Raw genomic sequence first — 576716 nt, 5'->3', positions numbered from 1 at the left:
GACTTGCAACAAAATTTATCGAAGAGATTTCTAGTAACGAAATAACGTTGAAATCTTCATTTGCTTCAAGTGGCACATAATTTCTTCATTTTGAATCGATGCTCTTCGATGATAGAAGTGAGTCATGTCTTATAACAAAGGGTTTGGAATTTTCTTCCTTTCGGCTGACTTGCAACAAAATTTATCGAAGAGATTTCTAGTAACGAAATAACGTTAAAATCTTCATTTGCTTCAACTGGCACATAATTTCTTCATTTTGAATCGATGCGCTTCGAAGATAGAAGTGAGTCATGTGTCACTAAAAAGCGAGTGTGATCGTCGTCCCGTGTGGTGACTCTCCACAAAATTTATCGAGATTTCTAGTAATTAAATAACGTTGAGTTCTTCATGTCCTTTAAGTGGCCCACAATTTCTTCATTTTGGAATTGATGCGCTTCGAAGATAGAAATAGTCATGTTTCATTAGAAAGCGTTTGTGATGGTTTTCCTGTGTGGTGACTCTCAACAAAATCTATCGAGATTTCTAGTAACGATATAACGTTGAGTTCTTCATTTCCTTTAAGTGGCCCATAATTTCTTCATTTTGGAATCGATGCGCTCCGAAGATAGAAGTGAGTCTTGTCTCATTAGAAAGCGTTTGTGATGGTCTTCCCGTGTGGTGAGTCTCGACAAAATTTATTGAGATTTCTAGTAATGATATAACGTTGAGTTCTTCATTTCCTTTAAGTGGCTCATAATTTCTTCATTTTGCAATCGATGCGCTTCGAAGATAGAAGTGAGACATATCTCATAACAAAGGGATTGAGCTTTCTTCCTTTGGGCTGCCTCGCAACAAAATGTATCCAAGAGATTTCTAGTAACGAAATAACGTTGAATTCTTCATTTGCTTCAAGTGGCACATAACTTCTTCATTTTGGAATCGATGCGCTTCGAAGATAGAAGTGAGTCATGCGTCATTAAGAAGCCGTTGTGATGGTGTTCCCGTGTGGTGACTCTCAACAAAATTTATCGAGATTTCTAGTAATGAAATAACGTTGAGTTCTTCATTTCCTTTAAGTGGCACATAATTTCTTCATTTTGGAATCGATGCGCTTCGAAGATAGAAGTGAGTCATATCTCATTAAAAAGCTTTTGTGATGGTCTTCCCGTGTGGTGACTCTCAACAAAATTTATCGAGATTTCTAGTAATGAAATAACGTTGAGTTCTTCATTTCCTTTAAGTGGTACATAATTTCTTCATTTTGGAATCGATGCGCTTCGAAGATAGAAATGAGTTATGTCATCATTAAAATGCGTTTGTGATGGTGTTCCCGTGTGGTGACTCTCAACCAAATTTATCGAGATTTCTAGTAATGTAATAACGTTGAGTTCTTCATTTAGTTTAAGTGGCCCATAATTTCTTCATTTTCGAATCGATGCGCTTCTAAGAAAGAAGTGAGTCATGTCTCATAACAAAGGGTTTGAGATTTTCTTCTTTTGGGCTGACTCTCAAAATAATTTATCGAAGAGGTTTCTAGTAACGAAATAACGTAGAATTCTTCATTTGCTTCAAGTGGCACATAATTTCTTCATTTTGGAATCGATGCGTTCGAAGATAGAAGTGAGTCATGACTCATAACAAAGGGTTTGGGATTTTCTTCCTTTGGGCTGACTAGCAACAAAATTTATCGAACAGGTTTCTAGTAACGAAATAACGTTGAATTCTTCATTTGCTTCAAGTGGCACATAACTTCTTCATTTTGGAATCGATGCGCTTCGAAGATAGAAGTGAGTCATGCGTCATTAAGAAGCGATTGTGATGGTGTTCCCGTGTGGTGACTCTCATCAAAATTTATCGAGATTTCTAGTAATGAAGTAACGTTGTTCTTCATTTCCTTTAAGTTGCCCATAATTTTTTTGTTTTGGAATCGATGCGCTTCGAAGATAGAAGTGAGTCATGTCTCATTAAAAAGTGTTTGTGATGGTGTTCCCGTGTGGTGACTCTCAACAAAATTTATCGAGATTTCTAGTAATGTAATAACGTTGAGTTCTTCATTTAGTTTAAGTGGCCCATAATTTCTTCACTTTTGAGTGGATGCGCTTCGAAGATAGAAGTGACTCATGTCTTATTAAAATGCGTTTGTTATGGTGTTCCCGTGTGGTGACTCTCAACAAAATCTATCGAGGTTTCTAATAATGATATAACGTTGAGTTCTTCATTTCCGTTAAGTGGCACGTAATTTCTTCATTTTGGAATCGATGCGCTTCGAAGATAGAAGTGAGTCATGTCTCATAACAAAGGGTTTGGGATTTTCTTCCTTTGGGCTGACTCGCAACAAAATTTATCGAAGAGATTTCTAGTAACGAAATAACGTTGAAATCTTCATTTGCTTCAAGTGGCACATAATTTCTTCATTTTGAATCGATGCTCTTCGAAGATAGAAGTGAGTCATGTGTCATTAAAAAGCGAGTGTGTTCGTCTTCCCTTGTGGTGACTCTCCACAAAATTTATCGAGATTTCTAGTAATGAAATAACGTTGAGTTCTTCATTTCCTTTAAGTGGCCCATATTTTCTTCATTTTGGAATCGATGCGCTCCGAAGATAAAAGTTACTCATGTCTCATTATAAAGCGTTTGTGATGGTCTTCCCGTGTGGTGACTGAACAAAATTTACCGTGATTTCTAGTTATGAAATAACGTTGACTTCTTCATTTTCTTTAAGTGGCCCATAATTTCTTCATTTTGGAATCGATGCGCTCTGAAGATAGAAGTGAGTCTTGTCTCATTAAAAAGCGTTTGTGATGGTCTTCCCGTGTGGTGAGTCTCAACAAAATTTATTGAGATTTCTAGTAATGAAATAACGTTGAGTTCTTCATTTCCTTTAAGTGGCACATAATTTCTTGATTTTGGAATCGATGCGCCTGGAAGATAGAAATGAGTCATGCCTCATTACAAAGGGTTTGAGATGGTATTCCTATGGGCTGACTCAAAAAAATTTTTTTCAAAGGGATTTCTAGTAACGAAATAATTTCCATTCTCCATTTCATTTAAAATCCAGATATTTGTCTAATGTTAGTGTCGATGCATTTGGAAGGTATAGGTGACTCATGTCTCACTAAAAAGCGTTAGTTATGTACTTTCTGTGTAGTGACTGGCAACAAAATTTATCGATAGTTCTAGTAATGAGGTATCGTTGATTCTTCATTTGCTTTAATTGCACATAATTTCTTCATTTTGGAATCGATGCGCTCAGATGATAGAAGTGAGTCATGCATCATTACAAAGAGTTTGAGATGGTCTTCTTTTGAGCTCACTCACAACAAAATTTATCGAAGAGATTTTTAGTACTAAAAAATGTTTTCACTCTGAATTTGCTTTAAATTGCAAATAATTGTCAAATTGTAGAATCGATGCCCTTGAAAGCTAGTGGTGAGTAACATCTCATTAAAAAGCGTTAGTGATGGTTGTTCTGTGTGGTGACTTTCAACAAAATTTATCGAGATTTCTAGTAATGAAATAACGTTGAGTTCTTCATTTCCTTTAAGTGCCCCATAATTTCTTCATTTTGGAATCGATGCGCTTCGAAGATAGAAGTGAGTCATGTCTCATTAAAAAGCGTTTGTGATGATCTTCCCGTGTGGTGACTCTCAACAAAATTTATCGAGATTTCTAGTACTGAATAATGTCGGGTTCTACATTACCTTTAAGTGGCCCATAATTTCTTCATTTTGGAATCGATGCGCTTCTATGATAGAAATGAGTCGTATCTCATTAAAAAGCGAGTGTGATCGTCTTCCCGTTTGGTGACTCTCAATAAAATTTATCGAGAATTCTGGTAATGAAATAACGTTGAATTCTTCATTTCCTTTAAGTGGCCCATAATTTCTTCATTTTGGAATCGATGCGCTTCGAAGATAGAAGTGAGTCGTGTCTCATTAAAAAGCGTTAGTGATGGTTGTTCTGTGTGGTGACTTTCAACAAAATTTATCGAAATTTCTAGTAATGAAATAACGTTGAGTTCTTCATTTCCTTTAAGTGCCCCATAATTTCTTCATTTTGGAATCGATGCGCTTCGAAGATAGAAGTGAGTCATGTCTCATTAAAAAGCGTTTGTGATGATCTTCCCGTGTGGTGACTCTCAACAAAATTTATCGAGATTTCTTGTACTGAATAATGTCGGGTTCTACATTACCTTTAAGTGGCCCATAATTTCTTCTTTTTGGAATCGATGCGCTTCTATGATAGAAATGAGTCGTGTCTCATTAAAAAGCGAGTGTGATCGTCTTCCCGTGTGGTGACTCTCAATAAAATTTATCGAGAATTCTAGTAATGAAATAACGTTGAATTCTTCATTTCCTTTAAGTGGCCCATAATTTCTTCATTTTGGAATCGATGCGCTTCGAAGATAAAAGTGAGTCGTGTCTCATTAAAAAGCGTTTGTGATGGTCTTCCTGTGTGGTGACTCTCAACAAAATTTATCGAGATTTCTAGTAATGAAATAACGTTGAGTTCTTCATTTTCGAATCGATGCGCTGCGAAGACAGAAGTGAGTCATGTTTCATTAAAAAGCGTTTGTGATGGTGTTCCCGTGTGATGACTCTCAACAAAATTTATCGAGATTTCTAGTAACGAAATAACGTTGAATTCTTCATTTGTTTCAAATGTCACATATTTTCTTCATTTTGGAATCGATGCGCTTCGAAGATGAAGATGAGTCACGACTCGCCATGAAGATTTTGCTATGCACTTCTTGTAACTTGTGTCACAACGAAATCTACTGAAGTTATTTGTAGTAATAAAAAGCTTGTTTAGTATCCATAATTTAGAATTGACAACAGCATATTATTTAATTTTGGCATTTGTTTGCTTCGATGTTGGTGTGAGTCATGACTTACTAAAAGGTGCTTGGGATGACCTTGCCGTTACCTAAGCTCTTTTGGTCTTTATTTTCTCTCTTGTTGCATTTTACATTTTTGGTTATGGGTTAAATAATTATAACCAAAAAAAAAAGGTTTTGGTTCTAACTTTTAAGACGTAATCATTATGATGAATGTGTATGGGAAGGAATTACATGGCGAAGAACTGACGAAGAATTAGTATTTTTACTAAGACTTTTACCAGGATTTTGTTCTGATTATAAAGATATTATGTGGAAAAAAGGATTGAAATATACATTTAAAAGAAGTGGTTCTGATGATAATGCATTTGCTATTTGGAAAACTAAAACGCAGGATGGAACGTATGAGAATGAAGAACCATATCCAGGTAAAGTTAAGATTACAAATATGGAGTTGAGAATGCCTATTGTTAATTATGAACCTAACTATGCTACCTTGCTAAGAACTAACATGTTAAAAGAGGGTAAGATTTATGTTTCCTTCAACACATATCAATGTTTACAAAAATCAGTTTCAGGCAAATATTTAGAATTCGATTTAACCACACAATTTAACTCAAGTTAATTTGATATGCCTTATTTTGTGATTGCATTTTTCCAAACTGATAGGAATGATAACCAAGAAAGAGATTCAAGCTATTTTGATCATTGTAAAGTACAGAATATCCATTTTCGTAATTCTAGAGATGAGTCTTTTCCTTTAGAATCTTTGGACTTTTATTTTAAAAAGCATAAATATCTCAAAGCTTACCAAATGTATACGATATACAAGAGAGTTACAATTGGAAACACTGAGATGTTTTATTATCCTAAAGAGATTTTAGAAAATAGACCCATGCTTTTAATTAACACAAGCAAGCATAAATCAGTAACTGCAAATGATACAACCAATTTGAAATTAACTGTTAATTTTGAAAGCGATGTACCAGATAAAACGATTTGTTATGTTGTAATGATTGGCAAGAAAAACCTTGAATATGATGTTCAAAAAGAAAAGATGATTCAGAAAAGTTAAATTCGATTAGATGTTTATTTAGTTTGTAAAGTGTTTTTATGGTAATTATCGTAAAATATTATATATATACTAAAAATATAAACAGATTGTGATCCAAAACCGTACAAAAGGGTACGAATAGTTCCATATTAAGCTAATATGAATGATGATTGTGTTTAATAGCAACGAATCGTTGCACTTGTGTTTAAGCTAAGATGAATGATGATTGTGTTTAACCCTGCATCGGTCGGTTATATTGTGTAACGCGGTCGGTCGGTTGTGAGCATCGTGCTCGCTCGTACAATATATGCATTAACGTTATTATTGTGATTGTAAAATAGTAATTTCTGTTGATGGTTTGCACAATGCAAGGTTTTCACGTTGTAATATTCAATTATTAAATGTTGTTGAAAAATTGAAAACCTAAACTAACATAACATATAAAAAGTGAATTATCTATATTCATACTATCAACTTGTACTTGTGTTCGCTATTTAACATTTTACAGGAAGGTATACAGGAATAACATATGTGAAAATTATTAGAAAAAGTTAAAGTAAATATAAAACACAACATTGTGTAAATTTTTAAAACTTCGACGCGTAAATAAAACCTAAGGAAAGAGTCCTGAAATAGAAAGTCACAAGTTGCTTGCAGTAAACCACTGAGTAACATTTGAGCACTTAAAACCACTGAATATTTGAAACAAAATCATGAATCTTGTAAACTTTCGCTGAAACAGTAGACTTGAAGAAAATTTATAAGATTTATTCCAGAAAACCTCCTTATTCACTGCTGTAACATTACCATCTCACTCAAAAATCTTTTAGTCTTCCTCTGTGTCATCATCACCATCGGTCTTCTGGCTTCTACACTTGTGACAAATTGTGATGACATGCTCTCCACAGATGGGCAGTTGACAACTGGCACATCTTGTCATGGTTTTCCGGTTTTTTCCCTTGGGACGAAACGCATACCTCACTCGTTCCCTGCTCTGGGGTGGCTCTGGGATAGTTTCTTCATTTGGAAGCTGGAAATGTTTCCTAATACGAATCTTCTCATCATTTCGAACACCTGACATGAAAATTCTCCTGGTAATGTGATTTCTTGTTAGATCCATTGCGAAATCCTTCAGGAAATTTCTGCGCGTAATTTTCTGGTTGGAGTTGCAAAAGTGTAATTTGGGCATTAATGACTCCAATGTCCAGTAGTGTGAAAATATTCTAAGATGCCAACGGCAACAGACTCTGGGAACACTGTAGGTGGACTTCATTTGATCTACAACATCTACTCCTCCTTCCTTGAGGTTGTAAAATATTATGAAAGACGGTTTAAACAAGTCACCAGTTGATCCATCAATCCCATCTGAGTCGTGCATGCTTGAAATAAGTATTACATTTCTATTCCTGTGTGGAACATAAGAAACGACCATACAGTCTTCTGAAAAGGCAAAGAGACTACTGTTAACAGGTCGTTGTTTTGTGTTGACAATTCCTGGTGGCAGCTCTTTCTTGTTTTTCCTCAGTGTTGCTACAACTGTCAAGATTTCCTCACGAACCAATTGATTCACTAAAGGCACAGAAGAAAACCAATTGTCCATTGTAACGTTTCCCCCTGACCCACGGATCGGTTCCACAAGTCTCCTGACAACAGCTGCAATTGTGGTATCCAACACGAACGGCCCATCTGGTTGGTTACCCACGTACATTTCCATATTTGATGTGTAGAACATTCTGGCATCTACCATGGCAAACAATTTTATCCCATACTTGGCTGGTTTTCTAGCCATGTATTGTCTGAATGGACATCTTCCGCGAAATGAATCTAACATTTCGTCAATAGTTACATATTCACTGACACTGTAACAGTCTTTACATCTTTGTACAAACTCATCAAATACTTTTCGAATAGGGGAGAGTTTAACCAAAGCTCTTCGTTCCTGTCTTGTTTTTGCATCATCGAACCACATAGCCCTCAACAACAGCAAGAATCGTTTGTAGCTCATTACGAGACTAAAGTATTCTGGCGCTGTGCTATCTGTATTCCACAGATCTTTTACTATTTGGTGAGAAGATCTTAGAACACCGGCAAAATACAGCAGTCCTATGAGCGCGCAAATCTCATCCGTGTTTGTGTCAGCAACGTAGTTGTGCCTGGTGTAGCTGCTTCTCAGTTTGTGAAGACGGTCGTTTGTAAATTTTGTTATTTCTTCTAGTGTTTCATCCGTAAAAAATAACTCTCACGCTTCACGAACACTGTGAGCATTTTTTGCACCTTCATTCTTTACACCAGGAGGGTGAAGAACAATATTTCTTCGTTTTCTACGTGTTTCTTGTCGTGGTGGGTGAGCATTCCACACATACAATTTGTCTTTGCCCAGATAATGAACACCAGAACTAGGCGAAATGTCACCACACTCATCGGCAGATTCTTCGCTATGGCTGTCATGGTCTGTATTTATGTCTTCACCTGCGTCAGAATCAGCAGAATCCTCAAATTCTGACAGCATATTATTATCAATATCTGTGTCATTCTCTTCTTCCATTAACCATTGACTTATCTGGGCAGCCTCAGAATCCATTTCACCTTGAAATCACATCAACGCACTTACAAGAATTAAAAAAATTAAAAGAAAAAAAAACACTAACGCAATCGGTCGATTGTTAGCGGCCCGCTCACATACAGAACACGTCTGTCACTATGCCGAATCTGCTTCAAACTGGGCACGTGAGAAATTAATGAAAATTTTCGTAGCCACGCACAACATTCCAATCTGCAGTTAGGTGGCAGCACAGGTCAATAGACAAATTTACGTACATACAGAAACGATATAAAAACAAAATTGAGCACATTGCTAACAACCGACCGATGCTGGGTTAATAGGAACGAATCGTTCCACTTTGTTTATTTAATGAAACGATAATTTGAAAAATGATCATAAAAACTTCTTTAATAAAATGAATATTCCGGATAACATTCCACGAGATAATCTAATTGCATTAATTGAGGATACAATATTAACACTTCAAAACTTACTAGCGAAAAATAAGAGGAAATTCAAGAGTTTAAAATGTATTTATGTTACTCTTATTGCATTTTCGATACTGCTTTCTGCTTTTATAGGATTTATAAATATGTTTATTCCTGTTACAGTCTTGTCAATTATTACAACAGCATTTGCATCTGCTTCGGGCGTTATCACTGGTTTATCAACACGATTTAATATAGCTTCGAAAAAAGAGTATTATAAAAATATGGTTACTCAAATTGTTACGTTTAAGGATGAGCTTAATGTTATTAAAGTAATGAATGGAGAATTAACAGACGAACATTTAAAAGACATTGTTGATAGAATTAACTATATATATATAGAGATAAGATCACTACAAAAATGAACAAATTTTTAAAAGTTTTATACAATAAATGAGAAATGGCCTCACAATTAAACAAGAAAAACAATATTAACATTTTAAAGCTTGTTAAATTGCAAGATCTAGAAGAAGAAAAAACATGCGAAATAACCTCATGGAAATTTATACAAAGAAAATACACTGGAGAAAGAGTATTAGTACATCTAAATGAGAAATACAAAACCTTATTACCACAGAGATATAATGAAGATACTGATCAAGTTTTAAAAGAGATGAAAACTAAAACTGCTTATGAGGTATGATAAAATTAAAAATATTTCTTAAGGTTACAAAATTCATCAACTGTTCTTTAAAGATGATTCTAAGAAGTAACAAAAATGATTTAAAAATTTTCTAAAGTAAAAAAATGGAGTGGTCAGTATGGATCCCCAAAAGTTCATTCTTACTAATAATTTCAATGTAATTGTGAAAAATGTGCAAACGGAAACGGAAGTAGTATTTCATATTAATGGTTGTCTATTCAGCTTGAATTATGATGAATGGACAGAGTTTAAGAAATCATTGTTTGTCATAGAGAACGATGTTAACAGAAGATTCCGTTATCAGTATCCAAACTTGTAATTTTAAGTATGTTCTAAGTGTATAAGTGTTTTCATGGTTTCAAGACTATAAAACTGAGATCTTTAGACATACACAACGCTATGTAATGTGATTTTTAAAGTTCAATACATAAATAAGAGATTTATTTAGGTTTTGTAATAGCATCCTTAGAGTTATACTACCCATAATAAATAAAAAAAATCATACTTATTTCTCTATTGATTGCCGTTTGAATTTTGAAAATCGGTTGATAAACAACGGAGGTATAGTGATTTGAAAATTTCGGGATTTTTTTACGGGTTTATCTTTGAGTTTTCTTTAAAATGTTATTCTTTAAAAAAGTCTTAGAATTTTATGTAGATTCTGCTAGTATTTTTTATATTTCAAATGTGGCAAAATTTAGTAAAGTTATTAAAAATTAAAATCATATCCATAAAGGTAGGCAACCAGTTAGACATCCGAAAAATAGTACCTTTAATTCTCTACTGATTGCTGTTTCAATTTTGGAAATAGGTTAATAAGTAACTATGGTTTAGCGATTAAAAACTATTACCCCTCAAAAACGCTACTGAATGACAGGGTTGGTTATCGTGTTCAAAAAATTATCATCTTTACCTTATTTGGTAGTAATTTATTAGTAATAGTTTCAAGGCTTAATTCGTAATTTTAACAATTCTGGAAAAAAACATGTTAAAAATAATTAGTGTCCAACCCTGTTTCTATAAAATTCTTTCAGCTCTAGAGATGTGAGCGTTCCATGTGGTATGTTTCAGAGTTATAAAAGCTAGAGATTTGCGGAGAGATTTTTTATCAAGGATTTCTTCCAGGTGATGACCTTGAATCGAAAAAAAGTGGACAGACAATGCGCCGTGACAGGTAGGACAGGATAGTTTTGGGTTGTTATTATTACATACTCAGAAAAAAGAGAGATCTCATGTTAGGGTGTTCCGGCTCTGGTACTGGAATCGCTCAAATGAATCAGTGACAGATCACCTACTCCAGTGAATGCTATATTTATTATACATTTCTTCTCATTGACTTTTTAAACTTAATTTTTAACCGATTTTACTGATTCAAATGTGAAATGAAAGCTTAGAAACTGGAGATTAACATGCAGTAAATATATATTGTGTAGGATCCCATTGTAAGTCTTTAGATGTAAGCATTTATGATTTTCAATGTCATAAAAGCCTATGCGAAGAGACACTACTCAATCTACAATGGAGTTGCAATTTTGTAAATATTTTGTGCTATTTTTCTGTTCTAGTCATAATATGGAGGTAGGGGTTGCGATAGGACTGGTATCAATTACACTACTCACTTTATTATTATTATTATTATTATTATTATTATTATTATTATTATTATTATTATTATTATTATTATTATTATTATTATTATATTGGAGGAGTGAAAGTGAAGCAGACAACTAACCTTGAATGTAGCTTCGCTAACTTACGATATAAAGACTGACAAAAAAATCCACTTTGGTAGGGTGCTGAGATCGAGTTTGGTACTTGAATGATTTTAGAGTTCAACTAGTCCTTGCATGAAAAAAAAAAGAATCTCACGTACATAGGACTTCGTTTTCACGACAGAAAGGATCGAATTAACATAATGCCTTAAAGTATTTAATGCTTTCGCACCAAGGGGTCGCGATTCTTCGTAAGTGCATGGGACATGTATAAACATTTTCGACTGACTTGCACATCATCGGAACCGATTTCCCTCGGTCTTCACTTTGATCAAAACCTCAGCTGGCAATCTAAAAAGATCATGAAGATATAATCACTATTATAAAATAAAATATGACCAAAAATATGAAACACATTCCCTTAACTTTCTTACTGTACTTTGACAGAAATAGCAATGGTAGCAATTGAAGCTAAGAACGCAAGCTTCTCATTGCATTGGGTTATCTATTTTTAATCCACTGCCCACAGCAACCTCCTGTTGCTAAGTGTTAGGCAACGTCTGTAGGAAACTTTGTTTGTAGTGGGAACGTTCCCTGGATGGCTAAGATGAATATCATGGTTCATGATTGTTTGAAAATCGTATTGGATTTCATTGATTGAACATGGTCTAATAACGGAAGTGTCTCATAGCATTTCATAATGTTTTGACAACGTAAGCTGAAAATTTGTATACTCAAGTCGACAGGAGCACTTGTGTTATATATGAAGGATCACATGTTTGCTCATGACAATGACCACTTGGGTATATCCTTTCAATTTCAATTCATAATGTTTTGAAGTCATAGGCTGGGAATCTTAAAGATTCCATCGGTTTTTCTGATTAGTGCTGAGGAAAATATAGTGTTTCATTGAAGCTATTGGCTTTATCTAATACGGTGTTGGTATTCTCAAGAATTCACTTGTATGTGTTCGTGGGAATAGGATTTGTTTGCAGACTGTTCTTTGATCGAATAGACCTTAGTTGGTAAGGTGAATATTGCATTGCATGATTTTTTTTTCAAACGTATACAGCATTTGAGCTTACATGTATGTTTGTTGTCGTCTTCACATACGAACACACTCACGTGCGACTGAAGATAGTGTAATCTGAATGCGAAAACGCTTAGTTATGTGTAATGTAAAATAAGTATTTTAAGATAAGTTTTACTAAAGATGCTATTTTGATACACCTATCGAATAATGTGTGTAAATAAGGAAATGAAACTTTGTTTCAGATGTGGACTGAATAAGGATATTATATGTAGCAGGGGAGAGGTGGAGGGTTGTATTCACGTGGAAAAGCTCATATGTTTCTTGAGAACCGTTATCATAATAAGCTTGCCTTATTTTTGACTCCAGATATAAGTGATCGTATTGCTTCGTGATTGCGTTTATCTTTAATGTATATATGGGATTTATGATTTTTTTGTTCGTGTGTTTGTGAGATATCGTATTTTCGCTGAGTACATTTTAATCATGTTGGTATCAGTTTATTCTTGTTGATGTAATTGAATATATTTGTTCTTCGATTAGGACATTTTCTGAAGAATGTAGAAACGAAATACATGAAATTCTGATTAGGACTTGTTAAATTTCGTAAGTCCCCTTTCTCAGATAGGTGATTGCTTCGTTATTCGCTGCGGGGTAAGTATACATTAAATCATTATTTTAAAAAGAAAGAAGAAATGGTTATATTGAAATGTAATATTTGAAATGTTTAAATTTCTTGTGACGTTTTTATTTGACGTCATACGAATGTAGAATAAAATCATTGAACAGAGTGAAGTAGACTTTTACGAATTGTGTTGTGCTCATCTGTGTATTAGTAGAGATTGTCAGCATACTGAAGCTCTACGTTCTAGTAAGATAAAGCATAGTTGCTGTTCTCTCTTTCCTTCTCTTTTAATCATTTCTGAAAGAGAGGAATGCGAAAGAAAATGCACTTCTGAAAATTATTTGTTTGAAATTTATATACTAAAAGACATGGAGCAATTCAAGTAATGAAGAGGTAAACCCAGTTGAGAATGTTAGACAAAATGTAAATATGGATGCGTGTGTGCTTGGACCCTCCAAGAGATGTAAAAGGGAAAAACTAATTTTACTACTCAAAGACTGGTATTGGTCTTCATCGATAAAAGGTCACTGATACAGGAGCAATACATATTCTGACAGAGAGGGCAGAAGCTTTAGGCCATAATGTAGAGGAACTAGTAATGGGATTTCCATTCACCGAAGCTGAGAGCAAATGCATAGCGGAGTTGTACAAAACCACAAAAAGCAATTTTAGAGTGCATCAAGTGAGTTAGTTGTGCATTGGAATGGGAAACTACTGCCTTATTTGACTGGCAGAGAGGCTGCCAACAAGTTGTCAATAATTATTATAGGAGATGGTCATGAGAGGCTAATTGGTCTTCCCATTATGTCATCATAAAGAGGAACATATTACTTCTATTATAGTACATTCGCTTGAAGAATGGAACTTGGTAAAGTTCGTGCAGTCAGTTTATTTTCACACTACTCGCTGTAATATGGGTCATGTCAACAGTGCTTGCATTCTGCTAGAGCAGTAGCTCCAAAATAACCTTCTTTAAGTTCCTTGTTGACACCACAATTACGGATTAGTTATAAAATGTTTATTTGATAAGTAAGGCGTTGGATGGCAAAGTGGCGTTAGTCATTTTTTAAGAAAATTGAGATGTAGTCATTTCCAGGTTCTTCAAACCATAATCAATTGGATTGCAACCTTGCGTATCTCAGAGTTAAAATACTAGGCCATAGGCCAAAAGATGGCAGAACAATGAACAGATTTTATCCGGTTTTACTATATTGATTCTAATAAAAGTTTCAACATCTCACAATGTCTCAAAACTAACTTACGCCACTTTGCCATCAAACGCCTCAAGTGTTGTGTTTTGTTTGCATCTGGACGATGTTCTCCTATTGAAGTGTTTTCAGAATGAGTGGTCTAAAATAGACTGCACTAACTTTATTCCACGCATTGATGATGACGATGTAAGGAACAATATTTCCGATGTAAGAAATGAAGTGCTTAATTTTGCTATCAAACTTCTAGAAGTAGGACACCGCTGAGAAGTTTACTGGGTATTTTTAGAACTGACCATTATATTCTTGGGTGGCATACCCCCTTGAGGGTCTTCTCTTTCGTTTGCCTGCAGAAATTCACCACATAAGGTGGATGGGAAAAGCAATATAATATTTAAAAATATTTCCCTTTCGCCAACAATTTCGTTTAACGAAGCAAATAGAAATAGGTCTTCGGAGAGTACGCATTTTCTGATACGACTATATGTTCAAGCTCGGCTTAAATGTGATCAAGCAACTCATTCATCATTAGAAGATCTGCAAGTTTCGAAAGGTTTATTCAGTTATATACAAATATTTGCTGAATTATCTGAAATTGCTCTTTTTAAATTTTCACGCCTACTCTGGTACTTGACGGAAGAAAACGTAGCATTGGGATTTTTTGATGATGGAGTTATCATAATGGAAGAAATGGTTGAAAGAATTAAAACTATAAGAGGAAAGCGAGAAGCAGCAAAGAGACTCGACGCAAGAGACGATACCATAAATTTTTCGGTAAAAAAAGAGCGATTTTGTTACTACAAACACACAAATTTTCCTGGAGAGATTTTAAGTACCCAAAGGGTTTCTCGCTTGTGATTCGATTTCATTGCCAAATAACAATGACTATCTTCAAGGAAAAACACTGGTTAATTTCATCCACGTAACAAACGATTTAGCAGAAAAAGGAGTCTACCTAATAGAAGATTACAACAACGTTCTTACGAAAAATGAGGAGCAGAAACAATTCCTTTTGCACATAGTAAAGGCCCACAGACAATCGTTTCCTAGATGCGACAAAATTGAACCATGTAGCAAATAAGATTCATAACTTACCAAAAAGCTACTACATAAATAAGGGGTATTCAATTTCTTCCAAGTGATAATTTTTCTTTTTGCTCATAATGGTCTATAAATCATGTTGATGGAAAAACTTGTTTGTAGTTCATAGCGAAACAAGCAATTCGTTTCAGTTTACAAAATCGTTCAATTCGTTCAAAATTCTTACAAAATCTGTGTTACATAAATACAATAAAATAACATTACATCGAAATCTTTGTTTTTCACACGTAAGAATTCACACATGAATACAGATAACTTGAAAATAACACCAGATTTGTGTTTCTGGTTAAATGCTACCTCAGAAAGATATGGCACATGACCCTCTTCTTATTTAAAAATGTTGACCTGAATTCAAGATGGCGGACTTCAAGATGGCCGCCATGGCAATGCTATACAAGATTAAATTCGTCTCTTTTTCTAGTTAAATTATGCAAGATATCTTTACATTCCCTTAAGCCGTTTCAAAATTAAGAGTTTCTTCTAGCTTTTCCCCATATACTATGTATTGCGAACACATTCCAAAGTTTAGGTCGTTTGGGGCACCATTTAAAATTATTCAACGGATGTAATTTTTCTTCTGGCTTAATTTGGTCCAATATGGAAATATTTTAGAAGGTGAGTCCAAGGAAATTCCTAAATTTATTTTCCCCATATAAATAGGAACCATCCTAATATATATATATATATATATATATATATATATATATATATATATATATATATATATATATATATATATAAATAGATAGATAGATAAATAGATAGACAGACAGACAGACAGACAGACAGACAGATAGATAGATAGATAGATAGATAGATAGATAGATAGATAGATAGATAGATAGATAGATAGATGAAGACGAAGAAGAAATGAAAACAGGATTATTTTGCGTTTAAACCTGTTAGAATATGAACTGCTCAAAGGAATGTGACGCATCTATCTTTTAGCAATAGGTAAGTTTTATATATTTGTTTTCAATAAAAGATAAATAATTAATTTTTATTTAAAATATATAATAAAATAAATAATTACATGTTTTCTTTCAGGAAACAAATTCATGTTCACCACGTAAATTAACGATTCATTCTTTTTTCTTTACAGTACACTTTAAAAGAGGATACGTCTTCAAGAGACACTGAAGCAAGATTTTCTACGTTCAAACAGGTCCGAAAACGAAACACTGATCATAGATCATCTCTCTCTCTCTCTCTTTTACCAATAGGTGAGTGTTATAGCCTTTTTTCGGATAAAAAAGATCCATAACTGCTTTTCGCCTTTTAGAATATGTATGATAATATTAATAATTACTTATTCTTTTAGGTAAAACATTTGCTTCTTTTTATTTTTAAGTTAGGTTAAGATAAATGAAGAAAAACCTACAGATACGGTGTTTGTCCACTAGAATACATTAGTCGTAAAACTTTTTTGTTGCAAGATACAGATATTAGAGATTCAAACTGTACGATTAAGTTACTGTGGTGCGTTAAATATATTAATAATATTCATCGCCAAGGTTGTATGAGACGTAAACCTATATTTACAAAATTCAAACGAAGTATAGGAAACCGTTGGTAAAAAATGATATAGTATTAACTGTACGAATTTCTTTTCTAAAAATAAGAAAGAAGGAAGAAAAGAAAACTTAACTTTGATTTTTCGTGATAAGTAAATATAGTTTAACGCTTTGTTCAACACCGAAGCTAAACGAGGCAAAAATTAGTGTAGTATTTCAAGAACTAAACTGGAGTTATCAAATGAATAATTAAATTGCATATTTATTGGAATTGAGATATTTACTGGTATCATATGGTATTCGCTTAAGAGAAAAGAAAATTAATGATAGGTATTGTTTTATTTAGGATTTTTATATCATCTTAAAAATATGAAGATTGTTAGTGTTGCAATTATAATTAGTTGTTTTCTTCCAGGAAACAAGTTCATGTTCACTACGTAAAGTAACGGATTATACTTGTTTCTTTACAGTACACTTTAAAAGAGGATACGTCTTCGAGAGACGCTGAAAACTACCTGAAGCAAGATTTTCTACGTTTAAACCTGATCGAAGACGGAACACTGATCAAAGAGCACTGACGCAACTCTCTCTTTTGCGAATAGGTAAGTTTTATCTTTCTTTCAGATAAAACAAAAGATCCATAACTGCTTTTCGCCTTTTAGAATATGTATGATAATATTAATAATTACTTATTTCTTTTAGGTAAAACATTAGCTTCTTTTTTATTTTTAAGTTAGGTTAAGATAAACGAAGGAAAACCCATAGATGCGGTGTTTGTTCATTAGAATACATTAATCGTAAAACCTGTTTTTCTTGCAAGATACAAACATTAGAAATCAAACTCTACGAATAAGTTACTACGGTTCGTTAAAGATATTAATAACATTCAATACCAAGGATGTATGAGATGTAAACCTATATTTACAAGATTCAAACGAGGAATTGAAATGATATAAGCTACCATCGGGAATTGAACTTAGATGTTACAAGTATAAGTCAAATGTATAAAGTTGCAATATTCAGCGGTACGGTTATTTGCTTTAAAAAAGAAAAATCTATTAGTTAGTATAGAAATATCGTTAGTAAAAAAATGAAAGTGTCAAATGTACGAATCTTTTTTTTTTTAAATAAGAAAGAAAGAAGGTAGGAGGAAAAAGTTAATTTTGATTTTTCGTGAAAAGTAAATATTTTTAACGTTTTGTACAATATCAAAGCTATGTGAGGCATAATTATTGTTGTATTTCAAGAACTAAACTGTAGTTTTCGAATAAATAATTAAATTGTATGAAGTTGTGATATTTACTGATATCGTGAGGTATTTGCTTAAGAGAAAAGAAAACTAATGAATATGTTTTGTTTTATTTATGATTTTTATATCTTTCTGTAAATATGAAGATTGTTATTATACTAAGAAAATGTACACAAAATGAAAGAGTGTCAAGAATACTCAGGATAAAATAATTGAACGAACACAAACTCAGATATTTTCGTAGGTAAGTAAGTGGGTTTGATCAATATGATTATTATTTTCATAAAAAGTAAATAATCGCATTCATAAATATGCGTTGATGTTATACACTAAGAAAAAAGACTAAGGGAAAACAATTGTATAACTATAAGATAGGTGATTTTTTTCATGTTTAAAGCATTGTATTATATATTTCATAGCTAGCTATTTAGTTTACTATTTTTGCTAGTATATGTAGGGGGGTTATTTCCTGTTCTTTGTCATTACGAAAAGAAATCATTTTATAAGTATAGTATATTGCTATAAGATAAGTGTATTTTTTAAAGTTTAATTTACATTTTCTGATAACAAAAATTTGTATTTCTTTATTTCCAGAAAAGATTATGCCAACCCCTCGTAGTGTTGCAATGACCAGTGTAGAATATTGTGAAGATAAAATAATAAGAAGAAAAAAGCAAAAAAAAAACAAAAAGTGGTACTATATTTCTAGAGAGTGTCCAAACAATAAATTGATAAAAAGAAGATGGTACACATGTGATGATTGGGTCAATGTGACGCCATTAGAACCTTATCAAAAGGAAAAACAAAGAGAAAGTGTAGATAAAATAATTTTGGGGGTACAATGGGACTCAGATGGTAAGTGTATGCGAAACAAAAGTGAAATCATAATAGAGGAAAAGGAAAAAGAAAACGAAGAAAAAAAGAAATGGTGAAGGGTGAAGTGATTTTTGGACTACCATAAAAAGCCGAAATGAAGAAAAATGAAAGAAAAATTGTAAGTAGTTGTGTATATATACATATATTAAAAAAGAAAAAGAATTTAAATTCACTGTATATAAAATTTGATGTTTTATTTTAATAAATGTCTAAAATAACAGCCGAAAGAAACATTTAAATAAGAAATAAATTACTTATTGATCTTTGAATAAAAAGAAGTTAAAAGAAAACTCTATGAAATAGAAACATACAGGTTACCTACCCACACACGATGTTTGTACATCAGAAAACTCACTTGCCGGGAGATGGGATTGAACCCGAGTCCGTACAGATCAGTTGAGGTACAATCCGCGGCAAAAAACCTGCAACATGAGGATTTTTTTTGTTACATTCGCTCAGTCGCGTTACTCTTAGTCGGTTACCTAGAGCATTCGAAAACCGACGAGTTATCATCATTGCGAATGATTTCTATAGTAGTTTGGTTTTTTCTTTATTTCCATAAATGAAAAAAGAAAAAAATAGGAAAATTTGGGAGGGAAAGGATAGGGAAGGAAAAGAGACCAAAAAAGGGAAAATTTACAAAAACGAAAAACAAACAAAAAAACAAACAAAAAACTAAGAATTTTACAAATAAGTTTGAATCCAGATTGCTTGTTTTTTGTGTATTTCTGTGTGTGTGTTTGGTATCTGTGTTCTCTGCGTATTTATGTTTTTACCTATTGGCTGCTTCTTCTTTTTACCTTAGGATTCTTCTTGTTTCTTGCAGGTTTTCCCTGTATGATTAGGTTTTTTCACCCATATGTTTTATATATATGTAAGTTTATTGTGAAACTACGCCTAATAGCACAGGACATGAACATAACGTCTAAGTGGAACGAATCACGCCAGCATTAACCTCGGCATCCTTCGGTGCACTTTTATTTTGGGGTAAAATACTCTGTCATTTCACAATATACTTATATGCTCATGTTGCAGTTTTTTTGCCGCGGATTGTACAATTCATGTTCATTCCTGTTGTTCGTTTGCTGTGATGAAAAGACCTACAGCTTATTGTGAAATCCATGCTTTCACCCCATCGTGATCAAATAAGAATCTTTTAATTCTATATGCTGATACCTCCTACCGAGAAAGGTCATATTTGTGGATCGTATCTTTATTTCTCCAGGTTCTTTACATAATATTCAAACCTATGACATTTTAGGTTTGAGGAATGTTGTGACTCAGTGGCAGAGGATTTACAACCAGTACTTCATTTTTCAAATGCTAAAACTTCTTAGTATGCATCCTGTACAAAGCAAGTACCTTGTAAATTCCTGAAGATTTTTAACTGACTTCAAGAAGCAATAAAGATTCGCAGCTCTTTCTCCTGAAAGAAAAAGGAAAACGAAAACAAACAAGGAAAACTCTGATTTTTAATAAACCTATTTGCTCATTTCGTCTGAAAATGTTGGAACTTAATGGCGTTCCGTGCCTCAGACTTATCAATCATCACTCCTTCTGTTAATTACTCTAAAAAAGAAAGATAATGAGTTCAGAATTTGCTAGATTTATGTTTCTCCAGGGCTGATGATGATGATGATGATAGGTGCTCAGTATAATAATAATAAGGGCGTAAACGCATCTATTTTTGTTTCAGATAATTCTCATAGTTCGTGAAGAAAAAAATATTACTTTTAGATTCATTTGCCAACGAATCGAGAAACTTTTCGGTACGAAAAGAGATAAGTCGCAAATCGACTAGTACATTTTTTCAAATTCGAAATGAAACAGAAACATCCGAGACTCGTAGTATTGCCAACTAGTGGGCCTGCAAACATGCTATGCTAAAAGGAAATGGCAACGTTATTAGTAAATGGCGACGTTGATCTGCACTGAAGAGTTAAAATACGAAGAAATTCTGTTAGGTGGGATTTTAAACTGAAATATTTCATATCTCTCTCTCTCTCTCTCTCTCTCTCTTACGAAGGGCATGATGTCTCAATTGCGAAAACTATCACTTAACACAGTATGATGTTCTTATTCCGTAGCAAATACGAAAACTCAATTTAGAGCAACGTTTAAAGAAAGATTATGATACCTTGATCCAAGATCCAATATATTTTGAATCAAAAATTTCCTTGTACGTTTTATATCTGGACAAGTACATAAAGTGTAGCCAGATCCAGGTTATCACTTAACTCATTATGATGATCTTATTCCCTTAAAAAATACGAAAAGTCAATTTAGGATGGGTGCCATTCGAAAAAATTTGTGATTCCTGATTCAAGATTCAGTAATTATATTTCATTCAAAAATTATCTTGTACGCCTTATGTCTGGAGATCTGCATGTAGTTTACGATGTTGTTCATTAAAGCTTACTTCTTCAGAGGTCAAACTAGGAACCGCATGCACTGGGTTGCGGAACATTGCGGTACATCTGAAAGAATAAGTCGTTGGTTTACCACTGACTCTACACACACAAACACACACACACACGTTTATATGTATCGTACGTTCCAAGCGTAAGAAAATATTTCAGTTTAACGTACCATGTTTATGCCCATTATGCTGAGAGAGACGCGTGATTAAGACAAATGAATCAATGAATACTTAATAGAATAAGAATGTGTGAGTAGACTATGAAAACTCACAAACACGATGTTGTTCATTATAAGTTTACTTGTTCGGAGGTCGAACTAGGGACTGCATGCACTCTACCACAGTGCACGACTATTAGTAATAAATAAGTTTTCTTTTAGTCTTTCCCTGCTGGCGTAACATCGTCGTCCTCTGTAAACGAATACAGATTATTGTAATCACACTTCTCAGAAACTAGGTATCGCAGCCACAAATATTATGACATTGCATTCCTCTTCTTCTTTCACACACACACACACACACACACACACATATATATATATATATATATATATATATATATATATATATATATATATATATATATATACTTTCTCTCTTTCTTCATGCAATGTGATAAAACAAGGAATTACCCTTCAAACCTCTTCGTAATCTTCCATTGTATGCTTGTCTTTTTTTACACAACAACGCGATGTGAAGATTGACCTTCAAACTACGTAATGCAACGGGAAGGCACATGAAAGGCTTATGTCTGTCCGTCTGATTCACTCATTGAAATTTTGATCCTTTAAGGATGCTGATAACTTCTAGATAAAGTCGTGGCATATATTTTGTACTTATATTTTCAAAACGAGACAAGACGACAAAAGATTTTTGAGAATACTTCGAGAATCAACATTCAAAATGTTAAGATTGGAAACAGGATTCTTTGAAAACAATTCACCGTTCCAAAATAAATTATGTCATCTCATTAATTCTTTTCAAATTAAAATGATTATCATAAATCCGATCTTTATTTGTCCATGGGTTCTTTACATGATGTGCAATTCTATTACATTTTAGGTTTGACGAGTGTGGTGGCTCAGTGGTAGAGGTTTACATCCAGTATTTTGGGTCCCTGATTCGACCACGGCTCACACCGTGTGGACTTTCTGATAAATTCAAAAAAACCTACAAACACAATGTTGTTAACCGTAAACGTACGTTTAACTGTGATCGAACTGAAGGCTGTCGCAATAGAGATAAATGTACAGCGTTTCCTTAGTAAAAAAAGACGTCCGTACGGTTTCTTTTCAGATCAACCATTCTACTTGAAGTTTCTTAATTCCTAAAAGAGGAGTATCGGAATAATATCAGCATTAGTATAATAATTCAAAATGTATTGATCGATCACAAAATACAAATTTTATGTGAAAATAATAAAAAATTTCAATTTCACTATATTATTATTATTATTATTATTATTATTATTATTATTATTATTATTAAATGCACTAGATTTAGTACTACACTGTTCAGTATAAATGAAAAATATTTTCTTCTTCTTTATGAACAGAAGTCCACTTCATTGACGCCCATCAACGGCAGAATTCGTTTTCCGTCAAACTTGACTGTGTTTGTACACTACCAAATAAATCAGTCGTAATTAAATCTATTAGTTTTTTTGTTTGCAGTCTGAAAACAATTGGAATCAAATGTAAATGTTTTTCCCGTTCTGTTAAAAGTTCACTTAAATCCAAATACAAGGCCTTTACCAACACAATTCATTTGTTCAAATGTGTCACTATTCAGTACAATACAAATTAATTTGGCTTTCATTGAATTAAGACCATATTCAACATTTAATATGACAAGGAGAAGGAACAGCCATATTTCGTCTTGTTTATATATGTCCTATACACTTACGATTATGATATCAATTCAGTAAATTCAAAATCGTGCATGTTACGTCCAGATAAATTAATCTTCATTTCTTTATATATTAAACATATATTTCCATTTTTCAAATAAGATGCTAATGCATCATTATCAATAAAATCCCTGGAGGCTATAAATAATAGCACATACGTAAATTATTTGTATAAATACGTATTGTTTTGATAATTTTAGAATATGTACATGTACTTTCTTTACAGTTATATACAAAGAAAAAGTATGTAATGGAACTTTATTCATAGTGAAAGGTAAATTCCTTATTGCAACTTTTTACAGGCATTTTTATGTATATCATCATTCGGAGCACTCCGAAATACTTGCATGTCAGAGCACTTTTCCTGTATTCGTTTAATAAAGGCATATCCCTTCTTAAAGTAAAGAAATGGACAATTAGGAAACCATTTCGCATGTTCTATCTATGGAATATCGTTATCAGTCCAATCTTTTAATCCACCAGCACAGCAGAAACATATAGTTTGATATCTTTTGTTCGTGTAAAATAAATCCAGCATCACTTAATTGTTTTGATGAAACAGGCAAATGTTCGAATGTTCTTAAATGTAATTCCTTTGTACAATACTGATTATATTGAGGGGCAAAACATTTATATGCACTACTATATGGTAATTCTGGCATTTGTTAGAATTATATCCTTTTAGATACAGAATTTGGTCGCAGTTCCATTCTTAATCTTCCACAATTCGTATTTTTCTAATCGTCTGCTTAAATGAAATCTTGCCTACGTTTCAATGTTCAATTATGTTCGAAATCTATGAAAGTCAATATTATAAAGTACCTTATGATTTACACAGCCATGTTATTTCAGTTGCTCATCAACAGAGACTAATGACACTATGGACACAGATATCTGTGCACGCATGCATGATGGAGGAAGGGATGACGAAGAAGAAATCATGTTTCATCTTGTATAAAGATGTCCCATGCACTTGCGAAGAACCGCGACCACTTGGAGGGTCCGGGTTCGATTCTATATACGTGAAATTCTTTTTTTCATGCAAGGATTAATTCAACTCTAAATCGTGAAGTACTGGTCTTGCGTTCGATTCCGGCGAGAGAGCTTTCAAATGAAAGCATATTTAGGGGTTCAGGTTCGATTCTCGGTGAGAAAGCATTGAATATTTTAAGACATTAAGTTAATTCGTTTCTTTCTTTCGTGAAACGAAGTGCTATATACGTGATTTTTTTCGTGCAAGGACTAGTTCAACTCTAAAATCATTAGAGTACCAAACTCGATCCCAGCTCACTACCAAAGGGGATTTTTGTGTACAGAGTCTTTATATCGTAAGTTAGCGAAGCTACATTCAAGGTTAGTCGTCTGCTTCACTTTCACTCTTCCAATATAATAATAATAATAATAATAATAATAATAGTAATAATAATAATAATAATAGTAATAATAATAATAATAATAATAATGTGATGCTGTATTTTTTCACGCCTACAGTTCATAACCTACAGGCATTTTGTGGGAATAGGACCAAGGGGCTAAATCGCTTATTCTCTTCGTCTTCCCAGGAACGAAAAGACGAAAATCAATCAATCAATTGGGAAGCTTGAGGTGCAAGGGTATGAGCATAGGAACAACGTGTTTCCACAACCAAAACTTTCCCACGTGCTCTTCGCGGAAAGGCGGGGGCGTGGGGGATCCAAATTAGGTATCCAATACAAGACTACTAGAAGAAAAGAAGACGAAAAGGCATGTTTTTCATGAACCTATTGCTGATGGTAGCCCTAAAAGGCTATGAGCATAACAACTAAAAGCCTGTTGAAACTTGCCTTCGAATTCTGGGAAAAAGTAACAGCCGGTAGGCGTCCAAGAGTATACTTCCTTATTCTAGCATAGCAACATACTGGTTCAGGCTGGTTTAGGGCCTGTGATAACGGTTTTAGGGGCAATATTTTCCCACGCTTCCCAAGTGAATTATTCACTACTCTGGGTTGCAGATCATGATTGACTGGCAGTGGTTGTACGTTCATAAGCAGACCTCCAAATTTTCCAATAACTTTCTCAGCTTACTTCCCCAATCTCCTGATGTTCTACCTGTTCCAATCACTTGTTCTTTGCTTCAGTGGACTCGTGCACAGCTACTAGTCGCACATAATTTACCAGCTACAGACGTTATTAGCACACAAGAGAGAATGTAAATAATAAAGAAACATCTTCTTCACTTGTAAGTGAGTAACACTTTGAAGTGTGCAACATGTACTTGTTTCAAGGGGATTTATATCACATTTGAAAGATTCTTACATCATATTCACCCATTTAATGGCATTTTCATTGAAGTCTGCTAGGATCATTACTTGGTAACTCCTGTTCCCGTAGCCATCCAGACATGAAATTTACGCCATGACACTACACATTATTTTTTTGTTTTTTCAAAAATCATAAATGCATTTTTTTCAGATATTTGAGGTCAAAAATCAGTGTGTGACCCTGACCCTAAAAATTAAGATGCTCTACACCTACTTTTTTATTGAAAGAACAGCCTTCAGCCTTACAGCAAGCCTAGCATGACGTTTCTAAGATAGGAGGAGCTAAGAAATATCGCTATTGTATTTAAATGAGAGCAGATGAATACAAAATCTTGAGCCCTACGTACAGGTTAGTACGGTGTCGGAGAATATATACACACAGTGTTCAATATAATTGAATATATATTGTTTTACGAAGTTGGTAGTTAAGTAATTAGGGGTATTTGGTCCACACGATTTCATATATATATATCCAATGTCACAACGTATTCGTATAATGCAAAATGTGGGCAGAGATACGTCTAACGCTGTGACATGCAACCCTGAAATTGGTTGGCAACCTTGACACTTGGGTTGGGGTACTGGTAATGCTCATAGGCGTGTTTCTTGGATACCGAAGATTACTTGTACCAATTTTGGTGGAGGGATTTTTAAATCGTATGGAAGTTATTGGAAAAGTTTTTCGCAGTCAGTTGCTAACACTGACTGGGATAATTTAACAGCTCCTCTGTGCTTGGATGGCCTATCAGAATTTTTGTATATGTGAGAATAGATGTAATAAGCTTTCAGAAAAATGAAATCTATGATGGGATTTTCAGAAATAAAGGTTTAAATTTATAAGCTGGCGGTCTAGTTTTCTAAAAATGTTAGCTTTCAAATGACATAAATTTTCTGACAGCTTTTCTTCTCCTTTTTTATGGTACATAACTTTAAGACAATCTGAGTAAAAAAAATCATTTCTGACCTTAACAGAAATCAAAATACGATTTTTTTACTGTTCTTCCAAAACTGGAAAATATGTCGCGCTGCTAAAAATCGATCGTCTTTCCATTTTTGAAGTGCAGTAACTTCTGAACCGTTGATGTTATTGCAATAAAATTTACATACTTTCAATCAGCATAAAAAAAGTTATATAACGCTACGAAATTTCATCCAAATCTGAGATAATAGGTTAAAAGTCTTGGTTGAAATAACCTGGAATGACCCCTACCTAAACCGGAACTGGTTCAGTGAGCCATTTCCGGTTTCATCATAAATTGGTATACAACGAAAATGGTAATATATAGCAACGAGCTGTTTTCGGCAAATGATTTAGTTTCTCAAGGAAATATAATAGGTTTACCCATTCTTCTCTGCTAAAACCAGTCGTGGTAAAAATTTACTGCCGGTTTAAAGTCGATTTTAATGGAATCGATACTATAAATGTCCATAAAAACTGTAATAGTTAGCGGCATTTTCCAGAAAATGGTTTATGGTCTCACGAAAAGATACTATGTCACTCTTTTATTTACCAAAAACCGAAAGTGGTAGGAATTTACTACTACTGCTTGTTTAAATTGCGTTTTTGTCAAGCCAAAACGGTCAGAGATAACGAGAAGCGGTTTCCGGGAATCTATTTAGCGTCTCAAGAGTAGGTCATCTACTCGGATATTTCTCTACTTAAACTAAACTGGTTGCAAACAGCAACTAGTTGAATCTTGGTATAACTCTAAAACGAGTGGGGGGAAACTTTTGTGTCTACTTCTATTTCCCGGACACGTGAGCATTCATGCAGATAAGGTTAGGTCTAATCTGTAGAGCCTTCAAAATTATCTTGCTGGCAGCATTTATATAGTTTGCGACTGTTGGTGCTAAGTTCAGATGTAAGCTGCGAGAACAACGATACTTCTACGCCAATTCTGTATGTTCAATTATCTCTTAATAATGGTGTTGACCCGCTCACTATGATTACCAAATTTAACAGCATTGGCTCTTTGTATTGCTGGAGTCGGACTAGTGGCAAAGATCTTAACTCTGAATCATGTTCCAGGTACGGCTTGGAACTGGCCATTGACTTTTCTTCGTTCATTTTTTTTGAATCGCTGTATACGGCAGTGAAGGAATCTTAATTTTTGTTTGGACACATTATAAGTGTACTAGCAAGTTAAACGTAGTTTCTACGTAATGCTTAACTCATCCCTATAAACGAACTTACAGTCTCTGTATTTCAGATAGTATGAGATGAGAAATTTAACGGACAATACAATTGTAGAGATGATAGGGCACTGGTTTGACAGCAAAATTTCGGATAGAGAAAAGGTAAATATAAATAATTTCAGAACTAACTGGAAAACACTTATTGTACAGTTAAGTTTTATGTCCTTCATATTATTTTTTGTTATTTAAATATGTAGCTAAACATAAATTTTAATTCAATGTTGAAATTGACACAACTTCTGATTTTCTGTACACTAATGTGTAATTTTCTTTCTAAACAGATATTTATAAGTTTTGTTTATGGAAAAATCAGAAGTTATCTCAATTTAGACATTAAACAATTTCTTTAGAAGTGATCTGTTCATTGTCGGATACGGAGGTAGTCTAAGCAGAATTGGAAATTATGTGGTTAGGAAATGGATTGACTGAATAGTGCAGTTGGCAGAGCATTGATACAATAATCCAAAGGTCCCAGAGTTGTTTCCCTCTACAGCTACATTAATTTTCACTCTTTAGAATAGAAAGATTATCTTAACTTCATGTATATAAGCTCATTATTATACTTTGTGTTAATGTCAGTGGAACAAAATTGTATCTTTGTGTACTACGGTTATCTGTTCATCAATTGGAACGTTTAGTGCGAATCATGTACCATTAAGTGTTGTGATGATGATAAAGTATTTACTGTAAACTTATTAAATAGGTAAATTCTGACACTTTTCGAAAACGCCAGAATGATATAAGGTAATTTTTAACGTAATATTCTCACATTGGTCATGACAGATTTGTATGCTTCTAATGACACTATTCATATATAGAAACTTGACTCCCTTGTGCAATGAATGTCACATTTAAGAACTCCAACAAGTGGAGACCGAGTTTTGAAGGGAAGAGTTTCTGCTTTTTCATCATTTAAATGTGGAAAGGTAAACAATATTGATAATTGTCCTTTATTCACCAAGTTATTTGATTTTCAATTCCAAGTTTTTGGCAGTATGTAAGTTTAATTACCTATCTAACGAGATTTTTAGCGACGTTAATCCACATACACACAGTATTAAACGAAGTTTGCAGTATCTTTGAGTTTTTTAAACATCGTCTTATTTTATCTTTCTGTACTTATTTGTGTACTTGTATTTTCTTTTTAATATATTTTAACTCCTAAACAACTTTAGTGAAGAAGTCCTTAGTGCAAAGACGAGTGGAAGATGGTAATATAAAACTAATCGAAATTAAACTATATCATTGTCGTATCCTTTATTTTTCGGTGTTGCTGAAATTTATAGAGACTTTTAAGACCAAATTCAAGGTCAATATAAGTGTCGAATAAATAGCTTTCTGGGTCGTTAAGTTATAGGGACTCTCTCGATAAATTTTAAGTTCATGTTCAGTCTTTATTTATTTATTTATTTATTTATTTCTTATTTAAAATGGCGGAGTTAAGACATAACCTTTTCTTCCACTCAACGATTTACACTAGTCTTTATTTGTATAAGAGTTGAGACGGGGTGAAAAATGTATACATTAATCGAGATTAGTGTCGAATTCGTTACTTCTGGGTCGCTAAGCTGATTAGCCACATTTCCGATGACATTTAAACCAAAGTTAAGCATCCATTTTTATATATGGATGTATTTTAGATTTAATTATACATCTCGAGTCGAAAGAAGATTCAAGGTCTTTCATTTCATATTTCATAGGTGACGAAACTTCGTCACGTGAATCAGGTTACTGAATAAACTTCAGAGTAAACGGTTTATTGCTTTGTGCAGGAACTTTAATTGCACAAGTCTTGTAACTTCATAGTAAAATACGTTGTTTTTATTACTCATTATTCTAGTTGATCACGGAAGGATATATGTATCATTGTTTTCTTTCTTTTTTTGTTTTTCCACGAATATGGGAAAGACTTTGTATTTAATTAGATTACATATTCTGGAAAACTGGGAAAAGTCAAAGAATTCTTCCCGTAATTCTTGTTGCCAGCTTCTGAACGTTTGCCTTGGAGACACGAATTCTTTAAGGGCAGGGAAGCCTCTACTGGAATAAAATGAAAATGAGCAAGAGTTTCATTCGTGACTTGGTCATTCTAGCTTTTATAAACAATATAGATCTAGGAGACAGCCACTCTACTCATTTGGTTTCGTGATCGTACCGGTACAGAAACTTTGGTAAGTTTCGTCACTTGTAATGATATTCTTTTAAAACTCTGGATCTTTATTACGCTTTTTTTAATGGCGTGATATTTTTTTCGGTATAACAGCTCAGATTTCTCGCATCTCCAGTTCGTTGGTAAAAAGTATAATACCGTCATTCTGTGATTGAAGTTAAGTAAGTCTGCTATTACGCAAAAACATTTTAAAGACTTCCACATTTACATCATGCCTGTACGTTGCATGCATTTTAGACAGGACCTTAGTTCCCACGATTCCCCACCATCAAAAAAGTGCCTGGAACCTCACAACATCTGTGTTTGCGACAAAGCGGAATCGTCGTATCTTTGTTTCACCTTTTTTGTACAGTTTCGGTTACGTTGTACCAAAGTTCGACATAAAACTTGATAAAATATTGTTGCTCGTAACTTCTTTCTCACATTTTTATGACGGGGTACAACGTAGGTCACAATGTGAACCTTCATTTCACCTCTACACCCAAATATTAACACTGATACATGACACGTACGTACTGTGGTAAGTCATACACTCAGTGTTACAAATTTGTGATTTTAGAATCACCTCACAACTTTATTTACACACCTGGTAGAAAATATAGTGAACACCCAATTATTCGCGGGAGGATTATCTACGGTATTAATTGAAAATTATCCTGGTAGAGTAAGATACGCAATAATGCATATAACTGAACATTACACCGAAACTTGAAACACCATAAATAAAGAAAATGTAGAGAAGTAAAAGCACGCATATGGAAAGAAAGTACATTAAGTCATAACTGCATGTCAAAGACCACTGCTGTAAGTGAATATCACTGTACAGATTATTTGTGTCTGTCCATTTAGTCTGTTTTGTTCATTATTTGCGGTTACTATGCCGGCCAATTCTGTGGATAATCAGGAGTTTACTCTGTTAAGAATAACTTCAAATAAGTATTTGAGATGTAAGTGTACGCTAGCCTAAATACCAGACGGCGCGCCAGTCCGTACCTTGTTATCCTTCTGTGTTTGAATAAATGTTTTATTTTTTTCAGTAATAAGCCTAATCACATAATCTCCTTTTTTCTTAGGACAAAAACAAGTAGTCCATCCGGCGATGTTGGCATTGTCCCGCAACATGATATCTCTCAAACAAACGTGTCTGAAGAAAGCGCAACATTACGGTCGGCGAAATAGTAAATCTTGTTCTAGTTTGTTGCGGGCCGTTTCCCCCAACATTGCTGATACCTTGTAACATTGTAACACTTCTTGTACACTCATGTCCAAAATGGTTGTCGCATATCTATAGCTGTCTTCTTGTAAGAATATAATTTGATCGGGAAATGTATATGCGTATGCGTATAATCGGGAAATGTATGTTTGTGGTAAATTTCATAAGAAAGGTATTATAAATACGAAAATAAGAGTGAGTAAAGCAAAATGTTACTAAAATGGATAAGGAAGTTTTATTTTCGTTTTATTGCTATTTACTGCCCTCTTGAGATGAAATTTGCTACATACAGGTCTTTACCGATTAAACACATACTAACATTATAAGAAGTATCGGGAGAATTCGTTATCAAATTCTATTCCTACAGCATATTTATAAACATGCGGTAATAATTTTGGACATGAGTGTAGCTTGTACTGAAGACTAAATCCCTCTTTGTTCCGAAGTCTCCTCTTTGTTTTCTGCTTTAAATATTGTATTTGCAGATTATTTCGGTGTATGTTGTATGTTGTGTTAGGTTGATATGTCGTGATGTCTTAAATGTTACCAAACTGTTAATAATGTAACTATTGTATTAGTTAAAAGAGATGGAAAGTAAATTGTGTAAACATACATACAGGGTGGCTCTAAAGTATTTATACATTACCGTACTGATCTGCTCTTTGAATTTTATATCATTTCTTAATATTATTGCTTACTTTATTATTTGTTCTTGAACCTTTTACTTATGCCTTAATCTCGGAACAATCGAAACAATTAAACCCACACGCTAGAATGTTAACCTTGATCAATGCGGAGCTGTACACCTACTTTGGGGCCACCCTGTATATCAGGTGTCAAAAAATTCAACCGACGAACCTCGAGATATGATTCCTCACGTCAAAAGAAGGGAAAATAATTATATGAATTCGTGGTCAAAAGCCTACAGTTTGGGTGCTATAGGATGCAGAAACGTGTAAAACTTAAGTTTAAGGGTTCATAGCCCGACTACTATAGGACCAACCTTAGTTGAGTCAAAATATCACTTAGAAACTAGTATGCACTCTATTCTAAAATCCATGTTTCAGAATCATGCGGTAAATGTGCAACGAATTGTACAGATGAACTTGATGCATTTCATGACTTCTCTTTTAAGTTATAATATGTTGTGTGGTTGGATAACATCTAAAAATATTTTTTTAGCATCATAACTCTTCACTATATTATATAAATATATAGTGTTTATGAACTATACCGACAAACTGTAGGAGGGGATTCCTTACATCAAAATAAGAGAAAAAGTTCATATGGATCTGTGGGGAAAAATGCACATTTTCAGAGCTAGGGCTGTCCATAATCGTAAAAAATCCATATTTCAAGAGGCGTTATTTCGAATTCAAAAAAACTGTGGATGGTGACCCTTATTAGCGTAAAGGAGTCACGCATACGGAATCCAAAAATACATCTTTTGTTAATGTCCAATGGGTGTACAGAGTATTCCATACACGGTGAAATTCACAGCAAGCCATCAGGCGAATTTTGAGATATGCTCTGACTTTGGTTGGTCCAAAGTAGGAAAACGATAAGTCATGATAGGATTGAACATGAAATCCTTTGGCGCGATATCGGAAGTGTTAAGTATAGTCAGCAACACGGTCTCTCGTACTCGGAAAAACGAATGCTGCAATATTTTCTTTCACGTTTATAAATGAAAAAAACGTGAAATATACCGTGAAGAAATATATCACATCACACGTTAATCCAAACACAAGAAAACATTGAGTTGCCTGTTCCTAACACTTCCGACTTCCCTGTGGAGCATTGGATGTCCATTGTTGTTAAGGCTTACCTCTTGCCTATTTTGTACTCTCCTCGAAATCAGGGTATATCTGGAAACTCTATTGAGAGCATATCTGAGAATAAAACCCTGTAGGAAATACCCTGTACACCTATTGAAAATTGACGAAATATGCACATTTGGATTATGCATGTGTGGTTTTCTTAACGCTAATAAGGACCACTATCCACAGTTTCTGGAATTCGAAATAGGGTCTGTTGAGATTTGGCTTTTTTTGTGATTTTCGATAGCCCTAGCTCTAAAACTACACGCTTTTCACCATACGTCCATATGAACATTTCCTATTTTGATGTGAGGAATCAGCTCTTACAGTTTGTCGGCATAGTTCATTAACACTATATATATATATATATATATATATATATATATATCCTCACGGCATTGTCAAGGATCTATATTTGCATCTTACATTTAAAATTGCAACCGGGTGTTTCTCCTGGCCGTATACGGTTGCCCGACCATCACCCTTATTCTTCGCTCGCAGAGTCATTCGAAAAACTTAAAACATACTTGCTACACAAACATTTTATGGTTGTGAACTCGAAAAGCATGGTACTTCTGCTTGTCAAGGTCAAAAAGAGGAGAAAAAGGATGTGTAGAATGTAAACAGGTTGCAACAGTGACTGATACTTGTAAGAAAGATATTCATTTTTAGTTCGTGCATATTCAGCCTGTAGGGCTACTATGGCAAAACATATATTGTAACCGTATAACTCTTGTACACCGCTCGTTGGCCTATTGAAGTAAGTGACGACCGAAACTATGTTGTCAGCTCTGACTGCGATAAGGCACTGCTGTGCTGCTTTTGCTTTTCTCTTTTATCCTCTGTCATTTGTGAGATGACAAACATGTTGTTTTTGCTTGTTGCACGCGCTGAACGGGTTCCTGTGGAGCGATATATTTAAGAATTTGACTACATAATCTTGTTTATGATAGAAATATGATAAGTGATTTGAATTATAAATTAAATTCGTTAACTGTTTTAAATTTGTTAACTGTTGAAAAAATGCGAAAATAAAGCTGTACTTGTAAATGTATATTAGTCGAAGAGGTAGGTACTGATAGTGTTGATTACAGATTTTCTCGTGGAAGAATTTCATTACAAAAGAGATGAAAAGCAGACGTTCATTTAGACAGCCCCCTTCCCCCACCTTTCAGACTCAATCGGAAATGGTCTCAATCGTTTGTACAGAAATGTGCAGGCGAAATGTTTGCTTGTACAGAATTAGGGACTCCCCCAGAACGAAAACAAAGTTGGGGCTGTCTGAACGGTAGCCCCTCCACCATCTCCAACTAAATCACAAATTGACGGAATCGTTTTACATCGTTTGTACAGAAATGTACAGGCAAAATTTTCGTTTGTACGCAATTAGTGGCGCCTCCAGAGCAAAAACAAACTGGGGCTGTCTTAGTGGTAGCCCTCCACCATGTCCAATTCAATCACAAAATGACGTAATCGTTTTTACATCGTTTTGTACAGAAGTGTGCAGGCGAACTTTTTGTTTGTACACAATTAAGGTCGCCGCCAGAACGGAAAAAAGTGGGAAGCTGTCTAAAGGGTAGCCCCCACCATGTCCAATTCAATCACATATTCTCGTAATCGTTTGCACATCGTTTTGTACAGAAATGTGCAGGCGAAATTTTCGTTTGTACACAATTATGGGCGCTGCCAGAACGAAAAAAGAGTAGGGGCTGTCTAAATGGTAGCCCCCACCATGTCCAATTCAACCACAAATAGTGGTATTCGTTTGTACATCGTTTGTACAGAAATGTGCAGGCGAAATTTTCGTTTGTACACAATTAGGGGCGCCGCCAGATCGGAATCAAAGTGGAGGGCTGTCTAAATGGTAGTCCTCCTGCCATGTTCAATTCAACCACAAACTTTCGCACTTGTTTGTGCGTCTTTGTACATAAATGTGCAGCTGAAATTTTCGTTTGCACATAAATGGGGCTCCGCCAAAACGATAACAAACTATGGGCTGTCTAATTGATAGCCCTCCCACCATGTCGAATTCAACCACAAGCTGTCGCACTTGTTTGTACGTCTTTGTACAGTAATTTACAGGCGAAGTCTTCGTTTGTACACAATTAGGGGCTCTACAAAACGATAACAAAGTATAGGCTGCCTAATTGGTAGCACTTCCCCACGTCCGATACAAAAGAAAATCATCTCAATTGTTTGTACATCGTTTGTACAGTAATGTGCAGGCGAAAGTTTTGTTTCTACGCCATCAGGTCCGTTGACAGAAGGAAAATTGGAGCTGTCTAAGTGCTGGCCCCACCATGTTCGATTGAGCCACAAATTTTCGCGAGCGTTTATACATCGTTTGTGCGGAAATGTGCAGGTAAAATTTTCGTTTGTACTAAATAATATACGGATGTGAGTATTTTTAATATTTGACCTAGAGTTGAAGAAAAGGGATGTGGATTGTAATTATTGTAATTAAATAATTATTTATATATCTCGGGAATGCTGAAAGTTAGAGGTATGAAAGTTGTTATTTCGACTTCTCATTTCAAATGTTAAACCAGTGTATCGTCTTTTAACGTTTTTTGACACTTGACCTAGAAAGTAAGAAAGGGGTTGGAGCTACAGCTATGTATTACATTTTTGGCTGTTTAGCGATCAACGTTAACCGGTTTGAATAACGGTTGCTGAGATTGAAAATGCTACCTATTACACTAGCCGACAAACAAAATTGTTTTTCTCTGGCACACGGAAGAAGATACCTGACTCTAATAGACCTTTTCACGTAGAATTCGAATCTGCAATCAGTTTTGCTCCATCATTCTCGGTTTTCCCGTGACAGAGGTATTTTCGGGAAGTTTCCGCACAAATTTTCTTTTTTTCTTTTTTTTTTTTTTTTTTTTTTTACAATTTTCATGCCTGTAGCTTGGGTATCTTAGTATATAAATGCACAAATTATATTGTATGTTGGCTTGATTTATACTTACTATGTCCTCTACGTTTCATAAGAAGACCATTATACTTTCTAGAGAAATAAACATATTCATATAAAAAATATGTTATGTGTACTGTTCGTTTTACCATATTCATTAGTGCAGATAAAATCACATATAACTTCCAAGAAAATTACAATATAAGCACGGTTTATATCTCATTGGATTTGAAATAAAGTATATTTTCAATGATATATACACCGTGTCACCATTTTATATCTACTTAATAAATAATACAAAAGAAGTGAGTGGTATCTTCTTAGTAAATGAACACTTACTTACCTCAACTAATATGTTTTAGTTGTCGACTTTCTTCTGTGCTTGGCTTCTGGAACATCTCTTTGGGTGTCCAACAGTAATCAGCTAGCATTTTTGAACTCCCCTCTCACTGGTATCTCTTCTCCATGGTGGAAATGTCCTGATGAAAACGTATCTCATACTCATCATTAACAGTACCAAGGTTTTCAGGAAAGAAATGCAGATGGGGGTCTAGAAAGTGAATTTTAAGGGACATGTTGCAGCCCATTTCTTTGAATGATTGCAGGAAATCACTCACAGTTTCACGGTAATTTGGAGCTTTCTTGTTTCCTAAAAAATCTCTGTTAAACATTGAAATGAACACCAAGCTGCTTTCTCTACCAGAGTTAAGAGATCGTCAAATTTTTGGTCACGAATCAAACATCTTATTTGAGGTCTACAAAAATCCCTAGCGTCACTAACCCGAAGAAATTTTTCCTTGAGGTAACCAAATCCTGTATTACGTTTGTCCATTGCCTTAAGAAAGTTTTTTAAGAGCCCCAACTTTATGTGAAGAGGAGGAATTATCTAATCAGGGCTCGCCAGTGAGGAATAAACAGCATTCTCCTGTCCAGGAGTTAAAACATGCGTTGGCAATTCCTTCTTGATGTAATGTTCCGCTTTGTTCCTGCTGCCCCATTCGCAGAGGAAACACCAATATTTCGTATAACCAAGCTGCAAACCAATTAACAAAGAAATGACTTTTAAATACAGCAAACTGTCCACTTGCATTTCTCATAATGGATTCTTTCTAACACTATTCCGATGTTTTCATAGGGTTCCTTCATATTAGTTGCATAAACCAAAGGCACTGAAGGAAATTTGTTGCTATTGTGTAAAAGGACAGGCTTAAAACTAGTTTTGGAAGAGCCAATAAACAATTTCCACTTTGTACTTATATGTGCATGCCCAAGTGTATCCATCACAGCACAGACATTATTACGATACACTAAATAATTTTCTTGAGAATAATAGTTTTGAAACTCTGTATGAAGGTTTCGAAAAATACACACTGTAGTGTAACGATGGAGCAGATTCCAGCCTGTAAGTCTAGAAGTAAGAATTTCTGTCTGTATCTCGGAGAGTTTTAAATCCTGTATGAGGGCATTTAATTTACCCTCAGTTATCAGATGGGGATCCAATGTAGATGTGCTTTCTACATACGTAGGATCATCTTCGTCATTTGGAACTTCAGCAGTTGCCTCAAGTACGTAATCCTCATTTACCGTAAGATGAGGAGGAGGTACTGGTACAGGTAATTCTGCACTGTGTGGAACTGGCCTAATTGCTGATGGGTACTGTACTGTGTGGTTAGATTTACTGGTTATTTCTTTTATCTGTGTCATACAAAAGTAGCAGTCTGAAGAATGATCTTTTGTTTCCCTCCAGATAATCGGTACTGCGAAGTTCATGTTTCGTTCACAATTTGCCCACCCAATCAGATGTTTCACGCAAGTACAACAAATGTAGTGAGGATCGAAATTCTTATCTTGGTCTCCTACACAGCAACAAAAATATAACTGATAACACTTCCTTACAAGTGGAGTAAAACTTCGACGTTGCGATTTAAATGTCAGCTCCCCACATACATAACAGAAATTGCCCGGTTGATTTACAAACCTCCTCGGCATCTTGTATCCTGTAAGGTATCACACACATATACACACAGGAATTTACACTCTATCAAATTCCCACAAAATCCCTCTAGAAATTCCCTAGTACAAAAATGGCGATATGGTGTACAAATCATTGAAATTATGTTTTACTGGAAGTCTAATGAGGTATAAACAGTGATATATTGTAATTTTAGTGGAAAATATATATGTGTTGAAGGCCGACCCGACCCGACCCGACCCGACCCGTAACCCGAATTGCATGACCCGACCTGTGATCTGACACGATAGACCCGACCCGACAACCCGACCCGACAATCCGACCACATTGACTCAACCCGAAAACCCTACCCGACAACTCGAACCGAGCTGACCCGAGTTGACCCGAGTAACCCGACCCGAAGTGACCCGAGTGACACGACCCGAGGTGATCTGACCCGACCCGAGGTTACATAACCCGAAAATAGGCACGAGTGACCTGACTATACAATCTAACCATCTTGAGAGAACTAGGACCTTACAAAGCTGCCACCAGAAAAAAATGCTGTCATTTCGTATGCATAAACCATTGTTTCGGCTTTATTATTTGTTGCATAATTATCCTCCTCCTCCTCAGCGTTCTGCATTAATATCTAGGTAAGAAGCTTCCATTTTTGCCATTTCCCGCTAATATCTTCCTCGCAACCCAACATAATGTACCACCCTCCTTATTACAATATATCAATTGCAACCTTCTTACACACTCTCGCTCTCCTGATATCAGATTGCTCTCCTGATATCAGATTACTACATCTATCAGATTGCAATCCCTCAGGAAGATCGAAACTTGTGATCCGTCCATTTTTTCGCTTCCTTATATCGTCCAATATTGCTCTCGTCTCTTGCATTTTTTCAGCATTTCCTAATTCCTTTTCCTCTGTACCCTCCTAACCTTCTCTATTTTCCTCCAAAACCAAATTTCCAAGGTAAAAATTTAGACAATCAACTTTGAAAGTCAAAATAAAATTTGAAGTTCTGAAGACAACATGATTTTCTAGTAAGGAATGTATATACAACTTCTTTTAATATTTTTTTCTCTGTAATAAACAAAAATTTCATCACATTATCATTCCGATTTTTCCATTTAAAAACAGCGTTGCTGTCTGATAGAATCATAAGAAACTAATTGCACTGAAATATCATTGTGTAGGGAATTACCTTATAATTTTTTCTTGATTAATTTATCTAGAAGATATTTGCAACGTTATATAAAATCAGCGAATAATTTAGTGTCGAGAAAGTCAAATCACTACCGCAATAATAATAATAATAATAATAATAATAATAATAATAATAATAATAATAATAATAATAATAATAATAATAATAATAATAATAATAATAATAATCTGAAGGTGACCATGAAAGTTCTGTTTCTTTTTGTGGAGGTCTCTGTTCAATTGGCCCTCACCGTGAGTTGAATGCGAATGGAGATAAGGCGAATGTCAGTTGTTGGACGAGTCGAGACGAGACAGAATTTTCATGAAGGAGTACTAGATGAGACAGAGCTCTTTCAATAGAAACATACGTACTTTTTGCGACGAGACTACCTTCACGACACACTTTCGAGACGAAAATGCCCCAAACCTGGTCTCGAGAGCAACACTAGTACGTATATACAACATACTACCTGGTGGTGGCTGTTCAGATACACGGTGAACGTGCGTAAGGACAGAGTAAACATGGGGCCTTCACAGAGCGTCATAAGGGCTTGTTTGCTGTACGAGTTCAAATTGCTGCTCCGCTGGGCGGACGATATGACAGGCCTTTGGTGAGGGTGTCGTGACTACACGAAGAATGCAACGGCAGGACAGTTTAAGGACGGTGACGAAACACTCGAAGACGCACCACGTGCCAGAAGACAAACAGATGTTCAAAATAAAGATCTTCAGGCTGCAATTGAGACGTAGACAGATATGTGAAGAACTAGTACTACAACTCAGTATGAGTGGAGAAACCATTTGGCACCACCACCATCAACTTAGGAAGCACTGGAAGTTGGGTTGATGGGTCCAACATGATTTGACTTGGGGCAGAAAGCAACGTGAGCAGACACCTGTGTTTCTTTGGTGTCTCGTCGTTCAAAAACAGTCCAAGTCAGCACTGCACCAGAATAAGGTTCTCCTGTGCATTTTGTGGACTGCTCGCTGCATCGTCCATCGGGAACTGCTACCAGCTGCTCAGAGCATCAATGCAACTGTGTACAATCACTCTCTGGATCAAGCACTTCTAAATCGCAAAGTTGTCCTCCTGTGACAAGGCAACGCTAAGCCCCACGTGGCTAAGATTACCCAGGACACCATTCTACGCCTTGCATGAGAAACACTATTGGTTCCGCCATACTCCACGGACATTGTACCGTCTGATTACCACCATTCCATTCCTTGAACAATCACCTTAGAGAACGCCAATTCAAATCGCTAGTAGGTCAATATGCACATGATACCTTCTTCACTTCACGTCCCACCAAGTTCGACTACGATGGAATCCATAACCTTCCAGAATGTTGCCAGAAGGTCGTCAATGCTGATGGAGACTATTTTTGACATTCCAAGTACGTCTTGGGTTACATATCAATGTTCGAAAGTGTTAGTGAAAAGGCGGTGGAACTTTCTTGGTCACTCTTAAAGTAATAATAATAATAATAATAATAATAATAATAATAATAATAATAATAATAATAATAATAATAATAATAATAATAATAATAAAAATAATAATAATAATGTGCCCTGCCCAAAGGCAAATGTTTGACCAGAAGGTCCATGGGTAGTGTTTCCAGCTCGTACCAAGTAAGTTTTCTGGTGGATAAACACCGTTTGCATAGGTTTTCTCGGTGTTCTCCAATTTCCTACCACTTTCTTAATTCAACTATTTCAATTATTTCTCATCATCACTGTCTGTCTTAGCGTTGCTGCATAACGTGGGACGTAAACTAGATATTTGTTTTCAATTTCACTAAATGTGACATTTAACTTGACATAGAAACGCAGAAAGGAAAAATGTCAGTCGTAATATTAATTACAATTACCATGCCAATTAGTTAATATAGGGTTAAATTAAAATTTTATTACTATTTCAGCTACAATTAGTCACAATTATAATTCATTCACCAACTTCGAATTGAATTCTACAACAAAGCTCCTTATAGTATTTCAAAATAAGCGAAGAATGTGAGGACTCGACCGGAGTGAGCCGACCCGAGCTAACCCGACTGACCCGACTGACCCGACCCGACAACCCGACTGCCCCAACCCGAGCTGACCCGACCTGACCCGTTTCAGAGCACTATCAGAGGGATACGATTTACAGTAAAATTTATTTTGTATGGTTTAGCATACTTTAAGGCTACCATATATTTAGAAAAGAAAAAAAGGGACATCTTACAAATTAGTAGTAAATATTACATTTTGTATTAATATCATCTTTCGAATTTTACTACAGCATCGCACTAATTACACAACTTAAAATAATGTATTAATATAGTCCATACTCGATTAACAGTGCTAAAAATTATTATAGAATCTAGAAGCTGTTATACAATATAAACAGAATCAGTGAATATACAATATTAAGGCAAAAATTATATTTTCAATATTATTACACATACCACCTCACATGCTCTACATGTCTATAAAGAAAACAAATCCATATTTATGAAGTTGTTCCCAAAGTTTAATGGACTGATTTATTTTTGTTAACCTAAAAAGGGAACTAAAAGAAAGCAACATATTTTTTTTTGAAGCAGAAAAAAATGTTTTCGGGCTGGTCTGCAACGTCACAAGTATTTGTTGCCACCTCGGGTTATACATTCTTACTTTTGGTGATGAGTGCCAGTTAGGAGGATTTAAACACTTCATGTTCTACCCGGGGAAGCAGCGATTGGAATAATAATAAAGATTAGAATGAAATTGTTCCTATAGTATTGTCGGAATCGAAAGCAAAAGGCATAAGTCGATTTTATTATCTTTTCAGAACTTTTGATATGCAATTAATAAAAACAAAAGCAGGACAAAAAAGGAAAATTTCTGCACACCGAGCCAATTTTAAGAAGCCGGGATGTATGGTAGCCTTACATACTTATTTGCATGCGGAGTGTCAGTACGAAGCCACTACGTAGCAGAGTTGAAACAATTCCTCGTAAATAGGTTGCCAACTCAGGAAAACAAAATTAACGGCAAACCCTCAAAATTCTCTGTACAACTGAGAAACTGAATACTGTATTGATTGTTATTGTATTTACGAGCAATTGCCATTTCTTTAAAATTATCGAAACAGATGAATAATACTGGATATTAATCTTTACTCAACAAATGTTGATTCCTAAAATGAAATTTACTCTATCAACCTACACTTCAAACAAAGGAAATTGCTTTTAAAAGTCATTTTCCACTCTCACTAAATGTACAAAATTCTTTTACAATAAAATCTAAGTGTTATTAAATTTCTTATGTTAAATAAATAATAAAACTGCCATAGATTAAAAAAATATCGATAATGTATAATACAACGGAAATTTGTGATTGTAAAGGCACTGTTGAAAAATTTCGATGTTGAATGTTATATTCTGGATTGCAGATTCCAAAATACCGGTCAGAAGGGAGCTAATAAGAAGTTTGTACCGGTCACCGCCCTTAATCAAACTCACAGCAATATTTCCGGCCAGTCCGGTGAAATACAGGCCAGTTAGCAACCCTACTCGTAAATCAGAATGCTGAATGCACCAAAATACTACACAATGCATTCTATAGTTTCTGCAAAATGAGTTTAATGAAGATAGTGTTTTATAATTTTCCCTTTAACAGTCTACTTTGTGAATTTGTTATATCTTCCACTTATCAATTTCCTGTACGAGATGAGAATAACGGTTTCTGCGCAAGTTAGAAAGAAAAAAATTCGTTTTTCTCATAAGGTTTCAGGTCACGTAAGTATTAATGAATAAGGTTAATAATAAGAGCCTAGGAGTGGTAAACTAACTCAGCAATAACGATTGTAAGTATAAATATAAATATAAGAAAACATTTAATTCCATCATCTTAGAATAAAATCAATGTAGTGAATCACACGATAGTGTGAACATACCAATTGACACAATAGTGTGTACAAAGTCTTGCTAAAGAGATACTCCATAGCATGTAACACATTTGTTTTTAATATTTCAACCATGTAGACAGTCCTCCACATTTTTTCGTTCTGGCAGCACCCATAATTGTGTACAAACGAAACTTTCGCATGCACATTTCTGTGCAAATGATGTTTAAACGATTGCCACGATTTGTGGTTGAATTTCACGTGGTGGGGGGGGGGGGCTACCACTTGGACAGCAGCCGACTTTGTTTTCGTTTTGGCGGTGCCCCTAATTCTGTACAAACAAAAATTTGGCCTGCTCATTTCTGTACAAAGGATATAGAAACGACTGCGACGATTGCTGAATGAATTAGAAATGGTGGGGGAGCTAGAATTTGGACAGCCACCTCACTTTTTTTTCGATCTGGCGGCGCCCCTAAATGTGTACAAAAGAAATTTTCGCCTGAACATTTCTGTATAAACGATGTACAAACAATTGAGACCATTTCCGATTGAGTCTTGAAAGGTGGGGGGGGGGGCTGTTTAAATTGACGTGAAAAGCAGTACTGCAAAAATACTGTACATGTAATTTATATTAAGCAATTTAAAGGAGGCAATGTTCATTTCAGATTTTCAAGGGCGGTGGAATTGAATAAACGATGGCTGAATATATTACTGTGAAAATTCTAGTAGCTCAGATTGTGCACGCTCCCGAAATGGCATAGAGGGAATTTGGAAGCTCTAGGCCCAAGAGCCGCCTCTATAATCAACACTGACTGCCATTTCAATAATGTGTTTTATGGTCTTATGTCCGTGTTCTCATACTTTCCCTCCCCCTCCAACTGGATACTTGATACTTTTTTCTATTTCAAATTTTTGTGCTAGTTTTCAGCCGATACCTTGAGCTTTGTACTCTCTTATCGGTTACGAGTTAGTTAATTATTTAAGTTTAGGATTCCCTTTCTGCGTTGAGGTTATATGGGACATAGACTCAAAGAGTATGATGAAATTCAAGCACAGTAATCATCAAATTTTGTAAGCTCTATAGTGATCAACGTTAAAATCGGAAATTATCTATTTCTACCACTTCCAGTTGGCGAATAACTTCCATTAAAGAACTCCCTGAATTAAAGAATTCGCATTCGTCCAGAGTTATCGTGTGAAGTAACGGCCTCTTGTATGTACGTATTAATATCGAGAAGTTCCACTAGGAGATCCCAATGAATACTTCATATACCCCCGCCACACACACACACACTAGTATATATACTACACACGAAAGTATACCTGGTAGTATCCACACGCTTACGCCGGAAACTAGAAACACACACAACAGACAGAGAGAGAGAGGAGAGAGAGAGGGAGAGAGAGAAAATCTTGTTGTACCTTTATACTGAATGCACCATTACTCACAAAATCAATTAAAAAAGAAAAAGGAAAAAAGTTGTAAATGCAACTTTCAAAGATTGGTACCACTGCTGCGTGTTAAATGTGAAATATTTCCATAATGATTCGTAATATTATGTATATGGGTTCCTTAATGGTAGTATAACAAAATGCCTTCAAATTGACCACTAAATAAAAAGTGAAATTTATTTCTGAAATTTTGTAAAATCGAAGTCGATGGGCATTATGGGAACAGTCTACAATATCAATATATGCAAATAAATATTAATATACTTCAGGTTTTTCAGTGGGTGCAAGAAAGCTTCGAATACTGTTTGGTGTCATAATCATTAGCAGATGTAAATATATAACTATATATATATATATATATATATATATATATATATATATATATATATAATATTCGTGAAGAGTTATGATGCTGAAAAAATAGTGGAAGTATATGTGTTTTCTCCATTTGAAATGATAAAAAGGAAACAAGCCTTAGAAATACGTTAAGCGTATTGCAAAATGTAGCGCGATTGTATGTATATTGTTTGAAACAAAATATTGAATAGCAGGGCTTTTAAGAATTATCCTGGCTAATGCTGTCATGTCCTAATCATGTAATATTATTGTCGAAAACTTTAAAAGGAAAATAATTGTAAAGGTACACAATAGGTCTTCAATAGATTTTTTTTTATTTTTTCCTCAATGTTACAACTATTACCTATAGATATGAAAGAATAATTCATAGTCATATCAATGACTATATCAGAATCTTTACTACGCAACAAAATATTTTTTTGTTTGTCAAACTGATAGTTTTTTTGTTCATAGATTAAATATGAGATGATGGTTATAACTTTTTCGTTTTTTATTCTTCAAGTCATCTGAATAAAGGTTATTTTCAGATTGAAATATTCGTTATCTGCTTATTTAAATGAATATTAGACCATAACACACTAATGTAAAATTAATTAAACATTTTCTCACGTAATTTAGCGAGATGGCTTTATAACAGAAATGCCCTTGCTGGCACTGAGGGCTTCTGATCAAAAATTGCAATTGTCATATCGCAGATTTTTTTAGAAATATACGAATTCAGATTTAAATTTCGTGGCGAATACTAACCGAAATGGTGCTGCTGTATATTATAACTTTTTTTATTGTCGAATATCCCAAAATTAGGAATTCGTATAACACGACGATAATCATTGCAGTTCATATGGATGTAGGGAAACAAGATAAATTTTCTCATTAAATTCTACTGTTTTCTAGCTTAATTGTAATTATTGTTTCGGAACATATTTAAACTTTTGTTTTTGTTATTATGGCTTGAGTTCGTTATACGTTTATTAACTCGTCCGTATTTTCTGACTGGGTGGAATTGGTTACGTGATTACAAACTGATCAAAATTATCACAGGAGTGTATTATGGAGTTAAAATGGTGGCTTCCATCCAAGATCTTGTTACTATAATAACCGATGTCTTTCTAATTATTAGAAATTACCTAAAAAGGCAACGTAAATTTTTTTCTAATGAACACCGATTTATCCTGTTCAGAAGAAAGAAAAACAATACATTCTACTTCGTCAATAATTATTTGATTAGTACTTGATAAAAAAGTGGACACATATTTTGAATTCATTTCTGAATTATTTCCTCAGTTCTCTATTTTGTTCTTATGTTGTGTCAATTTGTAATATCAAGCATTTTACTATTTTACTGAACTCAGCAACATTAGTAACAATAAAAGTGTATGTTCAATGTTAATATCGAAAGCAATACTGTAATATATAATTTAACTTTTTATTTGGTGAATTTCGGAAATTAGCTAATACCAATTTAAAAAAGTAATATTAAAATTAATTAAAGTCATGTTTTGTATATTTGTAACGGAAATATGAACCTAAATTCACTAAAATAATAAAAAAATATAAACTCTTTATATTATAAATCTAATGTATAGAAAGTTGATATTTATTTTTTAAATACTTTTAAATTTCTAGAAGGTACTTTTTTCACTAATATATAAGAATTGCCCAGAAGAAAAGGCTCCAACTAGAGCCTTATTTAGAGTATCTGTGTGTGTGTAATATGCGAAGTACAGTTTACGTTGAACATGATACCTATACATAATTTCCATTAATATTGATCCTAGTGCAAATGAAATGAATGACTTGTTTCAGTGTACAAACGCTGGTGGTTACGAATCTAATTTCTCTCAGGTGCACCGTTCACCTTTGGGTGACTGTTTTAAGGGGTCGAAGAAGTGGAAATCGCATTGGCAGATGCACTTTTTCTGCACTAAGAAGTTGGATTACAGCTCCTCGCTCTGATCATGAGGAACTTGATGCACTCCTCAACGCGGCGAAACAACTTTCTTATACTGAATAAACAAGGTCTAAGCTGCTAGGTACACGTGCAAACTGGCACACCGCACCATCTACTGTCACGGGCTATATTTCGTGACCATTCTATATACTCCTAGGTCCTTAGTTCGATTCTCCTTAACTTTATTGGAAACAAAATTTTAAAATTTCTTTCTTTGTTCTACATATGCATTGCTTATAGGAACAACAATCTTAATGTTTTATTGCTATTTCCTTTAAATTGTCCAATTTACCTCCAAGGAGTGAGTGATTCAAGGAGAGAGGAAATAGAGAGATAACGATTGGTTGACTAATGCATTCTAGTTTCATCCAAACCTGGAAATTATGTAAACACTTCGTTTTCTTTTTGACGTAAAACATCGGATGATTAGTCAAGAAAACGCAAACAACAAACCACTCAAGGTTATGTTGCACGACCAGTGCATACGTGACCTAGTTTGCAAGAAACAGGACATTGGCTCGATATGAATCAAATAATCCCACAATTCAGGAAATATCAGTATGATAATGTCATAAAGTTTGGGTTAGGAGTGATGTGATGCTTCCGATCAAGTGAGATACCATCTCCCTAATATCCGACTTCTCCCTCTTCCTCCTTAGTCAATCACTTATTTTGATTGTTGAAGTAAACATATTCCGGATAAGCAATTGCGTATGTTTCTTGTCCTATCTTTCTTCCCTCCTCACATTGACACGAGAAGAGGAGACTCATCCTTGTTCTCGAAAAATCCAGAATATCACACCACCACATGCGTCACCAATGACGGAGTCGGGCATAATAAAATGACCGAACCCGTGAAACATAGTGTGAGTTGAGTGCGATTGAAAGTATAGTGTTCGTCAAGTGTCAACACCTTGTACGAAGCCTACCATCAGTTTTTCAGGTAAATATGTTTCTGTTTTAAGTTTTTTTCTTTCGGCAGGCAGCCTCGGAACAAATTCAATATGGCAAAGTTTTAGTGGAGAACTCTCAACTAAATTCATTATCTTTCAAATGTTAGAATAACTTAACTCTTTAATTGATTGGAAATTATTGCAATCAATATCTGTCATTGTAATTGGTAATTTTGATTTTTATTTTATTCTGTTATAACTTAAACCTGAAGACAGACAAGATGTCATAATTTGTCAAGGATGTCACAGTATTGTCTCAGTACTCCTTTGATATATTCTGAGTTTTGCAAACTATGTTTTCTTCTTTCTCTTTTCTTGTTATCTTTATTTTATTTTAATAAATTGTATTTTGTTAAATGAAGAAGGAGAGTTCTTCCTTTATACTAGATCTAAACCCATCCTTTCTAGGATAGCAGTGAAGGGTACAACTAGATGGGTGTATCTTGATCCCTATATCCCTAGACACAATTTAACCTGTAGTATCTCATTTTTCTCTGCCTTCTGGCCGGGAAAACAGAGCCGTGAGACTACCTGCGACCATATGTAACCTCTGTGATTCAGTACAATGCTGATACAGTAGAAAGGTCCTCTTTACTTGAGCATGCTTTATACGTTTTAATCAGATGTAAATTAGTAAACTTTTGGTACCAGATTACTTGATTTTTGAAGTGTTTTATAATGTAAAAATGGGATTATATTAAAATCATTTGAATTGTGAATTTATGCAAAGAAAATATTTCATTTATTTTTCAAACGGTATTTGTTATGCTTTTGATTGGTTATTGTAAGTAACCTGAGATCCGCTAAATTTTTTTTAACTTAGAAATATTTTAAATACTGTATATTTTAACTCCCTTGGTACTATTTGATCGTCATCATAATAATAAACCCACATGTTTGAAATATATGTTTCCTCAAACGGAAGTAGATGCCCACTGATGACATTTTCCTACCTACAAGTTAAAATACTAGAATTACTTTTACAAATTTATGTGATGCTAGAAGTTTCCGTGTGTTCTAAACCAGTTCCAAAATACACAAACTTCTGCCACCCCATCAATTTTTAAAAATGAAATCCAGGTATTTTAACTCACAAAAGTTGGAAAACTGTTCAGTATGCATTTCCTTCAGTTTTGAAGAAATGTATTTCAAACTGTAGGTGTTATCGTGATAATGACGAAACAATATTCTGAAAAAAATATATATTTCTCTGCGAAAACCAGAAAATATTGGGAAATATTTTAAGTAAGTTCTAAAACTACATACAATAACAAATCAAACACATATCATATCATATTTGAAAAATGAATCGTAAATATTTACTTTCTTAGGTTAAATTCATACCTGAAACTAGTTTAATATTTTCTAAATATTTTCTACGGTTAAAAAGCACCAAGAAAACTGATTTGAAAATGTTTTTTGTATGTCAACCTTATATTCTTTGAATATTTTGTCATGTAGAGAAAATATTTTCTACATATTTCCTTCATGTAGAGAAAATATTCTCTACGTAGTTTCTGTCATATAGAGAAAATATTCTCTAAATATATTCTGTCCTGTAGAGAAAATAGTCTGTACATATTTTCGGTCATGTAGAGAAAATATTCTCTATTTATTTTCTGTCATGTAGAAAATAATTTCTAAATACTTTTTAATGTACAAAAAATATTTTTCGTCATATAGCCTATATATATATATATATTAAAATTATTATTTTACAATATAATAATCTTTGTTAAAAATGCATTAAAAATCTTTATAAAATATTTCAACTAATGTAACCAATATTTTTAAAAATTCATCATCCTTGACAAATTCTTTTCTGTGATATTGGTAAATAATTTTCAAATATTCCATTCGAAATATTTTAAGAAAACATTCTGTTAACATTGTATAAAACTTCTGAAATACGTTTTCAGTAATGTTTGGAAATCGTACCGAAAACAATTTTTGCGAAAACTTTTTTAACAGCGTATAACATATTTCTGCCACGTTTTTTAGTTTTTTTAGGGAATATTTTCAGTATTATTTGGAAAATGTTGTCAACAATATATGGAATATATTTCCTTAAGGGAAGTAGGATGCTGAAGAAACATGATGGTTCTTTTTGAAAACATTTTGAAAATATTTCATTGCTGTGTGGGTTCCTTTTCTCTGCTTGCTACTAAACTGAATAGGTTACACAAATTTATTTCTTTGTTTATTTGAATATTACAAAATGATATAAAATCTGAGTTAGTCGCTTTTTATGGTTAATACAAATTTTTTCTTTGTTTGGTTAAATAGTGCAAAATGTATAAAGATTCTCAACTAGTTAAAATGACATTTTTCAACGGTACAAAATTGAATATTTCGCTCAATTTATCCATTTGTCTATTTTAGTAGTACAAGATGATTTAAAATTCTCAGCTAGTTAAAACGGTATTTCTCGTTAGTACCAAATTTTATAGATCCTTCAAATGTATCCCTTCGTTTGTTTAAATAGTACAACATGGTCTAGAAATTTACAGCTAGTTAAAAACGGCATTTCTCCAAACGAGATACCAAATAGAATACACCACTCGTTTATTGCTTCGTTTTGATGAGTAACACAAAAATATATAACATGCTGAGTTAGTTGAAATGATTCTTCTTCGCCTTTTCTTGTCAGTACAAATTTATTCCTTTGTTTACTTGATTAGTACAACATGTTAATTCTTCCCTTTTCTGCTTGGTACAAATCTAATTACTCTATCAAAATTTATTTCTTTGTTTATTTGAGTATTAGAAAATGATATAAAATTGTGAGTTGTTAAAATGGTCTTTCTTAGCATTTTCTTTTTGCTACAAAATTGAAAAGCTCACTCAAAAGTTATTCGCTCGTTTGTTCAAATAGTGCAAAATTGTACAGAAATATTGAACTAGTTAAAATATAATTTCTCATGGTACAAAATTGAATAGGTTATTGAAATTTATCTTTTCGTTTGTTTAAATAGTACAAAATGGTACAGAAATATTGAGCTACTTAAAATTGCATATCTTTGCATTCTCGTTAGTACAAAAATAAATACTCCATCCAAATTCATTTTTTGTTTATTTGAATAGCTCAAAATGTTAATTCTTTCCTTTTTCTGCTACCTACCAAACTGAATAGGTCACACAAATTTATTCCTTCCTTTATTTGAGTAGCACAAAACGGTATAAAATACTCTGCTAATTAAAATGAAACTTCTTCGCTTTTTCTGGTTTGTACAAATTTATTGTATTGTTTTGTTTAAATAGCGCAAAAAGGTATAGATATTCCGAGCTAGTTACAATGGCATTTCTCATTGGTACAAAATTGAATACCTCACTCAATTTATCTTTTTGTGTGTTTAAGTAATACAAGATGATTTATATAATCAGCAAACTAAAAAGGTTCTTCGTTTTTTTCTCCTTGGTACAAAAAGTAGAGCACGCATATTTATTCTTTCGTTTATTTGAGTAGTACAAAATGTACATAAATACTGAGTTCTTTTTCGCTTTATCTACTTAGAACTAATTTATTCCTTTTTTCTTTAAATATTACAAAATGTCATGTAGTACTGGATAACCTTTTACTAAATGTGGAAAAACGAACGCAATATGACTCACCGTCTAAAAGTTATTCGAGTTTAAATATTTGACATGCAGCAGTTTATGATATATTACTAAATGTATTATCGCCAACTCAATATGCGGCTCCGTTTGCGAGTTATTTGGGTTTAAATATTTCATCTTGGGCCTCGATGGTCAGTTCTTTTGGTACATGTAGCAGTTGATGACCTGTTACTACATGTGGAAACAGCACCTAATACTGTGCTCCGTTTACAATTTATTCGGGGTTACATTTTTATGTACCTCGATGGTCAGTACTTTTGGGACATGCAGCACTAGATGACTGCTTGTGTAATTTCAGCTATGTTACATAAGGGTTGGAAAAAGGGAAAGAGTACAATCCTGCTGTTGGTTCGTATTCTCTGCTGTGTTAAATAGAGGTTAAAAGTAGGCCATTCTCTTTTATTAGCTCTATTACGTGCTTGTAGTCTTATGTAATTTCTGCTATGTTAAAATAGGGGTTGAAAAATATGTTCATTGTCTTAACTGACTTCTGCTATCTTAAAATAGGGGGTTGAAAAATGTGCTCGTGAAACGGAACGAGTACACCTCCATTATTCTCTGTTACGTTAGTAGTCTTTGCTATGTTACATAGGAATGAGTTCGTAGTCCATGTGCTCATAGTCTTACGTAATTTTTGCTATGTTAAAATAGGGCTGGAAAAATAAGTCCAATTCTTTTATTATGTCTGCTACGTGTGCGCCGTCTTATGTAATTTCTGCTATGTTACATAGGAGTTGGAAAAAGTGTTCATAGTCTTTCGTTAGCTCTGATATCTTCGTAGACTTTGTGTAATATCTGTTTGAATTGTGTGTTCATTGTATTAACTAATTTCTGCTATGTTAAAGTAGGGGTTGAAAAAAGAAAACTAATACACCCCTACTAATGGTTCATAGTCTTATGGATTAAATAGGGATGTAATCTGTGATATCTTAAATAGTGGTTAGAAAATAGCCAATATACTTTTATCAGCTCTGCTATATGTTCATAGGCTTATGTATTCTATGGGTTCAAAACATTGGGCATAAAGGAGAACGAATACACCCTCATAAAATGAAAGGAGTTCTACGGAGGATGTTCTATGGTTCATAGCTGGGCGATACGTGAGACATCTTACATAGAGGTTGAAAAAAGGGGTCGTAAAAGAGAACGAATACTCCCTTGTAAAAAAAAGAACAAGTTTTCGGAGTGTTCGATTTTCCATGGTTGGATTGTACGTGGGTCATAGCGTATCCTTCTACCCTGGAAAGTCGAGTCCTTCGGTTCAGGCGGGACCGGGAAAAAGTGGAGAATTCATCACAAAGCCCGGTCAAATGGGGCCCATACTACAATAGCTCTGGCAGGAGTTTACACAACATACTTAACTCCACACAGCACAGAAAGAAATAGTAAATTAACATTTTGTAGCAACTTATCTATATTTTCAGAACAACTCATAGTTCAACCTGGCCAATGTAATTTAAAAGAATTAGAACAATATATTAAATCCACCGATACACCGTACACCGATGCTTTTATACTTGGTATTACCGAGGACAGAAAGAAAAACAGAGTTAAAATATTTAACGAGTTTTGTGACAGAACCTTAGATACCATTAATACTGTATTAGGTTTTAGTGAGAAGAACTTAGCTATAAACACAGAACATGTTGGACATAAGACACCAAAGTTTCATCCGTTTGATACTATAAATATTCACTGTGGTTTAGCAGAAGGTATGTTTTTAAAACATAATGAGACAATACAAAACGAAGCAGATTTAATTGCAACATTAAGATCAATACATAATTTTGAGAGGCAATCATATACAAACCTGAAGAAAAGATATTTTTCCAATACACCATTTACAAATTTAGCAATATAAAAATTTCAATTCTAGTTGACAGAGGTGATTTGATTGGTTTTGGTGGAGATCGTATAACTGTTCTTCTCGGTGTTAAATAGTTATGAATTTTTTTTATAATAAATATGAATATTTTTGGTAATGTTAAAAAAAGGACAAGTGGTATTAATATTACTAAAGATAAATTAAAACTACTAGAGAATTTAAATAATTTTTAACGTAAGGCAACTTATATCATTAGTAGCCAGTATTAATCTGTCAATTAGATAACGATAGAAAACGATTTGAAGATGTATTAGTAACGTTACAAGACTCATACATCACGAAAGATGCGATTGATGCTAAGATGTTGCCACAAAAAAGACTTTCAAATGTTGAAGAAAGACACCGAAAAATTAATTATGAAGAAAGAAATTATACGAGTATTAGTCGATTGAAAGTGAAAAATGTTAAGGAGTCAATCTTTAGAATATGTAATCTCTGTTATAGTTATGAATTTCTCTATAATGGTAAAAGAATGCACATCAATACTTTCTAAATACATTGTTTGTATATACTTTGTTTGAAGAGCTACATTATAGCTTTAACAAGAACGATATAATTACAATTAATCCAAATAAGGACGATTATTATTTGTTGTAATGTATATGGAAATGCCTTCGTAAAAAATGATATAGAATAAATATGGTATTTTTGGTAATATTAAACGTAGGTAAACCAGTAAGGTGGTATTACAAACGTTTGTTAGGAAAGAAGAGATTAGAGAATATAAAATAAAAAGTCAGGCAGCTTTGTTGCTCTTTAAATTTAAAATAAGTAGAAGTTTTAACGTATCCTGGGTTGATTTTAAAAATAATAAGAGATTCGTTAATGTATCTAATGCTGTTGATAAACAAGATTCTGTAACGATAGAACAGCTTGAATCAGCAAAAGAAGGGTTGAGTTTCGTTACACGAAAAGAAACTGCAGAATTGCCATATCGATTGGTAAAAGAAAATGTCGAGAAACCAGTTTTTTGTATATAATGTAGCTGCCGTCTACAAATTTCTTTATAGGGTAGGTTAATGAATATAGAATCAAGTCTTAATTTATATTTTGTAGACTTCTTTTCAAATGGTACTCTAGTTGAAAGTTTTCCATTTCACTTCAATATAAATGATCAGTTAGCAATTAGGTCATCCAAAGATTCTGATATGAAGCATGGCAAATTATTACTATTTATTATGTTTATAGAAAGAGAAGATGAAGATGAAAAGAGATCAAGTTATGAAAAAATGTTAGGAGTGTAGTATTAGGCAATGATGAATTGTAAATTTCTAGACAATAAATAGTAATGTTCATGTGTTAAGTGTAAGAAATCATTGGATTCAAAGAAAATACAATTAGCATAGAGCGAACAAGGAATGGAATATATATCAAGAAAGGTTCTGTATGCGGTGTTACTAAATCTCAATTCATTAAAAAGAAAGATTGAATTGCAGAAGGTAAATATCTTAGAGAAGACACCAGAAGAAATTCACAAACCACCAAAAAGAATTCCAAGTTTAAGTATTGACTTGAGAGGTATAGATAATTTATTGTAGAAATGAATAGTGGAATATTAAATGCTGTTTCCAAATTAAACAAAGAGTGCAGGTGTTTATAGATGTGTTCTCGAAATGTGCGTTTACTGTTCCCGTTAAAGATAAGAGTGGAAAGAATGTTACATAAGCATTTCAACTAATATTCAAGATGAGAAAACCTAATAATTTACAAACAGATCAAGGCAAAGAGTTTTGGAAAAAAAGAATTTAAGAGGTTGATGGAGATATATGATATCAATCATTACTCAACGTATAGTGGTAAGAAGGTTTCTATGGTAGAACATTTCAACTGAACTCTTAAACAAAACATGTAGAAAAAGTTTACTCCGCAACGAAATTACAAATGGATAGAGATATTACCATCATTAGTCAAAGAGTATAATAACAAATTACATGAAAACTGTAGACGTTAATAAAAAGAATGAACGAATAATATTGCCAAGAGTGTGCAAGAAACACTATAAGCATGTTAAGCCAAAGTATAAAATTGGTGATTACGTTCGTGTAAGTGAAACTGAAGTATGTTTAGGAAACTATATACGCCAAATTGGTCAGCAGAAGTATTTGTTATTAAAGAGGTTATTCCATCGAATCCACCAACATACAAGATAAAAGGTTTAAACAACGAGGATGTACAGGGTAAGTTCTATGAGTAAGAACTATTAGAAACTCAATATGAGTAACTTGTAGAAAAAGTATTAAGAAAACAAGGCGATAATGTATATGTTCAATGGTTAGGGTTCGGTGACAATCACAATAGTTGTGTAGATAAAGGATATATAGTTGACTAAATGAATTTTGTGGTTAAATACCATAAAAGAAAACTGAAATTAAATAAAATCTTTTCTATATAATAAATATGAGCACTATGGATAGCCCTCATGATATTTCTAACGAGGAAATCAAGATAACTATCGGTACGGTTTATTTGGTAATTTCAAATTGATCATAGAAAAGGAGACAGGGTATTTTAACGGGTACTAAGTTTTTTCAGAGTGGTGGTAAAGTGTTTGATAACTGGTTGAAAAATAAAGAATCAAAATAGAACACTATAATGAAAAATTAGCTAACTCTAAAAGTAGGAAGCTAAATTCAACATATTATATAGAAGCAAAAGGTACAAACGAGAAGGACCTATTAGTTTCCGGCACATATGTGTATAAGAAAATATTCCTCGCTATTGCTTTATGGATATCTCGAGACTCATGATAAGTGTTATGATATTGAATACTATTTCACTCAATTTTCTAAGCAATATAGAAAAACAGCGAAGTAATCCAAACACAAGTGAAGAAGATACAAAAACAGAAAAATAATGTATTAAAACGAAGAGCTAGAAACCGAGAATCAATATCTTAAAAGAATAGAAGCACCATATACAGACCGGAGAACAAACTTAATGATCCTTTCCCTTATTATGCTATTAGACAAAAAAAGTATATAAGCCTCTTAATGAAGCAAAAGAAAAATATCCAGATCATGAGACAATATACAAAACGTTTAGAGATCCTAATAGTATAAAGTTATTGAACTTAATGCAGCAGGAACTAGATATTCGTAAAGGTAAGGGTATTGAGTTTTGGACATTGTAACGTACCGTTACACTTTTCAAAAAAAAAAAAAGTAATATTCTTTGTTGCTGTTTGTATTATGTATTTAAAACACTAAGGTAATTAACTACTGTTAATTTACATTATCAAGACTTACAAGAAAAAAAATATAAAATGTAAAAAGATTTCCTTTCTCCCGTGCGACATTACGGTCGAGGTTTTTTCTCCCGTGCGACCTTACGGTCGAGTTAGGATTACTAGTGGTGACCTTTGTTTCTTTGCGCATGACCGCAGCTGACTTCTCCAAGCTCCCACCTTTGTGTGGTAGCTTCGAAGAAAGCTGCCCTGTGGATCGGATCATGGCTAGGGATTGCTGTGCTTGTTACGAATTTGTACTTGTTGGATTGCTTGTGACCTCGCTTTGTGTGCTTGCATGTTTGTATGTGGTCTCGCTTTCCATGCTTGTCAAAATGGAGTTGCAGTGAAATAGGAATCCAGTCAGTTGATAAAGATTATTGGATTTTTCGACGAAATATTATTATTATTTGAAGAACAGTGCAAAACAAGAATAATTTGTGCTATGAGGAGTGAAGTGTTGTTCGAGTTAATATATTACGTATTGGAATTGTGAGAAGTAAGCAATTTTTCGTGTGCTTATGTTAATTGCTGTTTGTTTGTTATAGCAGCTGTTGCCCTAGAGTGGTTTGACGAAATATATTTTTTTTGAGTGATGTGTAAAAATATTATTTTTTTTAATTAGTAATGGAACTGTATGCATGAGAGGTAACTAATTCTTTTCCCTCTTGGGATATGAAGTGGATCTGATTTCGGACTCCGGTGGTCCCCAGGCCCGGTGATTTCTCTTTATGCTATTTTCTTCTCACAAATGAAAATTGTTCTTGTTTGCATGGAGTAGTCCAAAGCCAGTTGAAGCCAGGAATTATTCCAGAGAGGTAATATATTACTAAGGAAAAAATGAGGTGAGTGTTAAAACTTTGTACTAAGTTAGTTCCTGTTTAAGTCCAATGTTTGTGACGTCTTGTGTGGGTTGTGTTATTGCCTCCAAAATTGAGAGTAATTGGCTTGTTTAATTCTCAAAGAATAAGGATTCATTACGGTTTTCCCTGTTCCAACTGAAAATCCAGGGGAAGCGAGGTGGAGGGTTTGGACACAAAAACCTCAGTTATATGAATGTTGTCTTTTTCAGGTTTGGTCACCAGAATCTGCGATTTCAAAAATTATTTTATTGGAATTATTACGCGTGAAGTTAAAGAAAAACATTAATTTTTTTTATTAAAAATAGTTAGAGAGGAAATAACTTGCTTGGAAATTAATATCCGAATCACAGGCATCGGAATATAAGTAATATAATTATTGAAAACGATATTTTTTTCTGGATTTAAGGAAGTTATTAATTTATTTGTTGGAATATTAGCTGCTTTGATAGTTTCTTGACTTGATCAGAGAGTACAAATACAGGAAGGAAATCTTTACTAATAAAAAAAAGGTAGAAATAAATTAAACTTGATAGTTCGGAAGCTTTAATAGGTAAAATTTAGGTCTGAAGAAGGTGAGGTCCTGGACTGGCCTCAAACGTTAGTGGATAATCTGGATTTGTTGCATTTAATGGAAGAGGTCCTACACTGGGCTCCGACGTCTGTAAACTGAATCTGGAATTTTGTTACCTTTAATGAGAGAGGTCCTGGATTGGCCTTTGTGTGCATTGTATCCAATGATAATTGAAATTTCATCCAAGAAGAAATTGACATAATTATTTCAATACAATTAATTTTTTTACAAAAATATTTTTTTTACTAAAGTTTACCAGGAAGAAGAAGAATTTTTTTGAATCTGTATTATTAATTGTAAATAAAATTATAAATCTAATTTATTGTGTTTCTTATTGAATTTATACTGCTTTATTGTGATTTTGCCATATTGCCAAACCTCTGGATTTTCATTCCACCAGTAATTCTTAAGCATGTATCTGGTCCGCGCAAAGCCCTTTCTGTTGGCTAGATCGTTCGACGTATTTCCCGCGTTGCAGTGATTGGGCCTGGATAGGGGCGTTACATCTGTGGCTTCCTTCCAAGTTCCAAAACAACTTTTGTGTTGTTCCAAGTTCAAAAACAACTTTTGTGTTGTTCCAAGTTCCAAAACAACTTTGTGTTGTTCCAAGTTTAAAAAAAATAACTTTGTGTTGTTTAAGTCTGGTAATATGAATATAGAGTTTAATTATATTACGCGTCTAATTTGTGGTTAATATAGTTATTAGCGTTGTCATAATAAATTTTGATTTTAATATTAACTTTTTTCGATATATGAAAATTTTTTAATGTGTTATTGAGTATGTTTCGTCATCAGTTTAAGTAATACAGACTTTGTGATTTGAAAAAAAAAGCTTGTAATAAATTTTCATTATTAGCAAAGGTAAGCAAGGAAGGTGGTTGTTAGGTTGATTCCATTTGATCTTATGTTTGGTTCGACTGTAGTGTCAGTAGTTAGTGGGTACATTTGTGATGATAATTGGTTGTTAAATGTTTGAAGTAATATTTATTTATCTATTATTGAATATCATGTGTAGTCCAAGGGATTATGTATCTATTGACATTCCTGAACAGAATTCAGAATTTGTAACCCTCGACCGTACCGGTTTTATGGACCTTGAGACTAGGTCTGACTGTGGTCAGGTGAATATGTCTTTGACTCCACCCATTTATGATAGCTTTGCTAGAAGACGCTCATCAACCTTGAATGTTGATTTAGAAGCTGGATTGAGCCCTCGGAATTGTGCTAATAATTTTAGTAGATTAGCTAATGTTGGCAGTATAATTGAAACTGCTCGTGATCACAGACATGTGAATTTTAATGAGCCCTTTGATAATTCAGGACAATTAGGTCGATGTGTTCCATCTGAATTTAGATCGTCAGAGCCTAATAGATTATCATCGCCATCTGGTTATCTAAATTTGAGAGATTATTATAGGCGAGTTTCTTCGATGAGAAATTTAACACCTTGTTAAGTCATAATAATAGGCATTTATATTACACTAGAGAACCTCCCTTACGGGGTGATGTAATTGCAGGGTTGCCAACTCTTGGTAATATTAATGAAGACTCGCATTTCGAACATAATCTTTTGTTGAAATATACCTTTAAGAGAACGAACGACTTTCTTGAATGTAAATTTAAGGATGTCAAGTTAACCGATGGTAGCGATAGCGATTTGAGATTTTGTCCAAAATTGAAGAGACTTTACTAGACACTAGTTACTGCCTTAATATGATTCTGTCATTGTTAATTGGAAAGTGTCAAGGAGCTTTTTTGAAAGAAATATTATTTGCCTTAAATAATCAAATGAGTTGGAGCGAATTAAGAGGCAGGCTTGTGGGTCTGTTTATTACCCCAGTTTGTTTACATCAATTTATTTCTGAGAAAATATATAGGCGTCAGCGATTGTCAGAATCGGTTTATCAGTATGTCAAATCAGTATTTATTGCTATGAATATTTTGCAATTCGGGGTAAATGAGTCCGACATGGTTAATGTAATGATTAGTGGGATGAACCCAAATCATAAATTTAAAATGTTAAATAATTATGTTCCAGTGTCTAGGTTAGAGTTATTGGAAATTGCTGAAAGGCATGATTTAGAATTTAGAAATCAGACGGAATATAATAAGGAGATGGGCATTTCTAGAAGGAAATCGAATTTAGTAATGTTTAACCAAAATCCTGATGTTAGTTATTCCAAAAATTTTGAAAAATCTGGAAAACATAAGACTAATGTACATTTTGATCAACCTAATTCATTTGATGTTCAGAGTCAGATGAAAGTTAAGTCTCACACTCGAGGATTATACAATTATCGTTTTGAAAAGTCTGATTATTCAAAGAAAATTAAAAATTCAGCAGTAACCATTCCATGTTAGATGTCTGACACTGTGGCTTCTTTTGTAGTTGGGAGGATTCATGGACGTTTGTCCGATATTTGTATTGATGGTGGTTCAAGCTTTAATATAATACGTTTAGACTTGGTTCAAGCTTGTGGGTTGGATAGATTTATTAAATCTACTCCAGAGAAGTTGGTTAATGAACCATCAGGACTTAATTTTTATACGAACATGGAAATTCTAGTGAACGTAAATCTCTCAGGTCATTTTGAGAGGGTATGGTTTAAGGTGGTTAAAGAGTTACCTTGTTCGTGTTTATTGGGTACGCCGTTTTTGAGATCGACGAACTCGGTTATTGACTACTTTAGGAATTGCTTGAATTTGCGTGGTGGACTAAAAAGATTGAAGTTAAACTACAAGAGATTGGTTCAACCAAGAGTAAGTTAAAAGATATAAAGAACGTTGAGGACCAAAAATCTTTTGGGAATTCACCTGCTGTAAAGGCGGATTTAGGAGTTTTATCTGGATTCATGGCGTCATTATTTATATGCGAGGATGGGTTTGTTTCTAGGTATAGTCATGCAGCGGTTCAATGTGAATTGGACTATCGGGACATTGAATTAAAGATGCTTAAAATAAGTGCACCGAGTGTAATGCAGTTAAAGGAACTTAGATCTTTGATTGATTCTGAAGTCAAGGCTGATCTACCTGAGAATTCAATAGAGCTGAGATGTGAAGGAGCTCTTCGAAGTAGTGGTGATCAAAGGCTACCTATTAAGACAGATGACTTAGGAGTTCAAGAACCAAGATGTTTGGAGCCTGATGGACTAAACCGAAGAATAGATTGTGGATCAGTAATTGATAATTCAGGAAATTATGGAGGTGGTGCAAGTGAAATGTCCTTGGAAAGGATCAACAAGAAACAAACCAAATTAAAGGCTATGACACCGTCCAAGGTTAAGGAGTCCAGTGCGACAGACAGTGTGAATCTACCATGTGTGGTTGGACTGAGATAATCTAATAGTTTAGCTGTTAACAACAAGGAAGAATCTTTGGGTTGCGACAACAACTTACATTCTAAGGAGATGATTGAAGATGGAAAGACTGTTGAAGATGCAAATAAACCTAAATCAAGAAAGAAACGTCGGAAACCACGTGATTCCCGGAAGAAGGTCATTAATGTATCGGAAATCAAATTGGTGAATTGTGCAGAAGATCTTAAGAGGAGTGATGGATTAGCCGCTAGTACAAAACAAAGTTGTGCATCCAAAAGTGAAAGTGATTCAGTGGCGTCGGATATCGACCTGGATCAAGCTGAGAACTTCCATAAACTTATTAAACGAAACAAGAAGTACATTGATGAGGATATTAGACAATCTAGTGATGGAAAGGAACAGACTCCGGTACAGGTGAAAGACCATAAACATATAAGGGTGAAAAACCAAATTATTGAAAATGATTCTTGGAAATTCACCGAGCCGGAGATCATGGCTTTCATTGATTCTTTGAAGGAGAGGTATAAGGATGTAATAACTGACAAAGTTGGGTGTATTAAGAATTTTGTTGCTAGATTATATTTGAAAGAACACAAGCCATTTAAAGATACACCTTTTCCGATACCAAAGGGAAAAGAACGAATTTTCTATGAACAAATTCAGGAGTTACTAGACGAGGGAATAATTGAGGAGGTTGATCATTCAAATTTCGCAAGTAGTTGTTTTTTGGTGCGAAACAAGAACAATACGCATAGAATTGTAGGAAATTACATTAGGGCGAATTCACTTATTGCTAATGATGTTTTTCCTTTACCTAATTTAGAGGAATGTCTCACGGGGCTTGCAGATAAGACAGTATGCACAAAAATTGACTTGCGTCGAGCATATTTCCAGTGCTTATTGGATAAAGAGTCAAGGGATATAACTACCATAGTTACTCCTAAAGGCTGTTATCGTTATACGCGGTTACCAGTCGGGATAAAGACAGGTAGTAATATTTTGTCTCGGGCTATGGAGAAGGTACTTGGTGACATGATAGATGATGGTGTAAAACTATTTTTGATGATGTTTTAATAGCGTCACGTAGTTTATCAGAACACATGATTCTAGTAGAAAGGGTATTACAAAGATTTAAAGAATTCAACATTACAGTGTCACCTGATAAATGTCATTTCTTTTGTAAAATGATAAACTATTTGGGTTATCTAATTGAGGGAGATCAAATGGAAATCGACCCCAGTAGAGTTTCTGCGATTCGTAACATCCCTCCTCCAAGAAATAGAAGAGGGTTGATGAAAATTTTAGGTTTTTTCAACTACTATTCAAAATTTGCGTCCGAATTCCAGGAGTTGATGGGGCCATTAAGTGCATTGAAATCACCAAAGGTAAAATTTGAATGGAAACAAGAGCATCAGCGAATTCTTGATAAATTGAAGAACATCTTGATAGAAAATGTTGTTTTAAAAATTCCGGACTTAAACAAGCGCTTTGTTGTTAATGTCGACGGATCGGGGAAAAGCGTAGCTGGATGCGTGTCACAAGAAAACGATAAAGGGAACTTGGTACCTGTCGCCTATTTCAGTAAACGCCTGTCAGAGGCTGACATGCATAGAAGCATTTACGAAATCGAGTTCATCAGTCTTGTGAAAACGATATCCAGGTACAAGCATTATCTTGTAAATTAATTTGAAGTCCTGACCGATAATAAAGCTTTGACATGGATCCTGGGAAATTGTAAGAGACTGTTGAAATACGGACCTTTGGTTGAAACCTTATGCCAATTTTCATTTAAAGTCAAACATGTTAGATCAGCCGACAATACCGTAGCAGATTTGTTAACGAGGATGTATGATCCATTCGAATTCAATATTATTGATGGACCTGTTGGCCTGGCTGTGTTCAAAGGAAATATGAGAGCTGCGAACTATTGGAAATTACCAATAGTGGAGAATTCGTTGGACAAACTACAAAGGGAGGATGAAGAACTGAAGATGATTATTGAGAAGATCGAAAAAGGAGAACAAGTAGTAGGGTATCATTTGAATAATAAGATTCTTATGAAAAGGACAAAATCTGCTCTTAATCCATTTAAAATAGTAATTCCGAAAAGATTACGAAGAGTTCTCATAGAATATCACCACAATGATAATCTGGTGGGTGGACATTCTGGAACATATAGAACGTTAAGAAAACTGATGAGAAAATTCACGTGGGAGAAGATGAAGGAAGAAGTTAAAGAGTTTGTTTCAACATCTGACGTTTACCAGAAGATGAAGGAATCAAACAGGCGTAAGATGGGTTATTTAGCTTCTGAATATAGTAATCGTGTAAATGCACACTGGATGTATGATATAGTAGGAGCTCTTCCCAATACAAATGGTTTCAAGTACATATTAATTGGTGTAGACAATGCTAGTAGATATGTTGTAATTGAAAAATTACGAAATATCTCTTCAAATTTGGTAATCAATAAATTGATGGACATATTTAGCCTAATTGGGGTTCCGGATGCCATTTCGACTAATAACGCACCCATTTTTGTGTCTGAGACCTTCAAGAGATTTTTATTTGGGCTAGGAATCAAACATATTCGTTTGAGCCCGTATCACCCTGGGGGAAATGTAGCGGAGCGCTTAATCAAAACCATGAAGGCTGCGTTACGCTCTTATATATCTGGAAACCAAAAAATCTGGTAAAATTTCATTCCACGATTGCAATTCACCCTAAACATCAGTGAGCATGAAGGATTGAAGATGTCGCCATTCGAAATATTTTATGGACGTCCGTACACAACACCGTTAGAAAATCGATGCGACATTGTAGATTCTGATTTTGGTGGTAAAAGTTCAGCAGATATGTGGAAACAGGCAATGGAAAATTTAGAGAAGAGTTGGCAAAAACGTCGAATGCTAATGATGCGTCGGAGAAATCCGGTAACGTTGAATGTTGGAGACAAGGTTCTGGTGAAGTCCCATGTGAAATCATCCCTAAAGGATAAATTTACAAAATCTCTGGCTGAAAAATGGGTAGGTCCCTTTGATATTAGAAGATTTTTGACTCCCAATACCATTTTGCTATCGGATGAAGCAGATGCAGCAGAAACCTATCGTAGATCTCACGTTTCGAAAATTAAGATCTATAGATCTCGAAGATCTTAAAAATAGTTTTTCGAATTAAATTGTCTAGGTTGACTCCTTGCTTATCCTATGAAGAAAATAGATATTGATAGTCTTAATTAGATATTTATGTTACTTGTAAATTTTCCATTTTTGCTTATTTGTTATTTTGTCATATTCTATTGTTACTAAGTGTCAATTGTAAATATATTTGATTAAATTATTATTTTAATTATTATGGCCATAGTAATCAAAATTTTATTTATTTAGTGGAGTGAAAGTCATTCATATTAATCAAATTATATATGTTAGATATAGTTAGTTATTCATAGTGAAAGTCAGATTTAATATGAATTTAATATTGAAAAAATTAATTGAATCATAAATTGTGTATAATTAAAACTTGAATGAGTTATATATTTTAAGATATGTATGTCAATATGTAAATATGTATAACTATAATGTCTCTTTTATGTTTCGTAGCTTGCCAGAGGAGGAGTGATTTGACGAAAAATTCCGGAGTCAGAATTTTTCTTTTTCCTGGCCGCCGAGTTTGTAACGTACCGTTACACTTTTCAAAAAAAGTAATATTCTTTGTTGCTGTTTGTATTATGTATTTAAAACACTAAGGTAATTAACTACTGTTAATTTACATTATCAAGACTTACAAGAAAGAAAATATAAAATATAAAAGATTTCCTTTCTCCCGTGCGACCTTACGGTCGTGGTTTTTTTCTCCTGTGCGACCTTACGGTCGAGTTAGGATTACTAGTGGTGACCTTTGTTTCTTTGCGAATGACCGCAGCTGACTTTTCCAAGCTCCCACCTTTGTGTGGTAGCTTCGAAGAAAGCTGCCCTGTGGATCGGATCATGGCTAGGGATTGCTGTGCTTGTTACGAATTTGTACTTGTTGGATTGCTTGTGACCTCGCTTTGTGTGCTTGCATGTTTGTATGTGGTCTCGCTTTCCATGCTTGTCAAAATGGAGTTGCAGTGAAATAGGAATCCAGTCAGTTGATAAAGATTATTGGATTTTTCGACGAAATATTATTATTATTTGAAGAACAGTGCAAAACAAGAATAATTTGTGCTATGAGGAGTGAAGTGTTGTTCGAGTTAATATATTACGTATTGGAATTGTGAGAAGTAAGCAATTTTTCGTGTGCTTATGTTAATTGCTGTTTGTTTGTTATAGCAGCTGTTGCCCTAGAGTGGTTTGACGAAATATATTTTTTTTGAGTGATGTGGAAAAATATTAATTTTTTTATTTAGTAATGGAACTGTATGCATGAGAGGTAACTAATTCTTTTCCCTCTTGGGATATGAAGTGGATCTGATTTCGGACTCCGGTGGTCCCCAGGCCCGGTGATTTCTCTTTATGCTATTTTCTCCTCACAAATGAAAATTATTCTTGTTTGCATGGAGTAGTCCAAAGCCAGTTGAAGCCGGGAATTATTCCAGAGATTTAATATATTACTAAGGAAAAAATGAGGTGAGTGTTAAAACTTTGTACTAAGTTAGTTCCTGTTTAAGTCCAGTGTTTGTGACGTCTTGTGTGGGTTGTGTTATTGCCTCCAAAATTGAGAGTAATTGGCTTGTTTAATTCTCAAAGAATAAGGATTCATTACGGTTTTCCCTGTTCCAACTGAAAATCCAGGGGAAGCGAGGTGGAGGGTTTGGACCCAAAACCTCAGTTATATGAATGTTGTCTTTTTCAGGTTTGGTCACCAGAAACTGCGATTGCAAAAATTATTTTATTGGAATTATTACGCGTGAAGTTAAAGAAAAACATTAATATTTTTTTATTAAAAATAATTAGAGAGGAAATAACTTGCTTGGAAATTAATATCCGAATCACAGGCATCGGAATATAAGTAATATAATTATTGAAAACGATATTTTTTCTGGATTTAAGGAAGTTATTAATTTATTTGTTGGAATATTAGCTGCTTTGATAGTTTCTTGACTTGATCAGAGAGTACAAATACAGGAAGGAAATCTTTACTAATAAAAAAAGGTAGAAATAAATTAAACTTGATAGTTAGGAAGCTTTAATAGGTAAAATTTAGGTCTGAAGAAGGTGAGGTCCTGGACTGGCCTCAAACGTTAGTGGATAATCTGGATTTGTTGCATTTAATGGAAGAGGTCCTAGACTGGCCTCCGACGTCTGTAAACTGAATCTGGAATTTTGTTACCTTTAATGAGAGAGGTCCTGGATTGGCCTTTGTGTGCATTGTATCCAATGATAATTGAAATTTCATCCAAGAAGAAATTGACATAATTATTTCAAACAATTAATTTGTTTACAAAAATAATTTTTTTGACTAAAGTTTACCAGGAGGAAGAAGAATTTTTTTGAATCTGTATTATTAATTGTAAATAAAATTATAAATCTGATTTATTGTGTTTCTTATTGAATTTATACTGCTTTATTGTGATTTTGCCATATTGCCAAACCTCTGGATTTTCATTCCACCAGTAATTCTTGAGCATGTATCTGGTCCGCACAAAGCCCTTTCTGTTGGCTAGATCGTTCGACGTATTTCCCGCGTTGCAGTGATTGGGCCTGGATAGGGGCGTTACAACATCCGTATCAGAAGAAGATTTAGTTAAAGAAATTGACTGTTCATACGATCGGTTAATAACTAATCGCATGTAAAAAATTTTATATAACTTTTATAATTATTATTTCATAAATGCATTCCTATCTATTGCATAGTGTTTAAGTAGAACATTTGGTGACCAAGGAAATCTATCTTCAAATTCTAAAACTTTATTGAGGATGACGATGTTAGGAAATGGTTTAAGGATAAAGATGTATCTAAGATACTTGAATATGGAAACACAGAAGTAATTTTCTTCGCTCAACACGTGCCAATCAAGATCTTCTTTAAACTCAATAAGAAAATCTTCAGCCATGTGTTGAGCGTATTCACACGTGTAGTCTCTCCAATGAATTAGTTGTCTTCTATGTTCTTTATGCTTTAGTAAGAATTCTTGTTTCAAATGACGATAACACCATAACTCATACTTTCGTTCACACAATTTATCCTAGAAAATTTTATCACCACACTTATTAGTAATGTTTTCGTAGTTAAGTGTCTTCTCTGTCTGATAATCTGACCAAACGATGTGTTCTTCATAACGTTCAATAAAACAAAGTGATAGTTGATGGTTTGATGTAACTGAATACCGATGTATATTGTTTTTGAAGGTAATTTGAAAGTCATCGATTAGTTCTTTATTTCTGAAATTTATTTCCATTCTTTGAATTTTCGACCGTTAAGAGTCTGTATAATTAATTTTCTACAAAGCAGATTTTGAAAGTAGTTTACAATATGTTCAGGATGTAATTTTTGAATGTTTTTTATATGTTCATCTTTATTCATTATTGTTTTATCATCTTTAATTGGTTGTTTTGAATTTGTGGCAGTTGTTGTTAAAGACTTGTTTTTGTGCTTGTTGATTAATGTTGTTATTTCTGCTTTCCTAAGGTTTGAATAACCATGTATTCCATTCTTTCTACACTATTGTTTAAGCTCAGGAATAGTTTTCTTTCATTAACCTCGTTTATTGTAATATTAAAAAATCATGTTCATTTTTGTTTCATTTTCTATATAATAAATATTAAGAAGCATTGTGATTAAATTAATAATAAACTTAACCTTATTAAACTCATAGCAGCACTACTAGAAAGACAAATATTATTGAAAGATAAACAAATGTTATTAAAAGAAAAAGAGAATGCAGCACTAGAAAGGTATACACCAGAAGCAAAGTGGAATAGTGACAAAGATCTTGAACCTACAAATGATAGTGTTGTTATGATGAGGTAGATTTGTAAAAAAATAGTAAAAATGAATTAGTTGTTACTATATTTTTAGTGACTTTAATGAGGTGTTCCCATTAAAGCTTTTTACTGACACAGCACGCTAACATATATGAGCAATGGTAATAGCGTACAAATGTTAGCAGTTGTCTTAAGAAAATGAAATCAAAAAGTTTTTTTAACAATAAATAAGATGAATAAATATACTGTTAATCTGTTGAAACAACTCTGCAGAGAAAGGAGTATTAAAGATTACTCTCGACTGAGGAAAGCTGATCTTATTTATTTATAAAAAATCAAAATATACAGAACATATTCTCATTTCTAGAAAAAATCTTCGGAAAACCGAAACCTAAAAGATTAAATAGGAAGGGAGCTTTAAAACTGTTTCCATTTAAAGAAGAAGTAATTGAAAAACCAAGAGTAAAACCTGAGTCATTATCAACTGATGTAAACCTACAAGGTTCAGCGTTTAAATCAAGATGGGAAACATGGAGGCTCAAAACAGATTAAAAATAACATGATCTTCTAGATCAATATATCACTTGAACATCTAAAGTTTTAATAAATAGATCGAAAATCAGCTTCCTGATGCCTGGCTACAGAAACCTGGTTCGTGAAAGGCTAATCTCTTGATAACCTCTCAATATAAGAAAGGTAAAGAAATTCAAAACTTTTACTTCAACACTAATAACAGAGATTCTCCAATCAAGCAATCAAAGAGAGTACATAAGTAATGCTAAAGAAATATTGAGAACAAGAATGGGTGAATTCCAAGGTAGAGGTTCTGAATGGGCTCTCACGAATATAAACTACATAGAGTTAACTCTTAATAAGTATGTAAGTAGAGGATCATCGTACATAAAACTACCAAATGAAATAAAAAGAGGCTGTTATTTATAAAAAGAACAAATATGAAAAATGTTTCTTATATTTAATTGCATCTGCATCACAACCTGTTGAAAAGAATCCACAACGGTCACCAAAATCCAAGAATGTTTAAAGTCTTCGAAGAAAAATTAAAAGGTATTGATTGTCCTATGAAACTAAGTGACATCCCAAAAATTGAAAGACGACTCGATATGTTGTTTAACGTTTATATAAATAACGAAAAACATGTGGTGTAAGTTTTATATGATACTAAAAAAGTAGACACACACGTGAACGTACTATATGAAAGGAAGAAACTAAAATACACCATTGTTCTATTAAAGACCAAAGTAGAGTAGTTAGTACACAAATAACTAAATTTAGAGCTCGTACACATTTATGCGATAGATGTTTGTTATACTTTTATTCACAAAATTCATTAGATAGACATGAGAAAGTTTGTTCTACTCACGAAGCTCTTAAGATAGAAATGCCACCAGAAGATTCGTTGAATTTCAGAACTAGCAATATATGATGAAGATGCTATTTGTGATTTACGCTAATTTCGAATGCCTATTGCATAAGATTACGGAATGTGAAGAATGTTATCCAGAAGATGAATCATATATCAAAGACCTCAACTGCATATGCCATCTGTGTTCTGTTACTATATTGTCAAAGTGATGGAAGTAAAATAGAGTAAGTCCTGCTGTGTATATAGGTAAAGATGCAGCTAAGAAGTTTATAAGAATGTTAAAGAAAGAAGCCAAAGAAATATCAAATATATATATAGAAAAATAACGAGTTACCTTCAACTGTAAAACAAATAAAAGAGTGCAACAAATCTGAATCCTGCTCTTGCTGTAAAGTAAAATATACTCCAGAAAACCATAAAGCTAAACATCGCAACCATATAACTGGAGATTTTGTAGCTGCATTATGTAACAATTGTAATCTAGAATTTAGATTACCTATATTTGTACCATTGATCAAACATAACTTACCAGGATATGACTCCACTTGTTTATAAAAGTGCTAGAATGTACTAAAGAGCAAATAGAAGTAACACCTAATAACGAACAACGATACACATCATTCAGTAAAAAGGTTGGAATTATTAAATTAAAATTCATAGATTCGTTTAGAAGCATAGCATGTAGTTTAGACAAATTATCATCAAACCTAACGAGTGAGCAAATGACTCACACACAACACTTTTATCCTAGCGAAAAAGGAATTCAAACGTATAGTAAACAAAGGCGTTTACCCGTATGATTATGTTAGTGACTGGAATAAGTTTAGACAGAGAAATTACCACCAAAGGAAGCATTCTTCAACAAGTCTACCAACAGACATATAAGTGATAAGTGATAAGGATTATGAGCATGCAAAGAAATTATGAGAAACATTTAACGTTAATAATCTCGGGCAATACCATGTGCAATACCATGACCAATAGATATAAAACTAAAGTTACTAACGTTTTAAATATGGTCTTAATGGTAGAGGTATAAGAGGTGGAATCTTACAATGTTCGAGAAGATATGTAAAAGCAAACAATAAGTTAATGGAAGATAACGATGATAAAATCCTTGCATTAGGTACCCAAATGTCAATAACCTCTACGTCTGGACTATGAATCAATATCTACCCTATAAGGGATTTAGATGATTAAGTGTAGACGAGATAAACAGATTTCGCAAAAATAGCTGATGATTCTGATACAAGTTATAGATTAGAAGTAGATCCTGAGTATCTAAAAGAAACACATGACTATCACAAACACGTGTCCACCTGGTTAAAAACATTGAAAGCTACTAACAACCCTATATCATAAAGAAAAATATATGATTCACTATCAGAACTTAAAACAATGTCTATAACTTCCGTTTAAACTTACGAAAATACGTAGGGTAATAGAGTTTGAACAGTCAGACTGGTTAAATAAGTACATAGATTTAAACGCACAAATTAGGACTAAAGCAACAAGTGATTTTGAGAAAGATTTCTACAACCTCATGAACTACTCAGTATTTGGGAAGACAATGGATAATATTAGGAAGAGATGTAAACTTACAAAAGTAAAATGGGATCCGGGAACAGCAGAAAAACTTATTTCCAACCGAATTTTAAGATAGAATTATTCATACTGAGAATCTATGTACAATCATAATAAATAAAACAAAATTAACTTTCAATAAAACGATATTTCGGAATGAGTATATTAGATCTATCAAAATATTTAATGTTCGACTTCCATTATAATGTAATGAAGCCAAAATACCAAGATAAAATAGAAGCATTTTATACAGATACCGATAGAAATATATACCATATTCAAGCAGAAGGTGTGTACGAGTACATGAAAAATTATATTGGTTACTTCGACACAAATGATTGCCCTAATTATAACAGATACAAATACAACAGATCAATATGGATATAATTGGTAAGAAGAAAGACAACGTTAAAAGCACCATTATACAGGACCTTGTAGGCTTAAGATCTAAGATGTACTCAATAAAAGCACTTCAGATTGATCTAACAGACTAAGACTTTAAAGGTATGTGCGATAAGGAAAAGTGTTTTAATAAAGACATAGGTATAAAAAAGTGTCGTATACAAAGTACTTACATTTAACAAGTATAAAGACTGCTTGTTCAACCAAAGGGACTATCACAAGAAAATGAATTTGATATATTATAACCATGACGTATATAGTATAAAAGTAAATAAGTTAGTTTTAAGTTGTGTAGATGATAAGAGATGTGTTTTAATTGATGGAATACATAACCTACCAAGCGGATATTATAAAAGAATATGGCTCTATATATATGTTAAGTTAATTGCACGTTTAGATATAAGTGAATTTTATGGAATTCAATTATTCAGTACTATGGTCAGTGGTAGACTATCTGTTAATTCATCAGGAAAGTCTTAACTCAATTCTACATTCAATTGCGTTTGATATTTTGGTTTTAGCTTAATAATTAACGTTCATAACGTGTCAAATAATTCGGAAGTTTTTTGCGTGTAATTCTTTGAGAAATCGAAAAATGTTATTCTTTAAAAATTTCTTAAAATGTGTGTAATTTATAAAAATATTTTTCGTTTTTCGAATGGGGTAAAATAATTAAGATTTTAGAGATTTGAATTTATTCTTTAGGTTATATCATCTGACATTCATAAAAAAGATCAGTCGAATAATTTGGATCCACGTCAGTTTTTGTTTTGGAACTTTGTCAAATAAAACCTATTTTATTAAGGATTTGATATTTTAAAATGTGTATATACAGTATATCCAGCTCATAATTTTTATCAGAAAGTTGACATAATCTTTATTTATGGAGATATCACATTGAAACTTAGGGGGTCAAAGTAACCGTGTTGAAAGTATTTGGCGCATATATGACAGTTTTGGTCAAGTGAGTCACTGCAATTGTCTGCAATTGCACTGCAATTTTGGAAAAGAAGGCGATACATGTTTTCATAATGGATATGTTAATAGTAGCTACTTCATAGGAATGAGGCTCATCCTTAAGTAAGCATAGGCATCATGATTACTTGATACATGTTTACTCGCATGGCTTCCATATACAAGAGAGGCAGAGAGATTGCGAAAGCTAATGACGTCGTCTATTCTCGCTAGATTGCGTCACTGAGAGATCAATTAATCTATTACATTGTCTAAATAGGATAGACTACGTCATTATAAGCGCCATCTGGAGAATGAAAAGAAAGGAATACGCTGGTCTCACGAGAGAATATGTCTGTCAAGTTTTGCTTGTTTGAGAAAGAGAGAGTGAAAAGGATTGCGAAGCTACAAATGTAAAATATATATGTATGTTGTTCCTCAATCTGGATCGTGTGCAACTGTCTTAGTGTGTGTTTGTTAACACTGTTATATAGGATTTTAAACTTTTCTTATTCGGACAAATATTAACGAATTTTAATCAAATAAAAGCTATTTAAAAACGAACTTATACGGCCTTTATGATTTTACATATTACGAAGTCCTAACTAATTGCCTCCCTAAGATGCTACAAACTTCTGCATAGTGATGTATTCTATAGAAGCACCCTAGTAATGCAGTGGTGTATTTAATAGATATTTAGCATAACCATATAAGTGGCGTATTGGGCAATACTGGTGTAGTATGGCGGTTCCAGAAGTATAGGTAGTGAGGCCTTAGAAAAAGTGTGCTCATAGTTATGTTTGCATACTACTACTGAGCAATTACAAAGAAACTTTAGGGATTAATAGCCCATCAGGCAGCTTCGATGGTCAACAAAAGGGTGAAATAATTAAATTTTCCATTAGTAAACACAAAGGCAAACGGGCGGGGAAATCTTAAAATATTTTGCAAATGGAGTATTACCCACAAATATATATTAGAGTAACGTACTGAAAACAGGAACAATTTCCTAAATTTTTTTCACTGTTATTTGGGGGAACCAGAGGGGGCATATTAATCCATAAAATCTTATAGTTCGGCTCTTGGGTCTATCCTAGAAGGATTTCAGCGATTGCAACTATACTTGCAGGATTTATAGCCCATCAGACAGGAATAAAACCACAAAAAAACTAAGTGCTTTATTTTCACACACAAAAGGAGGACGGGGGCAAAACCCCAAAAAAATTTCGAATGACTGAAAACTCACAAACATTAATCAGAGGAACCTATAGATATTCCTTCTATTTGGAATGAGCAGAAAGGGATTTTTCTCAACAAAAAGTTTTAGCTCGACTCTTGGGTCTAGCATGGGAGGAGTTGAACGATTGAAAGGAAACTTGCAGGATTAATGGCATATTAGACAGCAACAAAACCGTGAATAAAATAAATTGGCCTTTTGCAAATACAAAAGAAAGACCAAGGGGTAAAACCATTAAAATTTGTCGAAAATGAGACTTAACTTATAAACATTAACCAGAGTAATGTACTGAAGACAGAAATAATATTCTAAATTTTTCTACTGATATTTGGAGGGAGCAGAGGAGGCATATTCCGCCATAAAATTTCATAGTTCTTGTGTCTAGCCTCGATGGATTTGAGCGATTGCAACTAATCTTGATGTATTCAAGCCCATCAGGTAACAATAAAACCGCGAAATAATTATATTTCCCATTTGCAAACACAAAGGGGGACGGGCGGGCAAACCTCAAGAAATTGTGCAAGTGGAGTAAATCTCACAAATATTATTCACAATAACGTACTGAAAACAAGAATACTTTCTTAAATTTATTCTATTTTTATTTGGAGGTACCAGAGAGGGCATATTAATACATAAAATCTTATGGTTCGCCTCTTTGGTCTATTCTAGAAAGATTCAGCAATTGCAAATAAATTTGCAGGATTCAAAGCCCATCAGACAGGAATAAAACCGCGAAAAAATAAAATTATCCATTTTCAAAAATACAAACGGTGACTTGGTCAAAACCTCAGAAAATGTCGAAACGAAAAAGAAAATTCACAAATGTTAATCAGAGTAACCTACTGAAAAAGGAAATAATATTTATTTTTTTCTACTGCTATTTGGAGAAAGGAACGGCATCTTAATCCATAAAATCCAATGGTTCGGCTCTTGTGTCTAGCCAAGAAGAATTTCAGCAATAGCAAAGAAACTTGCAGGAGGACAACAATAAAATATCGAAATAATTTAATTTACCATTTCGAAATACAAATGGAGAACGAAGGACAAAACTCGTAAATAATAATCAAAGTGGGATACTTAAAACAAAAATATTTTTCCAAATTAGTCTACTGCTATTTGGAGGGATGAGACGCATGTTCCCCAATAAAATCGTATCGTCTAGCCTAAAGGAGTTGAGCGATAGCAACGAAACTTGCTGCATTCATAGAATATGAAATAAAAATAAAAAGGCGAAAAGACTACATCGGAATCCATTGGAATATACCAAATAGGGACGTAGTGTAGTGAAATCAGAGTAATGTAGTGAAAACAGCAATAATTTCTTAAAAATTTTCTACTGCTGTTTGGGAGGGACAAAGAGATAGTGTTTATCCACAAAATCCTATGGTTGTGCTCTTGGGTCTATCCAAGAATAATTTAAGCTATAAAAACTAAACCTGAAGTATTCATAGATCAGCCATAAAAACGCGAAAAAACTACATTTATCATTTTCAAACACGATGTTGTTCACCACAAGCTTATATATATATATATATATATATATATATATATATATATATATATATATATATATATATATATATATATATATATATATATATATATATATATATATATATATATATATATATATATAAGACTCATAGATAGATTGAGCTCCCTCGTGGCTAAGCGGTTAGCGTACGCGCCTTTGGCGTGGGAGACCCGGGTTCGATTCCCGGCGGGAGCTCATGTGGTTCGGATTCCACGTTAATCAGTAGGTCCACGTCTCATATAGCCTCGCTGCTGAAAGGGGCGCTAAACTAAAATCAACTCAACTCAGAGATAGATTCTTTCCTTTATACTTATTATTCCTCTATTACATCCCGTAGATGTGAAGGTAACCAATCACTTCGAAGTGTGATATTGTATTCAAATGCTTTGTAAGTTTTTCGGTAGTTTCAAAATTACTTCTGTTAATTTGATGTATAAGTTATCAGAGTCCTTAAGGGTAACGAGTTGTTTACGAAGAGAATAATGTAAAATTTAATTATAATTATCATTGGTGTGTAATTGGTGATGTAATGATTGGTGTGGGGTCAACACCAGTCTAATACTATATACCCTAATAGTAATTTACGCCTAATTAGGCGTAAATTAGTAAATTATGCCTAATTATTAGGAAATTACGCCTAATTAATACATTAGTAAATTAAGTCTATTAGTAAATTACGCCCAATTGTTTTAGTATTGCCAACACCAGCTCCAGAAAACTTATCAGTTTTAACTTCAAGTGTTCTATTGAGGGATTTGTTCCACAATTTGAAACACTCCAGATTATTTAATGAACAACTCGCGCAGGAGTCTATAACACCAATAATATCTTGTCGTAAAATATACCCTTTAAAAAAACTGCAACTAAAGATTTAAGTTCTTTAGCTAATGAAGATATAGTCTATTCACATTTTGAATGTACCTGACTAAGGTCCTTTTGCTTAAGCGGAGTTTGAACCTGGGAGTCCTTTAAACTGGGACCCGATCCTCGTTCCCCAACAACAAAATTACTATTTGGCATGTATTTTAAGTTTCTATTTTCCCTACTTAAACGGCTTTGACTCGTCTGTGACTTATTGGAGGAATAATTTGTAACAGGGTTTGATACAGACACACAACCGGAATCGAACCGTGGCCTTCCACCTGAGAAGTTACGAGAAACACTTGACACTAGTCGAGTCTTTTGACTAGCATTTTTGACTGCACCAGTGCACATATCAACATTTCTGCGTTGTAACGCATGTAATTTGAGTTCACTCACTAGCGTAGACAAATTCTCCGGCACTGAGTTAAAAAACATTCAAAACGTATTTGTGGGTTCAATAATCTCAGGATAATGTCCTTCAATCTATGATCCTCTAATCCCCCATGTGTTAAACAATAACTGTCCATCACTTTATGTAGGAAGTCTATCAAAGACTCATTAGGTTCTTGAATAGAATATAAGTACTGATCAAATATTATTTTTTTCAAATAGAGCTGATGACATTTTCAAACATCCTGTGCGATATCAGTACCCAATCATGTGTATATTATAAACAAGTTAAAATCCGATCATGTAATGCTTGGAAACTCTTAACGATTGAAGCCATTAAAATTGCCTTACGGGGATAAACATTAGATTTAACTATCTTCTACACGTTTAACAAAAATGTGAACATCACAAGATCGTCACTTCCATCCGCAAATGGAATATTTCTATTTAAGCCAGTCAAGTTATTCGCAGCAATCCCTTTTGTAAGTTTGCTTAAGTCTGTATTAAAGGGCATAGCTACGTTTAATAACCTGTTTTCTCGTGAAATGTGTTTTAAATACGGGTTATTCAGTGAAAAATCTTGCTGTTTGACAAAAGTCTCTACATCTAAACAGGGCATACAGGCTTTCTCAACCTTTATTAAATTATCACTTAGGTCTGCTTGAATACCCATATGATGACAAAATGGATTTTTCTCACGCATTACATGGTTGTGCCCATTCACAGGTTTGTGTAACATTATCTATTACTTCCACCTGTACACCTATGTCATTAAGAAGAGGACTTGTATTATTTCTAACAGTAGGTATAGACTGGACATGTTCAAGGTGCATATCTTGCTTATTATTCAACTTATCCTCATTACAGCCGATAGGTGGGCCTGAACCCAGTACCTCGGCCACTGCATCATTAGAAACCTTAGCTTGTTCAGCCCCGGGGATGAAAACCCCGGACCTGATCTCGATTTGAACTCCCCAATTGGCTACCGATACCCAGGTCCGGCAAGGACAATACAAACAATGAAAGCCTCGATAAATCACTAATCAGTGCTTCACTAGGAGCCCTTTAAATATAGCATAGTCTCCGTTTGTAAAGCCCCCCAAGCAAAGCTGACCAGGATACGCAAAAAATGTAAGACAGTTGCTGTTCATGGTAATTTCTACTAAACTAGCAAGAATATATAGTAAAAACAAAACAAATGTCATTAGTTTTTGTGTGTCATTTTAATCCTTATAAATAAAACAGAAAACTGCTCTTCATTATGTTCATTCTACCACTTGCTCAATAATAAGGGAATATAAAAAATGACATAATAAACAGTAACTATAGAAAACGTATTGTTCATAATATCTTTCGTTCCATCCCCCATGCAAAATAATTCTAATAATTCTAATAATGAACTATACCGACAAACTGTAACAGGTGATTCCTCATATCAAAGTAAGAGAAAAAGTTCATATGGACCTGTGGGGAAAAGTGCATAATTTCAGAGCTAGGACTGTCCAAAGTCGTGAAAAAGTCAAATTTCAAGAAACACTATTTCGATCCAAGCAAAGGCAACCGTCTAGTGCAATATGGTCCATTATCACCCGACCAACATATACCATGCTAACCCTGTATTTTAGTATTATGAAAACCACTAAAATTACCGGTGAAACCGGACTTACAGTCTTTTTTAAATCTACGTATTGTTATTAGACTATCATACGAGAAATGGATTGTTGTTCGTTCCAATTTCTTACATCAAAGTCAAATCGAAGGTCAAATGTTTAAAAACTCTATATTCAAATTTCGATCTTGCGCTCCTACTCCTCGCTAATGCTGCACTCTCCGCGATTGTATTTTTCAAATATCGATTCCGTGACAGACATAAGGAAGTGAAACTTACAATTACTTTATTGTTAATTTACAGCTGTGTTGATTCACTATGTGAATGAAACGACGTATAAACATTACATTGAAGTTCTCCAGACAGCATTATTGGCGTGGACAGCAAACTGTACAGCGAAAAGAAAGATGGAAAACTGAAAGGTTAACTTTAAAAAGCCAGCTCCACTTGACGTGTTTATACAGACACGGACAGTGATACGGAGAACAAGTCGTATTAGTAAATGCTGAAAAGAATCTTCAATTATGCCCTTACCTCCACAAACGTATCTGCTCACTACAGACGCATTTCCAGCATATACGTTAACCTTAGCCAAAAGAGAATATCTAACTCAGATTTTGAGTAAAGTTTCCAAAGTTCACTTCTGTAAACTTTAAAAGGCTTGTATTAAGTCTGCTTGTTATATTTATTGAATATTATGAATATTATGCAACTTGCAAACTAAAATGAAATAAAACAAAAAATAAAAGAGGATCACAATCGATACAAATGTACAGGATGAATATGACACGCCCGACCTTACCAAAGTATGGTGGAAGATGCTATTTGTTGAGTTCTTCCTGGCTAACCGCTAAGAACATTTATGATCCATATGTGATTTCATTATGCTCAATTAGTACAATCACATTGACGAACAACGACGAACTGAACGATACGATGATACGGTTGCAAGTAACAACTGCAGTCATAATAATGTAATTCAACTAAGCAACGACGAAAATAATGGGGCAATTAGAAATGCCCGAAACTGAATGGTTTACGGCGCTCATTTCCAAATACGCCTAGCAGATTAAACTTAAAAGAAACGACAAAAATCTGTGAAATTTGGCGTTGTACTATGCATGGTTTGGGGGTGAAAGCGAGCAACCCCGGTGGAGATACTTCAGTTGATTACTTTGGGAGGAAACACAATGTGATTGAGGGGGAAATCCCATCATCTCCCCGGTAATTCGCACCCTGGGAATGAAAGTGTAAGGGTTGGATTAAAATCCGCACGAAAATGTGTAACATTCTATTAGGGATTGATTAACACCAATATCATCTCTCTATGACTTACCGTTCCCGTGATATTGGTCAAAAGGTAGTTCCGATTACTTGAACCATAAGTCACACAGAGATCATATTGGTGTTGACCGATACCTAAGAGTATGGTAAACATTTCGGTGTCGTTAATAATTGGTGGCCAGTAGCCAGTTGGATCGTGGCGTAAACATTAACAATGAAAGAGATGGAAAAGCGAGTGGCCCGTGTCAGACCACACTTGTCTAATCCACGTTGAACAAGCATTCAATTTGTATGATACTACCTATTTATGTTGTGAGTAAGATCAATGGAACCATCTCTGTTTAGATTCTGACGGGGCTGCGCGTTATCTGGAATGTCTACGAAAAATAAAGTTATTATTCTACTATTGTGTATGCAAGTACAGATGGAAAAAGAAGTCAGCGATGACAGACTATTATAACTGCACTAAACCATGTGTTGACAAGATCGAACAAATTTGCAGCACTTACAATGTTACAAGAAACAAAAGGTGGCCCATGGTAATATTTTATTCCATCCTAAAAGTAGGTTGAGTATATTAGCGAATCGTATATCAAAGAAATTCAGACATAAAATTGGAAAGCCCTCACTTTCTGAAGGCTTGAAATACAACTGTCATGAAATCATCTTAGGAGGCGAGGCAACAATCGAATTTGCATCGAAATTTGAAAAGGAAACTTAAACAGCGACGAGAAGACTGAACATTAATTATACGAAACACTTCTGTGGAGAAAAGGCGACCCTTGGAAAAAAGGTACACCCGATTTCAGTGCAAAAAATGAAACAAACCCTTACGTCTTCGTCATTCGTCATAAGTATATGTTTAATAGCAATGCCTTGTACAACTGCAATCACCTATAGATTTGTAACACTTGAGAAATATTATCAATCACCTGTATAACATACTTAAGATGAAAAATTTCCATCTAGACCTATTTTCTTAACAAATGTGTTTTCAAACTTACTTTCGTAAAATTTAATAAGTAGTTTTGAGTAAAATCTTTTTTAATATGTTTTGGATAGTTTATTTCAAACCACTTTTTATATGACAGTAACCTGAAAATATAAGTCATATAGCGGTCGGGTTTAACAGACGCCACATTAGATTCTATGTAATAAATTTAGGTGAGCATTGTCAAGGATTAAATTTGAGAGTTCTACTCGACGTCGTGTTTCCGAAGCAGACCTTGAAAGTGTCATACCAGCAGTTTCAGTGAAGTCCTCAAAAATTACTTAGTAAAGTAAGCAAGGAATTGAAACTAACAAAGGATACCAGCTTGAAGGTGTTGCTTAAGCGACAAAATTTTAAACAATAAAAAGAGCGAATAATGCAGGGCGTTAAACCAGCACACAAATAGAATATTGCTGCTGAGAAAAGGTCCCAAAAATTATATTTAAATTAAAGATTGTATATTTAAGTTCAAATATAAATTAAGTCTTATTGGTTTTTTGCTTTACACAAGCAATAACGTGGAGCTTTCTTTGAATACATATGCTGTCATTGGTATTCGGAACCTCGCCGTGGAATAAGGATTGCGGAAATTTAATGATATCCAGCAAACACTACAACTGAATATTGCTAATCAAGTTTAAGCTAATAATATAATTCAATAAAATATAAAATATGAAAATTATCTTAAATCCAAAAAGCCTTTTATGCTATATTATTACGTCAAATAATTGCATGATTATTTTGAACTTACAGAGAATGTTGATAAAACTAGATATTAAAATATAAAGGAAAAGAAAATTATATATATATATATATAAACAACCTCCTTACGTCGTGCCTATTAAGCTTGGGGATAATTTCGTAGTGACGTAACGAAGCTGCTACTATTCATTATCTGAAATGAGTAGGTACCGAGCAATTAAATGTTCTAGCTAGAGGATAATCACAGAAACACTCTAAGTCGTTTCACCTTATGTATTTGATTACTGAATGTCATAGTGTAAATGTATGGAATAAATGAATATTGCCTAAATGTTCAGATCACAGACTGTCAAATACCTGGAGTTTAGATCACGAGTTAACACATAGCTGAGGCACACATACCATGGTAATATAGCTTCAGGCTGGAAAGACGAATCCTCACTGCTTCGCTGTGGATCTCCATCAGGACGAGGTTGGTGTCTGCGACTTGGTTTCCACAGTTAGCCAACTAATGACCAAGCATTACTTGATGGTAGTTAGTCGTACTTGGAACGTAATGTAAATCAACCCTTGATCTACTTGTGATCTCCAACTGATCCTCTAGACTTCTGATCTTCTCCGACTGATCTCAGACTGACCACGGACTGATCACAGACTCATCTCAGACTGATCCTGATTCCTTCTGAATCGGGGTTTTTGTTTCTTCTTGCAGACGGTGGAATTCGTCATGTTGTGTTTCAACATTGTTTACCTCAACTATTGGTCAAACATTTGTTTCAAACCGTATTACATCGTGACCGAATTCCCAGACTATCAATCTCTGCGAATCTGAATATTATGTCCATATCCGAATTCTGTTAATGTTAACAAAAGATGGTATTACACATTTCTGACATTACAAAGGTGACATTACTGTTCTTAGTTTTATATTTACATAATCCTGCGAGTTACTGTCTCGCCAGCATTTCACGAATAACATAACATAAACACTTACATAAACAAATAAACAATAACAATCACACGTGCCAATATGACACAATCTAACATCATTGTAATATTCTGATCTTTTAAATTTGATTCTAACATATCATTATCCCAATCACCAAAACAAAATATTATAAACATCTAATATATATCTCTACATGCCCCCTTAAAACTGTGGAAACTCCGTTCTCGATTAGATTTCTTCTTGGAAATTGATTCAACAAGTAATACATTTTTAAACAAAAATTAAAACCTTAGGATCATACATCACTGCCATCACCTATCATGTTTATCTTTTCAGTATATCTTTATTCCTTCCTTTACCATAATTTTATTCATATATTATATTTTATATAAAACAAACATGTCACGTTTACTTTCAAAAATATGTACATTTTCCATATCTGTTTTTTTTTTCAAATGTTCATGGCATGTATTTTAATGCTAAGAATGTACTCTGATGCCATCTATCGATATTCACATCGCACTGCTTACTGTTCAGAACTCTCAGTAAAATTACATATATCTATATATATATAAATATATATATATATTTATATATATATAGATGTCCCGGCGTATAGACGGCCGAGTCAGCAAAAATTATCTTGTTTTCCTAGAATTCGGTGTCATTTCCTGGAATTGGGAGGCAAGTTTCGACAAGCCTTTAGTTGCTATGTTCATAGCCTTTTATGGGTAGTACTGAAGCGCGTGGGAAAATTTTGTTTTTTCTGAACCCCTACGAGAACAGTTTATTGTTATGGTGATAGTCTTGGATGGCTTCATCGTCTTGGATGGTCATACTCTTGGAGGGATCATAGTCCTATCAGTTATCATGATCGAAGCTTCATGATTGATTGATTGATTTTTGCTTTTCGTTATGTATTGAATAGCTAGATGCTCTTGGCCTTCATAGTCTTGAATGCTCATACTGATGGACGGATCAGAGTCCTATCAGTTATCATGATCGAAGCTTACCAAATTGATTGATTGATTTTTGCTTTTCGTTATGTATTGATTAGCTAAATGCTCTTGGAGGGATGAGAGTTCTATTAATTATCATGATCGAAGCTTCCCAATTGATTGATTGATTTTTGTCTTTTCATTATGGATTTGAACCCCCAAACCCCTCCACACCACTCCCTCCTGCGAAGAACGTAAGAGAACGTTGTTACTATGCTCATACTCTTGGATGGCTATCGAATCTTGATGAGAGTCCTTTCAGTTATCACGTTCGAAGCTTCCCAATTGATTGAATATGAAGTTCGAAGTTTCCCAATTGATTGATTGATTTTCGTCTTTTCGTTATGTATTGAATAGCGAAGAGCATACTTAATGTCTTAAAATATTCAATGCTTTCTCATCGAGAATCGAACCTGAACACTAAATATGTTTTCATTTTGAAAGCTCTCTCATTGAAATTGAACGCAAAACCAGTACTTCACGATTTAGAGTTGAATTAATTCTTGCATGAAAAAAAAAAGAATTTCATGTATTGATTTTAGCGTAGCGTATGATATGTACATTGTTCGAAGCTCTTCATTTCGAAGCACTATAATGCTTTCTAGTGTTCAATGCTCCCTTTCTCTCTCTTTCTCTCTCTCTCTATCATCGAGAATCGAACCCGGACCAAAGTGGTATTAAAACATAAATAACAACCATAAAAATAAATTTAAAAAATACAGCATCACATTATTATTATTATTTTGGGAGTGAAAGTGAAGCAGACAACTAACCTTGATTGTAGCTTCGCTAACTTATGAAATAAAGACTTTACACAAAATTCTACTTTGGTAGGGAGTTGGGATCGAATTTGGTACTTCATGATTTTAATGTTGAACTAGTCCTTGCATGAAAAAAAAAAAAAGAATTTCACTTCGTTTTCACGACAGAAAGGATCGAATTAATTTCATGTCTTCGCAAAGGAACGAAATAATTAATTTATTGTCTTGAAATATTTAATGCTCTTTCACTAAGAATCGAATCAGTACCCTAAATATGCTTTTATTTTGAAAGTTCTCTCATCGGAATCGAACGCGAGACTTCACGATTTACAGTTGAATTAATCCTCGCATGAAAAAAAAATAATTTCACGGAGTAAACCAACTTGAGGTGAGCACTCTATCACTGAACGTCAGTGTCTCGCATATAGATTAGATTTTATTAAAAAAAAAACTTTTCGTCTTATTTTTTTAGTCGTCTTGTATTGGGTAGCTAGATTCCCCACCTCAGCCCCCACCAGACCCATCTTGTAATACTAAGAATAGAAGTTCCCATATTTTCTGCGAAGAAAAAAAATGCTTTATCATCGAGAATCGAACCCGGATCCCAAACGATCGTGGTCTTTCGTAAGTGTATGGTACATGAATAAACAAGATGAAACATGATTTCCTCTTCGTCATCCCTTCTTGCATCATGCATGTGTGCACAGATATTTGTATGCATAGTGTCATTAGTCTCTGTTGATCATCTGCTGAAATAACATGGCTGTGTAAATCATAAGTTACTTTATAATATTGACTTCCATAGATTTCCAACATAATTGAACATAGAACCGTAAACAAGATTTCATTGAAGTAGACGATTAGAAAAATACGAATAGTGGAAGATTAAGAATGGAACTGCGACCAAATTCTGTATCTGAAAGGATACCACTTCAACAAATGCCAGAATTACCATATAGTGGTGCATATAAATGTTTTGCCCCTCAATATAATCAGTATTGTACAAAGGAATTACGCTTAAGAACATTCGAACACTGGCCTATTTCATCAAAACAATGCCCGGATCAATTAAGTGATGCTGGATTTTTTTACACGAAGACAAGAGACCAAACTATATGCTTCTATTGTGCTGGAGGATTAAAAGATTGGACTGATAACGATGTTCCATGGATAGAACATGCGAAATGGTTTCCTAATTGTCCATTTCTTTACCTTAAGAAGGGATATGCTTTTATTAAACAAATACAGGAAAAGTGCCCTGTTATAAAAGTATTACGTAGTGCTCCGAAATGAAAGCCAAATTAATGTGTATTGTACTAAAAAGTGGAACATTTGAATAAGTGAATCGTGTTGCTAAAGACCTTGTATTTGGATTTAAGTGAAATTTTAACAGAATGGGAAAGAAAACTTGTACATTTGATTCCGCTTGCTTTCAGACTATAAACAAAAAACTCATAGATTCAATTATGACTGATTTATTGGATAGTGTACAAACACAGTCAAGTTTGACGGAAAACGAACTTTAAAGTTGATGAGTGTCAATGAAGTGGACTTCTGTTCATAAAGAAGCAAAAAATACTTTTCATTTATACTGAAGAGTGTAGTACTAATTCTAGAGCATTTAATAATAATAATAATAATAATAATATAGTGAAATTGAAATCTTTTATTATTTACACATAAAATTTGTATTTTGTGAACGATCAATACGATAGGATTTTTAAATTAGTATACTAATGTTGTTGTTATTCCGATACTTCTCTTTTAGGAGTTAAGAAACTTCATTTAGAATGGTTGATCTAAAAAGAAACCGTACGGACGTCTTTTTTTCGATCACAGTACAATGTACGTTTACGATGAAGAACGTTGTGTTTGTAGATTTTTGAATTTATCAGAAAGTCCATACGGTGTGAACCGCGATCGAATCAGGGACCCCAAAATACTGGATGTAAATCCTCTATCACTGAGCCATCATACTCGTCAAACCAAAAAAAAAAAAACACAGACACATATGTGAATGTCTGTTTTGCTAGTCTCTTTCTTTCTTTTCCCTGTTTGTCTAAGTGTATATCTTTCTGTCTGTATATCTGTATGATTAGCATAATCGTGGTACGTTAAACTGAAATATTTTCTTACGTTTCAAACGTAAGAAATATGTGAAAGTTTGTGTGTGTGTGTATGTGTGTGTGGCTCAGTGATAAAGCAACGAAACAGTAAACGTCGTCATAGCCGCATACATAACAGCACAAGCAAAATTAGAATTGTACAAGTATTTAGATCAACTTCAAGAAAGAGTATTGTATTTTGATACAGATTCAGTCATTTATACGCAAAAACCTGGTGAAACTACAATCCCAACTGGTGACTTTTTAGGCGATTTAACAATAGTGTAGTAGAGCATTGTTCCGCAATCCCAGTGCATGCGGTCCCTAGTTCGATCTCCGATCAAGTAAGCTTATAATTTTTTATTACTAATTGCCGCTCACTGTGGTCCACTTCCGAACATAGTGTCCGTGAGTTTTCATGGTCTACTCATACATTCTCATTCTACTAAGTATTCGTTCATTCATTCATTTGTCTTAATCATTGTCTTCCTCAACATAATGAGCATAATCATAGTACGTTAAACTGAAATATTTTCTTACGTTTCGAACGTAAGAAATATGTGAAAGTTTGTGTGTGGTTCAGTGATAAAGCAATGACTTATTCTTTCAGATGAATACTTAGTATAGTAGAGCATTGTTCCGCAATCCAGTGCATGCGGTCCCTAGTTCGATCTCCGATCAAATAAGCTTATAATTTTTTATTACTAATTGTCGTGCACTGTGACAAAGTGCATGCAGCCGCCCTAGTTTCATCTCCGAACATCGTGTCCGTGAGTTTTCATGATCTACTCATACATTCTCATTCTACTAAGTATTCATTCATTTGTCTTAATCATCCAACTCCCTCAGCATAATGGGTATAGTCGTGGTACATTAAACTGATTTGAACGTACCTCTAAATTGAGTTTTCGAATTTGCTACGGAATAAGAACATCATATTGTGTTAAGTAATAGTTTTCGCAATCATTGAGACATCATGCCCTTCGTAAGAGAGAGAGAGAGAGAGAGATAGAGAGATGAAATATTTTTAGTTTAACGTTCCGCCTAACAGAATTTCTTCGTATTTCCACTCTTCAGTGAAAATCAACGTTGCCATTTTCTTTTAACATAACATGTTTTTTTGAAGGTACATTAGTGACAATACTACGCGTCTCGGATGTTTCTGTTTCATTTCGAATTTGAAAAAATGTACTTGTCGATTTGCGACTTATGTCTTTTCGTACCGAAAAGTTTCTCCATTCCTTGGCAAATAAATCTAAAAGTAATAATTTTTTCTTCACGAACTATGGGAATTGTCTGAAACAAAGAGAGAGATGTGTTTATGCCCTTATTATTATTATACTGAACACCTAACATTACCATCATCATTATCATCATCAGCCTTGAAGAAACATGAATCTAACAAATTCCGAATTCGTTATCTTTCTTTTTTTAGAGTAATTAACTGAAAGTGTGATGATTGCCAAATCTGAGGCACGGATCGCTATTAAGTTCCAACAGGATGCATACCAAGAAGCTTCAGCATTTGAAAAACGAAGTACTGATTGTAAATCCTTTACCACTAAGCCACCATACTCCTCAAACCTAAAATGTAATAGATTTGTACATCATGTAAAGACCCCCCGGAGCCCCACAAATATGTCCTTTCTCGGTAAAAGGACATATGATTAAGACAAATGAATGACGAAAAAATAATAGTTGTTAGAATGACAATGTGAATAAACGTTATATCACTGAGTCATCATGCATCCTGAAATCCATTGAATTTATGAGTAGAAGAACAATACACGTACTAGAAAGAAAAGATACATGTTCTTCTAACCTGACGTAATTGCTTTAGAAAAATAACAAACATAAAAATAAAAAATACAGGAATGAACAAAGTAGAAGTAAACAGGAGAACTAATGCTTACAGTTTTTTTGTTTACCACAATTACCTATTAACATGAACTCGGATTGAGACAGGAACCACAAGCACCAGAAGTATTCACTCTACCCATGCCCTTATCCACAGGGATGACGAGCGCCCCTAAAATTATCACGGTAGGCTTGCAAATGAACTAAAATATGATTGAATTCGGTCTTTCCTAACTTCTACTGCCCATCTCCCTACATTTGGGGCTGACTGTTGCCAATCTACCATTGGGACTCAACCATTGATCCATCATGACCATTAAAAATTAAATTGTGATTACTCATCATCTTTTACAAAAAGCTACGAATACCGTCAGTGAACTTTCCAATGTGATAATACCAAGAAGACAGGAAGCTAATGAGGTAATGCTTAAAATTACTAATATTTGACGAACATGGGGCCAATGATTAGCAACCAAAAATTGGCATGGTCATGCTCCCTTTTAGAAAATTTTGTTCCAACTGGGCCTGATTCAAAACGTTAGTGGTTACGTAGGATAGTATTTGCAAAGATGTGATGTACACAAGAGTAACATGTAATCGTTTCTTAGAAAATTAATTACTTTTCAAAACGAATGTCTAACATTAAAAATGAATCGAATGACTTCATTAAAAGATTGAAATCTATTGTACATGTTCACCATCATCATCTTTAAACATCGCAAGTTTACTTTTAAAAAAAGAATGAACTACATACGTGTGAAGATAAATATTAAACCAGGACATTCATCAACAAAACTGAGAAGTGTTAACGTGATGTTCTGACGTAATGCTGAACAGCAAAAGATAGCATATATATAAAGAAATAAACACTGACCTATCCTATATACAGAAGGAGTAGCAATGTAATATTCTGCGATATAATACATGATGCATTTTTATATAACTCTGCACATGTCGACATCAGGTCCGCAATTTGAATTACTAGCGAAAAAAGATTGCAACACATAATGGCCAATAAGTTTTGATCTATATTTGTTGGATATATAGTAGCATCATTATTACGTATAGCCATATAATCTTCTTGTACACACGAAAAAGAAAGTATTCTTCAGCTGACAAATTTTCTTTTTCGCACTAATTCGTGAACAAATGAATTAATCTGTTTTCACGTTATCTTTGGAATAGTTATAATTTGATAACTTGTCAAGTCGGTACTCAAATAGGAAAAGAAATGTTCTCAACTGCCTGTATGGGCACTAAATGTTTATCCGCGAAGATGTATTGCTTTTTAAGACAAATAAGAAAAGGTAATTCGGATGACGAATTACAATAGTCTTGTGTTACGTTTTTTGAACAAATCTGAGAAAGTGGTTAGATCTAGCAATGTAGTATTCTGTGATATAATACATTATGCATTTTACATAACTCTGCACATGTTGACATCAGGCCCACATTTTGAATTACACTATTAAAGATGTACCTAGACTTATATTCGGTTAATCGAATATGTAACTGTAACTGACCACTTACACTTCGAAAAATTGCACAAATCTGAAATTTTCAGATGAACCTTTAATGCGAAAAAAAGTTGCATCACGTAATGGTCAACAAGTTTTGATAAGTGATGACACTACGGATAAAAAATATCTATATCCTCCTAACTCTAGCAATTCCCCAAAGTCACTGCTAACAGGTGTAATATAAATCAAAAAATCATCGTTGATAATGGGGTTGCGTGTACAAATTTCTAATTTCGATATCGTTTTTTCTAAAATATATTGGATCTTGGATCAAGTTATCACAAACTTTTTTTTGAACGTACCTATGTTTTCGTATCATCTCGAATTTGAAAATGTACTTATCGAATTGAGACTTGCCTCTTTTTGTATCGAGAAGTTTCTCTCGTTTTGCTGGCAATACTAGTTACCCTAGGAATAGTATTTTGAGGTTTCAGCTTTAGATCTTCATAATAAATCTTTTAATCCCCCTTCATTTGTACATTTTGTTTCTACTTTTATATCTCTGTAGTTATTAGATAAAACATAAAATGTGAATGTGATTTAAAAACAAAGATAGAGTAGGAATGTTGAAAGAAGCATTTAAATAAGAAATAACCTATCTTGTGAATCTTTGAATAAGAAGTTAGAAACATAAACTCTACTCACGCACACACGATGTTTGTACACCACAAAGTTCACTTCATGGGAACTGTGATTAAAATCGAACCCGTACACATCATTTGAGGTACAATTCATGTTCATTCCTGTTCTTTGTTTACTGTAATGAAAAGGTATGTTCTAGGTCAGATCACCAACATTTCTTAATATTCCGAATTTTCTGTAAATTTTGTCTAATGTGGAAATCTTGCTCATCAAAAACTTGGGCGGACTAGTATTGCTCATAAGTCTCGGATGTTTGTGAATTAGTAATGCTCATAAATCTCGGATGTTTCTGTATTGTCTTGAGTTTGAAAATACATCGTGTTCGTGCAATTGCTATATCAATTAGAGCTTTTATATATGCCACATGTGACATTAAAACAGTGTCTGAGGGCTAAAACTTCAGTGAACTAGTATTGTCTATGAGTCTCGGATGTTTCTGCTTCATTTTGAATTTGAAAAAATGTACTTGTCGATTTGCGACTTATCTCTTTTTCGTACCGAAAAGTTTCTCGATTCGTGTCATATTTTGTCAGACAGTGAAGATAGGAACAAAGGAATCACTGGATGGATTATTTTGCAGAGAGGAATTACAACCTGTGACGTTATCAAAGATCTAGATATTCTATGCTTGGTCGTCCTTCTACCTTTCTCTCTATCAACAAGGATTTAATAAAAAAGTCGTGATAAACACTAAAAGTATTTCACATTATTGCTTATATTTCTCATGGCTTTCCTTTTCCAGTCTAATAAGGCCACGATTCCAAAACGACTTAAAATGAGCTGAAGGAGCGAGCCATTTATGAAACTCAACTCGACTCGAAACTCGACCTGAAAACAGTAACTCGACTCGAAACTCAACTCGAGAAAATTACATTTGACTCGACTCACGCCTATCCCTAAGATTTACGCATGTAACCTACGATTTTAAGTACGCTACATAGTTTTTTCTTTGTGGCATCAAGTCTGTATATAATTGATTCATATTGAGCCTCAAAGTCTTTCAAAATCCTCAACTTCAGTCCATATAATGGAAATTTAATCCATTTTGAGAAATGATGGATAATGTTGCGTGTTGTGTGTCATCTTCTTTTTTGTCCATTTGAGGATTTATTTTTCTTTCTTCTTTGAAATGAACTGAAATGTTAATAATTTATTCTACTAATATCTTCTTAAAATATTCCTTACTTAATAAAAACTAAATTTTGGTAGATCTACATCAGTTGTCTGAAAAGCATTGTCCTTTGAAGTTCAAAATTTGAGAATACACTTGTGATTTGAAAATAACGCAATGAAACTTCAAATACAAATGATCTGCCATTTTTCCGGTAACAGAATTAACCTGTAACTGTAGAACAAGTATTTCAAACATGTGAGTTGCATGTGGCCCTTGAATCATTTCTTTGTGACCCTCGGTTCACCTTCAGAAAACAAGAAAGAAGTACTCGTATATATATATATATATATATATATATATATATATATATATATATATATATATATATATATATAATGGCCCAAAAGTAGATATACAGCCCCGCACTGATCAGCTCATGGAATTTTCATTTACTTATTGCAACCCATACATACAGTATATTGACTTAGTTTCTTCATTATTTGCTCTTAATTCCTTTTTACTTATGCCTAAACTCGGAATAGACCGAAGCATATAAATTCATTATCTTAATAAATTAAAATGTCATACTTGATCAATGCAGTTATGTATACCAACTTTGGGTCACGTTGTGATACGTTCAAAGATAGTTCACATAGACAATGTTCTTAAATCAACTTCATATGGCTTAAACCAGCGACAATTTGATGTTTTCTTAGAAGATTTTGAATAAATATTCTAGGTTTCCCTATCGCAGAGAAGTGTGCTGGGTATCCTGTGCTCCACGGGTCTGAAAAGTTCCTAGAACTTGAGAGATGAAATTAGCAATTTTCTTCAAATCAAAGAACAAAGCACAAACTTACTAACAGATTCTTTGTGGTTACAATATGTTTCTTTCATGGCAGATGATATTACGAAATATTTGTCACATTTTAATTTGAAACTTTAAGGAAAAAACATAAGTACTGCAAACATTACGTAAATAAAACGTTAGAACATAAGTTGCAGCTCTGGGAGAAACTGCTACAAAACGAAGGATTGATACATTTACCAATTTGTGTTAAGTATGGAACAAGTACAAGGCACTTGCTTTGTACAGGATGCATACCAAGAAGCTTCAGCATTGGAAAAATGAATTCAAAGAAAGATTCCGCGATATAAAAGATTAGCTCTCCCTGTATTCTGCTTCTTTCTGAACTGACATTAAGGAATGAGCAACTCTCAGTCCTTTCGCCTGGGAGGTGCGGGTTCGATTCCCGTCGGGAGCTTATGTGATTCGGATTCCACGTTAATCAGTAGAGCCACGTCTCATATAGCCTCACTGCCAAACGGGACGTTAAACTCAAAATCAACTGATATATGCCACATGCAACATTAAAACAGTGTCTGAGGACTAAAACTTGAGTGAACTAGTATTGTCTATGAGACTCGGATGTTTCTGTTTCATTTCGAATTTGAAAAAAATGTACTTGTCGATTTATATCAAACGAATCTACTCCCCAAATTAATAATAATAATAATAATAATATTAATAATAATAATAATAATAATAATCAAACGGTGAATTTAGTACATAACTTATCACAAAATTAAGATTTCCTGCTCTAAGTGATTCTACCTAAGGAACGTCTGAGATGATTTTTCGTTTCTTTTACTTTTATTAAAATGTAAAACTTCCAAACAAATGTACAAGATTAAATCTAAACCTAATAGCTCTCTCTCTCTGTCTCTCTCTCTCTCTCTCTCTTTCTCTCTTCAATTAGTTTTTTATTGGTGAATGAATTCAAATACGATTTTTAATACAACGTAAAATATTAGTGAACTAATGAATGATACATAATCGGAAATGTATAAAATATATCACTTTCACTAAAATCACTACACTGAAAAAAATATTTTTTTCTTTTCATAATAATGAATTCAAATACGATTTTTGCATACAACGTAAAATATTACTCCAGAATAATACGCGTTCAATACTACACAGAGGCTTGTAGTATTTGAGCCCCGTCGCCCAAAGCTTGGACCTCTCCCAACAAAAAATTTCTTGATGCACGCCTATGTACATAGCTAGTATACGAATTCTGTGACGGGATTCTGAGCATTTTAAAAGAAATTGATGATAATAATAGGGAATATTTTAACTACTTTCGTCCTTTTAAAGTAATATCACATACAGCTTAGACTATAATATAGAGAAAACTGTACAAAGTTCAACTTCCTAGATCAACTTAAAGAAATGGAGAAATGTTCTCTTATTTGAGAATAGACAATTGTTTTAACTTGAAGATTTGTGTTCATGTTGAAATCGTGGGGTGCTGTGGATCAGTGGTAAAGCGTTCACCTCCGGTGCTTGGGGTCCCTGGTTCGATCCTAACTCTCGCCGTGTGAACTTTGTGGTGCATATAGCCTCGCTGCTGAACGGAACGTTAAACTCAAAAATCAATCAACGTCATGTGTACATGGGTAACGACATCCGAGATGAATAGGCAACACTAGTTTTGTCAAGTTTTAGATCTCAAACACTGTTTTAATGTTACCTAAAACACACACACACACACACATACATATCTTCGCTTCGTGTTGTCTGAAACCATGACCTAAGATAATGTTGACGCGACAGCTGGAGAACATCATTGAAATACAAAACATGTTCTGTTATGTTATTTTTCTGCTCTTTCCAAGTAGACAGTGCAGATACAGAAACTCTCTCAGTTCGTTACTTATGTACAGTATGTGTTTTTAACGTTAGATTTCACTCTTATTAACATTAGAAAATTATGAAATTAACTTCAGTGCCTCAGTGGTAGAGTGTTCACCTCTGGTGCATGAGGTCCCGTGTTCAAATCACATGTCTTTTTTCTATATACTTGTCATTAATTTTAGTGACCACAAATTACCTGTTTCCTTTACAACTTAACGAAAAGATGCTATTGACTGCCCCCGGAAAACCGTCCTTATCATTTCATTTTTACGTTCCAGAGGGCACGGTGGCTCAGTGGTAGAGCGTTCACCTCAAGTGCTTGGGTCCCTGATTCGATCCCAGTTCGTGCCCTATGAACTTTGTGGTGGACAAACATCGTATGCGTGGATTTCCCTTCGGAGTTCACCAGTTTCATTCCACTTTCTTCATTACATCATTTCATTCATTTTTTCATAGGGCACGGTGGCTCAGTGGAAGAGCGTTCACCTCAAGTGCTTGGGTCCCTGATTTGATCCAAGTTCGTGCCCTATGAACTTTGTGGTTGACAAACATCGTATGCGTGGATTTCCCTTCGGAGTTCATCAGTTTCCTTCCACTTTCTTCATTACATCATTTCATTAATTTTTTCATTATCACCTCTCCTTCATTAGCCTAGTAGACGTAACCGTAGGACGTAAAACTCACTTTGCACTTGTCCCACCCACACAGATTATACTATTTTCATTTGCTAAAACGCATATATCTTCGCTTCGTCTGCTTAATCTTCCATTATTCGTATTTTTCTAATCGTCTACTTCAATGAAATCTTGCTTACGTTTCTATGTTCAATTATGTTCGAAATTTATGAAAGTCAATATTATAAAGTAACTTATGAAAACGTCACACGAAATTTAAACATTTCAAATATTACATTTCAATACAACCGTTTCTTCTTTCTTTTTAAAAATAATGATTTAATGTATACTTACACCGCAGCGACATGACGAAGCACTCACCTATCTGAGAAAGGGGACTTACGAAATTTCACAAGCCCTAATCAGAATTTCATGTCTTTCGTCTCTACATTTCTCAGGAAATGTCCTAATCGAAGAACAAATATATTCAATTACATCAACAAGAATAAACTGATACCAACGTGATTAAATGTACTCAGCGAAAATAGGATTTCTCACAAACACACGAACAAAAAATACATAAATCCCATATATACATTAAAGGTAAACGCAATCGCAAAGCAATACGAACACTTATATCAGAAGTCAAAAATAAAGCAAGTTTATTATAATAACTGTTTTCAAGAAACATATGAGCTTTCCCAAGCGAATAAAATCTCCCCACCTCTCCCCTGCTACATTTAATATCCTTATTCAGTTTCATTTCCTTATTCACACACATTATTTGATAGATGTATCAAAATATCATCTTTAGTAAATCTTATCTATTAACAGACTTATTTTTCATTACACAAACTCAGCGTTTTCGCATTCAGATTACACTATCTTCAGTCGCACGTGAGTATGTTCGTATGTGAAGACGACAACAAACATACATGTAATCTCAAATGCTGTATACGTTTGAAAATACGATATTCACGATTCATGCAATGCGATATTCCCCTGAGCAACTAACGTCTATTCGATCAAAGAACAGTCTGCAAACAAATTCTATTCCCATGAACACTTACAAGTGAATTCGTGAGAATCCCAAGACCAAATTAGATAAAGCAAATAGTTCATAACCTACAGACATTTCGTGGGGCGTAATCTTTTGTGCTTTGGTAATGTTATAGCGCAATATCTCATCACGGCTTCAACTTAAGTGATTTTAATTACTTGTCATAACAGACATCATCATGTGAATATCCATATAATACTTTTCACATGCAATAAATCAACCCTACTGATTTGAGCATACAAATTTTTTCATCCTACGTTTTAAAACATTATGATATGCTATGAGAAGCTTCCGTTACCAATACGTTTTAAAAACATCCATGAACTGCAACAATCGTCTTATCAACTCATTTCCTGAGAAGGTTCCAGACGAAAATTTTCCAGACGTTTCGTAAGAAACTCCTCAAACTCTTCACAGAAAATCTGGGAACTTCTATTCTTAGCATTACAAGATAGGTCGGGGGGGCTGAGGTGGGGAATCTAGCTACCCAATACAAGACGACTAAAAAAAATAAGACGAAAAGTTTTTTTAATAAAATCTAATCTATATGCGAGGCACTGACGTTCAGTGATAGAGTGCTCACCTCAAGTTGGTTTACTCGGTGAAATTATTTTTTTTCATGCGAGGATTAATTCAACTCTAAATCGTGAAGTCTCGCGTTCGATTCCGATGAGAGAACTTTCAAAATAAAAGCATATTTAGGGTACTGATTCGATTCTTAGTGAAAGAGCGTTAAATATTTCAAGACAATAAATTAATTATTTCGTTCCTTTCCTTGAAGTATTGGTCTCGCGTTCGATTCCGATGAGAGAACTTACAAAATAAAAGCATATTTAGTGTTCTGGTTCGATTCTTAGTGAAAGAACATTAAATATTTCTATATCGTTCCTTTCTGTCGTGAAACGAAGTGAAATTCTTTTTTTTCATGCAAGGATTAATTCAACACAATGGTCGTGAAGTACAGGTCTTGCGTTTGATTCCCGTGTCCTGCTGGTTCGATCCTCGATGAGAAAACATTACACATTTTAAGACATGAAATTAATTCGATCCTTTCTGTCGTGAAAACGAAGTGAAATTCTTTTTTTTTTATGCAAGGACTAGTTCAACTTTAAAATCATGAAGTACCAAATTCGATCCCAACTCCCTACCAAAGTAGAATTTTGTGTAAAGTCTTTATTTCATACGTTAGCGAAGCTACAATCAAGGTTAGTTGTCTGCTTCACTTTCACTCCCAAAATAATAATAATAATGTGATGCTGTATTTTTTAAATTTATTTTTATGGTTGTTATTTATGTTTTAATACCACTTTGGTCCGGGTTCGATTCTCGATGATAGAGAGAGAGAGAAAGAGAGAGAAAGGGAGCATTGAACACTAGAAAGCATTATAGTGCTTCGAAATGAAGAGCTTCGAACAATGTACATATCATACGCTACGCTAAAATCAATACATGAAATTCTTTTTTTTTTCATGCAAGAATTAATTCAACTCTAAATCGTGAAGTACTGGTTTTGCGTTCAATTTCAATGAGAGAGCTTTCAAAATGAAAACATATTTAGTGTTCAGGTTCGATTCTCGATGAGAAAGCATTGAATATTTTAAGACATTAAGTATGCTCTTCGCTATTCAATACATAACGAAAAGACGAAAATCAATCAATCAATTGGGAAACTTCGAACTTCATATTCAATCAATTGGGAAGCTTCGAAAGTGATAACTGAAAGGACTCTCATCAAGATTCGATAGCCATCCAAGAGTATGAGCATAGTAACAACGTTCGCTTACGTTCTTCGCAGGAGGGAGTGGTGTGGAGGGGTTTGGGGGTTCAAATCCATAATGAAAAGACAAAAATCAATCAATCAATTGGGAAGCTTCGATCATGATAATTAATAGAACTCTCATCCCTCCAAGAGCATTTAGCTAATCAATACATAACGAAAAGCAAAAATCAATTAATCAATTTGGTAAGCTTCGATCATGATAACTGATAGGACTCTGATCCGTCCATCAGTATGAGCATCCAGGACTATGAAGGCCAAGAGCATCTAGCTATTCAATAAATAACGAAAAGCAAAAATCAATCAATCAATCATGAAGCTTCGATCATGATAACTGATAGGACTATGATCCCTCCAAGAGTATGACCATCCAAGACGATGAAGCCATCCAAGACTATCACCATAACAACAAACTGTTCTCATAGGGGTTCAGAAAAAACAAAATTTTCCCACGCGCTTCTGTACTACCCATAAAAGGCTATGAACATAGCAACTAAAGGCTTGTCGAAACTTGCCTCCCAATTCCAAGAAATGACACCGAATTCTAGGAAAACAAGATAATTTTTTGCTGACTCAGCCGTCTATACGCCGGGACATCTACTTATATATATATATATATATATTAGCTCTTCTCCTGAAATTTTCCACTCGTTATTGCACCAAAGTTCAATGCATAGTTTCCAATTCAGTTACTTTCATTGCAATTCTTTCTGTCTTGCTTATCACTTTATCACACCACTAATTTTGCACTTTAAACACAATTCACACATATAAAATACATTTGCACACTTCCTTGTTGCAATAATAACCTCCTTATTGCATTATTGTATTTTGTAGTATGCTCAAAAATGTTTACACTCTGGTTTAAAAATGCAACTCTCTGGTTTATATCAGTGTCCGTTGGAACATGTGTACCCCTTCTAATTTTGCTCGCTCGTGATATCTCCATCATGTTAACACTGTGATCCGAAGTGTGTGTTTTACAGTGTTTTACAGTGTTCTGTTTATTAATTACAGTGTATATTTCTGTGCTTACATATTGAACATCTTGCCTTGGTTGTTCATAGGCCGTGTCCATGTTTTCTATCTTTCCTCTCTTTTTGTCTAATTTCTTTAGTCTACTTAACAAATATAAAGTCACTAACGTTACCAAAATTACTAACATCACTGAAACTGCTAAAATTACTGTTAATATGACTCTCTTCGCTTCAGTAATTCTGTAAAATATAAAATAACTAGGTGTGAGACTCTATTCTTCATCTACTTTCATCTATCTTACCTATTTTAAGGTAATTAGTTTCTATATTTCTGTCTATGATTTCCATCAGTGAAATTTCAAGGGAATTCCACTGTGTTTACCATAGGCCTAGTTTTTCGTTGTCTATATTTTTCATTGCTTCTTTTAAAGCATAACTGATGCATATTTACTTGCAATGAACTGTTTTTCTATTCTTATGTAATCTATCTAGTGCTAAAAACCACTATTATTACATATCATTTCTCTCATTTCTCCTCTCTTCTTTTCGGTCTTTTTTTAAAGTCATCATACCGAGACTAATTACCACTCATATTTATGTACTAAAAACAGTTTTCAACTACTCATATGTAGATATTTATGTACTAATACATGTATTAAACTCTCTTCTACTTTATATAACATTAAAATCATTTATTAAGTCGGAATGATACATATTGCGTCGTTATTTGTCAGAAAATGCATTATGCGAAGGCGTGGTTTCAAGAAAGCTTCCATCTTTCTTTCCATAAGCTCCGCCCCTCTGAGGCTTGAAGGAATTCTCAGTCTCAGCTCCCCGTGCTGCGAATCTTGCAGACATGATCGCCGTGCTATTGCATTTTCTATGATCGCCGTGAAGCAATCAACAACTCCCCTGCTCTACGAATAAATATTAAACTTTTACGTCTGACTTGTTACATAATGAACACTTCAACTATTATTGATTGATATCTATATGCTATTATTACTGATCTATATGTTACTGATCATTTTTATTTCTTACTTTTTTTTTTAAAAAAAAGCTTTGAATTTAAAAATGTAACTTCTTACAAAATACAATGTTTACATAAATTTTCGAATGTTTTAGTCATGATGCAATAAATCCTATTGTGACTATTTTGTGGTCTATTAATCACTCTTTTGAATGTTGATCTATCATTTTTCTTCTCGTTATTTCTCTATTCCCAAACTTCTAAATACTTCTCTAACTTATTTATTTTAAATAGTAAGCTTACTTATACATACTTCTACTTCTTCTATATATTCTTATTCTTTATTTTATCTATTTTCTAGCTCTATTATTATTTTTATTAGAACCTATTTTTATTCGCGTTGTTTCTATTAGCTTTCAGAAACGTCTACTACTTGTCTCAGAGACGTTTGTTTGTTATTAATCTTAGTTATCGCTATATTTGTTTGATGTTCTCTAGCCTTGTCTATGATTGTCTAGGCTAACCTATTGTTATCCTTATTGCTTATTTTACTTGACTGGGTTACAGGATTTTACGTTTTGCTTCAATCGTATCTCCCTTCGTTCGGTTATTCCTGTCCGTTACACCAATGATTACTACCATTGTAGGATCTATTGTACTATTGTCTAGGCTTAATAACTCATGGCTCATGGTTATTAATCCTGTTTGGTAAGCACCTATATTAATTATTTCCAATTGTTTACTGTCCTAATTCATTATTTATTTTCCATGTTGTTGTCTAGCTTGTTTTTTAAATAATTTCTTCTCCATACCTACAAATATTAATCACTTTTTTTCAAATCCAAGGCACATACGACATTGTTTTACCTCATTTATTTACTATTATTACTTTTCAATTCTTATTATGATTATTATTATTATTATTACTATTATTATTATGATAATTCTTGATTTTGCATTTTATATTTATGATTCGACTTGTAGAGTCAACAATATAATATTACCAGCAATGTAGTCGTTATTATTAATGAAATTATGGCTCCGCCTATCACATACATTATATAATCCGTCTTTAAACTTAATTCCGGAACTGTCGTATCAACTTTTAATTTTAATAATTTCTCTGTCAACCCATTTAATTCCTGTGTATGCAAAAAAATATTTGTCTTTTCGTCCAATTTCCCATCCATTTAATATGTTTATTACGTACTTGTACGATCTGTTTAGTTGGAATTACAAATTCACCAATGATAATGTTGTCAAATTTGTCAATTAAAAAAAATATAACTTATTTTTCGTTTGTTCTAATTTCGTGGATGTAATCTCTTGATGTAACACTTTGTGTAGGAGTAGTGACCTCCACCGTATATAGAGCAATGTAAATTTCTAAAATCTTGTTCCGTTAATGCAAATGGAATGCACAAGAGGAATTTCATTCCACTTTCCATCCTTTGAGTTCTATACAGTTTTCCTTCCTTGATCACATACTAGCGTGCCTGCTTCTCTGCCTTTGTCTCCACCGTCTCCGGATGTTCAATTGCGCTCATGATAGGACCAAAAACGAATCTTTTTCTTTGAAGTTCAGCCACATCCACATTATCATTGAATGTTATGTTCACTTCCAGGTCCTCCTTGTTGATAGGTAAGGCACCTAAATCGACGTCCTCCGATGTTGGTTGAAGGTCAGTATTTCATGATAAAACATCATTTGGATTTTTCTCGCCAGGGCAATGAACCGGGCTATATTAATATTGTGTCATTGCAAGAATGTATCGCAACCACTTAGACGATAACTTCTGTGTTGTCTCAAGATATTTTATACACCGGCAATCCGTAAAAATTCGAACTCTTTATTATAAAAATAATAATCGAAACCTTTAAATGCAACCAACATTTCGAGCTCGACAATATGCCTCTTCGTCACTTGTGGTCGCAATACTCTGCTATAGTATGCAATCGGAGTCCATTCGTTGTTTTCTTGTTTCTGCTTCAACACAGCTCCTATGGACTTTGTCGACTCGTGTTCCGTGTTCCTAAATTTTCTCGAAATGGTGCTAGGAGTGGTGCATTTAATAACGCATCTTTCAACTTTTCGAAAATTTCTTAGTGTTCCTCCGACCAAACGAACTTGTGACCTTTACGAAGCAATGGTTGAAAAACTGCTGAAACTTCTGCGTAATCCTTGCAGAATTTTCTACCGTAGTTCGTTAATCCTAAAAACGATTTCAACTCCTTAGCCGATTTTGGTGGCTTACATGCTTTAATAGTCTGAATTACTTTTGGACTGATCTCATACCCCATACCCCGTGTCACTTACAAAGTGCCCCAATGCCAAAACTTCCTCCTCCATAAACTGATACTTCTCAACACATAACTGCAATCCATATTTTTCGTAATCTTTGAAATATGGACTTCAATACGGACACCATCTTATCTTGTTCATTAACGTATACAAGCACGTCGTCCATGTAATATGACACCGCCTTCGAACTAACGTTAGCGAGTGTCATAGCTATTATTTTTGTGCAAACAGCTGGCGATTCGGCATATCCCATCAATAAAACGCGTATGCGCCTATTCCTGGTATGTGAAACGCAGTGTACTGTCTCGAATCCTTTGTTATGTGCACCTGATGATATGCATTTTTGATGTCAAGGACACTGAAAAATTTATGACCCCCATACACGTCAAAATTTGATATATGGGTGGTAAAGCCACGGAGTGAAACTTTGCCTTGGAATTAATATGGCAACAGTCCAGACAAGCTCTGATCGCTACGGAAGGCTTTTTAACGAATAGTATTGGTGAATTGTATGAGTTATTTCTTTCCTCGATTATATTTTGCTCTTACAAAATATTGATCTGCTCTTTGACTTTCTCTCTCAAGGCAATCAGTATAGGATACCGCTGTTTTTTAAAAGGAACATCTGATTCTAATTCGATCTTATGTTCTACATCTTTCATTCTAGCTACATCATTTTGCTTCCACGCGAATACGTTAGCGTAGTAATAACATAGCTTTTCCAATTTATTTCTTATTTCTGGTTTAGTCTTCACTTCTAATTTTAATCTTGATTTAGTTTTTCCTCGCCTGTAATTTCTCGATCTCATCCTCTGTCAGGCATTCCTGCCTCAACTGTTTCTCACTCATACACTCCTCTGGTTCACCAATTTTCATATTTCGTACTAAAATTATTACCTTGTTGGATGGATTTATAATCTCTAATTTCTTATTTTCCTTTGACAGTACTGAACCAGGTATCAATACATTATATTGGTTTTCTATTTTCCTATCTGGTTAAAATAAATACTCATTACCATTCCAAGAGTTAACCAAATTCACTTGAACAGCTTTCCTAGTTCTTGGTAATAATCTAACTTTGTGATTTAGCGCCCATTTAGGTCTTAAACTAGTCCTAATGCCAACCGCTGTATTCTCCGATACTGATCTCGGGTCTTGGTCGCTCTCATATTTCTTTTTAGGTCTTCCGAACCTTTGATACTATCTTACCGTTACCGTAATGAATTTTCCAATTTTGAGTTTTCAGAAAATGATTTCCTATCAACAATTGATAAGGAAATTTCTTAATAACTCTAAATTCCTGATGAAATATCTGGTTAGAAATTTTGAATTTCACAATTGGTAATTTATTGATTACCAGGACGTTTTGGGTGATACCGCGTATTTTTGTTTGTTTTGGGATAACTTCAGCACTGGGTGGAATTGATCTTTCATTAATGATCGAAATCTGCGATCCACTATCTGAAAATGCTTTAACCTGTCAATTTTTTATTTCTATTGGCCAGTCCACCATATTATTTTCTTGTAATACAGAGGCTATCACTTCACGTATTCTACTATTCTTATCACCTGTAAATGTGCCTCTCCCATTTACAGTTCTTCTTAGTTTAAATTTTGCTTACCCATAGGGTGATAGTACGTTGTACCGTTTACTTGGGCCGGTACCACTTGCAAAAATCTATGTGGGTTTTGCTCTTGGTGGCTTTGATTTTGGTGACAACACGTATGCTGACAATGGTTGTCTCTATGACACTGTCCTTGCTCTACCTTTATAATTTCGCCAATACCAATTCCGGTTTCCTCGCCTATTTGAAAATCCGTTATTACCTCTATTTCCTCTAAAATTGATCTGACCTCTACCATTACTATTGTTATTCCATGATCTATTATTGCTATTCCAGTAATGATTTCTTCCACTACCTCTATATTGTCTATTACCTCTATTGTTTGAATTTCTGATTTTTCACTGCCTTATTTTCTCTATTTTCTCGCGTATCACTATCCTATGTTTTTACCGACAATGCTAATTGAAGCTGGTCAATTTTCTTCTCTAATTCAGCAAATAGCGTTAGACTTCGGGGTTCTTGCTTGATTTTTCCTTCGTCTTTATTCTTCGGAAATACTGCTCGATCTAAATCTGTATCACTTTCGTCTTCCCTTACCTGCTCTCTTATCTTCTTTACCAAATCTTTTATTGTTACTTTACCGGTTTCTCGTTTTACTCGTTTTTCAACTTTACATTTCTTACGCTCAAGCTTTTGCAAATCTACGAATTTGTCTAAATTTAAATAGGCTACAGTCCCTACCTTTTCCATATAGTAAGGCTGCAAACCGCTAACTATTAAACCAATTTTCCTCTTATCGGCCATGTTCGAGTCTAGTCTCTCGCACAATACCAGCATATCATAAACATAATTTATGATTGCTTCATCCTCCTGTTGTAAACGTTCGCGAATCCGTTCTTCTAAATCAAGGCTTACGTTAGTTCTCGTAAACTCATCTACTATTTCTGCCTGCAATTCCTTATATGAGATTTCGTTTAAATTTTTCCGTTGTAGGAATAATTTTATCCATTGTCTCCCAACTCTTTAAATATGCTCGGCAATAATTCCTTTCTTTTGTTCTCGGCGACGCCTGCCATCTGACATGCATCGTCAAACTCATCGAAAAATGCTATGATGTCCCCATCATCGTTTAAATCGAATTTCGGGAGTTTATTAACGTCCGCATAAAATGTTACATTTGAAGCCATATTTAAATTCTCTGTTTTCTTATCTTTACCAACGTGTACCAAATTCTCGTCTAGCTGTAATTGACGGATAATCTTCCAAAAACGATGGTACCACCGGACTACTAGGAAAATTAAATACTGGACCTTTTTCGGGAGATATCATAAGAGTTGATAATTTGTTCTGTAGCACCGAGAAATCCTCTTTCGGATTTGTTTCAATCTAGCGATAAGCCAATTGATAATGCCTGTGTACGAATGTTGTCTACTGTTTGTAGTGTTACGTCTGTATTTCCAGCTATTGTTCCATCATCCAAATACCATACATTCAACTCTGCCTTTATATTATTAACAATTGGTTGGAGATTTATAGCAAACAGTTCTGGACATAACGGAACATCTTGTTGAACACCTCACTGTGATAGAATAGTTTTATATCCTATATATAGGTTGCTTGGTTGAGAATAGCATTGAAAGATGTACGAAAAATATGATGGGAAATTCTTTTTAACAGATAGCAACATGAAATCTCGATTTAATTCATTGAAGGCATTTCTGAAATTGATTTTTAAAAATGATTTCACTTGGGTGTGCGGAGTAGAATATGTGTTGGCTGCATATAATGCGGCTTCCGCCCCAAATGGGACGCATACACCTAGATGGTGTGGATTAGTGATACACCTAGTAGGTTGATTAGTGATTTCCATATCTTCTTGCAGATTATTTTAACCGACAATCGTCTCCATATATTGCCCACGGCTATTGGCCGAATGCCTCCACTCTTTTCTTAGGAACAATTAACGACGCACCGAAGAATATTGGTCTTAATATTGTAGTTACTTTTCCCGATATAATGAGGGTAACAGTTCTCTGTTAACATTGTTAAGCTGATCTCTAGATTCATAATCATGTGATGGAAGTAAATCTTTAAGAATTGAAACTGTGAGGCTATCCATTTCACCGGCTGATCCAGAATAATAAATCAATAATTCAGTTTTTGATACTTTAGTTGCTGATGCTGATGCCTCTGGAGGTTCAGGGAAGACTAATAACTGTGAATGAGATGGAGGTTTTGCTCTGAGTGCTTCTAACAATGAATTATCTGGAGTTGCTATCGAGTCTTCGGATTTTAATAGTCTTACTGCTCCTCTAACATCACCGTCCAATAGTTTATTTTCAATGTTCTTGCTGTGGAATGACTGTTATTAATTCGTATTGTTATATTTATTATATGATTACGAAATTTTATGTGGATATTTTGTTCGGAAATTTTATTTTTCAATATATATATTTTAAATATATAAGTTCAAATAATATGTACATCTTGTGCACAATTATTATTACTTATTAACATTGTGTGATTAATATGTGAATCGTAAAACGCATTTAGCAACTGTTTATATAAAAATGTTTACAAAATTATCTTATCAATAACGAAGACAATCAAGTAATGTTGGTGCGTTGTCGTCTTCTGTTTTACTGTTTTGTAGGAAATATTTAAGGTACAATTAGGAAGTGAAACTGAGGACTGGTCCTAGGCTTCAGTCACTTGACCAACCTCCCTCAATTGCCGCTTCGGGTTTATCCCACACACTACCTGGCAGGTCACTTTCACCGTGAAATTGAGAAAGGACAGAGTGAACGTGAGACATACCAAGAGCGTCATAAGGGCGTGATTGCTTAACGAGTTCAACCTCGTGTCAAACGCCGCTGCAGCGGAGCGGAAGACACGTCAGGCCTTTGGTATGGGTGTCGTGACTACGCGGACTGTGCACCAATGGATTAACAAGTTAAAGGAGTCGAAGACTCAACAAGTTCTGGAAGACCAACACAAGTACAAAGTAAACGTATTCCATCATGTGAGACATGTGAGGAAATAGGAATACAATTTAGTCTCAGTGAAGAAACCATTTGCGGTGCCTCCGTCAACCTCGCAAGCACTGGCAGTTAGCCTGATGGGTCTCACGTCGTCTGAAGAAAGAATGATTTCTGGACAAGGGTTGACGTGTGATGAGACGTGGGTCCCGTACGAAGCTCCACGGCGCCGTCGTCATTCGTTGGCTTCCCACGAACAGGTACCAAAACAGCCGAAAACAGTTCTGCAACAGACGATAATCCACTTCTGTGTTTCTTAGACTGCTCGTGGCGTTGTGACTGGGGAACTGCTTCCTGCTTGTCGGAGGATTAATGTAACTGCGTACTCTCAGCAGTAGAGCCGTATTAAGGAAAAGCTGAAAACTCTTTATCCAGCACTTCTGAGTTGCAAAGGTTTTGTCGTGTAACAGGACAACGTTATGTCCTATGTGACTAAACCCTGGGGAGTATAAGATCCAAGGTAGGGATGGCCAAAAATTTGCGGATCCGGGTATCCCGGATCTGGATCCGAAGTTCGAATCTCGGACCTGGATCCGGATCTCGGATCTGGAATTCTAATCTCAGATCTTGATTCTTATCGAAACCTACTTCTGAAATTGTGATGATAAAATTGAATATGTAAATTTCGTTAAAACTTTTTTTTAGGATTCACTAATATAGTAGGTTGATGTGCTTTTAAATGTTTCCGTAACACGTTTTTGTTACCTTGTTCTTTATTTTATTTTAACTTGCAATATTTACATGTTGCACTTTCTGTCGAAGTCTCTTTAGCAAAATGTTTCCCAGTTTGATTTCTTCCCATTTCAGAGCATAGTGAGCTGTCTGAAAACTGATGACAATAAAAATATAGACTGGTTGGCGTGGAACAACAGTAGATTTTTAAACATACACACGAGAATTTCATGAGAGCGATATGGTTGTGTTCGTTGTATGACTTTATTACCTAACTTCTGGCTTGCCCTTCAGAGGGCGGGAGTTTGTTGAAGGAGTAAATATGAAAGAGATTTCTGGTATTTTTTTCACCCTCCTTGCTTGTTTAATCATACATTGCAGGATGTAACCAAAACATATCCATGCATCGTATCATTGAAGCGTTTTGTGTTTTGTATAATAAAGTGTTCAAAAATATTTAACATATTCACATTTGTTCATGTGATCTCAGGTTCAATTCTCGGTGGGAACATACATGAGAATATTCAAAGCTGAAACAATATGAAAATAGTATATAAAAGTCAGGAAATTGATATTAAAACTTTAGCTATCTATTGGGACTGTAAGGCTGTAGTTAAATTAACCCACACGTTTCGTGAAGAAATATTACGTCGTTATTGTTTATTTACTATAAGCTACCTGATACATCCTCAGAGGCCATTTTACACTGTAGTAAACAACAGATGAAAACATTAGAAAAGGAATGAGAGGAAGGTCTTCAGAGCCTTAGATGAAGGTACTAACCTAGCATTTGCCCAGTATAACTGAGGAACAACCCTGGAAAATCCTCAGCCAGGATGGCTGGTCTCCGAATTCGAACCCGGTATTATCCAATTGCGAAGCAAGAATCCTAACAAGTAGCCTGAGCTCGCTCCCTATTATTATTTTTATTTAATTAACGTAATGTTTTAAAATTAGTGCAAATCAAACCGTACGTTCCTTATTGCTGATTTTTTAGTTAATAAGCCTACATGAGACATCAGTCCCCCATTAAGAAAGAATACCAGAACTGGAATTCAAAAAGCGAGGGTGAAAATATTAATAATGATGAGAAAACTATGTACGATGCAAAAACTGAGTAATTATGACTTCGTCACAGATATATTCACTTACATACGTCAATTAATATTTCTCTGATACAGTGCACTCTTACTTTCTATAGTGGCAGGAAAATGACCCACTTTTGTAAATGAACACACTAAGCGCTTGCGTATAGGCGCAATGTCCGTGCAAAGAAATATAAATAAAACTAGAAAAAATAGGGAAAGCGAGGGGAAAATGATAAACCGCCCTTCAACTTAAAAAAAAACTAAAAATAACTAAACTTAGAGCTACGAAATTCGCGAGGCGAATTTTATTGAAATGATTGTTTTTCCTTAGTGATTAGTTGTGCTAACTATGAACATGAATTAACAAGAAAACAAGTAGCGAGCAAGTAGAGTTTCCCATACTAGTTGAAAAGAAAATATTGGATAAAATTTAATAATAAAGATGCCATTTATAATAATAAAACAAACTAAATTCTTGGCACGACAGTCCTTTGGTTCCTACCAGCGGGCTTACGTTGAAAGTGGGGATGTGTAGTCCCTAATGCCGGCTTTCCAGACTGCAGTACGCTACCTCTAATTTAAGATAACTCCCCAATTGTCCTCAATATGCTGGGTCAACATCGAAATTGTTGAGTTTCTCTCCGGGAATTGAACCCATGACCACGGGCAACTAAGGCACGCTCTCTGCCTTCTGTAGACGAAAGGCTATAGTTACTCACATTGTCTAATACAGAAATAAGTTCTGATTCTCTAATAGCTGCTGATGCTGATAGTCAAGGTTCACCGAAGCATGATCCCAAACCCAAACTGATATATTGATGTCACTGGAATGCCTGAAAAGTCATTGTGGGTAAGTTAATTGCTCACTTTGTCAGGATGAAGGGCGATGGTGATGTGAAATGAGGGGCTGTCAGAGGTACTACTTATGATAATAGGATTTATAATATTCTATGTTGCCATAAACTCTCTTCAGGAACAAAACTGCTAATCTTAGCTTTGAAAATGTTACTTAAGGAGTTTTATTGCTATCATTAGGTTGCATTAGGAATTATCGGATTTATTTTAACGCCTCCACTCTTTTCCCTTAAGGTCAATTAGTGATATTTTAAATCATTTCGAAACAACTTTATATATGGTTAGTCTTCTTATATGGGAATAATTGAGACCAGAAGCAGTCTACAGGCTAAGTCCAAAAGAATCTTGGCCGACCTCCTGATAAACCACATCTTTCAGCCAGGTAAATTGTGGCAATCCGATAACCACATGAGGAAATCTTCGGTTCAGTGTGAAAGCTTCCATGAGAACCAGCACTCTAATCAGTGAAATGTGCTTTGCTAATTTTTATTCAATGTGAAAGTACCTAACTTTATTGCTAAAAAAGAAAAGGCATTTATTTCAAACAAGTCGCCATTACAGTTTTCGTATTTGAACACAACACTCATGAAAAGTAATGTTAAAGCGCAACTTGCCCTGAAAACTAATATTTATCTTTTTTTAGTTTCTCGTGTTCCCCAAAGTACCGGTACACGAGAAATTAGTGCTCGCTTTACGCTCGCATTACCTAGGTACAAATTGCTACGATCTTGGTACTAGCACTTGTTTCGGTGTCCAGATCTCAAATATTTATCTTTCAGCCTGATTCTATGTATGAATCGGAAATTTCAAATCTAGATAAGGAGCACCAAAATTCATAGTTTATTCTCGGTTGTCATATTGAAATTTACTAAATAATAATTAAATCTAATTGTAAGCTATACATTTGATATTTAGAGCAGACACAGCAAGATAAATATACGCAAAAACTAGTCAATACTTGTCTTAACTGTTTGTTTTCTTAACTGTCAATTAAATTTGTATATTGAGGAATTTTAAATATTCGAGTTTTGTATTCTGGTTTCAAATATAAATATGTATGTATTTCATCTCGGTCCTGCAAACGGGTGGACCTAGATCCGACATTCGAATTCTGATCCGGGTCAAATCAGATTAATTTTTAGCAAGGCAAGCATTTGATCTTTAGTGTAGAATGAAGGAGACAAATAGACTTGTCAATATCCGTCTTAATTTTCTGTTTTTTTCTTCACTGTCAGGACTTCGTTAAACTACTTTCGGTGAATTTTTGATATTCAAGTTGATCACAATTTGGGTGGGATGTGGGTTTGGATAAGAATCAAAATCTGAGATCCGGATTACGGATGCAGATCCGAATTTCAAACCCAGATCCGAGATTTGAGATCCGGATCCAGATCCGAGATTTGAGATCCAGATCCAGATCCGAAATCCGAGATCCGGATCCAGATCCGAAATCCGAGATCCGGATCCAGATCCGAAATCCGAGATCCGGATCCAGTTTCGAAATCCGGACCCAGACCCGAGTTTCGAATCCAGATCCGAGATTCAAGATCCGGATCCAGATCCGAAATCCGAGACGCCTTGGATGGGAAACGCTACCACCATTCCTGGATGTCGGACCGTCCGATTCTCACTTGTTCCATCCCTTGAAACAATTACCTTACCGGGCGCTAGTTCAAATCCCTAGTGGAAGGGCAAAAATGAACTTGATACTTTCTTCGCTTCACCGCTCACCAAGGTCTACCGCAATGGAATGCATGGTCTTCCAGAACGTTGATAGAAGGTCATCGATGCTGATGGGGAATACTTTTGATCTTCGAGGTCAGTCCTAGGTGACATTGGTTGGTTACGTTTAGATTACTAGAAAAAATCAAAATTCCCATATAATGAAATGTAATGACGCATACGAAAGAATCTTTTCTACTGTATTCGGGTACAATTCTAAATAACATACGTACTTTTGATGTACTATCCCACCCCAATGCCCCTGATAATTTTACTGGAAAATGGGTGTTATAATTTTCTCTGTAGTTGCGCTAGTATCAAAAGAAATCTTGCATTATAAAACGTGAACATTTTCCATGTTTAAGATATCTTATAAATCATAATTGTGTGCAGCATATTGGCTTCTGTTATTAAAAATTTATATGTTCTTAAACGGTTGATATATTTAGGTTCCTTACACATTAATAACAAAAAATGTAGTTATATACTTAATTCTCGTTGAAATTTGGAACATAGAATTGTCAAGGTAATATATATATATATATATATATATATATATATATATATATATATATATATATATATATATATATATATATATATTGTAGAGATATATTAGATGTTTATAATATTTAATTTTGGTGATTAGGATAATGATATGTTAGAATCAAATTTAAAAGATCAGAATATTACAATGATGTTAGATTGTGTCATATTGGCACGTGTGATTGTTATTGTTTATTTGTTTATGTAAGTGTTTATGAAAGTAGAAACACTTTCAAAGTCTTGACTGGTAGACCCATAGGAAAACGACCATTAGGAAGACCTAGGCGCAGATGGGAGGATAATATTAAGATGGATCTCGCAGAGATAGGAATACAAAGTAGAAACTGGATCCAATTAGCTAAGGATAGAAGTCAGTGGAGAGCTTTTGTGAACGCGGCACTGAACCTCCGGGTTCCACAGGCCATAGAGTTAGTTAGTTAGTTTTAGTGTTTATGTTATGTTATTCGTGAAATGCTGGCGAGACAGTAACTCGCAGGATTAGGTAAATATAAAACTAAGAACAGTAATGTCAGCTTTGTAATGTCAGAAATGTGTAATACCATCTTTTGTTAACATTGACAGAATTCGGATATGGACATAATATTCAGATTCGCAGAGAGTGATAGTCTGGGAATTCGGTCACGATGTAATTCGGTTTGAAACAAATGTTTGACCAATAGTTGAGGTAAACAATGTTGAACCACAACATGACGAATTCCACCGTTTGCAAGAAGAAACAAAAACCCGGATTCAGAAGGAATCAGGATCAGTCTGAGATGAGTCTGTGATCAGTCCGTGGTCAGTCTGAGATCAGTCGGAGAAGATCAGAAGTCTAGAGGATCAGTTGGAGATCACAAGTAGATCAAGGGTTGATCTACATTACGTTCCAAGTACGACTAACTACCATCAAGTAATGCTTGGTCATTAGTTGGCTAACTGTGGAAACCAAGTCGCAGACACCAACCACGTCCTGATGGAGATTCACAGCCAAGCAGTGAGAATTCGTCTTTCCAGCCTGAAGCTATATTACCAAGGTATGTGTGCCTCAGCTATGTGTTAACTCGTGATCTAAACTCCAGGCATTTGACAGTCTGTGATCTGAACAATTAGGCCATATTCATTTATTCCATACATTTACACTATGACATTCAGTAATCAAATACATAAGTTGAAACGACTTAGAGTGTTTCGGTGATTATCCTCTCGCTAGAACATTTAATTGCTCGGTACCTACTCATTTGAGATAATGAATAGTAGCAGCTTCGTTACGTCACTACCAAATTATCCTCAAGCTTAATAGGCACGACGTAAGGAGGAGATGCTCTTGGTGGAGATGGCCTTGGTTCGATGCCCGGTGCGCTTATAATTGTTTTAAGAATATTATCCCACCATTGTTATGTTGGAGATGCTTTTGGTTCGATGCCTGGTTTGCTCATAATTTTCTTATGTATATTAACCCACCATTGTTATGGTGAGAATATTTTTGGTTCGAGTCGCCCGACTGGCTCACAACTGGCTCACACAGTAATTTATCGTTGTTAGAATAATGAAAATATTGTTTAAGATAATAAAATAGGTTAACCCTCACCACCCTCCCTCACTAAGTCATTAATTTAATTCAAGTTATTTTAAAGTTATAAGTTTATTATTAGATGACTGAAAACAAAGTGTTAACTAGGGCACAAACAGCAAGCAAAGGTATTAGAATTGAGTTTAATGATCAATTTAACTATTTGGAAAATGTATATAATTAAAAAAGCAATCAAAGTGTGTGTTACATAAATTTACGGCGTAAAGTATTATAAGAATAGTAATTTTATTTTTAAGAATATTGACTTTACATATTTATTTTGCCACTAATTAGCTCTACATGTCCTTACCTGGTACTATATTGCTTTCGATATTTCAATGAATTAGATAATTATCTCTAATGGTTTTCAAATATTATTCTTCGTTATGGATTAGTAACAACAGTTTTGCACCTAATTACAATTCTCTGATATAGTAATTGCGTTTTAGGAAAAGTACATAATTATTTGATAAATAATAAAAGTAGGGCTATCATATTTTACGATAGCTCTAATTAAATTTACATATTTACATAACAGTTCTATATATATAATCAATATATTTCAGTCAAAAATACGCTTATATTGTAGAATTTGGATATATATACTTAGATATCTAAATACGCACAATTTTTGCTTAGTATAATGTTCATTTTTTCTGGTATTCTTATTCCAGAGCATGTTTTTGAAAAGAAACGAAATATTTTTTTTAAAGATTAATAGATATAAAGGTTTGTAATCAATCGTATATTACCAATAACACTAAACTATTGTTTTCTTCCTTTGAATTTTATAAACTCGATACGTGAAGGAAAACTATCTTTGTAATTGAACGACACAAAAATTGTTATATAAATACATTGCCTAGCAATTGCCATAACACAAGGATTTGTCACACACAGCGTGTAACACGATTTGCTATACTTTGTGGGGAAGGTAATGTATTACTTTATACTTCCTTGTACACAATTTAGTAATTAAATTATTTTCTATGTCATTCCTATTAAGCATTTATGTACATAATTATTAAATAATGTTCATATTTTTATTCTTACCTAAATTGTTCTGTTTGTTTTCATGTGTCTTATCTGATTAAACTGCATTTCACTTATTGGATAATACACGTGACACGCACATACATACTTCTTTCCAACAATATTTATTCAGATGAACAATTTAGTTTAACACGAAATTTTACATAGATAGAAACAACAAATTTTGGTCAAAATTCAATGGTTCGCCAATCTAACTTTCATATTGAGGTCTGCCTGTCAACTTTAAAATTTCAGAAATGTTTTTGTTGAAAAATAGATAATCTGTACAAGACAGCAAACATATTTAATCTAGTAAATTATAGTCAATAGAAAAAGAATATCGCAATTATTATTCAGATATATACAGATGTAAATGCGCACACAACAATAGCAATTCAAGTAGATGTACCGGTGGAAATAATATTAAAGAAAAATAATTTATTTTTAAGTCGAAGAAAGGTAGTGAAGTCTCGTTTAGTGGCAAGAGTTTTAAAATATCATATAAAGGATAACTAACCGACTGTTGTGGCAAGAGAAATGAAATGGTAGAACTACATGCCCTCATTGTATTAAGGAAGGTTTTCAGAAGTTTATTTAAAGAATCACAAGAAATGGGAATGCGTATTTCTAATATTTAACATTAACAAAAAAGAATTCAACAATTACATGTAAGGATTAAAAATATTGCAATCTTTTTATAAGCAATAATTTATAAAATATAACAACGGAAACTTATCATCTAGTTAGCAAATAGCAATTTACACACTAAAAAGTAAAACATTACTTTAGACATTCATGAAGATCACGGGAAATAATTGCTGAAGAACCAAAATCCATGTGGTCGATTCGTTACTCCAAAGTCTAACATTACATAAATGAATACTGCTTTAGTAAGTTAAAGAAGCAGTAAGTCCCTGTTTTGATGATATTTTTGCTAAGTCAATGTTAATTGGAGAGGGAACATTCAAAATGATATACGTAAGATAGTTTCCGTATCTCGTTCAGGAACAAATTAGCACAGAAGTCAAAGGAGACATTTCTCACCCTGTAACAATTATAAGAATATATTTTAATATTATATTTTCATACTTGATTATATTGTATAACATATATTCAAACATTGTCTTAAATTAATAAACTTCTTAATAAAATTGGTATAGATTAAAAGTGAATGCATAGTTAATAAAGAATGACTATTGCCCACACTCAAGGAAACTTGAAGCACTGGAAATAATTTTATTCAAGATCCTTATAAATAAATAATTTAATTACTTTGTAATAGAATGATCTTGATTCCTAACGAAATCTTACATACCACTCCCAACTTACTCAGTCTGCAAAAATTCTAGTTACATTATTATAATCTGTTTTAAATGAACTTATAGTAAAGTCAGTTCCTGTTACTCCACAAGAAGTATTAATATTAAAAATCGGCTACTAACAAGTACAGATTTTTTCGTATTAATATAAATGTTTTGCAGAATATGAAATGAGAGAGATGAAGGATAACAAGCAGAAATTAGAGATGAATAAAACTTATTTCGCGAATGAAATATGTTGAGGCTGATGAGTTAGCAACATGGAACTCGGTGTATGTCTTCATCATTAAAAAAGGTTGAAGCGTGGCTCAGAGTATTAAGAAATCCCGTTTAAGGATAATAATTTTTATACTTTTTCATCACTCAATTTCTTACATTGCTTATTACTTTTCCATAAATACGGTTGGAAACTGTCTAATCAATTTTAAGAGATTTGTAGTACCTAAAGAGTTCCCAAAATGATTTTCAAAATCATTGAGTGAAATAGTAGGCAGAAATAAACATTTAGCAAGTGTTTTTTTGACATTTAGCATGTATAACAAAGAGCTACATGTGTTTATTGAAAATTATAAAACACTGAACACTATTTTTCTTTCGGCTAACATGTATTATCGAGAAAAAGTGTACGAGAGAGTGAGACTTAACACAGATATATGTTTCAAAGCTATGCCAACAATTGTTTTCATTGAGATAAATATTATTAATTATTACAAATGGAATGAAACATATGCAAATCATGTCTGGCCAAATGTTTTACATCTTTGTGCTTAGTGTTGTAAATAGAGAAAAAAACGTACGTATTTTTCAGAAATGTACGTTTTTTAGACAAAAACATTGCCTCTCGTTTTTTCAAAATTTCGTTTTTTTAAATAGTCATTTGTAATGCATCTTACGACTATTTAAGTATGGAATATTTTTATGTAGATGTAATCACCGTAAAATGCAACATAAATTAAACGTTAGGTAGTAATACGGTACAAATATTATACAATTTATATGAATAGCATACGTACTATACTAACAATACGGGTTTCAGCAGTTTTCAACAATATCAATTTAGAAATAAAAGTAGAAATGAAATTTTGTTTTTTGTGAAAGTAGGCCTTTAATAAATACGAAAATAATGTCACGAACAATATAAAATTCAAATAACTTGTCTAAAGATAAAAACTAATACTAATTTGCCTACTAGTAGTTTTCTAAATACCATATACATATAATTTGTCGACTAGGTATATATGATATGCAGACCCGGTGTCACAGGGATTTTTTAACCCTGGAAACTTTTACCCCCTGGAAAGTTTTACCCCTGGAAAACTTTACCCCTTGTCGGTTTCTGGTAATTTCAAAGGAAAAGTCAGAAGTTACATTATAAATTTATATTATTGAAGGTGATCTCTCAGTTTATGCACTTACTTTGGACAAGATTGCTTTATACCTGAAGATTTGGAAGGGGGATTATAATTTCCTAGGAAATTTTCACCCCCTGTCAGTTATTGGTTACTTCAAAGAGAAACTCAAATGTTACATTATAAATTGATACCACTCCATAGTATCTCTTAACATACACAGTCACATTTGGCAAGATAGCTTTAAATCCGAAGATTTGGAAATGGGGTAATAATTTCCTGGGAAATTTTTACCCTCTGTCAGTTATTGGTTACTTCAAGGACAAACTCAAATGTTACATTATAAATTGATACCACTCCATAGTATCTGTTAACATTCAGTCACTTTGGGCAACATGGCTTTAAATCCGAAGATTTGGTAGGGGGGTAATAATTCCAAGGAAATATTAAAACCCCTTCGGTTATTGGTTACTTCAAAAACAAACTCAAATGTTACATTATAAATTGATACCTCTCCATAGTATATCTTAACATACACAGTCACTTTGGGCAAGATGGCATTAAATCCGAAGATTTGGTAGGGGGTAATAATTTCCTAGGAATTCTTTACCCCCTGTCGGCTATTGGTTACTTCAAACACAAAATCACATGTTACATTATAAATTGATACCACTCTGTAGTATCTCCTATCAGACATTCGCTTTAGGCAAACCCCCTGTCGGTTATTGGTTACTTCAAAGACAAACTCAAATGTTACATTATAAATTGATTCCACTCAATAGTATCTTTTAACCTACACAGTTACTTTGGGGAAGATGGCTTTAAATCCTTAGATTTGGTAGGGGGTAATAATTTCCTAGGAAATTTTTACCCCCTTTCGGTTATTGGTTATTTCAAAAACAGACTCAAATGTTTCTTTATAAATTGATACTACTCTGTAGTATCTCTTAACAGACACAGTCACTTTAGGTAAGCTGTAATTAAATCCGAAGATTTGGTAGGGGGGTAAATATTTTCTACGAAATTATTACGTTCCTGTCGATTATTGGTTACTTCAAATACAAACACAAATATTTTCCACAAATATTATATTATAAAATTGATACCGCTTCGTAGTATCTGTTAACAGACACAAACCCTTTGGGCAAGATTGCTCTATTCTGAAGATTTTGTAAGGTGAAATAATTTCCTATGAAATTATTCCTCCATATCGGTTTTCGGTTACTTCAAACACATGAAATGTTACATTATAAATTATTCCCATTCTGTGTTGTTTATTAATGGAGGCACTGACTTTGGTCAAGATGAGTTCATGTCCGAAAATTTGATAGTGGGTAATATTTTCCTAAGATATTTATACCGCCTGTCGGTTCTTGGTTACTTCAAAGACAATATCAAATATTATATTATAAATTGATGCTACCCCGTGTATTTCTTAGCAGACGCAATCACGATGGCCAAGATTGCTTTATGTCCGAAAATTTGCTTAGTTGGTAACGTTTTCCTAGGAAATGATTGGTTTTCCAGTTTTGCACGTGATTTGCTGTCTGACGAGGGTGTCTTAAGGAAAAATGAATGAAATCTTTTACTTTAAATCCCACGGTTATGCCGGTTAAGCTTAAGGAGACGGTGATTATGAAAGGTGAATGAAATGGTGGAATGAAAAAAGTAGGAGGAAATGGGAGAACCCCGAGGAAATCCACGAGCACGGTATTTGTCCACCACAAACTTCACACGGCGTGAGCTGGGATCAAACCAGTGATCCCAAGCGGCTGAGATGAACGTTCTACCACTGAGCCACCGCGCCCCCCAAGTGTCTTATGATGGTTATAGTGTGAAAGTATTATTTTCTATTAATTGCTTTTTATTATATCAATGAAATTTGTATAAGCTGCTCTTCAAATGGAACAATTCAAATCTTTCATCTTAGGGACCTAGTATAAAAAGAGGAAGAAACTTTCCTCCGAAACACTGCACTATTAAAAATATTTCATAGTTTCGTTCGTGAGAGCAGTTCTTGACTTGTTCTACTAGTAGTCGAGATTTAAGGATTCAGTAGCGTCGAAAGGAAAATATTGATTTTGAAATTTCACTTTACTCTTTTCACAGTGTGGAACACGTGGGAAGAAAAATATATTAAGAATAAACAATCTTTTGAAACAAAGAGTAACTAAGCAACTAAGTAAATCTAACTTTAAATTATGTTATTTGCAACTGACAAAGCAGAATTTGATTCCAAAATATTATCAAGTTTGCAGTTTAAAATATTAGATATTTGTTGTCTTATAATTTTGATAACTGTTATTACACAGCTTATAACATAAAATGACTGAAATCATAAAACACATCTTTCAGTTAAAAACAACGTTATTGCTCTCTCTCCCTATATAGACATGGTGGACAATTTATCATGATCATCCGCAATAACGGGTTTAGACAGAAATTCACAACAGTGTTGCCAACCAGATATAAGTTTTTATTTTTTCCAATGGTACTACGTCAGTTTATCACATATTTCAAACCAACCTGTAAAATGTAAACTTAAAATACCACTTTTATTAATCAGTGTTACAAGATACTATGGTATCACAAACATCCGAAGTTTGGAAACCTCTAACGCAGACACAGCACAATAGAGATGCACAGGATAATGTACACCGAAATAACTTTAGCGCTGAATACCATGGTCATGGTATGGCGTTTTTCGAATGAATGCAAACAAAGTTACAGGGGTTGAAAATTTTGAATTTTTTGAAAGTTTTCTTTTAAAAAAATCTAAGGTAAATATTATATCTAGTTACATGTATGGTTTGCAATGAACGAACAAATTATCTTACCGTTTACAGCACTTCGATATCTCAAACAGTACCGTAGATATAATAAACATTGATAAAGTTGTCAACACTGTTCAAAATGGCGTAGCTACCTAGCGTGACTTAGAAGGCTTGTAAAAAGAACATTCTCAAATCGTATGTCTACACGACTCCAAAAGCGCATTACCACCCACAATTCTCCTTTTCCTGCAATAGCAGGCAACCCAAAAAGCTGGGCGGTTGGGTTGGTTGCAAATTCGAAAATCGTTGGACTAATATTCAATTCTGTCACAAATATATCAGTGTGGCAAACTGCAAATAAGAGAATAAAACAAATTGTTAAGAATGATAATTTTACTATGGTGACGGAGTGGGATGAAATCAGATGTTGCAAAATGACTTACTTAAGCAGTTCAAACAATATGAATGGTAAGAAACAGATATAAAAAGAAAGCATTTCTCTCTTTCCCCCCAAAAAAGAAACTCATAAAAAGAAAAAGTTATATAATATACAAGTTTCATATGAAAGCTTAACAGGACAAAAACAAATAGATAAACGAAACGAAAAAGAGAAAAACGCAGAATAGGGACACCAGTGGCGTAGCAAACTTGCGGCCCTCCCATGCAAGATAAAGAAACGGAACCCTAGTTGTAAGCCCGATTTTTATAATAATAATAATAATAACTAACTAACTAACTTTATGGCCTATGGAACCCGGAGGTTTAATGCCGCCTTCACAAAAGTTTTCCACTGACTTCTATCCTTAGCTAACTGCATCCAGTTTCTACTTTGTATTCCTATCTCTGCGAGATCCATCTTAATATTGTCCTTCCATCCGCGCTTAGGTCTTCCTAATGGTCGTTTTCAGAGTCAAGACTTTGAAAGCGTTTCTACTTTCTTCCATTCTTGCTACATGACCCGCCCACCTAAGCCTCATAGACTTGACGACCCTAACAATGATGGGTAAACCGTATAAATTATGTAGTTACTCGTTATGAAGTTTCCACCATTCCCCATTCCCGTTTCTCTTGGGTCTTAATATTCGTTTCAGGATCTTGTTCTCAAATACTTTCTTTCTATGTTCTTCCCTCAAAATAAGTGACCATGTTTCGCAGCCATACAAAACAACAGGCATGATTATTGTTTTATATATTTTAAGCTTCAAATTCCTCGACAGAATTCGCGACGACAAGAGATTTTGAACCGAATAGTAACACGAATTCCCTGCTTTTAGACGACATTTAATTTCTTCGTTTATATGATTTTCCTCTCTTAATATTGATCCTAGATATTTGAAACTATCCACTTTATCAAAAGTATTATTTAATATTTTAACGAATCTATGATTTAATGTATTACGGCCCCGACGCACATCCATGTATTTAGTTTTCTCTGCATTTACTTCTAAACACATGTAACCGCAAGCGTTTAATATTATTATTATTATTATTATTATTATTATTATTATTATTGCTATTATTATTATTAATATTATTATTAAAATGTCGTTCTCTTTTCAAAATCTCTGACGCTGAATAAGAGCACATAGCCATTATGTGTGCACGTTTTCTCAATAAACGGTCCAAAGATCAAAAGTGCTGGAAATCTCCAAGAGAGAGAGAGAAAAAAAAAGCTTTCTTATGTTAAATTCTACATCAAAGTTCGAAGCACTTGCTTTTGCACGTGATCTTTTGTTTCTTTTTTCAGGGAACAGAAAAGTTCTAGCACCTAAGAAGTTATACCATATAATATTGCAAATTTGCAAGTGGATGTATTTACATTGCAATTTGTGGTAATAAAGATATTATCATTAGAAAACAATATTGTAAAAAGTAAGTTTAATTTCTTCATCCATAGCAAATCTTAAGGCCCCTTATACCTCGGCGCCCCCGAATATCAATATCGAAAATTTAGAATGATATATTCATGTCCATACATTCGCGATATCGAATGTTGATATATTATAATATAGATATCGACGATAGCGATGTATCGACATATCACAGGCTGAGGTCCGAGAAGTGATGCTTGAAATATACTGGAATCAACAATCAAATTCTAAATAAGTTCTCCATTTCCGTATTCAATGTTGAGGGGGAAGGGTGTGAACCCGAATAGAAATTTTAAGAACAACACATGTTAAGATAAAAGTAGGTTTTCCGTCTCCCGTTGAATATAAAAATTAACAGAAAACTATTGATGTAATTTACCTTTTACTTCTGTTTCTGATTGTTATCACAAATCAGACAGTACACATACCTTACATAGTATTCAATACAGTCTATAACTTTTCACAACCAAGCAAGCCAGAAGATGAATTTCCTGTGATATTAAAGTGGAATATTCTACAAAATAGTCATAATTCATTGGCCATATTTCTATCAGTACTTTCGTACGGACTAAGAGCTACAAGACTAACAGAACTAGAAATTAGAGATTTCGTTCCTTTTTCCTCTCTGACTAAATGACTTCTACATTTTCCTGAGATTTTCATTTTCTTAATATAAGTCCCCTATCCCGGGCTAATTCTGGTTACCGTGGTTTCGAGGTAATCGGTAAACGAAAAATAAAATATTGTCGACTCTCAACTCTCGACAGTTTGTGAGAAGATATTTCACAGTTCATGTTGTTATTTTTTCGTTACAGAAACACTTCTAGTTGACTCTAATCATGGTGAATTACTGAACTTATAAACATTTACAATTACTGAAAAATGAATAATTATTTTTAAACATAAAAAGTCGTTACAGTTCAGTAGAATGCAGACGTGAAAGAAAATATTGTTTATTTGTTGAGATGTGCAAACTGAATTTGAATAATACGTTTCCCATTTTCTTGTCCAGAGGCGGATCTACGATGGACTTCTGGGAGCTCGGTGGTTGGTAATACTTCTATTTAGAGCTACTTTTAAGGGCACAAAAATCTGGAATGGATTTATTTATATATAAAATAAGAAATATTCCCTTTCCTGGAGGCAATCGCCATGATCGCCCCCTGGATCCGCCCCCGCTCTTCTGTAGCAGACTTTGAAGATATTTAGCTCGTGTATGCTCCTGACGATGCTGATTAGGGATTGCCACATCTGGATAATTTTTTATACTGATATCGGATAGAAACTTATCCGGGTTTGCAATATCCGGTTGACGGATAACAAAACGGATGACGGATAACGGATAATATCAGAATAACGATGACGGATAATATCCGGATAACGAATGACGGATAATATCCAGATAACGGATACTATCAGCATGATGAATAACGGAAGAGGGATAAGATCCGGATAACGGATGATATCCGGATGACGGATAATATCGGGATGTCGGATAATAACCGGATAAAAAATTTACCCGGATAATTTATCAAATTAAGATAACGGATAAGATCTTGATAATAGAACATTCGGATAACTGACTACTTCCGGATGACGAATAAATGATAATATCCGGATAACGTATGTGGTTTAAGAAACACAATACAGGAGAGGGACATATCATTCTCTTCTGCTCATGGAGTTATTAAAAGACGATCATCAAGCAGTAGTCTTTACCACTGAACGATATTGCTTCTTAAAATGTTTCCTAGTAACTTCCAATTTTCTTGTTATTGTTGGGCGCCGTTGCTGAATGGTAGATCGCTTACTATAGCGCGTGGGGTCATTATTTTTTCGATTCTCTGCGTGATAAATTTGTGGAGGACAGATAGTATCCTTGGTTTTTTCTGGGTACCACCGATTCCTCCCACATTACATTCTACCAATTCTTCTATTTTCATTGATTTGCTTCAATCATTGGGTGCAGTGGGTCAGTGGTAGAGCGTTTACTTTGGTGGGCTAAGAAAGTATGTTGTGTACAAGATAATATCCGTGGGTTTTCTTAACTTGGTTCTTCCCACTTTTCATTCCGGCAACTCTTGTATTCTTATGGACTTGCTTTAATCATTGGGCAGGGTGGCTGAGTGGTGGGGCGCTTTCTCTGGTGGGCCAAGTACGTTTGTGTGGACAAGATCGTATCCATGGTTTTTGTCAGGATACTCCTGCTTCCTCCCACACTTCATTCTACCAATTCATCTAAAATCATTGACTTACTCTAAACATTGGACGCTTTGGCTCAGTGGTAGAATGCTTCCTCTGGTGGGCCAAGTACATTTGTGGTGGACAAGATCGTATCCGTGGGTTTTCTCATGGTACTCCAGGTTCCTCCCGCATTTTATTCCACCTATTCTTCTATTATCATTGACTTTCTTCAATCATTGCCCGCAGTGGCTAAGTGGAATAGCTTTTCCTCTTGTGGGCCAAATAAGTTTTTGGTGTACAAGATCGTATCCGTGGCTTTTGTCAGGGTTCTCCCGCTTCTTCCCACGTTTCATTGAATTAATTCTTCTATTATAATTCACATTCTGGAATCCTTGATCGCAGTGGCTCAGTGGTAGAGTGCTTCGTGTGGTGGGCCAAGTAACTTTGTGGTGGGCAAGATCGTATCATTGGGTTTCCTCAGGGTTCTCCCGCCTCTTCCCAATTTTCATTCAACCAATTCCTCTATTGTCATTGACTTGCTTCAATCATTTGGCACGGTACCTCTGTGGTAGAACGCTTCATCTAGTGCGTGGGGTCCTTATTGTTTCGATCCCAGTCTAAGAAGTTTGGGGTGGACAAGATCGTGTCCGTGGTTTTTTTGAGTACTCCCGCTTCCTCCCACATTTCATTCCACCAATACTTCTATTATCATTGACTTGGTTAAATCATTGGGCGCAGTGGCTCAGTGGTAGAGCGCTTCCTCTGGTGGGCTAAGTAAGTTCGTAGTGGACAAGATCGTATCCGTGGGTATGTTCAGGGTACTCCCGCTTTTACCAATTTTCATTCCACCAATTCCTCTATTATCATTGAATTACTTTAATCATTGGGCGCGGTGGATCAGTGGTAGAGCGCTTTCTCTGGTGGACCAAGTAAGGTTGAAGTGGACAAGATCGTATCCGTGGGTTTTCTGATTGTACTTCCGGCAACTCCTGTATTCTTATTGACTTGCTTTAATCATTGGGCAGGGTGGCTGAGTGGTGGGGCGCTTTCTCTCGTGGGCCAAGTTCGTTTGTGTTGGACAAGATCGTATCCATGGTTTTTGTCAGGATACTCCGATTCCTCCCACATTTCATTCAATCAATACATCTATTATCATTGACTTACTTTATTCATGGGCGCAATGGTTCAGTGGTAGAGCGCTTCCTCTGGTGGGCAAAGTAAGTTTGTGGTGAAGATCTTATCCATGGGTTTTCTCAGGATACTCCCGCTTCTGCCCACGTTTCATTGAATCAATTCTTCTGTTATCATTCACGTTCTGGAATCATTGGGCGCAGTGGCTCAGTGGTAGAGCGCTTCGTCTCGTGCGTTGGGTCTTTATTGTTTCGATCCGCAGCCAAATAAATTGTGTGATAAACAGGATCGTATCCGTGAATTTTCTCAGGGTTCTCGTGCATTTCCCACGTTTCATTCCACCAATTCCTCTCTTATCATTTTTATGCTTTAACCATTGGGAGCGGTGGTTTAATGGTAGAACGCTTCCCCTGTTGAGTTGGGTCCTTATTGTTTCGATCCCCGGTCAAGTAAGTTTGTTGTGGACAAGATCGTATTCATGGGTTTTCTCAGGGTACTCCCGCTTCTTCCCACTTTTCATTCCAGCAATTCCTTTATTATAATTTGCTTGCTGTAATCATTGGGAGCGATGGCTCAGTGGTAGAGCGCTTTTTCTGGTGCGTGGGGTCTTTATTGTCCCGATCCCCCTGCCTGATAAATTTGTTGTGCACAAGATCGTATTCGTGGTTTTTCTCAGGGTACTCCCGCTTCTTCCCACTTTTCATTCCACCAATTTCTCTATTATCATTGACGCTTTAATAGTTGGACGCGGTAGCTCAGTGGTAGAGGTCTGGTGCATGGGGTCCTTATTCTTTCGATTATCGGCCTAGTAAGGTTGCGGTGGACAAGGTCATATCCGTGGGTTTTCCCAGGGTACTCCCGCTTCCTCCCACATTTCATTCAACCAATTCTTCTATCATCATTGACTTCCTTTAATCATTGGAGAGGTCCTTCTCCATTGAGCATTACGGTGATGTCAGAAATCAGATTCGGTCCCAAGCATTTGGATTGTGATGTAAACCTTTGCTGTGGTTCAATCTCAGTATTTTATTACGCGAGATAAACCATCCAGCTATTAATGTTGTTCTATCTTGCGCAATCAGCTATTGATATTGAGCCAATTCGAAACCTCATTTCTGGCGCTCTGAGACCAGGAACCGATTTCGGACATTACGCTGTCCTCAAATGACTAGGATCTTTCTAATGTTACCATCCGCGTCCAACAACCCCATGTTTAAAAGGGGAATAGAAAGGACTCGTGTCTTTCAAGGCTAGGGATCGATTTCTGACATCACAATTGTGCTCAACGGATCAAAACCTCTCAAATGTCGCCAACGCCGTCCAACAACTTCATGTTTAATAGGTGAATAGAAGGGACCCGAGCCCATAACGTCAGGACCCCATTCCTTGAGCTTCGTGGCCTGGGCCTGATTTCTCACACTACTACTGCACCCAGGGGCAGTGGTTAGGGATGGGCACGAGCGAGTTCGAGCGAGTTTTTTTAATTCGATTCGACTCGAAACAAACATTTTTTAGCTCGACTCGAGAACTCGATTCGAAAAACTTCTTCCAAATCGACTCGAAACTCGACTCGATGTTGGATCGAGTTTCGAGTCGAGTCGAGCCAAAACGAGCCAAATCTTGTGTGTAGTTTTAAGTTCCCTTTTCACCTATTCTAGATAAACAATATAATTATTATCAATGTTGCTACTTCGACTACAACTTATTATTATTATTATTATTATTATTATTATTATTATTATTATTATTATTATTATTATTATTATTATTATTATTATTATTATTATTAAATTCTATAATTACACTTGAAAGATAGGCGGTTTGCGTCTGAATACTAGAAACTAGTTGTCTGCCGATTTCTGTAGTCGTGAAATCTAGGACACTAGGTCATCGTACAGGAGGTTCTGGGTTTGAGTTCCGGAGGAGCTAGTATTCGTGCTTGGGAAAAAAATTGTTAAAAGTTATAGTGTGGCAGGCAAACATGTTTAAAACCGTTCTGCCTTGGTCTACTGTTGTGAACGACTTGTGAGGCTTTGTCACAGCTTATTCAATATCAAACCGAAACGAGTCAAGACACAATATGTAAAATTCGAGTCCAATCGAGACTGCTCGTAAAAAACTTGATTCGAGTCGAATGTCTCAAAACTCTTCACATATTTTTAAAAATAGTTTTGACGAAACTAATCACTCAGAAACAGTTAAAAATATGTATATATATATATATATATATATATATATATATATATATATATATACAGGTGCGGATCCAAGAGGAGCTAGAGCTCCTCCGTGGCTAAGCGGTTAGCATACGCGCCTTTGGCGTGGGAGACCGGGGTTCCATTCCCGGCGGGAGCTCATCTGGTTCGGATTCCACGTTAATCAGTAGGTCCACGTCTCATATAGCCTCGCTGCTTAAAGGGATGTGAAACTCAAAATCTACTTAACTCAACCAAGTGGAGCTACAGCTCACTTGACACTCAGGTATACACTGCTTAAAATAGGCTTCAACCCTGCTTTGCACAGGATAAAGCGGCAAACTATGATTTAGTCGCTCCCTTGATCATATCCTAGATTCGCGGCTTTAAGGGTACATAGCTGTAAAACTATGGGACCTATCGTTGGGGTTCGCACGAGACGAGTCGAGACAGAATTTTCCTGACAAATTTCGAGTCGAGACACAGCTTTTCCAATAGAAAATATACATTTTTCGAGTCGAGAAATCACTTTTACAGCACATTTTCGAGACGAGATAGCGTTTCCCTACCTATCGTAGTCGGGTTAAGACTTCCTTAGAAACTAATATGTGCGCTATCAAAAAATACAATGTTTCAGAATCTAAAGTACACACGCGTTAATTTTTAGAGAAGAACTTTGGCTATATGCATATAATTTGAAGTACTCACCAAATACCTGCATAAAAATTGTTGCAGAAGTATCGCAGAATTCTGAAACATGGATATTCGGATAGCGCACGTACTATTTCCTAAATAAAGTCTTGAACCTACTACGGTAGGTCGCGTAGTTTTGGAGCTATGGACCTTTAAAGTTCATTTCTTCATGTTTTTGGCAGCATATAACTCCGAAATTAAGAATTTGTGCTCCCAGGTTGGTTATTACCTTTTGTCTTATCTTGGTGTCAGGAACAGCATTTCTTCTAGATATGTTTTTGGCGGCACTGCGCCCCCCGGAGCTCTCAGAGTGCCCCCCGGAGGAGACCAAAATAATACGTCTATAATACAATAATAAATAGAATAGTACCAGCAGTACCCCCCCAACCGGAACATTTTTTTCTGAAAGAACAACTGGTCAGGAATTTCCTCGCATTTTTTAATGGAGTATGGCATCGCAGTTTGCAGTGCAAATGGGAAAGCAATGCATTGCAAACATGGAAATGCAATGCTAATTGAAAAAAAAATGTATTGCAAATTACATCTTTGTGTCTTACGTAAATTACTACGTAAGCTAAAATAAGGAGGAAGTTAAAAATATGATACTATTATTTAAAGAAACATCCCCCGACTTGAAGGGTCGGTTATTGCAAGAAAAAATGCCTCGACTTTGGATTACAATAGTTTTCCACTTTTGTCTTTCCTTCCCTTTGTCAATTTATTGTTACTGGGTCATTCTCCAGATCTTCTCAAGTTTGGGGTCATTATCCTTGTTTCTAAGCGTGTAATAATAATAAAAAGTTCCTCGACGAAAAGGCGCATTGGCAGCAGATTGGTCTAGCCGATATATGGTATATATAGCATGATTGGGGCTTGGTTATTAAAACGCAGAAGTGCGTACAGTAGTTCAGTAAAACAGTAACGGTATTCTTCAATGCCGAAAATACAGTATAGGAAAATGCACTCTTCTTTGTCTCTCTTTTCTTTTTGCTTTTCATTTGAAGTACTGATATACCGGATGCCCATTTACGTTCCTTGTTAAAACCAACATATGTTTTAGCAAGATTTCTTCTTGGGAGACGCCGATCTCCTCAAAAAACATCCCGAACAAATGGACTCCCTTTTTCTGTGTGTGTTTGAACCAATGCGTTTTTTTCCTAAACCTAATTGTTGAATTTGTCGCTGTGGTAAAACTATTTCTCTCAATTTGACAAATAATATAATAAAATATAATACTTCTCCTACAATGAGCGTGGATTGCAAGGAAAAGCAGTGAACCCTAAAGTACCACTGTAGCAGGGGCGGATTCAGAACGGACTTTTGGGGGAGGCGTGGATTGTAATACGGCTACTTTGCTAGTTTTAAGAGCTCCAAATTCTGGGATGGGTTTTATTTATATATAAAATAAGAAAGCTTCCGCTTCCCTGGGAGGGGGGCAATTGCCCCGATCGCTCCCTGGATCCGTCCCTGCCCTATAGCCTCTCCCCGAAATTAAAAGCATTGATCTATTATTTCCAATTCGAAGTCATTTTCGCTTCCATGTTAATGGTGACGGACTTCTTGTTCTTTGTATCTCAATACTAAAGAAAATAATAATAATAATAATAATAATAATAATAATAATAATAATAATAATAATAATAAAGCATCTGAATAATAAAGATATTTTCACCCTTCTTTAAAGTTTCTGTGGACTTCTCTGAATCTGGATATGTTGTTTTATAATGTATAATGCAAAAAAGGCTTCAAACAGCAATCTGGCAAAAAAGTATTTGTGTAAAAGAAACAAACGCCTTATCAGTTCTTCTACAAAGACTAAACAACTGACGTAGTTTCTGTTTGCCTTTAAACACAATGTTACGATTTACAAGGCACAGACAAAAGTAGAGAGCAACCTGATATTTCGCCTAAGGGCACCTTCGTTGCTAAACTGAAAACTAGCACTCTGTTAACATATTGCATAGCTATCAATAAGTCACAGGTTCTTTCCAACCGTTTTGGTATAACAGGTCAATCAAACTACGTTGTTGTAGGTAAGGGATGATACTCTGAACGGCCGATAAGTGTTGGAGCTCAGAGCCGTAGCTACAAATTTCGTTGCCCTGAGCGAAGTAGAATTCGGCGTCCCACAACACTCTCATTACCAAACTTTGACTTTTCCTTTCTGTGCTTTTATTTTAACATGTAAGATAAACACCTTTCTGTTGTTATGCTACGCTGTTTTTTTTTTTACCAAACCGCTTGGACAGACCATTACAACAGCCAAAAGCAATCGTTATGTATTCTTTAACAAATTAGAGCCGCTCTCAAGAGGCTTATTTTAGACCTGCTGCTAAACTTGCCAAACTACCTTGTATACAAATCCATTTGGAGAATAATTATGAAGAAAGCATGGAGTCGATTCTCCTATGTCAGGACGACCATGTTAGACATGGAGTTGCTGGTAACGGGACGCGAGTGGTAACGTTAGAAAGGTCCGCGTCCCATGACTGCAGTAGTAATGTCAGAAGTCTGGCCCAGGCCACGAAGCTCAAGGAATAGAGTCCTGACGTTATGGATTCGGGTCCCTTCTATTCACTTATTAAAGATGAAGTTGTTGGACGGCGTTGGCGGCATTTGAAAGGTTTTGATTCGTTGAGCACAATTGCGATGTCAGAAATCGATCCCTAGCCTTGAAAGACACGAGTCCTTTCTATTCCTCTTTTAAACGATTGGTTGTTAGACGCGGATGGTAATATTGGAAAGATCCTAGTCTTTTGAGGACATCGTAATGTCCGAAATCGGTTCCTGGTCTCAGAGCGCCAGAAATGAGGTTTCGAATTGGCTCAATATCAATAGCTGATTGCGCAAGATAGAACAACATTAATAGCTGGATGGTTTATCTCGCGTAATAAAATACTGAGATTGAACCACAGCAAAGGTTTACATCACAATCCAAATGCTTGGGACCGAATCTGATTTCTGACATCACCGCAATGCTCAATGGAGAAGGACCTCTCCAATAATTAAAGCAAGTCAATGATGATAGAAGAATTTGTTGAATGAAATGTGGGAGGAAGCGGGAGTACCATGAGAAAAAACACGAACACGATCTTGTCCACAATAAACTTACTTGACCGGGGATCGAAACAATAAAGACCCCGCACCAGAGGAAGCGCTCTACCACTGAACCACGGCGCCCAATTATTAAAAAAAGTCAATGATAGTAGAGGGATTGGTGGAATGAAATGTGGGAGGAAGCGGGAGTACCCGGTCAAAACCCACGAATACGATCTTGTCCTCCAAAAACATACTTAGCCCACCAGAAAAAGCGCTCTACCACAGAGCCAACGAGTCCAATGATTAAAGCAAGTCAAGATAATGGAGGAATTGGTGAAATGAAATGTGGGAAAAAGCGGAAGTACCCTGACAAAACCCACGTATACGATCTTGTCTACCACAAACTTACCTTGCCCACCAGAGGAAGCGCTCTACCATGAGCCACCACACCCAATGATTAAAGTAAGTCAATGATAATAGAGAAATTGGTGGATTCAAAATTGGAAAGAAGCGAGAGTATCCTGAGAAAACCCACGGATGCGATCTTGTCCACCACAAACTTACTTGGCTCACGAGGGGAAACGCTTTCCCATTGAGCAACTGCGCCTAATGATTGAAGGGAGTCAATGATAATAGAAGAATTGGTGGCATGGAATGTAGGAGGAAGCGGGAGTACCCTGAGAAAACCCACGGATTCGATCTTGTCCACAACAAACTTACTTGGCTCACGAGGGGAAACGCTTTCCCATTGAGCTACTGCGCCCAATGATTGAAGGGAGTCAATGATAATAGAAGAATTGGTGGCATGGAATGTAGGAGGAAGCGGGAGTACCCTGAGAAAACCCACGGATTCGATCTTGTCCACAACAAACTTACTTAGCTCACCAGAGGAAATGCTTTCCCATTGAGCTACTGCGCCCAATGATTGAAGAGAGTCAATGATAATAGAAGAATTGGAGGAACAAAATGTGGGAGGAAGCACGAGAACCCTGACAAAACCCACGGATTCGATCTTGTCCACCACAAACTTACCTGGCTCACCAGGGGAAACGCTTCCCCATTGAGCTACTGCGCCCAACAATTGAAGAGAGTCAATGATAATAGAAGAATTGGTGGCATGGAATGCGGGAGGAAGCGGGAGTACCCTGTCAAAAACCATGGATACGATCTTATCCACTACAAACGTAGTTGGCCTACCAGAGGAATCGCTCTACCACTGAGCCACTGCGCCCAATCATTGAATCAAGTCAATGATAATATATGAATTGGTGGAATTAAATGTGGGAGGAAGTGGGCGTACTCTGACAAACCCCACGGATTCGATCTTGTCCACCTCAAACTTACTTGGCTCAGCAGAAGAAACGCTTTCCCATTGAGCTAGAGCGCCCATTGATTAAAGAGAGTCAACGATAATAGAAGAATGGTGGCATGGAATGTAGGAGGAAACGGGAGTACCCTGTCAAAAGCTATGGATCCGATCTTGTCCACTACAAACGTAGTTGGCCCACCAGAGGAAACACTATACCACTGAGCCACTGCGCCAAACGATTGAAGCAAACAAACGATAATAGAAGAATTGGTGGAAAGATATGTGGGTGGAAGCGGGAATACCCTGAGAAAACCCACGGAACGATCTTGTCCACCACAAATTTATTAGGCAGGGGATCGAAACAGTAAGGGCCCCATGCACCAGAGGAAGCGTTCTAACATTGAGCCACCGTGCCCAATTATTAAATCAAGCTAATGATAAAAGAGGAATTTGTGCAATGAAAAGTGGGAAGAAGCATGAGTACCCTGAGAAAACACACGGATACGATCTTGTCCACTATAAACTTACTTGACCCACCAGTGGTAGCGCTCTACCACTGACCCACTGGACCCAATGATTGAGCAAATCAACAATAATAGAAGAATTGGTGGAAACAAATGTGGGAGGAAGCGCGAATACACTGAGAAAACCCACAGATACGATCTTCTCCACCACAATTTTTTCAGGCAGGGGATCGTAACAGTATGGACCCCATGCACCAGATGAAGCGTTGTACCATTGAACCACCGTGCCCAATGATTAAATCAAGTCAATAATTAAAGAGGAATTGGTGGAATGAAAAGTGGGAAGAAGCAGGAGTACCCTGAGAAAACCCACGGATACGATCTTGTCCGCCACAAACTTACTTGACCTACCAGTGGAAGCGCTCTAACACTGAGCCACCGTGCTCAATGATTGAAACAAATCAACGATAATAGAAGAATTGATGGAAAGAAAGGTGGGAGGAAGCGCCAATACTCTGAACGACCCTACGGATACGATCTTGTCCACCACAAACTTATCAGAATGGGGATCGAAACATTAAGGACCCCACGCACCAGAGGAAGCGCTCTGTCACTAAGCTACCGTGCCCAATGATTAAGGTAAGTCAATGATAGTAGGGGAATTGGCGGAATGAAAAGTGGGAAGAAGCAGTAGTACCTTGGGAAAACCCGCGGATACGATCTTGTGCACCATAAAGTTACTTGGCCCACCAGAGGAAGCGTTCTAACACTGGGCCACTGGGCCCAATGATTGAAGCAAGTCAAGGAAAATAGGAAACAAATGGTGGAATTAATTGTGGGAGGAAGCGGGAGTACCCTGGGAAAGCCCACGGAAACGATCTTGTCCACTACAAACTTACTAGGCCGGCGATCGAAACAGTAAGGACCCCATGCACGAGAGATAGCGCTCTACCACTGAGTAACCGCGTCCAATCATTAAAGTAAGTGAATGATAATAGAGGAATTGGTGGAATGGGAAGTAGGAAGAAGCGGGAGTACGCTGAGAAAACCCACTAAATACGATCTTGTCCACCACAAACTTACTTGGCCAGTTATCGAAACGATAAGGACTCCACGCGCAAGAGGAAGCACTTTACCACTGAGTCACCGTGCTCAATGAATAAAGTGAGTCAGTGATAATAGAGGGACTGGAGGAATGAAAAGTGTGAAGAAGCGGGAGTACCCTGAGAAAACCCACGGATGCGATCCTGTCCACTACTCAACATGCTTGTCTGTTGCTGGAATAAGGACCCCACGCACTAGAGGAAGCGCTCTGCCACTGAACCACCGCGCCCAATGTTTACAACAAGTCAATGATAATAGAAGAATTGGTGGAATGAAAAGTGGCCAAAGCGAGACTACCCTGAGAAAACCTACGGATACGTTCTTGTCCACCGCAAATTTACTTGGCCTGGGATCGAAACAATAAAGACCAGACGCACCAGAGTAAGCGGTTTGCCATTGAGCCTCACGACAAGAACAAGAAAATTGGAAGTTACTAGGAAATATTTTAGGAAGCAATATCTTTCAATGGTAAAGACCACTGCCCGGTGATCGCATTTAATAACTCGATGAGCAGAAAGTACTGATATGTCCCTCTGCTATATGGTCTTTTTCAAACCATGTTCGTTATCCGGAAATTATCCTTTATTCGCCATGCGGATGTAATCAGTTATCCGAATGTTCTGTAATCCAGATATTACCCGTTATCTTAATTTTATAAAATATTCGGACAAATCCACTATCCGGATATTATCCGACATCCCGATATTATTCGTCGTCCGGATATCATCCGTTATCCAGATCTAATCCATCACCCTTTATCCGGATATTATCCGTTATCCATCATGCGGATAGTATCCGTTATCTGGGTATTATCCGTCATTCGTTATCCGGATATTATCCGTCATAGTTATCCTGATATTATCCGTTATCCGTCATCCGTTTTGTTATCCGTCAACCGGATATTTGAAATCCGGATAAGCTTCTATCCGATTTCAGTATAAAAATTATCCATATGTGGCAATCCGTAATCAGCATTGTCAGGAGCATACACGAGCTAAATATCTTCAAAGTCTGCTACACAAGAGCAGGGGGGATCCAAGGGGCGATCATAGCGATTATCTCCCAGAAAGGGAATATTTCTTATTTTATATATAAATAAAACCCATTCCAGTGTTTGGAGCCCTTAAAAGTAGCTCTAAATAGGAGTATTACCAACCACCGAGCCCCAAAAGTCCATCGTAAATCCGCCCCTGGACAAGAAAATTGAAAACAGTTATTATTAAAATTCAGTTTGGACATCTCAACAAATAAACAGTATTTTCTTTCACTTCTACACTCTACTGAGCTGTAACGACTTTTTATGTTTAAAAATAATTATTCATTTTTCAATAATTGTAAATGTTTATAAGTTCAGTAAATCACCATGAATAGAGTCAACTAGAAGTGTTTTTGTAACGAAAAAATAACAACATGAACTGTGAAATATCTTCTCACAAACTGTCGAGAGTTGAGAGTCGACAATATTTTATCTTTCGTTTACCGATTACCTCGAAACCACGGTACCAGAATTAGCCCGGGATAGGGGACTTATATTAAGAAAATGAAAATCTCAGGAAAATACAGAAGTCATTTAGTCAGAGAGGAAAAAGGAACGAAATCTCTAATTTCTAGTTCTGTTAGTCTTGTAGCTCTTAGTCCGTACGAAAGTACTGATAGAAATATGGCTAATGAATTATGACCATTTTGTAGAATATTCCACTTTAATATCACAGGAAATTCATCTTCTGGCTTGCTTGGTTGTGAAAAGCTATAGAGTGTATTGTTACACTATGTAAAGTATGTGTACTGTCTGATTTATGATAACAATCAGAAACAGAAGTAAAAGGTAAATTACAGTAATAGTTTTCTGTTAATTTCTATACTCAAGGGGAGACGAAAAACCTACTTTTACCTTAACATGTGTTTTTCTTAAAATTTCTATTCGGGTTCACACCCATCCCCCTCAACATCGAATACGGAAATGGAGAACTTATTTAGAATTGATTGTTGATTCCGGTATATTTCAAGCTTCACTTCTCGGACCTGGGCCTATGATATGTCGACACATCGCTATCGTCGATATCTATATTATCATATATCAACATTCGATATCGGGAATATGGACATGAATATATCATTCTAAATTTTCGATATCGATGTTCGGGGGGAGCGAGGTATAAGGGCCTTAAGACTTGCGATGGATGAAGAAATTAAACTTACTTTTTACAATATCGTTTTCTAATCATAATATCTTTATTACCAGAAATTGCAATGTAAATACATCCAATTGCAAATTTGTAATATTATATGGTATAATTTCTTAGGCAGCAGAACTTTTCTGTTCCCTGAAAAAAGAAACAAAAAATCATGTGCAAAATAAGTGCTTCGAACCTTGAACTAGAATTTACCATAAGAAAGTTTTTTATTTCTCTCTCTTGGAGATTTCCACCCCTTTTGGCCTTTGACAATACTTGACAAAACTTGCACACATGTTGGCTATATGCATTCATGCTCTTATTCAGAGTCAGAGATTTTGAGAAGGAAACGACTTTTTAATAATAATAATATTAATATTAATAATAATAATAATAATAATTATTATTATTATTATTATTATTATTATTATTATTATTATTATTATTATTATTATTATTGTTATTATTATTATGAAAATAGGGTTTACAATTAGGGTCCCATTTCTTTATCTTGCATGGGAGGGCCGCAAGTCCGCTACACCACTGGTGTCTCCTATTCTCTGTTTGTCTGTTTTTCGTTTTCTAAGTTTCTTTTTTTGGGGGGAGAAGAGAGAAATGCTTTCTTCTTATATCTGTTTCTTACTAGTCATCTTGTTTGAACTGCTTAAGTAAGTCATTTTGTTACTTTTGATGTCATCCAACTCCATCACCATAATAAAATTGTCATTCTTAACAATTTGTTTTATTCTCTTATTTGCAGTTTTCCACACTGATATATTTGTGACAAAATTGAGGTTTAGTCCAACGAATTTCGAATTTGCAACCAACCCAAACGCCCAGCTTTTTGGGTTGCCTGCTATTGCAGGAAATTGAGAATTGCAGGTGGTAATGCACTTTTGGAGTCGTGTATACAACCACTGAAATTGGAAACTCAAAGCTTGGTCAGTACATAGGATCTGAGACGTAAGATACCACAAAGAAACGATTTTTTTGAATTTCGAAGTGGAAGCGAAGAATTCGAGTAAAAATTATCTTATAAAAACGTGTACATTTTCGGACTCTATTAAACTCCTGTCAACGAATTTAGTATTTCAACATCTCATTTAAAATAAAAATAAGTTTAGTTTTCTTTATAAATGATCTCCTTATGAACTTTCCGAAAATAAATCCATCCTTCATCGTCCCCAAAGAGAGTGCGTCTGTTAAGACATAAAATGGCATAACATCAATTTATAATGTAAAAATTTGACCTTATCCTTGAAGTAACACACAAACAATACAAGAGTATATATTCCCTAGGGAAAAAGAACCTGTACAAAATTTCTGAAATAAGGACATCTTACCGACAGTCGAGAGATAACAGAGTATAATAACAATTTATAAAGTAACATTAGATTTTTTTCTTTGAAAAATGAAATCTTTGAGTTTTACGTCCCACGATTATGCCGGTTAGGCTAAAGGAGACGGTGATGATGAGAGATGAGTGAAATGGTGGAATGAAGAAAGTGGGAGGAAACGGGAGAACCCGAGAAAACCCACGAGCACGGTGTTTGTCCACCACAAAGTTCACTTGGCGGGGGCTGGGATCGAACCCGGGACCCCAAGCACCAGAGGTGAACGCTCTACCACTGAGCCACCGCGCCCCCTTTTTTCTTTGAAATAACCAATAACTGATAGGGGGTAATAATTTCCTATGAAATTTTACCCCCTACCAAATCTTCGGATTTAAAGCTATCTTGCATAAAGTGACTGTGTCTGTTAAGAGATACTACAGAGTGGTATCAATTTATAAAGAAACATTTGAGCTTTTCTTTGAACTAACCAGTAACCGACGGGCGGGGGGTAATAATTTCCTACGAAATTTTTACTCCCTACCAATTCTTCGGCTTTAAAGTCATGTTACGCAAAGTGAGTGCATGCACTGAGAAATCACATTCAATAATATGAATTTTTAATGTAACTTCTGATTATTCCTTAGAAATTACCAGAAACCGACAAGGGGGTAAAGATTTCCAGGGGGTAAAAGATTCCAGGGGTAAAAAATCCCTGTGACACCGGCTCTCTCATATGTGCAACACGTACATTTGCATGGAGCGGCAAGTTTGGAGGGTGCGGCATAATTTGTCATAAGTATATTATTTAAACTAAATATTTGTTGTTGGAAACATACATCATTATGGTGGTAGTTGCATTTACTAAGCTGACCTAATATTTGAAAACTACATTAATAAATTATGTTTTTTATTCGCATTTGTTTAAGGTTATATGGAAATGCTAAGGCAAATGTTCAAATAAATCCCAGCACAAATTCCTTGATTGTTGTCGAATGCAAGAACTCAATTCTCGAATAGTAGCGAATATCTGTTCCATTTAGTTAGTTATCACAGTTTTCATATGACAACTGGTCTTGTTTTTGTCACAAACAAGTTCCTCATTATTGAAGATAGTAACAATTTTTTAAAAAACATGTTAATAGATGTAGAAGAAAAATCATGAAATAAAGATAAAAGAGCTAGTTGCATTGGAATTGCAAAACTGATACATTGAGATTGAAGCTTGATATTGAATTCTGTAAAAAGGATTATCATCTTTCCTATGCAGATCTGTTTCCTTTATCCCTCACTAACATTACATATGTCTCAGTAACATCGCTAACATTATTAAAAAAAGACAAAAAAAGCTTGTTCTTTTAGTAAGTACTTAAGCCTTTCTGAGTGCCACTGCACTTACCCTCCCCTTCGTTGTTCATGCTGAAGTAGCACATTTGAAATCGAGACTTTTACGATTTGTTTTTTTTTTCTGGAAAAGGGGGGAGGCGGCAAATTATGCCATTACACGGAGCGACAAATTACCTAGGGCTAGCCCTGATGATATGTATATACAAGACGTGGACATAGGATGACTCAATTTGAAGTAATTCAGGGTGTTTCAAAATAAATACGAGAATTTTGAAACTTTGTAGTATATATTACAATTCACTTACAACTATGAATATTATCAAATAAAAGAGCAACTCAAACAGTTTTGTACGCACGCATGCACATGCATTGTTTCCTATGTCTGCCGTTAGAAATAGCTAGTAGCAAAGATGGAGACTAGAGAGCAGAAAGGTTTTGTGTTTTAATAAAGACTGAATCCGCAGTTACAGTGCAACCGTCTGTGTGAAGAATATTTAGGAGACGTTTGCAACTACATCCTTATCGTTTGCAATTGCTACAGGTCTAGTACCTACAGACTACGGTTTACGTGCCAATTCCGCAAATGAAATATTGCTCCATAACAATGAAGATTTTCTACATCGTGTCGTCTTCAGTGATAAATCGACATTCCAACTACGAGCTAATGTGAACACTCATAATGTTTGTACCTGGCGGCCAACAAATCCTCAGGAGATGGTACAGTTGAAACGAGACTCTCCTAAATTGAATGTGTTTTGTGCCATATGGCGGAAAGTTTATGGGCCTTTCTCGCCTATCGACTAGATGTGTCCCGTGTGATGAATGAAGCTCTAATCGAACACTTGTAGCAAAGATTGTTTTAAGTGCTCTTTTACTTGATGTATTGTTTATAATTGTACTTAATATGTAATAAGTACTACGAAGACTTAGAATTCCAATATTAATTTTGAAACACCCTACATTTCTCAACAACATTGGAAATAAGATGTAAAAAGGAGAGAAAATTGTTCATATAAAGTTACTTTTTACAACAACGATATTATTATTACTCGAGACTATTACTACTATAACAACACGAGTTACTAGTCAAAAAAATGTACTTTCGATACCCCTTCGGACCCAGGTGGCCAAAGTGGAACACACGGCTGTGTCATTTTTTTAAACCGCTCTTTTGTGGACACTAATTAAAATGTCAAGATATTATTTTTGTCGAATATGGTTGTACCATTGTTTATCATATTAATTTCTTGTCTTCTGGGGGTCGAATTTCCTTCACAAATTTCAGCCCAGTTAAAAATTAGAGAATTCTCGAATTTCTTTTTTCCTGTAGCTTTCTTTATTGTACGGAGACCTCATGTCGCATAGATACCTAATTGTTCACATCATTGGACGGGCCTGCGCGCAGTTTTGCCAATTAGGTAAATTCAAATTTTTCTACATTTCGACAAATATTCAAACTTTTTGTTTATAAATCCGTATCTGTACGTCCGAGTGCAAATCAACTTACGCCAGTCGAACATATTTGTCCTTACTGAACAAATAGGGGAACAGGTCGTTACAATGGGGTAATTAGGGGCCCACGGAAAATTCGTACTTACGTTCTAACCCTTAATTTTTTCTAGTCTTTCCCTACTTTTCTGTTTACCGTAATATTTTTTGGTAATTAGAAACTTTGTTCCTTAAATATCGGAATGATACTTATAGGATACATTAGCGGTGTACCAATGTTTAATTTAAATAGTTTACATCTGTCTGGTAGCAGTGTTGCCAGCTATAGAAAATTTAAATTCGAGATTTTGGGGGAAATTTTGGGAAAGTTATTTGTTTTGTCTCTATTATTTCCCTCTTGTTCGCTACATCGGAACACTCGTATCAGTATCTGGATGTCTCGTTTTTGGCATACAAAACGCATTATAGAAAGTTTTAATAGGATAATTAGGGGAATTACAGTTGAGGTTTACAGTAAACCTTGTTCTCTAAGTTGAAAGATAACTGATTTTTTTTAGGTAGAATGAGGCACTTTTTACTGACATGCTTACTTTATTAGATATCGTCACAATACTTGTAGGATATATTAGAGGGATACCAAAGCTTATTTTAAGATGTGTGTGTCTGATAGCAGTGTTTCTAGCTACATAAATTTTCAATTCCAGATCTTAGGTGGACATTTTAAAAAATTCAATTTTTGTCTCTATTATTTCCCTATTGTTAGCTACATTCGGACAAGCGTACAAGTTTCTAAAAGCCTTGTCGTAAGCCTAAACAGGGCACTGTACAACGTTTTCGTCGAGTATTTAGAGAAAGTAAAGTTGAGGTTTACAATAAACCATGTTCTGTAAATGGCAAAATAATGGTGAAATTCTGAGGTACAATGACATTTTTTTTAAATAATTTAATGCTTACTTTGTTAGATATCGCCATGATACTTGTAGGATATATTCTTGGAGTACCAAAGTTTATCTTTAGATAGTTTTGTCTGTCTTATGGCAGCGTTTCTAGCCGAAACAATTAATTCCCGATTTTAGGTGAAAATTTCGGAGAATTTCCCTTTCTCCTCTATTATTTCCCTCTGGCTGGCTACACTGAAACAAACGTTACCACCAATTAAAAGTTTCCTCTTCGGCCTACCGAACGCATCTTAAAAAGTTTCAATAGAATAATTAGAGAAGCTGTAGCCCCGGCTTATCTGCTGATTTTAGCTTCTCAGGCGTAAAAAGTGACAAAATTGCATGTGTATGATGAAAGAGATTGTTTTGTTTACCTCTTTGAATGTAAGCTAGCGTCTTTAGGATTTCACTGTACCTTGTCAACCTTGTCAAAGATTTTTAGGTGCCTTGAACCCATATGGCATTAGTTGTGCTAGATGCAAAAAAAAATTGATATTCGGTTAGGGATTTTTTTGTAAATTTTCAACCCTACATTTCCCTCAATTTCCCGCCAGTTGGCAAGACTGCAATGCAACTTACAGCAAAAAAGCCACGTCCATTTTCTAAAAAATAAGGCCTTAATCATATCAATCGAATAAACTGTTTTTGAGCACTAACTGAAAATGTAGGGTAACGCCAAGAATGACCTGGGTCCGAAAGGAATAAACAGACAATTTTGTCAGTATATATGTACAGAGAAACGAACGATTTGTAAGTTACGAGGACTTCAACTCAAGTGCTAATGATTATTTCAATAATCTGAAACATAAATAACTAAATAATAGTTGATAGAAAAAACGGAGATTTGAAAAAAAACTGAAAAAATGTTTTATTGAAACAACTTCACAGAAAAAAAAAACGTTTTTTGCAACGCTATTTGTGCTAAAACATTAAAATGTCTAAATATTGTATTGTTTCATATTAAGCCATTTTGTAAAAGCTAAATAGTCATCACTCTTCGATCCAAACTCCATAAAATGTAATGAAAATATGTAAAAATGTAATAAAAGAAAATTAGACGTTTTAAATGTATTAATGTATATTTATGTGCAATTTTGAGCATACACACACACTCACACCTACACAAGTATTTGCGTACTTATTAACTCCGAGTTGGGAGACCGACTTGTCGGAACCAAATGTGCATTAAAAACTAGAAGAGATACAAAAACGGGAGTCAGATCAAAATGTATTAATTATAATCATATTTGCGGTGGGAAAATATTTTTTTCGCTATTTCTGGCACTTTCATGGGAAAACCTTGTGTTACCGTACTATATTTATTGAATCCTGATCATCAATATCCTGCAAGATATAAATGGTATCGGTACCCATTACATATCTGAATGATCTAATGTCACACACACACACACACACACACTATTAACATTCTTCTACAGAGTTGCAGGCTCTATAAGGACCTCTACAGTGTTGCAATATTTCATAGCACAAAGTACATGTAGTTTTAGAGAAATAAGTCTACAACAAACGTGTAAATGTGGAAAGAAACTACATAGTTGTTTTTATTTATATTACCAAATATTCGCCAAGTTAACTTTCTACACTACTCTTTTAATCTGGCAACCACGTTAAACCGGGAGACTCTCTGTATGTTTGGTCTCCACTTTGCTTTTCGAAGTAGAAGTGGGTATTGAAAACAAGTTCTACAGGGAAAGAAATAACTCGTTCTTAAACGGGCGAAAGGCAGTTTGAGGTTTGCTAGGACCGCAACTGCTCGCTGCATTTGTTAATAAATGCTCAGAAGGATATATTGACCTTTTCGATTAACTCTGCCGCCATTCAAACAGTTCCTTTACCTTCTGCGTGACGACGACGTAGAAAGTTTTTTATGTCAGTGAGACTCCTTTTATATCACATTCGTCGAGAGAAAGGAAAAGATTAAGATCTGAATTGTTTCGAAAGAAACATTAATATTATATGATGAGGATTTTAACGCGTAGCTATTTTTTGCAATTTCTTGCAAAAATTAGACATTCAATATGGGACATTGGGAATTGCTTTTCGGATAGATGAACGGGACTTTTGATCGGGCTCTTGTACTGACCATATGAATTTAAATGTATTCCAAATTTGACACTTTAAGAAACAACTTAATTACATTGAAACATGAGCACTCAGTACAAAAATTGGACATTAGAAAATGAATGTGACAATTTTGTTTCCACAGTTTGTGTGTAAATTCTAGAATTAGAAAATATTCTTGTAATAATCGCGGTCACTGTGTAAGATAATTCATCTGGCAGTCATCATTACATTACTGAATGAGTCTCTAGAAAGTAAGCTTACGGAAGTGTAACTCACCGTTTTAATTGAAAGTTTGCAGATTTGTGCAACATCGAAAAAGAATCGACACGTATTTTTTTTTTTTTTTCGTGATACGGATTTAAGGTCCCTCGGTAACCCTTTGAACGATAGGGAAAGTTTTGAAGGATATTCAGAAAACAATAATTTAATATAGAAGATAACATATTCCCATGGAAGTTTTAGGGCAGCTTATTCAGAATTTGACAATTAGAAAAATTAGAAAATTCAAAATGGCGGATCCAATATGTTAATTACAATTACAAAAGTCTTCTGGTTTGAAATGGTTTGCAGTAAGCCAAGAACAAGCATAGTTTTCATGAGTTCGAGAAGGTTGCAAACCGATTTGAAAATCCTTTCTGTACTTATTTTAGCGACATGTTTGATTAAAGTGAGTTTCTGCACCCTCACTATTCAGGTACTTATTTAAGGTGAGTCCCCTCGCTTCTCACTATTAGAGATGCTTATTGAAAGTGTTCCCCTGAGCTCTTACTGCTTGGAGTGCTTATTGAAAGTAAGTCCCCTCGCCTCTGACTAGTCGGGGTGATTATTTAAGTGATTCATATTATATTTGAGTCCCATGTTAATCCTCAAAAGAGTATCTCAAAATAGGAACCATTCCTGCAAGAACAACTGGATTTAGCATCTTGATGTATTTTCTTTAGTCCCTGGTAAAATTTCTTGAGACATTTTTCTGACATTGTCCTTCTCTATAACATAAATTTACATCTCCGTAATAATATAATTAAGATCCAATCATTGATTCATAAATAGGTTTTCTTCTCCCACATTTGCAAATATTATTAGGTATATGTTATACGAAAGCGGTTATTTGTAATAAAAATCTCGTACGTTTGACAATCCCGTAAATTTTATTTCAAAGATTGTGCATCATTTTGTAATTTGTGAGCAGTTATTGCTGTAATAAGATGTGCGTTGTGTGAGCAATGTTTATGCATCACACATCGTTTTACGGGATAGCATTACTGTAAAAGTTTTTCAATAAATTCATAATTATAACAACTGAGGATATATGAAACTGGGACATATTGATAAGCGAGGAGATAACTATAAACAAGCACCCCGAATAGTGAGAGGTATAGAGATGTACCTTAATCAAGCATCTCGTTAAAATAAGTAGAGAAAGGTGTTTCAAATCGTTCTAAAGTGCCTCGCAGTAACTCCTGCCAACTATAATTGTCCTTGGCTAACGGCAGACCATTTCAAACCAGAAGATTTCTGTAATCACCATATTGGATCCATCATTTTCCATTTCCTAATTTTGACGTCAGATTCTGAATCAGCTGTCCTGAAAACCCCTGGCAGTATGTATTTTTCTACATTAAGTAATTGTTTACGTCTACGTTTCAAGATCATCAGTAACGTTCAAAGTTTATTTCTACTTTTAAACCTGTACCAATGCAGAAATAATAATAAAAAAACACTTTTGGATTATTTTTCAAAATTTTAAGGTCTACAAAGTTTCATTCAAGTCGGTGAGTTTAACTTCCGTAAAATATGAGATAAACATCTTATCCATAAATGTTTAATCTGTCTCTGATATTAACTTTTTAGATTAACATTTATCTAAAACATGCATTTTATATAATGTTTGATAATATTGTGCTTTTCTTAATATTCACCATCGCTCCCGTGCTCTGGAAAAAAATAAGTTGTTTATCATAATGTTCTGTCGTTCGGAACATACATGGACATCTCATGTGCCTCTGCAGCTTGATTGTTTGGTTGGTTGGTGCATGTCTTTTTAGCACTGAATCATTTGACACGAACTTCCGCCTTATCTTTATTTCCTAACCCCTTCAGTTCCCACCCGGAATGTTGTGGATTTCACTTGCGCGTCACTTTCACCACTTAAGCTATATGAGACGTGGAACTAGTTTTTAAAGTGGCAATCGAAGCACATGAGCTCCCGCCGGGAATCAAATCCGCGTCTTGAGCCGAATGTGCATATGTCTACTACATAACAAAATTGCCAACTTGTGAGGTGGAAGTTGTGGGATCAGAATCACAATCTAAATCGTTTTTTGAATGTGTATCCGAGATCTGGAATTGAATCTAAATTAGAGATATAGTCTTCTGATTCAGCCTGTTAGTAAACAAGTAGTTTCCCACATCTTTCCGTCATTTGAATCATATCAATATTGGTGTAACGAAACTGGATTTCAGACATTTCCAGTCACGGAATGAATAAAGAAATCGTACACTAAATATTGGTCATAACGAGCAGATAGGTTAACAATTTTCCTCTAGTCTGAAGTATTCTTAGCTACGCAATGGTTAAACAACATATGGCCTTCATTTTAAATAATCTACTCCTGTTGTAATAATTTAGAAATAAAACTTATATAATAAAATTTATATTTAGATATAGCAGAGCAAACATAAAGGAGATGATAAAGCAAATAGTGAAGAATTTTAGGGGCGTGCTTATGCAGTGTGGTATTTGAATTCTGTTCGGCTAGAATGCTACTTTACTCTTAAATGTTGAGCGATGTTCATGATTCGGTTACTAGCTTCCCAAGCTAGATTTCGTAGATGTTCCTTCATCGACGATCACACTCCTTCCTCCTCGAGAGCTTTCGGTCCGCTAGTTTTGTTCCAACTCCGTTTTCCGGGTTCCACCTTCATATCACACGATCTTCCTTATTTAGTCAAGGCGTCCCTCTAGACGCCACCCACGTCTATCTCATCACTTTGACGTAAAAAACTCGATGTCCCAGTGGAAGACAAAAATCTCTGACTGTTGTAGTTAGTACGGAAGATACAAACCTCAGTAGAAAATCTTTTTCATTGCTGATCGCGGAAGCTAGAACCAGTAGAGAGGATTCAGCATTACTGCTGTTTGTCAATAGACTGCATGAACGGAAGTTGAAGGTACAGGTGAAAGACTTCTGGGACGTTTGCCTCGTGTGCTAAATTTAATAACAGAAAATGAAAGATAATACAGATTGCTCTAATAGCCTTGAGACTACATAAATCAAATAAGAGAAAAAGTAAAGTCTTCCTCTGATGAGTGTCCACCGGGTATTGAAGAAAGGGGCCGGATACTCAACATTCCCCTCCTCCAAAAGAGGTGCAGAACCATCATAGAAAAGAACACTTTCCAAATGATTGGGTCGAGCCTTGAAATCTGAAATGGACTAAAAAGATTTTATTTTAAAAAAGGAACGCAATCTCAATATAAAGCAAAGCAGAGAAGAAAGAAAAAAACGAAACAAACGGAGAGGGCTGGAGAGTGAAACAGTCGAGTTGAGTCCTTTGTAGTTCCTTGCAGATAGCAAGATCCCTTTCCTTTGATGAGATGCGAGCTAGTCAGTGCTGCCTCTCACGGTGAGGATGGGAAACATGCGAGCGTATATGAGCATCCTCCGAGGTCAAGAAGCGCATCGTCATACTGACACAGTTTTCGAGGGAGAAACGGAGGAAAGAAAAAAAACAGGTAAGTGACTAGCATTTATAAGATAAAATATTTATGTTAGTAACTACATGTTATTACAATGTTACAAAATAAGTATATATGGATGTAGAACTATTTTACTACATTATAAATTTAAAAAGTGATCTAAAATGTGCTAAAATAGAATAAAGATAATAGGGTCGGTTGTTGCATAATTCAAATCACATGGAAGCTAAAACGGAATATATATATATAAATGTGTGTGTGTGTGATAAAGGTGTAACGAAGTAACTATAACATGTAATATATACTGTACGTAGCTGTAATAGATATATGAGTTATAACAAAACGAGTCAAGGAGATTAGTTAAATATGCCAAAAGTATCAATAGTACATTCAAAAGGTAGGCGTGTCTCAAGGGATACGAAATCCATGTAGGGAATGTAACATATAAAAATTTCTTCCAAATGGAAAGTTAGGTACATGTTGGGCAAAGAATATAAGGTACTAAAATTTTAGAATACAAAACGTAATGTAGAAAAGGAGGTGGGTTATAAGGAAAATTAATTTACCCTTGCACTTCTGAATAGAGCAATGCGAAAAGGAATCATTCACTGTAGTTCAAGGTTCAATTAATAAGAAAAGCGTGTTCCAAAATCTAAAGTCTATATAATTAAAAAAACTCTTAAAGGAAGAGTAGAAAACAAAATTGTGTAAACGACTAAACTAAAGTAACCAAAAGTAGATAGCAGATGTTCGTGAGAAAACGCGTGAGATAGAAGAGTTTCTCAAACTGTGCTCCAGACAGGAATAGCCACAACATTATTTAGATCCGTGACGTCCGAAGGAGCCTAAAAATAGGCGTAACTGGCTTATGGCGACCAGGGCTTAGATTGACAAATGACAAACTACTAACCAAGCTGATCTAAACTAATTTTGGTAATACGACAGTATTGCAAAAGCGATGAAGTTTTAAACAAGAAAGGCGAAATACGTATATCGGTGATACGGAAATATTAGCTGATGGTGAGCTGTTAAAGCATCATCAATTTGATTTAACTGGTGTTCCAAAGATAAGTAAAATTTTGAAAATCGACTTAGTAGCATGCATCGAAGATATGCCGAAAGGTGTTCAATAAGCACCAGTGCCACAGTAGGTTCCACACCTTAGAGCGTACTAATCAACAAAAACAGACAAGGCAACTATTCAGAATATAGTCCATGAGTTCAATGGAGAACATAGTGAAAACGAAGGTCATAATAAATTTCTTGATTAGTGTGGATAAATATTTTCAAAACCGTAAAAGAACTCACTATAACTTTCACCTAGAATACAGGTAAAATATGTAAATAGGTGCACAATTCACAAATACCACTTCACTGTACATTACGTAATGTTGAAATATAATATATATATATATTATTAAGCACAACATTAAACTAATTCTTCTCCATTGTTTCTTTACAGATACGAAGAAACGATGCAGGGCGGAACTTTATGGCCTTACTATTTTATACATCCTTACGTAAACTGCATGCCGCATGAACGCTTGGCAATATGTTCATAACACAAGTAATTACTGGTAAAAGCATGTGTCTACTCACAATGTCTGTGACCTCAATAACTTGTACGAACTATTAAATCCTCTAACTGGAATAACTTAGTTCCAAAATGCACGTAGTTTTAACAACATATGGTAGCCATTATTGAGTATCGTAGAATCTTACTAACAAAACATAAATCACTGAAGTTTCGACTTATAATACTATTTCCACAGTAACGATACTAACAATGTTAACATAAAACTCATAACATATTCTTCGGCCACTAACAAATAAGGCAAACATCAAAAGGTTCAAAAACGTGAGAAGGCAAAGGACGAAAAAAAGGAACATGCGTCGAAACCATGTGCACAGAGGAAGTTAAGGTAATTGCTTCACAATTTCTTATCAAAATATTCTTCTTTACATCCACTAATTATATATAGAACGTGCTCATAAGATATAATTACTAATTATATAATTACTAATTCAAACTACTATAATACATATATAAATATATCTCTACTATTATGATAGGTAAATAAAAATCTTAATACCCACAAAACACTTAACACACATAAAAGAAAACGATAATGCTCCTTAATTAGAAGTAAGGAATGTAATCATTAAGATATGAGACGGGATTCGCAGTAGATGCTGCAGGTCGTTGATTATCAGATGAAGTTACAGGGGGTGGTAACGGTAAACTATTGCTACGTTGAGCGTTAACACTTGGTTTGAACACAGAATGGCGTTTATATAATTTTAAAAAGTATAAATAGAATAAACAGAAGTATAAAAATCTTAATAGCATATACCACTATCCACGTCTTGATGTAGAAAGATACCTTCTGCATTGGCCCTGAGAATGCACAGAGCACACAGAAAAAAAAACATGTCGGTACAATAGGTAGACAATCGCTAAAGTTAAAATTACGTTCCAACATATTAAAAATATCGTTTAAAGCTTTTTGTTTAGTAGATAGGCGTGTAAGATTTAATTGGCGTAACAGAATACGACGATAAATTAAGATGAGGAATGGTATATCTCCAATCGAGGGTAACTAACATAGAATTATTGAAAATTTCGTGTGATTTAAATTTTTGGTTCAAATGGTCAAAAGTATTAGCCCTTAAAAAGACCAGGGAATAGTTGTACAACTGTAGGCGATGAAATATGATTATGCAAACAAGGAAATATCGGTTTTGCAAATAAATGTTCGGAAACTTTTAATGTGATATCACACGGTAATGAAATAAGTAGTGATCCAAATTTACTTTTACTAGAAACGTCTAAGAGGTCGGTAGCTCCAATAGTTGACTGTGCATGTTACCTTGGCAAACGTATCAACACGACGACACAATGTCGTAGACAGTAGATACAGAAAAAACTTTATATAAACATCTAGCCAATTAAGACGACACAGTAATGTGGGATGGAATTTTACACAAATTCGAAACTTATAGGTTACAAGAGAACTAATCTGAGCCCACAATAGGAAAAGCAAACAGTTGAGATTTGAAAATAACGTAACTGTGAGATATACTAATCGAACAGGTTTGATTATGGTAGCCTAACGGAATGGCTTTAACAGAAAATAATTTAAATATGGCATCTTTCTCTCGCAAGGGAACTGTTAAATACCTAATAACACAATTACTTTGTTCAATCTGTTTATTCTTAATCTGTACCTTTCCTTTATCCTTGGTTCATTAAATTATTCGTATTCCATAATCTACCTATCTTACTTGGATCACAATCTAAATCTTAAATCTTCTTATTTAACATTTGTAATCATAGTAATCTTGTCTGGATCATCAATCTATCTCTTTCCTATCACATGCTATATACTCTTTAACTACGTAACAGTATGTATTCCATTTGAAAGCACTTTGAGCCATTCACACATATCCAACATTCTCCCTCCTTTACAAAATCAAAACTATAACAAAACAAATTAAATAACATTTTTTTTTTAAATTTACATCCTATCAACCAGAACTAGACTCGCTATACTGCCAATCCACAAAGTTCTTCCTTTTCTTCTGTTGATTCAATCTAGCCATCAAAAAATTAATCTGCGCCTGCATTTTATTTTGGTTTTCTATGAGCTGGGAAATAATTTGATCTCGATCTTGCATTTGCTCAGGCATTGTGATAATCTTCGGCGCTGCATGACCTCTATTCTCCTCGACCTGCTTCAGCCAAGTACCACTGTTAGCATTCCCTCGTTCACTTCTTTTTCTTCGGTTGACAAACCACTTTGCGAATACCTGATTAAATCGTTTTCGTGGTGTAAATTGAGAAGTTTCAATTGTACCTATGAATGTGTTACTTGCTTGTTTTCCTTTCACCGAATCAGAAGTAGACAATTGCTCAGATCCTACGTTTGACTCATCTGTATCTTCCTTGTACTTTGTTTTTTCCTTGTCCCTCTGATCATAAAATAAAATGTTGGACAGTTCGTTATCTGCATCAGTACCGGACAATATCTCGTCTTCCTTTCCACACGATATATGATCTAACTTCATTAAGCTAGCCAAATTGATTAATTCCTTCTGTTTTGATGAGCTGAAGGTATTCTCCTGTGACGGCATTTCTTCGACTAGGAGGTTATGCTCTTTATACTTCTCACATACAAAAGTATCATATTGACAGGCTAAAGCAAAGTGATTTTTCCTTCCACATTTGAGACATATCTTACCCCAAGCAGGACATGCTCCTTTCTTGTGTTTTAACTTGCAATACACACAACTTGATATAGGCTTTTGCGATATTATAGGTGAAGATGAATCAGAATTGGATGCCCGTCTTTGTGTAGGCTTGGGAAAACGATCTTTTGAAGAATGAATTGCACTTACTTCGTTCTCCACTCCAGGTTTAAATAAACGCAACTGCTGTTCTGTGCTCTCCATCATTAACGCAATTTCTGTAGCCTTTTGAAATGTCAAATCTATTGTATTCAAAAGTTTACGCCTAATCGCTTCATCTGCTACACCAAACACAAACTGGTCTCGTAAGTTATCTTCTAAGCAACATATATAATCACAGTACGAGGATTGCTTTTTAAGGTCTAGCACAAAACTGGTTATCGATTGGTATTGTTTTTGTTTCATCGTGTGAAATTGATAACGTTCCGATATCACATTTACTTTAGTGGCAAAATATCCTTTCATTTCTTCCTTGATTTCTGTGTACGATTTTTCTGCAGGTGAAACTGGCCAACAGATATTGCACAACTGTTCATATGGTTCTGTACCAATCACTGTAAAGAAAGTTGACACTTTTCTCTCCTCAGGTATTTGTGTTGCTATGCAAAAATGCTCAAACCGATCTAAGTAGGATTGTAGACGATCTGTTTCAATGTTAAAGGGTGGAAAATTTGGAATTGATGACATTCTTGGAACGTAGATTTTTTCAAAACGACTGCGCCAATGTTAAATACCTAATAACACAATTACTTTGTTCAATCTGTTTATTCTTAATCTGTACCTTTCCTTTATCCTTGGTTCATTAAATTATTCGTATTCCATAATCTATCTATCTTACTTGGATCACAATCTAAATCTTAAATCTTCTTATTTAACATTTGTAATCATAGTAATCTTGTCTGGATCATCAATCTATCTCTTTCCTATCACATGCTATATACTCTTTAACTACGTAACAGTATGTATTCCATTTGAAAGCACTTTGAGCCATTCACACATATCCAACAGGAAACTTTAAGTGAACAAAAATACAGGAATCAAAAATATCACATGACAATAACTTTTACGTATAGTAAACATCGACATTAAATATAGGAATAGCCAGTAACATATTTTTGTGGATTAAAGATTCCTTCAACATACATAATGGAGCTTCCGAAACTCTACATGGGATAAGTGTCGGAACTAGCTTCCTAATCTAGAACTCTACAACTCAAAATTTCTAATTGATTTCTATCAACTAGGTTTTGTACAGATTTAGCTAAACCTTTCGTCTGATCCAAAAGTGTCTTCGAGAAAGTCTTCATTTTCTTAAAATTTTTCCCTAGTTGAGATTGAAAATCAGTCAAGGCTGCAGATGCATTTTGTATAAAAATCGAATTACTGAGCAATTGTTCTCGTAGTTGAACAACAACAGATTGAATTTTGTCCTGCTTCTACTGATAGGCAAATAAAAGGTTGTAAGTTGCTAGAAAACAACACCAGCTAAATAAAGAACGAACCGCATTAAAAATGGAGCGGTTATTGCGTGAATGTAATTTGGTTCGTTATTGTTCGTTAATAGTTAAGAGATTATTGGCCAGGTGCGTATGTAACGCGTCCAAACTAGAAGCTAAACTGCAAGTTTGAACTGAATAGATAGTATTGTCATTACAATGTAAAGCATTAAACAGTGATGAAGCATGAGTAAGCTTATGAAATAGAAATCTCACATTAAACAATAGAGGAACTGCATGCTGGTAGAAAATATGCCCATGCAGTTCATTGAAATAAAACCCGCTAGATTTCGATACATCAGCGGAAGCTGATACGACAGATATTAATACCAAAACCTGCAGCGTCTGGAACAAACAAAATATACAGAAAACATATACTATACGTACTATTATCACAAGAATCACGTATGACGTACCACAATATGTATAACAACTGTATAACGTAAATAACTACAAACTATCCGTATATAAATAATATTGCAAAGAAAGGAAAAACATTCACTGTATTCATACTACAAGTTCATAGAAAAACCAATATATATAAATACACACATCTTAACATATTTAGGATTTCAATTTTACCATGTAATATGCATACCTTGCACTGACAACATATGTATCTCTATATCAATTATACCATTAATTGAAGTCATGTATCAGGTCTATGATTATTCTGTCAATTTTTATCACTAAAGTAAAATGTACAAAGATAAGTTTATGTGTCATGTAAGGTAAATTCTACCATTTCCAAATAACATTAAGAAATTATCAAAAAAGGAACGTCTTATTATGTTAAATTATCTTATATCCAGAAGAAATGCAATACCTTGAATAAAAACGTGTAAATCGGTGAAGTTCAATAAGTTGAGAAAGGAATTAACAGTCGACTACATCTGTAAAATTCATGCATGAATATATGCCAGTATCGAGTATTCAAACAAAATAATGTTTATAGTTTTCACATTCGAGATTCATTCGAAATTCATCTACTCTTCCTGACAAAAAAAATGTCTAAAGCAGAGTTACTGGAAATGGTACCTATTCCAGTAAAATGGACAGATTAGAGATAACTAAAAGTCATGTCAGGAAAAAAGTTTTGACTTCAAATACTTAAATCAGGGCAATATATCATTAAAACGTACGTACATGTATATATAAAGTATGTATATAGAGATAAGGTAGTAAACCTCTCTCAAGAAAACAAATAGGGCAATATCATAATAATGTTTTTCCTTCTTTGCAGGTAAGGGGTAAAGTTCCTGTAACGAGCGTACTACGTAGCGAGCAGCGTGACTACAATATTTTACTTGTAACAATGTCTTGCACTAAATCCAAACATTGTTTCTTAGAGAAATATCGCAGTTTCTCTCAGGAATCATACAAGTTCAAAGTACTAACATAAAATAAGGCTTTTACTAATCACACCTTACAATACTGTTGGAAAGTAGAGTGGGATAAATATTCTCACTCCACTGTGAACAATCACTTTAAAATAAGCTTTAATATATTCACTTTTCGTTTGTGATGTGTATAACAATTTGGGCTAAACTGATTACGTGAAAACGAATACGTGGTTTCACCTGTATGTGTGAAAACGTTTATAGGGCTATGTAGTTTTGTTTCTATTTATTGATTTTTATTTATATACTTAGTTCTTCAGTTGTTTTTTTTTTCAAAAGTATTTATGATTGAATGGTTAAAATATTTAAATAAAAAATTAAAGTATAGATAAAATGTAATAATACAAAACACCAAACATTTTCAAAATACTGGAGTATATCTTGTGAATATGTTAACTTTAAAGAGAATTCAAAAAATCGATTTATTAATCTGATTATGAATAATTATAAAAATATAGGTTAATTCACCTGTAAACGGATGTTAAATCGTAACAAGCCTGAAGGTTCAGACGAATAAGCATTCGTGAGATAATTTTGTGTGAACTGTGAGAACGCAAATTCTTGCATCCTAATAAACAAAAAAAATAAATTCCCAAATATGGGTAAGACACACATATATACTTCCAACAAAGAAGAATTCTTTTGAAAAACGTTTACGAGTTATTTCTTCATCCAAGTGTATCCAAAACACTCTACGAATCCGCATGCCAGTACGTATATCGCTTGTTGAATCGTTTTAACTAGTCTCATCCATTAACTGACGAAGATGCCAGGTTCCATTTAAACAGTTCTTTAGTCTTATTAAAGTAAAGCTAGTTAACCATTATCGAAAAATGTATGTAAAAGAATATTCATTAGTCTTTATAAGGCAGTGGGAGGTTACAAGACGTCTGTAGAGCATAATCATGTTCAAAACAAAATATAAGAATGTAAAGGGAAACTGATCTAGAGTACTTCCAAGGAAATTCTTGAAATCCAACTCCTAATGCTTATAATAGGATAATAGAATTTTGTTAACACAAAATCAGCAATGCATGACAACAATATGTAGGCATATTATAAATGCAATCATCTCTCATGATGCTAAATTCCATTGTAAAGAAACGCCTAGCCTTGGCGTAATGGATGCTCATCGGCACTTCCATAATGTCCACAAAGTCTGCAATAGTATACATCAACATGTTCATCAACGACACATGTATATTTATCGTAACATTCACACATTCGCCATCTCGAATTGTGATTTAACTAACGTATGCCTAAAATAAAATCCTATTAGGTACCAAACTTAACCAGATTTTTCGAGTTTCAGGCGTCGGATTCCAAAGTTTGGTCCTGTCCATGGAATGCATACCTATATATTAACCTGTCGTGGGATCGATAAGTTCGACAACACGATTATCAAGGGCTTTTACACAAAGAAAGGGCCCCATGTAAATGTCGAAAAACTTGGAGATTTCCTTTTTTAATAGGTTACTAATATTCCGTTGTCTTAAAAAGACTAAGTCACCTTGTACCACTAGACGACGTCGTTGTTGGGTTTGATTCCATCGCTTGTTCCTCTTCTCGATAGTCGACTTTCTGCGGTGGTCTGCCATGAAGAGTTAGTTTGTCCAATCAATGCCATCTTCCTCGTCAAACTCTTCAGAAATCTGTAGGCCAAAATGTTGGAAAATAGGACGAGAAAAATGAATATTAAGATGTATACTCGCAGGAGAAACTCCGAGGATCTCTGTAATAGAGTAATTGTGTAACAAAACTACCTGGATTAAGTTCTCAGCCCATTACAGGTGTGACTGACTGCACAACAACTTAAGAGTACAAAGAATTTCTTTATTAGACCGTTCTGTAATATTAGCTTGGCCATGGTAAGGTGTGGTGTGATGTACTTTGATATTATATTCCTGCATCTTCGATAAAAATTTCTTACTGTGAAATACTGGAGCGTTGTCAGTGAGGACAGCTTCCACTAGACCTAAGTGATGCATGTAGATATCAAATAAGCATTTAAGAACTGCAGTAGCTGTAGCAGATTTCAAAGGATAAGCAGTACAGTATTTAGTGAATACGTCTACCTTAACTAATGCAAAACGAGCGCCACCTTTTCCTGTGGGATAAGGCCCTAGGAAATCTAAAACTAACAATGCCCTAGGATGTAATTTAGCATTAGTAGAGAATAAACGTGCAGGTGGATGTTGATCCGGTTTGAACTGCATGCACTTGATGCAATCCCTGACGTGCTTCTTCACATCAGACCTTATCTTTCTCCAGTAAAACGACTTCGAAATAATTCTCACTGTTTTGTCAGTACCTGGGTGATGATAAGCAACTATTACTTTCCCCACTAAAGATCTAGGGATACAAATTTTCCATAAATCGGGGAAATGGAAATCTCTGTACAATAAAATGTCATTATCTAACTTAAAGAATTTTGACCAGTTTCTGGAATTTCGAGGTAACTCCTCCATTACTTCACCTTCTAGAAAAGAAATAATAGGTAAATATTCAAAATCTTCACGTTGTAAACGGCGAAGTTGTTCAGGTGATACCTTAAGGATTTCATCTTGAATGACCTGTAAAGAATGAACACGTTTAGTGGGTAGATCTGTAGAAGGAAATAAACGCGAAAGTGCATCTGCACACAAATTGTTGGAGCCTTTCTGGTAACGATTCTCATAGTGCAACTGCTGTAATTCAATACTCCACAGTAGAAGACGCGTGTTCCAAGGTTTAGCTTTGTCCAGCCAGCTGAGGTTTTTGTGGTCTGTAATGAAAATGACTTGATGACCAATTAACAGTTGACGCCATTTTCGAACAGCAAAGATGATCGCCAAACATTCTAACTCGGTCACGCTGTACCGGGATTCTGGTGACGTCAGAGTCTTGCTAATAAATTGGATTACTTTCTTCTTATAACCTACATATTGATAGAGAACTGTGCTGATCCCGAGCCGAGAGGCATTGGACTCAATATAGTAGGGTAGGTCAAGACCTGGATGTGACAAAAGAACATCTTTACATATATCGGATTTGATTTGCTGAAAGGCATTTTCGTGGACATCCAACCAACGCCATTTCTTACTTTTTTAAGGAGTTCGAAGAATGGTTTCATTTTCTCTGAAAAATGAGGAACGAAAGAGCGAGACCAATTGAAAAGTCCTATAACAGATTGTAAACATTTTATGTTAGTAGTTCGGAGTAGGTTGCGTACAGCTTCCACACTTTCGGGGATTCTTTTTAATGCCTTCAGAGGTGATGAGAAAACCTAAGAAAGGAATAGAGTCTGTACAAAATAAACATTTTTCCATGTTGAGAGTAAGATTAAATTCTCTAAATTTAAAAAAATTGTTTTAACAGCTAGAGATGTTCTTCGAAAGTGTCCGTAGAACATGCGAGGTCGTCGATGTACCTTAATATATTAGCGTGTAGTTCGGGTCCTAATACTCTCTTTAACATACTATTCAATACACTCCTACCATTTTTATATCCAAAACAAGTAACACGATACTGAAAATGTTGGCCTTCAAAATTGAATGCGGTGTATTCTTGTGATTTGGGAGTGAGTAACGCATGATTATAACTGCTCACTAAATCAAGAGAGCTTAAGAATGGTTTACACCTTACCTTCAACAACAGGTCCTGTATACCTTCTGATTTAGTTTGTCGTAATTCGATACACTTATTCGCCAAACGCAAGTACGCATACACTCGGTTTGCCATTTTTCTTAGGTACAACTAAGATGGGTTGCTGTGGATAGAATTGGAGTGGCAAATTAACCCTAGCTCTAATAGTTTATTAATCTCTTCTCGAAGATCAGGTACTTATGTGCGATAGCGTACTGTTTTCGAACCAGTGGTTTGTCAGTCTTCCATTTCATGAACAAAATCCTTACAAAGTCCAGGATTGTTGGTAAAGTTATTCCTGTATTCAGATAAAAGAAAACGTAATTGCTTCTTTTGCTGTGGTGTAAGGTTGTGGGTTCTATTCACAGCATCTGGATTTTGTTCATCCGTAGCATCTTGCCTGACGAATGTGGACGCAGAGATCGAAAAGTTTTTATCGGCAATACGATCTTCGTCGTCTGAAATTTCACATAACTCATGCTGGTCAGGTAAAAGATCGACAAGAGTTTTTAGGTTGTTGTACTCCATAGAAATAGTATCCTGAGATAAATCTATTCTACTACTTAGAGCTGTGAGAGCATCTAATCCTAAAATAAGGTCTTGGTTTAGTGATTCGGTGACATAGACTTTTAAATAAATTGAGATGTTATCAATTTGTACTGTAATTAACGTATAGCCTCTTACTTTTCTTTTAACAGACCCACTAAAATCGACTAGGAAAATGTCATCGGCTGAAGTTAGCTTTGGTGCCGTGACGTCAGTACTTATACGTTTCCAAAGAGCCAAAGATAAAACAAAGAGATCCGAACCTGTATCGCATAAGAATTCTACACCTGTATTACAAAAATTTACTTTAATTTTTGAAGAAATCTGAGTTGGCTTAGAATTAACGTAGTGGTCTATATTATCGGTGTCCGATTCACAATCACTTCTGGCTAAATTTGGGTCTTTACAGTTACATATGTGAGTATGTGTTACATAAAAATATTCATTTGGGCCTTCAGTAAATTGATTAACATTGGCTGATACTCGACCACTACTACAGCCTTTTAGCTGTTTCCCTGAGAATCAGAGTCTCGTTCGTTACGATGATTTGAACTTTTATAATCATGTTCGTTATTCCTATTTTCATTGTCATTATTACGAGCATAGAATGGTTTCTTACCTCTACTTTTCTTATTTAGGTTCTCATTTCTTCGATCTTTAGAATTACCATTACTTAGTTTTGGTCGTTTATCGTAATTACGGGGATTACGATTCCGATTTTGTTCGTGGTTAGTATTCTGATTACGAGAACGTGGTTGTCGATCGTTGTTGTCACGATCATTTGCATTTCTCCTGTTCCAATTACCGTTTCTTTGAGCCTTGGTATGATTAACTTTCTGATTTTAATACCTATTCTGATTATTATTTCCATAACCGAAAGATCTCTGATAGTTTTGAGAAGTTTGATTCTGCCTATTGTTCGAATTGTTACACAGCGTATGTTTTTCCTCTCTAGTTTGCTGAAAATACAATGTTTCTAATTTCTGAATAGACGCCAAAAATTCCCTAATATTAGTACAAGAATGTAAATAAAGTTCTGTACGAAATCTCTGAGGTAACCTGTGTATAATGTCTGTTAATATCAAATTCTCGGGTAATTGCGGTGTCAGTTTTCTAAGTTTGTTAAACTGATCTAAAGCAAAAGCATGTACTGAATCATGAGTCTTAGGATTGAACCGAGTTGCTTTACAAGCTGACAGCCTGTGCTGTATCGTCGCGTCTCCAGCGAAATATTTGACTAACGCTTTTTTAACCTCTTCTAAAGTTTTAAATTCCTCATTACGTGTGTAATACCAGCTTAAGGCTACGCCATCCAATACATGAGGCGTAGTTTGCACTAAAGCTTTTTCTGATAATTTAGCAACTTCCGCTGCTAATGCTAACTTACGCAGATATGTATGTACTGATTCATTAGCGGGATCACCTTCAAACTTAGCAAATACGCAATAATTTTCGGTGTAAAGTGGTCTTTCTATTTAGTTGTTTCTACTTCCCTATGTCTAGTTTCACGATTATTACGTCTAAAATTTCTATTGGTAATGATCTTAACATGAGTTTCGTCGCTACTACTAACTTCACTATGCTCAGTATAAGCTGAATCACTGTTAGGTTGGTATCCAGTTCTAACATGAATTTCACTATCAGTATTAGGTTCCGATTTCCGTGATTTGTTTTCGATTCTTTCTACTTTTTGGTACACTAACGCCAAATCGTGCCTAATTCCTCCTATTTCACGCTGTGCTACTTTAATTTCGGCATTGTTCTCGAAAGCCTGTTCATTTTTAACTTTGACGTGATAATCTAACTGTCTAATCTCTTGGTAACACATCTGAAGTGACCCTTCGTTCTTTCGAACCTGTTCTTTTAAATCTACGACTTCGTCGTGTATTTCGTTTAAGTGGCTTTCAGTTTCTCTGTGCGCTACGAGACAACGTTCTTTATTAGCGTTACAGATGGTGTGATTAGCCTCTACCTGTCCTTGTGTTAATTCTAATCTTTCGGATGTACCCATTAAATTATTTGTGTTTTTGGTTATTTTCATTCCCATTGAATGTACATCGCGGGCTATAAGATCTATGTTATCTCTGTTTGCTGAATAGCTATTGTATTGTGTACAATTCCCCTCTGAACTCTTTCAATATTTTGATGTACTTTATTCTCTAACGCTTGTATTCTCTGAGCTATTTTTGTAGTTACCCCATCGCATTTAATTTCAACTGCTTCTATTTGTACCTGTAACTTAGCAAGATTTTCCTTATTCTCATTTAGTGCCTGTTCCTGCCTATCTAATTTTTCTCTTACTTCTGCAAAATTTTCCTTATTCTCATTCTGTGCCTGTTCTTGTCTATCTAATTTTTCTTCCGTTTTCTGAAAATGTTCTCTATTTTCAACTTGATTTTGTTCAAGCATCTTAAGTATGTCAACTTGTTGGTGAGCCGTGATGAAAATAAATTACTAATCGTAAATAACATATGTAAATGAAATTCAAATAAAATACATATATTACGGAACACTATATGCGAAAGAAAATACTAAGTTTTAGTATTATTATTTATATTGTGACAACCTGTAAAAAGAAAATATGATTAATAAAATTTCTTATTCCAATATTATTAGTACTTATTCATCTGTAACTACTGTCTCCATGTCGTGTCGCTAGTTCGGGCGTCACTAAAATTGCTACCTACCGTTTCCCTTGGGTGCTGGCTCCCGAAGATCTCCCTAAGAAAACATCTGATAACAATACTGGTCCAGGCTCATACTCTGTTTGGGCGCTGATTGATAATATTGAGATATGACAAGTGATTTGACATGAACCAAGTTGGTGCTTTTGAGACTCAGGTTGTATAATACTTTTACGTATGCACACGCATACGTATACGCAACTGGCAAGTCGTCTGCTCGCAGGAAGTCACACACACATGAATGAAGACAATTATATTTACTTAGGTAAATTCATATTTATTGAGTATGGATGGATATATGTGGGTACGGAACGGAATAAAATATATATACACATATAACAACACACAAAATTCTCACTTTACAGAGCTAAATGCTTAAACACAATGAATTGCACTGAGGCAATCGAATAAACGAAATGAAGAATAAATTCTTAACACTGCATGGTCAATGTAGACTATTTACGAACACTAGAAACATAGCCCTTGTTTAAATATTACTTGCGCTATAAATTGACTCTTCGCACTGAGTCAAGACTTTCACTTTGTACCACAGACGAGGGGAGAGGAGAAATGCTGAAAAAACGCTGGTCAACGAAGTATCTTGACTCCAAAAGGACACTACATATCTCGAAGGTATCTATTTGTCCTTTTGCTTCACATCCTATATTTTAATGTAGCACCACGAAGTTCTTCATACTATCACTTCTTGTTATAACGAACTCTCTTTGCTAACTCCTAGCTTCTACTCACTCTTGGGAACAACCCGTTTCGACACTTAGGGTTGACAATGCACTCTATCCAATAATAATGAAAAATGTTAATGTTTTCTGCATTTATACGCAGTGCCAAAGGGTCGATGTTATAATACAGAACACTGGCAACATTTGATTTGATCCTGTGAGAAAGAAGCTTGGAAATAATTGTTAAAAAAGCGTAGCAGTCTAAATCGATAAATTCTTTCCATGGTTATAGGATTTTTATGCACTACTCTTATACGTGAAACAGTTCAGTGGAAAGGAGCGAACGATGGTAATTGTTGTATGAGTCATTCCACCTACGACTCCTGCAGGATATGAACACCTGTTCTCACGGCAGGAAGGATGACGTAATAAGAGTGTGTGAGAACATAACAAAAACAATATTATTCCCACACAATATCAACTTCGTATGCAAAAAATTTCCCAAGCTTAATAAATGTTATCATAAAAAAGTATATGCGGAACAGTCATGGTGACGAAGACTATAAGTTGGAAACTATTTTAGGGAAGGAAAAAAATAAATAAATTTGCTGCGACGAAACACACTGGCTAGACGATAAGAGTTGTATTGGAAAACAACAAGTTCTTTGTTGTATCGTGAGAAATGATAAGAACGGCCGAAGAACACCTGCGTACACAGAAAAAATTGAAGTTCTCACCAATAGGAGAAATAGCTGTTCGTTTCTATGAGTAAAATAATAATTTCGTTGCATGAATAAAAGTTAAGAAGAAATACACTGGTCGTCCAAAAACATAGTTTTGTGGCCGGGCAGACGGTCACAGGAATTAAACTCAACGTAAAAGTAATGGTATGTCTTCCCATAACCAGAGTGAGACACACCCAGCGTATATTCGTGAACAGAACGAAAAACGTGATCCGTTAGCGTCGATGGAATGACGGGAAACCGATATTTCCTGAATACGATGCCATCTTTGAGCTTACAGCACAGAGCCTGACGTTCCAAACTGTAATCCTGGTCTTTACTCCCCTCTAAGAATGAAATAATATCTTTAAAGTAAGAATCTTTGCGCTGTTCTTCTTTCAGAGTATCGTTGAGATGAATCGTAAATACTCTCGGATCCTGAAAGTTATTTTCTTCGTCTTCCACGTCTCTTTCACAATTCACATTCCTTGACAAGGCAACGGCCAAAAACTCTTTTTCCCAGGCACGTGCGTAATACTAAATTGGTACTGTTGCAACGCCGAAATGATGCAGGAAACTTCGCTACGTTCTTCATCTGACGAATAAAGGTCAGTGAGTTGCAGTCCGGTTTCAAATAAAAATGCCTTCCTAATAAAAAAATACTTAAAACGACGCAGCGTAAAAACGATTGCAACAAGTTCAAGATGATATCGGTTATATTTACGTTCATGTGGACCAAGCGCTCGGCTACAGTAGGCAATAGACACCAACGACGCATTCTCTTCATCTGTTTCTGGCTGTAGGGTCAATCCGCTCAACCCGTGTAAACTGGCATCACAGTATACATGGACATCCTTCTTGGGGTCGTATCTCATTAGTGTCGTGGGCGAAACGATCGCTTCTTTCATCTTTTTGAACGCTTGTTTATGTGCAGCAGACCACTTACACGGAACGTCCTTCTTGAGTAACTTTAGTAATGGTTCCGCCATCGTACAAAAATTCTTAACATACGACCATACAAAGGAACACAACCCCAAGAAGCTCTTGAGCTGCTTTGGCGTCCTTGTTTCCTTATAATTCTTTACGGAATCAGTGATACTGTCTGAAATTGAGATTCATTGTTTGAAACTACGTAGCCCAAAAGCTCAAGAGAATAATGGCCTAATTTAGTATTTTCCGGGGAAAGCTTTAACCCGCGGCCTCTGAGTCTTTAAAACAATTTCCGCGTAGTTGATATAACCTTCTCAAACGAGTCTGACCCCCATACGATATCACCTAGATAATAGTACACCGAGTCCTCCAATCCTTCAAGCCTGAGCTTCATAACATCGTTAAGAGCAGTAGGGATCGTAACCAAACCCTTGGGAAGAACTTTAAAACAGTATTGTCTTTCACCCGGGACTGAAAAGGCGGTAATAGGTTGGCTCCTTTCCGTTAATTTGATCTGATAAGAACCAGACGTCAAATCTGAAATATTGGTAAATTTATGGCCACTAGAACGCTCTAAAATGTCCTGCATAGAGCGTACAGGAAAACTAGATGGAATTAGGTAAGAATCGACACTCTCAAAAGAACAACCCTCAGCCTGAAAGAACCACTTTTTTACGCACCAGCGTCATCGGAGAACTCCACGGCAAATGGCAAGGTTTAATTGCATCCTGTTTCAATGATAATTTGATCTGGTCATTGACAGCTTCACGAAGATGGCTTAACGGAAACAGGATTAGGGTACATAAGTTGAATGCCTGCGAGAAGTCATCAGGCGACCAGCTAAATACATCTTTAATCTCTGTAATAGGCTCATATAATTGCCGTTTCTGACCATCACTAAGTTCAGGTTTCACATTAACACGGGTAACGTCAAATCCAGGATGTTCAGAATATTGATGACCATTCTCCGAGGTTACATTCGTGCACAAATGTTCTGTTACTCTCTCTACGGCTAGTCCCACGACCTTATTCTTCCACAATAAAATTATCATGTCCATAGGGTTCAATACCCAAATAAAAGAATTTACCTTGTTCACGAATGACTCTTGAATAAAAGGAACAAACTTTAGGAGCTGTAACCAATCTCTTGACCACAACATTTCCGAACAGGAACTCGAACCTTCGAGCAAGGTGGTAGCCAAGTTGACGACATTACTTTAAAACTGGTTTTATCATAGTCGCAAATTCTAAGATACATTACACATATGAGAAGACTGTGGTAAGGAAGCGGAAGGTATTTTCCCAAATCTATATATAACTATTAAATGTTCTTCCCGATTCAAATCGACCTCCTGTGCTAACAAAAAATCCTGTCCTCACAAAGGGGGTGCGGATATCTAGGTATAACTCTAAAGGGATGGCAAAAGTATTCGGATCCCACCCGAAATCGAACTAGAGTTATCTTACTTACAGGCAAAGTCCTACCTGCCATTCCCCTTAAATTACTCGATGTAGGAACAATCTTAGTTTTATGATATACCATCCGTGATGAAATACAAGACATTTGTGAGCCACTATCCAGGAGAATAGGGCTGTGCCTTCTATTCAGTTTAACCATAATATGTGGAGGAGCTTTTTCGACAAAGGGAGGGACTTTTATGCGCTTAAGAGTTGTTGGCCCATCATCATAAACCCTCTGAACTAGGTTAAAGAGCTGAGGCAATGGGCAGCTCGATGGTTTTCTTTGCCACACTTAAAACAAAGGGATTCTTATTGTTACTGCCTGTTACTATTTCCAATACTATTACTGTCCTTATGCCGTGGCTGTTGCTCAAAACGTTGGCGATTGTTTTGGCGTGAAGAAAAATTACGCCTGCCTCTATTGTTATTATTGATATTGCGACGGAAGTTATTCTTCAGATCTGAATCAGTTTGTGCCTGCTATTCTTGAAATGACAACTGAGTCAATTGCTTCTGTATGTTAGCCAGTTGGTCTTTGAACTCATCCGCACACACCTTCGGAGCGGAAGCTTCAGGGGTTAAAGTCCGAGGTGAACGATCACCTTGCTGACACGGAACAACAAAATTCGCACGATCTTCGCCATTCTCAGGTGGATTCAGCTGAACAGGCGCTTGTGCGAAAAAGGATGTTGTTTGACGAGCTTTTCAATCTCTTTTCTTTCTATTAAAACCCTACCTTTTTCTTCGTCCAGTAAATCCTGGACAAATTCTTCCACCGTAGCATAAGCCTTTTTAATAGCGATACGCATGTACTCAGGGATCAATCCATCAATTATTAGCTGAATCTCTTTCTGAACTGGGGCCTCTTTATCATTGCGAAGAATTAAATTCTGTTTCGCATACACATACCGTAAAACGGATTCATTAGACGCCTGCTCCCTTGAACGCATCTGTTAACTGCTTCAATAAAGCATTTTTAAGGGAATCCTTACATTTATTCTTGAACTGCTCATAGGACATGTCCGGGAAATCCGGCTGCTTAGAAATTGTGTCAAGCCAGTATGATGCCGGGCCTTTCGTTCATGAGCCAACAATCCATTTCTCCTTTAATTCAACCAATTATTAACTTGGGCTAACACGACAAATTGATCAATATAATTTGCCGCATCGTCGCCCATACGCCCGTAAAACGGTTCTGGTCGTAGAATGTGACTAAGAACGCTCAGGTTGTCTTGTTGACCACCAACTGCCATATCGGATAACAAAGCAAAAGAAAAACTACTACAGGGAGTAATGAAAAAAAATTGCGAAAAGCGCAAGTTTCGCTGAATGCGATCAAAGCAGTGTCTCGTATAATGAATTCGGCCCGTGAGGATGTAACAATTGGTTGAAAATATTCCGTAAGATCTAAATCATTACAACCATCATCAACAACTTCACACTCTTGGGCATATTGACGCAGCATAAAATATTCTAAATATACACAAATACAGTAAAGAAATAATTACAATTAAAGAAAGGCAATTCAGATTCAAACACCAGACATGATATAAACCAAATCTGTGGTAGGCGGGGGAAAATTAAAATTTCTGCTGTTCACAAAGACGGGAGGTAAGCATTGCAATTTGACGAGAGAACCACAGAGATCAAGACAATAGGAGCAATCCACCTTGTAACGAAACTGAATTTCAGACATTTCCAGTCACGGAATGAATGAAGAAATCGTACACTAAATATTGGTCATAACGAGCAGATAGTTTAATAATTTTCCTCTAGTCTAAAGTATTCTTAGCTACGCAATGGTTAAACAACATATGGCCTTCATTTTAAATAATCTACTCCTGTTGTAATAATTTAGAAATAAAACTTATATAATACAATTTATATTTAGATATAGCAGAGCCAGTGGCGTATTTACGATTTTGTTTCGGGAGGGCTTTACCTGGAAATGTGAAAATTCTGCAAGATATTTCATTCACTTTACTATACTAAGTGATTTTGGGGGGGGCTTAAGCCCGGAAGCCACCCCCTAAATACGCCACTGAGCAGAGCAAACATAAAGGAGGTGGTAAAGCAGATAGTGAAGAATTTTAGGGGCGTGCTTATTCAGTGTGGTATTTGAATTATGTTCGGCTAGAATGATAATTTACCCTTAAATGTTGAGCGATGTCCATGATTCGGTTACTAGCTTCCCAAGCTAGATTTCGTAGATGTTCCTTCATCGACGATCACACTCCTCCTCGAGAGCTTTCTATCCGCTAGTGTTGTTCCAACTCCGTTTTCCGGGTTCCACCTTCATATCACACGATCTTCCTTATTTAGTCAAGGCGTCCCTCTAGACGCCACCCACGTCTATCTCATCACTTTGACGTCAAAAACTCGATGTCGCAGTGGAAGACAAAAATCTCTGACTGTTGTAGTTAACACGGAAGATAAAAACCTCAGTAGAAAATCTTTTTCATTGCTGATCGCGGAAGCTAAATACCGGTAGAGAGGATTCAGCATTTCGGCTGTTTGTCAATAGACTGCATAAACGAAAAAAAAGGTAAAGGTGAGGGACTTCTAGGACGTTTGCCTTGTGTGCTAACTTTAATAACAGAAAATAAAGAATAATACAGAATGCTCTAATAGCCTTGAAACTACAAAAATCAAATAAGAGAAAAAAATAAAGTCTTCCTCTGATGTGGATCAAACGGGGATCGAATCAATGGGCCGGATCGTCAACATTAGTATGTGAGAAATATTGGTATGATAACGAAATAGAACATTTATAGGTAATTTCAGTGAAATTAGGGTGACAATTACAAGTGACTATTGTTCACAACTGATCCCAAAAGTAAGGCAGGCAATCAAGGGGAAACTCAGAGAGATGCTAGACATGAAAGTGATGCTGCTGCAGGACAATGCTTGTAGTCTCAAAACTCCTCCACTGCTATTGCGGATGCCGGGTATGAAATACTTCAGCACCCTCCACACTCTCTAGACCTGGCACCAAGTGACTTTCACCTGTTTCCCAAGATTAAGTAGCACCCGCGAGGAACAAAGTTTGAAAAGGATGAGCATGTTACGCATTGTGTCGAAGAATGGCTTCAAGCATAGCCGTTAAGGATTTTTTTAAAAACTGATATTCATGCTCTAGAACAGTGGTTCTCAAACGTTCCGATAACGCGCCCCGCGCTTCATTCGTAAAGTGATCTGCGGACCCCCTCACAATGCTATCTGAAATACCACATGGTATTAAAATTATACTAATTAAAATTATCACTTACAATAAAAAGATCAAGAAAAATAATGTAATAAGTAATTTATTTTAAAGATAAATTATTGTTTACTAATGAATGTAATTTCAATTGAAAATACAGTAACTTTCAAAACTGATTTTTTTAAAGGAAATCCAATCGATAAACAATGTTCTCAAATGTGGGGTCACTAATGTGAGTAATACATTTCTTTGTGTTTTTCCATAACTGCATTGAAATTCGGAATCAGCTCTATCACCATCAATCTTAGGTCCGATTCCACATTAGGCGATTTCGCTTTATTTTTTTAATACTCTAAAGAGGAGAAAATGGCTGCTCAAATAAGTAAGTTGTAGGGAAAGGCTTCAAATGTTGCAATGCTTTCTTAGACAACACTTCATTCTCACAACGCACACTCAACCAAAAGCTACAAAGCTCATTTTCTTTGAAAATGATTTTTCATGAAGTATCGCACGATAGTTGCAGTAGCTGTTCTTGTTCTGTGTTAGAGAGATTCATAATTTATATGTCATGGATTTCTACATTAGTGAAAGGATTTTCAATCCATCCATTATCACGTTGTGGGGCAGGGAAGTATTCTCAAAAGCTTTCACCTAATGCTCTCAAGTGTTCAACAAGTGTTTTATGCATTTCAGCAAAGAGTTTTCACCTGAAAAAATCAATAAAATCCTTGAGCAGTAGGAATAATGAATAGTTATTCTTTTGTACTAGTAGCGCCCACAGCTACAGTTTTTTTAATCTTAAAAAACACTTCTTGCATAACTGATGTGAGTTCCATTTTATTACGTTTCAATTTTTAGGTTTCGTGGACCCTCAGGGGTCCGTGGACCAACTTTAAGAACAACTGCTCTAGAACATTGTTGGGATAAGTTCATTATTGTGGAAGGGAGCTATGTAGGAAAATGGAAAATCTTCTATATCAGGGATTATTGAACTCTTCTCGTAATATCATTCAACACTGCCTACATTGGCTAATTCACCTAAATATATTCAAAAAATAAATTTCCTTCTTATAGAACGTAAGGGGGTCTATTGACAACTCCTATGCATGAAATTTTGCCTCTTTCGTCTCCTGCGCTGTACGAAGAATATCTCACGAGGATACAGTGTCGTTAGATTTATTTAAGATGTGTTTATGCGAAACCAAATCATTCAGCACGTCATCAAAGTTTGGCAATATTATTCGTGAACTTTTGGTGTTCGATGTTTTTTCAAGCGTGCCTTGAAAAGACGGCTCCACGAATCGTATACCGAAATCTTTCGATGTATCAGAGGTAAATGCAAAACATTTCTGTGATTGGTGTAGAGCCCAAGCTTCGCTAGTCGTTATAGTCACTGCAGTTAAAGAAAGAAAACATTCTATGACCCAAGCCCGCAAACAATAGAAGTGCAGACATGCTAACACCTTATAAGAGCAAACAAAAGTATTCAGTGCATCATCCAGTGCATTGCTGATATTAATTATGCAGCAACTAGACACAGTGGTGACGGAACCGGTTTTGTCTTATCCATCTGTAGACTAGAACAGTGATGGGCAAACTACGGCCCACGGCCCAGATACCAATGGCTGAAGCATTCTATTAGATCTGCAATATGAGTCCTGATCTACAGAATTTAACTTCACTTTTGAAAATCCGTCAATCCCACTTTAATCAATATTGTGAAAAACTTCTAGAAATGTTTTACAAATTTCATTTACCACTTCCACTTTATAGTCCTTCAATCATAGGGCTTAGTATTACAAGAACTTTTTTAAGAAAATGTATAGGCCACTAAATTGTTCTTTTTCTTTGAATATTGTCACGCCAAAGTGTTTTTATTATTTTTCTTTGGGCCCCTTTCTATATAATCCTTCTCATCACTGGAATAATACCCAAGCCGTGTGCTAAACTGTTTCGAGGTTCAACCCTCCTCCAGGGGTTTGCAGGATCGTTGCTACCATCTGCTTGCTTGATAATATTATTAGCTCTGTGGGGTACTAAATAGTATGCATGCTTACGATAGAAGAACACAAATTTATCGAATTAAAAATTGGCGATCTTAAAAAATGGATTATTTTATAACAATTCAAAAGCAGTTCTTATCAACAGACAGGAATGGCGCCAGAAACGCTTGATGGGGTGGGCGGAAAGAAGCGGACCTAGTTGCCGGATGGGTGAACAATGAAAATGAGAACTGGGCAATGTAGACATGTTTTTGAGAATAATTAAGTTTCATTTTTTTACCCTTTATTTAGCTAAAGCTCAGACGGAAATACGAGAGGAACAAAAATTTGGAAAACAGCTGTCTTGACCTTATAGAAGGTACAATTCCGGCATTCGCCTGGTAGTACTAAAGAAATGGAAGACTTAGGTGGGACTACGGGAGTTGCTGGCTATATGCTCGACCTACCGAATTCCGTGTGGCAGATACACTACCTGTATTTACAGTTTTTTTAAAAAAAACAATAATAATGGTATGTACTGTGTAGTCGATGAAGTTCAAGACAGCTTTATCTCCTCTGCCTCCTGAATGCATTGAAAAAAAGAATAAAAAAACACAGACTACCAGATACACTCTACCTTTTCTTAACAACATAAAATACACAATAAGTAGATAAAGTAAAACAAGATTTTTTGACGTGATCTCTATATGCAACAGCAAAGACCTATGTTACTAAAAAATAGGAAAATTCGACAGCATGAGCAGAGTTGAAAAAAAACATGTTTTTTTTAAAAAAAATCATAAAAAACGTTTTTTTATGTTTAAAACATGTTTTTTTGTTTAAAACGTTTTTAAAGTTTAAAACAAAGTACTTTGTTTTAAACAAGAAAAAAACATGTTTAAAACGTTTATTTTGTTTAAAACAATAATCTACATAAGCATATATATTACATTTTTACACTCTTAGGTACTGCTTGCCATCTATATTCAACCGCTATATCAAATTTCGGGAACTTCCCTAATCTCGATCCGCCCAAATGTTCAATTCCGGAGAAAAAATCTGGATTTTCCCGATCTCCGTTCACAGAATATGTAGTTTAGTTTCTTTGTGTTACGTTCTACTGGTCGTCTGCATTCTTCATCTTTAAACTCCCATTGACGCAACTGCTGTGTCAGGGCTTTAAACCTTAATGGCTCAGTCTTAAACTTCAAATTAAGGCTGGAAGATGGTTTTGGTACTAATTTATTCCTCAAAGATACAACTTTCCTGGTGTGCATTTTATGTATGTGGAAGGAGGGTAAATATCGTGTTTTTTTGTTTTTGTTTTGTTTTAACAGTTTTTTGGGGGCCGTTCCCCCTCTTGGGGGATAGATTCATAAAAATTGTTACATGAAGCAATGAAGTAGGTTACTACATGGTAATATCCTGTTTTTGTACCAGGGTTGGCTGGTTTAAACCAAAAAACGAAAAATGTTCCTAAAAGTGTAAGTGTTTGTAAAATCTTGATGAACACACGTTTGTGGGTTATCACGTTTCACTCCCGTATATTATTCGTATTATATTCAGACCTAAATTCCCCATTCATTACTCAAAAAGATTATACTGCATAAGCAACTTTATATATATAAGTTTATAAATGTTTGTTTTGTGATTTTTTTGTAGTTGTTATTATTGTTTTTATTTATTTGCAATCAAAGAAAAATTCTAAATATTGTTTCGTTTTAATGTTTACTATTGATAAAATACATCGAAATGCCGTACTTTTTGTGTGGGGGGAGGGGGGTCAGACCCCACGAGAGACATTTAGTGAAATGAGAAGTCTCTTTGGTATTTATTTATGTATAAATGAGTCTGAGCCAAAGTGGACTCAAATAATTCGTATCTTTATTCACTTTTCTTACTAATATGCAAATTAAGTCGTTGTATTTCTTTAATTTGGACCAATAAAAGTTGCTGTTAACTAACTCGAACTAAATTAGTTCTTCTGTACTCCGTAGTACTTTGAAATTGTCCATATGTAATTCTGTATAATGCTTTCACTTGTGCAACTGTTTATCTTTTTGTCCTTCTGAAATGACTCTTGACAGTTATATTAAGAAGCATGTAAAGATCAGTACAACGTATTTTTATCAGGATTCCTTCGTGAGTGAGTCGGCAGACGTATCGCATTTGTGGCCAATTAGTCCTGGTTCCGAGTTCAAATGGAGGACAATTTCTCTCGGATGTAACTCGAGAAACGATTTTTATTCCGCTTTAAGCTTATGTGATCCCTTCCAGCATAACCCGGTAGTTGCATAATAACATCAAGGCGAAACAAACTTATTTCTGTCCATATATGATATGAATATATAGAGCAAATTATTTAAACCAAAAGAACCTGGTTTAAACCAAAAAACTTTTTTTTTGTTTGTTTTTTCAATAACAACCATGGTTTTTGCCAACCCTGATTTGTACTTCTTGCTTATTATGGGGAGCAGGGAGGGGACAAAGTTAGCCAATTTTTGGAGTTTCAGTTTTTTGACGTAAATTACATTTATTTTTACAACAAACATCAATAGCTCAGTCCTTAATTAAGCTAGAAAGGTGATTTGGTACCAAAGTATTTTTGAGAGATAAAGCTTTCCGTCACTTGCATTTTATGTATATACGGGGTACGTATGTACGGCCGAGAGAGGGAGGATGAATTTTTTTTCATCAATTTTTTTTCATCAGGTTTTGGCGGGTATTCTTCCCCTCTGTGTGGTACATCCATAAAAATTGGTATGTGAAGCAATAAAGTAGTCCCCTACATGATAGTAACCTGTATGTGTACTTGTTGTTTATAGAGGAAGAGGGGGTCAAATTTGGTTAATTTACATTTATTTTCGGGACGGTCCCGTATAACACAAGATATATTTCACTGAAGTGGTCTAGAAGCATAATTCTTGTTCGTATACATGATGTGTGCAGCAAAAATGATTTGCATATGGACGTGGTACTATAGTGGGGGAGGGGAGAGAATGTCTAATTCAATGAATGTTTTTCTGCGCATATTTTTTTAAAAAATATTTCCTACATAAAACGAATTCATTACGCAATGGCAGCAATGGCTACCATTTCTTATATTATTGTCACAAGTATGTGGCCTACACATTAGCATCATTTTGTCAGCGCAGGTAACTGCAAGTGTTGCCAGGGCCCCGCAAAGTCAATATTTTTATATTTTTAATGATTTTTTATGTCTGTTCTTTTTCTACGAATACGGCGGGAATTTGACCCATATTATCTCGTTGGAAGTTGTGGTCTATAAGGTTTTCAATGGTGTATATCTCATGAAATGTTCAAATACTTCACTTGAACTTCTGTTGGTTTAGTTATAAGCACACTGATGTGCAGAATTTCGTTCAGTAATTGCTGTTATAATAAGAATATAACTCTGCTTGTAATTTACTCCATGCACAAACCCTGCGGAGGATGGGTTGTTTGTTAGAAAATTAAATTAGCTTCTTCAATCTGATATTTTAGTTGTTTTAAACATGTCCAACCAGCATCGAAAAAAAACACGTTTAAAACAATTTGTTTAAAACGTTTAAAACAAACTGAATAAAACAACAGCCCTCGTTTTAAACATGTTTTAAACACTTGTTTTAAACATTTTGTTTTAAACATATCAACCCTGAGCATGATAGCTTGAACACAGCTTACACTGAAACCCAAGTTAGCAAAACAAATAAATAAATAAATAAATAAAATAAAAATAAAAAAATAAATAAAACAATTTTAATTTGGATAAAGAAGGAAATAGCAATTAACAAAACTTCATCATGATCCACAGAAAGAACAATATATTTTAAACTATGAAGGGCTGATCACATGGTACGAACAAGCTTACAATGAACTTTTATACCTACACTTTAATGAAGAGCAATGCGACGACTTTTATGTACAGCATCAAATGCGTTTACCACATCGTCTAATGTAATATTTATTACACGTTTTCTTTCTACTGAGAAGAAGCAAAGATCGCTTTGGCGACCGGCAGTGGCGGATCTAGCCCGGAGCCGTAGAGGCCTAGTACCCCCAGTTTTCTGAATAATAAAAATAATTTAAGCTATTATTTATAGATCTTTTGAAATTTAAAGTAAGCTCATGATACACCTATCAAAGTCCGGGGTATGCCCCCCCCCCCCAGTTTTTACCTTTTAGATCCGCCTCTGGACCGTTTGCCATTCGATTTCTTAGATATGTTCTAATCCGTGTAAGACACTGAAAATAACGCTCACATGGTGAACTAGATACAGGAATGGTGACAACAATTACGGCTAATTTGTGAATTTCATGAAAGCAATATTGAAACTATCCCTTACTTCAGTAAATTGATTTAGATTTAGATTTCTGGACTTTCGGCACCTATGGCCATTTAGTTCAGTAAACTGAGAAATTGAGGTAATGTTGCATTGTTTTCCTCCTCAAAATATTGGGGAGACGTTTCAGTTCCACCTCTACGATATCGACACTATCCATAATGACGTACAAGTGAGAGGAAGTGCTCACTTTTAGGGTGAAAACTGCTTATCTCAGATAGAATACCTGTATTTTCTGTAAAACAACTATCCATTTCTGCAAATGTTCTGTCAAGTACAGGAAGAAATATCCTATGTCTGTAGTCTTCTTGGGATTAGATATCATCTTCCTTAACCGATATTTGCTCAGGCATAATATACGGACGTAAATGATGGGGCAGTGATCGTGATCTTGACTTTGGTCTCGTTAGAAATATACCGTTATTTTCAGCAAGACTCAAAGATTCATTCCAAATATTTTCGAACTGCTCGACTGTGTTCCGAATTTCAGTAAAATAATCCACTACACCCTTTGTAACTAAAACAGCATCAGCTAGTGTGCTCTCCTTATTTTGTAAATAATCTGACAATCTTTTCAACTTTCCAAGAATAGGTATGAACAAGTTCAGTTGGAACACAAACTGAAAATTCACTTCACTCAATAGACGTCTTGCTTTAGAAGAGCGACAGCGATTTTCATTGCTTATCTCTGCAAGTGATAGAACAGCCGCCCTAGACGTTCTCCTCATAGCCACACAAGCTGCAACCTTAGACAAACGGGGAAAATATTTAGTTAGCGGTTCAGAAATAATACTATATATTAATGCCATAAATAATACTATACATCAGAGATGGGCACCCTCACTCATTTTTGCCCTCAAGAGGGCCGCCCTCACCCTCACTCACCCTCATTTCGGTAGATGAGGGTGAGGGTGTCTGAGGGTGAGGGTGAAAGAGACTATTGAGGGTGAGGGTGGCTGAGGGTGAGGGGGTAAACTGAGGGTGACGGTGTCTGAGGGTGAGGGTGAAGGCGTCGATTGAGGGTGAGGGTGGCTGAGGGCGAGTATGAGGGAATCAACTGAGGGTGAGGGTGAGGGAGTCGATTGAGGGTGAGGGTGAGTGAGGGTTAGCAAAAATGCCCATCACCAGAATGAATTCCTGAAGGATGTTTGCTTGAAAGTTATTTGTTTGGGAAATGGTTCAAATAGCACTTCCCTGCGAACTCCAAATAGAGCAGCAACCTAGTTGGCACAGAGTGACGTAATTAGGTCATAAAACATTAGCTGGTACAGTGTACGAATTAATGGGGATGGTGAATGGGATATTCCGTGTGACAAAAATGTAATTCCCTCCCTGAAGAACATTTTCATTTTTCTTCTCTCTAGTATTTTTTTTTCGAGTGGTCATATAGATAGAAAAGATAATAACGTATTTTATGTAACGAAACAAAAACAGGCATTTATATCTGACTTGAAACATATCAAAAACATTTTTGCAGTCGTTAGAATCACACAGTTTGTTTCTTGGAATAGTTACTTATTGGTGCAGAAAACTTTCCTTTTGTCAGAAGCAAACTATACAGGCTCGAGAGGGATGCAAATATAACAAAAATTCTGCAATTCTGGGAAAAGCATACATTGTAAGACGTGTCAATCTCAAAAGTCCTCATAACATTCGTTGTAACGGATGATCTATAAGTTAATAGAATGACGTATTAGCTTCTATATGCCTGCTTAGCGATATATAATTGATAAGTTTGAGATTTGTTTGCCTGCTTATATGTACAGTACACATCATGTTTTGCCACTCCAATATAGAAACATAATTAGTGGTTAGTTCAACTTTAACTAATACAAATTTAAACTACTGTTACTTATTTTCTAACCCTCCTCATCGCTAGTCGGTTTCCTGTCTTTTCACAAGCAGTGACGCAACTAAGTCACGTCACTCAGTGACTGAATGAGAAGGGGCAGTTACATGGGAGGGGTCCTTCCAGCTGAGGGTGGCCTTCCAGTTGACCTGCTGAAAAAGAAAGTGATGTTGCAATTTTCACCGTCTTGCTTACTGATTTTTCAGTAGTCTCCAGATTTATCTAGATTTTTCGTTACTTTTGTTTTCGTTGCATCCTCCTTTCGTTTCCCTTAGCTTGAAGGGCATAGTTTTGGGATGTTAAACTGAAATATTTCATTTAATTTGAATTCAATGTGGATAGATTTTAATGAAAAGAAAAAAGAAATCAATCATTAGTTTCATGATATGTGCTTATTTTACTCTTCAATATATCATATTGTTAATATTATGTAACTTCCACAACTATAACGCTTGTACGAACCAAACATGTTAAGTGGTTTGCCACTTTCCTTCCCCCATCCACGTAAGGCATCAGTGCCGCAGAAGCCCGATGAGAAAAAAATACAATCTTTCTTTGCCACCCCCAGAAATCCGTCCTTGACCGCCCCTGTCCATATTATTATATTGATTTCCTTTAATGATTGTATTATTATAATATTATTATTATTACATAATGTATCTATTGATAATATAAGTTTAACGATGGCAACAACGTATCACTTCGACACAAAACACGTGCCATTTATGGCTTATTTGGAGTGTTATTTACGAAGGCGGTTAGGGTAAATTTTCTGCTTGAGTACAAATGAAGCCGGTTGGGGACCAATAGAACGTCTCTTACTATTATTTGTAATGTGTGATATTTATCCACTTGAAGAGTGTGTGACATTTCAGGCTGGTTTTGGAGACAGAAATGTTTTTACCATAGATTTTCATGAGTGGTGTTTGAAACTGGCATTTGTATTTGTTGTTTTAGTAACAAATTCCATGACATCTTTTTTTTTTTTTTTTTTTTTTAACATAAACATCATAGAGTAAGGAAACCTCTTGAATTTACAAGGTAGGAAATTTATATAAAGTCTTCTTTCGAAAGCTACTCTGAAACAACGGTGTGTCGTTTCCCACAACTCGATTTTGGTGTTGTTTGTCACAATATTTTTATTGAGGATTCCTATTCCAGTAAAGATTAACACATATCTGACGAAACAGCTAATGTTGCGGGAACTTATATTTGTATTGATTCCTTGCAAAAAAAAAAAGTGGTGAGTGTTCTCGCCTTCGGGATGAGATAAGTCTCATACAATCTCGCTGCTGAAAAAAACATTTAGCTCCAAATAAACACGAAACATCCTAAATTTCACGATAGCTTCGTAAATTGACAACTGCATTTCTCTTTTAACGGAGTCCTTTATATTAACTCATTTTATATAATGTACTATTTTTCCGTTATTACCTGACCAGCGAACGAGTGCAGGCGGCCGGTTTTGGAACTAAAATGCAAGCAGCAGTGTTTCTAAGCGGATTATCTGTAATTAATCTATCACAGTTCTTTTTGTCGTGTTCGTAATAAACCACTTCACGCATATGCTCAAGTAAAGACTAACAGTTTCAAAAGTTATTGAAGTTATTTGCAGAACATTTTAAGTAACAAGCAAAGAAAGAGGAAAATACATACATCCTCCATATTAACTTGCGAATAAACTGACCTCAGTATTGTACAAAGGATCAGATGCTCTCTGTGGAAAAGAAAACGAATTAAAATTGGTCGATTCGACTCGTTCCGAAATTTTTGACGAGACGATATTTAGGATGTGTACTCATTATTTTCTGGTGACTGTCTCTAGTATTTTTAAGTCTAGAAAATATGCATAGGTACAAATTCAAGGAAAGTTCGGGACAAAAAATCATCGGAGGAAACAAATTGTAGAGTACTCACAAGAAACACTAGAACTTTCGGTAGACATATGATCTCGCTAAATTCGTTGTACAAAAGCAGAGGAGTGATTCCTGAGAGTAAAACAAACAAAAAAAAGTTTCAATAAACATAGGGGGAAAACCCCATCGTTTACGTGTTATAGGCTGCCAAAAACAGGAAAAAATGAATTTTAAAGGTCCATAGCTCCGAAACTATGGGACCTACCGTAGTCGGATCAAGACTTCACTTAGGAACTAGTATGTGCCCTATCCAAAAATGCGTGTTTCAGAATCTTGAGGTGCTTCCACAACAATTTTTATAGAAGGAGTTTGACTACGGGCTTCTGATATAAAGTACTCTCCAACTACCTCCATAAAAATTGTTCGGTGAGTACCTTAGGATTCTAAAATATGTATATTTGGATAGAACACATACTATTTCCTAAGTGGTCTTGACCCGACTACAGTAGATCCCATAGTTTTGGAGCTATGGACCTTTAAAATTCATTTTTTTCATGTTTTTGGTAGCCTATAACACTTAACGACGGGGTTTTTGCCCTATGTTTATTGGAACTTTTTTTGTTTGTTTTACTCTCAGGAATCACTCCTCTGCTTTTGTACAACGAATTTAGCGCCATACTATATATATATATACTGTATATATATATATAACTTGATAAGGTAATTGTATGAACCCAATAAAGATCATTTATCAACGTTTAAAGATACGCAAGTCATTACACAATTTACTTCAATAATAAATATGATTTAAATGTTGTTATATCAATCTTTCGTGGACTCGTCGTAACCTGGAAGAATTCTGATAAATTTTACATGAAACTAAGACGGAAATTAGAACACATTTTTTTACAAAAATTTACAAAACGAGACGAGGAAATTTTGATTCGAGACGAGACTTTTAAAAACATTTACGACACGAGACGAGAAAACCTGAATTCTCATCTCGTCTCGAGGGCAACGCTATGAGCAAGAGAATAAGAAATCAAATATGTACGTTCATGTTCCTTTAAGCTGCACTAAGCTGCAAATATTCCCAATGTTGCATTGGGGCGGAGGGTGAGCGATTAAAGTGGGGTGCTCACCCGATAATTGAAGGTTCCTTATAACTCCAGTGAAATTCAGAAAAAATCTCTGAATTACGTAAAAAAAACATACAAAATACATTTTCAAGGCAACTCTTACAGTCATTGCGTTATTATAAGATTAATTCAACTTCTGAAACTGATTAGAATGAATATGTATTTGAATAACGAAATCCCTCTCATAAGTTTTTTTCAAAGTATCAAGTTTGAGAAGAACGAAGTTTCTTCCACTGTTGTTATCTCGTTGCTCATGATACCAGTGATGAAACAATTGGCCAGAAATTACGCGGCCGCTTCTTATATCAATTCATGAAGCACATAATTCCCAATATTAGGTACCTAAGTTCAGTATTAACAAAAAAAAGAAAAGAAAAGAAAAGAAAAGAAAAGAAAAGAAAAGAAAAGAAAAAAGCCACCCAACCTCTTGCAACCATGTGTAGCACATTTTAATACTTACACTTAAAATAAAAATACAACTGGATAAAGACGATTGCCTTTGTCTTTGGATTTCATATGTGAATAACAATATAGGGCTTTTCAGATAGAAGAGGAGGAGGGGCAGGTTTTATTAAACAAGACCGTACATCTGATATGTTTTAACTATAAACAACTTGTGCTTATAAACTAAACTCAGTCCTCTGATGTCAATCGACAAATGCCATTAAAATGTTAAAGAAAACAACGTATCAGTATTATTATATACTACAGACACAAAGATACCACTAGGCTCCCAATTTTTAAATTTATATTGTGTGTGAAAGCAGATAGTAGATTTAATTCTTTGTCACATGATAACTAGAACCTGAGAGAAATTCAGAGGGAGTCCAGGGGAAATTTCTTTCCTTATAAATAAAAGTTGTGAATTTATCATGTACTGAAGCAGTTATACTTACGCTTACACTACCCATACGCTGATGTTTTATCAATACTTTTATTCAAACTACGAAGGGCTGGATTTCTATAATGATCTTAAATTAAGGATGTTCTGAATCAAATTTTACAAATCAATCCCGAAAGGAAAGCTATCCAATCCCATAAATCTTTAAAAAATGAAGGAAAAATTTCTTCACCTCCTTTTCCCTCAAATGATTCATTTCTCTAAAGAAAATGAAATTTCTTTATTTTAACGCCCATGATTATGTTGTTTATGCAAGAGGACACAGGTGATTAATGAAAGTGAAAGATTGTAAAATTAAATTTTGGTCTCTCACTGGGATTCAAACCCAGAACCACGTACAGTAAAAGCACATGCACTAGCCAATAGACCAACGGAGAGGACTTTCACAGTTCTCGAGTGGAAAAATATCGGAATTCTTCCCTGGCCAAAACTCGAGAAAATAATTTATTTGTCAACCGATAAAATACACTTAAAACAAACACAAGTATCGTGAGTCTTAAGCTTAATTTGATTTCAACCTACAGTTACAAGGTATTTCGAAAAACTCTAAGCTATCAACCTTAAATTAACCTTTTAGTCATTCACATTGTCATTCCTTCGTTTTACAGGTTGATCCTGTTTTATAATGAAATCAAATAAAACGTAATCAATTTTTATACAATCTGCTTAATACACGGTAGAAACTCACTGAATTGTCAATTGTGCTATGTTGTTCTTAAATTGGTGATTTCCATTCATATATCACTATTCACAATACATCTGTATTACTGCAGGAATGGTTCACTACAACTACATAACTTATGGCTTTCTTTATTAAGCGTAAACAGATTAGGTTATGTATAACATCTAAACTGAAACTTTTAAAAACCGTTGAATACACTACAGGGTGAAACTCTCCGCTCTCCTGTCCTACCGCGCTTGCCCTGGAACTGATGTAAACACAACATCAGCGCAATCCCTTCAAACCAACACTGCTATTCTGGCCGTCAGGTAATATATTATGCAACTTAAGAACCGGCTTTTATATACTTAAAGTAATGTGTAGATGGATCGAAAAGTAGAACCACATTTTGCCTACCATTCTCAAATGTATTACACATAACTTCTAGACTCAATGTGGTGCTATGAGGTAAATTTCATATTCTTAAACATCATACTTAAGCTTTCATTAACTTTAATTTTTTTTAAGCAAAATACAGGCTATAATCAACTCGCCCTTTCAAATTTTCTATTTTTATATTCGGAGGCTGCTCTTGAGGGAACACCGTTAAAGAATCAAAGTTTTCTTGCCTGAAAGTAAGAGAAAGAAGATAATCTGATCCAGTCAGAAGGTGAGGGGCACAATTCGGAACAATATTGCGGAGTCTTAGGTTCCCAAATCACTTGCATATATACACTTGTATAAGGAAAGCTTGGTGCAATATAGTGCGAAGGAACGTATTGTTCCCAGGGGCGTCATTTAGGGGGGGAAGGGAGGGGCATTTGCCCCCCCCCCAGTTTGAGATGTGTATAGATTTTATCAATAGAATAGCAATAAATCAGTGAAAAACGCGAAATTTTGCTTATATCAAGGGGTCTTGCCCCCGCAAGCAAAATCTGAAATGCTCCTGATTGTTCCCAGAAGAAAAGAAAAATTCCAACTGTACTACCATACCAATTAATGAAGGCAAGAACAGCACTTATGATATTTATTGGCATCTGTCTCCTTTTTTAAAAACTTGTCAGCAGCAACGGGTCATAAGATATCCAAGGATACTAAAGATAGTTTTTTTTAACAAATTTGGTTTAGCACATAGGTGTCCAAACTCCCGAGCTCGTCACTCGCACTCAACTGAGCTCGGGTTCAATAATTAAGAGCGAGACCGAATTCTAATAAAATAATTCAGAGCAAACCGGAATGAGTGCGAGCCCAACTGAGGGAAGTGAACCGGACCAGGAGCCCAACTGAGGGAACTGAGCTCGAGCGAGCCCAGTGCAAAATGACTATCTATTTAATTTATATATATGAAATATAAATAATAATATACCGTAGATATAATGTAAACCTATGTATATTATTATATATAAATTTCAATCACTTGAATGAGAATGATATTTACCATTACTTATGGTTTATTAAGTACATGAAGATAACTGTGAGTGTGAGGGAGTCTATTGATGGTGAAGGTGGCTGAGGGTGACCAGGGTGAGGGTGGTTGAGGGTGAGTGTGATTGAGTTGATTGAGGGTAAGGGTGAGTGAGGGTTAGCAAATATGCCCATCTCTGGTATGAACCATAATCCTGCGATAAATAGTCTCGACGAAATAGCTGCTTGACTGAAAGTCTAAATTTACCTTAAAAGTAAGTCTCAAACAGGTTAATAAAAAATATGTATTATGCAGTACTTCGACAGTGCTGCTGCAATTGAGTATTTTAATATATTTAATAGAAATAATGTATTTTGAACTGTGTATAATACAAAATCACGTATACCCATATTGTGGAGTGTGTACTCTCTATCATTTCATAATAAATAATAATAATAATATAAAAACACTAGTGCCTTTGTTTGACATGCTGTTTTCAATGACATACTGAGATTTGCCACCAGGATAGATTTTTTAGAGAGTTTAGAGGTTCAGACCCTCTGTAGCAACGGCGCTGATTATTATTAGGTTATTGCAAACATAATTTTTATCATTGTTATAACATAGTTTGTAGTAACATAATTGTATTATTTACGGTGAGTTTATATCTGGTTAGCTTTTGTCCGCTTCTGCATCAATATAGGTGAGCTTATGTCCACGATCCGCCACTACACGCAAGAACCACGTAAAGATGGAAAACTTGCTAACTTAATTTCAAATATATCTATATGTTAATGGTAAAAGATTCACTTTGGAAGAACTGGAAAAGAACGGATCCCTATCAACTCTCCCTTCCAGATGTTGGTGTGCAACAAACAAGTTTAAATAATTCGCCTGGGGCGTATTCCAAGTAGCAGGGGTCTCTTTAGGGAAAAGCGAACTTTTCTGAATGCGCAGGTGGCGACTTGAAAGAGGAGCAAAAACACAGCCTCATAGTTGCCCTCCCGAAGTCTTCTAATCTTCCTCGTAGTGTTTATAGAACAACAGCGAAAGGCAAGATCTGATCCCTCCCCCAGCACTCAACCATGCGTCAATCTGCGAGAAATCTTTGGTAACAGATTTCCAAGAAAAAGTGATGTACTTGACAAAAGGAAACATCCCATGCTGGTAGAAATGTTGATGACAAATGCAAACGGAAACAAATAAAGACGGTGGTCACGGTATTGAGGACAATACAGAGATTGGAAGCGGAAAAAACTTGTAGGTTGCCTTCAACTGATCCAAGTGATTTATTCAAAACAACTGGGCATTCACAAAAGCATTTGCACACGATACCGGTAATGCCGGCGCCTGTTGCGGCAATGTCAGTGACGGCCATGATTCCAATGTAATGAAATCTTAGCTTGCACACGCACCGGCATTCACTGGCGCAAATCCTGGGGGGATGAGGGGACATGTCCTCTCCAATCTTGAAACTGGGGGGACTGTCCCCCCAATAATCCGATTTGAAATGTGTATTTTAGGAAAAAATGTGATGATTTGTGTCGATTCCCACAGAGGAATGTGAGATGAAATTGATGTCCCCCCAGAATAAGCCTTAAATCTGCCCGCCTTCCAATGTTGAAGACAGTTCTGCTCCCTGATCCTCCACAGGATTGTTTTTCAATGCAGCCGGCGTTATAACCGAAACCGGCTTTGTCGAAGGCAATGCTTCCTTCTGGGTGGTTGCACACACGGCCGGCAATGTCGCCTGGCTACCTGATACATTTCTACAGTTAGGTAAAGTGAGTGATTGACAAGGCGCTGCGTATTCTTGTTTCGTTTCTTGTGTTTTGGAGTTTTGTTGTTTCCATTTCTTTTATTACAATTGTATATTATTATTATTATTGTCTCGACCTGCAAATCACTTTATTATTATTATTATTATTATTATTATTATTATTATTATTATTATTTTACAGACTGTGTTGGAGTAGATAATTCTCTTTCTTAAATAAAATATAACACGTGGGAAACCTGGAGGGTGTCGATTTTTAAAATTAATTTTCGTCAGAGAAAATGTGCGATATCTGGAAGATATCGATTTCCGCCTAAATAGTTATCATCAAATACAATATACGAAATTTGAATATCCAGTTTTCGTTGATTATTTTCGACTCTTTTTTTATTTTTGTTCTCTCTCTCTTTTTGATTATATCTTATTCTATCGTACTAATGCATTTAAATTTTATTATATTACAGCATTGTGCGTTTCTACAGTCTTTGAATGAATGTTATGGAAATAGGAATTTCAGACCAATAATGTAGGCTGTTGTGTATTCCATCCTTGGATAAAGTTTTTAGAAAGAAAGACTACTAACTTTAAAATAATTGTTGTCTATATACAGTAATATATCTACGAACTGCGTTATGAACCCCTGTCCATTGCCATAAATATGTACAGTAGATATTACTTGTCCCACTCAACCAGATGCGGCTCTTAACCTATGTGCAGAATCTATCTTTTAACCTACTTTTACCCTCTCTTCATAGTGTCGTCACCACCGAGACGCTTGAGCTTGTCGTCCGCTTTTTGCGTGAGGAATTACTAATAAGACAAACAACCCCTTATTTACTTTGGACTTCTTCTGTGTTCGATTTGTGTTTGCTTTCCTATGTAGAGCAGATTTTTGTGGGAAAATCTTTCTGTCGTATGCTTTTGACTACTTGGACGAATGTCATTTAATAGTTAAAAAAAAAAGCTAATATCTCGGAAGATGATATATTCTTTACGTGGGCTTGGCTGTACAAACGTGTGTGGTTTCGTAAAATCTTAACTCCGAAAACAATATTGCAAGATAGTGTGGTGAGCTTGACTACATGCGTGTATGTTTCAAATGTCTTCTTGTACTGTAGCAAGTGCAGCAATCATAATAGAGAAACAAAAAGTACAGACATTATGCACCACAGTTTTCCAAAGGACTCTCTTCTTGTAAAACAGTAAGTCCACGCATGAAAAAAAAAATTAAAATAAACTTTAAAAATTGGACTGTTTTTAGTAGTCTATGCATTTCACAGCAAGCCCGTAGCCAGCCCAAAAATGTAGGGGGGGGCGGTAGAAGTTAGGGGAGGGCGACCCAATCATATTATACTTCATCACCATATTATAGTTCATTTCCAAGCCTACCGTGAAACTTTTAGGGGACCAGCCAAAGTTTAGGGGGGCCCGGCCCCCCTAGCCCCCGTGGATACGGGCCTGTTTTACAGAAGGACATTATTTGCGAGACCTGAAATCTGAATTTACTTCTAGACTTGGCTACAAAGATAATTGTCAAATCAAATACCATTCCCTCAATCATGGGCGGCGATAAGGGGGGGGGGCAAAGGGGGCAGTTGACCTCCACTTCTTTGAAATTACCCATTAATGTATATAGTTTAATATGGAAATATATAGTTTTGTATGTATTATTAGTTCATAGAATAAAAATGGTGCCATAAAATATTTGTCGTTCCATGAGTACGTATTGGTTGTCTTCCCGTGGAATTAAGAAAGCTACAGGAATTGCGTTTGAATTGCCACTAAAAATGGCCCAAAAATTAACCTATTGGAGCGCCACAATTCGAGCGTACTTTCATTTCTTCTTACAAGGGCTCGATATGTTAGTCAGCAGCTTTGGAACTAATTGAGATAACATTTCGCAAGAAAAGAAGCCCTTCACAAGTTATTCTTTAATTGCACAAAAATCTACAGTTCCTAAAATGTATTTTCTTCTTTCTAAAAATAAGGAATATTTTGATTTGATTTTTTTTTCAGTTTAACATCCTCTTCAGCAGCGAAGTTATATGAGACGTGGAGTTAATGATCAACGTGGAGTCCAAACCACGTGAGCTCCCCCGAATCCCCGGAATCGAGCCCGGATCTCCCACGTCAAAGGCGTGTACGCTATCCGCTTAGCCATGAAGGAGCTCAATGAGGAATATTAATTTTGCAGTGTAATATACGAGTTTAGGGGTGTACATATACAGTTTTGTATATACAATTAAATTTAGTGAATTCAACATAATTCTAGGTTTTAGGATTATTTTGTATAACTGAAATGTGGAGTGACTAAGTATTGCTGAGATTTGATATATTCCAAGAAAGTGATAACTGTACTTAATGGCAGCGAACATGTTTCGGGAAGCTGCAAAAGTATTTCTTTAAATGTCGTAACATATGCTTGTAGTATTCACTGTCATTCTAAGAGTAATGACACATATAATAGCATGCGTGGAATTAAAAATATAAGTTGTTCATTAATTTCCAGTTTCAATATAACTTCTGCAAAACAAGCCTCATTATTCATTATTATGATTATTTGATTAATATTATCCTTTCTGTTTATTTGTTTTGCAAATTTGTTATTAAATAGGACCCTAATCTGATCACACAATTTTCCAGACAGATATTCATGAGCAAGGAATATAATTTCTTCTTACACCTTCGTTGTTTAAGAGTACGAAGGGCTAGTATCTACTTGCGTTGCTCTTGTCAATTTACTTAATTAATATGAAACAAGATATACGGTATTTTAACTGAAAAAGACAGTATCCTTTTAGTTATAGAACCTTTCGTCAAACAAAGTGTTACAAGCAACCAGGAAAACTAACATTGATATCAAATATTCAGATCATGTTTGCCCCCCCCCCACACACTTTTAACGTCCAACTGCCGCCATTGCCCTCAATTTCCTCAATATTCGTTCCTTTTACGTGTGCTATAGTGATGTTTTAATCGTTCGTTTAGAATGTAATTCATTGTAATATACTCCTTTGACTTTTTTTCTTTGCATATATTTCCACATGACTTTCAGTAACGGTGGAACGTTGTTGAGGACGGCGTCTTCCTGAAATTCCACTAGGTCCAGGTTGCTCTTCATGATTTGTTGCATTTTATTGTCAGACATATTTCTTCTGTATTATCCCATAGAAGTTCACGTTCAACGAATTTACAAAAAGCAATTGAAAAGTAAAAACAAAAAGAAAATTCGCAAAGCGTAAAACCGTTCGTCACTACTATTCGAAGGCAATGAACGATCTAGTGATCATTATACGTTCTTCGTGGCACTATCTCACTTGAGTTTCGCGGATTCGAACGAGAGTGACACTTCCTAAGCTCCGAATGAGACTTATCGTTTCCAAAATTCTCCCATCATTCCTAAAGATGAAGAGATCATGTGATGCTTGTATTTTACGGTTGAAAGCACACTGCTTAGAGGGGAGTGAGACAATTCTTGGAAATTGCTACCTATTGTCACAGAACAGCAGCATTTTCCAACATGGTTTTGTTCCTTTGTTGTCCATATCGAAGGATAGTATGAAGTAAGGTATGTAGCTCGAGTTCAGGGGATTTTTTTTTCTAATTTGAAACAATGCTATAAGCAATGAAATGAAACTACAAACTACAACTGAAACTACAATAATCTTTCTTTTCTTTTTCTTAGCCAAAAACTATATGAATACTCCAAATAATTTACTTTTAAATTACGGCAAAATATTTACAATTATCCACGTGCGCCTTGCTTACACCGTGTCCTGGGTTCGATTCCTTATTAGAAGAGCCTTGAAATTTGATCTATTACGTTGCTTATGGTTCCACCTTAAATTGAAGGTCGCCGTGTCATGACCTTGATACTCAAAGGGATGCTCAGCACGATTGCAATAAGCAGTCCTATCTGCTGGTGTAGTGGCTAGCTCGTATTTCCTTCTTTGTACGTGGTTCCAGGGTTGAATCCCGGTAGGAGAGCACACAGTTTAATTTTTCATCATCATTCACTTTTATTAACCATTTATCTCCTTCAGTCGAAAGACCATAATGGTGCTACGTTAAATTAAGATTTAAAAAAAAATTGTATTTATTTAATGAGCAATCGAATATGGTTTAGTCTTTGAACTGTACACATGGAAGAATAAGAGATTTATTCAAAATATTTGAAATGTATATTTGAAGAGATATTTGTTTGTTTTCACAATCTTCTGGTAGGTTCAATATTTCTACTCATCTCTAAAAGTTATCATAAGGTTCTACGGAGATCTGTTGTTCTATTAGACTAAACCTGAGCTTGAATGCCATCTGGACTCTCCCAATCAGCTTAGCGACTCTTAAAAATGTGGATTCGACATGAATATAGTTCGTTCTCGATTAATTTTACATGTCACTCCTTCTATCCATCGCTAGGGGGACTGGAGATGTCTTATTCCTACAATATTATTTTCTGATTTTATGTCATATGTGTATCAAACTTGATTGAAATTGCTCCTACCGTCCAAGAATTATGCTTGGCCATACACAACATACTCTAGGGATGATACCGAAACCGAGACTGCTTCAAGTATCTTATTTCTCGTCTTGAAATTTCGAGACGACAATGAGTTCGAGACAGAGTTTCGTAAATCGAAACGAGACCGAGATTCAACATATCGAGCCTTGGTCGAGAGTCTGAAACAGAATCGTGAACAAGGTCGACAGTTGTATTTCGAGATATGCCGAGACAAGATCAAGTTCAATCTCGAAATTCTTGGTCTCGTGGCGAATATTAATAGAAATTACTAAAATTACATGTCTTGCCCTTTTTCTTTCTTTTTTCTTTTCTTTTCTTTCTTTCTTTCTTTTTTTTACTATTATTTTATATGTTAGTTGGTGGAAGAATTGCCCTTTGACGGTCTAAGTCATAGACGTGTGCATGAAAGAGAGGGAGAAAATACCACCTCTAATAGCTAGGTACTCAGTAATAACGAAAATGTTTTAAACAACACATAATTTAAATTGGGATTCAATATATCTTATTCTCTTTCCAATCTTTGAAATAACCGAAAAACTACATTGCCAAAATATTACGAAATTTAGTTTTGTAAAACAAACATATAGTTTTTCAGTTTTCAAACATTTCTTTTCACGCAGCTTAGAAATTTTCCTTCGAAAGATATGTTTATTTTATTTTATTTATTACTGGAACTGCTCGTGTTGTACTAACTTTGTTCTGAAACTAAGAATAAAATGCTAAGATTGGTAGAGAGTAGGAATTTCAGAATAAGGCAAGATCAAGGGAAGAGGAAAATTACCTGGTTAAACAAGAGAATTGATTAAAAATATCAAGATGTAAATTGCATAGTTGGTTGGCTTGGAATTTAGCGTTCCTTTCAGCACCGAAGCTATACGAGATGTCGACCTACGGTTTAAGGTGGAATCTTAGCTACCGTTATGCGTTTAAACTTTTCAATGACCTTCCATCAAGATTCGAACCCGGAACCCTATGCTCCAAAGGCACATGCTCTGGCTAGTAGTATATTGTCTGTCTGTCTGCTAGTCAAGAATAATGTAATGAAAAGTATTGGAATTAATTGATTTTGGCTCAATGTTGGTTTTCGATACCGATGATACCTCAAGCAAAATGTCTGTTGCTCCGTCACTCTCGACTATATCAGCGAGGCTACATTAGATGTGAACTACAACTTAACTTGGGATTCTAACCACATCACCTGCCGGGAATCGAATCCGGATCTACCACGCCAAAAGCACGTACGCTAACCGCTTAGTTACGAAAGAGCTTCATACATTGATCGAAACGACACCGAGACTGATACAATGTTTTTTTTTGGCTGGAGACGAGTCCGAGAATGTGTTGAGTTCCATCTCGTCTCTATACCGTTTCTAACATACACATCTTTTTTTATACAGATACATAGATTAATATGGATTTAGGAATAGATTGAAAAAGTTACAATATAACACCAACTAAATTGTTTTCCACGTTTGATTAAGATAAAGTGGTCGTTTACTTTGTCTTTACTGGTCGTGACAAAGTTTACTATGTGCTAATACTATGGTGATAAATTTACCGATGACGAAATTACTGTGTAAAAATTTCCGATGACGGAATTACCTACATGTAAATATTTTGGTGGCAAAATTACGAGTGACAAAATTACCCAAGCTTGGCAAATTGCCCAGAATCGAGGTGGCAAATTGAATCTAGGACAAAATCTCCCCGGACGAAATCCCTCCAAAAGACATACCGTAGGACATAATCCTTCCATGAAAAAATGTGCCTAGGACAAAATCTTCCCGGACGAAATCCTCCAAAAGACATAGCGTAGGACATAATTCCCCATGAAAAAATGCGCCAAGGACAAATTCCTTCGGAAAAGTAACTTTTAATAATAATGTAATGAGCAGTGGCGTATTTACGATTTTGTTTCGGGAGGGGCTTTGCTAACTTTCGGGGGGGCTTTTCCTGGAAATGTAAAAATTCTTCAAGATATTTCATTTACTTTACTATACTAAGTAAGATTTCGGGGGGACTTAAGCCCGGAAGCCACCCCCCTAAATACGCCACTGGTAATGAGGATAGTGAACGCATTGGTCGTGAAACATCCTCCGAAATATTTGTAGAGATAAATGCATATGCTGATTCTTCTCGTGATGTGTGATTAAAGTGCTGCAAGCTAACAGGGATTAAAGTGCTGCAAGCGGAAGTCGATGCTGATATATTAATTGTGGCGACTGTAATTGAAATTGCACATACCGAAAAGAGACTGGTTTATAATCGGAGATTATAGAGACCTCTTAGTTTTACTAATTACGCTTGCTCCATCTCAGCATGATATTTACATCCTTATCCCTAGCAAAGAGAAATGTCCTCAGAAAATATATAGTAGCAAAGCATTTCAAGAATCTTTGGATGAAGTGAAGAACTTAATGCTGGTTATTCATGCTACAACAGGATGCCACATTATACTTCGGCTCTGCATGGAAGAGGGAAAGCCAAGAACACTCCTCACCAGATAATATTGGAGAGGCTGGAGAAAAATTTCTTTGTGCAATATACGGTGAAAAAGTTCTTGATAATGTGAACCAGATGCGGTGCAAACCTACTTGAAAAAGAGCGTTACTGAAAATTTCAATCTATCTACTCTTTCTTCTACCTCAGGTGAAGCGAGACAACATTCATTAAGAATTTTTCTATAAATTCAAAATTGGAACAGAGTGAATCTAGATCCCACTCGAAAGGACAATGAAAATTTAATTCCACTTCCAGCTGCTGAAGAACCTGATCCACGAAACCATCATTGCCTATTATTTTGTAACTGCAAAATAGAATATGATAATAATAATTGTCTAATAATAATGTGTCTCGGACTGGTCGCCATATTGAATTCAATATGACGGATTTTCCCAAAGTGAGAGAAGGTGGGAATATTTCAGGATTTGTTCTGGAAAGCATACTGAACATAACCCAAGTGGTTTCGCTTTATTATTATTTTTGTCCAGGTTCAAGCCTAAATGCACTGGACTATAGGAGCAACCTGAAATGTCTCATCCCTGTAACATGTCTTGTTCCTGGAATACCTGCAGAAGCATAATGTACGCAAAAATCAATATTCTGTTCATGCTTTCTGGTCCATTATCATAAATGAGAAATCCTTCTGCATTTTATCTTGATAAAGTGAGAGAAGCTTCATTAAAAGTTACTTTTCCGGGGGAATTTGCCCGGGGAGATTTTGTCCTAGGCGCATATTTTTCCGGGGGTTATGTTCTACCTGATGTGTTTTGGGGAGATTTCGTCCGGGGGGGGGAATTTGTCCAAATACCGGCAAATTTTCCGGTTTAAGCAAATTTGGTGTAAATTGTTCGGTGTCAAATTGACATACCCCTTAAATGGTACTTGTATCTAGTTAAGGGGGGCAAACTACTAAACATTTTTGAAAAGCTAACAATTTTTCTTTTGCCCATTTTTCATAAGTGAAAAGAGATAATGAAATGTAACTTAACACAATAATAGATAATGTTATTCTACACCCGAGAATACGAATTGGAAGAATAATCAGTGTTGCTATCCATAGAAATTACAGTGTGTCCAGAATTTGAATTACAAAAAAATCTAGGTTAAGGCAGCGACTAGAAAAATGAACTCAATGGTAGTTGATTACTTATCATGTTGCCTTGTTTTCATGTTGTTAACTACTTTTTAAATAATATTTGTATTTATTTTGAAATAACGTGTATAAGTTATTTCAAATAAATACAAATATTATTTAAAACGTAGTTAACAAAGAACCAAGACAACATGATAAGTAATCAACTACCATTGAGTTCATTTTTCTAGTCGCTGCCTTAACCTAGATTTTTTTGTAATTCAAATTCTGGACACACTGTAATTTCTATGGATAGCAACACTGATTATTCTTCCAATTCGTATTCTCGGGTGTAGAATAACATTATCTATTATTGTGTTAAGTTATATTTCATTATCTCTTTTCACTTATGAAAAATGGGCAAAAGAAAAATTGTTAGCTTTTCAAAAATATTTAGTAGTCTGCCCCTTTAATTTTGAAACCAAATGAACGATCATTGTGATCGCACTAAATTTGTTCAACATAATTCAAACCATTTTCGAGAGAAATATCTGTAAATAAACGTTTACAGTGGATGCATAAGTTACATACGTTCAGTTTAATAAAGCTTAGTTGATTAAGTTTAACGAGGTTTATGAATGGAGAATCTATATATTAATTTATCTGAATCAGATGACTTCCCCCTGGTGATCTCACCACTTCTTATGAACAAGGAAAAATAATTCAGTTTGAAGGTAAGTTTATATTTCTTAGAAGCATTGCTAGTTTTTATAAAATGATTATTATTAAACATTTAAGTTTGATATTTTACTTTTCTCTTAAGAAAAAATACATTGAATATTATAAGAAAGAAGAGATTAGATAAACTTAATACGATAATGAACAAGAAGTACTTATAATTTTCTACATATTCATCTTCGTCTTTCGGGTGATAATCATGGAGACTAGATCCTAAAATGAGTTACTACTCCAGATTGAACTATAAGTCTCGATGATGAAAACGATAGTTTGAAGTGACGCCCCTTACCGGGTCAAAGCACCTAATTTGGAAAGAAAATATTTGACTTTTACGTCCCACGGATATGACGGTTAGGCTAAAGGAGACGGTGATGATGAGAAATGAATGAAATGGTGGAATGAAGAAAGTGGGAGGAAACGGGAGAACCCCGAGAAAACCCACGAGCACGGTGTTTGTCCACCACAAAGTCCACACGTCGCGAGCTGGGATTGAGTTGGGGACCTCAAGCACCGGAAGTGAATGCTCTACCACTGAGCCATCGCCCCCACCCAATTTGGAAAGAGTTATCCTATCTACTGCTGTGGCATTTAATGATAAATATAACATATTTCTGCTTTCCGAGAAAGAGGATGCTCGAAAATAATATTTTTTTCAATACAAAAAGGAGATATGGCTTCATACCAGTAACTTTATCGAGTTTTGTGTAGTAGGCATGATGGAAGTCAGAATCTAATCAGTATTTAGGAAATTTGAAGAAAATAACCATGTTTAATACCAGCTGCCTTCTTTGAAAATTCCCCTCATATGATGAGGAATAATTTTTAAAAACACCTCATTTTCAGTCTGCTGTTGATTAGGAATCTCAAAGCCTAATCTGCCGTAAACAAGTTAACTTCGAGGAATAAAATAATTCAAACTTTTGGATAAAAGTGACCGTGCAAATGTGAAATATCTAATTTATCTGTGAATGTACGAGACATTGAGTATGATACAAATATCCTATTTTAGTAGGATCAGTCTTTCTTCAAGATAATTTGGAGAAGGCAACATCAAAATGTTGAGGGCTACACTGGGACACTATTTCCTAAAACAACGTTCACAAAAGTAACATATGTTCGCAATTTATAATTTATCTTAGTTCCGGGGACTTTGTCCCAACCCCACCCGCGAAGTGTATCTCGAAGCATAGGCGCCGGAACCTGGGGGCTCAGTCCTCTTCAACCCCCCAATGTTACCGATGAGGGGGCTGAGTCCCCCGAATGTTTCAGTTCAGTTTTCGTCGGTTTTCACCTTTGTTGAATTAAGTAAAGACAAAGTAAACGACAAAAACAGCTAATCTTATCTTAATCTTGGAAAACAATTCAGTTGGTGTTCGACTCTGGAAAATCGAAGTTTCGGATACTCGACGCAAGAACAAACAATAATAAAAGAACATAATGCCAACTTCAGCAAATGTTAAAAGCACAGGCAAAATGGATTTATATATCACAATTTACAAATTTTAAATTTTTCAAAATTTCAGAACAGAAAATAGAAAAAAATATAAGTTGTTATAATGCAATAAGTGTTTTACATGTTGATTTTCTACTATTCATAACATTATAGGAAACAACAAGCAAAGATTTTTTCAAACATTTAGGTCCAGTGTTATGCATTATGCACGAAGACTGGAACCGTTTCTGCAAAATCTGAAACACCCTTCTTGTTTTCTTTTTTGGTGGTTGACCCACAGCATTTTGATGTAGCAAAGTTGAAACTATTCCTTCAACTTGTTAAATTAAGTACTATCAAAATAGTCCAGAAGTTCCACCTCTTCCTCCGAAGCCTCTTGTATTCCTGATGCACATCTGCTGTGGAAAGAAATGCCAATCCATTCATTTTCTCGCATAATAGACGAAAATTTTCATTGCTTTTGTACCGTACCGTGAATCCAATCTCTTGGACCTTTCTCCACGTTGAGTGAATCAGGTGAAAAAAGCAATGCTGTACACGAGTTGAGTTTCCGAAAGTTGCTTTTACAGTCTGCATTTCCGCTATCTCGAAATCCATAACCAAAGTTACAGGGTCCGGGTATTCACTAAATTTGCTGCACTGATGCACTACCGCACGAAACAGTTCTTCATTTGAATTTTGTGTCTTGCTCTGCATTAGGGCATACACCTAGTAAAGGAAGTCTCACGTCAAATAACATATAGGGCCTGCGTGATTTTTTTTTTAAAGGAGCCATTGAAAAGTTTCCGTCCACCATCCATGTTTCACTTCTCAATAGTTCCATAAGGCTATATTTAAAGGAAACTGTTAGAAATATTCATATGTTTTTCTTCCTTTATATAAATTTGTTTTCTTCACATATATATCCAATAACAATTTGTCAATGTTTAATCAGAGTTGAAATATAACATTCTTCCTTCAATAGCTCCTAAAAAAGATCACTCTTTTCACATGACTCAGTTAACGTGGAGGAAGGTCCAAGAGTTTGGGCTCGGAGAACGGTACAAGAACGATGCAAATTTTCGTCTAGTTTGCGGGAAAATGAACGGATTGGCATATCTTCTCATATTTGTTTGCAATTTTCTGTTCTGAAATTTTGATATTGACGAAACTTAATATTTGTAAATAGTGATATATAAACCCATTAGTTCCCTACGTTTTTTTGCTTTTAATATTTGCTGAAACTGGCACTATTTTCTTGTACTGGTGCTTGCTCCTGAGTCGAATACCCGAAACTTCAACATCAACCGAATTGTTTTCCAAGTTTGATTAAAATAACGTAAGGTGTTTAGGTCATTTACTTTGCCTCTACTTAGATCAAGAAAGGTGAAAAAATGACCGTGACAAAATTTCCTATATAATATGTATTTCTGTGATAGAATTACTGAAAACTTTTATCTCAAATACGATATCTAAAATATGTAATATTTATTTAATAATAATAATAATAATAATAATAATAATAATAATAATAATAATAATAATAATATAATAATAATAAGTATTATTATTATTATTATTATTATTATTATTATTATTATATTTCGATTTGCTTCAGTTGAAGATTAAAGAAAGCAATTTCAAAAGCTTTTTCGATTCATTCATTGTACTTGTATTATGTTCTAAAAGACACTGGTGATGAAATTATTGTGACAAAATTTTCGGTAACGAAATTACCTATATGGTAATATTTTGGTGACAAAATTACCGCCACCCGTCGGACATAAGCTCACCGGTAGTCTTATATTACAGGGGCGGACAAAAGCTCACCGATAGCAAACATAAGCTCCCTTCAGGGACTTTTAATAAACTTCACCGAGTATTAAAATTTAGGCATTGGCTACTTCCTAATCGGAAAATGGAGCTAGTATCTTATATAACTTATTAGGTGTAAAAAAAAAGAAAAAAACCGCTGGGGAGTTGCGTTGTATTAAACGTGGACAGACTTTGGGGAACTTGTAACAAAATACCCTGGATATTAAAATCTAGACATTGACCACAATTACAAATAGGCCTAATAATTCAGTAGAAAGCAGAGCTACTAATGTTGTATAGCAGTTATCAGATATCAGAATAAAATAGGGATGTTGCAAGTTTAATGTGTTAAGCATGGGCGACAGTAGGCGTAATTTTTGCCCTCGAAGTTTTGGAACCAAATTTTTCTTATAGGTCGGACAATTCATCACTGCATTAAAATATTTTCATGGTTAGGCATGCATACTTATATAATAGAATCTGGTTACGTAACGGGATTCATGATTCTGGTTTGTGATTGTTTTAATACGAATTCATCATACTCAGATGTATTTAGGCCTTGCTTCTTAGTGCTGTCGTCGTGTTTGCAGCCTAACACTCAAAGAAATCTCCTTCTTATTTACTAACACAAAGGTTTTTCTTTTGGTTAATAAGTTGTTGTTTTGTTCTTAATAAATAAAATAAGAAAGAGATTCATTTGATGAGCATTGGTCTGAAAGTATTATAACAGCCTTGAACTCTGCAACATTCTTAATATTTTATTCTGATGTCTGATAACTCCTATATGACGTTAGTTATATAGCCTACTTTCTATTGTGAAGGTAGACCTACAAGTAGTCAAAGCCCAGATTCAAATATCTGGAGCATTTTATTACAAGTTCCTCAAAGTCAACTCACGTTTAACACATTAAACCCTGCAACATCCTTATTATTTTATTCTATGACAACTGATATATAGCATTAGTAGCTCTATTTTCTACTGAATTAGGCCTACTACTAGTCAAAGTCTAGACTTTAATACCTCTTCATACCCATCATACGTTTTTCTAAACGGGGAGAGCGGTAGCACAGTGGTAGATTTTTCACTTCTGGTGCTTGGGTCCCGGGTTCCATCCCAGTCCCCGCCAAGTAAACCTTGTGGTGGACAACTACCTTGTGCGTGGGTATCCTCGGGGTTCTCCCACTTTCTTCATTCCACCATTCCATTCGTTATTCATCCTTCTTCTTTAGCCTAACGGGCATAATCGTGGGACGTAAAACTTAAAAGATTTCATTTCATTTCTTTCTAAACTAAAATGAAATATTTCTGAGTTAATTTCAGCCATAGTAAAAAAAATAACAATAAGGAGAGACCCTTTTACCAAAATTTCATTTACCAATATTTCTGTGCTGCAAAATTTCCTGCACCGAAAGTTTCAGCATAGAGGAGGGGGTTGGATTACTTTCTTCAGTAAAAGGAAGTAGTACTCTTTTGTTTGTCCAAATCCGTTTTCAATTTATTTTTTAATATTCAAAATCATCTTCATATTAACATTCAAAATCTGGTTTTCATTTTTGTCATATTTTCTGTTTGCCACTTTTCAGTTGTTTTGTTTTTAAATATTTTATTTTTCAGGTTTATTATCCTTTGCAATTAAATTAGTTAACCTATAAATGTATTTAGTTATCATTATTGTATTCTTTATTGCATGAATTATCTTATAATGTAATTATATTATTAGTAGTGAGCTTATATCCAGTGAGCTTATGTCTTCGACCCTTTGATATTCTTTCTTGTCTTGGCGAACCCGAGCGCGAGCGATCCCAGTGCAAAATGGCCATTATCTATCTATCTATCTATCTATCTATATATATATATATATATATATATATATATATATATATATATATATACAAGTATATGAAATATAAATAATATTATACCGTACATATAATGTATATCTACGTATATTACAATATATAAATTTCAATAACTTGAAAGAGAATCATATTAACCCTTACTTATTATTTATTTAGTACATGAAAGAAACTGTGTGAGGGAGTTGATAGAGGGTGGCTGAGGGTGAGGAAGTCGATTGAGGGTGAGGGAGTCGGTTGAGGGTGAGGGTGGCTGAGGGTGAGGGAGTCGGTTGAGGGTGAGGGTGGCTGAGGGTGAGGAAGTCGATTGAGGGTGAGGGTGGCTGAGGGTGAGGAAGTCGATTGAGGGTAAGGGTAGCTGAGGGTGTGTGTGAGGGAGACGATTGAGGGTGAGGGTGGCTGAGGGTGAGGGTGAGGGAGTCGATTGAGGGTAAGGGTGTCTGAGGGTGAGGGTGAGATATTTTATTGAGGGTGAGGGTGGCTGAGGGCGAGTATGAGGGAATCAACTGAGGGTGAGGGTGGCTGAGGGTGAGGGTGAGGTAGTCAACTGAGAGTGAGGGTGGATGAGGGTGAGGGTGAAGGAGTTAACTGAGGATGAGGGTGGATGAGGGTGACTGTGAGGGAGTCAACTGAGGGTGAGGGTGGCTGAGGGTGAGGGTGAGGGAGTCAACTGAGGGTGAGGGTGAGTGAGGGTTAGCAAAAATGCCCATCTCTGCTATACATTGAATACCATACGAATATACTACATTAGAAGCCGTCATTTTCTGTGTAGTATCACTGACGACACCTCAGCAATGTACACAGTATGCGATGACCGATTAGTGGATTGTCATTATGATGATGCAGTGTCCTGTCTGAAGGTCGGTCTTTGGCCCGAAGTCCCCTGAGCAAAGTGAACCCATGATGGTTTGCCATAGCCTTCCATGGAACGATGATAACCTCCTAAGAATGGGGCCTAGAGTAGGATCCTAATCACTTGTGTTTCCAATGAGAATCGAATCCGGAAATCACCAGGGGCACTTGAAGGTTAATAGGAGCAACATTATTTCGCATCTGTTTATTTTCATGGTAACGGTGCGACCAAAATATGGACCAGTAATTATCTTCGATAATTCCAGCAGGAAGCTTGCGTTAATCCGTATATTTGCTTGAGCTGTTCGGGTTATTCAATTGTTTGACGTAAAAGGGGGTGCTCAAAAGCCACAAATCCAGTTACAAACAAATATTTGTCAAGGTTTATTTCTAATCTAAATATGTACAGTACCGGATATGTAGTTAAACATTCAAAAGTAATTTGAAACAGTCTTGTATTCAAGAAAAGTGACCTGATTCAGTCACACAACTCACAACAACTGTTTCTGTTTGAGCACCAGTCTAAAAATATCAATCCCGTCGGCTATATATCATTCAGACAAGCGCAGGGTTTGGATTACTGTGGGTTTAGATTAACGTGAGCAGCCTGTACATACAAAATACGGAAATATGTAATTAAATGAGCTCGAATAAAAGCACTTCACCTATACTCATGTCCAATGGAACAAGCTACGAATCACGTTTACACCATGCGAGGGAAAACAATGTTAGCAATTCTAGCCGTGATAACTTTATTGGTCCACAGCAAATTGAGAATTATCTGGGAATGATGGGGAAATCCCCCTTTAAAACTAGATACACCATGTAAGTTTTATTTTGTTCGTGTTATTTCCTCCTGGAGTAAAACCTGGAATTAGAAAGGAATTTTTACATTGATTGTAATGTCAAATAATGGACCTCAAGGAATAATAAACACATATTCCTCCTATCAGTAATTTGAGGAGGAGTAGGGGGAAATTTTAGTTTTCTTTCCTCAAAGAAAATTTACAGTAACAACAATACAACAATACAGTAATAAAACCATAAAAATCAGGCATATGTCAAGAACTGAAATACTAGTAGAGATAAGTAACAATTTTTTTTTTGCTTCATGTGTCTACGGCAATTACGAGTGATTGTTCTTACATTTTTCCCCAACCCCATGAAATCGGTTTAAATGGCTTCGTAGTTCAGGAGGTGCTTTAATTTAAAGCCCCCGTAATTTAAAGATTAATCATGACTTTTGTTGTCATTATATTACTACAGGTATCTGTCTTAAAATCATTGTTCATTGCAGAGTTAAACAGGGTCCTAGTACCGTTTACATTACAATCCAAAGTAATACCTATTGCTTTTGAAGTACAGGATGTCACCTTCATTACCCTACTTCTCTTCAGGTGGGCGGATGGGTGGGCGGTCGCCCACACCCGCTCACTCTTAATGCCTTACCTGTCAACAGAGAACCATTATGGTAGCCAAGTTTTGCTTCTCATCGTTCTCTCTAACTAGACCCGATACAAAGAATGAATTGATTTTATTATATTCAAGTCTGAAATATTAGGGGTATTCAAACGGAAAGTTAAAAGATGACACTGTGGGTATAATCGAAGTCTTTGTTCAAAAGTAATTACTAGACGCCTTAGCACAACTTTCCTATTGTAGTATGAGCCGAAGGATTCCCTGTTTCCAGAAAGCCAGTGGGTATGGTCTTCCTTTCAGTTCTCGTCCGAGTTCAAGCTCTTGCCTTTGAGATATCTTTTTAGGCATACCAAACAGATGGAAGTCGCAGTGGGATATGTCCAAACTGTAGGGCGGATGCTCAAACTGCTCCCACTCAACTCATTCCGTATACTTCGTGTGACCTGCAAGACGTATGGACAAGCGTAATCATGGAGGAGAATCACTCCACTTTCTCACTGACTTGTTGGACACACACTCTCTCCCGTATACAGTCACCATCCGGCGATGAACATCGAGCGATTAACCCCGCGGATTTGTGTGACGTGGGTAGTCGCGCAGGCTACCACTGCAGCCCATTTGTTTTTATTTTATTATGTTGCTAATTTGTTAATATTTCTATCTTTCTTGTAGAAAATTGTATTTATAAACTATTTTAAGGCTTTTATAAACAATTTGAGAAATATGTTTATTTGGAAGCTATGTATATACAAATAAGACCAACCCCATTCATTTCTTCAAAAGTGATACACAAATGAGACTGTAAAAGTTATTTTTATTTAGCAATAATTGGACCAATCTGGCGCATTTTAAGCTCTCTTCATCGTAAACATATGTGTTAGAATTCTTTAAAAATTAAGTATATTTTATTAAAAATTTTACAAACCTTACAAATAAACGTATTCTGCATTACTTTTTCAGTATAATGATTTCTGGTAACTAAGTTTGATTACGGTTTTGCATAATTATACCTATGCTATTTACACTCATATATCTTTATTTTTTATGTTTCCCTATTCATATCCTTCTAAGCATGTTCTTCACTCAAGTGATGAGTGGTCAATACATACTTTCCTTCAAGCATTGACCACTCATCAAAGACATTAAAATGCCAATAAGGGAACGTACAGTCTCATGTGTAAGTTTCGCATGTCGGTTGAGTACAAATCTCAATCTAACACTGTCAATGTAAATATTGGGGCAATCAGCCGTAAGTCTCAAAATGTTTGCATCTAAACGCAGTTCAAGCTGCGACAACTCAGACCTAGCCTCACCTTTAGGTCCTCAAAAACGAAACACAATACTATGAGCATAAGTGCGAATATTAGGAGTAGGAGTGTCTTTTTGCCATTTGAAATTGTTCTTTGGCACATAATAATTTACTTTACAACTGTCTACTACTATTATCAACAGGTATGAGTGATTCCTGTCGCCCGGAATTCTCTGTCACGTCTTCTAAATTTTCACTATATCTGTGTCCCAAAAACGCATTTCTGAGGTCTCAAAATGTTCACTATCGCCATCTAGAAAACATTCCTCATCAGAATTCGCATTTTGCAAATTCATTAACCATCTGATGAAAAGTCAAAATATGATGAAAAAACTTTGACGTTTTGGAACATTCGTTGCAGCAATAGTCGCGCGGACTACAGATGTAGCCCATGAAACTTTCAAGCATAATAACAATGAGCTCCTTTTTGTTCTTGCAACTGCAAACTAAACACGCAGAATGATAGTTGATAGAAAGGTACACAGACATCCTTTGAGTTAGCATATCGAATTACTTTGCGGCAAGGACAACAAAACGCAGGACTACAATAGTAGCCCGCGCGCGTATTGGAGGGTTGAAACCTTTCCTCAGTCAAAAATCGGATAATACCTCGATGCTCCTCAATCGTCGAATGTTCATTGTGAACGCTATTATTTCCACACACACACTGCCGAATTAATTTGACTTGGACGGAGCACACAATTGCCTGATTCTCTCCTGTATCATGTGAAAGGCAGCCACACATGGGCACAACCAGGCCAGACACTACATTCTCTCCTTAGTTGTCGCAGTACTTTATTTCAAAGCGATATACTCGTATTTCAACATACGACGATTGATTTCTACGACGTTTCGTGCCTTTTCATTTGAAAATTCCTTGAATATATGACCTCGGATACGGGACTTAACAATGAGACCGCGAATGCACTTTCGGTATACGTGGTCTTGCACACATTATCAATAAATCCACATAATTACCGCCATTGTATTTCTTTCGTGACAGATTATGATGATGATTTCAAATTAGTTATGCTAATTTCAAACGTTGTAAAGTCCCAGCTCGTGGTGTAGAAATTCCCATTTTTCTCTTGAATTTCCCATGTTATGCTAATTATAAATTTACGAAACTTGCAAAGTAAGAAAAACAGGAGTACTGAATGTTATTTTCTGCGATACATAATTACTTATCAGAAAATATCGATTTTCTACGTTTATGAAATAGCTTTTAAAGAATCATTTTTCTTGAAAGAAACAATTTAGTATGTTGACAGAAACAAATATATTTTGTTTTCAAAACTTATTTCTGCCAATCCTTTGTGCCGTCGTCTTGTATGGGAGGTAACGACAAAAATAATATGAAAATAACAACAAAATTAAATAGGAAAAAATTAAAATCTTCATTTAGCAGTATATATTTTCAATTCCAGAGCACAATTTTACGTTCGCCGGCGGTCGATGCAGTTTTTTTCTAAAGACATTTCCCTGTAGAATGTGTTTTCTTGTAACATAAAATTACAATTAACCTGATTTCAAATTGAAGATTTACTAGGCTGTTTTCGGTCCATAAAATAATTGCTGGCGTCGATAAGGTGTAAAACTCCCACATAAAACTACGCTGCCACAAGTTGGTATCATTGATTGAAGTTTTAGTGGTGGTTGTTGCTTCAAGTACAAACCCGAGCAATGTGTTTTGGATATTATATTAGTGTGCCTCTTGTCGTATAGCCTGGATGCTAAAAAAGGGAGACTTAATTCCAACCAATCGATCAATGAGCGTCGTAAGCCATTGGTAATTTTCACACATTAGTAAACCAAAAGTAATTTGCGATTGGAACCGTAGTGCTGATGAAAAGTCATAATAAAAGCTCTCTGTCTTACCGTAAATCTTCGTGGGTCGTAATATTAGCACATTTATCATTATGGTTGTAATATTAGCACACCTAAATTAACTTCTTCTTTTCTTAAAAAGGAAAATGTCTTCTACATGAAAACTTATGTCAACGTTCCATTTTTAATATGAAGTTTTCCTTTTAATGAGCATGCTAACGGTTTCTGCGCAATTTACCTATTACACTTCCAGGTTGTAATCTATGACATCGTCCTCATTATAATTATCGGTTATACCTAGTTATCTCCCAGTTCTTTGCAATTCCATCTCTTTCCTATTTCTCTCTATGTCCATTTCATTACTTTTCTTTCGTCAGTTTTCGATTTGCCTGTAAAACCATCTCAGACGGTCATTTCTTTAGCTTTCGAATGACAAAGGAGAGAAAGTGAGGCGATCGTGAAACAAATTGGGAACTCAACGGATTTACATCTTTCATGAACCCTACATATCGAAAACGTGATTTGTCGATATACATCCGTCCGTTCGTTCGCTATTTTTTTTTCAAATTACAGTAGTTTACTGAAGAGTTGTCATCGAAAGAAACGATTTTCTCAAAAATGGCTCCAACAATTTTTTTTTGTTTCATTCCTCAATATTTAATTAAGAACCCTAGATTGAGATACAAGATATTTCTCTGGGAAAAATCTGCGTGGGGTAGTTTATTCTTGTGGTTGAGCTGTTTATCGATACTTTTCTCAAAAACAGCTCAGTCTATTTTATTCGTATTTCATAAAGAAGTATTTCATGAATAACCTGGCAATATGGCATAAGTCATTTGACGTGAAGAAATATCCGAGGGATAGTTTGAGAATTGGGGTGAGTTGTTTATCGAAGATTTTCACAAAAATGTCTCAGGCGATTTTGCTGATAATTCATAAATATTTCTAACAATCCTATATTGTGGTAAAAATCATTTTCCGGGGAAAAACCTATTAGCGGTAGTTTATTCTTGTATTTTTCGGGTACTTTTGGTTTTATGAAACAACCCAAGCGATTTCATAAAGAATAATTTTATTAATAATCTAATAACATTGAATAACTCATTGTCCATGAAAAACACAAGGGGTAGTTTACACAAGGTTTTTACCGACAATTTTGTTCAAGTTTTGTAAATAAATGTTTCACTAGTAAGCTAAAAAATATGGCTAAACTCGCGTGATTGAAAATGATCCACAATATGTAGTTTACTCTTGGGATGAGTTTTCTAACAATTATTTTCAAAAATGGCTCAGGTGATTTTGTTAATATTGCTAAAACAATTATTTTGTTAATTGTTCTAATATATAGTGTGACAAAAGTCGAATGAAAATATCTGAAGTTATGGTACATTTATTGGGAGGAAGGGTGAAGTTTATTCAGTTGAATTTTTCAAGAAAACGTTATTTTATTCCTATTTCCCAAATACAGGTTTCAATAGGAACTGTGACCTAACAGTTTAGGAAATTGGAGGGACAAAGTTTAGTGCGGTGGCCCGTACTTTTTATAAAAATCAGGGCTATAACTTCTCCCTACTCCTTGTTTATCAAAGCAGAGTTCCGTCCTTATTGTTTACACAAGACGATATTTTTTCATTTCCATTTCCGTTTCTGTTGTTCTCTTAAGGTTTAGTTCATAAGCATTAAGAATTAATTTAATAATCAAGCATCAAATTCAGCAATCATGTTGTAATTTTCAGCCACGGTCGTGAGATTTATAATCAAGAAAATCCTACTGGTGGTTTTCATTGTATCTAAATCAGTGACATAGTCAAGATATATATTAAGGAATTTCGACTTTATACTGAAAATAAAAAGAGTTATCGAACATACATTACAATTTGAGTTACAATCCTCGACTTACTAACGTATTTTGAACGTCCTGTCCTGTTTGGTTGTGACGTCGGCGGGAATCTATCTTGAAGCAGTTTTGATAATGAACGTCCGCCTTCCGTCCTCGTGACAATCCCCCCAGGCATGCTGTATTATCATACAGCAGTTTTTCAGTACACAAAAATATAACTGGGTTTCCAAAAATGTATCTGCCTACTCACACACACACCCTACCAAGGAAAGTAAAGCTGGTGTCGTCACTGCTCCTACGGTGCGTGTTTCGCAAAAAGTACAGAAAGCTAATTATAAGATATTCGAACTAACCGTTAAGACCAATAGATCACACACAACAGCTGAAACGTTGTTAATGCCATTTGTAAAAGGATGGTGAAAATAGTCCTAAACTCAGCTAATAGTGAAATTCCAAACTTTCTCTCTCAGCCACCAATCAGTCTCCGAGTTCGTTTTTAGCTAGGCAAGGGCACGAAAAATACAATGTTGTTATTTAACGGATTCAGTTAACTGCAGTTCGTAGAAGGATGGATTATAACAGAGTCCAGATGTCGCATTGATGTCATTGTCCGTTATGTTCCTTTGTTTCGTGGAGCTATCCGTCCACAGTTTCGTCTTATGAAAGTCAATGCTTGCCCGCATCGTACAGCTGCCATGGCCGCCCTCCTTGAGGAAGGGGACATTCATTAAATCTGATGGCCAGCGTATTCCCTGGAGTTCAACCCGTAGAGCATGCTTGGGATCTCTAGGGAGAAGTGTTGCTAAAGGTATACCTCCACCAAGTACTCTTCCATACTTTCGACAAACTCTCACGGAAAAGTGACAGGCCTTGCAACAAGAACTGCTTGCCAATCCTTTCCAGTATGCTACGTCGATGTAAGTAGTGCGTTTCTCTTCGAGGAGAGCATATTCCATACTGAGTCCTGCATATGAATGCTCTACTGACCTAGTCCTTTTCGCATTCTGGACATGAGGTTCGACATACGGTTTCCTTAAATATTGGCAGTATTTGGTACACTGTTTTAGACACTCCATGAATAAAATGACTATAGTGTTACGTCATGTATTCTATTGCTGACCCTAACCAACATTCATGACATGCATATGCATGTCTTAGGTCACTTTAAATTTGGAGCACGAGTGTATTATTTTCCTTATACTTTCTAAAAGGATTAAAGTTTGGTGTGTACAAGAATTTAAAGTAAAAATGAAAGCATGCATTAAATACATACTAACACATAAAGGTAAACACAACTGTTAAAATAGTATCTCATTCAAAATGATATGGACGTAAGATTTAACCTTACACAAATATAAGAGTAAAGAATGTCTTATAATCATGCTACAATTCCTTTTAAGCCAAGTGTTACGGTTACTGTAATCTAGTCAAAAGATTCCTGTTGTAATATACTTTATTAATGCCATGTTTAAGTAGTGACCGGATGCGTCATTTTAGATCATGTTACACTTTAGCGGGGAGGGGGTTGCGCAAGATCGTTCATCGACATAAGAATTTCACGTCTTATATAGTATATTAGTAGACGATTTATTAAATTGTCTTTATTTGTGAAAACTAGGAGTGACAATTACCCTCTATGCCCTCCCAAAATGTCTTTCATGGTGGTAAGGATATTTGTCTTCTACGAAGCTTAAATTTTAATAAAGTCACTTAAAATGTTGGAATTCTTAATAGATACAATTTATTATTATGTTCGTTTGCACGTTATTAAGGACGAGAGTAGCATTTGTCTCCTCTTAAGAATATAGAACAGAGTAGAACGATAAATATTTAAATAATACTTGTATAGAATACGGATAGAGAGATATAATATATATAGAGAGATAAAGATATAGAGATATATATAGAATACTGAATACGAAGCTAAATCTGCTGATACCTCAGTTGATTAAGTTATGATAAAAAGGCAATTCAAACTTTATCCAAACCGAAATGATCAACAACACTTTTAAATACATTTTTCTTAGGTATTTTTGCGTTTGAAAATAATTGAAGTATCCAATGTTTTATAATAGGCTAACATTTTATGATAAAGGGAAACATTCCTGTAAACACTAAAATGAGGAAACTTGTGAGCGCGCAAAAGAGCCTCCGGATGAGCACAGAATAACTCCATATAAGCATAACTCCATATCTCTTGAATGTTATAATTGATGGGTACAATGAAAGCATTATAATGATTGTAGACTAACTAAAGTTATGTTGAAATCGTAAGGCAATTGATTGGATATTTGAATTAAAAACTAGTGAGTTTCAATTTTTAGACGGCATAACTTTGCTATACATTGTAACGTGTTTTGGAGGGCGCCGTTCTAGGCCACTGGTCATTAATACCAGGACAAATATATGAAGATTTTTAGAGATTAGGGGGTTTAGAGATTCAATCATATATTTTCTTTCTTAAGAAATATACTGGTAAGTTATTTAATTTGTAAAGCATTAATCTTAGGATCTAAAATTAGCATTTAATATATATATATATATATATATATATATATATATATATATATATATATATATATATATATATATATATAATTACCATATACTAATATCGTTCTGACGAACTTCCCGAGTCTTACTATTACAAGGTTATGTTTGCAGAGAGCTTAAGAGCAAAATAAAGAAGGTTCCAATCTATAGTAGGTTCTACCAATGGAAAATCAGATTTTTCTCTTTTATAGAAAAATTATAACAACTATCAAAAGTTTAACGATGGTACACATTTAATATGATTGCAATTTGTAAATATGATTACTAATATGAACTATCTTTGAATATAAAACCAAATTATGCAACACAGCATGTGTCTAAAAGGTACAGAATCTAATACCGCTAAGCTCTTTAAAGAAATCATAAACCACAGAAATCTTAATTCTTGTAGACTTACTCTTGAAATTATACACAATTTATAACAATCGAATATATCTCACATTTTGTTTCCTTATAATATAATTAATTGAATTAGTTATAGTTATTGTTAACTAGCTAAAACCAAGCTGACTCTAAGCTATTACATTTGGTGGAGAATGGTGCAATCTACTCTATAACATGCAAGCAGAGTTCTTTCTTCCCAGATGCAGCTCAATTCCAGTTATAAGGTTTTTCCAAGAAGAAGGCCTGTTACATTCCATGGTGCAATGATCCAAGGAAACCGTCGGTTGTCTCACTTAAAATTCCAGCAAGAAGGTGTGGACATTCCAATGGTGCAATATAATTCGGGCTAGGTGTAATACCAAGAAGAGGCGTAGGCTGTATTAGTAATATGCGCTAGCGTAAGATTCCGAGAAAAGGTACGAGCTAGGAAAAGGTGTGGTCTATTGTCTATTTAAATAGTGGAGTTATTGAGGAGAACCCCATTCCGAAGCACGACAACGAAAGCAGAAGAAACACCAGTTATCCCAATCTACCGAAGTTACCCCAATCTACCGTAAGCATTTTTAGTTGCAGAGAGCTTAAGAGCAAAATAAAGAAGGTTCCAATCTATAACACAGAAACGAAAACGAAGGCAAAAACTCAAGACAGACATAACTAAAACGCAAGAAGACAGGTGCAAGGCAAAGAACTAAAACGTAAAAAAACAACGTAAGAACGTGAAAAAACATAAAACAACGTAAAAAATTGAAAAAATGTTCACGTTAACACACGCTCCAATTATCCATATTTCTGGTCCATACGTTCCAATGTTCCTATTCTTTGTTTACGCACTATTCCGACATTACATGTTTATTCTTAAGTTCGTGTTCTTTTGATTAAGTTACGATTCCAGCATTCGATCCATATTCCAATTGTTTAAGTTCTACTTCCAACGCATTATTTCGGTATTTGATCCATGTTCCAGTGTATAAGCTCTTCTCCCAACGTACGCTTCCGATATGTTTGTTCGTTTGTTCTTTAAAACTTTTTTCTTTTTTCTACTTCTTTCCCAGCTATTCGTTTGCGTTTCCTGTTTAGATTATATAACGGTGCCAGAAGGTTGTTAAGCAAAGGTCAGTGTTACGAGAGACGACTGCATTTATGTTGATGGCCTTGTTTTTTGTTATTATTACGAAAAAGACAAGTTAACAAGTAAGAGTGACAACGAGAAGAACAATCCTGCATTAGTTACTTAAGAAAAAAGTTATTTTGGACGGTTGCCAGCAAGTGCAGTGTTCTATAGACCTTGCAGCTGGTTTCCTTTGCGTATTATTTTTCGTGTCTATTAGTAAAAGTTAGAAGAGAAAAAATGTTAGTCGAGTAATGGAGTGTTGCATCTGAACGAGAGTGGATAACCTTGGAATTGTTTACTTCTGCAATTACCAGTAAGTTGTTTATACCGTCCTATTTAAATTCCATGTAAGTTCTAAAGCGAATGCACTCCAAGACAGGTTTAATTTTGTGTCCTATATAATTTAAGCCATGGAAGAACTTTCTTTCTTTGAATCTGTTTGTTAGTCTCTGCATTAATTTTCTTTTGTTCCTCCGCTATTTTTATTTTTTGTTCGTATCTATGGTTAAGCAAACTTCTTATTTCGCATTCTGTTTCTGTATTTTCTAATACTTGTTTTTGTTGGTCTGTTAAAATGCTGGAGTCTTGGGTTCGAATCGCTAGTAGCAACTTTCTAAAAAGGATTTGTGTGCCGATTGGAAAGGCGGTCTTAACCCTGTGTTTTCTAATTAAATACCTACGAAAAGCAAACAAACCAGAGGAGTTACCAGAGTAGTAGTATAGTGGCAATCCATACACAATATTGGCATCGACAAAGGCATGGAGGATAGCTGAGCGGTGGGAATTCTTGCGTACTATGTTAAAAGCCGATAAGTTCTTTCTAATTTGTTTCCATTAGTGGCCACTGTGTTCGTCCCAGTTTAGGTTTCTGTCTATGTAAATGCCTAAATACATAAAATTTGTTACATGCTTTAAAGTAATACACTTACAACAAGATCTTTTACAGCTAACATCGTGCAATAGCAATTTGTCTTGTGCTTCTTGTTCTAGGTTAAAACTCGAATATTCACATTTAACAACATTTACACATGATTTACAAGAAACCAAGAATTCTCAAATCTTCTCTAGATTTCGTATATAGTTCTTTTGCGTTGTTGCCATGTACAACTATAGCTATATCGTCCGCAAATAGAAGAAGCTTATTGTTTAGTTTTAGTTTGCCAATTGAGTTTACATAAATTTCGAATAACAATGGGGCAATACAGCTACCTTGGGGAACATCGCATACTAAATTTTTCCAATTCGATACAGTGTTGCCAGCTCTAGTTCTACAATATCGATTTTCCAAGAAAGACTTGAAGAATTTTAGAACAGTACCTCTTATACCTAATTTCTCTAACTTACTTAACAAAAATGTATGGGAAACAGTGTAGAAAGCTTTCTTAATGTCCAAATATATTGCTAGCTTAGGTTTGCTGTCAACCGTAATTCTTTGGTTAATTCTAATATTGCATCCTTTGTACATTTTTTCTCCCTAAAGCCGATAGAAGAAGTTCGAGCTTTCCAAACAGTCTCTTAGTCTTCTCTGCACACACCGTTCTAATAATTTGCCAATGTTAGAAAGAATATAGATTGATCTAAAGTTACCTGGGCCTGTTGTTGGTCATGCTTTGTAAATAGGTGTAATTGTAGCTCGCTTTAGAACTCCTGTGAAATAACCAACTTCTAAGCACAAATTGAAAATATACATTAGCACATCGAGAACTAAACACTTGTAATTTTTTGAGAAACGAAACACTAATACCGTCGTATGCTGTAGTCTTCCCCCATTCCAATTTGGTTATTGTGTCTTCTAATTCTTTTGCAGTTATTGGTTTTCATATGAGAGTTTTTGGTAACGTGTCTTCTGTTGTCTTTTTTCCTTCTGGTAGTTTCTCCTGTAACTTTTGCCCAACTTCGAGGAAAAAAAATTTAGTGCCTCGGCGTCTCCTAGGTATTGTGTAGAGTTACTGGATCTTCTCAGTGTTTTCCTAATGTTTTGTGCGTTGGAAGAAAGAATAGTCTTGTCTCGTTTAATATATTCGTTGACCAAATTCCACATCCGATTCCGGTGGCATTTTAAAATTTCTTCTCGGTAGTATGTTTAAGTAATGCCGGATATTGCTCATGTACTTTTTGGCTAGTTCTAAGTTTGCTTTCTGTCTTAGTTTGTTTCGAATACGTATGGAAGTTCTATTGCCGATTGTAATCCATGGTTTAGGTGCAGCGGTTGTTAGCTTATTCCGAGATCTAGTTATAAGCTTTTTGGAAAATTTTGGTAAAGGTAACGTAAGCTAATTTTGGATTCTTGGTTTTATACACTTCCTGGAATAGTTCTTTCCCAATTTTACGTAGTTCTTTGTCGATGTCTAAGTTTTGTTTTAAACGTGGATTCTCGAAGTCGTAATACGTTCTTACACAGCACCACACATAACACACGAGCCTCGCATACAATAATTACCAACACTAAAACTCCAACAACTATTTCCACCTATTAGTGTCGATTTACTAGTTAAGGCAGATTTTGGCTGTTGGAGTTTCTTTTGCTTCTAAGTTCTTGTTTCTAAGTTTTTAAAGTTTTGGTCTAAGTCTAAGTTCTAAGTTCTACAAAATCCATTGCTAAAACATAGTGTCCGAGACACTTTTTTCTTGTAGTAGCTGCTTTTTATCTACAAAGTTCTCTGCTTAAAACAACACACACAAACTTACAAAGTCGAAAGCAACGGGTAACTTCGTTTTTTCAATAAGCTTCTAGCTGGTGTTTCTTCTGCTTTCGTTGTCGTGTTTCGGAATGGGTTTCTCCTCGATAACTCCACTATTTAAATACACAATAGACCACACCTTTTCCTGCCTCGTACCTTTTCTTGGAATCTTACGCTAGCGTATATTACTAATACAGCCTACGCCTCTTCTTGGTATTACACGCAGCCGGAATTATATTGCACCATTGGAATGTCCACACCTTCTTGCTGGAATTTTACGTGAGTAACATCCCGTACAGCCCACACTTTTCTTGGAATTTTTCGTGAGTAACACTCTGTACAACCCACGCTTTCCTTGGAACATTGCACCATGGAATGTAACAGGCCTTCTTCTTGGAAAAACCTTATAACTGGAATTGTGCTGCATTTGGGAAGAAAGAACTCTGCTTGCGTGTTATAGAGTACATTGCACCATTCTCCACCAAATGTAATAGCTTAGAGTCAGCTTGGTTTTAGCTAGTTAACTATAACAATAATGCATTGCTTTCTTCTCTTTCTCTCCGTTGTTTAATTGCTTTTGTGCTAGAATCGAACTCCAAGCTCTTGTTTGTATGGAATGGGAAATCTTCTAATATTGCTTTCTTTTCGCGGCTATCCCTTTATAGACAAAACCCTATAAAGAACTTCTAATTTTTACTCTCGGAGGGTTGTTATGGTTATTTTTTTCTTGGAGGATTCTCTTCTTTGCACGTTATATTGTCTCCATCCACAGTCGAACAACTTGTAACAGAATTATCCGAATCTTAGTCTTGGTCTGTAGTAAAAGAAAGCTTATGGAAACTTTTGTTAGCCCCTAAGGATTGTTTCCCTTTGTATACCAAATACAATCGTTCCTTGCTTTTGATTATCTTATCCACTTAACTCTGGTCAAAAAGTGTTAAATATCGATCCGGCAAAGACACTAAATATTTAGAAACATGTAGAGCTATCTTTGTTCCTATTCGAGTGTGTTGTAAATCTACGTGTTTAATTACAAATGGCTTATTTGTTTGAAGATCTCTAAGAGGCAAAAACTGTTTGGAAGACGTATGTAGAGAATTTAATTTTCCTGGTATATCCTGCATTTATTATACAGAGAAAACAATTACACGGACTTAGAGCTTTGGATACACTTAGAGACTTAGAATTGGAGACTGGACACACACACGTGGGCACTTGGATATTTCGAATTACACATCTAGAGACTTAGAAAACCGAACACACACAAAGACACTTGGATATTTCGAATTACACACCTAGAGATCTAGATTTTCTAAGACTAGACCGGATACACACACAGACTCTTCGATATTTAGAATTACGCATTTAGAGTTTTAGAATTGGAAAATTAGACTGGATGCGCACATAGACATTTTGGATATTTTGTATTACGCGTTTAGAAATTTAGAATTGGAAGAATAAACTGGATACAAATACAGGCACTTGGATAATTTGAATTACACATTTAGAGATTTAGAATTGGAAGACTAGACTGGATGCGCACATAGACACATTGGATATTTAGAATTACACACTTAGTGACTGAGAATTGGAAGCTTAGAGTCTTTGGATACACACTTAGATATTAAGAGATGTAGAACTACACATACACACTTAGAGATTTAGAATTAGAAGTTTAAAGTTCTAGATACACACATACACACTTAGAATCAGAAATAGAAGTTTAGAGCTCTGGATATATACATACACATAAACTTAGATTATAATTTTCGACACACGCACACAGACACACACACACACACACAGGGGGCTTTGATAAACATTATCCATAAAAGCACTAACTCTAAACCAAAAAATTAAACTTAGAAAAAAGTAAACACAAACGGTTCCTTTGCCTTGGTTGGAGTAACCTTAAGCGAGCCCAGCTTTACATTAAACTTAAGACTTAAATCGGGACGTTATTCGAATATCTCGCGCTCTAGCCAATAGTTGGAAACATACAAGCTTGCAAGAGTGGAAAATTTTAGCACATAACGTTTCTAGTTTCTATGTTTGGTTACTTGGATAGCTTTTACGGTTAATTCTTGCCCTTATTCTAAAGATTCTAACCTATAGCAATTTATAACTTTAACAGGAGTATTTAAACTGCCCATCGTTGGTGTATCGATCTCTTCTTGTAAGTCTAACTCGTGCTCAATTTGTGGTGCTACTCTGGAAAGACAATCGCTCAAATTAAAAGAATCAATCGCGGGAAAAGAGTGTCCACAATAAGTGCTAAGACTACCGGTTTTTATTGTTGCGAGGAGTGTAAAGTCTGGAAGATAAAAAATTGTAAACGCTTTAAGTTCTAGGGAAACAAATCCATTAGCTTGTAAGAGGCCTCGTTTGGAAAGCAGATTGGAAAACAAACCTTTGCAATAACCTTTAACATATCTAACAGACTTCTCTCCTGTGCCAACTTTTCTTACCAAGGCTCCAACAGACTTAAAGATTTTAATTTCTCGATTTGTAAGCGCTAACACTAGATAAGAAGCATGTAGGTCTAATTCGGTCCAAGGCGAAGAGAATAAGAGTTTTTCTTCGTTTTCGTGTCCTTTTAAGAAGTACCATTAGCCGTTTGTATCTGTTTTTAGCCTGTTCTAATGTTTCTCTCTGGGGTTTTTGGAGTTCTGTTGTTGTCTAAAGATTTCCAGCTATTCTAACTCTGCTGCTCTTGCTTTGGTGGACTTTAGATATACTTCTTTAAGTGAACAAATCTCTCTAACAACACAAGGGCACAAGGCACTATTAACGTTAAATCTTTTTCGATACACTTCTGGAATAACATTCTCTGTTGGTACCGAACCTAGAGCTGTAAGATCGATGCTAGTTGTTATAGTGGAAAAGAGCGTGTTAGAGTTAGTAAAATACGTCTTGCCCTCTTTTAAATAACACTTCTAGGAAAAGCTTACTTTCGAACCACTTTCTTCTGAAACTGTAATGTAGTTAATTGGCAACATATTTAGACTAAAGGCAGAAAGCACAAACCTTATCTGTTTTTCTTGTACATTGGGGTCCTCTAGCAGTTTTGTTTGTAATCCAGTTAGCTTATTGGTATGTAAATTTCCCCAGTATGCATAGATTAAGAGTCTTTGTGTTTTGTTATCTATAAGGCAACTATTTTCTAAAACGCTGGTTAGATTAGCTCACATAGTAGAAATCGGTACCTTATAGAACGGAGCTTTCGCGAAATAACATATAGTGTCTTCCAATAAGGTTAAAGAATCACCTACAGCATCCCAGCTCTTAGTTATAGTGCCGAAGTGGTGGTTGTTGTAATTGTAAATAGTAACTTCCAACCTTGTAATACAATTCTGTTGGTCTAGCGTGGACTGGAATGTCTCTCCTAACCTCTTATCTGGACATTTAACAAAATCAATTATGTGGTTTCCCAATGCTTTAGTTACACCTGGGCCGTTTACGTGGCATACGAAATTATTGTAAATTTTAACAGAATAATTATCCGTGTTCCACCTTAGACAATCGATTCCAAGAGTATTATCGTTTCTGGATATAACCTTAAGGGACTCTTCTTCCTCGTAATCTTCTGCGGCAACATTTCCTTCCATTTTAAAGTTAAAATTATGTATAAGATTCTCTTCCATCTCTCTTTTCTTAAACACACCTGCAAAGTCTTGGGTAATGTCTAAATCTAAAAGGGGATAATGTTCAGTTTTTATTTGTTCTAAGATCTCTGGTAGCTGGCTAAGTAGATCTTCTATTGGTACAACTAATAACTCTATTTTGTAAGGGATCACGATAGGCTCCTTGTACCGTTTCCTTATTTCTTTTAGATGTAGGGCAATTACATCTTGAACATCTTTGGCTCTTGAAGTTTCTGGAGTTAAGAAAAGAATGGTAGCTTAGCTTATACACTGTGCAATGCAAAAGAGAATTCGCTAAATTGAGCTCTTAATAAACGAATTAAAGGAACTACACGCCTCTTTCTTAATTAGGAACTTATCGTTAGTCTTCTGCCCCTCACAACACAATTCCCAACTAGAGATCTTAACGAGCATAATATTATCGCAGTACGGTGGTGTAATTGGTTTTAGAAACTTGGTTATCCTTCTGCATAAATAATGTCTCCAATGTTTGTTAATAAGTTGTTATTATGTAAGTTTTCTAGCAGCAGCCATTGGTTAAACCTTCCTGCTGTTGTCTTGTCTTTACCAAGTAATTCTCGAATTGTAAACTCTCTAGGTTATGTTCTAGTATTGGTAGCCGTAGTGGCTGTAGAACTAATAGTAATGGAATTTTCATCGACCATTTATTATATAAAAAATTAAAAAAAACTTCTATCTACATTTTCACGACTAAAGACAAGACAATAGAGGAATGCACGGCTGTATTAAGATTGGAACTACAGTTAAAACAAATATGCAGATGTTAGGAATTCTAAGACTGTGTGTTTAGAACTATAAGGGTGGTTTATGTATGCCTTACAATTATATGTTAGTGTATGTGCCGAAGCTATTTGTTGCTCTTAAGATTTATGTGTTTGTCGACCTTGTTTGCTATTGTTAAAGTTTGGGTACTGGTTAAAATTATATATAAGACTATGTAAGTCCTAAATTGTTCATTATTCTTATAGTCTGCGTATGTATCAAAACTGTTAGTTACCCTTAAAGCTTGGGTGTGTGTCGAAAATATTCGTTATTGTTAAAGCTTATGTATGTAAAAAAATGTCTATTATTCTTAAAGCTTAGATGTGTATCGAAAATTTTGTTATTCTTAAAGCTTGGATGTGTATCAATAATGTTAGTTGCTGTTAAAGCTTATGTATGTATCGAAAATATCTGTTATTCTTATAGCTTAGATGTGTATCGAAAATGTTTGTTACTGTTAAAGCTTAGATGTGTATCGAAAATGTTTGTTACTCGAGGAAAAGGTAGATGAAATTGAGGTGGATGAATTTTTTTAACTATTTGATTCAAATTTCAGATAAAAGCTTAGAAACTCTAGATTAAAATGTAGTAAATATATTTTGTGTAGGATCCCATTGTAAGTTTTAGATGTAAGTTTTTTTATGGTTTTAAAATGCCATAAATACCTATGTGCAGTTCAATTACTCAACTTACTTTGTGCTTTCTTCTTTGTTAAAGTACTATGGTCAGTGGTGGATTCATATTTTTTTGGCAGTTAGGGATGGAGGGGGAAAGTTGTCTGCAGAACATACATTTGTACACTACTTCTGTCATTAGAAAACAGTGCAAGAAGAATAGTTGCAACATCAGTTTAAGTGGAATAAAAAATGTTATTATAAAGTACAAGGGCAAGATATGCAACCAGGATCTTTTTAGAGTGTGGGAGATTTGTCTGATTTTTTTTTCATTTGTGTGGCAGTGGTGGCAATTTCTGTATGTGGGAGTTTTGTCCATTTGCGTGGGGTTTTTGTCCATTTATGTGGGGATTGTGACCGTTTCTATGTGTGGGGGAGTTTTGTCCATTTGTGTGGGGGTTATGATCGTTGGAGGTTATGACCGATTACCAGTGTGAGGGTTTTGGCTGTAGGAGTTATGACCGTTCGCGCATTTGGGAGATTTGTCCGTTTGTGTGAGAAGTTTTGACCGATTATGTGGGCGTTTTGACATTTCTTGAGTGTGGGAGTTTTTGCTGTAGGGCTTATGACTGTTCGTGTATTAGGGAGATTTGTCGATTTTTGTGGGGGTTATGACCGTTTGTGTGGGCGTTTTGACATTTCATGTGTGTGAGGGTTTTGGCTGTGGGAGTTTTGACCTGTTCCCTGTGAAGCATGTCACATTTTACAGGAATACATTTTAAAGCAAGTGGTCAAATTTGGAATTACATCATGTTAGCTAAGTTATCCACTGCACTACAAAATATCCAACATTTGTTAACCTTAGACCATAAATATATGATATTACGACACTCATTTTAGAATGCGATTATGATCATTCAGTGATTAAGAGGAAACAGAAGAAAAATTATCAAATTTTTCACCAAAGGGGCTGGTGCAGACTGCATCTGTTAAGAAGCCATTTACGGTGATTCAAGTGGAAAAGAAAGACTCTCTTGATATTTCTGCAATTTAAAAAGAGTCACTAGTAGTCCGGAAGAAAAACGAGGAAGGGGAACACTTTGTATGGAATTATGCTGAGTGGGTGCCTGTAAACTAAAAAGTGTTTTAAGAAACCCAACCCAATTTCGGAAAAGAAAAATAATTAACATCCTATATTTCACAATTTCTATCAAAATATTCTCACGTTAAAAGTTGTGTTCCACACTCCTTTCTAAGCGACTGGACCTTGTCAAAGAGGTTTATGGCCTTATACAGAGTCTTTTTGAAATATTATTAGCGTCATACTATAGGTCTGGGTAATGCAAGGAGCATGATGTTCGAACTGTTTATTATGGCAGTAATCACGCTTCAGAACGTCTCTGTATAAAGCTTTTAATATGTGATGTTTAGCTATTGACGCAACTCTTTTAATGTTTTCGTGATGTAAATATTTTGTTTCATATTAGATATGATACTCAAGTCATATCCTTATTATTGTAGCAACTCATATCGTGTTTCAATAACAACTTATCAAGTGATGAAGACTAACAGTTTTGAAGTCTTATGTTTAGTAATTGGTACACCTCTTTCTTTGTTTCGATATGTGATTATTTAGTTGTATATTTCTCATGTCACCATGATGTCATATCTTTATTATTGTAGCAACGGATTGTGTTTCGATAGTAATAGGCCTCTGTGATGAGGAGAAGCAGTGAGTAAGTGTTTTGAAGTCCTGTCTTTAGTGAATGGCACAGCTCCTTATTTTCATGTATGAATATTTAGTTGCATATTAAACAAGTAACCATGAAACTTGATGTCATATCCTTATTACTATAGGAACTCCTTAACTACGTTTCAATAAAAATTAGTACATTGTAACCTTTTTTTCGAGATATGATTCCAAGACAACATTTTCAGTGCTTTCTTCATCATTCTTTGGGGTATCAGACGTGGTTAGATAACTCTGAAATGAAGCGGTTATATAAGATATCAGTGTCAGTATTTTTAAGTTATAATAAATTATTTGAAATTATAACATTATATAAAGACAAACTCGAAGATAGAAAAGCGACTACATATTGAAGCATCACGTAAAAGTAAGTAATTTAGTGTGTCACATGATAGTGATCTTCTCAAAATTAACAAACTGAACCTAAGAAAAAAAATTAATGACAACTTTAGTAACAAATACAAGTAACTGACCGGTTCCGTACGTTTTGGAGTTGTTAATATTGTCAAGACCATAGATAATTATTAATTATTGGTTTAATTTGTTTAGTTTAATTGTAGTATGGTCTTGAGTTTCAGGAGACCTAATTTACTCTTGTTTATCTCTAAAGAGATATGTGCAAAGAATACAGTATGTGTATACTTCAAATTGTATGAATTCTAGTCTATCAATAAGAGCTTGTAATGTTATGTAATAAATTTGTTAACATCCACACTTTCCTTCGGACAATGAGGACATCAAGAAAGTGACATTGTTTCGTGTCATCATGATTGAATTGAGGTTATGAGAATTTGGTTGAATAAGATCTTTTTAGATCTGGGACGCACGTGGACGAAAATCGGCCCGAGTGCTGAAACCGTATTACTGGATCGTCAGCAGTTTGAGTTGTATAAAAACCTTTTATTTTATTCAATGAGATCATTATCAGAGTATCATTATCAGAGGATCACTGTCAGAGGATCAATATTAGAGAAGTAGCATTTAAAGTTCTACAATTCGTCAAGTTAAAACATTATTAACTTCAAATACTAAGAGAACAGTCTAAGAAGTTTCAACGTTAAAATACAACCGACTGCTGTTACTGGTATACGATCATTCAGTGCTTGGTTCGACTAATCATCAACTACAGGTATGTGTCACAACCAAATTCTGTGCTAACCCAATACGTTATACATGAGTTACACATTAAATTACACTTTCTTAAGTCTTCATTACACAAACAACACTTTACACATAAATGATTACTAGTTCTGTTGAAATACACATGTTTAAGTAGACATTGTTGTTATCATTTTAATGGGGCTCTGGTTGGCCCTTAATCAATGCAACCAGTGGTGGAGTATCCCCAAACTTACCTCTCATATAAATGCAAGTAGATTTAGATTTGCTTCATGCAAATTAGATCAATCTGGGGAGCTCAGAGTGCTCTACATATTCAAGTTTTACTAAATTTTATCAAGAGCAACCCAGGTTGGCATGGTGGAGATGCTTAGGGTTTGATCTCAGTAAATATTAAGTCCCGCCCAACCCACCACCAAGGCATGGTGGAGTATGCTTAGGGTTCGATTCCCGGCGAAACTAGTTTATCATAAGATTATATAACCACCAAGGCATGGTTGTTTACATCCCGCATTCTTGCTTGATAGTTGCTAAACCCTCCCGCCCACCCTCGCGAAATGTGTAAAACAGTGATGAAGTTAAATAATAATAATAATAATGACTAATTTTTCCATTTGGTAACAATAATTATTATGTGTGTAGTTAATAAGTTAGAAGTAAACATAAGAATTCCTTATGAATTATTAAGAAATGGTTGTGTTATAAAAGTATATTTGCCTTATTACATGATTAATACAAAAGGTGTTTGTGTACAAGCTTATACGAAGGGTTTAGAATTATATAATGTGTGTATACATATTTTAGAATAAGTATAGTTTAATGACGGAAAGACGAATTATAACTAGAGCACAGAAAGCATTAGAAGGTGTAGACGTAGGAGTCGATAAGTTAGTACGTTTATTAACACCACCGCGGGGACGCAAGAAGTTAAACGAGGACTGTGTAGTAGATCAGACAATAGGAACACCAAGTTTTAGACCGGGTCCAGTTTCAAATTTTCCAGGTAGTCCTGTATCGGTAAAAACGTTTGATTTCCCACGTGAATTTGAAGAAATAAATCCAGATATAAAAGAAGAAAAACAAGTAAAAATAAATAAGGAACAGGAAGAACCTAAAATAGGATTAGAAAATAAAGATATGGCGACATCAGATAGAAGAGTAGCAATATTTACGGATATGAGTAGATTACCAAAGTTTGACTTAATAAAGGATCAAGACATACGAGGGCTATCCAGAAAGTAGATTACGTTTTGGAATAAAAAATCAACAAAGTATAGGAAACAAATTTTATTATATACAGATGAAAGCCACACACAAATACTACTTTTCGACATAGTCACCATTCAAATTAAGGCATTTATCGTAGCGATGTACGAGCTTGGAAATTCCTTCGTCGAAAATTCGGCCGCCTGCGACTTCAACCACTTCGTTACCTCTTCTTGCAGCTGTTCGTCGTCATCAAAACGCTGCATAGCCAGCCACTTCTTCATTGCTGGGAATAGGTGGAAGTCGCTAGGTGCCAGGTCGGGACTGTACGGCGGATGAGGAAACAACTCCCACTGAAAAGATTCAAGAACTTCACGCGTGACATTTGCCGTGTGGGGCCGGGCGTTGTCGTGAATCAACAAGATCTTAGAGCTCAACATTCCTCTGCGCTTGTTTTGAATTGCTCTTCTGAGGTTTTGCAGAGTTTGGCAATACCTTTGAGCGCTTATTGTAGTGCCTCTTTCCAGGAAGTCCACCAAAATCACACCTTTTCTGTCCCAAAAAACAGTCGCCATCATCTTCCTTGCCGACATTGTTTGCATGCATTTCTTGGGTTTTTGGGGAGAACCTGTGTGCCCCCACTGCATTGATTGCAATTTCGTTTCACAGTTCACGTGTTTCACCCATGTTTCGTCACCAGTAACGATGCGATCGAGTAAAGAGTCACCATCCTTATTGTAGGCGTCCAAAAAGTGCAACGCTGCAGCCATTCGCTGATTTTTGTGGTCCTCTGTCAAGATTTTTGGAATCCATCTTGCAAAAAACTTGTGGTAACCAAGCTTTTCGCTGATGATTTCGTGCAACAAACTTCGCGAAATTTGTGGAAAACTCAAAGAAAGTTCCGTTATTGTGAACTTTCGATTTTCACGGACTTTAACATCGACTTTTTCGACAAGTTCGGCAGTCACTTTGCTGGGTCTCCCACTTCGATCTTCGTCGTGAACATTGGTTCGGCCATTTTTAAATCTTATGACCCACTGTCGCACTCCACCTTCAGTGATAATGTTGTCCCCATACACTTCACACAGCTGCCGATAGATTTCTATCGGTTTACAGTTTTTTGCTGTCAGAAACCTTATTACTGCACGCACCTCGCAGCTCGCGGGATTTTCAATTAACGCAGACATTTCAAACCGTCACAGTATCTTAACGGAGCACAGCACGAACCTCTCACTAGCACGGCTAGATGCCGACTGAGCTGCGCAACGCTCTGACCCCAAGATGGCCGCGCTAGCCCCGCCCCTAGCGGACACAGACGAAAACGTAATCTACTTTCTGGATAGCCCTCGTAGTTGCGTTCTTTGATGAATTCGATGACGCTTGCGAAATAGCAGGGTACGATGAAGACAAAAGGAAAACACTGCTAACCACAGTGTTCAAAGGTGTAGGTAGACAATGGGTAAAGCTATTTTTGAAAAGAAAAAATGTAGCTGACATTTCCTATAAAGATCTACAAAAAGATTTGATAGAAGAATTTACAAATTCTAATTTTAACCTAGATTTAGAAGACAGGATTAGAGACAGGTTACAGAGAGAAGATGAAAGTGTGATAAATTTCGCGTATGATATTCTTACATTAGCAGATAGAATAGACGAGAAAATGAACGATACAAAGAAAATAGGATTAATAGCAGCAGGACTTTTGCCATATTTTATGGAAAAAGTAGGAACAAAAACTTTTGTATCATTAGAAGAATTCTTAGAAGAATTACAAAAAGTAGAGAAAAATAAGTGTAAAATAGAAAGGAGACAGAAGAGAGATAATAAAGATAGGAAAGTAACGGTGAAAGTTTTATTAAAGAAAATGAAAGAACAAGTAGAAAGTGACGATAGTGACATAGAAATAGATAAGCTATTAATCAGAAAGAAAGAAGACAAAGAAATTAAGAAAGAGCCAGTTAGTGTTGCGCAAATTTCAAAATTAGAAAAGAAAATTGAGGATTTACAAGTAGCATTAACGAATGCATCACAGTTCAATCATAATAAGGATCAAGGTCAGGAGTCAAACGGTAGTCAGGATCAAGGCCAAAATAGAGAACATAGGTCAGATCGAGGAAAAGGATTTAGAGGAAGAAATTTTAGAAATCAGAAATTTCGGGGAAACAATAGAAACTATGACAATAATCAGTCGTATAATGGCAAATATAATAATGGAAATAATAGAGGTCGTGGAAACAATTACAGATCCGGTAACGGAAGAGGACAAAGAAATTTCAGGAGAAATTGGCGCGGAAGAGGTTTTCAAAATAATTTCCCGAATAATTATCAATATAATCCGCAATTTCAGCCTAATTTTCCGCCGCAATATTATCAACAGATACCAATGGTATCTCAACAACCTCCACAGTCTCAGTCTGCGGTACCAACAATGGTTCCACAACAATTAAATGGAGTGACATATTATAATCCAACTACTCAGTCTTTAAACTGAAACAAACTGTAAATGAACGAGGCACATTTACAGGTAAGAGAGTTAGGAAGATTAGAGAAATAGTAGCCTCAATAGATTGTGACAATGAAATGGTATTTTTACCAGTTTACATAGCAAACCGAAGAATAAGATCGACAATTGATACGGGATCACAATTGTCAATAATAAGTGATAAATTATTACCGACAAACGCAATAGTCATTCCGGAGAAAACTCAAATTAGAGGCATCACGCAAAATTCATTGACAATTGATAAAGAAGCAATTGTTCAATTTACAATAAATGGTAGCAATTTTCACCATAGATTTAGAGTTATTAAGGATTTCCCTAATCAAATTTTAATTGGTAATGACTTTTTACACCCGCACAATTGTCAAATTCATTACGGCAAGAGACAGATTATTTTGCAAAGATTTGGTCGACTTCCAAAAAAAAATAGGAATAATAATAATAATCCACTAAATGTTTCTGAAAGAATAACGCATATTCTTAGGGTATGCATGGTTCCGAAATTTGTTGTAGCAAAGAAAACATTTTTAGCTCCCAGAAGTAGAGTAATTGTTCCATTAAAATTGGTAAATTCGTGGACAAATCAAGAATATTTATTGGAACCTAATAGAGAAACGGAACAGAGGAAAAATATTTTTATTCCTAGGGCACTATTAGCACCAAATCAAACGTTGTTGGAAATAGTAAATCCTACTCAGAAACGGGTATGGTTAACTCGTAATACAGAGATCGGAAAAGCAGAAGATTATGTTGAAGATCAGGAGTTGATAGATCAGGGTTTGACACAGCAAGAGATTGACGAAGTGATACAATCTAGAAAAGAGTTTGATAAAACAAAGTTAAACATAGGTGAAAAAACGGAAGATAGGATAAGACAAAAATTGGAAACTTTATGTCGAGCATATTCAGATGTATTTGCATGGAGAAAAGAGAGTATAGGGAAAATTAAAAACTACAGCCATCACATAGAGTTAAAGACAAAAGTTCCGTTTAGGCGCGCACAATATCCAGTACCAGTAGCTTTAAAAGACAAAGTTAGAGAGCACATAAATGTTCTTCTAAAACAGGATATTACAGAAGAGGCTGCAAGCCCTTATAACAGCCCTATGCTATTCATTAAGAAGCCAGACGGGAGTCTCAGAAGTGTATTAGATGCGAGACAATTAAATAAACACGCAGAATTTTTCACGGTGTCTTTACCGCCTATACATTCGATTTTATCATGTATGGGAGGTCATAAATGGTACTCTGTGTTGGATATAAAATCTGCTTATTTTCAAGTGCCAATCACACAAGAATCACGTGATTGCACTGGATTCAATATTCCGGGTCTAGGAAGTTATAGATTCACTAGACTAATTCAAGGTTACTTGAGCGCACCGGCGGTATACTCTAGAATAATGGCTATGGCGTTGGCGAACATATCGGTTGAGTCTGTATCCTATTATATGGATGATATTTTCCTATTCACGAATGAGCAGGAGAAAATGTTAGAAGTTTTAGAGAATGTCTTCAAAAGATTAAGAAAATTTGGAATGAAACTGTCAGTAGAGAAATGTCAGTTTATGAAGGAAAAAGTTTTAGCGTTAGGCCATCTAGTAAGCGAGAGTGGATACGAGATAAGTGAGAAAATAATGAAGGCAATTAAGGTGTTTAAACCAACAAAATCACCAAAGGAATTAAAATCATTCCTAGGACTGACAAATTATGTAAGAAGATTTTGTAAGGATTATGCGAATCTAACATCAGACTTACAGAAAATTTTGAAAAAGGGACAAAAGTTCGTGTGGAATGAAAACCACCAAAAAGCATTTGAGGAATTAAAAGCTGCTCTATTATCTGCTCCATTGTTATGTCCATATGTTCAGGGAAGACCTTTACGGTTATGCACGGATGCATGTTCAAAATCCGTAGGCGCAGTGTTGCTACAGCAACAAGAAAATGGTGACTGGACACCATTAGGATACTATAGTAGGCTATTAAGACCAAATGAACAATCAAGACATATTGTGGAACAGGAATTACTTAGTATCTTAGCAGCAGGCAAAGCATTCAATTTTTATTTATATGCGAATGAATTTGAATTGTATACGGATTGTCGTGCCCTTACGTATTTAAAAACATGTCCTAAACTATCACCAAAACTTTTACGTTGGTCCTTAGAACTCGAAGAATACAGGTACATCCCGGTTCATTGTGAAGGAAGTAAAAATCCATCTGACGTATTGAGCAGAAACACAACAATAACTCCCGATAAAAATGATTTCGATTTAGATACACTCGATAAATTTCTAACGTTTGAAGAGGATATAGATGTAGCCGAATTACAGAGAAAAGACAAAATATTCGGACCGTTGATTAATGCAATAGAACATCCAGATGAATGTACACCGGAACTTGAAAAACAAGCTCGAATATATGAAATACGAGAAGGAAGACTGTATAGGATACATAGGTTTGCGAATGCAAAGAAATATCTACTGTGTATTCCATTTTCGTTGCGTGAATACGTATTTAGACAATTACATGTAGAACAATACGGAGGAGGACATTTCTCCTATAGCAAGTGTTATGCACGAGCAGTTAGGAAAATTTATTTTCCTAATATGAAGAAATTCTTTCACGATAAGTGCGCATCCTGTATAAGTTGTCAAGTGAACAAGAGGAAGACTGGACGTATTCCGTTACATCCACAGACATACCCACAGTACCAACCGTGGGATAGCGTAGTGATAGATGAGGCTGGACCATTTCCGATATCAAGCACTCATAGGCATAAATATATCTTAGTTATAGTAGACCAAGCTACTAGATATTTAATAGCGAAATCCATTCCAAATGTGTCTGCAGAAACGATATGTCAAACTATATATGAAGAACCAATATTAAAGTATGGCATCCCAAAGCAGATTCTGCTAGATCGGTTGTCCTCACATCGGGGGAAACTAATGGAAGAAATGGCCGAGCGGTTTGGAATTCATCTAAACTTTGCTAACACAGGAGCCCATTATAAAATCGGTCAAGCGGAAAGAATGAACTTAACTCTACAAACAGTAATGAGACACTACTGTGATAAGAAACTTAATTCATGGGACGTTGTATTACCGAGTATTGTATTTACTTTAAATACACAAATACATGACGGAATGAAATATAGTCCATATTATTTGTTATTCGGTAAAGAGGCTAGAACCCCTCTTGAAAATTCTTTAGACATTCCATGTGAACACGAAGATAACGAGTTACGTATTGCCGCATTAAAAGAAGCTAGAAATTTAGCATATAAGAACTTGCAAAAACGGTTCAAATCTCAAAAGAAATATATGGAAAAGAAATTTGATCAACCAACTTTTGAAATTTGCCAAAAGGTTCTAGTGCGTCAGATGCCAACACCAGGGACACCAGCATGTTTCGCAGAAAAATATAATATTAGAGCGGAAATAATTGAAAAGTTAAATAATAATTCCTATAAGGTAAAATATTATAATAATAAAGGACAGGTGAAATATGACTCTGTCGAAATTCGTAGATTAAAGCCATATATTGAGGAGGAATTAGAAGAAGAAACGCTAGGTGACTGAGAAAAAAAAACATGAACTTTATTTTGCTTATAAGTATGAGCACTGACCTAGGTCGAGTCAGCCCGACCTAGTTGGGTAGTGAACTTAGTGTTCACATAATATCCCAAAGAACCAAGGGCTAACGCATTGACGGACAGGAAATCTTCTCGTCTCTTACAGTGTCATATGCTTATAAGGAAAATAAAGAGAAATAAATAAGTAAAGTAAAATAATATTTAATATTGAAACAAATTGTAAATGTCTGAAATAATCATAAACACGGCAAAATAATAAATAAATAAATAAATAAGAGGTAAATTTTCCATAAATTACAGATTGTGGAAGAAAAAAAAATCCGTCACATCATGTTTGGAATATTAATATTAGTCGGCATCGCAGTTGTAACAGCAGCAGAACATCAGCAATACACTTTGGAGAAATTAGGAATTGCAGTTTCCGAAGATTCGTTCGCAGTACATACGGTAAATGAGGTATATACCACCGTTAAATTACACCTAAACTTTCATGAATCAGTTCCAATTCATGAAGTTTGTTCGGAAGTGCCAGATATTTCCGAAGAATTTCGAAAACAAGAATTAGAATTTCGCACAAATATTTTAAATTCCATCCCATGTGCATTTTTATACAAGGATGGTATAGCACAATGCATGAATAACAATAGGACAAGGAGATCTATTTTCTCATGGATTCTAGGATTTTCTTCCATTGGACTATCAGCTTATAACTTAGTGCATGGACAACAAATGTCAGCGTCAATAAATAAATTAACTGAACACGAAAATGTATTAACAAATGAGGTCATAAGATTAAAACAATCTGTGAATGGTCAAATTAGTATAGTTCATGGTGTAATTGTTAAGGTCAAGCACATATTGGATGATTGTCGGTCAAAATTACAAGAACTTAACTGTTATATGCACCAAGCTCATCGGAAAATTTTAACAAATTTATTTTTGCATATGGCGAAACAACGTGTTTCCGAAATTTTGAAAAATATTTTATCTAACGAATTAACATATCATATTTTGAGTAATCAAGAAGTTTTGGATTTCATAAATTCTCATGATGTATTAAAACACACAGTATATTCTCAAGACATTGGACTATTTTATAGAATATCGAGTGTTCATTTGTTAAAATTTTATTATAATGAAAATAATGTTGATTTATTATTACGCACACCAGTTGTCTATGAAACTAGCATATCGAAAATGTATGAGGTAACATCAATGGGATTTCTCATTGACAATCGACGATATTATTATAAATTACCGGAAATGGTATATTTTACTGGAGGAAAATTCTATAGCCTAGAAAAGATGAATGTACTTTTAAAAGTTTTTTGTATTTCTGTAACAATGTAAATTTAAATACGGAGTCCAAATGTTTGAATAATCTAATATTCAAAAATTCGGTAGAACACTGTCAATTAAAATCAGAGAAATATCAGTCAAACATATCATATTCTTACACTCATGCTGGAGTGTTATATTCAGCGTTAGAACCAGGCTATATGACGAAATTAGGCGAGCAACAAGAAGTACATTCGGAAAAAATTCAATTTGGAAGAAATAGATCATATTTCATTTCATATGAAAAATTTGATAATCTCATTTTTGGAGACATTGTAATTCCGACGAAGAAAATTTTACAAGTCTCAAACGAAATGATAAATTTAGTAGGGAACTGCTCAGACGAACACTTAAATGTTACAGCTAATACGCAAGAACTAGATGTCTTGGCTGAAAAATTGTTAAAATTAAAATTAAATTCTGTAGTTCCAAATCTTCAACTAAAAAATGACTATATGATGTATGCAATTATTGGACTTTTAGGAGTGTTATTTATTATTATTATATTATCAATTTTTATTTACGTTAAAGTATCTAAACTCATTTCAAAATATGAAATAAAGCATGATAAACCGTAAAAAGGGAAACATATATCCAAAATTTTGAATATAGATTTCAAATAATTAATGATAAGTATAAATAAAGCTTAAATAATATTTTAATAGAGTGCTAAGGTTATTTGAAATTGAACTTAAACTGCATAGGCAAAATCTATTTTACTAATGAGTACAAGTGTATTTTGCCTGTATTGAATCTACATAATGTTTTAGCACTAAGTGGGAAATTCAGTTTAAATTGAAATATTTTAATTATGAAATTTTGAAATGAGTAGAGAAAAATAAAATAAATAAAAGTTGAAAATTTGGAAATATAGAAGTGTTCTGCAAATGTAATAAATAAGGAAAACAAACATTAAATTAACAATTATAAAATAAAAAAAATGGCAAACAAGAAAACATGCATGGTACGTTACCGAACGGCTATATAAAACTGAAAGAAATCGCGAACCGCGGAAAACGGGAAAGGAAAAGAAGTAGATATAGGGTAGGTTAAGTTATACATTAATAAGCTACAATGAATAGAGTACAAATATGTTTTTTCGTCAAGCTAAAATAAGTATTAGAGTATTAAAGTACGAATGTGTTATTTGGTAATGGATTGTAACAAAAAAAAGGAATCAATAAATCAATAAGTAATCAATAAATCAATAAGTAGTCAATAAATACCTAATCAATCAATCAATCAATCAATCAATCAATAATTATTGATAATTAGTATCACCTATCAAGCGATTTATATGATTTATTATTTATTAGTATAAGCCTGATATTTATGAATGTAATCTTATAGGTGATAGAAACAAGAATTTATATATATATATGTATTAGATGTTTAAGGTATCTAATTTGTACTAATGATGGCAATTACTATTTATTTTACCGTTATATTATATTAGTATTTAATGATAAGTATTGACTATTATGTGTAATATGAAGAATAAATATGAAATATGAATGAAAAAAAAGAAGAAAATATTACGTAGACAATAGATGAGGTATTAGCCTATCAAAAGTAACTACGTTAAAGTCTGAAATCAAAATAGATATTATTCTAATAAATCAATTTTGAGGTTGATTCAGTATATAATATCGAAACAGAACCTACATGTAAATTAGCTCAATGCATGATCTCGTGAGACGCGAGATTCAGTAGCTAATAAAAGCCAGATTTAAGTACATGAATATGTAAATAAATATATTAGTTTTGAAAGTATTAAGTATTTAGAATTTAGCAATATATATATTTAGGGATATAACAAGCCTGACGAAAACATATTTTGTCTTTATTACAGAAAAGAAAAATGGAAAAATTAGTAATTATTTTCTTGGCAGCAATCGCTATAACCTCCCTCCTAGGCATTATGTTAGTAGCGATAGGAATATTTCTTTTTAAGAAAGCAACTAGAAAAGCGGAGAAGGTAATTTCCTGTGAGACGTCTATCCCACATATTTTTATAGTGGACTCACCACAAAGCAAAGAGCGAAATAGCATAAGCTCTACAACACACAAGAATGATGATGACATTATTTCTTTCAAGAATCTTTTAACAGTAACACTGAACACTGCGACATTGAAAAGGGATCTACTTCATTCATGAACACAAATAAGGGGGAACATTCAGACACGCACACAACTATGCACAATGACGAGTCACTAATGCACAATACAGCCATCTTGAACGAACAGAACAATATTTCAAATTCGTTTCCACCACCCCCCTCCCCTCTTACTCAAGCAAAATTAGACAGTCTTCATTTCCTGTATACACTTAACTCTGAAAACACAAATTTCACAAAAAGCACAGAAGTGACACACGATGAAAGCATTATGAGCACAGCACAAGCAAAGAAGTCGAGCCAGAACACCGTTCCCGAACTGATTTCCACGCCCGAACTGGACTTAGTGGAGAAGTGTGTTTCGAGAAACACCCCGAAATATGTAAAATTTTACAATAACGTAATTCAAAGGGAACTTCTCCAGTTACAACACGGAAGTGCGATAATCCCGTGCAATATACGATTAATATAGTCCAGTTATTCTACAAAAAAACGCTAAAAATCAGACTTTCGAGTAGCATGGAGTCTATAACGGAAGAAGCTCCATGTTGAAGTGACGCTTCCGAAGTATTTCATCATCCAGAGTGACCGGATGTGAACTAGTGTTGCTAAATGTGATGAGAGTTAATGTTATTACAGGGGGACAATGAGCGAAAATAAACTAGTGTTTTCAGCCACCCTGTATAGCTTATTACATTCATTATAGTGAAGAATAATATGTACTATATTTTGTTTCTGTGTAGTGTACCTAGTTGCGTTAAAAATAGACGAAGAGGGAAAAGTGAAATTTTATTTCCCACTGTGTTCATTTGTGTCTAAACGTAGTGAAAAAATAAATGAGCTTTCTACTCTGGTGGAGTTATAGCATGAGATCCCTTAGTCAGCAGTAACTCAGTCAGACCACATCGGTACAAAGTGCAAAACCACACCTATGTTATCAGAGACTTTGTCGGATCTCTTGTTCTTCATTGCACTTGTTTTCCTTTTCATCAGCAAGGAGAAGAGTAACTGAGATATATACACATCTTTTTCTCTCTTGCATAAACTGCATTTCTTTCTTTCTTTTAAGAGGAAGAATTAACAGCAACAAGTGTGATATGTGTGAGTTATTGTTCGACGAACATAATACGACAAAGAATCAACAGATGGCTCAAGCTTATTCTTTAAAAGACTTGGTTTTAAATCAAATGAGAGAGCCATGGATGGAAAAGATGTTTCAATGCATTTAATAAACTGTTTATCTTTCAAAATATTATATGCTATATATATATACTAAATGTTATGTATTGGGTATTGGTTTCCAACCTTTTCACGCAGATACTTAGCAGTACTGCAAAATTTATGTAAATATAATACCAATTATATTCTTTTTAGAAATCAAGTAATGATTTAATTTTCATTGTAAATTTTATACAGTAAAATCTCAATATTTATACACTTTTGATAAATTTTGACTTAATTTTGAGGTTATGGGTTTTATCTTACGCAATATTGTATTTTAGTAAATTATTTTCAATTTTATATTCATTAATACTGTTTTACATATATCTTAAAGATTTGATGTTTCATATATAGCTCTTGGCGTCCACTTGCGACGGCAAGCTGGAGTCTTGTCGGCGGGGGTGTCAAGACCATAGATAATTATTAATTATTGGTTTAATTTGTTTAGTTTAATTGTAGTATGGTCTTGAGTTTCAGGAGACCTAATTTACTCTTGTTTATCTCTAAAGAGATATGTGCAAAGAATACAGTATGTGTATACTTCAAATTGTATGAATTCTAGTCTATCAACAAGAGCTTGTAATGTTATGTAATAAATTTGTTAACATCCACACTTTCCTTCGGACAATGAGGACATCAAGAAAGTGACATTGTTTCGTGTCATCATGATTGAATTGAGGTTATGAGAATTTGGTTGAATAAGATCTTTTTAGATCTGGGACGCACGTGGACGAAAATCGGCCCGAGTGCTGAAACCGTATTACTGGATCGTCAGCAGTTTGAGTTGTATAAAAACCTTTTATTTTATTCAATGAGATCATTATCAGAGTATCATTATCAGAGGATCGCTGTCAGAGGATCAATATTAGAGAAGTAGCATTTAAAGTTCTACAATTCGTCAAGTTAAAACATTATTAACTTCAAATACTAAGAGAACAGTCTAAGAAGTTTCAACGTTAAAATACAACCGACTGCTGTTACTGGTATACGATCATTCAGTGCTTGGTTCGACTAATCATCAACAACAGGTATGTGTCACAACCAAATTCTGTGCTAACCCAATTCGTTATACATGAGTTACACATTAAATTACACTTTCTTAAGTCCTCATTACACAAACAACACTTTACACATAAATGATTACTAGTTCTGTTGAAATACACATGTTTAAGTAGACATTGTTGTTATAATTTTAATGGGGCTCTGGTTGGCCCTTAATCAATGCAACCAGTGGTGGAGTATCCCCAAACTTACCTCTCATATAAATGCAAGTAGATATAGATTTGCTTCATGCAAATTAGATCAATCTGGGGAGCTCAGAGTGCTCTACATATTCAAGTTTTACTAAATTTTATCAAGAGCAACCCAGGTTGGCAATATATTAAGAATAACGTGCCACGAGCCTACGTAGGAATTTTAAGGAGGCTACTACGTGTTCAACCTTTAACTAAACCTTGTTAATTTTATGTATCAGATTTTAGTAGTTCGCATCAGGAAATTACCTCAGATATTTATGAAAAATAGAAGCACATACCTGAAGCAAGACGTCTCACAGACTGCGACTCATTATACTGCGCAGAACAACTATAAAATCTCATATTCAGTCTCTCCAGATATTTTCACTGCTTCCTTTTAACCAGGAAACTGTTTACAGTACTCTGCATTCTATGTACTATGTATCGTCTTTTTTCAACATTTGAAGAGTTCTGTGAGACGTTGTTGTTCATCACGTAATATCTAAACAATATTCTTGATTGCACACGCTTTTTACAGAATGTACATTTTTTCTGTACTTATCCCTCAAAACAAAATATATTTTTGTTGGAACCACTGTATTAATTTAGTGAAACCTGAATTTTATAAAGATTTTCGTTACTGAAATATTGCGAAGCTTTGCAATCAAAGAAGCCTTAGAAAAGAAATAATATTAACTACATAGTAATAAATATTGTATTGGGTAAACAACTTAACTTCATATTGAAAGTAGCAATTTACTTACTGTGCCAAACAAGATAAGTGTATTTAACTGATTTTTCCCATAGGAAAGTGATACCTTCAGACAGCTGATTAATGACTTAACGGTTTTTCCACTTAATCTTATGAACTAGTGTCTTTCAAGTTATAACAAAATATTGGGAATGGAAAGTTAAACATTTTCATACGAAAACCTCGTTTTGCAAAAAATGTTGACTCATCGTGCTCTTCCCAAGGATTAATGAATTTATGTGTCATATTTTGCAAAATCAAAATCAGTGCACATTATAAGGACAGTCTAAAATTACAATAATAAATGTTAATAAGCTCCCGCTTCCATGTGGTTTCCACAAAGCTTCGTAAGGTTTTTGCTTTCAAAATCATAAACACACACACACACATGGACCCCTGGACCTCCTGGCCGAATTTCGGGAAGGTCCCAATAATTGTAGAGAAATGTGAGAATCTGTGAGACCGTGTGCATGCTCTGGCGTATTACCTGCCTCCTAGTGGTCTCAGACTGTAACTAAGAAATGTTGTGTAAATATGACGCTTACACATCTATTGCCACTGCCCTGCTTACGGAATGGAGAAACGTAAGGGGTGTAGAAAGAGGAGTTAATTCGTGCGGGGGAATAAACACACAAGTAAATGTGCACAATGCTTGAATGTACCGATACATCCTTTAAATTTCAGTCCGCGCAGTCGCGTCGATTCGCAGTAGCCTGCCTGTCACATGACATAGTTAAAGAGCGAAAGGTGATTTGAAATCAGGGGAGGCATTTATCGCAATTGGAGAAACACACACACACACACACACACACACACACACACATATATATATATATATATATATATATATATATATATATATATATATATATATACAACTCGTACTTCCAGAATCGATGGGAACATAAACAAATATTGTGATAAAGAAATGGAAAAGAGGATGGTGCAAAACATATACACAGCGCATGATCTTATCAGGACACGATTATTGTTTCTATCTACACACGTAGTTCGATTTTCTGTTGCTCCAGATAAGGTCTGGGACCAGCGTCAGAAGTTAAAGTTAATACATTTGAACAAGAGCAAAAAACAAATGTATCCTTAGAGGTACACAAGAATTGTATAAGATTGAAGACTTAGAAGCACATTTGCAGATCAAAGATTCATACATACCTACATACGATATGTTCCAACTTTCACACTATTTTATTTCCTTCTTTTCTCAAACATAACTCATTAGTTTAAAAATAGTAAAAAACTAATTATTTATTTTAAACTTTAACAAATAAAAAACTCACAACCTTAGTTTACCAACATGTCGTATACAGATTTACTAAATTAATTCAAACCTATGGAGTAGTAAACACGTAAGGTGCCTGGGTTGGCAAAGAACAGGCAGCGACCGCACCCCTTGATTGTTGGTGGGGGTCATAGCGCTAACTGCGTATTCCGTGAGTCTCAGTAGATTAGTAGTGTTCCTGTATCGAGCAAGCAGTCATAAAGTAAAATAAGTTAACTCTAATTTTCAAAGAGACCAAATTATTAAAACTCGCATTTATGCTGTTAGCGTGGTGAAAGTTGTAGGTATGCTTAGTGTGTCGCGAATAGCAACATTTAAGTGACGGTTAAAGTGATGAAATCCTACAAAATTAACAGGTTCGAAGAAAATCTCCGCTGACAGGTACCACGTACAGTTATGCGATGTTTCGAAAACTTCAGTATCGAAAACTTTTAACATCGATGTTTTTAATATTTCAGTATATTTCAATATTTCAGTATTTTTCAGTATTACAATATTATTATTCTTCGATACTTTTAATGCTTTAATATGTTCATGTTTCGCAATATTTCGATATTTTCTATTAAACCTCTGTAATCCTAGGTAATTATCTGCAATCGTACAAATTTATATATTTGTGTATGTGTAAAGTAGAAAAAACAAATTTGTATATTTTTATATTGGAATGCTATAAGACATAGAAATGACGTTTTGTAAGACGACAGTAGCTAGGTATATTTATTTTTATAACGCGAAGCTGCATAATCGAAAAAAGAAAGAAAACCCGTGAATTTCAGTATATTTGTTATCTAGTGCACTATGCAATTAGTATTTTCAACTTTCAAAACATGAGCACAATATGTTAAAGGTGTCAACCAAACGTGGCTCGTAAGGTAATATACGATACTAAAAAATAAAGTATTATGCGTAAAACAAAAAGACGTAAAAGTTTCTCGTGTTTTGACTGTTGAGAACAAAAATAAGAAAAGTAAGTAACATTTCTTCTCTCAGTGTGATGGGACAAAACTTTTAAGTTTTACGGACATGACTTCATTCCCCAGCCGAATCCGGTGTTTAAATGGTCATATTTATTATTATTAAGTCCCTCCTTTCTCCTTCTAATTTTGATATCTGTATTACTTTGCATGCACATCATCAGGACAGTTTCTATTTTCTCAATGCATAAAAACATATTTCACTTAGCGCACTTGAAACTTTGATTTCGAACACCCAACCTTACTCCATCTTTGGCTAGTTTTTGTCTTCAGCTTTCTTTCTTTACATACCTGAATCACATGCATCCGTTTCTTCAGTTCCTTACGAAAGAATTGATGGTTGATTCAGGGCTACAGCACCGAGACTATAGGAAACGTGAAACAAAGCTTAAAGCGGAATCCTAAACACAAGAGCACCCACCAGAAACCGAACCCGGGTTTCACTCACCTAAGGCACGAACGTTAATCATGTAGCCACTAGGGAATATTAAAGCGGAAATCCAGTATATCTTTCTAAGAGTATCCGAAATTAAAATTGTCTTTACTATTGGCTGTCAACGAATTCAGTAAATACATTTCTACTCAATGCTCATATACCCAACGTACCAGTATTTGTTCTTCCAGATCTACAAATACTACCAATTTAACGGTCCCACCTGGTATGGGAAACACATTATATATATCTGGGTCACCAAAGACCACGCGGAAACCGCATATCTGAGCCGATGGTAGTGGCGTGTTACGGCGAACTCCATACTATGTGAGGGGTAGTAGAACGTGAATGGAGAGTGAGCTGAGCAGTGTTAGTGTAAAATGAGAGTTCTATCTAGTTTTTAAAGAAGAAAAATTGTTGCTCCGTCAAGTTCTACAAGCGCGAAAACTTACAGGCCTGTTATGTGTGCTGCAACGGACAGTGTCCAAAGTGATTACAACCTACAAAACTAAAGGCAAATATTTATGTGCAAAGTGAAACAGTGGATGGAACAAAACCGCCGTTGACAGATCTCGCCAAGCATTACGGCGTATTGAACACTCTCAATCCTCGTATGACTGCGGAGCAAATAATGGAGAAACATAAATAGCACCTTCCTCAACCGACATCGAGAATCAGTCTGCCAAGTTACATTACATGAATATGACCTGACATGGATGGCAATCAAAATGGACCATGACGCTTTGAGATAATGTCAACAGTAAGACATGTCGACGACTCTGTACCGTTGTAGGCTCAATATCCTGTTTTCAGTAGATTTTGTGCTGATGCATACCGGTTGTGCCAGTGACCGTGATTATGTCGTCAAACGACCAACATCATAATTATTGGTGCAATGTATAAGCTCGTTTCCTCTTTTTTGCTGGAAAGTTGCCTATCTAAGAAGAAAAAATGGTAGAATCTGCATACTTCGAATGTCTTATGCAGAATGTACTCTTAAGCCTTCTATAGGAAACTCTTAAAGAAGCAATTAACGGAGTAAAGTAGCATAAACATGACAAACGAAGAAAGGAAGCTATTTTTAATAATATTGTTTATAATCTGAAAAAAACAATCCCCTCCTTTTTCCATTATTATAAGTGCAATAGACCCGGTTTTTCCCTGTATATACCAACTTCATGTCAGTTTTCTTGTATTCTTTTATTTACAATAATATACATTGAACATAAAATTTTGTAAGCTGGTTTACAATATAATAAAGCACTTTTAAACCAAATATGAAGCATTTTCCACAACTAGTTTCCGAAATAAAATGTGAACTTTAAAAATCGTTTCCTGAAAAAATTGTAAAAATGGACTTCCCCTTCTTCACTGGACACTTTATTTATGACAATTTAGAAGAGACTACCCTGTACCCCTATACAAGCTCATGCAAATGATAAGCATACCTGAGACATGCAGGCATTCGACCTATGTTTGCATCATGAGTGAAAGTATTTCTTGTGGAATTGCCTGATTGTCTTCGTATGGTGGTGCTATGAAGCAATTTGTAGGTAGAACTTATACGTAATAGTAGCGTCGGATAATTTAGTTTATTGAGTTATATGAGTCAGGTTTTTACAATCCAGGTTTTCTGCACCGAATACAGTAAAGAGAGTGATTTAGCTACAAGGGAACTAAAGAAGAAAACTAAATTATCCAATATGTTTATGTGGAAAAAAATATGACCGTGGCTATGCAAAACGTAAATCTAAAGACCACATTGGGAATGAACCGAAATCTTTCACTTTGACGTTATGCCGGCTAGGCTAAAAAAGACAGTAATGGTTATGAAATGGTGGAATAAAGAAAATGGGGGAAAACTGAAGAACCCAGAAAACCCACGCACACAGTGTTTGTCTAGCACAAAGTTTATTTGGCGTAATCAAACCAGGAATCCCACCTACCAGAGACCAAAGAGAATAATAGAGAAGAAAAGAACGTAACTGGAGACAAAAATAGGTTAGGTCATCACTGCTAAAAAAATTGTATTGCGGGAGATGGGGTAACACATGGGAGAAGAAAAGTGACAAATACTATAATTTATGGTGGAATTAAAGCTGACAATTCGCATGTCAGGACGATAAAATTGCTGAGAATCGCAACGATGAAAATTCGTTTGAAGTAGTCTACTTGTGATGGCATTCTTTCATTCCACAATGTAAACATAGTAGACTTCGAAACTATGAATATTCAATATTAAAACTAGTTGCAGGAGATATGTAGCTTTCGACTACAATAGAAGAAAATAGTTAGAGATAACATGTTCTTCGGACGCTCAATACACAACAAAAAGTTCTATGTATTATCGTATTTGCTCTACGGAGATCAACAACGAAACCGGAAGTAGTATTCGGTTTTACTAGTTTCGCTTTTAGTGCCGTGATAAGCGTGAAAAATATATTCTTAGAACGATGAATCGAAGATAAAAAACAGCTTTTCCCTATCTCTTTCCATTTTTGCTGTATGGAGAATAACGTTAAAACCAGATATTGTCCTTAGGACCTTGAATCGATAACAGAATACCGATTCTCATAAAGATCTTTCAGTTTTATCACAAAGCGGATCAATACTGACGCTATAAGCAGTAGTAATTTCTTTACCATTTCCGGTTTAATAGAGGGAGAAAATGAAGATGGTATATTTTTTAAGATGCTCAATTAATTCAAGAAAATCGGCTGTCCCTATCTGTTACTGCGTTCTTCCTATGGTAATCAGTGTTGAAACCCTAAAAGATTTATTTCTACTACTTCCGGTTTTAGAAAAGCGTTACCGGAAGAAATGGGACCTATTCATGAATGGCGAATCAATTTCAGAAAACTGCTTCTTCATATACCTTACGGTTTGCTTCCTGTACCGAGATCGATATTGAAACGTTAATTATAGCTCTTTTCAAATGTCAAGTTAAATAGCTTTAAGAAGGTTTTCTCGTTCTTTAATAGCAGTGAAGAGACGTTGTCATCATTTTGGGGCAAACGACAATACACAGACATACGTAATTTCGTACTACTATGACTTTTGTCAATATCTGTAGCAGTACCAAGAAATTTCGCGTAAAATTGACTATCGGTCTTGTAGGCCCTCATCTGAAAAAGGTACAGTAATAAATGTCTGGTTTTAGCAGACAGACACGGGTGATGATATCTTTCTTTGACACGCTCAATCCATTCCACAAAAATAACTTGTCGTTATATATTGCCGCTTTTATTCTATGGCAATTAATCTTGAAACGGGATACGGTTGACTTCTACCACTTCCAGTTTGAATAGAGACTTATCAGAGCGGATTGAATCTATTCTTCACCCTTATAAGAGTTTCAGAAATCGCATTTTCTATATTTTACTTCCGCTCTCTCTCTCCCTCCCTCTATGTAGATCAATATTGAAACTGGAAACACTAGTAAAATATTACAATTTCCGATTATAGTAAAGAAACACAGGTTCTTTTTTGAGACACTGAATCGATTTCTGGAAACCATTTGTCAATATCTTGTACAGCTTTTGTTATGCTTACTTTCTACCATTTGTGTATGAACAGGATATTACCGGAGTAAAAAGGAATCTATATTGGGAATCTGAAATGATTAAAGAAACTGGTTTTCGATATATCTTACCGTTTTTTCTATGTATATCAATATTGAAAACGAAAGTAATAGTAAATTTATAATGCTCTCTGTTTTAATACCATATGGATGAAGATTCTAAAATCTTCCAAAAATTGAATCGATTCCCGAAAACAACAACGTGTTCTGCAGCACTTTTCAAGTAGGAGTTACATGGGTGGTAGCCAATGATACGAGATGTTTCCAGGTTGCTCATCTGGCATAAACAATAATCATAGTAATGCGAAGAGTCCTTATGTCTATATATCTGCCTCAAATTGATAACTACGCTTCAAAGCTATTGGATGTAGCATAAAGTCCGCTGAAGGCCATGTGAATTGTCATTGGAAAGATTTTTGTTTACCATTGTTATTGCTGTGTTATAGGCGATCAATGTTGAGACTTAAGGTTGACTTTCACCACTTACGTCTTCAACAGTGGATTAACAGAGGATAACATGGGAGGATATTGTTGAGACGCTAAATCCATTTTCGAAAACCACTTCTCGATATAACTCAACATTTTTACTCTAATCCATATAGACAGATAGAAGGTGTAAAGGAATCATCCTACGACGATCATTGTTTTTTTCACTCCTTTAGGATGTATCTTTCCAAGAAGAAAAATGAAGAAAGAAAGAAAGAAAGAAAGAAAGAAGGAATAATAAGGTTTAATTAAGGAATTAAATACCTACAATATATTTTGAAAAAAAATCAACGATTATGTAAATTAATTTGTTTGTACTCTTTTTTTTTTTTAAAAAAAGTAAGGAGTATTCAAGGACAGCGCCAATGAAAGAGTCGTTGCGGGAGTTTGCGCGCGAGTCGTAGGAGGCATGGTTTCATTCTCTGGCTACCTCGGGTGGTGAGCTTGGAGGAACCACGTCTTACGGTTTACTTGTGGAGTGGAGTGAGGATCTCCTTTTTCCTGATGTGATCGTAATAGTCTGCTTGGGTCGCTGGCATGGTGGTAGCATTACGTGTTCTGTTGAATGAAAGTGAAAAGAACAAAAAGGGTTTTGAATGCCGCGGAATATCAATCTTTCTACATTGAAAGTTTAATTTCAATGTTCGGGAGTAAAACTGACAGTACATTATTTTTAGGAAAAGAAAGTAGAGTGAAAAAGTTGTGTTAAATGAGTCACGGAATAGTGAGACAAACATGTACGATTTATTATCAGAAGGCTTGATATATCTCTAAGTAGTATTATGAAGGCCTTATTAAATGGCAATAGCCTTCTGTAACGTACCCATTAATATTAGCTGCATAGTGGTCTAGTGGTTACATGCTCGTTCTCTTGAAAGAACAGAAAAGCCCCATTTAGAAGGCTCGTGAAGTTATAGTTAAGCCGGGGTTTTTAGAAATCTTTTGAAAGTCAGTAGCCTTGAGTATCCTTTTATATGTTTCTTATTTTATTTTCATGAGTGGCCTAGTGATAGCATGCTGTAGTTCTACTCAGAAGGTTTGTGAAAGAATAGTCAAATCTTTTGCTAAGTGGCCTGTCGAATGCATATAGCCTTCCATAACTTTCTTTAACGTTCATAGTGGCTCAGTGGTCACATGCTCAAACCGAGAGAACAAAAATAATGTTATGAGGGCTTGTTTATGCCTAAACATATCATTCTTTTAACTTCTGACAAATTGTCATTTGCTTTCGTGCATTAGTTTCTTACGGCATTTGCATAGTGGCTCAGTGGTAGCATGCTGACGAAGAAGAGAGTCTAATAAGTGGAAAATCAGTTAAAGTAGCCATTTCCTTTTGAAAGTTTCAAATGCCTTTCATTAATTCAGACTTGAAATTAGGCTACCATTACTCCCTGGTGTTCAGGCATTCCTTGTTCAAACTTGTAGTTGACGGCATTCAAATCAAATTTGTTCTGAGAGCATGAATGAGGAGCAAGTCAGTGAAAGGTCCTTAGAAGCTGCCAAAGAAGTTAATAAGGAGGTAATTTAAAATACGGAAGAAATTTATTCTGCGAGGTGAGTGAATATATATATTATTTGGTAATTAATGTGTGGTGTTCAATTTTTGTATGTAACGGGTTCTGAAGTAGAACTCGTTTTTCACTCTGCTTTGCATTGGCGAACATCCAATGTAAATTCGATAATCGAATCCGTCTGGAGTTTTTGAATTACGTACTTCCGTTGAATAATTTGTCCTCACATATTGTCATTCCACCATTTCCTTTTAACTGAATCGAATTTGTAATATTATTTTTTGGTTTTAATAGCAATTAGTTCAATCCAGTATTCCTCTTCAAAGGAAAAATTTTTATTTTATAAAAAAAAATCTTTAATTTTTCCTTTCCATAGCATTTAAATCTCGTTATTATATCCTTCGAGTTATATAATAACGACTACTCTTACATTGACGTTTTTCCAAACGGAGAATATCGAGAATTAAATTAAGATTCGATTACCTCTGGATATTGAGAATAGAAGAATATTAATAGAGTATTCAGGAAGGGACTTTTGATTGGATTTAAAGATTTTGAATTAACTTATTGAATTTGAAGCTACATAACTTATTTTGAATATTAATTGAAATTCTAAATTAAATTACAATTGGATAACGTTAATTAAATTCATTTTTGAGAATTATATTTAATGATTATTTGCTATTTAACGAATCGACTTGGACTTTGGCTACAATTTTAAAAAAGTTTAAAAGGAGAGAATTAGATTGTAAAGGAAATCATTCGTAGAGAAGGATCAGACTTATTACAGTTACAGCTATTTATTATATATATTGTTAATAGTTTTTTTAAATTTATATTATTAATTTGTTTGGTAGTCAATGATAGTGTATATGCGTCAATCTAACGCATTGGTGCATATACACAACCCTCTTTTTGGTTATTTAATAAAATTGTTATTGAAAATTGAATTCTTTGTCTTATTATTTTCTGAATTATTATATTTATTTCTGTGTTCAGTTGGAAGAGGAATATTGGGTTCAATTGATTGAAATAAGTAGACATCACACCACTGGAGGAAGGTTGAGGTCTTTACTCTGCGAGTTCCGTCTTCTTGGGTTTGCTGGATTCGAATCGGAATTTTTAAGATTTTTTCTGAATTCTATGTTCGGCTTTGCCCCATGGAGACAGAAGCGTTACAATGGACGGGTACAGCCATATTGTAAGACTTCTGATATTTATGTTGTTACGTTTGATAGTTTTATCACACTTTAATTAGGTTATAAAAAAAGAAATAATAATTAAGCATAATGTAAACCTAGAGGTTATGCAAACTTTCCGAACACTCGGCTTATGCAGCGCCTCTAGTGGATAACTTTGAAATTACTGAGTTTCGAATGACCTGCAGGTTACCTAAGCGGCCATTCGGAACGAAATGTAGAACTCGGCAACGTCGAATTTATACTGGTTATATATCGTAAATTTAAACTAATCGGAAAACCGTTATTGTTCAATAGTTAAAGTGATCTAAATTTGGGAATATCTTAAAAGTGTTAATGTTTTCTCGAAGTTATTCTAGTAATATATTATATTATCATTTATTTATTTGGTGTCTTCTGCTGCAATATAGAGGCAAAATTGAGACAGTCCTCCCGGAGGTGTTTAATGGGTATTCAGTGTGGTTGGAAAATGGTGTTATACTTTTCTCATATTAATTCTATTAGTTATATTATAAGGAAACAAGATGTGATATATATTTGATTGTTATAAATTGTATATAATTTCAAGAGTAAGTCTACAAGAATTAAGATTTCTGTGGTTTATAATTTCTTTAAAGAACTTAGCGGTATTAGATTTTGTACCTTTTAGACTTAATTAATCACATGCTGTGTTGCATAATAGGATATTATATTAAAAGATATTTCATATTATAATCATATTTACAAATTGTAATCATATTAAATGTGTACTATCGTTAAATTTTTGATAGTTCTTATAAATTATTCTATAAAAGAGAAAAATCTGATTTTTTATTAATAGAACCTACTATACATAACCTTGTGATAGTAAGACTTGGGAAGTTCGTTAGAACGATATTACTTTATGTTTATATATATATATATATATATATATATATATATATATATATATATATATATATATATATATATTAAATGCTAATTTTAGATCCAAAGATTAGTGCTTTACAAATTAAATAACTTACCAGTATATTTCTTAAGAAAGAAAATATATGATTGAATCTTTAAACCCCCTAAAAATCTTTATATATTTGTCCTGGTATTAATGACCAGCGGCCCAGAACGTCGCCCTCCGAGGCACGTTACAAACATTTCGTTCCGAATTCTGCTTCTTTAAGAAGAGAATAGGAGTTGAAATTGAGGGGTTAGTACGTTTAGATGCTGAAATGGGTGGAAATTTTATTAGTAAGCTATGTAATATAGGTAAAAAACTCTTGATTACCCTGTATATATATTTAGGAAATAGAGAATTTAAATTTAATGTCAATGAATGTAAAGAGTTTATCGCTTACCAAAAGAAAATTAGTTATTACAGATATTACAGTGGTTTATGAATAGTAATTTTCTTTAGCCTTGAAAGTTATTTAGAAAATATGGGGGAAAGAAATCAGCCTCAATTAGTATTGAATGGATTTGAAAATGGAAATGCGGGGTTAGTTATCCCTCCCAATGCTAGGGTACGATGATATCTTTCTTATCTAGATTCTGAGAGTGAGTCAAGGTCAAGTCATTCCTCATCTGTTGATGAAAACAGCGCGACACGTGATTTATATTGGAAAGGTAGTGACATAACAAGCAAATTGGCTGCAAAAGGAATGTCACATGAGGGCTCAGAACAGCTTTTGTCTGTACAAAGTGAGAGTGGTAGGAGTTCCACTACCAACCCGTTTATTGACCTGAAGATTACAGGTAGTAGGAAAGAAAAGGAAGAAAATGAAAGTAAGAATCCTTTCGTAGACTACAATTTATATGAAGCTAAAGAATTAAATACGTGTAGAAATCCTATAATAAATAGTTTTATGCCATTTCATATTAGGGCCGATAAATTAAATGGAAGTATAACATGTAATTTATTTAATGAGAAAATTCAATCTATACCTTGTACCGATGGAACACATGATATTAAGTTGTTTCAATTTCTGCTAGTAGAACTTGAAATTATGAAATTAAAATTTTTTCCAGTCGAGTCTGTTTTGATTGCTACGTTCAGTAAAGCGCGAGGGAGGTTGAATCAGGAGTTGGTTTCTTTGTATAAAATGTAAAATAACTGGAGGTTCATATCTAATTATTTGTATACGAAATTAGTTACACCTTTAGGTAAGCGAGACCTCTTAAATCGCAATGTAAGAGTTATACAAAAGCCAAGAGAAAATTTACTTGATTTTGTAAACAAAATATGCGATGCATATGAAATATGTTATGGTACTATAAATGAGGAAAAATCTAGTGAGTTAATTGTTTTAATAATGGACGGGATGCAACCGCAAATTAGCTTCGAAATTTAGAAGTACCAATATTCAGTGTCTATCGATGATCTTATGAGATACATTATTGAGTACGAGAAACATCAGCATAACTTCGAATCATATAACGCACTGGTGAGAAATACCGATACGAGTGAAACTCGGAAAAACAAAATTGAGTGCTATTTTTGTGGTGGACAACATCGCGTTGTTAACTGTAGGGCTAATAAACAATATCTTATAAATAGGCAGTTGGTAAAAATGAATATGAACTTAAACTCGGATGGACGCTTTGCAGATCTAAGTGATAGTAATAGTGTCTTTAATAAACAATTATCATGTAGTATTAATGACAAAGAAGGACGCTTTGCAGGTAATCGGTTGAGGTTTAGGTGGTCCGAGTTTCAAAAGAGTGAAAGTAATAATAGTGTGGGATTAATCACGCAAATGAACAATCCAGATGAAATATTGACTCTTATGGAGGGGTCCCGGAGTCGATCTTCTGGGGGAGGTAGAAGTAACGGATGTAAGGGAATACCTTTGGAACAACAAAAAAATGGTACTAAACGCAAATTCAGTAAATGCAAGTGTGAAGGATAGTAACACGTGTGACCTACAGCGCGGGGACATTGGTTTCAGTGGCGGCTTTGGAGGGCACGGTAATAAAAGCAAGAAACCGCTATTTAGAAGAAAAGAAAATATATTTGTCAGGAATTGCTACTAGAAGAGATAGGAGACGGTAGATTTTCGCATTTCGGAAATAATATTAGTGCTGATAGAAATATAAGTGAGAATAAAAAAGCCAAATAATCGAGAACTTTGACTGCGACTTTGGTGGATGCTTTTGTGTTGGGTCAATATATAAGAGGTGGATTAGACACATGTTCTACGGCATCACTAATTAATAATGGAATAAGCAGTTAAAACCTAGGAGCCCACATGTGATATTCCTTTTGCAGCCAATTTGCTTGTTATGTCACTACCTTTCCAATATAAATCACGTGTCTCGCTGTTTTCATCAACAGATGAGGAATAACTTGACCTTGACTCACTCTCAGAATCTAGATAAGAAAGATCCCATCGCACCCTAGCATTGGGAGGGATAACTAACCCCGCATTTCCATTTTCAAATCCATTCAATACTAATTGAGGCTGATTTCTTTCCCCCATATTTTCTAAATAACTTTCAAGGCTAAAGAAAATTACTATTCAGAAACCACTGTAATATCTGTAATAACTAATTTTCTTTTGGTAAGCGATAAACTCTTTACATTCATTGACATTAAATTTAAATTCTGTATTTCCTAAATATATATACAGGGTAATCACAAGTTTTTTTACCTATATAACATAGCTTACTAATAAAATTTCCACCCATTTCAGCATATAAACGTACTAACCCCTCAATTTCAACTCCTATTCTCTTCTTAGAGAAGCAGAATTCGGAACGAAATGTTTGTAACGTGCCTCGGAGGGCGACGTTCTGGGCCGCTGGTCATTAATACCAGGACAAATATATAAAGATTTTTAGGGGGTTTAAAGGTTCAATCATATATTTTCTTTCTTAAGAAATATACTGGTAAGTTATTTAATTTGTAAAGCACTAATCTTTGGATCTAAAATTAGCATTTAATATATATATATATATATATATATATATATTAACATAAAGTAATATCGTTCTAACAAACTTCCCAAGTCTTACTATTACAAGGTTATGTATAGTAGGTTCTATTAATAAAAAATCAGATTTTTCTCTTTTATAGAAAAAATTATAAGAACTATCAAAAATTTAACGATGGTACACATTTAATATGATTACAATTTGTAAATATGATTATAGTATGAAATATATTTTAATATAATATCCTATTATGCAACACAGCATGTGATTAATTAAGTCTAAAAGGTACAAAATCTAATACCGCTAAGTTCTTTAAAGAAATTATAAACCACAGAAATCTTAATTCTTGTAGACTTACTCTTGAAATTATATACAATTTATAACAATCAAATATATCTCACATCTTGTTTCCTTATAATATAATTAATAGAATTAATATGAGAAAAGTATAACACCGTTTTCCAACCACACTGAATACCCATTAAACACCTCCGGGAGGACTGTCTCAATTTTGCCTCTATATTGCAGCAGAAGACACCAAATAAATAAATGATAATATAATATATTACTAGAATAACTTCGAGAAAACATTAACACTTTTAAGATATTCCCAAATTTAGATCACTTTAACTATTGAACAATAACGGTTTTCCGATTAGTTTAAATTTACGATATATAACCAGTATAAATTCGACGTTGCCGAGTTCTACATTTCGTTCCGAATGGCCGCTTAGGTAACCTGCAAGTCATTCGAAACTCAGTTTTTTCAAAGTTATTCACTAGAGGCGCTGCATAAGCCGAGTGTTCGGAAAGTTTGCATAACCTCTAGGTTTACATTATGCTTAACTATTATTTTTTTTTTATAACCTAATTAAAGTGTGATAAAGCTATCAAACGTAACAACATAAATATCAGAAGTCTTACAAAATGGCTGTACCCGTCCTTTGTAACGCTTCTGTCTCCATGGGGCACAGCCGAACATAGAATTCAGAAAAAATATCTTAAAAATTCCGATTCCAATCCAGCAAACCCAAGAAGACGGGAACAGAGTAAAGACCTCAACCTTCCTCCAGTGGTGTGATGTCTACTTATTTTAATCAATTGAACCCAATATTCCTCTTCCAACTGAACACAGAAATAAATATAATAATTCAGAAAATAGTAAGACAAAGAATTCAATTTTCAATAACAATTTTATTAAATAACCAAAAAGAGGGTTGTGTATATGGACCAATGCGTTAGATTGACGCATATACACTATCATTGACTACCAAACAAATTAATAATATAAATTTAAAAAAACTATTAACAATATATATAATAAATAGCTGTAACTGTAATAAGTCTGATCCTTCTCTACGAATGATTTCCTTTACAATCTAATTCTCTCCTTTTAAACTTTTTTAAAATTGTAGCCAAAGTCCAAGTCGATTCGTTAAATAGCAAATAATCATTAAATATAATTCTCAAAAATGAATTTAATTAACGTTATCCAATTGTAATTCAGTTTAGAATTTCAATTAATATTCAAAATAAGTTATGTAGCTTCAAATTCAATAAATTAATTCAAAATATTTAAATCCAATCAAAAGTCCCTTCCTGAATACTCTATTAATATTCTTCTATTCTCAATATTCAGAAGTAATCGAATCTTAATTTAATTCTCGATATTCTCCGTTTGGAAAAACGTCAATGTAAGAGTAGTCGTTATTATATAACTCGAAGGATATAATAACGAGATTTAAATGCTATGGAAAGGAAAAATTAAAGATTTTTTTTTATAAAATAAAATTTTTTCCTTTGAAGAGGAATACTGGATTGAACGAATTGCTATTTAAACCAAAAAAAATTACAAATTCGATTCAATTAAAAGGAAATGATGGAATGACAATATGCGAGGACAAATTATTCAACGGAAGTACGTAATTCATAAACTCCAGACGGATACGATTATCGAATTTAAATTGGATGTTCGCCATTGCAAAGCAGAGTGAAAAACGAGTTCTAGTTCAGAACCCGTTACATACAAAAAAATGAACACCACACATTAATTACCAAATAATATATATATTCACTCACCTCGCAGAATAAATTTCTTCCGTATTTTAAATTACCTCCCTATTAACTTCTTTGGCAGCTTCTAAGGACCTTTCACTGACTTGCTCCTCATTCATGCTCTCAGAACAAATTTGATTTGAATGCCGTCAACTACAAGTTTGAACAAGGAATGCCTGAACACCAGGGAGTAATGGTAGCCTAATTTCAAGTCTGAATTAATGAAAGGCATTTGAAACTTTCAAAAGGAAATGGCTACTTTAACTGATTTTCCACTTATTAGACTCTCTTCTTCGTAAGCATGCTACCACGGAGCCACTATGCAAATGCCGTAAGAAACTAATGCACGAAAGCAAATGACAATTTGTCAGAAGTTAAAAGAATGATATGTTTAGGCATAAACAAGCCCTCATAACATTATTTTTGTTCTCTCGGTTTGAGCATGTGACTACTGAGCCACTATGAACGTTAAAGAAAGTTATGGAAGGCTATATGCATTCTACAGGCCACTTAGCAAAAGATTTGACTATTCTTTCACAAACCTTCTGAGTAGAACTACAGCATGCTGTCACTAGGCCACTCATGAAAATAAAATAAGAAAAATATAAAAAGATACTCAAGGCTACTGACTTTCAAAAGATTTCTAAAAACCTTGGGTTAACTATAAGTTCACGAGCCTTCTAAATGGGTCTTTTCTGTTCTTTCAAGAGAACGAGCATGTAACCACTAGACCACTATGACAGCTAATATTAATGGGTACGTTACAGAAGGCTATTGCCATTTAATAAGGCCTTCATAATACTACTTAGAGATATATCAAGCCTTCTGATAATAAATCGTACATGTTTGTCCCACTATTCCGTGACTCATTTAACACAACTTTTTCACTCTACTTTCTTTTCCTAAAAATAATGTACTGTCAGTTTTACTCCCGAACATTGAAATTAAACTTTCAATGTAGAAAGATTGATATTCCGCGGCATTCAAAACCCTTTTTGTTCTTTTCACTTTCATTCAACAGAACACGTAATGCTACCACCATGCCAGCGACCCAAGCAGACTATTACGACCACATCAGGAAAAAGGAGATCCTCACTCCACTCCACAAGTAAACCGTAAGACGTGGTTCCTCCAAGCTCACCACGCGATGTAGCCAGAGAGCGAAATCATGCCTCCTACGACTCGCGCGCAAACTCCCGCAACGACTCTTTCATTGGCGCTGTCCTTGAATACTCCTTACTTTTTTTTAAAAAAAAGAGTACAAACAAATTAATTTACATAATCGTTGAATTTTTTTCAAAATATTTAATTAAACCTTATTATTCCTTCTTTCTTCATTTTTCTTCTTGGAAAGATACATCCTAAAGGAGAGAAAAAACAATGATCGTCGTAGGATGATTCCTTTACACCTTCTATCTGTCGATATGGATTAGAGTAAAAATGTTGAGTTATATCGAGAAGTGGTTTTCGAAAATGGATTTAGCGTCTCAACAATATCCTCCCATGTTATCCTCTGTTAATCCACTGTTGAAGACGTAAGTGGTGAAAGTCAACCTTAAGTCTCAACATTGATCGCCTATAACACAGCAATAACAATGGTAAACAAAAATCTTTCCAATGACAATTCACATGGCCTTCAGCGGACTTTATGCTACATCCAATAGCTTTGAAGCGTAGTTATCAATTTGAGGCAGATATATAGACATAAGGACTCTTCGCATTACTATGATTATTGTTTATGCCAGATGAGCAACCTGGAAACATCTCGTATCATTGGCTACCACCCATGTAACTCCTACTTGAAAAGTGCTGCAGAACACGTTGTTGTTTTCGGGGATCAATTCAATTTTTGGAAGATTTTAGAATCTTCATCCATATGGTATTAAAACCGAAAGCATTATAAATTTACTATTACTTTCGTTTTCAATATTGATATACATAGAAAAAACGGTAAGATATATCGAAAACCAGTTTCTTTAATCATTTCAGATTCCCAATATAGATTCCTTTTTACTCCGGTAATATCCTGTTCATACACAAATGGTAGAAAGTAAGCATAACAAAAGCTGTACAAGATATTGACAAATGGTTTCCAGAAATCGATTCAGTGTCTCAAAAAAGAACCTGTGTTTCTTTACTATAATCGGAAATTGTAATATTTTACTAGTGTTTCCAGTTTCAATATTGATCTACATAGAGGGAGGGAGAGAGAGAGCGGAAGTAAAATATAGAAAATGCGATTTCTGGAACTCTTATAAGGGTGAAGAATAGATTCAATCCGCTCTGATAAGTCTCTATTCAAACTGGAAGTGGTAGAAGTCAACCGTATCCCGTTTCAAGATTAATTGCCATAGAATAAAAGCGGCAATATATAACGACAAGTTATTTTTTTGGAATGGATTGAGCGTGTCAAAGAAAGATATCATCACCCGTGTCTGTCTGCTAAAACCAGACATTTATTACTGTACCTTATTTCAGATGAGGGCCTACATGAGCGATAGCCAATTTTACGCGAAATTTCTAGGTACTGCTACAGATATTGACAAAAGTCATAGTAGTACGAAATTACGTATGTCTGTGTATTGTGGTTTGCCCAAAACTGATGACAACGTCGCTTCACTGCTATTAAAGAAGGAGAAAACCTTCTTAAAGCTATTTAACTTGACATTCGAAAAGAGCTATAATTAACGTTTCAATATCGATCTCCGTACAAGAAGCAAACCGTAAGGTATATGAAGAAGCAGTTTTCTGAAATTGATTCGCCATTCATGAATAGGTCCCATTTCTTCCGTTAACGCTTTTCTAAAACCGGAAGTTGTAGAAATAAATCTTTTACGGTTTCAACACTGATTACCATAGAAAGAACGCAGTAACAGATAGGGACAGCCGATTTTCTTGAATTAATTGAGCATCTTAAAAAATATACCATTTTCATTTTCTTCCTCTATTAAACCGGAAATGGTAAAGAAATTACTACTACTTATAGCGTCAGTATTGATCCGTTTTGTGATAAAACTGAAAGATCTTTATGAGAATCGGTATTCTGTTATCGATTCAAGGTCCTAAGGACAATATCTGGTTTTAACGTTATTCTCCATACAGCAAAAATGGAAAGAGATAGGGAAAAGCTGTTTTTTATCTTCGATTCATCGTTCTAAGAATATATTTTTCACGCTTATCACGGCACTAAATGAGAAACTAGTAAAACCGAATACTACTTCCGGTTTCGTTGTTGATCTCCGTAGAGCAAATACGATAATACATAGAACTTTCTGTTGTCTATTGAGCGTCCGAAGAACATGTTATCTCTAACTATATTCCTCTATTGTAGTCGAAAGCTACATATCTCCTGCAACTAGTTTTAATATTGAATATTCATAGTTTCGAAGTCTACTGTGTTTACATTGTGGAATGAAAGAATGCCATCACAAGTAGACTACTTCAAACGAATTTTCATCGTTGCGATTCTCAGCAATTTTATCGTCCTGACATGCGAATTGTCAGCTTTAATTCCACCATAAATTATAGTATTTGTCACTTTTCTTCTCCCATGTGTTACCCCATCTCCCGCAATACAATTTTTTTAGCAGTGATGGCCTAACCTATTTTTGTCTCCAGTTACGTTCTTTTCTTCTCTATTATTCTCTTTGGTCTCTGGTAGGTGGGATTCCTGGTTTGATTACGCCAAATAAACTTTGTGCTAGACAAACACTGTGTGCGTGGGTTTTCTGGGTTCTTCAGTTTTCCCCCATTTTCTTTATTCCACCATTTCATAACCAATACTGTCTTTTTTAGTCTAACCGGCAAAACGTCAAAGTGAAAGATTTCGGTTCATTCCCAATGTGGTCTTTAGATTTACGTTTTGCATAGCCATGGTCATATTTTTTCCCACACAAACATATTGGATAATTTAGTTTTCTTCTTTAGTTCCCTTGTAGCTAAATCACTCTCTTTACTGTATTCGGTGCAGAAAACCTGGATTGTAAAAACCTGACTCATATAACTCAATAAACTAAATTATCCGACGCTACTATTACGTATAAGTTCTACCTACAAATTGCTTCATAGCACCACCATACGAAGACAATCAGGCAATTCCACAAGAAATACTTTCACTCATGATGCAAACATAGGTCGAATGCCTGCATGTCTCAGGTATGCTTATCATTTGCATGAGCTTGTATAGGGCTACCGGGTAGTTTCTTCTAAATTGTCATAAATAAAGAGTCCAGTGAAGAAGGGGAAGTCCATTTTTACAATTTTTTTCAGGAAACGATTTTTAAAGTTCACATTTTATTTCGGAAACTAGTCGTGGAAAATGCTTCATATTTGGTTTAAAAGTTCTTTATTATATTGTAAACCAGCTTACAAAATTTTATGTTCAATGTATATTATTGTAAATAAAAGAATACAAGAAAACTGACATGAAGTTGGTATATACAGGGAAAAACCGGGTCTATTGCACTTATAATAATGGAAAAAGGAGGGGAGGACAATATTATTAAAAATAGCTTCCTTTCTTCGTTTGTCATGTTTATGCTACTTTACTCCGTTAATTGCTTCTTTAAGAGTTTCCTATAGAAGGCTTAAGAGTACACTCTGCATAAGACATTCAAAGTATGCAGATTCTACCATTTTTTCTTCTTAGATAGGCAACTTTCCTGCAAGAAAGAGGAAACGAGCTTATAAATTGCACCAATAATTATGATGTTGGTCATAGCATCCTATTCAAACTGTTCTCAACCGATTTAGGCCAGTTCATTAACGTACAACGGAATCTTCTAAATGTACTTTTATCCTCTAATCAGTATCAAGTATGGGAGAGTGAAACAAGAAGAACAAGTGGGTACAAAGGTTCATTGACTTTGTTGACCTGATAGTCAACGTCTTATAACGACTATTTGAGATGGCTTACTGAAAGGTGTAGTTGCTTAAGCAAGTTTGACCACATTAGAATTTTAGAAATCGGGTTCTGGGACAAGAGTTATATATTTTAACTCATTTAGTAGCAATTCGTTGTATATACGTGTATTGCACGTATGCCCGTGACAGAACAATATCATTTTATAATCCTGGCCTTCTTTTCATTTCATTATTATTCTTATTTCATAGTAATGTATATACGGTCCTTTGCGAATAATTACAAAGTGTTATGGTAATGAATTACAACATTAATACAATTTATGATATAAGCGTCCAGCTTTCCGACGCGAGTCATTTCTGGATGTAAGAATCCTTCCTCCAATAAATATGGTTGTGGTTTTCTATTTCTTAATAATAGGTGAATCCAGAAGAAAACCTATGTTCCCCTACGTATCACAAAACTTGGGTGACTTTTCTCTACTCGAAGCTCGTGATTGGTCTAGACTAAAATGAACATTTTCTCAAGTACAGTGGTTGTAAAAATGATATGCAATCTCGAATTATGAGTTTGTCATATTCACTTACTTGATATGATGTAGGTTTCACTCTGCTGCCTTTGATCGCATTATTCCAATCCTCTTGTATTACATCACTTGATTTTGTGTTCCTCAGTCTCATGTTCTTATCTCGTTCTAGGTAGGAATGACACAAACTGGGAATGATAATTGAAAGGATATGAACCCTGCCTTTCATGGGCAAGGTAATGAAGGCATCTGAATAAATATGCCTTATTTTGACTACTGCAATAATAACAGAAGAGCTCAAGATGATGGATGTTGGAAGATACTTTGTTTTACTATTTTTGTAAACAAATAGATTGTTGAAACTAAATTTAGCTGGATCATCAATCAACTCTAAAACATAAACACAGTTGAACGTTATCGACAAAAGAGACAGAAAAATAAGAGTAAAATGAATTCCCCTTGCTTCCAATGTAAGTGATGACGATGCCTCCTTCCATTTTAAAAGGATTTTTAAACTGCTATGACACGCTAACCATAAACCTTTTCCCCTTTTCGATATATCGAATGAAACTCACGGCGTGCTCTACAGCATGGCATGAACATCAAAACTTCGCCCAAAAGTGGACATCCCGCATTTCTTCATGGACTCCTCAAATGTTAATTAGACGGTTGTTATCTTTTCTTTAATCGAATTCTTTCTATAAAATAACATTTTTATTCGTTTCAAATTTCTCAGATGTGAACAGTTTTGAAACACTCATGACCTTCGTTGATTTGGAATACTTAGTTTACAATTTTGGTACAAGTTCTCAACGAAATTACTCATTCTTCCTTTACTTTTCCTGTGAAGATTTGTAACAGCGTTCTAATGTCTTTACTCTGGCTACAAGATACTAGGTGGGATGCGGTTTTGCATTACCTACCCATACCACACGCACCTGGAAAACCCTTTGTATTGAATGGGTTTCATAACGGAGACAACTGGACCATAAAATACTTGCTTCCCAAAAATGACGACATAATCACGGTCACTGGCACAACCGGTATGCATCAGCACAAAATCTACTGAAAACAGGATATTAGAGCCTACAAAGGTACAGAGTCGTCGACATGTCTTACTGTTGACATTATTGCAAAGCGTCATGGACCATTTTGATTGCCATCCATGTCAGGTCATATTCATGTAATGTAACTTGGCAGACTGATTGTCGATGTCGGTTGAGGAAGGTGCTATTTATGTTTCTCCATTATTTGCTCCGCAGTCATACGAGGATTGAGAGTGTTCAATACGCCGTAATGCTTGGCGAGATCTGTCAACGGCGGTTTTGTTCCATCCACTGTTTCACTTTGCACATAAATATTTGCTGTTAGTTTTTTAGGTTGTAATCACTTTAGACACTGTCCGTTGCAGCACACATAACAGGCCTGTAAGTTTTCGCGCTTGTAGAACTTGACGGAGCAACAATTTTTCTTCTTTGAAAACTAGACAGAACTCTCATTTTACACTAACACTGCTCAGCTCACTCTCCATTCACGTTCTACTACCCCTCACATAGTATGGAGTTCGCCGTAACACGCCACTACCATCGGCTCAGATATGCGGTTTCCGCGTGGTCTTTGGTGACCCAGATATATATAATGTGTTTCCCATACCAGGTGGGACCGTTAAATTGGTAGTATTTGTAGATCTGGAAGAACAAATACTGGTACGTTGGGTATATGAGCATTGAGTAGAAATGTATTTACTGAATTCGTTGACAGCCAATAGTAAAGACAATTTTAATTTCGGATACTCTTAGAAAGATATACTGGATTTCCGCTTTAATATTCCCTAGTGGCTACATGATTAACGTTCGTGCCTTAGGTGAGTGAAACCCGGGTTCGGTTTCTGGTGGGTGCTCTTGTGTTTAGGATTCCGCTTTAAGCTTTGTTTCACGTTTCCTATAGTCTCGGTGCTGTAGCCCTGAATCAACCATCAATTCTTTCGTAAGGAACTGAAGAAAAGGAGGCATGTGATTCAGGTATGTAAAGAAAGAAAGCTGAAGACAAAAGCTAGCCAAAGATGGAGTAAGGTTGGGTGTTCGAAATCAAAGTTTCAAGTGCGCTAAGTGAAATATGTTTTTATGCATTGAGAAAATAGAAACTGTCCTGATGATGTGCATGCAAAGTAATACAGATATCAAAATTAGAAGGAGAAAGGAGGGACTTAATAATAATAAATATGACCATTTAAACACCGGACTCGGCTGGGGAATGAAGTCATGTCCGTAAAACTTAAAAGTTTTGTCCCATCACACTGAGAGAAGAAATGTTACTTACTTTTCTTATTTTTGTTCTCAACAGTCAAAACACGAGAAACTTTTACGTCTTTTTGTTTTGCGCAATAATACTTTATTTTTTAGTATCGTATATTACCTTACGAGCCACGTTTGGTTGACACCTTTAACATATTGTGCTCATGTTTTGAAAGTTGAAAATACTAATTGCATAGTGCACTAGATAACAAATATACTGAAATTCACAGGTTTTCTTTCTTTTTTCGATTATGCAGCTTCGCGTTATAAAAATAAATATACCTAGCTACTGTCTTCTTACAAAACGTCATTTCTATGTCTTATAGCATTCCAATATAAAAATATAAAATTTGCTTTTTCTACTTTACACATACACAAATATATAAATTTGTACGATTGCAGATAATTATCTAGGATTGCAGAGGTTTAATAGAAAATATCGAAATATTGCGAAACATGAACATATTAAAGCATTAAAAGTATCGAAGAATAATAATATTGTAATACTGAAAAATACTGAAATATTGAAATATACTGAAATATTAAAACATTGATGTTAAAAGTTTTCGATAATTAAGTTTTCGAAACATCGCATAACTGTACGTGGTACCTGTCAGCGGAGATTTTCTTCGAACCAGTAAATTTTGTAGGATTTGATCACTTTAACCGTCACTTAAATGTTGTTATTCGCGATACACTCAGCATACCTACCACTTTCACCACGCTAATACCTATATGCGAGTTTTAATAATTTGGTCTCTTTGAAAATTAGAGTTAACTTATTTTACTTTATGACTGCTTGCTCGATACAGGAACACTACTATTCTACTGAGACTCACAGAATACGCAGTTAGCGTTATGACCCCCACCAACAATCAAGGGCTGCGGTCGCTGCCTGTTCTTTGCCAACCCACACACCTTACGTGTTTACTACTCCATAGGTTTGAATTAATTTAGTAAATCTGTATACGACATGTTGGTAAACTACGGTTGTGAGTTTTTTATTTGTTAAAGTTTAAAATAAATAATTAGTTTTTTACTATTTTTAAACTAATGAGTTATGTTTGAGAAAAGAAGGAAATAAAATAGTGTGAAAGTTGGAACATATCGTATGTAGGTATGTATGAATCTTTGATCTGCAAATGTGCTTCTAAGTCTTCAATCTTATACAATTCTAGTGTACCTCTAAGGATACATTTGTTTTTTGCTCTTGTTCAAATGTATTAACTTTAACTTCAGACGCTGGTCCCAGACCTTCTTATCTGGAGCAACAGAAAATCGAACTACGTGTGTAGATAGAAACAATAATCGTGTCCTGATAAGATCATGCGCTGTGTATATGTTTTGCACCATCCTCTTTTCCATTTCTTTATCACAATATTTGTTTATGTTCCCATCGATTCTGGAAGTACGAGTTGTATATATATATATATATATATATATATATATATATATATATATATATATATATATATATATGTGTGTGTGTGTGTGTGTGTGTTTCTCCAATTGCGATAAATGCCTCCCCTGATTTCAACCCACCTTTTGCTCTTTAACTATGTCATGTGACAGGCAGGCTACTGCGAATCGACGCGACTGCGCGGACTGAAATTTAAAGGTTGTATCGGTACATTCAAGCATTGTGCACATTTACTCGTGTGTTTATTCCCCCGCACGACTTACCTCCTCTTTCTACTCCCCTTACGTTTCTCCATTCCGTAAGCAGGGCAGTGGCAATAGATGTGATAAGCGTCATATTTACACAACATTTCTTAGTTACAGTCTGAGACCACTAGGAGGCAGGTAATACGCCAGAGCATGCACATGGTTTACACAGATTCTCACATTTCTCTATAATTATTGGGACCTTCCCGAAATTCGGCCAGGAGATCCAGGGGTCCCAACGAAGTCCCTGTAGGCATAAAAATTCTTGGCACCGGAAAATGTTCCAACAAATTTTCCAGTCCCAACTGGTAAGGTGTTAAACCATATGCAGGTACCAACAGGGATAGGAATGCAGAACACACACACATACAAACATACAACTGTGTGTGTGTGTGTGTTTATGATTTTGAAAGGAAACACCTTACAAAGCTTTGTGGAAACCACATGAAAGCGGGAGCTTATTAACACTTATTATTGTAATTTTAGACTGTCCTTATAATGCGCACTGATTTTGATTTTGCAAAATATGACACATAAATTCATTAATCCTTGGGAAGAGCACGATGAGTCAACATTTTTTGCAAAACGAGGTTTTCGTATGAAAATGTTCAGCTTTCCATTCCCAATATTTTGTTATAATTTGAAAGACACTAGTTCATAAGATTAAGTGGAAAAACCGTTAAGTCATTAATCAGCTGTCTGAAGGTATCACTTTGCTATGGGAAAAATCAGTTAAATACACTTATCTTGTTTGGCACAGTAAGTAAATTGCTACTTTCAATGTGAAATTAAGTTGTTTACCCAATACAATATTTATTACTATGTAGTTAATATTATTTCTTTTCTAAGGCTTCTTTGATTGCAAAGCTTCGCAATATTTCAGTAACGAAAATCTTTATAAAATTCAGGTTTCACTAAATTAATACAGTGTTGCCAACAAAAATATATTTTGTTTTGAGGGATAAGTACAGAAAAAAGGTACATTCTGTAAAAAGCGTGTGCAATCAAGAATATTGTTTAGATATTACGTGACGAACAACAACGTCTCACAGAACTCTTCAAATGTTGAAAAAAGACGATGATTTTAAGATTCTGTCATTTCTGTTAGTACATAGAGTGCAGAGTACTGTAAACAGTTTCTTGGTTAAAACGAAGCAGTGAAAATTTCTGGAGAGAGTGAATATGAGATTTTATAGTTGTTCTGCGCAGTATAATGACTCGCAGTCTGTGAGACGTCTTGCTTCAGGTATGTGCTTCTATTTTTCATAAATATCTGAGATAATTTCCTGATGCGAACTACTAAAATCTGATACATAAAATTAACAAGGTTTAGTTAAAGGTTGAACACGTAGTAGCCTCCTCAAAATTCCTACGTAGGCTCGTGGCACGTTATTCTTAATATATTAACAACTCCAAAACGTACGGAACCTGTCAGTTACTTGTATTTGTTACTAAAGTTGTCATTAATTTTTTTCTTAGGTTCAGTTTGTTAATTTTGAGAAGATCACTATCATGTGACACACTAAATTACTTAGTTTTACGTGATGCTTCAATATGTAGTCGCTTTTCTATCTTCGAGTTTGTCTTTATATAATGTTATAATTTCAAATAATTTATTATAACTTAAAAATACTGACACTGATATCTTATATAACCCCTTCATTTCAGAGTTATCTAACCACGTCTGATACCCCAAAGAATGATGAAGAAAGCACTGAAAATGTTGTCTTGGAATCATATCTCGAAAAAAAGGTTACAATGTACTAATTTTTATTGAAACGTAGTTAAGGAGTTTTTATAGTAATAAGGATATGACATCAAGTTTCATGGTTACTTGTTTAATATGCAACTAAATATTCATACATGAAAATAAAGAGCTGTGCCATTTACTAAAGACAGGACTTCAAAACACTTACTCACTGCTTCTCCTCATCACAGAGGCCTATTACTATCGAAACACAATCCGTTGCTACAATAATAAAGATATGACATCATGGTGACATGAGAAATATACAACTAAATAATCACATATTGAAACAAAGAAAGAGGTGTACCAATTACTAAACATAAGACTTCAAAACTGTTAGTCTTCATCACTTGATAAGTTGTTATTGAAACACGATATGAGTTGCTACAATAATAAGGATATGACTTGAGTATCATATCTAATATGAAACAAAATATTTACATCACGAAAACATTAAAAGAGTTGCGTCAATAGCTAAACATCACATATTAAAAGCTTTATACAGAGACGTTCTGAAGCGTGATTACTGCCATAATAAACAGTTCGAACATCATGCTCCTTGCATTACCCAGACCTATAGTATGACGCTAATAATATGTCAAAAAGACTCTGTATAAGGCCATAAACCTCTTTAACAAGGACCAGTCGCTTAGAAAGGAGTGTGGAACACAACTTTTAACGTGAGAATATTTTGATAGAAATTGTGAAATATAGGATGTTAATTATTTTTCTTTTCCGAAATTGGGTTGGGTTTCTTAAAACACTTTTTAATTTACAGGCACCCACTCAGCGTAATTCCATACAAAGTGTTCCCCTTCCTCGTTGTTCTTCCGGACTACTAGTGACTCTTTTAAAATTGCAGAAATATCAAGAGAGTCTTTCTTTTCCACTTGAATCAAAGTAAATGGCTTCTTGATAGATGCAGTCTGCACCAGCCCCTTTGGTGAAAAATTTGATAATTTTTCTTCTGTTTCCTCTTAATCACTGAATTATCATAATCGCATTCTAAAATGAGTGTCGTACTATCATATATTTATGGTCTAAGGTTAACAAATGTTGGATATTTTGTAGTGCAGTGGATAACTTAGCCAACATGATGTAATTCCGAATTTGACCACTTGCTTTAAAATGTATTCCTGTAAAATGTGACATGCTTCACAGGGAACAGGTCAAAACTCCCACAGCCAAAACCCTCACAAACATGAAATGTCAAAACGCCCACACAAACGGTCATAACCCCCCAAAAAATCGACTAATCTCCCTAATACACGAACAGTCATAAGCCCTACAGCAAAAACTCCCACACTCAAGAAATGTCAAAACGCCCACATAATCCGTCAAAACTTCTCACACAAACAGACAAATCTCCCAAATGCGCGAACGGTCATAACTCGCACAGCCAAAACCCTCACACTGGTAATCGGTCATAACCTCCAACGATCATAACTCCCACACAAATGGACTAAACTCCCCCACACATAGAAACGGTCACAATCCCCACATAAATGGACAAAAACCCCACGCAAATGGACAAAACTCCCACATACAGAAATTGCCACCACTGCCACACAAATGAAAAAAAAATCAGACAAATCTCCCACACTCTAAAATGATCCTGGTTGCAAATTTTGCCCTTGTACTTTTTAATTACATTTTTTATTCCACTTAAACTGATGTTGCAACTATTCTTCTTGCACTGTTTTCTAATGACAGAAGTAGTGTACAAATGTATGTTCTGCAGACAACTTTCCGCCTCCATCCCTAACTGCCAAAAAAATATGAATCCACCACTGACCATAGTACTTTAACAAAGAAGAATAGCACAAAGTAAGTTGAGTAATTGAACTGCACATAGGTATTTATGGCATTTTAAAACCATCTAAAACTTACAATGGGATCCTACACAAAATATATTTACTACATTTTAATCTAGAGTTTCTAAGCTTTTATTTGAAATTTAAATCAAATAGTTAAAAAAATTTCATCTACCTCAATTTCATCTACCTTTTCCTCGAGTAACAAACATTTTCGATACACATCTAAGCTTTAACAGTAACAAACATTTTCGATACACATCTAAGCTATAAGAATAACAGATATTTTCGATACATACATAAGCTTTAACAGCAACTAACATTATTGATACACATCCAAGCTTTAAGAGTAACAAACATTTTCGTTACAGACCTAGGCTTTAAGAATAACAAAATTTTCGATACACATCTAAGCTTTAAGAATAATAGACATTTTTTTTACATACAAAAGCTTTAACAATAACGAATATTTTCGACACACACCCAAGCTTTAAGGGTAACTAACAGTTTTGGTACATACGCAGACTATAAGAATAATGAACAATTTAGGACTTACATAGTCTTATATATAATTTTAACCAGTACCCAAACTTTAACAATAGCAAACAAGGTCGACAAACACATAAATCTTAAGAGCAACATATAGCTTCGGCACCTACACTAGCATATAATTGTAAGGCATACATAAACCACCCTTATAGTTCTAAACACACAGTCTTAGAATTCCTAACATCTGCATATTTGTTTTAACTGCAGTTCCAATCTTAATACAGCCGTGCATTCCTCTATTGTCTTGTCTTTATTCGTGTAAAAATGTAGATAGAAGTTTTTTTTTATTTTTTATATAATAAATGGTCAATGAAAATTCCATTACTACTAGTTCTACAGCCACTACGGCTACCAATACTAGAACATAACCTAGAGAGTTTACAATTCGAGAATTACTTGGTAAAGACAAGACAACAGCAGAAAGGTTTAACCAATGGCTGCTGCTAGAAAACTTACATAATAACAACTTATTAACAAACATTGGAGACATTATTTATACAGAAGGATAACCAAGTTTCTAAAACCAATTACACCACCGTATAGCGATAATATTATTCTCGTTGAGATCTCTAGTTGGGAATTGTGTTGTGAGGGGCAGAAGACTAACAATAAGTTCCTAATTAAGAAAGAGGCGTGTAGTTCCTTTAATTCGTTTTTAAGAGCTCAATTTAGCGAATTCTCTTTTGCATTGCACAATGTAAAAGCTAAGCTACCATTCTTTTCTTAACTTCAGAAACATCTAGAGCCAAAGATGTTCAAGAGGTGATTGCCTACATCTAAAAGAAATAAGGAAACGGTACAAGGAGCCTATCGTGATCCTTTACAAAATAGAGTTAGCAGTTGTACCAATAGAAGATCTACTTAGCCAGCTACCAGAGATCTTAGAACAAATAAAAACTGAACATTATTACCTTTTAGATTTAGACATTACCCAAGACTTTGCAGGTGTGTTTAAGAAAAGAGAGATGGAAGAGTACCTTATACATAATTTTAACTTTAAAATGGAAGGAAATGTTGCCGCAGAAGATTACGAGGAAGAAGAGTCCCTTAAGGTTATATCCAGAAACGATAACACTCTTGGAATCGATTGTCTAAGGTGGAACACGGATAATTATTCTGTTAAAATTTACAATAATTTTGTATGCCACGTAAACGGCCCAGATGTAACTAAAGTATTGGGAAACCACATAATTGATTTTGTTAAATGTCCAGATAAGAGGTTAGGAGAGACATTCCAGTCCACGCTAGACCAACAGAATTGTATTACAAGGTTGGAAGTTACTATTTATAATTACAACAACCACCACTTCGGCACTATAACTAAGAGCTGGGATGCTGTAGGTGATTCTTTAACCTTATTGGAAGACACTATATGTTATTTCGCGAAAGCTCCGTTCTATAAGATACCAATTTCTACTATGTGAGCTAATCTAACCAGCGTTTTAGAAAATAGTTGCCTTATAGATAACAAAACAAAAACGGGTGTTTTGACCGTTTGTGTGGGAGTTTTGTCCATTTATGTAGGGATTATAACCGTTGCTATGTGTGGTTGTTTTGCCCATTTGTGTGGGAATTATCACCGATTGTGTGGGCGTTTTGACATTTCTTGAGTGTGGGAGTTTTGGCTGTGGGGTCTTGACCGTTCGTGCGTTTGGAAGATTTGTCCGTTTGTGTGGGAGTTATGACCGATTGTGTGGGCGTTTTGAGATTTCTCGATTGTGGGGGTTTTTGGCTGTGGGGATTTTTACCTAGACCCTCTTCACATCAGTAGGCACTTTACATAAATACTTCTAAATGCATAATGATATTTCATTTTCGCCTATTGGAGCAATATCTTCATATCACATGCAACAGGCAACTTCTTTGGTATTGCAATCTTGAATAGTTTAATTTTAAGTCCATAGTTGTGTTTTGTAAAACAAATAATTGGTTTGCAAATTTCGTATTGTAAGACACTGCTACAGTCAAATGCAAACATATTCATTGACTTGTTACTTTCTGACTCTTCTTTATCAAATCTTTTTGCGTCATACGCCTTATCTGATTCTTCTTTATGTCGAGTAAATTCTTCTTCCAAGACTGTGTGATACTTCCTACCTTCGTGACATGTATCAGACCGGCTTTTTAAACGATAATTTACGGAAAGAAAAACTGTTTCATACGTATTCTTGCTTATTGGATGTAATGCAGATTCTTAATATAGTCAGTACATTGTACTGATTATTAACTGAGGAGGTAGAAATATCTTTTGTGAATGCTTCCAAGAATAATGACTTCCATAGGATAGAAAATTCATAATGCTGCTTCTGGCCGTTTACTTATCCTTTTCAGACAGGTTATTTGCTGGGAATGATTTCCCTAATCTGCTCCTGTTGTGCAAGACATTGAACTGTTGGGAAGCACTACTTCAATGAAAGAATTAGTCTCTTTAAGAATTTTAAAGAAAGAACGTTTGCACAGAATAGTATTTCTCAAACGTGCATTCAAAGTATAAGTGACTGAGTACCGGTCTGCCTTCTTCCACACCACGCAATCTGCAAGTAGCTTTTCCTTTTGTGCTAGTCAGGCTAGATACCCTTTTGTCATGGTCAAATAATGCCCAGCATTCTTCAAACATTTTTGGCTTACACTGGCTGTTATTTTATCCTTACACTTCATTCTACGTTGCGGTAAGCTAGCAGTTATCTTTCTGATCGCAATTTCTCGCTAGCAGTTTTCTATTCTTACGCTTGTGCATTCGGTTGGAATGCTTTCGTCGTCGTTTTGAAGAAAGAATAGAAACTATAATCGTTAATTTGGGAAACATAGCTCACTGGTAGAATTGAGAGGTATCTGAGAAGACGACGGGCGTATTTAGTTTGTAGGCCATATGGGTAGAAATAAATATTTAAAAAAAAGATAGAGAGTCGAGAGTATGTTTAGGAAGAAAGAAAAGGAAGGTTGTTTGGGCGTTTAGGGCCTTGGATGTGTATTCCGTACCTTAGTTCCTGGTCCTTGACTGGTCGTCTCCATGTCTCGGCCTCTGTCTCGAATTGGCGTGGGATTTGGTATAGATCTCTTCTGCCGTTGCTCACACTCGCTCCTCGTGCACTTCTCCGCTTCTCGTGTGCTGCTCCCATCTTCCGGGTCCTGGGACGTTTTTATATCAACCAAAGTAGGAAGATGGCCGCTGAAATCACGGAAAAACATCCAAAGCACGCACAGGAAAGGATTCAGGAAAGTGCAAGGGAAATGGGATTCTTGACTAATTTAATAATTCGTCAACAGTTACAGAACACTTTGGTTACATCAGATTACATAAGTTACATAAATTTACGAAGAATGAAGAATGAGCAATCGTCTACTAAAGAGAATTTTGAAATGTTTGCTTACTGTCTTATTTTTCCAAGTTGTGACTGTCTCTCATCATCCGCAGAAAATAAAGAAGAAAAGTAAAAAAATAAAAAATAAAATCGTTATTAAATCTTGATTTTTTTATATATTGAATATTAATATTATGAGAGAAATCCAATATCTCTACACTATTCCCTCCTAGTATTTTTAAGAACTTTACATTCATTTCAGACGGCCCTTCTATGTCATTTGTCTAAATCTTTTGGTAATGAATTTTGCGTAACATCACTGAATGAATCTTCGTCAGATGCCTGTTTTCGTAGCGCAGACGGTTCATAACTGTCAGCATGTTCGAGATGTGATTCCAAGACAATATTTTCAGTGCCTTCATCATTCTTTGAGGTATCCGATGCGAACTCTGAAACGAAGTGGTTATATAAGATATCAGTGTCAGTATTTTAAAGTTATAATAAATAATATAACTATAAAATTATTTAAATGGAAACTCGAAGATACAGAAGCAACTAGGTATTCAAGCATGATATGAAAGTAAGTATTTTATGTTTCATATGCTGGTTTAATTCATCTGCAAAAATGACAAATTGAACCTGAGAAATAAACATTTAATGACAATTTTAGTAACAAATACAAGTAACTGACCCGGTCTGTAATTTTTGGAGTTGTTAATATATTAATGACGTGCCACGAGCCTACGTAGGAATTTTAAAGGAGACAACTAAATGTTCAACATTTAACTAAACCATGTTAATTTTATGAATCAGATTTTAGTAGTTCGCTTCAGGAAATGACCTCAGATATTTAAAAAATATATACCTGAAGGAAGATATCTCACAGATTGCAACTCACTGTACTGCGCAGAACAACTATTAATTCAGCCCCTCCAGAAATTGTCACTGCTTCATTTTAAAAGGAATCAATTCAGAATACTCTGCATTCTCTGTACTGCCAGAAGTGGTAGGATGAACTTCCTTACATATTCCTTCGGACAGAATCTCAAAATCATCTTCATTTTTTAGCTTTTGCGGAATTCTGTGAGCTCTCAAAGACACAGGTCCTTAATCACGTAAAAAAAACATCTAAATAATATTATTCATTGCAGAATGTACACTTTTTTGTACTTTTCCTTCAATACGATATATATTTTTGTTGGCAACACTGTATTATTTTAGTAAAACCTGAATTTTATAAACATTTTCATTGTTCGAATGCTGCCAAACCTTGCAAGCAAAGAGGAATTAGAACACAAATAGCATTCACTACATAGTAATAATATTATATTGGGTAAATGCCATAACCAATTTTTACATTGAAAACGGCTATTTAGTTACTGTGAAAAACAAGATAAGTGTATTTAACTGACTTTTCCCAAAGAAAAGTGATAACTTCAGACTTAGCCGGTTAATGACTTGACGGTTTTCGCACGTAATCGTATGAACTAGTGTCTTGCAAAATGTATCAGAATATGCAAAATGGAAAGTTGAATATTTTCATACCAAAATCTTATTTTCGAAAAAAAATTACCTATCGTGTTTCAATTCCGATTGGCTAATCTGTTTCATTAACGAGCACCCCTTGAAATAATCACTCTTTTATCTATTGCAAAAGATAATAAAGAATACGCAAATGTTCAACTGGTATCGTGCGGAGTAGTGGCTAGACGGACGGAGGTTCGTACTAATATTATGGTAATGTTACGAAGTTCGACTACGTGATAAAAAAAATCTTCACACAGCCCCCCAAAGACTATGACATACTCTATGCACACCTTGTTTCAAAACCGTTGTGCGCAATCTTTATTGCTGTTTCGAGGCCAATATTTTCTAAGTTAAACTTCGGGTATCTTCGGAAAAAAGTAAACCAGGCTCGAAACTCCAAGAAAATATCTAAAATAGGGAAAAACTTTCCACATGTGCTTTTCTTCCTTTAAACATAATAAGAATTGTTACCAATCGTATAAAAAAGCATCATTGATTGAAATATTTAATGGTACAATATTTGAAAACTTTTTATTAATGTCAGCACATGCTTATTTGTTATTTTGCTTAGGTCACGTAAAAGAGCATTTAGATACGTAAACGAATCTTTCCAGATGTAAAAGAATGCTCAAAGTTAAGACATAGAACGTAAGTCTCGCCTGAGTATTAAAATAAATGGCAAAACAGAACGAAAACAGCGTTTGCAGTGGATATGAATGTTATAATTATCTGCAGATCCGTTATACATCGCTAGAACCATCTTCTGAAGACTGCTTGTGTTAGCTCAGTGGTAAACCGGTGGATTTCACATTCTAAGGTGCTGAGTTTGATTCCCATCTGGGTCAATCCGCAATATATATATATAATTACATTAAAATTCATCAGTTTTATAGATGTATATAACATTATGTGTATTATGTGTATGTGTATGTTTCATATAGATATAGATATAGATAATATTCATAACACAATCATTGTAGAACATATAAATTATTATGGTTAAAATATAACATTTGAGATAGGTGTTCACAGTACATCGGTATTATATATGAGAATGTTATATATGAGAATACAAGTTAATGTTGTATATTATATATGAGAATAATAATTAAGAAAATCGTTTAATAGCAATAAATAAATTATCTAGTGTATTTGTTTTCAGTTATTGGTCATATAGAGGATACCGTACTTCTCAATATTCATATTACAGCATGTCATTTATATTCTTGAAAAATTATGCGAGGCATAAAAAGAGGCTTTAAACAGAGAATCCAATGTCGGAACGCTCGGAAGAAACCCATTAACACAAAAATTTGCGTGAGCAGACTGAAATTGCCCTTATGGACCATGCAACAGCAGAAAGTCTTTACATAGATTTTCAATTCAATACCTGATGTATGCTTTTGCAATGTGGAAGTGGTGAAGCCTTGGGTCGCTCTCTCTCGCTCGCTCGCTCACTCCATATTTATATATATATAAAAGTGGATGTATGTGTGTGTTTCAAGGTAATTCTGATAAGTGTAGAGCAATTTTAATGTGGAAATTACTCTTACAATGTGGAAAAGAGTACTGTTGGGGTACCTATCAAAAATGCTAGAAAAGGATTAATATTAGTATCGGATCCATAGTTTCGTTGTCACTATGATAATTTTTTTTAATTTTCAATTCAAGTCCAATTAAGCTCCCATTAGCACCCAGGGTTGTTACGTAGTGACATAAAAATATAGAAATGAACCGATATTAGAGTCGAATCGTAAGTTCTCTGCGCCGCTAGCAGTGCCGAATTTCTCATTAGTCCAACTAGGCCCGTGCTACAGGGCAACATATTCGAAGAGCGCAAAGTTTAAAAATTAGGTAGTATTTTAATGTTTTTTAAAGAAAGAGGTAAAAAATGAAGAGCAAATATACTATTTCATGTACAATCCTCTTTCACTATTCTAATTTGTTTAGTGATAGCGTAAGAAATCTAAAAATAATTCAGAACATGTTTCTCATTTGTTATTTTTGTTACGTAGTTGTAGCTGTAGGATCTAGTGAGTGGTAATTAAATGTAATAAATTTACTAATTAAGCACATCCGAATTTTTATTTTTAAGTTCGGGATCAAGGGGCGAAGAAATATGTAGTTTATGCGGGACTCGAGAGCAAAAGTGTGTAGGAACGCGGAGCTTCTAAATGAAGCACTGGTCGCTAAATTAACTGGTAGAAATTTTAATGCCTTTTAAGACCAAATTTAATCCTAGCGGTGGCAGTATCCGTTTGCTCTCTTAGGAGGAATAAAATGGACTGAAATGAAAATTATATTAATAGACCGACACTTTTGTCAAACCCACAACTTTGGGGGTCGTTTAGATAAAGAATGGCACTCCAGATGTCATGTAAGTTAAGCCCCCATTAGCACCCTCAAGCAGTGTGTAAAAAAGTGACATGTAGAAGTAATTTAAAATGACCAATGCTAGTATGGAATCCATATCTTTCGGGGTCCCCAGGTTCATTGGGTACAGTTTTGATGACCTTTAAGTTTAAGTTCAGCTTGCTGTAGGAGTAAAATTCCCTAACACATCTAATAAGGAGAGTCGAAGGGACTAACATATACAGTGATCCAAATCGTCCGATATTAGTGTAGAGTAAATGGTTTTGGTATGGCCGAGATAAACATTAACATTTGTGAACGAACATGTAAGCTTGATTTTAAATTTACAGGGGCAGCATCGAAGGCGTCAGTCGCACAGCTCTAAGTATTTTCATGTTTCTGTATAAATGAATATTCCTGCGTAACTCCGAATTGTCTGGGAAAATCTTTATCAAACTTAGGGACATATTATTTTCAATCTAAGAAGAAAGTATTTTAGTAATATAAAGTTATGGAACTTGGGAGGTGTGACATGTAAAAATAATATAAAACGAATGATTTTAGTGTTTTATCCATAATTTTCTCGGTCGTTGAGATTAATAGTGATGACCTCAATGGAGGTTAGATCCAAATTCATCCCCATCTTCACAGAATGATGGCCTGGGAGAACTAAAAATAAAATCTCAAAAATTACTGATATATTTGTCTAATTCATAGTTTTGGAAGATAGTTTGTACCTGATTCAAGATGGGCTTTTTAATCATATCAATTTCTCACCGTCAGACATGTTAAAATCAAAGACGGACTGAGTCTATGAGTCTGTTGGTTATTGGATGAAATGGCTCAAGATTTGTGAGTGGGTCAGTGGATCGTGAGTCAAATGGACGTGACCTACTGCGAAACACCACTCACCGTGACACACAGTGATCCACCGACCCATTCTGTTCAGTGTATTGTAGACAGCATCTTCTGTACACTGATGAGCTTGTTTCACGTTTTACTTTCAAGAACTTCATTTTTCTTTTGTTTCTAATGAAAAAACGTTCAGGCAGTTTTGGATTTTGATATCTGCAATTATAACAGTGGCAATAGCAATAGGATTTCGATTTTGAGAAGCAGCATGTGAGATTTTAGAGGAGCTAACTCCTGCAAGAAAATATTTTTGAAAAGGAAATGAAATCTTTGGGATTTACGTCCCACAGTTATGCCGGTTAGGCTACAGGAGAGGGTCATGATGAGAAATGCATGAAATGGTGGAATGAAGGAAGTGTGAGGAAACGGGAGAACCCCAAGAAACCCACGAGCACGGTGTTTGTTCACCACGAATTGCATACGGCGCGAGCTGAGATCGAACCAGAGACCTCAGGCACCTGTACCACTGAGCAACCGCGCCACTAATTATTTTTTAATCACCTGTAATATATGAATTATTATATAAAAAATTGAATGTAACTATGTCTGTATGAAAATCACAGTCAAATTCAAAAGTCAAATGAAATGACGTTTGGTATATAATCAGGCCTCAATCCCAACTGGGAAATTATCATACACGTATCAGTTTCATTACAATACATATTCTTATGGGGGAGTAGAGGTCCGAATTTTTGCGAAAAATTGACTATCTCACAAGCCGTTCAACATAGAGAGCTGAAATTCTGTATATAACTAATTATTAAAACCAACAGGACGTTTCCTGTTATTTTTTAAAATTTTCTTTTATGACCGGGGGATATTTTATATATATTGGAAATTGGTAGTGGTTTGATTTGTAAAAATTATCGAAACGATTGATAGTAGCTGAGAAACAACCCAGAAATGGAAGCTACACTTCTTCGCATTTTATACTCACTGCTTTCTATTATAAAAATTGCTGAAGGTGGTGTTTAATATTTGGAGCATTCAGAGCATAAGGAAATCAAGCCATAAAAATATGAGAAAAATTGCCATAAAATTTGTATTCCAAGCTTAATTACATAGTTTTTCTTACTTTACGTTGGTCTACTTTATCTTGATTTCAGACTTTCAAATTTCATCCTATTTTCTACTGAAATGTAGAAAATAGGACAGACAAATGTAAGCCAACAAAACATAATTATATATGATATATTTAAGTTCACCTTTATTCGGAAAATTAGAAATAAATTTAAATTCATCTTAATTCGGAAAATGACAAACACCATTCTATGTCGTAGATGTCAGATCCACCGGTATTGTAGCAGAGCGGTGCTTAAGCGATTGAAGGTAGGAACTCAAACTCAGATAAATGATAATTTCACAGTCTTCTTTTGTTACAAGTGTAACCTCTTTAGTCAATGAAGAGGAGGACGTGGATCATGGCTCAGAGTTGATGACGATGGGTTTTTGTGGGTCGGAGTTGGTTACTATGCTTCAGAGTGGTTCATAATTGGTGGTGGGTCAAAGTGGATCACGATGGATGGTGGGTGATAGTGTGTCATGGTGAGTCGTGGATCAAGTTTTCATTGACCCACACATCTCTGGTTAAAATTGTACTTAAGAGAAGAGGCACCGAATGTGCAAGTCCGCGATTATAATAAGATTTTGCACATAGATAATACCCCAACAGAAAGCAATAAATCTGAAACGGCTGCCCACCTCCTACAACTGGAGATATAGGGTTCTTTTTTGTTTGGCTAAATTAAGACCTCAATGTTTTATCCTTCATCAATCAAGCTCAATATCATAGTTTCCGTGAGGAACTCAGAAGAACCCGTTACTAGTAATCGTAACGCTGATAGTTCGCGCCCACCCCGGGGTATTTGTTTTAGTGTTTTTGACACACCTAAATATCAACAAATCAACCCAATATTCGATTTAACGTATTTTGGGGATATAGAGTTTTGGTTCGTGCGCGTTCCGTCGTGTCTCTACAGCTAGTGTTATAATTTTCAGAACGGAAGTAAAGTAATCGCAGATCGTCGCTGCGGGGCCATCAATTTTTCATGAGAGATCGTTAGTTGCCTATCGGTGGTCCACCGACACTTATGGCATGGTATCCGTGAAGTCCGTTGGCACCCCTAAAAATCTTAAGCAGTGAAATAGATGTAAAAACCGGAAAACACATATTTAATATTTTCAAAGGTACCTCGCGTCGAGGTAAAAAAACATTCGTCCGATGGCCACCCGGAGTGTTCTAGAAAGAGTCAAACCTAAATTTTGAGTATGCCAAGGGGAATTAAGTACTAAATCATTTGAAAGTACTGCTAGAAGAAGGGTGATTTTTTAACAGTCTCGAGTCTCTATGCTAAAATTCTACAACAGCGAGTGTTCAAGATGGTAATAAATCCTTCATTGAAAGTTCCGTGTTCACTTATAGAAATGTGAAACTGTGAAACCGATATCAGAAGATGTAAACACTTGTCTTATCATTGCAATGTGTAATGCACCAACGTAGAACAAAAAAGTACCCTATTATAGTTTTATTATATCACTGATGTTAAATTCTACGTTCCACGGTTGTCTCCTTTAGGCTAAAGGGAGGAGATCACGAATTACGAAATTAATGCTAAAATATAGAAATGGAAAGAATGCTGGGCAAGATGAGTTTTATTTACTAGTAGAGTAGAAAGTTTGTCATAACTTTTGACAATATCAGCAGTTTGTTTTTTCTTTGTTTTGTTCTGCTTTTACCTTTCTCAAGCACTTTTCGACATAAAACCTAGTCCGAGCATTCCTTCAATTTCTGTATTCTACCATTAACTTCATAATTCATAATTACGATGTCCTTTAGCCTAAAGACACAAACGTGGAACTTAAATTTAATATTAGTGATGTAATAATCCCACAATGAGGCACTTCTTGTGTTACTTTGGTACAATATACCTTTGCAACGGTAAGACAAGTATTTACCTCTTCTGATATCAGTTTCAGAGTTTCACATTTCAGGAGGTGGTCACGGAGTTTTCAATGAGGGATTTATTAACATTTTGAACAATCGCTATATTGCAGAAGTTTAGCACAAAGACTCAGGATTTTTACCATCTTCTTTTAATTTTACCAATACTTTTAAATGATATACTACTCGATTCCCCATGCCATTTTCAAATTTTGAGTATTAGCCCTCCTGAGACACTCTGGGGGATCTTGGAGCAAATCTTTTACCTTGCTACGGGTTACCATTGAAATTATAAAATGCGTGTTTTCCGGTTTTGACATTTGCTTCATCGTTTCAGATTTTAGAAATGTTAGCAAGCTTCATGGACACCATGCTTCTTTATTATCTTAGTTTCCAGATACAAGCCCCCACGCCGTCATTGGACCACCGATGCGCAACTGACGACCTCTTGCCAAAAGTTGCTGATCCCGCAGCTACGATCCGTGGTGTTCCAAATTCCGATTTGAAAATTAAAGAATCAGCGGCAGAGACTAGACGAAACGCCAACGAACCACAAAATTACTCCCCCAAAATATGTTACATCGCTTATATGAACGATTGGTTTATATTTAGGTGAATGTAAAATAACACTATAAAAAAGCAAGTGCCCCGAGGTGGAGCCGAACCTTTAACCTTAAGTTTACTAGCCGCATATTCTTCCGACTAGCCACGGAAACGATGAAGGAAAATCTCACTTGTAGAAGTATAAACTGTTGAGGTTTTAAGTTAGCCGATCAAACAAATCCCTCTATCTCGAATTCTGTGAGATGGTACTCTGAACCGTTTCTAGATTTATTGCTATCTTTTGAGGTACTATCTATGTGCAAAATTTGAGAAAAAAAAACGACGCGCAACTTTCGAGCCTCTCCTCATTAGTACATTGTTAAGCAGAGATAACGTTAGTCAATGAAACTTTGATCCACAACACAATGACCCAACACGCATCGTTATCCACGACCCACCGTGACCAAGTATCACCCACCACCTTACATGATCCATTCACCCACCATGACCCACTCTTACCGACCACCAACTATAAACATTTCTGAACCATTGTGACCAACTCCGACCCACTACAATACATCGTCATTAACTTTGATAAATGACCCCATGATGCCATCGTCTCTACTGACTAAAGAGGTTATATTTGCAACAATCCATTTTTTAGTAGTTAGCTGCTCTAAAAACTCGCAGACTTCATCTGAAAAGCCAAGAAGTAAATCCTATTGCCATTGTTACAATTGCTAATATCAAACTCCAAAAGAGCTTAAATTTCCTTTTTCATTAGAACCAAATGAAGAAAGAAGAAAAATGGAAAATGCCAGTGTTCAGAAAATGCTATCTACAAGGCACTGAGCAGAATTGGTCGGTGGGTCAATGGTCAGTGTGAGTCACAGTGAGTGGTGTTTCGCAATGGTTCACGTCTTCTTGACACTTGATCCTCTGACCCACTCACATATCTTGACCCATTTGACCCACTGACCCACTCACATATCTTGACCCATTTGACCCACTCACATATCTTGACTCATTTGACCCACTGACCCACTCAATCTCGGATTTTAACATGTAGTATATCATTTAAAAGACGAAACATACATATACACATTTTTTCTCAATTATAAGGCTGGTTTGATACATATACTGTTTGAGATGGTAATTTCTTCTTAATATGAGAAATTGATAAAGCCCATCCTGAAGTGAGTACAAACTACATTCGAAAGTTATTAGAAAGACTTTTGCGAATCCAGAAAACTATCAACTCGACAAAAATTTAAGTAAGTTTTACGTTTTGATGTTCATATCTCCGAGCCCTTCATTCCGTGAAGATGGGGATGAATTTGGATATAAAGCCACTGAGTGCCTCACTATTGATCAAAACGACCCAAAAATTAATGGATAATACTCTACGATCAGTCGTTTTACACGTTTTTACATGTCACTCCTCCCAACTTCCATCTCTTGGGGTATCTGACTTGAACAATATTTGGTCTTAGATTGAAAGTTGTATGTATCCCACGTGGTAAAAGCTGCTCCAGACATTCTGGAGTTTCGCTGGAATATACACTTATACATACATTAAAATATTTAGAGCTGAGCGCGCAACGCTTTCGATGTTGCCCCTGTAAATTCAACATCTAGGGGACATAGTCTTTCATGTCAAAACGTAGCATTAAATGCCATTGTGATTGTAATAGATTGAATAACTATTGATTTGACACTAATCTCCATCACTTGAGACAATTTATTTTTCATCCTTTATCGCCCGTCATGACGATGGGGTTGGAATCGATTTAGTTGATTTTGAGTTTAACGTCACGTTCAGCAATGAGACTATATGAGACGTAGACCTACTAATTAACGTAGAATCCAAACTATATGAGCTCTTCTGGGGGGCCGAACCTGAGTTTCCTACGCCGAAAGCGTGTACGCTGTACGCGTAACCAAAAGGAGCTTTATGGTGCGAACTGAATTTGTACTTTAACCCTATCAGAGATGTAATTATAAATATCTGCAATAACTATAGCTGTGGAGTCGAAACTAATATCGATCGCTTTTACTTTATATATATATCTCCCTCCAACTCCCAATAGCTTACGCCGAAAGTACTCTTATTTAGACTATAAGCACTATATGTATGAAGTTTGTTTACATGATGGAACATACACGTACTTGATGGAACATATTTATAGGCGAAGAGAAAGACACAACATCCATATGCAAAAGCATTGCAGATTATTGAACTGAAATTCTTTGGAAAGAAATCCTATTTTGTCTTCTTTCTAAAATATAAATTAGTCTCTTAGACATAACTTCGTGTTCGTAGTTTTTCTGTGTACATGGTTTTGGGGTTCGTGAGTTTGTGTGTCAAGTTTGAGTAACCAAGATTCGAGTTTGTATAATAATTTCTGTTTATGCCCGCATAGTGTCTTTACCTTTCAGAAAGCGTAAATCACTTGCTGTAAGGAGGAAATTGAGAAGTAACTTATAAGGAGGAAATTGACAAATAGCTGCAAATAAAGACACTACATAATTTATTTATTGAGATGATATTATTTCCTCAATTTATGTTTAACATTCACATATCCAACGCACTCTGATCACCTATCTCAAATGTTATTTTTAAACATAATAATCAATACGTGCTGCAATGATTATATCTTATATATATAAAACTTATGTATTTTAATGGAATTTTATTATATACTTTATACATTCCGGGTAATAGAATTTTGCTAAAAGAAGCATTGACCCAGATGGGAATCGAACTCAGAAAGTTACGATTTGAAATCCAACGGCTTACCACTGAGCTAACACAAGCAGTCTTCAGAAGATGCTTCTAGCGATGTATAACGGCTCTCTAGATAATTATGACATTCCTATCCACCGCAAACGCTATTTCTGTTCCACTTTAACTTTTATTTTAGTACTCAGTACTTTTATTCTATGTCTTAACTTTGAGCATTCTTTCACAACTGGAAAGAATCGTTTACCTATCTACAAGTTCCTTTACTTGTGGAGATCAGTATGACAAGCAAGAATGTCCTGACATTAATACAAAGTTTCGAAATATTGTATTATTAAGTATTTCAATCAATGTTGCTTTTTTATACAAGTGGTAACAAGTCTTATTATAGTTAAAAGAAAAAAGACATATCTCAAAATTTTTCCCGATAGCAGAGGTTGGCTTAGGGGTTCGAACCTGGTTTACTTTTTTCCGAAGATACCCGAAGTTGAACATAGAAAATTTTTATCTCGAAACAGCAATAAATAATGCGCTCAACCTTTTTGAGAGAAGGTGTACATACATCAGTATGCATGTTTGTTCCCTCATACTTACTGTGTGAGTTAGAAAGGTACACACGAAGAGACACGGAGAAAAGAGAGAGATTGAACCTTTATACTGAATACACCATGACGAAGAGTTAAAAAGAAAAAAATAAGGTGTAAATGAAATTTGAATGATTGGTACATATGCTGCAGCCACCAAATGAAGTGTTTCCGCAATGATGAATTCGAAAAATTATGTATTTCTCAACTGCGGTCTAACAAAATTCTTTCAAATTAGGCTCAAAATATAAATTATCAGTATTACAGTACGGCTTAGCACGTCCCAGAATGTCCAGTCATTCGGCGACAACCGCAGAGTATGCACGACCCTTCACCTCCACGCCATACAGCCTTGCAGTATATTACCGTTAGGTTAAGAAACTGTCCATCTTTTCGTGAGTCGCCCAATGTTTTTGTAAAAGCGCAATTTGCCTTACTGCAACAGTCCAGTTTCGGGAGGTTGCACCTCCGAACAGACCTAAAATGCAATGATGAAAATAGGTGAGGGCATCACCCACTTTCACGTAGTTGTTACTTTAAATGTTTCACCCTCGTCTTAAATATGTCTTGCTTTCCGGAAATAGAACAGATTATCATCGGTGCCATTTATTCATTAAAAACTAAACATACTTGAAACGTAATACAAATTTACAAAGTAACTTTGCCCGTGTTAGTAATTGGTTCGTAGAATTGATTCGAAAGTTCTTGCAGAATCAATGTCTTAGTCCAGATCCGCATGTGAACGTTCACTATCTCACATCATAAGTCTTTCCATTTTCAATATCCGTTTAATCTTCTTACAATAATCGTTCTTGCCGCCATTTTCACCAAACTGTAAGATGTCTGCTCTGGAAAACCATAATGTCAAAGTTATTCCACGTTCACTTCAAAGTATGTTGAACTGCAATGTAACTTTGACGGAGAATTGTCTAACTGATGTCTTTGTTTGATCTGTTTGACCTGTATCATTTGTACTTGACTGACTACTAACTCACAAATGTCCATATTACTTTCAACACTGCCTAGTTTGATAACTGTTACATCAACAAAGTAAAAACTAGTGTGGGCGGGGTGAATTATAACTCATTAAGCGGTACACTACCTGAGACACTTTCAAGTTCCTGCGATAACAAGCTACTAACGCGCATCGAGGTCTTATTTTTGTCTCCAATTTCAATACAATAAACGACAACATTAGTGCTGTTTTCTCTAAATGGTATGCACACAACTCGTGAATGTTATTCAACCCTTCACACAACACACAATTTTCTTTTACCTGTCGCTCATCGACTATTTAAGGACTAGGAGTGTCTTTCACAGCAATTTGACAAGGAAAACGCATTAATAACTGGACAAGGAGGCTCGCATATTATTTATCTGTACAAGTACTATAACTACAACACTATTTACTTCATTACTTTTTTGTGACTCACCCTTATCGTCTAACAGCATTGAAAATCGTTTAACGCTATCTAAACGTGCACGATTAATTCTGTCTATATCACTTTTCACTTGTATACACTTCTCCAAAAGTGCATTACTACCTGCAATTATTTTCCTGCAATAGCAGGCAACACAAAAATCTCGGCGGTTCGGTTGGTTGCGAATTTGAAAGGCATTGGACAAAACCTCAATTTTGTAACAAATACATCAGTGTGGCAAACTGCAAATAAGAGAAAAAACAAATTGTTAAGAATGACTATTTTATTATCGTGACGGAGTTGGATGATATAAAAAGTTACAAAATGTTCTTACTTAAGCAGGTCAAACAAGATGTATGGCAAGAAACACATATCAGAGTAAAGCATTTCTCTCCTTCTCCCCAACAAAAAGAATCTCATAAGAAAGAAAAAATACATAATGTAAAGTTTTAATATAAAAGACCCAACCAAAATTTTGAAACTTGACACCGGAAAGGCAAGAACAGCTAAACCGAAGTGAATGAAATTTTGCACATATATTGTAGACATAAAATGAGAGAATACGGGTTTCGTATTTCCCAGCAGAAAATGGTTGGGTGGAGCACCGACCCCTCCAGAACTTTGATCACGGAAAATCAAATGCTCTAGTAACAATATGTCAGACGTATGTAAAGGACATGAAGATTTGCAATGAAGCTTTATGTATGGACAATACGCAAAGAACAAAGGATACGGTTTTTTATTTTCTGCAGAAGAGCGGTGTCAATGGGCAAAAGAAGCTAACCCAAACTTTTGAAACTTGACGCCCCAAAGATGAAAAGAAGCTAACCGAAGTGAATAAAATTTTGCACAGCTATTGTAGACATAAAATGAGGGAATACGGGTTTCGTATTTTCCTGGAAAAGACGGTTAGGTGGGGCACGGAACCCTCCAAACATTTGATCACGAAATACCAAAAGTGATAGTAACAGTATGTCAGATGTATGTAAAGGAGATGAAAAACTGATACAAGATTTTGTGTATGGACACAAAAAATAAATGAATACGGGTTTTTATTTTCTGCTGAAGAAAGGTTTTAGGGGCAAAATCCTCCACGCAAAAATTTTGAAAGTTCATGCCCGAAAGCCAAAGGGAAATGAACCGAAGTAAATGAGATTTTGCACAGATAATCTAGACATAAAACGAAAAACTAATGGTTTCGTATTTTCGTGAAAAAAACGGTTGGGTGGGACACGAACCCCGCCAAACATTTGACCAAGAACGACATGAAGTATTGCAACGAAACTTTGTGTACGGACACTACTCAAAAATAGATGAATAAGGGATTGATTTCTAAATAGATGAATAAGGGTTTGATTTTGATTTCTAAATCCCAGAAAGGGAAGAAATGTAATCCATAGATACTTCGACAAACAGAATATGTGTGGGTTACGATTAGTAAAGGTATTTTTATGTCTGTAAATAGGGAATGAAATAAAGTAAAATGCATGGACACTAGAAAGGTTACTGCGATAATACATGTAATATTATACTTCTTATGAAAGTACAAGAGAGGACTCGTCTAATTACTCGTAAACTGTCCATAAAGGAGACCAGGACTCGTCTATAATTCTCATTTCAAGTGTTTTCTTTCACTCATCATATTTTATGCCGTATTTATTCACGGACTTTTCCAAAAGTAAATAAAATATATATTCGTATCTTTTTAATCTGTCTATTAATATATATAATAATATATATAACCTTGAGTTACTATTGTTTCAATCTCATGTGTAGATTCATATGTTTATATGGATGTCTATTGAATGTTTATAAATCTTCAATAGGTGTAATAAATGTTAACATTTTTAGTTAGATGGTTCCTTTAAATTATTTTCACCCTTGTCTATACTCTGTCCTGTATGTATGTGACAGTATGTTAATGAATAATAAATTTAGTTTCAAGTGGTAGCGGTTAATATTGATTTATTATGATAGTGTTGATAATAAGTGTGTAATGTATGTATTAGTGTATGACACAGGACATGAAAGATAAAAATTCTAAAGTAGTCTAAATCGGCTGTGGGAATAAGGCAAAAATAACAGGATGAGCCTGAATAACGACAGTCTCTTCCGAAATCTCACAACTTCTATTTATGGAAAATATGCGCTTTGAATTTTTTCTTAGCTGATTCAAATATATGTTCGATCTCCAATACAAAGAACTCAAATACAGGATACAATTGTTTGTATCATTTTGAAATAATAGACAAACGATTAATTGAAAGTTCTCGTCACCTAGGTTGGATCGGGGCAACTCCCACTAGTGCTGTTGCCTAAATTCAGATCGGGGTAGTATGAGGGAACATGTGGAATCACTTCAGAATTGATCTTTAAGTAATAACCTTAGAATATGAATCCACTTTTAATAACTATTTAAGTTCCTTTACCATATTTCCATCATTATCCAGTAATTCTTCATCTCTACTTCCTTCTTCCTTCCTCCTTTTACTCTTCTCCTTTTCCTCCTACCTCCTTCATTTCTTTCTCAGTCTTTCTTTCCTCTTTCTAATAAAACTGAAGAGGAGAAGGGAATGGGAGTTAGTAGTGTACATATGTATGTTCTGCAGACAATTTTCCCCTCCATCCTTAACTGCCAAAAAAATATGAATCCGCCACTGACCATAGTACTTTAACAAAGAAGAATAGCACAAAGAAGATTCAGTAATTGCACTGCGCATAGGCTTTTATGACATTTGAAATCATAAAAACTTACATCTAAAAGATACAATGGGATCCTACACAATATATATATATACTGCATCTTAATCTCCAGTTTCTAAGCTTTCATTTGCATTTGAATCATTAAAATCGGTTAAAAAATAAGTTTAAAAAAGTCAATGAGAAGGAATGTATAATAAATATAGCCTTTACTGGAGTAGGTGATCTGTCACTGAATCATTTGAACGTTTCCAGTACCAGCGCCGGAACACCCTAACATGAGGTCTCTCTTTCTTTTGAGTATGTAATAATAAGGACACCAAAACTCTCCCGTCCTACCGGTCACGGCTCACTGTCTATCCCGCTTTTTTCGATTCAAGGGCATCACTCTGAAGAAAGTCCTTGATGAAAAATCGGTCCGCATATCTCTAGCATTTATAACTCTGAAACATACCGCATGCAGCACTCGAGTCTACAGAAGACATTCTCTTCTCTCTTTCTCTCAAACAGCTCTAGAGCTGAAGCAATTCCAAAACGGGGTTGGAAACTAATTCTTTTTAACATGTTTTTCCAGAATTGTTAAAATTAAGAATTAAGCCTTGAAACTATTACCAACGATTTACCAGAAAATAAGGTAAACATGATAATTTTTTGAACACGATAACCAACCCTCTCATCAGTGGCGTATTGGAGGGATGCTATCTTCAAAATCGTTATATTTTCGTTGTTTATTAACTGACTGTCAAAATTGAAATGACATTCGGTAGAGAAATAAATCAACAACTTTCTGAGTGTCCAAGAGATTGCCTACCTTTAAGGATAGTATTTCGAAACCGCCATATTTCCGTTATATATTAAACGATTTTCAAAATTCAAACGACAATCTATATAGAAATAAATTTATTATATTCTGAATATCTTGTAGGTTGCATAACCCTCACGATATTATTTTGAATTTGCTGTAACTTAGTTAAATATTAACCGATTTCCAACATTCAAACGGCAGTCAATAGAGAAACCAATTTACTATCTTACTGATTGTTCTGTAGGTTGCATAACTCTAAGGATACTATTATAAAACTTAAATAGATATATCTCATTTATGTATGGATCTTTAAAAAACAAATAACATAGCGTTGTGTATGTCTAAAGATCTCAGTTTTTATAGTTTTTTCAAATTACAAGTTTGGGTACTGATAATGGAATCTTCTGTTAATCTCGTTCTCTATGGGAAACAATGATCTCTTAAACTCTACTCACTGGTCATAATTTAAGCTGAATAGACAACCGTTAGTTTGAAATACTACTTCCGTTTCGGTTTGCACATTTTTCACAATTACATTGAAATTATTAATAAGAATGAACTTCTTTTGAGGTTCCATACTAACTTCTCTATTTTTTAATTAGAAACAAAATTTTTAATCATTTTTGTTACTTCTTAGAATTATTTTTAATAAACAGTTGATGTATTTTGTAACCATTAGAAAGATCTTTCATTCCATCACGCCTCATAAACAGTTTCTTTGTTTTAGTTTTTTTTTAAAACTTGATCAGTGTCTTCATTATATCTCTGTGGTAATAAGGTTTTGTATTTCTCATTTAGATTTACTAGTACACTTTCCCCAGTGTATTTTGTTTGTATCAATTCCCATGAGGTTATTTCGTATGATTTTCTTTCTTCCAGATCTTGCAATTTAACAAGCTTTAAAATGTTAATATTTTTTTCTTGTTTAATTGTGGGGCCATGTCTCATTTATTGTATAAAACTTTTAAAAATTTGTTCATTTTTGTAGTGATCGTATCTCGTTATATATGTAGTTAATCCTATCAACAATGTCTTTTATATGTTCGCCTGTTAATTCTCCATTCATTACTTTAATAACATTAAGCTCATCCTTAAACATAGCAATTTGAGTAACCATATTTTTATAATACTATTTTTTCGAAGCTATATTAAATCGTGTTGATAAACCAGTGATAACGGTAGAATCAGATGCAAATGCTGTTGTAATAATTGAATAGACTGTAACAGGAATAAATAAATTGATAAACGCCGTTGAAGTAAAAAGTAGTATCGAAAATGCAATAAGTGTAACATAAATACATTTTAACCTCTCAAATTTCCTCTTAATTTTTGCTAGTAAGTTTGCAGTGTTAATATTGTATCCTCAATTAATGCAATCAGATACTCTTGTGGAATATTATCTGGAATATGCATTTTATTAAGTAAGATTTTATGATCATTTTTTTAAATTATCGGAGTAGGGGTGGGATGGGGATTCTGCGCCACCTCATCATTTCCAATAACAATCTAGCACACCGTCAATAATAATAGCGCACTCCTAATAACAATAGCGCATCCCCCTACCTCCAAATAACTTCTAAACTACCCCTAATAATTTCTACCGCACTCCCTATTTCCCAAATAACTTCTATCACATCTCAAATAACTTCTATCTTACTCATAATAACTTCTAATGCATTCTATCACTAAATCTAGTTACAAAAAATCACTAAATCTGGTTACAATAAAGTCACTAAATCTAGTTACAAAATCACTAAATCTAGTTACAAAATCACTAAATCTGGTTACAAAATCTAGTTATAACCGGTTTTGACTTCAAAAAATCACTAAATTTGGTTACAAAAAATCATTAAATCTAGTTACAAAAACAAAAAATCACTAAATCTAACAACATTTAACAAGAATGAACAATTGCGTTTTAAACTCTGATACATACTCTTTTAAATGCCGTTTGAATTATCAAAATCGGATAAAAAATGACGAATTTAGCATTTTGCCGCCTGTATTTATACAACCCAACACAACACACGCACACATTTACAATTCGGTTTCCTTCTCTCTTTCTTCTGAGTATGTAATAATGACAACACCAAAACTGTCCGTCCTGGCTGTCTGTCCTAGGTGTCACGGCTTCTTGTCAGTCCCGCTTTTTTCGATTCACAATCATCACTTTGAAGAAAATTCTTGAAACAAAATCTGTCCGCAACTCTCTAGCTTTTATTACTCTGAAACATACTACATGCCACACCATCTATTGAGTAACTTATTGATCATAGTCACCTAGGTGGTAAATATAGTTAAAACATTAATGTTCAAAAAAGAAAAAGTCAGTGTATCCATATATTTTTTCGGAACGTTCCAGGATTTTAATTTTTCAAGATATCGCTTTAACACATATAGGGATGAATTCACCCCACTACTAATAAATATGATAATTGTTAAAAGTGAGTTGGCAACACTTACAGTGCCACCCCCAAATAACGTTATTAATTAATTCCTCGGCTCCTAATTAACCGATTTCAAAAATTCAAACGGTAAATGAATACTAATAACATAACCAATTTTCAAAAATGCATAAATGGTTGCATAACCCAAAGGATACTTTTCCCTTTTTCAATATCTCCACAAAATTTCAACAAATCGAAAAAATAAAAAACTACCATAATTAAAATAAAATTCTAAGACTTTTTTAAAGAATAACATTTTCCCGAAAACTCAAAAATAAACCCGTAAAAATTCCCGAAATTTTGAATTGACTACAACATCGTCAAATATTAACCGATTTTCAAAATTCAAACGGTAAATGGTTTCTATTTTTTATAATTTTTTTCTAACGCGTTACTGGTTTTCTATGTCTAAGGATAAAATTATAAAAAATCAAAAATCTTCACTATGTAAGATTGTATTAAGGAAATGTAAAGAGGACATAAATACTAGACTACAAAACAATTATTTTCATGCATTACTGGTTGCCTATGTCTAAGGATAAAACTACAAAAACAACTTTTATGACTTAAAAATATAAATTTTACCTGAAACTAAACTATACATAAAAGTTAATTAAATATGACCTAAAACTAAACTAAACTATACATAAGAGTTAATTAAATATGACCTAAAACTAAACTACGCCACACATAAAAGTTAATTAAATATGACCTAAAACTAAACTAAACTATATATAAAAGTTAATTAAATTTTACCTAAAACTAAACTATACATAAAAGTTAATTAAATTTTACCTAAAACTAAACTATACATAAAAGTTAATTAAATATGACCTAAAACTAAACTACACTACACATAAAAGTTAATTAAATTTTATCTAAAACTAAACTATACATAAAAGTTAATTAAATATTATCTAAAACTAAACTATACATAAAAGTTAATTAAATATGACCTAAAACTACACTATACATAAAAGTTAATTAAATATGACCTAAAACTAAACTATACATAAAAGTTAATTAAATATGACCTAAAACTAAACTATACATAAAAGTTAATTAAATTTTACCTAAAACTAAACTATACATAAAAGTTAATTAAATTTTACCTAAAACTAAACTACACTACACATAAAAGTTAATTAAATTTTATCTAAAACTAAACTATACATAAAAGTTAATTAAATTTTATCTAAAACTAAACTATACATAAAAGTTAATTAAATATGACCTAAAACTACACTATACATAAAAGTTAATTAAATATGACCTAAAACTAAACTATACATAAAAGTTAATTAAATATGACCTAAAACTAAACTACACATAAAAGGTAATTAAATTTTACCTAAAACTAAACTATACATAAAAGTTAATTAAATTTTACCTAAAACTAAACTATACATAAAAGTTAATTAAATTTTACCTAAAACTGAACTATACATAAAAGTTAATTAAATATGACCTAAAACTAAACTACACATAAATACATTTTAATTATATCTTATAATGCCCCCAAGCTAATGTACTTATACCACCCACTAGTATATATCTTTTATCATCATTCGAATCTAATGCTAACTTATTTACAGCTATGGTATATACATCATGCTTACAACTTCGAATTAGATTTATATTTTTGTATGTTTTCACATCATTGAATAGGGTTTGCTTATAATCATCAAATTGTAACTCTTTTGATACTACACATTTTGTTATTCCTTTTGCTTTTTTCTTCTCTTTATTTTCAACTTTAAATGCATACATCTTTGATCTTAACCCAATAAATTCTGTCATTATTTTACCATTGTTTTCATCCTTCATCTTTGCTAATACTTTTTTGTTTACTAGTGGTATTCCATATTGATTATCCTTACCATATTCACTTGTATCAAATAAATCAAAAATTTCTTTTAAGTCTTTGTAGAAATCATCTGTATTAATTTCATATATAAAACTATCAGTATCCATATAACATAACCCTATATCAATATCATATTTAGGTTTCATAATATTGTAATGGAAGTCATACATTAATAGTTTTGACAAATCTAGCACACTCATGCCAACATATATAGGTTTGTTGAAGGACAATTTTTCTTTTTTCATATGTATCGCACACAAATCTTCAGTAAATATTGTCCTGTAATCAAAGTTCGGTTTTGCTATTAACTTTTCCTCCCTCATTGGATGACATTCTAAGGTAATAGATGGCCTCTTTCTAATGTTTTCCATTGTTTTACCAAATACGCTATTGTTCATTAACTTGTAAAAATCTTTCTCGAAATCATTCTTAGCTTTTGTTCTCATATTTGTATTTAGATCAATATATTCCTTTAACCAATTTGATTGCTTGAACTCCAATACTCTGTGAATTTTCTTTAATATCATCCCAAGTGACATATATAGTTTTAAGTTTCTGTAGTGAATAACATATCTTTCTTTATTGTAAAGCGTTGTTAATAATTTTGAATGTTTCGATCCTGGTGGACACATATTTTCTGGAGCTAATGGTAGATCTGTATGTTTATCATGTGAGTATTCTGGATATTCTAAATCAACTTCTAATATGTAACCAGTTTCTGAATCATCTGGAACATTCATTATGTTTATGTAAGGTTGAACCCATTTAAAGTCTTTGTAAGGCATGTACTGACTCATAGCCCATCCATATAAATTATTTGCATCTAGATAAGCTAAATACTTTGAATGTTCGTTTTTGTTATAATTTTTCATATACTTATTATTTGCTTTTACATATCTCTTACTACATTGTGAAATTCCACCTCTTATACCTTTTTCTATCATTAATATTTTGTCATAGTCAGTTAACATTTCTAGTTTGATCTTAGTCATCTTTAACATTGAATCCCACGATAAACCAGGAGCAGTGAAATACCAAGCAGGATCTAAACCATATGCTTTTAAACACACATCTCTAAAACTTTCAAATACATCAGCTAATATTAATACATCTGTCTTGTTATAAAGTTCTGTATATTCACCTAGATTTTTAATATTGAATGACTTCCAAACATTTTTCGCATGCTCATAATCTTCATCACTGATGTGGGTTTTAGTAAGTTTATTAAAGAACATTTCTTTTGAAGGTAGTTTTGTTTCTTCTAATCTTTCAATTGAGTCAATATAATCATATGGGTACACACCTTTTTTAATTACTAAATCTAACAAATCATTAGGGAAGTACTTTGACGTTTCTCTATATTGTTCTTTTGTAAGTTTATTTGCTAGTTCTGCTAAACTCCTTGGCATAAACCTAAATGAATCTAGAAATCGTAAATTATTTCCATTCTTTTTATCAACCTTCACATATTTTGAGTATGTTATATATTTTTCCTCATTATTTGCAATTAGTTTTATTTCATTCTTATCATAAGCAAGTTCTTTAACAAACAGGTGAGTATCATAACCACTTAAGTTGTGAATAAATACTGGAATAAAATTGGGATTTCGATAGCTTAAGTTACAATAACTGTGAGCTGCACCTCTAAACTTTCCAGTTAAATGATCATGATCTCTTACTTTTGCTTTATTTTTATTTATATCCTTTAAACATTTTCCTAATTCATGTTTCCATTCTTCTAACTTTTCAATCATGCTATCATTATCTTTAGCGAATTGTATTTTTTTTTTTAACATATTTATTTGTTTTTCAATTGCTGGTGGTAAATCATTCAAGTTTCTCTCACATATATGACAACTATTGGAATTATTATATCTATTTTCTTCATCTTTTGTTAGACCATTCATTTTAACTCTTTTGTTATATATTTTCTTTATTTCTATTGCTTCTTGTTTTAACTTCTCCACAAACACCTTTGCAGCATCTAAACCAATATAACTAACAGGACGTTTATACACACCATTTGAGTATTTAATATAATAACAGAAACTCATTGGTAAATGCTTTTGATACTTCACAGTTTTAGAACAATTATGGTCTACTTCCATTTTACATAACATACATTCAAAATCGGCATATATCGCAAATGGTACTCTAAATGATCTATTATAATTTTGGAACTGTATTTGATTGTCATATGGTTTTGGAAGTTCTATTCTAACAGGTTCATGCTCCTTACAATATAGTTCATGTTCTTGTAATTGTATCTCATTTCTAAAATGTCTTGTTAAACACCTATCACAAAAGTATAATTTTTCCTTATGCTTTGTTACTTCACTTCTTATTAATCTTGATAAATCCTTTATCCAACAAAAGTGATCATTATTTTCATCTTTTACATATAATAAATTGATGTGTTTATCCTGCTTATTTTTTGTGATTTGAAGTGGGTACATATTATATTCATCATCATAGGTATACACGTTAATGAATATGTTACTTCTTTTTTCAAACTTTACTATATCTTTTAATTGTACAGGAAATTCAATACCCTTACAATATTTCTCTTGTAATTCATCCACAATTTCTGTATAGTTTGAAGGCCGTTGAGGATGTGATTGGTGATCTATAGGTTTTAAATAACATGCAATAGAATATAAGAAACATTTATTATCTTTATTTTGAACATTAATCACTGCTTTTTTATCTTTAATTGGTTTAGGAAGGTCAATATATGAAGAAGCTCTTAATGGTACATATTTATTTAGTCTGATTTCTAAATGTTTAATTTGATGTAATGTCCATCCTGATCCTCTACCTTGAAATTCCTCCATCTCTCTACATAGTCTTTGTTTAGCATAGGTTATATATTCATCTAAGTCAGTTGATTGTAATATTCTTTCATTCATAGTTTTAAAATTGCGTTCTTGTACTTCTTTATCTTTAATATAATCACAAATGAATACAAGGTTGACTTTTAATTGATGGTGCTTTAATTCTTCCTTGATTTTGTTAATAACTACTTTCCCACTTATATTTAAATATTTCACTGGATCTTTATATCCTCCTATGTTTTCAATTGTGATAGTTTGTAATCGTTTCTGTATTGCTGTTTCCTTTGTTCTTACTTTAATTGGTATTCGTTGTAGTTTCGATTCTTCAAATACTTCTTCTTTAAATGGAAATATGTTCCTAATTTGTGATCTGTTTTGTTCATCTTTATATTTTTTAATACGGTCAATAAGTTCAGCCTTTCTTACTTTAGAATAACCTTTTATTTCTTTCCTTTTACAATGGTTTTTTAATTCATCAACTTTCATTGTGTATATAACTTTCAATTCATCTGGTTTATTTTGGTATTGTTCGATTTTTTTGATTAATTCACTCTTATTTAAATAACTATAGCCGCGGATTTTCTTGACTTTACATATTTGTTTCAGTTTTGTAATTGACATCTCCTTCATCTCCTCACCAGTAAAATTAACATTATTCATACTCATCTTATATTGAAAAACACTGTATCGTAATTTTATATTCACTAAATTTTTTAATTCATTTTCATAATATTTTTATACCAACATTAGCAACTTATTTTTCTAATACAGCTGTTAATGTCGACATAAAAAAACGATACAGTGTTTTTCCATATAATAACACACCTTATATGAAAAAACACTGTATCGTTTTTTATATTCACCAGATTTTTTAATTCATTTTCATAATATTTTTCTTGTTTAAACAAATTAAATTACATTACAACATTTATAATATTATATTATTTTTATTTATTACATTATTATGCAAATTATTAAACCCTAACCATTTAATAAACTCTAATTATTTAATTATTATGCAAATTATTTATTTAATTATTATGCAAATTATTTATTTAATTATTAATCCAAATTATTTATTTAATTATTATGTAAATTATTAAACCCTAACCATTTAATAAACCCTAATTATTTAATTATTATGTAAATTATTAAACCCTAACCATTTAATAAACCCTAATTATTTAACAAACACTTTATTACCTTGTATGAAAATATTCATAAAAGTTAAACACATTAAATTTACACTACAACATTTTCTTTATCTATCCAACTATTATGTGAATTGTCAAACCCTAACCATTTAACAAACACTTTATTACCCTTCTTTCTCAATATTTTTTCAACCAAGTACTCATCCTTATATTTAGTTTTCAATAATTCTGGTTCATAAAATCTTCCTTTAACTTCTTCATTGTTTAAATCTTTAATTTTATATGTTGGTGGATTAGATGGTATAACCTCGTTAATAACAAACACTTCTGCTGACCAATTTGGTGTATAACCTTTGTCAAACAATCCTTTAATTTTACTTATACGAACATGATCACCTAATTTGTATTTAGGTTTAACACGTTTATATTCTTTCTTATACACTTTATTCAATATCACATGCTCATTTTTCTTATTCACTTCTACAGGTTTCACACCAATTGTTCTATGTACTTTTTTATTATATTCATCAACTAAACCTTGCAATATTATTAACGCTTTATAATTACCTTGAACAGTAAATTTCTTCCACATATTTTGTTTAAGTGTTTTGTTAAACCTTTCAACAACAGAAGCTTTTTTACCACTATATGTTGAGTAATGATTGATATTGTTTTTTCCCATCAAATCTTCAAATTCTTTATTATAAAACTCTTTACCTTGATCAGTTTGTAAATTATTAGGTTTTCTTACTTTTAACACTGATTCAAATGCTTCTGTAACATTCTTCCCACTCTTATCTTTAACAGGAACAGCAAATGCATATTTTGAAAACACATCTATAATCGTTAGCAAATACTTATAACCTTTATTTAATTTTGAAACACCTTTTAACACACCACTATCCATTTCCACAAGATCCGCTTGCCATAAATCATCTATACCCTTAACAATAACACTTAACCTAGGATAATTTTTTCTAGATGGTACATGAATTTCTTCTATAATATCTTCTCTAATACCTTAACCTTCATATAGTCAATCGCGCTTTTTAATGAATTGAGATTTATTAGTACCACATACAACACATATACCTTTCTCAACATATCTCCCATTCTTTGTCTGTTCTATTCTAATGTTATCTATTTTTGTATCTGTTGATTTCTCACACTTAACACAATACATCATTATTTATTAAAAGAAAATAATTAAGGTTCTCTTTCTATATACATAATAACTTCCAATAATTTTCCTTCTTCCATAGCTGAATTTTTTGTGCTTGAAACATAATTTTATCACCCTTTTTAATGTTTAATGGCAAATTTACCACTAAAGTATTGTTCAAAAATATATCTAAAAAGTATCTATCCAAACTTAATTCCATATGCATTATTTTTCCATTGTAGAGAAACTGATATTCATTAGATAAATTAAATATTCTGAAGATTGGATTTGGAACATTTCTAGTTCTCAATCGACATAATAAATTTATAGTTTCTTTTTGCATAATTAGATTAAAAGTTTCCTTTTTCATCATTTGGAAATCTTGTTTTGTTGTAAGTGTATTTAATTGGGATGATATTTCTGACTTATATTGATTAAATTCTGAAACAGGAACTTTTGATTTAAATAGAATAGTAACATTATTATTGGTCTCTTTAAATTCTTCCATATGTTCACCTTTTAAAACCTCAATATCATCTTTTTTTATATGTGTGTCTTGTAATGATTTTAATACATCTTCAAATTTGTTTCTATCACTTTCCAATTGGTTGTTAATATCGCTTTTCACTAACTCGAGCTGGTTTAACGTAATAGCATCTTGTTGATCAATACCATTTTTTATATTAACTAATCTTTTTTGTGTAAAATCAATCCACGATCTATAATTTGTTGTGAAAATTTTATTTAGTTCAGATTTAAAATTTGTACTACTCATTAAATTTTAATGTGTCTCTCTTTTATATTTTTCAAATTCTTCATTCTTAACAACATTACCCAAATTCCTTAACTGCTCTTCACTAATATCACTTACCTTACTTTTAATATTACCAAAAATATCCATATTTATTATATAATAATTTGAGTTATTTAACAGCAAGTAAAACAGTTATACGAGCTCCACCAAAATCAATCAAATCACCATTCTCATCTTTAATTGAAACTTTGAAATTATTAAATTTATTGTGATGTATTGGGAAAAATATCTTTTCATTAGGTTCATATATAATTGGTTCTCTAAGCTCTGCATTTGTTCTAAATGTTGCAATTAAGTCTGTTTCGTTGTGTGTTGTATCATTGTGTTTTAAAATCATACATTCTGCTAAATCACAGTGAATATTTATAGTATCAAACGGATGAAACCTTGGTGGTTTATCTCCAATATGTTCTATGTTATTAGCCAAGTTTTTATCACTAAAACCTAATACAGTGTTAATGGTATCTAAGGTTATATCACAAACCTCACTAAATATTTTATCTCTATTTCTTTTCCTGTCTTCTGTAATTTCAAAAGTATCTTTGAATTCATCAGTGTAGAATGGAAGGTTTGATTTAATATATTCTTCTAATTCTTGTAAACTATATTGACCAGGTTGAATTATGAGTTGTTTTGTAAATTTTGAGTTACTATTACAAAACGTTAATTTGTTGTTCTTTTCTGTAATGTTTGGAGTTAAGTATGTTGTGTAAAATCCTGCAACAGCTACTTCTAAATCGTTTTCAAATGGGTAATGCAATGACATGTTTCATACAGATGAATAACCATTTAAATAAAATACCTTCATTTATTATATAATAAATAACTAATATGGATAATTGGGATATTAAAGTAAGGTTAACAGAAGAAACGGCGAAGAGATAGAGGAATGGAGAGTTGTTACCTGATGATATAAGATGTTTAATAGTTGGGCCTAGTGGATGTGGTAAAACAACGTTAATGATTGATAATTTTTTGTTGGCACCTAAATGGTTAAAATATGCAAATGTTTATATATATTCTAAAAGTTTAAATCAACCTAAATACCAACACTTAATACAACTTTTTCGAGATATAGAACGTAATATTAAAGACACAATAGCAATAATAAAAGGAAACAATGAAGAGATTATTCCATTAGATGAATGTGAGGACTATTCTGTGGTAGTATTTGATGATTTCATATTAGAAGAACAAAATCACGTTAGAGAATATTTTACTCGAGGGCGTCATAAAGGTTTGAACTGCTTCTATCTTGGACAAACATATTCTAAAGTGCCAAAACAATTAATTAGGGACAACTTAAACTTTCTTTGTATATTTAGACAGGACAATGTAAATTTAAAACATATATATGATGAATTTGTTAAATCTGATATGTCATTTGAAAAATTACAATTATTATGTAGCAAGTGTTGGAGTGAAGAACATGGTTTCTTAACAATAGATATGACTAGGAAGTTGAATAATGGTAAATATAGAAATAAAATTAAAGAATTTTTTTAAGTGTAAACAAAACGTATATGAATGCAGGTGAACGTATATATTATGTTATGTTATGTTATGTTATGTTTTTATTTTTTTTCTTTATATAATAAATGGATGTTAATAAAGCTAAGAAGTATATTAAGTTAAAAGAAGAATTTATTAAAAGATTTAAGGAAATTAAACAAAGTAATCGAAGTAAGTATGAAGAATTTAAAGAACAAGATCAGCCTGTTATTGATGCAATTAAAGATTTAGGGCAAGATATATCAAAAGTAGCAGAAGAAAATAAAAATCTAATTCAAGAGTTAGTTCCAGTTGTACATAAAAGTGCTAGAGTGGATTCAAGCTTATTAGAAACACCGCCTATGTATGGTAGTCCTATAAATGAAAGTGATACGCCTATAACAGAAGAAATAAAACACATGAAAAAACAAATTAAATATAAAGTAGAAGGAATAGAATCTTTAGCAACAACTCATTTTGGTAATATTGCCTCAAGATATTATGCAACTAGAGATGATAAAAGTTTTGGAATACAACCATATGATGAAGATGGGAAAATTATACATATGATAGGAAATGCGGAAGTTAAAATTCATGGTGACGATTTAGTTATTAATAATCGTATTATACAGGAACAGAAGGTTTATGGGAATTATTGACAAAACATAATCCAACAAATTATAATGATGATGATCTAGAAAAATATAAACAAATAGTAATTGATTCTAGTATTGCATTTCATAATAATGATCCAAGTACTAGAAAACAAAAATCTAGTAAAGGTAAAAAATATAAAGAAATTATCAAACCTACTTGGGGTGAATATATAAAACCAACAACACCTTCAAAAAAGACACCAAAATCTGGAAAAGGAATAAAGGTATATAACGAATTATCAAAAGAATACATATGGATGGATGATGTGAGAAAACTGATTGATCGTTTGATTGTTATTGATGGGGAAGAAAAATCTGGAAATGATAACTTTTATAATGAGAAAGTAGGTATTATGGATATGATTAATTCTAAACTTGCACAATTTATTCCTAATGATCCAAAAGGTATAGGTTATTTGATTAAGATATTGAATACGCTGCCACCAAAATTCTTGAATAGTGAAAAGTATGGAAAAGGATTAGTAAATGATTTGATTAATAAACTTCCATTTGAGTTGCATATTCCAGGACTTCAATATTGTGGTACGGGTAGAAAACTTCAAGAAAGATTAGAAAGAGGTGATGAAGGTATTAACAAATTAGATGAGGCTTGTAAAGAACATGATATATACTATACGGATAATAAAGATACAGAATCAAGACATATTGCAGATAAGGAATTAGAAAATAAAGCTTGAGAAAGAGTTTTTGCTAAAGATGCTAATTTAATAACTGAAAAACTACCTGCTCTTGGAACTTTTTAAGTGATGAATACAAAAGTAAGATTTGGTTTAGGTTTATAAGTAATGAAAGTAAGATTTGGTTTATAAGTATTTTTTATATTTAGGTTTATAAGTATTTTTTAGATTTAGGTTTATATGTACTTTTTATGGAAATTTTTCATAATAAGCTTTTAATTATATAATAAATATGCAGTTAAAAGGTTTTACATTTACGATTCCTAATCAGGAACTTAAACAATTAAATATAGATCACATTTTAACTAACAAACAACTCAAACAAAAGGAAGCAAAACTAAGTAAAGGACAATGTATGTCTCTATCTCTTTCTATACCACAGCTTAAGAAAATAAACAAAGAAATGAAGGCAAATGATAATAAAGTTCATTATGGTGGTTTTATATTTACTATTCCAACGATTTTAGCTTTAATAGGTGCTCTAGGTTCTGTTGCTGGAGGTGCGGCTGCTATTGCTAAGACTGTAGATGATGCAAAAAAGAATAAAATGGAATTAGAAGAACAAAAGCGACATAACTTAGCAATGGAAGAAAAACAAGGTGGTAAGCTTTCAAAAAACGTAAACTCCAAAACTGTAAAGAAAAAGAAGAAATTAAACCTTTAAGTAATTTAGACCTAATACAACTTGTTAAAAAAACTTAAGATAAGAAACTTTAGAGGTGTATTTATGAGTGATGAATTGCCTAAACAACCAAGGAAGAATGAGTGTGGTATTGTCAATTTTGATACGTCTAAAAATATAGGAACGCATTGGATTTGTCATTGGAAAAAGGGAAATAGAAAGTATGTGTTTGATTCATTTGGAGGTAATCCGCCAAAGACACTCGTAACATATCTTGGCCATAATATAGAGTACACTAGCAGCCGTATACAACATTTTAACGAATTAATTTGTGAACATTTATGCATTATAGTGTTAAAAATGTTTACAGATGGGTATAGTTTTTCAGAAATTATTAGTCAGTTGAATAGGAATAAGGATATTTGAAGAAGTTATATTTAAGTTTTATGGGTTTATTTTATGGGCTTAATTCATAATACGATTATAAATATTTTTTATAATAAATATGGATAAGATAGAATCATATGAATTACAATCCTTTAAACCTAATCAAAAAACAATCGAGAATTTAAATAAGCCAAACAGGTGTATTGAATTTGATATTGACGTGGGTGATGGCTTCATATATATCCTTATTATGCTGATATTTATGTAACTTTTGAAATTAGAGGTAGGGATGGTGATGGAGAATATACTACTGGTCAAAATATTAGACTTATTAATAATTTCTTCCCACATTTGTTTTCTCAAATTCAAGTTAGTAAGCATGGACAGATATTAGATATTATAGATTATCCTGGTTTAACTTCAACAGCTGTAAACACATGTACGATTTCAAAACCAGAGGCAAATCACTATGATGAATGTGGATGGGAAGGAATTACGTGGGCAAGAACAGATGAAGAAATAGTGTTTTTGCTAAGACTTTTGCCAGGATTTTGTTCAGATTTTAAAGATATTATGTGGAAAGGAGGATTGGAATATACATTTAAAAGAAGTGGATCTGATGATAATGCATTTGCTATTTGGAAAACAAAAAAGCAGGATGGAACATATGAGAATGATCAACCACATCCAGGTAAAATTAAGATTACAAATATGGAGTTAAGAATGCCTATTGTTAATTATGAACCTAACTATGCCACCTTGTTAAGATCTAATATGTTAAAAGAAGGTAAGATTCCTATTTCATTTAACACGTATCAATGTTTACAGAAATCAGTTAGTGGAAAGTATTTAGAATTCGATTTAACTACACAATTTAACTCAAGTGAATTTGATATGCCTAATTTTGTGATTGCCTTTTTCCAAACTGATAGAAATGATAATCAAGAAAGAGATTCAAGCTATTTTGATCATTGTAAAGTTCAGAATATCCATTTTCGTAATTCTAGAAATGAATCTTTCCCATTAGAATCTTTAAACTTAGATTTTGCAAAACATAAGTATTTGAAAGTTTATGAAATGTATACGGTATATAAGCGAGCTACAATTGGAAATACTGAGATGTTTTATTATCCTAAGGAATTTTTAGAAAATAGGCCAATGTTCGTAATTAACACAAGCAAGCATAAATCAGTAACTGCAAGTGATAGAACTAATTTGAAACTGACTGTTAATTTTGAAAGCGATGTACCAGATAAAACAATTTGCTATGTTGTTATGATTGGTAAGAAAAATTTAGAGTATGATGTTGAGAAAGAAAAAATAATTGAGAAGATATAAACCAATTATATGTTTATTAGATTAGTTTAGTTTGTAAGTGTTTTTATGATATTATCATAAAAACTTATTTAATAAAATGACTATTCCAGATAACATTCCACGTGAGAATTTAATTGTGTTAATTGAAGATACTATATTAAATCTTGAGAAGTTATTAATGAAAAACAAAAGGAAGTTTAAGAGAATAAAATGTGTTTATATTACTCTTATTACGTTATCAATTCTATTATCAGCTTCTACTGGGTTCATCAATGTATTTATTCCTGTTACAGTGTATTCAATTATTACAACTGCATTTGCTTCGGCTTCTGCTGTTATCACTGGTCTATCAACACGGTTTAATACAGCTTCAAAGAAAGAATATTATAAAAATATGGTGAATCGAATTGGGATGTTTAAAGATGAGCTTAATGTAATTAAGCTCATGAATGGTGAATTAACAGATGAAAATGTAGAGATATTGTTAACAGAATAAATGACATACTTAATGAAATTCGAGGCTATTAGAAACTGATTTTTAAAAAGTTTTAATATAATAAATACGATGGCGAGTCATATTAAACTTTTAAATAAACTTGGAAGTCTTGAACAAAAACAGGTTATTGGATTAAGAGAATTAGAATTAAATACAGAATATAAGATTGTGAAAATGGAAAAGATTAAAACTAAGTTTGGAAAAAGCATTTTAGTTGAATGTGAGGAGTTTAAGGTATTTCTTCCACCTAGATTTACAAAACACTTAACAGATAAAATGATTGATGAGATCGTTAAAGATGGAATAAAAATCAAATACACTGGTTTAAAAGATAATTATCCAACTGTTGAGTTCTGTATGTAAATCCAAAAAATAAAAAAATGATCAAAAATATGTTGTCAGAAGTAAAAAATGGAGTGAATAGAATGGATCCTCAAAAGAAATTTATACTTACTAATAACTTTAATGTAATTGTGAAAAATGTGCGGACCGAAGTTCAAGTTGTTTTTGATATTAACGGCTGTCTATTCAGCTTGAATTATGATCAGTGGACAGAGTTTAAGAAGTCATTGTTTCCTATAGAGAACGAGGTTAGCAGAAGATTCCATTATCAGTATCCGAACTTGTAACAATCAATATACTAATTTGTAAGTATTATGTAATTATGTAGAATTTAGTTAACTTTTATGGTAAAATCATAAAAGTGTTTTGTAATTTTATTTTACTAAATTTAGTGATTTTTATAACTAGATTTAGTGATTTTTTTGAACTAGATTTAATGATTTTTAAAGTCAAAACAGATTATAACTAGATTTAGTGATTTTTTGTAACTAGATTTAGTGTTAGAATGCATTAGAAGTTATTATGAGTAAGATAGAAGTTATTTGAGATGTGATAGAAGTTATTTGGGAAATAGGGAGTGCGGTAGAAATTATTAGGGGTAGTTTAGAAGTTATTTGGAGGTAGGGGGATGCGCTATTGTTATTAGGAGTGCGCTATTATTATTGATGGTGTGCTAGATTGTTATTGGAAATGATGAGGTGGCGCAGAATCCCCATCCCACCCCTACTTATCGGTTTCATTAAATAAACAAAGTGGAACGATTCGTTCCTATTAAACACAATCATCATTCATCTTAGCTTAAACAAAAGTAGAACGATTCGTTCCTATTAAACACAATATACATTCATCTTAGCTTAAACACAAGTAGAACGATTCGTTCCTAATAAACATATATCAACATTCATCTTAGCTTAAACACAACTGGATCTATTAAACACAACATCATTCATTTTTGCTTAAACACAAGTGGCTCAATTCGTTCGGTTTTGTACGGGTTGGATCACAATCTGTTTATCTTCTTGTTCTATATATAATTTTTTATGATCATTACCGTAAAACACTTTACAAACTAAAAAACATCTAATCGAATTTAAATTTTCTCCATCATCTTTGCTTTTTGAACATCATATTCAAGGTTTTTCTTGCCAATCATTACAACATAACAAATCGTTTTATATGGTAGATCGCTTTCAAAATTAACAGTTAATTTCAAATTGGTTCTATCATTTACAGTTACTGATTTATGCTTGCTTGTGTTAATTACGAACATCGGCCTATTTTTCTAAAAACTCTTTAGGATAATAAAACATCTCAGTGTTTCCAATTGTAGCTCTCTTATATATCGTATACACTTCGTAAGCTTTGAGATATTTATGTTTTTCAAAATCTAAGCTCAAAGATTCTAAAGGAAAAGACTCATTTCTAGAATTACGAAAATGGATATTCTGTACTTTACAATGATCAAAATAGCTTAAATCTCTTTCCTGCCTATTATTCCTATCAGTTTGGAAAAATGCAATCACATAATTAGGCATATCAAATTCACTTGAGTTAAATTGTGTGGTTAGATCGAATTCCAAATATTTACCTGTACCTGTTTTTTTAAACATTGATATATGTTAAAGGAAGTAGGAATCTTACCCTCTTTTAACATGTTATTTCTTAGCAAGGTACCATAGTTAGGTTCATAATTAACAATAAGCATTCTCAACTCCATATTAGTAAACTTAACTTTACCTGGATGTGGTTGATCATTCTCATACGTTCCGTCATCTTTGTAGTTTTCCAAATAGCAAATGCATTATCATCAGAACCACTTCTTTTAAATGTATATTTCAATCCTCCTTTCCACATAATATCTTTGTAATCAGAACAAAATCCTGGTAAAAGTCAGTAAAAATACTAATTCTTCATCTGCTCTTCTCCATGTAATTCCTTTCCATCAACATTCATCATAATGATTTGCTTCTGGTTTTGAAATTGTACATGTGTTTATATCTGTCGAATTTAAACCAGGATAATTTATAATATCTAATATTTGTCCATGTTTACTAACTTGTATTTGAGAAAACAGATGTGGGAAGAAGTTATTAACAGATCTAATATTTTGACCAGCAATATATTCTCCATTAGCATCTCTACCTCTAATTTCAAAAGTTACATAAATAATAGCATAACAAGGATGAATGAACCCATCCCCAACATTTATATCAAACTCAATAGATCTCTTTGGCTTATTTAAATTTTCGATTGTCTTTTGATTATGTTTAAAGGATTGTAATTCATATGACTCTATTTTATCCATATTTATTATAAAGAAAAAATATTGTTATCGTTTTATGAGTTCAACCCATAAAACAAGCTTAAATATAACTTCTCCAGATATCCTTATTTCTATTCACCTCACTAATGATTTCAAAAAACTAGTTCCATCTGTAAACATTTTTAATACTACAATACATAAATGCCCACAGATTACCTCGTTAAAATGTTGTATACGATTGCTACTGTACTCTGTATTATAACCAAGATATTTTACAAGTGTATTTGGTGGATTACCTCCGATTGAATCAAACACATACTTTCTATTTCCTTCTTTCCAATAACAAATCCAATGAGTTCCTATATTTCTAGACGTATCAAAGTTAACAATACCACACTCATTCTTCTTTGGTTGTTTCGGTAATTCATCACTCATAAATACACTTCTAAATATTCTTATATTAAGCTGTTTAACAAGATGAATTAGATCCAAGTTACTTAAGGCTTTGATTTCTTTTTCTTTACTGTTTTGGGCTTTGAGTTTTTTGGAAGTTTACCACCCTGTTTCTCTTCCATTGCTATGTTATGTCTCTTTTCTTCTTCTAATTCTTCTTTAATCTTTTTCGCATCTTCTACCGTTTTGACTAAAGTAGCAACTCCAGCAGTAGCAGAACCAAAATCACCTATTAAAGCTAGAGTGGTTGAAATAGTAAATATAAAACCTCCATAGTGAACGTTATTATCATTTGTCTTTATTTCTTTGTTTATTTTCTTAACTTGAGGTATACAAAGAATTAAATGCATTTTTGTACATTCTTTCATCTTTTTAGCTTTATCTTTTATCTTTTTCTTAGTTAAGATGTGATAATATTTAATTGTTTGAGTTCCTCGTTAGGAATTGTAAATGTAAAAGTATTTAACTTCATACTTATATTTATTATAAAACTTTTATGGAAAAATCCATAAAAATTAAACACAATACTTATAAACCTAAACCAAACTTTACTTTTGTGTTCATAGCTAAAGCTGTTCCAAGAACAGGTAGTTTCTCACTTATTAGATTAGCATCTTTAGCAAAAACTCATTCCCATGCTCTATTTTCTAATTCTCTGTTTGCAATATGTATAGAAGCTATATCTTTATTATCTCTGTAGTAAATATCATGTTCTCTACAAGCTTCATCTAATGGATTAATACCTTTATCTCCATTTTCTAATCTCCATTTTCTAATTTTCTAATCTTCGTAAAAGGCCCGCAGAATCCATAGCCCGGTATATGTAACTCTGGTATCCCCTTCCTGTTTAAAATCCTATTCCTTAATCCTTTTCCATACTTCTCACTCTTCCATAATTTTGATGGTACCGCATTCAATGTCCTTATCAAATAACCTCTACCCTTCGGATCATTAGGAAGAAATTGTGTGAGTTTAGAAATAATCATATACATTATGCCTACTTTCTCATTATAAAAGTTATCATTTCCAGCTTTTTCTTCTCCATCTATAACTATTAAAATATCAATTAATTTTCTCACATCATCCGTCCATATTTATTCTTTACGTTCTTCGTTGTATATTTTTATTCCTTCTCCAGACTTTGGTGTTTTCCTTCTTGGTGGTGTTTGTTCCCGTGTTCGTTTTATATATTTTTCCCAAATAGGTTTGATAATTTCTTTGTATTTTTCACTTCTGCTAGATCGTTGTTTTCTCTTATTTGGATCATTGTTATGAAATACTACATTAAAATCAATAACTATTTTTGTATATTTTTCTAGATCATCTTCATTATAGTTTTTAGGATTATGTTTTGTTAATAATTCCCATAAACCTTCTGTTCCTATATAATGTCGTCTATTAATAACTAAATCATCACCATGAATTTTAACTTCCGTATCCCAAATCACATGTACGTTGTTTCCATCATCATCATATGGTTGAATTCCAAAACTTTTATCATCTCTAGTTGCATAATATTTCGAAGCAATCTTATCAAAATGGATAGCTGGTAAAGATTGTATTCCTTCTACTTTATACTTAATTTGCTTTTTCATATGTTTGATTTCTTCTGTTATAGTCGTATCACTTTCACTTATTGAAGTCTCAAACATAGGAGGAGTTACTAATAAGCTTGAATCTTCTTTCGCGCTTTTATTTACAACTGGAACTAACTCTTGAATTAAATTTTTATTTTCTTCTGCTACTTTTCTTATATTTTGCTCTAAACCTTCAATTGCATCTATAACAGGTTGATCTTGCTCTTTTTTTCATATTTACTTCGATTAGCTTGTTTAATTTCCTTAAAACGTTTCACAAGATTCTTCTTTTAACTTTGTATATTTCTTAGCTTCAGCAGCACTTAATTGACACATTTACAATATAAAGAAAAAAATAAAAAACGTAATACAACATACACGTTTAGGTATGTTCAATCACGTTTCGCTCCAGTCCATACATTTAAAAAGTCTTTAATTTTATTTCTGTATTTGCCATTATTCGTTTTCCTAGTCATATCTATTATTATTCTTCCCAACACCTATTGCAGAGTGATTGTAATTTCTCGAACGTCATATCAAATCCAAAGAATTCATCATATATATGCTTTAAATTTACATTGTCCTGTTTAAATATACAAAGAAAATTTAAGTTGTCTCTTATTAGTTGTTTTGGTACTTTAGAATATGTTTGTCCGAAATAGAAACAGTTTAAACCTTTATGTCTACCTCGAGTAAAATATTCTCTAACATGGTTTTGTTGTTCTCAAATGTAATCATCAAACACTACCACAGAATCGTTCTTACACTCATCTAATGGAATAATCTCTTCGTTGTTTCCTTTTATTATTGCAATTGTCTTATTATTATCTCATTCTATGCCTTGGAAAAGTTGTTTTAGCTATCAATATTTAGATTGATGTAAACTTTTAGAATAGATATAAACATTTGTATTTTTAAGCCAATCCGGTGCTAGTAAACAGTTATCAATCATTAGTGTTGTTTTACTACAACCACTAGATCCTACAATTAAACATCTTATATCATCAGGTAACATTATACCATTCTTCTTTTTTACAGTTTTGTCTGATAACCTTACTCGGATATCCCATTTATTCATTTCAAATTTTATTATATAATAAATGAAAGTATTTAATTTAAACGGTTATTCATCTGTACTAAGCATGTACTTGCATTATCCATTTAAAAACGATTTAGAAGCAGCTGTTGCGAGATTTTATACAACATACTTATCTCCAAATATTACAGAAAGAAATAATAAATTAACATTTTGTAGTAACCTTCCTGACTATCCTCATCTTACCAAAAAAGCTCAAAATTCAACCTGGTGAAGATAATTTAAATGTATTAGAAGAATATATGAAATCAAATCTTCCATACTCCACCGATACTTTTAAAAATATTAAATCTACTGAGAACAGAGAGAAAAATAGAGTTAAAATATTTAACTAGCATTGTAACTTAATCTTAGACAGCATTAATATTGTGTTAGGTTTTAGCGAGAAAAACTTGGCTAGTAACATAAAACATGTTGGAGAAAAGATACCGAAGTTTCACCCATTCGATAGTTTAAATATTCACTGTGATTTAGCAGAAGGTATGATTCTAAAACATAAAGATACAACATAACGAAACAGATTTAATCGCAACATTTAGAACAAATGCAGAATTTAGAGAACCAATTATATACGAGCCTAGAGAAAAGATATTTTTCCCAATACATCACAACAAATTTAATAATTTCAAGGTTTCAATTCGAGATGAGAATGCTGATTTGATTGACTTGGTGAGGCTCGTATAACTGTTATTCTCGCTGTTAAATAGATATAAGTTTTGTATATTATAAATATGGATATCTTTGGTAATGTTAAAAGTAGGATGAATGATGACATTAGTGAAGAGCTCAAAAACCTTAGTGATCTAGATAAAGTTTTTACATCAAATAATAGAACATGAGTTGATTTTAAAAAGAAAAGACTTGTTAATGTAGCTGATGCTATTGAGCAACAAGATGTAGTAACTTTTCATCAGCTGAACCAATAAATAGTCAATTAGAAAGTAATAGAAACAAATTTGAGGATGTATTAAAATCATTACAAAACACATACATAAAGATAGATGACATGAACGCTTTTCGAAAAGAATATATGGAAGAAATCCAAAAGACTAATAATAATGTAGTTCTTTTGTTTAGTGCAAAGGTTCCTATATCAGAGTTCAATAAATACAAATCAGAAATGTCATCACAGTTAGAGAATGGTGTTAGAAAGAATGATATAGATAAATTTGTTACAAAAAAAAATATTTCCAAAAATCAAACAAAGAAGCAAATATGTTCATAAAGAAACTATAAATCTTTTATGTCGATTGAGAACTAAGAATATTAAAAACCCAATCTTTAGAATATTTAATCTATCGAATGGTTATAAGTTTCTCTATAATGGAAAAATAATGCATATGGAATTATCTACATATATTATTCAACGATACTTTAGTTGAAACTTTTCCTGTAGACGTTGAAAATGGTGATATAATTACGTTTCAAGCAGATAAAAATTACGCAGATCGCAGCTTTTGAAGAAGGCAATTAATATCTGTTATTATGTACATAGATTTTCTATATAATAAACAGGATGTATTGTGTTACGTGTAAGAAATCAACAGATACGGAGAAAAATACCATTAAAATAGAACAAACAAAGAATGGAAAATATATTAAGAAAGGTATTTGTTCTGTACGTGGTGTTACTAAATCTCAATTCTTTAAAAAGAAAGATTGACTAGAGGAAGGTAAAGGTATTAGAGAAGACATTATAGAAGAAATTCACAAACCTTCCAGAAAAAATTACCCTAGGTTAAGTGTTATTGTTTCAGGAATAGATGATTTATGGCAAGAAAATCTTGTAGAAATGGATAGCGGAGTATTAAAAGGTGATTCCAAATTAAATAAAGGCTATAAGTATTTGCTAACGATTATAGATGTGTTTTCGAAATATGCGTTTGCTGTTCCTGTTAAAGATAAGAGCGGTAAGAATGTTACAGAAGCATTTGAATCCATATTAAGAATTAGAAAACCTAGTAACTTACAAACTGATCAAGGTAAAGAGTTTTACAATAAAGAATTTAAAAAGTTGATTGAGAAAAATAAAATTAATCATTACTCAACTTATAATTGTAAGAAAGCTTCTGTTCTTGAGAGATTCAATAGAACTCTTAAACAAAACAGGTGGAAGAAATTTACAACACAGAGAAATTATAAATGGATAGATATTTCCAACACTAGTTAGCGAATATAATAATCAGCTGCATAGAACAATTGGTTTAAAGCCTATAGAAGTTAACAAGAAGAATGAGCGAACAATATTGAGAAGGTGTATAAGAAATAGTAAAAGCGTGTTGAACCCAAATACAAATTAGGCGATCATGTTCGTATTAGTAAATCGAAAGGATTATTTGAGAAAGGATATACACCTAATTGGTCAACAGACTTATTTGTTATTAGCGAAGTTATTCCATCTACTCCACCTACGTATAGAATTAAAGATTTAGAAGAAGAGGATGTACAAGGCAGATTTTACAAAGCAGAACTATTAAAGACGAAACACAAAGATGAATACTTGCTGGAGAAGGTGTTGAGAAAGAAAGGTAACAAAGTATACGTTAAATGGCTTGGATTTGATGATTCACATAATAGTTGGATAGATAAAAGTAATGTTGTAGTGTAAATATAAATGTTATCTTTTATGGTTATTGTTCCATAAAAGGCTAGTGTATTATAATAAAAAAAAACTAAGTGGACCGAATTCGGACTACTTTGAAAACTCATGTTACACAATAACGAAAAACTTTATGCTTCTAATTCTAGGAACTTTATTAAAGCAACTAACGAAATAAAACTTACAGATAGCGAGGAAAAATAAGTTAAAAAATATTTTCTAAACAATAAATATGGGTACTATGTATAGTTCTCTTAGTTTAAACAATATTTGGTACGAACAGATTAAAGACAATTATTGGTATGGTATTTTTGGTGATTTCAAATTCATTATAGATAAAAGTGCAGGATATTTCAATGCTACTAAGTTGTGTCAAAATGGGGGAAAAGAATTTAAACATTGGACAAGGTTAGATAAATCAAAAGATCTCCTACGATATTATAACAAGAAATTAGGTGGGCCAGATCTGCACCACCGAAACTCAGTTTACTTAGTTGAGTCAAAAGGAACAAATAAACAAGATCTGTTAGTATCAGGAACATATGTAAGAAAAGAATTAATATTGAGTATCTCGTTTTGGATTTCAAATGAGTTTTATGATAAGTGTTACAATATAATCGAAGATTAGTTCACACAAGACTTTAAACAAATTCAAGAAGACCAAAAAGAGTTGCAAATAAGAGTAGGGAAAATAGAACAAACAATGGAAAGATTGAGAATTTAAAACGAGGGTTTAAAATAATTTGCAGCAACATATACAGACGATAATTCGAAAGGTAATTGCCTAATCATATACATGAAGAACAACCTTAATGATCATTTCCCTTATTATGCTATCAGTTGTCAAAACTGAAGCCTATATAATCCTCTTAATGAAGCAGAAGAAAAATATCCAAATCATGATATAATATACGAAAAGTTTAGGGATCCTAACAGTATTAAGTTATTTATCCTAATGCAGCAAGAACTAGATATTCGTAAAGGTAAGGGTAATGAGTTTATGACATCCCTAACAGAAGAAGATTTGGTTAAAGAAATTGATGGTTTATATGATCAGTTAATATCTGATACTATGTAAAAGCTTTTAAATATAACTTTTATGATTATTATTCATAAAAGCTTAACATTAATCTACACCAACCTAATTCCAGTCTTCTTCTTTATAAAAAAACGTGTTATCAATATCATGACTTTCAGGATATCCAGAATAAACCGGATTATAAAAATCAAGTTCTTCTGTAGAATATTCAATATCGTTGTCGTCGCTGTTGTCGTTGTTGTTGTTATGTATAACCGCTCTACACAAAGGACAAGTGTTCTTATTTCCTAACCAGGTAAGGATACACTCAACACAGAACACATGTTCGCATGTTGTTTTACACAATTGAGTTTTTGCTTCTTTGCATATTGGACATTATTCTGAGTTTTGTATTAAGTGTAAACCTGATGATAGTAATATTAGTTTGTTTCTAAGGGGATTGCTAAGATGCTTATTTACTCTTAAGAATTGAACTATATTGATCTTGTATTTCATCACCATTAGAAAGTTTTCACAGAACCTCCTATTGCAACAAGTATATACTATCTTGCTTAAATCTAAGCCTTTTCTTTCAAACTCAAGAATGAATTTTTCGCTTTTATCATCTAAACTAACTTTTGACCAATAAACTTTATTTTGGTATTTTCTCACATGTGTTTCATCTAGTTGTGGCGTAATAGCTTGCCAATCGATAAGAGAATTAAATTCGCTCAAGATGGTTGTTAATTCTTTTCTCTCAAGGTAACACCTTTTAGAAACTATATTCCAATACAGATTATCTTTAAAGATTCTTAGGAACACAAGTTTAAGCAAATTGGAATGATGAGAGATTATATCCCAGTGTAAGTATTCTCTGAATTGTGTAAAAAAGTTAATAGCTTGTTTCTGTATATACTTTCTCCAGTTATTTTTTTCACTGAACGCAAGCCAATCAATCTCTGCTTTAAACTCATTAAGAAAATCTTCACTCATTTTTCGAGCATATTCGTACGTGTAGTAATCCCAATGAATATGCTGTCTGGCATGTTCTTTATGTTTTAATACGAATTCTGGTTTTAAATGAGGATAAGACCTTGATTTATACTTTGGTTCACACAATTTGCCCTAGGAAAGTTTACCATACTTGTTAGTGATGTTTTTGTGTTTAAGTAGGTCTTTTCTCTTTGATAATCTGACCCAATAAATGTGTTCTCCATGATTTTCAATAAACGAAAGTGATAGATTATGGTTTGATGTAAAAAAATACCAATTTACCTTGTTTTTGAAAGTATGTAGAAATTCATTGGCTAAGCTCATTATTTCCTAAATTTGTTTCCATTCTTTCTCATTTCGATTATTAAGTACATCTATATTTCTACAAAGTGGATTTTGAAAGTAGTTTACAATATGTTCAGGATTCAATTTTTGAACCATGTCTTTTATAAGTTCAGTTAGTTGTTGTGAATTTATTGCAGTTGTTTTAGCTTGTTCATTTGGTTGTTGTGAGTTCGTGGTAGTTGTTCTTAGAGACTTATTTCTGTGCTCGTTGATTAAGGTTATTAGTTCTGCTTTCCTAAGCTTTAAATAACCATGTATTCCTTTCTCTCTGCAGTATTGTTTAAGTTGGGGAATGGATTTCCTTTCCATAGTCTCGTTTTGTATATAAATTTAAAAAATAATAATCATTTTTGCTAATGTTCTATATAATAAATATGGAAGCACATTGTAAATTGATACAAAATAGGCTTATCGTTATTTATCAAGATCTTGAACTCATAACACCACTACTAGAAAAACAGATGAAGGGCTCGGTGCAATAAGGAGCTAACCCTCACTTTTGTCAAAATTGAGATAAACAGTGTACTACATTAGGCATGAAGGTCTGCTTCATTCATCAACAGATGGTGCTTGTGCTGTGTCGTCATCGCGCGCAATCACGTGATATCCTTCTTGAGATGAAACGTACAAGCGGAAAGTTGTGTGCAACAAGGTGTTAAGCCACAGGAAAATGTCAGTTATCGAGAATGTTATGCAGAGCACCTCCGCACATATTAGTGTTTCTGATGAAGAAGATGGCCCCCTACTCGGTGAAAACAGCTTTGATGACCCAGAGTATGTGTTTGGAGTGTCAAGCAACAACAGCACCGACTCTGAGGTAAGAAACGAGTTTTATTTTTGTTATTTTGTTAAAATGTTGGTTAACACCTTATTGCCTCAGATATAGGCTTGTACAAAACGGTCTTTAAGTGTGAGTTTTTACGTGCATCTTAATACGCAAATCAATTCCCTATGCATTCGTCAGGACTCTAGCGAGTTGGTACAAAAAAATCTTGAACTTTTTCTGATGACAACAGCTGCTAATATAATGAATGTTGGTTAGCGCCATATTGCTGAAATAATTAACCACAAAGAAAGCGACATTACACATGTACATTTTTCTCTGATTATGACAAATTCTGACAATGTAGCGTCAAGAACGGTGCTGTAAATGCTATGAAATGAGAAAGGTAATAAAGCAATCATGTCAGGACAGTGTTGCCACAGTCCTAGGTCTGAAGGGAGCTGAAAAATAGTACCAAATTGAAACAAAAAGGGTTGAATTTATTCCAGTGTAATACATGACTCTGTAACACGAAACTAAAATAAGTAAATTTCTAGACCTCCCCCCCCTCTTTCAAGGGTCCAAATCAACGCGTCGATACAGATCTATAAAACGGAGAAATGTTCGGGTATCTTTATATACGTCAATATGGCGTAATTAGAAACAACTTACCGCGGTAAGGCAGGAATTATGTCTATATATTTTTCGTGCTATTTTCGTTTGGTGTAAAATCTTTGCAACGACGCATAAATTATAGACTTATTTGAGCATAGGCTGGTTTTCTTCAGAATATTCAACACTTGGTTCAACGTATTTGTGTGTTATTATTATTATTATTATTATTATTATTATTATTATTATTATTATTATTATTATTATTATTATTTTAAGAATATATTTGCACAACACTGTTACTTTCTCGTCTAGTTCATACGGGGCTCGGATGCGCCAATGTATCGTCATTTATTTCCTGGTATAGTTTCTAGCGTTAAGCGATGCAACGTCAAAGAATGAATGTCCAACAGCATTTTTTAAGAGTCCAACACACAGTATGAGTACTGTAAAATGTAGGAAAAGTCTTATTGACATTTTTGAAAATGTGAGAAGTATTTGTTACATTGGGTACAATTGGGTACAATTGTACCAACTTTTTCACAAAAGGGGATGAAAATGGGCCGTTGAATGACAAAGTGCTGAATTTGGTACAATTGCACCAAGTGTGACAACACTGTGTCACGATAAATGATCAGAATTGTTTTGTCATTTTCAATAATGAATTTGTTTCGAATATTTATGATTTTCGAGTGGATTGTACAGTCAGTGACAAAAGTTCTTTCCATTTCGTAAAATTATTTTGGGAATAATGCTAGTGTGGCTGGAATGTACAGAAAATTACAGTCTTTTCAATTTGCTAAAAATGTATTCAAATTTCCCTTACATTCTGAAGTTATTTACAAAACAATTTTCATCAAATGGAAATAATTTTTGTTACTGACTAGGATTTTTGCTAAATTTCGCGCACGCAGAATAGCAGTGGGGTTGAGACGTCATATCGGTTTAGAAATACAGTAGATTCAATAGCACTATGGCCAGAATATTTTCATTAGGTATTTCTAATTTCCTGTTGTAAAGAACCTAGTGTGTATTTATTAAAATCGTACTCTTATCCTTTTCAGAATGATCTTCACATCACAAGGACGACAGAGGGATCTCCAATCAAACGTCCTCCAGCCAGAAAGAGACGATGTGAGAGGGATAACTGGGAGAGAGTGAAGCGTAAGAGAAGAAGAAATAAAGGGGAGCAATATACCTCCAGTCATTCGAAGGATGTTGTTTCAGCCAGGAAAGTGGGTGAACCATGTAAATGTCCAAAAAATTGCTGGAAAAAAATTAAAGGGGACATAGAGTTTATTTTTCATTCATTCTGGGACTTGGCTGATTATGCAACACAAAACACCTACCTCATGCAAAATATGAGAATTCAGAATACGAAACGTTCCTACACAAAAGGACAATCTTCGAGGAGATCATTCACGTTTTCTTATAATTTGAAAATTAATGGTGTAGATGTTAGTGTGTGCAAGAAGGCCTTTCTTGCAGTTCATGGACTTCACCGCAGCAGAAAACGAATACAGCTACTTCAGGAACAAATCAAGGGTGGAAACATCACAGCCAAAAGTGATGGAAGGGGTAGGCATCACAACCGGCCAAATGCTTTTACAGAAGCCAGTTTGGAATCTGCAAGGAAGTTTATAACATCCATACCGAAATATGCCAGTCACTACAGCCGGAGCCAAAACGCGAACAAGCAGTACCTGGACTGCGATCTCACGATAAATTCTCTATATGAGACAAAGTATATTCCGTGGTGTGCATCTCAGCAGACAACGTCCATTAGTTCTGACAGATTCCGAAGGCTTTTTTGTGAGGAATTTTGTATAGGGTTTAAATTACCTAAGTCAGACACTTGTTCCTTTTGCGACTCGAATAAAATAAATTTGGATCATGCTAAATCTGTACATGACGAAAACGAAGCCAAACAGTTAGAAGCCAGTAGAGCGCTACACTTAGCTAGGGCAGAAGCCGCTAAGGAGAAACTCACCTATCTCTCACAGCTTGCTTCTTCAGATCCTACGAAATATCATGTAATCTGCGTTGATTTACAAAAGACCCTCCCAACTCCAAAATTAACGGTTGGTCCTGCTTTCTACAAAAGAAAACTCTGGAGTTATAATTTCGCAGTTCATGATTGTGGCTCGGACATTGGCTTTATGTTTCTCTGGAGTGAAAATATAGCTAAACGCGGTTCCTCTGAAATTTCTAGTTGCATACTTAAATACATTATGGGAAATAACGTGCAAAGTGAAGAACTTCATATTATTAGTGACAATTGCAAAGGGCAAAATAAGAATTGGACCTTGATTGCCTTATATGAAGCACTGCTTCGGTGTGGACGATTTAAGAAAATTTTTCATCATTTTCCAGTCGTAGGCCACACACAACTGCCGTACGATCGTGATTTTGGCCGCATAGAACTGTACGCACGTAGGCATCACCCCATTGTGTATACAACAGATGAGTGGGCACATGTAATCAGCAGTGCCAACAGAAAAAAGAAATTTCATGTAACTCGCATGCAGCAAACCGACTTCAAGGATTTCACACCACTTGTGTCATCAATTTCCAAGAAAATAACCACAGACACCAAACAGCCTCTCAAGTTTTCAGATGCAGCCGTGTTTAAGATGGAATCAGCTACTCCCTATGTTTTGCATGTAAGCTATTCGTACCAGAAGGAAGCACCTGTATGGACTACGTGCAACCTAAAGAAACGAGGCCGCCCACAGCCAGAAGTGAACCTCAACGATTTGCCATGCAAGTACCAGGAAGGAATTCCTATAGATATCCGGAAATACTCTGATCTAATGTCTCTGTTGGAATGGATCCCACCAATATACCATAATTTTTATCGTAGCCTTGTTCCGACGGAAGTAGCTGGAGAAGAGTGTGTAGAAATGTTGGATGGACTTGATGATTGATGCATAAGAAGGGTCAACCTTGGTTGAATTCAATGTAATTTGTGACCTGCAATAATATGCCACTATTTCATGTCAGCGCTAAGAGCATTGTGACTGACTTACATATTCATTAAACTTGTAAAGTATTTAGTTTTCCTTACATACTTCAGTTTGATTTTTCATTATTATGTATATTTTTTGTTCACAATATACTTCTTGTGCATTTATGTTAGTTGTTATCCCACAGAACTGACTCCTAAAATTCTGATGCAATAAGGAGCTAACCAACAATGAGTAATATTGAATTACAAAAAGAACAAATTCAACCTCTTTTCATTTTAATTGTACATAATTGTATGTCTTTATATAAACTAGAAACTTTAGTGAAGCTTTTCGAATGAACTGCACAACATAAAAATAATAATTCCGATTTATGGATTTTTTCAAACTTTCAAAAGCTATTATCTCGGAAACAACTTTTGGAGGGTTAGCTCCTTATTGCACCGAGCCCTTCAGATATTAGTAAAAGAACAAGAAATGTTATTAAAAACAAGATTTACACCAGAATCAAATTGCGATAGCGATAAATAGATTGTGTCCACAAATGATGGTGAGGAGGCAGATATAAAAAAAGAATAATAAAAATGAATTATTTTTCATTAAATCAATAGTAGCTTTGATGGGTCTCCCCATGAAAGCCATGTTCTAATACAATATGCTAATAGACATTGAGATTGCCTAGGTCGCATGAATATTAGCTGTTGTATTAGAAAAAGAAAATGATTAAAATTATTTTTATATAATGAAAAGTGATATAGTAATAATGAGTTTAATTAAGCATACAGTAATAGAATTGAAAAAAAACTTGTGTAAAGAAAAGGGAATAAAAGGTTACTCCCGATTAAGAAAAGCAGAACTGATAGACTGTATTAAACAGCATGAACATGAACAAAACAGATTAAACTTTAACCAAACATTTCCTTTTCAAGAATACAATTTCCTAAATTTTTCAAAAACCAAAACCTAAAAGATTAAGTAGGAAGAAAGCTTTAAAACTATTCCCATTTAAAAAAGATGTATTTGAAGAAACTAAACCAGCACGTATACCCATCATAGTAGAAATAGAAGTAACAGCATTCAAGAAGCGTTTACAAACTATTAAAGTTGAAAATACAGGCGGATATAAGGATCCAATAAAATTTTTAGATACGAGTGGAAGAGTTGCTATTAACAAAATCAAAGAAGAATTAAAATTTCACCCTGTTAAAGTTAACCTTGTTTTCATTTGTGATTATATAAAAGATAAAGAAATACAAGAACGCAATTTCAAAACATCAAACGAGAGAATATTAGAATCAACTGACTTATATGAGTGTATACGTCATGCAAAACAAAAACTTCGTAGAGAAATGGAAGAATTTGAAGCTAGAAGATCAGGATGGACATTACATCAAATTAAATACTTACAAATCAGATTAAACAAGTATGTACCATTAAGAGCTTCTTCTTATATAGAACTTCCTAAACCAATTAAAAGTAAACAAGCAGTGATTCATATTAAAAATGAAGGTAATAAATGTTTCTTATACGCTATTGCAAGTTATTTAAAACCTATAGACAGATGTTCTCAGTATCAAAGACCACATTATAAACAGCTTGTTAATAAGTTACAAAATAAATATTGTGATGCTATTGAAATTTCTGTACAATTAAAAGATATTCAAAGAATTGAAAGAAGAAGTAATATTTCTATAAATGTTTACAGCTATGACAAGAACTATAATGTATACCCACTTAAAATCACAAAAACAAAGCAAGAAAAACATGTTAATTTATTATATGTAAAAGATGACCAAAATAATAATCAATTTTGGTGGATAAAAGACCTATCGCGATTAATAAGAAGTCAAGCGACAAAACATACCGAAAAGTTATACTTTTGTGATAGATGTTTAACAAGACACTTTCGAAATGAGAAGCAGTTGCAAAACCATGAGCTATATTGTAAAGATCATGAGGTAGCTAGAATAGAAATTCCTAAATCATATGACAATCAAATAGAGTTTCAAAACTATAATCGATCATTAAGAGTTCCATTTTTGATAATTGCTGACTCTGAATGTATCTTACGTAAATTAAAAATAGAGCATAATTGTACTAAAACAGTAAAATATCAAAAGCATGAGCCAATGAGTTTTTGTTACTATGTCAAATATTCAAATGAATATTATAAAAGTCCTGTTAATTATATAGGTCCTGATCCTGCAAAGGTATTTATTAAAATGTTACAAAAATATGCAATAGAAATTCTGAAAATATATAAAAGAACAGTTAATATGAGCCCGTTTACCGAGGAAGAAATAGTAGCTTATAACAGTTCGGATACTTGTCATATATGTGAGAAAAACTTAAATGACTTACTACCAGCCGTTGAAAAAAATAATTATATTAAAGAAGAAAATACGGTTCTACAAGGATAGAGATGTTATGAGTGAAAAAATAAAAGAATGGAAATATAAATTAAGAAAATGTTTGTATAAGATAAACTGCAGCTCACAGTTATTGTAATTTGAACTATAAAAATCCTAATTTTGTTCCAGTATTTCTTCACAACTTAACTGGCTATGATACACATTTGTTCATTAGAGAGTTAGCTTATGATACACAAAAATTAAACTGAACGCAAATAATGAAGAAAGGTACATAACATATGAAAAATATATAAAAGCAGGACCAAAAGATGGAATAAATTTAAGATTTTTTGATTTATTAAGATTTATGTCAAAGAGTTTAGCAGAATTAACTAGTAATTTAAAACCAGAACAATTTCGAGAAACATTAAAGTTTTTCCCGATTAAAAACTTGATCTAGTTACTACTAAACGTGATTATCCATTTGAGTTTGTTGATTCATTTGAAAAATTGAGAGAACCTGTTCCATTATCTCCAGACAAATTTACAAACAGATTAACAGGAGAAAAATGAGTCTTGAACGCCATAAGCTTCAAGTACGAGTTTGTAAAGAATTCGATCTGAAGTTAACGGAGGACTTAACTGAAAATTATAACTAAACAGATTAGCAGATATATTTGAAAACTTTAGAGACGTGTGTTTAAAGGCATATGGATTAGATCCTGCATGGTATTATACAGCACCTGGCTTATTGTGGGATGCAATGTTAAATATGACTAAAATTAAGCTAGAAATGTTATCTGATTATTATAAAATACTGATGTTAGAAAAGGGTATACGAGGAGGAATCTCACAATGTAGTAAAAGATATGTAAAAGCTAACAACAAATACATGAAGGATTATAATGAAGATGAGTGTTCAACATACCTAGCATATCTAGACGCAAATAACTTATATGGATGGGCGATGAGCCAATGCATGCCTTATAAAGATTTTAAGTGGGTTAAACCTTACAAAGATATAATGAGCATTCCAGATTACTCAGAAACTGGTTACATATTAGAAGTACATTTAGAATATCCGAAGAATTTACATAACAAGCATTCTGATTTGCCATTAGCTCCAAAAAACATGTGTCCACCAGAATCAAATCAATCAAAACTACTAACGACACTTTACAATAAAGAAAGATATGTAATTCACTATAGGAACTTAAAACTATATATGTCGCTTGGAATAAAATTAAAGGAAGTGCATAGAATATTAGAATTCAAGCAATCAGACTGGTTAAGGAAATACATTGATTTAAATACAAATATGAGAACGCAAGCTAAAAATGAGTTTGAAAAAGATTTTTATAAGCTCATGTATTCGGAAAATCAATGGAAAATATTCGAAAGAGACAGCCCATACAATTAGAATGTGATCCTGAAAGAGTAGAAAAATTAATTGTAAAACCAAATTTTGATTACAGAACAATATTTGCAGAGAATTTGTGCGCTATACATATGAAAAAAGAGCAATTGACATTTAGTAAGCCAATATATATTGGTATGAGCGTATTAGAACTATCAAAACTGTTAATGTATGATTTTCACTATAACACTATGAAGCCGAAATATGGAGATAATATAGATTTATGTCACATGGATACTGATAGCTTTATATATGAGATTGAGGCAGATGATTTCTATAAACATTTAAAAGAAATCATTAACCAATTTGATACGAGTGAATATGAGGAAAATAATATATATGGAATACCACCGATAAATAAGAAAGTAAAAGGTAAGATGAAAGATGAGAATAGAGGTAAAATAATGATTGAGTTTGTTGGGCTACGAGCTAAGATGATGCTTATAGAGTAGAAAATAAAGAAAAGAAAAGGATAAAGGAGTAACTAAATGTGTAATAGCAAAGCAGTTGCAGTTTAATGATTATAAAGAAAGCTTATTTAAAAATGTTAAAACGTATAAAGAATTAAACCTAATTAGAAGTCATAAGCATGAGCTATATACTATAACAGTTAATAAGGTAACATTAGATTCTTCAGGCGATAAAAGTTATATATTAAGGGATGGGGTAAATACACTAGCTTGGGGGCATTGCAAGATAGAAAAGAAGTAGATGTAAGTTCTTTATAGTTAAGCGCTATAAAGATCCATACGCAAACAACATGTTTAGTAATTATGTTAGTCATCTAGTGGTGATTTGTAGTTAGTGATATTATATCAATTTTCTTTAAATTCTGGCAATCTCTTTTGTATCCAATTATGAAGCTTTATATGGGATATGGAACAAAAGTTCACATTATAATACGCAGAAATTCCACATACAACACCTTAATTATTAATATTTCTTTCCTTAGTTAAGTCATAACAAGATGTAGTTTCGTTCCTTCTAGTAAAATATGGTTGGAAACCAACACATATTATATCTTTAAATAAAACAACTTGTGGTGCTGGTGTTGTTAGGCCTATGGGACTATATGTTGAATCTACAAACTTACATTCCGATAATGTAGTTGGTCTTAGAATCATAAATGTTGTGTCTATATCCTTAAAGAAAAAATAAATTATTTTTATAAAGTCATGCTCTAACATTTTATTATGTATTTCAGACATTCGTTCTTTAGATAAGAGTGAATAATCTAGCAATGATCCAGAATATTTTAAACCATGCTCAATTTATTTCTTCTCTGCTCTGTAACAAATTTTACACTTATTAGACCTCTTGTCCCCATTTTAAGCGAATTCTCGGTATTGTTTTAATTCTCCACAAATTATGCACTTTTTCATGATTTATTAAATATAAAATATCCAAAATAATGATTTCATTTTTGTTATAACTAGATAGATTTCGTGATTTTGATTTTAAATACCTATGTGCAGTGCAATGACTCAATCTACTTTGTGCTATTCTTCTTTGTTAAAGTACTATGGTCAGTGGCGGATTCATTTTTTTTTTTGGTAGTTAGGGATGGAGGGAAAAAGTCCGCAGAACATACATATGTATACTACTGGAGTTTTCGCTATACACGCGGTAATTAAATTGCTTTGATGTTTCTCTTTGGAAGCCGATAAGCCTAAATATACATATGAAGCGAAAAGTTGGGAGATTCATTCATTTACTTTTTATTTCATATTAACTAAATTATTGAATTTAAGATCCAGTTCAAGTCAGCGAGTTGCATCCCCACTCACGATTCAGCTTTACGGCTTCAGCTAAATGGCGACCGTGACTTAGGGCAGTTGCCATGGAAAAGAGAGTTTTCTATGGCAACGGATCTGGATTTATTTGTTAAGTATTAAAATGTAAGATCCAAAAGATATTGAAATGGTCGTAAGAATGTAAATTATATAAATAATTCATTATTGAGTAAATGATTATAGTCGTTTGTTGTTCTGTTGTTTTTGATTTCACTGTAAGAAAGGGAAAGGAATAGACCCTTATAATTTTAAGAGAACTAAAGTTCTAATGGTGGAAGTTGGTCAAGAAAGGAGTAAGTGAAAGTTCCCTATTTATGAATAATATTTGCTTTATAAACTTTGTCTTAGTAGTCCATAAGTATTAACATTGTATGTACATTTCTGTTTGCATTCGACACTATGGCAACCAATAATAAAATTGTCTTGACAAAAAGTTTGCCAGAAGCCCAATGTACTCAGTGTGAAAGGCACAAAAGATCTCGCGTCTTACGTAGACTGGTTATATGTAACGGCTGCGAAACAGAATGGATTCATTTCACTTCTACCGATTTAGACGACACCATGGAAAATGAGGAAATAATCAGGAACAAGGAAATTGCGAAATATTGTAACGAGTGCGCTGAAAAACTTAACCAGTCTCGTGACCAGATGCATGTTTCGATCCCAAAATAAACCTAGCATCCCTATTCTGATGAGGAACGAGGGTATAGAACGCCAAAAAAGCGAAGGCAGGTATTTCCGGTGGACATATCTGACCTCGAAGATAATGGAAAAGTTGGTGGCGATCCTTTGTATAACCTAAATACCAACAAAACCGTAAGAGAGCAAGACGAGAACGTATCATCTAACAATCATGCCATTCTCCTTTCATTACAACAAATGACGCGAATTACGCAATATATGAAACAGGATAATCAACAAATGAATCGTGACATGGACTTAAAATTCAATGGAACAGAGTAACACTAAAATGAGGATAATTGAAATGAAATGAAATCTTTCAGTTTTACGTCCCACGATTATCACGGTTAGGCTAAAGGAGACGGTGATGATGAGAAGTGAATGAAATGGTCGAATGAAGAATGTGGGAGGATACGGGAGAACCCCGAGAAAACCCACGAGCACGGTGTTTGTCCACCACAAAGTCCACACGGCGCGAGCTCGGATCGAACCAGGAACCTCAAGCACCGGAGGTGAACGCTCTAGCACAGCCACCGCGCCCTCGCTGAAATGAGGAGCGCAGTGAACGAAAACCTCAGTAAATTGGATCGTAATAATCCAGAAATGAGGCATGATATGAATCAAAATTCAGCTACATAGAGCAAATGATAAATAACTCGAAGCGAGAAACAGAAGCTCGATTAGCGGTTTTAACCCATAAAATTGATTATATGTGTTCGTACTTTGCCTTTTAATAAAAAAAGTGAAGGAGGATATGTATGTGGGCACCGATCGGGCAAGGTATGAAGAACAACAATCTATAGATCAGTTAAAACAGGAAATTGATACTAAATTGTCATGGTTGATACAAAATTTGAAAAGTAGATACTTAATTTCTGCATGTAGATAAAAATTGGAGCAACAACAGGCTGAAACCGATTACTTGAATGTAACTTTAGCTAACTTATCAATGAAAACAAAATTAGAAACGGTGAATAAGAAAGTTAGTGAAATTCAAGAAGAAGTAACCTACCTTCAAGTTCAAGTAGGGAAATCTAGTCGTTATAAGTTAGATATGTCCTATCTTTTCCCTGGTAGCAGCTCGCCGGAAATAACACCCGAGCATGAAAATAAAACCGGTATCGAGAAAGAAAATCGTGTGTTGGCTGATGCAGGGTATATGGCAATGCATTATCCCATGCAGCAGTCAAGTTCGAAACCATGGCTGGGTTGTCTTAATACACTGACTCACTCAAGAGTCGTGACCACCACAGTCTGTAGTGTGAATGCCCATCGCTATTTTGCGGTATCCAACCACATGATGTGTTGCCAGGCGAAAGGGGAAGGTATCGTGCTGAACTCTCGGTCACGGGTCCCGTTGGTCACGTGTAACTGTCAGAAGACACGTGTACCACCAAGGGCGCCTACGTTGTGGTTTCCAAGGGGGCAAGTATAATCAATGTTTCAAAAATAGTTTCAAATTTTGCTGTAACTAATGTAAAAATTATATTGGATATTCGATATTCTGAAGTACAATTTCCTCTACGGGGGCCGAGCGCCCCACCTTGCTCCCATGATGAGCGCCCTTGTGTACCACTATTTTGTCAGCATTTGTTCATGAATATATATGTTTACAATATGTGCAAGATACTCTCCTATCTTTACAATTTTGCAAGTTAAATTGCGGCACACGACATTTTTTCCTGCCCATTTCACGAAAGTTCATGCGTTAATTCACATGTAAAAGAAGTCCGAGTATCTCTTCCGAAATTCGAGTCAGAGAGAGGAAACAGACTGACGTATATTACTAACGATGGTTGGGGATGTATTAATAGTACTTCATCTCTATTTCTACATAATTCTACATTACTTTAGAAAATGGATTCTTTTCGTCATTTGTAAATGAGTACTTTTGGCTATTCCTTAGCTTAGGGGAACCAGATTTTGCACCTACTTCTTACGACGTTCTATACCGATCCGGTAGTTGTATGATTTTACATTAAATTACGTTACCATTCTTAAATTCTGGCAGTATTGCGGAGCGAGCGTAAGCGAAAAGTAAGCGAGTTTAAGCCCCGCAGGGCACGTTGTTTTCTATCTTCGTTACCAACAATTCGCTTTCTTTTCTCACATAAATCACTTCCACTTACCTTTACGGTTTGTACAAATTCCCTACTGCCCTAAAAATGTGTTCGATACTTTCTTGACTACTTGAACACCACTATTAGCTCATTTTTTCCGTAAATCATTCTACTTTCTGCTAGTTTTGGCCCCCTAATACTAAACAATTACCTTACGTTTAGTGCAAACGGAAATGGAACTTAAAACATCATATTACTATTTATATAAAATACAGTCAAAGAAGGTTTAATTTTTTTAACCTCCACATTTTTTTTAAAACTTAGAAGTAAATCATAATATATTAAAATAAAGTAATTGGTCATATGGTTCTTGTAATTTGGAAGATAAGATAAAGAAATGTAAATAAATTCCTTCCCGGGAATTTATAGGCCAGGAAAAAACACGGGAATATCCCCATTTTTAAAATTCCTTCCCACCGGGAATATTCCCATTGCCCATCACTAATCAAGTGATGACTCCTCCCATTCAGAACAACCTGTTGCTCCCTTTGAGCTCCTCTCATCCGCCTTTAAGTATGAGCTCTAAGGTATCACTGCGAGACATTGAACGTTTCCCCGATTTTCGATGGGAACATCACAAGTGGGTTACCCCGTGTCTTCCTACGAAGACTATAGCAGTATTTAGATGTGTATCAGATGTGTATGTGAACGTCTTCAAATTGTAGAGAAGTGTTTGGTTGCTGCTTCAGGTTCTGGGTTTGCCTCAGTCAAACACAGGATTCGAACTTACAGCTATTTTCTGATCCTATTCAAAGAGGAATATTGTAATGAACATATTGAACGAGTCCAGAAACGTAATCTTCAATTATTAAGATACGACCGATCTAAGTTTGGGTCCCTTTTGAACTATGCCTGGAAAACAATTGAACAGAATTATCAAATAGCGGCAAATCCCTCACAGGCAGAACAAGTACACATCATTGTGAATCCGCTTGCACCCGATGAGTCACGAACAATAGAATCCGATCTGTGTCAGACTCTGCGAGATGTCACGTCGCGACTACCTGCCCTGTGTGGAAAAGAATTTAGCTGTCCTCCAAAGGGATATTTGAAATGGAAGCCAAAGTTATCAAAGCTGAGAAAAATAAAGTGACGGCAAGTTGCCAATCGGACTTTCTGAGCTATACCCAAGCTGGATCCCAGTATCCTAGTGGGTACAGCTCAGAAAATAATAACAATGTACGGCGATTATATCGGAATGGACCAAAGTTTAATAATCACCAGGGGTTATCGTTCCTATAACCGCACTAATGGGGAATCGAACCGAAGTAGGGACGATAACAGCCGGATGAGCTTTAATAGGTCGACATGCGGCAGAGGAGAGAATGACAATTGCCAAGGCGGTCATACTAACCAGCGTAGTTGACAGTCGTGAAACCGCGATAAAGTCACAAAACTAATACCGAAGTTACCCGATGAAATGGGAGAGGATAAAAACCAGCACCTCATTAATTTCGAAAATATAAATTTAACCGAAAATAGACGCGGCAATCAAACTCAAAACTTGTTTTCTCAAGATTCGTTATAGTTCATCAACAAATTTGATATAGAAAAAGTACCATTTCCTTTAAGTGAAGACTGCTATTTTTCGTAATCTCCCAGCCTACGAGGAGGTATCGGCGGTGTTCAACTTGTAGCTACCATAGATTCTGGCTCTGAGCTCAGTTTAGGCGACTCTAGAAAAAAGCGTAAGCAATATATATTGTAAATTTAAATGTGTACCCGGTAGAACAAGGTAATATTAATCGAATGATACTTAGTGAATGGGATAGTAAGTGAAATTGAGAAATTAGCGTTAGTCACAGTGATGTTAGTGACAAAACTTTGATCTTTAAACCCCAGAAAGGGGAGAAATGTATTCGATAGATACTTCGACGAACGGAATATGTGTCAGTTACGATTAATAAACGTAATTTTATGTGTGTATATAGGAAATGAAATAAAGTGAAATGTATGGACACTAGAAAGGTTGCAGCGTTAATACATGTGGTATTATAGCTCGTATGAAAGTATGAGAGAGGACTCGTCTAATTACTCTGAAACTGTTAATAAATGAAATCAAGACTCATCTCTAATTCTTATTTCAAGCTTCTTCTTTCACTCATCATATTCTTTGCCGTACTGATTCACAGACCTATATCAAAAGTTTAATAAAATATATTATTTTCTTTATTCTTTATTAAATCACATGCGCTGATACATACGCTCATTCAAGTCTCCCTCTGTCAGTAATGAACGCTGGAGCTGTTGCTAACCGCAGAGAAGCTGAAAAGCAAAGAAAATACAACCACCTTCTCGAAAAGTTTGTTTTCACTCCAATCGCTATTGAAACCAGTGGTACTTGGGGTGGAAGAAATCTTGAATTTATTAGGGAGGTAGGAAAACGCATTTCTTTTGTTTCCGGCGAAGTTCGCTCCACATCTTATCTAATACAGCGCATATCCGTTTCTCTCCAACGTGGTAACGTCTCGTCGGTCCTTGGACCTTTACCACCTGGCAAGGAACTGGATGAGGTGTTTATAATCTGAGAAGAATTGTTTTATATATAACAGTTTTTCTTTTCATGTTATAATGACATAATTATTTCTGATTTTATATTTCTTTTTTCCGACCATGGATCGACATTAATGTGTTCTTTAACCTTTATATACTATCGTAACAGTGTAATAAATTTAGACCAAAGACTATTATACAACAGTTCTGTAAATTTGAAAACTATTGTTGAAATATTGGAATATTTGACCGAAAACTTTTAAAATAAATTACATTAAGAAAGTTTTTTTATATTCTTTTAATCTATTAATATACCTATATCTATCTATCTATCTATATCCATATATACATATATATAGATACATTATTGAACCACCCTATATATATAGGGTGGTTCAATAATACTGGACATCTCTGAATGAATCGGAAACAAGAAGAGATATTAGCAAGAATGTGGTGGATGCAGATTCTTGTGGAACGGGACGTTTTGGTGGTACCAGGCAATGCTCACCAGTGTGTCCAGCACGTACAAAGTTTTATTTTCTAATGGAACACATAGGAGTTTATGCCATGAATAAAAATTAGTACAGCATGTGAATACCAACAAGCGAAACCTCACCTGTCAGTGTTGCCGAATAAGGAAATTATAAAGCTACAAAAATCAAGAAATTAAAGTGTCCGTGGAGCAAAAGTAGCAAAAAGGTAAGAACAATAGTACTACGGAATGAGAGGGAGCAACTGAAAAAGTAAACCAGAGAGCGCACATTATCCAGTGAGTAACAGGGTTGTCACAGCAAAGGGGAAACTTTGAAAATGTTGTACTTGCCATAGGGGGAAAAGTGCCCATATGACGTAATGCTGTAAAAACTATAGAAAGTCTATGTAAGGTTCAAGAATGTTAATACCGTTTGTTCGAAACAGATATCTCTAACCGTTCCCGAGATACACCAAAGATGCTGGGTTTGCAACAATGCATTATAATTCCCTCACTCCAAACTACAGGAACGAGTAATGAGAATGACACGCCAAACAAAATGTAAGAACTACAAGGGACTAATCGTCAAATAGAATGCAATGATACCTTTATGTTTACAAGAGAATATAATGAAGTGTGGGGTATTTCCCGTTACTCGCATGGGACACCGAGACATCATTCTTACGTAACGTCCGTGACAATATACACATTATGGTACACAAACCAGATCAGCTGTTCTTGTGATGTAGTAGTTAACGATTCGGGTTACGACTTAGGTCGTTGGTTCGATCCCATTCAGGGCTAGGGTGTTCTTTCAACGAGCACTATAATTACTTTACATAGAGGTGATTTACTATGAAATGTTTAGTAACGTTCCTTAGCTTCCCCTTAGGATGTACTCTGTTGCACTATAATAATTTCAAAGTCTACAAAGAATAATAATTACATGGTGGAACCACGGTTTTAAATAATAATAATAATAATAATAATAATAATAATAATAATAATAATAATAATAATAATAATAATAATAGTAATAATAAATTTTACTGCACGCTGGAATACGCCAGTTATAACAATCATCAATAAAGTTCTTTCAACACGCTCGGAGCATACTTGTTGATGGTTCTCACATGAAGTCTGACAAGCTTAAAGCAAGTGACTGCTAACCTTGACAAGCTGTTATACAGTCTGGATACAGTGCATTGACCATACACTAACAGTAAGTTTGCGATTCAGTGTTAGATAAAGGCAAGAGTAATGACTTAAAACATTTCTTGTATAGTCGCCAGCAAAAGAATAGAGACCCCAAGTAATGGAATTATAGACTGTAATTCATTTTTCTTTTGCTGGTGACTGTACGTGCCGGTGTCAATCGATGTTCGAAATTACACCCGTTTTCATTTAACAGTTTCAGTGGGATATCGCGTTAACAACATGAAGTATTCAGATTACACGGTGATGCGGACGTGTTTAACATGCTAATGAAGCTCATGGGATTGTTTCATTTTCATACAAGATGTTACTCATATTCCCAAATGTAACATTAATCTGTTTCCGATGTCCATCTGTAACCAAAGGCCTACTCTAGGGGACAGTCTTGTTTGATTGTGATGATCATGGTATTATTATTATTATTATTTCCATTGTTCCTTTTCTTTCTCTTTCGTTTTCTTCTTCTTCTTCATAGTAATAGTGGTAGTAGTAGTAGTAGTAATAGTAGTAGTAATGATGATGGTGGTGGTTTTATTTATTACAAATAAGAATATGTAGGCAGTAAACAAATAAGAATATGAAGAGCAATATGTAGGCAGTAAACAAATGATACGCGAAATGATATTGTAACGGCAGAAGCCAGTTTCGTTATTCGCGTGCTTTGTTGTATTGGCAAACAGCCAGTCTACCTTGCAACCTTATGGTAACCCAACGAGCTCAAGAAGTTATTGATAAAATCGTTTGATTCGAGTAAGATCTCATACACTCGGTACTGTTGTAACAACGACACAACGCAGGAAATGTCGAAGTACGCGTTAAGTGGGGTAGGTGTAAAATGGAGCAACGTTGACATGAATATGTGGATATGCTGTTAGTGTATGGGGAGTGCAGACAGAATGCATAAGACGCAGCGAGAGTGTACGCACAAATATTTCCGCAAAGACATCATCCAAATAGACGGGTTTTCTCTGCACTTTGTGATTGTTTGCGGCAACCAGGACGTGTTAATACTGGTCATACAAATCTACGTCTACGACCTGCAAGTGGTGAGGATGTTGATATCGATGTCGTAGCAGCGGTTACTGGGAACCATGACGCAAGTTCCCGAGACATTGCTTAAGAAAGAGATATTAGTCACACCAGTGTATAGCGGAATTTTTCTCGTCTTCGTTACCACCTATACTATATGTCGCTCCATCAGGAACTAGTGCCTACTGATTTTATTGCACGCGTAAAATTTTGCGAATGCGGACTTCGCAGGTTGCTAGTGATCCTGACTTCTTTTCACGAGTTTTGTGTTCAGATAAGCCTTCAGTGACGAATCACGGTATAATAAGTACACATAACATGCACTACTCTGAGCCTACCAATCCAGATTGGTTGCGCCAGCAAGTGCATCAATGACCATGGTCCGTAAATATGTGATGTGGAATATTCAATGGAATGATAATCGGCGCGTATTTCTTTGAGGGGCATCTCACCGGCGCCCGATATTATGATATCCTATCTAACACACCTCCAGAACTTTTGCAAGATGTTCCTCTTACTCAACACCATGAGATGTGCTTTCAACACGATGGTTGCCCACCAAATTTTGCAAGAGCAAATCGGCGACACTTAGATGCCACGTTTCCTGGATGTTGGATTAGACGGGGTGGTCCTATCCATTGGCCAACACGCTCGCCGGATCTGTTATTCACCATGGAATTTTATATGTAGGAATATCTCAAAACTATTGTGTACAGCCAACCACACCTCAGAATATGAGGCAGCACCTCGAACGTGCCTACTACGCCATTCCCCGAAAACACTCCAATGCAGCAACCCAATCTCTCACTCAACGTTTCAGAACGTGTTCAGACGCCAATAGTCAACACTTTGAACATCTGCTAGAATGAGATACGTTCCATTTAGTCATTTACCGTACTGTAGTTGCCTTAGTGATAGTGATGTTTGCAAAAAAAAAAAACAGTAGCGCTGAGTGGGACCGAACCAACGACCTACGTCATAGCCCGAATCGTTAACCACTACATCACAAGAACAGCTGGCCTGCTTTGTGTACCATAATGTGTATATTGTCACGGGCGTTGCGTGACAATGATGTATCCGTGTCCAATGTGAGTTATCGGGAAAACCCCACAATTCATCATATGTCCTTGTAAACATAAAGATATCATAGCCTTCTATTTGACGATTAGACCCGTCTAGTTCTTACAATTTTTTTGGGCGTGTCGTTTTCATTACTCTATTCTGTAGTTTAGAGGGCGAGGGAATTATTATGCAGTGTTGCACACCTTAGTTTTATCTCGGGAACAGTTAGAGATATCGGTTTCAGACTAACGCTATTAAGATTCTTGAACCTTACAAAGACTCCCTATTGTGTTTCCAGCATTACGTCATGTGGGCACTTTTTCCCTTATGGTAACTACAACATTTTCAATTTTCCCCCTTTGCTGTGGTAACCCTGTTACTGGATGTGGTGCGTTCTTTGGTTTACCCTTTCGGTTACTCCTTCTCATTCCGTAGTATTATTTTTCTTGCCTTTTTGCTAGTTTTGCTCTACGGACACTTTGATTTGTTGATCTTTGAAGCTTTATAACTTGCGTATTTAGCAATACTGACCGGTGCGGTTTGACGTGTTGGTAGTCACATTCTGTACTAATTCTGTTGATGGCCTAAACTAGTATATGTTCCATTTAAAAAAATAAAACTTTGTAAATGCTGGCAACACTGTTGAGCTGGTAGCATTATATGGTACATCAAAAGACGTCCAACTTCCACAAGTATTTGGATTCACCACATTCTTGCTAATATCTCTTCTTGTTTCCGATTTATTCAGGGCTGTCTAACATTATTTAACGGTCCTGTATTTATATATATATATATATATATATATATATATATATATATACATTTCAACTTTTTAAAAAATAATCCATTACCTTTAACAAATTGATATATTTCTGATTTTAACTTCGACTAAGGGTAGAAGAATTCAGAATTTTATGTCATCGAAATGTATATGGTTATTGATAAATTGGAAGAAAATGAAGTTACTGGGCCTGGGAGGCCCCGGTTACCCGGATAAGGTTAATACATACACTTTAGTCTATTTTATATGATTATGAATAGGTTATTTTCAAAACGTTTTATATTGTGAAACGTGCATCAACATGCTTATTAGTCAAAGTATTAAACAAATTTAGAAATATATACTCATTTTGGGGTCAGTGTAAATTAAACTACCCTTATAATATTCTATCCAAATTTGTTTTCAGAACAATAAGAAATTAGTTATACGTACTAGATAAGAAATATGAAGTTAATCGATTGTTGACAATAGAAGACGGTTATATTAATTTCATTTTGTAAACTCAGTACTTGAAAATAAAATACGTATTAAAGCTAGTACTTGATTGCAACGTTAGGAAACAAAAATTTTATGAAAATAAAACTAAACGTATTCATTCGCCTCATAAACTCTGATTCACGATTGTATATTACATACATAATACAACACTTTTGTAATTTAATTGTTCGTATTTACTTACTCTTATGTTTTTATTATACAAAATTAATAAATATTTATATATTAACATTAGCAGAATGGATATGGTTAATACAAGTTTTATATCAAATTAAGAACATGTTCTAGTAATTTAATAACAAGTTCATACTTTACTTCCATGATATTTGTAAACAAAAAAAAACTAATTCATTGCTAATGTTTCATTCAAGTGAAGACAAAAAATTTCGTGGAGGAAAGGAAACTTATTTCTTTCAGATCCCTTAATACAAGTTCTAAGTTTTGGTAAATGTAGAGTTATATGAGTTCCATATAGAATGAATGGTGGCTTTGCTAATTGACTAGTACAGTGCATACTCGGAGCCACTCAAACCCTACAATTCACTGAAACAATTCTAGAGAGTATGACAGGGACAGAATGAAAAGAATAGCCACCTTTCTCCAGACCCACTTGCCATGCTGGTGTTCCTGTAGCGTGTCCATCTTTTCTCTCAACCTAGCCGGAGTTCCTTCAATTTTAGATGCAGTAAATTTCATTACAACTGTAATTATCACATGGAATCCTGGAATAACCTTAGAACGAAGGCCACTAGTCGTTTGATCTGTAGTTGTTACTGGCGTTCTACATTTATTATCCCTTCTTGTCTTTGCAGGAGCTATTAAAATATATCTAACCGAACGAAAACTTATCACCTTCTTCCTTGATCCTTCTAGAGAAGGCTTTCCTATTCTTTATCAATATTTATTCTGATTATTCGTCCACCATCAAGTATATATTTTAATTGTTTCAGGATTCGTTAAAATCTCTCATATTATAAATCAAGAAAGTGGCAAAAAGAAACTTTCGGTGTGTAGGAATATTTTTTTTTAAATATTATGGATTCGATACCTAGAATTCATTGTGTCAGCTCATCATAAATGCACTATAGGTATATATGTACATACACAAGCCTACCTCACTGCCCCAACTGTAGTCATTTTGTCAACAGGGATCAAGATATTTAGATCAATTGCTACCCTCTATATAGCATAAATAACTTATACTGCCAGAATTCTATGAACTTAAGAATTAATTTCCAAACCTTATTCATATGACTGAATATTACGTTCTTTCATCAATACTTTTAGGTCTGAAAGGCATACCACGACGTTACTCAGATTACGCCGACGCTACACGACATGAAATATAGTACCAAGTATCTTGGCATTCGTTTCCTTTCTTGCTCCTTAAGAGCTCATAATTTTATATGAGAAGCTTTCGTTAGAGCTCGACCTGTAATCTTCTCGTTTCAACAACGAACATCACTAGAATAATTCAAAAAATGAAATGAAATCTTTTAGTTTTACGTCCCACGGTTATGCTGGTTAGACTAATGAAATGGTGGAATGAAGAAAGTGGGAGAAAATGGTAAAACACCGAGAAAACCCACGCACACGGTGTTTGTCTACCACAAATTTTACTTGGCGGGGGCTGGGATTGAACCCGGGACCCCAAGCACCAGAGGAGAACACTGTACAACTTAATATTTATTATACTCTGTCACTAATATTACATAGCAAAATTACATGGAGACAATATGGGTGTAATCTAGGATCGACCACTGGGAAGACAGAGCAAGATGTGGTTCTGAGCGAACCTACTCCGCTGTACAGTGATAATGGTTATGCATCACAAGGAAAATGAACACAAGCACAATTCATGGCCTCCCGGTCTTTCCCGACAGGTGGGACAGAGCTGCTTGCAAAATACCACTGAAAGACTGTCTTTCTAGGTCGACTGAAAAATATTTGCGGCGTTCCCGTCGTAAAAAGTCGAAATATAAGCATTCATAATTCCACGGCATGGAATGATGAACATATAACAATTTGGTACCAACTAACCAGAGGACCGTATTATGTTTGGTTTTTGGGTAATACTGAAATGCAGGAAAGAATAGGAGATCTACGGTAAATAAAGAAACAGGTGTACGGCAGATCAAGCTCAACATACGAAGGAGGTGGTTCCAAATAATATCGGCACCTGAACATGACATGTAGCGATGGGGTAGTGTGTCGGAGTGGCCTCAATATTTGCAGGTGAGGGTTGTGGTACGTCCAATGCGCAAAAGTCTTTCTTGTGTGGCAGGCAGTTGATGAACTATGGTCGTCCATACCGCTTGTGTGTGCAAAGGGAGGACATTGGTTCTTAGATTTTGCCAAATATGACACCATTGTTTATTGGGGAACATATCCTGTACCCGGACTCTCATATCTACAAGTAACGCTCTCCACAATTGCTGGTATAAGGTGTGGTGAGTATATGTACTAGGGGAAGCAAGATCAACAGAATATGTCTATTCTTGAACAAGATTGGTGACATATGTAGGATATAAGTTGCCAAAACTGTAGAAAGGCGGATTCTTTGGTTGAGTGTATTCGGGCCAGAAACATTCGATCCACACCCGTGGGGCTCAACGTCTTGATACGCATCTAGCATGTATAAAACTTGACTTTTAAGAAGAATGTTTACGAGTTCTAGGCCCCCTTCGCTGCGAGGAAGATAAATAGTGTTGAGGCGGAGGCGGAAGAAGTAGCCCCGCCAAAGAAACCACATAAATACAGATTCAATTGGCGAAAGTAAACAGAAGGGAGGGGAAAGGTGCGCGCGTAGTACCAAAGTTTAGCAGCAACATACTGGTTGAGATATTGAATCTTATGTATTATATGCAGACCTCGAAACCGTTGTAAGTATAGCATATGCTTAATCCGATGAACGATAGGACACCAGACAGCATCCATTTGTTTGCGTACATCGCTATGAAGAGTTATGCCGAGTACTGTTAGAGCATCAACAGTGGGAATGTGAGAGCGTGAATCAGGTAAGGAGGGTAGAAGAATCCGTGAAATGACAATAATTTAGTGTTGTGTTTATTGTATGCCAAGCCGGAGCACTGGGTGAACTCGTTAGTTATTGCGGATGGCGGTGAGCATATCTTCGGGCGTAGTTCCTATTAAGGTTATGTCATCCGCAAATCCGAAGACGTGTAATTGATAGTATTCCGGTATACCGGGAGAGGTAATCTGAGCCAGAGCCCGGAGATAGGTATCTAGAACTATCACAAAGAGGCTCGTCGAGATGCTATCGCCTTGCTGTAAGCCGCGTTGCAGAGCAAATGTGTCAGCAAGATGACCATTGATCTGTACTCGACATTGGGCCGATTGGTATAGTTGTCTTATGACTTGTTGAAATGCAGGAGGAAATCCACAAGCGTCTAAAGTTTGAAGAAGAAACCCGTGATCAACGCAGTCATATGCGGAAGAAAAATCTATCCCAAGGACCCCCGCTTTAATGCGCCGAGTTTGCACGTACGCTATAAAATCCCGTAACGAACGTAACACATAATAGATGTTATATTTGGGGTGGGTGGATGCCTGATATGGACTAATATACTTTTGCAATATGGGTTTTAAACGTGCCGTCAGAATTTTGGTGAACAGTTTCAAATCAGTAGGCAGTAAAGTGATGGGTCTGTACTCTTGTACAGTCTGGGAAGTGGCGGATTTCGGGATAAATATTGTGATTCCGACGTTACCGCGGATGGGGCCTCCCTTTAAATATGTATTAAATAACTTGACTAGGGTATCTGAAAGAAAGGTCCAGTATTGTTTATAGAACGCGTACGGCAGACCTTCATATCCTGGCGCTCCCTTTCCTTTTGTTGCCTGGAGGGCCATCCATATTTCCTGAGAAGTTATGGGGCGTATGAGATCACGTTGCTCTTCCGCCGTAATCAGTTTGGGAATAATCGACAAAAACTGAGTTGTAACATTGGTGTCAGAAGGTCGGGGTTGTACTAATTTATGGTAATGCTCACGGAAAACATTTAAGATCTGAATCGAATCACTAGTCATATCACCATTTGGGAGACGGAAAGCTACTATTGTAGCCTGTTTCCACCGGTGCAATAGACGTGCAACGTCGTAAATAGTGACAGTTTCCTGGGCAAAAATATAATATGTGGTCTCATTAATAAAAGAAGACATGAGTGTGGGAGCCTGAAGATTTTGGAGTCGTAGTTTGAGCTGTTGCACTGTGCGTTTATTCTGTAGTGAGGGGGCCGCGCACCATGCCTGACGCAATTCATCATAGAGGAATTCAAACATCAACTGCCGATCGTGTCGTGTTTCGTGTCCTTTGCCTTGGAAGAACCGAGCGATCTTAAGTTTAAGAAATGTCCTCCACCAAGAGGCCAGATCTGGAAAATATTGTTGCATCCTTTCCCAATAGGAATATTGTTGTGCCAGTTCCTCCCGATAACCGTCGTGGCGAAATAAGGATGTATTTAACTTCCAGTATCCTCGCCTGCTAAGGGCTGGCAAGGGTTGATCTGTTTTTATGTGGAGCTTGATCGCTGCATCATCGGTGAAAGATGGTATAATAGTCTGTATGTCAATAATAGTGTGAAATAAGTCAGGAGTGACGTATATTTTGTCAATCCTACTTTTCGAATGTGAAGTACAATGGGTATAGATCCTCGGTGAATTGGAAACAATGACTACATCCCTTAAGTGATAAGCCCGCAAAAATTCCAAAAATGCGGGACAAAGGGGGGGGGGTCGGAATTGAATCTGCGCTGGTTTCAGTGGTATTCCAATCAATCATGATTACCATACGAGAAATATTAGGAGGCAGGAATTGTAGCAAACTTTGGCCATAAAATTCAACCCGTTCCTTCCTAGCTGTATAACCAGAAGGAGAATGTAGTCCGACGACCAGGTGCCCCTGTATGACACAATGAATAATACGTCAGTCAGGGGAGAGAGTAAGATTGGTTTGCCCCAATCCTTTTCTGATAAACACCCCTACTCCAGTGGTGTGTCCTAAATTAGCAAACACATCATAGTCCAGCATATTGTGAAATGAATCATGTATAAGTTCTTGCACACAAACTACATCCGCTTTATGACATAAGAGAAATTGATTTAAATATGCTTTTTTATCGTCACTACTTGCGCGATATAAATTTATCGTGAGAAAGGATAAAGAATTTATCACAGTAATATAGAGGAAAATTTCATAGTATAACACTTCTGTGCAATGTCGATATCTACGTAAGTTTGCTCTACTCAAAGTTAATATGAGTCTTAAAACTAAGAAGTGAAGCAAAAAATAACTTACAAAATCCATTATAGATGATAAGTGCTGCAGTTAAAAGAAAAAAAACATACGTGGACGGTAGATTTAAACACAACTAACACTCAAGGATTTCCTGTTGGTATACGTGATAAATACCGCTGTTCCACTCTGCACTCTTGCACTATTAGAATCGGAGGGCACTTGTGTTGTACACACGTGACGTAGAGAAAGAACAAAACAAAAAGGAGGCACACACCACACCACTTGGCGTGAATTCGTATCCATTGACCTTGAAGACCAATACCTTATGTATCTGTTTCGAACACCTGTTTTGGGCGAGTACGTGGATCTCGTTCGCAAGACAGAGAGACTTGGCTGCCTTCCAAGTGAGAATTCAGTTCTTCCTTCCGGGATAATTTGCGTCTTTTTTGTTTAGAAATAACATCGCTAAATTTAATTCCTTATGTCTCATGCTGGAGAAACTCGCTTTCAATTGGTTCAAGATGCTCTTCCTGTGTCTCTTTCGGGACCTCGCTATCCTCAACTGGGGAAGGATTTGGTTCAACCTCCATGTTTTGTGAGGTGATATGCTGCTCTACTCGTATGCCGGAGGCCTCCGATGTAGTCGATAAAGGCACTCGTTTACTGGGAAGTTGGGTATCGTCCTTCGCTTTCTCAAGAGTAGTGTAAGTGCAGTGAACTCCTTTGGGTCCGGAACCGAGGGTTGATGCTCAAGATCATCTTCTTGGTCACCAGATTTCGTAGAAATGACAAGTGGGGCTAATTTGTAGGATGTCTTAGGAGTCACTTTTCGAAGTTCTGTCATGCGAGGAATCGACTGGGAAGTGGCCGGGATTACACTCGTTCCCCCTCCCCGTTGAGCTCCCCGTTGAGCCCCCCGTTTCAGTACACAGTTCGCTACTGTGTGCATAGAGCTTTGGCATCAAAAACATGTAATCGGTTGTCCACTGTATGATACTCCTACTTTATAACCATGGACTAGAAGTCGGGATGGAACATGAGATGTCAGTTTAATATGTACATGGCGAGTTCCAGTTTCAATACCAGGGGGATGAGAAAGGGGCCCATTCCTGATCTTCTATTTTAATCACTGTACCATATGCACTAAGAGCCTCACTCAATAAGTTATTCGGTGCCTTGATAGCGAACTCAAACACACGAAGGAGGGTAGTCGGATCTGCCGCGAAAATAATTCAAACAAAACTCACTTCGTTATTTGAATGAGTGAATGGGACCTCACTAGGTGCATGATCTGCAAAGTCATCGTATTCCTGTTGCGTTTTGAATTTTAGAAAAATACAAAAAAATCACTATTTAACTGCATGGCACTGATGTAATCAAAAATACCTGGGAAAGTGGAGTTCATCCAGTGGTAGATTTCCAAGGGGACTGGTCAAACTGCACGGAACTTCTTGTCAAATTCTAGTTTAAATTGAAGATCTTTTTTATATTCCATATTCACGTTTGCACTGATACACGGACACTACGCCGCACAGTGGGGCGAAAACGCAAAAAGCTGGCCAAAATATGATAACTATAATCAAATTAAATTAAATTTAGTATTAAGGGGTTATTGAGGTTGGTAATTACGATTCTGCAACTAAAGTTAAAAAGAAACAAAATGGCGTATCCAAAATGACGGAATAAAAAGAATGTCAACATGCTTCGTAATTTTCACAATGTACCTTTAACAACCTTCACTTTTTTCACATATTTTGATGAACAATTACTTGTTACTTACGTTCTTATTTATTAGAAATGTATTATTACTTAAATGACACAAATTATTGGTATTTAATTCGGTTATGATAACTGCAACGAATTGTCACTGTAACATTAAATGAACAATAATTAACATCAACACATTTCGTAATTGGCACTTTTTGGCAGCTACTTTTTTGTCGACAGCATTAATTAATATTCAGACTACTATTCTACAAAATATGAACGTGGTGCACAAGGGTGCATATAATGTTTTCAACGCTTTAAGTTAATAAAATATATAAACATGTGAACATTTTGTCTGACTTACGATTCAAATTATAGATTATTACATCATTATTATTAACTTTTCACTTCATACACTTATTCTACTTACCAGCACGATATAGGAAAACATTACAGATTTAAAAACTATGAAAGCGTTCGAAAGTTACAACCGTTTAAACGGACGCGTCACAATTCTTCTATTATTCTGTACACATTGGACCTGCTGAAGGGTCTACTTAAGAGTGGCTCAGGTAGTCGGAATAAATTAAAAACCCTATTCTATTTATGGATTTGGGCCCTTCTAACATCACTCTAGCCAACTACAGTAAAAAAATCCTATATTACAAACTTTCGTTTTTTTACTTTTGGCCAGCTTTTTGCGTTTTCGCCCCACCGTGCGCCGAAACGGCAATAATTGAGAGTACGGAGTAAAACTCCTACTTCAGTAGATTTGCTTTGATATAGTAATCAAAGCTATGAAATACACTTAACGTATATATGGTCTACGATACTATAGGCGATAGTACACTGTGGAAGCACCAGAGCACCCGTGTTGTCTCGACGGCGGCTGGATGCTAACTGGACCAGTGAGCCACCGCGGCCCCCTAGAATAATTCAAAACTGTTTTACCTGTAGAACTATTATTAACAATTTTCTAAGATGAAAGTTAAATGCATTGCGCTTAATCCTCAATATAAGATATACCCTCTTTTTTAAAAGTTGCCATATGATATTAACTCGGTCTCCAAGATGTAGCATCACCGCACATTGAACAAATAGTATGTTTTTAAGATAACACAATGCTCATCTTAACCTTAATTACAGTACTTGTTGGATATTCTTTAGTTTCTCTTCTACCAAACACATAAATTAACAATATTCAACAAGAAGGTCAAACCTTCGCAACTATCTGGACAATTCTTCCCGCCATCACATTAATCTTTATTACCCTGCCCTCACTTTGACTTGTATATCTTGTATGTGAAATCTACCAACCAGCCATCAGTCTCAAAACAATTATACAGAAATGATAATAAAGCTATAAATATTTCGACTCCTCTCTAACTGAATTTGACTTTTACATAATCAGTGTTAACGAAATAATTCCAAATTCATTCCGCAAATTAGACATCGATAATCGTATTGTATCACTTATCCACATTGACATTCGCATTTTAGATAGTGCCATAGATGTACTTCTCGAGTACCATTTGGTGTTAAAGCAGACGGTACTCTTGTACACCTAACTCAAGTAGATGCTAACATCAGTCGCACAGGACTATTCTTTGTTCAATTCTGAGAAATCTGTAGTGCTATTCACCGAATCATACCAATCGTTGTTAATAGTTCTCCACGTTCAGTCTATACTACCTGAATAACAAAAATAATACGAGTACTTTCATTTGGTGGATGAAAGTAAGCAATGGTCTCTTAAATCGAAAGAAGTATAACAACAAATTTTAAACATTTATTGGGTTTGAGCCTGGGATGGGTTATATTTCCCCTTGACGGTAACCATGTGAAATTTTAAAAAATAAAATAATATTTACGAAAGTATGAACTTACAACAGAGTTTTTACGTTCTTCAATTATGCCTTGTAGGTTAAGGGAGGTGTAGATGATCAGGATGAAGGAAATGATAGAGTGAGGAAAGCTGGAGGAATACCCCGTGAAATCTCAAGTACACGATAATTTGTATCTTGTTATTATTATTATTATTATTATTATTATTATTATTATTATTATTATTATTATTATTATTTGTTATATGGAATTCCATATTAAGGAACCCATTGCGTAAATTTTAAGGAAATATTTCATTTCGCAAAGTTTTGGCTAATATAGATTTTGGCCAGCGAAGTTTTTTACGGCGAGGTTTTGGACGGCAAGGTTTTCACCAGGTGAGGTTTTCGCTCAAGAGGTTATAGGTGTCGAGATTTTGGCCATGTGAGATTTTGGGCGGCGAGTTTTTGGCCACGCGAGGTTTTGGGTGGACAGTTTTGGCCACGCGATATTTTGTCCCGAGAGATTTTTGGTGCCGAGCTTTTGGCCAGGAAGCTTTTGACCCAGTGAGGTTTTGAACCGTGAGGTCATGCATGCTCGATATTTTGTTTGGCGATTTTTCGGCCGCGATATTTTGTTCGTATCCTTAAAGATCTACGAACCCTTTTTATTACGTCTGGGGGCCGCGGTGGCTCAGTGGTAGAGCGTTCACCTCTGGTGCTTGGGGTCCCGGGTTCGATCCCAGCCCCCGCCAAGTGAACTTTGTGGTGGACAAACACCGTGTGCATGGGTTTTCTCGGGGTTCTCCCGTTTCCTCCCACTTTCTTCATTCCACTATTTCATTCATTACTCATTATCACCGTCTCCTTTAGCCTAACCGGCATAATCGTGGGACGTAAAACTCAAAGATTTCATTTTTTATTACGTCTGTTTCTCACACATGTATTTGGAGGTATATATTAAAGTCAGTGGAGGGAATTAGTAAGGAGTAGGCTGGGATATATGAATATTCATAGCACTCATAATGGTTAAGGATCTCTTGAGGTTTAATTCAATCAATTAATTCTACCGAAACCTTCGTGGTTATGTGGTTAGCCTACAAGACTTTGATTTAGTTTCCTGTGAGAAATAAGTATGTTCAAATATGACTCAAGATATTAAGTCCACGTGTCAATGATTCTGAAGGCTGAAGAGAGACACTATACTCCAAACGATTGAACTTACGAAGTGATGTTCGTATTGTACAACCAAATACTTTGACAAAAAGTGTAAAAATTAAAAAGTGCAAAATAAGTAAAAATAAGATTTATTTTTATTGAATAATTTGTTTTGATAATACTGTATAATAATTCGAGGTTTCTGCCATTTAGGCACCGCTCACAAAAATATAAGAACAAGAGAATATAACGTTATTGAACTACAAAATTATGTTGCAACTTTTGTTTTTATGTTAGATTTTATAGCATATAAGACAAAATGCCTAATATGTCTTAACTGCTATTTCTAGGCAGAAGTGTTACATGGGTTTGTTCTACAGTTATTAATTGTAGAATTTAATTTTAATATTACATAATAACTATTATAATGCAGCATTAAAGCTATGTGTGTTTATTACTTTTTTAATGTTTAGATATTTAATAATAACAAATGCGACTTAGTGATCGAAACCTATTACAAAACTATATATAACATGATTTTGAAAATAACAATTTTGAATGTCAATAAAATATATCCGTTCACACTCTACTAGAATATAACATATGCGGTTCTACTATTCCTATTCGTGTTCCTTTCTTCCTATTCAAAATATGTCCTCATTCTCTCCAGACATACTGTGTTTTATTTCACATAAGTACATTCAAAACTTGATGTTACTTTAGAAACAATTTAATTATATTCAATTTATCTAGTTATTTCATGTTGCTTTTACCTGATATTAACTTTATTTAGGGGTTCAGAACAAATGAGTGATCAAATATCAAAAATTATAAAACAACCTAGTATATATGCAGCGCTGAAAGGAATACATTTCCTTGGTGTTTGAGGCTGGAGAACGATTCTCTGTAAAAGCTCATATGATTCATATCTACGTGAAGTTGAATTCCCACATCTCATATAGCCCTGCTGTTGATAGACACGATAACATGTAATACACAATCGGAAAGAATAATACACTATAACATTGCTAAACCTGCTTTGTGGGCAAAGTTTTAAGTTTCTCAATCCGAGGCTTTCATACGGAAGTCGTTGAAATTAAACGTTTCTCACAAAGATCGAACGTACCTTATATGCATGTTACTTAAACACATCAAACCTTTCTCTTTCCTTATTTCATCACAGTATAAATAAGCACTAACATAAGCATACCAATGTTGGTGAAATGCCATAATATTTTATTTTAAAAAAGCAATCCTTAATCGTTTTGAGGAGCAGACATGCTTGTTAACCACACCAATACCTTCTCTAATCTTATATTGTAACAAGTATCGTACCTATGGTCTGGTCTAGGGATATTAAGATATTATGATAGTTGATGCATGATCCTTTATGTTTTCTTTAATTTCTTATACAACAAATATCAATAAAATAGCGAAACTGAAAATCCTTGAAGCCTTGTATTTAGCTTATCCTATGTGTAAATTTCATCTTCTTCTTCTTTTTTAAACCAAAGTGTTGTTGCTACTATTCTGAGTTTGCTGAAGGAGCATTTATTTAATAAATATGAATCAAATCGCAGTACCTGTCTTTGACAAAATCATTTCATTAACACTTTCTAAAGATTTAAAACTTATTTTTTAACATATAGAATATTTTATAATTGTATATTCATTTATGAAATATCATGAAAATTTACTAGTAAATTTTCAACAAAATTCTCCGAGAAAGCTTAAACTAAGGACAACTGCCTATTATGTTCTTTCTAAGACAAATGGCTTATGAATTATTATAGAGTCATTAATGAAATATCCATTTTAAAAACACACAACATCGGTAGAATCATTTTCGAGATAATGACACTTACTGTTTCTTTTACTCTTCAGTAAATTTCCCTTTTCTCCTAGCAAGAAAGTTCGAAACTTCCTAATGCATAATCTCACCAAAAATTGTATTCAAACGGATTTTTTAAAATAAACTCGTTCGGTTGGGACCAGGCCGGTAGCTAGCGCAAAATTAGAGGGGGGGGGCGGTAGAAGTTAGGGGGTCCCGATCTAACCATGTTATAGTTTATCACCATATTGTTATAGTTCATTTGCAAGTCTCTCGTGACAATTCTAGAGACGCCAGTAAAAATTCAGGAAGGGCCCACCCCTAGCCTCCCCGTGGATACGGGCTTGGTTTGGACTCGCTTTTGCATATCTCAAGTCAAGTATTTTCACATAGTTTATTCTTTTGCCTAAGTCAATGTAAATAACTTCTTATAACATTCAGTTTTTCCACATAGATATTTTGCACAATTTTAGTTTACCTCCACTTTTATATATGTTAAATATTTGAGATTTCTATCTTCATACCGAATATTTATCTTTTCCAATAACCTTAAATTTCAGTCTCCTAACATTATGATAAAACAATGCAATAGATAAACAGAAATTTATACCTTTCTTCAAATGTTGATGATAGTGGTGACTCTCAATTAACGATGAAAAATCTCAGACACTAGCTATTCCATCATTTAATTATTGTAGTCAATTAGCAAAAGAGATTAAAATTCATTCTGTTTTGTAGAATTTCTATAATGTGTTGTGGAGTGAAGTTCAACTTACATCTTTACACCCACCATCTGCTTCTGATGTAACAGCGTATTTCAACTAATACGAAGGAAATATCAGAAATTTTGTACAAGAAACTCACCTAAAAGAGATCTATTCGGAACAACTTTGATGTCATGATATTACTAGATCTTCCCTAGTAAAGTAATTATGCGAAAACTTTTTTTATATTCCGTTAGTCTGCTTTGTAGGGGTCTGCAGTTTAGATTTAGAACCACAGTTCAATCACAAAAACAACGTCATTTCTACTGTCAAAATGACATTTAAAGACGCTTCATTTACAGGAAAGAAATGAGTTACTACGAAGCAGTGGCGCTAAGTATCTGTGGTGTCAGCAACTTAGTTGCTCTGTCGTAACAGACGGAAAATGGGAATAAAATGTACACTCCGCATCAAAATATTGCGACACCTAACGCACTGCAGTTAGGCCACCCAATATACACATTCTTATCCCATAATCGTGTCAGGTAAAGAGACCCCCTCTCTCTCCTCCTTTCTTCTCTCCTATACCAAAATTAGCTAACAACATGAGCGCAATTCTTATGTCAAACTACACATGTATTAGTTTCGATAAAATGAAATAACAAAGCCGAGACGAAACAAGATTCATAGGTTGATGATGGGAGAAACTGAAACACACACAATGAAAAATTGAAACCAATGGATGTCTATTACACAGACATTCATAAATGAGGCAGGGAAAGAGAGAGAAGAGGAGAGAAGAAGAAAAAGAAAAGGGAGAACATATAAAACTGTGGAATTCAAACCTAGCAAGAAAAGAACCTAACATTCTAAAGTTCCGTTTCCAGAAATCCAACACTAATATAGAAATAACGTTTGTTTTTAGATATTTGTTCAGAATCATTCGAATATATAGAGGATGCTTTAAATATTCATTATGTCACTTTCATAATGGATAGCATACTCAATTTCAAGTAGAACTGTATATCTCCGAGATAAATCTGGGATAAGGTCAAAAGTTTAACACATACTTTGTTTCCGCGTGGTTCGATTGCAAATTCGGTAGTATTCATTGGATGTACTGTTCCAAAATGCATTCTAATATACCCTGTATATAGCACTGATCATATCCTCCATTTCAGACTACAAATACAAACTGAACAAAACGGCAAAAAATAAAAACGAAACGAAAAGAAAAGAAACGAGAAAGAAAGAAAGAGAAAATATAAGGCAGTTCTATTTTATCCATAAATTTCTATCACAAATACTCTATATTAAAAGTCCAAACTGTATCGTAACGAAAACTTACAAATATTGGAAAAGAAAAGTTTATATTTCTCATAGATGTAGCATGTTTCAAATTTCAACGTGAAAAAAAAACATGTTGTATTATAGGATGGAAGCAAATTTTGTGTCAAACTAGTATAAATAAAATGTTGTTTTCAAATAACTAAAGTTACCAGTTTCTAGTCTTTTCCGAAGATTTATCCGTTCCGAACATCCAGCATTGATTTCATGTTTTCCGGAAATTTGCACAGATAGAATGAAAACGCTAAAGCACAAACGGATGATCGTGTCAGTCGAATGATGTTGGTTAGGTTATAGACCCCCCACTGGGTCGAGGATTCTAATCCGTAGTGACGCGGAATTCGACTGAGACTCGGTAACCCAGAAATAGAAGAGAGATTTTACTTTTTCCCTTGCGTTTAAACAGTATTTCTGTCAGAGATGACCAGGACTGGAGATGTTATCCCTAGAGCACGAAAAACACGACGCCGAAGTTAACAGTTAATTAGATTTTCCAGAGCAGATATATCGGGATCTTCCTCCGTTTTAACTATGAAACATGAAGTGCTTGTGTGTGAGAGAAAGAGAGAGGGGGAGAAGTGAAAGATTCAAAGACAATATAGGGACACGTCAAGACAGAGAAAGAGGGGACGAATATAAATATGAAACATACTTATCATTACAGTGTATCATATAGAATTCACACACTGTTTATTTGAATTATCGCCAGTGATGCCTTGTAAGTTCTTTATCACAAGACAAATCTCTGCAGCCATTATTTTATGCGAAAAAATCATACTACCTGATGGGGAATCGAACTTAGATTTTCCATTTGGAAGTCTGGCACGTTACCAGTACACCGCCGATTGCTGCAGAAAAACTTTTTTTAACAAATGGTGTAGTGTTTCTTTCTGAGAAGAGATAACAATAAAAGTGTTTACTGCAGATCCATGATGTCTTCGGAATGTCTGGTAATTCCCTTGCTTTTCCCAACCTGCATTCGTAAATCTTTCGATCATAATACAGGTGTTTGTTTCAACATTCTTATGTATTGCTTGTCCAGTATGATAAATCAATTCTTCACAATCACTTTGTAAAAATTTTAACTTTGTCGTGAACAGGATTTGAACTTACATTCGGTAGCTCTAATATCCATAAGGCCATTACGTTATCCCTACACTATATGTTTTATTATTTCCGTACATAAATTACAACCTGAGAACACAACCACAGGAGCCAAACATAATTAAGTACCAAAGGAGGCTGTAACCTGTTCACTATATTACATAATAACACATATACTATACATCACAAAAGAATATGAAAAAAAAATAAAAGAAAAAATACTAAAGGATGCAGAAGCCTGTTTACTATATTACATAATAACACATATACTAAACATCACAATAGAATATTATATGATATTAAAAAAAACTATTCTGAAAGAGAGGGATGTGCGTTATTGCAAAACCACTTCAGAAAGAGAAAGAGTGCGCAGTGAGTGTCCTATATAACGAGCGCGCATTGTGTTGTTGAGCCTGGAGAACCATCTTGGAATAATTCCAATATCGGATAAACGTTTTGATATAGGCCGGGCACTGATCAACGAATTGAATATAAGGAGGGTTTTGCGGTTGACTATAATCCTTCCAGAAACAACTTACCCAATGGTTAGTGATAGAACTGAGTGATGAGAGCGCTGCATAAGTGTCACCCATAAACAACGTTTGACATGTGATACGAATATTGACTAAGCCCAGCCCACCAGCGGAACGAGGCAAATAAAGGGCTTGACGGGGAATGCGAAAATAAAAACCTCGCCAAATGTGCCATAGGAATAAGGATTCAAACCGTTTGGCATAAATTTCTGGGAATGGAAACACACGCGCTCTGTACCACAGTTTAGACACAACAAAAATATTGATAAACTGAATACGGTGAAGTAAATGGAGCCTACGGAAGCGCTGTAAATAGAACAACTTACGAACTTGCGTTAAAAGGGGAGCCCATACTTTATCATAGTTGGGAGTTGGGTTAGACGTGAAGGGGATGCCTAAAATAGTGAGTGAGGTGACATGCGGTAAGGCAGGAGAAACTGAAGGATCCTCTGGGAGCTGAAAACCGTTAAAGGACAATACCTGTGTTTTATTGTCGTTATACTGCAAACCCGAGCATGGGGAAAACGGGTCATTACAGGAAACACGCCCTGTAGTAAGACAGGATCTACTCCTGTTGTGGTCAAATCGTCAGCATACCCAAAAATGATTTGACTGCGGAACAGGGAGGGTCCAGTCGAAGACAACATGGCCAAACGATGGAGAAGCGGGTCTAAAACCAGAGCAAAAAGAACGGTGCTAAGACAGCACCCTTGGCGTAGTCCGCGTCGTAAAAGATGGTTGGGGATAGATGCCCATTTATTTGCAAGCGGAACTGAGCTTTAGCATATAGATTATGAATCACATGGCGAAAAACAGTGGGAAAACCCCAAGATTCAAGCATCTGATGGAGAAACTGATGGTCTACTGAATAGTAATCTTTGGCTAAATCAACTGCGAGTGCGCCAGCAGGAACATGACGAAGGTGATAATACACAAATAGGTCCCGCAGGGAGCAAAGCGTGTATTGGATGTTATGCGAGTCATGTAGCGCAGCTTGATACGGGCTAATGTATTTCCGAATAATGAGTCGGAGTCTGGCAGCGGGAACTTTTGTAAATAATTTAAGATCCACTGGTAATAAGGACAGCGGCCTATAATCTGTCACGACTGGCGCGTTGGAGGACTTTGATAAGAGAACCACAATAGCTATGTTGTGAACAAAGCGCTCCCCAGATAACCATGCGTTAAACAGGGACACCAGTGTACGGCTAAGAAAGGACCAGTAACGCTTATAAAAAGCAAAGCTCAGACCGTCAATCTCAGGGGAGCTACGGCCTTTGGTTCCGCGCAGAACAGAAAAAATTTCATCCGTTAAGTCGTGCTAAGTCGTGAGAGTCAGTCTCTGTCAACGTGTGAGGCAGAGCAGACAAGAATTCTGCGGCGTTAGAGAGATCCGGAGTCTGCACACTTGTAAAATCTGTATAATGTCTTGTGAATTCTTGGAGTATTTGTATCGAGTTAGAAACTACCATTCCACCTGCCGTTGTGAGGGAGTCAATGTACGTAACTTTCCGCTTCCGAAACAGAAGATCAATTTGGTAGATGGAAGCAGTTTCTTCTGGGAAACAATGATAAAAATCCTCCGAAAAATATGCTTGTATTGATGCATGTGATTCTAGTTGACGCAACCTACTTTGAAGTTCCTGAATTTGGATCCTGTTGGCCAAGGTTGGGGGATGTCCATAACTCGCTGAGAGCAAAATGGAAAAATTCTGAAAGGGTACGGTCCTGCTGTTGTGCCAATTTACCGCGCCATTGGAAAAATGCGAATTTTAGGTTTACCGTATATTTGCCACCATGTATCAACATTGGAGAAATGTCGTTGCATCTTACACCAATACTCAAAGCGCGTCGTAAATTCATCTAGCACGTCCTCACGAGACAAAGGGGTATTGTTAATCTTCCAATACGAGGGACCGCGTCCAGCGGGAAGAGAAAAAGGAAGCTTAAAAGCTACTTCAACTGCCGCATGATTTGACAAAGGGGGCAAGAGGGTTAAAACGTGAGGCACTGCCTTGCATAAAGAATCTGTGACATAAACCCGATCGAGTCGACTTTGTGTTGACAAACAGCTAAAGTTCATCACATGCGGTGAGTTAGAAACAAAAAGAGCATCATGTAGCTTCATGGCACGCACAAGCTCAACTAGTGCTGATCAGGGAGGTGAGGGGGTGAGGAAGTCCCTAGGATCTATCACCGCATTAAAGTCGCCCAATATTATACATTGGTCGACACCAGGAGGAACCATAGATGATATAGTCGTTGCAAATAACTCACCCCTCTCTCTAATTTATAGAAATCCAGAATAAGCATACAATAGGATAATGTATATGCCTGAGATATAACATCTAATTGCTCTACCATCAGGTGAGAGCATTACACGATCATAAACTAAACCTTTCCTTACAAGTATCGCGACTCCTGTGGTGTTATGACAATTAATTATAGCGTTATAATCGGGGAGAAAATCGAAACAATGAAAAGTCAATTCAGCGAGACAACATACATCAGGACGGCGACGCTCGATAAACTGCTTTAACGACGTTAGATTTGGTGCCGAGCTAACCCTATTAATATTAAGAGTTAGAAGGGTGAAAGCATTTAACATGGGCATACTCTGAGGCACTATGAAAAAACACACATTACAGTACTTACTTGAAAAATCCATAGGAATATTGGTAGATAAGACCACAGCAAAACTTATTCTGGCACTCTTGATAACAACAAACGAGCAAAAATAAAGAAAACAAAAAAAACACGCATAACATGCGAATATGTATCGACACAAAAACACAGCTGTTATCGTATCGTGAAAAGAAAACAATCAAACAACACACGCTATAATTCAGAGTCAGACGTGGAACGAAATTGTGGGGGAGGGTCATGTGAACTTGGCTGTTTGGCTCGTGGTGGAACACACTGGGAAACAAGTTGTTCATTCTTTTTATTTGCTGACCTTGAAACTTGGCGGCGTTTTTGTTGTGAGAGAGAATCAGACTCCTCGGAAGTAGCACTCTACGAAAAAGTAGGAAGAATAAAAGCTTCATTACCACTTGTCATAGACTCTGCTGAAATTTTTGTAATATTCTGATTGGAAAATTGCACTGACATCTTTGAAACTTCCAGTGGCGGATCGGCAGGTTCCTGTGGGGGTGCAGGGAGTGTGGGCTTCTCCACCTCGGGCTGCAATGGATTGGCAGGTAGCTCAGGAAATTCATCAACATCAAGGATTGGTTTATCCTGCGCGGGAGCGGACGGGAGGTCCGAGGGGGCCCCCACCAAACGATCCACAAAACCTGATGTAGGAGCAGGACGCAGCACAGTTCCTATTTCCGTCATCTGAACTGATACAGCGTTAGGTTTCACACCCTGTGCAACTGTTTTTTTCTTGACTGGGTAGCTGGATACGGTCTGGGAAAAACTCTGGCAAAAGAAACAGGTAATAGTTTGTCCCTCATACGAGACACTCACTTTGTAGCCCTGTACGATAACACGGGAAGGGATGTGTTTCGTCAGTTCCATGTGTATGATTCTAACACCACTGTCGATTCCAGTAGAAAATGGGGCGGTCCAATATTGCGTTTCCACTCGGCGCACGGTACCATAGGCCCGAAAATGGTCCTCTAACACTGCGAGGGGCACTTCTAATGGAAAATCATAAACACGAACCATTTTCATTGGGTCTTCTGCTGGGACGATGCGCACTAGGCTGGTGTTGCCGTCAGCATGCTTAAATGGCACTGTGTCCGGTGCTGTCAATGAAAACTGATCATAAACCGCAATAGATTTAAATTTGATATAAATACTCTTCGTGAAGCTGTAATGCACATATTTTCTCAAAAATACCTGGAAAATCATCACTTAACCATTGGTAGACAAGGCTCGAATGGAGTCAAGAACTCCGGTATCGCTTATCAAAAATAAGCTTGTATTGCAATTCCTTCTTATATGGCATCGCACTAGATATGAACACAACTTAACGAACTTCAATGTAGGAAAACAACACCAATCAGACGAAATAGGCCTCAACTAACGTCGATGAACAGTTCACAACAGGTGTGGATAAAGCAAATAGTCACTTCCGGTTCTGCTGCGATCTGCACTGCTCGAAGGCTAGAGCGAAACTGTACTATCACGCCATCTAAAATTACAAGCCAAATATTACTTATTTTAGGCCTGATTTTGGAATGAACCCGCTTCTTCCTGTAACGTTATTTGCACCAAAGTGCACAAGGATATTGACTTATTCGACGCCCTAGAGAGAAATTAGTGTCAACTGATAAAGGAAAAACATACAAACGAGGAAAAATAAAGAAATAAAACATAGTTTGCAGTAATTTCGCGATGCACGTTCAAAAGTACACAAATAATAATAATAATAATAATAATAATAATAACATATAATATTGAAAGCAACTATGTTTGTGACTCCTAATCTCTTGAACCACCCAACTGATCTCTCTCAAATTTTCAACATTGATAAGGTTCGGGCCTGGGAAGCTTTTTTATCATTTCATTTTAATGGTAAAACTTAGGTTTAGGAGGAGGGTGTAAGGGGTCACTTGGTTCGTAATTAATCTTCAAAATAACTCAACGCGTTTTATCACTTTCTTAACTGACGTTTGTTATTTGATCATGAGAAGTATACATAATTAACTTTTCTGCACATATAACAAAATATATGGACCTTCATACACACACTTCTTTTCTTGTCAAGATGTCTACATGTAAGTACAATTATTTATATCGTTGCTATAGTAATAACAACTCTTATTTTAACTACCGTTTACAAAATAATAACCTCGAAATCTCTATATATCTTTCTTTCTCTTTTATACATTATAATGTTCACATAATTCGCCTCTGATCCCTTTCTGAAAATAATCACAGATTGCCAATGTTATATGCAACGTTATCGTTGTAGATGTCGCCTCGAACGGGACTTCCATAATAGTTTTGCTATGAAGGAAAGAACCCTGGGTTAGGTATCATGAAACATTTATCTTTTGAATAGCCCTCATATATATAATATCACTATTAATATACATACATAATTTACTTTTCCATTTATATATAATATACTATAACATAACATATTTTTATATTGTCAATGTATCTCGACATTAATAACGACGAATTACAATTATTATAATTAAGTCTATTCAAGAATTAAACCTAACTAGTAGTTTCCTTATAGGGTACAAAATTAACTATTCCTTCATATATAAACAACACTATTTACAAAGATCTTCATAATATTAAATATTGATAGGATCAGAAGTCAACAAAGTTGGAACTTATAAACGCAATGATGGTCATCATTTAATATATTAATAAACTTTGAAAAATCAAGAGATTCGATATTCATTATTCTTATTCTTTCCATATAATAAGTTGCATCTATTTCATATATCTGTCATTACTTTCATAAGTTTACATTAAAATTACGATCTTTTATTTTTAAATATTAATAATGTTCAAATGAAATCCGAATGGAATAAAAACACGAAAACAATAATAGCTTCTTAGAATAAAGCTCTTAGATAATTTCTTATCATGAAACACAAATTAACATTTTCTCAGTTAATGCTATAAAAAGAAATTGCAACAAAACTATAAGGAATAAATTCAATAATATTTTCAGTTAACTGCCATAAATTAACTTTGTCAATATTCCGTAAATAATTAGTTTTACCCATGAGCAAAATATTTCATAATTACATATGTTTTCAACGGACATTTTAATAATAAATTGAATGAAGATCACATTAACCATGGACATAAGCAAAGGTCAATTTAATACAAATCCGTCGGACGCCTTTGTGACAGTTCAAGTTACTTGACCAATGCATTTGTTTGAGTCGCATTGAGAGTCACAAACACGAATACAATATGTCGCGTTAGTTGCATCTATAGTTCTTTGCTTCTTATTTTGAGGATTGTCGTCATCTCCGGTATTTCTATGTAATCCGTTGAACGAGATTATACCTTATACTTACATGTTTCCTAGGCAAACGTTATCGTACTTCACTAGAGTTAAGTCGAGTCACACACTCACAATCACATTTACCGTCACTACTAACGTTAGTTTCGGTTATGTTACCGGTATCACATTTATCGTCATCGATAACTGTAGGTTTAGTTCTCCTTCGTTTCACTGAAGGTGAATCATCCTTTACGTGACATCCACGGTTGTCTTTCCTGCCATGATTTCCTTTTCTTCTGTAGCTAGTCTTGGTTACATTTGCGGCATAAATGGATCTAACATCACCTTTTACATTAGGATCCCACTTTAGTCTCCCATGGCCACTTCGAACTTGGTTACGAAGATTAGTTTGATGTAAATTATTACTGTGCTGAAACTTTGATGTATTTTCTAATACTTGCAGTATCATATTTGGATAATAGAAACCAACACACTGCATCTCATGCCAACATAAAGCATCATTGGATTGTTCACTGACATCATACCGGTCTTTTCGCTGAATGCACAATTCAACGGATTTAATTCATTCGGCCACTGCATACAAGCACTGTTGAAAACACACGTCTTCTTTCTACATCTCATGAATATTGGAATCAACTTATTTCTTGCTAGCGGGTAGCTTAAACAGTTAATAGCGTTCTCAAGATAAGGATAATCATAACTTTTTACATATTGATACATACTAGAGTCTTCGCTACAAACAATATCAGTAAAGCAGTCAAAAACATTCAAACTAAGAGAGAAGTTGGGATAATCCGATCTAACCAATACAGCAGTATGCTTATATGAACCTTCGTCTAATCCTATCCCAAGTTCCTGCATTTGATCCCGCTTACAATCATTGCACTGCTGAAGTTGCTCTCGCTTCTTATCATCACATTGCAGCAATTGATCTAGCTTCTGGTCCCAGTTTTCCAGTTTCTGGATCAGCTTGTTCATCGATACTTTGGTGCATCTTTGCAAGATGTTCATCGCCATTCTGGTCAATCTTTGCAAGATGTTCATCGATACGTTGCTCAAAATTTACAATACGTTCATTGATACGTTGACTAATCTTTGCTTGGTCCTGAATCTGTCTCTTGATTTCCATCAATAAGTCCATTATGTTTTCTGAAGAATTCATGTTGCTTGCTTCTACTTTTCTTCAAAACGAGACAACTGTCTCCTGGGTATACGGCACCGATTTTCGTAAGGGGTCACTTGGTTCGTAATTAATCTTCAAAATAACTCAACGCATTTTATCACTTTCTTAACTGACGTTTATTATTTGATCATGAGAAGTATATATAATTATCTTTTCTGCACATATAACAAAATATATGGACCTTCATACACACACTTCTTTTCTTGTCAAGATGTCTACATGTAAGTACAATTATTTTTATCGTTGCTATAGTAATAAAAACTCTTATTTTAACTACCGTTTACAAAATAATAACCTCGAAATCTCTATATATCTTTCTTTCTCTTTTATACATTATAATGTTCACATAATTCGCCTCTGATCCCTTTCTGAGAATAGGCACAGATTTCCAATGATACATACAACGTTACATGGTATTTATTTATTTACTTTGACGATATAACTTAGGGTTTGAGGGGAGGGAAGAGTTAAAAAGAATAAATACTTCATAACTCGTGAAACAAAGGATCACTCACGATCAAATTTTTAACATAGGTGAGTTTCGGGTCTAAGATGATTTTTGTCATATCACTTTCACGGGAGAGCTTGGGGAGGGGAATGGGAGAGGGAGATATATTAAACTAAATAAAACTTACTGGATTATTGAACCATCAAACCAAACTCGATCAAGTTTTCAACCTAGATGAAGTTCGAACCTGAGATGGTTTCTGTCATATCACTTTGACGGTGTGACTTAAGAGATGGGGAGGGGAAGCGACATTTAAAAAAGAATGAAAAATTACCGGTATAAGTGGCAAATATATTATTTTCGGAGTAGCTGAGATTAACAGTTTAAATCCAAATTCAGCTCCTCTACTTGGAGGAGAGGGATACATATAAAAGTGATCGAAATAACCTATATGAGTGTCGAATTCATAGTTTTCCGGCTCGCTTAGATCAACAATCACATTGCAGATGCCGTGCCCCACAACATAGGGTGGGGAGGGGATATGGAAAACACATCGAAAATTACCGATAACCAAAAGCGCTTTAGTAATCCTAAACAGTGACTGAGTAACGGAACATATTACTATTTTTTCTCAATTTAACCCAACGAAGCGGATAATTGATGTTAATAATAATAATAATAATAATAATAATAATAATAATAATAATAATAATAATAATAGACTAGGCTTACTATACTCTGAATTTGAACATTTATTATTATTATTATTATTATTATTATTATTATTATTATTATTATTATTATTATTATCATTCACGTACTTTTGAACTTGCACGACTAAATTACTGCAAAATGTGTTTTATTTCTGTAATTTTTCCTGGATTGCATCCTTTTCCTTTATTAGTGGGCACTAATTTCTCTAGAGGGCGTCGAATAAATCAATTTTGTTGTGTACTTGGGTTCGTTCCAAAGATCAGGGCTAAAGTAAGTAATATTTGGCTTATAAGTTCAGCTGGTATTCTAGTGTAGGGTAACTTAATTGACTTATAAATAACATAGCTATTGAACGTAGGTTCAAGTCCTGTTCATGCGAAAATTAAAATTTTTACAAAGTGATTGTGTAGAATCGACTTATTATACTGGACAAGCAATACATAAGAATGTGGAAGAAAATACCTGTATCATGATAGAGACGATTTACGAATGCTGGTTGGGAAAGGGCAAGGGAATTACCAAGAAATTCCAAAGATATCATTGACCTGCAGTATACACTTTTCTTGTTATCGTTCTCAGAAAGAAACACTACAATATTTGTTAAACACGGTTTATCTAAAGCAATCGGTGATATGTGGTAACGTACCAGACTTCCAAATTAAAAATCTAGGTTCGATTCCCCATCAGCTAGTATGATTTTTTTGCATAGAATAATGGCTGCAGAGATTTATCTTCTGATGTAGAACTTACAAAACATCATAATACAAAAAAACAGTGTGTGCGTTCTATATGATACACTGTAATGATAAGTATGTTTCATATTTATATCCATCCCCAACCCTCTCTCTTGACGTTTCCCTATCCTGTCTTTGCATCTGTCACTTCTCCCCCTCTTTCCCTCTCTCACACACATGCACTTCATGTTCCAAAGTTAAAACAGAGCAAGATCCCGATATACCTGTTCTGGAGAATCTAATTAACTGTTAACTTCAGCGTCGTGTTTTTCGTGCTCTGGGGATAACATCTCTAGTCCTGGTCATCTCTGAGAGAAATACTGCTTAAGCTCAAGGGAACAAGTAAAATCTCTTTTCTATTTCTGGGTTACCGAGTCGAATTACCGGGTCACTACGGATTATAATCCTCGACCCAGTGGTGGTCTATAACCTAACCAACATCATTCGATGACACGATCATCCGTTTGAGCTTTAGCGTGTTCATTCTATCTGTGCAAATTTCGTTATATCAGGAAGAGATGAAATCTATGCTGGATTTTCGGAATAGATAAATCTTCGGAAAAGACTAGAAAATGATAACTGGTTATTTGAAAACAACATTTTATTTATACTAATTCGACACAAAATTTGTTTCCATCCTATAATTACATGTGTTTTTTCACGATGAAATTTGAAACATGCTACATCTGTCCGGAATATAAACTTTTCCTTTCCGACATTTGTAATTTTTCATTACGATACAGTTTGGACTTCTAACATAGAGTATTTCTGATAGAAATTTATTCGTAAAATAGAACTGTCTTATATTTTCACTTTCTTTCTTTCTCGTTTCTTCTCTTTTCGTTTTTTATTTATTTTTTTTTTTTTTGCTGTTCTGTTCAGTTTGCATTAGTAGTCTGAAATGGAGGATAAGATCAATGCTATATACAGGGTATATTAGAATGTATTTTGGAACAGTACGTTCAATGAATACTACCGAATTTGCAATCGAACCACGCGGAAACAAAGTATGTGTGTTAAACTTTTGGCATTATCTCATATATGTCTCGGAGATATACAGTTCTACTTGAAATCGAGCATGCTTTTCATTATGAAAGTGACATAATGAATGTTTAAAGCATCCTCTATATATTCGAATAGTTCTGAACAAATATCTAAAAACAAACGTTATTTCTATATTAGTGTTGGATTTCTGGAAACGGAACTTTATAATGTTAGGTTCTTTTCTTGCTAGGTTTGAATTCCACAGTTTTATATGTTCTCCCTTTTCTTTTTCTTCTTATCTCCTCTTCTCTCGCTCTGCCTCATTTATGAATTTCTGTGTGATAGTCATCCATTGGTTTCAATTTTTCATTGTGTGTGTTTCAGTTTCTCCCAACATCAACCTATGAAACTTGTTTCGTCTCGGCTTTGTTATTTCATTTTATCGAAACTAATACATGTGTAGTTTGAAATAAGAATTGCGCTCATGTAATTTTAGTATAGGTAAGAAGAAAGGAGGAGAGAGAGGGGTCTTTTTACCTGACACGATCATAGGATAAGAATGTGTATATTGGATGGCCTAACTGCAGGGTGTTAGGTGTTGCAATTTTTTTTGATGCGGAGTGTACCAGAAATAATTTGTCTCTGTGGTAGATAGTCTGTCGTGATGATTCCTTCGCAGTTGCAGAAAACTGAAAGCATTGTCTTGGCGGCAAACTTCTGACCTTGAGCCACTTAAGGATGAGGAGAGGATGTTTTCATGTTTTGCTCATTTAATATGTTTCTTATGGAGATAAAACCAATCAATTTTTACTAGTCTGGCGAAGAAGTCATATTCATTCACCTCACATCGATACAAAATTCCTCTTGCAGAGTACTCGCATTTGCTCTTCTATAAAGATGTAAGCCGTCGTTGTACATATTTTTCTACCACTTTGACAAGATCCATCTGGTTGCACATGATACTCCTGGCAGAACCGTAACCCATACCAACTGCACACATAACTCTTCGCTGCATTAATCAGAAAGACGGAAAATGATAACAGTTCTTTATTGATTTATTTTGTTTGTCCGTTCTTGTTATTTAATATTAGCTACACGTTCGGTATTGAGTATTTGAAAAGACAACTCCAGAGAAAAATATTCTTCTGCTTGTTTTGTAATTGTTTATACTATATTGACTAAAACAAAATTTGAGTTTCTTTTAGAAAAAACTTATAGGTAGTTTCTTATTCATTTCTTAATTTTACGTATTGAACTTCTAAACAGAAATAAATAATATAAAATTATCACTTCTACAAATGATTCACAATCAGCCACTACTTTAATATGGAACGCATATTTAACAATTTGAATTGGTAAATAAAAAGGAAAGTGTATTTTAGTAATAACAATATGAACTAAAATTAAAAATAAAACTAAATTTCAAGCACAGTAAAGTTTACTTGCATAATAAAGTTAAGTAATTACTTGCATTCAATGCATATCTACAAATAAGATAATTTATTTATAGGCGACTCAAGATATGGCAATGTTCAAAATCATCATTGTTCTCCTTATCGTCTGCGGGTTGGACACGTCAGCTTCTATTAGCAGTGAAGGTAAACGCATACTGATAATTTATAAAGTGTTACATTAATATATAGTTTAAAAATACATTTCGAAGAATTTGCCTCTACAGAAAAATATTTATTTATATTTACTTGTTCTTAAGATTATTTCCTCTACAAGGCATCTCTGGTTGTAGTAAAAGGTATGTAGTAAAATAGGTGCATATATTGACGTGTAATTACTTACAAAATTATAATAATTGGACGAATGTAATGACATTTTATTAAAAAATCATTTTCACATATTTACAATTACAAGTTTTCTGAAGTGTAATTAACTCAATTAAATCAGTAGCTGAATAAAACCTAAATATGTATTCCTATCTTGAGTTACTTCCGTAGAATCCTAGTGTGACGAAGAGGCAGCTCACTAGTTTCATCTTGCCCGTTTTTCCATATAATTGGTGAACTGCTCACGCTAATATTTAACGGTTGTCACAAGAGAAAATGTCGGTAAAAACCGAGAGTTACTTGGGAATAATGGGAACTTAAGTCTAGGGGCTGAATAAAGTCTCTTGTTAATATTACTTGAATTTTAGTTACATGATTGATTAAGAAACATATATCTCATTACTTTGGAAGTTATTTAGTATTCACTATTGTTATTTTACTAGCAACATTTCTCTGAGGATTGACGGCGAAATGCAATTATAAGACTGTCATTCTTAGTCGTGAGAGCTTTATTGTAGGGAGACAAACAATAGTTGATTCTGATATGACATCCCCAATTCAAGAGAATGGTACTATAAGAATCTTTGTTACGTACCTTGCTGAATTCTTGTAGGGCTGAATAAGTCGTTATTCCCATGGTCGTCGCACTCACTGTAGAACACCCGAGGGCTGGCTCACGAATCACTGAGGGCTGACTCTCGAATCACTTACGGCTGACCCTCGAATTCCCGAGGGCTGGGGATCCTCAAACTTTTAAAGGATATTGGGTCACAAATCTCTTGGTGATCAGACCATAAATTGCGTCAGATTCCTAAATATGGAAACCTATTGCCCTTTTAGCCTTCTCATTGTTTCTCACCAACTGCTGCGCCCACGATACGTCACAGACGACACATGTACACGTGTAGAATATCCGACGCATGATGCAATGTCATGCGTAAAAGCACCCGTAAACACTGACTAAATTTCCTATGTTACTGCGTTGATGCGGTCAGAGCTCAATATCAGGTATCCTATTTCTGTATTATGAATTAGCTTCACTGAGTAAACTTCCTATCATATTGCGTCGTTGTGAATCTATCAATTGTCATCATCGTTTGTATATTTCCCTTCTCTTGTTGCTAACTCTAAGCAAACCAAGAGAACAAAAGTGTCTGATAAAAACCATTAATTCAACTTTCCTCAATTTAGGGCAAAAGATTCCTCCATATTTTAAGTTATCGCTACATTCTCACTGCTTCGTAATTTTCGACTCTGATAATTACCAAGAAGTGAGCGACGCATAGTCTAAACATGGGAACATACATTTTGAATTACCCTCGTACGTGAGAATTTTACTACTATGTAGCTAACACTATAGATTGAAAGAGAGAGGGAGTCATTTGGAAAGCGAATATGATCATTTTGTAAGGGAAAGGAACTTTACAGTCGAACATAACAGTCGTATGGTTCCTTATTACCAAACACAACGATTAATATGTTTGTAAATCATATTTGAGAACATATAATTAATGCTATTGTCTCCATAAGTCTCAAGTACAAGTCATAGCACATAGAATGAGACAGATTAAACACATTGAGACAGTTGAAACACAGAGAAGAAAAAAGATTACGTTATATCGGATGAAAGTAATAGTTTCATTACTACAATTGGCATTTAGTACAGAAAGCCAAATACTCCCGATACACAAGATTTCAAAAGGAAGGAAGTTAAATCAAAACAATGCTCAATTGTAGTCATTGATTATCATCAATCAAAAATAATCATCGTTAGTAGAAATTACAAAGAAAACCAGAATAAACATGCCTCCAGGTACATACGTGACAGATTCAAATGCAGAACTAAAATTTGTCTATATATGACTCATTACAATAAATACTTATCACAATAATTGATTGCCCCACATATCAAACATTTCGTTATTTTTTTATGAATTTTTATGTTGGATGGTTACAATCTAAAATAGAGATTTTACAAGACTGGAGCACTGAATTAATTTGTCACAGGGATTATTTACGACACTCATTGAAATGTTAATACAGTTATACTACACAAATGATTCGACTTTACATAATTCACAGCAACTATATTCAATGGGCAAGATCGTATTATTCACGTCTATATGGAATGTTTGAACATTTAGGAGATCAAATATTCAATGAGTCTGTGTTAGAATAGTACATGCAATAAAAATAAACAAAACTAAGATGAAACAACTATGAAATGAAGATTGGCTAAAACCGACCAAGGCAGATTCTGGGCTTTGAATCAGCATGCAGGTGAAACTATAAGGTTGGAACCCTTTTTCGTTTCGATTGATTTCGTCTCGAAACCGGGATAATTAGTGTTCTTTTTCTCTCTTTCTCTTTATAAGATTTGGGAGCGTACTCAGAAAGGAGTGAAGAAAGAAAGAGAAATTGTAACATTAATTCCCATCCGGGGAATCGAACTGATATCTTTTTGGACCTGGAACCTCGATATCTAGTGGTGATAAATCAAATTAGCCAAATGGAGACCATGTTAATCATCTATATTTACTTTCAATAATTTCTTGCTTTTAATACAAAACTTTGTCATGTGCATTCAATCGTATTCTTGGGTTGAACTTAAAACCACAATAGTTTGATATGGGTTCCCTGTTTACCAGTTATAACGGTATAACAGGATACGTGTGTCAAATCAGCTAGGAAAGTGTTTACTAGATTTCCTTCTAGAGTAGGAACTTGCTTTCTTTTCTCGTACTAAATTTCTTTCTTTCCAACTATAATCCTTTTCTGCCTTTGAATTCACACAACAAGTACGGCTTAATAGTGAGAATTTACAGAAAATGTATTGGGTTGGATAACCGTTCCTCAGAACATTGCACCGTGTATGATGCCACTCTCCATATAAGGAAGGCATATGGTGTATCGAAATTTTATTGGAATTTAGAATTCAGCAGAAGGGTTGGGCAGGGAACTTGCCTGAATCGTTAGGGCAGTGTAAAGCTTTTTACCATGTAGTTAGTTTCCACTGGTCCACCGATAAACATTCTATTCCCGTGTGTCGCGAAATATACTTTCGTTTTTTATTTTTTTTCTGTTTTGTGTGTAAATGCGTGTGTCGGGTCGAGATAAGCACTTCACTATTATGGTGCCTGAAAGCGAAAAATAGTATATATTTAAATGTAATAACGTGTTAATAATTAGTGTAATTAAACTGCGGTTGAATGTCGAAACCCTGCCGCTGTTGTCACGTTTCGTGTCGAGTCATAGGTCGAATTAATTGAAGTTATTGAAAATCTTACATTTCTGACTACCATGGGGAACCAACCAATACGTGGCTGTTCAACCAACATGTGTTGAACCAACAGGTACCACAGCTGCAACTAATAGGTAAGTAGAAAATATCTCTTTTTTTAACTTCTCAGAAATTATCAGCAAGTTTATAGAATATTTAAATAAAATACCACATTTCATCTGCATTCTCTTACGACATTAGGGAATAATTTCTTCCTAGAATTGAAGTCCGATTGCTCAGAACGCAGCGAGTGTGGTCTCAAGTTTAGTCAATTCCTATTCCTTCGTTCAATGAACGTTCTTCCATCGACGTCTTTCTTTCAGGGAAGAGACCTCACAAGCAGTAGTCAATAAGAACCATGAAAACAGAAAAAAGTACTATTAGTTTTCAAGATATCTTCGAGTTCTCAACACAATATGAAATGTATATGTATGGCTATTAATTTTAGGAAAACAGTTTTAAGAAAATATTAATTTCAATTTTAAGAAAATATTTTAATTTTAATTTTAAGAAAGTATTAATAAAATTCCCAACTCAAATGTAAGAAAACCAAAAAGAATTGCTAATAGTACATTTTATAGTAGAAACAAAAATGAATTTATAGCAAACATAGTCTACTCATCGATATTTTATTCGTATTAAAATTAATTAGGAAACTAATTAGGAAACATCACAGCTAACGTACAAATTAGGAAGCATCACAGATGGTGAGTGTATTCTCGCCAATATTCTCGCAAATTTTCCTGCAATAATTAACGTGTAAGCGTTAAAAATAATGGGTTAAGAGTAAGGGTATTGGTAAAATACGTAGTTTTACTCCAATAGTCTCAATTTAGAATATGTTATTCAATGGAGTTTCAATAAGACAAAGTAGCTAATAAGCTAATTCGAATAAGCTTAACTCAACTGTACGACCGTAAGGTCAAGCCATTAATTATATAAATTTTTTTGAAAGTGGTACTACTACGTGAAAATGAACTTAAAGAAACCTTATATATTAAATCCGTTTGTGTTATACAGTCAGAAGGACTCAAGGTAGAAATTATATATTATTATTATTATTATTAATAATAATAATAATAATAATAGTAGTAGTAGTAGTAATATATTTAACATAGTTGGATGTACAATTTTTATATATGTATTTTATTATTATTGTTATTAGTACTACAGTACTAATGCATAACAATTTCTTGAAACCCTTGCATTGAAATGCATGACAAATGGTACCTCTTGTGCTGTCTAATTATATACTTCTAAAGTCGGAAACACACTTAATTGTTTGCATACTTCCACAAAAAATAAAAACACCAAATTTTGCATACTTGTTCGTCATGGGATGTGAGTAATGGGAAAATTCCGATATCACGAAAAAGGCGACATTTTCCATGTAAATGAAATGTCCAAATTTTTCGTCGTTTCGAAATGCTGGTTTTTAGGGTAGTTTCGCACACCATAGAAACGTCATATTTCGTCAGGCAGTGAAGCTAGAAACAACGTTTATGATAGAAAAAGGAGCATTAAAATTCGTTTTCGTTTCGCGGCGCAAATCGAAAAAATGTGAAATTTGTAATGGCTGTGTCTAGGACGTTGATATTTCGAGGTGATGTTTATGCTGATGCGTAGTTTGCGAATGCGCCCTTAAACTTAAAAAATAGTAATGTTCGGTGTAAGAAAGTGCTAGGAATGCTAAAGGGGGCGTCTAATTCTACACAACTTGTAGATATGGTGGAATCACGAAACTGCGTTCAAGTGTGTAGATTACAGCTCATGTGAGGGGAAAAATCGGACACGTTGGAAAAGTCGTCATCTTCGATTCAAAATGGCGGCTCAAAAATTTGTAACCATGAAAATTATAAGTTGTGCTCTTGGTAGGTAAGCCAGGTTTCGCTGTTATTAAGGACGTAGTTCAGTTTAAGTGAAGAAACAATCATTGGAGAAGTCGCCATCTTGAATGCAAAATTGCCATATTTTTGAATTGCCTTCATTTGGCCTCTGATGTAGTATATTGTGGAGAATGGAACAAACAGAATTCAACGTTGCAAGTTAGCTCCGCGGTAAAGTGTCTGCTTTCTGAGTAGCAAGTCTGGGTTCGATTCCCCGCAGAACCTTCTTTTATCTCGCGTTTTTTTTCTTATCACGTTGCTTTCGTTTTATCAAAATAGTTTCTCTTGGCATTGCGTGAACAAAATATTTTCGTTATTACAGACATAGACGAAAAGGATATATTTATACGCTAACTGTTGAGATTGTCTCGAAACTAGGCAGTATGTTCGTGTGAAGCTTCGAGACGATACTCAACTATTTAAAAAGAAACATATGTAGCTTTAGAGATGGGGCAACACAAGTGTTTTTTTCAGAAACAATGTATCTGAGGATCACAGTTAGTATTCCCAGGGGCACTGCTGATACTGTTCTATTTATTATTCTATTATACACGTATTATTTGGTCTCTTGCGGGGGCACTCTAAGAGCCCCAAGGAGGCAGTGTACCCCCCAAAACATTTTGGAAAAAACATTGAGCATCATTTCCACGATATAGTATACACACGAGACAAAAATAAATTTTGTCTCGCGAGAATAGTGTGTGCTTCCAACCGGAAATAATTGCAAACAATCTCCCTTTTTATACTAGTTGTTTAGATAGATGCATATACCAAGTTTGAAGTCTATACCACAACTAAAAAAGTATAAGATTATAACTTTTAATGAAGTACACACACACACACACACACGCGCACACACACACACACACACACATATATATACACTCTGTAAAGAAAAAATAGCGACACCTCAATTCTCAAGGAAACTTACACAGAAAACCATAGTTGCAGCCGGCTAGAAGAGGAATAGAAGGAAATTATGAGTGTGATAATTCATTTCCATTATCTGTGACACCTGTGGTGTACAATGGTGCTTACTAATTATTTAGGTATCAGTAATATTCTCTCCAGATGGCACCTGAGAGCGTCTCGTAAATTATTGGGGTGAGAATTCTGCATTGCATTTGTGATGTGTAAGCCCAGGTAATTAGCATTTTGTGATTGTTCTATGCTTTGTAATTGTTTGAACAGTGAAAGTAGCAATATTGTTGTTGTGCAGTGTTGTTTTGGTATGAAATTGTTGCTACATGTGAACTGTAAACAAGTATGATTGGTAAGAAATGTGACTTGTCACGTGAACAAGACATACTTCTTGCTTTGCACAGCTAAGTTAAGGGAGATGGCTGGAATACTCAGAATTTACCATTCGACGGCAGAAAGAGTAATTCACAAGCAAAAATAGTATAAGAAATCATCCATTGTCAACAGTGTAATAGAAAAAAGAAAGCATCAACCAGAGCTGATCGCCAAATAAAATCAGTGGCACTGCAGAATTAAGGAATGACTTCCCCAAAAAATCGTTTTGATCTTGGAACTGCAGTCAGTCGTACGACTGTATTGTCTTAACTGTATGAGGAGGATATTACGAAGAAAAAACCGTCTGGAAAGTCGAAACTAACAAAAATACTGAAGACTTCAACACGTACGTTTGTGAGGCGATATGCTACTTGGACTTATGACAAATGGAAGGATGTTGTTTTCTCCATTAAAATGTTTAGAATAGTTGGAAACGATAGTGATGTGAAGTTGTGGATACGAATGAGCGAGAAACTTGATACGGATTTTGTTTAAGAGATGCAAATATTCAGTTACTGAGTCATGGTGTGGGCTTGCTTCAGTGTCAAAGACTCAGAACAATATTGATATATGTGAAGAGTCATTTGATGTACAAAAATGTCTTCAAATTCTGGTACGTAAAATTCTTCGAACAGCTAAAGATAACTTTCCTGAAGAAGATATGGACTACTTCATTTTCCAGGACGTAAATGTTTCATGTCAATGAACGAAAATCGTTAATACGTGGTGTAAGAATATGACTATTCAAAGACTCATGTGGCCTCCAAACTCACCTGACATGCATCCAATTGTAAAGTTTGGGTCGATATGAGCAGAAGACTCAATAGACAACTATCTCGGATAGAATAGAACTCCCGGAACAGATAATCCGGGAGTGATTCCATGAAATCAAGGTTGCATTTTGCAATAGCCTTGTCACCAAAAGGCCTCGACGATTCCCCTGCAAGTCCTAAAGCCCATGGTCCACATACGAAATCTAGTTTGATGTATTGTACCTCACAATGTTCGTACACAATATGTCTTACTTTTAAGAAATTACGTTTTTTGTTTTGTGCTATTATTGTTGATTTTTCATACTTTTATGTATAATTCTTCTCACAGTCGTTTTTGCTGAAAACACACATAGCTACTAATATATGCATATAAATTCATTATATGCATATAAAAAACCTGAAACTCCGGCGCAAGTATTAAGAATGAGCTGCTCATTAAAAATATGCATTGTAATATCATCACCAATTCATGTAAAAACTCATATTGGTTAGTGTATGTTGTGAAAACCATATCCGAGCGAGTGTCGCTATTTTTTCTTTACAGAGTGTGTATATATATATATATATATATATATATATATATATATATATATATATATGTGTGTGTGTGTGTGTGTGTATTTCATTAAAAGTTATAATCTTATACTTTTTGAGAATTTTCTCGTTGGCAGCGTATATAGTTATAATATATGGGATACGTAGAAAAGTGTCCCTTTCGGTTCAGTAGTTCGTTTGCAGGACCGGTTTGAGTGAAATGCGTTTTATAATAGACTCAAGCTCATAGGCAAACAATATATGCTACAAAAATAAACTTTCAAAGAAAGAAAAAGTGAGTAAAAGATTGTTAGGAATCGAAACCAGGTCTCCTGCCCACTAGGCTCACGTCAATTCCCTACACTACCGATTTCCTTAGATTTTCGACTTCCTTCTTACTGCTCACATAGTACTGCTACGTAGCGGCCGGTATCTGTGGGGTATTATATACCTCTAAAGTCGAAATTTGTCGTCGTTTCGAAATGCTGGTTTTTAGAGTAGTTTCGCACACCATAGAAACGTCATATTTTGTCAGGCAGTGAAACTAGGAACATAGTTTATGATTGAAAAAAGAGCATTAAAATTCGTTTTTGTTTCGCGGCGCAAATCGAAAAAATGTGAAATTTGTAATGGCTGTGTCTAGGACGTTGAAATTTCGAGGTGATGTTTATGCTGATGCGTAGTTTGCGAATGCGCCCTTAAACTTGAAAAAAATAGTATGTTCGGTGTAAGAAAGTGCTAGGAATGTTATAAGAGTACGCCTAATTCTACACAACTTGTAGACATGGTGGAATCACGAAATTGCGTTCAAGTGTGTAGATTACAGCGCATGTGAGGGGCAAAATCGGACATATTGGAAAAGTCGTCATCTTCGATTCAAAATGGCGCCTCAAAAATTTGTAACCATGAAAATTGTAAGTTGTGCTCTTGGTAGGTAAGCCAGGTTTCGCTAAGTTATTAAGGACGTAGTTCAGTTTAAGTGAAGAAACAAATCATTGGAGAAGTCGCCATCTTGAATGCAAAATTGCCATATTTTTGAATTGCCTTCATTTGCCTCTTATGTGGTATATTGAGGAGAATGGAACAACCAGAATTCAACGTTGTAAGTTAGCTCCGCGGTAAAGTGTCTGCTTTCTGAGTAGCAGGTCTGGGTTTGATTCCCCGTCGAATCTTTTTTTATCTTGCGTTTTTTTCTTATCACGTTGCTTTCGTTTTATCAAAATAGTTTCTCTTGGCATTGCGTGAACAAAATATTTTCGTTATTACAGATATAGACGAAAAGGATATATTTATATGCTAACTGTTGAGATTGTCTCCAAACTAGGCAGTATGTTCGTGTGAAGCTTCGAGACGATACTCAACTATTTAAAAAGAAACTTATGTAGCGTTAGAGATGGGGCAACACCAGTGTTTCTTTAAGAAAGAATGTTTCTGGGGATCACAGTTAATATTCCCAGGGGCACTGCTGATACTATTCTATTTATTATTCTATTATACACGTATTATTTGGTCTCTTGCGGGGTCACTCTAAGAGCCGCAAGGAGGCAGTGTACCTCCCAAAACATTTTGGAAAAAACATTGAGCATCATTTCCACGATATAGTATCCACACGAGACAAAAATAGATTTTGTCTCGCGAGAATAGTGTGTGCTTTCAACCGGAATTAATTGCAAGCAATCTTTTTTATATACTAGTCGTTTAGATAGATGCATATACCTAGTTTGAAGTTTATACCACAACTGAAAAAGTATAAGATTATAACTTTTAATGAAATACACACACACACACACACACATATATATATATATATATATATATATATATATACGCACTTTTTGAGAATTTTCTCGTTGGCATCGTATATAGTAATAATATATGGGATACGCAGAAAAGTGTCTCTATCGGTTCAGTAGTTTGTTTACAAGACCTGTTGGAGTGAAATGCGTTTTATAATAGACTCAAGCTTATAGGCAAACAATATATGCTATAAAAATAAACTTTCAAAGAAAGAAAAAGTGAGAAAAAGATTGTTAGGAATCGAACCCAGGTCTCCTGCCGAGTAGGCTCACGTCAATTCCCCATTTTTTAACAACTTTTTTATTAACTAATATAGTTAGATACATACGATCATTAACACAAGTGCAGAACAATATTAATATATACAGCTGATATTGCACAATATAACTCAAGGAATGAGAAAAAACTGCTTATGGAGCATAGATACAAGTTGTACATTTTGTGCGTCATCTTTTAAGAACGTATGTAGCATATACACAAGTTTTACAAATTACTAAAAACTCATTGGAATAACAAAGGAGTACAAGTTAATTACGCATATATGGTAATGTCGAGAAAACGAGCAAAAGTGCAAGTTTTCATAAGGTACTCGTTGCTCATTTTTTCATAATTAGTTTGAAGGTATTCAATATAAAACGAAGAATTACCTGCAGTTTCCACTGAGAATACATACGTAACTGTTTGCGCTATAAGCCAGGTAACAGCATTGTGTTTCGTTTTGGGATACAGAGAATATTCCGGTCGCAACAGAAGATTGACCTCGATTGAGCGAGGATGTTGGCGCATAGTAAGACCGAAAAATCGCTGCAATTGGTACCAGATTTGTTTGTTGTTCACACATGTTGTTAATCTATGACTCAAGAAATCAGCAGCACCAAAGAAAGAACATATTATATCGGCACTAAACCCACATTTATTTCGTTTTACTTTCGTATGTACAATGCCATTCACTACTATGTACCAAAAGGATTTATTTTCTGCTGTTAAATATTTTGAGTGTATATTACGAAATATTATATGCCAATTGTATTCTGGTTCTCTTTCTACTAATTTGCATGGTGACAACTGTTGGTGCATGTACCATTGTTTACTAGTTAAAGTCAAAACATCGGGAGTTGGATGACATGGATAGATATAGGCACACAAGACATTTGTTAAGTAAGAGCAACTTGAGGGGAGGGAAGTGATCGCCAACGGCAGTGTTGGATCGATCGTATCCAATAAATATCCCAGCAAGTGTCTAGTGGGAGAAGGTATTATCTGTCAGAAAAGTAAATGTACACCTATTTTTCGAGTCTGGCATTCCTGCGCTCCATCCGTGGAGAGTATGAGAATTAAATCAATCAAATGTTCAGTGAGGGCCAAAAAGAAAAGTCTAATCTGAATATCACCATGGCAGAGGGACACAAGCTGTGAATAGGAATAGTGCATAGTGTAAATGAAGGATGCCACCGAAAGAGAATGCCAGAAACAGCTCTTAAACAGAGAAAAAAGACTAAAAATTGTCGAAGTGGGAATATAAAACACAAATAAAACAAATACGCCGACAACCAAAGGTTCGCTAGGCCATGATCTTGGTGTAGTGGTTAAGCTGCTGGCTTACAAATGAAAAGGACGTCAGTTCGAATCCCCGGCATAGACGTTTTTAAAATTTTTTGTTAATAATACATAGTGTTTAGATTAGGCTGGTCAATACGTTTTGCAAAAAGGCCAGGTTTAACTCTGACGCACCACAAGTGCGAGAAGGGAGTAATACACTTTTTCTCTCTCCCTCTTTGTTTCTATTTATCTAAACGCTATTTGTGAATGCCATAACCACCCTAATATTCAGCAGATTGAGACGAAACTTGGACAAACATTAAGTGTTAAAATATCGTGATAAGTTCGTTAACCAGAATAATCAGATGAAAATGTTCAAAATGGCGGCCCTTCAAACTTTCAAAAAGTTCCAAGGGAACCAAATTTCGCCCATAAATAGGTATTCAGAAAGTACGAATAACTTTTCTCCTTTTACTGAAATATTTGTGTGCAGAGACTTATCCTCTTTTATTGAAATATTGGACCCGATTAATCGCCTAAAGAAGGTTCACGTCCTTTCGCTACGGTCAGGTTCTTTTTTTGCAGGAGGGGGTTATTTTCCTATCGGAACACGATGATTATTAGTGATGATATGAAATTACACATTGAAAGTGGAGTAACTTGTCAAACGTGCTATTTGAAAAAAAAATAATATAATAAATGTGATTTTCCCTAACACAGAGAACTATGAATAATATATTTCGAGTTCGGGAGCGTGGATGGCGAAGAGTGTTATTTGATTTGCTTTTTAGTAACACATTGCATTGCAAATAAGGGCAGGCAACACTAGTGGTAAGTAAAACAATAATAATAATAATAATAATAATAATAATAATAATAATAATAATAATAATAGGTATATTTTGTGGCAAGCCAATATCTTTTTCAAAGGTAATGATTGTAATGCCATATCTCCCTCACAAACAAAATATTAGCAATTTATATCGAGAGAACGGGAACGTTGGACAGTATGCACTCATAGTACTCAGAATAATAAGCGATTTCAATGCAAAATGAAGGAGGAGTAATTGTCATGGGGAGTCATGGGGCCACGGCAGAGCCCTCTTTAGGCAAAATGTCGATAACTTATATCGAGAGAACAGGAGGTGATAGTGGGATGACACCAACGTTGGACACCGTGGACCCATAAGGCGCATCGAAAAAATTAGGGGGAGTCGCCAGCCAGCCTTACTTATTTCCACATAATAATATAAAATTATATTCTCGAAATACACACACGAGTTAGCTAGTAATATTTCATTATTATTATTATTATTATTATTAATAATAATAATATTATCAACAGCGCCTTTTCATTACGTGTGCATGTTTGACATGAAACCAAAGAGAAGACCCATCATTCGTAGAAAGAATAAGAATAGCCAGTTACTTTAGCTGTGCAGAACGGCGAAAAATACGAAAAGAGTGACTACCTGTAGGAAAAGAAATAATACTTTCTCTCAAATGGATAAAAAAAAGCCGAGATAGATTCGAACTCGCATGGACGGCGCGAAACGCCAGTGTTTTGTCCACTTTTTTTTACTGACTCACCGAACTTGTTTCAGTAACTTACTTATTTCTAACTTTACTTGCTTCACTCGTTTAATTTGCTTTTTCTAATAACTTGTAACGACAGGGACACGAACACAGAAACATCGAGGACAGTTAAAAATCATAAATGCTCTCCCGCCGGGAATCAAACCCGGGACACCCCACACCAAAAACGCACGTGTTAGTCACTAGACCAGCGGGGAGGACACCGTTCACTCCCTGTGTCATTAGGGATTACGACCACTGTATTACCAGCTATCACTTCTGTGGGTTTTATACTATGATCACATGTTTCTTCTTTGCTGAAAGAGTTAAACCTACATTCTATGTAAGACATTAGGTATTTAGACCTACATGCTCTTCATATAATGTAATAAAAGGGTCATGCTGGGAATAACAAAAAGAACATGCCTTGGACAAAACGGAAACTATTGGCATCAGAAATATTTATCTACGAGGCATGCGCAGTAGTATATTTCAGAACAGTTACTGTTTAGTTCAGTAAACGAAGAAGGGGGTATCACAAATCAAAAATGTCGCGTCAACGAGATCGACCAGAGTTGACAGAGGCGGAAGCAGATGTGTAGTAATACAACTTGGTTAAATTGATAATTGATTCTTTATCCTGTAGTACATCGTATCACAACTTTACGGGAGAGCAGAAAAAGACTTACTAACGCTATCATATAGTAAGCTTTAGTAACACGATCATATAGACACAAATGCATGTAACTGTGAGTACTACAACTTGGATTTATCGAAAGCCGTTTAGATATTCAGTGGTTTGTAGGGTTGTTAAAGACACAAAAATATAAGACACAATATAATTCTTCATACCTCAACTTCCAGTAGCTAGATACATGCAATTTCCGGATAGATACTGAAACTGCTGTAGAATTTTAATATATGATGTATTGCAGGATACAAAATGTTTTGCACTTGTTTGTTTGTAGACAGCTACGAGCTTAGTGTTCTGAAAGCTTGTATATAAACTAGGGATACCCAATTCCGGAATTATTACTTTCCGGATTCCTGAATGTAAAACCGGACAAATTCCGGAATTCGGAAATTTCCGCCACCATTCATATTTTTTCGAAATCCGGAAAGTGAAAGTTCCGCTTCCGAAAAATGAATTTATTTCGTTTAATATGAACCGTGGCGGAAGTAAGTCTTTGAGCAGCTAATGGCGACTGCTTTTAAAGAAATGGAGAATATGAGAATTCAATCTGTGATATTTGTAGTTTCGTGTGCAGAAGAAACAAACATGTGAACCAATGGTTTAAGTACAACTCAAGTTATTAATGTAAACTTTGCCGACATCATAAAAGAAATACGAAAGACATTTTGAATGGAAGAAATATAACATACATGTTTGCAAGCGGAGACAAAGAAACCTAACGTAACCAGACTAAAGACGAATCGTTTCCGCGTAGCGATCGCGATTCAGTGGTCAAGATGATTGTGCGAATGCACGTTGCATATTTTTTTTGGCTTTAGGATTTTTGATGGCGATTGATCGGCGATGGCATAAGTTTTATTATATTCAGGTATTTGAATACTCGGATGTTTCAATACTTGAACTATTAAATCTTCAGGAATAATAATAAGCTAATAATAATTATTATTATCTCGTAGAAGATTAAAAGCTAGGAGCTAATTATCGCTCAGGTCATACCATTACCAGCAGAAACGTGACATTTGTTAAGAATATTTCGGTTTGGTTTAATGTTGCTCACGAGAAGAGGAATCTCGTTTCTCGTTTCTAAAATAAATAAAATAACTGAGAATTAACATTTTACATTCGAGACGGGACAAGGCTCACTCAAAATTTTCGTCTCGCTTTGGAGATGAGAATCGAGACGAGACGAAAAGTATCGTAAACATTTCCCGTCTTATCTCGATTCTCGAAATAGTGTATGTCTATTCTTTAAGTAACAATTGCTCTGTAGACTGAATCTCCAGCTATTTCGTTACATTGAATTTCAGAGCTCATTGAATTATGCTTTGTGTAGGTATTTTTGTAGCAAAGCTTTTATATTTCCTCTGCATATCCTAAAAATTAGTTTATTATATGCCTTACTGTTGCGTGATATTCAGTTGTATTTATTACAGTTATTTTCCTTAATACATACAGTAGAACACTTTCTACATCAAACTTCAATGGAATGCTCTAGTTTAAAATGTTGGTAGTTGCAGAGGTGTGTCTTGAAGGTACGGAACCCTTTCCCCGAAATCTCTACCTTTAAGTAACTTTTGCTAAATTTTAGAGCAAGTTTAATGGCATTATTATTATTATTATTATTATTATTATTATTATTATTATTATTATTATTATTATTATTATTATTATTATATCAACACCGTGTATAATCTTTAAAAGATATGCTTTTTGTATCTGAATAGTAAAAGCTAATTGATTGTCGATCTCGGTCGTCGAGAAGTCTTCACGAGGCAAGGACATTGGTCACGTTCTGGGTTTGAGTTCAGTGGAAGTGGAAACATAAAATACAAATACGAATAGGGACGAGCACGAGTCCAGCCAAAATTCGACTCAGCTGAATTGTGCCGATTGCTCGAGGCTTTCTCGGTTGGGATGGGTCACCTACTCGGCTCATGTGAACCGGTTCGAGCCAACTAAGTTAAAACTAATCCATCGGCACTCTTCGACTCAGCTCAACTAAGCCGATGGCTCAAATTGGCTGGGGTTGGGTGAGCTATTGTCTCGGCTTAGTTCTCGGTTCGGTTCGATAGTGAATGAGCTGTAAGCCGAGCAGCTCGAGCCGTTGCGGAGTTAAACCCGGTCCAAGCTGTTTTGAACATGTTTGGCTCAAGCCTATAGCTTTTAACAATTTTTGGCTCGAGCCCGAATACTTGCCCCTTCGGAACTCAAAACCAGAACGTGACCGATGTCCTTGCCTTCTGAAGACTTCTCGACGACCGAGATCGACAGTCAATTAGCTTTTACTATTCAGATACAAAAAGCATATCTTTTAATGATTATACACGGTGTTGATATAATAATAATAATAATAATAATAATAATAATAATGATAATAATAATAATAATAATAATAATAATAATAATAATAATAATAATACCATTAAAAGTTTTAAACTTGCTCTAAAATTTGGCAAAACTTACTTAAAAGTAGAGATTTCGGGGAAAGATTTCCCTACATTGAAGACACACCTCTGCAACTACTAACATTTTAAACTAGAGCATTCCATTGAAGTTTCATGTAGAAAGTGTTCTTCTGTATGTTTTAGGGAAAATAACTGTAATAAATATAACTGAATATCACGTAACAGTAAGGCATATAATCAACTAATTTTTAGGATATGCAGATTTAAATATAAAAGCTTTGCTACAAAAATACCTACACAAAGCATAATTCAATGAGCTCTGAAATAGAATGTAACAAAATAGCCTATGAGATTCAGTCTACAGAGCAATTGTTACTTAAAGAATAGACATACACTATTTCGAGAATCGAGACAAGACGGGAAATATTTACCATACTTCTCGTCCCGTCTGGATTCTCATCTCCAAAGCGAGACGAAAATTTTGAGTGAGCCTTGTCCCGTCTCGAATGTAAAATGTTAATTCTCATGTTATTTTATTAATTTTAGAAACGAGATGAGAAATTCCTTTTCTCGTGAGCAACATTAAACCAAACCGAAATATTCTTAACAAATGTCACGTTTCTGCTTTTAATGGTATGACCTGAGCGATAATTAGCTCCTAGCTTTTAATCTTCTACGAGATAATAATAATTATTATTAGCTTATTATTATTCCTGAAGATTTGATAATTCAAGTATTGAAACATCCGAGAATTCAAATATCTGAATATAATAAAACGTATGTCATCGCCGATCAATAGCCATCAAAAATACTAAAAAAAAATACAACGTGCGTTCGCACAAGCACCTTGACCACTGAACCGCGAACGCCATGCGCTAAACGATTCGTCTTTAGTTTGGTTATGTTAGGTTTCTTTGTCTCCGCTTGCAAACTTGTATGTTATATTTCTTCGATTCAAAATGTCTTTCGTATTTCTTTTATGATGTCGGCAAAGTTTACATTAATAACTTGAGTTGTTCTTAAACCGTTGGTTCACATGTTTGTTTTTTCTCCACACGAAACTACAAATATGACAGATTGAATTCTCATATTCTCCATTTCTTTCAAAGCAGTCGCCATTACTTGGTCAAAGACCTATTTCAGCCACCATTCATATTAACCGTAATAAATTCATTTTTCGTAAGCGGAAATATCACTTTCCGGATTTCGGAAAATTATGGAATTCAGTTAAACTCCGGAATTCAGAAGAATTGTGCAAGTCGGGAAGAATCTTGAATTTAGAAAATTCCGGAATTGAGAACAACTCCGGATTTCGAAAAAAATTCTTAACGACATCACAAATTTCTAAATTCCGGATTTTTTCGAATTCCGGAATTTGACCGGTTTTACTTTCGGGAGTCCCGAAAGTAATAATTCCGGAATTGGGTATCCCTAGTTTATACACAACCTCTCAGAACACTAAGCTAGTAGCTGTCTACAAACTGTTCTAAAATATACTACTGCGCATGCCTCGTAGATAAATATTTCTGATGCCAATAGTTTCCGTTTTGTCCAAGGCATGTTCTTTTTGTTATTCCCAGCATGACCCTTTTATTACATTATACGAAGAGCATGTAGGTCTAAATACCTCATGTATTGCATACAATGTAGGTTTAATTCTTCCAGCAAAGAAGAAAGATGTGATCATAGTATAAAACCCACAGAAGTGATAGCTGGTAATACAGTGGTCGTAATCCCTAACGACACAGGGAGTGAACGGTGTCCTCCCCGCTGGTCTAGTGGCTAACACGTGCGTCTTTGGTATGTGGTGTCCCGGGTTCGATTCCCGGCGGGAGAGCATTTATGATTTTTAACTGTCCTCGATGTTTCTGTGTTCGTGTCCTTGTCGTTACAAGTTATTAGAAAAAGCAAATTAAACGAGTGAAGCAAGTAAAGTTAGCAATAAGTAAGTTACTGAAACAAGTTCGGTGACTCAGTGAAAAAAAAGTGGACAAAACACTGGCGTTTCGCGCCGTCCATGCGAGTTCGAATCTATCTCGGCTTTTTTTTTATCCATCTGAGAGAAAGTATTATTTCTTTTCCTACAGGTAGTCACTCTTTTCGTATTTTCGCCGTCCTTCACAGCTAAAGTTACTGGCTATTCTTATTCTTTCTACGAATGATGGTTTCATGTCAAACATGCACACGTAATGAAAAGACGCTGTTGATGTTGATAATAATAATAATAATAATAATAATAATAATAATAATAATAATAATAATAATAATGAAATATTACTAGCTAATTAGTGTGTGTATTTCGGGAATATAATTTTATATTATTATGTGGAAATAAGTAAGGCTGGCTGGCGACTCCCCCTAATTTTTTCGAAGCGCCTTATGGCTCCACGGTGTCCAATGTTGGTCCCATCCCACTATCACCTCCTGTTCTCTCGATATAAGTTATCGACATTTTGCCTAAAGAGGGCTCGGCCGTGGCCCCATGACTCCCCTTGACAACGACTATTCGCTCATTTTGCATTGAAACCGCTTATTTTTCTGAGTACTATGAGTGCATACTGTCCAACGTTGCTCCCATCACTCTACAATTTCCCGTTCTCTCGATATAAATTGCTAATATTTTGTTTGTAAGGGAGATATGGCATTACAAACATTACGTTTGAAGAAGATATTGCCTTGCCACAAAAAATACCTATTATTATAATTATTATTATTATTATTATTATTATTATTATTATTGTTTTATTTACCACTAGTGTTGCCTACCTTTATTTGCAATGCAATGTGTTACTAAAAAGCAAATCAAATAACATTCCTCGCCATTCACGCTCCCGAACTCGAAATATATTATTTACAGTTCTCTGTGTTAGGAAAATAATTCCCCTTCTGCAAAAAAAAAAAAAAAAAAAAAAAAAAAAACCTGACCGTGCGAAAGGACGTGACCCTTCTTTAGGCGAATAATCCTGGTCCAATGTTTTAATAAAAGATGATAAGTCCCTGCACACAAATATTTCAGTAAAAGAGAAAAAGTTATTCAAACTTTCTGAATACCTATTTATGGGCGAAATTTGGTTCACTTGGAACATTTTGAGAGTTTGAAGGGCCGCCATTTTGAACATTTTCATCTGATTATTCTGGTAAACGAACTCATCAAGATTTCAACAATTAATGTTTGTGCCAAGTTTCGTCCGCTGAAAATTAGTGTGGTTATGGCATTCACAAATAGCGTTATATATATACAGATAGATAGATAAATAGACACACATAGCGAGAGAGAAAAAGTGTATTACTCCCTTCTCGCACCGGTGATGCGTCAAAGCTGAACCGGGCCTCTTTGCATAACGTATTGACCAGTCTAATCTAAACACAAGCCTCTTACTTGCTAACGTAGAAACGTGGTCGGGAGGTGTAAGGCATGTAGAAATTGTATTTTTGATAACCATGAGTATGGATTCGATCCCCTCCACTTGCATGTTTTTCTTTTTACTCTTTGCAGCTACGTCGGAACGTTCAATTTTTATTCTTCACTAATTACAAATGGCTTTTACATTCAAAATAAGAGGAATTTTGGTGGCATTTGTTCGGATATTCTTCTCTTGCGAAATGAAGAAAAGAATAAAAGCAAGACGCAAAGACAAAAAGTATTATCAGTACTAAACATTACCAATAATAATTGCTACGAAAGACTAAATACGACCTCTTTTACCATCTCTCATGAGCTGTATGTATTATTAACAAAATTTGTTAAAAGAGTCCTTGCCGGGGATTCGAACTAACGTCCTTCGCATTTGTAAGCCAGCACCTTAACCACTACTCCAAGATCATGGCGTTGTGAATATTTAGTTGTCGGCGTATTTGTTGTATTTGTGTTTTAATTCCCACTTCGACAATTTTTATTCTTTTTTCTCCGTTTAAGAGCTGTTTCTGGCATTCTCTTTCGGTGTTGTCCTTTATTTACACTATGCACTATTCGTATTAACATCTTGTGTCCCTCTGCAATGTCTTATTCAGATTAGACTTTTCTTTTTGGCCCTCAGTAAACATTTGATTGATTTAATTATCATACTCTCCACGGTTGGAGCGCAGGAATGCCAGACTCGAAAAATAGGTGTACATTTACTTTCCTGACAGATAATACATCTTCAACTAAGGCAGTCAAGTTACGTCGTGTAAACAAACTTTCAGCCTTGAACTGCACGTGAGTCATGTTAATACCTCCGTTCGATACCGATAAACAGATGTCATTATAGCGAACACGAAACACACAATTGTTCCACAAAAGCCAACCACGAAAACACTTTGTAACTTTTTGCCTGCTGTAAAAGGCAGAGCAAAGACGTTAGCAACATACCACAGTTTACTCAAAATATAAACGTTGAGAAGTCGAGCACGAGACAACAAACATAGTGACCTACATTTATGCAAGAAACTTAAATGTCTGATTTTATTAATGACAAGGTCATAATTATATCTTACTGTTTCAACAGGATTACTCATAAATGATATTCCTAGTATTTTAATGCTAGATTGAAATGCAATATCCTGAATTTTACTAAACTCCTCAGAATTATATATTATAAGACCGGTTGATTTTTTTTTGTATTCAATAGATCTTCAGAGCACCACTTTGCATCAAAAGGTTATAGTCATGATCAGAATGCGGGAAACATTGAACATCATCAGCATATCCACACACACAGAGAGGACGTGCAATAACATAAAACCCTGAATCTTGCGGTTTACATCATACAAGAAGGGTGCGAAGGTAAATAATTGTAAGCTTATAGGATCTCCTTGTCGAATACTACGAACTACTTTGATGGGAAGGGTATGATGACCATTAATATTTAATTTAGTCGCAGCGTCTTTATAGAAGAAATTAAACCATTGTATAATGCGAGCATTAAAACCAAAACCAGTCAAAACTCTCCACAAATAGGAATGCTCAATGTTATCAAATGCATTCTGAAAATCGAAATTAACAATAGCTGCGGTAATCTCACAATATTGACATATTGTAATACAAACTCTAACATTCATTAAAATCGGATATAATTTTTACCCTTAACTGCAGCATATTGCAAATCACCCAGCAACTTATTCATATATGGAGCTAATCTAGAAGCCAAACAACGACTAATAATTTTAACATCAGTATTTAAAAGGGAAACAGGTCTGAAATTTGCAACCATTGCTGGTTGAGGCACTTTGGGTATAAAAATAGTGACAGCAGGATTGGGTCAACAGATATGTTCGGAAGCAAAAAACCAAGCATTGGCCACATCAATAAGTGTCTGACCTATGACGGGCCAAAATTTTTGATACAATATACCCAATATTCCATCTTGTCCGGGTGATTTTCCTGGCTTTGCAGCAAATGTTGCCAACTTTATTTCTTCAACTGTAAAAGGCTCCGTCAAAGACATATTATCATCATCTGTTATGGCGTTAGGAAAAACTTCAAAAATGAAATTCTCAAGATCCAGTCCTCGCGATTCACCAAAAAGTTTTAAATAATGATCATAAAATACCTTTTGAATTGCGAAAACATTATTGCAGCGATCTTCATCCGGAGTAAGAACCGTCTTGGTCAGGCGGCGCTTGCCACGCCGGTTTTCTTGCAAAACATGAGTAAGAGAACACTGTTCAGTTTCATCAGACATAAGAGCCTTACTCCTAATTTTTACACCTTGAACTTGACTCCTCTGAAAATCTAAGATTTTGCTTTATATTTTTTAACAAGGGGCAACATTGTTCTGTCGGAAAGAGCATCTCGTTGAGTCTCTAATAAACATCCGTAATAAAAATTATACAATTTCAAGCGATCACGAGGGTGTTCACCAGAGTACAATTTACAGAAGCGTATTAGGTTAGGTTTACAATAGTTAGTCCACCATATGAGAATATTTGGATACCGTTTTGCTTGCTGTCTCCAATAGTCCCATTTACTCTGAAACAATGTAAGAAATCCCTAATCTGTTAATAGTGTTTCATTCATATGATAGTAACCACGTCCACGCACAATTTTATCATGTGGAATCTTAACTTTCATCACTAAAGACAGATGATCACTAAAACAAACAGGATAACGGTATATATCAAAAAGCCGAGATTTAAGAGATTCCGTCAAATAGAATCTATCGATTCTCGAGGCACTATTCTGGCGAATCAGGGTGTACCCCAACATATCACTTTTCCTTAGTTGCCATGCATCATACAAGGGATAATGAGAGATGAGTTCATCAAGAGAGGCACAATAATTAAACCCTGGTTCCATATCTACTCTATTCAATACACATTTCATATCACCCCCCAAAATGACATTGTCTGAGGCACAACTAAACGTTGTCGCAACGTCAGTCGCAAAAAATGTGTTGCGTTCACAACGATTATGACTTCCATATGGCGAATACACATTGATCATAGTCATACCAAACAAATTACCTCATATAATTCTACCACTGAGGTGACATTGTACATTCGTAAACGGTCACCCATCTTTAACCAATATGGCAGTGCCAAGACGATTATACGTTGAATTGTTATAAACGTGATGTGAATCATGTACATTCACCACTTCCCGACCTACCTCTTGCAGAGAAGCCACCTCAATTTCAGATCTTAACAAAAAGTCAGACAGAGCGTGATACTGTGTGAGTAAAGATATTCCACTTAGATTAATACTAGCAATGGTAAGACAAATTGCCATGAAGAGGTAGGGAAGTAGACAGACTTGATAGAACATGATGAGATGACGTAGATACGAAGTGGGAGGACTAACTAGGAAACACACTAGAAAACATATCATGGCACACACACAAGAATCACTAGGTGACAGTTACACCAGAAAGTGGAGACTACAGATCCAGAAGCACTGGCTTCTACCGCAGTTGTTACAGCAAGCTGCAATTGTTTGGAAACATTAGCACTAGTTATCCTGTAAAAAGCATCATTAGCTGGTTTATCAGGTTTTCGAACAGATGAACAAATTGTACAGTCTTTCACCGTTTTCTGTCTCTTCTTATCTTGAGAGGAGCGCTCTTTAGAACTACTTTTCGAGGGAACTGAGGCTAAAAGGAAGGTATGATTATAAGATGAAATCACTTATCTTTATCACTGTCACTAGTTAATGGGGGAAAATCCTTGTCACTAAAAGACGAAGGTAATGAAACAACAGGTTGTACATTCGTAACCGAATTAAGTGTCCGGACTAGGTTATCTTCGGTTGAAGGCTGCAATCTAGGTTTAGAGTTTACATTACGTCTATCACATTGGTCATATCGACGATTAGGGCTATTGCAAGCAAAACAGGTACGTTCCTGACCAAAATAAGATACTAAGTATCGTTGACCTTGGATTTCAATAGACGATTGAATTGCCTTATCTAACTGTATGTACACCAATTTCCGCCCAGTACGCACTCGGTATAGATGACTATTATCATAAAACTCGTCCTTGATATTTTTGACACTACCATATGGGGTCAACACATTTAGTATTTCTTCATCGTCCAATTCACTTGGCACTAAAGATAATTTAACGAAAGTAACAGGCTTTTCTGCAACTTCCACACTCACATCATACACTCCATTTTCATCAGTATATCGTAATACAGTACTATTATCTCGAATTATCTGTTCACACAAAAGCTGGGATATTAACTTAACAAACACACAACGTCGGTAATTGTCTAATTCAATACTAACAACTTGGTCATTGCTTAACCTGAAATTGTCAAATATGAATTCATGTATTCTATAAGTAACTGGACGAGAAGGCACATTACTAAAGTTTACACGCAAAGTATTAACTCGTTTCACTACCATTTAGACGATCAGAAGAATTCTAACTTCAAGTATAAAGGTATGCCGTATAAACAAGCAACAGCGCATTCCGCAGGTCTGCTCGCCACCGCTGCTACAACACGACTCCTCTACACTACCGATTTCCTTAGATTTTCAACTTCCTTCTTACTGCTCACATAGTACTGGTACGTAGCGCTCGGTATCTGTGGGGAATTATATACCTCTAAAGTCGGAAACACACTTAATTGTTTGCATACTTCCACAAAACATACAAACACGAAATTTTGCATACTTGTTCGTCATGGGATGCGAGTAATGGGAAAATTCCGATATCACGAAATAGGCGACATTCTCCATGTAAATGAAGTGTCGAAATTTGTCGTCGTTTCGAAATGCTGGTTTTTAGAGTAGTTCCGCACACCATAGAAACGTCATATTTTGTCAGGCAGTGAAGCTAGGAACATAGTTCATGATAGAAAAAAGAGCATTAAAATTCGTTTCCGTTTCGCGGCGCAAATCGAAAAAATGAGAAATTTGTAGTGGCTATATCTAGGACGTTGTAATTTTGAGGTGATGTTTATGCTGATGCGTAATTTGCGAATCCGCCCTTAAACTTGAAAAAAATAGTCATGTTCGGTGTAAGAAAGTCCTAGGAATGTTACAAGGGTGCGCCTAGTTCTACACAACTTGTAGACAAATTTGCTCAAAAAATTTGTAACCATGAACATTGTAAGTTGTTCTCTTGGTAGGTAAATCAGGTTTCGCTATATTATTAAGGACGTAGTTCAGTTTAAGTGAAGAAATAAATCATTAGAGAAGTCGCCATCTTGAATGCAAAATTGCCATATTTTTGAATTGTCTTCATTTGGCCTCTAATGTGCTATATTAAGGAGAATAGAAGAAACAGAATTCAACGTAGTAAGTTAGCTCCGCGGTAAAGTTTCTGCTTTCTGAGTAGCAAGTCTGGGTTCGATTTCCCGCCGAACCTTGTTTTATCTTACGTTTATTTTCTTATCACGTTGCTCTCGTTTTATCAAAATAGTTTCTGTTGGCATTGCGTGAACAAAATATTTTCGTTATTACAGATATAGACGAAAAGGATATATTTATACGCTAACTGTTGAGATTGTCTCCAAACTAGGCAGTATGTTCGTGTGAAGCTTCGAGACGATACTCAACTATTTAAAAAGAAACATATGTAGCGTTAGAGATGGGGCAACACCAGTGTTTCTTTCAGAAAGAATGTTTCTGAGGATCACAGTTAGTATTCCCAGGGGCACTGCTGATACTATTCTATTTATTATTCTATTATACACGTATTATTTGGTCTCTTGCGGGGGCACTCTAAGAGCCCCAAGGAGGCAGTGTACTCCGAAAAACATTTTGGAAAAAACATTGAGCATCATTTCCACGATATAGTATCCACACGAGAAAAAAATAAATTTTGTCTCGCGAGAATAGTGTGTGCTTCCAACCGGAAATAATTCCAAACAATCTCCCTTTTTATACTAGTCGTTTAGATAGATGAATATACCAAGTTTGAAGTCTATACCACAACTGAAAATGTATAAGATTATAACTTTTAATGAAACACACACACACACACACACACACACACACACACACACACATATATATATATATATATATATATATATATATATATATATATATATATATATATATATATATATATATATATACGAACCTTTTGAGAATTTTCTCGTTGGCAGCGTATATAGTTATAATATATGGGTTACGTGGAAAATTGTCCCTTTTGGTTCAGTAGTTTGTTTACAGGATCGGTTCGAGTGAAATGCGTTTTACAATAGACTCAAGCTTATAGGCAAACAATATATGCTATAAAAATAAACTTTCAAAGAAAGAAAAAGTGAGAAAAAGGTTGTTAGGAATCGAACCCAGGTCTCCTGCCTAGTAGGCTCACGTCAATCCCCTACACTACCGATTTCCTTCGGCTTTCCACTTCCTTCTTACTGCTCACACTGGTACGTAGCGGCCGCTATCTGTGGGGAATTATATACCTCTAAAGTCGGAAACACACTTAATTGTTTGCATACTTCCACAAAACATACAAACACCAAATTTTGCATACTTGTTTGTCATTGGATGTGAGTAATGAGAAAATTCCGATATCACGAAAAAGGCGTCATTTTCCATGTAAATGAAGTATCGAAATTTTTCGTCGTTTCGAAATGTTGGTTTTTAGAGTAGTTCCGCACACCATAGAAACGTCATATTTTATCAGGCAGTGAAGCTAGTAACATAGCTTACGATAGAAAAAAGATCATTAAAATTTTTTTCCTTTGACGGCGCAAATCGAAAAAATGTGAAATTTGTAATGGCTGTATCTAGGACGTTGAAATTCCGAGGTGATGTTTATTCTAATGCGTAGTTTGCGCATCCACCCTTAAACTTGAAAAAAATAATCATTTTCCGGGTAAAAAAGTTCTAGGAATGTAATAAGGGAGCGTCTAATTCTAGGCAACTTGTAGATATGTTGGAATCACGAGATTTCGTTTAAGTGTGTAGATTAGAGTCTAAGTGAGGGGAAAAATCGGACATGTTGGAAAAGTCGCCATCTTCGATTCAAGATGGCGGTTCAAAAGTTTGTAGCCATGAAAATTTAATTTGTTCTCACCGTAGGACAGTCATGTTTTGCTATACTCTTAAGGATAAAGTGCAGTTTCAACGAAGAAACAAATCATTGGAGAAATCGCCATCTTGAATGCAAAGATGCCATGTTGTTGAATTTTTTTGATCTGCCTTGTTATGAGCTATGCTAATCATAATAGAGCAAGCTAGAATCAACATACGAGCTGAGCTCTTGGTTCACCGGTAGACGTGAAGGAGTGCGGACGTTTGTTCGTGCTCGTTGTTGCTACCGAGTAGCCAGTTAAGTGCGGCTAGCTAAGTGCTATTTCAAGTGACTGTGATTAGTGCTATCTTGCTATAGTGAACAGCTTTTAACCTTGTCGAGTATATAGATATTGTTTGAAAATTATTTGTTGTTTTTTGTTTGATTTGGTGCGCATCATGTTTCGTGGCTTACGTCAGAACACAGTCAAACTTGCATTCGATAAAAATACACGACATATATGCCCAACTGCTTTGGATATCCATGTTTGGCTGGATGAACAGGTACATGTGAATTTGGATCAGATTGATGGTATTCAGTTAAACAGTGAGGAATATTGCGTGTTCTTGAAATTTAGTTCTCCGGAACAATTTGAACAATTTCTCCTCAATACACCTAGTGAGCTTCCCATTTTGCATCAAGATAGCTCCCGGAGCCTTGTTTCAGTGCAAAATTCTTCAGATACTCTTACACGTGTGCGTATCACAGATCTCCCCCTTGAACTAGATGTTAGTTTTCCCAATTCTGCCCTCAGTAATTACGGAAGTGTGAAAGAGATAGAGAATGAGCAGTAGTCCCAGAAGTACCGCTTTCCTGTGTTTAATGGCGTACATATAGCGTATATGGACCTCAAGAAGCATATTCCTTCGAAATTACTCATCCAAGGTTATCGTACAAGTGTTATATACTCCGGTCAACCCCCAACTTGCTTCGCGTTCCACCAGGTCGATCACACGTTTAATTCTTGTCCCCGACGCCTACAGCGCGCCAAACATTTGAGTACAGCTCCTCTGACGCTCAATATGTCCCAGTTATCTGGAATAACTCTTCCTCAAACTCCTCGTTACTCAAATGATCAGAGAATTCAACCTGGTAACAGTACGTTACCAACGGCCTTATCTGACTCATTACCCAGTGCCCACAGTGCTCCACCGCTACAGGACCACAATGAGTTTCCAGTGCTGACTGTGCCTACTTCCCTGGATCGACCCACGGATACCGGGATACAGGATTCGATAACTAGTGCGTCCCCCGAAGATAGAGGAGATCCGCCCATGGTGCCTGATGTCAATGACCAGTGTTCGTTAATAAGTGTGTCGGCAATAGAGGAGGCTTCCAACACCAGTGCTTCGCAGATACCGCCTACGAAGGTACTTCACGACCTTCCGCCTCCTTTATCTGACTCAGTAGATGCGGAAAGCAGCAAAAACTTTGAGAACGGTTTATATAAGTGAACAAGCAGGTAAGATTGCCTTGTCAACACCCAAGAAAATCAAAACAAACACAGGGAAAGGGAAGGCTGTCGTGACACGTAACTCACGTGAGCCTGTTGTTGGTGCTTCGATTAGATCATCGCAACCTAGCTTCTCGACTGTCCTTGACGATTCACTACAAACAGACCGTGTAAAGAATCAAACTGAATAGTGTTTTCTTCTTTTTTCTGTTTGTCAGGTCTCATCATGCAGTTTGTTTATTTTGCAGCTCTAATAATTCTATTTACTTTCTATCCGCTGTCTATGTCTTACCCTATTGTCACTGTTCGTAAAGTGGGTACTTTGAATTTAAATGGTATAACTAGTCCTACGAAACAACGCTTGTTACATAACTTTATACGATTACATGACTTTGATATACACAAATTGCAAGAACTCAAAATTGCAGATTTAAGTTTCATAGATCAGTATAATTGTTTTCTTAATCTTGGATATAGTGGTAGAGGTACTGCAATATAAGTGAAGAAGGGAATTCATGTGCAACACCTTACTCGTTTACCGTCTGGCAATGGGCTCAGCCTTGTATGCGATAACATTCTATATGTAAATGTGTATTGCATGCCAGGTTTTGTACACAAAACTGACCGTCAATTTTTTTAATGGTGATATCGTGCCTCTGTTTTCTATTCCGCATACGAGTATTATCCTTGCTGGAGATTTCAATTCCATTTTGTTTTGTGACGATTCTACTGGCTATTTTAATAAATGCTTAGCGTTAAAAAGACTGGTCCACGGATTCCGATTAGTTGATACCTGGCGGTCCAAACGAACTGATATCGTTTATACGCATGTCACTCCATCAGGGAAGTCACGCATAGACAGGATCTATACCTCCTCCGATCTCGTACCTCGTGTGTGTGACATTAATGTTCTTATGGCTCCGTTTAGTGATCATAGTTCTGTGTGTATGTTGGTCAAATTTCCTTCCCCTCTCCTTGGTTTGAGCCCAACGTTCGGCCACTCTAACTGGAAACTTAATCCTCAGCTTCTGAAATCTGATGATATTAAAGAGCTGTTTCGAGAGAAATGGGCTTACTGGTGTCGACAACAGAGATATTTTGGCAGTTTAAATTTGTGGTGGGTTCAATATGCTAAGCATAAAATTAAATCATTTTTCCAATGGATGCATTCTGAATACCGCCAGAACAGCAAAAATACCATTGACTACCTTTACAAAGTGTTACATGAGTTGTGACAACAGCCTCCATCTGCGCACACGTATGTGCATATTAATAAAATCAGAGCAAAATTAATTCAATTAGAAAACGACTATTTACAGACTATCACTAAATCATTCGATTTCAAATTATTGTTGTCTAATGAACGAGTTACATTTTTCCACATCATGCGGCAACATAATAGAAGAAGAACTAATTTTATGGAACATCTTGTCTTATAAAATGGCCAAGTTGTCACTGCATTACCTGATATTATGTCCAGTTTAACACAGCATTATGAACAACTATTTGAATCGCATCCAGTTGCTACTCAGATATGGCCAACTTTCTTTTCCTATATATCTTGTAAATTAACAGCGGCTGACAATGCACAATTGTTAGCCCCGATTACTAAACCAGAGATTATGGTGTGTTAAATACTACAAAGGATTGTAGCAGTCCTGGCAAGGATGGACTCATTTTTCTCTTCTATAAACAGTATTGGGATGTGGTAGGAGATACCTTCACTGCTGTACTTAATGATATGTTTCAATCTGGAAATGTTATGCAGAATGACGGTATGATTATTTTAGTTCCAAAAAAAGGAGTCCAAGCTCATATTTCAAATTTTATACCCATTACGTTGTTAAATACTGATGTAAAATTATTGTCTAAGGTATATAAAGTACGCATGAAAAAAGTTATCGAGAAACTTTTATGTGGTAAGCAGACAGCGCTATCAAAAGAACGTAATATTTACTATGCCCTGTGTAGCCTACGAGACATAATGGGATATTTTCAAGTGCAACAGCTCCCTGCCTGTGTCGCTTGTATAGATTTCAAACATGCTTTTGATTTTGTCGAGCATAACTATCTTTACGCTGTATTATAAGCATTTGGTTTTGATTCACGTTTTATTGATAATATTAAAAATTTATACCACAATGCAAAATCCCAGCTTCACATCAATGGTAACTTTAGCTCACCCATATCTATCAAGCGAGGTATCAGACAAGGATGTCCATTGTCAATGTTGGGTTTTGGCTTAGTTCTTGAACCTTTATTGCAAAATTTGTCCTGTTTTCCAGTCTCACATTTACATGATTTTCAAAATATTGTTTGTTGTGCTTTCGCTGATGATGTCTCAATCAGTTGTACCACTGTTGCTCAGGTCAACTATGTGCACAAGTGCTTAAATAGCTATTGTAATGCTAGTGGAGCAAGTATTAATGTCAATAAAACGAAAAGTTTAACCTCTAATAATTGGGCAACGGTCAATAAAGGGTTAACTATCTGTCATTCAGAAATTGTGACGAAAGTAAAAATTTTAGGTGTTAATTTTACGAGTAATCTTGATCCAGACTCTGAGACAGTCTGGACGCCAATAATCAATAAAATCAGGACAGTTGTTCTCCAAAATCGTCATCAACAGCTGAATTTAATCCAGAGAGTTTAGTATGTGAATACTTATATATGTTCTCAATTATGGTATACAGCACAGGTATGGTCACTTCCGGACATCTGTGCCAAAAAAGTGCAATCGATAATTAGCTGGTTTATTTGGTGCGGCTTTTTCTTCCGAGTTCTACAGGTAGTAATGATGTTACCAGTAGACAATGGTGGTCTTGCTTTAATCAATGTACTACTCAAGTGTAAAATATTATTTTTATTACGTAGCTATAAATTGTATCATTTTGACCATAGTCATACACAACAATGGCTACAATGTTGGACGCCGACCTTACCTGCTCTGATTCCACCCAATGTTCCTTTCATTCAACACGCACCCTTATATGTATATAAATTCTTCCTAGCCTGGAGTTATCTATCTTCACATGATGAGATAAGAGAAATCTGTTCTCGTGATCTTTATCTGTATTTTTTAAAAATAACCTTTCCTACAACTAAGATACGAGTACAGCAGAACAATAATAGTTGTAACTGGAATCTCATATGGTTTAATATTCATAGAAAGTTTCTTCCGACATGTTTACGTAGTTTATGGTATAGTGTTGTGCATGATATTCATGCTACTAATCAACGTTTGTTCGACATGCATCGCCTACCACATAATGTGTGTTCCCATTGTGGACACCCCGACACCATTATCCACAGTACACCTCTTGCCAGCTAGTAATGTCTGTGTGGTTAAAACTATGTGCTCTCCTTTAGCGAGTTGGAATATAAAAGCCTAAATTAACATGATTTGATAGTCTGTTTGGTTTGTTTAGTGTTAGTTTTATTTTTATGTTTATTTTTAACAGCATGTAAAACGTGAATGAAGCATTGCCTAATCTTGTTTTTGTGTTTGACTGATAACAGTTAGTTGAACAGATTTGATAACACACATCCGGAATTCAGAATTCCATTCAAGACAACATACAATTGAATAATAGCTTACAACTGACATTAAGGAAATGTTACCGAATGTTATTATTAATGATAGTGAAACGAAATGATGATCAATGATGCTTTATAACCAAATATGAAACACATATATCATAATAAGTATGAAATAACTAACTAACTAACTCTATGGCCTATGGAACCCGCAGGTTCAGTGCCGCGTTCACAAAAGCTCTCCACTGACTTCTATCCTTAGCTAATTTCATCCAGTTTCTACTTTCTATTCCTATCTCTGCGAGATCCATCTTAATATTATCCTCCCATCTGCGCCTAGGTCTTCCCAATGGTCGTTTTCCTATGGGTCTTCCAGTCAAGACTTTGAAAGCGTTTCTACTTTCTTCCATTCTAGCTACATGACCTGCCCACCTAAGCCTCCTAGACTTGACGACCCTAACAATGTTGGGTAAACTGTATAAACTATGTAGTTCCTCGTTATGAAGTTTCCGCCATTCCCCATTCTCGTTCCTCTTGGGTCCGAATATTCTTCTCAGGATCCTGTTCTCAAATACTTTCAGTCTATGTTCTTCCCTCAGAGTAAGTGACCATGTTTCGCAACCATACATAACAACAGGCATGATTATCGTTTTATATATTTTAAGCTTCAAATTCTTCGACAGAATTCGTGACGACAAGAGATTTTGAACCGAATAGTAACACGAATTCCCTGCTTTTAGTCGACATTTAATTTCTTCGTGAATATGATTTTCGTCTGTTAATATTGATCCTAAATATTTGAAAGTATCCACTTTATCAAAAATATCATTTAATATTTTAACGCCTCAACAATTTGCCGTATTACGGTCCCGACGCACTTCCATGTATTTAGTTTTATCTGCATTTACTCCTAAACCCATGTCCCTGCAAGCATTTAATAAGATCTCTGCATTTATTTCTACTGTTCTCCTATCATCCCCTATTAAATTTACATCATCAGCATATGCCATCACCTGGTGAATACCGTTCAACTGTAGTCCCTGGTTGCTGAAAGTATGAAATACATTATAAGTATGAAATACATTACAAAATATTTAAGGCTTTCGATGTAGGTACAGAAAATAGCACGTAGGTGACATTGCAACTTTATGTTGCAGGACTGGACCGGAAACGAAATGAAAGAAAAGGGAAGGAAGAACCCATGGCCTTTCGATAGTGTACTATCCCGATATTCACAACTAGTTGATGACTGACCTGCATCGGCCAACACAAATGTATTCTCAACTCGAGTATATTAACTTCTCATCTGTGATATCCTTTAGTAGCATAATATATGTAATTGTTTCAAAGAATTCAAACAAAATTGTATGAAAAACCTAATCTAAAATGTAATTACTCACAACTCACGGCAACAAGAAATGTTTATCTGTAAGAGAATTAAAACATGATTATAACAAGACATAAGGCATAAGATTTTTCAGGGTACTCGAACTCATGAATAAGCTGAGTGGCATTCCCCAAATGAAAAGAGGAAGTATAATATTACAGAAGGGGGGGAGTCAGTAGAATTCAGCATAACTGCAGTAATGAAGGTGCTTAGAAGGAATAATACTTTCAAAGATTCCAATTTCTCGCTGGTTCAGTATGTATTCTGTATAATAAAATAATATTAATATAATCACACTAAAGTCAAATGGAGAATAGAACGAACCAAAAAGGTTGAGTAGAGAGAAATCATTGACTAAGACTACACAAATTGAAGGGAATTGACATGGACGACTAACCGCTGAAGGTGCTCCCAAAGCAAACGGGGATTTTAACAACGCTTGCTTTTGGAAGCGCCTCCCGAGGAAAGGTCAATGCTTCGGAGTCCTGACTTGTGTTCCCCCAAGTGGAAAAGGAGAAGATTGTGCAAGATTCCCTAAGCAACACCCTACCACGTGAAATGCAATAATTAGCTGGACTGAGTGGAGAAACTTTAGCATGTAGCATGAAGCATTAACATGGTGTATGTATTTGTATTAAATCGCATATAGCATGAGTGTAGACTAGGTAACAGCATTGTAAATAGGTGTTGGAAGATTATATAAAAAAATTGAGTAGATATACGTTTTACATATTTACGTTCTTAAATTTAATTGCAAGTATTGCACTCTGGGTCTGGAAGAAAATGAGCAGTGAGTACACAAATCACAAATTAGTAAAAATGGTGTAATGAATCATACCACACAATAATAAACTATAAAATATACACTATAAGAATATATTGAAATGAATATAATTATAACAATAAATAAATATTACTTGGATATAAATATATGTGAATAATATATGTTTCTGAAGCAAAAAAGTATACAGCTCATATTTATATTCATAACATAAGGATAATATTGCACATTAATTATTAATAGTGAACATGAATAATGTGAAATAAACTATATATATATATATCATATGTATATCATATATATACATCATATGGTGGTAGAATATGATTATTAAATTTATGGCAACATAACCTACGATATACCTATCTCAAGACACAAATACGGATAACCTATGTTTAATCCATATGTATATACATAACATAAGAATAATATTGGATAGTAATTAGAATGATGGTAAAATATGTCTATAGAATCTTTAATAGTATATCCTACAATAATAGATACATGCATCCCTAGAACACTATTGTATGTAAGCATAAACAAGAATGGCGTTTATTTCTTTTTACGTCAGCAGAAAGGAGAGAATTACATACCACTAAATTCGCAATCACACTTAATTTTTCGCATATTTCCACGCATTGCTCATCATGTGATGTGAGTAACGGGGAAAATATATTGAAAAAGGCAACATTTACCATGTAAATGAAGTGTCGAAATTTTTCGTCTCTCGAATGGTGGATTTTATAGTAGTTGCACACATCATAGATACGTCATATTTTGTCAGGCAGTAAAGCTAGGAACATAGTTTGTGCTACAGAAAAGAGCATTAAAATTCGTTTTCGCCTGGAGGTACAATTCGAGAAAATGTGAAATTTTTAATGGCTGTTGCTAGAATTTCAAAATATCGAGCGGATGTTTATTCTGATGCGTAGTCTCCGAATGCGTGCTTAAACTTGAAACAAATAGTCATCTTTGGTGTAAGAAAGTGCTAGGAGTGTTTTATGGGACGGTCTAATTCTAGACAACTTGTAGATATGGTGCAAACATGAAATTGCGTTCAAATGTGTAGATTGCAGTGTAGGTAAAGGGAAAAATCGGACATGTTGGGAAAGTCGCCATCTTCCATACAATATGGCCGCTCAAAAATTTGGAACCATGATAATTGTAAGTTGTGCTCAAGGTAGGTTAGTCGGGTCTTGCTATATTATTAAAGATGATGTGTAGTTTAAGTGAAGAAACAAATCATTGGGGAAGTCGCCATCTTTAATGCAAAATTGTCCACCTGCTATTTGGAATGTTGAGTGTAATAGAACAAACATAAATCAACGTAGTAAGTTGGTTCTTAGCCGTCGAGCGCATCACATCGTGGACTAGTTTTACTGTGTTAGGTCTGTTTTTTCTACTCCTGCGAACTTATGTGCTTCGAGAGTTTCTCGTTCTTATTGTGTTGTGCCAGTTAGTGCCTCCCAGTGTGTGAGTTCAGTGTTTTTTGCTGTGGCTTGTTTCTGAGTAATTATGGTTTAGAAAAAGGACCTGCAATTTAAATTTGTCTTCGATAACAAGTTCCGCAGTTCACGCCCGACTTGCAGTCAAGTTTATCAGTGGTTAAGTGAAATTTTTCCGAGATTTTTTGACAATGTTAGTGCTCTTCAGTTACACGCGTATGTACAAGCGTATGAACAGTTTGCTTCTAGTGCGCCTCATTCTGTGGTCTTTCATCAAGCCGATGGAATTTCTAGCAATGTAAGGATTGTTCCAGCGGAAACCCCAATAAAGCAGATTATGATTTGCGACTTGCCTTTGGAGGCCCCATTAATGTTACTTGAAGAACATTTTAGTGCTAATGGTAAGGTGCGTCAAGTGGAACCCCAATTTTGGGCAGCTCCTTTTTCCCCAGGAATTGATAGTGGTATCCGCATTATTCATATGGAACTCAAGAAACATATCGCGTCACGTTTAATAACACAGGGCTATAAAATGTTTGTATCCTATGATGGTCAACCTATTACTTGTTTATTGCCAATCTCATTTACATACGATCTCCATTTGTCCGTTGAAAGAAATCAAAACCAGTGAGTGCGAAACCGGCCCCTATCTCTGTTCAACAGACTGAACTTGGAAAAGTGCAACGTTCCCTCCTGTCGTCACGGCCTTTGGAGGTTCGAGCAGATGTCCACCGGGAACCTGCTCTGGGTCGCCCAGAAGTTTCTTTTTTTGAACGATGAGAGTGAGTTTCCTGAGTTAACAACATCACGTCCAGTATCACTGTTATAATCAAAACAACCCATTTCGGCGAAGGCAGTGCCAAATGTCCCACCCCCGATAATCCAAGACCCGCCACTGGATGTTGTGCGCCCAGTGTCAACTAGTGTTTCGCTGCCTGATACTCTTCCGGGGTCGAGTGACTCCTCTTTGCTACAGGCAGATGCTTTCCTTTCTCCTACAGTTCCTCCAGGTGATGTTTCTGCTTTTCCTGATCCCGCTTCGCAACAAAAACGACGACGAGTATCAAGGTCATCTACAAGGAAAAAAAATTTAGTTTACTTCTTAGGGAAGTTAAAGGAACGGATAAAAATGACTCACGTGACCTAAAATCGCAAGTGCATGCTATTTCTGATTCGGAACTCACGTGAGTGTAGGTGTGTCTGTCCTTGGATTTCTTATTCTCACAGCGAGAATTTTGTAGTAACAGGTTGGTTATATGTATCTTTTTATTTCTGTTTCTCTTTTGTGTTACGGGCCAACAGAGCTCTATGTTACAAGAAGTGCCATGGGTGAATAGAGACCCATGTGTGCACAGAACACAACTTTCATTTTCATGGTGTGTATGTTATTGTTGTTAACTTTTTTTTCTTTGTACCGGTAGGTCGGCGGTAAATTAACTTACAATGTTAGCTCTTAATATAAAACGTATCAGTTCAGCGTCTAATAAAGCCCTCCTTAAACAATTTATTCAGCACCGTCACCTCGACGTATGTGGTGTAGTTGAACTGACTTTTTCGTCGTTAGACTTTCTTAGTGACTACCACGCAATAATTAATTGTACATCATCTACAGGGATGGCTCTTTTGGTAAGGAAGTTTCTTACGTCTGATAGAGTAGCGTTATCTCCCGATGGGGTACAGTACGTTCTTACATTCAAAATATTTGTTTAATACTACTCTATGCGCCTTCGGGCTATCTCATGGTACGAGAAAGCGAACAGTTTTATGAGCACACCATCCCGTCTTTAATTCCGCCCGGCATTAATCAGTGTATTTTGATCGGTAATTTTAATCCTGTAATTGACCCCCAAGATTCTCTCAACCCCTCCCCTCCATCTTACGGGTTAGTGAAGCTTGTTGCGAGCTATGCGGCTACATGATACGCTCCGTGTATCCAACTCGCCGCATGCGTTCACCTTCTGTGGGTCCGCCAATAAGAGTCGCCTCGACCGAGCGTACTTTACGACACCTTTAAGTTCGAAGGTGGTCCATTTGTTGACTTTTCACGTGCCGTTTTCAGACCATTTGGCCACTGAAATGGCTTTTAAATTGACGTGTTTCATACTGCAGCACGAGGTTCTTCTTATTGGAAAATTAATACGGAAGTCATGTCACGAGAGGAAGTAGTGGACTTGATTGCTACTAAGTTTGTCTATTGGTGTAGTATGCAAAAATATTATTCGACTGTCGGATCATGGTGGAATGTATATTGTAAACCCAATATCGGTAGTTTTTTTCAATGACGCGGTAGAATCGCGCGCAAGGACGATCGTCTGTTGCACGAATTTTTTATAGTGCTCTTTGTGACCTTTGGGCGGCTCCTGCTTCCCTGAAAAATTTAGCACGTATCATGATCTTAAATTCCGGATGAAACAAATTTATACGCACATTTCTCGTTGCAAGCTTATTTTTCTGAGGATTGCTACCATTGTTTCCCAGAGGAAACTGCGTCTATATATCACGTTGACCGCCTGCTACGAAAAAGGCGGTCGACTTTCATCCCTTCCCTTGTTTTACATGATGGGACGACTACGAAGGATGTTTTCCACATTTCACAGGAATTTACGCGCTATTATACCGCGTTTGTGAGTGCAAAGCCGATGGATTATGCTTACGGAACGGAATTCTTGTCCACGTTACCCCACCAACTTACGCATCAAGGTCAGGCGTTAATGAGTCCCATCACCGAAAATGAAAATTTCAATGTTCTCAAGAAAGCTAAATGTCGCAATGCTCCTGGAATAGATAGCTTAAACATAGCATTTTATAAACGTTATTGGCCATGTCTTAGTGCAACGCTCTTCATTCTCTTTAACAATTTACTATCGGGAGTAGCCGCAGAAAACCGCCGACTTTGTACTTATTCCTAAATCATCTTCCGTACGTTCCGACCTATCTCTTTATTGCGGGTGACCTCAAACTATTTACGAAGGTACTTACCTCGCGACTATGACCAATTATTCGCCGTTATATAAGTCCATTTCAGGCGGCACTCCACGAGACCCATAATCTTCAGTATACTTTACGTTCACTCGGAGATCTTTTTGCGTATTTTCATTCCCGTCATGTGCCGGCGGGAGCCCTGGCGGTGGACATGGAAAAAGCGTATGATAGCGTCGATCATGGTTTCTTAGTGTTAACTTTTAAAGCCTGGGGTTTCCCGTTAGCCTTCCGGCGGGTCATCTCCAATCTGTATGCTACAGCAAACTTTCGCATTCAGATTAATGGCTATATATCCCCCGTTATTCAGTTACAACGTGTTTTGCGTCAGGGATGTAGTTTGAGTTTCACGCTCTTTGCTTTGGTGCTAGACCCTTTACTTCGACATTATCGCCTCCTGATCCCTCTATTTTTTGCAGCTAAAATATCTTTGCGTATGCTGATGATCTGAACATAACCGGAGTGTATCCCGCGTCTATGATGGAATGTTTTCCAGTTTTGCAGCGATTTTCGCGTTGTTCCGGTCTCCACTATAATACACGTAAGACTCACTTTCTAATGTTTCATGTTTTTTCATTTACCTACCAGTGACCCCGGTACAACACCTTTACCTCATTTCACGTCTTTAACAATTATAGGAATTCCCTTTACGTCCTGTTCCACTCAGCATTTTGATCAGATTTGGTCTCCACTATTATCACAAGTACGTCAACTGTTGTATTCCATGCGTTTTCGAAGACTACATCTATTACATCATATTCAATTTATTAACGTTTATGTGGTGACCAAATTGTGGTACCAGGCGAGAGTTTACCTCCTACTGGAACTGTACGCACGTAAGTTTGAATCCCTGTTTCTTTGGCATATTTGGCGCGGTTTCTTTTTCCGCATTCCCCGTACTGCCCTTTACCTTCCGCGTTTCCGTGGGGGTTTAAGTCTCATTCACTTTTGCCTTAAATGCCAAACTTTGTTTATGTGCTCTTGTCATTGGAGACTCTGTAACACAACGAAGGATTAGTTGCTTCTGGCTGAGCTATGAATCTCCTCTGAGCCATCCTTTTATACAATTTGCGGCCCAGTGTCCGTCCTATGTTTTGACTTTAATTCGTATTTGGACCTTCGCTGGGATGATCATCGACCCCGCCCAGCACGATGGCCGTACATTATATGGTATTCTTTTAGTGTTAACATATCCTCAGACACGCCTTAGAATACTCCACTATTTCACGCAGGTGATTTGGCCTCAAGTCTGGGCCAACATTTTTGATGATGGAGAAGTTTGACGGCGATGTTAGGTCGTATTAGCCGCCGTCCACCACATCAGTTCACTGTTGATTACTTGCTACTTGCAGATTTTCGTTTTTTCCTGCTCATCATGCATTGCTCTTCCTAATTACCTGTACGATAATTTATGTTCAGCAATACACGTACTTTGAATTTTTGCGACGCACTCACCGAAAGCTCTTACCTCCCGAGGTGCACCGGCGTCTCTTCACTCGGTTTTTAGAGGTGGTGTTGCTATAGACTTTTTCCTTCCCGTACGTCTGAATATATAGGTATATGTAGACTCTTCTTTTTAATATAATTTCTTTTATATGTTTGTGCTATGTTGATTTTTTGCTTCTTCTTCTTATATGCTCATGTTCATTAAGTACAGCTATTGATAGAGCTGCTCTCCTGAGTTAATTCATAACGGCAGTTGTCCGGTAGTTGTTAAGTTAATGTATATTCTGTAAGTACTATAAAACTAAGAGGTAAAGCGTGTGCTTTCTAAGTAGCAGGTCTGGGTTCGATTCGAAGGCAAACATTCTTTTATCTTGCGCTTTTTTCTTATCACCGTAACTTCTATTTAGCAAAATAGTTTCTGTTAGTACTGCGTGAACAAAATATTTTCGCTATTACAGACATAGACGAAAAGGATATATTTATAAGCTAACTGTTGAGATGGTCTCGAAACTAGGCAGTATGTTCGTGTGAAGCTTCGAGACGAACTCAAGTATTTAAAAAGAAACATATGTAGCTTTAGAGATGGGGCAACACCAGTGTTTCTTTCAGAAAGAATGTTTCTGAGGATCACAGTTAATATTCCCAGGGGCACGGCTGATAATATTGTATTTATTATTCTATTATACACGTATTATTTGGTCTCTTGCGGGTTCACTGTAAGAGCCCCAAGGAGGCTGTGTACCCCCGAAATTTTTTTGGGAAAAAACATTGAGCATCATTTCCACGATATAGTATCCAGACGAGAGAAAAAGACATTTTGCCTCGCGAGAATAGTGTGTGCTTCAAACCGGAAATGATTGCAGAAAATCTCTTTTTTTATACTTCTCGTTTAGATACATGCGTGTACGAAGTTTGAAGTCTATACCACAACTGAGCAAGCATAAGGTCATAAATTTTAAGGAAATACACACACACATATATATACGCACCTTTTGACAATTGTCTCGTCGGCAGCGTATATAGTTATAATATATGAGATACGTGGATAGGTGACTCTTTCGGTTCAGTAGTTTGCGTGCAAGACCGGTTGGAATGGAATGCAATGTATAATAGACTCAAGCTTATAAGCAAGCAATATATGCTATAGAGATAATCTTTCGAAGAATAAAAAAGTGAGAAAAAGAAGTTGATGGGAATCGAACCCAGATCACCTGCCCAGTAGGCTCATGTGATTTCCCTACACTACTGAATTCCTTAGACTTTCGACTTCGTACTTATAGCTCACATAGTACTGGTACATAGCGGAACGGCATCTGTGGAATTATATACCTCTAAAGTTGGAAACACACTTAATTGTTTGCATACTTCCACAAAACATACAAACACCAAATTTTGCATACTTGTTTGTCATTGGATGTGAGTAATGGGAAAATTCCGGTATCACGAAAAAGGCGACATTTTCCAAGTAAATGAAGTGTCGAAATTTTTCATCGTTTCGAAAGTTTTGGTTTTTTGAGTAGTTCCGCACACCATAGAAACGTCATATTTTGTCAGGCAGTGAAGCTAGGAACATAGTTTATAATAGAAAAAAGGGCATTAAAATTTGATTTGGTTTGGCGGCGCAAATCGAAAAAATGTGAAATTTGTAATGGCTGTGTCTAGGACGTTGAAATTCCAAGGTGATGTTTATCCTAATGCGTAGTTTACGAATCCGCCCTTAAACTTGAAAAAATAATCATTTTCGGTGTAAGAAAGTTCTAGGAATATAATAAGGGGGCGTCTAATTCTAGGCAACTTGTAGATATGGTGGACTCACGAAATTTCGTTTAAGTGTGTAGATTAAAGTCTAAGTGAGGGGAGAAATCGGACATGTTGGAAAAGTCACCATCTTCGATTCAAGATGGCGGTTCAAACGTTTGTAACCATGAAAATTATAAGTGGTTCTCACGGTAGGACAGTCATGTTTGCTATACTCTTAAGGATGAAGTGCAGTTTGAATGACGAAACAAATCATTGGAGAAGTCGCCATCTTGAATGCAAAGATGCCATGTTGTTGAATTTGTTTGATCTGCCTTGTTAATCATAATAGAACAAACTAGAATCAACATACGAGCTTAGCTCCGAGGTAACGTTTGGGCTATCTAAGTAACAGGTCTGGGTTCTATTCCCGGCCAAACGGTTTTGTACTTTTTCTTATCTCCATTTCTTCGTTTTAGCAAACTACTTTCTGTTCGAATTGCGGAAACGAAATATTTTCATTATTACATACGTAGAGGGAAAAGGTATATTTATACGACAACTTTTGTGATGGTCTCGAAACGAGGCAGTATGTTCCAAGGGCGGAACCAGAACGGACTTCTGAGGGAGCTGTGGGTTGTAATACTGCTACTTAGAGCTACTTTTAAGAGCGTCAAAAATAAACTATATATTTTATTTATATATAAAATAAGAAAGTTTCCTGTTTTGGGCAGCGACCACCAGATCGCCTCCCCCTGGATCCGCCCCTGGTATATTCGTGTGTAGTTTCGAGACGATACTGAAGTATTTAAATTCAAACATATGTTGCTTTGGAAATGGTGCATGAAAAGTGTGTCTCTCGAAAGCAATGTTCCGCGGGGGGGGTGAATTATTAGGACGAGGGCACTGCTGGTAATATTCTATTTGTTATTGTATTATAAACGTATTATTTTATTCTCCTCCAGGTGAGCTCTGAGGAGGCAGTGTCTTCCAAATGTGTCTGAAAGAAACATTGGGCATCATTTTCACGATATAGAGTCCATACAAGAGAACAATACATTTTGTCTCGCGACAACAGTTTCTGCTTCAAACCGGAAATGATTCCAAAATATCCGTCTCACCTTTTATGTCCCTCGTTAAGATACATGCGTATACCAAGTTTGAAGTCAATACAACAGCTGGAAAGTATAAAATATTAATTTTAAGGAAATATACACACACACTCATACACTTTCAAAGAAAGAAAAAGTGAGAGAAAAACTTGTTGGGAATCGAACCCACGTCTTCTGCCCAGTAGGCTCACGTCATTCCCCTACACTACTCAATACCTTAAATTTTGGACTACCTACTTACTGCTCACATAGTACTGGTACGTAGCGGGCCCTCGTGTGTGCAATTAAACTTCTAAAATCGGAATAGTAATTGTGTTGTGTATGTGTTTTTTAGGATTATTAAGGAAATGATGTCTTGCTATTTGATTGTAATAAAAAATGAGAAATACACGATTCTAATACACTGTTCTACTACAATGCAGAGAGTGGTGTTGTTTAAGATGCTATAACAAATTTTTTATAAGCCTCCAATAATATTCATATTCTAAATTACCGAGTAAGTATTCGTCTTCACTGAAAATATAAGAGTAAAGATACAGGAAGACTCTATGTAATTGTCGAGTATAAATAAACATTTCAACCAGTCTTGCTGCCCAATAATTAATTGTGTACCGAAGGACAGCATTATAATACAGTTTACTATGTTACTGTGCAAAAACTGGTGTTCAATCAAATTTTATGAACTAATGTTTAAAAGGCCTTAACAAAATTCATATTTGTAAATTACCAACAAATTTAGTCTTCATTAAAAATACAAGACGGGATATACAGGTAGACTGCAAGAAATTGTCCAGTAAATATGAAATATTTCAAAAAGTCTTGCTGCAGATAATATGTACTACTATGCCGAAGGATTCCATTATAAGGGACTCTTCTATATTACAGAGCAAAAGTAGTGTTCTCTCAAATTTTGCCAACAAATGTTTAAAAAGGCTCCAACAATATTCATATTTGTAAATCACCTAAAAATTGTAGTCTTCATTGAAAATACAAGAATAAATATACAAGGAGACTGCAAGAATTTGTGCAGTATACATGAAACTTTTCAAGAAGTCTTGCTGAGGTAATATGACCAACTATGCCCAAGGTTTCCATTATAATCCACTGTACTACATTATAGTACAAAAATAGTGTTCACTCAAATGCTATGAAAAAAAATTAAACAATCTTCAACAATATTCATATTTGTAAATTATCTACCAAATGTAGTATTCATTGTAAATACAAGAATAAATGTGCATGAAGCCTGAAATATTTTCCCACTTTTACATCACAGATATGAATTACTTTTCCTGCAGGTAATATGTACAATTAACTACAACGACACTATTATAATACATTGTACTAAATTACACTGCAAAACATAATATTAAAAAATGCTACGAATAAATATTTGAAAGGCTGCAAAAATCACATTTTTAAACAGTAAGTGTTTTCGCAAAATGCAAGATTTAATAGGTAGGCTATTGGAAGACAGTGTCTGCTGTTTATATTTCAGAAAATAAATTCTGTTATTGTCTCTAACATGTATACATGTGAGCAACGTGTACATAATAAGCCATGTACATGATTGCCAGAGTAGAAGTAGTAATAGAGTTCTTCCTAATAAATTGTGTGCGTGTTTTTTAAAGTTACATGGAAGGAATAATACCGGTTGAATTGAAGGTTGTATTGGTAACAGGTGTCTGCTGTAAAGGAAAGTGAATTGCTGAAGGAATAGTTTTCTAGAACATGACAACTCATGGCAAAGGCATGACCGGGGGTCTGGGGGCTCCGCCCCCAGCGAGCTTTATCGAGTTACACCTCTAAAATCGCAATAGTAATCGTGTTGTATAGCGTTCTTTATTATCATTAAGGAAATGATGTCTTGTTAGTTAATTGTAATAAGAAATGACAAAGACACCATTCTAATACACTGTTATACTATAATGCAAGAAGTGGTGTTATTTTAAAATGCTATAAACATTTTTAAAAAAAAACTCCAATAATATTCATTTTTTAAATTACCTAGTAAACAATCGTCTTCATTAAAAATATAAGAATAAAGATACAGTAAGACTGTACGTGAATGCCCAGTATATATGAAACATTTCAAGAAGTCTTGCTGCTTAATAAGTACATTTGTACGAAAGGACACCATTATAATAGACTGTATTACATTACAGTGCAAAAACTATTCTTCAATCAAATGCTATGAACTAATGTTTGAAAAGACTTAACAAAATTCATATTTGTGAATTGCCTATAAATTGAAGTCTTCATTGAAAATACAAGAATAAATATACAGGGAGAATGCAAGAATTTGTGCAATGTATGTGAAACTTTTCAAGAAGTCTTGCTGCAGGTAATATGTACAACTATGCCCAACGTTTCCATTCTAAACCACTGTACTACATTATAGTACAAAAGTAATGTTCACTCAAATGCTATAAACAAAATGTGAAAACATTTCCAGCAATATTCATATTTGTAAATTAGCTATTAAATTGTAGTGTTAATTGAAAATACAAGAATAAATATGCAGGAAGATTGAACTATTTTCCCACTCTTATATCACAGATATGAATTACTTTTCCTGCAGGTAATATGTACAATTAACAAAAACGACACTATTATATTGCCTAATTTACTCTGCAAAACATAATATTAAAAAAAGGCTACAAATAAATGTTTAAAAGGCTACAAAATTTCGCATTTGTAAACTCTGAGTGTTTCTGGAAAATGCAAGGTTATTAGGTAGGCTTTTGCAAGACAGTGCCCGGTGTTTATGTTTCAGAAAATAAATTATGTTATTGTTTCTAACATGTACAGATGTGCACGAACTGTACATAATAAGCCATGTATATGATTGCCAGAGTTAAGTAGTAATGGAGTTCTTTCTAATAAATTGTGTGTTTGCTGTTGAAAGTTAAATGGAAGAAATAATACCGGTTGATTATAAGTATGTGTTGGTAACAGGTGTATGCTGTAAAGGGAAGTGAATTCTTCAAGGAATAGTTTTCTAGAAGTTGACACCACATGGCAAAGTAATGAGCGGGGATTGGGGGCGGAGCCCCCCGCGAGCTTTAGCGAGTAACTTATCTAATCTCGCACAGGTCCTATACTAGAAAAGGATTATAGAGCTGGCAAGTATGTTTTACTTATATGCAGTACTTCTAGCTCTTAATGAGCGTGTATTCAGAGTTGAGAGAGGAAATCTAAGATTATAGCCGCCGCTTAGCCCATCCAAGGGCGCTTGGTATCTAAGCACTGGTTCCCAAGAGGACCTTTTTCGGTGAAGCTACTACTAACACTAGCTGATTTTAGAACTTTAGACTTAAAATTATGTTTTCAATCGTAAGAATAGGGATACGGTGTTTGAGTGTTAATGAATCTCGTCATAACCTAGATCAGATAGTATGATAAAGGCCAGTTTGTAGGAAAATATTCTTAGTAAGAAGAACAAAGCAGGCAAACGTCACATGGCTGGAAGAACGTCTAAATAATGTAGAGATTTGTATTAAAGCATACAGTTTCATGCCGAAAGTGAGGGTGTCATTTTTATTGACACTTAAGGGTTGAAGCTCAAGAAAAAAACCTTTTTTAAAGAATTCATGATATATTTTGCTTTAGAAATATCTTGCAAAAAAAACAAGGAATTTCTGCACCTCATTTTAAATCTGGAAATCCATATATAAACGAACTGACAGTTAATGTTTATCGTCGTATCGTCTAACAGTAGCATTTACTTCTAATGTATTCTTTTACATACTGAAAAGGGATGTCTACATATAACAGTGTTGCATTGATACAGCACAATGTGCGCAAAAACCAAGTGGTTACAGGGTAACACCAACATATTTAGTTCATTCTGGATACAAACCTAATTTTTGAATTTATTACAAAAATCATTATAGAAATTTTGACCACTTGTATAGCTCATTGGTATCTCATGATTTGTAATTGTACATTTGGTAGTCATGATAAAAGCGACTACTTAGGGAGATTAACCTTGATGAAATATATTAAGTCTACGTTTTTGTATTTCCGTAATGTTTTGTTAATCGGAACAATCTGAAATATAAATAGCTTATTTAAAAAGTTTGATGAGAGTTACACAAAAAATAGTTTCGCTCTATACGTATATTTACATATGTATACTCCACATTCATTCATATTAAGAAACTCGTTTAGAGAAGACTCAGTTAATTTAATGTTGAAGAATCCTGTAGAGGGGTTATCAGATGATATGGTTTCAGTTAAAATATTTTGATCGAAATTTTCAAATTCGTATTGTTCAGTAATAGCCTGACGTTAGGTGAATTTTGAGAGAATTACCACAGCCGATTCATCGAGAATTGGTGAGTATAAGGGAATAATAGATAATCCGCCATGCGCTAATGTAGGATAGGGTTGAATAGGGTTATGACTGACACAAAGTCCAGTTACTAGTTATATGACAGTTGTGGTTAAATTAGCTGATGGATTAGTTCCCCGTCTAGTCGCTCTAGGAGTAGCCACTGGGGTAGCTAAAGACCTTATTGAGAAGATGTCGCCCATATTTTGAGGTGTCATTTAAAGACATAGGGCGAATATGGCGACAGGTAAGAGAGTATACGAAATTTGTGTTGCATAATTTGTGTTGTTTTTGGAATGTCGGAGACAGTATACAAGAATAGCCTTAAAAATATGTGAAAATGAAAATATATTAATGTATAACCTTGTTTAAATAAGGGTAAATGTATTTGTAAGGATCAACACTGTAACTAGGCCTAGAGCCTGCTGTGTTGAATAAATAAATAAATAAATAAATAAATAAATAAACTACTTTAGAGAAGAAGGAATAAAAGTTTTATAAATTAAAGAATAGTCAGAAATCCCCAAAATTTCTGATGGACTAGCCAATTGCCAAAGCAAACAGGAGGCATTCTTCTACTCGAAAAAATTTATTGTTATACATTGAAAATTGTAACCTCTTTTGTGATACGAGGAAGTGTCATTCCTACAGTACATGGAGTTGTTATAGATAAAATTGAACTACCTGGAATAACATCTACAGCTGTCGGAACATTAAAGATTTCCAAACCAGAAGTTGAATATCTAAAACAAGCAGGATTTGAAACAGATGCTAAACTTGGTCTACGAAAGGACTTTAGCGTTTTGTACCCATTAAGATTAATTCCAGGCTTTTTAAGTGATTATAATGAGGTTATGTGGAAAGGTGGATTGAGAATAACATTTACAAAAGCTAACAACAATAACGATGTCTTGTACAAATGGACTGGATCAGGAGCAGGTGCAGCAGCTCCTCATGATGGAAAAATAACAATAAAAAGTATGGAGATAAGAATGTCTATTGTTGAATACGAATCTAATTATGAAAACAAGTTAAAGTTGAACATTCTTAAAAAACATAAAATCATGTTTTCATTCCATACTTATCAATGTGTTCAGAAGACTGTTGTAGGTTCTTTCTTGGAGTTTGATGGTACTACTCAATTTAATTCTAGACAATTTGATATGCCTGATTTCGTAGTTGTAATGTTCCAAACTGATAAAAGTGGTAAACGAACAGCAGATGCAAGTAAGTTTGATCATTGTAAGGTAAAGAATATCTATCTTAGGAATGGGAGGAATGAGGTATTTCCAAAAGAATCAAGAAACTTAGATATTGCTAACAAGGATTATTTTAAGGTGTATGAAGATTATACTGCATTTAAGAGAATAACATGTACCATTACCGATATGTACTATGATCCTAAAGAGTTTATAGATAACAGACCAATGTATGTCATTAATTGTAGTAAGAGGAACAATGTATCGGTAAATGAAAGAACAAACATAAAGATTGTAGTAGACTTTGTAGAAGCTGTGGCTGCTGATACTATATGTTATGCGATTTTAATTGGACAAAAGAACTTTACATATGATCCCAAGAATGAGAAAGTAGTAGAAGAGTCTTAAATAGTTAAATGTATGTTTGTATTGTTTTATGGAAACTTTTTCCATAAACGAAATTGATAAAAAATGATTAAATATTTTTGGTGAAGATAAAAATTGAAAAGTGTTCATTGATTTTCTATAGAATAAATACGATGTCGAGTCATATTGAGCTTTTAAATAAACTTGGAAGTCTTGAACAAAAACAGGTTATTGGATTAAGTGAATTAGAATTAAATACAGAATATAAGATTGTGAAAATGGAAAAGATTAAAAATAAGTTTGGGAAGAGCATTTTAGTTGAGTGTGAGGAGTTTGTCTTTCTTCCACCTAGATTTACAAAACACTTAACAGATAAAATGATTGATGAGATCGTTAAAGATGGAATAAAAATCAAATACACTGGTCTAAAAGATAATTATCCAACTGTTGAGTTCTGTATGTAAATTTTCTGTATGTAAATGAGAATAGGTTTTATGAATTTCTCATAAAATGAACATCTTCCTTATAATAAATAAGCTATGGCTAATTATTTGAATAAAAATGACTTTAAAGCATTGAGATTCCTTCGCATTGATGAGTTAGAAAAGGTGAATTGTACGGGATAAGATTATGGAAATTGATTCAAACACAGCGTTATGGTCAGAGTTTTAGTACATTTAGATGAGAAATATAAGACGTTATTACCACAAAGATATAATGATGAAACCGAGCAAGTATTGAAAGATTTGAAAAAGTATAAGCTGTTTGTTAAGTATAAAAGTTTGAAAGATTTAGATAATGGTTATAAAATACATCAGTTTTACTTTAGAAAGGAATCCAAAAATAACAAAAATAAAACTTGTAATTTTAAGTATGTTTTAAGTGTATAGGTGTTTTTATAGTATTAAGACTATAAAAAACTAAGACCATTGGATATACAGAACATAATGTCAATTGAATTTTAAAGGTATATGTATAAATGAGGGATTTATTTGAGTTTTTTATAATTATATCCTTAGAGTTATGCAATTTATAAGACATTCAATAGATCGGAAATTTATTTGTCTATTGATTGCCGTTTCAATTTTGAAAATCGGTTAATATTTGATGAAGTTATAGCAAATTCGAAATTTCGGGAAGTTTTCACGGGTTTATTTTTGAGTTTTCGGGAAAATAATGTTATTCTTTAGAAAAGTCTTAAAGTTTTATTTAAATTATGGTAGTATTTTTTATTTTTTCGATTTGTTGAAATTGTGTATAAATATTGAAAAAGGGGGAAATATCCTGTGGGTTATGCAACCATTTATGCATTTTATAAAATTGGTTATGTTATTAGTATTCATTTGCCGTCGGAATTTCTAAAATCGGTTAATTAGGGACCGAGCTATTGAATTTTAACATTATTTGGCAGTGAGGCCGCCAGTGTTGCCAACTCACTTTTAACAATTATCATATTTATTAGTAAGGGGGTGAATTCATCCCTATATGTTTTAAAGCGATATCTTAAAAAATTAAAATCCTGGAACGTTCCGAAAAAAATATTGAGTTGGAGACACTGCATGGTAAAAACTTTAGTTTTGTTGGCGTTTTATATAAACAGCTTCTCGTTCATGCTAGCTAAGTAACACGGAAAGTTTCTAATTTGCATAGTTGAAGTTGTCCGATCAGAAATTTTCATGAGCAACGATTGTGAATCAAGAAACGAAAGAAAGACACTCCGTCAAGAAAAGTGCCGGAGATAAGTCTTTCTCAAACTGAGCAGGGAGAAAATCGTGAGATACATTTGGTTGAAGTCCAAACAGCTGCTATAAAAGAAAGAAAACATGTTGCTGCTGCTATAAGACTCTATGTATATGTATATATGCATGTTGGCATGAGAAGAAGGAAAAAGAATCGGATTGGACGGTCCTGTGCTTGTACTGGAATCGTTCAAATGAATCAGTGACAGATCACCTTTTCCAGTAAATGCTATTTTATTATGCATTCCTTCTCATCGGCTTTTTAAAGTTAATTTTTGACGGATTTTAATGATTCAAGTGTCAAATGAAAGCTTAGAAACTGGAGATTAAGATGCAGTGTAGAATTCCATTCTAATATTTTAGATGTAAGTTTTTGTGATTTTAAATGTCATAAAAGCCTATGCGATCTCACTTTAGCATTGTAGTTATGGAAATACTTTGCGCCGTGTAACTGTGTATAAATAGTTGGTTCATTCTTCGCTGGTTAAAAAATATTAGGAGGAGGGAAATGCGCTAGAGGTAACCATGTCCTACTACTATTCTATTTTACCTGTTGTATCGGACATTTTACAATCAGTACCGAAAACACATCGAAGGAAAACAGATCTATTAATAAATGATAAATTCAAATAAAATAGAATGGGATCATTCACGAACAGTGAAGATACATGGAAAACATATTCCATATTATTATAGATTTAGTGAATGATGTTCGTATGCGAAAACATTCAAGACAACCAGTATGAATTCAAGAGTTTAAAATTTTCTTAGAAGAACTTAATGTTCCTAAAGAATTTATTTCTACTCCTGTGAGTACACCTAAAATAATTCCTTCTAAAATTCGTAAACCAGATTTTTTAAAAGGCTGGAAAGAATTCAAAAGGTAATAAAATGAAAAGGTATCAAAAATATATTATGATTATTCAAATCCTGTATTAAAAAAGCACAACGTTAAACTAAATTATCACAAAAGAAAATAAAATAATGGTTTGCATCAGAAGAAGTAAATACATTGCATGCACCAGCACGAAAAGTTTTCAAGCGAAAGAAATGTTATTGCAATAAATAAAACATTACAACTAAATTTAGCAGATATGCAAAATATTGAAAAGTATAATAATAGTCATTAATATATTTTATGTTGTACTGATATTTTCTCATGCCATGCGTATTGAGTTCCACTATAATCAAAAAAAAATCCTGAAATGGTCTAAGCAACCACAAAAACTTAAAATTCATGTACAAAAGTGGCGGATTGTATAGTCAACATGTAAAACGTTTATTTCAAGAAAATGAAACTAATCATTATAGTGTACATTCGAAAATTAAATGTGCACTACCTAAATGTTTTATACAAACATCATACAAATATTGTACCGATACGTTATAGCAAAAAAAACACATATCGTTATACTGTTGTTCTCGATAAAATTGTACATAACTATTATCGTTCGTATCATTCGTATTAAAATGGCTCCTGCATAAGTAAGTGATTTAAACTAATCAGGCATGGGATACATTATATGGAGCAACAACCGCGAGCAAGTAATTAACATGTAAATATCATCCGGATGATAATGTACGTATCAGTTAATACAAACATAAGTTAGAGAAAGGGTATATACCAAATTGGTTACAAGAAACATTTTGTAGTAGATCGATGTATTAAATCGAGTCCTGTAGGTTATAAACTGAAAGATTGGAATGGTTATGAATTTAAAGGAATATTTTATTCACAAGAATTACAAAAGGTTGAAACTAAATCAAAAAAATATTTTATTAAAAAAGTACTTAAACTAAAAGGGATGGATTTCTGAGGTGATTAGGATATCCGTCAAGTATGAATTTATGGGTTAAAGGGTAAAATGTTTAGTGTTCAAAATGAATTCAACATTTAAACATTAATTTGCGTTACATTTCTTTAAAATGCAAGTAGTAAGCTTTTTAATAATACAAAAGCATCTTATAGAATAAAACTTGCTAAACCTATTGATTTAAAGGATGGTAAATGGTGTGTTCTATTAACGCAACATCATATCCCTTGGAGATTAATAATGTAGGTGAAAACGAAAAAAAAATATCTTAAATACTGTAATTGACGAAAAACATGAACGTCATGAAATTAATATCATACCAGGATATTATTCTTGTGCAGTATTTTAGATATGATACCTGAAAATGTGCCTATGATAAGATATCACAAAAATTAAAATCAAGTATTTATATATCATATTTTAAAACAATCCTATCAATGTATGATTGGTACTACTAAAGGATTACAACACATTGTAAGTTTATTAATGAATATTTAACATACTTTTATCCTGTTTTATACTTGAAACCACCAAACACACAAGAAAGAATACCTCCTCGTGGAAAATTCTCCTGCAATTTAGATTATAATATTCCAATTGAAGCAAATGTTTGTGTTGCTGTTGTAAAAGAACAACAAGACGTTGGACCTTTACTTCGAAAACTTAATGTTTACGACGAAGAGCATGCGCATATCAAATGTTTTCTGTTTTACACACCACTCTATGTTAAAGCAGAGAAAAGTATTTTGGCTACGAAAGAAGTAAACGTGAAAGATGAACATGGGCAAAAATTACTATTTCAATTTGGAAATTCAAACTTAACACTACACATGAAGCAAAAATGATTAATGATAGTATTGAGTTTTTACATTACTCTTGTTTCAAACGCTAGTACTAATGTATATCCTAAAATACTACATCACATTTATTTAATCAATTAAATAATAATATTCAATTATCTGAATCTGTCCAGTGTGTTGATTTAGGTGAAATAAACATTTCTTTATCTTGCCATAGTTTTATCAATGGCGAAAATGTTGTTTGGCTTACATTAAAATTAGGGGGACCTCAGAAAAGTTAAATTACACCGGGATATTATTCAACCGTGTACCATTTAACCGAAGATTTAAGTGAAGTTTCCAAATTCATAACATTTAATTTGTCAAATGCAGTATTCGTAGATTGAGATCAACATGTTAAATCACTTACATTGTCACCAACATTGTCTTTGCAATTAGGATTTCCCGAAAACAAATATTTTGTTTAGTATTAACGGGTATTTAAACAACCTTACGTTGATATTGGTTATGCGCATCAAATTTTTGAGTATAGTCATGTTGTAGAATATCAATATTTAGGCGATACCAAAGCCCCATTACTACGAATTGAACAATTAGCAACGCGAAATACGAAAATGTGGAAAAAATTACGTTTCAAGATATTCATTATTTACCAGTTTCAAAATTTTGTTTTAACAATATCGAAGTATTATTAAAGGACAATGCAGGGCGAAATTTGCCATTTCGTTCCGGACATTGACCATAGCACATCATTTTAAACGCGCTGCTCCTAAATAAAAAGTAAAATCTAGACGTATATGTTATCAATGCAGTCGTGGAATACCTTATCTTTAGGGAAAGTTTATCAAGGGGGACATGGTATTGGGATTTGCTTTAAAGATTTAGCACGTATTGTATTACCGTTTCTTAAACAAGGTGCGAAAGCATGAGGTCTTTCTATGTCCACACAAGCGTTGCTTGTGGCAAGAATTTAAAGGAATATTCCATTATATTGAATTTTAGGAAATTGTCAAATGGTTCGTATTAAATCACCTGAATAATTTTTCAGAATATGTTTACGGTTTGCTGCTTTACATTTACAAAGAGCACGGAGTGTACTAAAGTGTTCCTTCGCCTTCAACATCTTGACACCAACTAAACATAAACTATGATTCCTCCGTTGTTTACGTTTGTGGACTCCTACATTGTTTAATCAAGAAATATATTTCTAGGTATTAGTAATGCATCGTTTGTATTCTGTGTTAAATCAAATAATAAATAAATATGATGCGAACGAGTTATTTCATCAAATATATCAACAATATGTTTACTTTGTCGTGCTAGATATGTCTAGCTAAATATTGAATTTTAATTTATCTCGTGGATGTTTAATTATTATAATATAATGCGTATTTAAGCTAATATCACCTGCTTATTTTCTTTTTGGAAATAATTTTTACTACAAATATTACGATTTACATATTTTGTAATAAAATTTACATCACCACCATTGGCTTCAGACATTAAATCAACTAATATTAATAATGAATTTTCTCCAATGTGAAAAGTATTCATATCGGGAATTCCCTCTACGAAACGAATATTTCCAAGGGAATCTTAGTTTCGTATTACTACACAATAATTTCACGAAGTGTTGTAGTAAACATTTGTTCACGTTCATTAAGTAAACTATTTACAAAACGAGTTTTTCTAGCCTTTGAAAGACCAGCAATTAAAATGGTAGACGGATGATTAAACTTTAAGATCTTGTTATCAAGTGAATGCATGGAATAGAAAGCTCAACTTTTTAACATTCCACACTCACTCACGCTTTCAACAAAATTAAATTGACCTGAATATTAAAATGACTAGTATATGAAAAATGAGTAGAATAGGTTTGTTAATACGAAACATGGTTTCTATAGAGCTTCAATAGGAAGCGATCCAACAAAAACTGCATCGCATCTGATCTAATAAATAATTAACAACGAACTTCCATGGGAAGCGATCCGTCGAAGATACGCATTTGCGTTCGTGGGTCATACGTTAAATTTCTTGGTAACTATGGTATGGTTCTAGTGTTTTGTATGTCATGTAAAAGAATATCGTCTTCGTCATCAATCCGTTTGCGTCTTTTGTTAACCATACGATGCGTTTTGGTTTCCCGTCTTGAAAAGGTTTAGAACCCGCGTTTCGGGATAATACTTTTAGGATTTTCCATCACTACAGAATCAATTTTTTCTCATACCAGCGCATGGAAGCAATCAAAATTAATTTTAATTAATCCTGAAGATAATTACCCAACTATAACACGGGTTCCTCAACTTTCCTCTGTAAAAAGATAATACTATCAGTATCCTACAGCAATAAGAAGGTCATACAGCAATTAGAAGGTCATAAATTGGAAGTCTGGCGCACGAAGTAATAAATGCGGCCAAGAAGACATTGGGATATCCCAATGGAGTGTTGTGATTTTCCAAGTCCTTGTAGTTCATTAGTAAATGCCTGTCACCGATTGGAATCACAGAATGAACTTCATATCTTGCCGACGAAAGGTACCTAATAAACTGTGTTGAGTTGTTGATGTTTGTACACTGCATCGTGTCCGGGCGTTAACCCTATTTGCCATACAGTGAATTAACAAATAATTTCGCTGTAAGGCGCAATCCCGTGTACCTCCGTATATTACCATAATTTAATTTAATGCCTTCATGGTCATAACATTCATCTATATATTTCTTTCAGTCTTTTTCAGTTTGACATGATGCAGGAACGCCTGAGGCATCCTGCTTCATTTGGAGAAAGAGTTCATGTAATTCACAAACAGACCACCTGAATTCCCTTCTTCAGCATCCAGGAGTTCAAATTCCGAAATTTCTTAAATAATCGATGACCTTTTCTTGAATATCGATGAACTTTTATTAAGATCAACGCGTAGCTCAGAAGTACAAAATGTACTTGTTATTGCGCGATCCATTCCTTCATGTGTACATTCCCCCAACTTCATTTCCTTCTTCTTCCATACATGTCCGGCACAATTCCGAAAACTAAGCGTCCACCAGCCACATATGGAAGAATAGGAAAAATATTTATTTATTTATTTATTGAACAAATTCCAAGACACATCATAATTGTGCCATTTTACACAGGGAATTGTCAACAAGCGGGGTGGGGGAAAAAGAATTTAATAAAATAAACAAAAACAAAAACATCAATAATATTAACAAAGAGTGCACAAGTAATATTATTTAGCCAGCACAGTTTTATTGCTTTTTCAAACACCTGGTAGCTCGAAAAAACGTTCACCTCACTTGTTAGATTATTATAATAGTTGGGTACTCGGTGAAAAAGAGACCTCTGTATAACTGTCAACCTAGGGTGTTCAAGATGGAATAGGTGGGTATCCCGGGTTTTGTGGTAAGGGACATGTAAGGATAGTTATTGAATAAGGTTTCTGATCTTAGGTTCCCATCTACAATCTTATGAAGAAACTTCAAATCAGAGTTATTTCTGCGTACTTCCGGCGTCTGGATATTCAGATATCGCAAAATTTCCTCCTTAGGTAATATTCGGAGTTCGGGAACACGAAAACGTACTATTGCAATAAAGAAATTGAGAACAGACTCAAGTCTAGAGAGATGTGTAGGCACGGCCATGGCCCATATGGGAGAGCAGTATTCGATCTTGGGTGCTATTAGAGTTTTATAGAATGTTGTTAATGATGCCACAGTGTCTATAGCCAGTGCAAGTGATAGTCTGTGATATAAATCTTTTGGAGGCATGTGGTACATTACACTACCTATGAGTATTCTCCACTTCTGGAAAATCCGCCCCCCTGTGAGTCTTAGCATTCCAACCGGCACTGGTCTACGTGGCATTACAAAAGTATATAGGGATTTAATACCGAAATAACGGATGATCTCGTTATCCTTGCAATTAACGTATGATCGAAATTCACGACCACCTTGATACGCCATTCTTGTTAAAATAGGAATCGCTAGATGTGTCTAATGTTCTTTGATGAACTTTTGTAAATCTTTGTCTCTCTTCACCATATTATCCAAAGTACATTCCCAGATCTCGTGTAAATTTACACCAAGATTTGGATGTATTCTCGACGAGTCATGTTTTGTTTGTACGGCCTTGAATACGTATCGCAACTATCTTGATAACCATAAACGATTTCATCACGATTATTACAAATACACGAAACACAGCCGTGGAAATGACACCCATAAAATTAATACGCTCTATTTGTACTTGGATCATATCCGTCAACCTTGTATTTACCTAAGAGTACTTCTGGAGCGATGTGTAGGCACGGCCATGCAGAACTTGGAATACCGAGAACGTTCTTGCAGAACTTGGAATACCGAGAAAGCTAAATAGATTAATTAAGATATGTTTAAATGAATCCCAAAGTAAAGTCCGGGTAGGAAATTTTTTGTCCACGAGCTTTCACGTCGAAAATGGCCTGAAACAAGGAGATGCGTTGTCGCCATTATTATTTAACTTCGTTTTGGAATACGCTATAAGGAAAATCAAAGATAGCAACCAGGGCTTACAGTTGAACGGTATTCACCAGGTTATGGCATATGCTGATGATGTAAATTTAATAGGAGATGATACGAGAACAATAGAAAGAAATGCAGAGATCTTATTAAACGCTTGCAGGGACATGGGTTTAAAGTAAATACAGAGAAAACTAAATACATGGAAGTGCGTCGGGACCGGAATACAGCAAATTATGGATGCGTTAAAATACTAAATAATACTTTTGATAAAGTGGATACTTTCAAATATCTAGGATCAATATTAACAGAGGAAAATCATATTCACGGAGAAATTAAATGTCGACTAAAAGCAGGGAATTCGTGTTACTATTCGGTTCAAAATCTCTTGTCGTCGCGAATTCTGTCGAGGAATTTGAAACTTAACATATACAAAACGATAATCATGCCTGTTGTTCTGTATGGCTGCGAAACATGGTCACTTACTCTGAGGGAAGAACATAGACTGAAAGTATTTGAGAACAAGATCCTGAGACGAATATTCGGACCCAAGAGGAACGGCGGAAAATTCATAACGAGGAACTACATAATTTATATGGTTTACCAAACATTGTTAGGGTCGTCAAGTCTAGGAGGCTTAGATGGGCGGGTCATGTAGCTAGAATGGAAGAAAGTTGAGACGCTTTCAAAATTTGATTGGAAGACCAATCGGAAAACGACCATTAGGAAAACCTAGGCGCAAATGGGAGGACAATATTAAGATGGATCTCGCAGAGATTGGAATACAGAGTAGAAACTGGATGCAGTTAGCTAAGGATAGAAGTCAGTGGAGAGCTTTTGTGAACGCGGCATTGAACCTCTGGGTTCCATAGGCCATAGAGTTAGTTAGTTAGTAGTTCTGGAGCAGTACCGCAGTACTGGATATTCTTCCCAAGTTGATGTTCAACATATTTTTGCCACAAGAGTGTTTTCGCATTTTGTCGCTCATTAAGTTGAAATTTCTTTGGGGAAATTACTGCAATGGTATTCTCCGGTAGCACAGGATACGATACGTTTTCATATTTAACCCTGCAACTACTGGGCAAGTAATAAGACATTGGAGACCCTTCGTTTTCTCCTATATGATATTATTAAAAACTATGATAGCTTCTGTAAGAATTCTAACGTCATTTTCGCAGTAAGCCGACATTTCCTTTTGCAGATTATACTGATCGAGACTTGCAGCACGTTCTGGGTGCCAGGTTTTTCTTGCGTGCTTTGTGACTCAGGGTCAAAATATTCAACAGCGGGAACCGGACCTACATAATTTTGATTTTCCAAAGTGTTAAATAAATATGGGCAATTTCCCTTCTTCAAATTTCCTGATATGATTAAAATTTTAGGTTTTTTGTTAGTTTAATTGAAAGGAACAAATACGTATCACGGAAGAAGAATGTATTTGCAATGTTCATACAATGTATTTATGACCCTGTATCAGTTCATCGGAAATAATATGTTGCTTCTCAATCAGATTTCTTAGGCAGAAAATACCATCAAAATTTCTTTGAGTTGTGCGCCAAAATTACTATTTTCTGAAACACTGGACGCACCATTAAAACGTGTTTAATGATGTCACCAATTGTTTTAAAACAAAACGAACGATTTAATTTATTTATCACCGCAAAATTTGCAGGGATCATCCAAAGATTCATTCATCAGTATGAACAAGTATGTCTGCTAAAAGTCAGGGCTAGTTCAAGTTTTCTGTAACCATTATAATTTACGGGGATTAACATCGTTTCAAAATTATATGCAATGTACATAAACCTTTTGATATGTGTAGGCTTCAATTCTTGCTCAACGCATTAATGTTTAGGTTCTACGTGATCCTTACACGTGGCACAAAAGTGCTCACCGCTATTGTGTGCAACTTTTCCAAGTCTACTATTGACCATGCGATTACTGTAGGGACAAAACTTTGCATAATGACGAAAACTATAGCATGATTTGTGCCTAATGGTTATTAAAACATTTACCCTCAGAAAACTTTCGTACAATATTTTCTATTTTCTAAAAACGACATAATAAACTTAATTGCTCCGTAACTGTAACACCTCTTTCATAAAAAATATAAATTTGTTTTTGAGCCGGAGTTCCAGGGTCAAGTACCTTATATCTACTACCATTAGCGGATTTATCTTTTCATAAACAACATGATACTTTCCTGAAAATTATTTCAAGGTCATTTAAATTGCAATCATTTTTTTTTTGCTTTACCATTAACAATTGCATCAATACAAAGTTGCTCAGGTCTGCTATTTCAAATTTTCCCATTGTCTCGTTTCAAATTATACACTGTAAATTTACTTGTTTCATATTTCTCCAAATCCCAAAGAATACTCTTTGGGAGGCAGAGCATGTCTGAGCAGGTAATATAAACAGCATAACGGGTGAGGACTTTCTCCATATATTCATAACGGGTGACATTACAATCACTCATAAAACCTAGCCCACTTAATGTTTAACCATGTGAAACCAAAATTGTAGTTCTTTTGCGAGCAAGAATTCTTCATTGGAGTTTAGTATATTTTCCAATGAAGTAAAAATGACCTCAGCACTTAAATTGCTCTTCCTTCTCCATGGGATATAACCTGTTTTTGTTCGAGCTATCGGGTCACGTAATCCTCTGCTCGGGCGTCAGCGAAGAACCTCATCTAACGGAAAGTTAACCAGGTTCTTAATATATCCTTCCGCATTTTCAATATTGTTTTCACCGGTAGGTCGAACAGCGAATACTTTTCCACGAAGATGAAAATTCGTGTATTCTTTTGTGCTGTCTTTTAAAATTTCGAAGTTACCATAGTCTGTTTTTTTAGTTAATTATGAGCAACTTGGACGCCCTTATGCGACACATTCCCATAAGATGTTCTTGATTCTGGAGATACTGACCCGTTTCCAATAGTATCGTGTCAACATTGCACATCTGGTTGAACATTGTTTACAGGATTTGCCCATTGAGTTATATGATCAGGTTTCAACTGAATAGATAAACAACTCTTCTTCTAAAATTTTTCCAGGTATCTCCATATAATCAACATTATTATCAACGGAATTTTGAATATATTGTTGTTCTTCAGTGCCATCAACGATCATTCTGTCATCCATCATATTACGCAAGTTTCAATTTTCTTGGGGGTATTGACTATGGAATTGTTTCATAATGATGATGAAGCTGCTATATTACGGTGAGTCAAAACATAAGGCGGAACATACTGGTAACATTTAGATACCTCTCTATCATTTACTCTACCAAGTTGTCCTTCTCCTCTATTAAAATTGTGAATAAACATTTCACGGTACATGTTCACCAGTGAAAAATACTGCACCAAATAAATTTAACACATTTGCAGAGAGAAGATATGTATTCAAAACTGTGTTCATTAGAGGCAAAATTCTGGTGTAATAAGGAGAGCAAATACTCACACTTTTCGCTTTCTCCATGTCCATAATGTTGCAGTTTTAACCCTTAACTAGTCGCGTGAAAAAAGTTACTTAATTAGTCGCGTGCGGAATTTTGTTCCGCATAATAACTACATAGTAAAACTCGTGTAATATTTGTTTTTTAAAAATTTTTATTTAATTTTAGGTTAAAATATTTGTTTTAATAGTCGTCTTAAGTTATTTTATGCTATTGACTAATTATCCTCCTCTGCAAGTTCAGTCCTCCTGCAAGATACAGAAGGCCCAGCAAGGCCTTTACTTCTGTTATATTAGTATTTTGAGCATCTCTTTCTCTGCTATAAGCGTCCCTATGTGTTTCAATGCACTGGTTTGTAAATTCAACGATTCTCTCCAGCATATACGTACTAAAGAACAAACTCCAAAATTCGCTCGGCGTTTTCGCTTCTTTAGCATGTCCTTTGACTCCTGGTAAATGGGTCAAAATATTCTGACTTTTTCTTCGTATAATTTGCCGCGGAGCATGTGCGTACCATTTAGTGACATTGTCTTTTCCTAGAAGATATGGTCCCCGTGCAGTAGTATTTGAGAGTTATTTCACATGATCTGCTTGTGGCAACACTTCACCTTCATCTGCTGATTCTTCACTGGCAAAGATATGGTCGCTTTCTTCAATGATATCTTCTTCATCACCATCTTCCATATCCGGAACATCTAAATTGTCGTCTTCAGCCAGAACTTCCAGCAACATGTTTCTAATTCTGTCCACATCACGTTCTTGATGATTCATTTTGAAAGAAAAGACTGACTCTGTTCTCTATGTATTTATTTTCAGAGCGCACAATGCACATATAAACCGCTTATAACTTCAGTTGCTTACAAATGAACTGTACCTGAAAATATATTTTTGTAAAATAAATTTTAAAAAATAGTGGTGGTTTCGCTTGCTTGTGATATGTTTCGTAGTCACCGAATCGCTTAATTGTTGTCGCCTAAAAACAATAAACTGAAAGAAAGCGTAGAATTTGTAGGAGAAAAAAAGGGTAACGTATTTAGTCGCGCGCGGAACTTTGCTCCGCAAACTGCATCACTCCAAAATAAATAACAAAATATTCACCAGTGGCTTGGGCAACAATTCAAATATGTATTGTTGTTTAATCATGAAACTTTAAAAGACAGCTAGACAAAAGTTCAAAAGCATACGATGGAAAGTAAGGAAAACAAAAAGAGAAATGTAAAAGTGCGGAACAAAATTCCGCATGCGACTAATTAAGGGTTAAAATCATATCTAATGCCGAAAGGGCCCTTTCATCATTATGTAACATTTTGAGCTCTTCTTGGAAGAGGGTTTCATCAATGAGATTTCCTTTCATCAGGACCACAATTTATTCTTAATATTAATGTATTGTTTTTCTTGTTTTGTATACGTTTTAATAGAATCACTAATTTGGTCTCAAAGGATGGTTCACTTTAACCTCAATATTTATTCGCTTTGTGCAGAATAATTGATAATACATTATGTTGAGTACAATCCTAAATTCTTCTTGTTCTTTTGTGTTTAGTTATCTTTCGATATTTTGTTATTTGCAATACTAAGATGAATAAATAACATGAAATAATGTAAATTGGGGGAAGTAATAAAATTACGTCATGCAAGTGACGTCGTCAGCATTAAAATTATTACAATCGTAAAACAATACAGTATCTAAACAATACAAAGTATGACGTCACACATATATCAAGTGTTCAAGACAAGTATCAACATCTTTGGCAAACAAATAATTAAAGAAATGTTAAAACGAAGGTGAGGATATCAATCATGCCTCAAGCTATGGGAGAGGAAAACAAAGTCACGTCACTGGTATGGGAGAAGAAATCAAAGACATTCGTTATGGTGGGGGAACAAGTTAACGCTAGGTCCAGACATTTAATCGTCCATTACTAGCTAACGGAGGTGATACAAAACTTTTTATTGGTGGTACAAAACGGTACAAAACCAGTAAAAAACCATGACACTATTTTCGGGAAAATTCGCTATGGTGGGGAACAAGTTAACGCTAGGCCCAGACATTAAATCGTCCATTACTGGTTAGTGGACGTGGTACAAAATTTTTATTGGTGGTGCAAAACGGTACAAAACTAGTACAGAACTTTGACACTATTTTCAGTAAAATTCGCTATGGTAGGGGAACAGGCGTTAACTTGTTCCCCCACTCTGAATAGTCCATTACTGGTCAATTGACGTGGTACAAAACTTTTTATTGGTGGTACAAATCGGTACAAAACTAGTAGAAAACTTTGACATTCTTTTCTGAGTAAATTTTAAAAGTGGGGGAACATGTTAACGGAGCTTATATATTGAATATGCGCTAATTATATGTCATACATTGCTAATCGACACTCCAAACTAGACATTTGCTTATGACAGAATCCGTAAGTTGGCCATCTTTTCGAAATACAGTGGTGTAAAAATTTTTTAAACGGTGTACAAAAATTACAAAATTCATTGATTATTTTTGGCTACTTAATTCTTTGATATGAGAATTCCGCACTCCAAGTTGATGATCGAGTTCGAAGCTTTGACGTTAATTTTCTCGGAATACAGTTGTGTACACAATTATTTTATAGGTGTACAAAATTGTACAAAATTTGCAGATTATTTTTAGCTAGCTAAATCTCGGATCTGGTGATTCCGCACTCGAACGTCGACTTGGAGTGCGGAATTTAGATCGCAAATTTCTGGAAACACAGGGGTGTACAATTTTTTAAAAAAGATGTACAAAATTGTACAATATGTGAACAAAATTATGAACATGTTTAATATTCACATTATGAACATGTGATTTGCCGATTCCGCACTCCAAGTTGGCGGACCTGGTAATAATCAATGTTCGTGCTTCCATACGTCCTCAAAAGGTACTAGCAAAAACGTTTTACAAAAATTCACTAAAAACGTCACGTGGCTACAATGTAAAAAATACGTAGAACACAAGCTGATAGGTAGAAGATAAAGAAATTCCGATTGATGATGTGCTCATATTAATGATATCGCAACGCTTTTGAAAACTCTTACATTTTTACTACTACAGGAATTGAACATGAACTACTATTAAAAGACAACTAAAGAACTCTGTAATAATAATAATAATAATTTTAATAATAATAATACACATAACTGTTTGAGCACATTTGCTTCGATCAGTATATCACATAAATGCGACTACAATACGTTCTTTTTTTCAATTAATGATCTGAACTGACTGACGTGAAACAAAACATTCATTCCACTTGCGATATTTGTTGTAACATACCGAAGACTGCATATCGAAGAGAATTGTAGGGAACAAGGTACAGAGAAGAGTCTTTTTTAAAATTAAAAGAGGATGGTTGTCAGAACTGTGACTACAAAACGCATTCAAAGTTTCGACCCGCCACTTTAATGCAATAGTTACAGCAGCGGTGAAGGGACCGGCGGGCCCGTTGATACATTCTGGCGTTTCCCTAATGCTCCAGGGAGCACGAAAAATTCGAGAAAGTAAATTCTACTCTGATTATACAGGCGTCGTATAGAGTAGTTGTTTCATATGACCCCACAAAAATAAATCAAAGGGGTTAAGATCGGGTGAACGAAGTGGCCAAGACACTGCTTGTTCTACGCCGATCCATTTGGTCGGAAAGAATGATTTGCGAAAATTTCGCATCTCCGCAACGAAATGTGCTTTACCACCGTCGTGCATGAAAAAACATGTTTGGACGAACAACCAGTGGCACTCCAAGTTCTAATAGCTCAGGCAGAACCTCTTTCAAAAATGTGCGATACTCCCACCTGATCAAGCCTTGTGGTAGTAGGAACGGTCCGATAAAATAATTATCAACGATTCCTGCCCAAACATTCACAGAACACTGTTTCTCATGGACAAGGTTTGACGCTCTGTGTGTGTTTGTCTCGGATCACAGATATTGATTATGAGTATTGAACACTTCATCATGGGAAACGTAGCTTCGTATGTGAAAAAATCTCGAGACATAAAGCGAGGTGTATTAGCATGCCGTTCGCGTAGCTACTGGACAAACTGGTCAACGCTGAATCCGAATCACATGACCTCCTGCAGGGAATCGAAGCCGGATCTTTCATGCAAAAGTCGCATACGCTAACGTCGCTTAGCCACGAAGGGGTTGGGAAATATACTGGGGACAATGACAGACGAGTATGTACATTACGAACCGCAAATAAACTAAACGACATTAGCATTAATAACTTCTTTAAAAGTTGATGTCATGTCATTAATATGAGCACATCAACAATCGGAATTTCTTTATCTTCTGTTACCTATCGGCTTGTGCTCTACGCATTTCTACACTGTATCCGCGTGACGTTTTCAGTCAATTCATATAAAACGTTTTTACTAGTAGTTTTTCAGGAGGTATGCAACCACGCACAGTAATTTTTACCTCATCTACCATCTTTTAATCTGCGTGTATTAATACTGACCTGCCACGTAGTATTATTTCTAGTCAATGAAACGTCTTTTACATGCTTTTGTCCACTCAATTTACGTCATTATATGTCCGAGAATCCCTAACGTAATTTGGAGAATACCTTCTGCCGCCACTGCACAAATTTGAAATTGCAAATTTGGTTATAGCAGGTTAGGATCCTTTTACGATATCATGTCGTATCACGTCTACGCTTCGTAGTTAGTGTAATATTTAAGTCTAAAGTTCGTTTTCGCACATATGTTTCGGCAGCCTATAACACACAAAGAACGCAGTTTTTGCCCTATGTTTATTTGAGCTTTGTTTGTTTTACTTTCAGAAATCATCCCTCTGCTTTTGTACAACGAATTTAGCGCCACACTATATATATATATATATGTCCTCACGGCATTGTCAAGGCTCTGTATTTGTATTTTACATTAAAAATTGCAACCGGCTGTTTCTGGCTGCCGTATAAGGTTGCCCAATCATCACCCTTGTTCTTCGGCGCAGGGTCATTCGAAGAATTGTAAACGAACTCTGTACACAAAGAGTGCATAATTGTGAACTCGGAAAGCCTGGTACTTCTGCTTGTCAAAGTCAAAAAGTGGGGAAAAAGGATGTGTAGAATGTAAAGAGGGTGCAACAATGACTGATGCTTGTAAAAAATATTAATTTGTAATCCATGCACATTCCGCCTGTAGCGCTACTGTGGCACAACGTATACTGTAACTGTATAACTCTTGTACACCGCTGGTAGGCCTATTGGCGTAAGTGACGACCAAAACTATGTTGTAAGCTCTGACTGCGATAAGGCACTGCAATGCTGCTTTTGCTTTTCTTTCTTGTCCTTTGTCATTTGTGAGACGCCAAACATGTTTTTACTTGTTGCACGCGCTGAACGGGTTCCTGCGGAACGAAGTATTTAAGAAGTTGACTACATATTCTTGTTTACGATAGAAATATGATAACTACTTTGAATTATAATGAGGTTTTAAATTGGTTAACTGTTGAAAAAAACGCGAAAATAAAGCTGAACTTGTAAATGTATATTAGTCGGGGATGTAGCTACTGACAGTGTTGATTACAGATTTTCTCGTGGAAGAATTTTATTACACTAGAGCTAAAACCAGACGTCCATTTAGACAGCCCCCTTCCCCACACCTTTTCAGATTCAATCGGAAAAAGGTCTCAATCGTAGAGAAATGTGCAGGCGAAATTTTCGTTTGTACAAAATTAGCGGCGCCGCCAGAACGAAAACTAAGTGGGGGACTGTCTATGTGGTAGCCTCCATCATGTCCAATTCAATCACAAATTGACACAATCGTTTTTACATCGTTTGTACAGAAACGTGCAGGCGAAATTTTTGTTTGTACAAAATAAGGGTGGCCGCCAGAAGGAAAACAAAGTGGAGATTATCTGAATGGTAGCTCCTCCACCATGTCCATCACAAATTCTAGCAATCGTTTGTACACCGTTTGTATAAAAATGTTCTTTAGTTGTCCTTTAATAGTAGTTCATGTTTAATTCCTGTAGTAGTTAAAATGTAGGCGTTTTCAAACGCTTTGCGATATTATTAATACGAGCAAATCATCAATCGGAATTTCTTTATCTTCTACCTATCAGCTTGTGTTCTACGTATTTTTCACATTGTAGCCACGTGACGTTACCAGTGAATTTTTGTAAAACGTTTTTGCTAGTACTTTTTGAGGACGTATGGAACCACGAACATTGATTATTACCAGGTCCGCCAACTTGGAGTGCGGAATCGGCAAATCAAATGTTCATAATGTGAATATTAAACATGTTCATAATTTTGTTCACATTTTGTACAATTTTGTACATCTCTTTAAAAAAATTGTACACCCCTGTGTTTCCAGAAATTTGCGATCAAAATTCCGCACTCCAAGTCGACGTTCGAGTGCGGAATCACCAGATCCGAGATTTAGCTAGCTAAAAATAATCTGCAAATTTTGTACAATTTTGTATACCTTTAAAATAATTTTGTACACAACTGTATTCCAAGAAAATTAACGTCAAATCTTCGAACTCGACCATCAACTTGGAGTGCGGAATTTTCATATCGAAGAATTAAGTAGTCAAAAATAATCAATGAATTTTGTACATTTTTTACACCTTTTAAAAAATTTGTACACCACTGTATTTCGAAAAAATGGCCAACTTACGGATTCTATCATAAGCAAATCACTAATTTGGAATGTCGATTAGCAATATATGACATATAATTAGCGCATATTCAATATATAAGCTCCGTTAACATGTTCCCCCACTTTTAAAATTTACTAAGAAAAGAATGTCAAAGGTTTCTACTAGCTTTGTACCGTTTTGTACCACCAACAAAAACTTTTGTAAAACGTTAATTGACCAGTAATGGACGATTCAAAGTGGGGGAACAAGTTAACGCCTGTTCCCCTACCATAGCGAATTTTACTGAAAATAGTGTCAAAATTCTGTACTAGTTTTGTACCGTTTTGCACCACCAATAAAAATTTTGTACCACGTCCATTAACCAGTAATCGACGATTTAATGTCTGGGCCTAGCGTTAACTGGTTCCCCACCATAGCGAATTTTCCTGAAAATAGTGTCATGGTTTTGTACTGGTTTTGTACCGTTTTGTACCACTAATAAAGAGTTTTGTACCACCTCCGTTAGCCAGTAATGGATGATTAAATGTCTGGACCTAGCGTTAACTTGTTCCCCCACCATAACGAATTTTCTCGAAAATAATGTAAAAGTTTTGTATTAGTTTTGTACCATTTTGTACCACCAATAAAAAAAATTACAATTATAATGCGGAAATGACTTCCGGTAACACTTCTACTTACAAAAGAATTCAGGATCCTGAATTTAATCGTAGAGTCTGTTTTTGATCGGACTTTCGGTTCTAAGCAGGAAGTGACTTTTAACCACTTTCGTCCACATTTCCTGTCCGAAAATACCCGAATTTTAGTGTACTCGCGAACTTCAATTCTATGCCGATGTCTAAATCCATTTTCCGATTAAAAAGTTATAAGGGGACAGAGTCAGTTCAAACTGAAAGTCACTTTTAGTCCACTTCCGATCACACTATTGGTTCCAAAATACCCCATTTCTAGTCTGCTTTAAGTCTAGTTGAGTATTTGAAATGAATGGTGCAGTCCGTTTTTCGATCCAACTTCCGGTTCTAAACTGGTAGTGACTTTTAAACCACTTACAGTTCGGAAATACTTGATATGTAGCGTATTCAGAAGCTTGAATTGAATGCCAAAGTCTGATTGTTGATGCGACTTGCGTTTCAAAAGTTACAAGGAGGGACAGACAGACGTACATGCCAATGGCAATAGCGACCAAATTTTCAATAGTTCGCTAAAAATATGTGAACGTTTTGTGTGATTTTCAAGCACATGCTACGTGCCGCGTTATGTATCTCATGCGTTAGCTAGTAATTGTCGATTGATTGTTTGAAGCCACCGTTAACATCTCACACATGAACATTTTTTTTTTCGAAAATAATATCGAAGTTTCATACTGGTTTGTACGATTTTGTACCACCAAAAAGTTTTGTACCACGTCCATTACCGATTAAGGGACGATTCAGTATCTGAAGTCAACGTTAATTATTTTCAAACTTTAACAAATGTTTCCGAATATAGTATCAAGTTTTGTAGTAGTTTTGAGTCATTTTTAGCAGCAATAGCGAGGTTAAATTGCTAATTTGCATGTTTATTTTTTATTATTATTATTATTATTATTATTATTATTATTATTATTATTATTATTATTATTATGCATTTGTGCAACTCTTTTTAAGTAATTGTGTCGGGTTAGCTATTCATCCGTTTTTGTGCTCTGGAACTGGTAGCAGACGGTTTTCTGTTTTGAAAGAATTTGAATTTATTTTATACAACTTCGAATAATGGATGATGATGATGATAAGATGAATTCATATTATATTTTATGTTGCACCTTACTCATACAATTATATAAGAAAAATTGATTAGCGAGGTTTATATAAATACTACAATAATGTGTCACGATTAAAAATATTTAATTGCAATAGAAAGGTATTTTATAAAATGCTATTTGAGATAACACTAGAATATTTTTACAAAATTTATTTTTAATACCATAAGAAAAATTACATAAAGCTATGTATAAACAAAATTAAAATAAATTTTACTTTTTAAATGAATAATAGGTCATCTTGTATTCTTATCATCCTATAGAAAAATTTCAGTGTGTAAAGGTCAGTCAAGATGGAATTCCACATCGCCATATGCAAAAAAATATACCTTCGTTTTGTACTAGTTTTGTACTGATTTGTACCAGTCCCAAAATGTAGCAAATATTAGATTTTAATGTGGAACTCCAACTTGACCTTTCAGTTCTACATTCACCAATTTGCATCAAAGTGCCCTCATTACATAAAGAAAGTTTTGTACTGCTTGTACACCCCTGTGCTCACCTTGTAGAAGACATTTTTAAACAATTATGAAATGATTGAGTTGAATTATTATTAACGAAAAGAAATAATTTGATTGTTGAGAACAGTGGCGTATGCAGAATATGATTATGTGGTCGGGTTATTGTGAGTAAATTAAGTTTGAAGTATATGTAAATGTTTTTGAGTGGTTATTTTTTTAGCTATTTAGCGTTACTTTAAAGATATTTGTGACATTTGAAAGGGGAAAAATTAGATTTTGAGTATAATATATGTGTACGTAATGCTACCTTATACTGTTATGGGTATTACTGCAAAGCACATGGAGATTATACAAATTTTAAAAACGTTGTTACTTACCAAACACAGATTGTCCTCTTGCATGTTTGAAGCACGTACGGGAACTGTATAAGAAGAAATAAAATATGGCGGGAAAAATAAAAACCTTGATTAGCCAACACGGGAAGGGACAAAATATTTTGTCGGTAAACGAAAGATGCATTGCCGTTTATAGAAATAACACCAGGGATTTAACTTTGGAAGTTAAACGCACAAAATCCAGTATAATAGTAATATTTGTTGCTATATAGGTGCTAATGGGAAAGGACTAAGATTTTACCGTATAATAACTTCAAATGATCATAACTCCTAAACTATTGATTTTAGAAGAAAAATGGAGTACAGAAATTTATTTGCCAGGTCGAACACTATATAGAAAGACACCCTACACGATAAACCTTAACAATTTTTTGGGGTGTGATAGTGGCGGCTTCAAAAGCAAGTTTTGTGACATTACATTTTATGCTTTTTTACGGTAAAATATTGGTCGTAGAAACAAAAGAAAAATATTTTCTTGAAGCTTACGACCTAAGGAACACTACTATACAAGTTAGAACATTGTAACTTTAAAATAAAAATATAATGGTCATAACACTAACTATTCATGTTAGGAGAAAATGGACTACAGAAATGGATTTGCCAAGCCAAAAACTATATAGAAAGACACCGTACACGATAAACCTGAACAATTGTTTGGGGTGAGACAGTGGCGGCACCAAAAGTAAGTTTTTGGACATTACATTTTTTTGCTTCTTTACGGTAAACTATTGGTCGTAGAAACAAAAAAAGATATTTTCTTGAAGCTTACGAACTAAAGAACACTACTATACAAGTTAGAATATTGTAAATTTAATATAAAAATTTGATGATTTAAATGGTCATAATTCCTAAACTATTTATCGTAGAACAAAGTGGACTACAGAAATCGATTTATCAGGTTAAAAATTATATAGAAAGACACCTTACACGACAAAATTAAACATTTTTTCGGGGGAAACATGGGCGCCGCAAAATTTTTACATTTGGGGTAGGTCACAATGTATTTTTTGCTTTTTACGCTAAACTATTGGTCGCAAAAAGTAAAGAAAGATAATTTCTTGAAGCTTAGGACCTAACGAACACTAATATACAGGTTAGAACTTTAAAATAAAAATTTAATTAATTTGCAAAAACAATATGGCGTCGATTTTTTTGAACTTTGAAAATATGCTTATTAAAGGATATATTTTTATATGAATAGGTAAAATGAATGATATTACTAAAATAAACACCATTTTGCGCCTTTTAGTGCTACCGGTGCGCGCCGCGTGGTACTTGCGCCCGGAAAAAGGTTTTTGTTACGCGGGACGCGTAAAATATTGCTGCCCGGAAACTACACGGGGTACTGCCGGTTATAAAAACAAACAACATCCGGTAACTTGCTATGGTACATGTACACACACGTACAGTTTTGTACACACTAATGTTAATGTTGTGTGCACAGACGGTGTTGTTTAAAGAAACAAACATTGGAAAATCATTGAACAAGGGTAAATTGTTATAAAGAAATAATAGAACTATACAATACAATGTAGGAAAAATTTTAAACAAAAGAAGAGAATAATAAAAAGAGAAACATCACAGGTGTATGCTTAAAAAAAGAATAATAATTTCGGTGTCGAACAATGGTAGACTATTATAAAAAAATAATAGAAGTATACAATACGTTGTAGGAAGAATTTTTAAATAAAAGAAGAGAATAATAAAAGAGAAACTTTCCAGCTGTATGCTTTAAAGAATAATAATAAAAGAGAAACATTGGAAACTTGTTGAACAATGGTAGATAGTTATAAAGAATAATAGAATATACAATGCATTGTATTTGTATGAAAAGAATAATAAAAGAGAAACCTTGCAGGTGTATGCTTTAAAGAATAATAATAAAAAAGAAACATTGGAAAATTGTTGAACAATGGTAGATTGTTATAATAAATAATAGAAGTATACAATACATTGCATTTGTATGAAAAGAATAATAAAAGAGAAACATTGCAGCTGTATGCTTTAAAAATAATAAGAGGGAAACCTTGGAAACTTGTTGAAGAATACTACATTGTTATAAAGAAAAAGAAAAGAATAATAGATTATGTTGATGTCGTGGGAAGTTGCATTGCATAATAGATGTTTATGAAATGATTTTTAAACAGGTGCTGGTTGCCGGAAATGCGGATGTGGCGCGGGAAGGGGCGACGCGAATTTTAAAGTGGACAGAAAGTGCATTTTAAATGCTATTAAAACTGGGAGACAAATAAAATTTTAATTTGTACTGGTTGTTTTGAAAGTGTGGAGAACCAAATGGCCGACGAATGTTTATTTGTGACTGAAGAAGAATTGGTGGAAAGAGCCATATGAACTTTAATAAAAATAGAAATTGAAGAACTGTTTTATACATATGCCAAATCGCATATATATGGCATATGTACACAGGAGATGTTTTACGAATTGTATTATGATTTGACTGAAGAAAGGGTCATAGACATTTTAAGTGAGATGATTGATATTTTTAGAATGAAAGATTGAAAGCATGTGTGAACTGATCTGCAGATGTAAAGTGAACTTTGTGTATGTTTTTGTGTAAATAGTGTAAAGACATACAAAAAGTGTAACAACGATTTATACTTTTAACTTTTGACTATGTATGTATGCATATTATGTATTACGAAAATAATTTTTGTGTATCATGTAGTGAAGAACATATTAGCAAGGGTGGATAACTTAACGAAATGTGCAATATTTACAATTTGTTATCTGTTACGGTTACTATTTTGTAACCCATTTCTGCACCTAGTTAATAACGTTATTGGTCAATGTAACTTTTAAAATGGTACGCTCTGAATTATGTTACGCTGAGTAACGTTACTCAATGGAACATTCTGCATTTTGGTATTGTAGTTACGGTCACCAAGGGATTAGCGTTACTCGAAATACCCACGTATGTCGTACCTGCTTGAGATTGTTAAGATAAAACTGGTTCCACTGAATACCAGTTCTCTCTCGAACCCAAAGGGTTTTGTTCCTTGATTTTAGCGATATGAAACGTATTGAAATTCTGCAGAACATTTTTGTGTAAGTAGACATATTTTTGTTATGATGAGTACCATTTCTATGTTTCTCTTTTCTTTATCGGTTACCTTTTGTACCTGTATTTCATCTTCTTCAATTCTGATGGTCTTGGAGTTACGCTTGAGTAACGTTTAAACATCCTTGGCGACAGGGAGTCTAAGGTTGGCTTTAAAAGAATCTCCATTATACTAGTAAATAAATTCCACGTTTTTCAGTCTGTTTTCTTTTTCCTCATACTTAAGATTCAGTAAACACCTTAGGCCAGCGTTTCCCAACCGGTGTGCCGCGTGCCGCGAATGGGCCGCTGGTGTGCCGCGAAAAAATCGAAACAAATTATTAATTCTATACGAACCAAATTGCAAGACAGGGGAAAATGTATATTTATATTTCACATTACTATGAACCTCTATTATAAATCTACAATTTTAAATTTCATATTGTGTTACTTTTCTGTACATTTTTAATGTTGAAAAACGTATTTATCATTGTCATGACCATTATTACTTATTTATTGTTGCAGACTATTTCGTAACTTGAAATTTTAACATACCATTCAATAAATTCAACAAAGCAAGCATGCATACAAATTACCTACATTTGTGTTTTAAAAGTATAGGAGATTTGTTTATTTGTTCGTTATTTAGTGATCTTCCCTTTTAGTTAGAGGTTAGATACAGTTTTCGAGAGAGAAAGTGGATTTTTAAAAACCCGAGTCCTATATTTCATTGCTATTGTTTTCTATTTTAAAATTAGAATGAAAAATAAGTATAATGATTTAGCACGGGGGAAAATCAGTGATCGAGCTTTCTTCTCTGTAAGAAGGAAATTAGTAATCACATTAAAATACCACGGTAATTATATATATATATATATATATATATATATATATATATATATATATATATATATATATATGGGTGTGCCGCGAGAATTCAAGTTACACCTGTAGTGTGCCGCAAGTTGAAAAAGGTTGGGAAACGCTGCCTTAAGACCTCAGGTACATGTTCTTTGAGAATAGCATTACTTTGATTGCTCTGTATTTAAAAAGAGGAAAAAGAGAAATGATCAAAGAGTGAAGTTTTTAATGTAAGCTTATTGATAAGATTTTTACTTCTTGTGATGACACTGCCGATAGTTGAGTTGATTTGGAGTTTAACGTCCTTTTCGGCAGCGAGGCTTTATGAGACGGGACCTACTGATTAACATGGAATCGAAACCACTTGTGCTCACGCCGGGAATCGAACCCGGGTCTTCCAGGGAAAGGCGCGTACGCTAAGCGCTTAGGCATGAAGGAGTTCACTGCCGGTAGTCAGCATATAAGTTTATTTTACAACAGTTTTGCACTGACCAATGTGGTTGAAGCTCGAGCTCACTTCCCAACAAGGATCGAACCCGGAGCTACATTCACCAAAGTTAAACATATACTGACCCCCAGGGAAGCAGGAAGGACATTTCATTTGCTTGCAAGCAATTTAGTTTATAAATCAAATACATATCAGACATCAGTGTCGTAGCGAGAAACTCATCAAGGGGGACCAACACACAAGATTTGGTAGAAAGGATCTTCTGAGGGGTGCACCAATAACTACCAGTAGGCCTACATTTGAATTGAATTGTTTTTTTTTAATGCCTTTAGGCACCTGTGGTGTGAATGAGGAAATGCCCTGGATATCCTAAGTATCTGTTCTCGGTGAATCCTTTTGTTGAACTTTTAGAAAATTGACTTAAACTATCGATTTTGCAAAACTTCCCTTTGATTTAAGCCCAAATCGAAACATGACAGAGGAAAATTTCGGAAAGTGTTGCTATTTTCACTCCTAGCTTCTCACTTTAGGTAGTGTATATTTACAAGGAAGGGGGTGCACGTGCACCTTTGCACCCTTAAACATATTTCTATTTTATCTTATTTTTGTAAAAAAAAAAAAAAAAAAAAAATCTGCCAGAGAAAGAAAATTGTCAAAAAGTGCTACCCATTCAGAAGACCATTTTCTTCTCATGTGAATGTTTTGACTTCTCGTGGCAATATGGTAATCTACAGTTTATTTTGTCTCTTTTTCTCCCTTTGATTTTTCATGTTCATTGTATTGTTTAAATGCTTATAAGTTAACTTGCGAGAAAGTGTCATAGTCGAAGGTTGTACTACTTGTAGAACTGATATTAAAAAGTAAATAAAAGAATTATCATGGAAACAATTTTTTCATGTTGTATTCAGAAAACAAACATAGGGTTCTTGCGGTTCTAAATTGCGGTTCTGAAATTAATATATCGCAGGCATTCGTTGATATAGTAGCCTACATGTTGGTTTTCACCAGGTACATTCGTGAAGTGTCCCCTCGAGATTCGTGTAAAATTGATTTAAATACAAAGTTCTCTGCTGTCTAATGTGTATTGTACTAAATTTAGCTGCCCATGCCGGTAATTGGCATATTTATGGGCCTTCATATATCCGGAATTCTATCATACACTACCATAACGCTCGGACACAAAATTCATTTTAGTTTCTTTAGATGTTACTCACTGGACATGAATATGGGCATATGAAAAGCAAATTGGATCAAGTACTGCTTCTGACACATGTTATCCATCCCGGCCGCCATCTTAGATTTTACTTTTGGTTTTTCAAATGGAAATAGGTGCAAGTGTTACATCGGACATTTACGTTTACATTCACTGGTGTAATGTATTTTACCGTAGCTTGTACCATTTGGAAGGTATTACATGTTCATTCCCTCCAGCCACTTTGCGAATAGACATTGCAGGTTAATATCAGTTACGCTTACGTTTTTGGTGTTGACAAATCAAAACAATTTCTAACTGGTAAACTCCTTACAACATAGGTGTCATAATCTTATTACATTTCCATGAGTGATTGTTATTACTTCCATGTTATACTATAATAAGGAAGTATTGTATTACTGTCAAAATGCCTAATGTAGATCCAGATACGGCCAGATTTGGGTGAAGACCTACCATTTCCGTATTGACATCTGTGTGTCTGCATGTATATAACTTCAGAGAATATTTCATCAACGATAAAACATAAAAGATTGCATATACACACGGGGCCCTGCACAACTATCTATTTGGTTCAATATGAAGTGCTTGAGATTTAATGGTATATACAAGCTACGATAAAACTCAGTACACCAATGAAATTCCGAGAAAAGTTTACATTAATTTGATGTATCATTTGAACCTATTGCCATTTGAAAAAAACGAAAGTTAAATCCAAGATGGCGGCCAAGGTGGGTAACGTATGTCAGAGAAGGAGTACTTGATTCAATTTGTTCTGCATATGCCCATATTCATGTCCAGTGAAATCTAAAGAAACTAAAAGCAACTTTGTGTCCGAGTGTTATAGTAGTGTATGATTGAATTCCGGATATATGAAGGCCCATAAATATGGAAATTACCAGTATGGGCCGCTTAAATTAGTACAATACACATTGGGTCACGGAGAACTTTGCATTTGAATCAATGTTACACGAATTCCGAGGGGACACTTCGCGAATGTACCTTGTCAGTCTCCGTACAACTTGGAATCGCTTAACATTAGTTTTACGGGAAGAAAAAAACGACATCATTTGGAACAACTTTCCAGTTTCGATCATCTGTATTTCCTCCTTATTTATTCGGTGTAAGGACCTCAAACTTATTTTGTTGGATCTTGCTTATCGAAAGGTTTTTAAAACTGCCTTACTGCCCCCAAAGTCTGAAATTCAGGGTGGGGTGGGGGCGGATGTCCTCCTGCCCCATTGACGCCCCTATCTAGCGGCTGTCATATGAAACTATCCCACGGCCTTTAACGTGGTTTTAGTTATACTTATTGCGGACTCTTGACTGCGAAAATATTACGTTTGGAAATAGAATTCATTTGCTAAGCAAACCTGAACCTTATTGAAAATGGACTTGGATCCATAGTGCTCTGAACGCCTCATATATTACTTTTCTTCAATGAATTATTGACTTAAAAAAACAACCAATTACATAGGCTTGCAGAAAATATTCTAAAGTTAGCACAACATGAAGTGTGCTTCAAACTATCATTACTTTTCGAAAATTTATTATTTTAAGATAATTTCATTAGTATGAGTGTTCTGAAATAGTAATCAAATTTTTGCAATTAAAAATCACACCCGCCTCCATGAAACACGATCTTAGCCCCTAAGAGCATAATTAGGAAATTTTCAGAAGCAGTAACTCCGAAATGACTTGTTTTAAGGCTAAAGTAACCGCACAAGCGTATTTCTGGTAAGGTTCTAGCCTTAAAACACGTAACATGACTCCATTTGTATTTGAAATTTGGAATTCCAATCAAAAATGGCAGCCATGATGCTTGATAGCACTATCTGATGTGTCAGACCACTTAAAAGTTTCATCATTCTCCCTCAACCCGTTCTCAACGCACAAGGGTGGTGAGGACTTTTGTTTCACCATGCATATTGATAGATTGTGTGAAATCTCCACAGTAGGTAGATTTTAAAATCTACCTAAAAAGCTAATTACAACCAAGAAAGTACTTATGAGAATCACTGGCAAGAGTGTGTAATAAAAAGGGGTTGGAATATGAAATAAGTTGAGAATTACTAATCTATACTGAAATATTCTGTACCCAGCACAGTGTTATTAATCAGGATAAAATAAATGAAAAGGTCGGTTGCTAGTAAAGAGCAAAAAGTCCTAAGAAATAAGTTATTACATGATTTTGAAACATGTTAAAAATCGTGTTTTAAACTGTTCAAAATGTTTGACTTTTTTTTTTTGTGTGTGTGTTGTAAAACATGTTTAAAACGTTTTGAACATTTTTTTTTATGTTTTAAACACATGTTTTGTTCTTTTCTTAAAAAAAATAAAACTATTTTTTCCAACCCTTGTCTGGTGCCTAAGTAATATAAAATAAAACCATGTACCAAATTGGTCGCCAGGTTGGAATTTTCGATCGCCAGATCGCCAATGATGACTGAATATTTCAGTTTGGCGATAGACATTTGCATAAATTATATCTTGCAAAAAAAAAAAAAAAAAGGAAAAACAAAAAAGAAAAAAAATATATGATCTTGTTGCTGGATTCAGACTTGAGGTTTCGTGGCGTGCCTGTAATATATAGCAAATCAATATATAGAAGTCATTACATATGCCGGCATGAAAAGGTAAGAAATATGGCGTTTGAAGCGAATAACTGACAATGTACAGGGCCAAATGAACACATTCTCACACCCAAGATTATACTTCAGCCCCTTCACCTTCCATCAAACAAAATATATTCGTAGTTCTTTTGTTGTTGTAAAGGCGAACCTGTCCTTTGCCCTGTCGCTTTGTAAAGTATAGCGATCTTTATTCTTTGGACAATGGGCTATCTGCGCACCATATTTCGATTATATTCAGCCAGTAGTTACGGAGAAATAAAATAGAACATACAAGGCAAGCCGAGCCGAGCCTATCGCCGGCCGAGCTCGGCCATCACATGTAGTGATCTTTATTCCTTAGATGATTGGGTATTTTCGCATCAAGTTTGGTTTAAATTTAGCTGATAGTTACCGAGGAATAAAGTACTACATATGCACACACATAATTACAGTACATCTGGAGTAAAAGTACAACATCCGGTCAGCTTACGCCGGGAACTAAAAAGAAAAGTCCTAACATCAGGATCACAAATAGAACATACTATATGTAAGCGGAATCCACTTTCAACATCGCAATATTAATGGGGGGGGGCTTGAGCCGGGTGATCCTCCCTGACTACGCCACTGTCAGACATGACGTACAGCTTAAGGGGATGTCTTCCCATCATCAGAGCAGGAGCGTCATTTCATATTTTGCTTGGGGGGGTAAGACCCCTTGATATAAGTAAAATTTCGCATTTTTCACTGATTTACTACTATTCTATTGATAAAATCTATATACATCTCAAACTCAGGGGGGCAAATGCCCCTCCCTGCCCCCCCTAAATGACGCCCCTGCATCAGAGGCTTCAGAATCTTCATAAGATAACATGTAAAATTTAATTCATAAATATCTTAGAAAATACTGCATTTAGGAACTGGTAATTTTGTTGCTAAAGAGTAATACAATTCAGATGACTGTCACAATTTTGCACCTAATTACTTGGATTAATTGTAATACATTCTTCCGTATTGAGTTACTGCAGGTAAAGAGTCAAAAGACCACTTGCAAATCTCATGAATTACTATGGATGACATTCTTTGAAGAACAAATGCTGAGGAGGGATGTATTATGACAATTTGAAAAGTGAAACCCGTGTCTACCCCTCCAGTTTCATAATCATTTATGCCTTGAGCAGTCTCCCTTTCCACTCCCACTTCCCACTGATTTCCCACAACTTTACGACACAACTATCTGAATGCGCTTTTTCGGCGTTGGTATGATTCAGGTGTCAACAAAATACTTCGTAGAACAAAGATAATGATCTTTGAAACCTCAGTATGGAATGTCTTTCCAATTGCTTTTCTACATCTTTTGTTGGTTGAAACGGATGGATTCTCCTTCGAAGCAGTAGCTTTAATCTCCTCCACTCACAAATGTAAACCAAAAAAAGTCTAAATGTTTCTTATATATTTGCCTATTTCTTTTGTTTTCTGGAAGGATAGATTTCTTTTCATTTTATAATATTTATCACAAAAACGCACACAGTGCGATGTTTCTGTGGGGAACGGACAGAATGGCAGGAGGACATAATGGCAGGGGACATAATGGCAGGAAATAATGGCAGGAGGACAAAATGGCAGGGGACGAAATGGCAGGCGGACGAAATGGCAGGGGACAAAATGGCAGGCGGACGAAATGGCAGAGGACGAAATGGGAGAAGGACAGAATGGCAGGAACTTAATTTGATTTGTCGGGTTTTAAACTATTTTGTTTCTTGCTTGATAAATGAAGATTTCAACATAAATTTTCGATTTATTCATTATGCTCCAAAATTCGAACTGCTAATAATATTTTAATTCTAATTGACAGTCATCTACAAACATCTTACTATTGCAAGCTTTCTATTCATACCAGCAGTGTCTTAATAAGTTTTAGTCGTTTTCTTTTTTATATATATTATTTTAAGATCTTTTCGGGTATTACTAGAAGGAAGCAGCTTTTATCTTTATTTCTCACTGTGATCTGTATATGTTCAAGTGAAGACAAACAGTTTCAAAAGTTATTGAAGTTATTTGCAAAACATTTTAAGTAACAAGAGAAAAAAAAGGAAAATACATAAATCCTCCATATTAACTTGCGAATAAGCTAACCTCAGTATTGTACAAAGGATCAGATACTTTCTGTGGCCAAGAAAACTAATTAAAATTGATCGATTCGACTCGTTCCGAAGTTTTTTTGGCGAGAGGATTTGTAGGATGTGTACTCATTATTTTCTGGTGACTGTCTCTAGTATTTTTAAGTCTATAAAATATGCATAGGGACAAATTCAAGGAAAGCTCGGGGCAAAAATCATCGGAGGAAACAAATTGTAGAGTACTCACAAGAAACACTAGAACTTTCGGTAGACATAGGATCTCCCGTTTTCAAAGGGTCTAGGATGTTTCGGTGTAGGGCGTTTTGGTGTAGGATGTTTCAGTGTAGGATGTTTCGGTGTACGGACGTTACGGTGTAAGGACGTTTCGGTGTAAGGACGCTTGGCTGTAAAGGACTTTTCGGTGTATAGCCTAATATTTGATTGCATTAATCATATGCTTGTAATGAACAGTCATGAAGTGTCATAGTGTAGCCACTCTGCAATAGTGTAAACTGATTAACATTGTTATTGCTCAATCTTTTCGTAACATAGGCGTATTTTTTCGTTTTTCTGACTTCATGTCCGCCAATTAACTTATTTGTTCCATTTGAACAGCACTAACAAGGAGACTTACGGAAGTGTAATTTACTGATTTGAATGAAACTTTGCATACTTGTAGAATATCAAAAAATAACCGTCACGTTATATATATATATATATATATATATATATATATATATATATATATATATATATATATATATATACACTTTGGTAATGGTGCGGGTTTAAGGGTAGAAACCATGCTTTGAACGTTAGAGGTGGTCTCCAAGCATAAACAGAAAATAATTATTAAAATAGAAGATTAAATGATACGGCCAGCTTACTGCCAAGGGGTTTTAGGACAGGTGATTCAGACCCTGACGTTAAAATTACAAAATTCAAATTGGCGGATCCAATGTGATGATTACAATTACAAATAGTCTTTTGGTTTGAAATGTTCTGCAGTTAGCCAAGAACAATTATAATTGGTAGGGACTACTGAGAGAAGGTGCAGACTGATTTGAAACCCCTTTCTGTACTTATTTTAACAGGACGTTTGATTAAATCTATAGGACTATAGTCCAAAAAGTTAGAAGCCAGTGCCAATGCATTTGTCCCGAAGATGAAGCAACACATGTTATTGGAAAAGAAAATATTTATAACTCTGATCAATACGGTTTAATTTGGAAATGCAGACGGGACGTACTCTAGTGTTTACAGGTATACAAACAGTAGAAAGTGTGACACAGTCAGTAAATTCTATGACTCGTAGCTACATCATACAGCCTTTAATTTCTGCAAATAGTGTTTTATTATCACCACTGTTAATTGTTTTGTAGGAAAACAATGGAACATTTGGTCTTATAGTCCAACACAACCTCTTTAAATTTGAAAATATCCTTGTGAAAGCGTCAAATCCGGGACAATTAACATCAAGTGTTGTGACATCATGGTTCCAAGAGATATTTCTTCAAGCGTCTAATGCAAAGTCCATTTTGTTATTAGCTTTGTGGAGTGGTCACAATTCATCAATTTTGAACCTATTTTAAGAACAAAAGAGTAACTCATAATAGAAACCATTTCTGCAGGAACAACTGGTAGGATTCAGCCTCTTCTTGTGTTCTTTAGGCCGTTAAAAATTTTCTTGAGGCTTTTTTCTGACACTGTCCTCTACAACTATAACATGAATTTATATCTCAGTAATAATACAATATCCGAACACTGATTCATAATCAGTTTTCTTCTCCTAGATTTGCTAATCTTATTGGGTATGCATGATATAAAAGCGGTTATTTGGAAGAAAAACCACATGTGTTTGAAAATTCCCTTTCAAAGATTGTGCAGTATTTTGCGATTTGTGCACAGTTATTGCCGTAATAAGGTGTGTGTGGTGTGCACAATGTTTATGCATCACACACTTTTTTACTATATATCATTACCATAAAACGTTTTCCCAATCAATTCATAATTATAATATTTGAGGATATAAGAAGTTCTGAGATAGAGTGAAGCGAGGAGACTCACTATAAATAAGTAACCCCTGTCAATTACAGCAGCATTTATTTTTTATTTTATTTATTAATTTATATTTTCTACTTCATGAATTTATTTCTCCCTAACGAATAATTTTCATTTTGAAGAGTGGACGTTTCGGTGTAAACATTGGAACTTTTACACCGAACCATCCTCACACCTAAACGTCCTTACACCGAGACATCCGTACACCGAAACGTCTTACACCGAAACGCCCTTCACCAAAACGTCCTACACCGAAACAGCCGTATCCCGTTTTCAAAATATAGCATATAATTAATTGTATATATGTCATATGATTAATTGTATATATGTCATATGCAATTTGATAAGGTAATAGTATGAACACAAGAAAGAGCATTTATCAAAGATACGCAAGATACGCATACGCAAGACACGCAAGTCATTACACAATTTACTTCATTAATAAATATGATTTAAGTATCGTTATATCAATCTTTCGTGGACTCGCCGTAACCTGGAAGAATTCTGATAAATTCTACATGAATCTAAGACTGAAATCAGGACACATTTTGTACATAAATTTACTAAACGAGACGAGAAAATTTTGATTCGAGACAGGATTTTTACAAAGATTTACGACACAAGACGAAAAAACCTGAATTCTCATCTCGTCTTGAGGGCAACGCTATAAGCAAGTAAGTTAGAAATCAAATATGAACGATCATGGTTCCTTTAAGCTGCACTAAGCTGTAAATATACCCAATATCGCATTGGGGATGAAAGGGGAGCGATTAAAGTGGAATGCCTGATAATTTAAGGTTCCTCATAACTCCAGTGAAATTCAGGAAAAAAACTCTGAATTACGAAAAAAAGAAAACATACAAAATACATTTTCAGGGTAACTCTTACAGCTATTACGTTATTATAAGATTAATGCTACCTCTGAAACTGATTTGATTGAATATGTATTGGATAACGAAACTCCTTTCATAAGTTTTTCAAAGTATCAAGTTTGAGAAGAACGAAGTTTGTCTTCCACTGTTGTTATCTCATTGCTCATAGATTCCAGTGATGAAATAATTGTCGAAAATCACGCGGCCGCTTCTTACATCAATTCATGAAGAAAATTAGTTCCAATATTAGGTACCTAAGTTTAGTATTAACAAAAAAAAAAAAAAAACAGCCTCTTGCAACCATGCGTAGCACATTTTAATACTTACATTTGAAATAAAAATATGACTGGATAAAGACGATTGCCTTTGTCTTTGAATTTCATATGTGAATAACAATATAGGGCTTTTCAGATAGAGGAGGGGAGGGGCAGGTTTTATTAAACAAGATCGTACATCTGATATGTTTTAACTATAGGCAACTTGTACTTGCAGGTTAAACTCAGTCTTCTGAAGTCAAACGACAAATACCATTAAGATGTTCAAGAGATTAATGTATCAGCATTATTACATACTACAGACACAAAGATACCACTAGGCTCCCAAGTTTCAAAATTATATTGTGTGTGAAAGCAGTTAGTAGATTTAATTCTTTGTCACATGATAGCTAGAACTTGAGAGAAATTCAGAGGGAGTCCACGGGAAAATTCATTCGTCATAAATAAAAGTTGTACTACTTAGAATTATTATAAAACCAAGATATCAATTGGAAGATGGTTAAAAAGAAATACATTTAAGAAAAAAGTTAAGACATGGATAACTGATATTTACCCACTTTTACGCTCTTGGTTCAATTTAGCTGTATTTATATGCTTTGGACATTTGAGGTAGAAATGAATAAATCGAGAACCGTTACCTACTAACAAACACAATAGATGAAACCTAAAAATACGAGCCCTAGGAGTTATAATTTTTGCCAAATTAACTTCCTGCCATTCTGTCCTTCTGCCATTTCGTCCGCTGCCATTTCGTCCTCCTGCCATTTTGTCCGCTGCCATTTCGTCCTCCTGCCATTTCGTCCGCTGCCATTTTGTCCTCCTGCCTTTATTTCCTGCCATTATGTCCCCTGCCATTTTGTCCTCCTGCCATTCTGTCCTAAATTCGTTTCTGTGGTTAGAACGGATTAATTGTGTGCAGGGATGACAAAAATCAAGTTTTCGTTGTAAGTTTTTTTTTTTTTTTGAATAACTAGAGTTTGGTTTATCAAAACTCCATTATATATTTACCTTATTCGCGTGTGTTAGTGTGTGACAAAAATAAATAAATAAATAAAGTATTTCATGGATCATCACCAAATTTGGTAAAAATACAAAGAGTCAAGAATTAGGAAGTGAGTTTGTTATTAAAATAGTCTTCTCAAACCGAAAGTGGTTTAAAGAAACCATTTCCGGTTTGATCATTGATCATCATAGATCGAAAAACGTAATACGTATTAAGATCCGGGTTTCAGTTTCATAAGAACATATTTAATCTCTATTATTAACTCTCTAATAAAACCGGAAGTGGTTCATTCAACTATAATTTCTCGTTTCAATAAATATTGGTCTACATAGAGCAAGAGCGGTAGATGAAAGCAGTTTTCTCCATTCGGATAGCTCTCAAGTGTCTCAAAAGTGCAGTGGCGTAGTCAGGGGAGCTCACCCGCCTCAAGCTCTCCCCATTAGTGTTGTAATGTTGAAAGTGGATTCTGCTTACATGAAGTATGTTCCATTTGTAATGTTAGAACTTTTCTTTTTAGTTTCCTTAGTAAGCATAACGGAGCTTGTAGTTTTACTCCAGATGTAATTAAGTATGTGTGTATGTAGTACTTTATTCCTCGGTAACTACCAGCTAAATTTAAACCAAATTAGATGTACAAGTACCCAATCATCTAAGGAATAAAGATCACTACATGTGATGGCCGAGCTTGGTCGGCGATAGGCTCGGCTCGGCTTGCCTTGTATGTTCTATTTTATTTCTCCGTAACTACTGGCCAAATATCATCGAAATTTGGTGTGCAGATAGCCCATTATCCAAAGAATAAACATATCTATACTTGGTGGCCGACTCGGCAAAGGACAGGCTCGGTTCGGCTCTGTTTGTATGTTGTACTTTATTTCTCGGTAACTATTGGTCAGATTTAAATCAAATTTGGTTTCCAAGTATTGCTTAAGGAATAAAGATCAGTATATATTATGTCTGGGCTCGGTCGCCGACAGTCTCGACTCGACTTGTCTTGTACGTTGTATCTTCTTTTTCAGTAACTACTGGCCGAAATATTTTAAACAGGGACGCAAGTGGAATGCAGGACAAAAATGTCCTTCTCTCCTCTTGCCTTATGTTTTCTTACTTGCTTGACAAAAGTTATATTATTTTGCTTGGTGATTTCTTTTCCTTCAACCTTCAGAAAATCATGCTTTCGCAAAGCTCTGCTTTCTTTTAAGCCCCAAACAGATACATGATGGCAAAAAGTTTCGGAATGTGTTGCTATTTTCACTGCTCGCTTCTCATTTTAGATAGTGTATATTTACAACAAAGGGGGGAAGTGCACCTTTGCAGTCCCTAAATCCGGCCCTATATATATATATATATATATATATATATATATATATATATATATATATATATATATATATATATATATAGATAGATAGATAGATAGATAGATAGATATAGATAGATAGATAGATAGATAGATAGATAGATAGATAGATAGATAGATAGATAGATAGATAGATAGATAGATAGATAGATACAGTGGCGGTTCCAGGATATGAACAAGGGAGAAGCTAAACCATAGCTTGCAGCTTTATCCAGTGTAAAGCAGAATTGAAGCCCATTTTAACCAGTGTATACCTGATCGTTAAGGGGGGACTATAGCTCCTATAGCCTTCCCTCGGATCCGCGCCTGTATACAAGGGCGCCGATTTCTCTGTAAAATGGGGGGCCTCATTTAGATGGAGAAGCCATATATGAGGATTTTAAAACAAATTGCATTCAAATTATTCCAAATATTATATATTCTTAAATACAATAAGGGGGCTCACATGTGCTTTGGGGGGGTCACGGGTCCCCTTGGTCCCCCAGGATCGGCGCCCATGCCTTGAAACTGATGGATTCTTCTTCCAAGCAGTAGCTTTCACCTCTCTGCCACTCAAAACTATACAACGAAGAAAAGTAAATGTTTCTTATTTACCTATCTTTTGTTTTCTGGAAGGATAGGTTTCATTTCATTTTATATTATTTATCATAGAAAACAAACAGTGCAACGTTTCTGTGGTTAGAATGGATTAATTGTATGTAGGGGTGGCAAAAACCAAGTTTTCCTTGTTTGGTTTTTGAATAACTAGAATTTGGTTTACCTACTCCTTTATATATTTACCATACCTGTGTGTGCACGTGTGTGAAAAAAAAGAAAGAAAAAGTAAAAGAAAAAACTAAAGAACTGCTTGATGGATTATCACCAAATTTGCTCAAAATATAGTCAAAAGTAAGGAATTTTATTTGTCATTAAAACCACCTACCCAAACCGGAAGTGATTTAAATAAACCATTTCTGGTTTGATCTTTGATCACCATAGATCGAAAACGGCAATATGTAGTGAGATCCGGTTTTCTGCTTCGTAAGAATATATTATTAACTCTATTATTAACTCTACTACAACCTACAATGGTTCAAATCAACTATAATTTCTGCTTTCAATAAATATTGATCTATATATAGCAAAAACGGTAAAAAATAGATGAAAACGGTTTCTTCCAATCGAGCAGCTCTCAAGCGTCTCAGGTGTACCTTTCATCTCTTCTTGTGATCTTCAATTGAAAGCTCGGTTTCAATAGTGATCTCCATAGAACAGGAATGAAGCGGGTTTTTGTTTTCTATTCAGCTTTCTAAAAATAACTACTATATTCTGTCTTCCAAAAGATGTGGAAATCAACTACTACCGATTTTAACTTTGATGGCTATAGAATAAAAACTGTAATAGATAAGAAGCGGTTTTCTACAATTTATTAGGCGTTCCAAGAATATATTTCGTCTCTAGTCTAATCTCTCTACTAAAACCGGAAGTGGTAGAAATCTACTACAATTTACAGTTTCATATTAATTGTGAAAATATCGTACCACATACACCAAACTCTTCTGCGTGATGTACACGTGGCACTGCTACTTGTTTTTGAACCATTTTCTTTATCTTGTGGATAATCGTGGCCTCTATTTTTTAAATAATAAAATAAGTCAAACTGGAGGTCATATGTAAACTAGTTTTACAAATGATTTACCAGTAGAGCACAAATTATTTACTAGTCTGCCCATTCATTACTGTTCAAGATTGAATAAGCCAAACCGAGTAGCGTGTCTGAACAAAGGAGTGAGTTAGGGAAGCTAATACATAAGATTATTTGCATGAATAAAACCTACTTTAGATTTGTAATAAGGGATAAAAAATCTTAAACATCTGAGAGGTTATTTGGTTCACACAGTTACAGTTAAGAAATTGATAAGAGAATAAGATGGATTGGGCTAGAGCCTAAGTTGGGATAAAGCGGGAAGTATAAAACACATTTTTGTAATGAAAGTCTTGATTCTGAGCGAAAACAGCTAGTTGACCTTTGACCTCGAGTTGGACCGGTTTGCGGTCACTTCTTAAGATTGAGACCGAGATCAGTCGAATTAGCACCCTCAAGTTGCAGTTATTCATTTGTTTTTTAAAGAAGGGGCCATGGCTACAAAACTTTTAATTTATTTAGATTACATATGGATAGAAATAAGTATTTTCTAGCCCGTTCTTATGTAACAGGGGGGTTATGAAGGACGGGACCTACAGTTTAAAGTGGGTTACAAACCATTACTCGGTTTGAATCGGAGAGAAATTGTCCTCTAGCTGGGCTCAAACCTGGGACCCCTGCCTGATTACAAAAGTGACAATTCTACAGACTCATCCACGGAGAACACCTGTTAAAGATATATTGTACTGATATTGCATGTACTGTACTTGTGAATATTTTAAGAATCGCTTTACAAGAAGAGAGAGAGAAAAAAAAAACTGCACAAGTTAAATCAGTACAAAGTACAGAAGATATACTTTATTCCCCCAAGTTAGTTCACAGAGTCAAAAATTTAGCGACCTAATTTAATTTGCATATATATATAAGAAGTGAATAAAGATATGAATCAATTGAGTTCACTCTGGTTCTGAACCATTTATATTATTTTATTGGTTTAAATCAATTGTTTGTTTAACATACACATACAAATTCTATGAACTTCAATAGGAAAATAATTTTGGATCTTTGGATAATTTTAGCACCAGTCGAGCTAACACTCGACTCGACTCGAAACTCGAGTCAAGTTTAGAGTCCAGTCAAAGGTAATTTTCTCGAGTGGAGTTCCGAGCCGAGTCACTGTTTTTGACGTCGAGTTTCGAGTGAGTCGAGTTTGTTAAATGGCTCTCTCGTTCAGTTCGTTTTAACTCGTTTTGAAATAATGGTCTGATTAGACTGGAAAGCGAAAGCCATGAGAAATGTAAGCAGCAGTGTGAAATACTTTTAGTGTTGCTCGCGACAAGGAACACTACTCGCATCTCGTCTCGTCTCGATAACGAGACGACAATATTTTTTTATTTTTTATAACGAGACAGCCTCAAGTGTCATGAGCATCAATATAAGTATATACTGTAGCTCTTACTATCAAAGCTGAGATCTGCACGTTCGAATTTTTGAACTCAAGCAGAAGCCCAACCCGAGTGGTGATGTCAATCGGCTCGGCACTCGGTTCAACTGAGCGAACAACTCGAGCCGGCTTGGATCAGATGAGCCATCGGCTCGGCCCAATTGAGCCAATGGCTTGAGCCATCTCGGTTGGGACGAGCCGTCGGCTGGCACAATTGAGCTTTTGGCCCGAGCTTGCTCGGTTGGGATGAGCTACCGACTCGGCTCAGATGATTCACCAACTCAGCTGAGATGAGCCATCGGCTCGAGCCAGCTCCGTTGAAACGAGTTCATCGCCTCGGTTCGACTCGGCTCAACTGAGCCGATTGCTCGAGTTGGCTCGGTTGGGTGAGCTGTTGGCTTGGCTCACTTCTCGGTTCGGCTCGATAGTGAATGAGCTATGAACCAAGCCGCTCGAGCCACTGACAACCCTAGACCCGAGCCGAGCAGTTTTGAACATGTTTGACCGGCGCCCTATAACTTTTAACAATTTCTGGCTCGAGCCTGAATACTTTCTTCTCCGGAACTCAAACCCAGATCCTCGTGAACAATGTCCTTGCCTCCTGAAGACTTCTCGGTGACCGAGATCGGAAGTCAACTAGTTTTTAGTATACAGGTACACCCCGCCTACTTTCTTGGTTATACATGATGTTATAATAATAATAATAATAATAATAATAATAATAATAATAATAATAATAATAATAATAATAATAATATAAGTAGTAGTAGTATCATTGACCTATTATCTATGTTGGATACTTAAAAATAGTAATTGAAACTACACACGACTCGACTCGAGTCGAAACTCGACCTGAATTCGAGTCGAGTTGGAGGAAATTTTTCGAGCCGAGCTCAAAAATGTCTGCTTCGAGTCGAGTCGAGTTTCAAAGAAAACTCACTCGTATCCATCCCTACAGTGGAATAGATATAAAGTTCGTGACCCGAGGTCTCGCTATGTATGTTCACAGGGTGTTCGAAAACGACATCAAATTACTTAAGGAATTTAATCCTTACACGAGAACATAAAATGAAAGTTACGGGTCACCGTACTAAAAACATTCTCGCTTAAATTTCTTATGTTAAATCATATTATGTTGCTGTCAAATACAACAAAACTTTAAGGCGTTTTCGGAAAACTCCAAAATATTGCTCGAGTTGTTGCTTTCTTGTACCGTTACGACCAATTTTCTGTGGACAATATATCTGAAATAACGCAACTGTGCACCAAGGTTGGTCTATAGGCTTTTTCATGTTTTCGTCCGAGGATTCACATCCCGAAGTTATTTCCTAACACCATGTGTATATATTATATTTGCTTATTTTCGAGTAACAAGATCTAGAAATGTTCGAGGCCCTAGTTCCACTTATATTTATTACCATAATGAAAACTTTAAAAAATCGTTCACGTAGTCTAAATTATAGTGACATTACTATGTCCGTTCTTCATTAGCTTGGTTGGTTTGGTGGGTTTAGAGTTTAGTGTCCCTTTCTGTACCAATGTTATAAGAGACGTGAGCCTTCAGTGGAATCCGAGTCCTTAGTGATCTGTTGATATTTCAAGGCTCTTCCGCCGGGTATCGAACCCGAGATCTGTGATCCAAAGGTGCGCGAGCTAGCCACTAGACAGACGAACAGGAAGGGTTATTGTATTTTTTTAGAATGTTACCTATGTATGTTTATTCACGGGAAAGTTGGTTCATCGGGTTCAATCCATCGTTTCAATCTGTTGAATTTAGCTTGAAGTAAAGTTGATTTTTTTTATTACATTCAGAAAATTATGTGTTGAATAGCTAATGTTGCCAGAAAGTAAAAGTAACTACCTGTCACGAATTTCAAATCCCAGTTACTAGAGGGAATTCTGTAGTTTGTATCCATGCAAACGTCTCATACAAACTTAGTGCTGCAAAGGAAAGCTAAATTTCAACCATGATCTGTATCAAATTGTTGATCCTCCTCTTCAAAGTATATACTTTCCCCTATTTTCTACTGTTGAGGCAGTGTTATTACAAAAAGTTGGAACGTACTAATATGAAATTAGTGGTTAGCAATAATTATCTAACTAGAGTTATAGTAATGAAGAAATTGACGTTCTCTACCTGATCTTTGCTTTCGCAGTATACATCATACAGCATGAAATCGCAAGAAGCAAATATTTCAAATTGTCTTGGAAGCAAATATTCTTTCTTTGTAACATTTACAGAAAATCTATCCGCTCTGCAGAAACGGAGGAAAGAAATGGGATGAGGGTGGCACCCCGCGGCGTTCTACCACACCCATTGGAAAAGGACTTCAGAGGGGGAGGGAAATACCTGCTTGTCAACAGGACATCTGTTCGCGAAGATCACATTGGAAAACACAACCTTCAATATATAGTCCATTACAATGTTACTTTAAAAAGTTCATTACTCTTGATCTACGTCATTAAGCGTGAAATTGAAACAATCATTTCATTTCTATTGCTTTTCTGTATATGTATGAAAAATTTTAAGTTGTTACGTACCATATTTTGTTAGATATTCATGAAATAAAGTTTACATGTTATCTTATGGGGACTGAGAAACCAGTGGCAAAGAAACCAGTGGCTATCCCCTTAAAGATAACCTCCCGACATTCACTTTGTGGAACAACGAAAAAAGCTTGTAAAACCGGTCAGGGTAGCAGGCCACATGCTTTGAACCCAGGATCTCCCTTTTGCGAAAGAAGAACGCTAGCCACTAGGCTATGCTCGCTAGACATAATAATAATAATAATAATAATAATAATAATAATAATAATAATAATAATAATAATAATAATAATAATAATATAGTTTGATTCAATATAGTGAACAAATTGGGGATGTGCCTGGATTAAGAATCAGCAAACAACGGTGAAATATTCCAAAAATAATGCAGATTGATAGCCAATGACGTGGCCATGCATCACACAATTTCCTAGCTATTTTGTGGGCTTTGTTTTAATAATAATAATAATAATATGATTTTCACAGGCTTGCGCCCACCATTCATGGAACAGTTCTAACATAAATTAATCCTACTCTTGTTGTGGACAGCTAAGAGCGCTATGAAAACAAAGCAAGATGAAGAATGAAAGAGATTGTCTATTTTCCCTCCCCTTTGCTACTTTTGTCTCACTCTGTGCTTCCCCCTGACCCTGCTATCCCCTTTCACCTGCCTTTTTCCTTGTATGTGACTAACTTCCTCCTATGATATTCACAGAAATCGATCTCTTTTTTTCTCCCTGTCTCTACTTCATATTTGCAATAACAACATATGAAAGTGAAATATTCATTCTGCTTCACCACCTGAAGAACGAAATTCAATGTGACCCTCTGAAGAACAATACAATAGATACCATGTCCGAGGAACTCTCCAAAGATCTGATAAGATCTGTAACTGATGAACACAATACCTTTACCAAACCTGTCTGGTCAACTGTGTTACTCATGTGGCAAATAGTATTTGTAACGAAATAGCTTCTGTTCCACACATTTTCGTTCCATTAGATACCCGCAGAGGAAAGAATCTCATTCCGCTGGTACCAGTTGTTGATTTTCTCCCACCAAGCGTGAAAGGAATACCCGAAACAGATTTGTTCCTTCAATTAGTTACGGTACAATAACGTTACATGCTCGAATAACGTTACGGTGTAGTAACAAAAATTGGTGGTATACCTTGTACCTACCTACATTAAATAACCAATAATTTTGTTACAGAGAACTATTTTCGTTACGTTACAGTTACGTTAAGTTATCCACCCCTGCATATTAGTGAAGTTTGTGTTTTAAAAATTATAAGTGCATTCTTACGCTTTAATAATATTTTTGTGAACATTGTTTGATGCATTTTAAACATTAATGTTTATTTATTGATGATATTGGAACTTTTGCTGTAGAACATTTATCCAACGAGATAACTCTTATTGATTTATTTGAAGAGTTTGGAGAACATCATACTGAAATTTTAAGTACATACTTTGTACGCAAAGTGCGTGAACACTGAATTTGCTGCTCCGTTTTTTGTTAGAACGTAAACATAAAATTCCACCATGTGTTAATGAATATATTATTGACATATAAGGTTTTAAGATTCAAATCATGAATTTATTATACGTGAATTTTGTTTAACTGCGTGCGATGATAGAGTAAATTTGCATTGTTTAATAAAATCTCCAGTAGAACACATTGTACTTCCGTTAGGTTGTTAAAAACAAATTTATCATTAAACTTACATGGATGAACTTGGAATGATAAATGCGGTTATACTGTTTTACACATACCTAACTTTATATATCAAGGTTGTATATAACATGTAACATTGTATTGTAGAGGTGCAGAAAAAACAATTTGATTAAAAATATTTTTGCATTAACTAATATTTTTTAATTTGGAAAATAAAATTTTTTTATAACATTGAAGGTATTGTATGCAAACAAGAAATAATAATAATAATTATTATTATTATATGCAACGATTGATAATACCCTTAAGTTTTTATTATTATTGTAATTTTATTGTATTGTAATGTGATGAAAATATAAAGAAATAAACTTTTGCATTATAATATTTTTTCTTGTTTCCTTTTTTAAAAATGATTATTGAAATAAAATAATTCGAAAAATAAAATTTGAAAATGATTCAAAATAACATGTTTAATATTTAATTTCTTTTGCATTTACCTATATTACTTGGCGATTAGTATGTCTAACATGTTTGCATTGTTTTAATTATTCGTAATATTATTTTACATTTTAAGAAAATATTTAAAGATAAACACAAATAATAATAAAATACCTAACAAAGTATTACAATTTAAAATATACATGCATATATATATTGCTTTAGAGAAAAATGAAAGTTTAATACTTAAATAATTTATGTATGAAATAATAAAAAAGAAATGTTTTGAAAATAATAATTATCTATATTTTCGTACTAAATTAGTCGAACACTTTGTGTGACCGTGTTAAAAATTGCAAAGAAAACTTTACCTTCGTATTCTATCGTCTCTTTTGGAAAAATTTACAGTTAAAAAGTGTGACTCTACGAGTAATTTTTGTGTTATTTCAAGTATCACGTTATGTAGAAAATGTATGGAGAATTTTACTAAGTAAACTTTTTTTTAACCTTACGTGCTATTAAAACAATTGTTTCACGAAAACTATTTATTTATTTATTTAACCTCGCACAATAGATTACTCGAACATTTCGTGTGAGCTAATAAAAATGATTTGAAAATAATAAAATGTGCGAACTTAGGAAAACATATTAATATTTATTTTGTTCTGGATATAGAATACAATTTTACTTTGTTTTGATGTTAGTATACTTTTTTTAAAAAACATACATACATACATACCTGCATAATGAAAAGTAAAACACACGTTGCAATTGGAAGCTCTGGCAACCAATGGAAGCTATGTTTGCCAATGGAAAGTAAATACCAACTTTGTAACACGCATGTGCATTCGTTAAAAGTTTATACGCATGCGCAAATTTATTTATGTATACACAGGAACATTACTTAAATAGTATTCTATTTTTGAAGATGTGTGGTAGACGGTTATTTTATTCCGAGTATATTTCGCCACGAGAGAAAGAACTTAAACTTGTTAATAGAAATAAAGTTATCTTTGTAGAAGATAATAATATTTGTGAAGTGAAATTATTATATCCTAATGAAGAACACTGTAATTCGTTTAGAAGATTATATCGAAATGATGATGAAAAACAATTTGAAAAAGTGTATCCTAATACATATATTGAAATTCGTGAATTAGATATTGTGAACTGTAAGTGCAATCGATTTAAAGTAAGTAGCTTGTGCATAAAAGAACTTCTTCAAAATTATAAACTGAATGAACCACTACTTTGTTGTGCTCGTTCATTAAGAATACCAGATGAGCGCCTTCATTTATGTTTATTATCATATAATAATCGATTAAAACGTGCTGTGTGGGAATTTGTAATTAAAAATAAAACTCGTGACATAGTGTTTGAATTGTACTTGAAGAAATATTGTTTAGACGATAATTACAAACAAAACAAAACGCTTTTAAATATATTTAATTTATCATATGAATCACTTACATTTTTAGATTGTTATATTGTTGATTTAGTGGAACTGTTTTTTAAAAAAGACAAAAATGCCTACAGGGAAAAGACCGTGTTTGTATAATTGTAATTCATTTTTGAGACTGAACAGTGCGTGTTGGAATTTATTTCAAGATGGAAACCAGAATATAAACTTGTATGTGAAGGTTGTTTTGAAAACTCTCGTATTATAGACCACCATGATTGTATTACTGCGGACTATGAAATGATGTGCTTTAATGCATGGCGTGTTATGGTACGATTGGATACTTTTGATGAACTGTATGAAATCTTTTCATCATATCACGATATTGAAATAGATGATTGGACTTTTATTTATGTATTATATAATATTTTATTAGACAAAAATTATGTTGATTTAATCACAGAACTTTCCTTAGAAAAAGATTTTATTTATAATTTTTAACTTGTTTTTGTGTTAATGAAATAAGTAAACGAAGTAAAAGATATACAATGTAAATACAGTAAATTTTGTATTGTAAAGTAGTTATTATAATTTGAAACAGAAAAATTTTAGTATGATGAAATTGTTTACATGTACATGAATTTAAAATTAAAATAGAATATCACATTATATATTTATTTATATTATATACTTTGCAACAATTTTATTTTTATGTAGTCAGTTTTAAATTATGTGAAAAATAAAAAGTATTATTTCTATAAAATATTTTTCTGATTTTCATTTGTTTTTTAAAAATACATAGTTTGTAATTTCTGTACACACAAATAGTTTGTAATGTTATGTGCAAACGTATTTAGTTGTAATTTTGCACACACTGAAATTTATTTTGTAATGTTTACATAGAGGTTTTCATTTTGTAATTGTGCATAAAATCGAATTACATAATTATTTTAATATCATTTTAATACATTAGGTAAACTATAAAAATGAAATAGCATTTGTAAAAAAAGAAAAAATATATAAGAAAGAATAAAATAATCACGTTTGAAATACATACATATAAAAAACCTTTTGAAAGGAAAGTAGAAAAGAACTAATGTTTAGTTTATTTTGATAATATAAATTAAATTGTAGTTTATATGTATACTTTAATATAACAAGAAATTTTAACATTGAGTTTTTTCTTTACTATATGCAGATATTTTTAGGACATGTTGTTTTTTACAATGACTTTCTAATGAAGCGAAAGAATGAATAAAAAACATCCGATTCGTAAAAATAATTTAAATACATATATACTAATAATGAAAAAATAAACAAATACGAGAAACTGTGTTATGAACGTTATCAGTTTATGCTATTGATATTTTCGTTAACAGTTTATTTTGATATTTCCCTAAAAGTATAATAGTAGTGAAAAAATTTTCTTAGTAAACATGTACTACAAATGCAATAATTTAAAAAGATGAAATCGCATACTACATAGCAATAAAAATACTGAGAAAAGTATATTTGAAACATAAAAGATAAAACATGTACACATAGACACATACGGTTAGGAATACACATAATATTGTATACTGAAAAGCAATATAAAAAGTATAAACAGAAAACATAAAGTGGAAACAAGCACAGAATTAACAACGAACTTCTATTAAAGCAATTAAAAATACTTATCTTAAAAAGTTACAATAGAAAACATCAAATTGAAACATTCACAAAATTAATGACGAGCTTCTAATGAAGCGGTCAAACATTAAAAACTTACATATATACATATATATTTGAGTAATAGAAATACTGAAAAGAAATTTAACAACTACATATGTATATACAAATTACTAATACGGAAACTTAAATTACGAAGTTTTAAATATGTTTACTAGTATTGATACATTAAGAAAATTCCACACGAATTTGTTAATTTTTTACGCCAGTCTTACGTGTTCCCGCTCCCCACGCTCATTTTCCGGTTTGAGCATGGTTTCTACGTCAAAGACAATATAAAGAAACCTCTTGATATGAGTAGGTTTTACTTTCTTCACATAATATGAGTGACCTTCCTGTACATGTTCACGACACGCACTGCAAAAGTATTCACCACATGTATGATCAGATTTACGTCTTCCTAAATCTTAGAGTGCATTACAGTTGATTCAAACTTTAACATAATCACACACATGTATGATCAGATTTACGTCTTCCTAAATCTTAGAGTGCATTACAGTTGATTCAAACTTTAACATAATCACACACATTTTTGCCAATTTTATTACCTTTTAAGTGATTGTCAAAACATTCACCCCTAGTAAAATATCTATTGCATGCACTGCATTTCATTTTATACATTGTATCATCTACTTTGTGCATATGTTCGCAAGATGAACACATTAACTCACACTTACGAAATCGATTAAATCCATTAAACCGCTATAAACATTGTAAACAGTACTTTTCGTTTCTTAAAAACGATGTTATTATTCTAATAGGCCTGAAATGCCCAGTACTTCTCCTTTCATCATAATAAATATAGATCGGTTTTGCTTCCTGCAACTCTAGTCTTTGTACATGTGTTTCCGGGTAACGTACTCTAAATTCACGTTTGCTTTAGGGAACTTTTTTAGAACTAATACTTTGGTAATTTGGACTTAAATGTTTCTGAAATGAATCCACGTCATTAAAATCACAACCATCTTTTCCTATAACGCTAACACCTGCATGAGTACAAAGCTTAATAGCTCTACCTTTTAATGTATCTCTAGTTGAATTTGTTAATTGACTCAAATTTTAATGTGTTTTAGTATGCTTTGCTATACACCAAGCAACACTTTTAGGCAAACAAAGTTTCTCATTATCGTTTCCCGGGAGCTCAACCAAATGTTGTACCAAAAATTCGTTTAACGGTAAATATTGGTTTAGTGTGGAATTATTATCTCGTGCTCTTCCAGCACCAAACATTGAATTTATAATACTATATGAAATCGAAAGAGGACATGATTACCTAAAAGGAAGTCTTCATTACTATTTAACACTCTAGTAATGGAAGCTAAAACGGACTTAGCAGAAATATCTTTGCGGCGTCTCCATGGAATATACTCTGCTTTTTTATCCTTACTATTGGACGAATCAATGTACATTCCAACAAAATCATTAGGTCTCGCACTGTTAAGTACATTATCCAGTGCGAAGTTCAATAGGTTTTCAATATAGGCCGCATGATTTCTAATTTCTTCATTTCCCATTGGCCTTACCGCAATTTCATGTCCCACCAAGTTAAACTTAGTGAAACTTTTTCTGCTTTCATGTACTACTTCGAAATTACCTTCCCCTGTATTTTCAACATCTGTATGTCCCCTTAGTTCACTTGGAGGAACGTAACCGGATGTACTAGCTTGTGCAGACTTAATTCTGTAACCACGAGTATCCCTTGAACATTGTACACTTGATAGCTGTTCTTCATTATTTACAACATCCACAGGATTTTGTCCATTTTCACATAACTCGCTTAATAAAAAATCCACATAATCAGATGTTCCAAACTCATCGGGATTCACTAAAACTGCGGAATTTTGAATTGTTTGTGTGCCATCTGGTGCTTCATTTTTTAGTTGTTCATTAATAATTTCGTCAATTAAATTAAAATCGTCTTCTTGAAGTATGTTTTCCAGGGTTGACTTTCTTGGTGGACCGAGGGTACGGAATTTTCAACAGGTGGCAACACATTATTATGAACCAAAATAAAACGCGATCCATAATTACAAAATTCGGCTACCTCTGCCGCATTTATCATATCACCTTGTGCACAATTAAAATAATTAAAATGAAGAAATTTGTCATGTGCCCACTGGTATATGACATGTTCACGGAAAAATCCATGTGTGAACAAGTCAACGATGTCAGCACTAGACATCGTATATTGCAATATCAGTGCTTGATTATCATGATAAAAATTAAAAACAGGAGATAAAGGTATCATACCTTTCACTGCCACGCAATCCCTGGCGCTGCTTATCCATAATTCTCCATGAGGTCTCCAACACGCGTTCTTTAGTGTTCAGGCTTTCCGTAATTGCACCCAGGTAAATTTCATCGATTTCATTGAAATCTTCAACCATCGATGCACCAAAAATTCCATCTATAAATATAAAAAACAAAAATTAGTTTACATTAAAATAAATACAACAAAATATAAAAGTATGGTGTTATTCAGTTAGCAATATTATTTAAGTGATCGTATTTAAATTCTGCAAGAACTTCATTGTTAAAATACAATGTGATTGTGTTTAAATTCTGCAAAAACTTTGTTATTAAAATAAAGTGTGATTCTCTTAAGAAACACGTTTTGTGCGTTGGTAAAACAAATTTCGTTTGTTTTAAAATGGATATTACTGTAAATATTTATCAGTTTACAATTTTAAAAAATAATACTTTATTTATGTATATTTCCTCAAAGTATAAAACATCATAATTCAAATATGTATAATATATAAATATACTTACGATGATCTCCTAAGTAAATCTGCTATGTATCCTAAACTTGGTTAAAATGGGGATTTCCTTCGTTCCTTCTAATGGTTTTCTTCTTATGTTGTTTTCAATTTCGACAACTGTAAAAATACAGTTAATATTAGTACTCTACACTAAATATAATATTTTAATATATGTTTGTATAAATTTATTCACTATGTAAATATCGTGTTGAAGGTATGGTGAATACGGGGTATATATACACAAACCGTAACAAAAACAATAAAACTAGTTTAAACCAGGTTTAACACCTGCAGCAAATCAAACAAAAGAAATTCCTAACAATACGAAGAAAGGAATTTTTAAACCAGTAACACAAGTGAACAGCATAGCAATAAACAAGCAACTATAATTCTAATACACTAAGAAGTTTCAACAACAAACGAACCAATAAACAAACGAGTTTCCACAGCAAACGAATCAGTAAAAAATTGATACAAAAATTACAAATTGTTTGAGTAAATTACATCACATTATGTAATACTACTGTTACTAAATTTAAAATATTTTGAAACACCTGCGTACGAGACTACAAAACTAATTGCCTTTGGGTACGAGATTACAAAACTAAATGCCTTTGGTTACAAGATTACAAAACTAAATGCATTAGGGTACGAGATTAAATTTCATGCGGCAAACTGCGTCACACCCTATAAAACTATTAGTGTTATACTCTGTGTTGATTTTATAATTATTTTCATTATAAAATTACAATTATTGCAAGGTACACGTACACCTTTACTAATGTTTAAAATTACATGTTACATTTACCAAACGTGTACAGAAATTTCGATAAAATCTTGTTTATTTTCGGTTAATTTCGGCAATGTTCGGAAAACTTCGGTAAAGTTCCAAAACGTTCGTGTTAATTTCTTCAAATTTCCAATTATTGGTGTTTATAATAAGATAATACAATATTTGTTTTAAAAAACGTAAAGTACCTTAATTGTAGATATCTTAAAGTTATACATTCCAATTAATATTATATGTCATATACAAATATTATAAACTTTATTACATATACTATATATCATTAATGCAAAAAAAACCATTAAAATCCATTATAGTGACCGCCATGTTTATTTCTTTAAACAACGCCATCTCTGCACACAACATTGACATTAGTGGGTATATGTACCATAGCAAGTTACCGAGTGTTTGTTTTTATAACCGGCAATACTCCGCGCGGTTTCCGGACGGCAATATTTTACGCGTCCCGCGTTGCAAAAACCTTTTTCCGGGCGCAAATACCACGGGCGCGCACGGGTAGCGGTAAAAAGGCGCAAAAGTGGTGTTTATTTTAGTAATATTATTCATTCTACCTAATCATGTAAAAATATATCCTCTAATAAGCAAATTTCTAAAGTTTCAAAAAAATCGACGCAATATTGTTTATGCAAATTTATTATATTTTTATTTTAAAGTTACAATGTTCTAACACAAAAAGTAGTATTTGTTACGTCCTAAGCTTCAAGAAAATATCTTTCTTGACTTTTTACGACTAATAGTTTGCCTTAAAAAGCAAAAGAAAAATTGTGACCTACCCCAAATCTAAAAATTCTGGTGGCGCTCAAGTTACCCCCGAAAAAATGTTTAATTTTGTCGTGTAAGGTGTCTTTCTATATAGTTTTTGACCTGACAAATCGATTACTGTAGTCCATTTTGTTCTACAATAAGTAGTTTACGAGTTATGATCATCAAATTTTTATTTTAAAGTTACATTGTTCTAATTACATTGTTCTACTATAGTGGTGTTCCTTACGTCATAATCGTTAAGAAAATATATTTTTTTACTTTCTACCACCAATAGTTTGCCGTAAAAAGCCAAAAATGTAGTGCCACAAAACATACTTTCCGAGTCGCCACTGTAACACTCCGAAAAAATTGTTGGGGTTTATCGTGTAGGGTATCTTTCTATATAGGTTTTGACCTGACAAATCTATTTCTGTAGTCCATTTTGATCTACGATAAATAGTATAAGAGTTATGCCCATTTAAAATTTTTATACGGAAAAATTTTAGTCTTTTCCCATTAGCGCCACCTATATAGCAACCAATGTCAGTACTATACTGGATTTTGTGCGTTTAACTTCCAAAGTTACGGGCCTAGTTTTATTTCTAGAAACGGCAATGCATCGTTCGTTTACTGACAAAAATATTTTCTCGCTTCCCGTGTTTTTTCAGCCATATTTTATTTTTTTTCGTATACAGTTCCCGTACATGCTTACCTAAGAGGACATTTTTTCTCTTAGGTAAGTAACAGCGTTTTAAAATTTGTATAATCTCCATGTGCTTTCCAGTAATAGCCATAACCGTATAATGGTGCTTTACATACACATATATTATACTCAAAACCTAATTTTTCTCATTTCAAATGGCAAAAATATCTTTAAAGTAACGCCAAATAGCTAAAAAATAACCACTCAAAAGCATTTACATATTCTTCAATCTGAATTTACTCTCAATAACCCGACCACATAATCATATTCTGCATATGTCACTGTTCTCAACAAACAAATTATTCCTTTTCGTTAATTTAACTCAATCATTCGCTATTCGTTTTTTAAAAATAAATATCGTTCTTAGTTCTTCTCGTTCTTAGTTTACAAAAAACTCGAGAATTTTTATCTTAAAAACAAGTTTTCTTCTCCCTATTTTGTTCCTTCTTGCATTGGAATGTCAAACACATCCCATTCAGCAAGCATTCAAGTCAGGTCACAGCGTAAATAACAACTCCAGCCATTGACTTTAACTTTCTCTTCCCCACCTCTCTCTCTCTCTCTTTCACACACACACACACACACACACACACACAAATACCAAAGCATTTACGCGTCCTTTAGGCATTCTCACAAACACCAATACAAAAGTACATTCTCTCTCCACCACCTCTCTCTCTCTCTTGCTTTCCTTCAAAGTAGCAACACAAATTGCCCCCCTTCCCCCGCTTGTCTCTGGTCCTAGTGTAACCTGCAGTCAAACCAATTTTTTTCTTTTTTCCCCTCTCTCTCTCTCGCTCTCGCTCTCCCTTGCCTTCCATATTCCTTTGCAAAGCTACGCAAGTTTGTTTCTTTGTTATTGCCTATTCGCTTCTCCACGTTTTAAATTGTAGCTAAACATCTTTGTCCCCCTTACAGCGTTTATTCAGTCATTTTAAACCATGTTTTACACCTACCAAACAAGTGTTTATATATATATATATATATATATATATATATATATTCTCTCGAGTGCTCTTTCTGTGTTAAGTCACACACAAATCGTTTTATAAAAACTCCTGGAAATACAACCCATTTCCGCTTTGCATATTTCATTCTTAAATTCGTGCTTTGGAAATCTCAATGTCTTTTTCGCTCATAACAACGCTTATATCCTACTTCCCGAATAAATAAAAGCAAAAACAAGTAATTTTAATTCATTAAAATACATTTAAAATCGCAGTTCAATATTTTTTATCATATTTGTTTATATAAATGGTAAATTTTAACTCACCTTTATTCGCCAAAGATACCACTCACACAAAATGCACAAGCCAAGTTTCCACAACGCCAAAAGCACACTATTTAATTTCATCTCATTTCAAACTCCCGCATATATATTAACCTGCGTGCTTTCATGCACACACACAAACACATCTGTTTTTCACCCTTCCGTTTTTCAGAAAAAAACTACAATAGTTATTCTTTAAAGTTGACAAAAATCTTTTCCACAAAAACAGCTCTTTATTTCATTTTCCTAGTATCAAGGTAGGTGGTATGCTAAATGGCACATTTATCTGTCTAACAGGTCAAAAGATGTTTTTCCAACTATTTCAATTCTTTGTTTTCTTAAAAAGGGGTACATTCAAGCCACAAACAGAGGTGGACGCAACTAACATAACGTTGTCTCCACCAAAACAATAAATGCCACTTACGTTTTCTCATCGATTCTATATATGTGTGGTCCATTGCTTTCCATTGCAATAACTTTCTCAACTGACATCTAACATTTGACCATGTGTTTCTAAAAATCTCTGTTTTTCACAGTAATGAGTGCTATTTCTTTCTTCAACTTGGCATTTTTTTCTTCTCTATTCATTCTGCCCAACAATATACAAATGCCCTGTTACCATTCTTTCCATGGAATCTCTACAATACAAGCTACATTAATTTTGTCAAACTGACATGTAACACTTAACCAAGTGTTAGTCTAAAAATCTCTGTCCTTCACAATAACGAGTGCTATTTTCTTTTTCTTCAACTTGGCATTTTTCATTCTCCATAAGGTACAAGTCAACCCAATTAAAAAAAGTTCATTTACTCAAAAAAGGACATTAGAGTTCGCCCTCCAATTTTATGGAACACCCACATTGAAACATCTGGGAGTGTTTCCTTTTCTTTACATGCTGTCAAACAATTCTCTTACATTTTCTCAGCCTCCCACCAGTTAGCTATCATTCTCTGTCACTTTAAACAATTCCTGTATTTCTATACATTTACGCTGTTTCTAAATACATGTAACTAAGTTATGTGACATGTCTTTTGACTTCCAACAGTTAAACTATTCTCACACAGCTATATGTAAGTTTCAACTGTCATTATCTTATTTTGTATTAATCCTAGAAGGATGAAAATTATGTGACAGCAAAATAATGCTTCTCTGATACTAATTCTAACCTTTCCCAATGTTTTAACAAAGGTATCATGTCGTTAGGAATGTTGACATATTCCTATATCCCTACTCACGTAGTATTATTTCTAGTGAATGAAGAGTCTTTTACATGCTCTTGTCCAATCAATTTGTCATAATATGTCTGGGAATCCTTAACGTCCTTTGGGGAATCCCTTGTGCCGCCACTGCACAAATCTGAAAGCTGCATATTTCGATAGAGCATGTTAGGGTCCTTTGACGATATCATGCCGAATCACGTCTACAGTCAATAGTTAGTGAAATTTTTTAGGTCTAAAGTTCGTTTTCTCACGCATTCGGCAGCATATAACACGTAAACGACCCCGTTTTCGCCCTATGTTTAGTAGAACTTTATTTCAGGAAACAAGCACACTGATGTTACAGTAACACACTTTTACCAACTTATAATCCATATGAGTAAACACGGATGCTTATTCGTGTAAAAGCAAAACATGTTTAGTTCTTAACTATTTATTATAGTGTTTACGCCGCTCCTCTGTACCGAGCGTTGCTTAAGAGGACCCGACGCATTTAAGTTGGAATGTGCCAGCCAGCACCTACAGTCAAAAGAAGCGGAGCCGACATCCGTTTTAGTTTGAAAGACGTCAAAGCATAAGATGACCTCCAGGGAAGACTTTAAGCTCAAGAGTTCAGTTTTATAGAGGGAGACGACAAAGGACAACTGTTAGCGAGTTCAAAACCAGGACCACGACGTCCGTGCCGAGCAGTGAGATCCTGCGAGTCTGCGAGGCGACGCCGGGAAAAGAAGAGGAAGATTTTTCCGGCTTGTTCGAAGGAAGGATTTTCACACTAAACACAAGTGCTTAAGTGCGTTGCAAAATATTCAGCCAAAAATGCCATCAGCCAGCCAGTGTCTTTGGACAACACCAAGCAGATAAAACGTGAGTAAGCAAAACTATATTTTAATTTGTTCTCAAAGAGGTTTGGTTGAGGAGAAAGGAAGCTGCGGTTTTATTTACACATATAGCCTTGCATTGACATGTTTTGATTTATTAGTTTCATTGGTTAGCCTTAAGCTACCGAGACGACCGGTCAAAAACCGAGACCCTTCAGGCCAATGTGTTGACCGGCTGTAAATATTATAATTATCCCCTTTTTTTAGTCTGGGTTGTGCAGACACTGTTCTTTTTTATTTTTTCTGGTTATGAAATTTACATTTTTAAAATCTTTTTTCTTTACAATTTTGATTGAGCATAAACAAGCAATCAATGTTTAAACTTTGGACTTTGCCAATAGTCTCAAATGCACCTACATTTTTTTATTGTTTCCTCACATTATATTGTATATTCAAATATATATCGTCTCATCCTTCATGTATTTTTCTTTGCATGACAGATAATGCACGTTTTCCTACCTTTTATTAAGCCTCATGTCACATACAATCACAAATCCTGATTGTGTAAGGTTTGCTTGCTCACTGTTCTCCTTTGACGTCATACTCCGTCGTCCATACCATGCATATTTTCCCCGCCAACGAATAATTTCATTCATAAATTTTCTACAGTAAACCTTAATACAGGTATTTAACCAGGTATTTAAAAATTAGTATTTCTTTGGTTGGAGCAGTAAACAGCTGGACAAGCTTTCTAATTCTAGAATTGACTGCTATTCAAAGAAACAACAAACCTAATTCCAGAAACAAGCCGACAGATGTCACAGTAACACATTTTCACCAACTGTTAGCGAGTTCAAAAGCGACGAAAAAGGACAACTGTTAGCGAGTTCAAAACCAGGACCACGACGTCCGTGCCGAACAGCGAGATCCTACGAGGCTGCGAGGCGACGCCTAGAAAAGAAGAGTAAGAGTCTTCCGGCGAGTGCGAAGTAAGGATTTTCACACTCAAACACAAATGCTAGTGTGTCGTAAAATATCCAGCCAAAAATGTCAGCAGCGAGCCCAGCCTTTGGAAAACATCAGGCAAATAAAACGTGATTAAGCAAAACCATATTTTAATTTGTACTCAAAGAGGTTTGTTTGAGGTAAAAGGAAGCCTATATCCTATTTACACACATAGCCTTGCATTGGTATGTTTTGACTTATTAGTCTCACTGCTTAGACTTCAGCTAACGAGACGACCAGAGATGAGCATCCTCACTCATTTTGCCCTCAAGAGGCCCGCCCTCACCCTCATTTCGGTAGATGAGGGTGAGGGTGTCTGAGGGTGAGTGTGAGAGAGTCTATTGAGGGTGAGGGGGTCGACTGAGGGTAAGGGTGTTTGAGGGTGAGGGTGACGGTGTCGATTGAGTGTGAGGGTGAGGGTGAAGGTGTCGATTGAGGGTGAGGGTGTCTGAGGGTGAGGGTAAGGAAGTCGATTGAGGGTGATGGTGGCTGAGGGTGAGGGTGAAGGAGTCAACTGAGGGTGAGGATGGCTGAGGGCAAGTATGATGGAATCAACTGAGGCTAAGGGTGGCTGAGGGTGAGAGTGAGGGAGCCAATTGAGGGTGAGGGTGGCTGAGTCTGAGAGTGAGGAAGTCGATTGAGGGTGAGGGTGAATGAGGGCAATGGTGAGGGAATTAATTGAGGGTGAGGGTGAGTGAGGGTTAGCGAAAATGCCCATCACCAGAATGATTTCCTGAAACAAGTTTTGCTTGAAAGTTATTAGCTTTGGAAATGGTTGAAATACCACTTTCCTGCGAACTTCAAATAGAGTAGCAACCTGGTTGGCACAGAGTCACGTAATTAGGTCACAAAACATCAGCTGGTCCAGTGTACGAATTAATGGGGATGGTGAAAGGGATTTTCGGTGTGACAAAAATTTAATTCTCTCCCTGAAGAACATTTTTATTTTTTTCCCCTCTCTAGTATTTTTCTCGAGTGGTCATATAGCTAGAAAAGATAACATACTTTATGTAACCAAACAAAAACATAGCATTTATATCTGACTTAAAACAGGTTATAAACATTTTTGCAGTCGTTAGAATCACACACTTTTTTCTTGGAATAGTTACTTACTCATGCGGAAAACACATTCTTTTTGTCAAAAGCAAACTATAGAGGCTCGAGAGGGGTGGAAAGGTCACGAAAATTCTGTAATTCTTGGAAAAGCATCCCTTGTAAGACGTGTTAATGTCACAAGTTCTCATAACACTCGTTGTAACGGATGATCTATAATTTAATAGAATGACGTATTAGCTTCTACATGCCTGCTTAGCAGTATATATATCGTTTTCACCACTGAACTTAAAGTATTTTAAATTTAATTGATAAGTTTGAGATTTGGTTGCCTGCTTAAATGCCATTACACATTATGTTTTGCCATTCCCATATGGAAAGATAGTTAGTGGTTAGTTCAACTTTAACTAATACAAATTTAAACTACTGTTACTTATTTTCTAACCTTCCTCATCGCTAGTCTAGTGGTTAGCGTGTGCACCAGTAATGCACAGGGTCACGGGTTCAATTATCTGTGAGCGAACGCAAGGACTTAATTTTACCTTTATTCATTTGCATTAGTCGCCCGTCTCCCTTAGAATAAAGGGCATAGCCGTGGAACGTTAAACTAACCATTCTATTTTCGTATTTAAGGAGCTTGGCTTACCAACAGTTCTTGAGGGTAAGGGAGGGTGCAAGAGCGTGGCTGATGGTGAGGGAGTTGATTGAGTCTGGAGTCGGGCGAGAGAGTCGATGTACTATTTGTAATGTGTTATATTTATCCACTTGAGGAGTGTGAGACATTTGAGGCTGGTTTTGGAAATGGAAATGTTTTTTCCATAGATTTTCATGAGTGATGTTTGAGGCTGGCATTTGTATTTGTTCTCTAAGTAACAAATTCCATTGCATCTTTTTTTTTTTAACATAAACATCATAGAGTAAGGAAACCTCTTGAATTTACAAGGTAGGAAATTTATATAAAGTCTTTTTTCGAAGGCTACTCTGAAACAACAGTATGTCGTTTCCCACAACACGATTTTGGTGTAGTTTGTCACAATATTTTTAGTCAGGATATAACAGTTCCTATTCCAGTAAAGATTAGCACATATCTGACGAAACAGCTAAATGTTGCCGGGAACTTATATTCGTATTGATCCCTTGCAAAAAAGTGGCGAGTGTTCTCACCTTCGGGACGAGATAAGTCTCATACAATCTCGGTGCTGAAAAAATATTTAGCTACAAATGAACACGAAACATCCTAAATTTCACGATAGCTTCTCTTTTAACGGAGTCCTTTATATTAACTCATTTTATATAGTGTACTTTTATATAGAAAGTAATGTATAGATGAATCGAAAAGTAGAACCACATTATGCTTATCATTCTCAAATGTATTACCCATAACTTCAAGACTCAATGTGGTGTTATCCCAGCCCCCGCCAAGTGAACTTTGTGGTGGACAAACACCGTGTGCGTGGGTTTTCTCGGGGTTCTCCCGTTTCCTCCCACTTTCTTCATTCCACCATTTCATTCATTTCTCATAATCACCGTCTACTTTAGCCTAACCGGCATAACCGTGGGACGTAAAACTTACAGATTTCATTTCATTTTCAGTGTGGTGTTATGACGTAAATTTCATACTCGCAAACATCTTACTTGAGCTTTCATTAACTTTATTTTATTTATTTTTTAGCAAAATAGAGGCTCTGAAATTGTAAATCAACTGTAGTAAAGCTCTTATAACTGGAGTTTATCGTCCCTGTTGAAGTTAGATTGTTAAATAAATAAACAAAATAAAAATATAATCAACTCGCCCTTTCAAAATTTTCTATTCTTATATTCGGATTTAATAAAGAATTGTTTATATTTAACGTATTCTAGCAGGACTATATGTTCTCAAGCACATAATTAAAAGTAGAGGCTGCTCTTGATGGAAGTCACACTGTTAAAAGAATTAGTTTTCTTGCCTCAAAGTAAGGGAAAGAAGATAATCTGATCCATTCAAAAGGTGCAGGGCACGATTCGGAATAATATTGCGGAGTCTCAGGATCCCAAATCACTTGCATATATATATATATATATATATATATATATATATATATATATATATATATATATATATATCAGGAAGGCTTGGTGCAATATAGTGCGAAGCCACATATTGCTCCCAGAAGAAAATTAAAATTCAACTGCATTACCATACTAATTAATGAAGGCAAGATCAACACTTATGGTATTTATTGGCATCGTATGATTCTTTTTTTTAAAACTTGACAACAGCAACGGGTCATATGATATCCAAGAATACTTTTTTTTTTTTTTTTTTTTTACAAATTTGGATTAGGACATAGGTGTCCAAACTTTCGAGCAAGTCACTCGCGCTCAACTGAGCTCGGGCTCAATAATTAAGAGCGAGCCCGAATCCTAATAAAATAAGTCAGAGCAAGCCGAAATGAGTGCGAGCACAACTGCTAACCGAAGTGAGCCCGAACGAGCCCAATATAAAATGACAATCTATTTAATATTATATATATATATATATATATATATATGTATATATATACATGTATATATATATATATATATATATATATATATATATATATATATATATATATGTTATATAAATAATAATATACCGAAGATATAATGTATTCCTATGTATATATATAATATATAAATTTCAATCACTTGAATGAGAATCATATTTAACTTTACTTATTCTTTATTAAATACGTGAAGGTAACTGTATGAGGGAGTCGATTGACGGTGAGAGTGGCTGAGGGCGAGGATGTTCGACTGAGGGTGAGGAAGTCGTTTGAGGGTCAGGGTGAGGGTGGGTGAGGGTTAGGGCGTCGATTGCGTCGGAAGTCGGGCGAGAGAATCGATGTACTATTAGTAATGTGTGATATTTATTTACTTGAAGAGTGTGTGACATTTGAGGCTGGTTTTGGAAATAGAAATGTCTTTTTCATAGATTTTCATGAGTGATGTTTGAGGCTGGCATTTGTATGTTGTTTTAGTAACAAATTCCACGGCATTGTTTTTTTCTTTTTACATAAACATCATAGAGTAGGGAAAGCGGTTGAGTTTCCAATTTAGGAAATTTATATACTAACAAGTAATGAACCTAGAAATATCTAGCGAAATAGGTATTATTTTAATTGTAGGTTTTATAAATCCCAACTAACAAGAGTAGCTCTTAAATGTGTTGAATGTCGACAGCATCATGGTTTCTCAGCCCATTAACTTGTATGAGGAAATATTCTATTTATTTGTTGAAATAAACGAAAATTTTACTGATTTCTTCTTGAGATCTTTAAATGTATACTACGCAAAATGTTACCACTGTATGATGTAATTTTAATATTTATGAACAGGGGCGTACGTAGGAATTTATTTCAGGATGGTTCCGGAACTTCTCGGAGGAGGGTTCAAAAACATTTCAGGCTAAATTATATTAAAAATTGTAAAATTGCCCCTATAATAAGACTAAATTTACAAAAAAGTACGGATTTCGGGGGGTTCGGACCCCCAGGACTCCCTGCGTATGTCCCTGTTTATCAATAAAAATTAAAGCAACATAACATTATATATAAGAATAGTTTTAAAGCAAGGGACACCAAAATAGGCCAGAAGGAGAAATTAGTAAAATCAAAAAATTTAAATCACAAACATTAAAAAAGAATACTTTCTGTAATAAAACAATGGGCTAGAATAAAAAGAAAGGGGATATGGCTGTTTCGGTGTAGGATGTATTGGTGTAGGATGTATTGGTGTAGGACGTTTTGGAGTATGGCGTTTCGGTGTAGGATGTTTCGGTGTACGAATGTCTCGGAGTAAGGACGTTTAGGTGTGAGGCTGGTTCGGTGTAAAAGGTCCAAGGTTTACACCAAAACGTCCACTCTTCAAAATTAAAATTATTCGTTAGGGAGAAATAAATTCATGAAATAGACAATATAATTTAATAAATAAAATAAAAATTAAATGCTGCTATAATTGGAAGTGGTTACTGCGAGAAGGTTGCAGACCGATTTGAAACTCCTTTCTGTACTTATTTTTAATGAGATGCTTGATTAAAGTAACTCTCTACCTCCCACTATTCGAGGTGCTTATTTACAGCGAGTCCCCTCGCCTCACTCTATGTCAGAACTTCATATATCCTCAAATGTTATAATTATGAATTGATTGAGAAAATGTTTTACGGTAATGATATTCCGTAAAAAAGTGTGTGATACATAAACATTGTTTACACCAAACACACACCTTATTACGGCAATAAGTGTGCACGAATCGCAAAATGCTGCTCAATCTTTGAAATGAAATTTTCAAACACTGGTGGATTTTCTTCCAAATAACCGCTTTTATATCATTTATACCCAATAAGATTACAAATCTAGGAGAAGAAAACTGATTATGAATCAATGATAGGATCTTCTCATTCGCGACAAATGCATTGGGTCTCGCTTCTAAATAATTTGGCTATATATTTACTTTTATCAAGCGTCCTGTTAAAATAAGTACAGAAAGGGGTTTCAAATCAGTCTGCACCCCTACCAATTATAGTTGTTCTTGGCTAACTGCAGAGCACTTCAAACCAGAGAACTTTTGTAATTGTAGTCATCATATTGGATCCGCCAATTTGAATCTTGTAATTTTAACGTCTGGTTCTGGATCATCTGTCCTAAAACCCCCTTGGCAATAAGCTGGCCGTATCATTTAATCTTCTAATTTAATTATTATTTTCTGTTTATGCTTAGAGGTCACCCCTAACATTCAAAGGGTGGTTCCTACCCTTAAGCCCTCACCATTGCGGAAATAAAAAAAAATACACTGAGAGAAATGCATACTCCAGTCGGCATGTAAATGCTGTTTATACCAGGGTACGTGCGTCACCTCAGTAAGTAATGTTGTTTTATCCGTAGTACTGTCTACACCACCGTCCAGCGAAAATTTTGTATTGTGGGACCACCATTTCAAATCTAGAATTAACGCCATACCCATTCCGACGGTGGGAACTTACGTATATAATTTTGTGACCACCTTACTACGGCTGTTCCCTCCTGATTCTTTCTAAATCTGTGACTCCCTAGATTACGAGAGTAATATGACGTCATATCATTCTGTGAGAAGGAAAGAGAGGAAAGATGTTTTTAACACGAAATCAATCATGTGAATAAAATTATCTAATCACAGCAGGTATAGTTCTTCTGCGACGAAAAAGTGTGGAAAAGAGGGCAGTGATGCCAATTCGGGGGAGAAGTTGCTAAATCTAGGGGGTTCAACTTTCAGGATAGCGACAAAAATATCTTTTTCGATTAGCGGCTGTTTTGGTGATTTTTGAATGAGAATTTGGCGACTTACGTACAAAACTAGCCACTTTTGTGCTACCAACAACTTGTCCTATAATGAAGTACTATTAGTCGAATCAGCTTAGATGTTTGTTTTCCTTTTGATTATTTGAATTAGCGTAAGCACTGATGAGCTGGGAAAGTATATAGCATGTATCTCCATATTTTCGTTACGATTGCTGTTATCTCTTGTCCGCTTACGGAGACCAATTCCAATTTATAATGTCCTTTAGGTTGCCGAGCTTCCGTTTAAAGGCAAAAATAATACGTTAGCAATAGTAAGTTGATAATTTGTAGAAACGTAAGTAAAAGTGAAGTGGTTGTAAGATTCAATTCTTTGTTCGTTTTTCTAAACTCATTTTTGATTTTGCTGAACTGAAATTGATCATAAATTAAAAAATACGTATATCGTTCTAAAAATGAAATTATTCTTAGTTACATATGATTCTTTCAATCTGAATTGACCACAAATTTAAAACATACACACACACACACACACACACACACACACACATATATATATATATATATATATATATATATATATATATATATATATATATATATATACAGTGGCGGATCCAGGATATGATCAAGGGAGGGGCTAAACCATAATTTGCCGTTTTATCTAGTGTAAAGCTGAAGTTAAGCCCATTTTATCCAGTGTAAACCTGAGCGTCAACGGGGGTATAGCCCCCCTTGGATCCGCCTTGTATATATATATATATATATATAGTGAGAGAGAGAGATAGAGAGAATTCAATTAATAGTTTTGTTGCGACTTTTCTCCCGAAATTGGAGTCATTTCATCTCCCATTTAGCGACTTCTTGTGTCAACTTGTTGGCAACACTTAAAGAGGGAAACAACTAGCTATTACCGTGGTTGCTAAGGAAGCTAGGACATTAATTTTATTAGAAAACCAGAATCATACGGTGAAGGTAATGGATGAAGAAGTAAGTATACTACTCCAGCAATGGAACCTTACAACGTTGGTTCCAAACTTTCAATTTAACTTAAATATTAATTTGGTATCGTGTATTTACTACTTCCGAAAAGAAGTTTAAAGCTCGTCACACTTATACATTGAACGTTATTCAAAAGTACGGCGGGATGGGGAATATTGTCAACAAAGTATAAAAGTGGCGTCGATAGCGTTTAAATATTGGAGGGCACATGTTACATTCTATATGCGCAAGTAACTTTTAGCTGCATACTGAGATTTATTTTAGTTTATGTTGATTGAGCAAATTTAGTGAGTGAGCTATCTAATGCAGAACTATTGTCAATTAATTATACGAATATGAATTTTATGCATTTCAATTAGGGAACGTTCTAGAAAACAGGTCGCCCTATATAGATTAGTAGCTAAGTTGATTCCTTCCTGTACCAAAGTTAAATATTTATTTTACATAGTATTGCCGAGCGAGCGTTAGCGAGTGAAGGCATGTTAGAGCCCCACAGGGCACGTTGCTTTCTGTCTTTATTACAGCTAAATCAGAAGGGGGACCTGTGTTCTAGAACTTTGCCTTTCAATCAACAGAGTAATTAATTTTGTTTACACCTTAAAACCGTAGGCCTACTGCTTAGTATTTCCGTACAGCTACACCAATGCCAGGAAACAATTTCTGAGGCACTACAAGTAGGTTTCATAATTAAATAAATCTATGTAATAGGGAAACATAATCATTTCCAAGACACATCAGTTTGCACCATGTTATCAATCTGTACGGATTTGTTTGGGCATGCGCCAATGTAAGAACAGTCCAGAATGTACGGAATCGTTTCAAGTAAGAAAAGAGATAAATGCAATCTTAATTTGATGGACTATTCTTAATCTGCACCAGCATTAAAATGAAGGTGTAAATACAGAATAGGGCATTTGTGCCGTATCGTAGGACCACTTAGAAAACGAAAAAAAAACCACCAAAATATACCGCATTCAACTATATTTTGTTGGGTTGCATAAAGTTACGTCACTTTACGTTAGGGACATAGTAACTAAAACGCAAAAACAGAGGGTTAAAAATGGAAAAAATGAAATATTTGAGTTTCACGTCCCACGGTTAGGCTAAAGGAGACGGTGATGATGAGTAATGAATGAAATGGTGGAATGAGAAAGTAGGAGGAAACGGGAGAACCCCGAGAAAACCCACGCACACGGTGCTTGTCCAGGGCCGTGCTGGAATACTAATGAGGGCGGTGGACAAGTCTACTAAAAAGGCGCCTATACAAACGGGAATTTATATATATATATATATATATATATATATATATATATATATATATATATATATATAGAGAGAGAGAGAGAGAGAGAGAGAGAGAGAGAGAGAGAGAGACTTTGAAAGAAAGTATGGCACCACCAAATTTGTTTTAGTATTAACGTAAATAGCTAACCTCGAATCGAATTCCTCTTTACTAGAGAAAAACTTTTTAGTTCCTCTAATAACATTTCTGTCAAATAAAAAGCTAAATTTATCAACAACTTAATATAGCACGCCTATGGACGCAGGAGGCTCATTGCCGCGTTTACAAAAGCTATCCATTGATTTCTGTCCTTAGAAAACTGAACCCAGTTTCTATTTTATATTTCAATCTCTGCAAGAACCATTTTAATATTGTCCTCCAATCTGCGCCTCGGTCTTCCTAACGGTCATTTTCCTATTTGGATTTCCAGTTACAACTTCGAAGGCATTTCTAATTTCTTCCATTCTTCTACATAAAATGACCATTTGAGCCTCATAGACTTGATGACCCTAACAATGTTTGGTAAACGGTATAAAATTATGCAGTTCCTCTTTATGAAGTTTCCGCCTTTCTCCATCCTCGTTCATTTTGGAGTTCGAATATTGGTTTAAGAATCTTGATTTCAAATACTTTCAGTCTGCGATTTTCCAACAATCAGATACCATGTTTCGCAACCAAACAGCACAACAGGCATGACTATCGTTTTATATTTTGAGCTACAAATTCCTCAAGAGAATTAGCGACAACAAAAGATTTTTAACTGAATAATAGCACGAAATCCCTGCTTTCAGTTGACATCAATTTTTTTAGTGATTAAGGTTTTGGTCTGTTAATGATCCTAGATATTTGAAAGTGTCCACTTTGTCGAAAGAAAATATTATTTGGTATTTTAACGCATCAATAAAATGCAGTATTACGATCCCGATAAACGTCACTGTATTCAGTTTTCTCTGCATTTACTTTTAAGCCTATATCCCTGCAAGCGTTAATTAAGATTTCTACATTCCTTTCTATTATTCTGTCATTAAATTTACATCATCAGCATACGCCATAACCTGGCAAACATAATTCAGCTCTATGACCTGACTGCTGTCTTTGATTTTCCTTATCGTGTTCTCCAGAACAAAGTTAACTAATAATGACGACAATGCATGTCCTTCTTTCAGGTCATTCTCAACGTGAAAGCTCGTGAACAAGAATTTCTCTACTCGAACCTTACTTTGGGATTCATTTAAACATATCTTAATCTGCCTTTTTCGGTATTGCAAATTCGGTAAGCATGTTGTACTGGTACAATGTTTCCCTCCTACCAGAGTCTAAAGTCAATAATTGATGTGCCAGGATGTTGTATTCTCTCATTTGTTTTCAAGTATTAGTCGAATGGTAAATATCTGGTCGATAGTTGATCGATTTTACCTAAATCCGTTCTGATAATCTCTAATAATTTCATCTGCGTATGGAGTCAACCTTGCTAATACAATGCTTAAGAGGATTTATTGGATGTTGACAGAAGAGAAATGTCTCGATAACTATTAAATCTGTTTTGTTGCTTTTCTTCTGAACTGGAACAATGATTGATTCTCTTCAATCTTGTGGTAATTCCTCCTTGTTCCAGATAATGAGAATGAGTTTGTGTATCTTGCTCTACAATTTTTCCCCTCCAGCTAAAATTAAGTCAACCAAAATTTCGTCTACACCCTGAGATGTGTGTTTATTTTTTTAAATAGCGATTTCTATTTCTGTCTGGTTAGGTTCTGGAATATACGGTTATGCTGCATGCATTTCACTTTCTCCAGGCGCATTAGTTTTTGGCTATGTGTGAAGCAAATCGTCAAAGAAATCTTTCCATCTATTTATGATGGTATCTGTATCAGTGAGAACTGGTCCTTTAGGTTTATTTAATATATAAGCACAAAGTTGATAGCCTTTCTTAAGTTCGTTCATGCATTTATACATGTCCCGAATGTTTTTGTTTTCACTATTATCTTCAAGTTAATTAATTTTAACTTTCAAAAGTCGCGTTTCTTTGTTGTAAAAGTTTTAGAAGTTTTAGAAGTCACTACCAAATGACAATGAAATTTTATGTAGTTATTTCGTTCGGATTTTGTAGCCAACGCAGTTTCTTCTGTTTTCTCTTCTCTGCTACTTTAGTACATTCCTGGTTGAGCCATGGTTTGTTCCTACGTATTTCTGCGTGCTCCAATATTTCTTTTGCTGAAATTTTAATGTTATCTCTAATTTCAACACTAGTGCACTCCGAACCTTCTAAAACCGAGAATCTATTCGACACTTCAATTTGGCTCTCCTCTCACCTGACTCTCCTCTATTAAAAAAAAAAAATTAAACCGCTTCGTTTTCAGATATTGAATATTTCCTTTATTCAACGATAGTCTCTCTCTTACTATTCCAATCAACTCCTCTGAACGACCGAACATCAGTTGTGCTAGACTGTTCTTTTCTGTCTACCAAAACATATCAGTTTGAATATGTGTTTTTCCATCTGATGAAGTCCAAGTATATTTACGAAAATCGCGATGTTGGAATTTTGTAATCTTCACGATAAGGTTTCTGGATATTGCACAGTTCACGAGTCTAACGCCGTTGTCACAACCTTCCTTATGCAGACATTTATTCCCTATAATCGGTTTGAAAATACCATCTGGTCCTACCTTGGCATTGAAACCGCCTAACAGAATTTTCATATGATATTGCAGGATCAAATACCAGTTCTATTCTTTCGTAAAAACTTATTTTTTTAATCGCCATACTTATTTTCTGTTGGGGCATGTCCATTTAAAATAAATTACACCACCGATCCTTAAGAGAAGTAAAAGAAAATATATCATTAACAAATTCAACTTATGTAATTGCTGATATTACGTATTCGTTTGTGAACGGAAAGCCCTGTTTCTAGTTGGTAATTTTTAATTTGTTCCCCGTAAAAGAACGTAAAATTTCCAGACTTGATTCCTCCATTTCCTTCCCATCTAACTTCCTAGTATCCCACTAGGTCCAACCTCTATTTCTAAACTCCTTTTTCTAAAAATTTTAACGCGCCTGCCCATTTCATGTTCCAAATCTTATGTCAATTTTACTTTGCGGAATTCGTGCCAAGTTACCAGTTCTGATCCGAGGATTGTGCGAACTTGTCTGAATAATTCTTGTTTTACAAGATGAGGTTGTTAGCCTCACAGCAAATTCTCAAGCTGGATTATCACCCCTTGTCTGTCCGCGACTGCTTACTCAGTATATTCGCAGCTAACCCCTATATCCAAGAGGCCTTCTCCTTGATCCATAACCTGAGGACGCGCCGTGCCGTGGTGACAGGAAGACCACATTTTACGAAAATTAATACACCTATATTTCAGAAATACAACAGGTACTGATTATCCGAACACTTCTTTAAAAGACACAGGAACATTCAATATGCTCGCATATATGGATGCATATTAAGGCTGTGAAAGCTTTGATGCCGTAAAAATCATAAATTAGAGACTAGTGTCAATATAGTATTACATAAATGCATCGTACGTTTGACTATCCGAACTATTCTTGATGTTCACATTGTTTCGTTTTATAGCTATTTTATATAACTTTATAATATTTTTGTAAGTGATTATACTCTTTACCTGTTCTCTGCCAATAGCAACTGTATGAATTTATAATACAAAACTGAAATACAGAAGAATAAAATTTAAAAAAAATAATGTGATATTTCGCAGGGCATCTTATGTAAAGGGCACCTTGTATTCTTCACAGGTTCTGTACTACCAGTCAGTATTTGAATTTATTAAACAAAGCTGGTATACAGGATAACTAAAACCACTTATCTATAATGTGATGTTTCATAGGGCGCCTTATGTAAAGGGCGCACTGTACCTTTCACGGGTTCTTCGCCAACAGTAACTGTGTGTATTTATTGTACAGAACTGTGCTATACAGAAGAGTCAATAAAATCGTTCATCTTTGATGTGGTCTCGGAAGGGCGCCTAATGTAAAGGGCGCACTGCAACTTTCACGGGTTCTTTGCCAATAAAACTGTAAGAATTTATTACTAAAAACTTGTACCATTATTTATAGTGTGAAATTTCGGAGGGCGCACCGGGACATGTCCCGGTGGGCCAGCACGGGCCTGTGCTTGTCCACCACAAAGTTCACTTGGCGGAGGCTGGGATCGAACCCAGGAATCCTAGCACCAGAGGTGAACTCTCTACCACTGAGCCACCGCGGCCCCAACAGAGGGTTAAGTTCCAAAGTTGGACGCCAGTTTGCAGCAAAATTTTTAAAATTTACAGGAAGAATATGGATAATTTGATCGTTTGAGTGCTTGATAATATATAAGAGTCTCGAAAACTCTGGTTATTTGTTATATATATATAAGCGGTTATAAACATGGGACTATACGGCGAGCGGAGGGAACTACTTGGCGCAAGGTAACTGAACAGTTGCATTGTGGGAAAAAACGAGCATTTATGTTATCAACATGGCGAATGTACAAGGGCAATGAACTAACAGTTTTAACATTTATGAAGCAATACGTTGATAACGAACAAAATCTTTTAAAAGTTTGTGAAGAGCACGGATTAATGAACCTAATAACAAATTGCAGAAAGTGTGGAAAGGAGATATCAGCGAAAAAACGTGGCGAAAGCGGACGCCCAATTTCGGAATAAATGCCAAAACAGAAACCAACCTGTGCTAGGTGGCCACAAAAAGGGACAAATGCTATTTAGCCGAGTCAGGGCAGGAAGGCCGAGGGGAGCGAGGGGGTACATCCGAAAGGTGCAGGCGCGTCATCGACGGTGGGTATATGCATTCGCGAGGATGGTTACAAATATCTGGGTTTTGGCGATCGTAAAAATTACAAGAGCACTTGTCATCGTTTCACACTTGCAACGCTTCACTTGTTAACATACAATATAGCTTCTGTACACTATGCAGAAATACATTCCCGTTCAGTTAGAAGTCACTTACCTACAAAACGCAGGCTTGTAAACTTTTCCAATTTCAAGAAGAAAATTGTGTACAACAGTTTCTTGGGTTTCCTTTCCTTAAATAAATACTTCGCTAAATAGCCCTCGAAATGCTCTTCCTTCTTCCCCAACGTCATCTCTTTCGCGCTACTATATCATAAGAAATGTACCTCTCCGCGAAATAGTCCTTCCGCCTCCACATACAGTATACCGCTTACAACATCAAAAACAGCCAACAAAGACAACGTTCTTTACTTTTACTATTTCACTTACCTGACTTTCACTCATTCCTCGTCACAAACTTAAATTAATTCTCCAGTTGACCCGGTAAATTTCCTAAAATTGGTCTGGCATTACGGCACTTAACCCCAGAATAGTCTCAAATAAAGGTACCACACTAAGGAATTTTTGATGTGCATTGCCATATCCGTCTCACTTGCGATATTACCGTTGTAAAGACCTCCAAAATTGGGGAAAACACGATAAATGTATAATTAATATTAATACAAATACTCAGGGCAGCGGTGACACTTCTAATGGGTCCCAGGTTCGATTTCAGTTTCTTTCAAGATTTTTTTTTCAGTAGACAAACACCGTGAACATGCGTTTCCTCGTGATTGTCCCATTTTACTTAGTTAAAAACTCTATTTTATTTACTCAACTATATACTTTTGATGTATGGTTAATGAAAGGTAATCATTTGTCCCGGAAAATCCGGGACTGTCACGGAATCGAGATCTGCGTCCCGAAAATGTTTCTCGGAACGCTTAAATGTCCCTGCTTTCAGCGAAGAAAAAACGAAGGAATTATCATATTTTTTTCATAGGATTAGGTATATAATTATTCTCTTCAACTTCTGAGTATGGCAGTTCAACAGTTGAATAATTGAAGAAAGAATAAAAGACTTGAATACATAAATCATGGATTTAATTAAGTTAAAATAAATAAACGAAAGAAGTTTTTGAAGATAACAAACGCCGCCAGAACATATTGTCAATGAATTAACAGTTCTTGAAAAAATAAAATAAAATAAACGAACAGACAAAACGTGTTAAAGGAAACATCATATCTTGAAGAGCTAAAACAGGCTCTGAAAGCCTCGAAACGTAATAGATCCTGAGAAAAAGAAATTGCTTACCAGGGGAGAAGGGATAAATCGTCTGCTTTCGTTTGCTTAACTAGGGAAGAGAAGGTCTACTAAAATGACCAAAACTGTGATTGCGCAATACCTGAACAACTCTATCTAATGGAAGGAAGGAAGTTAGTATATAACACATCTTTTCATTTTAAGCATTTAGTAGCGTCCCGGATCTTCATTTTTTAAATATGGCAATCCTACAACCCTTCTGGGTTGAACGAAAAACTAATGAGTAGGTGTTAAAATAGTAGGGGAGAAAAGAAGACTTCTAGATGTAATTAAGAGGAGGAAGAGGAACTGGTTGGGACATTGACTGAGAAGGAACTGTATTATGAGAGGGTATGGTGGAAGGAAAGAAAGAGGAAGTGAGGAGGATATCGTTGATGGACGATATCAAAACAGAAAATTGCTACGCCAAGACAGAGACTAGCTGAGGACCGTGGTGCATCGCAGCTTCTCAGTTGCAGCAAGTGACCTCCCAATAAGGGTTGTGAGGGTGAGGGGTGAGGTTAAAGTTGATGGGTGCTCAATGTTAATTAAATATAATCAATATTATGTAGCCTAGTTTCTATAGCAAAGGTGAATTTCTGAAAGGAACTGTGGCAGGGTTGGCTGGTTAAAAAAAAACTGGTTTAAACCAGAAAACGAAAAATGTTCATAAAAGTGTAAGTGTTCGTAAAATCTTGATGAACTCACATTTGTGGGTTATCACGTTTCGCTCCCTTATATTATTCGTATTATATTTAGATCCAAATTCCCCATTCATTACTCAAAGAGATTACACTACAAAAGCAACTTCTTTTTTGTATAAGTTTATGAATGGTTCTTTTGTGATTTTTTATAGTTTGTTATTATTGTTATGCAATTGGAATCAAAAGATTAAATATTGTTTCGTTTTAATAATGTGTACTATTGATCGAAATGCTGTACTTTTTGGGGGGTCATACAAACTCCACGAGAGACATTTATTGAAATCAGAAGTATCTTTGGTATCTATTTATGTATAAGTGCGTCAAAGCCAATTCGTATCTTTATTCACTTCTCTTACTGATATGGAAATTAAGTTGTTATATTTCTTTAACTTGGACTAATAAAAGTCGTAGTGAACTAACTTGGACTAAATTAGTTATTTACTCTGCAGTATTTTGAAATTATCCGTATATAATTCTGTATAATGGTTTCACTTGTGCAACTGTTTATCTTTTTGTTCTTCTGAAATGACTTGATAATTATATTAACAAGTATGTAAAGATCAGTACAATGCATTTTTATCAGGAGTCCGTGAGTGAGTGGCAGAGTATCGCATTTGTGGCTATAATTATTCTCGGTTTCGAGTTTAAATGGAGGATAATTTCTCTTGGATGTAAGCCGAGAAGCAGTTTAGATTCCGCTTTAAGCTTATGTGACCCCTTCCGGCATAACCCGTTGTTGCATAATAACTCCAAGGCGAAACAAACTTATTTCTCTCCACATGTGATATAAATATATAGTGTATAGTGTTTATATATAAATATAAACAAAAAAAAAGTTTGTGTTTTTTTTCAATGAAAAGAAAAGGTTCTTGCCCACCCTCGTTGTCAGTGTTAATCATGAATTCTCACAAATTGCTGTTGTGAGAGTTTATTTTAGCGTCCGTTTCATCACCAATACTATGTAAGAAGTGGAGCTACGCTACAACGTGCCCGCAATCGTATCCGAGTCTCTCGCGCCGAAGACACGATATGTGGAAGCACTAAATCAGTCTCCTATGATGTACTAGTATATAAACAGTCTCGTCTTTTAAATGCCGTTTTATTTTTAATTGTTTAACGAAAATAATTGTATTTGCAATATATTATTTTAAAAACTTTCATTTATTATAAGTATTAAACATGTTTCACAGAAACGTAATAGATGAACTTCCTTTGGAGGTTCCAGGTCCATTTTCCCTCTGTGGCTACACCCCTGACAATACATCCTATGCCCTGTCGCGTTAGATCGTTATTTAATGCTGCGAATAACTAAATTACGGCTTCTAATGTTTGAACAAATGTTAAGGTATAATTCTCTAACAGTTTCCGTTTGAATAATTTTTTAGCAACAATGTAACCACACAAGTAGCAAAAATTCAACATTTAGACAGCTGATCAAGTGGTTAGCTCGCGCACTTTTGGTACACGGGGTCTTGGGTTCGATGTCCAATGCAGATCCACTTCTTACACAGCCTTGGTGTGAAAGGGGACGCCGAACTTCAATAAATAATGACAACGGCTTGCAGCATTTATAAAATTTAATAAAAATTGCAAATAACATTGTTTTCTTCCAATTCCAGCATGTAGCCTAATTACTTATTGCAGTAAAAATATTATTTGATTCATTTAAACTAAACATACAGCAGTTAGTGTTTACTGGTAATTTGTTTACTTTCGTCCCGTGAGATATTTTATGTAGAACTTCCCTCGAAGGAAAAAAAGATGAAGAAATTGCTCTGATTGCTCATAAGTCTTGATTATCATAAGAACACTTTCATCAACTCATTGCTGTGTGTAAATAATTATTAGCACAAGTTATAACATTGTTTTTTTTTCTGTATAAGAAAACTGTATTGATATAACAGCCATGCGTTTCCTGAATGAGAGGGACAAGGAGCAGCTTATTCCACAGATCGGACTCCGTGCTAAATTCTGGGAGAACTGGACTGTTTGGTCTCAAGCTGTCGGCACTTAAAATGTAAGAGCATTTCCAAATAATACTTATGAGTTGACACAGTACTTGTACAAAGAAATTTGGTACGAAAACGTTTAGTGTGGAAAAAGTAGTTTATAGAACAAGAATATATTATAATATTCTTCTTGCATAATATACGTTGTGTGAATAGTTGATCATGAGCATATACTTTGTACTAAGCACCCATTGAAAATGTTTCGTGTATAATTACCTGCGAAGAATATACAAGTCACATCTTTGTGTTAAACAGGGAGATGGGGTTCTGTAGGAGATAGTGTTGTATTGTTACATTCTTATGGTTTTGTTTTACAATGTGCAACAACAATCAAATGTTGTCAAGACTTCCAGTTTAATTGTTATTTCGACCATTTTTTTTAAAATCTCATACTTAGTGCTAAATTTATATGAGGAATATATTTTTTTTAGTTGAATATACGTGAAATGTTATATAATGAATAATATATTAACTGCTTCAAAGGTGAGTTTCGTTGAATTTTCTGCCTATTACATTACGGTGTCTTTAGCTACGCACAATGCTGGGTCGCTCCGTGTTGTCAGATCCGAGTATCTTTTCTTCTTTTTTTTCGTTAGTTGCCTTATGATGTCCCACACAGAGACTTTTCCTATATTGATGCCTTGGGAAAGACTGAGAATGCAGTCAGTAAATACTTGCTTTTATTAATAGGTTTGAAATTTTAAGAACGTAGTATAACCACCCTTAGTTAGGTGATGAAGTCCAATCTCTTCGGGCCGAAACTTGTAAATCACAAAGTAGTAACCCAGAGGATGGTTACACCAATTTAGCTCTTCCTTTCTACTCAAGATACTATTTTTTTAGAATTTTACTGTTTCATATCGTCTTTTTATAAAGTTTGTTTCTCATTCTTACTGTAAAATACTCAGCTCTTCGTGAAGCTTTTCTAATCACTCATCGACCTTTTCTCTCCGGACAGTGACAATTCGTATTTAATTGTTGTGGCTTGCACACGCTTTCCTGTAACTTTTAAAAAGTTTATTATTAGTGTATTAAGTTTGCTTCTGAATAATGATTCTCAACCGTACTTTCCAGTATGTATGTATTTAATATGTTTATTTGTAGGTTAATCCTTCCTTTGAACCGGAGTTTGAAGATTCCATACTGGACATATCTACGAGTGTATTAAAAGCAACAGGCGCAGAAGAAGTATTTTTACGGCGTCGAACGTACACAGCAAAAACTTTATCGGCCACTTCGGAACCAATTGTTGAACGAGAAGAATTAGCAACTTCAAATCAGCAAATTCAGCTTTATGAACCACTGTGTGCAAGGAAAGATTTTGGAGTAAACAGGGAATAGGATGATAATTTTGTAAGTTATTGATATAATGAACTTTTTATTTTATATTTGTACGTATAGCCGGGTTCACTTTACGGAGCAGCGTACTTGCAGACGCTTCGTAATGCACTGCTAAACGAGGCCGCTTCGAAACCATAGATGTGAGAAATAACCAAGTTCTCAATGACAATTTGTCATTAAAAAAAGGTACCTTTCACTCTGTTCACATACATAGTCCCAGTTTCATTGTTCTCAATTTTATCATACCATGTTTATTTTACTGTCAACAATTCCTTGTATATTCAGTCACTGTTCATACAAAAGTATTTACCACAAATTAAGAAGCAGCATTTGTACTATGCTTCCTTGAAGATTTTAAATTACCTTTCGCTCTTCATACATTACCTTTGTTCAAGCTTGTATCTGTTTTCTCGAATACAACTCTCTTCTATTAAGCATGAACATTAGATCATCCAATATGCAATATATGTTTCGGTGATTTATATTACAGGTTCTCAAAGTACTACAGAGCTCCATGGATGAGAAAGGTCTTATTGCAGCAGGAAATACAACCGGCGGACTCTTAACACAGAGGCAGAGAAAAGAGCTTGGTGGAATAATAATCAGAGCGATATTAGATGATAGCACATCCTTCAAAGTTCACGCAGAAACCTTTACTAACTTAGCTCTTGAAATAAGAAAAATATTTCCGAAGGAGCTTCCAGCTATTTACTTCACTTCTTCATTAAGTGCTGTCCCTTACCGAAAGAAACGGAACGCTGGTGGCATCTTGTATGAAGCTTATATATCAAGGCGCAGAAGATTCCGCAAACTTGGGGAGCTTTCTGGATTCAGTAGGTCAAGAAACTCAAGACCCTCATCACCAGCAACACTAACAGATTCCAGCTGTACTGAAGATGATACTGAAGTCGGTAAGTATTTTTCAAGATGCCAAATATTTTGAAAGTGCAAGGATCTATTGTATAATATATTTACTTTATCTGATAAATATTTTAACCAGTTAAGCCTTAAAGAAAAGGTTCACTCTGGTGAATGGAATTTTTTATCAGCTTACAAGACAAGATATCGTTTTTGTGATAGTGACTTTATCTCCCAAGCGAAGTGCATATAATAAATAATTAAGTTTAACGGCCCACAGTTATACCCTTTTAGCAATGGAGCTGGATGGTTAATGAAAGTGAATGATGGTGGAATTAAGTTTTATGTGGTCTCCCAACGGAGATCGAACTCGGGACCATGCGCACTAAAGGCATATGTGCTAGCCACTAGAGCAGCTGAAGACTCAAGAAAAGTGCAACCCGTGAATTGATGTATGGGTATTGCTGTATTAGGACTAAATTTTCAAATTTTTGCTATGTTCTTTTCACGTCCAAATCCTGCGAATTGCATTTGTTTCCGTATGACTCATGTAAACACTAAAATTTCCCCGTTATTCCATTTCTGAATACTATTAGTAAGATCTGACAAATGGCACACACTATACAAGTGTAAATAAGTAATTCTAATAACGTGTAAGTGCTCTAAGTTGAATATTTAACGAAGAAAAAGAAACCTACCTTGCATCTCGTGATTTTTATCCTGGTTAATGCCTCCCGAGCCGAAGCCTTGGTCTGAAATCGTCCTACTATATACTAGAACTTGTATTATATTTTTATTTATTTACATGCTATTTTACTGTTATTATTCTTTTATTTATTTATTTTTGTTTTTAAATCCTGTAATACTAAACACACCACATGTCCCCAAAGCACTGAATATTCTTTCACCATAAAAGCTCGAACTGTGTCTTTTCGTTCTGGTGAGATGAACGTATTGTTGTCGTTGTTAAAACAAGCTTGTATTTAGTACAACAGACGAATAGATTATACTCACCTTACATCCTTGTGTGTAAATGAACAAGAGAAACAAGTGAAAGAAGTGTAAATTATTAAAACAAAACAAAATCTTTTCTTTAAAACGTTTTACATCTCCAAAACGAAAGGATATAATTCGAACTTTAAGGTGAAAGAATGTGTTTTGTTTTGAGGACACGTCGAGTGTTTCATATTACAAAACTTAAAAATCACAGTGTCTTTTAGTTCGTAGTAGGAATGTTCGAGACCAAGGGAGAAGCACAGGCAGAAATATTAAAGAAAGAAAGTATTAATAAGGATAATAAAGCACTGGATGTAAAGTGAGTTTCCGAAATTTTAGCCATTTGTATTATTCACTATATCTTCGTAACTATTGAAGCTAAAGCATACAATTTTTTTCATTTTGTTTGCGTAATTGTCTTCAAATTAATTTCAGTGCATTTTTGAGCTAAATATAATGGTTGTCTTGTTATTTTCACTTAGTATTGGTTTCGTGTGAAGTCAGTTTTTAGCCACAGATTATTTACAAGATCGAATTCGGAAAAATGTGTCTTCTAAACGTTTTTCGCCATTTTATGCTCTTTCAAAAAATGCATGCTTATATTAGTGTAGGACTAATAGTGTCTGAGTTATAAGCGACTAGTCTGTCGTGTGTGCAACTGATCACGGCGCGGCCCAAGAGTTACCTTCCAACAAGCGGTATATATTAGCAGCTGATAATGATTAATATATATATATATATATATATATATATATATATATATATATTCTTGTCTGCTTGCAAGTCTATAATCCTGATGATTAAGTCTGTGTATAAACTAATTGCAGTTATCCAGTTTTAATATGAATTGAGGGGCTTTTTGCAAAATAACCCTTGTTAAAATACAAAATTTCTCTGAAGAATAAAAAGAGAGTTTTCTCTAGTATACAGTATGAGAAACTTTGTAAATCTGTTTCTTTATACGTGTCTCTGATACCTTGTAAAACATGCTGCTTTCTTTTCATTTTTCTGAAAAAAAAATCTTGTTTCAACAAGGGTTGCTTTTGCCACAAGTCCTTCGATTTATTTACTACAATCAATACTAAGCGAAATAGAGCAGGAGCCAGATTTCAAAATTGCCTTCAAGAGAGAATCATGAACAATTTGCCATCTACGTGTTTTATACATTACCACCGTTTCCTCTTAATACTTACTATAAAGGAAAGAAAAAAAATAAGATATGCCTAACACTTTTTATAAATGATCAGTTTTTAAACTAATATCTTATTTACAGAAGAAACACTTACCTATTATTAAAATTGTATACAGTTGTTATAATAAAATAAATCTATAATAAGAAACGTAATAGAAGGAATTCATATACATAAGAAATGTCTATACCTTAGAACATTTTTTTTTTATTTCTACAGTTAGTTCTTAATAAAGTTATGCCACTCTTATATAACTGTAACCAAGAAAGTTCTGTCACTTTTCCACCCGCATTTTCGAACATCGATATGTCACCTTAGACCTACGTGGAAGATCAAAAATAGTTCCCATCAACATGGACGACCTTCTGCCAAAGAAAAAAATTTTTTTACATATCTGGTCTCTAGTACTTTTATAAAAGATAAAATATTGAAAAGCATTAAAATCAGATACCTGAAGCGTCATCTCAATATTTACTTTCTTTCAGTTGCTTCATCTGTGGCTGAACACCTGCAGTGGCTGAGTAATGCAATCCAGCCATGGTCCCACGTCGAATTGTATTGGAATGAAACCGTAGACTCTCGGCTAAAATATTTAGAAGATACTGAAGTTACTCTGAGCGAGTATTTCAATGAACACCCAGCCTTGAAGCAGCAACAGGGGTATCAACTGGTAAGTGGTGTAGGGGGATATGTTAGTGCATTGGTTATTTGTTCACAATATTCAAATCAAATGCTAAATACGAATAATTTTTATCGTTTCTTATGAATCTTACCCCTCACAAGCAGCAGCTTCAGTTTTAACGAATAATTGTCTCGTAGATACAAAATTCAATTGTATGCTTTTTCTTGTAAGAGAAAACTACAAAATATTCCATTACAAAACGTGTAAGATCAAATTTGAGAGCAAACAAGTTTTATGTTTCTTTCTATTAAGTTTTTTTTTTTTTTTTTTTTGTATATGTGAAAGCTGGTTTAGTTGTTTCTCTTGAGTAAGTCGTTATCTTTTTCTTTCTCAAGAAGCAAGTCAGAAACTTTGTAGTGTGTAAGTTGGAGTATATTTTATATAGCTTCAAGGGTTAAATTATATCAGTTGCCCTGCGTCTTCGCAGGCAAGAATTTTGGAAATAAACGTAATATTTGTATATTTCTCCATCCTTCAATTTAAAGCTAACGAGGGTACCTACTTAAATATATTCACAATTCACGAACTGAGATTGTCAGCTATACGGTCCGTTATGATTTATAATACTTTAGTGCCATTCGCTAACGTTCCTAAAAACATTTCTGTTTCCTAGATGATACAATAAAGTGTGATGCAGGGGGAAGTGTAGGTGATCATCAGCAGCACCTTAATATATACAACCATTTTGTAGTGTGTTTGGATTTGATAAGACCTGGGCTGAAACCCAGAACTACCGTATCTCGTGGGAACATGAAAACAATTATAAACCAAACAGTCAAACTTAGTTGAAGTTCGCCAGTAAGTTTATCTACCACTAAAATCCCATCAAAATCTGCTTAATGTTTTTCAAGTAATTGACGAAAGAACATAAATTCTAAAATTTGTTTCTTTGCCTGATCAACTATCGTGACAATCTATTTCCTATATATGAAATTTTGTAACAAATTTAGGGACGCACATGACTTTTGAATTATTTCATAATATGTGTAGCTTAAATGTCTTAAATCACTGATGACCAAATGGCGGCTCGCTGGCTAATCAGATCCGCGAATAAAAATATATATGATTGGTTTATATTTCAACTGCATGAATACTAGCAAGAATATAGCAGATTACCTTAATTTACCTAAAGCGCGATTTGATTTTTAACTATGAAAAAACAAATCTTTATCCTTCTGGCTTCCAAACCTATTCTCCATGGTGAAATCATTAACACCTGACTGGTTTGAGAAAAGGCACTTTTATACAGTTACTCCAAAATGTTAATAATTCAGTAGTTTCTATGTAATAGGCTATATATGACAGAGATATTAATAGGTTTCTGACATCAACACTGCTTTTTATTTCAGTTACTTACTGAACTACAAGGAACCTGGAAAAAACTATTCACAGTTTAGTGGCATACGTAGGGTCCGTGACAAAATAATTAAAATAGCAAATGAGAAGCAGAAAAACTCCAGAGAATAACAAGAGAGAAGCAGAAAGACTCCGTCTCAGTTTTTCAGAATTTCTTATGTATGAATGAAGTTTCAAAACCAATTTTGCAGAACCTAAAACGGCTACAAAATTGTACAGCTGGTATGGAAAACATAATACAAAGCATAGTCTGGCAAGACTTCATGGCCAAAACTGAAGAGCAGGATAGTTTAATGCTGCCGTTAATTTTTTTTTATGATTTCGAGATAATCAATCCTCTTGGTAGCCATGCTACCATTCATAAATTGGGTGCTGTTTATTTATCACTACCTTTTCTGCCTGGCCATTTGCTTTCACAATTGAATCACATATTTCTCTTAACATTTTTTCATGCATCAGACAGAGTACAGTTTGGTAATGACAGTTTTTAAGCAAGTAAGTGAACAACTTAACTTCTTGCGTAATACTGGCACTAATGTATCCTCAGATGTGCACACAGGTAATATAAGGTTTCATGTTTGTTTCTCAGGCGATAATCTTGGTCTAAACAGTATTTTGAGGTTTGTGGAAAGTTTTGTTGCAGACTGTTGGTGTCGAATATGTCCAGTAAATAAAAAACAGTTGCAGACCATGTGTTTTGAAAATCTGTTCTTCATAAGGACAATAGTAAATTATGAACATGCTGTATTGTTACAGAATCCATCAAAAGCTGGTATAAAAGAAAGATGTGTCTTTCTCGATACATTGCATGGCTTTCAACTTTTTGACCACGTGTCTGTTGATATTCTTCACGATTATTTAGAAGGTTGCTGTCGCTATGTCATGCCATTTCTTGTTGAATTTTTACTAATTCGTTCTAAACTTACTTCACTTAACATTTTAGAAAGCAATTAAAAGCTTTTAATTATGGCCCGACTCAGGTTCAAAACCCACAAACTGTATTGTTGTTGATGGTTGCAATGTGAGAATTAAAACATCCGCTGCTGAGATGATGGTATTGATAAGACACTTGGGTCTGATAATTAGAGAGTATGTACCCACAGACTGTGAGGTGCGCGGGAGTTGTATTTATATATAACGTAAAATTATGGATAGGCTACTTAATCCCAAGTTTGTGTTGATTCCACAGAACAGTTGCAATTTATGATTACAGATTTTCTTTCTGCAAAGGCCTCTTGTAACCGATTGAATCTTTTAAAACAATAGCATTAAGAAAACAGCTACTCCTCAATGATATTTTTATTAAAAACAAAACGTTGGATGCCTTTGAATGTGCAAAGAAAGTATTAGTTAGTAATTTAACTATTCACCTCCTGTGTGAGCGGTTTGATCTGCGGCAATCAAACTTGTTCGTAGTGAAGTGGATTAAAGTTAAGGGTCAGAGGTTACGTGTTTCTTCTGTTGTCACAGTAGATCTATGCACTGATACATTTCTGCCTTTGCACAAATTACTAAAATATTAGTTGCTGATGATGGAAGAGATTTTTTCTTATGTTCTCTGTTTCAAACAGTGGAATTGGACTTATTATTTTGCATATCATGTACCAAATTTCTCAAAAGTAAATCCCCACGTTAAGCGGATTTGCATATCCAGGATCCTAACTATGAAAACATTTACGATCACTCCAACCCCAATCATTTCACAGGTTCAACCTGTTGTATATAAGTAATTAGGATGTAAAATTGAATATAATTTATACGAGAAAGACTTTTATGCATTGCAAGACTTGTAACTGCCAAATATTCACCACAAACTTATAGTCATATCGACATAAACAAAAAGAAGTGTGAAGCAGGAAACTACTTTACCCAAAAGTCAAAAGAGACGCACTGAAGGCATATGAACTGGTTTAGCCCTCCCTGCTGGTCTAGTGGCTAGCACGTGCGCCTTTGGTGTACGGGGTCCCGGGTTCGATTCCCGGTGGGAGAGCCTTTGTGATTTTAATTGTCCTCGATGTTTCTGTGTTCGTGTCCCTGTCGTTCCTAGGTAAAGTCAGTTAACCGAGTAAAGCACGTAAAACAAGTCAAGTGTAGTTAGGTCAAGTAAGTTGCTGAGGCGCGTTCGGTGACTGAGTTAAAAAAAAAACTGGTCGAACGGTTTGGGTCACTAGTCTATCAATTAGAAGTTTGTGTGTTCAAACCCTGAAGGGAGTATTCGTTTATTTCTTTTATAGTGTGTTCCTATTTTCATCAGAGGACTCAGAACATTTCTTTAAATTAAATCTTTGGCAACTACTTTTCTCTCAAATTTCATTAGAAGGCAACATTATATGAATTGCAAATCTAAAATCCACAGCTGCGAACAAAATATTATGTTCAATATTTCATTATTATCCTTTGATTTGTAATGAAAAACTAATTATAAGCATTGACGATTTCAGAAGATTCTCCCCCGGTAATGGTCAATATATGAATGAGAGAAAACTGATAACACATTATTAGTCCAATTTGAGCATGATCGAAGATACTTATGGCCACGAAGGGGAAAATTTATGTCAACAGAGTCTCAAATTCTCCCACAGATCATGCCCTGAAATCATCACTGTTTGAAAGGTTTCCTTAATAAATAGAATATTACATTTATTTCTCGTTCTACGTTTTGAAATGGAAAAATCATAATTTTAAAGTGAATTATAATACGATAAGCATAAAGATTTATAGAACTAATGAAGTAAATATTCTTGTGTAAGTTATCGATTTCTAATCAGATTAAAACTCGAATATTCGTTTACATCGCACTTTAAAGTAAATCCTCTCTCTATATAGTTCTTACTGGAAAGTATGTTTAACTCCAATTACTTACTCAATATTTTTAGTAATATATTTTTATTGTAATACTTTTACTATTCAATATTGTATACACTACATTTCCCAAAGCAAAACCTCGCAAATGTATAAAAGACTAGTGAATATTATCAAATAAATTATCATTTTGTTTACGTAAATACTGCATCGCCTCATTTGGAACTTCGTACTTTAAACAATAATAATAATAATAATATCATCATAGCCATATGTTTATCAGAATTTCAGGCTTAGTTAATAAATGAATTCAACGTGGTCTCTATTCGAAGTTCCATTTAATCGAATCTGATAGAAATACAAAGAGAAACTTCGAGAACAAGTAAAAAAAAAATGTTACCTTGGTGGGACTGGAACTAACCTTTAAGAGTTCCTTTTAATTTAGAGATAAATGCCTTAATCACTTTGTTTCTTTTCTTTAAGGTAACTGATTCACCGAACGTATCTGAGTAACTTGTCTCTATTTTCTACTCGGTTATATACGTTTTACAACCATTTCCGTTAATTTTTAACGACAGGAACACGAATACAAAAACAACTAAAAGAATTAAATTTCTAAACTCCCCAACGGGAATCGAACCCGGGACCCCATACACCTTAAGCACACGTGCTAGCCACTAGACCAGCCGGGAAAGCAAGTGAAATAAATTTTGTAGTATCTGAAGTTTACACCTATTTCATCCTGCTGTAATAATGTTTACCGTATTCGTTGCTTTGTGGAGTGATATGTGTTATTCATATAGGTTCTATTACATATTCGTTTATAAATATTATATAAATTATGAGAATTATTCATGATCTTCCATGGAAATTCACTGGTGCATGCGCAGTAGAAGCAGAAGAATGCAGTTTACTGATATTAGTCAGAATGCAAATTTCTAACAGGCTATCAAAATTCCTTACTGGAAAGTAGTGCTTCCCAACCTGGGGACGCTCAGCTTCTTCCTGACAAGGGACATCACCCAATTGTCCGGCTCCGATTTCAATGAAATTTTTATTGCTGATAGAGGACATGTATTCATTACTTGTGATGACAGAAATATTTGCCATCGTGCATGTTTTCTATTTTTTAATAATTTTTAAAGGTTGTGATGTGGTTAATAGAGATTACTCCAGAAGTCCCTTACTACCCTTTGTAAACGGAGTATTAATGAAAGAACGACTATGTAGATACGTATAGGGCCTAGGGGGAAGTCGTATGGTACGTATGACCTTGACGGCAGCCATCTTGAAATCCGCCATTTTGAATTAAGGTCAAGTTTTTTAAATGGGAATAGGGTAATATGATACATAATTTCGGGCTAGAATTTAATCAGAAAGACAATGGTGAAGTTAGTTTTAAGATGCGCTCATTTGGTGAAAAGTTACAGGCATATTAATTGTTTATACTTACTATGTGCGTAAGTCCCTTATCTCCGCTTCTAACCCGCATATTAATGATAATAAGTGAATAAAGGTTTCGGTAATACATATTATGCCTAGAGGGAAGTGGTACGATAAGGGTATCATTGACGGCAGCCATCTTGAAATCCGCCATTTTGAATTAAGATGAAGCTTTGAAAACTGAAAACCATAGCATGTGGCACCAAATTTTAATAGTAAATTTTCCCCAAAAGCCAATGGTATGCTTATTTTTGTTCTATAGTTAACCAGTATGAATTTATGACTCTTCTAATGTGCACGAAACGTCCATTATTCGATCTTTCAAACTGGCAACACTCCTAATTTTCACCGCATGTTTTAAGATTCCAACTGGCACTTTGCAATTGTTTCCATGGCTCATGTTTTCTAAATTTATTACATTTTTTTAAGAGTTGCGATTTGTCAGCTCATGAATAGTGTTGGGATAAGCATCCAGCAATCTTTCTGAATTTTGAAGACTTGCCATGTAATTATTAATTTCATAGGCAATGTAATTATTTATTTCCTATACCTGCAATTCAAAAACTCGTTTACTGACATAAATCATCGCAGAACGAAAGAACTCCAACTTTGCATTCAGGTAATACCGGAGACGTAGCTTATAATGGATAGTAGATGAGACGAGAAATAAGTTGAAAATTCACTTAAAAAAGGAAACGAAATATGATTGTTGTGTAAATCAATGGTCTTTTGTTTTGTTTTATATTTATTTGTTTATTGTATATTTATTTATTTATTTATTTTCTATGGCAATATTTTAGCTAGTCAGACAAAAAAGTCATTCGTTTTCTAGTGATTGTTTTCGATGGTTTATGTTTGTAAGATTTATAATCAGTATTGATCGGGAACTCGATTAAGTTACACCTTTTTATAAACAAGTTACCAGTTTTCATATTTTGTTCATGGTACAAATAGTGTGTTGGGAACAGTAATATTATGCCTGTTTGATATTTTCTATCATTGCTGCTGTTCCTTTCAAGTTGTAAGGTTGAATTTATTAAAAAAAATACTGTTTGTCGTTTGCGCAACATGTAGGCTATATTTCATGATAATTGTGAGTTCGTGTTACACAAATTTCTTATAATTTCATTTGTATTTCTTTACATCACATAGGTCCATAGGTTCCTCATGTACTCTGGGATAAAATAAATAACTACACTGCCTAGGAAATTAATAATTACATGGCAAGTCTTCAAAATTCAGAAAGATTGCTGGATGCTTATCCCAACACTATTCATGAACTGACAAATTGCAACTCTTAAAAAATGTAATAAATTTAGAAAACATGAGCCATGGAAACAATTGCAAAGTGCCAGTTGGAATCTTAAAACATGCGGTGAAAATTAGGAGTGTTGCCAGTTTGAAAGATCGAATAATGGACGTTTCGTGCACATTAGAAGAGTCATAAATTCATACTGGTTAACTATAGAACAAAAATAAGCATACCATTGGCTTTTGGGGAAAATTTACTATTAAAATTTGGTGCCACATGCTATGGTTTTCAGTTTTCAAAACTTCATCTTAATTCAAAATGGCGGATTTCAAGATGGCTGCCGTCAATGATACCCTTATCGTACCACTTCCCTCTAGGCATAATATGTATTACCGAAACCTTTATCCACTTATCATCATTAATACGCGGGTTAGAAGCGGAGATAAGGGACTTACGCACATAGTAAGTATAAACAATTAATATGCCTGTAACTTTTCACCAAATGAGCGCATCTTAAAACTAACTTCACCATTGTCTTTCTGATTAAATTCTAGCCCGAAATTATGTATCATATTACCCTATTCAAATTTAAAAAACTTGACCTTAATTCAAAATGGCGGATTTCAAGATGGCTGCCGTCAAGGTCATACGTACCATACGACTTCCCCCTAGACCCTATACGTATCTACATGGTTGTTCTTTCATTAACACTCCGTTTACAAAAGGTAGTAAGGGACTTCTGGAGTAATCTCTATTAACCACATCACAACCTTTAAAAATTATTAAAAAATAGAAAACATGCATGATGGCAAAAATTTCTGTCATCACAAGTAATGAATACATGTCCTCTATCAGCAACAAAAATTTCATTAAAATCGGAGCCGGACAATTGGGTGATGTCCCTTGTGAGTAAGCATGAAGTGAGAGTAAGAGGGCGAAAGCTACTGGCAGAAATGAATTGTGAAATAAATTATTATTATTATTATTATTATTATTATTATTATTATTATTATTATTATTATTATTATTATTATTATTATTATTATTATTATTATTATTATTTGACATACCGCTAAATGAATTTCTTCACTGCTTTTTCGTCACAGCCTAAAACCCAAGCGATCTGAATGAGAGTTTGTTCCACTTTTACTAGACTATAATTTCCCCTCGCAGACTAACAGACATTTCTCTACAGCCTTTAGAGCTAGGCATTTTGACAACTTGTAGAAATTTGCATTGTGATTCGTGTTAGCAATGACAGTAAAGTGGATCTTTCTGTTTCTACTGTGCATTATCAGCATCATTATGTCAGAAGTATTCCGCCATTACCAGCGGGTCACTTACCGCAGCTGAGAAGCTGCCATGCTCCACAATCTTCTGTTAAGCTCTCCATCTTCACATACGATGTTTCTGTTTTGATATCGCCAATAGACTAATTATGTTTCTATATAGTCTAATTCATCCCCTTCCTCTCTTTCCTGCCACCATACCATCTATCACAATTCCTTCTTAACCAATATTCCAACTAGTATCTCTTCCTCTTCTTAATAATATTTTTCTCCTTCCATTTCCAACCCTCTTATTCGTTTTCCTCTCGACCAAGCTATTTCTCTCCATTCCTCTCCACGCACATATTTCGAAAGCCTCCAATTGTTTCTCATCATTTCTGAGTAATGTAAACTTTTCTGTCCTATAAATACAGTAAAAAACAGTACACGAAGCATTTTATGAGTCTTTTTTGTCAACTCTGAGGCCCCACAAAATAGTATTTTCTTCATCGCTTCAAAGGCTTCTTTCGCCATTTCTATCCTTGCTTTTATTTCACGTTCGCATATCATATCATCACTAACAATACTACTAAGATATCAATAACTAGTCACCTGTTCTTTTTTCCCGCTCCTACTTCTATATTTGACACAGATCGCTTCGTTTCAATCACCATGGATTTTGTCTTTCTAACATTTACTTTCATCCTATATTTTTCAGAAGCCTTTCTCAAGTTTTCTACAGTTTATTAATTTTCTTTTTAGATTCTGCAACAACAAGCATATCAACCCCAAATCGTATACAGCTCATCATTCTATCTTCTACCGAAATTCCATCTTCATTATGAAAACTCATTTTTGCTATCTCTTCTACATAGCTATTAAATGATGTCGGCGAAATATATAATACCTGTTGAACTCACCTTTCAATTACACTGTCTGTCTACTGTGCATGCGCCAGTGGATTTCCATGGAAGATCATTAATAATTCTGATAATTTATATAATATTTACGGACGAATATGTAATAGAACCTATATGAATAACATATATCATTCCTCAAAGTAACGAATACGGTAAACATTATTACAGCAGGATGAAATAGGTGTAAACTTCAGATACTACAAAATGCATTTCACTTGCTTTCCCCGCTGGTCTAGTGGCTAGCACGTGTGCCTAAGGTGTATGTGGTCCCGGGTTCGATTCCCGTTGGGGGAGTTTGGAATTTTAATTCTCTTAGATGTTCTTGTATTCGTGTTCCTGTCGTTCAAGATTAACGGAAATGATTGTAAAACGTATATAACCGAGTAGAAAATAGAGACAAGTTACTCAGATACGTTCGGTGAATCAGTTACCTTAAAGAAAAGAAACAAAGTGCCTAAGGCGTTTATTTCTAAATTGAAAGGAACTCTTAAAGGTTAGTTCCAGTCCCACCAAGGTAACAGTTTTCTTTTACTTGTTCTCGAAGTTTCTCTTTGTATTTCTGTCGGACTCGATTAAATACAACTTCGAATAGAGACCACGTTGAATTCATTTATTGACTAAGCCTGAAATTCTGATAAAGGTATGGCTATGGTATTATTATTATTATTATTATTATTATTATTTAAAGTACGAAGTTTCAAATGAGGCGATGCAGTATTTACGTAAACAAAATGATAATTTATTTGATAATATTCACTAGTCCATTATACATTTGCGAGGTCTTGCTTTGGGAAATGTAGTGTATACAACATTGAATAGTAAAAGTATTACAATAAAAATGTATTATTAAAAATATTGATTAAGTAATTGGAGTTAAACATACTTTCCAATGAGAACTATATATAGAGAGGATTTACTTTAAAGTGCGATGCAAACGAATATTCGAGTTTTAATCTGATTAGAAATCGATAACTTACACAAGAATATTTACTTCATTAGTTCTATAAATCTTTATGCTTATCGTATTATAATTCACTTTAAAATTATGATTTTTCCATTTCAAAACGTAGAACGAGAAATAAATGTAATATTCTATTTATTAAGGAAACCTTTCAAACAGTGATGATTTCAGGGCATGATCTGTGGGAGAATTTGAGACTGTTGACATAAATTTCCCCCTTCGTGGCCATAAATATCTTCGATCATGCTCAAAGTGGACTAATAATGTTTTATCAGTTTTCTCTCATTCATATATTGACCATCACCGGGGGAGAATCTTCTGAAATCGTCAATGCTTATAATTAGTTTTTCATTACAAATCAAAGGATAATAATGAAATATTGGACATAATATTTTGTTCGCAGCTGTGGATTTAAATTTGCAATTCATATAATGTTCCCTTCTAATGGAATTTGAGAGAAAAGTAGTTGCCAAAATTTATTTAAAGAAGGGTTCTCAGTCCTCTGATGAAAATAGGAACACACTTTTAAAAAAACGAATGCTCCCTTCAGGGTTTGAACACACAAATTTCTAATTGATAGACTAGTAACCCAAACCGCTCGACCAGTTCATATGCCTTCAGTGCGTCCCTTTTGTCTTTTGAGTAAAGTAGTTTCCTGCTCCACAGTTCTTTTTGTTTATGTCGATACGACTATAAGTTTGTGGTGAATATTTGGCAGTTACAGGTCTTGCAATGCATAAAACTCTTTCTCGTATAAATTATATTCAATTTTACGTCCTAATATCTTATATACAACCGGTTGAATCTGTGAAATGATTGGGGTTGGAGTGATCGTAAATGTTTTCATAGTTAGGAGCCTGGATATGCAAACCCGCTCAACTTTTGAGAAATTTGGTACATAGAACCAATAAGAGTGACTGGTTTCAACCCTCTGCTCTGTTTTCTTTAGTGCCGAATGCAATTAGTATCATGTGCGACAGTAAGATATACATAACTGTCAGAATGCCCTTAGAATAGCTTGGCTAGCTTAGATTACATGGAGTTCCATCGTTTTATATTTTACGTATTTATTTCTTATTTTATTTATTTATTTATTTATTGCTTGAGAAGCTAAAGGGAACTGTACTAGGTCTGATTTACTAGGTTTTGTCTTTCCTGTTTTATTGTAATTGTAAGAAGCTTCTTTCTCATGAGTATAAGAGATGAAAACAGACAAATATTGTTATGCCATGCTTATAAATGGCAATTATTTACTATTATTCCATTGTATGCAAAATCTGTGAGCCACACAAGTCCCTTGTTAGATGATGTGGTAGAAAATATGTGAGTGTGGACGTGGAACACTGTGTTGTGATTTTTTTCTTGGGAAGTTAAAGAGAACTGAACTAGGTCTAATTTAATAGGTTTTGTCTTTCCTTTTTATTGTAATTGTAAAAAGCTTCTTTCTCATATGTATAAGAGATGCAAACACACAAATGTTGTTATGTCATGCATATAAAAGGCAATTATTTACTATTATTCAATTATATGCGAAATCTATGAGCAACACAAATCACTTGTTAGATGATATGGTAGAAAAGTATGTGTGTGTTGACGTGGAACAGTGTGTTGTGAAATTTCTTTGATATGAAGACGAAAATTAGTAAAATATTCAGATGAGTCCAATCATCCGGCATTTCACAATTAGTGAGGACTACAATTCACTCTAAGAAGAGTTTCTGTTAGACCCTCCATTAGAGACTGTCATCCTCCCAATGCGACGAGTACACCTTTGACCGAGAAATATTTCAATGTTAATATATGAATAAAACATTTCGACACCCCTTCCAAGTAGTATTGGGCATAATCTCACTTGCCAAGTGCAAACAGAGACTGTGACTCTGAGCAACCTCATTTGAGATTATCTTGTACTTATGTACAATATTCAAAGGTTAACTATTGACAGAATTACCTTAACAAGAAAAAAAAACTCATCTTACATGTAGTACTTTATTGAATTCATTAGTTCTTCATTTCGATATATCCGCTCGCGCTGGAGCCTTGGTCCCGCTCTCGAATACTCCTGCTGCAAACTAGAATAAATTGAAAGTGTGTGAATTTCTTTTAAAGTTCTAAAATAAAACAGTCCACATGTCCCCAAAACACTAAACGTTGCCACTTTAACTGCTTGAACTGTGTCCTTTTGTTCCGGAGATGTAAAATGTATCGAAGAAAATATTTTGTTTTTTAATAATTTACACTTCTCACTTTTCTTGTGTACACTACTTTGCTAAATGATTCAATTCCACTCTGTTCTCCAGAACACAAATTTATTTTTATAATGGAAATAATTTTAATACGTTTACATCTCCAAAACGAAAGAACACAGTTCGAGGTGTTAAGGTGGAAGAATTTTAGTGGTTTAGGGACATGCGGAGTGTTTCGTATTACATGGCTTTAAAAATCACATTGTGATATTTCTTTTAGTTTTTAATAGGAGTTTTCGAAAGCAAGGCCCCAGCGCAGGCAGATATATTGAAAGGTAGATTCAACAAAGATAATAAAGCACCACATGCAAGGTGTGTTTCTCTTTTTCTTTGTTAAATATGGATCCTAGAACTTATACAGATTATTATATGGTTATCTTAATTCTATTCAGCTTGAAGTCATGTGTAAACTTCACTCGCGTTTATGTTATTCAAAAACATCAAATTCCGCATATGGATTCGGACATGTCTATAGGTTATTTAACAAATGATTCGCTTTGTCCAGCGTCTATAGCACACTATAAGTAATAGTAAGTGTGTACTCTCATGCTCATGAGAGAAAATAATACTCGGAATTGAACATCCCTCATACTTAGTTAAATGTCTATTTACACTTTATCGTAAAAGTTCATAATCTTTACATTATTCGTATTTCATAATTTTGTGTTGTATTTTTGTTTGTAATTTTGTTACATTATTTGTTGTATTACATTTGTTGGAACAATTCTTGTACTCCCATATTGAAACGCAATTAATATTTTTTGAACGAGAATGGCAAGTTTTTGTATTTTTCAATTACCATACGTTTCATGTGTTGCATTTTTATTATTTTGTAACAAAGTAATTTGCAATAATGCTTTAAAATTAGAAGTGAATTAAAAGATAGTAGTTCAGTACAATGTTTATTCCTTTCTCCTGAAGAATGTAACAATGTTTCATGTGTGAGAATGTGTAAAGTTATGTAAATTTTTCACCATAATACAAGACGTTTGTAAAATTTCAACTGGTGTTTTCTATTCATAATATGTGATTCTCTTATAATTGCACAAAGAATTGGTTGTAGGTACCCACTTCTCTTTAAGTTATATTTTGTTCATGGACCGGTCATGAGGACGAACGATAGTCCATTCTCAGCAGGCAAAGCAGACGGTAGACCGTACCTCGTTCTCTGTCTGTCTGTGTGTGTGTGTGCGTGTGTGTGGTGTGTGTTTAGGTAGAAAATTTTTCAAAACAAATAACTTTATTTCGGGGTAAGGCAAAAAGAGAAATCCAACAGAAATGTAAAAGTCCATATTTAAAATTCCCTCACTTTTCCAGGTCGGTGAGAATCCTGAAATTATAATAAACAATGCCAAAGCGTTAAGTTTGTCTTACTCCCACAGAAGTTTAAAATGTACGCTATTGAAAATAATTTATTTCATTATGGTATATAGTGAGGGATGCCTATCTTGTTACAGTGAAACGCTCGAAGAAAGAATTTAGATATGATCGCACAAGTATACCGGATGACTAAAGTTCGCCACTCAGTGTCTACACACCTAAGTTTGGCAACAAAATTAGCAGCTTAATGCTTGAAGATAGAAGTATGACTACTAATTCTTTAGCTAGAGAGGTGAAGGTGAGTAGCGGTCCGTTCACACCATGTTGAGTGAGACTCTGCATGTGAGGAAAGTGACGGAAAGGTGGGTTCCCCAATTGTTAACACTAGTGGCGTAAGCAGAAGCTCTTCAAGTTTCCTAGTTCATATAATTCAAAGTGCTGGTATCTCATATCTTAATATTATACCAGTTTGTGAATGTTTATTTTTTAATATTTTTTCTCAAGGGTGTTAAAAATCCAAACCCTCCCATGCGTACGCCACTGCTTGACACTTTTCCAATTGCGCTATGTGCAATGTTCACAAAGCATTCTGGACTCATACCACAGGGATGCTTTGGTAAACAGATTAGTGACCATGTATGAAGTTTTTGAAAGTGAAAGTCCCACAGTTGTGTCATGGTATTAACGGGCTGATCAATGGATGTGAAAAGTATAAGGCAATACAACGTAAATATGTGGAGAAAGAAGTTTCCATAGACCCAACTATAAATCCTTAGATTCATGTTAAAGGTAAGTACTTTGTTGGAAATTGGCAATTGATACAGCACAAACATGCAGGAATGTAAGGACCTTTTGCATTGTAGTACGAACAGATTTTTGGTTGGTGCAGCACGTACCGCTTGATTATGTAACTCGTAGTGCAGGGCAGAATTCTAAACCTGTAAAGTAAAAGCTGAAGTGTTAATCGGAGGAAGATAATTTTCAAGATTAACTCTTCAGTCTTGACTTTACATGATATGCAACCCTGCATTACGCTTATATGTAGTCAGCACGTACGTGGTGAATCAACGTAAAATCTGTTGGTCCGTACATACTATGCATGGTATTGCCTGCTAGAAAAGCAGGACGGCACAACATGCTTTTACTTGCGGAACACATTTTCTATACGGGTGGCCCACACATTCACTACTTCAGTTACACCATGCTAGTTAGGGGACACACCAGTACAGCAAGATGTACCAACCTGCCAGTAATGGAGTTGATTCCTGCTTAACTTGTGGTGACCACTAATTGAAATTGAGTTACTTCTTTAAAGCAGTATGTACCTCCACTACATGAGGTTGGTAACGTACTGTCAGTAATGCAGTTCCGTCCTGCTCAGCTGTTGGTGACCACAATTCAACATTTCAGACTGTTGTTAACTCACGTAAAAACAGTTTGTGAATGACAGAAAAGCAGGAGGTAACCACCAGACTAACAGGTTGTGCTAAACTTTTTCGTTACGTCATTTGTGACTCATTACGTCACGGACAATTCGACGCGACGACGACGAACTCCAGACCTGGCATGGTGTTCCCTCCTGCTGTAGTTTTATACATGAAATTGCATTACTTAAGGAGCGCACCCGCGTAAATACGATGTATCCACACGGAAATCCGTCCTTTTTTTCTCAGTGTACGTGTCGATTTTTTTATATATATATTCTACTAGTATGCAAAGTTCATTCAAATCATTAAGTTACACTTCCGTAAGTCTCCTTATTAGTGCTGTTCAAATGGAACAAATAATTGGCGGACATAAAGTCAGAACAAAGATAAAATACACCGATGTTACGAAGAGACTGAGCAACGTTTGTGAAAATTACAAATCTGATGTAATTTCATTCTTAAAAGGAATTGCGTACAATTTTAGATTCTGAGTTGAGTGATTCTATGTATATTTATTTTTTTCAACAAAAATCCTTTGTGGTATTATTCAGTTTGTATATACTATATCTCAGGAACTTTGTGCAATATATTTATTTCTATTCAGAAATTACGCTGAATATTTTGCAGTAAATTTGATTTTTGAATTAGGTTTGATTATTATTCTATAAAAATCGCCTATGGACACCTCTGAATCGAAATAATTGTTACGAATGGATTGGTGTTGTATTATCATCCTGTCTCAATAACAATGAGACTTAATAACAACGTTCATCAGTTTAAACTATTGCAAAGTAGCTACACTGTGACACTTCATGACTGTTCATTACAACCATATGATTAATAGAATCAAATATTAGGCTATACACCGAAACGTCCTTTTCAGCTAAGCGTCCTTACACCGAAATGCCCGAACACCGAAACATCCTACACCGAAACGTCCTACACCGAAACATCCTAGACCCAAAAGAAAGTGGCAAGTCGACATCCTAGAAAACACACACACACACAATTTCTTTTACTAAAGTCTTTTTTTTTCGAAAGCTACTCTGAACCAACGCTGTATCGTTTGCCAAAACTCGAGTTTGGTGTTGTTTACCACAATACTTTTATTGAGGATATATCAGTTCCTTTTCCAGTAAAGACTACCACATACCTGAAGAAACAGCTAAGTGTTCCCTGGCACATATATTCGTATTGATTCCTTGCGAATGAGTGGTGAGTGTTCTCGCCTTCAGGACGAGAGAAGTCCCATACAATCTCGCTGCTGAAAAAAATATTTAGCTCCAAATGATCACAAAACATCCTAAGTTACACGATAGCTTTGTAAATTGAAAATTGCATTTTTCTTTTAACGGAGTCCTTTATATTAACTCATTTTATATAGTGTACTATTTTTCCGTTATATTATGCTACTTAAGAACCGGTTTTTATATACTTAAAGAAATGTTTAGGTGAATCAAAAACTAGAACCACACTATGTTTGTCATTCTCAAATGTATTACACATAACTTCTAGACTCAATGTGGTGTTATGACGTAAATTTAATAGTCACAAACCTCTTACTTGAGCTTTCATTCACTTTAATTGGGGTTGCTTTAGCAAAATACAGGTTATAATCAACTCGAACTTTTAAATTTTATATTATTAAATTTGGATTTAATAAAGAAATGTTTATATTGAATGTGTTCTAGCAGGACAATATGTTCCCAAGCACAAAATTAAAAGTAGAGGCTGCCCTTGAGGGAAGTCACACTGATAAAAAAAATTAGTTTTCTTGCTTCAACGTAAGGAAAAGAAGGTAATCTGATCCAGTTAGAAAGTGCGTGGCACGATTGGAAACACTATTGCGGAGACCCAGATTCCCGGTGCAATATGGTGCAAGCCACGGCGTCTCAGACTACCGCTCATAATCCGAGACTCTTCAGGTCAATGTATTGACCGGCTTTAAAAATTATAATTATCCCCTTTTATTTCAAAACTCCGGATCTTTCTTCAAAATTAATTTCATCTTTTCATTATCGTCACCCCTTTTTAATAAAATACAAAATTCGTTTTCTATCTTTTATTTAAATAACCTGCATCATCATGATGCGTAGTTTATAAATTAAACATTGTATTCAAACGTTGTGTACTCTACATTAGTATCGTTGTAATACATAGATTTGTAAGAATGATAACAAATCTTGAAGTGCTTGTAAGGTTGACGTATCCTCATTGTGATAGTTATGCAACGATGATATTGAGGACTTTTGAAGAGTAATTAAGCTAGACACAACAACTTTCAGACGTGTGTTGTAGAGAAAAAGGGAACCAAACCTTACTTTACATGCTCGTCATGAATTAGTTTTCCTGCAGGAAAAAAACAAGTAATTTCTAATATTCTCATACATCCTGAAAGAAGAAAAACAGTTATTGATCGTATCAGACAAAAGAAGGAAATAAAACGTACCCGCAGAAGATAGATACGTCATTGTCGTCTGGCCAGTTCTTACGACATCCTCGTTTTGAATGTACCAAAATCCTGCCTACATTTCTCTCATTGCTCCAGCTACTGGTTTATGTTCAAATGAAAAAGTACAAGACCGATGTGTCATTGTCTATTGAAGTTCAAGTAAGCTAGATGTACGTCTTTCAGAAATGTCATGTAAAAAAGGAAAGATGCAAACATGACTTTACATGTTCGTCACGAATTGGTTTCCTTGAAAGCAGAACAAGTAATTATTAATCTTATTACACATCCTGAAAGAAGAAAAAGTTATTGATCTTATAAAACAAAGGTACCAAAGGTATAAAACTTGCTCTTACAAGATAGACCCGCCATCATCCTCTGGTCAGTTCTTCTAACATCCGTGTTTTGAACAGGCCAAACCCCTGCCTAAATTTCTCCGTTTGCTAATGCTACTGCTTTACTTTCAAGTGAAAAGGAAGATCGGTGTATCATAGTCTCTTGAATTCAAGCATGCTGGACGCATCATATTTTCAGGCGTGTCCTATAAAGAAAAAAAGGAAAGAAGCAAACATCACTGTGCATGCTTGTTATGAATTTATTTTCCTGAAAGGAAGAAATCAATTATCTTATCACGCATCCTGAAAGAACAAAAACAGTTATTAATCTTATTACACAAATAAAGAAATATAACTTACTCATAAAAGGCAGAGGCGACGGTCCACTGGCCAGTTCTTATGAAATCCGAGTTTTTAACATACCAAAATCCAGCCTACATTTCTCTTAGTGCTGCAGCTACTGCTTTCTGTTTCGGTATAAACGTAGAACACAGATATGTCATCATCTGCTGATCAGTCCTTGTGGCATCCTTGTCAAGTTTTTGAACGTACCACATTGTTGTCTACATGCTGTTGCTAATGTTTTGTTAAGGTAGAAAGGAAAAAAGAAAATTGGTTTATTTACATGGGAAATGGCTTCATCGGGTATATAATGTGTTTCATCTTCATCTGCGTGCTCAAGTTTGCGATTTTTAGCGTAACCATACGGAACCGTGTCATTAGGGCGTGTCATTTTTGAGGGTGAAATATACTTTTCGCAATTTTTTATGATGAGGGGTCTTAAAAGTATGTTTTTAGGTATGAGAAATTCAAATCCGCACTTAGTTTTGTGATTAAATAAATTCTAGCTAGGTAAACCATGATTTGAATATAGCACAAGAGCAGTTTTTGGAATTTCATACTAAAATACTTTCGAAAATGCCATGCAATGCTATAAAATAAATTATTTTTCCGTATGATACATTTTATCAATCATCAAACATATTAATAAAGCTAGAGGTACAGTAGAAAAGAATATATAAGCAATACTTTGAGAAAACACTCAATAAAATTTCTGCATACATAGATGTGCGCACTGAAATACAGTATTTAGACTTTATATTATTGCATTGTAGTTAATAAGAACAGAAAGCATTATTTTGATTACGTACTAGTATACTTTATAATTGTTTTAGTAAAAACATGTAACATTCTCCATGTTTCAAGTGTGTAGCTTCTGTTACAAATCTTGAGAAACACATTTTTCATTGATTTTAAAAATACCTTACTCAACCACATTGACAAACTACTAATTTTCAACTATAATGAATTATTTTGTAACTGCTGCATCATACAGTTCATACCTTCTTACTTACTACTATAGTATTACTATATATATATATATATATATATATATATATATATATATATATATATATGCTACATTTGTGTTACGTTTTGTGATAAAGCTGTCCTTGTTTTACTTCATACAAATGTATTCAAGAAACAGCAACAAGTAAGCAATACTATTAACGCACAAGTTATTCACAAAACAAGTTTCATTATGTCCTGTTTTGATTCATTTTCGGATTATCTATGGATTTGCTTCTTGAACTATCATGTACCCCTCACGTTTCTCATGTGTATAGACTTTTGCTCCTGCCTCTGTGGCTTGTTTCATACACCTTTCTATAGATTGAGCGTGTTTTGGCCACTGTGGTACTTTCATCGGAACGTCTACAAATTTATTTACTACTACTGTTAAAAGTTTGCATGTCAAGGGAGGTTCATAAATACCTTTAGACCAGTCGATCATCTCAAGCACGAACGAGGCATTGAGGTCGATAGCTGGTGTTTTTCTCGGACGTACAGAGAGATTTCCTTGTACTGCCTCACTTCTCAAGTTAAGTATCTTTTGAAGTGCAGCATCCACAACAATCTTCTTCTGCATATTAAGTCACTACAGTTGAAACAAGATGTGGCGTGGCCCTTTTTCTCAGCAATGCTTGACTTTGATGTTGAACCAGCAGGGTAATAGACACTAACAATGTATTTCACTATCTGCTTAAGATTTATGAGATATTTGACGTTAAGTTCATGTTTATAAACCTACAAACGACGCAATCTATTTGCTGTAGTCAACCATCTTGAATGAATGACTGGACCAATTTCAAGAAGCGCCAGATCCCGTGGAAGTTTTCCAGTGAGAATGCCCTGTGTAATCCGATATCCGTATGCTTGATCTGTAGATAAATCTTTTACGATATTTTCACTCAGCGCAATAAGAGGTTCTCCAATTGGGAGTTTTTGCTATGATGGATCGATTTCATGTTCAGTAATTGCGTTTAGCATATCTCCAATTGTACCTTTCCACTGATTGCTAAGCAAAATTATGCCATTCAGTGTTGTGATTAAGTGTCGCAAAGGTAACCCGCTGGTGTAAAGAGCACACACTAACCAATTTAACTTACGACCGAGTTTGACTTCTACCCAATTCATAGTACGACCTTACCAACCAGTGTTGACGTCAGTAGAATCACCTCCAATTGCTTGTAAGATTTTAACAATGCCCTTCTAAAATCTTCAAGACTACCAGCAAAAATTTCAGCTTGCTTTTTATTATCACAATCTTTCTGAGGAGTGAAATGATAAATATAGCGTCCACCTGGCTCGCTGTAAACAGAATAGTGTTGTTCTCATATAATCCCAGGGAACTGTGATTTGAATTTTCTGCTACCAACATAACGTTCGTAATATCTTCATGGCCGTCAAAGAAAATGCAGTCGATTATACCTTGCTGACAGAACTCATCAAATTCTTGGTCCACGGATTTCATTATATTTTTTTTTTCTTGTGCTCTCTTCACTTTATTGTGATCAATCACAAGCCTTTGGTCTTTATCGGTCATCAAGCCAACATCCAGAAGGGCGTCAGTAGATATGGCAGCTGTGGCAACAAAGCCGACACCATACCAAATGCAGTGGTGCCCACCCCCCTCATGTTCATGACGCACCCCCCCTCAAATGTCTATCTGTAGGTGTTCTTCCATGAAAAAAAAATCTTTTCGATTAATTTTTACACCCTCTCAAACATATTTATATAGATTTTAACCCCCCCAATATTTCAATGACGCAGTTTGCGTCATAGCCCCCCCTTGTGGGCACCCCTGCCAAATGCTCTGCATGACAACATAGCTTAATGAGGGGAAGTTCAGAGGGTTACAATTCTCTGCCGGTTCCAATCAAATTATTCCTATGTGTAGATGTATTACGTTTTGTTTTTTTGTCTTAGAAGCCATTGTAAAGAAACATCAAGAAACCACGATGTTAATATAAGGACTAGTTGAAAAAGTTTACACACTTAAATTTGAAGCTCTCAATCTTATATCCTTGGAGTTATTACATAATAAATGTGAAAACTTTAGCACCCATTTAAAATTGAAAATGTATCTAATTTAATCATTGTAGAACATAAATTTGACATAATAGTAAAACTGTAATTCAGCAATGTGCAAATAGATAAAACTAATCTTAATAAGCATGTATTTCTACTCAATAAATGAAATACAACGCTGGCGCCATCTATGAACAACAAAAGTAAATTTGTAAACAAAGGACGAAAATAACAAAACTTTGGATTGATATTTACCTAGCAAAACAACCTTATATCGAATTTGTAAATATATGCTTCGAAATACAATGTCAGGTCTCAACTTTTTAGCACCCCTCATTTTAGGATTTTGAAAATTGAAAAAATCGACACGCCCTACCGTGTCATACGAGTCGATTTCCGTGAAACGTCGTTTTGTATATTTAATGCTGTAAATCTTTTCTTTTTTCGGGTACCTATGCTATGATCTTTTGTACTACATGTTTTGTGTGGAATCGTGATTGTCACTTGTCCACGGCATTGTTTGGAAACCATTTCTTTAAACATGTTGAAGATTAAGTGTTAACCAGTCTCATAGTTTAGTGTCAATTCTCCTGTCTTACATATGTACATGATGACATTTGTGCCAGGATTAAATACTTCTAAGGCGAAATTTTGGTTTGTCCACTAACATACATTTTGTTGAAGGCCAGTTATCCGCAACATCTAGTCTGACATACAGCCTAAATACGTTGAAGTCTCGATGGTTCGCTCTCCAGGCTTTTCTGTAGCTATTACAGAATCCGTGTCAAAATACAACACACTCGTATAGCCCCAGACGTGCTTGACATTTTGTAAATGCTTCAAGAACAAGATTGGTGTTGCGATTTTAAACTGGGACATTTCCATTTTATTCCCAGAACTCGTAGAACAGTGTATTGTTCTTCAAGCTATTTCGACATCTGTCCTGAATCATAACATAGTCTAACTGATATCTTCCACCATCTATTGGGGATTTCCATGTATATCTTCTTCTCTTGTGCTGATTGAACCACGTGTTTCCAATTACTAGTGAATTCTGTATACAGGAATTAAGCAGTCTTTCTCCCCTTCCATTTCTTTCGCCTAAACAATATTTGTGTATGTCATTACTTTCCTGTTTTTCTCCCACAACTGCATTCAAATCTCCCATTACAATTACACATGCTTCCCTCTTCTCTCTGTCTTCAATTGCTTCTATTTTCTCATAATTTTCCTCAACTTGTTCAAATGAAAACAAATTCAACTATAACATATCTGAAGGATTCGCAGAATAAAATTACTTTGACACTAATAATCACGTTTGAGTTCACTGTTACTTATTATTGTACTTTAACACATATACAATTGAAAATACTAATCTATAAATTTAAATTAAGTAATCAACAACAAGAAATGCATTATATTATGGAAATATAATAAAAGATAAGATATACGTTAAATTATGTGAATAATTTGAAATGGACTCGATAATTAGTGTAAAAATTTCAATAAACGGTGTAGCAAGCACTTATCTAGAAACAAACAAAATGAGTTAGGAAACAGAAGAAAACAAAACTATCTAGTTTCATTCACGCTTACTAGTTACTTAGTAGCTAAATAAGTTATTTAATCAATAATTTTAAAATGTATTTCGAAAGGAGATTCACACGCAGAGTAGAGTGAAACTCATCGCAGAATAATAATTATAACACAACGTGCCACTCAAAATACTTCAATGAGTAAAATTTATGAAAAAAATTTATAGTTATGTTTCGAAAAATTCCTTTTCGGGAAATAATATATTATTCCAGATCACCGACAGGATCACGAAGTAGAATCATTTAAAAAATGAATATTGGAAAGCTTACGTAATTATATATAGAATTAAAGAATAAAGTGGAGAGGCAAAAGCAAGAAAATATAAAAACTTATATTTTTAGTTTATATTCAGATAACGGAGATTCTTAAAATTTTTTGTGATTAAGTGCAACCATTCTTATAGCTGTGTTTGTGATATTTTTGAAATTAGTAATCATTACACTATACTTGTTTCGGAAAGAAAAGCAGCACATCATAACACATTAAATCAATTAGAACAGACTTCAATAAGGAATACCTATATCACATGGATATGCCCAGCAATTTTTTCTTCGGGGGATCCCATGATCTTTCATGAGTCCAGATTTTTACATACTAAAAGCGAATCGAGAGTCTTGTTTCAGGATGCGGAAGCGTTAATTAACTCACTCTGCATCAGGAGTGAAAGCATTAATAACTTAGAAACTATATATTATTATTATTTGCAGTTGAAACATTGATTTGACACTGTATAAACTTAGTCATAAGTAGTAGGAAATGTGCCAATAAACTATTCATAAGAAAAGAAAAAAATTAGGAAGTTCATTTGTTGAACTTCCGGTTTGTATAAGTTGTAAAAAATCGAAAAATACGATGATAAAATAAGATCAGAATCAGAACCTCATCTGCAATAGTCTAGTAATAAACTCGCAACTTGTACATGGAGTGTGGTAAATGAGAGTAACAAAGTAGATGATTAATCAATCAGTGGCGTAGACAGGAGTTTGACTCGCCATTCTGTCTTCAACCTCACACGATTACAGCAGATTAGTTATATACTGTATTCTTAATATTTTTCAACTGTTTTCGCTACCATAGGTATCAAAATGTGTTACATGCGAGTGCGAGTAGAGATTACAAAGCGAATGTTCAAAGTTATTACTATTATTATTTGTCTGTTTAACCAAATTGTCAGCGTGTGCGACCTCTGTGTGCATGATCCCTATTCTATTTTCGGTTAGAGCACTAAAGTTCTCCAGTATTGATCTATCATCATGAGGTAATTGGGTTGCTGAATGAATTAAGAGGTAACAAGGTCCACTCCAGAAAGCTAGAAATAGTGGCGCTGGGAACCGATGTGCTACCCATGTAGCTCTCAGTTGAACGTGAGCCAACTGGGAACAAACCCTGGACTCCATGAAGTTATATTTTTATATTATTTGCAAAAATCGTCTGTATTTTAAATCTGTATAACTGAAGAATACAAAAGTAATCTATTTCCTATCTGTTTCACCTGCAACTTTCCCTACCTCTGCCTATTGAAAGAAAAAAAAATACTGAAGTTCGTGTTACAGAAGTCGAAGAAGTTTTAGCCGACCTATGGCTCACATTTCAGTCGATGACTCTAGATAATGGTTGGCGTATATGTGTGTGTTCAAGTTTTCACTTCGTAAGGCAATTATAACCGCTCTATGATGATTTTCTGGTTATGTCTTTAATCAGTATTGCATTAATTATATTATTGTTCTTGAAAAGTTCCTACTTATTATCATATGTTGACGTGGTTTATAATTTTTCTTCCCTATCTATACTATTATCTAAAAGAGTAAAAGTGACTCACTTATCAACATAAATATCATATCCGAAACACCAGCCGAAGTTATTCGAAGAAAAAGGTGGGAACAAAATACCGGCAGAAACAAAGTAAACACCTAAGAAAATCTAATGTGCTGTGACATGTATCTCGAAGAACCCAATATCTGTCAAAAATCTAGCAGAGTAGTTGGCCCCTTGCCGATCTCATCCAGCGTGAGCTCACATGCATACAACTATAGCTGGAAAATACAATTTGGGTAGGAAAATCTTTTTATTATGAAAAAAAGGATAAGAAAGTTTTTCAATACATATCTTAAGAGAGTTTAAAGGGAGTTCAAATATCTTTTCCTGAAAATAAACTATCTCACGTGAAGAGGATGAAACTCCGCATATGAGCTTTCCAAAAAAATAGAAGTAACTCAATATGTGTTAAGCATTTTTTAAAAAATCCATTCTTAAATATGGGAAAGTAAGCAATTTCTATTTTACGATTTTCGAATCTTTATTGTGAAACCGTCGAGTGTTATGACTTACCGAACCTAGATATGTAAAATTCGTTATTTAAACTCTTAATTAAAAAGAAGAGAATGTATGTTTGGATGTTTTAGAAAATTCCAATTTTTTATACACAAAAATTAAATATCAGCATTCTCTTAAATTTGAGGGATGAAATTCTGTATATAAACTCCTAATTCAAACAATACGAAAACATATTTCAGCGTTTTTAAGAATTCGGCTCCATAAGAGACGATTTCTAGTGTTTAAAAAATTTGATTCTTTATCAGAAAGTGACTAGTGTGAGGATTTGCTTGAGCTGGAGGTATAAAATTCGGTATATAAACTTATAATTAACAATAGGTATTCATGTATTGCAGGATTTCGATATTCTGCTTGGAAAGTGAAAATAGAGGCACTTTCTCCAATATTCGAACTTTCTCCAATATTTATGAAACTTTTTTCTTCCTGTGCGAAAAACCGACACTTCAAATTGTTTTGTTATATACGTTATGCATATGCTAGAGTAAACATATGCTAAATAAACACTTAGCAGACAAATTCTATTTTGGGGGCCAGGAAGTGGTTTGGAGGGCTGGACTTCCATTATCTCCCCCATGATTATACTTCTATTGTATCACTCTACAAACTTAACTGGAACAGATGATCACAAACTTTTGTACTCAAATGTATAACGAAAGATCGCACAATCGCTAAAAATGTCTCAATATTCAAAGGAACATTATTGAAATGGAACATTAAATGCAACAGAACAAAAGTAGAAAATTTAACTTGCGACCACGCCAGCGAATTTAATTTGCCGTTAGGTTAAGGACCAAGTTATTCTTCCGCCCAGATCAACGATCACGTTTATTTGGTTGAGTTTAAGCTTAGCATCTCTTTCAGGACAGAGATAATATGAGAAGTAGATATAGAATTTAACGTAAAATCCGTAACATGTGTAGTGATGTCAACCCGTGAAAAAATCCCATTTTGTGGGATTTTTTAACATTAATTTCTTGAAAAGGGATAAAGGTAGTTTTTGTCGCAATTGGCAGCAAATAAGGGGTTTTTCATTGAGAACAAGTAAATTCTTTATGGGTGGGAAATAGGCCAATGAATCATCAATAATCTTGAAATCTTATTTTTTAAATTACTATAACGTGGGAAATTCAAAAACAAAATGGGAATTTTTGCCTCTCGAGATGGATTTTAGAATGTTTGAGCTTGGCATCACTGAACATGGGTATTCCCATTGGGAAGAGAATTCTGTTCTCCCACACCGAAGGTGATTAGAGAAACCATACAGCCACGATTAAATTTAATGGTGGAATTTGCATTTTCTACATGCAAACTTTCTAGCAATCGGTTAAATTTTTAAGGCCCTCCGCCCACCTTTGACAAGGTTTTCCTTAATGACTAAAGATAGACCAGAATTTTTTGACAGAACATAAATATATATATATCTTTGGCAAGGGTCTAAAAGGAGCAATGTCATTTTTTGGGCAAAAAATGAGATGTTCATCAAATTTTAACGCCTACAAATTCTGTGCAAGAAAAGTATGAATGGTATATATTACAAACTATTTCGTGTTGACATTTCCTCTTCTTGCACAAGAAAACATCCATTTATAGACGTTAAAATTCAAGAGTATCTTATTTTTGTCAAAAAGTGACATTGGCTCTTTTAGACCCAAGCCACAGATATATATATATATATATACGAAAAGTACGAGGCTGACCCGAAGACCTGTATTTGCTCAGCCTACTTCCATAGGTTCTCATATCCCTAACATATCGCTAATCTTAAGAGATTTATAGTTATGGCCTGCCATCGCATGCTAATACATACTCTTATACTCCTGCATTTTACCTTGTATAACAGAATCTCTCGCTCATCATACCTAGGATAGATGACAAGTTGAACTTCTAGTTAAGAATTTTAGGTTCGTTGCCTTTAAAGCATTTCATTTGCAACACCTACGATGATAGTTTTATTAATCTACATTCGTTAGGAACATGAACGTTGTGTATTATGAAAATAAAAGTAGGTGAAAGGGTGCTAGTGTTTTCCACGAGACGAAAATTTTTAGCCTCGTCTGTATTATTGGTTCGAAGACGAGAATTATAATTTGTATTTGGGCCCAGACGAGAAATATGACAGTTCTCCAGGGGCGAGTCTAGAAGGTGAAAACTGGAGGGGGGCAGACAGAAAGAGACTATGATAGGTGTATCACGGGTTTAGTATAGACTTTCAATAATATACAAATAATAGCTTAAATTATTTTTGTGACTCAAAAAACTGGGGGATCCAAATACCCCAGTAATAAGCTTGGGTTATAAGTTATTACAAAAATCTTTTTTAGGCTTCTAGCCACTCGAGAAAATGTCATAACTTCTAGAAAAAATAAAGTAGAAAAATCAATGCACAAAGTTTGTACAATGCATACATTTACAAAACAACACGAGAAATTTTCAAAAGTTAATCAATACGAGACGAGATGGAATTCTTTGAGATTCAAGATGAGACGATACATCTTCTCTGAAGTGTTTAAAACGAGGTGATAAATCCTTATATCTTGTCTCTCTTATGTGAGCAACACTAGAAAATATCACAAAAATTACATAAGAATTACGATAAATCTCTTGTGTGCTGAAAATAAAAAGAAGTTATTATTTTTATGAAATATCCTTTAAATTATTATAAACTAGCTGTTATGCCCATTCTTCACACGGGTGAGATAAAATATGGAAGCAAACTGAACAACGAAAGAGCAATTAAGAAACATTTCTAAAATTGGATCTAGTTTGTATGAATGCATATCCTACAACGTAGATGTGTTTTCATTGGAATGATTTTAATAGTGAACACGGTTTATACCTAATACAACCATTAACTAATCTGTTTTTAACCAAAATAAAACCATCTACGGTACTACTAACCAGAAGAAACCAACATGAATGTAAATAAACTATGAATTTCACACTAATATCGGCCATTTTCGATTACTTTTACATGTCGCTTACCCCCCAGTAGGAGACCCTCAACCCGCATACAATTTTTGGCTGAATTCGAAACTCACCGCTAATGGAAGTGTCACTATTGATCTCAGACTACGAAAACTATGGATTTGACACTAATATCGGTCATTTTCGATTATTTTTACATGTCTCGGTAACATTTTTATTATGGATCCGGTTGCATTACTAATAATGGCTAAATTTGAAACTAAATGCAATGTTCAGTTCCACCATTGAGCTCTGCGACCCCGAAAAATATGGATTAATACTAATATCATTCATTTTCGATTATTGTTACATGTCTTGGTACCCCCTCCGCGGCAGGTGCACCTAATGGTAGCTGAATTTGAAAGTCATCGCTAATAGAAGTGTCACAATTGATCTCAGTGACCGCGAAAACTATAGATTTCACATTAACATCGGCCATTTTGGATTATTTTTACATGCTCTGCATCTCCCCTAACGCAGGCGCGCAGCCCAATGGGGTGATTTTGGAATTTAATGGGATCTGATTTTCGCCATTGATCTCAGCGACCGAGAAAACTATGAATTTGACACTAATATCCGTCATTTTCTACTACTTTTACAAGTTCCGGTAAACGACCCCCTGAGACGCCTGGTTCGAATTTGAAAAAGCCCTTCGTCTTGGTCTGGGGCCTGAACTAAGGTACGGTGACGAAAATTTGGTAACTCTCGGTCCATTCGTCCGGTCTCCAGGCCGCTCGTAGGCAGACAGACAGACATAAACACAGGCAAACGAACTCTTTAATTTATTTATATAGGATACTAGAGGAACTGGTTAAGAATGTGTGATCATAACATAAATTTTGTAGTCATTACAATTGTGCATTATATTACAAATCTGAGCAAAGCTAATCAGAGGAAATGTGCATGCGTCAACGAAGTGAACACCATATTTGACAATACATAATTTTTTCACATAAAAATAATACATCTGAATAATTTTCTTTCTCCCGACATATAGTCATTCTGATCAATGTTTTTTTCCGAAAAGCAAAGCCACACTTATTAATTTCTTCATTTAACACTAAAAGGACCAAGCCGTCATTTTGACGGCATCACGTAAAACAATTTCCTATATCTCATACATTTCTTTGACTGACGCAACCATACTTTAGGACTTTTATTATTTTAAAGAAAGGTTTGATATAGCATATAAACATTGTGTGTCTATTTTAAATACATACATATTTTTGTTGTATACCCCTAGAAGGACCAGACCGTCAATTTGACTGCCTCATTTAAAAATCTATATTTTGCTGTTGATGTGGACTGTTTTGTAGGTTGTACGATATATGGTAGTACCTCTGTTGGAAATAATAAATTTTGAAATATTTTACATTATTTTTTTCCAACGAGTTTGCTATTTGAAATGTTTTATTTCTGCTTTACATTGCTGTAAGGAAAAAGATATATGGCACTTTTTAAATATATTTTGTTCTTCAATTATGTTCGTATCTCGTTGGTAACATTGTTCTCTGTAGAAATAAAAGTTTTCTTGAAGGTACATATGAATAATTACAAAAGCAACATGAGACCTGTTAAAATGTTACGTACCTTCTAAGATTTGAGTGAAAATCAATTTTGCTTGGAAAAACAACAAGGAGACTGTTTCAATGAAGACAGCAATAGTAGCGAGAATGCAGTGTCTGAAGCTACTTCTTCGGATAAGAGGAAGGAAACAGATAGAGAAGTTTCCAGAAGTAATCGATCAAATATTTTTATAGCAACTCACGGGACACGTTGAAGTAAAGTGGACAAATAGAACAATGCTGGGGATATTACCTCACACAACATCCTTCGCGAAAAAACTGTTTGTTATATTATGCGTTACATCATATTGAAGATGGTGATTTTGGTAGTGCTTTTCGCTTGTTCATAGACGAAACAATGTTGAGAAACATTCTGAAATGCACCGTTGTTGGAGCTCAGAGAGCGTCAAGATTCTCTTTGGCTACTGCCAATTACAGAATCCATTTCATTTCTAGCAATATTGGTATTTCGTGTAATTTCAGATATACCCGTAAAGCAACTATAGAACGTAAGCTATGGACCAGTGTTTTACAGAAAGATTATGAATTTTAAAGAAATCTATTTCTTGAAATAATGAAGTATCTTCGATTTGGTGAAAAATGTCCTAGCTCTTCAAGACTAAAAGCAAACAAGTTTGCTTTGACATCATCTGTGTAGAACTTATTCATTAAGAATTGTATCAGGCACTATAAAACCCACGACATGTTTGTGTGGATGAACAGTTATTCTCTACTAAGTTGCGATGCAAATTCATGTAATGTATACCTAACAAGCCTGAAAAATTTGGATTCAAATTTGGTTGCTTGCAGTTGTAAAGTCACGGTATGAACTAGGTCTTTCCCTACCTGGAAAACTACTAAGAACGATGTCGGGATTTACAGTTAGGCGAATATATTGTTCTGAAAACGATGGATACTTTTCTCAACAGAGGACTAAACGTTACTTGCGATAACTTTTCTTACACGTTAAAAATGAACAGAATCTTTGAGAAAGAAACAGATGAGCTTGATTGGTAGTCTCCGTTCAAACAGAACTTCCCAAAATGTGCTTGAATCAGAAAGAAAAGTATATGCTCTCTACAAACGTATATGAAGATCAATCAGGAAATCCACTCCCTGTACCAAGTCTAAGCTCAAAAAAAGTGTTGCTGTCTTGAGTTCAGTGCATACACGTTGAAATAAAAATGTTTTGAAAGTGTAAATTCATTTCCAAGTAATAAAAAGTTCGATATAAAACTAATTATTTTGGTACATTATACACAGAGTCTGTGCTAAAGAAAAGTAGTCCAGCCAATGTCTACAGGGCAGGTAGGGTGATGACGTGACTAGTGAAAAAAGGATTTCATACGTAGAAATGTATGTATTATTCCTTTATTTTAATTTTTCATGTCACTGTCCTGTAGGCGAACTTCCGATATTAATATTATATTTAATATATTGACGGGGTTTAGTGGATCACCCTGTATTATATCAGGAGAAAAACTTACATAAAACATAAGCTAGACGATTAAACAGATTAAATTCAAGCTAAAATAAGAGAAATATAGAGAAAAATGATATACATCTCTTGGAATTAAATAGCCGTCAAAATGACGGCCCGGTACTTCTAGGGAGGTAAAAGTGTTGGTCCTTCTAGTGTTAAAAAGAAGCAACAACTGAAAGTATTACACTAATTTTTATTGATTTGTACGTACAATTTAACTCAATCCACGCATAACGTTGACAATGATTGACAAGAGGAAGACGGGGCAGTGGGAGGAGCCATGGTCTGACAAAGCCTGCTTATAGTATGACTGACATGGAGTGGGCGGGGCAACTGAGTTAAATGTGTGTGTAATTTTGTTTAAGTATATAAAGCATACTGAAGTAGAATTTCTGTTAGAATTTAGAAGAATACATTTCAAGATAATAATACGTCCATTTACGCAATTTAAACACTCCTAAATAATTTTAATTTCGTAAAAAAAACGACCCCGGAAGTTGCCAAACTACAAAAATAGCTGAATACAAGTGATTTTCGTAGGGTTCTAAATGGTAAACTTTTAAATACATAAGAACTATTGAACTTTGCTGCAAAGTATACCAATTAGGAAGTATAAGGTTCAAATTTTATTATTCAAAGTACATATTATTTAAATAAACATGCAAAATACAGGAAAACTAATAAGAAAAAAGCTATGACCCACTTTCGGGACGCGAGTTTTCGTCCCCGAAAGTTTTCTGACCCCGGAAGTAACTGCTTTTACACAAAACTCGACCCCGCAAGTCGAATCCGCGCTCCCCCTGCCCCCACACACGTGTTTGCCTTAGAGAAACATGTCACAACAAGTTCGATCATGCCGACCATAATCGAAAACATATCTCGTTACGATTTCAATACATAAGAAAATATCTTTCACATCAAGACTTGGGAAAGTCATGTTTCATTTTGTTCATACAGGTATCTCTATGGGACTGTATTTCAATTCTAAATTTCGATGACGTAGTTTTTTGTGCTATGGTAATATGTTATATTGCAGTATCTCATCACGGCTTTAACATAAGCAGCAAATTCATTTGGCATAATTTGATCTTTAATTTCTCTACATAAGTGATTTTAATTACTTGTCATAACAGACATCATCATGCGAATATCCATATAACACATTTCACATACAACACAACATCCTACGTTTTTTTAAAAAATATGATATGCTATGAGAAGTTTCCGCTATTAGAACATGCTCAATCAATGGAATCCATTCGCAGAAGGTCTGGGGGAGGGGTGTATGGATAAGTGTCTCGTTATGATTCTCATATATTGTTTCTTATCCCATGTTTTTAAAAAATCGTGAAATACAATATTTACCTTAGCAACTAAGACCAATTTCATACAATCTACTGAGAAGCTTCGATCATTTGAAAATCATGCCTTCAGTTCACAACATATAGGCATTTCGTGGGAATAGGACCAAGGGGCTAAATCGCTTATGCTCTTTGGCTTTCCATGAGGAGTAGGGAGTGGCGGGGGTTCAAATAACTAGACAATATAAGATGAGGAGGCGAAAAAAGTCATGTTTCATCTTGTTTCTACATCTGGTAAGCGTCCAAGAGTATACTTTCTTATTGGCTTCCAAGAGTATACATAGCAACATACTGGTTTAGGCCGGGTTAGAGCCCTCTAATAACGGTTTTAGGGCCAAAATTTTCCCACGCGGATGAACGCCGGGATATCTACTAAGCATCCAGCAATCTTTCTGAATTTTGAAGACTTGCCATGTAATTATTTATTTCCTATACCAACCCTCCAAAAACTCGCTTACTGATATGTATCATCGCAAAACGAATCAACTCCAACTTTGCATTCAAGTAATACTGAAGACGAATCATGTAGTGGATAGTAGAGGAGACGAGAAATCAAATAACAATTCACTTCAAAAAGGAAAACGAAATATGATTGTTGTGTAAAACAATGGTCTTGTTTTATATATATTTATTCTTTTTTATTTATTTTCTATGGGATTTTTTTAGCTAGTCAGACAAAAAAAGTATTCGTTTTTAGCGATTGTTGTCGACGGTTCATGTTTGTAAGATTTATAATCAGTATTGATCAGGAACGCGATTAAGTTACACATCTGTATAAACAAATTACCTGTTTTCATATTATGTTCATGGTACAAACAGCGTACTGGGGACAGTCATATTATGCCTCTTCGATATTTTCTATCATTGCTGCTGTTCCTTTAAAGTTGTATTTATTAAAAAACATTTTTGTTTGTCGTTTGCGCAACATTTAGTCCTGATAATTTTGTGTTTGTATAACCCCAATTTCTTACAATTTCATTTGTATTTCTTTACCTCACATAGGTCCATAGTTCCATCATGTATTTTGGTTTAAAATAAATAATTACATTGCAAGTTTTCAAAATTCAGAAAGATTATTGGATGCTTATCCTAATACTAGTATCCACTGAGAAATCGCAATTATAAAAAAATGTAAGAAATTTAGAAAACATGGGCCATGGCAACATTTGCAAAGTGCTAGTTGGAATCTTAAAACATGCCGTGAAAACTTAGAGTGTTGACAATTTGAAAGATCGTATAATGGACGTTTGGTGCACATTAGAAGCTGTCCTAATGTCATACTGGGTAACTATAGAACAAAAAAGGATACCATTGGCTCTTTGGGGAACTTTGCTGTTAAAATGAGGTGTCACATTCTATGCTTTTCATTTTCCAAACCTTCACTTTAATTTTAAAATGGCGGATTTCAAGATGGCTGACGTCAACGATACACTTACTGTATCACTTCCCTCTAGGTATAATATGTAATAACCGAAGTTTTTGTCCACTTATTAATATACGTGGATAAAAGGGGAAGAAAGGGACTTACGCATGTAGTAACTATAAACAATTAATATTACTGTAACTTTTCTTCAATTAGACGTATCTCAAAACAAACTTCACCATTGTCTTCCTCATTAAACTCTAGCCCAAAATTATGTATCGTGTTACCCTATTTCTATTTAACAAACTTGATTTTAATTCAAAATGGCGGATTTCAGATGGCTGCCGTCAAAGTCATACGACTTCCCCCTAGGCTTTATTTGTGTCCACATGGTTGTTCTTTCATTAACACTCCGTTTACAAAGGGAAGTAAGCGACTTATGCAGTAGTTTCTAATAACCACATCACAACTCTTAAAAATTATGTATATAAAAAATAAAATCATACACCATGGCAAAAATTTCTGTCATCACGTATAAAGAATACATGTCCTCTATCAGCGAGAAAAATTTCATTGAAATCGGAGCCGGAAATTGGGTGATGTCCCATGTTAGTAGTACTTTGAGCGTTAGAGACTCTCAGAACACCAGTTCTTACCTTGAGATACTACTATTCGTGATGTAGACCGTAAGGTCTCCCTCTATTTTAAGACAGTCGTCTTCTTCATGACTTGAAATATCATCTGTAGTTGAGCAATGAATAACATCGGAAGAGACATAAAAAATACTTTTAATAATAATAAATTTTAATAATAATAATTAAAATAGTCCCTATGTAAACCAATCCTAAAACTGTTAATTAAGAAAACAATTTACGGGATTTAAAGTGTTACATAGTTCACATAGTTTATGTGGACTACCTTGCTGGACATTAACTTTGTGACTCATATTATGCAAGTACAGTAGAATGTTCTCCTAAAGTGGGGAACAGTTTCAAAGGCTACCAACTGATTACTCACTTACAGGGCGGTAATATTTAGAGTCATCTGCTTAGAAACCACGACCATCTGTCCGAAATAGAAAACAATAACAGTATGAACATTGTACCCACCGCTCGTCGTGCCAACGTACCAGGCCATCATAATGTAATTCAGAAATGAAAAAAATTAATTGTAGGTGCGATAGGTTAAATTTTAATTTCAGTAAAAAAAAAGAAATACTTTTATATATCACACTGCACACTGTACACTTACTCAGATAAAGAGAAAAAAAACGATAAATTGGTGTAGCTTTTCAAAGTGAAAAATCTATATTATCTATATTAACGATTAATTGTCCAAATTGTGCTTGGTGTCCTCTTTTCGGTGTAGTCTTCTTTAGACATGTACTCTTCCAATTTATACATCCACTTCCTTCCTTTCATTAGGATGGTTTGACTATTTGACTATTTGCTGCAAATCTCTCTCAATGATATATTGCTTAGAAAGTAACTGTTAAACTAGAGTATTTTTCTGGTACTAGATTTACGGATTGTATGACAGACTGTTCACATGTTATCTCTGTGATGATATGAGTGGTGAAGAAGTCCCACAAAATTATATGGTCGAATTGCAAACAACCCCTAAGCGACACGATATCTTATTACATTTATACAATATATAGTATATGGCAAAAGTTAGGAATAAGCACTTTTTTAACTTTGAAACGAACAAACAGAAAGGGATCATATTTTAAATAAAAGTAATAGAGGTACATTCACAACAGGAACTGTGTAGTACAATGATGGTGGCCATCTTGAAGTTCGAAATTTCGAAATTAAGGCGCAAAATTTTAAGTAGAATTGGGGTTGTGTGACATGTTGTTTTGGTTAAGATTTTTACCACAAATACACACCCTTCTTTATTTCTGACTTATCTCTGATTGTGTAATAGCTATTACCTTTGGAATATAAATATACATGTGTTATTTTCTGTAACGATATCAGAGTGCGCAAGTTTTGAAACTTCTAAGGTGTATAGAGGCCAGCTGCAAGTAGGATAGAAGATATTGACAGACGTGATATTAGTAACTTTTAACGGCAGAAAACAATTATTAGGCATCCCTGCAATACCATCGTCTGCAGGAGTAGTACAAGCTACAGCTCTTTTCGAAGCAGTGGACAAATTTGTCATAGAACTAAAAATACAAGAGTTATGCTTTATACAACTGTAGGCAACAACGGCGGCTAAGTGCCGCATGAACAAACCGTGAAAAGAAGTTTGAGCGCGGTTTACTACCTAGCGTTCCGACATAAACATCTGGGGCTGATGTGCTTTTTTTGAAAAATTTATGAAATCACGGTCGTCCATTGACAAAATTAATTACCCAGTTGTGTTAGATAATGTTGCGGAAGATGTCCGTGTCAGTATAATCTAATTTGTAAAACAACAGATTTGGCACAAACACCAAAAATGCTATGATGTTCTCTAAGGTGTGTCTGTTGTTGATCTATGATATGCTTATGATCTTCTTGGACGGCACCGTATCACAAGGAGTTTCATTTCTCATCCTGGAGCCGATGTCATGCTCGGTGGATGGCAAAGGATATATATCGCACATCAAGTGGAAGTGTGTTGCAACTCAAGAAATGGAATTTTTGAGTTATCTTCTCCCAAAATGGAATTGAAAAAGAGAAGCGAGCTCTACTTCTTTGTTTTTTTGGAGAAACGTAACTGAACAAGTTTACTCCTAAATGGCACAAATGCCAGTTTGCAGGAAGCGATTTTTATAGAATAACAAATTTTGAGATTCGTGTTAACATAAATGTGTATTTTGGATTTGTAACAGTCTTCCGCCTGGTGTGCGATATGTGGATTCCGAGATCAGTTTGAACTGACAAGAAAAGAGAAGAATTGAGACCAGAGGGTATGCATTTTCCTTATCCGAATCTATTCACAAGTTTGTTTCTTTGCACCATTGGCTGTGAAAACTCCGTATTACGATTGCAAGTTTGTATAGAAATTAATCAAATATAAGTAAGAAAAACGAGAAATTTGTGATTTTTTACTGCGAAAAGATTTGTTAAGTATTCATGGTAATTGTCACCAAAATCTGCAGTATTCGCATCCGTTGATGATGACATTCCGCAACACTTAACGAAAAAGAGTTTTTCTAATGTAACGAAGAGTACAGAAAAATATGATGTACAAACCAAGTGTAACGATAATCTATAAATAGTGCAAAAGTCAACAGTTTAAAATTAAAGGGATCCCCGGTCTTCGTTTCCACACGTTTTTAATAGATACATTTTTTAAAAAAAACATGCTATCTACTAAGAAACAAGATGCAAAAAGTGGGTTGGAGGTATTGAAAGACAGTATGTGTGAACCTGATAGAAGGGCAGAGAGAGGTGTGAAATTGATACAAGAATACGGAAGCATTCTGAGAAGGTGAATGAAAAACAACTGCAGATCGTTAATGAATGCAGGAAAGAGCATCCAGGTGATAAACAATTGCTTTAATCATGTGTTAGAATTTGAGTAGTTATTCACAGACTTCAGCTTTTATTATTGTTATTATTGTCATTTTAAACATATATTAAGTATGTATTTTACGTACTTTATGTAAATTATTTTAAAATAGTTTTTTTGCGCATGGGGACGTAATGTGCTCTTACATAATAACATGCATAATTGTTTTATTGTATAACTTTTATGCACCTCTTTTTAAATACTTGTGTAAACTATGAGAAAAGATAATATTGAATAATATTAAACTGTTATTATACGGGTAATAGGTATTATATGATCAGAGATAAAAATAAAATAAAGACAGATGTGCATTTGTGGTAAAAATATACCCCAAAACGATATGTCACACGACCATATTTTTCTTTAAAATTTTGGATAGGAATCCAAATGGCGGACTTCAAGATGACCGCCATTATAGTACTACTCAGTTTTCGATTTGGATCTACCTCCTCTATCTTTATCCAAAATATTATCCCTTCCTCTTTTGCTGTTTTTAAGTTATAACGGTATATTGCAAACTTTCGCCTTACTCTCTATTATAAATGCTTTCACAAGTTAAGGTTGTTTGTATGTTGGTTATATATTCTTCAATTGAGCGCATTTTTTCATGGATTAATGTGGTGTGTCATGGAAAAAAATAGGGGTTCAAACAAAGAAATTTGAAAACAATCTTCATATAATTCAGAAGCACCCTAATATATGTTATTTTTACTTTCAAGGCACCTTAATATTTTATTTTTTTTATTATTTTATACCTTCAAACTTCTTAACTTCTTGGTATATCACTTCCTTTTACAATCACATGCATGCATACACATACACACACACACACACACACACACACACACATATATATATATATATATATATATATATATATATATATATATATATATATATATATATATATATATATTGTTGGCCTGGTCTACTCTAGTTCGAGTGAATGTAGGGATTGCACCTTAAAAGAGAAGAGCAAACTAAACTTAGTCGTGTAATATGATTTTAATATACTCAATTGATTAAGCAAATAAAATTATGTCGAATAACATTTTTTATCATAGCGTTACCAAGAATTGAAGTCAAGAACCATACCATATAGTATTTCTCAATGAAGTGAAGCCCTATGTCATTTTTAACTTCCCACGGTCCCACGGTTATGCCGGTTAGGCTAAAGGAGACAGTGATGATGAGAGATGGATGTAATGATGGAATGAAGAAAGTGGGAGGAAACGGGAGAACCCCGAGAAAACCCACGCACACGGTGTTTGTCCATCAAAAAGATTAACTTCCTGAGAGGTTGACTCCCTGCCTACCTAGGGAACTTATCTTAGGAAAATTTATTCTAAATTAATACTTAAATATACCAATGTTTCTGAATATTAACTTAAATCGACAATTAACTTAACTTTAATAATTCGCTAAGTACCGGAATTTTGCGATACTATTTTCAAAAAAAAAAAAAATGGGCGGATTTTAGTCCGGCCCAGATAGGGCTTTGGTTGAGAACGAGCGGGCAGACTCGCTCGCTAAATCCTTAAACCCTAAACTACTTAACTTTAATCACTTAATTGTATATTATCTAATTGTTAAATTAATAACAAATCATTCCAACTCTTAATATTTATATTTTATACAATTTCCATTCTAGTTTCTATCCTTGACTTTGTTCGATTTTAATCACTAATGTCGTGTCATTTTTTCATGCCCTCAAGATATGTTATGTTGTTATTGTACCGTATCCTTTGTAACCTACATATCGCATTCTCTCAAATGTTGATGTAACCTTCAGTCTCTCATCCTTATTTTTACTTGCATGCCGTGGAGATATGAACTGTCGTTTTTTTATGTTTCTCCATCATTAATGTTCTGTCTATTTTGTTTTTATTGTTTTTATTTATTATTATTGTTAGCATGAAACTATGTTACTTAATCTAAATATGAAATATCGTACGTTAATTGAATTTATATACACAAATATTTTCCCTTAACCTATATTTGAATAATAAATATTTACAATTTTTTTTCTTAGTCATCTATTACATTATAGCGATAAGTTTCGAATTGTGTGGTTACAAACCACGAGATCCCATACTGTGGCTCTGTGAAATGTCTTCTACGCTTGGGATTGCGACGTATGCAACGGCTTACGCAAGCCAGACGTTTTTTATATAAAAATGATTTCTTATACTAGCCATTGTAAATGTTTAATAATCTAAGCCTAATAATATTACTAACCACACCAATGGAGGGTTGGTGGGCGGGATAGCTACAATCTTACAATTACTTAAACTTCTTTGGGATCCTTTAGTATCTCTATCATGTTCTGATGAGCTATCTAAATGTTGCGATCCTTCAGTATTTTTCACCATGCCGGTTGGTCAAAGTAAAATGTTTAGAGAATTTGAGAACGAAACACAGTCGTAAACCTTGAAGTATCTCCGCCATGTTAGCCTGGTCTACTCTAGTTCGACGTGAATGTGAGGATTGTAGCTTAAAGGAGATGAGCAAAATAAACTTAGAGAATTATCTGATATTTCTCTTGTAAACATGCCCCTGAAAGTTATTCAAAGTTGTGTGCAATGAAAACTATAACTAATTTAAGTTGTAATTAATTAAACTTTTGTTTAATTTAGTAAAATCTTAGTGTTCATTTTGGTTCAGTTTATTAGACATAGAATTTAGAGTTCTCAGATTTGACGTGTTTAAATATCAGAAAGTTTGTGTGTAATAAAAAAAAGGAAATCTCGCCAAAGAGAATGTCATAACTTGAGTACTTCTGGGTCCATGTTGTCAAGAATCCTCTTTACAACTCAGCTTTGGATTTTATAAAATGTCCTTGGAAGAATGTAACTTGGAAAACGTAAAAAACTCTCTAATAAGAAGCATGTGCATTTTTTTCGAAGACTAACTGAAATCATTAATTCTATTTTGGTACTTTAAGTATAGTTTCGTATCACAAAGTGACATATTCGTTTTATTTATTCGTCGCGTTTATTAGTTCGTCGCGTTTCTTCTAACGGTCCGGTTTAGAACTCTTACTCGCTCTGTTCCCGGTCTTTTACTAACTAGTCTGTTTCCAAGGAAACATTTTTAAGTAATCGAAAACATGAGATTGCAGATATCAGAGATGTTTCAGGACAACAATGACTCCAGCCAACACGTGGAACTCTTGAGGAAACTCAGTTGAAAAAGAACGTTCTACTTACAAAAAATCCTTAAAATCTCCGGAAGCAATCTTCCGGATAATTTAAATTTTGTGAATCTGAGAAATTTCTGGAAGAGATGAATACAAAAATTCTTACAGTGTTACAAACATTTCCGTACACAATTCTGAGAATAAAGTGCTGATTTGATAGTGATTATTTAACAGTTATATAATATCCTCATTATGTAAATTCTCCTTAACGTAATCTTACTAAGTTGCAGTTTTGCTTTTTGTAATGAAGATAACAATTCATGAGCAATGTGAATAATTTTCATAACACTATTTTCTTCTTTCTTAGTCGTGTAATATGATTTTAATAAACACAATTGATTATGCAAATAAAATTAATTTGAATGACATAATGTATCATAGCGTTACCAAGAATTAAACTCAAGTACCATAACATGTAATATTATCCCATAACAATATATATATCTGTACTGCACACAATGAATTTTCAAGCAGAAACCTTTAACATTGATTGATAACGCATATTTGATAGAAAATTGTCAGTTTGTTATTCAGTGATTTATGTGGGAATGTGTAGCAGCATTTTAACAATGGCATGTTATGCTCTTGACCAAAGTTTAATTGAGAAGGAACTTAACACACTTTTAAAGGAATATTACGTAGTAGACTTGAAGAGAGGGAGGTGGAAATAAACCTGTCAGATTTTGATTCAGAAGATAGAGATTTAAACATCTTTACTTGATAATGCAAATGGAATAAATGATAGAAGTGGTTCGTTTGTTGAGGTGAACACCTTGTAATATTTATGATCCTGTAGTGTTGTTAGTTTGCAACAGTGAAGGGCAAGTGGTACCAAGTTGGCTTACGTTTTATTTGTGTTTCCGGTAGGTGCAAAAGCCTGATGTTTTACTAATGGAAAAATTGTAATGTTATGCTTTGTTGGCAACACAGATTCTATGGTGGCATTTTCTATATTCCTCGAAGAATGTACTTTGCACTGTCTATCCTTCCACGGAAAGAAAATTTAAAGAATTCCGTCATTCCAAGGATAACCCGAATGTAAAGTATAAAATTTTAACCAGGAATTCATTCGAATACTGAAGTATACCTCACTCTTCCCCATTCCAACCCACTCTACTGTGCCACCACCGAAATTTGATCAAAACCCGCGTTTGAACAGTACAGTGTACTAAGTTTATATTAATCTGTATGATATTCTTTCTATACAAACAAATAAAATAAATAGATCATAGTTACTGACATATATATAAAAGGTAACAACATATAGTTGACAATACTGCACTTAGAAACTTAGTAATAATAGAGAATAAAAATATATGATGTCTTAGACACCCCAAGTGCATACCAGGAAAGTATTTTTTTTCATGAGAAATGGGCCTAAGACCTTTTAGTTATGGGCCTAAGAGTATTCCAACGAACCCAAAAATACCTTGGTGTTCCTAGAGTTAACTATACAATAGTATAGTATGCTAACTATGCGACGGCAACTAATACGATATTGCTTTGAATATGTAAATATCAGCTTTTTTAATGAAGCTAAGTAACGAATAAAGTTAAATGGAAGCGAACACCGTTCCTTTAAAATTAGAAGTGTTACATGGTTCATTTTTTGTCAAAATTTAGGTGTATATTCCTCAACTTGTTATTAAAAAGATTTGCAAGTCCACCTCTTAAAATATCTTGATATATTTTTATTCGGATATCTTGAAAATAATTAGGGGGTTTTGTATGGGAGAGAGAGATAGGTCGCAAATCTTGAATTTTTTAGTTTTCCATTTCTAGTCTTCTACTACCATATGCCATCATTCATGTTGAATACAAACATGTCACATAACTCGTACGTTTTCTGCCGCACTAGTTCTAAGTTCACGGAAACGTTCTCAATGTCATTTCCAGGGAGATAAGAAGCAAAACCAAATGTCGATGATACATAACGTGGCAGTAGAAGTTGCAGCAATACCTGAACAGTAAACTACTTGAGAAAGGTGTGAAAATATCCGGGTTAAGTTTAATACAACAAGTATAATAATTCCTGTGAAATTTGATGCAACACTACTAGTCATACTTACTTTGGAATGAAGCTTTTGAAGAAGATATCACTTCGTCGCTTCAAAAGCACAAGAGACCTCTTGGTTGGTGATCTATTTATAACTGTGTTTTGTGAAGAAATATTACTACTCTATTCACATGGACAGGCCATATCAGCCCTGAAATGAAAAAAAGAATCTTACAAAAATAATGCCTTTTACTCGTATATTTTTCCAAGGTTTTTACCGAGAACTTACATGTACAAAGAGAAAAAGGAAAGTGACGAAACTTCCTAAGAGATGCTGACATTCTATAGCTGATTCGAAAACCTGTGAACGTGGTTTACACTCACGCTAAACAATTAAATGATAACAAGACTCTATCGGCTTGTGTGTAGTATAAATATTAAAACCACGTTTTTCGTTTCCGGTTAATTATCTATTGAAACTTACGAAGTTAAAAGCTGACCCTTTATTGCACGAATTATGATCCAGGAAACTGCTTTAAAATGAAACCCAATTTATTTCAATATCTTGCAGAAGTTGAGTAGATCCCTGGAACGCTACACTACTCAATTGCTTACATTTTAAAACTACTGAAGAAAAAACTAACGTATCACATATATCCTATATTTCGCTTTATATAGTATTGTATAGACAATGCATTTTCTTATATATTCACCAAAAGAATAATGAAATCTGAATACTTCTACATTATTATTTTGTACTCAAGGTTGTATATATATATAAGAGTTGTGTAATTTGTAGCTAATAAATGTGGCTGTGGTTTTTGTTGTAGGATATGTAACGCTCCTATCCACCCTTCTCCGCATAAGAACCCGAAGCAATCAAACAAAACCAAATTTATAAAAGAAAAAAAATTCCTCCGGACTCATACAAGGAAACTAACGGCAGACGGAGCATTGAGGGAAGTACAGGTCTCAGCCGAGTTCTCTTTCGCTATACATCTATGATCCAATATTCGAAATTTGCATAAATATTTATCAATAAATATAAACAAAACACAACAATTCAGATGTTCATATAAATTTTATTACAAACTGGGGTGGTGAATATGCAGTCCATCGTTAGTTGACCATATATACACACCGTTAAAACCAAGCAGGCAACATACACTAGAAAGCATACACTAGAAATTCGGTTTAGTAGAAATTTAAAATGAGAATCCGGGCTCTGACTTCTCTCAAAAATTTCAAAAAAACTATCGATTGTAATCAAATTCAAATAATTGATCAACTAAGCAAAATGTGAAGGAGATAATGCAAATACTAATCAACTGTGTAAATACCGACCAAAAATTTTTCAAAAAAGGCAAAAACAATTCAAAATTACAATAATCTCGTAGTTCGCAAAAAAATATATAAATCCGAGCTTTTACTATCTATTACTTTACTAATCGTGATTCAAATTTCAAAGAAAAAACTCAAACTCTGAAAAATTCATAAATTTCAAAACTACTTGACTGAGTTATAACAAATTACAATTAATATTTGGAAATTCAGAAAAAGTTACAACAAGGTTACCTCAGCAGCCGAAAAATTCAAAATAAATTCCAACTTCGATATCTCTTACAAACAGTAATAGAATAAATTGATTTTCCTTTCCTTCCAGAACCAGATTTTCCCAAAATCAATTGTAACGAGGCTCTCTATAAATTTTAATTTCCGAAACGTGACTTCTGCGGTATGATCCCAAGTTATCATTTTCGTCTGAGACCAAAACAGTATTGGGAGTTAAAAATTTTCTAATAACAAATGGTCCATGCCATTTATCGCTCAGTGACTTGGCTATCTTATCCTTCAAAGAAGATTTTATGTGAGTCCTTAAAAACACCTTATCACCAATGCTAAGGTTAACATCTCTTCGACGTTGCAACATTAACTTTCGTCTACGATTCCAACTTTATTCCATATTTGACAATGCAGATTGCCAAATATCATTAGATGTTTTTCCAGCGAGATCTGACTCAACAATGTCCCATCGGATTTCAAGAGGGTGTAATTTGGACGTCCGAGAAAGGCTTCGATAGGTGAAATCTTGAGTCCAGAATGCTCGCTCAGATTTAAGGTATATTGAAGATCTGGAATGAGAGTAGACCAAAGATGCTGTTTGTCAGTAAAATACGTTCTCAACGATGATTTTAAGGTCTTTATAAATCGTTCAGAAATATTCCCACCTGGATGGTATGGGCTCAATCTAATGTGTTTAATACCTAATCCAAAAAGGAAGTTCTTAAAATTCTCAGAAACGAAGATAGAAGCATTATCAGTAGAAATAGCTTCTGGGAAGCATAATCTACTAAATATCTCCAAAATCTTATTAGATACACTTACAGAACTAAGAGTTCTCAATTTTTCGAGAACAACAAACCTGCTGGCATTGTCCACACCAATTAAGATGAATCTATATCCTCTTGAATTAGGCAGAATTCCGATTACATTGAACATCCAGTGGGCTCCAATGCGTTTATTGTATTCAGATACTAGCTCACCCATTTTCTTCTGATTTTCTTCTTTAGATAATTGACATCGATGGCAAGATCGAACATAAACCTTGACATCATCTAATATATTGTCCCAAGTAAATTTTTTCATCAGTTTCTTTAACGTTTTATAAATTCCAGAATGACCACCGACTAATTTATCATCGTGGTGATATTCCATCATCACACGACGTAAATCTTTCGGTATTACAACCTTATAGAGATTTATGGCTGAATTAGCTTTTCTCATCAGAAGATGTTTGTTCAAAACATACCCGGGACAAGATTCCCCATTTTCTATCTTGTCTATAATAAGCTTTAACATTGGGTCTTCTCTTTGTAAAACATCAATAGCCTCTTTTACCAGGGGTAGACGCCAAGTATGAGCAATTTTTAAATTTTTATTAAATGTTGCTAAACCAACTGGACCATCAATAATTCTAAATTCAAAAGGGTCATGAACCCGGGTCAATACATCGGCAACAAGATTGTCAGCTGACCTTACATGCCTAATTTTAAAATTAAATTGGCAGAGAGTCTCTACTAATGGACCATATTTCAACACCCTTTTGGAATTTCCCAGTATCCAAGTTAAAGCCTTATTATCGGTAAGCACATCGAATTCGTTAATCAAATACTGACGAAATCTAGAGATCGTCTTTACAAGACTTATAAATTCGATCTCGTAAATACTTCTGTGCTTATCGGCTTCAGACAATTTTTATTAAAATAGGCAACAGATTGCATCTCCCCTTTGCTATTTTTTTGGGACAAGCATCCAGCTGTAGTTTTCCCGCTTCCGTAAAGCGTTAACTACAAACCGTTTGTTTAAATCTGGGGTCTTAAGGACCACATTATTAATCAAAATGTTCTTTAACCTATCAAGGATTTTTTGATGATCTTCGGTCCAAACAAATTTCGAATTAGTTGACTTTAATTCGCTAAGCGGTCCCATAATTTCTTGAATCTCTGACGCAAACTTAGCGTAGTAACTGAATAATCCCAGAATCTACATTAACCCTCTTCGATTCCGAGGAGGAGGAATATTCTTAATAGCAGACACTCTTGAAGGGTCAATTTCCATTTGGTCACCGGAAATAATATAACCTAGATAGTTTATTTTTTTTATAAAAAACAGACATTTGTCTGGAGAAACAGTTATATTATATTCTCTAAATCTTTCTAAATCTTTAATTATCGTTTTCTTATGTTCCTCAATACTATTGGAAGAGATCAGGACATCATCAAAATAAGTCTTAACCCCTTCTTCTTCCAAGTCTCCAAGTACTTTTTGCATCGCTCGAGCTAGAAGGCTACTTCAAGTTTTGATTCCAACAGGCACCCGGGTATATTGATATAAACCCCTCGGGGTGACTATGGTCGTTATATCTCTCGAGTTTTCATCTAGATATATCTGATTATAAGCTTTCTTGAGGTCTATTTTTGAATGAAAGAGCTTATCTGCTAAACCTGTAAGACAAGCTTCAAGATTAGGAGCCGGAAAAGCATCATTTACTATTAACTCGTTAGTCTTAATGTAATTTCCGACTATCCTGAAAGTATTGTTCTTATTTTTAACAAGGAAGCAGCTACTTGCAAAATTAGAATGATCTACTTCTATCAATATACCTTGCCTAACTAGCTCCTGAATTTGTTCATCGAAAATTTTTGATTTATCCCTTGGAACCGGAAATGGATTCTGTTTAAATGTTTTATTTTCTTTCAAATGAATATGACCTCCAAAATTCTTAATGCAACCAATTTTTGTTGAAACAACATCTGAATAATCATTCTTTATCGAGTCATTGAAATTTACAATGTCAGGACTCCTATAACTCCAGGACTCATTTACTGAATTTGGTTTTTCAACCTGAGTGTAAGGCTGGTTTTTCACCTGACCCGACCAATCTTCAACAATTTTTGAAATCGAATCACCATCCGGCAAATACTTTTTATTTCGTTCCAACAGGGCATGGAATTTTTCCGCTTGCTCCACGTCCAAGTCTGAGGTTTCTGAAGAACTGTCTTTTAAAAATTTCTGCCTTGGCAATAGTTCTTTATTATTTTCAAGACTTTTCGTATCACTAAAACGCTTATCTTTCTTCTTCTGCTCTAAATCCATTGCTGGAAGACAGCCTTCTTCCTTGATTTTGTTTTCAGCCAAACTTTTCTTTTTCTTCTTAGTTCTCTTCTTTTTCTTCTTCTGATTACTAGAAATTAACGAAGCATCAATCACCGAAAACTTCCGAGGAACACCCTGGGACTGATCCATTGACACCTTTTGTTCATCGCCTTTATCCATCAATAAAGTCCTCGAATTTTCACTTAACGGAGAAGCAAGCTCACCTAATTGTTCATCACAAGGCATTGATGAAATCCTAGCCATTTCTGAAGAAAATTTAACATCACCATCCTCCGAACTCTTCATAAAGCCCCACTTTCCATTATCCTGAACCTCAGCCGCCTTTGGTATATGATCTTCATCAATCATAGTTCCCAATAGATTTTCATCAGCACCACTACAGGGACTAAATCCCGTAACCACTAATGGATCATCTTTATTTAAATCGCACTCAATCATATTACGCAAGTCTAACAATTGAGTAGGATTAGGAGCGTTGATTTTCAAAATTCTTGATTCGAAATTATCATAGTCTAAATCGCATTGCACTTCTTTATTAGATCTTCCCACTGAATTCAAATCGGCTCGAATGAAGATGGAAGTCAATCCAGAATGAAGAACAGAATAAGAAGCACCATCTTTTTTACCCATACTAGAACAGTTTTTGTGGCCGACACGATCACCAGTCCTAAACTCCAAACCTAGCATTCCTCGGTGGTAACTCAAGCGAATTCTTTTCTTTCCATTGTAAAGAATTAAACTATTATTATTATATTCAACCACTGCACTAGTTGCTCTCAAGAAAGACATTCCCAAAAGACACTCGCACGGTAGTTGTTCTACAACTCGGAAATTCACCCTTTCAAAATGTCCAGACAAATTCACGTTGAGTGATATTTCTTCCTTCGTAACGAAATTTAGTCCCGAAGAAGCATTAACCACTCGTTTTTCAACTACTCGAATGTATTTCTCGGCATTACAACGTCTCACTAAGTTATGGGTGACGAGATTAAAACTTGATCCACCGTCAATGCAAATTAAAACCGAAACGCCATTAATTTTGCCATAAACAAACGTCGCCACAGCTCCATCTAATTCGGATGGGATTCTTCGATCAAAATCAATAACTCACTCTTAGGTCGGTCTTTATTTTTCTCTAAATGCAATCCTGAAATCATCTGATTCCGTAACTTTCCTTTCAATTGACTCGATTGTTCATTCGAAAATAACTTACAAGTTTTCTGATTAATTTCGGATTTATGACCAAAATTTCGGTTATCCCGACTATTAGATAATACTACATTCTGTTTTCCTTTATTACTTCCCATAAATTTATTATATTCAAGCTGATCCCTATTTCTAAGTACATAATGTTCAGCAATACTAATCAGTTCAACTCTATCACGAGGAACATAAAAATTCAACATACGAAACCTTTGGTTAGGATGCATTCCATTCAAAATGATTTTAACAAGCTCTGATTCTTCCATCGTCATACCAATAACATTCATAGATATCACTATTGATTTAACATAATTATCCATTAATTCATTAAGTTTTTGTTTCCTGTAAATATGCTCGGAAATAAGGGTATGAATACATACAGGAGTAATAAACTTCTCTAACAAAATATGTCTCAGAGTTTCCCAATTCATACTATCATTTAATGCAGAAATAATATTCCGTAATACAGCCCCTTCGCACTTCGAAACCAATACTGTTAAAATCATTCCTAATGAATAGCTTGTTTCCAGCAAAACTTCTTCAATCCTAAATAATAACTCAAAAATCTGCAGGCTATTATTGCCATCAACATTCCTAAAATCTCTAAATTTATTTTCCAAGTACTCAGAAGATCGTTAAAAACAATGTTTTACCATAAATTTATGTTCCATATCTAAAGTCATACTCTGAGGAATAGAATGTGACACTGGATTTACTAAATTTAATTTTTGTCCTTGATTATTTGGATTTCTAAAATTAAAATCCAAATTAGGATTTAAATAACCAAAATTAGTATTTCCTGCTTTAGGGGTGCTGTTCCGAATATAAGAAACCCTTCTGTAATAATTACCAAGGTTTAAATATCTACTGGCAAATCTATCATTTGGATCATTATTTTGATACGGCCTAGTATAAAAGTTCTCTGGAGATGGCTCAGGAAAACTAACCTGACGATAATCTCTCCTATTTTCATCTAAACTCGGAGCATTCGCAACTCTACTATAACCAAAGGTATCATCAGATAAATGTATTGAATTATAAACTCATTCTGTACATTGGAAGGAAACCGTCTAACATCAAAACTATTTTGAGCCGGAGGAGTCAACTCCATACTCATGGTTCCGAAACTCGACCGTTGGTCTAACATTGACCAGTTGCATCTAAAGTCACATAATCTGATTCGGGTATTTCAATACTGACATATTCCCTACTTTCCATTATGGTAACAGAAAAAATATCTCCTATGACCATTATAACACATATATCTACACCAAAAAGGAAACTGAACCACCAAGGTGGCAAAACCAAATCAAGTTCTGGAAGTGAAAGATTTTTTTATAAAACTACAAAAAAATAAACAATATAAATCTCAGGAGAAAAATTCTTATCAGTAATTAATATTAAGCTTAATAAATTAACAACCAATTATTAAAGAAGAGGCAGAGATGTACTAACTAATTTCCAAATTACCAATAATCCAAATTACTTATATTATCACAATTAAACATGAGGACAAATACAGAAAAAAACAAAAAAATATGAGTGGACTTGAATTTTATTATATGTAACGCTCCTATCCACCCGTCTCCGCATAAGAACCCGAAGCAATCAAACAAAACCAAATTTATAAAAGAAAAAAAATCCTCCGGACTCATACAAGGAAACCAACGGCAGACGGAGCATTGAGGGAAGTACAGGTCTCAGCCGAGTTCTCTTTCGCTATACATCTATGATCCAATATTCGAAATTTGCATAAATATTTATCAATAAATATAAATAAAACACAACAATTCAGATGTTCATATAAATTTTATTACAAACTGGGGTGGTGAATATGCAGTCAATCGTTAGTTGACCATATATACACACCGTTAAAACCAAGCAGGCAAAATACACTAGAAAGCATACACTAGAAATTCGGTTTAGTAGAAATTTAAAATGAGAATCCGGGCTCTGACTTCTCTCAAAAATTTCAGAAAACTATCGATTGTAATCAAATTCAAATAATTGATCAACTAAGCAAAAATGTGAAGGAGATAATGCAAATACTAATCAACTGTGTAAATACCGACCAAAAATTTTTCAAAAAAGGCAAAAACAATTCAAAATTACAATAATCTCATAGTTCGCAAAAAATATATAAATCCGAGCTTTTACTATCTATTACTTTACTAATCGTGATTCAAATTTCAAAGAAAAAACTCAAACTCTGAAAAATTCATAAATTTCAAAACTACTTGACTGAGTTATAACAAATTACAATTAATATTTGGAAATTCAGAAAAAGTTACAACAAGGTTACCTCAGCAGCCGAAAAATTCAAAATAAATTCCAACTTCGATATCTCTTATCAATCAGATGAAAAATAATCCAATAATAGCATCAATAAAAAAGTATAAGAACTTTTGAAACAACCTACGAATTTATATAATTCATCGGGAGAAAGAATAATCTTCCAATCAATTTACTAATTTATCAGTCTAAAGAAATTCAATTCTCGATATGTTGAACTATTTGAAAAAATGTTAATACTACAAAAATTCAAAACAATATAGAAAAACACATGTTGTATTAAGTTTTATCCTTAAACAGTCATATATCCTGCATTTCTAACTAATCTGAAGCAAAAATACAGCAATGAATGATTTTTCAATTTTTAGTCCTAACTTTCGAGTCAACCTAATATTTGTTCTGAATTTCACTTAAATACAAAATCACTTATACAAAGAACTTCCATTCCGTAAAGTCAAAAAATCGGATTAGTTTTACATAATCAAAGAAAGTTATCATTTTAAACTTACTCGTTCAATTTCTAAATCCTGAACGATTTAATAAAGTAACTGGTGTTCAGAGCATTAATTCGCCTTTTCTCGGCCAATTCAAAACTATCGCAAAAAGTACAGGAAAAATATTCTTAAATTAAGCAGATAGGAAGGTGATCAAGAATACTGGATCATAAAACCACGACTCGACATTCTTCATGGGGGGGGGGAATTCCGTAAAGAAAAAATATTTTTAAAAATTGACAAAATCACAAGAGATAAGCTGAAAGACCAACCAAAATGGACTAATCTACAACCCACTCTTCGGTAAAGCACTTCTACACCTTTACATATGCAGTCAAAACAGGTCACTTACCATTAATATTATAGACGTAACAATTTTAATCCTTTTAGTTTACCTGTCCCGGACTTCTGAATCTGCACCCTTTGGTCTCTTTGTAGACTTGTATTTTTTACACTACTGACCGATCAATGGAATTATGGCAGTGTAACGTAGTTTTTATCAAAGCGAGCCTACTGATGAAAAAGGACTCTCGACAAAGACAAAGAAAATTTCGAGAAAAATCCAAAGCAGCAAAAACCATTAATATTGTGCAATAAAAGGCACAAAATGAAAGCACAAACTTCAATAAAATAAGCTTGTAACACACTCATTACTATAGGTCAAACAGACCATGCTGCCCACTTGAGTCACACCCGACCATTTTAAACTTTTCTTCCTTTTTAAAAAGAAAGAACAAAAAAAGCACAAAACAAATTCGTAAACTTTCACTCGTATTTAAACAGAATTTAGCAGCACTTAAATACGTGATATTGCCTTTCATAAGTCACTCACTTTCAAAACCACGCTACACTGTCGATCCACGTCAACCATAACCAACTACACGAAGCACAGCCAAGAGGCAGAAAACAACCAAAAGAACAGAACTCAAGGCTAAGACATGTTGTCCCCGAGGAATATAAAAGTCAAGTCATCGCCGGGAAGCTTCCTCCCACAAACGACAGCTTGAATTCGAAAACAAGGTTGCCAGCTCTGAACACCAACTTTATTCTCTCGTTCTTCCTAACATTTTTTTAAAAAACTACTAAATGATTAACACATTTGAAAACCTTAGCTCTATTATTTTTAACATACAACCAATGGAATCTTTTAAATTTTAAGTCGGCAATTATGAACAACTCAGAAAAAGATAAAAAGTATATTTTTTACAACATCAATTCTCCTTTGATTCAAACCATAACTGAAAAAGGACATCAAAGATATTTATGTAACAGATCGTTACAGATAACATACTTCTGGTAGGTCTAAGAAATTATTATAACTCGTTTTTAAAAACATCAATTGTAATGGAAAGGTATTTTTTTTTAAACGTAGAAATAAAAAGTTTCCTTAATAATTACTCTGGATAATACAGACTATATTCATGCTTACCCTTCATTGATAACCTATTGATGTTTACATTGCACTTTTAAGTACTATAAGTAACCTTACCAGTAGACAAAAAACGATATTAGAATTCGATTCCTTAGTCAAGGTACCAGGGTAATATAGTAGTCCAAAAGACAAGTGTGTTATAGGAAAGATATAGAGGGTTGTCTTATAATGATTTGATAGGAGTTTGCGAAAGAAATTGTGTAGATACTACGGACATTTAGAGATAAAATTTCAAAAATATATTTTAAGAGAAATTGAGATATATTTCATTTTAATATAAAATCATGACAACATTATATGCAATATGTTTACGATTCTTTTCACTTATTACCCTCTCACATTGAGCTTAATGATAACCAAGGCATAACTTGGTTTAAGCGTCACTATGAATTTTTGTTACCCTGAAAACTATGAATTCTACATTTATATTGTTCGTATTTGACAACTTGTACATGTCACCTTCCACCTTATTACTGAAGTTTTCAGTGTCTCTCCCCTTCAAATATGGCCGAATTTCAACCAAATCAAGTAAACGTATAAAACTGTGAGAGTGACGTTTTCGGATAGGTATTCATTGACTAGCAATTACATATAAATATGGTGGCTTTTTTCGCTTTCCATGTTAAAGATTGAGAAAGAGCTAACTTCATCTGCAATATTCCGATATGCGTATAAGTTTAAATGGCGTATAGATCATAGAATGGCCACTTAGGTATTGCTCTCGTCACAGGAAAAGTAAGATGAGGTTATAAAAGTGTAGCTGTCCAATAAATACTAATCAGTACTACCAATGACAATTATCTAAGATTTAATTTCTTGTTAATGTATTCTAAGTTTCAATTTACCACAATATTAACTGTTTGTTAAAGTTGTTGCTTCAAAGAAGTGTTTAAATATTTTGAGATACTTTCACTGTATATAGCTCCTTCACAACTTCCTTTCCGTCTAAGGCTTAAAGTAGTTTGGATTGTAAACGTTGTTGAAAAGATGTGAAATTATATTAAAAACATGCAAAGTGGAATTTCGAAACTTAAATGAGAAACCTTTTAACCACCACTCCTCAGTTAGTTACGCCACTATTAAGGTTACGTTATTGAGTTTCGTCTTTTTAGGAACACTTTGTAAGGCGGAAGAGTTCTTTTTTACTGCTGTGTGAATTGAGTTGTATTTGGTAGAAGTGCCTGGTAAAGAATGCAATACAATATGTCGCAAATCATCATATTGGTAGTTCTAATGGAAAATGAAACAAATCGTTGTAAGTATGTTAGTCTTTTGGAGGGAAAGGGAGCAAAACGTCATAATGGTGTCATTTGTATGCGAAGCTATAACTTAGACATTCCTTTTTACATCGTGGCTTGTAAGATTAGGAGTAAGTAAACAGAATTCCTACTATAGTGATCTGAGGTTTGAATCTAAATAATCTCGTTAACTCTTCCTTTAGCTACACTTTTCCTTACGTACAATATATAAGTAAAAAAATTAGCATTGTAAATTTTTCTATTACAGCAAAAAGTCATATCTACAGACTTGCTGTGGAACAGTTTTAACCTCATTAGCTAAATGTGTTCAGTATTTATGATCTTACACTACTATTTATACTCTTTAATATACTTCTACTATAGGGAATATGTATTAAACTACTATGAAGGTTCTATAATACATGAATTTGATTGCGAATACCTATTGCAATAAGAAAATAGTAACACCCCCAATCCTTGCTAACTCAGCTCATGTTTCCTCGTATTGATTTAATTGACACATATTCAGAAATAAACCATTGTAGAGGTGTGTGGTGCTATCATATTTTGGAGGCAATAATTTTTAACACTAGCATTTAATATAAAAGCCTTGAGTCATAGTGATAATACTTGATTCATAATTATAATATTTTCTTACCTGGAAAGTGCATCTGCCACGTATTATAATGATGGCATTAGGAGAGTTTATTAGATATTACACTTAATAGCATTAATCTTCTTCCGAACGAAGGGCGGACAACACTTTTAATGTTAAGAAATCAAATGAAAAGGATGCAATTTAAAATTTCTTAAAAATAAAATTGTAAGTCCTCCTTTTTGTTTTTTGCTTTACGTGATTCGCAGTTGATCTTTTCAACGGCAATTATTTAATACTTTTTATTTGTGATTCAACTACAATAAGTGCGTAATTTTTTAATTATGTACATTATTTCCAGATGATCTATCAGGTAAGAATTAATCTTCTTAGTCTTCTTTCATAGAACAACCTTAAGTACACAATAGTAATATTCGCGGGTCAGTAATGCGACATTGCATTAAATTTTTAAACGTCTAGGTTTAAGTTATAAAGTTAATTAAGACCTCAGTATCTTTACGTTAGATAAGACTATTGTATATGTCAAATTAGAAGCGTTAATTAATTCCATCCTCTTTTCAAAATAATCAAGGATATTTTTCTAAAGATTCCAAAGTACGTTTCTTACAATGTATGTTCATATCTTGGCATCTTAATTCCGATGTCTTCCAAATAACTAGGTATTCTAGTAACTGTATGCGTGTGTATGAGAGAGATATGGCACAAACCGAGATAATTTTACTTTTTGTCACTTCTTCTCTTCTGCTGCCGCATCCCAACTTTCATGTTAACCATAAACATGTAACGTAGCTAACGAGATTCCTTCCGCAGATACTCTGAGTTCATGAATACATCCTCATCATTGTCTTCATTGATAAAAGGAGCAATGTCAAATACCGGTGATGTCCAGTGTGACAACAGAAGATGTACCAAAAGATGAACAAAAAACTAGTGGAGAGAGGTGTTGAAATATCTGGGCTTAGATTTAATATAACGAAAATAATTGCTGTGAAATTAGTTGTAACAGTCATACTTTTTATGGTGTATGTGATCCTTGATTGATCCCAGCTTGCCTATAGTAAGCTTTGTTGTTGTAGGAAATCCGTGTGTGTCGCTTTTCTTATTCTCCTGTTTTCTCTCCCGAGCCACAGAAGAACAAACGACCTGCATTACCGCGAAGAAACGAATTGTTATACCATGTAAATGTAATGGATGTGATTGTGAATACCTATTGCAGCATTAAATTAGAAAAGGCATTGCACACATTACTCGTGCTTCTTCGTGTTGATTTATTTGACTCCCAGTCCGAACCACTAAATATCTGTATAATTTATGGCCATTGCGCAGGCATTTACTTGCCTGTACTGAAAGTAATTAAATTGATACCATTTCCAGTAAATGTGTAAATTTTCTTGATTTTTTTAAGGGAGTTTTTAGATTTTTGCAATGTTGCTGTGTAAATGTAACTAGATATCCGATAATTTTTGTTTGTAATGTAGTTATTGTTAAATTTTATGACTCACTTTGGGTACACTTCATGTACTGTAATTAGTTTTTCAATTACATTTTACAATTGAACTCGGAACAGTGCAGGTACAAAGAGGGTCTAGTTTAGCTGCGGTTTATTGTTCCCTTTGTTACGTTACCTGTCATATTGGTTGACAAGGGTGGGCTTACCTACGGTTTATTGTTCCCTTTGTTACGACACCTGTTATAGTTGATGACAAGGGTCCGCTTTACGTGCACTTTATTGATCTATTTAATAGTTTTGTACTTGTTGCAATGAAGTCATGAAAGTGTATGCAAAAGTGATATGTTAATATGAAATAATCTTTTTCGCGTTACTTTCATATGTAATAGTTAATTGCACATGACGTATTGTTCCGTGCAATAAGATCAATCCCTAGTTGCGAAGTTTTATTATATGTGAATTATTTCAATTACCATTACTGTTGTTAACTCTTTTATTACAGGGAGCGCGGTGACTCGGTGGTAGAGCGTTCAATTTTATTGCTTGGGGTTCCGGGTTTGATATTGCTTGGGGTTCCGGGTAGTGAACTTTGTGGTGGACAAACACCGTGCTCGTGGTTTTTCTCGGGGTTCTCCTGTTTCCTCCCACTTTCTTCATTCCACCATTTCACCCATCTCTCATCATCACCGTCTCCTTGAGTCTAACCGGCATAACTGTGGGAAGTAAAACTCAAAGATTTAATTTCATTTTTATTTTATTACACCTATTTATTTATTCAATCAAAGATGATTTCCTAGAATTAATTGAATTGCGTATGATCATACACATGACGTCATTACCATATAGTAGTGCTTGTTTACTTACTGTATTTACATTTATCCTTGGCGCCGAAAAATTCGTTTCTTCAGCAGAGATACTTCATATGAGAGATTCCGAGTTTTCGAATCTTCATGCTTGACGGTAAACTATGGTTTAATAGAATATCAGTTATTTTTAATAAAATATTATTCTACGATCCTATTATGAAAGGGAAGGAAAGGAATTAATATTTATTTATTTATTTATTTTTGCATTTTTTCGCTGTGAAAAGAACTTCATTTTGGTGCGTCTTCCTTCCAGCTTTGCTATCTCGTAAGTGAAATGGTCTCTTTTCAAGTCCAGTACTGCTTCCGGTAGAGAAACCAACGGTGGTATCTAATTGGCAAGACAAGTCTCCAACCAACGTAGACACTTGTCAATCACTTTTACTTTCACGCTCACAGTTTTCTCTTGTGGACAAGTAAACCATTCCTTTCTCGCGAAGATTGACCAGCTATATCGCTCTGCCTCTCTTTCTTTCTTTTCCACTGGGTAGGCACACATTTCTTGTTGCTAATGGAAGAATGTATTTTCCCCACCCATTGTTCACATTTCTGTTTGCCGACAAGCCATTCTGCAACTTAAAGTTCCTCTCCTCCCTTCCTCTTTTTCCCCTGGGTGACAAACTGCATTTGTAGGTGAACGACCGGGTTGGAAGCATAATCTCATTCCCCACACACTCTTGCTGAGTGACTAGCTTTGTCTCTGCACTCAACTGAAGAAAGGGTGCAGACTCTTTACTCCTGTCTTTGGACGCCAAATTAGGGATCATAAACACCATGTGGTACAGCATTACCCTTTGTTTACTGAGTTATTGGCCATTGGGTATTGCCATTTTGTGAATTCAGATGCAGGATTTTCGTTTTAGCAATAATACAAGACGCATTGGTCACCATCAATAAATTTAAAGTCTATAAAACTAACAGCGGTTTTCATTTTTCAGTGAAATGAATTGGTTATAAAATTTAAATTAGTAGCAGCATACTGAAAGAAAATTACTGTCTGTATACCGCCTTTATATCGTTCGCTACCCTTGTAGATATCAGCTTGAATGTATGTTGCAGCACCTTGTGTCATTAAAACACGACAAAACATCTCTTGCTATAGCTATGCGCGCGACGAATTTAGACTTACTGGGATTTAAGAAATAAAATCTCACCAGAGTTTTAAGCACACTGTAAAAGTGTCTGATAAATGGTTAATACTTTGAAGAAATTGATATTTATTGAGCATCTCCAACCATACGTATTCTGCGAAACTTTCTCTATAGGTATTGAAATAAGAAAAATCATAATTTGTTTGTTCACTCAAGGACAGATATTGAGCCCCGCATTTATTATAGTTGATGAGAAAAGCAGGAGGAAAATGAATTTTGTCTAACTTTTTATTTTCTTTAAAATGAGCATAGCGGCGGAAGGATGAAACCTATCCGTAAGCGGTCATAGATAGGATAAGTAGGGGGAATGAACTATCGCAACGAATGGATTTAGGGTTATAACAACCTGAGCGACCAATGCTGTCTTTATTATTCTACTAGTACGATACTGTGTGTTGAAGAAGTTCTCTTCATTTGTTGTGAATTAAAATTTGTTTGAAGTGATAGTTTTTGGTGTTTGATTGTTGTGCTTACCAATATTGACAACGAAGACTGTTTCAGCGCTTATGCAGAATTAAGGTTAAAAAAATAAGTAATTTTAGACATAGGAAATAAACAATTAAATATGTGCTGAGATTAAGTTGATGAATTCATGAAACTGATATTTCGTTTCAAAATATGTTTGTTATTATTGAAAGAGATTTGCCTCATTACTGTGAGTTGAGCTGATTTTAGTTTAACGTCCCTTCTCAGCACGGAAAATCTATGAGACATGCTCCTAACTGATTAAGGTGAAATGAAAACCACAAGAACTTCTGCGGAAATCGAACCCTCAATGACTCGACAGTGAACAATGGAAAGTTGCATTAAAAAATGTTTCGTATAAATAAAAGTTACATGCTGCTGCCGTGTGCGGTAACAACTTAACCATGACGGAAGTTTCGTTTTGCCTCGTCTCGTCTCATAGGCAGGCCTGACACTAAAGAGAGAGGAACGAAATTATTATTATTATTATTATTATTATTATTATTATTATTATTATTATTATTATTATTATTATTGTTATTATTATTATTATTATTATTATTATTATTATTATTATTATTATTATTATTATTACTTTTAGTAGTGAGGTTATATCAGATGTGGACCTTCAGATCAACCACCGTTGGAATTGTGTTTTCATACTGAAGACCCGAGTGCTAATACCATAATTTTCATTTTTAAAAAGCTTGACTTGATTTGTGTACTTATAGCATGGACCTATATTCTATTATATACGCGATTAATATGAAGTAACATTGAGGGCCCCACCCTACGCAACTATAACCGTACATGCTACCCCTGAGGAAGCTTAATAAGAGGTATTTCACTTGGACGCATGTAAAATTAAATTTTGTTAAGCGAATTTGAGGTTATTGCAGCTAAAATGAAAATAGAAATTTCGTTGAGTAAAAATAAGGTTTCTAATTTATTGGGTGTATTAAAATTTAACTAATTTAAATTTTAGATTAATAATTGCTAGGTGATAGAAAACTTAGTGTGAAAGAAACCGAATAGATTCATGACTTTTGAAATAGCGTAATGTTGCTAGCGTTGGCACTTAAGGAAATTAGATGGAGTATATGAAGTAAATTAGTTTCTGAAATGGGGATGCCCTACTTCCAGTGTTTGGTACATAACATTTCAAAGTTATGGCTGTTTGAGAGATGATTCTTCAACAGTATTATTATATAAGGCATTTAATATGTGTATACAGCCATATATTATTCAATAAGTAGTGCACCTTTGTTTGATTTGAGATCATAAAGGATACTAGTAATTTAAAATGGACGGCACAAATGGATTTTAAAGTTTGGAGCTTGGTAAAGCAAATAAAAGAAATATAGGAATCAATCTAAATTTGTTTACTGAGTATGCTTCATGACATTGTTTTAAAATTTAGCTTACCCCAGTAAAACTCAGAGCCATAATGATCCGTGGAATAAGTCCGTCTTCTGCAGTTATAGTTTCTAAGTTGGGGGAGAAAGTGTTGTTTTTTCTCAATTTACAAAGCTCCTTAAAAATAGATGTACCCTGAAAGTGTATGTACACGCAACAGAAATTATTATGAAAATAGATGCCCTAGCTTGCCTTAGAAATAAGCGCTCAAACACTGAGCCCTGCAATTAAAGATGTATAGTAAATATTTTGGTATTAGAATAATAAATGATGGAAAGATCAACACCTAGGCTAAATGAAAGGGGGAGTTGTACTGAATGGTTATTTGGATTAGTCACGTTGCATTTTAGTTTGTAGGTTTCATTTTATTAGGATATAGTTATGATTACAGAATGTGTACATCCGTAAAGATAATTTTAAGTATATACTTGCAAAGAATTATATTGTATTTTAGATAATAAACTTTCTAATATACTCTTGAATTTTTTTTGTTAACGTACTATTTGACTTTACTGAATTCAACTTAAAAGTAGTATTCTCTGAAGTATGCTGAAACTAAATTTGATTTACACCCACTTGAGTTTCAATATTATTGAAAAAGTAATTCTATCTTCAGAGTTATCAAATTAACTGTTAAGTCCGTATTTGAGTAAAATAAGTTGAACATTATACTTAAATTGAATTTTTGCTGTCATGTTTAGAATAATATTCGAATATTAGCTATATACATGACTGCGAATTGTTTTTGTCTTATTCCATTTCCTTTGTTTATACAAATGATTAATAATTTAAGCGGACCAACAATTTGAAATATAATTTGTTAATTATCAATTATGGGCTTTAACTCATTTTAAAATATAATACGCCAGCGAGAAAATGTCATAGCACTCGTCAATACTTCGTAAATGTGATTAGGGTATTCATATATGACTTATTTTATGTTCAGAAATATAATTGTAATAAAGAATTAAATATAGAATTGGAATTAAGATTTTAGATTTTCTTGGCTTCCTTCGATAATGGCCTTATTTGAGGAGAGGAAAGCTAGATGGGTACTTGTATATTTTGACAATTAAGTAGCCTAGCACACCACAGTTTTTTACTATACAAGGGAGGAAATATATGTAGTTTACTGAACGGTATCGAGTATATTTCATAGAATATTCAGAAAAGTGCCCGAAGTGTTATGTAGACTAACTAAACAGTTCTATAAATTTGGGTTGCACACAACCAGGGATAGACTCTGATACTACCGTATTTGAACTTATTCTTTGAAATTTACCATATAAATGAGATGACATATTTTAGTTAAGCGTCCCGCAACAATGAGTGTTCGTAAAATACTCATCAAAAATCTATAAAATGTAAACCAAATGAGACAATGATGAAAGGCGGTAGCCCCACCAGAATTTATATGAGTTAAACTGTTTTGAAAATACTTGACTGGACATAGAACTCTTAAACAACGCTTTAGTACTGCGCTCACTAGGAATGAGTAGGGGGAATTTTGTACACACTCCCTAAAAATGGCATGTTTAGTTTACGCGGATCATCAGAAATGAATGGAATAAAAAAAGGGGAAAAAGGGGTAAACCTCAAGAAAACCCACGATCAGGTTGTTTGTCCACAACGAACTTACTTGCAGAAATGATAGCAACAAGAACTCGCAGTACCGAGGACCAACTACCCACCGTTGAGCCCCACAAGTTTGCCAATCAGCATCCATTTATCAGTTCAATCTCAAAGAGTGCTTTGAAATTTGCTAAAGCAAATGATTCAATTTTAAATAAATAACACGAAAGAACAAATAAGCATAACTGCCGTAGCAAACGAAAGAATTAAGAAAAAATATTTAATCATAGTATATTGTAAAAAATACGAATGAAGTAAAGGATCATGAAATGAAAGCTTAAATCTTATTAAATATTTTTGTGATAATGTACTTTTAATTATATAATTTTTGAATTCTACTTTATTGTAATTCTATTTTCTAATGATTTATTTATTAGTAAAATGTTTTTGACTTGTAATGATAGTTTTTTCATTAACTGTAATGATATTTTAATCTTCTACTTTGATAATTATTATATTCTAAGTGATAAAATTAAGAATGTCTTGCATTAATAAATCTTCTCATATTTCTAATTTACTTGTGGTGACACTTTGAAATTGTTATACGTATAAGGAATGGTTTTACATTATATAAAATAAGAAATACAACTATAAAAATGAAAATGACATTTTCGAATACAAAATTCAAAAAAGAAAAAAAATAAGTTGTAAAATGAAATTGTAATTTTTAAAATTAAAATTGCAAATTTAAAAACGAAAATGCAATTTTCAAAAATAAAATATGTATAAACGTAAACCAGAAATGTAAGAAGCACAGTGAAAATGTAATTTCCAAAATTCGAAGGCAAGTTGTACATTAAAAAATGCAATTTCAAATTTAAAATACTAGTTTAAAAAATAAAAGAAATATAAGCTGCAAATCTTCGCATGAATATTTCGTTACTTGAAAACATTCTTCATTGCAATTCTTTGTGTATTCCATTACAACGTACACTTTTAATTTTTTTTAAAGGTCGCTTTCTTGGGAATCTCATTTTTTGTGTTATTTCGTTATTTTATTAAAAACTCACTTTTGTATACTTTCACAAAGCGCAAAAGCGTTAGATTAATTTAAGTTCGGACTAAGAAGTGAGAAAAAATAAGTATTGTAGGTCATCGTCGGTTGACGACCAATTACTATGGACAAGTAAAGCGCCAATTCGTTAGATTCAATTTAGTTTCATTGGAAATTACAATAACAATAGAAATACAAGTGGTGACTTATAATTAGCAGAGTAAAACAGGAAAGCACATAGTGCGAAAGACATAGAGAAAATATTTACCAGTTCATACCAGGGAGGCAAATAAATAAAGTTTTATTACTTAACAAGTAAAGGTGGGTTATGTTAAAATAAGAAAAATAACTTACAAATTAGATAAACCTGTATAGTGCTAATCAAAAGAAAAGAAATAAGTTAGATAAAATCATAGTTGGAAGAAGACCAATGAAACAGCGGGCAAAAATATCGAAACATAACGTAGGTAAAATTAAGTTGAAAGGCAAAAATAATACCATCGATTTTAGTTTAATACACATATTAAATTTGAGAAGCTTTAGGTTAGGACAGGTTAAAATAGCCTATATAGGAAACCATGAAACTCATGCAAGATGAGATACTATTCTGTAAGAGATGGGTCGTTAAAGGAACTTTATTTACTTTTTACTTACTTCATGATATTATTGTATAGAATGAGAGAGGTATGCAAGAGAAACAGAGAAATAAAGAGAGAATTATTCAATAGAGATAAATACATAAAGCACGGAAAAGAAAATGAGCAGTTTCGAAGCCAATAAACGAAGAAGTGAAAGAGAAATAATTAAATGGGTACAGATAGGGCGAAAGGTGAAATAGAAATCTAATACCATACCACAAAGAGGAAAGAAAAGGACGCTGAACAAATAGCTATAGATACAGCTAGAAAGACAGAAAAGAAAGAGAAAAGAAAAGAAATGTTGGTTAGGAAAAGGCATACACGCAAACTTGTACATGGTAATAGAAGATAGAAAGTTAGATTACAAGCATAGACAGGAACAAAGAAATAGCAACAAAACAGGAAGCAGTAGCACATACTCGATAGTTCATATACAACCAGTAGTACTAGTCGTAGTTTACTAGTACTAGTAGTAGTAGTAGTAGCGTTAGTAGTGGTAATAGTAGTAGTAGCAGCACCTGTAGTAGCGGCGGTAGTGGTAGTATTGGTAGTAATAGTAATGGTAGTAGTAGTAGTAGTAGTATTGGTAGCGTAAGTGGTAATAGTAGTAGCAGGAGCAGCACTAGTAATAATAATAATAATAATAATTGAGCTGAGCGAAGCGAAGCTCTTATACTCGGGTTAGCCGTTTGGTTGTCCGCGAACTCCTCCTAGACCGTTTGGCCGATCTCAACCAAACTTAGCACGCTGATAGTGTATGTCGTGCTGAGTGACAACATAGGTCGAAATCAAAAATCCGATGTACCATCGAGGAATAATCACCGAAAAACGCTTCCTCCTAGACCGTTTGGCCGATCTCAACCAAGCTTAGCACGCTGATAGAGTATGTTGTGCTGAGTGAGAACATAGGTCGAAATCAAAAATCCGATGTACCATCGAGGAATAATCACCGAAAAACGCTTCCTCCTAGATTGTTTGGCCGATCTCAACCAAACTTAGCACGCTGATAGAGTATGTCGTGCTGAGTGAGAACATAGGTCGAAATCAAAAATCCGATGTACCATCGAGGAATAATCACCGAAAAATGCTTGCATAGACTTAACATGGGGAAAAAGTTTTCACGCGATCTTTTTGGGAACAATTAACAATAAACTGAATACGTAGTTTAAGCTCGCTCAGCTCATTTCATTGCAATCGGATATATACATTGCATTCCTAGTAATAATAATAGTAATAATAATAGTAATAATATTGTCAATTCATGCAGCTCAAACAATAATGTGTTTTAGATATGAACGTACCAGTAATTCATAGCTTAGGTACGTTATAGATAAGAACACATTCAAATCAATATGTTACGCACTCAACTAATACAGATTTAATATACCTTTACTATTAATTAGGTACTTTCTGTTACATATAGAATAAGTTTCCATACATGTAGACTCTCACCGGGTAAGCATCTAATGTAGAGTTCCATATACATAGACTTTTCATCGGGTAAGTATTCTACAGTGAACTAAATTTAGTGATACAAAAGGAGAATTGTAATCATCAGGGTTGCCTAAATGTAATAATTATTGCTAAGCATGAATATGATAATAAATATAACCCTACAGTCGTATCACCCTAACCTTAGCACTTATTTTTTCTGACAATATCAATAAACCAGTCCTAACAACTACATACTGTTCTCAATAGCATCTGCTAATATAAATTGGACGGACTACAACTAAGTGAGACAGATTTCTTAGTTTCACAATGTGTCAGTGTCTTGAACAATTGTTTCACATCCACACGTAAAAATGAAACAAATGTTTCTGCTTCTGTTACACATATTGAGTATTAATACAGGCCCCCATACTTTCACCGTGCAGATCTTCAGCCACTAATAACATAGAAATCATCTAACTAAATGTGTAGCCTACTTATAGTTAAAATTGCATCCATTTAACTCGAATGCGAATCTTTAAAAGTAACTATACTTTTTTTCTAAAGATTGATCTGTTTTCTTATTTTGTTTTAAAATCATTTAATATCTGATATTTTTCTATACTATTGTTATTCTAGAACGTTTTCTAGTGTTATGGTTTTGATGGTTGCAATTTTTCTGTAACTGTGATTTATAGTTATGTAACTCTAACCATTTAATTCTAATCCTATTTTCTTTTGCTACTCTTTGATGAATAAAACTGCACTAACTAAGTACATTTTAAAATCTGCTTTTTCCATATTATTATTTAATATTTGGTTTGATTAAAATGTTTTTCCTAGCCCAAAGTTGCAGCATTTCTTACTTGGATTATACTTAACTATGTTTAATTATCTCTATTAGTCTATATTGTTCGTCTAATAAAATGCTCTAATTTTTTCTAACTTTTTATCTTTTTTGTTTGATTGTTTCCGAATTCTTATTTGATCCTTGTTATTTTTCGTCTAGTATGTTAGTTTTATTAAACTGTGTTTCTCTTTACTACTACTTTGTTATTCCTATTGCTAAAGTTATTTTTAAATGATTGTGATTTTTAGAACTTTGCAATGTTCACGTCAATTATGTTCTACGTTGTGTGCTTTATCATACGAACACATTAAAATAATACTGTCACTGAAAATGAAATATTGTGTTATCTTCGGAAACATTCGGTTAAGTTCGGGAAACTTCTAGAATGTAATATGAGATATTCACGATGAGTTTTGCATCATAATAATTCCTAACTCATTTTCGATATAAAATATTTTCGTTAATACATGATTTAATCAGACTGGGTACGAGAATTCAAAGACTAACTCCAACTGGGTACGATATTACAGTTTCCGAAAATATAAATAGGTCATAGCAAGCCACGGCGATTCAATATACAGAGACTGTTGCTGTGAAGACGTTCCTGTTTGTACGTTGTGTGTTGCAATTGCAAAACACCTAGATAAATAATTAGGGACTTTGTCATTTATTGATATGGGAAAGTGTGAGTTGATTTGCCTGTTCATTAAACTGAAAAACTTAAAGAGTTACAGTTATCAGGACCTTTTGTGTGATTTGTCGATAAAGCTAACCAGATTGTTGGTAAATCTAGAACTGCTATTTTAGAAAGTATCGTGAATCTTCGGCAATCTTTGGGAAACATCGTGTGGAATTCTCACAATTGGATATAATTCTCCGAATTTATAATATCAACGTCTATGAAAAGGCGGAAAATTGCGCGGTGGTCTGAACAGCAGAAGAATTTCTACGGTGAAGAAGTTAATGATTGTACTTTGCTTGTAGTGATCAACAGTTTATTACGGGACGTTGTGAATTGAAATTGTCGGAAAGTACTGAAGGACTTGCCAATTAACTTGATAAAACATATTCGGTAAACACATAGCGGATCATATCATAAATTCTAGTTACGGGAGTTCAAGAAGAATTATCAGTAAGTTATTTTCGGAAAAATTCGTTAATCTTCGGGAACTTGCGGATAGAATTTGTGCTTCTTTACGTGTATATAAGAAGCTCGGAATTATTACGACCTCATTCTGCAGGAAGCTGTTCTACCGTGCAGACGTATCTAAGTGTGCTCTCCGTAAACTTAGCAGTGAACGAATAACGAATAACTTCAAAATAATGTTTGGAAATCTATAAATTTATTTCTGTGTGGAAACATAGTTTAGTTGCTTTTGTACTTCGAGGTGTAAAGATCGTCTTTTCGGGAAATACACAGATTTAGTGTTCACAAAGCTTAATTTAATTTTTAATTATTAATATCAGAATATAAACACTGCCTTAATAGGACAAAAGAAAGTAATACGATTACGGTCTAATCTTGTGATTACAGATGGCAAACACACAAATTATGCAAGCTGAAGAACTTATTGATTTACTTCACCGTTTGGTTATAATGCTCCAGAGGTGGTATATTACACTGCTAAACAAGAAATAGTTTATCTTAATGTTTTTACATTTATCGAATGATTTTGACGTGCTAATTTCGAATCTCGCATTAGTTTTCCTCAAATGTCTATTGTTTCGAAGGAATATTACAAAATCTTCTTTGTTCAAGAACGCCATTTTAGAGGAAGAACTTCAACCTTTGCTTCGGATGTCCATAGACGGTAACACAGGAAAAAATTGTGGATTAATTAGCCAGTTCCGTTTCATAACATATGCGTACTATGATTGCAAATTTTGAATACAGGATTTATTTTGATTGAAAATAACTACCTAGAAAAATATAATTTCTTATTTTTTCCACTTACTTTTACAAAAAATATTAACTTCTACTTAAGTAAAGTCAGTAAATTTCTATATGATTCAACTTGGATAGCCAGCTGCATAAAGTATTGAGTAACTATAGTGGTTACTATATTATATCAGTAGCATTTGATTTAATTTCACTAGGTGCTGTGTGGAAGATAAAATGTCTACAAGTAGGCTTTGTAAAATGGCAGCAGACTCATTTTGTTATGTTTGTGGATATTACATAAGCCCCAAATACCTTAAACATAAAATTGTGCTTGGAACAATGTTGGGTGTTGTATATGAAGCTTACTTTCGAGTGCCCGTAGGTGATCCAGACAAACATTATGCTCCGCATGTTTGTTGCGGTAGTTGCCGCACTACATTAGAAGGTACTTTACGGGGAACCAGAAAGTGTACGCCATTTGATATTCCTCGAATTTGGAGGGAGTCTACTAATCACCATAATGACTGCACCGTGACGTGAAACACTATAAAAACAGAAAGAATAGGAGAAAATAGAATACCCCAGTTTACCTCATCCATTGCTCCGGTTCCACACAGTGACGAACTTCCTGTACCCAAACCACCAGAGATATTGTCATCGGAAGGAGAGCGAGAGAAATGTTCCGATCTTGATATTATTTTTTCGCATGACACCAGGGAAAATGAACCACATTTGCTTAATCACCAAGAACTTGATGACTTGATAAGATATTTAGATCTACCCAAATCAAAGGCAGAACTTCTTGCTTCACGTTTAATTAAGTGAAATTTTCTGCTTTCAACCAGAAAGTGTACGCCATTTGATATTCCTCGAATTTGGAGGGAGTCTACTAATCACCATAATGACTGCACCGTGACGTGAAACACTATAAAAACAGAAAGAATAGGAGAAAATAGAATACCCCAGTTTACCTCATCCATTGCTCCGGTTCCACACAGTGACGAACTTCCTGTACCCAAACCACCAGAGATATTGTCATCGGAAGGAGAGCGAGAGAAATGTTCCAATCTTGATATTATTTTTTCGCATGACACCAGGGAAAAGGAACCACATTTGCTTAATCACCAAGAACTTGATGACTTGATAAGATATTTAGATCTACCCAAATCAAAGGCAGAACTTCTTGCTTCACGTTAAATTAAGTGAAATTTTCTGCTTCCAACATGTAAAACATTAAAATATAGGAAAGTCTACAACTTTTTCACCATTCTTCAAAATTGTCTTAAGATCATGACGTCAGTGGTGTATTTAAATGTATCTGTTTCCCACATCAACCAGAGGAATGCCGTTTTTTCATAAACGGTTGATCTAGAAGTTTGAAGGCAGTTCTTTAGCACAATGGCAATGTGAATCCTTCTGTACCAGTGGCACACTCTGTCAACATGAAAGAAGACTATGAAAACGTGAAATTATTGTTTGAAAAGATTGAGTACAAGAATTATAAATGGCGTATTTGTGGAGATTTTAATATGATCGGTTTTCTTCTAGGTTTGCAGAGTGGCAATACTAAATATTCGTGTTTTCTTTGAATTTGGGATAGCAGAGCTACTGAACGTCATTATACACTCAAGCAGTGGCTAGAAAGGAAACAGTTTCTTCCTGGCTCTCACAATGTCATACATGATTCTTTAGTTGAATGAGAGAAAATCTTACTGCCACCACACCACATAAAATTAGGACATGTAAAATAGTTTGTTAGAGCACTAGGTCCACATCCTGCAGCTCTTTCTTACATAAGACAAATGTTTCCACAGGTAACTTATGCAAAAATCACAGCTAGCGTATTTACTGGCCCACAAATACGTGTGATGATTCAGTCTGAAGAACTTCAGAATAAAATGACTCGAGAGGAATTAAGTCATTGGGAAGCTTTTGGGGCGGTAGTGCAAGGTTTTCTTGGTAAAAATTGGAGCGAAAATTATAGGGAGTTAAAAGATTCTTTGATTGACCTATATCGCAATTTGGGTCGTAGAATCTCGTTAAAATTCCATTTTTTGTTTTCCCATCTTGAATTTTTCCGTCCAAATTTAGCAGACGTGAGTGAAGAACATGATGAACGCTTTCATCAAGGTATTGAACAAATGGGAAGAAAATACCAAGGGCGCTGGGACTCCGCGATGATGGGAGGTTACATTTGGACATTGATTTCTGATGACGAATAAGCTTCACACGAACGAAAAAGCAAGCGTGCTAATTCTTAAAATGTTCTGGATTATGTGCTTGTTTTGAAAGGGGATATATTTGTGCTGTTTTTTTTTATTTTGGACGCTCTGTTCGTACTTCACAGTGACTAAGTTAATTCTGCATAATTTCTTCAGTGAAGCATATTGTTAGATAGCATTTAGCTTCAAATGTCTCGATAAAAATCAATTCGGGGAAAACTGCGGCTTATAGCCTATAGACTAGCCATTTAGTATTCACTTCTTCTGCGTACGAAAAGTGTTTGAAATGTAATGTATTTTACTTGAAAATAGAGGCTAGGAACTATTACACGGAAATTAAAGTGACTTTTTTCATTTTTCTTGGTCAGGTTCCAGTTGATTTCATAACCAACTTTCTAATTTTGTCCAGAAAATTTTGTGTCCTCTCGTGAATACCAACTCAAAATTTACAGAATTAATTCCTGATCAAAATAGTCTGATATAATTTGACTAACTTTACAAAAAGTGTAACGAACACCAGAAATAAAAAATACTTACTTTTGAGGAAAAATTAAGAATTTTCTAAAAATTTTGTGAATACATTTTAATTCGGATGTAATGTGGCAAATAAACTTAAATAGTTTAAAAGCCTGTTTCTGTGCTTAAAAAGTAACGCATAGCCGGCTGTGTTAGGGCAAATGGATTACTAGTTATTAAGTCTTAACGAAAAATGGAGGGAAAATTCGGCAAATAACCTGATTTCTAAGTGTTAAAGAAAAAAAATTAAGGAGGCTTTTGCCATTTCGGGAAAACTAATCTTATGCACGTTATCAGTACCACCTGACGATATTAAAAAAAGAAAATAAGTCAGATAAACATAAATTTGGTCAAAATTTGTTACCCAGTGTTATACATGGAAACGTCTGGCATGGAATGTGATAGTGATCGTTTCAAGGGTGTGCGTGTACCCAGTGAAAAATATCACCGAATATTGACTGAATTATTAAAGCATTTTGAAGAGAGCAGCGCGTAATTTTGGAGGGATGCAAATGTGCTGCCGATATTACGGATCTTTCTCAGGCAGGCTTCATTCGAGTAGGTGAAATAAGGAAGCAGGTTCTGAAAAGCTCAATCAGCTGATATTATCAGGTAAGCCAGGTGGGATATCTGTTGAGATCGTTGGTGAGCTATTAGGCGAACCTATGAGCTTAGCACGACGAACTTGTAAAAGTTCCAGGGAACCTTGGAACATGCCGGGATCAAGTTATGTAATTTCTGGAAAAGTAAGTAAAGCAATGATTGGTATGAGTTGGCGACAATTTGAAAACATACCTAAAAATCAACGTCAGTATGCATACTATGGTATTAAGGGGGGAAATAAGTATGAAATGCCCAAGTGAAAATTAAATAAAAAACCCTGAAGCATATGTCATGGCTCTATGTGATTTTGTAATGAAACAAGTGTTGTGATGTTGATGATGATGAAAATGCCCGGGTAAATGTAACAATTGAGATCTCTGCTTTAAAGCTCAACAAAAACCTTTATATGTCTCATGGAGACCCTGATCAAAATTAAATTCGGACGTCCTCTTCTCCGTGATAGAGAACACCCTCAATTCCTATGAGGATTATTTATTTGGTGGTAGTGTGACTTTTAAGGTCCATTGTGTTAAAATGCGGAAAAGGAAAAGGTAAGAATCGAACCCGGACTAGGAAGAAATATCTTTCATTAACAGAGGTTTTGAAAGAAAAAGTAGTCCCCATGCAGAAGGATGTTTACTGTCTCCCCAAGAGTGTAATTCTGGGAATCGATAGGCCCGATCAAAAACAAGACCAGGTATATAAATAGAGAAACAATCGAAAGAAATTACTAACAAAAGCTGATATTATATGTAATGATTTGGAGATTCAGGCTAAAAATAAGGATGTACGCTAGAAAATGCAAAAACCGCGAACCCAAGTACCAGATCATTGTGTATGAAAGGAACCTTGAAACGTTTAGATTTAATTTGATTATCCAGGAATTTAAGGTCGTAAACAATTATTCATCTTGCATGATGACGTTAATTATCAACTTATTTCTAGTGTGTTAAAGCTACTGCTTAAAGAGGACATTGTAAACATTGTTTAGAGTTTTACCATAATGAGGGAATTTATCACAACCGTAAGCTTAAATGTAGATTTTATGAACAGTATCATGAACCAGATAATGATCATATTAAGCGTGAATGTAATGATTGCCATAGGTTATTTCCAACTAATGAGTGTTATGATAATCACGAACGTGTAAATAAAGGGGGTAAGAGTGTATGTGATTATGTTAAGGTTTGTAACGAATGTGATGTCAGGTTTGATTTGCGGCTTAAGAAATGTGAACACAAATGTGATAAGCGTTTATCAAAATCTTGCTACATGCACGTTGAAAGGGATCATATTTCTTATGTTCAGAACCAGCGTCTTATCAGGATTGAGAAGAATTTTTACAATGTGTTTGACGTAAAGATTATGCTTCTAGATACAAATACTTAGGGAGAGCAGGAACTTGTTGTTTCTTTAGTATGTTCAATGACTGTAATGCATGCAAGAGAAAATCACTGGATGATCCATGTCATGTACGTGGGGATGAAAATTGAAATCGTGAGTTTTCTTTCAACAGCAGTGATCAGTTTATTAATTATACACTAAAGGTTCATTGTGCTTTTTTAAAAAAGTGTTGTGCATTCGCATAAAGGATGAAGTTTTTACATGTTCTTCGCAATTGAAAGTCTCATTGAATCTCAGCGTTTTTCTTGTACAGCATTACGTTGGTTACGGTATTTAAAGAAAACAGGAGGTACTCAAATTTAGTATATTGGTAATGGAGTGGAAAGGAAATTTGGAAAATATAAAGTCTATGCCTATGATCCAAGTAGTAACACACTGTATGAGTCCATGGGCTGTTACTGGTATGACTGTCGCCTGTGTTACCCTGAAACGCGTCATGAAAACCTTGACTCTACATCGCATCAAACTACATCCATGAAAGAGCGATTGGAGCCTACCACTATTAAGTTTAATTATGTACGTAAACGTAAACATAACGATGTTGAAATGTGGGAATGTAATTTGGATGATCAAATGAAAAAGGATTCCATACAAGAGTTCGTTCGAACTCAGTGTGCTGATATTGTCGATCATTTAAGCCCCTAGGTAGGACTAATTGGTGCTCGAACCGAATTCTTTAAAGCTCTACATCAATGTACCTTTGATGAAAGTATTCAGCACCTGGAAGTAACTATTCTCTATTTCTGGGTAATGGCACATAAGCCGTTGCCAGTAGGTAAGCCAAAAATACATAGGGTCCGGACTTCCGAGATGTGTGAAGTATTCATGGTATTGTGAAATGTGCTGTTTTGCATCCAGCTGATTTGTATATTTTCCGCTCCTGCCATATGTTGCGGTAGGCAGATTACTCTTCTGACTCTGCCTTACATGTATGGAAGAACATAATATCATTTATTGTTCGAAGTGCGAGAGTGATCGTGGCATTGCAGACACATTCTGCCACCAGAATTGCAGAAGTTTATACAGTGTGGATATAATATATTCAAATAAAAGGAATTTAGGAGTTCGAACAAGTAGGTTCGGAGGATTGTAATGCACTTATTCTTTTCCGTGACTAGGTGAATTCTCTCCTTCAAATGATACAGCAAGCTTCTGAATTTCCTTATTTGTGCCACACAGAAGGAGACAAAGTATATTCATGAGTACCTTGCCCATGATGCCATACAATTAAATTACGATAACATTAGGATGAACCCGGGATTGAGGTATATCTCCAAGATATTCATAAACTTATTATGTGAAAATGGGGGCAGCGAACGGATCTTTCGCAATCGAAAATTGTTGATGATCGAGAAACATTATTGTCTTACTGTCAGCGCAAACAGTGTCACAAGCTGGGGATCGCCATCTCATTACTAAATATAAAGACATTGAAAAGGAAAATAGGGCCTGAAGATTTTCGAGTTGGAAGGCTAAAACTCTATGAACTGTTGGGGCCCGTAGGGCCTGAAGCCATATTATATTAGATACGCCTAGTATCGTGTAGAGAAGAAATTGTAAGCCCAAGGTGAAAACGGGGTCAAACTTTGTTAGATAACTCATGAAATAGCAAATGGTTGGAAAATTGACATGTTTATAGGTTTGATATCCAAACACTATGAGAATAGGTTAAAAGAAATTGGGACGGAAATTTTAGATTACGTTCATACGACACGGGAAATTATTTTAGACAGTAAAACTCGAAAAAAATCACGTTTGAATATTTTTATGATTTAGTTGCGAAAAATTGAAAGAAACGGCTAAACAATTCAGGTAGGTGAGTTCGTAAGAGTGAGTTTTTAATTGTATCACGACCAGGAACAAAAATAGATCGACAGGTTACTAACAAGGACTAACATTTAACCCGGCTGACGACACAGACTTTACGAGTATACCGTATAGTTATAGAAGTTCTAGTCTTGCCGTGTGATGAGTGAATGAATGAGTGTACATATGTATCTTTAAACATTCCCAGTGTACCCCTTTTTAAATATTTTAACAGTAATATGAATGAAGGGAAATAAATATGGCATCGTACATTACGCTCCTCCTGGATATTGCATATTAGTTTCTTTACAGTATAGGGTTTCTTTCTATAACTCACAAGCTCTGCTTATAATATCATCTACATAATATACCTCCGCTACACCTCAACCCTCATTTTTTGATAATAATATATTATAATAATATTTGTAAATAGAATTTATATGTATTATATTGTAAATAGATTTTTCATAATATGTATATGGTATTTGGAATAATTCAAAGCATGAATTATTCTTGTTAATTTAATACCAAGTACTGGCAAACTTATGTAACCAAGTATAAAATGATGTATATCAAATAAATATTTTATATGTACCCCTTTCCCTATAATCAATTTCTTATATATATTTAGATTTTTCAAAACTTTTTATCATATATATTTTTTAACATTTTCAATATTTTTTTAAAACTTACATCCCTGCAATTTATTTGTATATCCTGTAAATTGCAAACAAATAAGATGCTTAATAAAAAGTATGTGTATTCTATATAACAGAAAGGAAGAATACGTATGTTTTATGTAATATTATATAAGCTTATTTACGTACATTAATAACATAAGTATGTGTATTCTGTATAAGATAAAGGAAGAATACATATACTTCTTACGTGTAAAATAAGATATCATTTTCGTATTAAGGGCACGATATTTTGCATATTTATTTAAATTATAATTTCAAATGCCTTAATTTTTTATTAAAAGTAACTAATATTCTATTAAACCATAGTTTACCGTCAAGAATGAAGATCCGGAAATTCGGAATCTATTTTATATCATATATGAAGTATCCCCGGTGAAGAAACGAATTTTTTGGCGCCAAGAATAAATGTAAATAAGGTAGGTAATTAAACACCACTATATAATAATGTCGTCATGTGCGTGATCATACGTGTGAAGTATCTGTCTATTGGAAATGAAGTGACTGTGTATTTGATATAAAGAAACATGAACTTTTGAAAACTTATGAAAGAAAACTTTGACTAGAAGTGTACATTCTCAGACACATGTTGTAAATGCACATTTGTTAAATAAACTTCGACTAGCTTCCTTCTTTCCTTTCCGCATACCTTCGAGCACAGCCTGATACTTCCCGATTAAGTCATCATTCTTGAGTTGGACAAAACTAGGAGGAACAGAACAACAAGGGGTATTCGACACGCGATCAAGAGAGGTGCAGGATCATCGGAGAGAAGCGGATCCCACCATTGGAGGACCACCGACTCCAAGTTCAAAGAATACCATTCTGCTGGTTCATCGCCGCAGATACATTTGTTGATTACGATTAGTAAAATGGGAATGTAAAGGACAACATCGCAAAGACGCATCATCGACGCCCCTTGCAGTTCAACAGGATTAAGATCCAGATGTTGACTGTCACCAGCTAATCCAGACTTCTCCAGATATTCATCCCAGATGACCAGGACGACGCCAGCTTCATTGGATACATCAGGCTAGTGCTCATTCCTATTCTTTAATTATAACCTTTCTCTTTCTCTCACCCTTTCCCCCAACTAGTCATTTTCTAAATTAAAACATTTGAATTTTATTTAAATTCAACCACAATTTTACAGTTAAGTACCGTGTTGTGCATCAGTTCCATCCCCATTTGGTTGCATTTATTTATTTCATATTCTGAGCTATAACTGATGACACAGCACCGGCACATGGTGGAGATGTTGTGAGGCTTACGCCTTTGTTACGATCCTAAAATTTCGATAAATTAAGATTCTAAATATTCGGTAGATGCTTTAAGATCCCAAATTTTGAGTAATTTGTACTGTGTAATTTATAGTTTGTCGAGACAAATTAAGTAGAGTTATTTTTAACCCACCCGCCCTCCCTCGCTACTTTATTCATTTGCTCTGTTAGAGTAATTTTTTGTTTTGTTGTATCTTAATCGAATGATAAGTGGGTGAGAAGAGAAAATTTTGCCAAGTTATTATTATTTTGTGTGTGTGTGTGTGTGTTAGTACATAAGAAAGAAGTGTTATTTACATTTTGGTGTTGGATATATATATATAGTAGTGTAAGATATTTATTATAAGTGTGATTTTGAAAATAGATATAATGGAGAATACTAGTGTTATGTCTTCTGCTATAGATCGTTTAGTAGAACCCCCCAAATTTTCCGGCAAATTGAACGAGTCAGTTCAATCATTTTTTAGTCATTTTGAGGATTTTTCTGTCCTTCATAACCTACGTGATGTACAGAAACGTCATTTGTTGCCGTATTGTTTAGAAAATGGGGCTCGTGCTTATCTGCTAGCTTTACAATCAACCGCAGAATATGATAATCTCATGTATGTTCAAATTAAGAAGAAATTAATAGAGGCGTATGAAGATAATATAGTTTCGCAAGTTTTAGAGCAAGAAATGAGAAATAGAGAACAGTTAGATTCTGAATCTGTCCTAGATTACATTTTTCATAAGTGGAAATTAATACTCGAGTACGATCCGAAGATGCCAGTGACCGAACAACTTAACTTGATAATCGATGGGTTATTGCCTTCATTTTATTCTGTAGTTGTAAGAAAATCGTATAAGTCTGTTATTGAGTTAGCAAAGTCCTTAGGTCTAGAGGAAAGAGTTAATTTTCTTGTCAGCATGCGCAGTCAGCAATCGAAGTCCTTGGCAATAACAAACGAATACAATATACATCCTGTTAGTAAGAATGCTATACAGCAAAAAGAAAATACTTTAGATGCTAATATTCAGAACGAAAATGAAATTGTAAGTCAGCCTGAAGAAAAAAATACATTGATAGCTCAGTTAGAAAGTATCAAAGTCCAGTTACAAGATCTTGTGCAAAGAACAGCGCTCGCGAAAGTTTCTCACGCACACAAAGGAAAATCTGTGTGTATACAATCTTATGAGCATTCGCGTTTGGAGCGAAGAAATCCTATTCATGAATCCTCTCCATCTTTTGCTTATCCGTTGCCTTATGCTTCTGTCAATGTAAATGAGAATGTTAAATCGAATAATAGGAATAAAGTAAACAATAATATGTGTAATAATGTTAGAAATAGTAAGCGATATTATGTTCCTATTCAATATGAAGCTGATTTGCCTCATGTTAAAGCATATATTGATAATAAGCCGCATTTATTTCTATTGGATTCAGGCAGTACTGTTAGCTTAATTTCTGGTAATAGTTTAAGTAAGAAGCATAAAATACTTAAAGGAACGACTTTTATTCGTGGTATCACTGGAAATTCTCAAGGAAGTGATCAAATCGCTTTAGTGAAATTTAAATTAGGAGGACAGTATTTTACGCATCCTTTTCGAGTGTATAATGATTTTCCGTATAATAGCATAATTGGCCAAGATTTTTTGAAAAATCATCTTGCAATGGTTGATCACAATAAGAATTCTTTTAGTTTTGTTAAATTTGGTATTCCTCCAAGAATTGAATTGCCGCCATACGTTTCTTTTGAAGAAATTTCTAACCATATAGCAAAATTATATAAACCTCAATTTTTAGTGGCTCGCTCTGTTGTTTTGCCTCCAAATTCAAGTGTTCAAGTTACATTGAAAAAAGTAAATGATCTTGCAGGAAATCGCAATTTATTAGTTCCCAATGAGTTAATAGATACGCAGGCAGAAATTTTTGTGCGTAAATCAGTTGTAGACGAAATTCATCCGGTAATATCTGTGATTAATCCTACCAAAAGTAAACTTTACTTGAAAAAAGATGTTGTGTTGGGTTCTGCCGAACATGTTATCAGTGATACCAACTTCAAGAAACAAAATAGCACTAATAATAAGGTTCATCAAGTTAATGCAGCAGATACGAAATCTTTTCCTGAAGGTTATGATAATATCGAGTAAATGTTAACCCTGAATTGTTGCCACATCAACAGCAGCAATTATATGATTTAGTAGAGGAATTTTATTCTAGTTTTTCTTGGAATGAATTTGACTACGGTTGTGCTAAAGGATATAAGCATAAAATTGAATTAGTAGACAATATTCCAGTAAATCGACCCCAATTTTCGATACCATTTCATCTACGGGATGAGATCAAAAAACAAGTAGATATTTTATTGAAAAGTAAGATCATTGAACCTAGTATTAGTCCGTATAATTCTCCGGTAATGCTTGTTAAAAAGAAGAATGGACAGTATAGATTTGTGCAAGAGGCCCGTTATATTAACCGGAAAATGGTTCCTGACAGCTATCCGGTTCCTCCTATCCAGGATATTTTGACTAATTTGGCAGGACGCAAATATTTATGTTCTAGCGACGTTTTTGGAGCTTTCTTTAATATTCCCCTCACTGAAGAATCTAAACCTATTACAGCTTTTTCGATTCCGGGCGTGGGATCGTACCATTTTAATTTTTTGCCCCAGGGTGTCAAGACATCTAATAGTGGTATGAACAGATTAGTGAAACTCACCTTGGAAGGTCTTCCACAAGATAAAATATTTGCCTATGTTGACGATTATTTTTGGTCTAGTGATAGTTTTGATGAAATTCTGCAGTTAACTCGTATGTTGCTTCAAAGAATAAAAGAAATTGGTTTAAAGCTTTCCCCAGAAAAAACAAAATTAGGATATTTTTCATTAGATGTTTTAGGTCACACTGTTAGTAAAGATGGTTTGTCTATTTCGAAACGAATAATTAACTCAATCTCCAACTATCAACGTCCCAAAACAAAGAAACAGGTCAAAAGTTTTTTAGGATTGGCTTCTTTTGTTCGTTCGTATTTACCTAATTTCAGTCAATTAGCAGAAGCGTTACTTTCTTTGTTGAAAAAAGACGCTCCTTTTCGTTGGAAGGACGCACAGGAGACAGCATTCAATAATATTAAACAAGCCATCATTTCAGCACCTTGTCTCATGAGATACAAGCCTGATTATCCTCTGTATCTCTATTTTGATGCCAGCAAAGTCGCTCTTTCTGGACTAATCAAACAACCTCAAAATTCACCTGACGACACAAATCTAGTTCCCATTAGTTATTGTAGTCGTGCAACGTCTCCTAGCGAGAAAAAATTACACCCATATCAGCTTGAATTACTAGCATTATTGTACTCATTACGTTCATTTAGGTATTTTCTTTTGGGGCGTCATTTTTATTTGAAGACAGATTGTCATAGTTTAATTTATTTGAAGCAAACAAAGAATGTAAGTAAGATTTCTAGATGGTTGAGTGAAATCGAATCGTATAATTTCACTATTTCACATATCAGTGGCTCCAGTAACGTAGAGGCAGACGCCATTTCACGTTTTTCTAACCCCCCTAGAGATTTGGAAGACGAGAAAAAGAATCAAGAAGATCCGAAAATTTTGTTTACTCAGACCACAAATTCATTTTCAATTTTAAATTAGCCAAATCTGGCAACAGAACAGCGTAAAGATCCGTTTTTTAAAGATATTTTTTCTTGGTTGGAACAGAAAGAAAATAGAAATCCTAAAATAGAACGCCAAGCATTATATTTTACTATTAAAGATGGAATTTTGTATAGAAAGCAGAAAACTTCTCAAGGTATAAAATTTTTAGTTGCAGTTCCTACTTCTTTGCGTTTTAAAGTTTTTAATGCTTGTCACACGTCTGCATTGGGATCATCTCATTCTGGTTATTCTAAAACCTATGATATGTTAGTAAAAACAGTGTATTTTCCCAACATGAAGAAATATATATATCAGAAATGTAAAGAATGTACGATTTGTCAAGTATCGAAATCGAAAATTGGTTCTCCGTATGGTACATTGCTTACATATCCCTCCGTTCCCCCCTTCTATCGCATCCACATAGATGTAGCTGGGAATTATTCCCCCAATAATATGTTAAATCACAAATATATGATAGTTGTAGTAGACAGTTGTACTAGATACATAATTGCAGATTCCCTTCCTGATGTTACAGCAAGTACTTTGGCTTCATTTCTTTATCATAAAGTAATTTTAAAGTTTGGAATTTTCTATGAAATTGTCTTAGACAAAGGCAGTGCATTCACTAGTGGACTATTTAAAGAATTATGTGCTATGATTGGTGCTAACATGCGTTTTGTAAATGGACATGGGCATTATAGTAATGGTGTTTGTGAAATTAGTATTAGAAACATAGAACAACGATTGAAATCAGCTTTATGTGACAAGGATTTAGGAGAATGGATTGACTTATTACAGCCCATAGTTTTTTCGCTTAACGTCACCAAGAACTTATCGTCTCAAATGTCACCATTTGAATGTCTTTTTGGCTTCAAACCTAGGTTACTTCATCAGGCAATTTTAAATACCCCGTGTCAATACGAGGATAATGCCATTCGTTTACAGCAATTACAAGAGATTAGAGACAAAGCGCAAGAAAATCTTTACAAACGTCATAAAACGGCGACAAAATTTTTTGACAAGAGACATACGAAACCTGCTTTTAAAGAAGGAGAAAAAGTTTGGATTTTAGACACCACAAGAAAGAAAGGTCACGCCAAAGCATTCAGCGGAAAGTTTATTGGTCCAGGCATAATTGAACGTGTGGAAAATCCAAATTCGTATTTTGTTAAGTATAAGACCGCCCGAGGATCATACAAGATAGACAGCATAGCAGTTCAGAGATTGAAGAAGTTTTATGAGAAGGAAAACCCGGAAGAGGAAGACCACCTTGAAGACTCTGACGAAGAGATGCCTATCAACGTCTGCACGGAAGACCATACGATGAAAAAGAAGAAGACGAGACGCGAAGACCATCAAGGACCACCAACTGAAGAGATTTTCAACCCCAAGAAACAGTGTTTGGAAGAAGAAGTTTTCATCCCTTCTCTTCATATTAAGGATGTTGTAATTGCCGAAAATCTACCAACGTGGGCAACTATAGGGAAGAATTCTACAGAAGAAAAACCGAAATTTGCTTGTAATACTGACATCAATCAGAAGATTAGTATTTATAAAGGTAACATAGTGGATATAAAAGCAGATGCCTTAGTAAATCCAACGAATGAAACCTTAACTCCTTTAGGTGGTGCCGATAAAGCCATTCAAGACGCAGCTGGATCTGAATTTTTAGAAGAATGTTTGACCATATCATCATTGAAGCCAGGAGAAGCGAAGATTGCCAATGGTTATCGTCTGCCAGCTAATTATGTAATTATGACATGTGGACCGCGGAATTCAGACAAGAAGATTTTACGAGAGACGTACAAAAATTGTTTTAAAGTGATGTTGGAGAATGACCTATCTACAATTGTATTACCTAATATTTCAACTGGAGCATTTAAATTTCCGAAGTTAGAAGCTGCCAAAATTGCCTTGGCTACAACAAGAATATTTTTAGAGGAACATCTTGATGACGTAAACCGTGTCATATTTTGTGTTTATGATAGAGAGAATTGGGACATTTATCAGCGATTACTCCCCATATATTTTCCCATTGATGAAGAATCTGTTAGTCCGTCTGTCCGTACGTAACTTGTATGTGGATTACTTTTCTTGAAGATTGGATTGTGCATAGGAACACCTTGTAGATGGATGATGAACTTTCTTTTAGCACTGGCCACGCTTAGAAGTTAGTTTATCTTCGTTTTGATTTGTGCATCCAAATCTACCGGTAGAACACTTCGAAAACTTAGAACACTTTGAAACTTGGAATACTTCGAATTTTGGAACATGTTAGTATCTTCAAGAATTGTACCATTTCATTTGGTTGGACAGCGTATCACTACAGAAGTTTCTTACTTTTATTTTTTTTCAAATGTGAGTATGTGAAGAATGAAGAAAACCAACGACACGTATATGGATAGATATTTCGATGGATATATTAAGAAGATGTAAGAAGATTGAAGACAAGATTGCAAGAACCATGCTCCATCCCTTTAGATGTCTAAGATTCGATGCCACGATTGATGTCCAGTATTCGATGCCCGAAGAGGACAAGATTAAAGAAGAAAGAAGATGAAGATAAGAAGAATTTATATGTTAGTTAGGGTTGTAGGTTATATGTGGTGAATAGTTCTGTCGTGCTGATTTCATATAGTTTGATTACAGCCAGTATATGGGGCTATAACCATATCTTGGAAATCTTTTCCAGTCTACGGACGCTTTAAGCCTAAATAACTTAAAGCTCATTTTTCTCAAACTGAAATCAGTACCCTTCTTGTGCAGTCTAACTTTACTATCTTTGGTTAGCTAGATAGTATTACACCGTTTTTTCTTTTCGCGTATTAGTTACGTTTGATATTGAAGTTATTTTTTTTTCTGCATTAGAGGAACATATATATATATATATATATAGAGGTCTACATTGGATTATGAAATATTTATTTATTTGATTATGATTTTTTTATTATACGTATCTAAGTTTTGATAATCTGTGTAAGTGATAATTAAATTTAGTATTATTCCTACCTTTCATTTCCCTTCCCTGAGCACTTAACGGAACTCCAAACTAACACATGTCACTCACAATGATATTATGCAAGCACTAATGTTTATTTTTCTTTTTCTTATTTTCCATTTTCCCAGAGACGCTGTCGTCATATCTTCAGGTTACCTAGTAAACTATATGAACTGTCTTAGGAACTCACACTCAGCATTTTGCAGTTTGTGGTCAAGGATTAATTCAAAACAAACAATATGTTACACAAAGAACTCTCTTACCTTTAACGAACAATTTTTTTTTTTGGACTTTCTTCAATATTTTTATTTTTTCTTTTTCTACTACGGAAAATTAAAATTTTCGTGTATTTTGATTTCGAGGAGGGGGTGTGAAGTATCTGTCTATTGGAAATGAAGTGACTGTGTATTTGATATAAAGAAACATGAACTTTTGAAAACTTATGAAAGAAAACTTTGACTAGAAGTGTACATTCTCAGACACATGTTGTAAATGCACATTTGTTAAATAAACTTCGACTAGCTTCCTTCTTTCCTTTCCGCATACCTTCGAGCACAGCCTGATACTTCCCGATTAAGTCATCATTCTTGAGTTGGACAAAACTAGGAGGAACAGAACAACAAGGGGTATTCGACACGCGATCAAGAGAGGTGCAGGATCATCGGAGAGAAGCGGATCCCACCATTGGAGGACCACCGACTCCACAAGACAAAGAGTACCATTCTGACGGTTCATCGCCGCAGACATCTTTAAGTTTGTCACCAGAGTAGTAGAATGAAGGTGTAGGAGGACAACATCGCAAAGACGCATCATCGACGCCCCTTGCAGTTCAACAGGATTAAGATCCAGATGTTGACTGTCACCAGCTAATCCAGACTTCTCCAGATATTCATCCCAGATGACCAGGACGACGCCAGCTTCATTGGATACATCAGGCTAGTGCTCATTCCTATTCTTTAATTATAACCTTTCTCTTTCTCTCACCCTTTCCCCCAACTAGTCATTTTCTAAATTAAAACATTTGAATTTTATTTAAATTCAACCACAATTTTACAGTTAAGTACCGTGTTGTGCATCAGTTCCATCCCCATTTGGTTGCATTTATTTATTTCATATTTTGAGCTATAACTGATGACACAGCACCGGCACATACGTATTTAAATTAATTCTAAGAAACCATCTTTGATGAAATAAGTGAATAGGTGTTTGATTAAAGGGGGTGATTAAAGAGTAAATAATAGTAATGGTAAATCAAATAATTTACGTATAACAAAACTTCTTTATTAGGGGTTGATCTTATTGCATGGAACAATATGTCATGTGCAAATAATTTTTAGATATGTAAGTAACGTGAAAAAGTAATTCATAATAACATATCACTATCGCATACACTTTCATGACCACTGTGAAAAATACAAAACTAATAAATAGATCAATAAAGGGCACGTAAAAAAATGGATCCCTGTCTTCAACTATAACAGGTGTCGTAACAAAGAGAACAATAAAACGTAGGTAAACCCACCCTTGTCAATCAATATGACAGGTGACGTAACAAAGGTAACAATAAGCCGAAGGTAAACCAGACCCTTCTTGTTCTTGTACTCTTCCGAGTTCAATTGCAAAATGTAATTGAAAAAACTAATTACATTACATTAAGTGTACTTATAGCAAGTTATAAAAGAAAACAATAACTATATTACATACAAAAATTATTGGAAATCTAGTTACTTTTTCACTGCAACACTTCAAAAATCACTATATATTCCTTAAAAATCAAGAAAGTTTACCTATTTAGCGGAAAAAGTATCAGTGTAATTACTTTCATTACAGGCAATTTTGCGTAATGGCCATATATTATACATATATCTACTACTGGAAACAAACAATTATGGATGAGTGCGATTGCGTCATATCATGGAGATAATAATTGTAAACAACAGCATTTAGTGTAAAGGCCTAGTATACTTGAGTGATAATGATAACATTTTCTTACAAAGAAAATGCATCTATTACGTTTTGTAATAATAGCATTAGAAGAGTTTATTAAATTATAAATTTAATACCATCAACCTCCCCTTAAAAAGAAAGGGAGATAACACTTTTAAGTAAGGAATTCAATTAAAGACCATGCTAATAACATGTCTTAGAAACAAAAATTGCAAGTTTCTTGTTTTTTCTTTCATTAATCCTCTTCTTAATTTAGTAAAGCATATTTTTAAGTTGTTTTTTTATTTTTGACTCACCCATAATAAGTACATACTTCTTTTAATTATGTACATTAATTTCAGATGATCTATCAGGTAAGAAGTATTTACTATACTTAATCTTCTTGCCCGAAACTAACTTAACTACACGATAATAATATTCAACAACAAGAAATGCAAGTTTGCGTTGAATTTGTGAACCTCCTTGTTATGGTAATAAAGTTAAGTGTAAAAGACCACCGTACCTTGCAAATTTGAAGTGGTACATGATTCCTTTTTCAAAATTATTGGAGGATAATTTCCTTTATTTTTTAAGATTTCGAAGTATGTCTCTTAGAATATGTTGATACACCATCATCATGATTCGGATATCTTGAAACTAATAAGGATTTTAGTGTGTGTGTATTTGTGAGGCATAGAGGTATGGTATAAACCTTGAAAATTTTAGGTTTTGCCATTTCTACTCTTCTATTGCCATATCTAACCTCCGTGTTCACCAAAAACATGTAACATAGCTCATGAGATTTCTGACGGAGATACTCTGTGTTCATGAATACATGCTCAGCTTCATTTTCAGTGACGTAGTTAGCACTTCCAAATGAAGATGGTGTCTGGTGTGCCAATACAAGATGTACCAATATCTGAACAGTAAACTATTGGAGAGTTTTGAAATATCCGGGAATAGGTTTAATATAACGAAAGTAATTGTTGTGAAATGTAATGTATCTCCACAGTCAATTTGCTTTTCATAAACTTTTTTGTTCTTTAGCTCATACAGAATTTCTCATTCCGCCGCTTTAGAAGCTTAAGAGAGCTCTTAATTGGTTATATTTATGTAACAGCGATTTGTGAATTACTACAACTACTCTATTCACATGGGCTACCCATATCATCCCAGAAGTTAACATATCTTATGGTAATAATGCATTTTACTCGTACAGATTTTTTTTATGTTTTTAATCAAAAACTGATATCCAAACAAACAAAGGACAGTGAAGATACTTGAGAAAGAATCTGACTTTCTGTGGTTGGTTTGAGAACCTGTCCACGTGATTTACAACAAGGCAAAAATGTTTAAAAGATGTTAAGACTCTTTTGTGTATTCTATTGATTTTCCCACATTTGTATACCATTATAAATGTTATTCGCATTGAAATAAAAATTTTTCGTTTTCCTTCATTTAATTATTAAAAGTTATGAAGTGAAAAATTAGCCCTTTATTGCAGAGTAAGTTGCACGAGTTATGGCCCATTATGTTGAATTGGGAAGTATTTCTGTGTCTTAAAGAAGCTCGGTACGTCCCACTATATTTAGTCCACTTAATTCGTTACGTTTTGACCCTTGAGAGTAAAAAAATTGAGTCTTATATATCGTATACTGGAAATTATTTGCTTTTTATGAATGTTGCTTTTGTAGTTTATATATATTTCCCAAGATACTAATTTTCTTTGAATCATGTATATGATCATCTTGTACTCAAGTAGTTAATATATACAACTTGTGAATATGCTAGATAATAAATCTGGCCGCCAGCATTGCGTTTATGTTGTATGATAAAATAATTCTAGTAGAATTTCCCTGAAACTATTATAGATTTTTTTAACAAAAATTGAGTTGTGAAGATTGTACTTTTTTAGATGTACGGAGAAATATATACGTTGGTCCTCTAATACTTACCTTGTGAAATACAAACTATATTCATGCTTCTCTTTCATTGATACTCTAATGATGATTGTAAGCGGAGGAAAGGGGCTTGCGCATGTAGTAAGAAGAAACAAAAATATGACTGTGACTTTTCTCTAAATGGACGTATCTTCAAACTAACTTCAGCATTGTCTTCCTCATTAAACTCTAGCCGAAAATTATGTATCGTATTACCATATTCCTGTTAAAAAACTTAACTTTAATTCAAAATGGCGGATTTCAGATGCCTGTCGTCAAAGTCATACCTACCGAACGAGTTTCTCCTAGGCCTTATATGTATCTACATGGTTGTTCTTTCATTAACACTCCGTTTCTGCAGTAATCTCAAATAACCACATCAAAACACTTAAAAATTATATATAAAAAATAAAATCATACACCATGGCAAAAAATTCTGTCATCACAAATAATGCATACATGTCCTCTACCAGCAAGAAAAATTTCATTGAAATCGGAGCCGGAAATTGGGTGATGTCCCATGTTAGTTGTACTTCGACCGTTAGATACTCTCAGAACACCAGTTCTTACCTTGAGATACTACTAATCTTGATGTAGACCGTAAGGTCTCCCTCTATTTTAAGACAGTCGTCTTCTTCATGACTTGAAATATCATCTGTAGTCGAGCAATGAATAATATCGGAAGAGACATAAAAAATACTTGAGTGAAATTTTAATAATAATAATTAAAATAGTCCCTATGTAAACCAATCCTAAAACTGTTAATTAAGAAAACAATTTACGGGATTTAAAGTGCTACATAGTTCATATAGTTTATGTGGACTACCTTGCTGGACATTAACGTTGTGACTCATATTATGCAAGTGCAGTAGCATGGTCTCCTAAAGTGGGGAACAGTTTCAAAGGCTACCAACAGATTACTCACTTACAGGGCGGTAATATTTAGAGTCATCTGCTTAGAAACCACGACCATCTGTCCGAAATAGAAAACACTAACAGTATGAACATTGTACCCACCCCTCGTCGTGCCAACGTACCAGGCCATCATAATGAAATTCAGAAATGAAAGGAATTAAATAGTAGGTGCGATAGGTTAAATTTTAATTTCAGTAAAAAAAGAAAAAAAAAACTTTTATATATCAAACTGCACACTGTACACTTACTCAGATAAAGAGAAAGAAAAAACAATAAATTGTACCTTTTAAAAATGAAAAATCTATATTATCTATATTAACGATTAATTGTTCAAATTGTGTTTGGTGTCTTCTTTTTGGTGTAGTCTTCTTAAGACATGCACTCTTGCGATTTATACAACCACTTCCTTCTTTTCATTAGGATGGTTTCTTTTAGACTATTTTCTGAAAATCTCTCTCGATGATATATTGCTTAGAAAGTAACTACTAACCTAGAGTATTGTTCTGGTACTAGATTTACGGATTGCATGACAGAATGTTCACATGTTATCTCTGTGATGATGTGAGTGGTGAAGAAGTCCCACAAATTTATATGGTCGAATTCCAAACAACCCCTAAGCGACCCGATATCTTATTACATTTATACAATATACAGTATATCGTAAAAGTTAGGAATAAGCATTTTAACTTTGAAACGACCAAACAGAAAGGGGATCATATTTTGAATACAAGTAATGGAGGTAGATTCACAAAAAGGAACTTGGTAGTGCAATGATGGTTGCCATCTTGAAGTTCGCCATTTCGAAATTAAGGCGCAAAATTAATAGTAGAAATGGGGTTGTGTGAAATGTTGTTTTGGGGAAGCTTTTCACCACAAATACACATCTTTCTTTATTTCTGAATTATCTCTGATTGTGTAATAGCTATTACCTTTGGAATATAAATATACATGTGTTATTTTCTGTAACGATATCGGAATGCGCTAATGTTGAAAGTTCTAAGGTGTATGTACGCCAGCTGCATGTAGCATAGAGGAGGTTGACAGACGCGATATTTGTAACTTTTAACGGCAAAGAACAATTATTAGGCATCCCTGCAACACCATCATCTGCAGGAGTAGTACAAGCTACAGCTCTTTTCGAAGCAGTGGAGAAATTTGTCATAGAACTCAAAATACAAGAGTTGTGCTTTAGACAACTGTAGGCAACAACGGCAGGTTAAGCGGCGCATGAACAAAACTTGAGAAGAAGTTTACTGTGTGTTCTCTAAGGTGTGTCTGTTGTTGATCTATGATATGCTTATGATCTTCCTGGACGGCACCCTATCACAAGGAGTTTCATTTCTCATTCTGGAGCTGTAAGTCATGCTCGGTGGATGGCAAAGGTTATATACCGCACACCAAGTGGAAGTGTGTTGCAACTCAAGAAATGGAAATTTTGAGTTATCTTCACCCAAAATAGAATTGAGAAAGAGAAGCGAGCTCTACTTCTTAGCATTTTCGGAGAAACGTAACTGAACAAATTTACTCCTAAACGGGACAAATGCCAGTTTGCAGGAAGCGATTTTTATAGAATAAATATATGAGATTCGTGTTCACATAAATGTGTATTTTGGATTTGTAACAGTCTTCCGCCTGGTGTACGATATGTGGATTCCGAGATCAGTTTGAACTGACGAGAAAAGAGAAGAATTGAGACCAGAGGGTATGCATTTTCCTTATCCGAATCTATTCACAAGTTTGTTACCTTGCACCATTGGCTGTGAAAACTCCGTATTACGATTGCAAGTTTGTATAGAAATTAATCAAATATAAGTAAGAAAAACGAGAAATTTGTGATTTTTTACTGCGAAAAGATTTGTTAAGTATTCATGGTAATTGTCACCAAAATCTGCAGTATTCGCATCCGTTGATGATGACATTCCGCAACACTTAACGAAAAAGAGTTTTTCTAATGTAACGAAGAGTACAGAAAAATATGATGTACAAACCAAGTGAAACGATACTCTATATATAGTGCAAAAGTCAACAGTTTAAAATTAAAGGGATCCTCGGTCTTCGTTTCCATACGTTTTTAATAGATACATTTTTTTAAAAAAAATGCTATCTACTAAGAAACAAGATGCAAAAAGTGGGTTGGAGGTATTGAAAGACAGTATGTGTGAACCTGATAGAAGGGCAGAGAGAGGTGTGAAATTGATACAAGAATACGGAAGCATTCTGAGAACATGAATGAAAAACAACTGTGGATTGTTAGTGAATGCAGGAAAGAGCATCCAGGTGATAAACAATTGCTTTAATCATGTGTTAGAATTTGAGTAGTTATTCACAGACTTCAGCTTTTATTATTGTTATTATTGTCATTTTAAACATATATTAAGTATGTATTTTACGTACTTTATGTAAATTATTTTAAAATAGTTTTTTTGCGCATGGGGACGTAATGTGCTGTTACATAATAACATGCATAATTGTTTTATTGTATAACTTTTATGCACCTCTTTTTAAATACTTGTGTAAACTATGAGAAAAGATAATATTGAATAATATTAAACTGTTATTATACGGGTAATAGGTATTATATGATCAGAGATAAAAATAAAATAAAGACAGATTTGCATTTGTGGTAAAAATATACCCAAACACGATATGTCACACGACCATATTTTTCTTTAAAATTTTGGATAGGAATTTAAAATGGCGGACTTCAAGATGGCCGCCGTTATAGTATTACTCAGTTTTCGATGTGGATCTACCTCCTCTATCTTTATCCAAAATATTATCCTTTCCTCTTCTGCTGTCAAAAGTCACAAGGGTATATTGCAAACTTTTGCCGTACTCTCTATTATAAATGCTTTCATAAGTTAAAGTTGTTTGTCAGTTGGTTATATATTCTTCAATTGAGCCCATTTTTTCATGGATAAATATGGTGTGTCATGGAAAAAATTAGGGGTTCAAACAAAGAAATTTAAAAAATCTTCATATAATTCAGAAGCACCCTAACATATATGTTTTTTTCTTTACTTTCAAGGCACATTAATATTTTATTTTTTATTATTTTATACCTTCAAACTTCTTAACTCCTAGGTATATTACTTTCTTTTACAATCACATGGAAACATACACACACACATACACGCATACACAACACACACACACACACACACATATATATATATATATATATATATATATATATATATATATATATATATTGTTGGCCTGGTCTACTCTAGTTCGACGTGAATGTAAGGATTGTACCTTAAGAGAGAAGAGCAAACAAAACTTAGAGAAATATCTGAAATTTCTCTTGTTGCATGCCCCTGAAAGTTAGGCAAAATTATTTGGAATGAAAACTATTACTAATTTAAGTTGTAATTAATGAAACTGGTGTTAAATTTAGAAAAAAAGCTTAGTTCTCATTTTGGATCATTTTATTAGACATAGAATTTAGTGTTCTCAGTTTTGCTGTGTTTAACCATTTGTCACTCGCGCCAATTTTAGTAACATAACTACTCGCGTGTTTGCCTATCTCAAACATTGACATTTTGAGATACAAACAATATATTTAGTAACATTTATTTGAAGTAATGCATGCAATTGTTGAGTAAATTACTTAGAATATTTCGAATTGCTGCTATACTGCTGTCAAAATATCTTGATCCGTGGCAAAAGTGCGAACTAAAGCTGAAACCATCGCACACCCAAGCATTGAGCTGATATGGGTTCAGCTGTTGATAAACGAGAGAGCCTTGGCGAAAGGGAGTGGGTTCCTTATCCGATAGCAGCTCTTGGAACAGAAGACTAGGTGTCAAGTCAATGTGGTATATCTATAGCTTTTTAATATTTCTTCTCTGAATTGGTGTTAAGAATTTATCGAATCTAACGCCCTGAGTAGCAGTGAAAAGCTCGTGTAACATTGCTGCTTTTACGATTGCAATTTCTGTTGCGTCACATGCCCACTGCGATCTTACATCATCACGTGCTCCCTTCTTCGTGGCAATTAAATAAAGACATCGAAATAAAGCCATTAATTCCGCTCTTGCAGTTGCTGTACAGTTGCAGTGCGTTCTTCCTCGAAACTTGTTTGTAATTTTTCCAAGTACCTGTTAGTACATTTTACAATTTCATCAATCACGGCTATATAGATAAATTTAAAAAAGAAAGATCAATTTACTCAGTGGTACCCTTAGCAGTAAGTTTTTGTCGTAGCATCTTTTTCACGATGTCTTTACATTTTGTGTTTGCCGATGCTGCCAGTTACTTCTTCCATTTTGTCTTTCTGCCTTTCCCAATGAAACAATCTCCACTATTTTCACTGTAACTGTAACTCACATCCATATCGTTTGCATTTGAGTCTGCATCTTCACTGTTCTTATCTGCTTCACTATCATGATCAATATCATCTTCATTCACTTTTTCATTACTTAAATCCCCATCACTTTTAGCAGCTACTAATTAGAATCTTGAAGGTAAAAGTTCTGTCATTTTTTATGTACACCCTGTCTAAAAAAGGTTAAGCGCAATTTTTTATTAGTGTTTTGAGGCAAACATTTTCTAAGTCCAGTTTCGGGTATCTGCGGAAAATAGTAAACCAGGTTCGAACCCTCAAGCTAGCCTTTGCAATCGGGAAAAAGTTTGAAGGTGTGTTTTTCTTCTTATAAATATAATAAGACTTGTTATCAAGTGTTGAAAAAAGCAAAATTGATTGAAATACTTAATAATACAATATTTCAAAAATTTGTATTAATGTCAGCACATGCTTGTTTGTCATTTAGCTCTCCATACGAAATGGAACATTTAGATACGTTAAAGAATCTTTCCATATGTAAAACAATGCTCAAAATTAAGTCATAGCACATAATTATCGCCTGAGTACTAAAATAAAAGTCAAAGTAGAACAGAAACAGCGTTTGAAGTGGATATGAATGTCATAATTTTCTTGAGAATCGTCATACATAGGTAGGAGGATGTTTCTAGAAGTCCTTGTGTTAGCACACTGGTAAGCTGTCGGATTTTAAATCGAGAGGTTGAGAGTTTGATTCCCATCTGGGTCAATGTTTTTTTTGAAATTATATTTTCCGCAATGCATGAAAAATTATATAAAATAATTACATTAAAATACATAAGTTATATATATATATATATATATATATATAACATAATCATTGCAGAACATAGTAATTATTATGTTTAAAATATAACATCAGAAATAGGTAGATATTCACAGGAGGTCGGTATTATATTTGAGAATGTTAAATACAAGTTAAGAAACTCGTTCAAAAGCAATAAATAAATCATGTAGTGTATTTATTTGCAGCCATTTGTCATATAGAGGGTAATTCTCAACATTCATAATACAGCATGTGATTTATGTTCTTGAAAAATTATTCGGTGCATAAACCAAGGGTATAAACACAGAATCCAAAGTCGCAACGCTCGCAAGAAATTCATGAGCCCCAATGGTTACGTGAGCAGACTGAAATTTTCCTTATGAAGCATGCCACAACAGAAAGTATTTACATAGATTTTCAATTTAATTCCTGATATATGCTTTTGCAATGTGGAAGTGGTGATGGCTTGATACGCTCTCTCTCTCTCGCTCGCTCGCTCTCTATTTATACAGAATATAAAAGTGGATGTATGTGTGTGTTTCAACATAATTCTGATATATCTGGAGCAATTTTAACTATATTTCTTACAGTCTGGAAAAGAGTATTGCCGGGATACATATCAAAAATGCTAGAAACGGGTCGATATTAGTGTCGAATCCATAGTTTCGTAGTCGCTTAGGTGAATAGTTCTACTTTCAAATCAAGTCCAATTAAGCTCCCATTAGCACCCAGGGTGGTTACGTAGCGACATAAAAATATCGAAACCAACCGATAGCAATACTTCTGAACGAATATGTCAGCTGGATTTTCAATTTACAGGGGCAGCATCGAAGGCATTGCTCGCACAGCTCTAAGTATTTTAATGTTTCTGTATAAGTGTATATTCCAGCGTAACTCCTTAATGTCTGGGGCAACATTTACCAAACTTGGGGGA

Source organism: Thermobia domestica, chromosome 4 (assembly GCF_964235325.1).
Source record: "Thermobia domestica chromosome 4, izTheDome1.hap1.1, whole genome shotgun sequence".
NCBI classification, from domain to species: Eukaryota; Metazoa; Arthropoda; class Insecta; order Zygentoma; family Lepismatidae; genus Thermobia; species Thermobia domestica.
The sequence above is the reverse complement of the archived record's forward strand: the minus strand, read 5'-3'. Positions refer to the sequence as shown.